Raw genomic sequence first — 545,365 nt, 5'->3', positions numbered from 1 at the left:
TAGGTTTAGGGTTGGGTTTAGGGTTAAGTTTAGGATTAGGGTTCGGGTTAAGTTTAGGTTTAGGGTTTCGGAGTTAGTGTTTTTGGTTAGAGTTAGGGTTAGAGGTAGGGATTAGGGATAGGGTTAGAGTGAGTTTTAGGGTTTGGGTTAGGGTTATGGTTATGGATTAGTGTTAAGTTTACAGTTAGAGTTAGCGTTAGGCTCAGTTCTAGGATTAGGTTTAGGGATAGTTTTAGGACTAGGGTTTAGTTTATTGACAGGGTTAGGGTTAGGGATAGGGTTAGCATTAGGTTTACGGTTAGGGATAGGTTTAGGGTTAGGGTTAGGGTTTAGGGATAGGGTTAGAGTGAGTTTAGGGGTAGGGTTAGGGTTAGGGTTATGGATTAGGGTTAGGTTTACAGTTAGAGTTAGTTTTAGGCTCAGTTCTAGGATTAGGGTTAGGGATAGTTTTAGGGCTAGGGTTCGGTTTATTGATAGGTTTAGGGTTAGGGATAGGGTTAGCATTAGGTTTACGGTTAGGGATAGTGTTAGGGTTTGGGTTAGGGGTTAGTGTTAGGGGTAGGTGTTAGTGTTAGGTTTCAGTTTAGGATTAGGATTAGGGTTAGAGTTAGAAGGTTAGGAGTAGAACTAGGGTTGTGTTATGATTAGGGTTAGGGTTTTGGAGTTAGTGTTTGGGTTATGGTTATAGTTAGGGTTAGCGATTAGGGATAGGGTTTAGGTTTAGGGTTAGGTTTAGGCTTATCATTAGGATTAGGTATTAGAGTTAGGTTTAGAGTAAGGTTTAGGGTTATGAATTTGGGTTCGTGTTAGTTTTAGGGTTAAGGTTAGGCTTAGGGTTACGGTTAGGTTTATGGTTAGGTTTAGGGTTAGATTTAGGGTTAAGTTTAGGATTAGGTTTCGGGTTAGGTTTAGGGTTAGGGTTTCGGTGTTAGTGTTTGTGTTAGGGTTAGGGTTAGGGTTAGGGATTAGGGATAGGGTTAGAGTGAGTTTTAGGGTTTGTGTTAGTGTTATGGTTATGGATTAGTTTTAAGTTTACAGTTAGAGTTAGCGTTAGGCTCAATTCTAGGATTAGGTTTAGGGATAGTTTTAGGGCTAGGCTTTAGTTTATTGATAGGTTTACGGTTAGGGATAGGGTTAGGGTTAGGTTTAGGGGTTAGGGTTAGGGTTAGGTGTTAGGATTAGGGTTAGGATTAGGGCTAGGGTCAGGACTAGAAGGTTAGGATTAGAGCTAGGGTTAGGGTTAGGGTTACCGTCAGGTTTTGTGTTATGATTAGGGTTAGGGTTTTGGTGTTAGTGTTTGGGTTATGGTTATGGTTAGGGTTAGCGATTAGGGATAGGGTTAGGGTGAGTGTTAGGGTTACGGTTAGGGTTATTGTTAGGGTTAAGGTTAGGTTTAGGGTTAGGTTTAGGTTTAGGGTTAGTGTGAGGTTTAGGGTTAGGGTTAGGGTTAGGTTTTGCGTAGGGGTTTGTGTTAGGGTAAGGGCTAGGGTTACGGTTAGAGGTTAGCTTTAGGGTTAGGGTTTCAGTTACGGTTAGGTTTAGTGTTAGGGATAGTGTAAGGGTTAGGGTTCGAGTTAGAAGTTAGGGTTAGGGCTAGGGTTATTGTTATTGATAGGGTTAGTGTTTCGGTATGGCTTAGTTTTAGAGTGTTAGGGTTAGGGTTATGGTTAGGCTTTGTTTAGGGAGAGGTTTAGTGTTAGATGTTAGGGTTAGTTTTAAGGTTTAGTGTTAAGTGTTAAAGTTACGGTTAGTGTTAGACTTTGGTTTAGGGTTATGGTTATAGGTAGGGAGGGTTAGGGTTAAGGTTATGTTTAGGGTTACGGTTAGGGTTCGGTTTAGGGTTAGGTTTATGGTTAGAGTTAGGTTTAGGATAGGGATTAGAGGTAGGTTTTGGGTTAGCGTTAGGGTTAGGGTTATGGTTAGGGTTTAGGGTTAGCATTAGTGTTAGTGTTAGGGTTATGGTGAGGTTTAGGGTTTGGGTTAGGGTTAGGGGTTAGGTGTTAAGGATATGGTTAAGGTTATGTTTAGGGTTACGTTTAGTGTTGGTGTTACATTTAGTTTACGGCTAGTTTTAGTGTTAGGGTTAGGATTAGGGTTAGGGATTACGGATAGGGTTAGTGTTAGGGTTAGGGGCTAGTTTTACATTTAGTGTTAGGGTTATGGTAAGGGTTAAGTTTAGGGTTATGGATTATTGTTAGTATTCGGCTTAGTGTTAAAACCAGGGTTATGGATAGGGTTAGCATTATGGTTAGGGTTAAGGTTAGGCTTAGGTTTATGGTTCGGTTTAGGATTAGGTTTATTTTTAGCGTTTAGAGTTAGAGATTAGGGTTAGGGTGACCGTTAGGGTTAGAGTTTAGGGTAAAGGTAAAGTTTAGGGTTATGGTTAGGGTTAGGGTTAGATTAGGGTTAGGTTTAGGGTCATGTTTAGGGATAGGGTTGGATTTAGGGTTAAGGTTAAGGTTAGGGTTATGGTTAGTTTTAGAGTTAGGCTTAGTGTTAGGGTTAGGGTTAGGTTTTAGGATTAGGTTTAGTGTTAGGGTTAGGTTTTGTGTTAGGTTTAGTGTTAGGTTTAGGGTTATGATATGGTTTAGGTTTAGGGTTAGGGTTACATTTAGGGTTAGTGTTAGAGTTTAGGGTGAGATTTAGTCTTAGGGTTATGTTTAGGGTTAGGGTTAAGGTTAGAAGTTAGTGTTAGGGTTAGGGCTACGGTTAGGTTAGGGTTATTGTTATGGGTTAGGGTTAGGGTTAGGGTTAGGATTTAGGTTAGGGGTAGGTTTAGATTTTGGGTTAGGGTTTATGTTAGGGTTAGGGTTTGGTTTTAAATTTTAGGGTTAGGGTTAGGGTAAGTGTTAATGTTAGAGTTTAGGATTAGTGTTAATGTTAAGGTAATGGTTAGGGTTAGGGTTAGGGTTAGGGTTAGGGTTAGGTTTACGGTTACGTTTAAGGTTAGGGTTACGGGCAGTTTAGGGTTAGGTTTAGGGGTTAGGTGTTAGGTATAGTGTCAGGGTTAGGCTTCGGAAGACTGATAGGTTCAGGGTTACTATTAGGTTTAGGGTTAGGTTTAGGGCTCGAGTTTTGGTTAGGGTTATGGGTTAGGTGATAAGAATATGGTTATAGTTAGGGTTAGGTTTACAGTTATGTTTAGGGTTATGGTTAGGGTTAGTGTTATTGTTAGTGCTAGGCTTAGGGATTAGGGATAAGGTTAGGGTCAGGCTTAGGGGTTAGTGTTACGGTTAGGTTAGGGATATTGTAAAGGTTAATGTTAGGGTTATGGACTAGGGTTACTGTTCTGGTTAGGGTTAGAGTTAGAAATTAGGGTTAGGGTTAGGCTTAGGTTTACTGTTAGGCTCAGTATTATGATTAGGGTTAGGGATAGTTTATGGTTTACGGTTAGGTTTATTGTCTGGGTTAGGTTTGGGTACAGGGTTAGCATTAGCTTTAGGTTTAATGATAGGGTTATGGTTAGGGTTAGGTGTTAGTGTTAGTCGTAGGGTTAGGGTTAGGCTTTCGGGTTAGGGTTAGTTTTAGCGTTAGTTTTAGGGCTAGGTTTAGGGTTAGGGTTAGTAGTTTAGGATTGATGTTAGGGTTAGGTTTAGCTTTAGGGTTTCGGGGTTAGTGTTTGGGTTAGGGTTAGGGTTAGGGTTAGGGATTAGGGATAGGGTTAGAGTGAGTTTAGGGTTAGGGTTAGGGTTAGGGTTATTGATTAGGGTTAGGTTTACAGTTAGAGTTAGTTTTAGGCTCATTTCTAGGATGAGGGTTAGGGATAGTTTTAGGGCTAGGGTTCGGTTTATTGATAGGTTTAGGGTTAGGGATAGGGTTAGCATTAGGTTTACGGTTAGGGATAGGGTTAGGGTTAGGGTTAGGGATTAGGGTTAGGGGTAGGTGTTAGTGTTAGGGTTCGGTTTAATATTAGGGTTAGGGTTAGAGTTAGAAGGTTAGAATTAGAGCTAGGGTTGTGTTATGATTAGGGTTAGGGTTTTGGAGTTAGTGTTTGAGTTATGGTTATAGTTAGGGTTAGCGATTAGGGATAGGGTTTAGGTTTAGGGTTAGGTTTAGGCTTATGGTTAGGGTTAGGGATTAGGGTTAGGTTTAGAGTAAGGTTTAGGGTTATGAATTTGGGTTCGTGTTAGTTTTTGGGTTAAGGTTAGGCTTAGGGTTACATTTAGGGTTATGGTTAGGTTTAGGGTTAGGTTTAGGGTTAAGTTTAGGATTAGGGTTCGGGTTAGGTTTAGGGTTAGGGTTTCGGAGTTAGTGTTTGGGTTAGGGTTAGGGTTAGGGGTAGGGATTAGGGATAGGGTTAGAGTTAGTTTTAGGGTTTGGTTTAGGGTTATGGTTATGGATTAGTGTTAAGTTTACAGTTAGAGTTAGCGTTAGGCTCAGTTCTAGGATTAGGTTTAGGGATTAGTTTTAGGACTAGGGTTTAGTTTTTTGATAGGGTTAGGGTTAGGGATACTGTTAGCATTAGGTTTACGGTTAGGGATAGGGTTAGGGTTAGGGTTAGGTCTTAGGGTTAGGGTTAGGTGTTAGGTTTAGGGTTAGGGTTAGGTTTAGGGTTAGGGTCAGGGCTAGAAGGTTAGTATTGGCGCTAGGGTTAGGGTTAAGGTTACGGTGAGGTTTTGTGTTATGATTAGTGTTAGGATTTTGGTGTTAGTGTTTGGGTTATGATTATGGTTAGGGTTAGTGATTAGGGATAGAGTTACGGTGAGTGTTAGGGTTACGGTTAGGGTTAGGGTTAGGGTTAATGTTAGGTTTAGGGTTAGGGTTAGTTTCAGGGTTAGTGTGAGGTTTAGGGTTAGGGTTAGGGGTAGGTTTTGCGTAGGGGTTTGGGTTAGGGTAAGGCTAGGGTTAGGGTTAGAGGTTAGCTTTAGGGTTAGGGCTTCCGTTAGGGTTAGTTTTAGTGTTAGGGATAGAGTAAGGGTTAGGGTTAGAGTTAGAAGTTAGGGTTAGGGCTAGGGTTAGTGTTATTGATAGGGATAGGTTTTCGGTATGGGTTAGTTTTAGTGTTAGGGTTAGGGTTATGGTTAGGCTTTGTTTAGGGATAGGTTTAGTGTTAGATGTTAGGGTTAGGTTTAAGATTTAGTTTTAAGTGTTAAAGTTAAGGTTACTGTTAGACTTTGGTTTAGGGTTATGGTTATAGGTAGCGAGGGTTAGGGTTAAGGGTTACGGTTAGGGTTAGCGTTTTGGTTAGGTTTAAGTTTAGGTTTAGGTTTATGGTTCGGTTTAGGGTTACATTTATTGTTAGCGTTTAGAGTTAGAGATTAGGATTAGGTTTAGCGTTAGTGTTAGAGTTTAGGGTAAGGGTAAGTTTTAGGGTTTATCATTAGGGTTAGGGTTAGATTAGGGTTAGTTTTAGGGTCAGGTTTAGGGATAGGGTTGGGGTTAGGGTTAAGGTTAAAGTTAGGGTTATGGTTAGTTTTAGGGTTAGGGTTAGTGTTAGGGTTAGGGTTATATTTTTGTGTTAGGTTTAGTGTTAGGGTTAGGTTTTGGGTTAGGTTTAGTGTTAGGTTTAGGGTTATGATATGGTTTAGGTTTAGGGTTAGCGTTACGTTTAGGGTTAGTGTTAGAGTTTAGGGTGAGATTTAGTCTTAGGGTTATGATTAGGGTTAAGGTTAAGGTTAGAAGTTAGTGTTAAGGTTAGGGTTACGGTTAGGGTTAGAGTTATTGTTATGGGTTAGGGTTAGGGTTAGGGTTAGGATTTGGTTTCGGGTTAGGTTTAGATTTTGGGTTATGGTTTGTGATAGGGTTAGGGTTTGGTTTTACAGTTTAGGGTTAGGGTTAGGGTAAGTGTTAGGGTTAGATTTTGGGATTAGTGTTAGTGTTAGGGTAATGGTTAGGGTTAGGGTTAGGGTTAGGTTTACGGTTACGTTTAAGTTTAGGGTTAGGGGCAGTTTAGGGTTAGGTTTAGGGGTTAGGTGTTAGGGATAGGGTCAGGGTTAGGCTTCGGAAGACTGATAGGTTCAGGGTTACTATTATGTTTAGGGTTAGGTTTACGGTTCGGGTTTTGTTTAGGGTTATGAGTTAGGTGATAAGAATATGGTTATGGTTAGGGTTAGGTTTACAGTTATGTTTAGGGTTATGGTTAGGGTTAGTGTTATTGTTAGAGCTAGGCTTAGGGATTAGGGATAAGGTTAGGGTCAGGCTTAGGGGTTAGTGTTACGGTTAGGGTTAGGGTTATTGTAAAGGTTAATGTTAGGTTTATGGACTAGGGTTACTGTTCTGGTTAGTGTTAGAGTTAGAAATTAGGGTTAGGGTTAGGCTTAGGGTTAGTGTTAGGCTCAGTATTATGATTAGGGTTAGGGATAGTTTTAGGTTTAGGGTTAGGTTTATTGTCTGGGTTAGGGGTAGGGACAGGGTTAGCATTAAGTTTAGGTTTAATGATAGGGTTATGATTAGGGTTAGGTGTTAGTGTTAGGTTTAGGGTTACGGTTAGGGTTTCGGGTTAGGGTTATTTTTAGCGTTAGGGTTAGGGCTAGGTTTAATGTTAGGGTTAGAAGGTTAGGATTAATGTTAGGATTAGGTTTAGGGTTAGGGTATCGGGGTTAGTGTTTGGGTTAGGGTTAGTGTTAGGGTTAGGGATTAGGGATAGGGTTAGAGTGAGTTTAGGGTTAGGGTTAGGGTTAGGGTTATGGATTAGGGTTAGGTTTACAGTTAGAGTTAATTTTAGGCTCAGTTCTAGGATTAGGGATAGGGATAGTTTTAGGGCTAGTGTTCGGTTTATTGATAGGTTTACGGTTAGGGATAGGGTTAGGGTTAGGGTTAGGTGTTAGGGTTAGGGTTAGGTGTTAGGGTTAGGGTTAGGATTAGGGTTAGGGTTAGGGATAGAAGGTTAGGATTAGAGCTAGGGTTAGAGTTAGGGTTACGGTGAGGTTTTGTGTTATGATTAGGGTTAGGGTTTTGGTGTCAGTGTTTGGGTTATGGTTATGCTTAGGGTTAACGATTAGGGATAGGGTTAGGGTGAGTGTTAGGGTTACGGTTAGGTTTAGGGTTAGGGTTAAGGTTAGGTTTAGGGTTAGGGTTAGGGTTAGGGTTAATGTTAGGTTTAGGGTTAGGGTTAGGGTTAGGGTTAGGGTTAGGTTTAGGGTTATGTTTAAGGTTAGGGTTAGGGGCAGGTTAGGGTTAGGTTTCGGGTTTAGGTGTTAGGGATAGTGTCAGAGTTAGGCTTCGGAATACTGATAGTTTCAGCGTTACTATTAGGTTTAGGGTTAGGTTTAGGGTTCGGGTTTTGGTTAGGGTTATGGGTTAGGTCATAAGATTATGGTTATGGTTACGGTTAGGTTTACAGTTATGTTTAGGCTTATGGTTAGGGTTAGTGTTATTGTTAGAGCTGGGCTTAGGGATTAGGGATAAGGTGAGGGTCAGGCTTAGGGGTTAGTGTTACGGTTAGGGTTAGGGTTATTGTAAAGGTTAATGTTAGAGTTATGGACTAGGGTTATTGTTCTGGTTAGGGTTAGAGTTAGAAATTAGGTTTAGGGTTAGGCTTAGGGTTAGTGTTAGGCTCAGTATTATGATTAGGGTTAGGGATAGTTTTAGGTTTAGGGTTAGGTTTTTGTCTGGGTTAGGGTTAGGGACAGGGTTAGCATTAAGTTTAGGTTTAATGATAGGGTTATGTTTAGGGTTAGGTGTTAGTTTTAGGCTTAGGGTTAGGGTAAGGGTTGCGGGTGAGGGTTAGTTTTAGCGTTAGGGTTAGGGCTAGGGTTAGGGTTAGGGATAGAAGGTTAGGATTAATGTTAGGGTTAGGTTTAGGGTTAGGGTTTCGAGGTTACTGTTTGGGTTAGGGTTAGAGTTAGAGTTAGGAATTAGGGACAGGGTTAGAGTGAGTTTAGGGGTAGGGTTAGGGTTAGGGTTATGGATTACTGTTACGTTTACAGTTAGAGTTAGTTTTAGGCTCATTTCTAGGATTAGGGTTAGGGATAGTTTTAGGGCTAGGGTTCGGTTTATTGATAGGTTTAGGGTTAGGGATAGGGTTAGCATTAGGTTTACGGTTAGGTATAGGCTTAGATTTAGGGTTAGGGGTTAGGGTTAGTGTTAGGGGTAGGTGTTTGTGTTAGGGTTCGGGTTAGGATTAGGGTTAGGGTTAGAGTTAGAAGGTTAGGATTAGAGCTAGGGTTAGGGTTAGGTTTACGGTGAGGTTTTGTGTTATGATTAGAATTAGGGTTTTGGTGTTAGTGTTTGGGTTATGGTTATGGTTACGGTTAGCGATTAGGGATAGGGTTTAGGTTTTGGGTTTGGGTTAGGCTTATCGTAAAGGTTAGGGATTAGGGTTAGTGTTAGAGTTAGGTTTAGGGTTATGAATTTGTGTTCGTGTTAGTCTTAGGTTTAGGGTTAGGCTTAGCGTTACGTTTAGGGTTATGGTTAGGTTTTGGGTTAGGGTTAGGGTTAGGGTTAGGGATTAGGGATAGGGTTAGAGTGTGTTCAGGGGTAGGGTTAGGGTTAGAGTTATGGACTAGGGTTAGGTTTACAGTTAGAGTTAGTTTTAGGCTCAGTTCTAGGATTAGGAATAGGGATAGATTTAGGGCTAGGGTTCGGTTTATTGATAGGTTTAGGGTTAGGGATACGGTTAGCATTAGGTTTACGGTTAGGGATAGGGTTAGGGTTAGGGTTAGGGGTTAGGGTTAGGGGTAGGTGTTAGTGTTAGGGTTCGTGTTAGGATTAGAGTTAGGTTTAGAGTTAGAAGGTTAGGATTAGAGCTAGGGTTAGTGTTAGGGTTACGGTGACATTTTGTGTTACGATTAGAATTAGGGTTTTGGTGTTAGTGTTTGGGTTATGGTTATGGTTACGGTTAGCGATTAGGGATAGGGTTTAGGTTTTGGGTTAGGGTTAGGCTTATCGTAAGGGTTAGGGATTAGGGTTAGCATTAGATTTAGGTTTAGGGTTATGAATTTGTGTTCGTGTTAGTGTTAGGGTTAGGGTTAGGCTTAGGGTTACGGTTAGTGTTATGGTTAGGTTTTGGGTTAGGGTTAGGGTTAAGTTTAGGATTAGGGTTCGGATTAGTTTTAGGGTTAGGGATTTGGGGTTAGTGTCTGGGTTAGGGTTAGGTTTAGGGTTAGGGATTAGGGATCGGGTTAGAGTGAGTTTTAGGGTTTGGGTTAGGGTTATGTTTATGGATTAGCGTTAAGTTTACAGTTAGATTTAGCGTTAGGCTCAGTTCTAGGATTAGGTTTAGGGATAGTTTTAGGGCTAGGGTTTAGTTTATTGATAGGGTTAGGGTTAGGGATAGGTTTAGCATTAGGTTTACGGTTAGCGATAGGGCTAGGGTTAGGGTTAGGTGTTAGGGTTAGGTTTAGGATTAGGGTTAGGGTCAGGGCTAGAAGTTTAGGATTAGAGCTAGGGTTAGGGTTAGGGTTACGGTGAGGTTTTGTGTTATGATTAGGGTTAGGGTTTTGGTGTTAGTGTTTGGGTTATGTATGGTTAGGGTTATCGATTAGGGATAGGGTTAGAGTGAGTGTTATGGTTTTGGTTAGGGTTAGGGTTAGGGTTAATGTTAGGTTTAGGGTTAGGGTTAGTTTTAGGGTTAGTGTGAGGTTTAGGGTAAGGGTTAGGGTTAGGTTTTGCATAGGGGTTTGGGTTAGGGTAAGGGCTAGGGTTAGGGTTAGAGGTTAGCTTTAGGGTTAGGGTTTCAGTTAGGGTTAGGTTCAGTGTTAGGGATAGTGTAAGGGTTTGGGTTAGAGTTAGAAGTTAGGGTTAGGGCTACGGTTAGTGTTATTGATAGGGTTAGGGTTACGGTATGGGTTAGTTTTTGAGTGTTAGGGTTAGGGTTATGGTTAGGCTTTGTTTAGGGATAGGTTTAGTGTTAGATGTTAGGGTTAGGTTTAAGGTTTAGAGTTAAGTGTTAAAGTTAGGGTTAGTGTTAGACTTTGGTTCAGGGTTATGGTTATAGTTAGGGAGGGTTAGTGTTAAGATTATGTTTAGTGTTACGGTTAGTGTTCGGTTTAGGGTTAGGTTGAGGGTTAGGGTTAGGTTTAGGATAGGGATTAGAGGTAGGTTTTGGGTTAGCGTTAGCGTGAGGGTTATGGTTAGGGTTTAGTGTTACCATGAATGTTCTTGTAAGGGTTATGGTGAGGTTTAGGGTTTGGGTTAGGTTTAGGGGTTAGGTGTTAAGGATATGGTTAAGGTTATGTTTAGGGTTACGTTTAGTGTTGGTGTTAAATTTAGGGTTATGGCTTGTTTTAGTGTTAGGGTTAGGATTAGGGTTAGGGATTACGGATAGGGTTAGTGTTAGGGTTAGGGGCTAGTTTTACATTTAGTGTTAGGGTTATGCTGAGGGTTAAGGTTAGGGTTATGGATTAGTGTTAGTATTCGGCTTAGTGTTAAAACTAGGGTTACGGTTTAGGTTAGCGTTATGGTTATGATTAAGGTTAGGTTTAGATTTAGGGTTCGGTTTAGGGTTAGGTTTATTGTTAGCGTTTAGAGTTAGAGATTAGGGTTATGGTTAGCGTTAGGGTTAGAGTTTAGGGTAAGGGTAAGGGTTAGCGTTATGGTTAGGGTTAGGGTTAAATTAGGGTTAGGTTTAGGGTCAGGTTTAGGGATAGCGTTGGGGTTAGGGTTAATGTTAATATTAGGGTTATGGTAAGTTTTAGGGTTAGGGTTAGTGTTAGTGTTAGGGTTAGGTTTTAATGTTAGTTTTAGTGTTAGGGTTAGGTTTTGGGTTAGGTTTAGTGTTAGGTTTAGGGTTATGATATGCTCTAGGTTTAGGGTTAGGGTTACGTTTAGGGTTAGTGTTACAGTTCAGGGTGAGATTTAGTCTTAGGGTTATGATTAGGGTTAGTGTTAAGGTTAGAAGTTAGTGTTAGGGTTAGGGTTACGGTTAGGGTTAGGGTTATTGTTATGGGTTAGGGTTAGGGTTAGGGTTAGGATTTGGTTTCGGGTTAGGTTTAGATTATGGGTTAGGTTTTGTGTTAGGGTTAGGGTTTGGTTTTACAGTTTAGGTTTAGGGTTAGGGTGTTAGGCTTAGAGTTTAGGATTAGTGTTAGTATTAGTGTAATCGTTAGGGTTAGGGTTAGGGTTAGGGTTAGGTTTACGGTTACGTTTAAGGTTAGGGTTATGGGCAGGTTAGGGTTAGGTTTAGGCGTTAGGTATTAGGGATAGGGTCAGGGTTAGGCTTCGGAAGACTGATAGGTTCAGGGTTACTATTAGGTTTAGGGTTAGGTTTAGGGTTTGGGTTTTGGTTAGGGTTATGGGTTAGGTGATAATTATATGGTTATGGTTAGGGTTAGGTTTACAGTTATGTTTAGGGTTATGGTTAGGGTTAGTGTTATTGTTAGAGCTAGGCTTAGGGATTAGGGATAAGGTTAGGTTCCGGCTTAGGGGTTAGTGTTACGGTTAGGGTTAAGGTTATTGTAAATGTTAATGTTAGGGTTAAGGATTAGGGTTACTGTTCTGGTTAGGGTTAGAGTTAGAAATTAGGGTTAGGGTTAGGCTTAGGGTTAGTGTTAGGCTCAGTATTATGATTAGGGTTAGGGATAGTTTTAGGTTTAGGGTTAGGTTTTTGTCTGGGTTAGGGTTAGGGAGAGGGTTAGCATTAAGTTTAGGTTTAATGATAGGGTTATGGTTAGGGTTAGGTGTTAGTGTTAGGCTTCGTGTTAGGGTTAGGATTTCGGGTTAGGGTTAGTTTTAGAGTTAGGGTTAGGGCTAGGGTTAGGGTTAGGGTTAGAAGGTTAGGATTAATGTTAGGGTTAGGTTAAGGGTTAGGGTTTCCGGGTTACTGTTTGGGTTAGGGTTAGAGTTAGAGTTAGGAATTAGGGACAGGGTTAGAGTGAGTTTAGGGGTAGGGTTAGGGTTAGGGTTATGGATTACTGTTACGTTTACAGTTAGAGTAAGTTTTAGGCTCATTTCTAGGATTAGGGTTAGGGACAGTTTTAGGGCTAGGGTTCGGTTTATTGATAGGTTTAGGGTTAAGGATAGGGTTAGCATTAGGTTTACGGTTAGGGATAGGCTTAGGGTTAGGGTTAGGTGTTAGTGTTAGGGTAGGGGTAGGTGTTAGTGTTTGGGTTCGGGTTAGGATTAGGGTTAGGTTTAGAGTTAGAAGGTTAGGATTAGAGCTAGGGTTAGGGTTAGGGTTACGGTGAGGTTTTGTGTTATGATTAGAATTAGGGTTTTGGTGTTAGTGTTTGGGTTATGCTTATGGTTACGGTTAGCGATTAGGGATAATGTTTAGGTTTTGGGTTAGGGTTAGGCTCATCGTAAGGTTTAGGGATTAGGGTTAGGTTTAGAGTTAGGTTTAGGGTTATGAATTTGTGTTTTTGTTAGTGTTAGGGTTAGGGTTAGGCTTAGGGTTACGGTTAGGGTTATGGTTAGGTTTATGGTTAGGGAGTAGGGATAGGGTTAGAGAGAGTTTTATGGTTTGGGTTAGGGTTATGGTTATGGATTAGCGTTAAGTTTACAGTTAGAGTTAGCGTTAGGCTCAGTTCTAGGATTAGGTTTAGGGATAGTTTTAGGGCTAGGGTTTAGTTTACTGATAGGGTTAGGGTTAGGGATAGGGTTAGCATTAGGTTTACGGTTAGGGATAGGGTTAGGGTTAGGGTTAGGTGTTAGGGTTAGGGTTAGGTGTTAGGGTTACGATTAGGGTTAGGTTCAGGGCTAGAAGATTAGTATTGGAGCTAGGGTTAGGGTTAGGGTTACGGTGAGGTTTTGTGTTATGATTAGGGTTAGGGTTTTGGTGTTAGTGTTTGGGTTATGGTTATTGTTAGGGTTAGCGATTAGGGATAGGCTTAGGGTGAGTGTTAGGGTTAGGGTTAGGGTTAGGGTTAATGTTAGGTTTAGGGTTAGGGTTAGATTTAGGGTTAGTGTGAGGTTTAGGGTTAGGCTTAGGGTTAGATTTTGCGTAGGGGTTTGGGTTAGGGTAAGGGCTAGGGTTAGGTTTAGAGGTTAGCTTTAGGGTTAGGGTTTCAGTTACAGTTAGGTTTAGTGTTAGGAATAGTGAAAGGTTTAGGGTTTGAGTTAGAAGTTAGGGTTAGGGCTAGGGTTAGTGTTATTGATAGGGTTAGCGTTTCGGCATGGCTTAGTTTTAGAGTGTTAGGGTAAGGGTTATGGTTAGGCTTTGTGTAGGGAGAGGTTTAGTGTTAGGTGTTAGGGTTAGGTTTAAGGTTTAGGGTTAAGTGTTAAAGTTAGGTTAGTGTTAGACTTTGGTTTAGGGTTATGGTTATAGTTAGGGAGGGTTAGGGTTAAGGTTATGTTTAGCGTTACGGTTAGTGTTCGGTTTAGGGTTAGGTTTAGGGTTAGGGATAGGTTTAGGATAGGGATTAGAGGTAGGTTTTGGGTTAGAGTTAGGGTGAGGGTTATGGTTAGGGTTTAGGGTTAGCATTAGTGTTAGTGTTAGGGTTATGGTTAGGTTTAGGGTTTGGGTTAGGGTTAGGGGTTAGGTGTTAAGGATATGGTTAAGGTTATGTTTAGGGTTACGTTCAGTGTTGGTGTTACATTTAGGGTTACGGCTAGTTTTAGTGTTAGGGTTAGGATTAGGGTTAGGGATTACGGATAGGGTTAGTGTTAGGGTTAGGGGCTAGTTTTACATTTAGTGTTAGGGTTATGGTAAGGGTTAAGGTTAGGGTTATGGATTAGTGTTAGTATTCGGCTTAGGGTTAAAACTAGGGTTACAGTTAGGGTTAGCGTTATGGTTAGGGATAAGGTTAGGTTTAGATTTAGGGTTCGGTTTAGGGTTAGGTTTATTGTTAGCGTTTAGTGTTAGAGATTAGGGTTATGGTTAGCGTTAGGGTTAGAGTTTAGAGTAAGGGTAAGGGTTACGGTTATGGTTAGGGTTAGGGTTAGATTAGGGTTAGGTTTAGGATCAGGTTTAGGGATAGGGTTGGGGTTAGTGTTAAGGTTAAGGTTAGGGTTATGGTTAGTTTTAGGGTTAGGGTTAGTGTTGGGGTTAGGGTTAGGTTTTAGGGTTAGGTTTAGTGTTAGGGTTAGGTTTTGGGTTAGGTTTAGTGTTAGGTTTAGGGTTATGATATGGTTTAGGTTTAGGGTTATGGTTACGTTTAGGGTTAGTGTTAGAGTTTAGGGTGAGATTTAGTCTTAGGGTTATGATTAGGGTTAGGGTTAAGGTTAAAAGTTAGTGTTAGGGTTAGGGTTACGGTTAGGGTTAGGGTTATTGTTATGGGTTAGGGTTGGGGTTAGGGTTAGGATTTAGGTTAGGGTTAGGTTTAGATTTTGGGTTAGGGTTTGTGTTAGTGTTAGGGTTTGGTTTTACAGTTTAGGGTTAGGGTTAGGGTAAGTGTTAGTGTTAGAGTTTAGGATTAGAGTTAGTGTTAGGGTAATGGTTAGGGTTAGGGTTAGGGTTAGGGTTAGGGTTAGCATTAGGTTTACGGTTATGGATAGGGTTAGGGTTAGGGTTAGGGATTTGGGATAGGGTTAGCGTGAGTTTAGGGGTAGGGTTAGGGTTAGGGTTATGGATTAGGGTTAGGTTTACAGTTAGAGTTAGTTTTAGGCTCAGTTCTAGGATTAGGGTTAGGTATAGTTTTAGGGCTAGGGTTCGGTTTATTGATAGGTTTAGGGTTAGGAATAGGGTTAGCATTAGGTTTACGGTTACGGATAGTTTTAGGGCTAGGGTTCGGTTTATTGATAGGTTTAGGGTTAGGGATAGGGTTAGCATTAGGTTTACGGTTAGGGATAGTGTTAGGATTTGGGTTAGGGGTTAGGGTTAGGGGTAGGTGTTAGTGTTAGGTATCGGTTTAGGATTAGGTTAAGGTTTAGAGTTAGGAGGTTAGGAGTAGAACTAGGGTAGTGTTACGATTAGGGTTAGGGTTTTGGAGTTAGTGTTTGGGTTATGGTTATAGTTAGGGTTAGCGATTAGGGATAGGGTTTAGGTTTAGGGTTAGGTTTAGGCTTATCATTAGGATTAGGAATTAGGGTTATATTTAAAGTTAGGTTTAGGGTTATGATTTTGGGTTCGTGTTAGTTTTAGGGTTAAGGTTAGGCTTAGGGTTACGGTTAGGTTTATGGTTAGGTTTAGGGTTAGGTTTATGGTTAAGTTTAGGATTAGGGTTCGCGTTAGGTTTAGGGTTAGGGTTTCGGGGTTAGTGTTTGTGTTAGGTTTAGGGTTAGGGTTAGGGTTAGGGATTAGGGATAGGGTTAGAGTGAGTTTTAGGGTTTGGGTTAGGGTTATGGTTATGGATTAGTGTTAAGTTTACAGTTAGAGTTAGCGTTGACTCAGTTCTAGGATTAGGGTTAGGGATAGTTTTAGGGCTAGGGTTCGGTTTATTGATAGGTTTAGGGTTAGGGATAGGGTTAGCATTAGATTTATGGTTAGGGATAGGGTGAGGGTTAGGGTTAGGTGTTAGGGTTAGGGTTAGGTGTTAGGGTTAGGGTTAGGATTAGGGTTAGGGTCAGGGCTAGAAGGTTAGGATTAGAGCTAGGGTTAGGGTTAGGGTTACGGTGAGGTTTTGTGTTATGATTAGGGTTAGGGTTTTGGTGTTAGTGTTTGGGTTATGGTTATGGTTAGGGTTAGCGATTAGGGATAGGGTTAGGGTGAGTGTTAGGGTTACGGTTAGGGTGAGGGTTAGGGTTAAGGTTAGGTTTAGGGTTAGGGTTAGGTTTAGGGTTAGTGTGAGGTTTAGGGTTAGGCTTAGGGTTAGGTTTTGCGTAGGGGTTTGCGTTAGGGTAAGGGCTAGGGTTAGGGTTATAGGTTAGCTTTAGGGTTAGGGTTTCAGTTACGGTTAGGTTTAGTGTTAGGGATAATTTAAGGGTTAGGGATAGAGTTAGAAGTTAGGGTTAGGGCTAGGGTTAGTGTTATTGATAGGGCTAGCGTTTCGGTATGGCTTAGTTTTAGAGTGTTAGGGTTAGGGTTATGGTTAGGCTTTGTTTAGGGATAGGTTTAGTGTTAGATGTTAGGGTTAGGTTTAAGGTTTAGGGTTAAGTGTTAAAGTTAGGGTTAGTGTTAGACTTTGGTTTAGGGTTATGGTTATAGGTAGGGAGGGTTAGGGTTAAGGTTATGTTTAGGGTTACGGTTAGTGTTCGGTTTAGGGTTAGGGTTAGGTTTAGGATAGGGATTAGAGGTAGGTTTTGGGTTAGCGTTAGGGTGAGGGTTGTGGTTAGGGTTTAGGGTTAGCATTAGTGTTAGTGTTAGGGTTATGGTTAGGATTACGGTTTGGGTTAGGGTTAGGGGTTAGGTGTTAAGGATATGGTTAAGGTTATGTTTAGGGTTACGTTTAGTGTTGGTGTTACATTTAGGGTTACGGCTAGTTTTAGTGTTAGGGTTAGGATTAGGGTTAGGGATTACGGATAGGGTTAGTGTTAGGGTTAGGGGCTAGTTTTAAATTTAGTGTTAGGGTTATGGTAAGGGTTAAGGTTAGGGTTATGGATTAGTGTTAATATTCGGCTTAGGGTTAAAACCAGGGATACGGTTAGGGTTAGCATTATGGTTAGGGTTAAGGTTAGGTTTAGGTTTATGGTTCGGTTTAGGGTTAGGTTTATTGTTAGCGTTTAGAGTTAGAGATTAGGGTTAGGGTTAGCGTTAGGGTTAGACTTTAGGGTAAAGTTAAAGTTTAGGTTTATGGTTAGGGTTAGGGTTAGATTAGGGTTAGGTTTAGGGTCAGGTTTAGGGATAGGGTTGGGTTTGGGGTTAAGGTTAAGGTTAGGGTTATGGTTAGTTTTAGAGTTAGGCTTAGTGTTAGGGTTAGGTTTAGGTTTTAGGATTAGGTTTAGTTTTAGGGTTAGGTTTTGGGTTAGGTTTAGTGTTAGGTTTAGGGTTATGATATTGTTTAGGTTTAGGGTTAGGGTTACATTTAGGGTTAGTGTTATTGTTTAGGGTGAGATTTAGTGTTAGGGTTATGATTAGGGTTAGGGTTAAGGTTAGAAGTTAGTGTTAGGGTTAGGGTTACGGTTAGGGTTAGGGTTACTGTTATGGGTTAGGGTTAGGGTTAATGTTAGGATTTAGGTTAGGGTTAGGTTTAGATTTTGGGTTATGTTTTGTGTTAGGGTTAGGGTTTGGTTTTACACTTTAGGGTTAGGGTTAGGGTAAGTGTTAGGGTTAGAGTTTAGGATTAGTGTTAGTGTTAGGGTAATGGTTAGGATTAGGGTTAGGGTTAGGTTTACGGTTAGGTTTAAGGTTAGGGTTAGGGGCAGGTTCGGGTTAGGTTTAGGGGTTAGGTGTTAGGGATAGGGTCAGGGTTAGGCTTCAGAAGACTGATAGGTTCAGGGTTACTATTAGGTTTAGGGTTAGGTTTAGGGTTCGGGTTTTGGTTAGGGTTATGGGTTAGGTGATAAGAATATGGTTATAGTTAGGGTTAGGTTTACAGTTATGTTTAGGGTTATGTTTATGGTTAGTGTTATTGTTAGAGCTAGGCTTAGGGAATAGGGATAAGGTTAGGGTCAGGCTCTAGGCTTAGTGTTACGGTTAGGTTAGGGATATCGTAAAGGTTAATGTTAGGGTTATGGACTAGGGTTACTGTTCTGGTTAGGGTTAGAGTTAGAAATTAGGGTTAGGGTTAGGCTTAGGGTTAGTGTTAGGCTCAGTATTATGATTAGGGTTAGGGATAGTTTTAGGTTTAGGGTTAGGTTTATTGTCTGGGTTAGGTTTGGGTACAGGGTTAGCATTAGCTTTAGGTTTAATGATAGGGTTATGGTTAGGGTTAGGTGTTAGTGTTAGGTTTAGTGTTAGGGTTAGGGTTTCGGGTTAGGGTTAGTTTTAGCGTTAGCTTTAGGGCTAGGGTTAGGGTTAGGGTTAGTAGGTTAGGATTAGTGTTAGGGTTAGGTTTAGCGTTAGAGTTTCGGGGTTAGTGTTTGGGTTAGTGTTAGGGTTATGGTTAGGGATTAGGGATAGGGTTAGACTGAGTTTAGGGGTAGCGTTAGGGTTAGGGTTATTGATTAGGGTTAGGTTTACAGTTAGAGTTAGTTTTAGGCTCAGTTCTAGGATTAGGGTTAGGGATAGTTTTAGGGCTAGGGTTCGGTTTATTGATAGGTTTAGGGTTAGGGATAGGGTTAGCATTAGGTTTAAGGTTAGGGATAGTGTTAGGGTTAGGGTTAGGTTTAGGGCTTAGGGTTAGGGGTAGGTGTTAGTGTTAGGGTTCGGTTTAATATTAGGGTTAGGGTTAGAGTTAGAAGGTTAGGATTAGAGCTAGGGTTGTTTTATGATTAGGGTTAGGGTTTTGGAGTTAGTGTTTGGGTTACGGTTATAGTTAGGTTTAGCGATTAGGGATAGGGTATAGGTTTAGGGTTAGGTTTAGGCTTATCGTTAGGGTTAGGGATTAGGGTTAGGTTTAGAGTTAGGTTTAGGGTTATGAATTTGGGTTCGTGTTAGTTTTAGGTTTAAGGTAAGGCTTAGGGTTACGGTTAGGGTTATGGTTAGGTTTAGGGTTAGGTTTAGGGTTAAGTTTAGGATTAGGGTTCGTGTTAGATTTAGGGTTAGGGTTTCGGAGTTAGTGTTTGGGTTAGGGTTAGGGTTAGGTGTAGGGATTAGGGATAGGGTTAGTGTGAGTTTTAGGGTTTGGGTTAGGGTTATGGTTATGGATTAGTGTTAAGTTTACAGTTAGAGTTAGCGTTAGGCTCAGTTCTAGGCATAGGTTTAGTGATAGTTTTAGGACTAGGGTTTAGTTTATTGACAGGGTTAGGGTTAGGGATAGGGTTAGCATTAGGTTTACGGTTAGGGATAGGTTTAGGGTTAGGGTTAGGGTTTAGGGATAGGGTTAGAGTGAGTTTAGGGGTAGGGTTAGGGTTAGGGTTATGGATTAGGGTTAGGTTTACAGTTAGAGTTAGTTTTAGGCTCAGTTCTAGGATTAGGGTTAAGGATAGTTTTAGGGCTAGGGTTCGGTTTATTGATAGGTTTAGGGTTAGGGATTAGGTTAGCATTAGGTTTACGGTTAGGGATAGTGTTAGGGTTTGGGTTAGGGGTTAGTGTTAGGGGTAGGTGTTAGTGTTAGGTTTCGGTTTAGGATTAGGGTTAGGGTTAGAGTTAGAAGTTTAGGAGTAGAACAAGGGTTGTGTTATGATTAGGGTTAGGGTTTTGGAGTTAGTGTTTGGGTTATGGTTATAGTTAGGGTTAGCGATTAGGGACAGGGTTTAGGTTTAGGGTTAGGTTTAGGCTTATCGTTAGGATTAGGGATTAGAGTTAGGTTTAGAGTAAGGTTTAGGGTTATGAATTTGGGTTCGTGTTAGTTTTAGGGTTAAGGTTAGGCTTAGGGTTACGGTTAGGGTTATGGTTAGGTTTAGGGTTAGGTTTAGGGTTAAGTTTAGGATTAGGGTTCGGGTTAGGTTTAGGGTTAGGGTTTCGGGGTTAGTGTTTGTGTTAGGGTTAGGGTTAGGGTTAGGGATTAGGGATTGGGTTAGAGTGAGTTTTAGGGTTTGTGTTAGGGTTACGGTTATGGATTAGTTTTAAGTTTACAGTTAGAGTTAGCGTTAGGCTCAGTTCTAGGATTAGGTTTAGGGATAGTTTTAGGGCTAGGCTTCAGTTTATTGATAGGTTTACGGTTAGGGATAGGGTTAGGGTTAGGGTTAGGTGTTAGGGTTAGTGTTAGGTGTTAGGGTTAGGGTTAGGATTAGGGCTAGTGTCAGGGCTAGAAGGTTAGGATTAGAGCTAGGGTTAGGGTTAGGGTACCGTGAGGTTTTGTGTTATGATTAGTGTTAGGGTTTTGGTGTTAGTGTTTGGGTTATGGTTATGGTTAGGGTTAGCGATTAGGGATAGGGTTAGGGTGAGTGTTAGGGTTACGGTTAGGGTTAGGGTTAGGGTTAAGTTTAGGTTTAGGGTTACGTTTAGGTTTAGGGTTAGGGTGAGCTTTAGGGTTACGGTTAGGGTTAGGTTTTGCGTAGGGGTTTGCATTAGGGTAAGCGCTAGGGTTAGGGTTAGAGGTTAGCTTTAGGGTTAGGGTTTCAGTTACGGTTAGGTTTAGTGTTAGGGATAGTGTAAGGGTTAGGGTTCGAGTTAGAAGTTAGGGTTAGGGCTAGGGTTATTGTTATTGATAGGGTTAGCGTTTCGGTATGGCTTAGTTTTAGAGTGTTAGGGTTAGGGTTATGGTTAGGCTTTGTTTAGGGATAGGTTTAGTGTTAGATGTTAGGGTTAGATTTAAGGTTTATGGTTAAGTGTTAAAGTTAGGGTTAGTGTTAGACTTTGGTTTAGGGTTATGGTTATAGGTAGGGAGGGTTAGTGTTAAGGTTATGTTTAGGGTTACGGTTAGTGTTCGGTTTAGGGTTAGGTTTAGGGTTAGGGTTAGGTTTAGTATAGGGATTAGAGGTAGGTTTTGGGTTAGCGTTAGGGTGAGGGTTATGGTTAGGGTTTAGGGTTAGCATTAGTGTTAGTTTTAGGTTTATGGTTAGGTTTAGGGTTTGGGTTAGGGTTAGGGGCTAGGTGTTAAGGATATGGTTAAGGTTATGTTTAGGGTTACGTTTAGTGTTGGTGTTACATTTAGGGTTACAGCTAGTTTTAGTTTTAGGGTTAGGATTAGGGTTAGGGATTACGGATAGGGTTAGTGTTAGGGTTAGGGGCTAGTTTTACATTTAGTGTTAGGGTTATGGTAAGGGTTAAGGTTAGGGTTATGGATTAGTGTTAGTATTCGGCTTAGGGTTAAAACTAGGGTTACGGTTAGGGTTAGCATTATGGTTAGGGTTAAGGTTAGGTTTAGGTTTAGGGTTCGGTTTAGGGTTAGGTTTATTGTTATCTTTTAAAGTTAGAGATTAGGATTATGGTTAGCGTTAGTGTTAGAGTTTAGGGTAAGGGTAAGGGTTACGGTTATGGTTAGGGTTACGGTTAGATTAGGGTTAGGTTTAGGGTCAGGTTTAGGGATAGGGTTGGGTTTAGGGTTAAGGTTAAGGTTAGGTTTATGGTTAGTTTTAGGGTTAGGGTTAGTGTTTGGGTTAGGGTTAGGTTTTAGGGTTAGGTTTAGTGTTAGGGTTAGGTTTTGTGTTAGGTTTAGTGTTAGGTTTAGGGTTATGATATGGTTTAGGTTTAGGGTTAGGGTTACCTTTAGGGTTAGTGTTAGAGTTTAGGGTGAGATTTAGTCTTAGGGTTATGATTAGGGTTAGGGTTAAGGTTAGAAGTTAGTGTTAAGGTGAGGGTTACGGTTAGGGCTAGGATTATTGTTATAGCATAGGGTTAGGTTAGGGTTAGTATTCGTTTTCGGGTTAGGTTTAGATTTTGCGTTAGGGTTTGTGTTGGGTTAGGGTTTGGTTTTACAGTTTAGGGTTAGGGTTAGGGTAAGTGTTAGGGTTAGAGTTTAGGATTAGTGTTAGTGTTAGGGTAATGGTTAGGGTTAGGGTTAGGGTTAGGGGGGTTAGGTTTTGTGTAGGGTTTTGGGTTAGGGTAAGGGCTAGGGTTAGGGTTAGAGGTTAGCTTTAGGGTTAGGGTTTCAGTTAGGGTTAGGTTCAGTGTTAGGGATAGTGTAAGGGTTAGGGTTAGAGTTAGAAGTTAGGGTTAGGCCTAGGGTTAGTGTTATTGATAGGGTTAGGGTTTCCGTATGGGTTAGTTTTTGAGTGTTATGTTTAGGGTTATGGTTAGGCTTTGTTTAGGGATAGGTTTACTGTTAGATGTTAGTGTTAAGTTTAAGGTTTAGGGTTAAGTGTTAAAGTTAGGGTTAGTGTTAGACTTTGGTTTAGGGTTATGGTTATAGGTAGGGAGGGTTAGGGTTAAGGTTATGTTTAGGGTTACGGTTAGTGTTCGGTTTAGGGTTAGGTTTAGGGTGAGGGTTAGGTTTAGGATAGGGATTAGAGGTAGGTTTGGGTTAGCGTTAGGGTGAGGGTTATGGTTAGGGTTTAGGTTTAGCAGTAGTGTTATTGTTAGGGTTATGGTTATGTTTAGGGTTTTGGTTAGGGTTAGGGGTTAGGTGTTAAGGATATGGTTAAGGTTATGTTTAGGGTGACGTTTAGTGTTGGTGTTACATTTAGAGTTACGTCTAGTTTTAGTGTTAGGGTTAGGATTAGGGTTAGGGATTACGGATAGGGATAGTGTTAGGGTTAGGGGCTAGTTTTACTTTTAGTGTTAGGGTTATGGTAAGGGTTAAGGTTAGGGTTATGGATTAGTGTTAGTATTCGGCTTAGGGTTAAAACCAAGCTTATGGATAGGGTTAGCATTATGCTTAGGGTTAAGGTTAGGTTTAGGTTTAGGGTTCGGTTTAGGATTAGGTTTATTGTTAGCGTTTAGAGTTAGAGATTAGGGTTATGGTTAGCGTTAGAGTTAGAGTTAAGGGTAAAGGTAAAATTTAGGGTTATGGGTAGGGTTAGTGTTAGATTAGGGTTAGGTTTAGGATCAGGTTTAGGTTTAGTGTTAGGTTTAGGGTTATGATATGGTTTAGGTTTATTGGTAGGGTTGCGTTTAGGGTTAGTGTTAGAGTTTAGGGTGAGATTTAGTCTTAGGGTTATGATTAGGGTTAGGGTTAAGGTTAGAAGTTAGTGTTAGGGTTAGGGTTACGGTTAGGGTTAGGGTTATTGTTATGGGTTAGGGTTAAGGTTAAGGTTAGGATTATGGTTAGTTTTAGGGTTAGGCTTAGTGTTATGGTTAGGGTTAGGTTTAAGTGTTAGGTTAATTTTAGGGTTAGGTTTTAGATTATTTTTAGTGTTAGGTTTAGGGTTATGATATGGTTTAGGTTTAGGGTTAGGGTTACGTTTAGGGTTAGTGTTAGAGTTTAGGGTGAGATTTAGTCTTAGGGTTATGATTAGGGTTAGGGTTAAGGTTAGAAGTTAGTGTTAGGGTTAGGGCTACGGTTAGGTTAGGGTTATTGTTATGGGTTAGGGTTAGGGTTAGGGTTAGGATTTAGGTTAGGGTTAGGTTTAGATTTTGGGTTAGGGTTTGTGTTAGGGTTAGGGTTTGGTTTTAAATTTTAGGGTTAGGGTTAGGGTAAGTGTTAGTGTTAGAGTTTAGGATTAGTCTTAGTGTTAAGGTAATGGTTAGGGTTACGGTTAGGGTTAGGTTTACGGTTACGTTTAAGGTTAGGGTTAGGGGCAGGTTAGGGTTAGGTTTAGGGGTTAGGTGTTAGGGATAGTGTCAGGGTTAGGCTTCGGAAGACTGATAGGTTCAGGATTACTATTAGGTTTAGGGTTAGGTTTAGGGTTAGGTTTAGGGTTCGGGTTTTGTTTATTGTTATGGTTTAGGTGATAAGAATATGGTGATAGTTAGGGTTAGGGTTACAGTTATGTTTAGGGTTATGGTTAGGGTTAGTGTTATTGTTAGTGCTAGGCTTAGGGATTAGGGATAAGGTTAGGGTCAGGCTTAGGGGTTAGTGTTACGGTTAGGTTAGGGATATCGTAAAGGTTAATGTTAGGGTTATGGACTGGGGTTACTGTTCTGGTTAGGGTTAGAGTTAGAAATTAGGGTTAGGGTTAGGCTTAGGGTTAGTGTTAGGCTCAGTATTATGATTAGGGTTAGGGATAGTTTTAGGTTTAGGGTTAAGTTTATTGTCTGGGTTAGGTTTGGGGACAGGGTTAGCATTAGCTTTAGGTTTAATGATAGGGTTATGGTTAGGGTTAGGTGTTAGTGTTAGTCGTAGGGTTAGGGTTAGGGTTTCGGGTTAGGGTTAGTTTTAGCGTTAGGTATAGGGCTAGGGTTAGGGTTAGGGTTAGTAGTTTAGGATTGATGTTAGGGTTAGGTTTAGCTTTAGGGTTTCGGGGTTATTGTTTGGGTTAGGGTTAGGGTTAGGGTTAGGGATTAGGGATAGGGTTAGAGTGAGTTTAGGGTTAGGGTTAGGGTTAGGGTTATTGTTTAGGGTTAGGTTTACAGTTAGAGTTAGTTTTAGGCTCATTTCTAGGATTAGGGTTAGGGATAGTTTTAGGGCTAGGGTTCGGTTTATTGATAGGTTTACGGTTAGGGATAGGGTTAGGGTTAGGGTTAGGATTTTGTTTCGGGTTAGGTTTAGATTTTGTGTTATGGTTTGTGATAGGGTTAGGGTTTGGTTTTACAGTTTAGGGTTAGGGTTAGGGTAAGTGTTAGGGTTAGAGTTTAGGATTAGTGTTAGTGTTAGGGTAATGGTTAGGGTTAGGGTTAGGGTTAGGGTTAGGGTTAGGGTTAGGTTTACTGTTACATTTAAATTTAGGGTTAGGGGCAGTTTAGGGTTAGGTTTAGGGGTTAGGTGTTAGGTATAGTGTCAGGGTTAGGCTTCGGAAGACTGATAGGTTCAGGGTTACTATTATGTTTAGGGTTAGGTTTACGGTTCGGGTTTTGTTTAGGGTTATGAGTTAGGTGATAAGAATATGGTTATGGTTAGGGTTAGGTTTACAGTTATGTTTAGGGTTATGGTTAGGGTTAGTGTTATTGTTAGAGCTAGGCTTAGGGATTAGGGATAAGGTTAGAGTCAGGCTTAGGGGTTAGTGTTACGGTTAGGGTTAGGGTTATTGTAAAGGTTAATGTTAGGTTTATGGACTAGGGTTACTGTTCTGGTTAGTGTTAGAGTTAGAAATTAGGGTTATGGTTAGGCTTAGGGTTAGTGTTAGGCTCAGTATTATGATTAGGGTTAGGGATAGTTTTAGGTTTAGGGTTAGGTTTATTGTCTGGGTTAGGGTTAGGGACAGGGTTAGCATTAAGTTTAGGTTTAATGATAGGGTTATGATTAGGGTTAGGTGTTAGTGTTAGGTTTAGGGTTACGGTTAGGGTTTTGGGTTAGGGTTATTTTTAGCGTTAGGGTTAGGGCTAGGTTTAGGGTTAGGGTTAGAAGGTTAGGATTAATGTTAGGATTAGGTTTAGGGTTAGGGTTTCGGGGTTAGTGTTTGGGTTAGGGTTAGTGTTAGTGTTAGGGATTAGGGATAGGGTTAGAGTGAGTTTAGGGTTAGGGTTAGGGTTAGGATTATGGATTAGGGTTAGGTTTACAGTTAGAGTTAATTTTAGGCTCAGTTCTAGGATTAGGGATAGGGATAGTTTTAGGGCTAGGGTTCGGTTTATTGATAGGTTTACGGTTAGGGATAGGGTTAGGGTTAGGGTTAGGTGTTAGGGTTAGGGTTAGGTGTTAGGGTTAGGGTTAGGATTAGGGTTATGGTTAGGGATAGAAGGTTAGGATTAGAGCTAGGGTTAGAGTTAGGGTTACGGTGAGGTTTTGTGTTATGATTAGGGTTAGGGTTTTGGTGTTAGTGTTTGGGTTATGGTTATGGTTAGGGTTATCGATTAGGGATAGGGTTAGGTTGAGTGTTAGGGTTACGGTTAGGGTTAGGGTTAGGGTTAAGGTTAGGTTTAGGGTTAGGGTTAGGGTTAGGGTTAATGTTAGGTTTAGGGTTAGGGTTAGGTTTAGGGTTAGTGTGAGGTTTAGGGTTAGGGTTAGGGTTAGGTTTTGCGTAGGGTTTTGGGTTAGGGTATGGGCTAGGGTTAGGGTTAGAGGTTAGCTTTAGGGTTAGGGTTTCAGTTAGGGTTAGGTTTAGTGTTAGGGATAGTGTAAGTGTTAGGGTTAGAGTTAGAAGTTAGGGTTAGGGCTTGGGTTAATGTTATTGATAGGGTTAGGGTTACGGTATGGGTTAGTGTTAGTGTTAGGGTTAGGGTTATGGTTAGGCTTTGTTTAGGGATAGTTTTAGTGTTAGATGTTAGGGTTAGCGTTAAGGTTTAGGTTTAAGTGTTAAAGATAAGGTTAGTGGTAGACTTTGGTTTAGGGTTATGGTTATAGGAAGGGAGGGTTAGGGTTAAGGTTATGTTTAGGGTTACGGTTAGTGTTCAGTTTAGGGTTAGGTTTAGGCTTAGGGTTAGGTTTAAGATAGGGATTAGAGGTAGGTTTTGGGTTAGCGTTAAGGTGAGGGTTGTGGTTAGGGTTTAGGGTTAGCATTAGTGTCAGTGTTCAGGTTATGGTGAGGTTTAGGGTTTGGGTTAGGGTTAGGGGTTAGGTGTTAAGGATATGGTTAATGTTAGGTTTATGGTTACGTTTAGTGTTGTTGTTACATTTAGGGTTACATCTAGTTTTAGTGTTAGAGTTAGGATTGGGGTTAGGGATTACGGATAGAGTTAGTGTTAAGGTTAGGGGCTAGATTTACATTTTGTTAGGGTTATGGTAAGGGTTAAGGTTAGGGTTATGGATTAGTGTTAGTATTCGGCTTAGGGTTAAAACTAGGGTTAAAGTTAGGGTTAGGGTTATGGTTAGGGTTAAGGTTAGGTTTAGGTTTATGGTTCGGTTTAGGGTTAGGTTTATTGTTAGCGTTTAGAGTTAGAGATTAGGGTTAGGGTTAGAGTTAGGATTAGAGTTTAGGTTAAGGGTAAGGTTTAGGGTTATGGTTAGGGTTAGGGTTAAATGAGGGTTAAGTTTAGGGTCAGGTTTAGAGATAGGGTTGGGGTTAGGTTTATGGTTAAGGTTAGGGTTATGGTTAGTTTTAGGTTTAGGCTTAGTTTTAGGGTTAGGGTTAGGTTTTAGGGTTAGGTTTAGTGTTAGGGTTAGGTTTTGGGTTAGGTTTAGTGTTAGGTTTAGGGTTATGATATGGTTTAGGTTTAGGCGTAGGGTTACGTTTAGGGTTAGTGTTAGAGTTTAGGGTGAGTTTTAGTCTTAGGGTTATGATTAGGGTTAGGGTTAAGGTTAGAAGTTAGTGTTAGGGTTAGGGTTACGGTTAGGGTTAGGGTTATTGTTCTGGGTTAGGGTTAGAGTTAGAGTTAGGATTTGGGTTAGGGTTAGGTTTAGATTTTGGGTTAGGGTTTGTGTGAGGGTTAGGGTTTGGTTTTACAGTTTAGGGTTAGGGTTAGGGTAAGTGTTAGGATTAGAGTTTAGGATTAGTGTTAGTGTTAGGGTAATGGTTAGGGTTAGGGTTAGGGTTAGGGTTAGGGTTAGGTTTACGGTTACATTTAAGGTTAGAGTTAGAGGCAGTTTAGTGTTAGGTTTAGGGGTTAGGTGTTAGGGATAGGGTCAGGGTTAGGCTTCGGAAGACTGATAGGTTCAGGGTTACTATTAGGTTTAGGGTAAGGTTTAGTGTTCGGGTTTTGTTTAGGGTTATGGGTTAGGTGATAAGAATATGGTTATAGTTAGTGTTAGGTTTACAGTTATGTTTAGGGTTATGGTTAGGGTTAGTGTTATTGTTAGAGTTAGGCTTAGGGATTAGGGATAAGGTTAGGGTCAGACTTAGGGGTTAGTGTTACAGTTAGGTTAGGGATATCGTAAAGGTTAATGTTAGGGTTATGGACTAGGGTTACTGTTCTGGTTAGGGTTAGAGTTAGAACTTAGGGTTAGGGTTAGGCTTAGGGTTAGTGTTAGGCTCAGTATTATGATTAGGGTTAGGGATAGTTTTAGGTTTAGGGTTAGGTTTATTGTCTGGGTTAGGGTTGGGGACAGAGTTAGCATTAGCTTTAGGTTTAATGATAGGGTTATGGTTAGGGTTAGGTGTTAGTGTTAGGTTTAGGGTTAGGGTTAGGGTTCCGGGTTAGGGTTAGTTTTAGCATTAGCTTTAGGGCTAGGGTTAGGGTTAGGGTTAGTAGGTTAGGATTAATGTTAGGGTTAGGTTTAGTGTTAGGATTTCGGGTTTAGTGTTTGGGTTAGTGTTAGGGTTAGGGTTAGGGATTAGGGATAGGGTTAGAGTGAGTTTAGGGGTAGCGTTAGGGTTAGGGTTATTGATTAGGGTTAGGTTTACAGTTAGAGTTAGTTTTAGGCTCAGTTCTAGGATTAGGGTTAGGGATAGTTTTAGGGCTAGGGTTCGGTTTATTGATAGGTTTAGGGTTAGGGATAGGGTTAGCATTAGGTTTACGGTTAGGGATAGGGTTAGGGTTAGGGTTAGGGTTAGGTGTTAGGGTTAGTGGTAGGTGTTAGTGTTAGGTTTCGGTTTAGGATTAGGGTTAGGGTTAGAGTTAGAAGGTTAGGAGTAGAACTATGGTTGTGTTATGATTAGGGTTTGGGTTTTGGAGTTAGTGTTTTGGTTATGGTTATAGTTAGGGTTAGCGATTAGGGATAGGGTTTAGGTTTAGGGTTAGGTTTAGGCTTATCATTAGGATTAGGGATTAGAGTTAGGTTTAGAGTAAGGTTTAGGGTTATGAATTTGGGTTCGTGTTAGTTTTAGGGTTAAGGTTAGACTTAGGGTTATGGTTAGGTTTATGGTTAGGTTTAGGGTTAGGTTTAGGGTTAAGTTTAGGATTAGGTTTCGGGTTAGGTTTAGGGTTAGGGTTTCGGTGTTAGTGTTTGTGTTAGGGTTAGGGTTAGGGTTAGGGATTAGGGATAGGGTTAGAGTGAGTTATAGGGTTTGTGTTAGGGTTATGGTTATGGATTAGTTTTAAGTTTACAGTTAGAGTTAGCGTTAGGCTCAGTTCTAGGATTAGGTTTAGGGAAAGTTTTAGGGCTAGGCTTTAGTTTATTGATAGGTTTACGTTTAGGGATAGGGTTAGGGTTAGGGTTAGGTGTTAGGGTTAGGGTTAGGTGTTAGGGTTAGGGTTAGGATTAGGGCTAGGGTCAGGGCTAGAAGGTTAGGATTAGAGCTAGTGTTAGTGTTAGGGTTACCGTGAGGTTTTGTGTTATGATTAGGGTTAGGGTTTTGGTGTTAGTGTTTGGGTTATGGTTATGGTTAGGGTTAGCGATTAGGGATAGGGTTAGGGTGAGTGTTAGGGTTACGGTTAGGGTTAGGGTTAGGGTTACGGTTAGGTTTAGGCTTAGGTTTAGGTTTAGGGTTAGTGTGAGGTTTAGGGTTAGGGTTAGGGTTAGGTTTTGCGTAGGGGTTTGGGTTAGGGTAAGGGCTAGGGTTACGGTTAGAGGTTAGCTTTAGGGTTAGGGTTTCAGTTACAGTTAGGTTTAGTGTTAGGGATAGTGTAAGGGTTAGGGTTAGAGTTAGAAGTCAGGGTTAGGGCTAGGGTTATTGTTATTGATAGGGTTAGCGTTTCGGTATGGCTTAGTTTTAGAGTGTTAGGGTTAGGGTTATGGTTAGGCTTTGTTTAGGGAGAGGTTTAGTGTTAGATGTTAGGGTTAGGTTTAAGGTTTAGGGTTAAGTGTTAAAGTTAGGGTTAGTGTTAGACTTTGGTTTATGGTTATGGTTATAGGTAGGGAGAGTTAGGGTTAAGGTTATGTTTAGGGTTACGGTTAGTGTTCGGTTTAGGGTTAGGTTTAGGGTTAGAGTTAGGTTTAGGATAGGGATTAGAGGTAGGTTTTGGGTTAGCATTAGGGTGAGGGTTATGGTTAGGGTTTAGGGTTAGCATTAGTGTTAGTGTTAGGGTTATGGTGAGGTTTTGGGTTTGGGTTAGGGTTAGGGGTTAGGCGTTAAGGATATGGTTAAGGTTATGTTTAGGGTTACGTTTAGTGTTGGTGTTACATTTAGGGTTACGGCTAGTTTTAGTGTTAGGGTTAGGATTAGGGTTAGGGATTACGGATAGGGTTAGTGTTAGGGTTAGGGGCTAGTTTTACATTTAGTGTTAGGGTTATGGTAAGGGTTAAGGTTAGGGTTATGGATTATTGTTAGTATTCGGCTTAGGGTTAAAACCAGGGTTATGGATAGGGTTAGCATTATGGTTAGGGATAAGGTTAGGTTTAGGTTTATGGTTCGGTTTAGGATTAGGTTTATTTTTAGCGTTTAGAGTTAGAGATTAGGGTTAGGGTTACCGTTAGGGTTAGAGTTTAGGGTAAAGGTAAAGTTTAGGGTTATGGTTAGGGTTAGGGTTAGATTAGGGTTAGGTTTAGGGTCAGGTTTAGGGATAGGGTTGGGGTTAGGGTTAAGGTTAAGGTTAGGGTTATGGTTAGTTTTAGAGTTAGGCTTAGTGTTAGGGTTAGGGTTAGGTTTTAGGATTAGGTTTAGTGTTAGGATTAGGTTTTGGGTTAGGTTTAGTGTTAGGTTTAGGGTTATGATATGGTTTAGGTTTAGGGTTAGGGTTACGTTTAGGGTTAGTGTTAGAGTTTCGGGTGAGATTTAGTCTTAGGGTTATGTTTAGGGTTAGGGTTAAGGTTAGAAGTTAGTGTTAGGGTTAGGGCTACGGTTAGGTTAGGGTTACTGTTATGGGTTAGGGTTAGGGTTAGGGTTAGGATTTAGGTTAGGGGTAGGTTTAGATTTTGGGTTAGGGTTTGTGTTAGGGTTAGGGTTTGGTTTTAAAGTTTAGGGTTAGGGTTAGGGTAAGTGTTAGTGTTAGAGTTTAGGATTAGTGTTAGTGTTAAGTTAATGGTTAGCGTTAGGGTTAGGGTTAGGGTTAGGGTTAAGGTTAGGTTTACGGTTACGTTTAAGGTTAGGATTAGGGGCAGTTTAGGGTTAGGTTTAGGGGTTAGGTGTTAGGTATAGTGTCAGGGTTAGGCTTCGGAAGACTGATAGGTTCAGGGTTACTATTAGGTTTAGGGTTAGGTTTAGGGTTCGGGTTTTGGTTAGGGTTATGGGTTAGGTGATAAGAATATGGTTATAGTTAGGGTTAGGTTTACAGTTATGTTTATGGTTATGGTTAGGGTTATTGTTATTGTTAGAGCTAGGCTTAGGGATTAGGGATAAAGTTAGGGTCAGGCTTAGGGGTTAGTGTTACGGTTAGGTTAGGGATATTGTAAAGGTTAATGTTAGGGTTATGGACTAGGGTTACTGTTCTGGTTAGGGTTAGAGTTAGAAATTAGGGTTAGGGTTAGGCTTAGGTTTAGTGTTAGGCTCAGTATTATGATTAGGGATAGGGATAGTTTAAGGTTTAGGGTTAGGTTTATTGTCTGGGTTAGGTTTGGGTACAGGGTTAGCATTAGCTTTAGGTTTAATGATAGGGTTATGGTTAGGGTTAGGTGTTAGTGTTAGTCTTAGGGTTAGGGTTAGGGTTTCGGGTTAGGGTTAGTTTTAGCGTTAGTTTTAGGGCTAGGGTTAGGGTTAGGGTTAGTAGTTTAGGATTGATGTTAGGGTTAGGTTTAGCTTTAGGGTTTCGGGGTTAGTGTTTGGGTTAGGGTTAGGGTTAGGGTTAGGGATTAGGGATAGGGTTAGAGTGAGTTTAGGGTTAGGGTTAGGGTTAGGGTTATTGATTAGGGTTAGGTTTACAGTTAGAGTTAGTTTTAGGCTCATTTCTAGGATTAGGGTTAGGGATAGTTTTAGGGCTACGGTTCGGTTTATTGATAGGTTTAGTGTTAGGGATAGGGTTAGCATTAGGTTTACGGTTAGGGATAGGGTTAGGGTTAGGGTTAGGGATTAGGGTTAGGGGTAGGTGTTAGTGTTAGGGTTTGGTTTAATATTAGGGTTAGGGTTAGAGTTAGAAGTTTAGGATTAAAGCTAGGGTTGTGTTATGATTAGGGTTAGGGTTTTGGAGTTAGTGTTTGGGTTATGGTTATAGTTAGGGTTAGGGATTAGGGATAGGGTTTAGGTTTAGGGTTAGTTTTAGGCTTATGGTTAGGGTTAGGGATTAGGGTTAGGTTTAGAGTAAGTTTTAGGGTTATGAATTTCGGTTCGTGTTAGTTTTAGGGTTAAGGTTAGGCTTAGGGTTACGTTTAGGGTTATGGTTAGGTTTAGGGTTAGGTTTAGGGTTAAGTTTAGGATTAGGATTCGGGTTAGGTTTAGGGTTAGGGTTTCGAAGTTAGTGTTTGTGTTAGGGTTAGGGTTAGGGGTAGGGATTAGGGATAGGGTTAGAGTTAGTTTTAGGGTTTGGTTTAGGGTTATGGTTATGGATTAGTGTTAAGTTTACAGTTAGAGTTAGCGTTAGGCTCAGTTCTAGGATTAGGTTTAGGGAAAGTTTTAGGACTAGGGTTTAGTTTATTGATAGGGTTAGGGTTAGGGATAGGGTTAGCATTAGGTTTACGGTTAGGGATAGGGTAAGGGTTAGGGTTAGGTCTTAGGGTTAGGGTTAGGTGTTAGTGTTAGGTTTAGGGTTAGGATTAGGGTTAGGGTCAGGGCTAGAAGGTTAGTATTAGAGCTAGCGTTAGGGTTAGGGTTACGGTGAGCTTTTGTGTTATGATTAGGGTTAGGGTTTTGGTGTTAGTGTTTGGGTTATGGTTATGGTTAGGGTTAGCGATTAGGGATAGGGTTACGGTGAGTGTTAGGGTTACGGTTAGGGTTAGGGTTAGGGTTAAAGTTAGGTTTAGGGTTAGGGTTAGTTTTAGGGTTAGTGTGAGGTTTAGGGTTAGGGTTAGGGGTAGGTTTTGCGTAGGGGTTTGGGTTAGGGTAAGGCTAGGGTTAGGGTTAGAGGTTAGCTTTAAGGTTAGGGTTTCATTTAGGGTTAGTTTTAGTGTTAGGGATAGTGTAAGGGTTAGGGTTAGAGTTAGAAGTTAGGGTTAGGGCTAGGGTTAGTGTTATTGATAGGGATAGGGTTTCGGTATGGGTTAGTTTTAGTGTTAGGGTTAGGGTTATGGTTAGGCTTTGTTTAGGGATAGGTTTAGTGTTAGATGTTAGGGTTAGGTTTAAGATTTAGTTTTAAGTGTTAAAGTTAAGGTTACTGTTAGACTTTGGTTTAGGGTTATGGTTATAGGTAGGGAGGGTTAGGGATAAGGGTTACGGTTAGGGTTAGCGTTTTGGTTATGTTTAAGGTTAGGTTTAGGTTTATGGTTCGGTTTAGGGTTACATTTATTGTTAGCGTTTAGAGTTAGAGATTAGGGTTAGGTTTAGCGTTAGTGTTAGAGTTTAGGGTAAGGGTAAGGTTTAGGGTTTATCGTTAGGGTTAGGGTTAGATTAGGGTTAGGTTTAGGGTCAGGTTTAGGGATAGGGTTGGGGTTAGGGTTAAGGTTAAAGTTAGGGTTATGGTTAGTTTTAGGGTTAGGGTTAGTGTTAGGGTTAGGGTTAGGTTTTAGTGTTAGGTTTAGTGTTAGGGTTAGGTTTTGGGTTAGGTTTAGTGTTAGGTTTAGGGTTATGATATGGTTTAGGTTTAGGTTTAGGGTTACGTTTAGGGTTAGTGTTAGAGTTTAAGGTGAGATTTAGTCTTAGGGTTATGATTAGGGTTAAGTTTAAGGTTAGAAGTTAGTGTTAAGGTTAGGGTTATGGTTAGGGTTAGAGTTATTGTTATGGGTTAGGGTTAGGGTTAGGGTTAGGATTTTGTTTCGGGTTAGGTTTCGATTTTGTGTTATGGTTTGTGATAGGGTTAGGGTTTGGTTTTACAGTTTAGGGTTAGGGTTAGGGTAAGTGTTAGGGTTAGAGTTTAGGATTAGTGTTAGTGTTAGGGTAATGGTTAGGGTTAGGGTTAGGGTTAGGGTTAGGGTTAGGGTTAGGTTTACGGTTACGTTTAAATTTAGGGTTATTGGCAGTTTAGGGTTAGGTTTAGGGGTTAGGTGTTAGGTATAGTGTCAGGATTAGGCTTCGGAAGACTGATAGGTTCAGGGTTACTATTATGTTTAGGGTTAGGTTTACGGTTCGGGTTTTGTTTAGGGTTATGAGTTAGGTGATAAGAATATGGTTATGGTTAGGGTTAGGTTTACAGTTATGTTTAGGGTTATGGTTAGGGTTAGTGTTATTGTTAGAGCTAGGCTTAGGGATTAGGGATAAGGTTAGGGTCAGGCTTAGGGGTTAGTGTTACGGTTAGGGTTAGGGTTATTGTAAAGGTTAATGTTAGGGTTATGGACTAGGGTTACTGTTCTGGTTAGTGTTAGAGTTAGAACTTAGGGTTAGGGTTAGGCTTAGGGTTAGTGTTAGGCTCAGTATTATGATTAGGGTTAGGGATAGTTTTAGGTTTAGGGTTAGGTTTATTGTCTGGGTTAGGGTTAGGGACAGGGTTAGCATTAAGTTTAGGTTTAATGATAGGGTTATGGTTAGGGTTAGGTGTTAGTGTTAGGTTTAGGGTTACGGTTAGGGTTTCGGGTTAGGGTTATTTTTAGCGTTAGGGTTAGGGCTAGGTTTAGGGTTAGGGTTAGAAGGTTAGGATTAATGTTAGGATTAGGTTTAGGGTTAGGGTTTCGGGGTTAGTGTTTGGGTTAGGGTTAGTGTTAGTGTTAGGGATTAGGGATAGGATTAGAGTGAGTTTAGGGTTAGGGTTAGGGTTAGGATTATGGATTAGGGTTAGGTTTACAGTTAGAGTTAATTTTAGGCTCAGTTCTAGGATTAGGGATAGGGATAGTTTTAGGGCTAGGGTTCGTTTTATTGATAGGTTTACGGTTAGGGATAGGGTTAGGGTTAGGGTTAGGTGTTAGGGTTAGGGTTAGGTGTTAGGGTTAGGGTTAGGGATAGAAGGTTAGGATTAGAGCTAGGGTTAGAGTTAGGGTTACGGTGAGGTTTTGTGTTATGATTAGGGTTAGGGTTTTGGTGTTAGTGTTTGGGTTATGGTTATGGTTAGGGTTATGGATTAGGGATAGGGTTAGGGTGAGTGTTAGGGTTACGGTTAGGGTTAGGGTTAGGGTTAAGGTTAGGTTTAGGGTTAGGGTTAGGGTTAGGGTTAGGGTTAGGGTTAGGGTTAATGTTAGGTTTAGGGTTAGGGTTAGGTTTAGGGTTAGTGTGAGGTTTAGGGTTAGGGTTAGGGTTAGGTTTTGCGTAGGGGTTTGGGTTAGGGTATGGGCTAGGGTTAGGGTTAGAGGTTAGCTTTAGGGTTAGGGTTTCAGTTAGGGTTAGGTTTAGTGTTAGGGATAGTGTAAGTGTTAGGGTTAGAGTTAGAAGTTAGGGTTAGGGCTTGGGTTAATGTTATTGATAGGGTTAGGGTTACGGTATGGATTAGTGTTAGTGTTAGGGTTAGGGTTATGGTTAGGCTTTGTTTAGGGATAGTTTTAGTGTTAGATGTTAGGGTTAGCGTTAAGGTTTAGGTTTAAGTGTTAAAGTTAAGGTTAGTGGTAGACTTTGGTTTAGGGTTATGGTTATAGGAAGGGAGGGTTAGGGTTAAGGTTATGTTTAGGGTTACGGTTAGTGTTCAGTTTAGGGTTAGGTTTAGGCTTAGGGTTAGGTTTAAGATAGGGATTAGAGGTAGGTTTTGGGTTAGCGTTAGGGTGAGGGTTGTGGTTAGGGTTTAGGGTTAGCATTAGTGTCAGTGTTCAGGTTATGGTGAGGTTTAGGGTTTGGGTTAGGGTTAGGGGTTAGGTGTTAAGGATATGGTTAATGTTATGTTTAGGGTTACGTTTAGTGTTGTTGTTACATTTAGGGTTACATCTAGTTTTAGTGTTAGAGTTAGGATTGGGGTTAGGGATTACGGATAGAGTTAGTGTTAAGTTTAGGGGCTAGATTTACATTTTGTTAGGGTTATGGTAAGGGTTAAGGTTAGGGTTATGGATTAGTGTTAGTATTCGGCTTAGGGTTAAAACTAGGGTTACAGTTAGGATTAGGGTTATGGTTAGGGTTAAGGTTAGGTTTAGGTTTATGGTTCGGTTTAGGGTTAGGTTTATTGTTAGCGTTTAGAGTTAGAGATTAGGGTTAGGGTTAGAGTTAGGGTTAGAGTTTATGTTAAGGGTAAGGTTTAGGGTTATGGTTAGGGTTAGGGTTAAATGAGGGTTAAGTTTAGGGTCAGGTTTAGGGATAGGGTTGGGGTTAGGTTTATGGTTAAGGTTAGGGTTATGGTTAGTTTTAGGTTTAGGCTTAGTTTTAGGGTTAGGGTTAGGTTTTAGGGTTAGGTTTAGTGTTAGGGTTAGGTTTTGGGTTAGGTTTAGTGTTAGGTTTAGGGTTATGATATGGTTTAGGTTTAGGCGTAGGGTTACTTTTAGGGTTAGTGTTAGAGTTTAGGGTGAGTTTTAGTCTTAGGGTTATGATTAGGGTTAGGGTTAAGGTTAGAAGTTAGTGTTAGGGTTAGGGTTACGGTTAGGGTTAGGGTTATTGTTCTGGGTTAGGGTTAGAGTTAGAGTTAGGATTTGGGTTAGGGTTAGGTTTAGATTTTGGGTTAGGGTTTGTGTTAGGGTTAGGGTTTGGTTTTACAGTTTAGGGTTAGGGTTAGGGTAAGTGTTAGGGTTAGAGTTTACGATTAGTGTTAGTGTTAGTGTAATGGATAGGGTTAGGGTTAGGGTTAGGGTTAGGGTTAGGTTTATGGTTACGTTTAAGGTTAGGGTTAGGGGCAGTTTAGGGTTAGGTTTAGGGGTTAGGTGTTAGGGATAGTGTCAGAGTTAGGCTTCGGAATACTGATAGTTTCAGCGTTACTATTAGGTTTAGGGTTAGGTTTAGGGTTCGGGTTTTGGTTAGGGTTATGGGTTAGGTCATAAGATTATGCTTATGGTTACAGTTAGGTTTACTGTTATGTTTAGGCTTATGGTTAGGGTTAGTGTTATTGTTAGAGCTGGGCTTAGGGATTAGGGATAAGGTCAGGGTCAGGCTTAGGGGTTAGTTTTACGGTTAGGGTTAGGGTTATTGTAAAGGTTAATGTTAGAGTTATGGACTAGGGTTATTGTTCTGGTTAGGGTTAGAGTTAGAAATTAGGTTTAGGGTTAGGCTTAGGGTTAGTGTTAGGCTCAGTATTTTGATTAGGGTTAGGGATAGTTTTAGGTTTAGGGTTGGGTTTTTGTCTTGGTTAGGGTTAGGGACAGGGTTAGCATTAAGTTTAGGTTTAATGATAGGGTTATGTTTAGGGTTAGGTGTTAGTGTTAGGCTTCGGGTTAGGGTTAGGGTTGCGGGTTAGGGTTAGTTTTAGCGTTAGGGTTAGGTTTAGGGTTAGGGTTTCGGGGTTACTGTTTGGGTTAGGGTTAGAGTTAGAGATAAGAATTAGGGACAGGGTTAGAGTGAGTTTAGGGGTAGGGTTAGGGTTAGGGTTATGGATTACTGTTACGTTTACAGTTAGAGTTAGTTTTAGGCTCATTTCTAGGATTAGGGTTAGGGATAGTTTTAGAGCTAGGGTTCGGTTTATTGATAGGTTTAGGGTTAGGGATAGGGTTAGCATTAGGTTTACGGTTAGGGATAGGCTTAGGGTTAGGGTTAGGGGTTAGGGTTAGGGTTAGGGGTAGGTGTTAGTGTTAGGGTTCGGGTTAGGATTAGGGTTAGGTTTCGAGTTAGAAGGTTAGGATTAGAGCTAGGGTTAGGGTTAGGGTTACGGTGAGGTTTTGTGTTATGATTAGAATTAGGGTTTTGGTGTTAGTGTTTGGGTTATGGTTATGGTTACGGTTAGCGATTAGGGATAGGGTTTAGGTTTTGGGTTATGGTTAGGCTTATCATAAGGGTTAGGGATTAGGGTTAGGGTTAGAGTTAGGTTTAGGGTTATAAATTTGTGTTCGTGTTAGTGTTAGGGTTAGGGTTAGGCTTAGGGTTACGGTTAGGGTTATGGTTAGGTTTAGGGTTAGGGTTAGGGTTAAGTTTAGGATTAGGGTTCGTGTTAGGTTTATGGTTAGGGTTTCGGGGTTAGTGTTTGGGTTAGGGTTAGGGTTAGGGTTATAGATTAGGTATAGGTTTAGAGTGAGTTTTAGGGTTTGGGTAGGGTTATGGTTATGGATTAACGGTACGTTTACAGTTAGAGTTAGTGTTAGGCTCAGTTCTAGGATTAGGTTTAGGGATAGTTTTAGGGCTAGGGTTTAGTTTATTGATAGGGTTAGTGTTAGGGATAGGGTTAGCATTAGGTTTACGGTTAGGGATAGGGTTAGGGTAAGGGTTAGGTGTTAGGGTTAGGGTTAGGATTAGGGTTAAGGTCAGGGATAGAAGGTTAGGATTAGAGCTAGGGTTAGGGTTAGGGTTACGGTGAGGTTTTGTGTTATGATTAGGTTTAGGGTTTTGGTGTTAGTGTTTAGGTTATGGTTATGGTTAGGGTTAGCGATTAGGGATAGGGTTAGGGTGAGTGTTAGGGTTAGGGTTAGGGTTAGGGTTAGGGTTAATGTTAGGTTTAGGGTTAGGGTTAGGTTTAGGGTTAGTGTGAGGTTTACGGTTAGGGTTAGGGTTAGGTTTTGCATAGGGGTATGGGTTAGGGTAAGGGCTAAGGTTAGGGTTAGAGGTTAGCTTTAGGGTAAGGGTTTCAGTTAGGCTTAGGTTCAGTGTTAGGGATAGTGTAAGGTTTAGGGTTAGAGTTAGAAGTTAGGGTTAGGGCTAGGGTTAGTGTTATTGATAGGGTTAGGGTTTCGGTATGGTTTAGTTTTAGAGTGTTAGGGTTATGGTTATGATTAGGCTTTGTTTAGGGATAGGTTTAGTGTTAGATGTTAGGGTTAGGGTTAGCGTTAGGGTTAAGGTTTAGGGTTAAGTGTTAAAGTTAGGGTTAGTGTTAGACTTTGGTTTAGGGTTATGGTTATAGGTAGGGAGGGTTAGGGTTAAGGTTTTGTTTAGGGTTACGGTTAGTGTTCGGTTTAGGGTTAGTTTTAGGGTTAGGGTTAGGTTTAGGATAGGGATTAGAGGTAGGTTTTGGGTTAACGTTAGGGTGAGGGTTATGGTTAGGGTTTAGGGTTAGCATGAGTGTTAGGGTTAGGGTTATGGTGAGGTTTAGGGTTAGAGTTAGGGTTAGGGGTTAGGTGTTAAGGATATGGTTAAGGTTATATTTAGGGTTAGGTTTAGTGTTGGTGTTACATTTAGGGTTATGGCTACTTTTAGTGTTAGTATTAGGGTTAGGGTTAGGGATTATGGATAGGGTTAGTGTTAGGGTTAGGGGCTAGTTTTATATTTAGTGTTAGGGTTATGGTAAGTTTTAAGGTTAGGGTTATGGATTAGTGTTTGTATTCGGCTTAGGGTTAAAACTAGGGTTACGGTTATGGTTAGCGTTATGGTTAGGGTTAAGGTTAGGTTTAGGTTTATGGTTCGGTTTAGGGTTAGGTTTATTGTTAGCGTTTAGAGTTAGAGATTAGGGTTAGGGTTGGAGTTAGGGTTAGAGTTTAGGGTAAGGGTAAGGTTTAGGGTTATGGTTAGGGTTAGGGTTAGATTAGGGTTAGGTTTACGGTCAGATTTAGGGATAGGGTTGGGGTTAGGGTTAAGGTTAAGGTTAGGGTTATGGTTAGTTTTAGGGTTATGCTTAGTTTTAGGATTAGGGTTAGGTTTTAGGGTTAGGTTTAGTGTTAGGGTTAGGTTTTGGGTTAGGTTTAGTGTTAGGTTTACGGTTATGATATGGTTTAGGTTTAGGCGTAGGGTTACGTTTAGGGTTAGTGTTAGAGTTTAGGGTGAGATTTAGTCTTAGGGTTATAATTAGGGTTAGGGTTAAAGTTAGAAGTTAGTGTTAGGGTTAGGGTTACGGTTAGGGTTAGGGTTATTGTTATGGGTTAGGGTTAGGGTTAATGTTAGGATTTGGGTTAGTGTTAGCTTTAGATTTTTGGTTAGGGTTTGTGTGAGGGTTAGGGTTTGGTTTTACAGTTTAGGGTTAGGGTTAGGGTAAGTGTTAGGGTTAGAGTTTAGGATTAGTGTTAGTGTTAGTGTAATGGATAGGGTTAGGGTTAGGGTTAGGGTTAGGGTTAGGTTTACGGTTACGTTTAAGGTTAGGGTTAGGGGCAGGTTAGGGTTAGGTTTAGGGGTTAGGTGTTAGGGATAGGGTCAGAGTTAGGCTTCGGAATACTGATAGTTTCAGCGTTACTATTAGGTTTAGGTTTAGGTTTAGGGTTCGGGTTTTGGTTAGGGTTATGGGTTAGGTGATAAGTTTATGGTTATGGTTAGGGTTAGGTTTCCAGTTATGTTTAGGCTTATGGTTAGGGTTAGTGTTATTGTTAGAGCTAGGCTTAGGGATTAGGAATAAGGTCAGGGTCAGGCTTAGTGGTTAGTGTTACGGTTAGGTTTAGGGTTATTGTAAAGGTTAATGTTAGAGTTATGGACTAGGGTTACTGTTCTGGTTAGTGTTAGAGTTAGAAATTAGGGTTAGGGTTAGGCTTAGGGTTAGTGTTAGGCTCAGTATTATGATTAGGGTTAGGGATAGTTTTAGGTTTAGGGTTACGTTTTTGTCTGGATTAGGGTTAGGGACAGGGTTAGCATTAAGTATAGGTTTAATGATAGGGATATGTTTAGGGTTAGGTGTTAGTGTTAGGCTTCGGATTAGGGTTAGGGTTGAGGGTTAGGGTTAGTTTTAGCGTAAGGGTTAGGGCTAGGGTTAGGTTTAGGGTTAGAAGGTTAAAATTAATGTTAGGGTTAGGTTTAGGGTTAGGGTTTTGGCGTTACTGTTTGGGTTAGGGTTAGAGTTAGAGTTAGGAATTAGGGACAGGGTTAGAGTGAGTTTAGGGATAGGGTTAGGGTTAGGGTTATGGATTACTGTTACGTTTACAGTTAGAGTTAGTTTTAGGCTCATTTCTAGGATTAGGGTTAGGGATAGTTTTAGAGCTAGGTTTCGGTTTATTGATAGGTTTAGGGTTAGGGATAGGGTTAGCATTAGGTTTACGGTTAGGGATAGGCTTAGTGTTAGGGTTAGGTGTTAGTGTTAGGGGTAGGGGTAGGTGTTAGTGTTAGGGTTCGGGTTAGGATTAGGGTTAGTTTTAGAGTTAGAAGGTTACGATTAGAGCTAGGTTTAGGGTTAGGGTTACGGTGAGGTTTTGTGTTATGATTAGAATTAGGGTTTTGCTGTTAGTTTTTGGGTTATGGTTATGGTTACGGTTAGCGATTAGGGAAAGGGTTTAGGTTTTGGGTTAGGGTTAGGCTTATCGTAAAGGTTAGGGATTAGGGTTAGGGTTAGAGTTAGGTTTAGGGTTATGAATTTGTGTTCGTGTTAGTGTTAGGGTTAGGGTTAGGCTTAGGGTTACGGTTAGTGTTATGGTTAGGTTTAGGGTTAGGGTTAGGGTTAGGGTTTCGGGGTTAGTGTTTTGGTTAGGGTTAGGGTTAGGGTTATGGATTAGGGATAGGGTTAGAGTGAGTTTCAGGTTTGGGTTAGGGTTATGGTTATGGTTTAGCGTTAAGTTTACAGTTAGAGTTAGCGTTAGGCTCAGTTCTAGGATTAGGTTTAGGGATAGTTTTAGGGCTAGGGTTTAGTTTATTGATAGGGTTAGGGTTAGGGATAGGGTTAGCATTAGGTTTACGGTTAGGGATAGGGTTACGGTTAGGGTTAAGTGTTAAGGTTAGGCTAAGGTGTTAGGGTTAGTGTTAGGATTAGGGTTAGGGTTAGGGTTAGGGTTAGGGTTAGGTTTACAGTTAGAGTTAGCGTTAGGCTCAGTTCTAAGATTAGGTTTAGGGATAGTTTTAGGGCTAGGCTTTAGTTTATTGATAGGGTTAGGGTAAGGGATAGGGTTAGCATTAGGTTTACGGTTAGGGATAGGGTTAGGGTTAGGGTTAGGGTTAGGGTCTGTGCTAGAAGGTTAGGATTAGAGCTAGGGTTATTGTTAGGGTTACGGTGAGGTTTTGTGTTATGATTAGGGTTAGGGTTCTGGTGTTAGTGTTTGGGTTATGGTTATTGTTAGGGTTAGCAATAGGGATAGGGTTAGGGTGAGTGTTAGGTTTATGGTTAGGGTTAGGGTTAGGGTTAATGTTAGGTTTAGGGTTAGGGTTAGGTTTAGGGTTAGTGTGAGGTTTAGGGTTAGGGTTAGGGTTAGGTTTTGCGAAGGGTTTTGGGTTAGGGTAAGGGCTAGAGTTAGGGTTAGAGCTTAGCTTTAGGGTTAGGGTTTCAGTTAGGGTTAGGTTCAGTGTTAGGGATAGTGTAAGGGTTTGGGTTAGAGTTAGAAGTTAGGGTTAGGGCTACGGTTAGTGTTATTGATAGGGTTAGGGTTTTGGTATGGGTTAGTTTTTGAGTGTTAGGCTTAGGTTTATGGTTAGGCTTTGTTTAGGGATAGGTTTTGTGTTAGATGTTAGGGTTAGGTTTAAGGTTTAAGGTTACGTGTTAAAGTTAGGGTTAGTGTTAGACTTTGGTTTAGGGTTATGGTTATAGTTAGGGAGGGTTAGGGTTAAGGTTATGTTTAGGGTTACGGTTAGTGTTCGGTTTAGGGTTAGGTTTAGGGTTAGGGTTAGGGTTAGGTTTAGGATAGGGATTAGAGGTAAGTTTTGGGTTAGCGTTAGGTTGAGGGTTATGGTTAGGGTTTATTGTTAGCATGAATCTTAGTGTTAGGGTTATGGTGAGGTTTTGGGTTTGGGTTAGGGTTATGCGTTAGGTGTTAAGGATATGGTTAAAGTTATGTTTAGGGTTACGTTTAGTGTTGGTGTTAAATTTAGGGTTATGGCTAGTTTTAGTGTTAGGGTTAGGATTAGGGTTAGGCATTACGGATAGGGTTAGTGTTAGGGTTAGGGGCTAGTTTTACATTTAGTGTTAGGGTTATGGTAAGGGTTAAGGTTAGGGTTATGGATTAGTGTTAGTATTCGGCTTAGTGTTAAAGCTAGGGTTACGGTTTAGGTTAGCGTTATGGTTATGATTAAGGTTAGGTTTAGATTTAGGGTTCGTTTTAGGGTTAGGTTTGTTGTTAGCGTTTAGAGTTAGAGATTAGGGTTAGGGTTAGCGTTAGAGTTAGAGTTTAGAGTAAGGGTAAGGGTTAGCGTTATGGTTAGGGTTAGGGTTAAATTAGGGTTAGGTTTAGGGTCAGGTTTAGGGATAGCGTTGGGGTTAGGGTTAAGGTTAAGGTTAGGGTTATGGTTAGTTTTAGGGTTAGGGTTAGTGTTAGTGTTAGGGTTAGGTTTTAATGTTAGTTTTAGTGTTAGGGTTAGGTTTTGGGTTAGGTTTAGTGTTAGGTTTAGGGTTATGATATGCTCTAGGTTTAGGGTTAGGGTTACGTTTAGGGTTAGTGTTACAGTTCAGGGTGAGATTTAGTCTTAGGGTTATGATTAGGCTTAGGGTTAAGGTTAGAAGTTAGTGTAAGGGTTAGGGTTACGGTTAGGGTTAGGGTTATTGTTATGGGTTAGGGTTAGGGTTAGGGTTAGGATTTGGTTTCGGGTTAGGTTTAGATTATGGTTTAAGTTTTCTGTTAGGGTTAGGGTTTGGTTTTACAGTTTAGGGTTAGGTTTAGGGTGTTAGGGTTAGAGTTTAGGATTAGTGTAGGTGTTAGTGTAATGGTTAGGGTTAGGGTTAGGGTTAGGGTTAGGTTTACGGTTACGTTTAAGGTTAGGGTTAGGGGCAGGTTAGGGTTAGGTTTAGGGGTTAGGTGTTAGGGATAGGGTCAGGGTTAGGCTTTGGAAGACTGATAGGTTCAAGGTTACTATTAGGTTTAGGGTTAAGTTTAGGGTTAGGGTTAGGGTTAGGGTTAGGGTTAGGGTTAGGTGTTAGGGTTAGTGTTACGATTAGGGTTACGTTCAGGGCTAGAAGGTTAGGATTAGAGCTAGGGTTAGGGTTAGACTTACGGTGAGGTTTTGTGTTGTGATTAGGGTTAGGGTTTTGGTGTTAGTGTTTGGGTTATGGTTATGGTTAGGGTTAGCGATTAGGGATAGGGTTAGGGTGAGTGTAAGGGTTAGGGTTAGGGTTAATGTTAGGTTTAGGGTTAGGGTTAGGTTTAGGGTTAGTGTGAGGCTTAGGGTTAGGGTTAGGGTTAGGTTTTGCGTTTGGGTTTGGGTTAGGGTAAGGGCTAGGGTTAGGGTTAGAGGTTAGCTTTAGGGTTAGGGTTTCAGTTAGGGTTAGGTTCAGTGTTAGGGATAGTGTAAGGGTTTGGGTTAGAATTAGAAGTTAGGGATACGGCTACGGTTAGTGTTATTGATAGGGTTAGGGTTTCGTTATGGGTTAGTTTTTGAGTGTTAGGGTTAGGGTTATGGTTAGGCTTGGTTTAGGGATAGGTTTAGTGTTAGATGTTAGGGTTAGGTTTAAGGTTTAGGGTTAAGTGTTAAAGTTAGGGTTAGTGTTAGACTTTGGTTTAGGGTTATGGTTATAGGTAGGGAGGGTTAGGGTTAAGGTTATGTTTAGGTTTAGGTAACTGTTCGGTTTAGGGTTAGGTTTAGGGTTAGGGTTAGGTTTAGGATAGGGATTAGAGGTAGGTTTTGCGTTAGCGTTAGGGTGAGGGTTATGGTTAGGGTTTAGGGTTAGCATTAGTGTTAGTGTTAGGGTTATGGTTAGGTTTAGGGTTTGGAGTTAGGGTTAGGGGTTAGGTGTTAAGGATATGGTTAAGGTTATGTTTAGGGTTACGTTTAGTGTTGGTGTTACATTTAGGGTTACGGCTAGTTTTAGTGTTAGGGTTAGGATTAGGGTTAGGGATTACGGATAGGGTTAGTGTTAGGGTTAGGGGCTAGTTTTACATTTAGTGTTAGGGTTATGGTAAGGGTTAAGGTTAGGGTTATGGATTTGTGTTAGTATTCGGCTTAGGGTTAAAACTAGGGTTACGGTTATGGTTAGCATTATGGTTAGGGTTAATGTTAGGTTTAGGTTTAGGGTTCGTTTTAGTGTTAGGTTTATTGTTATCGTTTAGAGTTAGAGATTAGGGTTAGCGTTAGCGTTAGGGTTAGAGTTTAGGGTAAGGGTAAGGGTTAGTGTTATGGTTTGGGTTAGGTTTATATTAGGGTTAGGTTTAGGGTCAGGTTTAGGGATAGGGTTGGGGTTAGGGTTAAGGTTAAGGTTCGGGTTATGGTTAGTTTTCGGGTTAGGGTTAGGTTTTAGGGTTAGGTTTTGGGTTATGTTTAGTGTTAGGTTTAGGGTTATGATATGGTTTAGTTTTAGGGTTAGGGTTACCTTTAGGGTTAGTGTTAGAGTTTAGGGTGAGATTTAGTCTTAGTGTTATGATTAGAGTTAGGGTTAAGGTTAGAAGTTAGTGTTAAGGTTAGGGTTACGGTTAGGGCTAGGATTATTGTTATAGGATAGGGTTTGGTTAGGGTTAGGATTTGGTTTCGGGCTAGGTTTAGATTTTGGGTTAGGGTTTGTGTTAGGGTTAGGGTTTGGTTTTACAGTTTAGGGTTATGGTTAGGATAAGTGTTAGGGTTAGAGTTTAGGATAAGTGTTAGTGTTAGGGTAATTGTTAGGGTTAGGGTTAGGGTTAGGGGGGTTAGGTTTTGTGTAGGGTTTTGGGTTAGGGTAAGGGCTAGGGTTAGGGTTAGAGGTTAGCTTTAGTGTTAGGGTTTCAGTTAGGGTTAGGTTCAGTGTTAGGAATAGTGTAAGGGTTAGGGTTAGAGTTAGAAGTTAGGGTTAGTGCTAGGGTTGGTGTTATTGATAGGGTTAGGGTTTCGGTATGGGTTAGTTTTTGAGTGTTAGGGTTAGGGTTATGGTTAGGCTTTGTTTAGGGATAGGTTTAGTGTTAGATGTTAGGGTTAGGTTTAAGGTTTAGGGTTAAGTGTTAAAGTTAGGGTTAGTGTTAGACTTTGGTTTAGGGTTATGGTTATAGGTAGGGAGGGTTAGGGTTAAGGTTATGTTTAGGGTTACGGTTAGTATTCAGTTTAGGGTTAGGTTTAGGCTTAGGGTTATGTTTAGGATAGGGATTATAGGTAGGTTTGGGTTAGCGTTAGGGTGAGGGTTATGGTTAGGGTTTAGGGTTAGCAGTAGGGTTAGTTTTAGGGTTATGGTTAGGTTTAGGGTTTGGGTTAGGGTTAGGGGTTAGGTGTTAAGGATATGGTTAAGGTTATGTTAAGGGTTACGTTTAGTGTTGGTGTTACATATAGGGTTACGGCTAGTTTTAGTGTTAGGGTTAGGATTAGGGTTAGGGATTATGGATAGGGTTAGTGTTAGGTTTAGGGGCTAGTTTTATATTTAGTGTTAGGGTTAGGTAAGGGTTAAGGTTAGGGTTATGGATTAGTGTTTGTATTCGGCTTAGGGTTAAAACTAGGTTTACGGTTACGATTAGCGTTATGGTTAGGGTTAAGGTTAAGTTTAGGTTTATGGTTCGGTTTAGGGTTAGGTTTATTGTTAGCGTCTAGAGTTAGAGATTAGGGTTAGGGTTAGCGTTAGGGTTAGAGTTTAGGGTAAGGGTAAGAGTTAGGGTTGTGGTTAGGGTTAGGGTTAGATTAGGGTTAGGTTTAGGGTCAGGTTTAGGGATAGGGTTGGTGTTTGGGTTAAGATTAAGGTTAGGGTTATGGTTAGTCTTAGGGTTAGGGTTAGTGTTTGGGTTAGGGTTAGGTTTTAATGTTAGGTTTAGTGTTAGGGTTAGGTTTTGGGTTAGGTTTAGTGTTATGTTTAGGTTTATGATATGGTTTAGGTTTAGGGTTAGGGTTACGTTTAGGGTTAGTGTTAGAGTTTAGGGTGAGATTTAGTCTTAGGGTTATGATTAGGGTTAGGGTTAAGGTTAGAAGTTAGTGTTAGGGTTAGGGTTAGGTTTTAGGGTTAGGTTTAGTGTTAGGGTTAGGTTTTGGGTTAGGTTTAGTGTTAGGTTTAGGGTTATGATATGGTATAGGTTTAGGGTTAGGGTTACGTTTATTGTTAGTGTTAGAGTTTAGGGTGAGATTTAGTCTTATGGTTATGTTAAGGGTTAGGGTTAAGGTTAGAAGTTAGTGTTAGGGTTAGGGTTATGGTTAGGGTTAGGGTTATTGTTATGGGTTAGGGTTAGGGTTAAGGTTAGGATTATTTTCGGGTTAGGTTTAGATTTTGGGTTTGGGTTTGTGTTAGGGTTAGGGTTTGGTTTTACAGTTTAGGGTTAGGGTTAGGGTAAGTGTTAGGGTTAGAGTTTAGGATTAGTGTTAGTGTTTGGGTAATGGTTAGCGTTAGGGTTAGGGTTAGGGTAAGGGTTAGCTTTACGGTTACGTTTAAGGTTAGGGTTAGGGGCAGGTTAGGGCTAGGTTTAGGGGTTAGGTGTTAGGGAAATGATCAGGGTTAGGCTTCGGAAGACTGCTAGGTTCAGGGTTACTATTAGGTTTAGGGTTCGGGTTTTGGTTAGGGTTATGGGTTAGGTGATAATAATATGGTTATGGTTAGGGTTAGGTTTACAGTTATGTTTAGGGTTATGGTTAGGGTTAGTGTTATTGTTAGAGCTAGGCTTAGGGATTAGGGATAAGGTTAGGGTCAGGCTTAGGGGTTAGTGTTACTGTTAGGGTTAGGGTTATTGTAAAGGTTAATGTTAGGTTTATGGACTAGGGTTACTGTTCTGGTTAGGGTTAAAGTTAGAAATTAGGGTTAGGGTTAGGCTTAGGGTTAGTGTTAGGCTCAGTATTATGATTCGGGTTAGGGATAGTTTTAGGTTTAGGGTTAGGTTTATTGTTTGGGTTAGATTTAGGGACAGGGTTAGCATTAAGTTTAGGTATAATGATAGGGTTATGGTTAGGGTTAGGTGTTAGTGTTAGGTTTAGGGTTAGGGTTAGGTTTTCGGGTGAGGGTTAGTTTTAGCGTTAGGGTTAGGGCTAGGGTTAAGGTTAGGGTTAGAAGGTTAGGATTAATGTTAGGGTTAGGTTTAGGGTTAGGGTTTTGGGGTTAGTGTTTGGGTCAGGTTTATGGTTAGGGTTAGGGATTAGGGATAGGGTTAGAGTGAGTTTAGGGGTAGGGTTAGGGTTAGTGTTATGGATTAGGGTTAGGTTTACAGTAAGAGTTAGTTTTAGGCTCAGTTCTAGGATTAGGGATAGGGATAGTTTTAGGGCTAGTGTTCGGTTTATTGATAGGTTTAGGGTTAGGGATAGGGTTAGCATTAGGTTTACGGTTAGAGATAGGGTTAGGGTTAGGGTTAGGGTTAGGGGTTAGGGTTAGGGTTAGGGGTAGGTGTTAGTGTTAGGGTTTGGGTTAGGATTAGGGTTAGGTTTAGAGTTAGAAGGTTAGGATTAGAGCTAGGGTTAGGGTTAGGGCTACGGTGAGGTTTTGTGTTATGATTAGAATTAGGGTTTTGGTGTTAGTGTTTGGGTTATGGTTATGGTTACGGTTAGCGATTAGGGATAGGGTTTAGGTTTTGGGTTAGGGTTAGGCTTATCGTAAGGGTTAGGGATTAGGGTTAGGGTTAGAGTTAGGTTTAGGGTTATGAATTTGTGTTCATGTTAGTGTTAGGGTTAGGGTTAGGCTTAGGGTTACGGTTAGGGTTAGGGTTAAGTTTGGGATTAGGGAACGTGTTAGGTTTAGGGTTAGGGTTCGTGTTAGGTTTATGGTTAGGGATTCGGGGTTAGTGTTTGGGTTAGGGTTAGGGTTAGGGTTAGGATTTAGGTTAGGGTTAGGTTTAGATTTTGGGTTAGGGTTTGTGTTAGGGTTAGGGTTCGGTTTTACAGTTTAGGGTTAGGGTTAAAGTAAGTGTTAGGGTTAGAGTTTAGGATTAGTGTTAGTGTTAGGGTAATGGTTAGGGTTAGGGTTAGGGTTAGGGTTAGGTTTACAGTTACGTTTAAGGTTAGGGTTAGGGACAGGTTAGTATTAGGTTTAGGGGTTAGGTGTTAGGAATAGGGTCAGTGTTAGGCTTCGGAATACTGAAAGTTTCAGCTTTACTATTAAGTTTAGTTTTAGGTTTAGGGTTCGAGTTTTGGTTAGGGTTATGGGTTAGGTGATAAGAATATTGTTATGGTTAGGGTTAGGTTTACAGTTATGTTTAGGGTTATGGTTAGGGTTAGTGGTATTGTAAGAGCTAGGCTTAGGGATTAGGGATAAGGTTAGGGTCAGGCTTAGGGGTTAGTGTTACGGTTAGGGTTAGGGTTATTGTAAAGGTTAATGTTAGGGTTATGGACTAGGGTTACTGTTCTGGTTAGGGTTAGAGTTAGAAATTAGGGTTAGGGTTAGACTTAGGGTTAGTGTTAGGCTCAGTATTATGATTAGGGTTAGTGATAGTTTTAAGTTTATGGTTAGGTTTTTCTCTGGGTTAGGGACAGGGATAGCATTAAGTTTAGGTTTAATGATAGGGTTATGTTTAGGGTTAGGTGTTGTTGTTAGGCTTCGGGTTAGGGTTAGGGTTCGGGTTAGGGTTAGTTTTAGCGTTAGGGTTAGGGCTAGGGTTAGGGTTACTGTTAGAAGGTTAGCATTAATGTTAGGGTTAGGTTTAGGGTTATGGTTTCAGGGTTACTGTTTGGGTTAGGGTTAGAGGTAGAGTTAGGAATTAGGGACAGGGTTAGAGTGAGTTTAGGGGTAGGGTTAGGGTTAGGGTTATGGATTACTGTTATGTTTACAGTTAGAGTCAGTTTTAGGCTCATTTCTAGGATTAGGGTTAGGGATAGTTTTAGGGCTAGGGTTCGGTTTATTGATAGGTTTAGGGTTAGGGATAGGGTTAGCATTAGGTTTACGGTTAGGGATAGGGTTAGGGTTAGGGTTAGGGGTTAGTGTTAGGGTTAGGGGTAGGTGTTAGTGTTAGGGTTCGGTTTAGGATTAGGGTTAGGGTTAGAGTTAGAAGGTTAGGATTAGAGCTAGGGTTAGGGTTAGGGTTACGGTGAGGTTTTGTGTTATGATTAGAATTAGGGTTTTTGTGTTAGTGTTTGGGTTATGGTTATGGTTACGGTTAGCGATTAGGGATAGGGTCTAGGTTTTGGATTAGGGTTAGGCTTATCGTAAGGGTTAGGGATTAGGGTTAGGGTTTGAGTTAGGTTTAGGGTTATGAATTTGTGTTCGTGTTAGTGTTAGGGTGAGGGTTAGGCTTAGGGTTACGGTGAGGGTTATGGTTAGGTTTAGGGTTAGGGTTAGGGTTAAGTTTAGGATTAGGGTCCGGGTTAGGTTTCAGGTTAGGGATTCGGGGTTAGTGTTTGGGTTAGGGTTAGGGATTAGGAATTGGGTTAGAGTGAGTTTTAGGGTTTGGGTTAGGGTTACGGTTATGGATTAGCGTTAAGTTTACAGTTAGAGTTAGCGTTAGGCTCAGTTCTAGGATTAGGTTTAGGGATAGTTTTAGGGCTAGGGTTTAGTTGATTGATAGTGTTAGGGTTAGGGATAGGGTTAGCATTAGGTTTACGGTTAGGGATAGGGCTAGGGTTAGGGTTAGGTGTTAGGGTTAGGGTTAGGTGTTAGGTTTAGTGTTAGAATTAGGGTTAGGGTCAGGGCTAGAAGGTTAGGATTAGAGCTAGGTTTAGGGTTAGGGTTACGGTGAGGTTTTGTGTTATGATTAGAATTAGGGTTTTGGTGTTAGTGTTTGGGTTACGGTTATGGTTACAGTTAGCGATTAGGGATAGGGTTTAGGTTTTGGGTTAGGGTTAGGCTTATCGTAAGGGTTAGGGATTAGGGTTAGGGTTAGAGTTAGGTTTAGGGTTATGAATTTGTGTTCGTGTTAGTGTTAGGGTTAGGGTTAGGCTTAGGGTTACGGTTAGGGTTAGGGTTAAGTTTAGGATTAGGGAACGTGTTAGGTTTAGGGTTAGGGTTCGGGTTAGGTTTATGGTTAGGGATTCGGGGTTAGTGTTTGGGTTAGGGTTAGGGTTAGGGTTAGGATTTAGGTTAGGGTTAGGTTTAGATTTTGGGTTAGGGTTTGTGTTAGGGTTAGGGTTCGGTTTTACAGTTTAGGGTTTGGATTAAGGTAAGTGTTAGGGTTAGAGTTTAGGATTAGTGTTAGTGTTAGGGTAATGGTTAGGGTTAGGGTTAGGGTTAGGGTTAGGGTTAGGTTTACAGTTACGTTTAAGGTTAGGGTTAGGGGCAGGTTAGTATTAGGTTTAGGGGTTAGGTGTTAGGGATAGGGTCAGGGTTAGGCTTCGGAATACTGAAAGTTTCAGCGTTACTATTAAGTTTAGTTTTAGGTTTAGGGTTCGAGTTTTGGTTAGGGTTATGGGTTAGGTGATAAGAATATTGTTATGGTTAGGGTTAGGTTTACAGTTATGTTTAGGGTTATGGTTAGGGTTAGTGTTATTGTAAGAGCTAGGCTTAGGGATTAGGGATAAGGTTAGGGTCAGGCTTAGGGGTTAGTGTTACGGTTAGGGTTAGGGTTATTGTAAAGGTTAATGTTAGGGTTATGGACTAGGGTTACTGTTCTTGTTAGGGTTAGAGTTAGAAATTAGGGTTAGGGTTAGACTTAGGGTTAGTGTTAGGCTCAGTATTATGATTAGGGTTAGTGATAGTTTTAGGTTTAGGGTTAGGTTTTTGTCTGGGTTAGGGACAGGGATAGCATTAAGTTTAGGTTTAATGATAGGGTTATGTTTAGGGTTAGGTGTTGTTGTTAGGCTTCGGGTTAGGGTTAGGGTTCGGGTTAGGGTTAGTTTTAGCGTTAGGGTTAGGGCTAGGGTTAGGGTTAGTGTTAGAAGGTTAGCATTAATGTTAGGGTTAGGTTTAGGGTTATGGTTTCAGGGTTACTGTTTGGGTTAGGGTTAGAGGTAGAGTTAGGAATTAGGGACAGGGTTAGAGTGAGTTTAGGGGTAGGGTTAGGGTTAGGGTTATGGATTACTGTTATGTTTACAGTTAGAGTCAGTTTTAGGCTCATTTCTAGGATTAGGGTTAGGGATAGTTTTAGGGCTAGGGTTCGGTTTATTGATAGGTTTAGGGTTAGGGATAGGGTTAGCATTAGGTTTACGGTTAGGGATAGGGTTAGGGTTAGGGTTAGGGGTTAGTGTTAGGGTTAGGGGTAGGTGTTAGTGTTAGGGTTCGGTTTAGGATTAGGGTTAGGGTTAGAGTTAGAAGGTTAGGATTAGAGCTAGGGTTAGGGTTAGGGTTACGGTGAGGTTTTGTGTTATGATTAGAATTAGGGTTTTTGTGTTAGTGTTTGGGTTATGGTTATGGTTACGGTTAGCGATTAGGGATAGGGTCTAGGTTTTGGGTTAGGGTTAGGCTTATCGTAAGAGTTAGGGATTAGGGTTAGGGTTAGAGTTAGGTTTAGGGTTATGAATTTGTGTTCGTGTTAGTGTTAGGGTTAGGGTTATGTTTAGGATTAGGGTTCGGGTTAGGTTTCTGGTTAGTGATTCGGGGTTAGTGTTTGGGTTAGGGTTAGGGTTAGGGTTAGGGATTAGGAATAGGGTTAGAGTGAGTTTTAGGGTTTGGGTTAGGGTTACGGTTATGTATTAGCGTTAAGTTTACAGTTAGAGTTAGCGTTAGGCTCAGTTCTAGGATTAGGTTTAGGGATAGTTTTAGGGCTAGGGTTTAGTTGATTGATAGTGTTAGGGTTAGGGATAGGGTTAGCATTAGGTTTACGGTTAGGGATAGGGCTAGGGTTAGGGTTAGGTGTTAGGGTTAGGGTTAGGTGTTAGGTTTAGTGTTAGGATTAGGGTTAGGGTCAGGGCTAGAAGGTTAGGATTAGAGCTAGGTTAAGGGTTAGGGTTACGGTGAGGTTTTGTGTTATGATTAGGGATAGGGTTTTGGTGTTCGTGTTTGGGTTATGGTTATGGTTAGGGTTAGCGATTAGGGATAGGGTTAGGGTGAGTGTTAGGGTTATGGTTAGGGTTAGGGTTAGGGTTAAGGTTAGGTTTAGGGTTAGGGTTAGGTTTAGGGTTAGCGTGAGGTTTAGGGTTAGGGTTAGGGTTAGGTTTTGCGTAGGGGTTTGGTTTAGGGTCAGGGCTAGATTTAGGGTTAGAGGTTAGCTTTAGGGTTAGGGTTTCAGTTACGGTTAGGTTTAGTGTTAGGGATAGTGTAAGGGTTAGGGTTAGAGTTAGAAGTAAGGGTTAAGGCTAGGGTTAGTGTTATTGATCGGGTTAGCGTTTCGGTATGGCTTAGTTTTAGAGTGTTAGGGTTAGGGTTATGGTTAGGCTTTGTTTAGGGATAGGTTTAGTGTTAGATGTTAGGTTAGGTTTAAGGTTTAGGGTTAAGTGTTAAAGTTAGGGTTAGTGTTAGACTTTGGTTTAGGGTTATGGTTATAGGTAGGGAGGTTTAGGGTTAAGGTTATGTTTAGGGTTATGGTTAGTGTTCGGTTTAGGGTTAGGTTTAGGGTTAGGGTTAGGTTTATGATAGGGATTAGAGCTAGGTTTTGGGTTAGCGTTAGGGTGAGGGTTATGGTTAGGGTTTAGGGTTAGCATTAGTGTTAGTGTTAGGGTTATGGTTAGGTTTAGGGTTTGGGTTAGGGTTAGGGCTTAGGTGTTAAGGATATGGTTAAGGTTATGTTTAGGGTTACGTTTAGTGTTGGTGTTTCATTTAGGTTTATGGCTAGTTTTAGTGTTAGGGTTAGGATTAGGGTTAGGGATTACGGATAGGTTTAATGTTAGGGTTAGGGGCTAGTTTTACATTTAGTGTTAGGGTTATGGTAAGGGTTAAGTTTAGGGTTATGGATTAGTGTTAGTATTCTGCTTAGGGTTAAAACCAGGGTTACGGTTAGGGTTAGCGTTATCGTTAGGGTTAAGGTTAGGTTTAGGTTTAGGTTATTGTTCGGTTTAGGGTTAGGTTTATTGTTAGCATTTAGAGTTAGAGATTAGGGTTAGGGTTAGCTTTAGGGTTAGAGATTAGGTTAAGTGTAAGTTTTAGGATTATGGTTAGGGTTAGGGTTAGATTAGGGTTAGGTTTAGGGTCAGGTTTAGGGATAGGGTTGGGGTTAGGGTTAAGGTTAAGTTTAGGCTTATGGTTAGTTTTAGAGTTAGGCTTAGTGTTAGGGTTACGGTTAGGTTTTAGGATTAAGTTTAGTGTTAGGGTTAGGTTTTGGGTTAGGTTTAGTGTTAGGTTTAGGGTTATGATATGGTTTAGGTTTAGGGTTAGGGTTACGTTTAGGGTTAGTGTTAGAGTTTTGGGTGAGATTTAGTCTTAGGGTTATGATTAGGGTTAGGGTTAAGGTTAGAAGTTAGTGTTAGGGTTAGAGTTATGGTTAGGGTTAGGGTAATTGTTATGGGTTAGGGTTAGGGTTAGGGTTAGGATTAAGTTAGGGTTAGATTTAGATTTTGGGTTAGGGTTTGTGTTAGGGTTAGGGTTTGGTTTTACAGTTTAGGGTTATGGTTAGAGTAAGTGTTAGGCTTAGAGTTTAGGATTAGTGTTAGTGTTAGGGTAATGGTTAGGGTTAGGGTTAGGGTTAGGGTTAGGGTTAGGGTTAGGTTTACGGTTACGTTTATGGTTAGGGTTAGGGGCAGGTTAGGGTTAGGTTTAGGGGTTAGGTGTTAGGGACAGTGTCCGGGTTAGGCTTCAGAAGACTGATAGGTTCAGGGTTACTATTAGATTTAGGGTTAGGTTTAGGATTCGGGTTTTGTTAATTGTTATGGGTTAGGTGAAAAGAATATGGCTATGGTTAGGGGTAGGTTTACAGTTATATTTAGGGTTATGGTTAGGGTTAGTGTTATTGTTAGAGCTAGGCTTAGGGATTAGGGATAAGGTTAGGGTCAGGCTAGGGGTTAGTGTTACGGTTAGGGTTAGGGTTATTGTCAAGTTTAATGTTAGGGTTATGGACTAGGGTTACTGTTCTGGTTAGGGTTAGATTTAGAAATTAGGGTTAGGGTTAGGCTTAGGGTTAGTGTTAGGCTCAGTATTATGATTAGGGTTCGGGATAGTTTTAGGTTTAGGGTTAGGTTTTTGTCTGGGTTAGGGTTAGGGACAGGGTTAGCATTAGCTTTAGGTTTAATGATAGAGTTATGGATAGGGTTAGGTGTTAGTGTTAGTCTTAGGGTTAGGGTTAGGGTTTCGGGTTAGGGTTAGTTTTAGCGTTAGGGTTAGGGGTAGGGTTATGGTTAGGGTAGGAAGGTTAGGATTAATGTTAGGGTTAGGTTTAGGATTAGGGTTTCGGGGTTAGTGTTTGGGTTAGGGTTAGGGTTAGGGTTAGGGATTAGGGATAGGGTCAGAGTGAGTTTAGGGGTAGGTTTAGGGTTAGGGTTATGGATTAGGGTTAGGTTTACAGTTAGAGTTAGTTTTTGGCTCAGTTCTAGGATTAGGGTTAGGGATAGTTTTAGGGCTAGGTTTCAGTTTATTGATAGGTTTAGGGTTAGGGATAGGGTTAGCATTAGGTTTACGGTTAGGGATAGGGTTAGGGTTAGGGTTAGGGGTTAGGGTTAGGGTTAGGGGTAGGTGTTAGTGTTAGGGTTCGCGTTAGGATTAGGGTTAGGATTAGAGTTAGAAGGTTAGGATTAGAGCTAAGGTTGTGTTATGATTAGGGTTAGTGTTTTGGTGTTAGTGTTTGGGTTATGGATATAGTTAGAGTTAGCGATTAGGGATAGGGTTTAGGTTTAGGGTTAGGTTTAGGCTTATCGTTAGGGTTAGGCATTAGGGTTAGGTTTAGAGTTAGGTTTAGGGTTATGAATTTGGGTTCGTGTTAGTTTTACTGTTAAGGTTAGGCTTAGGGTTACGGTTAGGTTTATGGTTAGGTTTAGGGTTAAGTTTAGTATTATTGTTCGGGTTAGGTTTAGGGTTAGGGTTTCGGGGTTAGTGTTTGGGTTCCGGTTCGGGTTAGGGTTAGAGATTATGGATAGGGTTAGAGTGAGTTTTATGTTTTGGGTTAGGGTTATGGTTATGGATTAGTGTTAAGTTTACAGTTAGAGTTAGCGTTAGGCTCAGTTCTAGGATTAGGTTTAGGGATAGTTTTAGGGCTAGGGTTTAGTTTATTGATAGGGTTAGGGTTAGGGATAGGGTTAGCATTAGGTTTACGGTTAGGGATAGGGTTAGGGTTAGGGTTAGGTGTTGGGGTTATGGTTAGGTGTTAGGGTTAGGGTTAAGATTAGGGTTAGGTTCAGGGATAGAAGGTTAGGAATAGAGCTAGGGTTAGGGTTAGGGTTACGATGAGGTTTTGTGTTATGATTAGGGTTAGGGTTTTGGTGTTAGTGTTTGGGTTATGCTTATGGTTAGGGTTAGCGATTAGGGATAGGGTTAGGGTGAGTGTTAGGGTTAGGGTTAAGGTTAGGGTTAGTTTTAAGGTTAGGTTTGGGTTAGGGTTAGCTTTAGGGTTAGTGTGAGTTTTAGGGTTAGGGTTAGGGTTAGGTTTTGCGTAGGGGTTTGGGTTAGGGTAAGGGCTAGGGTTAGGGTTAGAGGTTAGCTTTAGGGTTAGGTTTTCATTGAGGGCTAGCTTTAGTGTTAGTGATAGTGTAAGGGTTAGGGTTAGAGTTAGAAGTTAGCGTTAGGGCTAGGGTTAGTGTTATTGATAGGGTTAGGGTTTCGGTATGGTTTAGTTTTAGGGTGTTAGGGTTATGGTTATGATTAGGCATTGTTTAGGGACAGGTTTAGTGTTAGATGTTAGTGTTAGGGTTAGCGTTAGGGTTAAGGTTTAGGGTTAAGTGTTAAAGTTAGGGTTAGTGTTAGACTTTGGTTTAGGGTTATGGTTATAGGTAGGGAGGGTTAGGGTTAAGGTTATGTTTAGGGTTACGGTTAGTGTTCGGTTTAGGGTTAGGTTTAGGGTTAGGGTTAGGTTTAGGATAGGGATTAGAGGTAGGTTTTGGGTTAGCGTTAGGGTGCGGGTTATGGTTAGGGTTTAGCGTTAGCATTAATGTTAGTGTTAGTGTTATGGTAAGGTTTAGGGTTTGGGTTAGGGTTAGGGCTTAGGTGTTAAGGATATGGTTAAGGTTATGTTTAGGGTTACGTTTAGTGTTGGTGTTTCATTTAGGTTTATGGTTAGTTTTAGTGTTAGGGTTAGGATTAGGATTAGGGATTACGGATAGGTTTAATGTTAGGGTTAGGGGCTAGTTTTACATTTAGTGTTAGGTTTATGGTAAGGGTTAAGGTTAGGGTTATGGATTAGTGTTAGTATTCTGCTTAGGGTTAAAACCAGGGTTACGGTTAGGGTTAGCGTTATGGTTAGGCTTAAGGTTAGGTTTAAGTTTATGGTTCGGTTTAGGGTTAGGTTTATTGTTAGCATTTAGAGTTAGAGATTAGGGTTAGGGTTAGCTTTAGGGTTAGAGATTAGGGTAAGGTTAAGTTTTAGTGTTATGGTTAGGGTTAGGGTTAGATTAGGGTTAGGTTTAGGGTCAGGTTTAGGGATAGGGTTGGGGTTAGGGTTAAGGTTAAGTTTAGGCTTATGGTTAGTTTTAGAGTTAGGCTTAGTGTTAGGGTTAGGGTTAGGTTTTAGGATTAAGTTTAGTGTTAGGGTTAGGTTTTGGGTTAGGTTTAGTGTTAGGTTTAGGGTTATGATATGGTTTAGGTTTAGGGTTAGGGTTACGTTTAGGGTTAGTGTTAGAGTTTAGGGTGAGATTTAGTCTTAGGGTTATGATTAGGGTTAGGGTTAAGGTTAGAAGTTAGTGTTAGGGTTAGGGTTACGGTTAGGGTTAGGGTAATTGTTATGGGTTAGGGTTAGGGTTAGGGTTAGGATTAAGTTAGGGTTAGGTTTAGATTTTGGGTTAGGGTTTGTGTTAGGGTTAGGGTTTGGTTTTACAGTTTAGGGTTATGGTTAGAGTAAGTGTTAGGCTTAGAGTTTAGGATTAGTGTTAGTGTTAGGGTAATGGTTAGGGTTAGGGTTAGGGTTAGGGTTAGGTTTACGGTTACGTTTATGGTTAGGGTTAGGGGCAGGTTAGGTTTAGGTTTAGGGGTTAGGTGTTAGGGACAGTGTCCGGGTTAGGCTTCAGAAGACTGATAGGTTCAGGGTTACTATTAGATTTAGGGTTAGGTTTAGGGTTCGGGTTTTGTTAATTGTTATGGGTTAGGTGATAAGAATATGGTTATGGTTAGGGTTAGGTTTACAGTTATGTTTAGGGTTATGGTTAGGGTTAGTGTTATTGTTAGAGCTGGGCTTAGGGATTAGTGATAAGGTTAGGGTCAGGCTTAGGGGTTAGTTTTACGGTTAGGGTTAGTGTTATTGTAAAGGTTAATGTTATGGTTATGGACTAGGGTTACTGTTCTGGTTAGGGTTAGAGTTAGAAATTAGGGTTAGGGTTAGGCTTAGGGTTAGTGTTAGGCTCAGTATTATGATTAGGGTTAGGGATAGTTTTAGGTTTAGGGTTAGGTTTATTGTCTGGGTTAGGGTTAGGGACAGGGTTAGCATTAGCTTTAGGTTTAATGATAGGGTTATGGTTAGGGTTAGGTGTTAGTGTTAGTCTTAGGGTTAGGGTTAGGGTTTCGGGTTAGGGTTAGTTTTAGCGCTAGGGTAAGGGCTAGGGTTAGGGTCAGGGTTAGAAGGTTAGGATTAATGTTAGGGTTAGTTTTAGGGTTAGGGTTTCGGGGTTAGTGTTTGGGTTAGGGTTAGGGTTAGGGTTAGTGATTAGGGATAGGGTTAGAGTGAGTTTAGGGGTAGGGTTAGGGTTAGGGTTATGGATTAGGGTTAGGTTTACAGTTAGAGTTAGTTTTTGGCTATGGTCTAGGATTAGCGTTAGGGATAGTTTTAGGGCTAGGGTTCGGTTTATTGATAGGTTTAGGGTTAGGGATAGGGTTAACATTAGGTTTACGGTTAGATATAGGGTTCGGGTTAGGGTTAGGGCTTAGGGTTAGGGTTAGGGGTAGGTGTTAGGGTTAGAGTTAGGGTTAGGGTTACGGTTAGTGTTATGGTTAGGTTTAGGGTTAGGGTTAGGGTTAAGTTTAGGATTAGGGTTCGGGTTAGGTTTAGGGTTAGGGTTTCGGGTTTAGTGTTTGGGTTAGTGTTAGGGTTAGGGATTAGGGATAGGGTTAGAGTGAGTTTTAGGGTTTGGGTTAGGGTTATGGTTATGGATTAGCGTTAAGTTTACATTTAGAGTTAGCGTTAGGCTCAGTTCTATGATTAGGTTTATGGATAGTTTTAGGGATAGGGTTTAGTTTATTGATAGGGTTAGTGTTAGGGATAGTGTTAGCGTTAGGTTTACGGTTAGGGATAGGGTTAGGGTTAGGGTTAGGTGTTAGGGTTAGGGTTAGGTGTTAGGGTTAGGGTTAGGATTAGGGTTAGGGTCAGGGCAGGAAGGTTAGGATTAGTGTAGGGTTAGGGTTAGGGTTACGGTGTGGTTTTGTGTTATGATTAGAATTAGGGTTTTTGTGTTAGTGTTTGGGTTATGGTTATGGTTACGGTTAGCGATTAGGGATAGGGTCTAGGTTTTGGGTTAGGGTTAGGCTTATCGTAAGAGTTAGGGATTAGGGTTAGGGTTAGAGTTAGGTTTAGGGTTATGAATTTGTGTTCGTGTTAGTGTTAGGGTTAGGGTTATGTTTAGGATTAGGGTTCGGGTTAGGTTTCTGGTTAGTGATTCGGGGTTAGTGTTTGGGTTAGGGTTAGGGTTAGGGTTAGGGATTAGGAATAGGGTTAGAGTGAGTTTTAGGGTTTGGGTTAGGGTTACGGTTATGTATTAGCGTTAAGTTTACAGTTAGAGTTAGCGTTAGGCTCAGTTCTAGGATTAGGTTTAGGGATAGTTTTAGGGCTAGGGTTTAGTTGATTGATAGTGTTAGGGTTAGGGATAGGGTTAGCATTAGGTTTACGGTTAGGGATAGGGCTAGGGTTAGGGTTAGGTGTTAGGGTTAGGGTTAGGTGTTAGGTTTAGTGTTAGGATTAGGGTTAGGGTCAGGGCTAGAAGGTTAGGATTAGAGCTAGGTTAAGGGTTAGGGTTACGGTGAGGTTTTGTGTTATGATTAGGGATAGGGTTTTGGTGTTCGTGTTTGGGTTATGGTTATGGTTAGGGTTAGCGATTAGGGATAGGGTTAGGGTGAGTGTTAGGGTTATGGTTAGGGTTAGGGTTAGGGTTAAGGTTAGGTTTAGGGTTAGGGTTAGGTTTAGGGTTAGCGTGAGGTTTAGGGTTAGGGTTAGGGTTAGGTTTTGCGTAGGGGTTTGGTTTAGGGTCAGGGCTAGATTTAGGGTTAGAGGTTAGCTTTAGGGTTAGGGTTTCAGTTACGGTTAGGTTTAGTGTTAGGGATAGTGTAAGGGTTAGGGTTAGAGTTAGAAGTAAGGGTTAAGGCTAGGGTTAGTGTTATTGATCGGGTTAGCGTTTCGGTATGGCTTAGTTTTAGAGTGTTAGGGTTAGGGTTATGGTTAGGCTTTGTTTAGGGATAGGTTTAGTGTTAGATGTTAGGTTAGGTTTAAGGTTTAGGGTTAAGTGTTAAAGTTAGGGTTAGTGTTAGACTTTGGTTTAGGGTTATGGTTATAGGTAGGGAGGTTTAGGGTTAAGGTTATGTTTAGGGTTATGGTTAGTGTTCGGTTTAGGGTTAGGTTTAGGGTTAGGGTTAGGTTTATGATAGGGATTAGAGCTAGGTTTTGGGTTAGCGTTAGGGTGAGGGTTATGGTTAGGGTTTAGGGTTAGCATTAGTGTTAGTGTTAGGGTTATGGTTAGGTTTAGGGTTTGGGTTAGGGTTAGGGCTTAGGTGTTAAGGATATGGTTAAGGTTATGTTTAGGGTTACGTTTAGTGTTGGTGTTTCATTTAGGTTTATGGCTAGTTTTAGTGTTAGGGTTAGGATTAGGGTTAGGGATTACGGATAGGTTTAATGTTAGGGTTAGGGGCTAGTTTTACATTTAGTGTTAGGGTTATGGTAAGGGTTAAGTTTAGGGTTATGGATTAGTGTTAGTATTCTGCTTAGGGTTAAAACCAGGGTTACGGTTAGGGTTAGCGTTATGGTTAGGGTTAAGGTTAGGTTTAGGTTTAGGTTATTGTTCGGTTTAGGGTTAGGTTTATTGTTAGCATTTAGAGTTAGAGATTAGGGTTAGGGTTAGCTTTAGGGTTAGAGATTAGGTTAAGTGTAAGTTTTAGGATTATGGTTAGGGTTAGGGTTAGATTAGGGTTAGGTTTAGGGTCAGGTTTAGGGATAGGGTTGGGGTTAGGGTTAAGGTTAAGTTTAGGCTTATGGTTAGTTTTAGAGTTAGGCTTAGTGTTAGGGTTACGGTTAGGTTTTAGGATTAAGTTTAGTGTTAGGGTTAGGTTTTGGGTTAGGTTTAGTGTTAGGTTTAGGGTTATGATATGGTTTAGGTTTAGGGTTAGGGTTACGTTTAGGGTTAGTGTTAGAGTTTTGGGTGAGATTTAGTCTTAGGGTTATGATTAGGGTTAGGGTTAAGGTTAGAAGTTAGTGTTAGGGTTAGAGTTATGGTTAGGGTTAGGGTAATTGTTATGGGTTAGGGTTAGGGTTAGGGTTAGGATTAAGTTAGGGTTAGATTTAGATTTTGGGTTAGGGTTTGTGTTAGGGTTAGGGTTTGGTTTTACAGTTTAGGGTTATGGTTAGAGTAAGTGTTAGGCTTAGAGTTTAGGATTAGTGTTAGTGTTAGGGTAATGGTTAGGGTTAGGGTTAGGGTTAGGGTTAGGGTTAGGGTTAGGTTTACGGTTACGTTTATGGTTAGGGTTAGGGGCAGGTTAGGGTTAGGTTTAGGGGTTAGGTGTTAGGGACAGTGTCCGGGTTAGGCTTCAGAAGACTGATAGGTTCAGGGTTACTATTAGATTTAGGGTTAGGTTTAGGATTCGGGTTTTGTTAATTGTTATGGGTTAGGTGAAAAGAATATGGCTATGGTTAGGGGTAGGTTTACAGTTATATTTAGGGTTATGGTTAGGGTTAGTGTTATTGTTAGAGCTAGGCTTAGGGATTAGGGATAAGGTTAGGGTCAGGCTAGGGGTTAGTGTTACGGTTAGGGTTAGGGTTATTGTCAAGTTTAATGTTAGGGTTATGGACTAGGGTTACTGTTCTGGTTAGGGTTAGATTTAGAAATTAGGGTTAGGGTTAGGCTTAGGGTTAGTGTTAGGCTCAGTATTATGATTAGGGTTCGGGATAGTTTTAGGTTTAGGGTTAGGTTTTTGTCTGGGTTAGGGTTAGGGACAGGGTTAGCATTAGCTTTAGGTTTAATGACAGAGTTATGGATAGGGTTAGGTGTTAGTGTTAGTCTTAGGGTTAGGGTTAGGGTTTCGGGTTAGGGTTAGTTTTAGCGTTAGGGTTAGGGGTAGGGTTATGGTTAGGGTAGGAAGGTTAGGATTAATGTTAGGGTTAGGTTTAGGATTAGGGTTTCGGGGTTAGTGTTTGGGTTAGGGTTAGGGTTAGGGTTAGGGATTAGGGATAGGGTCAGAGTGAGTTTAGGGGTAGGTTTAGGGTTAGGGTTATGGATTAGGGTTAGGTTTACAGTTAGAGTTAGTTTTTGGCTCAGTTCTAGGATTAGGGTTAGGGATAGTTTTAGGGCTAGGTTTCAGTTTATTGATAGGTTTAGGGTTAGGGATAGGGTTAGCATTAGGTTTACGGTTAGGGATAGGGTTAGGGTTAGGGTTAGGGGTTAGGGTTAGGGTTAGGGGTAGGTGTTAGTGTTAGGGTTCGCGTTAGGATTAGGGTTAGGATTAGAGTTAGAAGGTTAGGATTAGAGCTAAGGTTGTGTTATGATTAGGGTTAGTGTTTTGGTGTTAGTGTTTGGGTTATGGATATAGTTAGGGTTAGCGATTAGGGATAGGGTTTAGGTTTAGGGTTAGGTTTAGGCTTATCGTTAGGGTTAGGCATTAGGGTTAGGTTTAGAGTTAGGTTTAGGGTTATGAATTTGGGTTCGTGTTAGTTTTACTGTTAAGGTTAGGCTTAGGGTTACGGTTAGGTTTATGGTTAGGTTTAGGTTTAAGTTTAGTATTATTGTTCGGGTTAGGTTTAGGGTTAGGGTTTCGGGGTTAGTGTTTGGGTTCCGGTTCGGGTTAGGGTTAGAGATTATGGATAGGGTTAGAGTGAGTTTTAGGTTTTGGGTTAGGGTTATGGTTATGGATTAGTGTTAAGTTTACAGTTAGAGTTAGCGTTAGGCTCAGTTCTAGGATTAGGTTTAGGGATAGTTTTAGGGCTAGGGTTTAGTTTATTGATAGGGTTAGGGTTAGGGATAGGGTTAGCATTAGGTTTACGGTTAGGGATAGGGTTAGGGTTAGGGTTAGGTGTTGGGGTTATGGTTAGGTGTTAGGGTTAGGGTTAAGATTAGGGTTAGGTTCAGGGATAGAAGGTTAGGAATAGAGCTAGGGTTAGGGTTAGGGTTACGATGAGGTTTTGTGTTATGATTAGTGTTAGGGTTTTGGTGTTAGTGTTTGGGTTATGCTTATGGTTAGGGTTAGCGATTAGGGATAGGGTTAGGGTGAGTGTTAGGGTTAGGGTTAAGGTTAGGGTTAGTTTTAAGGTTAGGTTTGGGTTAGGGTTAGCTTTAGGGTTAGTGTGAGTTTTAGGGTTAGGGTTAGGGTTAGGTTTTGCGTAGGGGTTTGGGTTAGGGTAAGGGCTAGGGTTAGGGTTAGAGGTTAGCTTTAGGGTTAGGTTTTCATTGAGGGCTAGCTTTAGTGTTAGTGATAGTGTAAGGGTTAGGGTTAGAGTTAGAAGTTAGCGTTAGGGCTAGGGTTAGTGTTATTGATAGGGTTAGGGTTTCGGTATGGTTTAGTTTTAGGGTGTTAGGGTTATGGTTATGATTAGGCATTGTTTAGGGACAGGTTTAGTGTTAGATGTTAGTGTTAGGGTTAGCGTTAGGGTTAAGGTTTAGGGTTAAGTGTTAAAGTTAGGGTTAGTGTTAGACTTTGGTTTAGGGTTATGGTTATAGGTAGGGAGGGTTAGGGTTAAGGTTATGTTTAGGGTTACGGTTAGTGTTCGGTTTAGGGTTAGGTTTAGGGTTAGGGTTAGGTTTAGGATAGGGATTAGAGGTAGGTTTTGGGTTAGCGTTAGGGTGCGGGTTATGGTTAGGGTTTAGCGTTAGCATTAATGTTAGTGTTAGTGTTATGGTAAGGTTTAGGGTTTGGGTTAGGGTTAGGGCTTAGGTGTTAAGGATATGGTTAAGGTTATGTTTAGGGTTACGTTTAGTGTTGGTGTTTCATTTAGGTTTATGGTTAGTTTTAGTGTTAGGGTTAGGATTAGGATTAGGGATTACGGATAGGTTTAATGTTAGGGTTAGGGGCTAGTTTTACATTTAGTGTTAGGTTTATGGTAAGGGTTAAGGTTAGGGTTATGGATTAGTGTTAGTATTCTGCTTAGGGTTAAAACCAGGGTTACGGTTAGGGTTAGCGTTATGGTTAGGCTTAAGGTTAGGTTTAAGTTTATGGTTCGGTTTAGGGTTAGGTTTATTGTTAGCATTTAGAGTTAGAGATTAGGGTTAGGGTTAGCTTTAGGGTTAGAGATTAGGGTAAGGTTAAGTTTTAGTGTTATGGTTAGGGTTAGGGTTAGATTAGGGTTAGGTTTAGGGTCAGGTTTAGGGATAGGGTTGGGGTTAGGGTTAAGGTTAAGTTTAGGCTTATGGTTAGTTTTAGAGTTAGGCTTAGTGTTAGGGTTAGGGTTAGGTTTTAGGATTAAGTTTAGTGTTAGGGTTAGGTTTTGGGTTAGGTTTAGTGTTAGGTTTAGGGTTATGATATGGTTTAGGTTTAGGGTTAGGGTTACGTTTAGGGTTAGTGTTAGAGTTTAGGGTGAGATTTAGTCTTAGGGTTATGATTAGGGTTAGGGTTAAGGTTAGAAGTTAGTGTTAGGGTTAGGGTTACGGTTAGGGTTAGGGTAATTGTTATGGGTTAGGGTTAGGGTTAGGGTTAGGATTAAGTTAGGGTTAGGTTTAGATTTTGGGTTAGGGTTTGTGTTAGGGTTAGGGTTTGGTTTTACAGTTTAGGGTTATGGTTAGAGTAAGTGTTAGGCTTAGAGTTTAGGATTAGTGTTAGTGTTAGGGTAATGGTTAGGGTTAGGGTTAGGGTTAGGGTTAGGTTTACGGTTACGTTTATGGTTAGGGTTAGGGGCAGGTTAGGTTTAGGTTTAGGGGTTAGGTGTTAGGGACAGTGTCCGGGTTAGGCTTCAGAAGACTGATAGGTTCAGGGTTACTATTAGATTTAGGGTTAGGTTTAGGGTTCGGGTTTTGTTAATTGTTATGGGTTAGGTGATAAGAATATGGTTATGGTTAGGGTTAGGTTTACAGTTATGTTTAGGGTTATGGTTAGGGTTAGTGTTATTGTTAGAGCTGGGCTTAGGGATTAGTGATAAGGTTAGGGTCAGGCTTAGGGGTTAGTTTTACGGTTAGGGTTAGTGTTATTGTAAAGGTTAATGTTATGGTTATGGACTAGGGTTACTGTTCTGGTTAGGGTTAGAGTTAGAAATTAGGGTTAGGGTTAGGCTTAGGGTTAGTGTTAGGCTCAGTATTATGATTAGGGTTAGGGATAGTTTTAGGTTTAGGGTTAGGTTTATTGTCTGGGTTAGGGTTAGGGACAGGGTTAGCATTAGCTTTAGGTTTAATGATAGGGTTATGGTTAGGGTTAGGTGTTAGTGTTAGTCTTAGGGTTAGGGTTAGGGTTTCGGGTTAGGGTTAGTTTTAGCGCTAGGGTAAGGGCTAGGGTTAGGGTCAGGGTTAGAAGGTTAGGATTAATGTTAGGGTTAGTTTTAGGGTTAGGGTTTCGGGGTTAGTGTTTGGGTTAGGGTTAGGGTTAGGGTTAGTGATTAGGGATAGGGTTAGAGTGAGTTTAGGGGTAGGGTTAGGGTTAGGGTTATGGATTAGGGTTAGGTTTACAGTTAGAGTTAGTTTTTGGCTATGGTCTAGGATTAGCGTTAGGGATAGTTTTAGGGCTAGGGTTCGGTTTATTGATAGGTTTAGGGTTAGGGATAGGGTTAACATTAGGTTTACGGTTAGATATAGGGTTCGGGTTAGGGTTAGGGCTTAGGGTTAGGGTTAGGGGTAGGTGTTAGGGTTAGAGTTAGGGTTAGGGTTACGGTTAGTGTTATGGTTAGGTTTAGGGTTAGGGTTAGGGTTAAGTTTAGGATTAGGGTTCGGGTTAGGTTTAGGGTTAGGGTTTCGGGTTTAGTGTTTGGGTTAGTGTTAGGGTTAGGGATTAGGGATAGGGTTAGAGTGAGTTTTAGGGTTTGGGTTAGGGTTATGGTTATGGATTAGCGTTAAGTTTACATTTAGAGTTAGCGTTAGGCTCAGTTCTATGATTAGGTTTATGGATAGTTTTAGGGATAGGGTTTAGTTTATTGATAGGGTTAGTGTTAGGGATAGTGTTAGCGTTAGGTTTACGGTTAGGGATAGGGTTAGGGTTAGGGTTAGGTGTTAGGGTTAGGGTTAGGTGTTAGGGTTAGGGTTAGGATTAGGGTTAGGGTCAGGGCAGGAAGGTTAGGATTAGTGCTAGGGTTAGGGTTAGGGTTACGGTGAGGTTTTATGTTATGATTAGGGTTAGGGTTTTTGTGTTATTGTTTGGGTTATGGTTATGGTTAGGGTTAGCGATTAGGGATAGGGTTAGGGTGAGTGTTAGGCTTAGCGTTAGGGTTATGGTTAGGGTTAATGTTAGGTTTAGGGTTAGGGTTAGGTTTAGGGTTAGTGTGAGGTTTAGGGTTAGGGTTAGGGTTAGGTTTTGCGTAGGAGTTTGGGTTAGGGTAAGGGCTAGGGTTAGGGTTAGAGGTTAGCTTTAGGGTTAGGGTTTCAGTTAGGGTTAGGTTTAGTGTTAGGGATAGTGTAAGGGTTAGGGTTAGAGTTAGAAGTTAGGGTTAGGGCTAGGGTTAGTGTTATTGATAGGGTTAGGGTTTCGGTATTGGTTAGTTTTAGAGTGTTAGGGTTAGGGTTATAGTTAGGCTTTGTTTAATGATAGGTTTAGTGTTAGATGTTAGGGTTAGGTTTAAGGTTTAGGATTAAGTGTTAAAGTTAGGGTTAGTGTTAGACTTTGGTTTAGGGTTATGGTTATAGGTAGGGAGGGTTAGGGTTAAGGCTATGTTTAGGGTTATGGTTAGTGTTCGGTTTAGGGTTAGGTTTATGATTAGTGTTAGGTTTAGGATAGGGATTAGAGGTAGGTTTTGGGTTAGCGTTAGAGTGAGGGTTATGGTTAGGGTTTAGGTTTCGCATGAGTGTCAGTTTTAGGTTTATGGTTAGGTTTAGGGTTGGGGTTAGGGTTAGGGGTTAGGTGTTAAGGATATGGTTAAGGTTATGTTTAGGGTTACGTTTAGTGTTGGTGTTACATTTAGGGTTACGGCTAGTTATAGTTTTAGGGTTAGGATTAGGGTTAGGGATTACGGATATGGTTAGTGTTAGGGTTAGGGGCTAGTTTTACATTTAGTGTTAGGGTTATGGTGAGGGTTAAGGTTAGGGTTATGGATTAGTGTTAGTATTCGGCTTAAGGTTAAAACTTGGGTTACAGTTAGGGTTAGCGTTATGGTTAGGGTTAAGGTTAGGTTTAGGTTTAGGGTTCGCTTTAGGGTTAGGTTTATTGTTAGCGTTTAGAGTTAGAGATTAGGGTTAGGGTTAGCGTTAGGGTTAGAGTTTAGGGTAAGGGTAAGGGTTAGGGTTATGGTTAGGGTTCGGGTTAGATTAGGGTTAGGTTTAGGGTCAGGTTAAGGGATAGGGTTGGGGTTAGGGTTAAGGTTTACGTTAGGATTATGGTTAGTTTTAGGGTTAGGGTTAGTGTTAGGGTTAGGGTTAGGTTTTAGGGTTAGGTTTAGTGTTAGGGTTAGGTTTTGGGTTAGGTTTAGTGTTAGGTTTAGGGTTATGATATGGTTTACGTTTAGGGTTAGGGTTACGTTTAGGGTTAGTGTTAGAGTTTAGGGTGAGATTTGGTCTTAGGTTTATGATTAGGGTTAGGGTTAAGGTTAGAAGTTAGTGTTAGGGTTAGGGTTATGGTTAGGTTTAGGGTTATTATTATGGGTTAGGGTTAGTGTTAGAGTTAGGATTTTGTTTCGGGTTAGGTTTAGATTTTGGGTTAGGTATTGTGTTAGGTTTGGGTTTGGTTTTACAGTTTAGGGTTAGGGTTAGGGTAAGTGTTAGGGTTAGAGTTTAGGATTAGTGTTAGTGTTTGGGTAATGGTTAGCGTTAGTGTTAGGGTTAGGGTTAGGTTTATGGTTACGTTTAAGGTTAGGGTTAGGGGCAGGTTAGGATTAGGTTTAGGGGTTAGGTGTTAGGGATAGGGTCAGGGTTAGGCTTCGGAAGACTGATAGGTTCAGGGTTACTATTAGGTTTAGGGTTAGGTTTAGGGTTCGGGTTTTGGTTAGGGTTATGGGTTAGGTGATAAGAATATGGTTATGGTTATGGTTAGGTTTACAGTTATGTTTAGGGTTATGGTTAGGGTTAGTGTTATTGTTAGAGCTAGGCTTAGGGATTAGGGATAAGGTTAGGGTCAGGCTTAGGGGTTAGTGTTACGGTTAGGGTTAGGGTTATTGTAAAGGTTAATGTTAGGGTTATGGACTAGGGTTACTGTTCTGGTTAGGGTTAGAGTTAGAAATTAGGGTTAGGGTTAGGCTTAGGGTTAGTGTTAGGCTCAGTATTATGATTAGGGTTAGGGATAATTTTAGGTTTAGGGTTAGGTTTATTTTCTGGGTTAGTGTTAGGGACATGGTTAGCATTAAGTTTAGATTTAATGATAGGGTTATGGTTAGGGTTAGGTGTTAGTGTTAGGTTTAGGGTTAGGTTTAGGGATTCGGGTTAAGGTTAGTTTTAGCGTTAGGTTTAGGTCTAGGGTTAGGGTTAGGGTTAGAAAGTTATGATTAATGTTAGGATTAGGTTTAGGGTTGGGTTTCGGGGTTAGTGTTTGGGTTGGGGTTAGGGTTCGGGTTAGGGATTAGGGATAGGGTTAGAGTGAGTTTAGGGGTAGGGTTAGGGTTAGGGTTATGGCTTAGGGTTAGGTTTACAGTTAGAGTTAGTTTTAGGCTCAGTTCTAGGATTAGGGATAGGGATAATTTTCGGGGTAGTGTTCGGTTTATTGATAGGTTTAGGGTTAGGGATAGGGTTAGTATTAGTTTTACAGTTAGGGATAGGGTTATGGTTAGGGTTAGGCGTTAGGGTTAGGGTTAGGGGTAGGTGTTATTGTTAGGGTTCGGGTTAGGATTAGGGTTAGGTATAGAGTTAGAAGGTTAGGATTAGAGCTAGGGTTAGGGTTAGGGTTACGGTGAGGTTTTGTGTTATGATTAGAATTAGGGTTTTGGTGTTAGTGTTTGGGTAATGGTTATGATTACGGTTAGCGATTAGGGATAGGGTTTAGGTTTTGGGTTAGGGTTAGGCTTATTGTAAGGGTTAGGGATTAGGGTTAGGGTTAGAGTTAGGTTTAGGGTTATGAATTTGTGTTCGTGTTAGTGTTAGGGTTAGGGTTAGGCTTAGGGTTACGGTTAGGGTTATGGTTAGGTTTAGGGTTAGGATTAAGGTTAAGTTTAGGATTAAGTTTCGGGTTAGTTTTAGGGTTAGGGTTTCCGGGTTAGTGTTTGGGATAGGGTTAGGGTTAGGGTGAGGGATTAGGGATAGGGTTAAAGTGAGTTTTAGGTTTTGGGTTAGGGTTAAGGTTATGGATTAGTGTTAAGTTTACAGTTAGAGTTAGCGTTAGGCTCAGTTCTAGGATTAGGTTTAGGGATAGTTTTAGGGCTAGGGTTTAGTTTATTGATAGTGTTAGGGTTAGGGATAGGGTTAGCATTAGGTTTACGGTTAGGGATAGGGTTAGGGTTAGGGTTAGGTGTTAGGGTTAGGGTTAGGTGTTAGGGTTAGGGTTAGGATTAGGGTTAGGGTCAGGGCTAGAAGGTTACGATTAGAGCTAGGGTTAGGGTTATGGTTACGATTAGGTTTTGTGTTATGATTAGGGTTAGGGTTTTGGTGTTAGTGTTTGGGTTATGGTTATGGTTAGGGTTAGCAATTAGGGATAGGGTTAGGGTGAGTGTTAGGGTTAGGGTTAGGGTTAGGGTTAATGTTAGGTTTAGGGTTAGGGTTAGGTTTAGGGTTAGTGTGAAGTTTAGGGTTAGGGTTAGGGTTAGGTTTTGCGTAGGGGTTTGGGTTAGGGTAAGGTCTAGGGTTAGGGTTAGAGGTTAGCTTTAGGGTTAGGGTTTCAGTTAGCATTAGGTTCAGTGTTAGGGATAGTGTAAGGGTTTGGGTTAGAGTTAGAAGTTAGGGTTAGGGCTAGGGTTAGTGTTATTGATAGGGTTATGGTTTCGGTATGGGTTAGTTTTTGAGTGTTAGGGTTAGGGTTATGGTTAGGCTTTGTTTAGGGATCGGTTTAGTGTTAGATGTTAGGGTTAGGTTTAAGGTTTAGGGTTAAGTGTTAAAGTTAGGGTTAGTGTTAGACTTTGGTTTAGGGTTATGGTTATAGGTAGGGAGGTTTAGGGTTAAGGTTATGTTTAGGGTTACGGTAGGTGTTCGGTTTAGTGTTAGGTTTAGGGTTAGGGTTAGGTTTGGGATAGGGATTAGAGGTAGGTTTTGGGTTAGCGTTAGGGTGAGGGTTATGGTTAGGGTTTAGGGTTAGCATGAGTGTTAGTGTTAGGGTTATGGTGAGGTTTAGGGTTTGGGTTAGGGTTAGAGGTTAGGTGTTAAGGATATGGTTAAGGTTACGTTTAGGGTTACGTTTAGTGTTGGTGTTACATTTAGGGTTATGGCTAGTTTGAGTGTTAGGGTTAGGATTATGGTTAGGGATTACGGATAGGGTTAGGGTTAGGTTTAGGGGCGAGTTTTACATTTAGTGTTAGGGATATGGTAAGGGTTAAGGTTAGGGTTATGGATTAGTGTTAGTATTCGGCTTAGGGTTAAAACCAGGGTTATGGATAGGGTTAGCATTATGGTTAGGGTTAAGTTTAGGTTTAGGTTTAGTGTTCGGTTTAGGGTTAGGTTTATTGTTAGCATTTAGAGTTAGAGATTAGGGTTAGGGTTAGCGTTAGGGTTAGAGTTTAGGGTAAGGGTAAGGGTTAGGGTTATGGTTAGGGTTAGGGTTAGATTAGGGTTAGGTTTAGGGTCATGTTTAGGGATAGGGTTGGGGTTAGGGTTAAGGTTAAGTTAAGGGTTATGGTTAGTTTTAGGGTTAGGGTTAGTGTTAGTGTTAGGGTTAGGTTTTAATGTTAGGTTTAGTGTTAGGGCTAGGTTTTGGGTTAGGTTTAGTGTTAGGTTTAGGGTTATGATATGGTTTAGGTTTAGGGTTAGGTTTACGTTTGGGGTTAGTGTTAGTGTTTAGGGTGAGATTTAGTCTTAGGGTTATGATTAGGGTTAGGGTTAAGGTTAGAAGTTAGTGTTAGGGTTAGGGTTAAGGTTAGGGTTAGGGTTGTTGTTATGGGTTAGGGTTAGGGTTAGGGTTAGGATTTGGTTTCGGGTTAGGTTTAGATTTTGGGTTAGGGTTTGTGTTAAGGTTAGTGTTTGGTTTTACAGTTTGGGGTTAGGGTTATGGTAAGTGTTAGGGTTAGAGTTTAGGATTAGTGTTAGTGTTAGGGTAATGGTTAGGGTTAGGGTTAGAGTTAGGTTAGGATTAGGGTTAGGTTTACGGTTACGTTTAAGTTTAGGGTTAGGGGCAGGTTAGGGTTAGGTTTAGGGGTTAGGTGTTAGGGATAGGGTCAGGGTTAGGCTTCGGAAGACTGATAGGTTCAGGGTTACTATTAGTTTTAGGGTTAGGTTTAGGGTTCGGGTTTTGGTTAGGGTTATGTGTTAGGTGATAAGAATATGGTTATGGTTAGGGTTAGGTTTACAATTATGTTTAGGGTTATGGTTAGGGTTAGTGTTATTGTTAGAGCTAGGCTTAGGGATTAGGGATAAGGTTAGGGTCAGGCTTAGGGGTTAGTGTTACGGTTAGGGTTAGGGTTATTGTAAATGTTAATGTTAGGGTTATGGACTAGAGTTACTGTTCTGGTTAGGGTTAGAGTTAGAAATTAGGGTTAGGGTTAGGCTTAGGGTTAGTGTTAGGCTCAGTATTATGATTAGGGTTCGGGATAGTTTTAGGTTTAGGTTTAGGTTTATTGTCTGGGTTAGGGTTAGGGACAGGGTTAGCATTAAGTTTAGGTTTAATGATAGGGTTATGGTTAGGGTTAGGTGTTAGTTTTAGGCTTCGGGTTAGGGTTAGGTTTTCGGGATAGGGTTAGTTTTAGCGTTAGGGTAAGGGCTAGGGTTAGGGTTAGGGTTAGTAGGTTAGGATTAATGTTATGGTTAGGATTAGGGTTAGGGTTTCGGGGTTACTGTTTGGGTTAGGGTTAGAGTTAGAGTTAGGAATTAGGGACAGTGTTAGAGTGAGTTTAGGGGTAGGGTTAGGGTTAGGGTTATGGATTACTGTTACGTTTACAGTTACAGTTAGTTTTGGGCTCATTTCTAGGATTAGGCTTAGGGATAGTTTTAGGGCTAGGGTTCGGTTTATTGATAGGTTTAGGGTTAGGGATAGGGTTAGCATTAGGTTTACGGTTAGGGATAGGGTTAGGGTTAGGGTTAGGGGTTAGGGTTAGGGTTAGTGGTAGGTGTTAGTGTTAGGGTTCGGGTTAGGATTAGGGTTAGGTTTAGATTTAGAAAGTTAGGATTAGAGCTAGGGTTAGGGTTAGGGTTACGGTGAGGTTTTGTGTTATGATTAGAATTAGGGTTTTGGTGTTAGTGTTCGGGTTATGGTTATGGTTACGGTTAGCGATTAGGGATAGGGCTTAGGTTTTGGGTTAGGGTTAGGCTTATCGTAAGGGTTAGGGATTAGGGTTAGGGTTAGAGTTAGGTTTAGGGTTATGAATTTGTGTTCGTGTTAGTGTTAGGGTTAGGGTTAGGCTTAGGGTTACGGTTAGGGTTATGGTTAGGTTTAGGGTTAGGGTTAGGGTTGAGTTTAGGATTAGGGTTCGGGTGAGGTTTAGGGTTAGGGATTCGGGGTTAGTGTTTGGGTTAGGGTTAGGGTTAGGTTTAGAGATTAGGGATAGGGTTAGAGTGAGTTTTAGGGTTTGGGTTAGGGTTATGGTTACGGATTAGCGTTAAGTTTACAGTTAGAGTTAGCGTTAGGCTCAGTTCTATGATTAGGTTCAGGGATAGTTTTAGGGCTAGAGTTTAGTTTATTGATAGGGTTAGGGTTAGGATAGTTTTAGCATTAGGTTTACGGTTAGGGATAGGGTTAGGGTTAGGGTTAGGTGTTAGGGTTAGGCTAAGGTGTTAGGGTTAGGGTTAGGATTAGGGTTAGGGTCAGGGCTAGAAGGTTAGGATTAGAGCTAGGGTTATGGTTAGGGTTAGGGTTACGGTGAGGTTTTGTGTTATGATTAGGGTTAGGGTTTTGGTGTTAGTGTTTGGGTTATGGTTATGGTTAGGGTTAGCAATTAGGGATAGGGTTAGGGTGAGTGTTACGGTTAGGGTTAGGTTTAGGGTTATGGTTAGGGTTAATGTTAGGTTTAGGGTTAGGTTTAGGTTTAGGGTTAGTGTGAGGTTTAGGGTTAGGGTTAGGGTTAGGTTTTGGGTAGGGGTTGGGGTTAGGGTAATGGCTATGTTTAGGGTTAGAGGTTAGCTTTAGTGTTAGGGTTTCAGTTAGGGTTAGGTTTAGTGTTAGGTATAGTGTAAGGGTTAGGGTTAGAGTTAGAAGTTAGGGTTAGGGCTAGGGTTAGTGTTATTGATAAGGTTAGAGTTTCGGTATGGTTTAGTTTTAGAGTGTTAGGGTTATGGTTATGGTTAGGCTTTGATTAGGGATATGTTTAGTGTTAGATGTTATGTTTAGCGTTAGGGATAGGGTTAAGGTTTAGGGTTAAGTGTTAAAGTTAGGGTTAGGATTAGACTTTGATTTAGGGTTATGGTTATACGTAGGGAGGGTTAGGGTTAAGGTTATGTTTAGGGTTATGGTTAGTTTTCGGTTTAGGGTTAGGTTTAGGGTTAGGGTTAGGTTTAGGATAGGGATTAGAGGTAGGTTTTGGGTTAGCGGTAGGGTGAGGGTTATGGTTAGGGTTTAGGGTTAGCATGAATGTTAGTGGTAGGGTTATGGTGAGGTTTAGGGTTTGGGTTAGGGTTAGAGGTTAGGTGTTAAGGAAATCTTTAAGGTTATGTTTAGGGTTACGTTTAGTGTTGGTGTTACATTTAGTGTTATGGCTAGTTTTAGTGGTAGGGTTAGGATTAGGGTTAGGGATTACGGATAGTGTTAGGGTTAGGGTTAGGGGCTAGTTTTACATTTAGTGTTAGGGTTATGGTATGGGTTAAGGTTAGGGTTATGGATTAGTGTTAGCATTCGCCTTAGGGTTAAAACCAGGGATACGGTTAGGGTTAGCGTTATGGTTATGGATAAGCTTAGGGTTAGGTTTAGGGTTCGGTTTAGGGTTAGGTTTATTGTTAGCATTTAGAGTTAGAGATTAGGGTTAGGGTTAGCGTTAGGGTTAGAGTTTAGGGTAAGGGTAAGGGTTAGGGTTATGGTTAGGTTTAGGGTTAGATTAGGGTTAGGTTTAGGGTCAGGTTTAGGGATAGGGTTGGGGTTAGGGTTAAGGTTAAGTTTAGGGTTATGGTTAGTTTTAGGGTTAGGTTTAGTGTTAGTGTTAGGGTTAGGTTTTAATGTTAGGTTTAGTGTTAGGGTTAGGTTTTGGGTTAGGTTTAGTGTTAGGTTTAGGGTTATGATATGGTTTAGGTTTAGGGTTAGGGTTACGTTTAGGGTTAGTATTAGAGTTTAGGGTGAGATTTAGTCTTAGGGTTATGATTAGGGTTAGGGTTAAGGTTAGAAGTTACTGTTAGGGTTAGGGTTACGGTTAGGGTTAGGGTTATTGTTATGGGTTAGGGTTAGGGTTAGGGTTAGGGTTAGGATTTGGTTTCGGGTTAGGTTTAGATTTTAGGTTAGGGTTTGTGTTAGGGTTAGCGTTTGGTTTTACAGTTTGGGGTTAGGGTTAGGGTATCTGTTAGGGTTAGAGTTTAGGATTAGTGTTAGTGTTAGGGTAATGGTTAGGGTTAGGGTTAGGGTTAGGGTTAGGTTTATGGTTACGTTTAAGGTTAGGGTTAGGGGCAGGTTAGGGTTAGGTTTAGGGATTAGGGTTAGGGTTAAGTGTTAGGGTTAGTGTTAGGATTAGGGATAGGGTCAGGTTTAAGCTTCGGAAGACTGATAGGTTCAGGGTTACTATTATGTTTAGGGTTAGGTTTAGGGTTCGGGTTTTGGTTAGGGTTAGGTTTAGGTGATAATAATATGGTTATGGTTAGGGTTAGGTTTACAGTTATGTTTAGGGTTATGGTTAGGGTTAGTGTTATTGTTAGAGCTAGGCTTAGGGATTAGGGATAAGGTTAGGGTCAGGCTTAGGGTTTAGTGTTACGGTTAGGGTTAGGGTTATTGTAAAGGCTAATGTTAGGGTTATGGACTAGGGTTACTGTTCTGGTTAGGGTTAGAGTTAGAACTTAGGGTTAGGGTTAGGCTTGGGGTTAGTGTTAGGCTCAGTATTATGATTAGGGTTAGGGATAGTTTTATGTTTAGGGTTAGGTTTATTGTCTGGGTTAGGGTTAGGGACAGGGTTAGCATTAAGTTTAGATTTAATGATAGGGTTATGGTTAGGGTTAGGTGTTAGTGTTAGGCTTCTGGTTAGGGTTAGGGTTTCGGGTTAGGATTAGTTTTAGCGTTAGGGTAAGGGCTAGGGTTAGGGTTAGGGTTAGAAGATTAGGATTAATGTTAGGGTTATGTTTAGGGTTAGGGTTTTGGGGTTACTGTTTGCGTTAGGGTTAGAGTTAGAGTTAGGAATTAGGGACAGTGTTAGAGTGAGTTTAGGGGTAGGGTTAGGGTTAGGGTTATGGATTACTGTTACGTTTACAGTTAGAGTTAGTTTTAGGCTCATTTCTAGGATTAGGGTTAGGTATAGTTTTAGGGCTAGGGTTCGGTTTATTGATAGGTTTAGGGTTAGGTATAGGGTTAGCATTAGGTTTACCGTTAGGGATAGGGTTAGGGGTTAGGGTTAGGGTTAGGTGTAGGGGTTATGGTTAGGGTTATGGGTAGGTGTTAGTGTTAGGGCTGGGGTTAGGATTAGGGTTAGGTTTAGAGTTAGAAGGTTAGCATTAGAGCTAGTGGTAGGGTTAGGGTTACAGTGAGGTTTTGTGTTATGATTAGAATTAGGGTTTTTGTTGTTAGTGGTTGGGTTATGGTTATGGTTACGGTTAGCGATTAGGGATAGGGTTTAGGTTTTGGGTTAGGGTTAGGCTTGTCATAAGGGTTAGGGATTAGGGTTAGGGTTAGAGTTAGGTTTTGGGTTATGAATTTGTGTTCGTGTTAGTGTTATGGTTAGGGTTAGGCTTAGGGTTATGGTTAGGGTTATGGTTAGGTTTAAGGTTAGGGATAGGGTTAAGTTTAGGATTAAGGTTAGGGTTGGGTTTAGGGTTAGAGTTTCTGGGTTAGTATTTGGGATAGGGTTAGTGTTAGGGTGAGGGATTAGGGATAGGGTTAGAGTGAGTTTTACGGTTTGGGTTAGTGTTAAGGTTATGGATTAGCGTTAAGTTTACAGTTAGAGTTAGCGTTAGGCTCAGTTCAAGGATTAGGTTTAGGGATAGTTTTAGGGCTAGGGTTTAATTTATTGATAGGGTTAGGGTTAAGGATAGGGTTAGCATTAGGTTTACGCTTAGGGATAGGGTTAGGTTTAGGGTTAGGTGTTAGGGTTAGGGTTAGGTGTTAGGGTTAGGGTTAGGATTAGGAATAGGGTCAGGGTTAGGCTTCGGAAGACTGATAGGTTCAGGGTTAATATTATGTTTAGGGTTAGGTTTAGGGTTCGGGTTTTGGTTAGGGTTATGGGTTAGGTGATAAGAATATGGTTATGGTTAGGGTTAGGTTTACAGTTATGTTTAGGGTTATGGTTAGGGTTAGTGTTATTGTCAGAGCTAGGCTTAGGGATTAGGGATAAGGTTAGGGTCAGGCTTAGGGGTTAGTGTTACGGTTAGGGTTAGGGTTATTGTAAAGGTTAATGTTTGGGTTATGGACTAGGGTTACTGTTCTGGTTAGGGTTAGAGTTAGAAATTAGGGTTAGGATTAGGCTTAGGGTTAGTGTTAGGCTCAGTATTATGATTAGGGTTAGGGATAGTTTTAGGTTTAGGGTTAGGTTTATTTTCTGGGTTAGGGTTAGGGACAGGGTTAGCATTAAGTTTAGATTTAATGATAGGGTTATGGTTAGGGTTAGGTGTTAGTGTTAGGCTTAGGGTTAGGGTTAGGGTTTCAGGTTAGGGTTAGTTTTAGCGTTAGGGTTAGGTGTAGGGTTAGGGTTAGGGTTAGAAGGTTAGGATTAATGTTAGGATTAGATTTAGGGTTAGGGTTTCGGGGTTAGTGTTTGGGTTGGGGTTAGGGTTAGGGATAGGGATTAGGGATAGGGTTAGAGTGAGTTTAGGGGTAGGGTTAGGGTTAAGGTTATGGATTAGGGTTAGGTTTACAGTTAGAGTTAGTTTTAGGCTCAGTTCTAGGATTAGTGATAGGGATAGTTTTAGGGCTAGGGTTCGGTTTATTGATAGGTTTAGGGTTAGGGATAGGGTTAGCATTAGGTTTACGGTTAGGGATAGGTTTAGGGTTAGGGTTAGGGGTTAGGGTTAGGGTTAGGGGTAGGTGTTAGTGTTAGAGTTCGGATTAGGATTAGGGTTAGGTTTAGAGTTAGAAGGTTAGGATTAGAGCTAGTGTTAGGGTTGGGGTTACGGTGAGGTTTTGTGTTATGATTAGAATTAGGGTTTTGGTGTTAGTAGTTGGGTTATGGTTATGGTTACGGTTAGCAATTAGGGATAGGGTTTAGGTTTTGGGTTAGGGTTAGGCTTATCGTAAGGGTTAGGGATTAGGGTTAGGGTTAGAGTTAGGTTTAGGGTTATGAATTTGTGTTCGTGTTAGTGTTAGGGTTAGGGTTAGGCTTAGGGTTACAGTTAGGGTTATGGTTAGGTTTAGGGTTAGGGTTAGGTTTAAGTTTAGGATTAAGGTTCGGGTTAGGTTTAGGGTTAGAGTTTCCGGGTTAGTGTTTGGGATAGGGTTAGGGTTAGGGTGAGGGATTAGGGATAGGGTTAGAGTGAGTTTTAGGGTTTGGGTTAGGGTTAAGGTTATGGATTAGCGTTAAGTTTACAGTTAGAGTTAGCGTTAGGCTCAGTTCTAGGATTAGGTTTAGGGATAGTTTTAGGGCTAGGGTTTAGTTTATTGATAGGGTTAGGGTTAGGGATAGGGTTAGCATTAGGTTTACGCTTAGGGATAGGGTTAGGCTTAGGGTTAGGTGTTAGGGTTAGGGTTAGGTGTTAGGGTTAGTGTTAGGATTAGGGATAGGGTCAGGATTAGGCTTCGGAAGACTGATAGGTTCAGGGTTACTATTATGTTTAGGGTTAGGTTTAGGCTTCGGGTTTTGGTTAGGGTTAGGGTTAGGTGATAATAATATGGTTATGGTTAGGGTTAGGTTTACAGTTATGTTTAGGGTTATGGTTAGGGTTAGTGTTATTGTTAGAGCTAGGCTTAGGGATTAGGGATAAGGTTAGGGTCAGGCTTAGGGGTTAGTGTTACGGTTAGGGTTAGGGTTATTGTAAAGGCTAATGTTAGGGTTATGGACTAGGGTTACTGTTCTGGTTAGGGTTAGAGTTAGAACTTAGGGTTAGGGTTAGGCTTGGGGTTAGTGTTAGGCTCAGTATTACGATTAGGGTTAGGGATAGTTTTATGTTTAGGGTAAGGTTTATTGTCTGGGTTAGGGCTAGGGACAGGGTTAGCATTAGGTTTACGCTTAGGGATAGGGTTAGGCTTAGGGTTAGGTGTTAGGGTTAGGGTTAGGTGTTAGGGTTAGTGTTAGGATTAGGGATAGGGTCAGGATTAGGCTTCGGAAGACTGATAGGTTCAGGGTTACTATTATGTTTAGGGTTAGGTTTAGGCTTCGGGTTTTGGTTAGGGTTAGGGTTAGGTGATAATAATATGGTTATGGTTAGGGTTAGGTTTACAGTTATGTTTAGGGTTATGGTTAGGGTTAGTGTTATTGTTAGAGCTAGGCTTAGGGATTAGGGATAAGGTTAGGGTCAGGCTTAGGGGTTAGTGTTACGGTTAGGGTTAGGGTTATTGTAAAGGCTAATGTTAGGGTTATGGACTAGGGTTACTGTTCTGGTTAGGGTTAGAGTTAGAACTTAGGGTTAGGGTTAGGCTTGGGGTTAGTGTTAGGCTCAGTATTATGATTAGGGTTAGGGATAGTTTTATGTTTAGGGTTAGGTTTATTTTCTGGGTTAGGGTTAGGGACAGGGTTAGCATTAAGTTTAGATTTAATGATAGGGTTATGGTTAGGGTTAGGTGTTAGTGTTAGGCTTCTGGTTAGGGTTAGGGTTTCGGGTTAGGATTAGTTTTAGCGTTAGGGTAAGGGCTAGGGTTAATGTTAGGGTTAGAAGATTAGGATTAATGTTAGGGTTATGTTTAGGGTTAGGGTTTTGGGGTTACTGTTTGCGTTAGGGTTAGAGTTAGAGTTAGGAATTAGGGACAGTGTTAGAGTGAGTTTAGGGGTAGGGTTAGGGTTAGGGTTATGGATTACTGTTACGTTTACAGTTAGAGTTAGTTTTAGGCTCATTTCTAGGATTAGGGTTAGGTATAGTTTTAGGGCTAGGGTTCGGTTTATTGATAGGTTTAGGGTTAGGTATAGGGTTAGCATTAGGTTTACCGTTAGGGATAGGGTTAGGGGTTAGGGTTAGGGTTAGGTGTAGGGGTTAGGGTTAGGGTTATGGGTAGGTGATAGTGTTAGAGTTCCGGTTAGGATTAGGGTTAGGTTTAGAGTTAGAAGGTTAGGATTAGAGCTAGGGTTAGGGTTAGGGTTACGGTGAGGTTTTGTGTTATGGTTAGAATTAGGGTTTTCGTGTTAGTGTTTGGGTTGTGGTTATGGTTACGGTTAGCGATTAGGGATAGGGTTTAGGTTTTGGGTTAGGGTTAGGCTTATCGTAAGGGTTAGGGATTAGGGTTAGGGTTAGAGTTAGGCTTAGGGTTATGAATTTGTGTTCGTGTTAGTGTTATGTTTAGGGTTAGGCTTAGTGTTATGGTTAGGGTTATGGTTAGGTTTAAGGTTAGGGATAGGGTTAAGTTTAGGATTAAGGTTCGGGTTGGGTTTAGGGTTAGAGTTTCCGGGTTAGTGTTTGGGATAGGGTTAGTGTTAGGGTGAGGGATTAGGGATAGGGTTAGAGTGAGTTTTAGGGTTTGGGTTAGTGTTAAGGTTATGGATTAGCGTTAAGTTTACAGTTAGAGTTAGCGTTAGGCTCAGTTCTAGGATTGGGTTTAGGGATAGTTTTAGGGCTAGGGTTTAGTTTATTGATAGGGTTAGGGTTAAGGATAGGGTTAGCATTAGGTTTACGCTTAGGGATAGGGTTAGGTTTAGGGTTAGGTGTTAGGGTTAGGGTTAGAATTAGGAATAGGGTCAGGGTTAGGCTTCGGAAGACTGATAGGTTCAGGGTTACTATTATGTTTAGGGTTAGGTTTAGGGTTCGGGTTTTGGTTAGGGTTATGGGTTAGGTGATAAGAATATGGTTATGTTTAGGGTTAGGTTTACAGTTATGTTTAGGGTTATGGTTAGGGTTAGTGTTATTGTCAGAGCTAGGCTTAGGGATTAGGGATAAGGTTAGGGTCAGGCTTAGGGGTTAGGGTTAGGGTTATTGTAAAGGTTAATGTTTGGGTTATGGACTAGGGTTACTGTTCTGGTTAGGGTTACAGTTAGAAATTAGGGTTAGGGTTAGGCTTAGGGTTAGTGTTAGGCTCAGTATTATGATTAGGGTTAGGGATAGTTTTAGGTTTAGGGTTAGGTTTATATTCTGGGTTAGGGTTAGGGACAGGGTTAGCATTAAGTTTAGATTTAATGATAGGGTTATGGTTAGGGTTAGGTGTTAGTGTTAGGTTTAGGGTTAGGGTTAGGGTTTCGGGTTAGGGTTAGTTTTAGCGTTAGGGTTAGGTGTAGGGTTAGGGTTAGGGTTAGAAGGTTAGGATTAATGTTAGGATTAGATTTAGGGTTAGGGTTTCGGGGTTAGTGTTTGGGTTGGGGTTAGGGTTAGGGTTAGGGATTAGGGATAGGCTTAGAGTGAGTTTAGGGGTAGGGTTAGGGTTAGGGTTAGGTTTACAGTTAGAGTTAGTTTTAGGCTCAGTTCTAGGATTAGTGATAGGGATAGTTTTAGGGCTAGGGTTCGGTTTATTGATAGGTTTAGGGTTAGGGATAGGGTTAGCATTAGGTTTACGGTTAGGGATAGGTTTAGGGTTAGGGTTAGGTGTTAGGGTTAGGGTTAGGGGTAGGTGTTAGTGTTAGAGTTCGGGTTAGGATTAGGGTTAGGTTTAGAGTTAGAAGGTTAGGATTAGAGCTAGTGTTAGGGTTAGGGTTACGGTGAGGTTTTGTGTTATGATTAGAATTAGGGTTTTGGTGTTAGTAGTTGGGTTATGGTTATGGTTACGGTTAGCGATTAGGGATAGGGTTTAGGGTTTGGGTTAGGGTTAGGCTTATCGTAAGGGTTAGGGATTAGGGTTATGGTTAGAGTTAGGTTTAGGGTTATGAATTTGTGTTCGTGTTAGTGTTAGGGTTAGGGTTAGGCTTAGGGTTACAGTTAGGGTTATGGTTAGGTTTAGGGTTAGGGTTAGGTTTAAGTTTAGGATTAAGGTTCGGGTTAGGTTTAGGGTTAGAGTTTCCGGGTTAGTGTTTGGGATAGGGTTAGGGTTAGGGTGAGGGATTAGGGATAGGGTTAGAGTGAGTTTTAGGGTTTGGGTTAGGTTTAAGGTTATGGATTAGCGTTAAGTTTACAGTTAGAGTTAGCGTTAGGCTCAGTTCTAGGATTAGGTTTAGGGATAATTTTAGGGCTAGGGTTTAGTTTATTGATAGGGTTAGGGTTAGGGATAGGGTTAGCATTAGGTTTACGCTTAGGGATAGGGTTAGGCTTAGGGCTAGGTGTTAGGGTTAGGGTTAGGTGTTAGGGTTAGTGTTAGGATTAGGGATAGGGTCAGGGTTAGGCTTCGGAAGACTGATAGGTTCAGGGTTACTATTATGTTTAGGGTTAGGTTTAGGCTTCGGGTTTTGGTTAGGGTTAGGGTTAGGTGATAATAATATGGTTATGGTTAGGGTTAGGTTTACAGTTATGTTTAGAGTTATGGTTAGGGTTAGTGTTATTGTTAGAGCTAGGCTTAGGGATTAGGGATAAGGTTAGGGTCAGGCTTAGGGGTTAGTGTTACGGTTAGGGTTAGGGTTATTGTAAAGGTTAATGTTAGGGTTATGGACTAGGGTTACTGTTCTGGTTAGGGTTAGAGTTAGAACTTAGGGTTAGGGTTAGGCTTGGGGTTAGTGTTAGGCTCAGTATTATGATTAGGGTTAGGGATAGTTTTAGGTTTAGGGTTAGGTTTATTGTCTGGGTTAGGGTTAGGGACAGGGTTAGCATTAAGTTTAGATTTAATGATAGGGTTATGGTTAGGGTTAGGTGTTAGTGTTAGGCTTCTGGTTAGGGTTAGGGTTTCGGGTTAGGATTAGTTTTAGCGTTAGGGTAAGGGCTAGGGTTAGGGTTAGGGTTAGAAGATTAGGATTAATGTTAGGGTTAGGTTTAGGGTTAGGGTTTTGGTGTTACTCTTTGCGTTAGTGTTAGAGTTAGAGTTAGGAATTAGGGACAGTGTTAGAGTGAGTTTAGGGGTAGGGTTAAGGTTAGGGTTATGGATTACTGTTACGTTTACAGTTAGAGTTAGTTTTAGGCTCATTTCTAGGATTAGGGTTAGGTATAGTTTTAGGGCTAGGGTTCGGTTTATTGATAGGTTTAGGCTTAGGTATAGGGTTAGCATTAGGTTTACCATTAGGGATAGTGTTAGGGGTTAGGGTTAGGGTTAGGTGTAGGGGTTAGTGTTAGGGTTATGGGTAGGTGTTAGTGTTAGAGTTCGGGTTAGGATTAGGGTTAGGTTTAGAGTTAGAAGGTTAGGATTAGAGCTAGTGTTAGGGTTAGGGTTACAGTGAGGTTTTGTGTTATGATTAGAATTAGGGTTTTGGTGTTAGTGGTTGGGTTATGGTTATGGTTACGGTTAGCAATTAGGGATAGGGTTTAGGTTTTGGGTTAGGGTTAGGCTTGTCATAAGGGTTAGGGATTAGGGTTAGGGTTAGAGTTAGGTTTAGGGTTATGAATTTGTGTTCGTGTTAGTGTTATGGTTAGGGTTAGGCTTAGGGTTATGGTTAGGGTTATGGTTAGGTTTAAGTTTAGGGTTAGGGTTAAGTTTAGGATTAAGGTTCGGGTTGGGTTTAGGGTTAGAGTTTCCGGGTTAGTGTTTGGGATAGGGTTAGTGTTAGGGTGAGGGATTAGGGATAGGGTTAGAGTGAGTTTTAGGGTTTGGGTTAGTGTTAAGGTTATGGATTAGCGTTAAGTTTACAGTTAGAGTTAGCGTTAGGCTCAGTTCTAGGATTAGGTTTAGGGATAGTTTTAGGGCTAGGGTTTAGTTTATTGATAGGTTTAGGGTTAAGGATAGGGTTAGCATTAGGTTTACGCTTAGGGATAGGGTTAGGTTTAGGGTTAGGTGTTAGGGTTAGGGTTAGAATTAGGAATAGGGTCAGGGTTAGGCTTCGGAAGACTGATAGGTTCAGGGTTACTATTATGTTTAGGGTTAGGTTTAGGGTTCGGGTTTTGGTTAGGGTTATGGGTTAGGTGATAAGAATATGGTTATGTTTAGGCTTAGGTTTACAGTTATGTTTAGGGTTATGGTTAGGGTTAGTGTTATTGTCAGAGCTAGGCTTAGGGATTAGGGATAAGGTTAGGGTCAGGCTTAGGGGTTAGTGTTACAGTTAGGGTTAGGGTTATTGTAAAGGTTAATGTTTGGGTTATGGACTAGGGTTACTGTTCTGGTTAGGGTTAGAGTTAGAAATTAGTGTCTGGGTGAGGCTTAGGGTTAGTGTTAGGCTCAGTATTATGATTAGGGTTAGGGATAGTTTTAGGTTTAGGGTTAGGTTTATTTTCTGGGTTAGGGTTAGGGACAGGGTTAGCATTAAGTTTAGATTTAATGATAGGGTTATGGTTAGGGTTAGGTGTTAGTGTTAGGTTTAGGGTTAGGGTTAGGGTTTCGGGTTAGGGTTAGTTTTAGCGTTAGGGTTAGGTGTAGGGTTAGGGTTAGGGTTAGAAGGTTAGGATTAATGTTAGGATTAGATTTAGGGTTAGGGTTTCGGGGTTAGTGTTTGGGTTGGGGTTAGGGTTAGGGTTAGAGATTAGGGATAGGCTTAGAGTGAGTTTAGGGGTAGGGTTAGGGTTAGGGTTATGGATTAGGGTTAGGTTTACAGTTAGAGTTAGTTTTAGGCTCAGTTCTAGGATTAGTGATAGGGATAGTTTTAGGGCTAGGGTTCGGTTTATTGATAGGTTTAGGGTTAGGGATAGGGTTAGCATTAGGTTTACGGTTAGGGATAGGTTTAGGGTTAGGGTTAGGGGTTAGGGTTAGGGTTAGGGGTAGGTGTTAGTGTTAGAGTTCGGGTTAGGATTAGGGTTAGGTTTAGAGTTAGAAGGTTAGGATTAGAGCTAGTGTTAGGGTTAGGGTTACGGTGAGGTTTTGTGTTATGATTAGAATTAGGGTTTTGGTGTTAGTAGTTCGGTTATGGTTATGGTTACGGTTAGCGATTAGGGATAGGGTTTAGGGTTTGGGTTAGGGTTAGGCTTATCGTAAGGGTTAGGGATTAGGGTTAGGGTTAGAGTTAGGTTTAGGGTTATGAATTTGTGTTCGTGTTAGTGTTAGGGTTAGGGTTAGGCTTAGGGTTACAGTTAGGGTTATGGTTAGGTTTAGGGTTAGGGTTAGGTTTAAGTTTAGGATTAAGGTTCGGGTTAGGTTTAGGGTTACAGTTTCCGGGTTAGTGTTTGGGATAGGGTTAGGGTTAGGGTGAGGGATTAGGGATAGGGTTAGAGTGAGTTTTAGGGTTTGGGTTAGGGTTAAGGTTATGGATTAGCGTTAAGTTTACAGTTAGAGTTAGCGTTAGGCTCAGTTCTAGGATTAGGTTTAGGGATAGTTTTAGGGCTAGGGTTTAGTTTATTGATAGGTTTAGGGTTAGGGATAGGGTTAGCATTAGGTTTAAGCTTAGGGATAGGGTTAGGCTTAGGGCTAGGTGTTAGGGTTAGGCTTAGGTGTTAGGGTTAGTGTTAGGATTAGGGATAGGGTCAGGGTTAGGCTTCGGAAGACTGATAGGTTCAGGGTTACTATTATGTTTAGGGTTAGGTTTAGGGTTCGGGTTTTGGTTAGGGTTAGTTTTAGGTGATAATAATATGGTTATGGTTAGGGTTAGGTTTACAGTTATGTTTAGAGTTATGGTTAGGGTTAGTGTTATTGTTAGAGCTAGGCTTAGGGATTAGGGATAAGGTTAGGGTCAGGCTTAGGGGTTAGTGTTACGGTTAGGGTTAGGGTTATTGTAAAGGTTAATGTTAGGGTTATGGACTAGGGTTACTGTTCTGGTTAGGGTTAGAGTTAGAACTTAGGGTTAGGGTTAGGCTTGGGGTTAGTGTTAGGCTCAGTATTATGATTAGGGTTAGGGATAGTTTTATGTTTAGGGTTAGGTTTATTGTCTGGGTTAGGGTTAGGGACAGGGTTAGCATTAGGTTTACGCTTAGGGATAGGGTTAGGCTTAGGGTTAGGTGTTAGGGTTAGGGTTAGGTGTTAGGGTTAGTGTTAGGATTAGGGATAGGGTCAGGATTAGTCTTCGGAAGACTGATAGGTTCAGGGTTACTATTATGTTTAGGGTTAGGTTTAGGCTTCGGGTTTTGGTTAGGGTTAGGGTTAGGTGATAATAATATGGTTATGGTTAGGGTTAGGTTTACAGTTATGTTTAGGGTTATGGTTAGGGTTAGTGTTATTGTTAGAGCTAGGCTTAGGGATTAGGGATAAGGTTAGGGTCAGGCTTAGGGGTTAGTGTTACGGTTAGGGTTAGGGTTATTGTAAAGGCTAATGTTAGGGTTATGGACTAGGGTTACTGTTCTGGTTAGGGTTAGAGTTAGAACTTAGGGTTAGGGTTAGGCTTGGGGTTAGTGTTAGGCTCAGTATTATGATTAGGGTTAGGGATAGTTTTATGTTTAGGGTTAGGTTTATTTTCTGGGTTAGGGTTAGGGACAGGGTTAGCATTAAGTTTAGATTTAATGATAGGGTTATGGTTAGGGTTAGGTGTTAGTGTTAGGCTTCTGGTTAGGGTTAGGGTTTCGGGTTAGGATTAGTTTTAGCGTTAGGGTAAGGGCTAGGGTTAATGTTAGGGTTAGAAGATTAGGATTAATGTTAGGGTTATGTTTAGGGTTAGGGTTTTGGGGTTACTGTTTGCGTTAGGGTTAGAGTTAGAGTTAGGAATTAGGGACAGTGTTAGAGTGAGTTTAGGGGTAGGGTTAGGGTTAGGGTTATGGATTACTGTTACGTTTACAGTTAGAGTTAGTTTTAGGCTCATTTCTAGGATTAGGGTTAGGTATAGTTTTAGGGCTAGGGTTCGGTTTATTGATAGGTTTAGGGTTAGGTATAGGGTTAGCATTAGGTTTACCGTTAGGGATAGGGTTAGGGGTTAGGGTTAGGGTTAGGTGTAGGGGTTAGGGTTAGGGTTATGGGTAGGTGATAGTGTTAGAGTTCCGGTTAGGATTAGGGTTAGGTTTAGAGTTAGAAGGTTAGGATTAGAGCTAGGGTTAGTGTTAGGGTTACGGTGAGGTTTTGTGTTATGGTTAGAATTAGGGTTTTCGTGTTAGTGTTTGGGTTGCGGTTATGGTTACGGTTAGCGATTAGGGATAGGGTTTAGGTTTTGGGTTAGGGTTAGGCTTATCGTAAGGGTTAGGGATTAGGGTTAGGGTTAGAGTTAGGCTTAGGGTTATGAATTTGCGTTCGTGTTAGTGTTATGTTTAGGGTTAGGCTTAGTGTTATGGTTAGGGTTATGGTTAGGTTTAAGGTTAGGGATAGGGTTAAGTTTAGGATTAAGGTTCGGGTTGGGTTTAGGGTTAGAGTTTCCGGGTTAGTGTTTGGGATAGGGTTAGTGTTAGGGTGAGGGATTAGGGATAGGGTTAGAGTGAGTTTTAGGGTTTGGGTTAGTGTTAAGGTTATGGATTAGCGTTAAGTTTACAGTTAGAGTTAGCGTTAGGCTCAGTTCTAGGATTGGGTTTAGGGATAGTTTTAGGGCTAGGGTTTAGTTTATTGATAGGGTTAGGGTTAAGGATAGGGTTAGCATTAGGTTTACGCTTAGGGATAGGGTTAGGTTTAGGGTTAGGTGTTAGGGTTAGGGTTAGGTGTTAGGGTTAGGGTTAGAATTAGGAATAGGGTCAAGGTTAGGCTTCGGAAGACTGATAGGTTCAGGGTTACTATTATGTTTAGGGTTAGGTTTAGGGTTCGGGTTTTGGTTAGGGTTATGGGTTAGGTGATAAGAATATGGTTATGTTTAGGGTTAGGTTTACAGTTATGTTTAGGGTTATGGTTAGGGTTAGTGTTATTGTCAGAGCTAGGCTTAGGGATTAGGGATAAGGTTAGGGTCAGGCTTAGGGGTTAGTGTTACGGTTAGGGTTAGGGTTATTGTAAAGGTTAATGTTTGGGTTATGGACTAGGGTTACTGTTCTGGTTAGGGTTACAGTTAGAAATTAGGGTTAGGGTTAGGCTTAGGGTTAGTGTTAGGCTCAGTATTATGATTAGGGTTAGGGATAGTTTTAGGTTTAGGGTTAGGTTTATATTCTGGGTTAGGGTTAGGGACAGGGTTAGCATTAAGTTTAGATTTAATGATAGGGTTATGGTTAGGGTTAGGTGTTAGTGTTAGGTTTAGGGTTAGGGTTAGGGTTTCGGGTTAGGGTTAGTTTTAGCGTTAGGGTTAGGTGTAGGGTTAGGGTTAGGGTTAGAAGGTTAGGATTAATGTTAGGATTAGATTTAGGGTTAGGGTTTCGGGGTTAGTGTTTGGGTTGGGGTTAGGGTTAGGGTTAGGGATTAAGGATAGGCTTAGAGTGAGTTTAGGGGTAGGGTTAGGGTTAGGGTTATGGATTAGGGTTAGGTTTACAGTTAGAGTTAGTTTTAGGCTCAGTTCTAGGATTAGTGATAGGGATAGTTTTAGGGCTAGGGTTCGGTTTATTGATAGGTTTAGGGTTAGGGATAGGGTTAGCATTAGGTTTACGGTTAGGGATAGGTTTAGGGTTAGGGTTAGGTGTTAGGGTTAGGGTTAGGGGTAGGTGTTAGTGTTAGAGTTCGGGTTAGGATTAGGGTTAGGTTTAGAGTTAGAAGGTTAGGATTAGAGCTAGTGTTAGGGTTAGGGTTACGGTGAGGTTTTGTGTTATGATTAGAATTAGGGTTTTGGTGTTAGTAGTTGGGTTATGGTTATGGTTACGGTTAGCGATTAGGGATAGGGTTTAGGGTTTGGGTTAGGGTTAGGCTTATCGTAAGGGTTAGGGATTAGGGTTATGGTTAGAGTTAGGTTTAGGGTTATGAATTTGTGTTCGTGTTAGTGTTAGGGTTAGGGTTAGGCTTAGGGTTACAGTTAGGGTTATGGTTAGGTTTAGGGTTAGGGTTAGGTTTAAGTTTAGGATTAAGGTTCGGGTTAGGTTTAGGGTTAGAGTTTCCGGGTTAGTGTTTGGGATAGGGTTAGGGTTAGGGTGAGGGATTAGGGATAGGGTTAGAGTGAGTTTTAGGGTTTGGGTTAGGTTTAAGGTTATGGATTAGCGTTAAGTTTACAGTTAGAGTTAGCGTTAGGCTCAGTTCTAGGATTAGGTTTAGGGATAGTTTTAGGGCTAGGGTTTAGTTTATTGATAGGGTTAGGGTTAGGGATAGGGTTAGCATTAGGTTTACGCTTAGGGATAGGGTTAGGCTTAGGGCTAGGTGTTAGGGTTAGGGTTAGGTGTTAGGGTTAGTGTTAGGATTAGGGATAGGGTCAGGGTTAGGCTTCGGAAGACTGATAGGTTCAGGGTTACTATTATGTTTAGGGTTAGGTTTAGGCTTCGGGTTTTGGTTAGGGTTATGGGTTAGGTGATAATAATATGGTTATGGTTAGGGTTAGGTTTACAGTTATGTTTAGAGTTATGGTTAGGGTTAGTGTTATTGTTAGAGCTAGGCTTAGGGATTAGGGATAAGGTTAGGGTCAGGCTTAGGGGTTAGTGTTACGGTTAGGGTTAGGGTTATTGTAAAGGTTAATGTTAGGGTTATGGACTAGGGTTACTGTTCTGGTTAGGGTTAGAGTTAGAACTTAGGGTTAGGGTTAGGCTTGGGGTTAGTGTTAGGCTCAGTATTATGATTAGGGTTAGGGATAGTTTTATGTTTAGGGTTAGGTTTATTGTCTGGGTTAGGGTTAGGGACAGGGTTAGCATTAGGTTTACGCTTAGGGATAGGGTTAGGCTTAGGGTTAGGTGTTAGGGTTAGGGTTAGGTGTTAGGGTTAGTGTTAGGATTAGGGATAGGGTCAGGATTAGGCTTCGGAAGACTGATAGGTTCAGGGTTACTATTATGTTTAGGGTTAGGTTTAGGCTTCGGGTTTTGGTTAGGGTTAGGGTTAGGTGATAATAATATGGTTATGGTTAGGGTTAGGTTTACAGTTATGTTTAGGGTTATGGTTAGGGTTAGTGTTATTGTTAGAGCTAGGCTTAGGGATTAGGGATAAGGTTAGGGTCAGGCTTAGGGGTTAGTGTTACGGTTAGGGTTAGGGTTATTGTAAAGGCTAATGTTAGGGTTATGGACTAGGGTTACTGTTCTGGTTAGGGTTAGAGTTAGAACTTAGGGTTAGGGTTAGGCTTGGGGTTAGTGTTAGGCTCAGTATTATGATTAGGGTTAGGGATAGTTTTATGTTTAGGGTTAGGTTTATTGTCTGGGTTAGGGTTAGGGACAGGGTTAGCATTAAGTTTAGATTTAATGATAGGGTTATGGTTAGGGTTAGGTGTTAGTGTTAGGCTTCTGGTTAGGGTTAGGGTTTCGGGTTAGGATTAGTTTTAGCGTTAGGGTAAGGGCTAGGGTTAATGTTAGGGTTAGAAGATTAGGATTAATGTTAGGGTTATGTTTAGGGTTAGGGTTTTGGGGTTACTGTTTGCGTTAGGGTTAGAGTTAGAGTTAGGAAATAGGGACAGTGTTAGAGTGAGTTTAGGGGTAGGGTTAGGGTTAGGGTTATGGATTACTGTTACGTTTACAGTTAGAGTTAGTTTTAGGCTCATTTCTAGGATTAGGGTTAGGTATAGTTTTAGGGCTAAGGTTCGGTTTATTGATAGGTTTAGGGTTAGGTATAGGGTTAGCATTAGGTTTACCGTTAGGGATAGGGTTAGGGGTTAGGGTTAGGGTTAGGTGTAGGGGTTAGGGTTAGGGTTATGGGTAGGTGATAGTGTTAGAGTTCCGGTTAGGATTAGGGTTAGGTTTAGAGTTAGAAGGTTAGGATTAGAGCTAGGGTTAGGGTTAGGGTTACGGTGAGGTTTTGTGTTATGGTTAGAATTAGGGTTTTCGTGTTAGTGTTTGGGTTGTGGTTATGGTTACGGTTAGCGATTAGGGATAGGGTTTAGGTTTTGGGTTAGGGTTAGTCTTATCGTAAGGGTTAGGGATTAGGGTTAGGGTTAGAGTTAGGCTTAGGGTTATGAATTTGTGTTCGTGTTAGTGTTATGTTTAGGGTTAGGCTTAGTGTTATGGTTAGGGTTATGGTTTGGTTTAAGGTTAGGGATAGGGTTAAGTTTAGGATTAAGGTTCGGGTTGGGTTTAGGGTTAGAGTTTCCGGGTTAGTGTTTGGGATAGGGTTAGTGTTAGGGTGAGGGATTAGGGATAGGGTTAGAGTGAGTTTTAGGGTTTGGGTTAGTGTTAAGGTTATGGATTAGCGTTAAGTTTACAGTTAGAGTTAGCGTTAGGCTCAGTTCTAGGATTGGGTTTAGGGATAGTTTTAGGGCTAGGGTTTAGTTTATTGATAGGGTTAGGGTTAAGGATAGGGTTAGCATTAGGTTTACGCTTAGGGATAGGGTTAGGTTTAGGGTTAGGTGTTAGGGTTAGGGTTAGGTGTTAGGGTTAGGGTTAGAATTAGGAATAGGGTCAGGGTTAGGCTTCGGAAGACTGATAGGTTCAGGGTTACTATTATGTTTAGGGTTAGGTTTAGGGTTCGGGTTTTGGTTAGGGTTATGGGTTAGGTGATAAGAATATGGTTATGTTTAGGGTTAGGTTTACAGTTATGTTTAGGGTTATGGTTAGGGTTAGTGTTATTGTCAGAGCTAGGCTTAGGGATTAGGGATAAGGTTAGGGTCAGGCTTAGGGGTTAGTGTTACGGTTAGGGTTAGGGTTATTGTAAAGGTTAATGTTTGGGTTATGGACTAGGGTTACTGTTCTGGTTAGGGTTACAGTTAGAAATTAGGTTAGGGTTAGGCTTAGGGTTAGTGTTAGGCTCAGTATTATGATTAGGGTTAGGGATAGTTTTAGGTTTAGGGTTAGGTTTATATTCTGGGTTAGGGTTAGGGACAGGGTTAGCATTAAGTTTAGATTTAATGATAGGGTTATGGTTAGGGTTAGGTGTTAGTGTTAGGTTTAGGGTTAGGGTTAGGGTTTCGGGTTAGGGTTAGTTTTAGCGTTAGGGTTAGGTGTAGGGTTAGGGTTAGGGTTAGAAGGTTAGGATTAATGTTAGGATTAGATTTAGGGTTAGGGTTTCGGGGTTAGTGTTTGGGTTGGGGTTAGGGTTAGGGTTAGGGATTAGGGATAGGGTTAGAGTGAGTTTAGGGGTAGGGTTAGGGTTAGGGTTATGGATTAGGGTTAGGTTTACAGTTAGAGTTAGTTTTAGGCTCAGTTCTAGGATTAGTGATAGGGATAGTTTTAGGGCTAGGGTTCGGTTTATTGATAGGTTTAGGGTTAGGGATAGGGTTAGCATTAGGTTTACGGTTAGGGATAGGTTTAGGGTTAGGGTTAGGTGTTAGGGTTAGGGTTAGGGGTAGGTGTTAGTGTTAGAGTTCGGGTTAGGATTAGGGTTAGGTTTAGAGTTAGAAGGTTAGGATTAGAGCTAGTGTTAGGGTTAGGGTTACGGTGAGGTTTTGTGTTATGATTAGAATTAGGGTTTTGGTGTTAGTAGTTGGGTTATGGTTATGGTTACGGTTAGCGATTAGGGATAGGGTTTAGGTTTTGGGTTAGGGTTAGGCTTATCGTAAGGGTTAGGGATTAGGCTTATGGTTAGAGTTAGGTTTAGGGTTATGAATTTGTGTTCGTGTTAGTGTTAGGGTTAGGGTTAGGCTTAGGGTTACAGTTAGGGTTATGGTTAGGTTTAGGGTTAGGGTTAGGTTTAAGTTTAGGATTAAGGTTCGGGTTAGGTTTAGGGTTACAGTTTCCGGGTTAGTGTTTGGGATAGGGTTAGGGTTAGGGTGAGGGATTAGGGATAGGGTTAGAGTGAGTTTTAGGATTTGGGTTACGGTTAAGGTTATGGATTAGCGTTAAGTTTACAGTTAGAGTTAGCGTTAGGCTCAGTTCTAGGATTAGGTTTAGGGATAGTTTTAGGGCTAGGGTTTAGTTTATTGATAGGGTTAGGGTTAGGGATAGGGTTAGCATTAGGTTTACGCTTAGGGATAGGGTTAGGCTTAGGGCTAGGTGTTAGGGTTAGGGTTAGGTGTTAGGGTTAGTGTTAGGATTAGGGATGGGGTCAGGGTTAGGCTTCGGAAGACTGATAGGTTCAGGGTTACTATTATGTTTAGGGTTAGGTTTAGGGTTCGGGTTTTGGTTAGGGTTAGGGTTAGGTGATAATAATATGGTTATGGTTAGGGTTAGGTTTACAGTTATGTTTAGAGTTATGGTTAGGGTTAGTGTTATTGTTAGAGCTAGGCTTAGGGATTAGGGATAAGGTTAGGGTCAGGCTTAGGGGTTAGTGTTACGGTTAGGGTTAGGGTTATTGTAAAGGTTAATGTTAGGGTTATGGACTAGGGTTACTGTTCTGGTTAGGGTTAGAGTTAGAACTTAGGGTTAGGGTTAGGCTTGGGGTTAGTGTTAGGCTCAGTATTATGATTAGGGTTAGGGATAGTTTTAGGTTTAGGGTTAGGTTTATTGTCTGGGTTAGGGTTAGGGACAGGGTTAGCATTAAGTTTAGATTTAATGATAGGGTTATGGTTAGGGTTAGGTGTTAGTGTTAGGCTTCTGGTTAGGGTTAGGGTTTCGGGTTAGGATTAGTTTTAGCGTTAGGGTAAGGGCTAGGGTTAGGGTTAAGGTTAGAAGATTAGGATTAATGTTAGGGTTAGGTTTAGGGTTAGGGTTTTGGTGTTACTCTTTGCGTTAGGGTTAGAGTTAGAGTTAGGAATTAGGGACAGTGTTAGAGTGAGTTTAGGGGTAGGGTTAGGGTTAGGGTTATGGATTACTGTTACGTTTACAGTTAGAGTTAGTTTTAGGCTCATTTCTAGGATTAGGGTTAGGTACAGTTTTAGGGCTAGGGTTCGGTTTATTGATAGGTTTAGGCTTAGGTATAGGGTTAGCATTAGGTTGACCGTTAGGGATAGGGTTAGGGGTTAGGGTTAGGGTTAGGTGTAGGGGTTAGGGTTAGGGTTATGGGTAGGTGTTAGTGTTAGAGTTCGGGTTAGGATTAGTGTTAGGTTTAGAGTTAGAAGGTTAGGATTAGAGCTAGTGTTAGGGTTAGGGTTACAGTGAGGTTTTGTGTTATGATTAGAATTAGGGTTTTGGTGTTAGTGGTTGGGTTATGGTTATGGTTACGGTTAGCGATTAGGGATAGGGTTTAGGTTTTGGGTTAGGGTTAGGCTTGTCATAAGGGTTAGGGATTAGGGTTAGGGTTAGAGTTAGGTTTAGGGTTATGAATTTGTGTTCGTGTTAGTGTTATGGTTAGGGTTAGGCTTAGGGTTATGGTTAGGGTTATGGTTAGGTTTAAGGTTAGGGATAGGGTTAAGTTTAGGATTAAGGTTCGGGTTGGGTTTAGGGTTAGAGTTTCCGGGTTAGTGTTTGGGATAGGGTTAGTGTTAGGGTGAGGGATTAGGGATAGGGTTAGAGTGAGTTTTAGGGTTTGGGTTAGTGTTAAGGTTATGGATTAGCGTTAAGTTTACAGTTAGAGTTAGCGTTAGGCTCAGTTCTAGGATTAGGTTTAGGGATAGTTTTAGGGCTAGGGTTTAGTTTATTGATAGGTTTAGGGTTAAGGATAGGGTTAGCATTAGGTTTACGCTTAGGGATAGGGTTAGGTTTAGGGTTAGGTGTTAGGGTTAGGGTTAGAATTAGGAATAGGGTCAGGGTTAGGCTTCGGAAGACTGATAGGTTCAGGGTTACTATTATGTTTAGGGTTAGGTTTAGGGTTCGGGTTTTGGTTAGGGTTATGGGTTAGGTGATAAGAATATGGTTATGTTTAGGCTTAGGTTTACAGTTATGTTTAGGGTTATGGTTAGGGTTAGTGTTATTGTCAGAGCTAGGCTTAGGGATTAGGGATAAGGTTAGGGTCAGGCTTAGGGGTTAGTGTTACGGTTAGGGTTAGGGTTATTGTAAAGGTTAATGTTTGGGTTATGGACTAGGGTTACTGTTCTGGTTAGGGTTAGAGTTAGAAATTAGTGTTAGGGTTAGGCTTAGGGTTAGTGTTAGGCTCAGTATTATGATTAGGGTTAGGGATAGTTTTAGGTTTAGGGTTAGGTTTATTTTCTGGGTTAGGGTTAGGGACAGGGTTAGCATTAAGTTTAGATTTAATGATAGGGTTATGGTTAGGGTTAGGTGTTAGTGTTAGGTTTAGGGTTAGGGTTAGGGTTTCGGGTTAGGGTTAGTTTTAGCGTTAGGGTTAGGTGTAGGGTTAGGGTTAGGGTTAGAAGGTTAGGATTAATGTTAGGATTAGATTTAGGGTTAGGGTTTCGGGGTTAGTGTTTGGGTTGGTGTTAGGGTTAGGGTTAGGGATTAGGGATAGGGTTAGAGTGAGTTTAGGGGTAGGGTTAGGGTTATGGTTATGGATTAGGGTTAGGTTTACAGTTAGAGTTAGTTTTAGGCTCAGTTCTAGGATTAGTGATAGGGAAAGTTTTAGGGCTAGGGTTCGGTTTATTGATAGGTTTAGGGTTAGGGATAGGGTTAGCATTAGGTTTACGGTTAGGGATAGGTTTAGGGTTAGGGTTAGGTGTTAGGGTTAGGGTTAGGGGTAGGTGTTAGTGTTAGAGTTCGGGTTAGGATTAGGGTTAGGTTTAGAGTTAGAAGGTTAGGATTAGAGCTAGTGTTAGGGTTAGGGTTACGGTGAGGTTTGTGTTATGATTAGAATTAGGGTTTTGGTGTTAGTAGTTGGGTTATGGTTATGGTTACGGTTAGCGATTAGGGATAGGGTTTAGGGTTTGGGTTAGGGTTAGGCTTATCGTAAGGGTTAGGGATTAGCGTTAGGGTTAGAGTTAGGTTTAGGGTTATGAATTTGTGTTCGTGTTAGTGTTAGGGTTAGGGTTAGGCTTAGGGTTACGGTTAGGGTTATGGTTAGGTTTAGGGTTAGGGTTAGGTTTAAGTTTAGGATTAAGGTTCGGGTTAGGTTTAGGGTTACAGTTTCCGGGTTAGTGTTTGGGATAGGTTTAGGGTTAGGGTGAGGGATTAGGGATAGGGTTAGAGTGAGTTTTAGGGTTTGGGTTAGGGTTAACGTTATGGATTAGCGTTAAGTTTACAGTTAGAGTTACCGTTAGGCTCAGTTCTAGGATTAGGTTTAGGGATAGTTTTAGGGCTAGGGTTTAGTTGATTGATAGTGTTAGGGTTAGGGATAGGGTTAGCATTAGGTTTACGGTTAGGGATAGGGCTAGGCTTAGGGCTAGGTGTTAGGGTTAGGGTTAGGTGTTAGGGTTAGTGTTAGGATTAGGGATAGGGTCAGGGTTAGGCTTCGGAAGACTGATAGGTTCAGGGTTACTATTATGTTTAGGGTTAGGTTTAGGCTTCGGGTTTTGGTTAGGGTTAGGGTTAGGTGATAATAATATGGTTATGGTTAGGGTTAGGTTTACAGTTATGTTTAGAGTTATGGTTAGGGTTAGTGTTATTGTTAGAGCTAGGCTTAGGGATTAGGGATAAGGTTAGGGTCAGGCTTAGGGGTTAGTGTTACGGTTAGGGTTAGGGTTATTGTAAAGGTTAATGTTAGGGTTATGGACTAGGGTTACTGTTCTGGTTAGGGTTAGAGTTAGAACTTAGGGTTAGGGTTAGGCTTGGGGTTAGTGTTAGGCTCAGTATTATGATTAGGGTTAGGGATAGTTTTAGGTTTAGGGTTAGGTTTATTGTCTGGGTTAGGGTTAGGGACAGGGTTAGCATTAAGTTTAGATTTAATGATAGGGTTATGGTTAGGGTTAGGTGTTAGTGTTAGGCTTCTGGTTAGGGTTAGGGTTTCGGGTTAGGATTAGTTTTAGCGTTAGGGTAAGGGCTAGGGTTAGGGTTAGGGTTAGAAGATTAGGATTAATGTTAGGGTTAGGTTTAGGGTTAGGGTTTTGGTGTTACTCTTTGCGTTAGTGTTAGAGTTAGAGTTAGGAATTAGGGACAGTGTTAGAGTGAGTTTAGGGGTAGGGTTAAGGTTAGGGTTATGGATTACTGTTACGTTTACAGTTAGAGTTAGTTTTAGGCTCATTTCTAGGATTAGGGTTAGGTATAGTTTTAGGGCTAGGGTTCGGTTTATTGATAGGTTTAGGCTTAGGTATAGGGTTAGCATTAGGTTTACCATTAGGGATAGTGTTAGGGGTTAGGGTTAGGGTTAGGTGTAGGGGTTAGTGTTAGGGTTATGGGTAGGTGTTAGTGTTAGAGTTCGGGTTAGGATTAGGGTTAGGTTTAGAGTTAGAAGGTTAGGATTAGAGCTAGTGTTAGGGTTAGGGTTACAGTGAGGTTTTGTGTTATGATTAGAATTAGGGTTTTGGTGTTAGTGGTTGGGTTATGGTTATGGTTACGGTTAGCAATTAGGGATAGGGTTTAGGTTTTGGGTTAGGGTTAGGCTTGTCATAAGGGTTAGGGATTAGGGTTAGGGTTAGAGTTAGGTTTAGGGTTATGAATTTGTGTTCGTGTTAGTGTTATGGTTAGGGTTAGGCTTAGGGTTATGGTTAGGGTTATGGTTAGGTTTAAGTTTAGGGTTAGGGTTAAGTTTAGGATTAAGGTTCGGGTTGGGTTTAGGGTTAGAGTTTCCGGGTTAGTGTTTGGGATAGGGTTAGTGTTAGGGTGAGGGATTAGGGATAGGGTTAGAGTGAGTTTTAGGGTTTGGGTTAGTGTTAAGGTTATGGATTAGCGTTAAGTTTACAGTTAGAGTTAGCGTTAGGCTCAGTTCTAGGATTAGGTTTAGGGATAGTTTTAGGGCTAGGGTTTAGTTTATTGATAGGTTTAGGGTTAAGGATAGGGTTAGCATTAGGTTTACGCTTAGGGATAGGGTTAGGTTTAGGGTTAGGTGTTAGGGTTAGGGTTAGAATTAGGAATAGGGTCAGGGTTAGGCTTCGGAAGACTGATAGGTTCAGGGTTACTATTATGTTTAGGGTTAGGTTTAGGGTTCGGGTTTTGGTTAGGGTTATGGGTTAGGTGATAAGAATATGGTTATGTTTAGGCTTAGGTTTACAGTTATGTTTAGGGTTATGGTTAGGGTTAGTGTTATTGTCAGAGCTAGGCTTAGGGATTAGGGATAAGGTTAGGGTCAGGCTTAGGGGTTAGTGTTACAGTTAGGGTTAGGGTTATTGTAAAGGTTAATGTTTGGGTTATGGACTAGGGTTACTGTTCTGGTTAGGGTTAGAGTTAGAAATTAGTGTTAGGGTGAGGCTTAGGGTTAGTGTTAGGCTCAGTATTATGATTAGGGTTAGGGATAGTTTTAGGTTTAGGGTTAGGTTTATTTTCTGGGTTAGGGTTAGGGACAGGGTTAGCATTAAGTTTAGATTTAATGATAGGGTTATGGTTAGGGTTAGGTGTTAGTGTTAGGTTTAGGGTTAGGGTTAGGGTTTCGGGTTAGGGTTAGTTTTAGCGTTAGGGTTAGGTGTAGGGTTAGGGTTAGGGTTAGAAGGTTAGGATTAATGTTAGGATTAGATTTAGGGTTAGGGTTTCGGGGTTAGTGTTTGGGTTGGGGTTAGGGTTAGGGTTAGAGATTAGGGATAGGCTTAGAGTGAGTTTAGGGGTAGGGTTAGGGTTAGGGTTATGGATTAGGGTTAGGTTTACAGTTAGAGTTAGTTTTAGGCTCAGTTCTAGGATTAGTGATAGGGATAGTTTTAGGGCTAGGGTTCGGTTTATTGATAGGTTTAGGGTTAGGGATAGGGTTAGCATTAGGTTTACGGTTAGGGATAGGTTTAGGGTTAGGGTTAGGGGTTAGGGTTAGGGTTAGGGGTAGGTGTTAGTGTTAGAGTTCGGGTTAGGATTAGGGTTAGGTTTAGAGTTAGAAGGTTAGGATTAGAGCTAGTGTTAGGGTTAGGGTTACGGTGAGGTTTTGTGTTATGATTAGAATTAGGGTTTTGGTGTTAGTAGTTCGGTTATGGTTATGGTTACGGTTAGCGATTAGGGATAGGGTTTAGGGTTTGGGTTAGGGTTAGGCTTATCGTAAGGGTTAGGGATTAGGGTTAGGGTTAGAGTTAGGTTTAGGGTTATGAATTTGTGTTCGTGTTAGTGTTAGGGTTAGGGTTAGGCTTAGGGTTACAGTTAGGGTTATGGTTAGGTTTAGGGTTAGGGTTAGGTTTAAGTTTAGGATTAAGGTTCGGGTTAGGTTTAGGGTTACAGTTTCCGGGTTAGTGTTTGGGATAGGGTTAGGGTTAGGGTGAGGGATTAGGGATAGGGTTAGAGTGAGTTTTAGGGTTTGGGTTAGGGTTAAGGTTATGGATTAGCGTTAAGTTTACAGTTAGAGTTAGCGTTAGGCTCAGTTCTAGGATTAGGTTTAGGGATAGTTTTAGGGCTAGGGTTTAGTTTATTGATAGGTTTAGGGTTAGGGATAGGGTTAGCATTAGGTTTAAGCTTAGGGATAGGGTTAGGCTTAGGGCTAGGTGTTAGGGTTAGGCTTAGGTGTTAGGGTTAGTGTTAGGATTAGGGATAGGGTCAGGGTTAGGCTTCGGAAGACTGATAGGTTCAGGGTTACTATTATGTTTAGGGTTAGGTTTAGGGTTCGGGTTTTGGTTAGGGTTAGTTTTAGGTGATAATAATATGGTTATGGTTAGGGTTAGGTTTACAGTTATGTTTAGAGTTATGGTTAGGGTTAGTGTTATTGTTAGAGCTAGGCTTAGGGATTAGGGATAAGGTTAGGGTCAGGCTTAGGGGTTAGTGTTACGGTTAGGGTTAGGGTTATTGTAAAGGTTAATGTTAGGGTTATGGACTAGGGTTACTGTTCTGGTTAGGGTTAGAGTTAGAACTTAGGGTTAGGGTTAGGCTTGGGGTTAGTGTTAGGCTCAGTATTATGATTAGGGTTAGGGATAGTTTTATGTTTAGGGTTAGGTTTATTGTCTGGGTTAGGGTTAGGGACAGGGTTAGCATTAGGTTTACGCTTAGGGATAGGGTTAGGCTTAGGGTTAGGTGTTAGGGTTAGGGTTAGGTGTTAGGGTTAGTGTTAGGATTAGGGATAGGGTCAGGATTAGTCTTCGGAAGACTGATAGGTTCAGGGTTACTATTATGTTTAGGGTTAGGTTTAGGCTTCGGGTTTTGGTTAGGGTTAGGGTTAGGTGATAATAATATGGTTATGGTTAGGGTTAGGTTTACAGTTATGTTTAGGGTTATGGTTAGGGTTAGTGTTATTGTTAGAGCTAGGCTTAGGGATTAGGGATAAGGTTAGGGTCAGGCTTAGGGGTTAGTGTTACGGTTAGGGTTAGGGTTATTGTAAAGGCTAATGTTAGGGTTATGGACTAGGGTTACTGTTCTGGTTAGGGTTAGAGTTAGAACTTAGGGTTAGGGTTAGGCTTGGGGTTAGTGTTAGGCTCAGTATTATGATTAGGGTTAGGGATAGTTTTATGTTTAGGGTTAGGTTTATTTTCTGGGTTAGGGTTAGGGACAGGGTTAGCATTAAGTTTAGATTTAATGATAGGGTTATGGTTAGGGTTAGGTGTTAGTGTTAGGCTTCTGGTTAGGGTTAGGGTTTCGGGTTAGGATTAGTTTTAGCGTTAGGGTAAGGGCTAGGGTTAATGTTAGGGTTAGAAGATTAGGATTAATGTTAGGGTTATGTTTAGGGTTAGGGTTTTGGGGTTACTGTTTGCGTTAGGGTTAGAGTTAGAGTTAGGAATTAGGGACAGTGTTAGAGTGAGTTTAGGGGTAGGGTTAGGGTTAGGGTTATGGATTACTGTTACGTTTACAGTTAGAGTTAGTTTTAGGCTCATTTCTAGGATTAGGGTTAGGTATAGTTTTAGGGCTAGGGTTCGGTTTATTGATAGGTTTAGGGTTAGGTATAGGGTTAGCATTAGGTTTACCGTTAGGGATAGGGTTAGGGGTTAGGGTTAGGGTTAGGTGTAGGGGTTAGGGTTAGGGTTATGGGTAGGTGATAGTGTTAGAGTTCCGGTTAGGATTAGGGTTAGGTTTAGAGTTAGAAGGTTAGGATTAGAGCTAGGGTTAGTGTTAGGGTTACGGTGAGGTTTTGTGTTATGGTTAGAATTAGGGTTTTCGTGTTAGTGTTTGGGTTGCGGTTATGGTTACGGTTAGCGATTAGGGATAGGGTTTAGGTTTTGGGTTAGGGTTAGGCTTATCGTAAGGGTTAGGGATTAGGGTTAGGGTTAGAGTTAGGCTTAGGGTTATGAATTTGCGTTCGTGTTAGTGTTATGTTTAGGGTTAGGCTTAGTGTTATGGTTAGGGTTATGGTTAGGTTTAAGGTTAGGGATAGGGTTAAGTTTAGGATTAAGGTTCGGGTTGGGTTTAGGGTTAGAGTTTCCGGGTTAGTGTTTGGGATAGGGTTAGTGTTAGGGTGAGGGATTAGGGATAGGGTTAGAGTGAGTTTTAGGGTTTGGGTTAGTGTTAAGGTTATGGATTAGCGTTAAGTTTACAGTTAGAGTTAGCGTTAGGCTCAGTTCTAGGATTGGGTTTAGGGATAGTTTTAGGGCTAGGGTTTAGTTTATTGATAGGGTTAGGGTTAAGGATAGGGTTAGCATTAGGTTTACGCTTAGGGATAGGGTTAGGTTTAGGGTTAGGTGTTAGGGTTAGGGTTAGGTGTTAGGGTTAGGGTTAGAATTAGGAATAGGGTCAAGGTTAGGCTTCGGAAGACTGATAGGTTCAGGGTTACTATTATGTTTAGGGTTAGGTTTAGGGTTCGGGTTTTGGTTAGGGTTATGGGTTAGGTGATAAGAATATGGTTATGTTTAGGGTTAGGTTTACAGTTATGTTTAGGGTTATGGTTAGGGTTAGTGTTATTGTCAGAGCTAGGCTTAGGGATTAGGGATAAGGTTAGGGTCAGGCTTAGGGGTTAGTGTTACGGTTAGGGTTAGGGTTATTGTAAAGGTTAATGTTTGGGTTATGGACTAGGGTTACTGTTCTGGTTAGGGTTACAGTTAGAAATTAGGGTTAGGGTTAGGCTTAGGGTTAGTGTTAGGCTCAGTATTATGATTAGGGTTAGGGATAGTTTTAGGTTTAGGGTTAGGTTTATATTCTGGGTTAGGGTTAGGGACAGGGTTAGCATTAAGTTTAGATTTAATGATAGGCTTATGGTTAGGGTTAGGTGTTAGTGTTAGGTTTAGGGTTAGGGTTAGGGTTTCGGGTTAGGGTTAGTTTTAGCGTTAGGGTTAGGTGTAGGGTTAGGGTTAGGGTTAGAAGGTTAGGATTAATGTTAGGATTAGATTTAGGGTTAGGGTTTCGGGGTTAGTGTTTGGGTTGGGGTTAGGGTTAGGGTTAGGGATTAGGGATAGGGTTAGAGTGAGTTTAGGGGTAGGGTTAGGGTTAGGGTTATGGATTAGGGTTAGGTTTACAGTTAGAGTTAGTTTTAGGCTCAGTTCTAGGATTAGTGATAGGGATAGTTTTAGGGCTAGGGTTCGGTTTATTGATAGGTTTAGGGTTAGGGATAGGGTTAGCATTAGGTTTACGGTTAGGGATAGGTTTAGGGTTAGGGTTAGGTGTTAGGGTTAGGGTTAGGGGTAGGTGTTAGTGTTAGAGTTCGGGTTAGGATTAGGGTTAGGTTTAGAGTTAGAAGGTTAGGATTAGAGCTAGTGTTAGGGTTAGGGTTACGGTGAGGTTTTGTGTTATGATTAGAATTAGGGTTTTGGTGTTAGTAGTTGGGTTATGGTTATGGTTACGGTTAGCGATTAGGGATAGGGTTTAGGGTTTGGGTTAGGGTTAGGCTTATCGTAAGGGTTAGGGATTAGGGTTATGGTTAGAGTTAGGTTTAGGGTTATGAATTTGTGTTCGTGTTAGTGTTAGGGTTAGGGTTAGGCTTAGGGTTACAGTTAGGGTTATGGTTAGGTTTAGGGTTAGGGTTAGGTTTAAGTTTAGGATTAAGGTTCGGGTTAGGTTTAGGGTTAGAGTTTCCGGGTTAGTGTTTGGGATAGGGTTAGGGTTAGGGTGAGGGATTAGGGATAGGGTTAGAGTGAGTTTTAGGGTTTGGGTTAGGTTTAAGGTTATGGATTAGCGTTAAGTTTACAGTTAGAGTTAGCGTTAGGCTCAGTTCTAGGATTAGGTTTAGGGATAGTTTTAGGGCTAGGGTTTAGTTTATTGATAGGGTTAGGGTTAGGGATAGGGTTAGCATTAGGTTTACGCTTAGGGATAGGGTTAGGCTTAGGGCTAGGTGTTAGGGTTAGGGTTAGGTGTTAGGGTTAGTGTTAGGATTAGGGATAGGGTCAGGGTTAGGCTTCGGAAGACTGATAGGTTCAGGGTTACTATTATGTTTAGGGTTAGGTTTAGGCTTCGGGTTTTGGTTAGGGTTAGGGTTAGGTGATAATAATATGGTTATGGTTAGGGTTAGGTTTACAGTTATGTTTAGAGTTATGGTTAGGGTTAGTGTTATTGTTAGAGCTAGGCTTAGGGATTAGGGATAAGGTTAGGGTCAGGCTTAGGGGTTAGTGTTACGGTTAGGGTTAGGGTTATTGTAAAGGTTAATGTTAGGGTTATGGACTAGGGTTACTGTTCTGGTTAGGGTTAGAGTTAGAACTTAGGGTTAGGGTTAGGCTTGGGGTTAGTGTTAGGCTCAGTATTATGATTAGGGTTAGGGATAGTTTTATGTTTAGGGTTAGGTTTATTGTCTGGGTTAGGGTTAGGGACAGGGTTAGCATTAGGTTTACGCTTAGGGATAGGGTTAGGCTTAGGGTTAGGTGTTAGGGTTAGGGTTAGGTGTTAGGGTTAGTGTTAGGATTAGGGATAGGGTCAGGATTAGGCTTCGGAAGACTGATAGGTTCAGGGTTACTATTATGTTTAGGGTTAGGTTTAGGCTTCGGGTTTTGGTTAGGGTTAGGGTTAGGTGATAATAATATGGTTATGGTTAGGGTTAGGTTTACAGTTATGTTTAGGGTTATGGTTAGGGTTAGTGTTATTGTTAGAGCTAGGCTTAGGGATTAGGGATAAGGTTAGGGTCAGGCTTAGGGGTTAGTGTTACGGTTAGGGTTAGGGTTATTGTAAAGGCTAATGTTAGGGTTATGGACTAGGGTTACTGTTCTGGTTAGGGTTAGAGTTAGAACTTAGGGTTAGGGTTAGGCTTGGGGTTAGTGTTAGGCTCAGTATTATGATTAGGGTTAGGGATAGTTTTATGTTTAGGGTTAGGTTTATTGTCTGGGTTAGGGTTAGGGACAGGGTTAGCATTAAGTTTAGATTTAATGATAGGGTTATGGTTAGGGTTAGGTGTTAGTGTTAGGCTTCTGGTTAGGGTTAGGGTTTCGGGTTAGGATTAGTTTTAGCGTTAGGGTAAGGGCTAGGGTTAATGTTAGGGTTAGAAGATTAGGATTAATGTTAGGGTTATGTTTAGGGTTAGGGTTTTGGGGTTACTGTTTGCGTTAGGGTTAGAGTTAGAGTTAGGAAATAGGGACAGTGTTAGAGTGAGTTTAGGGGTAGGGTTAGGGTTAGGGTTATGGATTACTGTTACGTTTACAGTTAGAGTTAGTTTTAGGCTCATTTCTAGGATTAGGGTTAGGTATAGTTTTAGGGCTAGGGTTCGGTTTATTGATAGGTTTAGGGTTAGGTATAGGGTTAGCATTAGGTTTACCGTTAGGGATAGGGTTAGGGGTTAGGGTTAGGGTTAGGTGTAGGGGTTAGGGTTAGGGTTATGGGTAGGTGATAGTGTTAGAGTTCCGGTTAGGATTAGGGTTAGGTTTAGAGTTAGAAGGTTAGGATTAGAGCTAGGGTTAGGGTTAGGGTTACGGTGAGGTTTTGTGTTATGGTTAGAATTAGGGTTTTCGTGTTAGTGTTTGGGTTGTGGTTATGGTTACGGTTAGCGATTAGGGATAGGGTTTAGGTTTTGGGTTAGGGTTAGGCTTATCGTAAGGGTTAGGGATTAGGGTTAGGGTTAGAGTTAGGCTTAGGGTTATGAATTTGTGTTCGTGTTAGTGTTATGTTTAGGGTTAGGCTTAGTGTTATGGTTAGGGTTATGGTTTGGTTTAAGGTTAGGGATAGGGTTAAGTTTAGGATTAAGGTTCGGGTTGGGTTTAGGGTTAGAGTTTCCGGGTTAGTGTTTGGGATAGGGTTAGTGTTAGGGTGAGGGATTAGGGATAGGGTTAGAGTGAGTTTTAGGGTTTGGGTTAGTGTTAAGGTTATGGATTAGCGTTAAGTTTACAGTTAGAGTTAGCGTTAGGCTCAGTTCTAGGATTGGGTTTAGGGATAGTTTTAGGGCTAGGGTTTAGTTTATTGATAGGGTTAGGGTTAAGGATAGGGTTAGCATTAGGTTTACGCTTAGGGATAGGGTTAGGTTTAGGGTTAGGTGTTAGGGTTAGGGTTAGGTGTTAGGGTTAGGGTTAGAATTAGGAATAGGGTCAGGGTTAGGCTTCGGAAGACTGATAGGTTCAGGGTTACTATTATGTTTAGGGTTAGGTTTAGGGTTCGGGTTTTGGTTAGGGTTATGGGTTAGGTGATAAGAATATGGTTATGTTTAGGGTTAGGTTTACAGTTATGTTTAGGGTTATGGTTAGGGTTAGTGTTATTGTCAGAGCTAGGCTTAGGGATTAGGGATAAGGTTAGGGTCAGGCTTAGGGGTTAGTGTTACGGTTAGGGTTAGGGTTATTGTAAAGGTTAATGTTTGGGTTATGGACTAGGGTTACTGTTCTGGTTAGGGTTACAGTTAGAAATTAGGGTTAGGGTTAGGCTTAGGGTTAGTGTTAGGCTCAGTATTATGATTAGGGTTAGGGATAGTTTTAGGTTTAGGGTTAGGTTTATATTCTGGGTTAGGGTTAGGGACAGGGTTAGCATTAAGTTTAGATTTAATGATAGGGTTATGGTTAGGGTTAGGTGTTAGTGTTAGGTTTAGGGTTAGGGTTAGGGTTTCGGGTTAGGGTTAGTTTTAGCGTTAGGGTTAGGTGTAGGGTTAGGGTTAGGGTTAGAAGGTTAGGATTAATGTTAGGATTAGATTTAGGGTTAGGGTTTCGGGGTTAGTGTTTGGGTTGGGGTTAGGGTTAGGGTTAGGGATTAGGGATAGGGTTAGAGTGAGTTTAGGGGTAGGGTTAGGGTTAGGGTTATGGATTAGGGTTAGGTTTACAGTTAGAGTTAGTTTTAGGCTCAGTTCTAGGATTAGTGATAGGGATAGTTTTAGGGCTAGGGTTCGGTTTATTGATAGGTTTAGGGTTAGGTATAGGGTTAGCATTAGGTTTACCGTTAGGGATAGGGTTAGGGGTTAGGGTTAGGGTTAGGTGTAGGGGTTAGGGTTAGGGTTATGGGTAGGTGATAGTGTTAGAGTTCCGGTTAGGATTAGGGTTAGGTTTAGAGTTAGAAGGTTAGGATTAGAGCTAGGGTTAGGGTTAGGGTTACGGTGAGGTTTTGTGTTATGGTTAGAATTAGGGTTTTCGTGTTAGTGTTTGGGTTGTGGTTATGGTTACGGTTAGCGATTAGGGATAGGGTTTAGGTTTTGGGTTAGGGTTAGGCTTATCGTAAGGGTTAGGGATTAGGGTTAGGGTTAGAGTTAGGCTTAGGGTTATGAATTTGTGTTCGTGTTAGTGTTATGTTTAGGGTTAGGCTTAGTGTTATGGTTAGGGTTATGGTTTGGTTTAAGGTTAGGGATAGGGTTAAGTTTAGGATTAAGGTTCGGGTTGGGTTTAGGGTTAGAGTTTCCGGGTTAGTGTTTGGGATAGGGTTAGTGTTAGGGTGAGGGATTAGGGATAGGGTTAGAGTGAGTTTTAGGGTTTGGGTTAGTGTTAAGGTTATGGATTAGCGTTAAGTTTACAGTTAGAGTTAGCGTTAGGCTCAGTTCTAGGATTGGGTTTAGGGATAGTTTTAGGGCTAGGGTTTAGTTTATTGATAGGGTTAGGGTTAAGGATAGGGTTAGCATTAGGTTTACGCTTAGGGATAGGGTTAGGTTTAGGGTTAGGTGTTAGGGTTAGGGTTAGGTGTTAGGGTTAGGGTTAGAATTAGGAATAGGGTCAGGGTTAGGCTTCGGAAGACTGATAGGTTCAGGGTTACTATTATGTTTAGGGTTAGGTTTAGGGTTCGGGTTTTGGTTAGGGTTATGGGTTAGGTGATAAGAATATGGTTATGTTTAGGGTTAGGTTTACAGTTATGTTTAGGGTTATGGTTAGGGTTAGTGTTATTGTCAGAGCTAGGCTTAGGGATTAGGGATAAGGTTAGGGTCAGGCTTAGGGGTTAGTGTTACGGTTAGGGTTAGGGTTATTGTAAAGGTTAATGTTTGGGTTATGGACTAGGGTTACTGTTCTGGTTAGGGTTACAGTTAGAAATTAGGGTTAGGGTTAGGCTTAGGGTTAGTGTTAGGCTCAGTATTATGATTAGGGTTAGGGATAGTTTTAGGTTTAGGGTTAGGTTTATATTCTGGGTTAGGGTTAGGGACAGGGTTAGCATTAAGTTTAGATTTAATGATAGGGTTATGGTTAGGGTTAGGTGTTAGTGTTAGGTTTAGGGTTAGGGTTAGGGTTTCGGGTTAGGGTTAGTTTTAGCGTTAGGGTTAGGTGTAGGGTTAGGGTTAGGGTTAGAAGGTTAGGATTAATGTTAGGATTAGATTTAGGGTTAGGGTTTCGGGGTTAGTGTTTGGGTTGGGGTTAGGGTTAGGGTTAGGGATTAGGGATAGGGTTAGAGTGAGTTTAGGGGTAGGGTTAGGGTTAGGGTTATGGATTAGGGTTAGGTTTACAGTTAGAGTTAGTTTTAGGCTCAGTTCTAGGATTAGTGATAGGGATAGTTTTAGGGCTAGGGTTCGGTTTATTGATAGGTTTAGGGTTAGGGATAGGGTTAGCATTAGGTTTACGGTTAGGGATAGGTTTAGGGTTAGGGTTAGGTGTTAGGGTTAGGGTTAGGGGTAGGTGTTAGTGTTAGAGTTCGGGTTAGGATTAGGGTTAGGTTTAGAGTTAGAAGGTTAGGATTAGAGCTAGTGTTAGGGTTAGGGTTACGGTGAGGTTTTGTGTTATGATTAGAATTAGGGTTTTGGTGTTAGTAGTTGGGTTATGGTTATGGTTACGGTTAGCGATTAGGGATAGGGTTTAGGTTTTGGGTTAGGGTTAGGCTTATCGTAAGGGTTAGGGATTAGGCTTATGGTTAGAGTTAGGTTTAGGGTTATGAATTTGTGTTCGTGTTAGTGTTAGGGTTAGGGTTAGGCTTAGGGTTACAGTTAGGGTTATGGTTAGGTTTAGGGTTAGGGTTAGGTTTAAGTTTAGGATTAAGGTTCGGGTTAGGTTTAGGGTTACAGTTTCCGGGTTAGTGTTTGGGATAGGGTTAGGGTTAGGGTGAGGGATTAGGGATAGGGTTAGAGTGAGTTTTAGGATTTGGGTTACGGTTAAGGTTATGGATTAGCGTTAAGTTTACAGTTAGAGTTAGCGTTAGGCTCAGTTCTAGGATTAGGTTTAGGGATAGTTTTAGGGCTAGGGTTTAGTTTATTGATAGGGTTAGGGTTAGGGATAGGGTTAGCATTAGGTTTACGCTTAGGGATAGGGTTAGGCTTAGGGCTAGGTGTTAGGGTTAGGGTTAGGTGTTAGGGTTAGTGTTAGGATTAGGGATGGGGTCAGGGTTAGGCTTCGGAAGACTGATAGGTTCAGGGTTACTATTATGTTTAGGGTTAGGTTTAGGGTTCGGGTTTTGGTTAGGGTTAGGGTTAGGTGATAATAATATGGTTATGGTTAGGGTTAGGTTTACAGTTATGTTTAGAGTTATGGTTAGGGTTAGTGTTATTGTTAGAGCTAGGCTTAGGGATTAGGGATAAGGTTAGGGTCAGGCTTAGGGGTTAGTGTTACGGTTAGGGTTAGGGTTATTGTAAAGGTTAATGTTAGGGTTATGGACTAGGGTTACTGTTCTGGTTAGGGTTAGAGTTAGAACTTAGGGTTAGGGTTAGGCTTGGGGTTAGTGTTAGGCTCAGTATTATGATTAGGGTTAGGGATAGTTTTAGGTTTAGGGTTAGGTTTATTGTCTGGGTTAGGGTTAGGGACAGGGTTAGCATTAAGTTTAGATTTAATGATAGGGTTATGGTTAGGGTTAGGTGTTAGTGTTAGGCTTCTGGTTAGGGTTAGGGTTTCGGGTTAGGATTAGTTTTAGCGTTAGGGTAAGGGCTAGGGTTAGGGTTAAGGTTAGAAGATTAGGATTAATGTTAGGGTTAGGTTTAGGGTTAGGGTTTTGGTGTTACTCTTTGCGTTAGGGTTAGAGTTAGAGTTAGGAATTAGGGACAGTGTTAGAGTGAGTTTAGGGGTAGGGTTAGGGTTAGGGTTATGGATTACTGTTACGTTTACAGTTAGAGTTAGTTTTAGGCTCATTTCTAGGATTAGGGTTAGGTACAGTTTTAGGGCTAGGGTTCGGTTTATTGATAGGTTTAGGCTTAGGTATAGGGTTAGCATTAGGTTGACCGTTAGGGATAGGGTTAGGGGTTAGGGTTAGGGTTAGGTGTAGGGGTTAGGGTTAGGGTTATGGGTAGGTGTTAGTGTTAGAGTTCGGGTTAGGATTAGTGTTAGGTTTAGAGTTAGAAGGTTAGGATTAGAGCTAGTGTTAGGGTTAGGGTTACAGTGAGGTTTTGTGTTATGATTAGAATTAGGGTTTTGGTGTTAGTGGTTGGGTTATGGTTATGGTTACGGTTAGCGATTAGGGATAGGGTTTAGGTTTTGGGTTAGGGTTAGGCTTGTCATAAGGGTTAGGGATTAGGGTTAGGGTTAGAGTTAGGTTTAGGGTTATGAATTTGTGTTCGTGTTAGTGTTATGGTTAGGGTTAGGCTTAGGGTTATGGTTAGGGTTATGGTTAGGTTTAAGGTTAGGGATAGGGTTAAGTTTAGGATTAAGGTTCGGGTTGGGTTTAGGGTTAGAGTTTCCGGGTTAGTGTTTGGGATAGGGTTAGTGTTAGGGTGAGGGATTAGGGATAGGGTTAGAGTGAGTTTTAGGGTTTGGGTTAGTGTTAAGGTTATGGATTAGCGTTAAGTTTACAGTTAGAGTTAGCGTTAGGCTCAGTTCTAGGATTAGGTTTAGGGATAGTTTTAGGGCTAGGGTTTAGTTTATTGATAGGTTTAGGGTTAAGGATAGGGTTAGCATTAGGTTTACGCTTAGGGATAGGGTTAGGTTTAGGGTTAGGTGTTAGGGTTAGGGTTAGAATTAGGAATAGGGTCAGGGTTAGGCTTCGGAAGACTGATAGGTTCAGGGTTACTATTATGTTTAGGGTTAGGTTTAGGGTTCGGGTTTTGGTTAGGGTTATGGGTTAGGTGATAAGAATATGGTTATGTTTAGGCTTAGGTTTACAGTTATGTTTAGGGTTATGGTTAGGGTTAGTGTTATTGTCAGAGCTAGGCTTAGGGATTAGGGATAAGGTTAGGGTCAGGCTTAGGGGTTAGTGTTACGGTTAGGGTTAGGGTTATTGTAAAGGTTAATGTTTGGGTTATGGACTAGGGTTACTGTTCTGGTTAGGGTTAGAGTTAGAAATTAGTGTTAGGGTTAGGCTTAGGGTTAGTGTTAGGCTCAGTATTATGATTAGGGTTAGGGATAGTTTTAGGTTTAGGGTTAGGTTTATTTTCTGGGTTAGGGTTAGGGACAGGGTTAGCATTAAGTTTAGATTTAATGATAGGGTTATGGTTAGGGTTAGGTGTTAGTGTTAGGTTTAGGGTTAGGGTTAGGGTTTCGGGTTAGGGTTAGTTTTAGCGTTAGGGTTAGGTGTAGGGTTAGGGTTAGGGTTAGAAGGTTAGGATTAATGTTAGGATTAGATTTAGGGTTAGGGTTTCGGGGTTAGTGTTTGGGTTGGTGTTAGGGTTAGGGTTAGGGATTAGGGATAGGGTTAGAGTGAGTTTAGGGGTAGGGTTAGGGTTATGGTTATGGATTAGGGTTAGGTTTACAGTTAGAGTTAGTTTTAGGCTCAGTTCTAGGATTAGTGATAGGGAAAGTTTTAGGGCTAGGGTTCGGTTTATTGATAGGTTTAGGGTTAGGGATAGGGTTAGCATTAGGTTTACGGTTAGGGATAGGTTTAGGGTTAGGGTTAGGTGTTAGGGTTAGGGTTAGGGGTAGGTGTTAGTGTTAGAGTTCGGGTTAGGATTAGGGTTAGGTTTAGAGTTAGAAGGTTAGGATTAGAGCTAGTGTTAGGGTTAGGGTTACGGTGAGGTTTGTGTTATGATTAGAATTAGGGTTTTGGTGTTAGTAGTTGGGTTATGGTTATGGTTACGGTTAGCGATTAGGGATAGGGTTTAGGGTTTGGGTTAGGGTTAGGCTTATCGTAAGGGTTAGGGATTAGCGTTAGGGTTAGAGTTAGGTTTAGGGTTATGAATTTGTGTTCGTGTTAGTGTTAGGGTTAGGGTTAGGCTTAGGGTTACGGTTAGGGTTATGGTTAGGTTTAGGGTTAGGGTTAGGTTTAAGTTTAGGATTAAGGTTCGGGTTAGGTTTAGGGTTACAGTTTCCGGGTTAGTGTTTGGGATAGGTTTAGGGTTAGGGTGAGGGATTAGGGATAGGGTTAGAGTGAGTTTTAGGGTTTGGGTTAGGGTTAACGTTATGGATTAGCGTTAAGTTTACAGTTAGAGTTACCGTTAGGCTCAGTTCTAGGATTAGGTTTAGGGATAGTTTTAGGGCTAGGGTTTAGTTTATTGATAGGGTTAGGGTTAGGGATAGGGTTAGCATTAGGTTTACGCTTAGGGATAGGGTTAGGCTTAGGGTTAGGTGTTAGGGTTAGGGTTAGGTGTTAGGGTTAGTGTTAGGATTAGGGATAGGGTCAGTGTTAGGCTTCGGAAGACTGATAGGTTCAGGGTTACTATTATGTTTAGGGTTAGGTTTAGGGTTCGGGTTTTGGTTAGGGTTAGGGTTAGGTGATAATAATATGGTTATGGTTAGGGTTAGGTTTACAGTTATGTTTAGGGTTATGGTTAGGGTTAGTGTTATTGTTAGAGCTAGGCTTAGGGATTAGGGATAAGGTTAGGGTCAGGCTTAGGGGTTAGTGTTACGGTTAGGGTTAGGGTTATTGTAAAGGCTAATGTTAGGGTTATGGACTAGGGTTACTGTTCTGGTTAGGGTTAGAGTTAGAACTTAGGGTTAGGGTTAGGCTTGGGGTTAGTGTTAGGCTCAGTATTATGATTAGGGTTAGGGATAGTTTTATGTTTAGGGTTAGGTTTATTGTCTGGGTTAGGGTTAGGGACAGGGTTAGCATTAAGTTTAGATTTAATGATAGGGTTATGGTTAGGGTTAGGTGTTAGTGTTAGGCTTCTGGTTAGGGTTAGGGTTTCGGGTTAGGATTAGTTTTAGCGTTAGGGTAAGGGCTAGGGTTAGGGTTAGGGTTAGAAGATTAGGATTAATGTTAGGGTTATGTTTAGGGTTAGGGTTTTGGGGTTACTGTTTGCGTTAGGGTTAGAGTTAGAGTTAGGAATTAGGGACAGTGTTAGAGTGAGTTTAGGGGTAGGGTTAGGGTTAGGGTTATGGATTACTGTTACGTTTACAGTTAGAGTTAGTTTTAGGCTCATTTCTAGGATTAGGGTTAGGTATAGTTTTAGGGCTAGGGTTCGGTTTATTGATAGGTTTAGGCTTAGGTATAGGGTTAGCATTAGGTTTACCGTTAGGGATAGGGTTAGGGGTTAGGGTTAGGGTTAGGTGTAGGGGTTAGGGTTAGGGTTATGGGTAGGTGTTAGTGTTAGAGTTCGGGTTAGGATTAGGGTTAGGTTTAGAGTTAGAAGGTTAGGATTAGAGCTAGTGTTAGGGTTAGGGTTACAGTGAGTTTTTGTGTTATGATTAGAATTAGGGTTTTGGTGTTAGTGGTTGGGTTATGGTTATGGTTACGGTTAGCGATTAGGGATAGGGTTTAGGTTTTGGGTTAGGGTTAGGCTTGTCATAAGGGTTAGGGATTAGGGTTAGGGTTAGAGTTAGGTTTAGGGTTATGAATTTGTGTTCGTGTTAGTGTTATGTTTAGGGTTAGGCTTAGTGTTATGGTTAGGGTTATGGTTAGGTTTAAGGTTAGGGATAGGGTTAAGTTTAGGATTAAGTTTCGGGTTGGGTTTAGGGTTAGAGTTTCCGGGTTAGTGTTTGGGATAGGGTTAGTGTTAGGGTGAGGGATTAGGGATAGGGTTAGAGTGAGTTTTAGGGTTTGGGTTAGTGTTAAGGTTATGGATTAGCGTTAAGTTTACAGTTAGAGTTAGCGTTAGGCTCAGTTCTAGGATTAGGTTTAGGGATAGTTTTAGGGCTAGGGTTTAGTTTATTGATAGGGTTAGGGTTAAGGATAGGGTTAGCATTAGGTTTACGCTTAGGGATAGGGTTAGGTTTAGGGTTAGGTGTTAGGGTTAGGGTTAGGTGTTAGGGTTAGGGTTAGAATTAGGAATAGGGTCAGGGTTAGGCTTCGGAAGACTGATAGGTTCAGGGTTACTATTATGTTTAGGGTTAGGTTTAGGGTTCGGGTTTTGGTTAGGGTTATGGGTTAGGTGATAAGAATATGGTTATGTTTAGGGTTAGGTTTACAGTTATGTTTAGGGTTATGGTTAGGGTTAGTGTTATTGTCAGAGCTAGGCTTAGGGATTAGGGATAAGGTTAGGGTCAGGCTTAGGGGTTAGTGTTACGGTTAGGGTTAGGGTTATTGTAAAGGTTAATGTTTGGGTTATGGACTAGGGTTACTGTTCTGGTTAGGGTTACAGTTAGAAATTAGGGTTAGGGTTAGGCTTAGGGTTAGTGTTAGGCTCAGTATTATGATTAGGGTTAGGGATAGTTTTAGGTTTAGGGTTAGGTTTATATTCTGGGTTAGGGTTAGGGACAGGGTTAGCATTAAGTTTAGATTAAATGATAGGGTTATGGTTAGGGTTAGGTGTTAGTGTTAGGTTTAGGGTTAGGGTTAGGGTTTCGGGTTAGGGTTAGTTTTAGCGTTAGGGTTAGGTGTAGGGTTAGGGTTAGGGTTAGAAGGTTAGGATTAATGTTAGGATTAGATTTAGGGTTAGGGTTTCGGGGTTAGTGTTTGGGTTGGGGTTAGGGTTAGGGTTAGGGATTAGGGATAGGCTTAGAGTGAGTTTAGGGGTAGGGTTAGGGTTAGGGTTATGGATTAGGGTTAGGTTTACAGTTAGAGTTAGTTTTAGGCTCAGTTCTAGGATTAGTGATAGGGATAGTTTTAGGGCTAGGGTTCGGTTTATTGATAGGTTTAGGGTTAGGGATAGGGTTAGCATTAGGTTTACGGTTAGGGATAGGTTTAGGGTTAGGGTTAGGGGTTAGGGTTAGGGTTACGGGTAGGTGTTAGTGTTAGGGTTCGGGTTAGGATTAGGGTTAGGTTTAGAGTTAGAAGGTTAGTATTAGAGCTAGTGTTAGGGTTAGGGTTACGGTGAGGTTTTGTGTTATGATTAGAATTAGGGTTTTGGTGTTAGTAGTTGGGTTATGGTTATGGTTACGGTTAGCTATTAGGGATAGGGTTTAGGGTTTGGGTTAGGGTTAGGCTTATCGTAAGGGTTAGGGATTAGGGTTATGGTTAGAGTTAGGTTTAGGGTTATGAATTTGTGTTCGTGTTAGTGTTAGGGTTAGGGTTAGGCTTAGGGTTACAGTTAGGGTTATGGTTAGGTTTAGGGTTAGGGTTAGGTTTAAGTTTAGGATTAAGGTTCGGGTTAGGTTTAGGGTTACAGTTTCCGGGTTAGTCTTTGGGATAGGATTAGGGTTAGGGTGAGGGATTAGGGATAGGGTTAGAGTGAGTTTTAGGGTTTGGGTTAGGGTTAAGGTTATGGATTAGCGTTAAGTTTACAGTTAGAGTTACCGTTAGGCTCAGTTCTAGGATTAGGTTTAGGGATAGTTTTAGGGCTAGGGTTTAGTTTATTGATAGGGTTAGGGTTAGGGATAGGGTTAGCATTAGGTTTACGCTTAGGGATAGGGTTAGGCTTAGGGTTAGGTGTTAGGGTTAGGGTTAGGTGTTAGGGTTAGTGTTAGGATTAGGGATAGGGTCAGGGTTAGGCTTCGGAAGACTGATAGGTTCAGGGTTACTATTATGTTTAGGGTTAGGTTTAGGGTTCGTGTTTTGGTTAGGGTTAGGGTTAGGTGATAATAATATGGTTATGGTTAGGGTTAGGTTTACAGTTATGTTTAGGGTTATGGTTAGGGTTAGTGTTATTGTTAGAGCTAGGCTTAGGGATTAGGGATAAGGTTAGGGTCAGGCTTAGGGGTTAGTGTTACGGTTAGGGTTAGGGTTATTGTAAAGGCTAATGTTAGGGTTATGGACTAGGGTTACTGTTCTGGTTAGGGTTAGAGTTAGAACTTAGGGTTAGGGTTAGGCTTAGGGTTAGTGTTAGGCTCAGTATTATGATTAGGGTTAGGGATAGTTTTAGGTTTAGGGTTAGGTTTATTGTCTGGGTTAGGGTTAGGGACAGGGTTAGCATTAAGTTTAGATTTAATGATAGGGTTATGGTTAGGGTTAGGTGTTAGTGTTAGGCTTCTGGTTAGGGTTTGGTTTTCTGGTTTGGATTAGTTTTAGCGTTAGGGTAAGGGCTAGGGTTAGGGTTAGGGTTAGAAGATTAGGATTAATGTTAGGGTTAGGTTTAGGGTTAGGGTTTTGGTGTTACTGTTTGCGTTAGGGTTAGAGTTAGAGTTAGGAATTAGGGACAGTGTTAGAGTGAGTTTAGGGGTAGGGTTAGGGTTAGGGTTATGGATTACTGTTACGTTTACAGTTAGAGTTAGTTTTAGGCTCATTTCTAGGATTAGGGTTAGGTATAGTTTTAGGGCTAGGGTTCGGTTTATTGATAGGTTTAGGGTTAGGTATAGGGTTAGCATTAGGTTTACCGTTAGGGATAGGGTTAGGGGTTAGGCTTAGGGTTAGGTGTAGGTGTTTGGGTTAGGGTTATGGGTAGGTGTTAGTGTTAGAGTTCGGGTTAGGATTAGGGTTAGGTTTAGAGTTAGAAGGTTAGGATTAGAGCTAGTGTTAGGGTTAGGGTTACAGTGAGGTTTTGTGTTATGATTAGAATTAGGGTTTTGGTGTTAGTGGTTGGGTTATGGTTATGGTTACGGTTAGCGATTAGGGATAGGGTTTAGGTTTTGGGTTAGGGTTAGGCTTGTCATAAGGGTTAGGGATTAGGGTTAGGGTTAGAGTTAGGTTTAGGGTTATGAATTTGTGTTCGTGTTAGTGTTATGGTTAGGGTTAGGCTTAGGGTTATGGTTAGGGTTATGGTTAGGTTTAAGGTTAGGGATAGGGTTAAGTTTAGGATTAAGGTTCAGGTTGGGTTTAGGGTTAGAGTTTCCGGGTTAGTGTTTGGGATAGGGTTAGTGTTAGGGTGAGGGATTAGGGATAGGGTTAGAGTGAGTTTTAGGGTTTGGGTTAGTGTTAAGGTTATGGATTAGCGTTAAGTTTACAGTTAGAGTTAGCGTTAGGCTCAGTTCTAGGATTAGGTTTAGGGATAGTTTTAGGGCTAGGGTTTAGTTTATTGATAGGGTTAGGGTTAAGGATAGGGTTAGCATTAGGTTTACGCTTAGGGATAGGGTTAGGTTTAGGGTTAGGTGTTAGGGTTAGGGTTAGGTGTTAGGGTTAGGGTTAGAATTAGGAATAGGGTCAGGGTTAGGCTTCGGAAGACTGATAGGTTCAGGGTTACTATTATGTTTAGGGTTAGGTTTAGGGTTCGGGTTTTGGTTAGGGTTATGGGTTAGGTGATAAGAATATGGTTATGTTTAGGCTTAGGTTTACAGTTATGTTTAGGGTTATGGTTAGGGTTAGTGTTATTGTCAGAGCTAGGCTTAGGGATTAGGGATAAGGTTAGGGTCAGGCTTAGGGGTTAGTGTTATGGTTAGGGTTAGGGTTATTGTAAAGGTTAATGTTTGGGTTATGGACTAGGGTTACTGTTCTGGTTAGGGTTAGAGTTAGAAATTAGGGTTAGGGTTAGGCTTAGGGTTAGTGTTAGGCTCAGTATTATGATTAGGGTTAGGGATAGTTTTAGGTTTAGGGTTAGGTTTATTGTCTGGGTTAGGGTTAGGGACAGGGTTAGCATTAAGTTTAGATTTAATGATAGGGTTATGGTTAGGGTTAGGTGTTAGTGTTAGGCTTCTGGTTAGGGTTAGGGTTTCGGGTTAGGATTAGTTTTAGCGTTAGGGTAAGGGCTAGGGTTAGGGTTAGGGTTAGAAGATTAGGATTAATGTTAGGGTTAGGTTTAGGGTTAGGGTTTTGGGGTTATTTTTTGCGTTAGGGTTAGAGTTAGAGTTAGGAATTAGGGACAGTGTTAGAGTGAGTTTAGGGGTAGGGTCAGGGTTAGGGTTATGGATTACTGTTACGTTTACAGTTAGAGTTAGTTTTAGGCTCATTTCTAGGATTAGGGTTAGGTATAGTTTTAGGTCTAGGGTTCGGTTTATTGATAGGTTTAGGGTTAGGTATAGGGTTAGCATTAGGTTTACCGTTAGGGATAGGGTTAGGGGTTAGGGTTAGGGTTAGGTGTAGGGGTTAGGGTTAGGGTTATGGGTAGGTGTTAGTGTTAGGGTTCGGGTTAGGATTAGGGTTAGGTTTAGAGTTAGAAGGTTAGGATTAGAGCTAGGGTTAGGGTTAGGGTTACGGTGAGGTTTTGTGTTATGATTAGAATTAGGGTTTTGGTGTTAGTGTTTGGGTTGTGGTTATGGTTACGTTTAGCGATTAGGGATAGCGTTTAGGTTTTCTGTTAGGGTTAGGCTTATCGTAAGGTTTAGGGATTAGGGTTAGGGTAAGAGTTAGGTTTAGGGTTATGAATTTGTGTTCGTGTTAGTGTTAGGGTTAGGGTTAGCCTTAGGTTTATGGTTAGGGTTATGGTTAGGTTTAGGGTTAGGGTTAGGGTTAAGTTTAGGATTAGGGTTCGTGTTAGGTTTAGGGTTAGGGATTCGGGGTTAGTGTTTGGGTTAGGGTTAGGGTTAGAGATTAGGGATAGGGTTAGAGTGAGTTTTAGGGTTTGGGTTAGGGTTATGGTTATGGATTAGCGTTAACTTTACAGTTAGAGTTAGCGTTAGGCTCAGATCTAGGATTAGGTTTAGGGATAGTTTTAGGGCTAGGGTTTAGTTTATTGATAGGGTTAGGGTTAGGGATAGGGTTAGCATTAGGTTTACGGTTAGGGATAGGGTTAGGGGTTAGGGTTAGGGTTAGGTGTAGGGGTTAGGGTTAGGGTTATGGGTAGGTGTTAGTGTTAGGGTTCGGGTTAGGATTAGGGTTAGGTTTAGAGTTAGAAGGTTAGGATTAGAGCTAGGGTTAGGGTTAGGGTTACGGTGAGGTTTTGTGTTATGATTAGGGTTAGGGTTTTGGTGTTAGTGTTTGCGTTACGGTTATGGTTAGGGTTAGCGATTAGGGATAGGGTTAGGGTGAGTGTTAGGGTTAGGGTTAGGGTTAGGTTAGGGTTAATGTTAGGTTTAATGTTAGGGTTAGGTTTAGGGTTAGTGTCATGTTTAGGGTTAGGGTTATGGTTAGGTTTTGCGTAGGGGTTTGGGTTAGGGTAAGGGCTAGGGTTAGGGTTAGAGGTTAGCTTTAGGGTTAGGGTTTCAGTTAGGGTTAGGTTCAGTGTTAGGGATAGTGTAAGGGTTTGGGTTAGAGTTAGAAGTTCGGGTTAAGGCTAGGGTTAGTGTTATTGATAGGGTTAGGGTTTCGGTATGGGTTAGTTTTTGAGTGATAGGGTTAGGGTTATGGTTAGGCTTTGTTTAGGGATATGTTTAGTGTTAGATGTTAGGGTTAGGGTTAAGGTTTAGGTTTAAGTGTTAAAGTTAGGGTTCGTGTTAGACTTTGGTTTAGGGTTATGGTTATAGGTAGGGAGGTTTAGGGTTAAGATTATGTTTAGGGTTATGGTTACTGTTCGGTTTAGGGTTAGGTTTAGGGTTAGGGTTAGGTTTAGGATAGTGATTAGAGGTAGGTTTTGGGTTAGCGTTAGGGTGAGGGTTATGGTTAGGGTTTAGGGTTAGCATGAGTGTTAGTGTTAGGGTTATGGTGACGTTTAGGGTTTGGGTTAGGGTTAGAGGTTAGGTGTTAAGGATATGGCTAAGGTTATGTTTAGGGTTACGTTTAGTGTTGGTGTTACATTTAGGATTATGGCTAGTTTGAGTGTTAGGGTTAGGATTAGGGTTAGGGATTACGGATAGGGTTAGGGTTAGGGGTAGGGGCTAGTTTTACATTTAGTGTTAGGGTTATGGTAAGGGTTAAGGTTAGGGTTATGGATTAGCGTTAGTATTCGGCTTAGGGTTAAAAAGGGATACGGTTAGGGTTAGCGTTATGGTTATGGTTAAGTTTAAGTTTAGGTTTAGGGTTCGGTTTAGGGTTAGGTTTATTGTTAGCATTTAGAGTTTGCGATTAGGGTTAGGGTTAGCGTTAGGGTTAGAGTTTAGGGTAAGGGTAAGGGTTAGGGTTATGGTTAGGGTTAGGGTTAGATTAGGGTTAGGTTTAGGGTCAGGTTTAGGGATAGGTTTGGGGTTAGGGTTAAGGTTAAGGTTAGGGTTATGGTTAGTTTCAGGGTTAGGGTTAGTGTTGGGGTTAGGGTACGGTTTTAGGGTTAGGTTTAGTGTTAGGGTTAGGTTTTGGGTTAGGTTTAGTGTTAGGTTTAGGGTTATGATATGCTCTAGGTTTAGGGTTAGGGTTACGTTTAGGGTTAGTATTAGAGTTTAGGGTGAGCTTTAGTCTTAGGGTTATGATTAGGGTTAGGGTTAGGGTTAGAAGTTAGTGTTAGGGTTAGGGTTACTGTTAGGGTTAGGGTTATTGTTATGGGTTAGGGTTAGGGTTAGGGTTAGGATTTGGTTTCGGGTTAGGTTTAGATTATGGGTTAGGTTTTGTGTTAGGGTTAGGGTTTGGTTTTACAATTTATGGTTAGGGTTAGGGTGTTAGGGTTAGAGTTTAGGATTAGTGTTAGTGTTAGTGTTAGGGTAATGGTTAGGGTTAGGGTTAGGGTTAGGGTTAGCATTAGGTTTACGGTTACGTTTAAGGTTAGGGTTAGGGGCAGGTTAGGGTTAGGTTTAGGGGTTAGGTGTTAGGGATAGGGTCAGGGTTAGGCTTCGGAAGACTGATAGGTTCAGGGTTACTATTAGGTTTAGGGTTAGGTTTAGGTTTCGGGTTTTGGTTAGGGTTATGGGTTAGGTGATAAGAATATGGTTATGGTTAGGGTTAGGTTTACAGTTATGTTTAGGGTTATTGTTAGGATTATTGTTATTGTTAGAGCTAGGCTTAGGGATTAGGGATAAGGTTAGGGTCAGGCTTAGGGGTTAGTGTTATGGTTAGGGTTAGGGTTATTGTAAAGGTTAATGTTAGGGTTATGGACTCGGGTTACTGTTCTGGTTAGGGTTAGAGTTAGAAATTAGGGTTAGGCTTAGGGTTAGTGTTAGGCTCAGTATTATGATTAGGGTTAGGGATAGTTTTAGGTTTAGGGTTAGGTTTATTGTCTGGGTTAGGGTTAGGGACAGGGTTAGCATTAAGTTTAGATTTAATGATAGGGTTATGGTTAGGGTTAGGTGTTAGTGTTAGGCTTCTGGTTAGGGTTAGGGTTTCGGGTTAGGATTAGTTTTAGCGTTAGGGTAAGGGCTAGGGTTAGGGTTAGGGTTAGAAGATTAGGATTAATGTTAGGGTTAGGTTTAGGGTTAGGGTTTTGGGGTTATTTTTTGCGTTAGGGTTAGAGTTAGAGTTAGGAATTAGGGACAGTGTTAGAGTGAGTTTAGGGGTAGGGTCAGGGTTAGGGTTATGGATTACTGTTACGTTTACAGTTAGAGTTAGTTTTAGGCTCATTTCTAGGATTAGGGTTAGGTATAGTTTTAGGTCTAGGGTTCGGTTTATTGATAGGTTTAGGGTTAGGTATAGGGTTAGCATTAGGTTTACCGTTAGGGATAGGGTTAGGGGTTAGGGTTAGGGTTAGGTGTAGGGGTTAGGGTTAGGGTTATGGGTAGGTGTTAGTGTTAGGGTTCGGGTTAGGATTAGGGTTAGGTTTAGAGTTAGAAGGTTAGGATTAGAGCTAGGGTTAGGGTTAGGGTTACGGTGAGGTTTTGTGTTATGATTAGAATTAGGGTTTTGGTGTTAGTGTTTGGGTTGTGGTTATGGTTACGTTTAGCGATTAGGGATAGCGTTTAGGTTTTCTGTTAGGGTTAGGCTTATCGTAAGGTTTAGGGATTAGGGTTAGGGTTAGAGTTAGGTTTAGGGTTATGAATTTGTGTTCGTGTTAGTGTTAGGGTTAGGGTTAGGCTTAGGGTTATGGTTAGGGTTATGGTTAGGTTTAAGGTTAGGGATAGGGTTAAGTTTAGGATTAGGGTTCGTGTTAGGTTTAGGGTTAGGGATTCGGGGTTAGTGTTTGGGTTAGGGTTAGGGTTAGAGATTAGGGATAGGGTTAGAGTGAGTTTTAGGGTTTGGGTTAGGGTTATGGTTATGGATTAGCGTTAACTTTACAGTTAGAGTTAGCGTTAGGCTCAGATCTAGGATTAGGTTTAGGGATAGTTTTAGGGCTAGGGTTTAGTTTATTGATAGGGTTAGGGTTAGGGATAGGGTTAGCATTAGGTTTACGGTTAGGGATAGGGTTAGGGGTTAGGGTTAGGGTTAGGTGTAGGGGTTAGGGTTAGGGTTATGGGTAGGTGTTAGTGTTAGGGTTCGGGTTAGGATTAGGGTTAGGTTTAGAGTTAGAAGGTTAGGATTAGAGCTAGGGTTAGGGTTAGGGTTACGGTGAGGTTTTGTGTTATGATTAGGGTTAGGGTTTTGGTGTTAGTGTTTGCGTTACGGTTATGGTTAGGGTTAGCGATTAGGGATAGGGTTAGGGTGAGTGTTAGGGTTAGGGTTAGGGTTAGGTTAGGGTTAATGTTAGGTTTAATGTTAGGGTTAGGTTTAGGGTTAGTGTCATGTTTAGGGTTAGGGTTATGGTTAGGTTTTGCGTAGGGGTTTGGGTTAGGGTAAGGGCTAGGGTTAGGGTTAGAGGTTAGCTTTAGGGTTAGGGTTTCAGTTAGGGTTAGGTTCAGTGTTAGGGATAGTGTAAGGGTTTGGGTTAGAGTTAGAAGTTCGGGTTAAGGCTAGGGTTAGTGTTATTGATAGGGTTAGGGTTTCGGTATGGGTTAGTTTTTGAGTGATAGGGTTAGGGTTATGGTTAGGCTTTGTTTAGGGATATGTTTAGTGTTAGATGTTAGGGTTAGGGTTAAGGTTTAGGTTTAAGTGTTAAAGTTAGGGTTCGTGTTAGACTTTGGTTTAGGGTTATGGTTATAGGTAGGGAGGTTTAGGGTTAAGATTATGTTTAGGGTTATGGTTACTGTTCGGTTTAGGGTTAGGTTTAGGGTTAGGGTTAGGTTTAGGATAGTGATTAGAGGTAGGTTTTGGGTTAGCGTTAGGGTGAGGGTTATGGTTAGGGTTTAGGGTTAGCATGAGTGTTAGTGTTAGGGTTATGGTGACGTTTAGGGTTTGGGTTAGGGTTAGAGGTTAGGTGTTAAGGATATGGCTAAGGTTATGTTTAGGGTTACGTTTAGTGTTGGTGTTACATTTAGGATTATGGCTAGTTTGAGTGTTAGGGTTAGGATTAGGGTTAGGGATTACGGATAGGGTTAGGGTTAGGGGTAGGGGCTAGTTTTACATTTAGTGTTAGGGTTATGGTAAGGGTTAAGGTTAGGGTTATGGATTAGCGTTAGTATTCGGCTTAGGGTTAAAAAGGGATACGGTTAGGGTTAGCGTTATGGTTATGGTTAAGTTTAAGTTTAGGTTTAGGGTTCGGTTTAGGGTTAGGTTTATTGTTAGCATTTAGAGTTTGCGATTAGGGTTAGGGTTAGCGTTAGGGTTAGAGTTTAGGGTAAGGGTAAGGGTTAGGGTTATGGTTAGGGTTAGGGTTAGATTAGGGTTAGGTTTAGGGTCAGGTTTAGGGATAGGTTTGGGGTTAGGGTTAAGGTTAAGGTTAGGGTTATGGTTAGTTTCAGGGTTAGGGTTAGTGTTGGGGTTAGGGTACGGTTTTAGGGTTAGGTTTAGTGTCAGGGTTAGGTTTTGGGTTAGGTTTAGTGTTAGGTTTAGGGTTATGATATGCTCTAGGTTTAGGGTTAGGGTTACGTTTAGGGTTAGTATTAGAGTTTAGGGTGAGCTTTAGTCTTAGGGTTATGATTAGGGTTAGGGTTAGGGTTAGAAGTTAGTGTTAGGGTTAGGGTTACTGTTAGGGTTAGGGTTATTGTTATGGGTTAGGGTTAGGGTTAGGGTTAGGATTTGGTTTCGGGTTAGGTTTAGATTATGGGTTAGGTTTTGTGTTAGGGTTAGGGTTTGGTTTTACAATTTATGGTTAGGGTTAGGGTGTTAGGGTTAGAGTTTAGGATTAGTGTTAGTGTTAGTGTTAGGGTAATGGTTAGGGTTAGGGTTAGGGTTAGGGTTAGCATTAGGTTTACGGTTACGTTTAAGGTTAGGGTTAGGGGCAGGTTAGGGTTAGGTTTAGGGGTTAGGTGTTAGGGATAGGGTCAGGGTTAGGCTTCGGAAGACTGATAGGTTCAGGGTTACTATTAGGTTTAGGGTTAGGTTTAGGTTTCGGGTTTTGGTTAGGGTTATGGGTTAGGTGATAAGAATATGGTTATGGTTAGGGTTAGGTTTACAGTTATGTTTAGGGTTATTGTTAGGATTATTGTTATTGTTAGAGCTAGGCTTAGGGATTAGGGATAAGGTTAGGGTCAGGCTTAGGGGTTAGTGTTATGGTTAGGGTTAGGGTTATTGTAAAGGTTAATGTTAGGGTTATGGACTCGGGTTACTGTTCTGGTTAGGGTTAGAGTTAGAAATTAGGGTTAGGCTTAGGGTTAGTGTTAGGCTCAGTATTATGATTAGGGTTAGGGATAGTTTTAGGTTTAGGGTTAGGTTTTTGTCTGGGTTAGGGTTAGGGACAGGGTTAGCATTAAGTTTAGGTTTAATGATAGGGTTATGGTTAGGGTTAGGTGTTAGTGTTAGGCTTCGGGTTACGGTTATGGTTTCGTGTTTGGGTTAGTTTTAGCGTTAGGGTTAGGTCTAGGGTTAGGCTTAGGGTTAGAAGGTTAGGATTAATGTTAGGGTTAGGTTTAGGGTTAGGGTTTCGGGGTTACTGTTTGGGTTAGGGTTAGAGTTAGAGTTAGGAATTAGGGACAGTGTTAGAGTGAGTTTAGGGGTAGGGTTAGGGTTAGGGTTATGGATTACTGTTACATTTACAGTTAGAGTTAGTTTTAGGCTCATTTCTAGGATTAGGGTTAGGTATAGTTTTAGGGCTAGGGTTCGGTTTATTGATAGGTTTAGGGTTAGGGATAGGGTTAGCATTAGGTTTACGGTTAGGGATAGGGTTAGGGGTTAGGGTTAGGGTTAGGTGTAGGGGTTAGGGTTAGGGTTATGGGTAGGTGTTAGTGTTAGGGTTCGGGTTAGGATTAGGGTTAGGTTTAGAGTTAGAAGGTTAGGATTAGAGCTAGGGTTAGGGTTAGGGTTACGGTGAGGTTTTGTGTTATGATTAGGGTTAGGGTTTTGGTGTTAGTGTTTGCGTTACGGTTATGGTTAGGGATAGCGATTAGGGATAGGGTTAGGGTGAGTGTTAGGGTTAGGGTTAGGGTTAGGTTAGGGTTAATGTTAGGTTTAATGTTAGGGTTAGGTTTAGGGTTAGTGTCATGTTTAGGGTTAGGGTTATGGTTAGGTTTTGCGTAGGGGTTTGGGTTAGGGTAAGGGCTAGGGTTAGGGTTAGAGGTTAGCTTTAGGGTTAGGGTTTCAGTTAGGGTTAGGTTCAGTGTTAGGGATAGTGTAAGGGTTTGGGTTAGAGTTAGAAGTTCGGGTTAAGGCTAGGGTTAGTGTTATTGATAGGGTTAGGGTTTCGGTATGGGTTAGTTTTTGAGTGATAGGGTTAGGGTTATGGTTAGGCTTTGTTTAGGGATATGTTTAGTGTTAGATGTTAGGGTTAGGGTTAAGGTTTAGGTTTAAGTGTTAAAGTTAGGGTTCGTGTTAGACTTTGGTTTAGGGTTATGGTTATAGGTAGGGAGGTTTAGGGTTAAGATTATGTTTAGGGTTATGGTTACTGTTCGGTTTAGGGTTAGGTTTAGGGTTAGGGTTAGGTTTAGGATAGTGATTAGAGGTAGGTTTTGGGTTAGCGTTAGGGTGAGGGTTATGGTTAGGGTTTAGGGTTAGCATGAGTGTTAGTGTTACTGTTATGGTGACGTTTAGGGTTTGGGTTAGGGTTAGAGGTTAGGTGTTAAGGATATGGCTAAGGTTATGTTTAGGGTTACGTTTAGTGTTGGTGTTACATTTAGGGTTATGGCTAGTTTGAGTGTTAGGGTTAGGATTAGGGTTAGGGATTACGGATAGGGTTAGGGTTAGGGGTAGGGGCTAGTTTTACATTTAGTGTTAGGGTTATGGTAAGGGTTAAGGTTAGGGTTATGGATTAGCGTTAGTATTCGGCTTAGGGTTAAAAAGGGATACGGTTAGGGTTAGCGTTATGGTTATGGTTAAGTTTAAGTTTAGGTTTAGTGTTCGGTTTAGGGTTAGGTTTATTGTTAGCATTTAGAGTTTGCGATTAGGGTTAGGGTTAGCGTTAGGGTTAGAGTTTAGGGTAAGGGTAAGGGTTAGGGTTATGGTTACGGTTAGGGTTAGATTAGGGTTAGGTTTAGGGTCAGGTTTAGGGATAGGTTTGGGGTTAGGGTTAAGGTTAAGGTTAGGGTTATGGTTAGTTTCAGGGTTAGGGTTAGTGTTGGGGTTAGGGTTCGGTTTTAGGGTTAGGTTTAGTGTTAGGGTTAGGTTTTGGGTTAGGTTTAGTGTTAGGTTTAGGGTTATGATATGCTCTAGGTTTAGGGTTAGGGTTACGTTTAGGGTTAGTATTAGAGTTTAGGGTGAGCTTTAGTCTTAGGGTTATGATTAGGGTTAGGGTTAGGGTTAGAAGTTAGTGTTAGGGTTAGGGTTACTGTTAGGGTTAGGTTTATTGTTATGGGTTAGGGTTAGGGTTAGGGTTAGGATTTGGTTTCGGATTAGGTTTAGATTATGGGTTAGGTTTTGTGTTAGGGTTAGGGTTTGGTTTTACAATTTATGGTTAGGGTTAGGGAGTTAGGGTTAGAGTTTAGGATTAGTGTTAGTGTTAGTGTTAGGGTAATGGTTAGGGTTAGGGTTAGGGTTAGGGTTAGCATTAGGTTTACGGTTACGTTTAAGGTTAGGGTTAAGGGCAGGTTAGGGTTAGGTTTAGGTGTTAGGTGTTAGGGATAGGGTCAGGTTTAGGCTTCGGAAGACTGATAGGTTCAGGGTTACTATTAGGTTTAGGGTTAGGTTTAGGTTTCGGGTTTTGGTTAGGGTTATGGGTTAGGTGATAAGAATATGGTTATGGTTAGGGTTAGGTTTACAGTTATGTTTAGGGTTATTGTTAGGATTATTGTTATTGTTAGAGCTAGGCTTAGGGATTAGGGATAAGGTTAGGGTCAGGCTTAGGGGTTAGTGTTATGGTTAGGGTTAGGGTTATTGTAAAGGTTAATGTTAGGGTTATGGACTCGGGTTACTGTTCTGGTTAGGGTTAGAGTTAGAAATTAGGGTTAGGCTTAGGGTTAGTGTTAGGCTCAGTATTATGATTAGGGTTAGGGATAGTTTTAGGTTTAGGGTTAGGTTTATTTTCTGGGTTAGGGTTAGGGACAGTGTTAGCATTAAGTTTAGGTTTAATGATAGGGTTATGGTTAGGGTTAGGTGTTAGTGTTAGGCTTCGGGTTACGGTTATGGTTTCGTGTTAGGGTTAGTTTTAGCGTTAGGGTTAGGTCTAGGGTTAGGCTTAGGGTTAGAAGGTTAGGATTAATGTTAGGGTTAGGTTTAGGGTTAGGGTTTCGGGGTTACTGTTTGGGTTAGGGTTAGAGTTAGAGTTAGGAATTAGGGACAGTGTTAGAGTGAGTTTAGGGGTAGGGTTAGGGTTAGGGTTATGGATTACTGTTACATTTACAGTTAGAGTTAGTTTTAGGCTCATTTCTAGGATTAGGGTTAGGTATAGTTTTAGGGCTAGGGTTCGGTTTATTGATAGGTTTAGGGTTAGGGATAGGGTTAGCATTAGGTTTACGGTTAGGGATAGGGTTAGGGGTTAGGGTTAGGGTTAGGTGTAGGGGTTAGGGTTAGGGTTATGGGTAGGTGTTAGTGTTAGGGTTCGGGTTAGGATTAGGGTTAGGTTTAGAGTTAGAAGGTTAGGATTAGAGCTAGGGTTAGGGTTAGGGTTACAGTGAGGTTTTGTGTTATGATTAGGGTTAGGGTTTTGGTGTTAGTGTTTGCGTTACGGTTATGGTTAGGGTTAGCGATTAGGGATAGGGTTAGGGTGAGTGTTAGGGTTAGGGTTAGGGTTAGGTTAGGGTTAATGTTAGGTTTAATGTTAGGGTTAGGTTTAGGGTTAGTGTCATGTTTAGGGTTAGGGTTATGGTTAGGTTTTGCGTAGGGGTTTGGGTTAGGGTAAGGGCTAGGGTTAGGGTTAGAGGTTAGCTTTAGGGTTAGGGTTTCAGTTAGGCTTAGGTTCAGTGTTAGGGATAGTGTAAGGGTTTGGGTTAGAGTTAGAAGTTCGGGTTAAGGCTAGGGTTAGTGTTATTGATAGGGTTAGGGTTTCGGTATGGGTTAGTTTTTGAGTGATAGGGTTAGGGTTATGGTTAGGCTTTGTTTAGGGATATGTTTAGTGTTAGATGTTAGGGTTAGGGTTAAGGTTTAGGTTTAAGTGTTAAAGTTAGGGTTTGTGTTAGACTTTGGTTTAGGGTTATGGTTATAGGTAGGGAGGTTTACGGTTAAGGTTATGTTTAGGGTTACGGTTACTGTTCGGTTTAGGGTTAGGTTTAGGGTTAGGGTTTGGTTTAGGATACGGATAAGAGGTAGGTTTGGGTTAGCGTTAGGGTGAGGGTTATGGTTAGGGTTTAGGGTTAGCATGAGTGTTAGTGTTAGGGTTATGGTGATGTTTAGGGTTAGGGTTAGGGTTAGAAGTTAGGTGTTAAGGATATGGTTAAGGTTATGTTTAGGGTTACGTTTAGTGTTGGTGTTACATTTAGGGTTATGGCTAGTTTTAGTGTTAGGGCTAGGATTAGGGTTAGGGATTACGGATAAGGTTAGGGTTAGGGTTAGGGGCTAGTTTTACATTTAGTGTTAGGGTTATGGTAAGGGTTAAGGTTAGGGTTATGGATTAGTGTTAGTATTCGTCTTAGGGTGAAAACTAGGGATACGGTTAGGGTTAGCGTTATGGTTATGGTTAAGCTTAGGTTTAGGTTTAGGGTTCGGTTTAGCGTTAGGTTTATTGTTAGCATTTAGAGTTAGAGATTTGGGTTAGGGTGAGCGTTAGGGTTAGAATTTAGGGTAAGGGTAAGGGTTAGGGTTATGGTTAGGGTTAGGTTTAGATTAGGGTTAGGTTTAGGGTCAGGTTTAGGGATAGGGTTGGGGTTAGGGTTAAGGTTAAGGTTAGGGTTATGGTTAGTTTTAGGGTTAGGTTTAGTGTTAGTGTTAGGGTTAGGTTTTAATGTTAGGTTTAGTGTTAGGGTTAGGTTTAGTGTTAGGTTTAGTGTTAGGTTTAGGGTTATGATATGGTTTAGGGTTAGGGTTAGGGTTACGTTTAGGGTTAGTATTAGAGTTTAGGGTGAGATTTAGTCTTAGGGTTATGATTAGGGTTAGGTTTAAGGTTAGAAGTTAGTGTTAGGGTTAGGGTTACGGTTAGGGTTAGGGTTATTGTTATGGGTTAGGGTTAGGGTTAGGGTTAGGATTTGGTTTCGGGTTAGGTTTAGATTTTGGGTTAGGGTTTGTGTTAGGGTTAGGGTTTGGTTTTACAGTTTGGGGTTAGGTTTAGGGTAAGTGTTAGGGTTAGAGTTTAGGATTAGTGTTAGTGTTAGGGTAATGGTTAGGGTTAGGGTTAGGGTTAGGGTTAGGGTTAGGGTTAGGTTTACAGTTAGAGTTAGTTTTAGGCTCAGTTCTAGGATTAGTGATAGGGATAGTTTTAGGGCTAGGGTTCGGTTTATTGATAGGTTTAGGGTTAGGGATAGGGTTAGCATTAGGTTTACGGTTAGGGATAGGGTTACGGTTAGGGTTAGGGGTTAGGGTTAGGGTTAGGGGTAGGTGTTAGTGTTAGGGTTCGGGTTAGGATTAGGGTTAGGTTTAGAGTTAGAAGGTTAGGATTAGAGCTAGTGTTAGGGTTAGGGTTACGGTGAGGTTTTGTGTTATGGTTAGAATTAGGGTTTTGGTGTTAGTGGTTGGGTTATGGTTATGGTTACGGTTAGCGATTAGGGATAGGGTTTAGGTTTTGGGTTAGGGTTAGGCTTATCGTAAGGGGTAGGGATTAGGGTTAGGGTTAGAGTTAGGTTTAGGGTTATGAATTTGTTTTCATGTTAGTGTTAGGGTTAGGGTTAGGCTTAGGGTTACGGTTAGGGTTATGGTTAGGTTTAGGGTTAGGGTTAGGATTATGTTTAGGATTAAGGTTCGGGTTAGGTTTAGGGTTAGAGTTTCCGGGTTAGTGTTTGGGATAGGGTTAGGGTTAGGGTGAGGGATTAGGGATAGGGTTAGAGTGAGTTTTAGTGTTTGGGTTAGGGTTAAGGTTATGGATTAGCGTTAAGTTTACACTTCGAGTTAGCGTTAGGCTCAGTTCTAGGATTAGGTTTAGGGATAGTTTTAGGGCTAGGGTTTAGTTTATTGATAGGGTTAGGGTTAGGGATAGGGTTAGCATTAGGTTTACGCTTAGGAATAGGTTTAGGCTTAGGGTTAGGTGTTAGGGTTAGGGTTAGGTGTTAGGGTTAGGGTTAGGATTAGGGATAGGGTCAGGGTTAGGCTTCGGAAGACTGATAGTTTCAGGGTTACTATTATGTTTAGGGTTAGGTTTAGGGTTCGGGTTTTGGTTAGGGTTATGGGTTAGATGATAAGAATATTGTTATGGTTAGGGTTAGGTTTACAGTTATGTTTAGGTTTATCGTTAGGGTTACTGTTATTGTCAGAGCTAGGCTTCGGGATTAGGGATAAGGTTAGGGTCAGGCTTAGGGGTTAGTGTTACGGTTAGGGTTAGGGTTATTGTAAAGGTTAATGTATGGGTTATGGACTAGGGTTACTGTTCTGGTCAGGGTTAGAGTTAGAAATTAGGTTTAAGGTTAGGCTTAGGGTTAGTGTTAGGCTCAGTATTATGATTAGGGTTAGGGATAGTTTTAGGTTTAGGGTTAGGTTTATTTTATGGGTTAGGGTTAGGGACAGGGTTAGCATTAAGTTTAGATTTAATGATAGGGTTATGGTTAGGGTTAGGTGTTAGTGTTAGGTTTAGGGTTAGGGTTAGGTTTTCGGGTTAGTGTTAGTTTTAGCGTTAGGGTTAGGTGTAGGGTTAGGGTTAGGGTTAGAAGGTTAGGATTAATGTTAGGATTAGATTTAGGGTTAGGGTTTCGGGGTTAGTGTTTGGGTTGGGGTTAGGGTTAGGGTTAGGGATTAGGGATAGGCTTAGAGTGAGTTTAGGGGTAGGGTTAGGGTTAGGGTTATGGATTAGGGTTAGGTTTACAGTTAGAGTTAGTTTTAGGCTCAGTTCTAGGATTAGTGATAGGGATAGTTTTAGGGCTAGGGTTCGGTTTATTGATAGGTTTAGGGTTAGGGATAGGGTTAGCATTAGGTTTACGGTTAGGGATAGGGTTAGGGTTAGGGTTAGGGGTTAGGGCTAGGGTTACGGGTAGGTGTTAGTGTTAGGGTTCAGGTTAGGATTAGGGTTAGGTTTAGAGTTAGAAGGTTAGGATTAGAGCTAGTGTTAGGGTTAGGGTTACGGTGAGGTTTTGTGTTATGATTAGAAGTAGGGTTTTGGTGTTAGTGGTTGGGTTATGGTTATGGTTACGGTTAGCGATTAGGGATAGGGTTTAGGTTTTGGGTTAGGGTTAGGCTTATCGTAAGGGGTAGGGATTAGGGTTAGGGTTAGAGTTAGGTTTAGGGTTATGAATTTGTTTTCGTGTTAGTGTTAGGGTTAGGGTTAGGCTTAGGGTTACGGTTAGGGTTATGGTTAGGTTTAGGGTTAGGGTTAGGATTATGTTTAGGATTAAGGTTCGGGTTAGGTTTAGGGTTAGAGTTTCCGGGTTAGTGTTTGGGATAGGGTTAGGGTTAGGGTGAGGGATTTGGGATAGGGTTAGAGTGAGTTTTAGTGTTTGGGTTAGGGTTAAGGTTATGGATTAGCGTTAAGTTTACACTTCGAGTTAGCGTTAGGCTCAGTTCTAGGATTAGGTTTAGGGATAGTTTTAGGGCTAGGGTTTAGTTTATTGATAGGGTTAGGGTTAGGGATAGGGTTAGCATTAGGTTTACGCTTAGGAATAGGTTTAGGCGTAGGGTTAGGTGTTAGGGTTAGGGTTAGGTGTTAGGGTTAGGGTTAGGATTAGGGATAGGGTCAGGGTTAGGCTTCGGAAGACTGATAGTTTCAGGGTTACTATTATGTTTAGGGTTAGGTTTAGGGTTCGGGTTTTGGTTAGGGTTATGGGTTAAGTGATAAGAATATGGTTATGGTTAGGGTTAGGGTTACAGTTATGTTTAGGGTTATGGTTAGGGTTAGTGTTATTGTCAGAGCTAGGCTTAGGGATTAGGGATAAGGTTAGGGTCAGGCTTAGGGGTTAGTGTTACGGTTAGGGTTAGGGTTATTGTAAAGGTTAATGTTAGGGTTATGGACTAGGGTTACTGTTCTGGTTAGGGTTAGAGTTAGAAATTAGGTTTAATGTTAGGCTTAGGGTTAGTGTTAGGCTCAGTATTATGATTAGGGTTAGGGATAGTTTTAGGTTTAGGGTTAGGTTTATTTTCTGGGTTAGGGTTAGGGACAGGGTTAGCATTAAGTTTAGATTTAATGATAGGGTTATGGTTAGGGTTAGGTGTTAGTGTTAGGTTTAGGGTTAGGTTTAGGTTTTCGGGTTAGTGTTAGTTTTAGCGTTAGGGTTAGGTGTAGGGTTAGGGTTAGGGTTAGAAGGTTAGGATTAATGTTAGGATTAGATTTAGGGTTAGGGTTTCGGGGTTAGTGTTTGGGTTGGGGTTAGGGTTAGGGTTAGGGATTAGGGATAGGCTTAGAGTGAGTTTAGGGGTAGGGTTAGGGTTAGGGTTATGGATTAGGGTTAGGTTTACAGTTAGAGTTAGTTTTAGGCTCAGTTCTAGGATTAGTGATAGGGATAGATTTAGGGCTAGGGTTCGGTTTATTGATAGGTTTAGGGTTAGGGATAGGGTTAGCATTAGGTTTACGGTTAGGGATAGGTTTAGGGTTAGGGTTAGGGGTTAGGGCTAGGGTTACGGGTAGGTGTTAGTGTTAGGGTTCAGGTTAGGATTAGGGTTAGGTTTAGAGTTAGAAGGTTAGGATTAGAGCTAGTGTTAGGGTTAGGGTTATGGTGAGGTTTTGTGTTATGATTAGAAGTAGGGTTTTGGTGTTAGTGGTTGGGTTATGGTTATGGTTACGGTTAGCGATTAGGGATAGGGTTTAGGTTTTGGGTTAGGGTTAGGCTTATCGTAAGGGTTAGGGATTCGGGTTAGGGTTAGAGTTAGGTTTGGGTTATGAATTTGTGTTCGTGTTAGTGTTAGGGTTAGGGTTAGGCTTAGGGTTACGGTTAGGGTTATGGTTAGGTTTAGGGTTAGGTTTAGGGTTAAGTTTAGGATTAAGGTTCGGGTTAGGTTTAGGGTTAGAGTTTCCGGGTTAGTGTTTGGGATAGGGTTAGGGTTAGGGTGAGTGATTAGGGATAGGGTTAGAGTGAGTTTTAGGGTTTGGGTTAGGGTTAAGGTTATGGATTAGCGTTAAGTTTACAGTTAGAGTTAGCGTTAGGCTCAGTTCTAGGATTAGGTTTAGGGATAGTTTTAGGGCCAGGGTTTTGTTTATTGATAGGGTTAGGGTTAGGGATAGGGTTAGCATTAGGTTTACGCTTAGGGATAGGGTTAGGCTTAGGGTTAGGTGTTAGGGTTAGGGTTAGGTGTTAGGGTTAGTGTTAGGATTAGGGATAGGGTCAGGATTAGGCTTCGGAACACTGATAGGTTCAGGGTTACTATTAGGTTTAGGGTTAGGTTTAGGGTTCGGGTTTTGGTTAGGGTTATGGGTTAGGTGATAATAATATGGTTATGGTTAGGGTTAGGTTTACAGTTATGTTTAGGGTTATGGTTAGGGTTAGTGTTATTGTTAGAGCTAGGCTTAGGGATTAGGGATAAGGTTAGGGTCAGGCTTAGGGGTTAGTGTTACGGTTAGGGTTAGGGTTATTGTAAAGGTTAATGTATGGGTTATGGACTAGGGTTACTGTTCTGGTTAGGGTTAGAGTTAGAAATTAGGGTTAAGGTTAGGCTTAGGGTTAGTGTTAGGCTCAGTATTATGATTAGGGTTAGGGATAGTTTTAGGTTTAGGGTTAGGTTTATTTTCTGGGTTAGGGTTAGGGACAGGGTTAGCATTAAGTTTAGGTTTAATGATAGGGTTATGGTTAGGGTTAGGTGTTAGTGTTAGGCTTCGGGTTACGGTTAGGGTTTCGGGTTAGGGTTAGTTTTAGCGTTAGGGTTAGGTCTAGGGTTAGGCTTAGGGTTAGAAGGTTAGGATTAATGTTAGGGTTAGGTTTAGGGTTAGGGTTTCGGGGTTACTGTTTGGGTTAGGGTTAGAGTTAGAGTTAGGAATTAGGGACAGTGTTAGAGTGAGTTTAGGGGTAGGGTTAGGGTTAGGGTTATGGATTACTGTTACATTTACAGTTAGAGTTAGTTTTAGGCTCATTTCTAGGATTAGGGTTAGGTATAGTTTTAGGGCTAGGGTTCGGTTTATTGATAGGTTTAGGGTTAGGGATAGGGTTAGCATTAGGTTTACGGTTAGGGATAGGGTTAGGGGTTAGGGTTAGGGTTAGGTGTAGGGGTTAGGGTTAGGGTTATGGGTAGGTGTTAGTGTTAGGGTTCGGGTTAGGATTAGGGTTAGGTTTAGAGTTAGAAGGTTAGGATTAGAGCTAGGGTTAGGGTTAGGGTTACAGTGAGGTTTTGTGTTATGATTAGGGTTAGGGTTTTGGTGTTAGTGTTTGCGTTACGGTTATGGTTAGGGTTAGCGATTAGGGATAGGGTTAGGGTGAGTGTTAGGGTTAGGGTTAGGGTTAGGTTAGGGTTAATGTTAGGTTTAATGTTACGGTTAGGTTTAGGGTTAGTGTCATGTTTAGGGTTAGGATTATGTTAGGTTTTGCGTAGGGGTTTGGGTTAGGGTAAGGGCTAGGGTTAGGGTTAGAGGTTAGCTTTAGGGTTAGGGTTTCAGTTAGGGTTAGGTTCAGTGTTAGGGATAGTGTAAGGGTTTGGGTTAGAGTTAGAAGTTCGGGTTAAGGCTAGGGTTAGTGTTATTGATAGGGTTAGGGTTTCGGTATGGGTTAGTTTTTGAGTGATAGGGTTAGGGTTATGGTTAGGCTTTGTTTAGGGATATGTTTAGTGTTAGATGTTAGGGTTAGGGTTAAGGTTTAGGTTTAAGTGTTAAAGTTAGGGTTTGTGTTAGACTTTGGTTTAGGGTTATGGTTATAGGTAGGGAGGTTTAGGGTTAAGGTTATGTTTAGGGTTACGGTTACTGTTCGGTTTAGGGTTAGGTTTAGGGTTAGGGTTTGGTTTAGGATACGGATAAGAGGTAGGTTTGGGTTAGCGTTAGGGTGAGGGTTATGGTTAGGGTTTAGGGTTAGCATGAGTGTTAGTGTTAGGGTTATGGTGATGTTTAGGGTTAGGGTTAGGGTTAGAGGTTAGGTGTTAAGGATATGGTTAAGGTTATGTTTAGGGTTACGTTTAGTGTTGGTGTTACATTTAGGGTTATGGCTAGTTTTAGTGTTAGGGTTAGGATTAGGGTTAGGGATTACGGATAGGGTTAGGGTTAGGGTTAGGGGCTAGTTTTACATTTAGTGTTAGGGTTATGGTAAGGGTTAAGGTTAGGGTTATGGATTTGTGTTAGTATTCGGCTTAGGGTTAAAACTAGGGATACGGTTAGGGTTAGCGTTATGGTTATGGTTAAGCTTAGGTTTAGGTTTAGGGTTCGGTTTAGCGTTAGGTTTATTGTTAGCATTTAGAGTTAGAGATTTGGGTTAGGGTGAGCGTTAGGGTTAGAATTTAGGGTAAGGGTAAGGGTTAGGGTTATGGTTAGGGTTAGGGTTAGATTAGGGTTGGGTTTAGGGTCAGGGTTAGCGATAGGGTTGGGGTTAGGGTTAAGGTTAAGGTTAGGGTTATGGTTAGTTTTAGGGTTAGGTTTAGTGTTAGTGTTAGGGTTAGGTTTTAATGTTAGGTTTAGTGTTAGGGTTAGGTTTTGGGTTAGGTTTAGTGTTAGGTTTAGGGTTATGATATGGTTTAGGTTTAGGGTTAGGGTTACGTTTAGGGTTAGTATTAGAGTTTAGGGTGAGATTTAGTCTTAGGGTTATGATTAGGGTTAGGTTTAAGGTTAGAAGTTAGTGTTAGGGTTAGGGTTACGGTTAGGGTTAGGGTTATTGTTATGGGTTAGGGTTAGGGTTAGGGTTAGGATTTGGTTTCGGGTTAGGTTTAGATTTTGGGTTAGGGTTTGTGTTAGGGTTAGGGTTTGGTTTTACAGTTTGGGGTTAGGTTTAGGGTAAGTGTTAGGGTTAGAGTTTAGGATTAGTGTTAGTGTTAGGGTAATGGTTAGGGTTAGGGTTAGGGTTAGGGTTAGGGTTAGGTTTACGGTTACGTTTAAGGTTAGGGTTAGGGGCAGGTTAGGGTTAGGTTTAGGGGTTAGGTGTTAGGGATACTGTCAGGGTTAGGCTTCGGAAGACTGATAGGTTCAGGGTTACTATTAGGTTTAGGGTTAGGTTTAGGGTTCGGGTTTTGGTTAGGGTTATGGGTTAAGTGATAAGAATATGGTTATGGTTAGGGTTAGGTTTACAGTTATGTTTAGGGTTATGGTTAGGGTTAGTGTTATTGTCAGAGCTAGGCTTAGGGATTAGGGATAAGGTTAGGGTCAGGCTTAGGGGTTAGTGTTACGGTTAGGGTTAGGGTTATTGTAAAGGTTAATGTTTGGGTTATGGACTAGGGTTACTGTTCTGGTTAGGGTTAGAGTTAGAAATTAGGGTTAGGGTTAGGCTTCGGGTTAGTGTTAGGCTCAGTATTATGATTAGGGTTAGGGATAGTTTTAGGTTTAGGGTTAGGTTTATTTTCTGGGTTAGGGTTAGGGACAGGGTTAGCATTAAGTTTAGATTTACTGATAGGGTTATGGTTAGGGTTAGGTGTTAGTGTTAGGTTTAGGGTTAGTGTTAGGGTTTCGGGTTAGGGTTAATTTTAGCGTTGGGGTTAGTTGTAGGGTTAGGGTTAGGGTTAGAAGGTTAGGATTAATGTTAGGATTAGATTTAGGGTTATGGTTTCGGGGTTAGTGTTTGGGTTGGGGTTAGGGTTAGGGTTAGGGATTAGGGATAGGGTTAGAGTGAGTTTAGGGGTAGGGTTAGGGTCAGGGTTATGGATTAGGGTTAGGTTTACAGTTAGAGTTAGTTTTAGGCTCAGTTCTAGGATTAGTGATAGGGATAGTTTTAGGGCTAGGGTACGGTTTATTGATAGGTTTAGGGTTAGGGATAGGGTTAGCATTAGGTTTACGGTTAGGGATAGGGTTACGGTTAGGGTTAGGGGTTAGGGTTAGGGTTAGGGGTAGGTGTTAGTGTTAGGGTTCAGGTTAGGATTAGGGTTAGGTTTAGAGTTAGAAGGTTAGGATTAGAGCTAGTGTTAGGGTTAGGGTTACGGTGAGGTTTTGTGTTATGGTTAGAATTAGGGTTTTGGTGTTAGTGGTTGGGTTATGGTTATGGTTACGGTTAGCGATTAGGGATAGGGTTTAGGTTTTGGGTTAGGGTTAGGCTTATCGTAAGGGGTAGGGATTAGGGTTAGGGTTAGAGTTAGGTTTAGGGTTATGAATTTGTTTTCGTGTTAGTGTTAGGGTTAGGGTTAGGCTTAGGGTTACGGTTAGGGTTATGGTTAGGTTTAGGGTTAGGGTTAGGATTATGTTTAGGATTAAGGTTCGGGTTAGGTTTAGGGTTAGAGTTTCCGGGTTAGTGTTTGGGATAGGGTTAGGGTTAGGGTGAGGGATTAGGGATAGGGTTAGAGTGAGTTTTAGTGTTTGGGTTAGGGTTAAGGTTATGGATTAGCGTTAAGTTTACACTTCGAGTTAGCGTTAGGCTCATTTCTAGGATTAGGTTTAGGGATAGTTTTAGGGCTAGGGTTTAGTTTATTGATAGGGTTAGGGTTAGGGATAGGGTTAGCATTAGGTTTACGCTTAGGAATAGGTTTAGGCTTAGGGTTAGGTGTTAGGGTTAGGGTTAGGTGTTAGGGTTAGGGTTAGGATTAGGGATAGGGTCAGGGTTAGGCTTCGGAAGACTGATAGTTTCAGGGTTACAATTATGTTTAGGGTTAGGTTTAGGGTTCGGGTTTTGGTTAGGGTTATGGGTTAGGTGATAAGAATATTGTTATGGTTAGGGTTAGGTTTACAGTTATGTTTAGGTTTATGGTTAGGGTTAGTGTTATTGTCAGAGCTAGGCTTCGGGATTAGGGATAAGGTTAGGGTCAGGCTTAGGGGTTAGTGTTACGGTTAGGGTTAGGGTTATTGTAAAGGTTAAAGTATGGGTTATGGACTAGGGTTACTGTTCTGGTTAGGGTTAGAGTTAGAAATTAGGTTTAAGGTTAGGCTTAGGGTTAGTGTTAGGCTCAGTATTATGATTAGGGTTACGGATAGTTTTAGGTTTAGGGTTAGGTTTATTTTATGGGTTAGGGTTAGGGACAGGGTTAGCATTAAGTTTAGATTTAATGATAGGGTTATGGTTAGGGTTAGGTGTTAGTGTTAGGTTTAGGGTTAGGGTTAGGTTTTCGGGTTAGTGTTAGTTTTAGCGTTAGGGTTAGGTGTAGGGTTAGGGTTAGGGTTAGAAGGTTAGGATTAATGTTAGGATTAGATTTAGGGTTAGGGTTTCGGGGTTAGTGTTTGGGTTGGGGTTAGGGTTAGGGTTAGGGATTAGGGATAGGCTTAGAGTGAGTTTAGGGGTAGGGTTAGGGTTAGGGTTATGGATTAGGGTTAGGTTTACAGTTAGAGTTAGTTTTAGGCTCAGTTCTAGGATTAGTGATAGGGATAGTTTTAGGGCTAGGGTTCGGTTTATTGATAGGTTTAGGGTTAGGGATAGGGTTAGCATTAGGTTTACGGTTAGGGATAGGGTTAGGGTTAGGGTTAGGGGTTAGGGCTAGGGTTACGGGTAGGTGTTAGTGTTAGGGTTCAGGTTAGGATTAGGTTAGGTTTAGAGTTAGAAGGTTAGGATTAGAGCTAGTGTTAGGGTTAGGGTTACGGTGAGGTTTTGTGTTATGATTAGAAGTAGGGTTTTGGTGTTAGTGGTTGGGTTATGGTTATGGTTACGGTTAGCGATTAGGGATAGGGTTTAGGTTTTGGGTTAGGGTTAGGCTTATCGTAAGGGGTAGGGATTAGGGTTAGGGTTAGAGTTAGGTTTAGGGTTATGAATTTGTTTTCGTGTTAGTGTTAGGGTTAGGGTTAGGCTTAGGGTTACGGTTAGGGTTATGGTTAGGTTTAGGGTTAGGGTTAGGATTATGTTTAGGATTAAGGTTCGGGTTAGGTTTAGGGTTAGAGTTTCCGGGTTAGTGTTTGGGATAGGGTTAGGGTTAGGGTGAGGGATTAGGGATAGGGTTAGAGTGAGTTTTAGTGTTTGGGTTAGGGTTAAGGTTATGGATTAGCGTTAAGTTTACACTTCGAGTTAGCGTTAGGCTCAGTTCTAGGATTAGGTTTAGGGATAGTTTTAGGGCTAGGGTTTAGTTTATTGATAGGGTTAGGGTTAGGGATAGGGTTAGCATTAGGTTTACGCTTAGGAATAGGTTTAGGCTTAGGGTTAGGTGTTAGGGTTAGGGTTAGGTGTTAGGGTTAGGGTTAGGATTAGGGATAGGGTCAGGGTTAGGCTTCGGAACACTGATAGTTTCAGGGTTACTATTATGTTTAGGGTTAGGTTTAGGGTTCGGGTTTTGGTTAGGGTTATGGGTTAAGTGATAAGAATATGGTTATGGTTAGGGTTAGGTTTACAGTTATGTTTAGGGTTATGGTTAGGGTTAGTGTTATTGTCAGAGCTAGGCTTAGGGATTAGGGATAAGGTTAGTGTCAGGCTCAGGGGTTAGTGTTACGGTTAGGGTTAGGGTTATTGTAAAGGTTAATGTTAGGGTTATGGACTAGGGTTACTGTTCTGGTTAGGGTTAGAGTTAGAAATTAGGTTTAAGGTTAGGCTTAGGGTTAGTGTTAGGCTCAGTATTATGATTAGGGATAGGGATAGTTTTAGGTTTAGGGTTAGGTTTATTTTCTGGGTTAGGGTTAGGAACAGGGTTAGCATTAAGTTTAGATTTAATGATAGGGTTATGGTTAGGGTTAGGTGTTAGTGTTAGGTTTAGGGTTAGGGTTAGGTTTTCGGGTTAGTGTTAGTTTTAGCGTTAGGGTTAGGTGTAGGGTTAGGGTTAGGGTTAGAAGGTTAGGATTAATGTTAGGATTAGATTTAGGGTTAGGGTTTCGGGGTTAGTGTTTGGGTTGGGGTTAGGGTTAGGGTTAGGGATTAGGGATAGGCTTAGAGTGAGTTTAGGGGTAGGGTTAGGGTTAGGGTTATGGATTAGGGTTAGGTTTACAGTTAGAGTTAGTTTTAGGCTCAGTTCTAGGATTAGTGATAGGGATAGTTTTAGGGCTAGGGTTCGGTTTATTGATAGGTTTAGGGTTAGGGATAGGGTTAGCATTAGGTTTACGGTTAGGGATAGGTTTAGGGTTAGGGTTAGGGGTTAGGGCTAGGGTTACGGGTAGGTGTTAGTGTTAGGGTTCAGGTTAGGATTAGGGTTAGGTTTAGAGTTAGAAGGTTAGGATTAGAGCTAGTGTTAGGGTTAGGGTTACGGTGAGGTTTTGTGTTATGATTAGAAGTAGGGTTTTGGTGTTAGTGGTTGGGTTATGGTTATGGTTACGGTTAGCGATTAGGGATAGGGTTTAGGTTTTGGGTTAGGGTTAGGCTTATCGTAAGGGTTAGGGATTCGGGTTAGGGTTAGAGTTAGGTTTGGGTTATGAATTTGTGTTCGTGTTAGTGTTAGGGTTAGGGTTAGGCTTAGGGTTAAAATTAGGGTTATGGTTAGGTTTAGGGTTAGGTTTAGGGTTAAGTTTAGGATTAAGGTTCGGGTTAGGTTTAGGGTTAGAGTTTCCGGGTTAGTGTTTGGGATAGGGTTAGGGTTAGGGTGAGGGATTAGGGATAGGGTTAGAGTGAGTTTTAGGGTTTGGGTTAGGGTTAAGGTTATGGATTAGCGTTAAGTTTACAGTTAGAGTTAGCGTTAGGCTCAGTTCTAGGATTAGGTTTAGGGATAATTTTAGGGCCAGGGTTTTGTTTATTGATAGGGTTAGGGTTAGGGACAGGGTTAGCCTTAGGTTTACGCTTAGGGATAGGGTTAGGCTTAGGGTTAGGTGTTAGGGTTAGGGTTAGGTGTTAGGGTTAGTGTTAGGATTAGGGATAGGGTCAGGATTAGGCTTCGGAACACTGATAGGTTCAGGGTTACTATTAGGTTTAGGGTTAGGTTTAGGGTTCGGGTTTTGGTTAGGGTTATGGGTTAGGTGATAATAATATGGTTATGGTTAGGGTTAGGTTTACAGTTATGTTTAGGTTTATGGTTAGGGTTAGTGTTATTGTTAGAGCTAGGCTTAGGGATTAGGGATAAGGTTAGGGTCAGGCTTAGGGGTTAGTGTTACGCTTAGGGTTAGGGTTGTTGTAAAGGTTAATGTATGGGTTATGGACTAGGGTTACTGTTCTGGTTAGGGTTAGAGTTAGAAATTAGGGTTAAGGTTAGGCTTAGGGTTAGTGTTAGGCTCAGTATTATGATTAGGGTTAGGGATAGTTTTAGGTTTAGGGTTAGGTTTATTTTCTGGGTTAGGGTTAGGGACAGGGTTAGCATTAAGTTTAGGTTTAATGATAGGGTTATGGTTAGGGTTAGGTGTTAGTGTTAGGCTTCGGGTTACGGTTAGGGTTTCGGGTTAGGGTTAGTTTTAGCGTTAGTGTTAGGTCTAGGGTTAGGCTTAGGGTTAGAAGGTTAGGATTAATGTTAGGGTTAGGTTTAGGGTTAGGGTTTCGGGGTTACTGTTTGGGTTAGGTTTAGAGTTAGAGTTAGGAATTAGGGACAGTGTTAGAGTGAGTTTAGGGGTAGGGTTAGGGTTAGGGTTATGGATTACTGTTACATTTACAGTTAGAGTTAGTTTTAGGCTCATTTCTAGGATTAGGGTTAGGTATAGTTTTAGGGCTAGGGTTCGGTTTATTGATAGGTTTAGGGTTAGGGATAGGGTTAGCATTAGGTTTACGGTTAGGGATAGGGTTAGGGGTTAGGGTTAGGGTTAGGTGTAGGGGTTAGGGTTAGGGTTATGGGTAGGTGTTAGTGTTAGGGTTCGGGTTAGGATTAGGGTTAGGTTTAGAGTTAGAAGGTTAGGATTAGAGCTAGGGTTAGGGTTAGGGTTACAGTGAGGTTTTGTGTTATGATTAGGGTTAGGGTTTTGGTGTTAGTGTTTGCATTACGGTTATGGTTAGGGTTAGCGATTAGGAATAGGGTTAGGGTGAGTGTTAGGGTTAGGGTTAGGGTTAGGTTAGGGTTAATGTTAGGTTTAATGTTAGGGTTAGGTTTAGGGTTAGTGTCATGTTTAGGGTTAGGGTTATGGTTAGGTTTTGCGTAGGGGTTTGGGTTAGGGTAAGGGCTAGGGTTAGGGTTAGAGGTTAGCTTTAGGGTTAGGGTTTCAGTTAGGGTTAGGTTCAGTGTTAGGGATAGTGTAAGGGTTTGGGTTAGAGTTAGAAGTTCGGGTTAAGGCTAGGGTTAGTGTTATTGATAGGGTTAGGGTTTCGGTATGGGTTAGTTTTTGAGTGATAGGGTTAGGGTTATGGTTAGGCTATGTTTAGGGATATGTTTAGTGTTAGATGTTAGGGTTAGGGTTAAGGTTTAGGTTTAAGTGTTAAAGTTAGGGTTTGTGTTAGACTTTGGTTTAGGGTTATGGTTATAGGTAGGGAGGTTTAGGGTTAAGGTTATGTTTAGGGTTACAGTTACTGTTCGGTTTAGGGTTAGGTTTAGGGTTAGGGTTTGGTTTAGGATACGGATAAGAGGTAGGTTTGGGTTAGCGTTAGGGTGAGGGTTATGGTTAGGGTTTAGGGTTAGCATGAGTGTTAGTGTTAGGGTTATGGTGATGTTTAGGGTTAGGGTTAGGGTTAGAGGTTAGGTGTTAAGGATATGGTTAAGGTTATGTTTAGGGTTACGTTTAGTGTTGGTGTTACATTTAGGGTTATGGCTAGTTTTAGTGTTAGGGTTAGGATTAGGGTTAGGGATTACGGATAGGGTTAGGGTTAGGGTTAGGGGCTAGTTTTACATTTAGTGTTAGGGTTATGGTAAGGGTTAAGGTTAGGGTTATGGATTTGTGTTAGTATTCGGCTTAGGGTTAAAACTAGGGATACGATTAGGGTTAGCGTTATGGTTATGGTTAAGCTTAGGTTTAGGTTTAGGGTTCGGTTTAGCTTTAGGTTTATTGTTAGCATTTAGAGTTAGAGATTTGGGTTAGGGTGAGCGTTAGGGTTAGAATTTAGGGTAAGGGTAAGGGTTAGGGTTATGGTTAGGGTTAGGGTTAGATTAGGGTTAGGTTTAGGGTCAGGGTTAGCGATAGGGTTGGGGTTAGGGTTAAGGTTAAGGTTAGGGTTATGGTTAGTTTTAGGGTTAGGTTTAGTGTTAGTGTTAGGGTTAGGTTTTAATGTTAGGTTTAGTGTTAGGGTTAGGTTTTGGGTTAGGTTTAGTGTTAGGTTTAGGGTTATGATATGGTTTAGGTTTAGGGTTAGGGTTACGTTTAGGGTTAGTATTAGAGTTTAGGGTGAGATTTAGTCTTAGGGTTATGATTAGGGTTAGGTTTAAGGTTAGAAGTTAGTGTTAGGGTTAGGGTTACGGTTAGGGTTAGGGTTATTGTTATGGGTTAGGGTTAGGGTTAGGGTTAGGATTTGGTTTCGGGTTAGGTTTAGATTTTGGGTTAGGGTTTGTGTTAGGGTTAGGGTTTGGTTTTACAGTTTGGGGTTAGGTTTAGGGTAAGTGTTAGGGTTAGAGTTTAGGATTAGTGTTAGTGTTAGGGTAATGGTTAGGGTTAGGGTTAGGTTTACGGTTACGTTTAAGGTTAGGGTTAGGGGCAGGTTAGGGTTAGGTTTAGGGGTTAGGTGTTAGGGATACTGTCAGGGTTAGGCTTCGGAAGACTGATAGGTTCAGGGTTACTATTAGGTTTAGGGTTAGGTTTAGGGTTCGGGTTTTGGTTAGGGTTATGGGTTAAGTGATAAGAATATGGTTATGGTTAGGGTTAGGTTTACAGTTATGTTTAGGGTTATGGTTAGGGTTAGTGTTATTGTCAGAGCTAGGCTTAGGGATTAAGGATAAGGTTAGGGTCAGGCTTAGGGGTTAGTGTTACGGTTAGGGTTAGGGTTATTGTAAAGGTTAATGTTTGGGTTATGGACTAGGGTTACTGTTCTGGTTAGGGTTAGAGTTAGAAATTAGGTTTAAGGTTAGGCTTAGGGTTAGTGTTAGGCTCAGTATTATGATTAGGGTTAGGGATAGTTTTAGGTTTAGGGTTAGGTTTATTTTCTGGGTTAGGGTTAGGGACAGGGTTAGCATTAAGTTTAGATTTAATGATAGGGTTATGGTTAGGGTTAGGTGTTAGTGTTAGGTTTAGGGTTAGGGTTAGGTTTTCGGGTTAGTGTTAGTTTTAGCGTTAGGGTTAGGTGTAGGGTTAGGGTTAGGGTTAGAAGGTTAGGATTAATGTTAGGATTAGATTTAGGGTTAGGGTTTCGGGGTTAGTGTTTGGGTTGGGGTTAGGGTTAGGGTTAGGGATTAGGGATAGGCTTAGAGTGAGTTTAGGGGTAGGGTTAGGGTTAGGGTTATGGATTAGGGTTAGGTTTACAGTTAGAGTTAGTTTTAGGCTCAGTTCTAGGATTAGTGATAGGGATAGTTTTAGGGCTAGGGTTCGGTTTATTGATAGGTTTAGGGTTAGGGATAGGGTTAGCATTAGGTTTACGGTTAGGGATAGGTTTAGGGTTAGGGTTAGGGGTTAGGGCTAGGGTTACGGGTAGGTGTTAGTGTTAGGGTTCAGGTTAGGATTAGGGTTAGGTTTAGAGTTAGAAGGTTAGGATTAGAGCTAGTGTTAGGGTTAGGGTTACGGTGAGGTTTTGTGTTATGATTAGAAGTAGGGTTTTGGTGTTAGTGGTTGGGTTATGGTTATGGTTACGGTTAGCGATTAGGGATAGGGTTTAGGTTTTGGGTTAGGGTTAGGCTTATCGTAAGGGTTAGGGATTCGGGTTAGGGTTAGAGTTAGGTTTGGGTTATGAATTTGTGTTCGTGTTAGTGTTAGGGTTAGGGTTAGGCTTAGGGTTACGGTTAGGGTTATGGTTAGGTTTAGGGTTAGGTTTAGGGTTAAGTTTAGGGTTAAGGTTCGGGTTAGGTTTAGGGTTAGAGTTTCCGGGTTAGTGTTTGGGATAGAGTTAGGGTTAGGCTGAGGGATTAGGGATAGGGTTAGAGTGAGTTTTAGGGTTTGGGTTAGGGTTAAGGTTATGGATTAGCGTTAAGTTTACAGTTAGAGTTAGCGTTAGGCTCAGTTCTAGGATTAGGTTTAGGGATAGTTTTAGGGCCAGGGTTTTGTTTATTGATAGGGTTAGGGTTAGGGATAGGGTTAGCATTAGGTTTACGCTTAGGGATAGGGTTAGGCTTAGGGTTAGGTGTTAGGGTTAGGGTTAGGTGTTAGGGTTAGTGTTAGGATTAGGGATAGGGTCAGGATTAGGCTTCGGAACACTGATAGGTTCAGGGTTACTATTAGGTTTAGGGTTAGGTTTAGGGTTCGGGTTTTGGTTAGGGTTATGGGTTAGGTGATAATAATATGGTTATGGTTAGGGTTAGGTTTACAGTTATGTTTAGGGTTATGGTTAGGGTTAGTGTTATTGTTAGAGCTAGGCTTAGGGATTAGGGATAAGGTTAGGGTCAGGCTTAGGGGTTAGTGTTACGGTTAGGGTTAGGGTTATTGTAAAGGTTAATGTATGGGTTATGGACTAGGGTTACTGTTCTGGTTAGGGTTAGAGTTAGAAATTAGGGTTAAGGTTAGGCTTAGGGTTAGTGTTAGGCTCAGTATTATGATTAGGGTTAGGGATAGTTTTAGGTTTAGGGTTAGGTTTATTTTCTGGGTTAGGGTTAGGGACAGGGTTAGCATTAAGTTTAGATTTAATGATAGGGTTATGGTTAGGGTTAGGTGTTAGTGTTAGGCTTCGGGTTACGGTTAGGGTTTCGGGTTAGGGTTAGTTTTAGCGTTAGGGTTAGGTCTAGGGTTAGGCTTAGGGTTAGAAGGTTAGGATTAATGTTAGGGTTAGGTTTAGGGTTAGGGTTTCGGGGTTACTGTTTGGGTTAGGGTTAGAGTTAGAGTTAGGAATTAGGGACAGTGTTAGAGTGAGTTTAGGGGTAGGGTTAGGGTTAGGGTTATGGATTACTGTTACATTTACAGTTAGAGTTAGTTTTAGGCTCATTTCTAGGATTAGGGTTAGGTATAGTTTTAGGGCTAGGGTTCGGTTTATTGATAGGTTTAGGGTTAGGGATAGGGTTAGCATTAGGTTTACGGTTAGGGATAGGGTTAGGGGTTAGGGTTAGGGTTAGGTGTAGGGGATAGTGTTAGGGTTATGGGTAGGTGTTAGTGTTAGAGTTCTGGTTAGGATTAGGGTTAGGTTTAGAGTTAGAAGGTTAGGATTAGAGCTAGGGTTAGGGTTAGGGTTACAGTGAGGTTTTGTGTTATGATTAGGGTTAGGGTTTTGGTGTTAGTGTTTGCGTTACGGTTATGGTTAGGGTTAGCGATTAGGGATAGGGTTAGGGTGAGTGTTAGGGTTAGGGTTAGGGTTAGGTTAGGGTTAATGTTAGGTTTAATGTTAGGGTTAGGTTTAGGGTTAGTGTCATGTTTAGGGTTAGGGTTATGGTTAGGTTTTGCGTAGGGGTTTGGGTTAGGGTAAGGGCTAGGGTTAGGGTTAGAGGTTAGCTTTAGGGTTAGGGTTTCAGTCAGGGTTAGGTTCAGTGTTAGGGATAGTGTAAGGGTTTGGGTTAGAGTTAGAAGTTCGGGTTAAGGCTAGGGTTAGTGTTATTGATAGGGTTAGGGTTTCGGTATGGGTTAGTTTTTGAGTGATAGGGTTAGGGTTATGGTTAGGCTATGTTTAGGGATATGTTTAGTGTTAGATGTTAGGGTTAGGGTTAAGGTTTAGGTTTAAGTGTTAAAGTTAGGGTTTGTGTTAGACTTTGGTTTAGGGTTATGGTTATAGGTAGGGAGGTTTAGGGTTAAGGTTATGTTTAGGGTTACGGTTACTGTTCGGTTTAGGGTTAGGTTTAGGGTTAGGGTTTGGTTTAGGATACGGATAAGAGGTAGGTTTGGGTTAGCGTTAGGGTGAGGGTTATGGTTAGGGTTTAGGGTTAGCATGAGTGTTAGTGTTAGGGTTATGGTGATGTTTAGGGTTAGGGTTAGGGTTAGAGGTTAGGTGTTAAGGATATGGTTAAGGTTATGTTTGGGGTTACGTTTAGTGTTGGTGTTACATTTAGTGTTATGGCTAGTTTTAGTGTTAGAGTTAGGATTAGGGTTAGGGATTACGGATAGGGTTAGGGTTAGGGTTAGGGGCTAGTTTTACATTTAGTGTTAGGGTTATGGTAAGGGTTAAGGTTAGGGTTATGGATTTGTGTTAGTATTCGGCTTAGGGTTAAAACTAGGGATACGGTTAGGGTTAGCGTTATGGTTATGGTTAAGCTTAGGTTTAGGTTTAGGGTTCGGTTTAGCCTTAGGTTTATTGTTAGCATTTAGAGTTAGAGATTTGGGTTAGGGTGAGCGTTAGGGTTAGAATTTAGGGTAAGGGTAAGGGTTAGGGTTATGGTTAGGGTTAGGGTTAGATTAGGGTTAGGTTTAGGGTCAGGGTTAGCGATAGGGTTGGGGTTAGGGTTAAGGTTAAGGTTAGGGTTATGGTTAGTTTTAGGGTTAGGTTTAGTGTTAGTGTTAGGGTTAGGTTTTAATGTTAGGTTTAGTGTTAGGGTTAGGTTTTGGGTTAGGTTTAGTGTTAGGTTTAGGGTTATGATATGGTTTAGGTTTAGGGTTAGGGTTACGTTTAGGGTTAGTATTAGAGTTTAGGGTGAGATTTAGTCTTAGGGTTATGATTAGGGTTAGGTTTAAGGTTAGAAGTTAGTGTTAGGGTTAGGGTTACGGTTAGGGTTAGGGTTATTGTTATGGGTTAGGGTTAGGGTTAGGGTTAGGATTTGGTTTCGGGTTAGGTTTAGATTTTGGGTTAGGGTTTGTGTTAGGGTTAGGGTTTGGTTTTACAGTTTGGGGTTAGGTTTAGGGTAAGTGTTAGGGTTAGAGTTTAGGATTAGTGTTAGTGTTAGGGTAATGGTTAGGGTTAGGGTTAGGGTTAGGGTTAGGGTTAGGTTTACGGTTACGTTTAAGGTTAGGGTTAGGGGCAGGTTAGGGTTAGGTTTAGGGGTTAGGTGTTAGGGATACTGTCAGGGTTAGGCTTCGGAAGACTGATAGGTTCAGGGTTACTATTAGGTTTAGGGTTAGGTTTAGGGTTCGGGTTTTGGTTAGGGATATGGGTTAAGTGATAAGAATATGGTTATGGTTAGGGTTAGGTTTACAGTTATGTTTAGGGTTATGGTTAGGGTTAGTGTTATTGTCAGAGCTAGGCTTAGGGATTAGGGATAAGGTTAGGGTCAGGCTTAGGGGTTAGTGTTACGGTTAGGGTTAGGGTTATTGTAAAGGTTAATGTTAGGGTTATGGACTAGGGTTACTGTTCTGGTTAGGGTTAGAGTTAGAAATTAGGTTTAAGGTTAGGCTTAGGGTTAGTGTTAGGCTCAGTATTATGATTAGGGTTAGGGATAGTTTTAGGTTTAGGGTTAGGTTTATTTTCTGGGTTAGGGTTAGGGACAGGGTTAGCATTAAGTTTAGATTTAATGATAGGGTTATGGTTAGGGTTAGGTGTTAGTGTTAGGTTTAGGGTTAGGGTTAGGTTTTCGGGTTAGTGTTAGTTTTAGCGTTAGGGTTAGGTGTAGGGTTAGGGTTAGTTTTAGAAGGTTAGGATTAATGTTAGGATTAGATTTAGGGTTAGGGTTTCGGGGTTAGTGTTTGGGTTGGGGTTAGGGTTAGGGTTAGGGATTAGGGATAGGCTTAGAGTGAGTTTAGGGGTAGGGTTAGGGTTAGGGTTATGGATTAGGGTTAGGTTTACAGTTAGAGTTAGTTTTAGGCTCAGTTCTAGGATTAGTGATAGGGATAGTTTTAGGGCTAGGGTTCGGTTTATTGATAGGTTTAGGGTTAGGGATAGGGTTTGCATTAGGTTTACGGTTAGGGATAGGTTTAGGGTTAGGGTTAGGGGTTAGGGTTAGGGTTACGGGTAGGTGTTAGTGTTAGGGTTCGGGTTAGGATTAGGGTTAGGTTTAGAGTTAGAAGGTTAGGATTAGAGCTAGTGTTAGGGTTAGGGTTACGGTGAGGTTTTGTGTTATGATTAGAAGTAGGGTTTTGGTGTTAGTGGTTGGGTTATGGTTATGGTTACGGTTAGCGATTAGGGATAGGGTTTAGGTTTTGGGTTAGGGTTAGGCTTATCGTAAGGGTTAGGGATTCGGGTTAGGGTTAGAGTTAGGTTTGGGTTATGAATTTGTGTTCGTGTTAGTGTTAGGGTTAGGGTTAGGCTTAGGGTTACGGTTAGGGTTATGGTTAGGTTTAGGGTTAGGTTTAGGGTTAAGTTTAGGATTAAGGTTCGGGTTAGATTTAGGGTTAGAGTTTCCGGGTTAGTGTTTGGGATAGGGTTAGGGTTAGGGTGAGGGATTAGGGATAGGGTTAGAGTGAGTTTTAGGGTTTGGGTTAGGGTTAAGGTTATGGATTAGCGTTAAGTTTACAGTTAGAGTTAGCGTTAGGCTCAGTTCTAGGATTAGGTTTAGGGATAGTTTTAGGGCCAGGGTTTTGTTTATTGATAGGGTTAGGGTTAGGGATAGGGTTAGCATTAGGTTTACGCTTAGGGATAGGGTTAGGCTTAGGGTTAGGTGTTAGGGTTAGGGTTAGGTGTTAGGGTTAGTGTTAGGATTAGGGATAGGGTCAGGATTAGGCTTCGGAACACTGATAGGTTCAGGGTTACTATTAGGTTTAGGGTTAGGTTTAGGGTTCGGGTTTTGGTTAGGGTTATGGGTTAGGTGATAATAATATGGTTATGGTTAGGGTTAGGTTTACAGTTATGTTTAGGGTTATGGTTAGGGTTAGTGTTATTGTTAGAGCTAGGCTTAGGGATTAGGGATAAGGTTAGGGTCAGGCTTAGGGGTTAGTGTTACGGTTAGGGTTAGGGTTATTGTAAAGGTTAATGTATGGGTTATGGACTAGGGTTACTGTTCTGGTTAGGGTTAGAGTTAGAAATTAGGGTTAAGGTTAGGCTTAGGGTTAGTGTTAGGCTCAGTATTATGATTAGGGTTAGGGATAGTTTTAGGTTTAGGGTTAGGTTTATTTTCTGGGTTAGGGTTAGGGACAGGGTTAGCATTAAGTTTAGATTTAATGATAGGGTTATGGTTAGGGTTAGGTGTTAGTGTTAGGCTTCTGGTTAGGGTTAGGGTTTCGGGTTAGGATTAGTTTTAGCGTTAGGGTAAGGGCTAGGGTTAGGGTTAGGGTTAGAAGATTAGGATTAATGTTAGGGTTAGGTTTAGGGTTAGGGTTTTGGGGTTACTGTTTGCGTTAGGGTTAGAGTTAGAGTTAGGAATTAGGGACAGTGTTAGAGTGAGTTTAGGGGTAGGGTCAGGGTTAGGGTTATGGATTACTGTTACATTTACAGTTAGAGTTAGTTTTAGGCTCATTTCTAGGATTAGGGTTAGGTATAGTTTTAGGTCTAGGGTTCGGTTTATTGATAGGTTTAGGGTTAGGGATAGGGTTAGCATTAGGTTTACGGTTAGGGATAGGGTTACGGTTAGGGTTAGGGGTTAGGGTTAGGGTTAGGGGTACGTGTTAGTGTTAGGGTTCGGGTTAGGATTAGGGTTAGGTTTAGAGTTAGAAGGTTAGGATTAGAGCTAGTGTTAGGGTTAGGGTTACGGTGAGGTTTTGTGTTATGGTTAGAATTAGGGTTTTGGTGTTAGTGGTTGGGTTATGGTTATGGTTACGGTTAGCGATTAGGGATAGGGTTTAGGTTTTGGGTTAGGTTTAGGCTTATCGTAAGGGGTAGGGATTAGGGTTAGGGTTAGAGTTAGGTTTAGGGTTATGAATTTGTTTTCGTGTTAGTGTTAGGGTTAGGGTTAGGCTTAGGGTTACGGTTAGGGTTATGGTTAGGTTTAGGGTTAGGGTTAGGATTATGTTTAGGATTAAGGTTCGGGTTAGGTTTAGGGTTAGAGTTTCCGGGTTAGTGTTTGGGATAGGGTTAGGGTTAGGGTGAGGGATTAGGGATAGGGCTAGAGTGAGTTTTAGTGTTTGGGTTAGGGTTAAGGTTATGGATTAGCGTTAAGTTTACACTTCGAGTTAGCGTTAGGCTCAGTTCTAGGATTAGGTTTAGGGATAGTTTTAGGGCTAGGGTTTAGTTTATTGATAGGGTTAGGGTTAGGGATAGGGTTAGCATTAGGTTTACGCTTAGGAATAGGTTTAGGCTTAGGGTTAGGTGTTAGGGTTAGGGTTAGGTGTTAGGGTTAGGGTTAGGATTAGGGATAGGGTCAGGGTTAGGCTTCGGAAGACTGATAGTTTCAGGGTTACTATTATGTTTAGGGTTAGGTTTAGGGTTCGGGTTTTGGTTAGGGTTATGGGTTAGGTGATAAGAATATTGTTATGGTTAGGGTTAGGTTTACAGTTATGTTTAGGTTTATGGTTAGGGTTAGTGTTATTGTCAGAGCTAGGCTTCGGGATTAGGGATAAGGTTAGGGTCAGGCTTAGGGGTTAGTGTTACGGTTAGGGTTAGGGTTATTGTAAAGGTTAATGTATGGGTTATGGACTAGGGTTACTGTTCTGGTTAGGGTTAGAGTTAGAAATTAGGTTTAAGGTTAGGCTGAGGGTTAGTGTTAGGCTCAGTATTATGATTAGGGTTAGGGATAGTTTTAGGTTTAGGGTTAGGTTTATTTTCTGTGTTAGGGTTAGGGACAGGGTTAGCATTAAGTTTAGATTTAATGATAGGGTTATGGTTAGGGTTAGGTGTTAGTGTTAGGTTTAGGGTTAGGGTTAGGTTTTCGGGTTAGTGTTAGTTTTAGCGTTAGGGTTAGGTGTAGGGTTAGGGTTAGGGTTAGAAGGTTAGGATTAATGTTAGGATTAGATTTAGGGTTAGGGTTTCGGGGTTAGTGTTTGGGTTGGGGTTAGGGTTAGGGTTAGGGATTAGGGATAGGCTTAGAGTGAGTTTTAGTGTTTGGGTTAGGGTTAAGGTTATGGATTAGCGTTAAGTTTACACTTTGAGTTAGCGTTAGGCTCAGTTCTAGGATTAGGTTTAGGGATAGTTTTAGGGCTAGGGTTTAGTTTATTGATAGGGTTAGGGTTAGGGATAGGGTTAGCATTAGGTTTACGCTTAGGAATAGGTTTAGGCTTAGGGTTAGGTGTTAGGGTTAGGGTTAGGTGTTAGGGTTAGGGTTAGGATTAGGGATAGGGTCAGGGTTAGGCTTCGGAAGACTGATAGTTTCAGGGTTACTATTATGTTTAGGGTTAGGTTTAGGGTTCGGGTTTTGGTTAGGGTTATGGGTTAGGTGATAAGAATATTGTTATGGTTAGGGTTAGGTTTACAGTTATGTTTAGGTTTATGGTTAGGGTTAGTGTTATTGTCAGAGCTAGGCTTCGGGATTAGGGATAAGGTTAGGGTCAGGCTTAGGGGTTAGTGTTACGGTTAGGGTTAGGGTTATTGTAAAGGTTAATGTATGGGTTATGGACTAGGGTTACTGTTCTGGTTAGGGTTAGAGTTAGAAATTAGGTTTAAGGTTAGGCTTAGGGTTAGTGTTAGGCTCAGTATTATGATTAGGGTTAGGGATAGTTTTAGGTTTAGGGTTAGGTTTATTTTCTGGGTTAGGGTTAGGGACAGGGTTAGCATTAAGTTTAGATTTAATGATAGGGTTATGGTTAGGGTTAGGTGTTAGTGTTAGGTTTAGGGTTAGGGTTAGGTTTTCGGGTTAGTGTTAGTTTTAGCGTTAGGGTTAGGTGTAGGGTTAGGGTTAGGGTTAGAAGGTTAGGATTAATGTTAGGATTAGATTTAGGGTTAGGGTTTCGGGGTTAGTGTTTGGTTGGGGTTAGGGTTAGGGTTAGGGATTAGGGATAGGCTTAGAGTGAGTTTAGGGGTAGGGTTAGGGTTAGGGTTATGGATTAGGGTTAGGTTTACAGTTAGAGTTAGTTTTAGGCTCAGTTCTAGGATTAGTGATAGGGATAGTTTTAGGGCTAGGGTTCGGTTTATTGATAGGTTTAGGGTTAGGGATAGGGTTAGCATTAGGTTTACAGTTAGGGATAGGTTTAGGGTTAGGGTTAGGGGTTAGGGTTAGGGTTACGGGTAGGTGTTAGTGTTAGGGTTCGTGTTAGGATTAGGTTTAGGTTTAGAGTTAGAAGGTTAGGATTAGAGCTAGTGTTAGGGTTAGGGTTATGGTGAGGTTTTGTGTTATGATTAGAAGTAGGGTTTTGGTGTTAGTGGTTGGGTTATGGTTATGGTTACGGTTAGCGATTAGGGATAGGGTTTAGGTTTTGGGTTAGGGTTAGGCTTATCGTAAGGGTTAGGGATTCGTGTTAGGGTTAGAGTTAGGTTTGGGTTATGAATTTGTGTTCGTGTTAGTGTTAGGGTTAGGGTTAGGCTTAGGGTTATGGTTAGGGTTATGGTTAGTTTTAGGGTTAGGTTTAGGGTTAAGTTTAGGATTAAGTTTCGGGTTAGGTTTAGGGTTAGAGTTTCCGGGTTAGTGTTTGGGAGAGGGTTAGGGTTAGGGTGAGGGATTAGGGATAGGGTTAGAGTGAGTTTTAGGGTTTGGGTTAGGGTTAAGGTTATGGATTAGCGTTAAGTTTACAGTTAGAGTTAGCGTTAGGCTCAGTTCTAGGATTAGGTTTAGGGAAAGTTTTAGGGCCAGGGTTTTGTTTATTGATAGGGTTAGGGTTAGGGATAGGGTTAGCATTAGGTTTACACTTAGGGATAGGGTTAGGCTTAGGGTTAGGTGTTAGGGTTAGGGTTAGGTGTTAGGGTTAGTGTTAGGATTAGGGATAGGGTCAGGATTAGGCTTCGGAACACTGATAGGTTCAGGGTTACTATTAGGTTTAGGGTTAGGTTTAGGGTTCGGGTTTTGGTTAGGGTTATGGGTTAGGTGATAATAATATGGTTATGGTTAGGGTTAGGTTTACAGTTATGTTTAGGGTTATGGTTAGGGTTAGTGTTATTGTTAGAGCTAGGCTTAGGGATTAGGGATAAGGTTAGGGTCAGGCTTAGGGGTTAGTGTTACGGTTAGGGTTAGGGTTATTGTAAAGGTTAATGTATGGGTTATGGACTAGGGTTACTGTTCTGGTTAGGGTTAGATTTAGAAATTAGGGTTAAGGTTAGGCTTAGGGTTAGTGTTAGGCTCAGTATTATGATTAGGGTTAGGGATAGTTTTAGGTTTAGGGTTAGGTTTATTTTCTGGGTTAGGGTTAGGGACAGGGTTAGCATTAAGTTTAGGTTTAATGATAGGGTTATGGTTAGGGTTAGGTGTTAGTGTTAGGCTTCGGGTTACGGTTAGGGTTTCGGGTTAGGGTTAGTTTTAGCGTTAGGGTTAGGTCTAGGGTTAGGCTTAGGGTTAGAAGGTTAGGATTAATGTTAGGGTTAGGTTTAGGGTTAGGGTTTCGGGGTTACTGTTTGGGTTAGGGTTAGAGTTAGAGTTAGGAATTAGGGACAGTGTTAGAGTGAGTTTAGGGGTAGGGTTAGGGTTAGGGTTATGGATTACTGTTACATTTACAGTTAGAGTTAGTTTTAGGCTCATTTCTAGGATTAGGGTTAGGTATAGTTTTAGGGCTAGGGTTCGGTTTATTGATAGGTTTAGGGTTAGGGATAGGGTTAGCATTAGGTTTACGGTTAGGGATAGGGTTAGGGGTTAGGGTTAGGGTTAGGTGTAGGGGTTAGGGTTAGGGTTATGGGTAGGTGTTAGTGTTAAGGTTCGGGTTAGGATTAGGGTTAGGTTTAGAGCTAGAAGGTTAGGATTAGAGCTAGGGTTAGGGTTAGGGTTACAGTGAGGTTTTGTGTTATGATTAGGGTTAGGGTTTTGGTGTTAGTGTTTGCGTTACGGTTATGGTTAGGGTTAGCGATTAGGGATAGGGTTAGGGTGAGTGTTAGGGTTAGGGTTAGGGTTAGGTTAGGGTTAATGTTAGGTTTAATGTTAGGGTTAGGTTTAGGGTTAGTGTCATGTTTAGGGTTAGGGTTATGGTTAGGTTTTGCGTAGGGGTTTGGGTTAGGGTAAGGGCTAGGGTTAGGGTTAGAGGTTAGCTTTAGGGTTAGGGTTTCAGTTAGGGTTAGGTTCAGTGTTAGGGATAGTGTAAGGGTTTGGGTTAGAGTTAGAAGTTCGGGTTAAGGCTAGGGTTAGTGTTATTGATAGGGTTAGGGTTTCGGTATGGGTTAGTTTTTGAGTGATAGGGTTAGGGTTATGGTTAGGCTTTGTTTAGGGATATGTTTAGTGTTAGATGTTAGGGTTAGGGTTAAGGTTTAGGTTTAAGTGTTAAAGTTAGGGTTTGTGTTAGACTTTGGTTTAGGGTTATGGTTATAGGTAGGGAGGTTTAGGGTTAAGGTTATGTTTAGGGTTACGGTTACTGTTCGGTTTAGGGTTAGGTTTAGGGTTAGGGTTTGGTTTAGGATACGGATAAGAGGTAGGTTTGGGTTAGCGTTAGGGTGAGGGTTATGGTTAGGGTTTAGGGTTAGCATGAGTGTTAGTGTTAGGGTTATGGTGATGTTTAGGGTTAGGGTTAGGGTTAGAGGTTAGGTGTTAAGGATATGGTTAAGGTTATGTTTAGGGTTACGTTTAGTGTTGGTGTTACATTTAGGGTTATGGCTAGTTTTAGTGTTAGGGTTAGGATTAGGGTTAGGGATTACGGATAGGGTTAGGGTTAGGGTTAGGGGCTAGTTTTACATTTAGTGTTAGGGTTATGGTAAGGGTTAAGGTTAGGGTTATGGATTTGTGTTAGTATTCGGCTTAGGGTTAAAACTAGGGATACGGTTAGGGTTAGCGTTATGGTTATGGTTAAGCTTAGGTTTAGGTTTAGGGTTCGGTTTAGCGTTAGGTTTATTGTTAGCATTTAGAGTTAGAGATTTGGGTTAGGGTGAGCGTTAGGGTTAGAATTTAGGGTAAGGGTAAGGGTTAGGGTTATGGTTAGGGTTAGGGTTAGATTAGGGTTAGGTTTAGGGTCAGGGTTAGCGATAGGGTTGGGGTTAGGGTTAAGGTTAAGGTTAGGGTTATGGTTAGTTTTAGGGTTAGGTTTAGTGTTAGTGTTAGGGTTAGGTTTTAATGTTAGGTTTAGTGTTAGGGTTAGGTTTTGGGTTAGGTTTAGTGTTAGGTTTAGGGTTATGATATGGTTTAGGTTTAGGGTTAGGGTTACGTTTAGGGTTAGTATTAGAGTTTAGGGTGAGATTTAGTCTTAGGGTTATGATTAGGGTTAGGTTTAAGGTTAGAAGTTAGTGTTAGGGTTAGGGTTACGGTTAGGGTTAGGGTTATTGTTATGGGTTAGGGTTAGGGTTAGGGTTAGGATTTGGTTTCGGGTTAGGTTTAGATTTTGGGTTAGGGTTTGTGTTAGGGTTAGGGTTTGGTTTTACAGTTTGGGGTTAGGTTTAGGGTAAGTGTTAGGGTTAGAGTTTAGGATTAGTGTTAGTGTTAGGGTAATGGTTAGGGTTAGGGTTAGGGTTAGGGTTAGGGTTAGGTTTACGGTTACGTTTAAGGTTAGGGTTAGGGGCAGGTTAGGGTTAGGTTTAGGGGTAAGGTGTTAGGGATACTGTCAGGGTTAGGCTTCGGAAGACTGATAGGTTCAGGGTTACTATTAGGTTTAGGGTTAGGTTTAGGGTTCGGGTTTTGGTTAGGGTTATGGGTTAAGTGATAAGAATATGGTTATGGTTAGGGTTAGGTTTACAGTTATGTTTAGGGTTATGGTTAGGGTTAGTGTTATTGTCAGAGCTAGGCTTAGGGATTAGGGATAAGGTTAGGGTCAGGCTTAGGGGTTAGTGTTACGGTTAGGGTTAGGGTTATTGTAAAGGTTAATGTTAGGGTTATGGACTAGGGTTACTGTTCTGGTTAGGGTTAGAGTTAGAAATTAGGTTTAAGGTTAGGCTTAGGGTTAGTGTTAGGCTCAGTATTATGATTAGGGTTAGGGATAGTTTTAGGTTTAGGGTTAGGTTTATATTCTGGGTTAGGGTTAGGGATAGGGTTAGCATTAAGTTTAGATTTAATGATAGGGTTATGGTTAGGGTTAGGTGTTAGTGTTAGGTTTAGGGTTAGGGTTAGGTTTTCGGGTTAGTGTTAGTTTTAGCGTTAGGGTTAGGTGTAGGGTTAGGGTTAGGGTTAGAAGGTTAGGATTAATGTTAGGATTAGATTTAGGGTTAGGGTTTCAGGGTTAGTGTTTGGGTTGGGGTTAGGGTTAGGGTTAGGGATTAGGGATAGGCTTAGAGTGAGTTTAGGGGTAGGGTTAGGGTTAGGGTTATGGATTAGGGTTAGGTTTACAGTTAGAGTTAGTTTTAGGCTCAGTTCTAGGATTAGTGATAGGGATAGTTTTAGGGCTAGGGTTCGGTTTATTGATAGGTTTAGGGTTAGGGATAGGGTTAGCATTAGGTTTACGGTTAGGGATAGGTTTAGGGTTAGGGTTAGGGGTTAGGGCTAGGGTTACGGGTAGGTGTTAGTGTTAGGGTTCAGGTTAGGATTAGGGTTAGGTTTAGAGTTAGAAGGTTAGGATTAGAGCTAGTGTTAGGGTTAGGGTTACAGTGAGGTTTTGTGTTATGATTAGAAGTAGGGTTTTGGTGTTAGTGGTTGGGTTATGGTTATGGTTACGGTTAGCGATTAGGGATAGGGTTTAGGTTTTGGGTTAGGGTTAGGCTTATCGTAAGGGTTAGGGATTCGGGCTAGGGTTAGAGTTAGGTTTGGGTTATGAATTTGTGTTCGTGTTAGTGTTAGGGTTAGGGTTAGGCTTAGGGTTACGGTTAGGGTTATGGTTAGTTTTAGGGTTAGGTTTAGGGTTAAGTTTAGGATTAAGGTTCGGGTTAGGTTTAGGGTTAGAGTTTCCGGGTTAGTGTTTGGGATAGGGTTAGGGTTAGGGTGAGGGATTAGGGATAGGGTTAGAGTGAGTTTTAGGGTTTGGGTTAGGGTTAAGGTTATGGATTAGCGTTAAGTTTACAGTTAGAGTTAGCGTTAGGCTCAGTTCTAGGATTAGGTTTAGGGACAGTTTTAGGGCCAGGGTTTTGTTTATTGATAGGGTTAGGGTTAGGGATAGGGTTAGCATTAGGTTTACGCTTAGGGATAGGGTTAGGCTTAGGGTTAGGTGTTAGGGTTAGGGTTAGGTGTTAGGGTTAGGGTTAGGATTAGGGATAGGGTCAGGATTAGGCTTCGGAACACTGATAGGTTCAGGGTTACTATTATGTTTAGGGTTCGGGTTTTGGTTAGGGTTATGGGTTAGGTGATAATAATATGGTTATGGTTAGGGTTAGGTTTACAGTTATGTTTAGGGTTATGGTTAGGGTTAGTGTTATTGTTAGAGCTAGGCTTAGGGATTAGGGATAAGGTTAGGGTCAGGCTTAGGGGTTAGTGTTACGGTTAGGGTTAGGGTTATTGTAAAGGTTAATGTATGGGTTATGGACTAGGGTTACTGTTCTGGTTAGGGTTAGAGTTAGAAATTAGGGTTAAGGTTAGGCTTAGGGTTAGTGTTAGGCTCAGTATTATGATTAGGGTTAGGGATAGTTTTAGGTTTAGGGTTAGGTTTATTTTCTGGGTTAGGTATAGGGACAGGGTTAGCATTAAGTTTAGGTTTAATGATAGGGTTATGGTTAGGGTTAGGTGTTAGTGTTAGGCTTCGGGTTACGGTTAGGGTTTCGGGTTAGGGTTAGTTTTAGCGTTAGGGTTAGGTCTAGGGTTAGGCTTAGGGTTAGAAAGTTAGGATTAATGTTAGGGTTAGGTTTAGGGTTAGGGTTAGGGACAGTGTTAGAGTGAGTTTAGGGGTATGGTCAGGGTTAGGGTTATGGATTACTGTTACATTTACAGTTAGAGTTAGTTTTAGGCTCATTTCTAGGATTAGGGTTAGGTATAGTTTTAGGTCTAGGGTTCGGTTTATTGATAGGTTTAGGGTTAGGGATAGGGTTAGCATTAGGTTTACGGTTAGGGATAGGGTTACGGTTAGGGTTAGGGGTTAGGGTTAGGGTTAGGGGTAGGTGTTAGTGTTAGGGTTCGGGTTAGGATTAGGGTTAGGTTTAGAGTTAGAAGGTTAGGATTAGAGCTAGTGTTAGGGTTAGGGTTACGGTGAGGTTTTGTGTTATGGTTAGAATTAGGGTTTTGGTGTTAGTGGTTGGGTTATGGTTATGGTTACGGTTAGCGATTAGGGATAGGGTTTAGGTTTTGGGTTAGGTTTAGGCTTATCGTAAGGGGTAGGGATTAGGGTTAGGGTTAGAGTTAGGTTTAGGGTTATGAATTTGTTTTCGTGTTAGTGTTAGGGTTAGGGTTAGGCTTAGGGTTACGGTTAGGGTTATGGTTAGGTTTAGGGTTAGGGTTAGGATTATGTTTAGGATTAAGGTTCGGGTTAGGTTTAGGGTTAGAGTTTCCGGGTTAGTGTTTGGGATAGGGTTAGGGTTAGGGTGAGGGATTAGGGATAGGGTTAGAGTGAGTTTTAGTGTTTGGGTTAGGGTTAAGGTTATGGATTAGCGTTAAGTTTACACTTCGAGTTAGCGTTAGGCTCAGTTCTAGGATTAGGTTTAGGGATAGTTTTAGGGCTAGGGTTTAGTTTATTGATAGGGTTAGGGTTAGGGATAGGGTTAGCATTAGGTTTACGCTTAGGAATAGGTTTAGGCTTAGGGTTAGGTGTTAGGGTTAGGGTTAGGTGTTAGGGTTAGGGTTAGGATTAGGGATAGAGTCAGGGTTAGGCTTCGGAAGACTGATAGTTTCAGGGTTACTATTATGTTTAGGGTTAGGTTTAGGGTTCGGGTTTTGGTTAGGGTTATGGGTTAGGTGATAAGAATATTGTTATGGTTAGGGTTAGGTTTACAGTTATGTTTAGGTTTATGGTTAGGGTTAGTGTTATTGTCAGAGCTAGGCTTCGGGATTAGGGATAAGGTTAGGGTCAGGCTTAGGGGTTAGTGTTACGGTTAGGGTTAGGGTTATTGTAAAGGTTAATGTATGGGTTATGGACTAGGGTTACTGTTCTGGTTAGGGTTAGAGTTAGAAATTAGGTTTAAGGTTAGGCTTAGGGTTAGTGTTAGGCTCAGTATTATGATTAGGGTTAGGGATAGTTTTAGGTTTAGGGTTAGGTTTATTTTCTGGGTTAGGGTTAGGGACAGGGTTAGCATTAAGTTTAGATTTAATGATAGGGTTATGGTTAGGGTTAGGTGTTAGTGTTAGGTTTAGGGTTAGGGTTAGGTTTTCGGGTTAGTGTTAGTTTTAGCGTTAGGGTTAGGTGTAGGGTTAGGGTTAGGGTTAGAAGGTTAGGATTAATGTTAGGATTAGATTTAGGGTTAGGGTTTCGGGGTTAGTGTTTGGGTTGGGGTTAGGGTTAGGGTTAGGGATTAGGGATAGGCTTAGAGTGAGTTTAGGGGTAGGGTTAGGGTTAGGGTTATGGATTAGGGTTAGGTTTACAGTTAGAGTTAGTTTTATGCTCAGTTCTAGGATTAGTGATAGGGATAGTTTTAGGGCTAGGGTTCGGTTTATTGATAGGTTTAGGGTTAGGGATAGGGTTAGCATTAAGTTTACGGTTAGGGATAGGTTTAGGGTTAGGGTTAGGGGTTAGGGTTAGCGTTACGGGTAGGTGTTAGTGTTAGGGTTTGGGTTAGGATTAGGGTTAGGTTTAGAGTTAGAAGGTTAGGATTAGAGCTAGTGTTAGGGTTAGGGTTACGGTGAGGTTTTGTGTTATGATTAGAAGTAGGGTTTTGGTGTTAGTGGTTGGGTTATGGTTATGGTTACGGTTAGCGATTAGGGATAGGGTTTAGGTTTTGGGTTAGGGTTAGGCTTATCGTAAGGGTTAGGGATTCGGGTTAGGGTTAGAGTTAGGTTTGGGTTATGAATTTGTGTTCGTGTTAGTGTTAGGGTTAGGGTTAGGCTTAGGGTTACGGTTAGGGTTATGGTTAGGTTTAGGGTTAGGTTTAGGGTTAAGTTTAGGATTAAGGTTCGGGTTAGGTTTAGGGTTAGAGTTTCCGGGTTAGTGTTTGGGATAGGGTTAGGGTTAGGGTGAGGGATTAGGGATAGGGTTAGAGTGAGTTTTAGGGTTTGGGTTAGGGTTAAGGTTATGGATTAGCGTTAAGTTTACAGTTAGAGTTAGCGTTAGGCTCAGTTCTAGGATTAGGTTTAGGGATAGTTTTAGGGCCAGGGTTTTGTTTATTGATAGGGTTAGGGTTAGGGATAGGGTTAGCATTAGGTTTACGCTTAGGGATAGGGTTAGGCTTAGGGTTAGGTGTTAGGGTTAGGGTTAGGTGTTAGGGTTAGTGTTAGGATTAGGGATAGGGTCAGGATTAGGCTTCGGAACACTGATAGGTTCAGGGTTACTATTAGGTTTAGGGTTAGGTTTAGGGTTCGGGTTTTGGTTAGGGTTATGGGTTAGGTGATAATAATATGGTTATGGTTAGGGTTAGGTTTACAGTTATGTTTAGGGTTATGGTTAGGGTTAGTGTTATTGTTAGAGCTAGGCTTAGGGATTAGGGATAAGGTTAGGGTCAGGCTTAGGGGTTAGTGTTACGGTTAGGGTTAGGGTTATTGTAAAGGTTAATGTATGGGTTATGGACTAGGGTTACTGTTCTGGTTAGGGTTAGAGTTAGAAATTAGGGTTAAGGTTAGGCTTAGGGTTAGTGTTAGGCTCAGTATTATGATTAGGTTAGGGATAGTTTTAGGTTTAGGGTTAGGTTTATTTTCTGGGTTAGGGTTAGGGACAGGGTTAGCATTAAGTTTAGGTTTAATGATAGGGTTATGGTTAGGGTTAGGTGTTAGTGTTAGGCTTCGGGTTACGGTTAGGGTTTCGGGTTAGGGTTAGTTTTAGCGTTAGGGTTAGGTCTAGGGTTAGGCTTAGGGTTAGAAGGTTAGGATTAATGTTAGGGTTAGGTTTAGGGTTAGGGTTTCGGGGTTACTGTTTGGGTTAGGGTTAGAGTTAGAGTTAGGAATTAGGGACAGTGTTAGAGTGAGTTTAGGGGTAGGGTTAGGGTTAGGGTTATGGATTACTGTTACATTTACAGTTAGAGTTAGTTTTAGGCTCATTTCTAGGATTAGGGTTAGGTATAGTTTTAGGGCTAGGGTTCGGTTTATTGATAGGTTTAGGGTTAGGGATAGGGTTAGCATTAGGTTTACGGTTAGGGATAGGGTTAGGGGTTAGGGTTAGGGTTAGGTGTAGGGGTTAGGGTTAGGGTTATGGGTAGGTGTTAGTGTTAAGGTTCGGGTTAGGATTAGGGTTAGGTTTAGAGCTAGAAGGTTAGGATTAGAGCTAGGGTTAGGGTTAGGGTTACAGTGAGGTTTTGTGTTATGATTAGGGTTAGGGTTTTGGTGTTAGTGTTTGCGTTACGGTTATGGTTAGGGTTAGCGATTAGGGATAGGGTTAGGGTGAGTGTTAGGGTTAGGGTTAGGGTTAGGTTAGGGTTAATGTTAGGTTTAATGTTAGGGTTAGGTTTAGGGTTAGTGTCATGTTTAGGGTTAGGGTTATGGTTAGGTTTTGCGTAGGGGTTTGGGTTAGGGTAAGGGCTAGGGTTAGGGTTAGAGGTTAGCTTTAGGGTTAGGGTTTCAGTTAGGGTTAGGTTCAGTGTTAGGGATAGTGTAAGGGTTTGGGTTAGAGTTAGAAGTTCGGGTTAAGGCTAGGGTTAGTGTTATTGATAGGGTTAGGGTTTCGGTATGGGTTAGTTTTTGAGTGATAGGGTTAGGGTTATGGTTAGGCTTTGTTTAGGGATATGTTTAGTGTTAGATGTTAGGGTTAGGGTTAAGGTTTAGGTTTAAGTGTTAAAGTTAGGGTTTGTGTTAGACTTTGGTTTAGGGTTATGGTTATAGGTAGGGAGGTTTAGGGTTAAGGTTATGTTTAGGGTTACGGTTACTGTTCGGTTTAGGGTTAGGTTTAGGGTTAGGGTTTGGTTTAGGATACGGATAAGAGGTAGGTTTGGGTTAGCGTTAGGGTGAGGGTTATGGTTAGGGTTTAGGGTTAGCATGAGTGTTAGTGTTAGGGTTATGGTGATGTTTAGGGTTAGGGTTAGGGTTAGAGGTTAGGTGTTAAGGATATGGTTAAGGTTATGTTTAGGGTTACGTTTAGTGTTGGTGTTACATTTAGGGTTATGGCTAGTTTTAGTGTTAGGGTTAGGATTAGGGTTAGGGATTACGGATAGGGTTAGGGTTAGGGTTAGGGGCTAGTTTTACATTTAGTGTTAGGGTTATGGTAAGGGTTAAGTTTAGGGTTATGGATTTGTGTTAGTATTCGGCTTAGGGTTAAAACTAGGGATACGGTTAGGGTTAGCGTTATGGTTATGGTTAAGCTTAGGTTTAGGTTTAGGGTTCGGTTTAGCGTTAGGTTTATTGTTAGCATTTAGAGTTAGAGATTTGGGTTAGGGTGAGCGTTAGGGTTAGAATTTAGGGTAAGGGTAAGGGTTAGGGTTATGGTTAGGGTTAGGGTTAGATTAGGGTTAGGTTTAGGGTCAGGGTTAGCGATAGGGTTGGGGTTAGGGTTAAGGTTAAGGTTAGGGTTATGGTTAGTTTTAGGGTTAGGTTTAGTGTTAGGGTTAGGTTTTAATGTTAGGTTTAGTGTTAGGGTTAGGTTTTGGGTTAGGTTTAGTGTTAGGTTTAGGGTTATGATATGGTTTAGGTTTAGGGTTAGGGTTACGTTTAGGGTTAGTATTAGAGTTTAGGGTGAGATTTAGTCTTAGGGTTATGATTAGGGTTAGGTTTAAGGTTAGAAGTTAGTGTTAGGGTTAGGGTTACGGTTAGGGTTAGGGTTATTGTTATGGGTTAGGGTTAGGGTTAGGGTTAGGATTTGGTTTCGGGTTAGGTTTAGATTTTGGGTTAGGGTTTGTGTTAGGGTTAGGGTTTGGTTTTACAGTTTGGGGTTAGGTTTAGGGTAAGTGTTAGGGTTAGAGTTTAGGATTAGTGTTAGTGTTAGGGTAATGGTTAGGGTTAGGGTTAGGGTTAGGGTTAGGGTTAGGTTTACGGTTACGTTTAAGGTTAGGGTTAGGGGCAGGTTAGGGTTAGGTTTAGGGGTTAGGTGTTAGGGATACTGTCAGGGTTAGGCTTCGGAAGACTGATAGGTTCAGGGTTACTATTAGGTTTAGGGTTAGGTTTAGGGTTCGGGTTTTGGTTAGGGTTATGGGTTAAGTGATAAGAATATGGTTATGGTTAGGGTTAGGTTTACAGTTATGTTTAGGGTTATGGTTAGGGTTAGTGTTATTGTCAGAGCTAGGCTTAGGGATTAGGGATAAGGTTAGGGTCAGGCTTAGGGGTTAGTGTTACGGTTAGGGTTAGGGTTATTGTAAAGGTTAATGTTAGGGTTATGGACTAGGGTTACTGTTCTGGTTAGGGTTAGAGTTAGAAATTAGGTTTAAGGTTAGGCTTAGGGTTAGTGTTAGGCTCAGTATTATGATTAGGGTTAGGGATAGTTTTAGGTTTAGGGTTAGGTTTATATTCTGGGTTAGGGTTAGGGATAGGGTTAGCATTAAGTTTAGATTTAATGATAGGGTTATGGTTAGGGTTAGGTGTTAGTGTTAGGTTTAGGGTTAGGGTTAGGTTTTCGGGTTAGTGTTAGTTTTAGCGTTAGGGTTAGGTGTAGGGTTAGGGTTAGGGTTAGAAGGTTAGGATTAATGTTAGGATTAGATTTAGGGTTAGGGTTTCAGGGTTAGTGTTTGGGTTGGGGTTAGGGTTAGGGTTAGGGATTAGGGATAGGCTTAGAGTGAGTTTAGGGGTAGGGTTAGGGTTAGGGTTATGGATTAGGGTTAGGTTTACAGTTAGAGTTAGTTTTAGGCTCAGTTCTAGGATTAGTGATAGGGATAGTTTTAGGGCTAGGGTTCGGTTTATTGATAGGTTTAGGGTTAGGGATAGGGTTAGCATTAGGTTTACGGTTAGGGATAGGTTTAGGGTTAGGGTTAGGGGTTAGGGCTAGGGTTACGGGTAGGTGTTAGTGTTAGGGTTCAGGTTAGGATTAGGGTTAGGTTTAGAGTTAGAAGGTTAGGATTAGAGCTAGTGTTAGGGTTAGGGTTACAGTGAGGTTTTGTGTTATGATTAGAAGTAGGGTTTTGGTGTTAGTGGTTGGGTTATGGTTATGGTTACGGTTAGCGATTAGGGATAGGGTTTAGGTTTTGGGTTAGGGTTAGGCTTATCGTAAGGGTTAGGGATTCGGGCTAGGGTTAGAGTTAGGTTTGGGTTATGAATTTGTGTTCGTGTTAGTGTTAGGGTTAGGGTTAGGCTTAGGGTTACGGTTAGGGTTATGGTTAGTTTTAGGGTTAGGTTTAGGGTTAAGTTTAGGATTAAGGTTCGGGTTAGGTTTAGGGTTAGAGTTTCCGGGTTAGTGTTTGGGATAGGGTTAGGGTTAGGGTGAGGGATTAGGGATAGGGTTAGAGTGAGTTTTAGGGTTTGGGTTAGGGTTAAGGTTATGGATTAGCGTTAAGTTTACAGTTAGAGTTAGCGTTAGGCTCAGTTCTAGGATTAGGTTTAGGGACAGTTTTAGGGCCAGGGTTTTGTTTATTGATAGGGTTAGGGTTAGGGATAGGGTTAGCATTAGGTTTACGCTTAGGGATAGGGTTAGGCTTAGGGTTAGGTGTTAGGGTTAGGGTTAGGTGTTAGGGTTAGGGTTAGGATTAGGGATAGGGTCAGGATTAGGCTTCGGAACACTGATAGGTTCAGGGTTACTATTATGTTTAGGGTTCGGGTTTTGGTTAGGGTTATGGGTTAGGTGATAATAATATGGTTATGGTTAGGGTTAGGTTTACAGTTATGTTTAGGGTTATGGTTAGGGTTAGTGTTATTGTTAGAGCTAGGCTTAGGGATTAGGGATAAGGTTAGGGTCAGGCTTAGGGGTTAGTGTTACGGTTAGGGTTAGGGTTATTGTAAAGGTTAATGTATGGGTTATGGACTAGGGTTACTGTTCTGGTTAGGGTTAGAGTTAGAAATTAGGGTTAAGGTTAGGCTTAGGGTTAGTGTTAGGCTCAGTATTATGATTAGGGTTAGGGATAGTTTTAGGTTTAGGGTTAGGTTTATTTTCTGGGTTAGGTATAGGGACAGGGTTAGCATTAAGTTTAGGTTTAATGATAGGGTTATGGTTAGGGTTAGGTGTTAGTGTTAGGCTTCGGGTTACGGTTAGGGTTTCGGGTTAGGGTTAGTTTTAGCGTTAGGGTTAGGTCTAGGGTTAGGCTTAGGGTTAGAAAGTTAGGATTAATGTTAGGGTTAGGTTTAGGGTTAGGGTTAGGGACAGTGTTAGAGTGAGTTTAGGGGTATGGTCAGGGTTAGGGTTATGGATTACTGTTACATTTACAGTTAGAGTTAGTTTTAGGCTCATTTCTAGGATTAGGGTTAGGTATAGTTTTAGGTCTAGGGTTCGGTTTATTGATAGGTTTAGGGTTAGGGATAGGGTTAGCATTAGGTTTACGGTTAGGGATAGGGTTACGGTTAGGGTTAGGGGTTAGGGTTAGGGTTAGGGGTAGGTGTTAGTGTTAGGGTTCGGGTTAGGATTAGGGTTAGGTTTAGAGTTAGAAGGTTAGGATTAGAGCTAGTGTTAGGGTTAGGGTTACGGTGAGGTTTTGTGTTATGGTTAGAATTAGGGTTTTGGTGTTAGTGGTTGGGTTATGGTTATGGTTACGGTTAGCGATTAGGGATAGGGTTTAGGTTTTGGGTTAGGTTTAGGCTTATCGTAAGGGGTAGGGATTAGGGTTAGGGTTAGAGTTAGGTTTAGGGTTATGAATTTGTTTTCGTGTTAGTGTTAGGGTTAGGGTTAGGCTTAGGGTTACGGTTAGGGTTATGGTTAGGTTTAGGGTTAGGGTTAGGATTATGTTTAGGATTAAGGTTCGGGTTAGGTTTAGGGTTAGAGTTTCCGGGTTAGTGTTTGGGATAGGGTTAGGGTTAGGGTGAGGGATTAGGGATAGGGTTAGAGTGAGTTTTAGTGTTTGGGTTAGGGTTAAGGTTATGGATTAGCGTTAAGTTTACACTTCGAGTTAGCGTTAGGCTCAGTTCTAGGATTAGGTTTAGGGATAGTTTTAGGGCTAGGGTTTAGTTTATTGATAGGGTTAGGGTTAGGGATAGGGTTAGCATTAGGTTTACGCTTAGGAATAGGTTTAGGCTTAGGGTTAGGTGTTAGGGTTAGGGTTAGGTGTTAGGGTTAGGGTTAGGATTAGGGATAGAGTCAGGGTTAGGCTTCGGAAGACTGATAGTTTCAGGGTTACTATTATGTTTAGGGTTAGGTTTAGGGTTCGGGTTTTGGTTAGGGTTATGGGTTAGGTGATAAGAATATTGTTATGGTTAGGGTTAGGTTTACAGTTATGTTTAGGTTTATGGTTAGGGTTAGTGTTATTGTCAGAGCTAGGTTTCGGGATTAGGGATAAGGTTAGGGTCAGGCTTAGGGGTTAGTGTTACGGTTAGGGTTAGGGTTATTGTAAAGGTTAATGTATGGGTTATGGACTAGGGTTACTGTTCTGGTTAGGGTTAGAGTTAGAAATTAGGTTTAAGGTTAGGCTTAGGGTTAGTGTTAGGCTCAGTATTATGATTAGGGTTAGGGATAGTTTTAGGTTTAGGGTTAGGTTTATTTTCTGGGTTAGGGTTAGGGACAGGGTTAGCATTAAGTTTAGATTTAATGATAGGGTTATGGTTAGGGTTAGGTGTTAGTGTTAGGTTTAGGGTTAGGGTTAGGTTTTCGGGTTAGTGTTAGTTTTAGCGTTAGGGTTAGGTGTAGGGTTAGGGTTAGGGTTAGAAGGTTAGGATTAATGTTAGGATTAGATTTAGGGTTAGGGTTTCGGGGTTAGTGTTTGGGTTGGGGTTAGGGTTAGGGTTAGGGATTAGGGATAGGCTTAGAGTGAGTTTAGGGGTAGGGTTAGGGTTAGGGTTATGGATTAGGGTTAGGTTTACAGTTAGAGTTAGTTTTATGCTCAGTTCTAGGATTAGTGATAGGGATAGTTTTAGGGCTAGGGTTCGGTTTATTGATAGGTTTAGGGTTAGGGATAGGGTTAGCATTAAGTTTACGGTTAGGGATAGGTTTAGGGTTAGGGTTAGGGGTTAGGGTTAGCGTTACGGGTAGGTGTTAGTGTTAGGGTTTGGGTTAGGATTAGGGTTAGGTTTAGAGTTAGAAGGTTAGGATTAGAGCTAGTGTTAGGGTTAGGGTTACGGTGAGGTTTTGTGTTATGATTAGAAGTAGGGTTTTGGTGTTAGTGGTTGGGTTATGGTTATGGTTACGGTTAGCGATTAGGGATAGGGTTTAGGTTTTGGGTTAGGGTTAGGCTTATCGTAAGGGTTAGGGATTCGGGTTAGGGTTAGAGTTAGGTTTGGGTTATGAATTTGTGTTCGTGTTAGTGTTAGGGTTAGGGTTAGGCTTAGGGTTACGGTTAGGGTTATGGTTAGGTTTAGGGTTAGGTTTAGGGTTAAGTTTAGGATTAAGGTTCGGGTTAGGTTTAGGGTTAGAGTTTCCGGGTTAGTGTTTGGGATAGGGTTAGGGTTAGGGTGAGGGATTAGGGATAGGGTTAGAGTGAGTTTTAGGGTTTGGGTTAGGGTTAAGGTTATGGATTAGCGTTAAGTTTACAGTTAGAGTTAGCGTTAGGCTCAGTTCTAGGATTAGGTTTAGGGATAGTTTTAGGGCCAGGGTTTTGTTTATTGATAGGGTTAGGGTTAGGGATAGGGTTAGCATTAGGTTTACGCTTAGGGATAGGGTTAGGCTTAGGGTTAGGTGTTAGGGTTAGGGTTAGGTGTTAGGGTTAGTGTTAGGATTAGGGATAGGGTCAGGATTAGGCTTCGGAACACTGATAGGTTCAGGGTTACTATTAGGTTTAGGGTTAGGTTTAGGGTTCGGGTTTTGGTTAGGGTTATGGGTTAGGTGATAATAATATGGTTATGGTTAGGGTTAGGTTTACAGTTATGTTTAGGGTTATGGTTAGGGTTAGTGTTATTGTTAGAGCTAGGCTTAGGGATTAGGGATAAGGTTAGGGTCAGGCTTAGGGGTTAGTGTTACGGTTAGGGTTAGGGTTATTGTAAAGGTTAATGTATGGGTTATGGACTAGGGTTACTGTTCTGGTTAGGGTTAGAGTTAGAAATTAGGGTTAAGGTTAGGCTTAGGGTTAGTGTTAGGCTCAGTATTATGATTAGGTTAGGGATAGTTTTAGGTTTAGGGTTAGGTTTATTTTCTGGGTTAGGGTTAGGGACAGGGTTAGCATTAAGTTTAGGTTTAATGATAGGGTTATGGTTAGGGTTAGGTGTTAGTGTTAGGCTTCGGGTTACGGTTAGGGTTTCGGGTTAGGGTTAGTTTTAGCGTTAGGGTTAGGTCTAGGGTTAGGCTTAGGGTTAGAAGGTTAGGATTAATGTTAGGGTTAGGTTTAGGGTTAGCGTTTCGGGGTTACTGTTTGGGTTAGGGTTAGAGTTAGAGTTAGGAATTAGGGACAGTGTTAGAGTGAGTTTAGGGGTAGGGTTAGGGTTAGGGTTATGGATTACTGTTACATTTACAGTTAGAGTTAGTTTTAGGCTCATTTCTAGGATTAGGGTTAGGTATAGTTTTAGGGCTAGGGTTCGGTTTATTGATAGGTTTAGGGTTAGGGATAGGGTTAGCATTAGGTTTACGGTTAGGGATAGGGTTAGGGGTTAGGGTTAGGGTTAGGTGTAGGGGTTAGGGTTAGGGTTATGGGTAGGTGTTAGTGTTAAGGTTCGGGTTAGGATTAGGGTTAGGTTTAGAGCTAGAAGGTTAGGATTAGAGCTAGGGTTAGGGTTAGGGTTACAGTGAGGTTTTGTGTTATGATTAGGGTTAGGGTTTTGGTGTTAGTGTTTGCGTTACGGTTATGGTTAGGGTTAGCGATTAGGGATAGGGTTAGGGTGAGTGTTAGGGTTAGGGTTAGGGTTAGGTTAGGGTTAATGTTAGGTTTAATGTTAGGGTTAGGTTTAGGGTTAGTGTCATGTTTAGGGTTAGGGTTATGGTTAGGTTTTGCGTAGGGGTTTGGGTTAGGGTAAGGGCTAGGGTTAGGGTTAGAGGTTAGCTTTAGGGTTAGGGTTTCAGTTAGGGTTAGGTTCAGTGTTAGGGATAGTGTAAGGGTTTGGGTTAGAGTTAGAAGTTCGGGTTAAGGCTAGGGTTAGTGTTATTGATAGGGTTAGGGTTTCGGTATGGGTTAGTTTTTGAGAGATAGGGTTAGGGTTATGGTTAGGCTTTGTTTAGGGATATGTTTAGTGTTAGATGTTAGGGTTAGGGTTAAGGTTTAGGTTTAAGTGTTAAAGTTAGGGTTTGTGTTAGACTTTGGTTTAGGGTTATGGTTATAGGTAGGGAGGTTTAGGGTTAAGGTTATGTTTAGGGTTACGGTTACTGTTCGGTTTAGGGTTAGGTTTAGGGTTAGGGTTTGGTTTAGGATACGGATAAGAGGTAGGTTTGGGTTAGCGTTAGGGTGAGGGTTATGGTTAGGGTTTAGGGTTAGCATGAGTGTTAGTGTTAGGGTTATGGTGATGTTTAGGGTTAGGGTTAGGGTTAGAGGTTAGGTGTTAAGGATATGGTTAAGGTTATGTTTAGGGTTACGTTTAGTGTTGGTGTTACATTTAGGGTTATGGCTAGTTTTAGTGTTAGGGTTAGGATTAGGGTTAGGGATTACGGATAGGGTTAGGGTTAGGGTTAGGGGCTAGTTTTACATTTAGTGTTAGGGTTATGGTAAGGGTTAAGGTTAGGGTTATGGATTTGTGTTAGTATTCGGCTTAGGGTTAAAACTAGGGATACGGTTAGGGTTAGCGTTATGGTTATGGTTAAGCTTAGGTTTAGGTTTAGGGTTCGGTTTAGCGTTAGGTTTATTGTTAGCATTTAGAGTTAGAGATTTGGGTTAGGGTGAGCGTTAGGGTTAGAATTTAGGGTAAGGGTAAGGGTTAGGGTTATGGTTAGGGTTAGGGTTAGATTAGGGTTAGGTTTAGGGTCAGGGTTAGCGATAGGGTTGGGGTTAGGGTTAAGGTTAAGGTTAGGGTTATGGTTAGTTTTAGGGTTAGGTTTAGTGTTAGTGTTAGGGTTAGGTTTTAATGTTAGGTTTAGTGTTAGGGTTAGGTTTTGGGTTAGGTTTAGTGTTAGGTTTAGGGTTATGATATGGTTTAGGTTTAGGGTTAGGGTTACGTTTAGGGTTAGTATTAGAGTTTAGGGTGAGATTTAGTCTTAGGGTTATGATTAGGGTTAGGTTTAAGGTTAGAAGTTAGTGTTAGGGTTAGGGTTACGGTTAGGGTTAGGGTTATTGTTATGGGTTAGGGTTAGGGTTAGGGTTAGGATTTGGTTTCGGGTTAGGTTTAGATTTTGGGTTAGGGTTTGTGTTAGGGTTAGGGTTTGGTTTTACAGTTTGGGGTTAGGTTTAGGGTAAGTGTTAGGGTTAGAGTTTAGGATTAGTGTTAGTGTTAGGGTAATGGTTAGGGTTAGGGTTAGGGTTAGGGTTAGGGTTAGGTTTACGGTTACGTTTAAGGTTAGGGTTAGGGGCAGGTTAGGGTTAGGTTTAGGGGTTAGGTGTTAGGGATACTGTCAGGGTTAGGCTTCGGAAGACTGATAGGTTCAGGGTTACTATTAGGTTTAGGGTTAGGTTTAGGGTTCGGGTTTTGGTTAGGGTTATGGGTTAAGTGATAAGAATATGGTTATGGTTAGGGTTAGGTTTACAGTTATGTTTAGGGTTATGGTTAGGGTTAGTGTTATTGTCAGAGCTAGGCTTAGGGATTAGGGATAAGGTTAGGGTCAGGCTTAGGGGTTAGTGTTACGGTTAGGGTTAGGGTTATTGTAAAGGTTAATGTTAGGGTTATGGACTAGGGTTACTGTTCTGGTTAGGGTTAGAGTTAGAAATTAGGTTTAAGGTTAGGCTTAGGGTTAGTGTTAGGCTCAGTATTATGATTAGGGTTAGGGATAGTTTTAGGTTTAGGGTTAGGTTTATTTTCTGGGTTAGGGTTAGGGACAGGGTTAGCATTAAGTTTAGATTTAATGATAGGGTTATGGTTAGGGTTAGGTGTTAGTGTTAGGTTTAGGGTTAGGGTTAGGTTTTCGGGTTAGTGTTAGTTTTAGCGTTAGGGTTAGGTGTAGGGTTAGGGTTAGGGTTAGAAGGTTAGGATTAATGTTAGGATTAGATTTAGGGTTAGGGTTTCAGGGTTAGTGTTTGGGTTGGGGTTAGGGTTAGGGTTAGGGATTAGGGATAGGCTTAGAGTGAGTTTAGGGGTAGGGTTAGGGTTAGGGTTATGGATTAGGGTTAGGTTTACAGTTAGAGTTAGTTTTAGGCTCAGTTCTAGGATTAGTGATAGGGATAGTTTTAGGGCTAGGGTTCGGTTTATTGATAGGTTTAGGGTTAGGGATAGGGTTAGCATTAGGTTTACGGTTAGGGATAGGTTTAGGGTTAGGGTTAGGGGTTAGGGCTAGGGTTACGGGTAGGTGTTAGTGTTAGGGTTCAGGTTAGGATTAGGGTTAGGTTTAGAGTTAGAAGGTTAGGATTAGAGCTAGTGTTAGGGTTAGGGTTACAGTGAGGTTTTGTGTTATGATTAGAAGTAGGGTTTTGGTGTTAGTGGTTGGGTTATGGTTATGGTTACGGTTAGCGATTAGGGATAGGGTTTAGGTTTTGGGTTAGGGTTAGGCTTATCGTAAGGGTTAGGGATTCGGGCTAGGGTTAGAGTTAGGTTTGGGTTATGAATTTGTGTTCGTGTTAGTGTTAGGGTTAGGGTTAGGCTTAGGGTTACGGTTAGGGTTATGGTTAGTTTTAGGGTTAGGTTTAGGGTTAAGTTTAGGATTAAGGTTCGGGTTAGGTTTAGGGTTAGAGTTTCCGGGTTAGTGTTTGGGATAGGGTTAGGGTTAGGGTGAGGGATTAGGGATAGGGTTAGAGTGAGTTTTAGGGTTTGGGTTAGGGTTAAGGTTATGGATTAGCGTTAAGTTTACAGTTAGAGTTAGCGTTAGGCTCAGTTCTAGGATTAGGTTTAGGGACAGTTTTAGGGCCAGGGTTTTGTTTATTGATAGGGTTAGGGTTAGGGATAGGGTTAGCATTAGGTTTACGCTTAGGGATAGGGTTAGGCTTAGGGTTAGGTGTTAGGGTTAGGGTTAGGTGTTAGGGTTAGGGTTAGGATTAGGGATAGGGTCAGGATTAGGCTTCGGAACACTGATAGGTTCAGGGTTACTATTATGTTTAGGGTTCGGGTTTTGGTTAGGGTTATGGGTTAGGTGATAATAATATGGTTATGGTTAGGGTTAGGTTTACAGTTATGTTTAGGGTTATGGTTAGGGTTAGTGTTATTGTTAGAGCTAGGCTTAGGGATTAGGGATAAGGTTAGGGTCAGGCTTAGGGGTTAGTGTTACGGTTAGGGTTAGGGTTATTGTAAAGGTTAATGTATGGGTTATGGACTAGGGTTACTGTTCTGGTTAGGGTTAGAGTTAGAAATTAGGGTTAAGGTTAGGCTTAGGGTTAGTGTTAGGCTCAGTATTATGATTAGGGTTAGGGATAGTTTTAGGTTTAGGGTTAGGTTTATTTTCTGGGTTAGGTATAGGGACAGGGTTAGCATTAAGTTTAGGTTTAATGATAGGGTTATGGTTAGGGTTAGGTGTTAGTGTTAGGCTTCGGGTTACGGTTAGGGTTTCGGGTTAGGGTTAGTTTTAGCGTTAGGGTTAGGTCTAGGGTTAGGCTTAGGGTTAGAAAGTTAGGATTAATGTTAGGGTTAGGTTTAGGGTTAGGGTTAGGGACAGTGTTAGAGTGAGTTTAGGGGTATGGTCAGGGTTAGGGTTATGGATTACTGTTACATTTACAGTTAGAGTTAGTTTTAGGCTCATTTCTAGGATTAGGGTTAGGTATAGTTTTAGGTCTAGGGTTCGGTTTATTGATAGGTTTAGGGTTAGGGATAGGGTTAGCATTAGGTTTACGGTTAGGGATAGGGTTACGGTTAGGGTTAGGGGTTAGGGTTAGGGTTAGGGGTAGGTGTTAGTGTTAGGGTTCGGGTTAGGATTAGGGTTAGGTTTAGAGTTAGAAGGTTAGGATTAGAGCTAGTGTTAGGGTTAGGGTTACGGTGAGGTTTTGTGTTATGGTTAGAATTAGGGTTTTGGTGTTAGTGGTTGGGTTATGGTTATGGTTACGGTTAGCGATTAGGGATAGGGTTTAGGTTTTGGGTTAGGTTTAGGCTTATCGTAAGGGGTAGGGATTAGGGTTAGGGTTAGAGTTAGGTTTAGGGTTATGAATTTGTTTTCGTGTTAGTGTTAGGGTTAGGGTTAGGCTTAGGGTTACGGTTAGGGTTATGGTTAGGTTTAGGGTTAGGGTTAGGATTATGTTTAGGATTAAGGTTCGGGTTAGGTTTAGGGTTAGAGTTTCCGGGTTAGTGTTTGGGATAGGGTTAGGGTTAGGGTGAGGGATTAGGGATAGGGTTAGAGTGAGTTTTAGTGTTTGGGTTAGGGTTAAGGTTATGGATTAGCGTTAAGTTTACACTTCGAGTTAGCGTTAGGCTCAGTTCTAGGATTAGGTTTAGGGATAGTTTTAGGGCTAGGGTTTAGTTTATTGATAGGGTTAGGGTTAGGGATAGGGTTAGCATTAGGTTTACGCTTAGGAATAGGTTTAGGCTTAGGGTTAGGTGTTAGGGTTAGGGTTAGGTGTTAGGGTTAGGGTTAGGATTAGGGATAGAGTCAGGGTTAGGCTTCGGAAGACTGATAGTTTCAGGGTTACTATTATGTTTAGGGTTAGGTTTAGGGTTCGGGTTTTGGTTAGGGTTATGGGTTAGGTGATAAGAATATTGTTATGGTTAGGGTTAGGTTTACAGTTATGTTTAGGTTTATGGTTAGGGTTAGTGTTATTGTCAGAGCTAGGCTTCGGGATTAGGGATAAGGTTAGGGTCAGGCTTAGGGGTTAGTGTTACGGTTAGGGTTAGGGTTATTGTAAAGGTTAATGTATGGGTTATGGACTAGGGTTACTGTTCTGGTTAGGGTTAGAGTTAGAAATTAGGTTTAAGGTTAGGCTTAGGGTTAGTGTTAGGCTCAGTATTATGATTAGGGTTAGGGATAGTTTTAGGTTTAGGGTTAGGTTTATTTTCTGGGTTAGGGTTAGGGACAGGGTTAGCATTAAGTTTAGATTTAATGATAGGGTTATGGTTAGGGTTAGGTGTTAGTGTTAGGTTTAGGGTTAGGGTTAGGTTTTCGGGTTAGTGTTAGTTTTAGCGTTAGGGTTAGGTGTAGGGTTAGGGTTAGGGTTAGAAGGTTAGGATTAATGTTAGGATTAGATTTAGGGTTAGGGTTTCGGGGTTAGTGTTTGGGTTGGGGTTAGGGTTAGGGTTAGGGATTAGGGATAGGCTTAGAGTGAGTTTAGGGGTAGGGTTAGGGTTAGGGTTATGGATTAGGGTTAGGTTTACAGTTAGAGTTAGTTTTATGCTCAGTTCTAGGATTAGTGATAGGGATAGTTTTAGGGCTAGGGTTCGGTTTATTGATAGGTTTAGGGTTAGGGATAGGGTTAGCATTAAGTTTACGGTTAGGGATAGGTTTAGGGTTAGGGTTAGGGGTTAGGGTTAGCGTTACGGGTAGGTGTTAGTGTTAGGGTTTGGGTTAGGATTAGGGTTAGGTTTAGAGTTAGAAGGTTAGGATTAGAGCTAGTGTTAGGGTTAGGGTTACGGTGAGGTTTTGTGTTATGATTAGAAGTAGGGTTTTGGTGTTAGTGGTTGGGTTATGGTTATGGTTACGGTTAGCGATTAGGGATAGGGTTTAGGTTTTGGGTTAGGGTTAGGCTTATCGTAAGGGTTAGGGATTCGGGTTAGGGTTAGAGTTAGGTTTGGGTTATGAATTTGTGTTCGTGTTAGTGTTAGGGTTAGGGTTAGTGTTAGGCTTAGGGTTACGGTTAGGGTTATGGTTAGGTTTAGGGTTAGGTTTAGGGTTAAGTTTAGGATTAAGGTTCGGGTTAGGTTTAGGGTTAGAGTTTCCGGGTTAGTGTTTGGGATAGGGTTAGGGTTAGGGTGAGGGATTAGGGATAGGGTTAGAGTGAGTTTTAGGGTTTGGGTTAGGGTTAAGGTTATGGATTAGCGTTAAGTTTACAGTTAGAGTTAGCGTTAGGCTCAGTTCTAGGATTAGGTTTAGGGATAGTTTTAGGGCCAGGGTTTTGTTTATTGATAGGGTTAGGGTTAGGGATAGGGTTAGCATTAGGTTTACGCTTAGGGATAGGGTTAGGCTTAGGGTTAGGTGTTAGGGTTAGGGTTAGGTGTTAGGGTTAGTGTTAGGATTAGGGATAGGGTCAGGATTAGGCTTCGGAACACTGATAGGTTCAGGGTTACTATTAGGTTTAGGGTTAGGTTTAGGGTTCGGGTTTTGGTTAGGGTTATGGGTTAGGTGATAATAATATGGTTATGGTTAGGGTTAGGTTTACAGTTATGTTTAGGGTTATGGTTAGGGTTAGTGTTATTGTTAGAGCTAGGCTTAGGGATTAGGGATAAGGTTAGGGTCAGGCTTAGGGGTTAGTGTTACGGTTAGGGTTAGGGTTATTGTAAAGGTTAATGTATGGGTTATGGACTAGGGTTACTGTTCTGGTTAGGGTTAGAGTTAGAAATTAGGGTTAAGGTTAGGCTTAGGGTTAGTGTTAGGCTCAGTATTATGATTAGGTTAGGGATAGTTTTAGGTTTAGGGTTAGGTTTATTTTCTGGGTTAGGGTTAGGGACAGGGTTAGCATTAAGTTTAGGTTTAATGATAGGGTTATGGTTAGGGTTAGGTGTTAGTGTTAGGCTTCGGGTTACGGTTAGGGTTTCGGGTTAGGGTTAGTTTTAGCGTTAGGGTTAGGTCTAGGGTTAGGCTTAGGGTTAGAAGGTTAGGATTAATGTTAGGGTTAGGTTTAGGGTTAGCGTTTCGGGGTTACTGTTTGGGTTAGGGTTAGAGTTAGAGTTAGGAATTAGGGACAGTGTTAGAGTGAGTTTAGGGGTAGGGTTAGGGTTAGGGTTATGGATTACTGTTACATTTACAGTTAGAGTTAGTTTTAGGCTCATTTCTAGGATTAGGGTTAGGTATAGTTTTAGGGCTAGGGTTCGGTTTATTGATAGGTTTAGGGTTAGGGATAGGGTTAGCATTAGGTTTACGGTTAGGGATAGGGTTAGGGGTTAGGGTTAGGGTTAGGTGTAGGGGTTAGGGTTAGGGTTATGGGTAGGTGTTAGTGTTAAGGTTCGGGTTAGGATTAGGGTTAGGTTTAGAGCTAGAAGGTTAGGATTAGAGCTAGGGTTAGGGTTAGGGTTACAGTGAGGTTTTGTGTTATGATTAGGGTTAGGGTTTTGGTGTTAGTGTTTGCGTTACGGTTATGGTTAGGGTTAGCGATTAGGGATAGGGTTAGGGTGAGTGTTAGGGTTAGGGTTAGGGTTAGGTTAGGGTTAATGTTAGGTTTAATGTTAGGGTTAGGTTTAGGGTTAGTGTCATGTTTAGGGTTAGGGTTATGGTTAGGTTTTGCGTAGGGGTTTGGGTTAGGGTAAGGGCTAGGGTTAGGGTTAGAGGTTAGCTTTAGGGTTAGGGTTTCAGTTAGGGTTAGGTTCAGTGTTAGGGATAGTGTAAGGGTTTGGGTTAGAGTTAGAAGTTCGGGTTAAGGCTAGGGTTAGTGTTATTGATAGGGTTAGGGTTTCGGTATGGGTTAGTTTTTGAGTGATAGGGTTAGGGTTATGGTTAGGCTTTGTTTAGGGATATGTTTAGTGTTAGATGTTAGGGTTAGGGTTAAGGTTTAGGTTTAAGTGTTAAAGTTAGGGTTTGTGTTAGACTTTGGTTTAGGGTTATGGTTATAGGTAGGGAGGTTTAGGGTTAAGGTTATGTTTAGGGTTACGGTTACTGTTCGGTTTAGGGTTAGGTTTAGGGTTAGGGTTTGGTTTAGGATACGGATAAGAGGTAGGTTTGGGTTAGCGTTAGGGTGAGGGTTATGGTTAGGGTTTAGGGTTAGCATGAGTGTTAGTGTTAGGGTTATGGTGATGTTTAGGGTTAGGGTTAGGGTTAGAGGTTAGGTGTTAAGGATATGGTTAAGGTTATGTTTAGGGTTACGTTTAGTGTTGGTGTTACATTTAGGGTTATGGCTAGTTTTAGTGTTAGGGTTAGGATTAGGGTTAGGGATTACGGATAGGGTTAGGGTTAGGGTTAGGGGCTAGTTTTACATTTAGTGTTAGGGTTATGGTAAGGGTTAAGTTTAGGGTTATGGATTTGTGTTAGTATTCGGCTTAGGGTTAAAACTAGGGATACGGTTAGGGTTAGCGTTATGGTTATGGTTAAGCTTAGGTTTAGGTTTAGGGTTCGGTTTAGCGTTAGGTTTATTGTTAGCATTTAGAGTTAGAGATTTGGGTTAGGGTGAGCGTTAGGGTTAGAATTTAGGGTAAGGGTAAGGGTTAGGGTTATGGTTAGGGTTAGGGTTAGATTAGGGTTAGGTTTAGGGTCAGGGTTAGCGATAGGGTTGGGGTTAGGGTTAAGGTTAAGGTTAGGGTTATGGTTAGTTTTAGGGTTAGGTTTAGTGTTAGTGTTAGGGTTAGGTTTTAATGTTAGGTTTAGTGTTAGGGTTAGGTTTTGGGTTAGGTTTAGTGTTAGGTTTAGGGTTATGATATGGTTTAGGTTTAGGGTTAGGGTTACGTTTAGGGTTAGTATTAGAGTTTAGGGTGAGATTTAGTCTTAGGGTTATGATTAGGGTTAGGTTTAAGGTTAGAAGTTAGTGTTAGGGTTAGGGTTACGGTTAGGGTTAGGGTTATTGTTATGGGTTAGGGTTAGGGTTAGGGTTAGGATTTGGTTTCGGGTTAGGTTTAGATTTTGGGTTAGGGTTTGTGTTAGGGTTAGGGTTTGGTTTTACAGTTTGGGGTTAGGTTTAGGGTAAGTGTTAGGGTTAGAGTTTAGGATTAGTGTTAGTGTTAGGGTAATGGTTAGGGTTAGGGTTAGGGTTAGGTTTACGGTTACGTTTAAGGTTAGGGTTAGGGGCAGGTTAGGGTTAGGTTTAGGGGTTAGGTGTTAGGGATACTGTCAGGGTTAGGCTTCGGAAGACTGATAGGTTCAGGGTTACTATTAGGTTTAGGGTTAGGTTTAGGGTTCGGGTTTTGGTTAGGGTTATGGGTTAAGTGATAAGAATATGGTTATGGTTAGGGTTAGGTTTACAGTTATGTTTAGGGTTATGGTTAGGGTTAGTGTTATTGTCAGAGCTAGGCTTAGGGATTAGGGATAAGGTTAGGGTCAGGCTTAGGGGTTAGTGTTACGGTTAGGGTTAGGGTTATTGTAAAGGTTAATGTTAGGGTTATGGACTAGGGTTACTGTTCTGGTTAGGGTTAGAGTTAGAAATTAGGTTTAAGGTTAGGCTTAGGGTTAGTGTTAGGCTCAGTATTATGATTAGGGTTAGGGATAGTTTTAGGTTTAGGGTTAGGTTTATTTTCTGGGTTAGGGTTAGGGACAGGGTTAGCATTAAGTTTAGATTTAATGATAGGGTTATGGTTAGGGTTAGGTGTTAGTGTTAGGTTTAGGGTTAGGGTTAGGTTTTCGGGTTAGTGTTAGTTTTAGCGTTAGGGTTAGGTGTAGGGTTAGGGTTAGGGTTAGAAGGTTAGGATTAATGTTAGGATTAGATTTAGGGTTAGGGTTTCAGGGTTAGTGTTTGGGTTGGGGTTAGGGTTAGGGTTAGGGATTAGGGATAGGCTTAGAGTGAGTTTAGGGGTAGGGTTAGGGTTAGGGTTATGGATTAGGGTTAGGTTTACAGTTAGAGTTAGTTTTAGGCTCAGTTCTAGGATTAGTGATAGGGATAGTTTTAGGGCTAGGGTTCGGTTTATTGATAGGTTTAGGGTTAGGGATAGGGTTAGCATTAGGTTTACGGTTAGGGATAGGTTTAGGGTTAGGGTTAGGGGTTAGGGCTAGGGTTACGGGTAGGTGTTAGTGTTAGGGTTCAGGTTAGGATTAGGGTTAGGTTTAGAGTTAGAAGGTTAGGATTAGAGCTAGTGTTAGGGTTAGGGTTACAGTGAGGTTTTGTGTTATGATTAGAAGTAGGGTTTTGGTGTTAGTGGTTGGGTTATGGTTATGGTTACGGTTAGCGATTAGGGATAGGGTTTAGGTTTTGGGTTAGGGTTAGGCTTATCGTAAGGGTTAGGGATTCGGGCTAGGGTTAGAGTTAGGTTTGGGTTATGAATTTGTGTTCGTGTTAGTGTTAGGGTTAGGGTTAGGCTTAGGGTTACGGTTAGGGTTATGGTTAGTTTTAGGGTTAGGTTTAGGGTTAAGTTTAGGATTAAGGTTCGGGTTAGGTTTAGGGTTAGAGTTTCCGGGTTAGTGTTTGGGATAGGGTTAGGGTTAGGGTGAGGGATTAGGGATAGGGTTAGAGTGAGTTTTAGGGTTTGGGTTAGGGTTAAGGTTATGGATTAGCGTTAAGTTTACAGTTAGAGTTAGCGTTAGGCTCAGTTCTAGGATTAGGTTTAGGGACAGTTTTAGGGCCAGGGTTTTGTTTATTGATAGGGTTAGGGTTAGGGATAGGGTTAGCATTAGGTTTACGCTTAGGGATAGGGTTAGGCTTAGGGTTAGGTGTTAGGGTTAGGGTTAGGTGTTAGGGTTAGGGTTAGGATTAGGGATAGGGTCAGGATTAGGCTTCGGAACACTGATAGGTTCAGGGTTACTATTAGGTTTAGGGTTAGGTTTAGGGTTCGGGTTTTGGTTAGGGTTATGGGTTAGGTGATAATAATATGGTTATGGTTAGGGTTAGGTTTACAGTTATGTTTAGGGTTATGGTTAGGGTTAGTGTTATTGTTAGAGCTAGGCTTAGGGATTAGGGATAAGGTTAGGGTCAGGCTTAGGGGTTAGTGTTACGGTTAGGGTTAGGGTTATTGTAAAGGTTAATGTATGGGTTATGGACTAGGGTTACTGTTCTGGTTAGGGTTAGAGTTAGAAATTAGGGTTAAGGTTAGGCTTAGGGTTAGTGTTAGGCTCAGTATTATGATTAGGGTTAGGGATAGTTTTAGGTTTAGGGTTAGGTTTATTTTCTGGGTTAGGTATAGGGACAGGGTTAGCATTAAGTTTAGGTTTAATGATAGGGTTATGGTTAGGGTTAGGTGTTAGTGTTAGGCTTCGGGTTACGGTTAGGGTTTCGGGTTAGGGTTAGTTTTAGCGTTAGGGTTAGGTCTAGGGTTAGGCTTAGGGTTAGAAAGTTAGGATTAATGTTAGGGTTAGGTTTAGGGTTAGGGTTAGGGACAGTGTTAGAGTGAGTTTAGGGGTATGGTCAGGGTTAGGGTTATGGATTACTGTTACATTTACAGTTAGAGTTAGTTTTAGGCTCATTTCTAGGATTAGGGTTAGGTATAGTTTTAGGTCTAGGGTTCGGTTTATTGATAGGTTTAGGGTTAGGGATAGGGTTAGCATTAGGTTTACGGTTAGGGATAGGGTTACGGTTAGGGTTAGGGGTTAGGGTTAGGGGTAGGGGTAGGTGTTAGTGTTAGGGTTCGGGTTAGGATTAGGGTTAGGTTTAGAGTTAGAAGGTTAGGATTAGAGCTAGTGTTAGGGTTAGGGTTACGGTGAGGTTTTGTGTTATGGTTAGAATTAGGGTTTTGGTGTTAGTGGTTGGGTTATGGTTATGGTTACGGTTAGCGATTAGGGATAGGGTTTAGGTTTTGGGTTAGGTTTAGGCTTATCGTAAGGGGTAGGGATTAGGGTTAGGGTTAGAGTTAGGTTTAGGGTTATGAATTTGTTTTCGTGTTAGTGTTAGGGTTAGGGTTAGGCTTAGGGTTATGGTTAGGGTTATGGTTAGGTTTAGGGTTAGGGTTAGGATTATGTTTAGGATTAAGGTTCGGGTTAGGTTTAGGGTTAGAGTTTCCGGGTTAGTGTTTGGGATAGGGTTAGGGTTAGGGTGAGGGATTAGGGATAGGGTTAGAGTGAGTTTTAGTGTTTGGGTTAGGGTTAAGGTTATGGATTAGCGTTAAGTTTACACTTCGAGTTAGCGTTAGGCTCAGTTCTAGGATTAGGTTTAGGGATAGTTTTAGGGCTAGGGTTTAGTTTATTGATAGGGTTAGGGTTAGGGATAGGGTTAGCATTAGGTTTACGCTTAGGAATAGGTTTAGGCTTAGGGTTAGGTGTTAGGGTTAGGGTTAGGTGTTAGGGTTAGGGTTAGGATTAGGGATAGAGTCAGGGTTAGGCTTCGGAAGACTGATAGTTTCAGGGTTACTATTATGTTTAGGGTTAGGTTTAGGGTTCGGGTTTTGGTTAGGGTTATGGGTTAGGTGATAAGAATATTGTTATGGTTAGGGTTAGGTTTACAGTTATGTTTAGGTTTATGGTTAGGGTTAGTGTTATTGTCAGAGCTAGGCTTCGGGATTAGGGATAAGGTTAGGGTCAGGCTTAGGGGTTAGTGTTACGGTTAGGGTTAGGGTTATTGTAAAGGTTAATGTATGGGTTATGGACTAGGGTTACTGTTCTGGTTAGGGTTAGAGTTAGAAATTAGGTTTAAGGTTAGGCTTAGGGTTAGTGTTAGGCTCAGTATTATGATTAGGGTTAGGGATAGTTTTAGGTTTAGGGTTAGGTTTATTTTCTGGGTTAGGGTTAGGGACAGGGTTAGCATTAAGTTTAGATTTAATGATAGGGTTATGGTTAGGGTTAGGTGTTAGTGTTAGGTTTAGGGTTAGGGTTAGGTTTTCGGGTTAGTGTTAGTTTTAGCGTTAGGGTTAGGTGTAGGGTTAGGGTTAGGGTTAGAAGGTTAGGATTAATGTTAGGATTAGATTTAGGGTTAGGGTTTCGGGGTTAGTGTTTGGGTTGGGGTTAGGGTTAGGGTTAGGGATTAGGAATAGGCTTAGAGTGAGTTTAGGGGTAGGGTTAGGGTTAGGGTTATGGATTAGGGTTAGGTTTACAGTTAGAGTTAGTTTTAGGCTCAGTTCTAGGATTAGTGATAGGGATAGTTTTAGGGTGAGGGTTCGGTTTATTGTTAGGTTTAGGGTTAGGGATAGGGTTAGCATTAAGTTTACGGTTAGGGATAGGTTTAGGGTTAGGGTTAGGGGTTAGGGTTAGCGTTACGGGTAGGTGTTAGTGTTAGGGTTTGGGTTAGGATTAGGGTTAGGTTTAGAGTTAGAAGGTTAGGATTAGAGCTAGTGTTAGGGTTAGGGTTACGGTGAGGTTTTGTGTTATGATTAGAAGTAGGGTTTTGGTGTTAGTGGTTGGGTTATGGTTATGGTTACGGTTAGCGATTAGGGATAGGGTTTAGGTTTTGGGTTAGGGTTAGGCTTATCGTAAGGGTTAGGGATTCGGGTTAGGGTTAGAGTTAGGTTTGGGTTATGAATTTGTGTTCGTGTTAGTGTTAGGGTTAGGGTTAGGCTTAGGGTTACGGTTAGGGTTATGGTTAGGTTTAGGGTTAGGTTTAGGGTTAAGTTTAGGATTAAGGTTCGGGTTAGGTTTAGGGTTAGAGTTTCCGGGTTAGTGTTTGGGATAGGGTTAGGGTTAGGGTGAGGGATTAGGGATAGGGTTAGAGTGAGTTTTAGGGTTTGGGTTAGGGTTAAGGTTATGGATTAGCGTTAAGTTTACAGTTAGAGTTAGCGTTAGGCTCAGTTCTAGGATTAGGTTTAGGGATAGTTTTAGGGCCAGGGTTTTGTTTATTGATAGGGTTAGGGTTAGGGATAGGGTTAGCATTAGGTTTACGCTTAGGGATAGGGTTAGGCTTAGGGTTAGGTGTTAGGGTTAGGGTTAGGTGTTAGGGTTAGTGTTAGGATTAGGGATAGGGTCAGGATTAGGCTTCGGAACACTGATAGGTTCAGGGTTACTATTAGGTTTAGGGTTAGGTTTAGGGTTCGGGTTTTGGTTAGGGTTATGGGTTAGGTGATAATAATATGGTTATGGTTAGGGTTAGGTTTACAGTTATGTTTAGGGTTATGGTTAGGGTTAGTGTTATTGTTAGAGCTAGGCTTAGGGATTAGGGATAAGGTTAGGGTCAGGCTTAGGGGTTAGTGTTACGGTTAGGGTTAGGGTTATTGTAAAGGTTAATGTATGGGTTATGGAGTAGGGTTACTGTTCTGGTTAGGGTTAGAGTTAGAAATTAGGGTTAAGGTTAGGCTTAGGGTTAGTGTTAGGCTCAGTATTATGATTAGGGTTAGGGATAGTTTTAGGTTTAGGGTTAGGTTTATTTTCTGGGTTAGGGTTAGGGACAGGGTTAGCATTAAGTTTAGGTTTAATGATAGGGTTATGGTTAGGGTTAGGTGTTAGTGTTAGGCTTCGGGTTACGGTTAGGGTTTCGGGTTAGGGTTAGTTTTAGCGTTAGGGTTAGGTCTAGGGTTAGGCTTAGGGTTAGAAGGTTAGGATTAATGTTAGGGTTAGGTTTAGGGTTAGGGTTTCGGGGTTACTGTTTGGGTTAGGGTTAGAGTTAGAGTTAGGAATTAGGGACAGTGTTAGAGTGAGTTTAGGGGTAGGGTTAGGGTTAGGGTTATGGATTACTGTTACATTTACAGTTAGAGTTAGTTTTAGGCTCATTTCTAGGATTAGGGTTAGGTATAGTTTTAGGGCTAGGGTTCGGTTTATTGATAGGTTTAGGGTTAGGGATAGGGTTAGCATTAGGTTTACGGTTAGGGATAGGGTTAGGGGTTAGGGTTAGGGTTAGGTGTAGGGGTTAGGGTTAGGGTTATGGGTAGGTGTTAGTGTTAAGGTTCGGGTTAGGATTAGGGTTAGGTTTAGAGCTAGAAGGTTAGGATTAGAGCTAGGGTTAGGGTTAGGGTTACAGTGAGGTTTTGTGTTATGATTAGGGTTAGGGTTTTGGTGTTAGTGTTTGCGTTACGGTTATGGTTAGGGTTAGCGATTAGGGATAGGGTTAGGGTGAGTGTTAGGGTTAGGGTTAGGGTTAGGTTAGGGTTAATGTTAGGTTTAATGTTAGGGTTAGGTTTAGGGTTAGTGTCATGTTTAGGGTTAGGGTTATGGTTAGGTTTTGCGTAGGGGTTTGGGTTAGGGTAAGGGCTAGGGTTAGGGTTAGAGGTTAGCTTTAGGGTTAGGGTTTCAGTTAGGGTTAGGTTCAGTGTTAGGGATAGTGTAAGGGTTTGGGTTAGAGTTAGAAGTTCGGGTTAAGGCTAGGGTTAGTGTTATTGATAGGGTTAGGGTTTCGGTATGGGTTAGTTTTTGAGTGATAGGGTTAGGGTTATGGTTAGGCTTTGTTTAGGGATATGTTTAGTGTTAGATGTTAGGGTTAGGGTTAAGGTTTAGGTTTAAGTGTTAAAGTTAGGGTTTGTGTTAGACTTTGGTTTAGGGTTATGGTTATAGGTAGGGAGGTTTAGGGTTAAGGTTATGTTTAGGGTTACGGTTACTGTTCGGTTTAGGGTTAGGTTTAGGGTTAGGGTTTGGTTTAGGATACGGATAAGAGGTAGGTTTGGGTTAGCGTTAGGGTGAGGGTTATGGTTAGGGTTTAGGGTTAGCATGAGTGTTAGTGTTAGGGTTATGGTGATGTTTAGGGTTAGGGTTAGGGTTAGAGGTTAGGTGTTAAGGATATGGTTAAGGTTATGTTTAGGGTTACGTTTAGTGTTGGTGTTACATTTAGGGTTATGGCTAGTTTTAGTGTTAGGGTTAGGATTAGGGTTAGGGATTACGGATAGGGTTAGGGTTAGGGTTAGGGGCTAGTTTTACATTTAGTGTTAGGGTTATGGTAAGGGTTAAGTTTAGGGTTATGGATTTGTGTTAGTATTCGGCTTAGGGTTAAAACTAGGGATACGGTTAGGGTTAGCGTTATGGTTATGGTTAAGCTTAGGTTTAGGTTTAGGGTTCGGTTTAGCGTTAGGTTTATTGTTAGCATTTAGAGTTAGAGATTTGGGTTAGGGTGAGCGTTAGGGTTAGAATTTAGGGTAAGGGTAAGGGTTAGGGTTATGGTTAGGGTTAGGGTTAGATTAGGGTTAGGTTTAGGGTCAGGGTTAGCGATAGGGTTGGGGTTAGGGTTAAGGTTAAGGTTAGGGTTATGGTTAGTTTTAGGGTTAGGTTTAGTGTTAGTGTTAGGGTTAGGTTTTAATGTTAGGTTTAGTGTTAGGGTTAGGTTTTGGGTTAGGTTTAGTGTTAGGTTTAGGGTTATGATATGGTTTAGGTTTAGGGTTAGGGTTACGTTTAGGGTTAGTATTAGAGTTTAGGGTGAGATTTAGTCTTAGGGTTATGATTAGGGTTAGGTTTAAGGTTAGAAGTTAGTGTTAGGGTTAGGGTTACGGTTAGGGTTAGGGTTATTGTTATGGGTTAGGGTTAGGGTTAGGGTTAGGATTTGGTTTCGGGTTAGGTTTAGATTTTGGGTTAGGGTTTGTGTTAGGGTTAGGGTTTGGTTTTACAGTTTGGGGTTAGGTTTAGGGTAAGTGTTAGGGTTAGAGTTTAGGATTAGTGTTAGTGTTAGGGTAATGGTTAGGGTTAGGGTTAGGGTTAGGGTTAGGGTTAGGTTTACGGTTACGTTTAAGGTTAGGGTTAGGGGCAGGTTAGGGTTAGGTTTAGGGGTTAGGTGTTAGGGATACTGTCAGGGTTAGGCTTCGGAAGACTGATAGGTTCAGGGTTACTATTAGGTTTAGGGTTAGGTTTAGGGTTCGGGTTTTGGTTAGGGTTATGGGTTAAGTGATAAGAATATGGTTATGGTTAGGGTTAGGTTTACAGTTATGTTTAGGGTTATGGTTAGGGTTAGTGTTATTGTCAGAGCTAGGCTTAGGGATTAGGGATAAGGTTAGGGTCAGGCTTAGGGGTTAGTGTTACGGTTAGGGTTAGGGTTATTGTAAAGGTTAATGTTAGGGTTATGGACTAGGGTTACTGTTCTGGTTAGAGTTAGAGTTAGAAATTAGGTTTAAGGTTAGGCTTAGGGTTAGTGTTAGGCTCAGTATTATGATTAGGGTTAGGGATAGTTTTAGGTTTAGGGTTAGGTTTATATTCTGGGTTAGGGTTAGGGACAGGGTTAGCATTAAGTTTAGATTTAATGATAGGGTTATGGTTAGGGTTAGGTGTTAGTGTTAGGTTTAGGGTTAGGGTTAGGTTTTCGGGTTAGTGTTAGTTTTAGCGTTAGGGTTAGGTGTAGGGTTAGGGTTAGGGTTAGAAGGTTAGGATTAATGTTAGGATTAGATTTAGGGTTAGGGTTTCAGGGTTAGTGTTTGGGTTGGGGTTAGGATTAGGGTTAGGGATTAGGGATAGGCTTAGAGTGAGTTTAGGGGTAGGGTTAGGGTTAGGGTTATGGATTAGGGTTAGGTTTACAGTTAGAGTTAGTTTTAGGCTCAGTTCTAGGATTAGTGATAGGGATAGTTTTAGGGCTAGGGTTCGGTTTATTGATAGGTTTAGGGTTAGGGATAGGGTTAGCATTAGGTTTACGGTTAGGGATAGGTTTAGGGTTAGGGTTAGGGGTTAGGGTTAGCGTTACGGGTAGGTGTTAGTGTTAGGGTTCAGGTTAGGATTAGGGTTAGGTTTAGAGTTAGAAGGTTAGGATTAGAGCTAGTGTTAGGGTTAGGGTTACGGTGAGGTTTTGTGTTATGATTAGAAGTAGGGTTTTGGTGTTAGTGGTTGGGTTATGGTTATGGTTACGGTTAGCGATTAGGGATAGGGTTTAGGTTTTGGGTTAGGGTTAGGCTTATCGTAAGGGTTAGGGATTCGGGCTAGGGTTAGAGATAGGTTTGGGTTATGAATTTGTGTTCGTGTTAGTGTTAGGGTTAGGGTTAGGCTTAGGGTTACGGTTAGGGTTATGGTTAGTTTTAGGGTTAGGTTTAGGGTTAAGTTTAGGATTAAGGTTCGGGTTAGGTTTAGGGTTAGAGTTTCCGGGTTAGTGTTTGGGATAGGGTTAGGGTTAGGGTGAGGGATTAGGGATAGGGTTAGAGTGAGTTTTAGGGTTTGGGTTAGGGTTAAGGTTATGGATTAGCGTTAAGTTTACAGTTAGAGTTAGCGTTAGGCTCAGTTCTAGGATTAGGTTTAGGGACAGTTTTAGGGCCAGGGTTTTGTTTATTGATAGGGTTAGGGTTAGGGATAGGGTTAGCATTAGGTTTACGCTTAGGGATAGGGTTAGGCTTAGGGTTAGGTGTTAGGGTTAGGGTTAGGTGTTAGGGTTAGGGTTAGGATTAGGGATAGGGTCAGGATTAGGCTTCGGAACACTGATAGGTTCAGGGTTACTATTATGTTTAGGGTTCGGGTTTTGGTTAGGGTTATGGGTTAGGTGATAATAATATGGTTATGGTTAGGGTTAGGTTTACAGTTATGTTTAGGGTTATGGTTAGGGTTAGTGTTATTGTTAGAGCTAGGCTTAGGGATTAGGGATAAGGTTAGGGTCAGGCTTAGGGGTTAGTGTTACGGTTAGGGTTAGGGTTATTGTAAAGGTTAATGTATGGGTTATGGACTAGGGTTACTGTTCTGGTTAGGGTTAGAGTTAGAAATTAGGGTTAAGGTTAGGCTTAGGGTTAGTGTTAGGCTCAGTATTATGATTAGGGTTAGGGATAGTTTTAGGTTTAGGGTTAGGTTTATTTTCTGGGTTAGGGTTAGGGACAGGGTTAGCATTAAGTTTAGGTTTAATGATAGGGTTATGGTTAGGGTTAGGTGTTAGTGTTAGGCTTCGGGTTACGGTTAGGGTTTCGGGTTAGGGTTAGTTTTAGCGTTAGGGTTAGGTCTAGGGTTAGGCTTAGGGTTAGAAGGTTAGGATTAATGTTAGGGTTAGGTTTAGGGTTAGGGTTTCGGGGTTACTGTTTGGGTTAGGGTTAGAGTTAGAGTTAGGAATTAGGGACAGTGTTAGAGTGAGTTTAGGGGTAGGGTTAGGGTTAGGGTTATGGATTACTGTTACATTTACAGTTAGAGTTAGTTTTAGGCTCATTTCTAGGATTAGGGTTAGGTATAGTTTTAGGGCTAGGGTTCGGTTTATTGATAGGTTTAGGGTTAGGGATAGGGTTAGCATTAGGTTTACGGTTAGGGATAGGGTTAGGGGTTAGGGTTAGGGTTAGGTGTAGGGGTTAGGGTTAGGGTTATGGGTAGGTGTTAGTGTTAGGGTTCGGGTTAGGATTAGGGTTAGGTTTAGAGTTAGAAGGTTAGGATTAGAGCTAGGGTTAGGGTTAGGGTTACAGTGAGGTTTTGTGTTATGATTAGGGTTAGGGTTTTGGTGTTAGTGTTTGCGTTACGGTTATGGTTAGGGTTAGCGATTAGGGATAGGGTTAGGGTGAGTGTTAGGGTTAGGGTTAGGGTTAGGTTAGGGTTAATGTTAGGTTTAATGTTAGGGTTAGGTTTAGGGTTAGTGTCATGTTTAGGGTTAGGGTTATGGTTAGGTTTTGCGTAGGGGTTTGGGTTAGGGTAAGGGCTAGGGTTAGGGTTAGAGGTTAGCTTTAGGGTTAGGGTTTCAGTTAGGGTTAGGTTCAGTGTTAGGGATAGTGTAAGGGTTTGGGTTAGAGTTAGAAGTTCGGGTTAAGGCTAGGGTTAGTGTTATTGATAAGGTTAGGGTTTCGGTATGAGTTAGTTTTTGAGTGATAGGGTTAGGGTTATGGTTAGGCTTTGTTTAGGGATATGTTTAGTGTTAGATGTTAGGGTTAGGGTTAAGGTTTAGGTTTAAGTGTTAAAGTTAGGGTTTGTGTTAGACTTTGGTTTAGGGTTATGGTTATAGGTAGGGAGGTTTAGGGTTAAGGTTATGTTTAGGGTTACGGTTACTGTTCGGTTTAGGGTTAGGTTTAGGGTTAGGGTTTGGTTTAGGATACGGATAAGAGGTAGGTTTGGGTTAGCGTTAGGGTGAGGGTTATGGTTAGGGTTTAGGGTTAGCATGAGTGTTAGTGTTAGGGTTATGGTGATGTTTAGGGTTAGGGTTAGGGTTAGGGTTAGAGGTTAGGTGTTAAGGATATGGTTAAGGTTATGTTTAGGGTTACGTTTAGTGTTGGTGTTACATTTAGGGTTATGGCTAGTTTTAGTGTTAGGGTTAGGATTAGGGTTAGGGATTACGGATAGGGTTAGGGTTAGGGTTAGGGGCTAGTTTTACATTTAGTGTTAGGGTTATGGTAAGGGTTAAGGTTAGGGTTATGGATTTGTGTTAGTATTCGGCTTAGGGTTAAAACTAGGGATACGGTTAGGGTTAGCGTTATGGTTATGGTTAAGCTTAGGTTTAGGTTTAGGGTTCGGTTTAGCGTTAGGTTTATTGTTAGCATTTAGAGTTAGAGATTTGGGTTAGGGTGAGCGTTAGGGTTAGAATTTAGGGTAAGGGTAAGGGTTAGGGTTATGGTTAGGGTTAGGGTTAGATTAGGGTTAGGTTTAGGGTCAGGGTTAGCGATAGGGTTGGGGTTAGGGTTAAGGTTAAGGTTAGGGTTATGGTTAGTTTTAGGGTTAGGTTTAGTGTTAGTGTTAGGGTTAGGTTTTAATGTTAGGTTTAGTGTTAGGGTTAGGTTTTGGGTTAGGTTTAGTGTTAGGTTTAGGGTTATGATATGGTTTAGGTTTAGGGTTAGGGTTACGTTTAGGGTTAGTATTAGAGTTTAGGGTGAGATTTAGTCTTAGGGTTATGATTAGGGTTAGGTTTAAGGTTAGAAGTTAGTGTTAGGGTTAGGGTTACGGTTAGGGTTAGGGTTATTGTTATGGGTTAGGGTTAGGGTTAGGGTTAGGATTTGGTTTCGGGTTAGGTTTAGATTTTGGGTTAGGGTTTGTGTTAGGGTTAGGGTTTGGTTTTACAGTTTGGGGTTAGGTTTAGGGTAAGTGTTAGGGTTAGAGTTTAGGATTAGTGTTAGTGTTAGGGTAATGGTTAGGGTTAGGGTTAGGGTTAGGGTTAGGGTTAGGTTTACGGTTACGTTTAAGGTTAGGGTTAGGGGCAGGTTAGGGTTAGGTTTAGGGGTTAGGTGTTAGGGATACTGTCAGGGTTAGGCTTCGGAAGACTGATAGGTTCAGGGTTACTATTAGGTTTAGGGTTAGGTTTAGGGTTCGGGTTTTGGTTAGGGTTATGGGTTAAGTGATAAGAATATGGTTATGGTTAGGGTTAGGTTTACAGTTATGTTTAGGGTTATGGTTAGGGTTAGTGTTATTGTCAGAGCTAGGCTTAGGGATTAGGGATAAGGTTAGGGTCAGGCTTAGGGGTTAGTGTTACGGTTAGGGTTAGGGTTATTGTAAAGGTTAATGTTAGGGTTATGGACTAGGGTTACTGTTCTGGTTAGGGTTAGAGTTAGAAATTAGGTTTAAGGTTAGGCTTAGGGTTAGTGTTAGGCTCAGTATTATGATTAGGGTTAGGGATAGTTTTAGGTTTAGGGTTAGGTTTATTTTCTGGGTTAGGGTTAGGGACAGGGTTAGCATTAAGTTTAGATTTAATGATAGGGTTATGGTTAGGGTTAGGTGTTAGTGTTAGGTTTAGGGTTAGGGTTAGGTTTTCGGGTTAGTGTTAGTTTTAGCGTTAGGGTTAGGTGTAGGGTTAGGGTTAGGGTTAGAAGGTTAGGATTAATGTTAGGATTAGATTTAGGGTTAGGGTTTCGGGGTTAGTGTTTGGGTTGGGGTTAGGGTTAGGCTTAGGGATTAGGGATAGGCTTAGAGTGAGTTTAGGGGTAGGGTTAGGGTTAGGGTTATGGATTAGGGTTAGGTTTACAGTTAGAGTTAGTTTTAGGCTCAGTTCTAGGATTAGTGATAGGGATAGTTTTAGGGCTAGGGTTCGGTTTATTGATAGGTTTAGGGTTAGGGATAGGGTTAGCATTAGGTTTACGGTTAGGGATAGGTTTAGGGTTAGGGTTAGGGGTTAGGGCTAGGGTTACGGGTAGGTGTTAGTGTTAGGGTTCAGGTTAGGATTAGGGTTAGGTTTAGAGTTAGAAGGTTAGGATTAGAGCTAGTGTTAGGGTTAGGGTTACGGTGAGGTTTTGTGTTATGATTAGAAGTAGGGTTTTGGTGTTAGTGGTTGGGTTATGGTTATGGTTACGGTTAGCGATTAGGGATAGGGTTTAGGTTTTGGGTTAGGGTTAGGCTTATCGTAAGGGTTAGGGATTCGGGTTAGGGTTAGAGTTAGGTTTGGGTTATGAATTTGTGTTCGTGTTAGTGTTAGGGTTAGGGTTAGGCTTAGGGTTACGGTTAGGGTTATGGTTAGGTTTAGGGTTAGGTTTAGGGTTAAGTTTAGGATTAAGGTTCGGGTTAGGTTTAGGGTTAGAGTTTCCGGGTTAGTGTTTGGGATAGGGTTAGGGTTAGGGTGAGGGATTAGGGATAGGGTTAGAGTGAGTTTTAGGGTTTGGGTTAGGGTTAAGGTTATGGATTAGCGTTAAGTTTACAGTTAGAGTTAGCGTTAGGCTCAGTTCTAGGATTAGGTTTAGGGATAGTTTTAGGGCCAGGGTTTTGTTTATTGATAGGGTTAGGGTTAGGGATAGGGTTAGCATTAGGTTTACGCTTAGGGATAGGGTTAGGCTTAGGGTTAGGTGTTAGGGTTAGGGTTAGGTGTTAGGGTTAGTGTTAGGATTAGGGATAGGGTCAGGATTAGGCTTCGGAACACTGATAGGTTCAGGGTTACTATTAGGTTTAGGGTTAGGTTTAGGGTTCGGGTTTTGGTTAGGGTTATGGGTTAGGTGATAATAATATGGTTATGGTTAGGGTTAGGTTTACAGTTATGTTTAGGGTTATGGTTAGGGTTAGTGTTATTGTTAGAGCTAGGCTTAGGGATTAGGGATAAGGTTAGGGTCAGGATTAGGGGTTAGTGTTACGGTTAGGGTTAGGGTTATTGTAAAGGTTAATGTATGGGTTATGGACTAGGGTTACTGTTCTGGTTAGGGTTAGAGTTAGAAATTAGGGTTAAGGTTAGGCTTAGGGTTAGTGTTAGGCTCAGTATTATGATTAGGTTAGGGATAGTTTTAGGTTTAGGGTTAGGTTTATTTTCTGGGTTAGGGTTAGGGACAGGGTTAGCATTAAGTTTAGGTTTAATGATAGGGTTATGGTTAGGGTTAGGTGTTAGTGTTAGGCTTCGGGTTACGGTTAGGGTTTCGGGTTAGGGTTAGTTTTAGCGTTAGGGTTAGGTCTAGGGTTAGGCTTAGGGTTAGAAGGTTAGGATTAATGTTAGGGTTAGGTTTAGGGTTAGGGTTTCGGGGTTACTGTTTGGGTTAGGGTTAGAGTTAGAGTTAGGAATTAGGGACAGTGTTAGAGTGAGTTTAGGGGTAGGGTTAGGGTTAGGGTTATGGATTACTGTTACATTTACAGTTAGAGTTAGTTTTAGGCTCATTTCTAGGATTAGGGTTAGGTATAGTTTTAGGGCTAGGGTTCGGTTTATTGATAGGTTTAGGGTTAGGGATAGGGTTAGCATTAGGTTTACGGTTAGGGATAGGGTTAGGGGTTAGGGTTAGGGTTAGGTGTAGGGGATAGGGTTAGGGTTATGGGTAGGTGTTAGTGTTAGAGTTCGGGTTAGGATTAGGGTTAGGTTTAGAGTTAGAAGGTTAGGATTAGAGCTAGGGTTAGGGTTAGGGTTACGGTGAGGTTTTGTGTTATGATTAGGGTTAGGGTTTTGGTGTTAGTGTTTGCGTTACGGTTATGGTTAGGGTTAGCGATTAGGGATAGGGTTAGAGTGAGTGTTAGGGTTAGGGTTAGGGTTAGGTTAGGGTTAATGTTAGGTTTAATGTTAGGGTTAGGTTTAGGGTTAGTGTCATGTTTAGGGTTAGGGTTATGGTTAGGTTTTGCGTAGGGGTTTGGGTTAGGGTAAGGGCTAGGGTTAGGGTTAGAGGTTAGCTTTAGGGTTAGGGTTTCAGTCAGGGTTAGGTTCAGTGTTAAGGATAGTGTAAGGGTTTGGGTTAGAGTTAGAAGTTCGGGTTAAGGCTAGGGTTAGTGTTATTGATAAGGTTAGGGTTTCGGTATGGGTTAGTTTTTGAGTGATAGGGTTAGGGTTATGGTTAGGCTTTGTTTAGGGATATGTTTAGTGTTAGATGTTAGGGTTAGGGTTAAGGTTTAGGTTTAAGTGTTAAAGTTAGGGTTTGTGTTAGACTTTGGTTTAGGGTTATGGTTATAGGTAGGGAGGTTTAGGGTTAAGGTTATGTTTAGGGTTACGGTTACTGTTCGGTTTAGGGTTAGGTTTAGGGTTAGGGTTTGGTTTAGGATACGGATAAGAGGTAGGTTTGGGTTAGCGTTAGGGTGAGGGTTATGGTTAGGGTTTAGGGTTAGCATGAGTGTTAGTGTTAGGGTTATGGTGATGTTTAGGGTTAGGGTTAGGGTTAGAGGTTAGGTGTTAAGGATATGGTTAAGGTTATGTTTAGGGTTACGTTTAGTGTTGGTGTTACATTTAGGGTTATGGCTAGTTTTAGTGTTAGGGTTAGGATTAGGGTTAGGGATTACGGATAGGGTTAGGGTTAGGGTTAGGGGCTAGTTTTACATTTAGTGTTAGGGTTATGGTAAGGGTTAAGGTTAGGGTTATGGATTTGTGTTAGTATTCGGCTTAGGGTTAAAACTAGGGATACGGTTAGGGTTAGCGTTATGGTTATGGTTAAGCTTAGGTTTAGGTTTAGGGTTCGGTTTAGCGTTAGGTTTATTGTTAGCATTTAGAGTTAGAGATTTGGGTTAGGGTGAGCGTTAGGGTTAGAATTTAGGGTAAGGGTAAGGGTTAGGGTTATGGTTAGGGTTAGGGTTAGATTAGGGTTAGGTTTAGGGTCAGGGTTAGCGATAGGGTTGGGGTTAGGGTTAAGGTTAAGGTTAGGGTTATGGTTAGTTTTAGGGTTAGGTTTAGTGTTAGTGTTAGGGTTAGGTTTTAATGTTAGGTTTAGTGTTAGGGTTAGGTTTTGGGTTAGGTTTAGTGTTAGGTTTAGGGTTATGATATGGTTTAGGTTTAGGGTTAGGGTTACGTTTAGGGTTAGTATTAGAGTTTAGGGTGAGATTTAGTCTTAGGGTTATGATTAGGGTTAGGTTTAAGGTTAGAAGTTAGTGTTAGGGTTAGGGTTACGGTTAGGGTTAGGGTTATTGTTATGGGTTAGGGTTAGGGTTAGGGTTAGGATTTGGTTTCGGGTTAGGTTTAGATTTTGGGTTAGGGTTTGTGTTAGGGTTAGGGTTTGGTTTTACAGTTTGGGGTTAGGTTTAGGGTAAGTGTTAGGGTTAGAGTTTAGGATTAGTGTTAGTGTTAGGGTAATGGTTAGGGTTAGGGTTAGGGTTAGGGTTAGGGTTAGGTTTACGGTTACGTTTAAGGTTAGGGTTAGGGGCAGGTTAGGGTTAGGTTTAGGGGTTAGGTGTTAGGGATACTGTCAGGGTTAGGCTTCGGAAGACTGATAGGTTCAGGGTTACTATTAGGTTTAGGGTTAGGTTTAGGGTTCGGGTTTTGGTTGGGGTTATGGGTTAAGTGATAAGAATATGATTATGGTTAGGGTTAGGTTTACAGTTATGTTTAGGGTTATGGTTAGGGTTAGTGTTATTGTCAGAGCTAGGCTTAGGGATTAGGGATAAGGTTAGGGTCAGGCTTAGGGGTTAGTGTTACGGTTAGGGTTAGGGTTATTGTAAAGGTTAATGTTAGGGTTATGGACTAGGGTTACTGTTCTGGTTAGGGTTAGAGTTAGAAATTAGGTTTAAGGTTAGGCTTAGGGTTAGTGTTAGGCTCAGTATTATGATTAGGGTTAGGGATAGTTTTAGGTTTAGGGTTAGGTTTATTTTCTGGGTTAGGGTTAGGGACAGGGTTAGCATTAAGTTTAGATTTAATGATAGGGTTATGGTTAGGGTTAGGTGTTAGTGTTAGGTTTAGGGTTAGGGTTAGGTTTTCGGGTTAGTGTTAGTTTTAGCGTTAGGGTTAGGTGTAGGGTTAGGGTTAGGGTTAGAAGGTTAGGATTAATGTTAGGATTAGATTTAGGGTTAGGGTTTCGGGGTTAGTGTTTGGGTTGGGGTTAGGGTTAGGGTTAGGGATTAGGGATAGGCTTAGAGTGAGTTTAGGGGTAGGGTTAGGGTTAGGGTTATGGATTAGGGTTAGGTTTACAGTTAGAGTTAGTTTTAGGCTCAGTTCTAGGACTAGTGATAGGGATAGTTTTAGGGCTAGGGTTCGGTTTATTGATAGGTTTAGGGTTAGGGATAGGGTTAACATTAGGTTTACGGTTAGGGATAGGTTTAGGGTTAGGGTTAGGGGTTAGGGCTAGGGTTACGGGTAGGTGTTAGTGTTAGGGTTCAGGTTAGGATTAGGGTTAGGTTTAGAGTTAGAAGTTTAGGATTACAGCTAGTGTTAGGGTTAGGGTTACGGTGAGGTTTTGTGTTATGATTAGAAGTAGGGTTTTGGTGTTAGTGGTTGGGTTATGGTTATGGTTACGGTTAGCGATTAGGGATAGGGTTTAGGTTTTGGGTTAGGGTTAGGCTTATCGTAAGGGTTAGGGATTCGGGTTAGGGTTAGAGTTAGGTTTGGGTTATGAATTTGTGTTCGTGTTAGTGTTAGGGTTAGGGTTAGGCTTAGGGTTACGGTTAGGGTTATGGTTAGGTTTAGGGTTAGGTTTAGGGTTAAGTTTAGGATTAAGGTTCGGGTTAGGTTTAGGGTTAGAGTTTCCGGGTTAGTGTTTGGGATAGGGTTAGGGTTAGGGTGAGGGATTAGGGATAGGGTTAGAGTGAGTTTTAGGGTTTGGGTTAGGGTTAAGGTTATGGATTAGCGTTAAGTTTACAGTTAGAGTTAGCGTTAGGCTCAGTTCTAGGATTAGGTTTAGGGATAGTTTTAGGGCCAGGGTTTTGTTTATTGATAGGGTTGGGGTTAGGGATAGGGTTAGCATTAGGTTTACGCTTAGGGATAGGGTTAGGCTTAGGGTTAGGTGTTAGGGTTAGGGTTAGGTGTTAGGGTTAGTGTTAGGATTAGGGATAGGGTCAGGATTAGGCTTCGGAACACTGATAGGTTCAGGGTTACTATTAGGTTTAGGGTTAGGTTTAGGGTTCGGGTTTTGGTTAGGGTTATGGGTTAGGTGATAATAATATGGTTATGGTTAGGGTTAGGTTTACAGTTATGTTTAGGGTTATGGTTAGGGTTAGTGTTATTGTTAGAGCTAGGCTTAGGGATTAGGGATAAGGTTAGGGTCAGGCTTAGGGGTTAGTGTTACGCTTAGGGTTAGGGTTGTTGTAAAGGTTAATGTATGGGTTATGGACTAGGGTTACTGTTCTGGTTAGGGTTAGAGTTAGAAATTAGTGTTAAGGTTAGGCTTAGGGTTAGTGTTAGGCTCAGTATTATGATTAGGGTTAGGGATAGTTTTAGGTTTAGGGTTAGGTTTATTTTCTGGGTTAGGGTTAGGGACAGGGTTAGCATTAAGTTTAGGTTTAATGATAGGGTTATGGTTAGGGTTAGGTGTTAGTGTTAGGCTTCGGGTTACGGTTAGGGTTTCGGGTTAGGGTTAGTTTTAGCGTTAGTGTTAGGTCTAGGGTTAGGCTTAGGGTTAGAAGGTTAGGATTAATGTTAGGGTTAGGTTTAGGGTTAGGGTTTCGGGGTTACTGTTTGGGTTAGGGTTAGAGTTAGAGTTAGGAATTAGGGACAGTGTTAGAGTGAGTTTAGGGGTAGGGTTAGGGTTAGGGTTATGGATTACTGTTACATTTACAGTTAGAGTTAGTTTTAGGCTCATTTCTAGGATTAGGGTTAGGTATAGTTTTAGGGCTAGGGTTCGGTTTATTGATAGGTTTAGGGTTAGGGATAGGGTTAGCATTAGGTTTACGGTTAGGGATAGGGTTAGGGGTTAGGGTTAGGGTTAGGTGTAGGGGTTAGGGTTAGGGTTATGGGTAGGTGTTAGTGTTAGGGTTCGGGTTAGGATTAGGGTTAGGTTTAGAGTTAGAAGGTTAGGATTAGAGCTAGGGTTAGGGTTAGGGTTACAGTGAGGTTTTGTGTTATGATTAGGGTTAGGGTTTTGGTGTTAGTGTTTGCGTTACGGTTATGGTTAGGGTTAGCGATTAGGGATAGGGTTAGGGTGAGTGTTAGGGTTAGGGTTAGGGTTAGGTTAGGGTTAATGTTAGGTTTAATGTTAGGGTTAGGTTTAGGGTTAGTGTCATGTTTAGGGTTAGGGTTATGGTTAGGTTTTGCGTAGGGGTTTGGGTTAGGGTAAGGGCTAGGGTTAGGGTTAGAGGTTAGCTTTAGGGTTAGGGTTTCAGTTAGGGTTAGGTTCAGTGTTAGGGATAGTGTAAGGGTTTGGGTTAGAGTTAGAAGTTCGGGTTAAGGCTAGGGTTAGTGTTATTGATAGGGTTAGGGTTTCGGTATGGGTTAGTTTTTGAGTGATAGGGTTAGGGTTATGGTTAGGCTTTGTTTAGGGATATGTTTAGAGTTAGATGTTAGGGTTAGGGTTAAGGTTTAGGTTTAAGTGTTAAAGTTAGGGTTTGTGTTAGACTTTGGTTTAGGGTTATGGTTATAGGTAGGGAGGTTTAGGGTTAAGGTTATGTTTAGGGTTACGGTTACTGTTCGGTTTAGGGTTAGGTTTAGGGTTAGGGTTTGGTTTAGGATACGGATAAGAGGTAGGTTTGGGTTAGCGTTAGGGTGAGGGTTATGGTTAGGGTTTAGGGTTAGCATGAGTGTTAGTGTTAGGGTTATGGTGATGTTTAGGGTTAGGGTTAGGGTTAGAGGTTAGGTGTTAAGGATATGGTTAAGGTTATGTTTAGGGTTACGTTTAGTGTTGGTGTTACATTTAGGGTTATGGCTAGTTTTAGTGTTAGGGTTAGGATTAGGGTTAGGGATTACGGATAGGGTTAGGGTTAGGGTTAGGGGCTAGTTTTACATTTAGTGTTAGGGTTATGGTAAGGGTTAAGGTTAGGGTTATGGATTTGTGTTAGTATTCGGCTTAGGGTTAAAACTAGGGATACGGTTAGGGTTAGCGTTATGGTTATGGTTAAGCTTAGGTTTAGGTTTAGGGTTCGGTTTAGCGTTAGGTTTATTGTTAGCATTTAGAGTTAGAGATTTGGGTTAGGGTGAGCGTTAGGGTTAGAATTTAGGGTAAGGGTAAGGGTTAGGGTTATGGTTAGGGTTAGGGTTAGATTAGGGTTAGGTTTAGGGTCAGGGTTAGCGATAGGGTTGGGGTTAGGGTTAAGGTTAAGGTTAGGGTTATGGTTAGTTTTAGGGTTAGGTTTAGTGTTAGTGTTAGGGTTAGGTTTTAATGTTAGGTTTAGTGTTAGGGTTAGGTTTTGGGTTAGGTTTAGTGTTAGGTTTAGGGTTATGATATGGTTTAGGTTTAGGGTTAGGGTTACGTTTAGGGTTAGTATTAGAGTTTAGGGTGAGATTTAGTCTTAGGGTTATGATTAGGGTTAGGTTTAAGGTTAGAAGTTAGTGTTAGGGTTAGGGTTACGGTTAGGGTTAAGGGTTATTGTTATGGGTTAGGGTTAGGGTTAGGGTTAGGATTTGGTTTCGGGTTAGGTTTAGATTTTGGGTTAGGGTTTGTGTTAGGGTTAGGGTTTGGTTTTACAGTTTGGGGTTAGGTTTAGGGTAAGTGTTAGGGTTAGAGTTTAGGATTAGTGTTAGTGTTAGGGTAATGGTTAGGGTTAGGGTTAGGGTTAGGGTTAGGGTTAGGTTTACGGTTACGTTTAAGGTTAGGGTTAGGGGCAGGTTAGGGTTAGGTTTAGGGGTTAGGTGTTAGGGATACTGTCAGGGTTAGGCTTCGGAAGACTGATAGGTTCAGGGTTACTATTAGGTTTAGGGTTAGGTTTAGGGTTCGGGTTTTGGTTAGGGTTATGGGTTAAGTGATAAGAATATGGTTATGGTTAGGGTTAGGTTTACAGTTATGTTTAGGGTTATGGTTAGGGTTAGTGTTATTGTCAGAGCTAGGCTTAGGGATTAGGGATAAGGTTAGGGTCAGGCTTAGGGGTTAGTGTTACGGTTAGGGTTAGGGTTATTGTAAAGGTTAATGTTAGGGTTATGGACTAGGGTTACTGTTCTGGTTAGGGTTAGAGTTAGAAATTAGGTTTAAGGTTAGGCTTAGGGTTAGTGTTAGGCTCAGTATTATGATTAGGGTTAGGGATAGTTTTAGGTTTAGGGTTAGGTTTATTTTCTGGGTTAGGGTTAGGGACAGGGTTAGCATTAAGTTTAGATTTAATGATAGGGTTATGGTTAGGGTTAGGTGTTAGTGTTAGGTTTAGGGTTAGGGTTAGGTTTTCGGGTTAGTGTTAGTTTTAGCGTTAGGGTTAGGTGTAGGGTTAGGGTTAGGGTTAGAAGGTTAGGATTAATGTTAGGATTAGATTTAGGGTTAGGGTTTCGGGGTTAGTGTTTGGGTTGGGGTTAGGGTTAGGGTTAGGGATTAGGGATAGGCTTAGAGTGAGTTTAGGGGTAGGGTTAGGGTTAGGGTTATGGATTAGGGTTAGGTTTACAGTTAGAGTTAGTTTTAGGCTCAGTTCTAGGATTAGTGATAGGGATAGTTTTAGGGCTAGGGTTCGGTTTATTGATAGGTTTAGGGTTAGGGATAGGGTTAGCATTAGGTTTACGGTTAGGGATAGGTTTAGGGTTAGGGTTAGGGGTTAGGGCTAGGGTTACGGGTAGGTGTTAGTGTTAGGGTTCAGGTTAGGATTAGGGTTAGGTTTAGAGTTAGAAGGTTAGGATTAGAGCTAGTGTTAGGGTTAGGGTTACGGTGAGGTTTTGTGTTATGATTAGAAGTAGGGTTTTGGTGTTAGTGGTTGGGTTATGGTTATGGTTACGGTTAGCGATTAGGGATAGGGTTTAGGTTTTGGGTTAGGGTTAGGCTTATCGTAAGGGTTAGGGATTCGGGTTAGGGTTAGAGTTAGGTTTGGGTTATGAATTTGTGTTCGTGTTAGTGTTAGGGTTAGGGTTAGGCTTAGGGTTACGGTTAGGGTTATGGTTAGGTTTAGGGTTAGGTTTAGGGTTAAGTTTAGGATTAAGGTTCGGGTTAGGTTTAGGGTTAGAGTTTCCGGGTTAGTGTTTGGGATAGGGTTAGGGTTAGGGTGAGGGATTAGGGATAGGGTTAGAGTGAGTTTTAGGGTTTGGGTTAGGGTTAAGGTTATGGATTAGCGTTAAGTTTACAGTTAGAGTTAGCGTTAGGCTCAGTTCTAGGATTAGGTTTAGGGATAGTTTTAGGGCCAGGGTTTTGTTTATTGATAGGGTTAGGGTTAGGGATAGGGTTAGCATTAGGTTTACGCTTAGGGATAGGGTTAGGCTTAGGGTTAGGTGTTAGGGTTAGGGTTAGGTGTTAGGGTTAGTGTTAGGATTAGGGATAGGGTCAGGATTAGGCTTCGGAACACTGATAGGTTCAGGGTTACTATTAGGTTTAGGGTTAGGTTTAGGGTTCGGGTTTTGGTTAGGGTTATGGGTTAGGTGATAATAATATGGTTATGGTTAGGGTTAGGTTTACAGTTATGTTTAGGGTTATGGTTAGGGTTAGTGTTATTGTTAGAGCTAGGCTTAGGGATTAGGGATAAGGTTAGGGTCAGGCTTAGGGGTTAGTGTTACGGTTAGGGTTAGGGTTATTGTAAAGGTTAATGTATGGGTTATGGACTAGGGTTACTGTTCTGGTTAGGGTTAGAGTTAGAAATTAGGGTTAAGGTTAGGCTTAGGGTTAGTGTTAGGCTCAGTATTATGATTAGGTTAGGGATAGTTTTAGGTTTAGGGTTAGGTTTATTTTCTGGGTTAGGGTTAGGGACAGGGTTAGCATTAAGTTTAGGTTTAATGATAGGGTTATGGTTAGGGTTAGGTGTTAGTGTTAGGCTTCGGGTTACGGTTAGGGTTTCGGGTTAGGGTTAGTTTTAGCGTTAGGGTTAGGTCTAGGGTTAGGCTTAGGGTTAGAAGGTTAGGATTAATGTTAGGGTTAGGTTTAGGGTTAGGGTTTCGGGGTTACTGTTTGGGTTAGGGTTAGAGTTAGAGTTAGGAATTAGGGACAGTGTTAGAGTGAGTTTAGGGGTAGGGTTAGGGTTAGGGTTATGGATTACTGTTACATTTACAGTTAGAGTTAGTTTTAGGCTCATTTCTAGGATTAGGGTTAGGTATAGTTTTAGGGCTAGGGTTCGGTTTATTGATAGGTTTAGGGTTAGGGATAGGGTTAGCATTAGGTTTACGGTTAGGGATAGGGTTAGGGGTTAGGGTTAGGGTTAGGTGTAGGGGTTAGGGTTAGGGTTATGGGTAGGTGTTAGTGTTAGGGTTCGGGTTAGGATTAGGGTTAGGTTTAGAGTTAGAAGGTTAGGATTAGAGCTAGGGTTAGGGTTAGGGTTACAGTGAGGTTTTGTGTTATGATTAGGGTTAGGGTTTTGGTGTTAGTGTTTGCGTTACGGTTATGGTTAGGGTTAGCGATTAGGGATAGGGTTAGGGTGAGTGTTAGGGTTAGGGTTAGGGTTAGGTTAGGGTTAATGTTAGGTTTAATGTTAGGGTTAGGTTTAGGGTTAGTGTCATGTTTAGGGTTAGGGTTATGGTTAGGTTTTGCGTAGGGGTTTGGGTTAGGGTAAGGGCTAGGGTTAGGGTTAGAGGTTAGCTTTAGGGTTAGGGTTTCAGTTAGGGTTAGGTTCAGTGTTAGGGATAGTGTAAGGGTTTGGGTTAGAGTTAGAAGTTCGGGTTAAGGCTAGGGTTAGTGTTATTGATAGGGTTAGGGTTTCGGTATGGGTTAGTTTTTGAGTGATAGGGTTAGGGTTATGGTTAGGCTTTGTTTAGGGATATGTTTAGTGTTAGATGTTAGGGTTAGGGTTAAGGTTTAGGTTTAAGTGTTAAAGTTAGGGTTTGTGTTAGACTTTGGTTTAGGGTTATGGTTATAGGTAGGGAGGTTTAGGGTTAAGGTTATGTTTAGGGTTACGGTTACTGTTCGGTTTAGGGTTAGGTTTAGGGTTAGGGTTTGGTTTAGGATACGGATAAGAGGTAGGTTTGGGTTAGCGTTAGGGTGAGGGTTATGGTTAGGGTTTAGGGTTAGCATGAGTGTTAGTGTTAGGGTTATGGTGATGTTTAGGGTTAGGGTTAGGGTTAGAGGTTAGGTGTTAAGGATATGGTTAAGGTTATGTTTAGGGTTACGTTTAGTGTTGGTGTTACATTTAGGGTTATGGCTAGTTTTAGTGTTAGGGTTAGGATTAGGGTTAGGGATTACGGATAGGGTTAGGGTTAGGGTTAGGGGCTAGTTTTACATTTAGTGTTAGGGTTATGGTAAGGGTTAAGGTTAGGGTTATGGATTTGTGTTAGTATTCGGCTTAGGGTTAAAACTAGGGATACGGTTAGGGTTAGCGTTATGGTTATGGTTAAGCTTAGGTTTAGGTTTAGGGTTCGGTTTAGCGTTAGGTTTATTGTTAGCATTTAGAGTTAGAGATTTGGGTTAGGGTGAGCGTTAGGGTTAGAATTTAGGGTAAGGGTAAGGGTTAGGGTTATGGTTAGGGTTAGGGTTAGATTAGGGTTAGGTTTAGGGTCAGGGTTAGCGATAGGGTTGGGGTTAGGGTTAAGGTTAAGGTTAGGGTTATGGTTAGTTTTAGGGTTAGGTTTAGTGTTAGTGTTAGGGTTAGGTTTTAATGTTAGGTTTAGTGTTAGGGTTAGGTTTTGGGTTAGGTTTAGTGTTAGGTTTAGGGTTATGATATGGTTTAGGTTTAGGGTTAGGGTTACGTTTAGGGTTAGTATTAGAGTTTAGGGTGAGATTTAGTCTTAGGGTTATGATTAGGGTTAGGTTTAAGGTTAGAAGTTAGTGTTAGGGTTAGGGTTACGGTTAGGGTTAGGGTTATTGTTATGGGTTAGGGTTAGGGTTAGGGTTAGGATTTGGTTTCGGGTTAGGTTTAGATTTTGGGTTAGGGTTTGTGTTAGGGTTAGGGTTTGGTTTTACAGTTTGGGGTTAGGTTTAGGGTAAGTGTTAGGGTTAGAGTTTAGGATTAGTGTTAGTGTTAGGGTAATGGTTAGGGTTAGGGTTAGGGTTAGGGTTAGGGTTAGGTTTACGGTTACGTTTAAGGTTAGGGTTAGGGGCAGGTTAGGGTTAGGTTTAGGGGTTAGGTGTTAGGGATACTGTCAGGGTTAGGCTTCGGAAGACTGATAGGTTCAGGGTTACTATTAGGTTTAGGGTTAGGTTTAGGGTTCGGGTTTTGGTTAGGGTTATGGGTTAAGTGATAAGAATATGGTTATGGTTAGGGTTAGGTTTACAGTTATGTTTAGGGTTATGGTTAGGGTTAGTGTTATTGTCAGAGCTAGGCTTAGGGATTAGGGATAAGGTTAGGGTCAGGCTTAGGGGTTAGTGTTACGGTTAGGGTTAGGGTTATTGTAAAGGTTAATGTTAGGGTTATGGACTAGGGTTACTGTTCTGGTTAGGGTTAGAGTTAGAAATTAGGTTTAAGGTTAGGCTTAGGGTTAGTGTTAGGCTCAGTATTATGATTAGGGTTAGGGATAGTTTTAGGTTTAGGGTTAGGTTTATTTTCTGGGTTAGGGTTAGGGACAGGGTTAGCATTAAGTTTAGATTTAATGATAGGGTTATGGTTAGGGTTAGGTGTTAGTGTTAGGTTTAGGGTTAGGGTTAGGTTTTCGGGTTAGTGTTAGTTTTAGCGTTAGGGTTAGGTGTAGGGTTAGGGTTAGGGTTAGAAGGTTAGGATTAATGTTAGGATTAGATTTAGGGTTAGGGTTTCGGGGTTAGTGTTTGGGTTGGGGTTAGGGTTAGGGTTAGGGATTAGGGATAGGCTTAGAGTGAGTTTAGGGGTAGGGTTAGGGTTAGGGTTATGGATTAGGGTTAGGTTTACAGTTAGAGTTAGTTTTAGGCTCAGTTCTAGGACTAGTGATAGGGATAGTTTTAGGGCTAGGGTTCGGTTTATTGATAGGTTTAGGGTTAGGGATAGGGTTAGCATTAGGTTTACGGTTAGGGATAGGTTTAGGGTTAGGGTTAGGGGTTAGGGTTAGGGTTACGGGTAGGTGTTAGTGTTAGGGTTCGGGTTAGGATTAGGGTTAGGTTTAGAGTTAGAAGGTTAGGATTAGAGCTAGTGTTAGGGTTAGGGTTACGGTGAGGTTTTGTGTTATGATTAGAAGTAGGGTTTTGGTGTTAGTGGTTGGGTTATGGTTATGGTTACGGTTAGCGATTAGGGATAGGGTTTAGGTTTTGGGTTAGGGTTAGGCTTATCGTAAGGGTTAGGGATTCGGGTTAGGGTTAGAGTTAGGTTTGGGTTATGAATTTGTGTTCGTGTTAGTGTTAGGGTTAGGGTTAGGCTTAGGGTTACGGTTAGGGTTATGGTTAGGTTTAGGGTTAGGTTTAGGGTTAAGTTTAGGATTAAGGTTCGGGTTAGGTTTAGGGTTAGAGTTTCCGGGTTAGTGTTTGGGATAGGGTTAGGGTTAGGGTGAGGGATTAGGGATAGGGTTAGAGTGAGTTTTAGGGTTTGGGTTAGGGTTAAGGTTATGGATTAGCGTTAAGTTTACAGTTAGAGTTAGCGTTAGGCTCAGTTCTAGGATTAGGTTTAGGGATAGTTTTAGGGCCAGGGTTTTGTTTATTGATAGGGTTAGGGTTAGGGATAGGGTTAGCATTAGGTTTACGCTTAGGGATAGGGTTAGGCTTAGGGTTAGGTGTTAGGGTTAGGGTTAGGTGTTAGGGTTAGTGTGAGGATTAGGGATAGTGTCAGGATTAGGCTTCGGAACACTGATAGGTTCAGGGTTACTATTAGGTTTAGGGTTAGGTTTAGTGTTCGGGTTTTGGTTAGGGTTATGGGTTAGGTGATAATAATATGGTTATGGTTAGGGTTAGGTTTACAGTTATGTTTAGGGTTATGGTTAGGGTTAGTGTTATTGATAGAGCTAGGCTTAGGGATTAGGGATAAGGTTAGGGTCAGGCTTAGGGGTTAGTGTTACGGTTAGGGTTAGGGTTATTGTAAAGGTTAATGAATGGGTTATGGACTAGGGTTACTGTTCTGGTTAGGGTTAGAGTTAGAAATTAGGGTTAAGTTTAGGCTTAGGGTTAGTGTTAGGCTCAGTATTATGATTAGGGTTAGGGATAGTTTTAGGTTTAGGGTTAGGTTTATTTTCTGGGTTAGGGTTAGGGACAGGGTTAGCATTAAGTTTAGATTTAATGATAGGGTTATGGTTAGGGTTAGGTGTTAGTGTTAGGCTTCTGGTTAGGGTTAGGGTTTCGGGTTAGGATTAGTTTTAGCGTTAGGGTAAGGGCTAGGGTTAGGGTTAGGGTTAGAAGATTAGGATTAATGTTAGGGTTAGGTTTAGGGTTAGGGTTTTGGGGTTACTGTTTGCGTTAGGGTTAGAGTTAGAGTTAGGAATTAGGGACAGTGTTAGAGTGAGTTTAGGGGTAGGGTCAGGGTTAGGGTTATGGATTACTGTTACATTTACAGTTAGAGTTAGTTTTAGGCTCATTTCTAGGATTAGGGTTAGGTATAGTTTTAGGTCTAGGGTTCGGTTTATTGATAGGTTTAGGGTTAGGGATAGGGTTAGCATTAGGTTTACGGTTAGGGATAGGGTTACGGTTAGGGTTAGGGGTTAGGGTTAGGGTTAGGGGTAGGTGTTAGTGTTAGGGTTCGGGTTAGGATTAGGGTTAGGTTTAGAGTTAGAAGGTTAGGATTAGAGCTAGTGTTAGGGTTAGGGTTACGGTGAGGTTTTGTGTTATGGTTAGAATTAGGGTTTTGGTGTTAGTGGTTGGGTTATGGTTATGGTTATGGTTAGCGATTAGGGATAGGGTTTAGGTTTTGGGTTAGGTTTAGGCTTATCGTAAGGGGTAGGGATTCGGGTTAGGGTTAGAGTTAGGTTTGGGTTATGAATTTGTTTTCGTGTTAGTGTTAGGGTTAGGGTTAGGCTTAGGGTTACGGTTAGGGTTATGGTTAGGTTTAGGGTTAGGGTTAGGATTATGTTTAGGATTAAGGTTCGGGTTATGTTTAGGGTTAGAGTTTCCGGGTTAGTGTTTGGGATAGGGTTAGGGTTAGGGTGAGGGATTAGGGATAGGGTTAGAGTGAGTTTTAGTGTTTGGGTTAGGGTTAAGGTTATGGATTAGCGTTAAGTTTACACTTCGAGTTAGCGTTAGGCTCAGTTCTAGGATTAGGTTTAGGGATAGTTTTAGGGCTCGGGTTTAGTTTATTGATAGGGTTAGGGTTAGGGATAGGGTTAGCATTAGGTTTACGCTTAGGAATAGGTTTAGGCTTAGGGTTAGGTGTTAGGGTTAGGGTTAGGTGTTAGGGTTAGGGTTAGGATTAGGGATAGGGTCAGGGTTAGGCTTCGGAAGACTGATAGTTTCAGGGTTACTATTATGTTTAGAGTTAGGTTTAGGGTTCGGGTTTTGGTTAGGGTTATGGGTTAGGTGATAAGAATATTGTTATGGTTAGGGTTAGGTTTACAGTTATGTTTAGGTTTATGGTTAGGGTTAGTGTTATTGTCAGAGCTAGGCTTCGGGATTAGGGATAAGGTTAGGGTCAGGCTTAGGGGTTAGTGTTACGGTTAGGGTTAGGGTTATTGTAAAGGTTAATGTATGGGTTATGGACTAGGGTTACTGTTCTGGTTAGGGTTAGAGTTAGAAATTAGGTTTAAGGTTAGGCTTAGGGTTAGTGTTAGGCTCAGTATTATGATTAGGGTTAGGGATAGTTTTAGGTTTAGGGTTAGGTTTATTTTCTGGGTTAGGGTTAGGGACAGGGTTAGCATTAAGTTTAGATTTAATGATAGGGTTATGGTTAGGGTTAGGTGTTAGTGTTAGGTTTAGGGTTAGGGTTAGGTTTTCGGGTTAGTGTTAGTTTTAGCGTTAGGGTTAGGTGTAGGGTTAGGGTTAGGGTTAGAAGGTTAGGATTAATGTTAGGATTAGATTTAGGGTTAGGGTTTCGGGGTTAGTGTTTGGGTTGGGGTTAGGGTTAGGCTTAGGGATTAGGGATAGGCTTAGAGTGAGTTTAGGGGTAGGGTTATGGTTAGGGTTATGGATTAGGGTTAGGTTTACAGTTAGAGTTAGTTTTAGGCTCAGTTCTAGGATTAGTGACAGGGATAGTTTTAGGGCTAGGGTTCGGTTTATTGATAGGTTTAGGGTTAGGGATAGGGTTAGCATTAGGTTTACGGTTAGGGATAGGTTTAGGGTTAGGGTTAGGGGTTAGGGTTAGGGTTACGGGTAGGTGTTAGTGTTAGGGTTTGGGTTAGGATTAGGTTTAGGTTTAGAGTTAGAAGGTTAGGATTAGAGCTAGTGTTAGGGTTAGGGTTATGGTGAGGTTTTGTGTTATGATTAGAAGTAGGGTTTTGGTGTTAGTGGTTGGGTTATGGTTATGGTTACGGTTAGCGATTAGGGATAGGGTTTAGGTTTTGGGTTAGGGTTAGGCTTATCGTAAGGGTTAGGGATTCGGGTTAGGGTTAGAGTTAGGTTTGGGTTATGAATTTGTGTTCGTGTTAGTGTTAGGGTTAGGGTTAGGCTTAGGGTTACGGTTAGGGTTATGGTTAGTTTTAGGGTTAGGTTTAGGGTTAAGTTTAGGATTAAGGTTCGGGTTAGGTTTAGGGTTAGAGTTTCCGGGTTAGTGTTTGGGATAGGGTTAGGGTTAGGGTGAGGGATTAGGGATAGGGTTAGAGTGAGCTTTAGGGTTTGGGTTAGGGTTAAGGTTATGGATTAGCGTTAAGTTTACAGTTAGAGTTAGCATTAGGCTCAGTTCTAGGATTAGGTTTAGGGATAGTTTTAGGGCCAGGGTTTTGTTTATTGATAGGGTTAGGGTTAGGGATAGGGTTAGCATTAGGTTTACGCTTAGGGATAGGGTTAGGCTTAGGGTTAGGTGTTAGGGTTAGGGTTAGGTGTTAGGGTTAGTGTTAGGATTAGGGATAGGGTCAGGATTAGGATTCGGAACACTGATAGGTTCAGGGTTACTATTAGGTTTAGGGTTAGGTTTAGGGTTCGGGTTTTGGTTAGGGTTATGGGTTAGGTGATAATAATATGGTTATGGTTAGGGTTAGGTTTACAGTTATGTTTAGGGTTATGGTTAGGGTTAGTGTTATTGTTAGAGCTAGGCTTAGGGATTAGGGATAAGGTTAGGGTCAGGCTTAGGGGTTAGTGTTACGGTTAGGGTTATTGTAAAGGTTAATGTATGGGTTATGGACTAGGGTTACTGTTCTGGTTAGGGTTAGAGTTAGAAATTAGGGTTAAGGTTAGGCTTAGGGTTAGTGTTAGGCTCAGTATTTTGATTAGGGTTAGGCATAGTTTTAGGTTTAGGGTTAGGTTTATTTTCTGGGTTAGGGTTAGGGACAGGGTTAGCATTAAGTTTAGATTTAATGATAGGGTTATGGTTAGGGTTAGGTGTTAGTGTTAGGCTTCTGGTTAGGGTTAGGGTTTCGGGTTAGGATTAGTTTTAGCGTTAGGGTAAGGGCTAGGGTTAGGGTTAGGGTTAGAAGATTAGGATTAATGTTAGGGTTAGGTTTAGGGTTAGGGTTTTGGGGTTACTGTTTGCGTTAGGGTTAGAGTTAGAGTTAGGAATTAGGGACAGTGTTAGAGTGAGTTTAGGGGTAGGGTCAGGGTTAGGGTTATGGATTACTGTTACGTTTACAGTTAGAGTTAGTTTTAGGCTCATTTCTAGGATTAGGGTTAGGTATAGTTTTAGGTCTAGGGTTCGGTTTATTGATAGGTTTAGGGTTAGGGATAGGGTTAGCATTAGGTTTACGGTTAGGGATAGGGTTACGGTTAGGGTTAGGGGTTAGGGTTAGGGTTAGGGGTAGGTGTTAGTGTTAGGGTTCGGGTTAGGATTAGGGTTAGGTTTAGAGTTAGAAGGTTAGGATTAGAGCTAGTGTTAGGGTTAGGGTTACGGTGAGGTTTTGTGTTATGGTTAGAATTAGGGTTTTGGTGTTAGTGGTTGGGTTATGGTTATGGTTACGGTTAGCGATTAGGGATAGGGTTTAGGTTTTGGGTTAGGGTTAGGCTTATCGTAAGGGTTAGGGATTAGGGTTAGGGTTAGAGTTAGGTTTGGGTTATGAATTTGTGTTCGTGTTAGTGTTAGGGTTAGGGTTAGGCTTAGGGTTACGGTTAGGGTTATGGTTAGGTTTAGGGTTAGGTTTAGGGTTAAGTTTAGGATTAAGGTTCGGGTTAGGTTTAGGGTTAGAGTTTCCGGGTTAGTGTTTGGGATAGGGTTAGGGTTAGGGTGAGGGATTAGGGATAGGGTTAGAGTGAGTTTTAGGGTTTGGGTTAGGGTTAAGGTTATGGATTAGCGTTAAGTTTACAGTTAGAGTTAGCGTTAGGCTCAGTTCTAGGATTAGGTTTAGGGATAGTTTTAGGGCCAGGGTTTTGTTTATTGATAGGGTTAGGTTTAGGGATAGGGTTAGCATTAGGTTTACGCTTAGGGATAGGGTTAGGCTTAGGGTTAGGTGTTAGGGTTAGGGTTAGGTGTTAGGGTTAGTGTTAGGATTAGGGATAGGGTCAGGATTAGGCTTCGGAACACTGATAGGTTCAGGGTTACTATTAGGTTTAGGGTTAGGTTTAGGGTTCGGGTTTTGGTTAGGGTTATGGGTTAGGTGATAATAATATGGTTATGGTTAGGGTTAGGTTTACAGTTATGTTTAGGGTTATGGTTAGGGTTAGTGTTATTGTTAGAGCTAGGCTTAGGGATTAGGGATAAGGTTAGGGTCAGGCTTAGGGGTTAGTGTTACGGTTAGGGTTAGGGTTATTGTAAAGGTTAATGTATGGGTTATGGACTAGGGTTACTGTTCTGGTTAGGGTTAGAGTTAGAAATTAGTGTTAAGGTTAGGCTTAGGGTTAGTGTTAGGCTCAGTATTATGATTAGGGTTAGGGATAGTTTTAGGTTTAGGGTTAGGTTTATTTTCTGGGTTAGGGTTAGGGACAGGGTTAGCATTAAGTTTAGGTTTAATGATAGGGTTATGGTTAGGGTTAGGTGTTAGTGTTAGGCTTCGGGTTACGGTTAGGTTTTCGGGTTAGGGTTAGTTTTAGCGTTAGGGTTAGGTCTAGGGTTACGCTTAGGGTTAGAAGGTTAGGATTAATGTTAGGGTTAGGTTTAGGGTTAGGGTTTCGGGGTTACTGTTTGGGTTAGGGTTAGAGTTAGAGTTAGGAATTAGGGACAGTGTTAGAGTGAGTTTAGGGGTAGGGTTAGGGTTAGGGTTATGGATTACTGTTACATTTACAGTTAGAGTTAGTTTTAGGCTCATTTCTAGGATTAGGGTTAGGTATAGTTTTAGGGCTAGGGTTCGGTTTATTGATAGGTTTAGGGTTAGGGATAGGGTTAGGGGTTAGGGTTAGGGTTAGGTGTAGGGGTTAGGGTTAGGGTTATGGGTAGGTGTTAGTGTTAGGGTTCGGGTGAGGATTAGGGTTAGGTTTAGAGTTAGAAGGTTAGGATTAGAGCTAGGGTTAGGGTTAGGGTTACAGTGAGGTTTTGTGTTATGATTAGGGTTAGGGTTTTGGTGTTAGTGTTTGCGTTACGGTTATGGTTAGGGTTAGCGATTAGGGATAGGGTTAGGGTGAGTGTTAGGGTTAGGGTTAGGGTTAGGTTAGGGTTAATGTTAGGTTTAATGTTAGGGTTAGGTTTAGGGTTAGTGTCATGTTTAGGGTTAGGGTTATGGTTAGGTTTTGCGTAGGGGTTTGGGTTAGGGTAAGGTCTAGGGTTAGGGTTAGAGGTTAGCTTTAGGGTTAGGGTTTCAGTTAGGGTTAGGTTCAGTGTTAGGGATAGTGTAAGGGTTTGGGTTAGAGTTAGAAGTTCGGGTTAAGGCTAGGGTTAGTGTTATTGATAGGGTTAGGGTTTCGGTATGGGTTAGTTTTTGAGTGATAGGGTTAGGGTTATGGTTAGGCTTTGTTTAGGGATATGTTTAGTGTTAGATGTTAGGGTTAGGGTTAAGGTTTAGGTTTAAGTGTTAAAGTTAGGGTTTGTGTTAGACTTTGGTTTAGGGTTATGGTTATAGGTAGGGAGGTTTAGGGTTAAGGTTATGTTTAGGGTTACGGTTACTGTTCGGTTTAGGGTTAGGTTTAGGGTTAGGGTTTGGTTTAGGATACGGATAAGAGGTAGGTTTGGGTTAGCGTTAGGGTGAGGGTTATGGTTAGGGTTTAGGGTTAGCATGAGTGTTAGTGTTAGGTTTATGGTGATGTTTAGGGTTAGGGTTAGGGTTAGAGGTTAGGTGTTAAGGATATGGTTAAGGTTATGTTTAGGGTTACGTTTAGTGTTGGTGTTACATTTAGGGTTATGGCTAGTTTTAGTGTTAGGGTTAGGATTAGGGTTAGGGATTACGGATAGGGTTAGGGTTAGGGTTAGGGGCTAGTTTTACATTTAGTGTTAGGGTTATGGTAAGGGTTAAGGTTAGGGTTATTTATTTGTGTTAGTATTCGGGTTAGGGTTAAAACTAGGGATACGGTTAGGGTTAGCGTTATGGTTATGGTTAAGCTTAGGTTTAGGTTTAGGGTTCGGTTTAGCGTTAGGTTTATTGTTAGCATTTAGAGTTAGAGATTTGGGTTAGGGTGAGCGTTAGGGTTAGAATTTAGGGTAAGGGTAAGGGTTAGGGTTATGGTTAGGGTTAGGGTTAGATTAGGGTTAGGTTTAGGGTCAGGGTTAGCGATAGGGTTGGGGTTAGGGTTAAGGTTAAGGTTAGGGTTATGGTTAGTTTTAGGGTTAGGTTTAGTGTTAGTGTTAGGGTTAGGTTTTAATGTTAGGTTTAGTGTTAGGGTTAGGTTTTGGGTTAGGTTTAGTGTTAGGTTTAGGGTTATGATATGGTTTAGGTTTAGGGTTAGGGTTACGTTTAGGGTTAGTATTAGAGTTTAGGGTGAGATTTAGTCTTAGTGTTATGATTAGGGTTAGGTTTAACGTTAGAAGTTAGTGTTAGGGTTAGGGTTACGGTTAGGGTTAGGGTTATTGTTATGGGTTAGGGTTAGGGTTAGGGTTAGGATTTGGTTTCGGGTTAGGTTTAGATTTTGGGTTAGGGTTTGTGTTAGGGTTAGGGTTTGGTTTTACAGTTTGGGGTTAGGTTTAGGGTAAGTGTTAGGGTTAGAGTTTAGGATTAGTGTTAGTGTTAGGGTAATGGTTAGGGTTAGGGTTAGGGTTAGGGTTAGTGTTAGGTTTACGGTTACGTTTAAGGTTAGGGTTAGGGGCAGGTTAGGGTTAGGTTTAGGGGTTAGGTGTTAGGGATACTGTCAGGGTTAGGCTTCGGAAGACTGATAGGTTCAGGGTTACTATTAGGTTTAGGGTTAGGTTTAGGGTTCGGGTTTTGGTTAGGGTTATGGGTTAAGTGATAAGAATATGGATATGGTTAGGGTTAGGTTTACAGTTATGTTTAGGGTTATGGTTAGGGTTAGTGTTATTGTCAGAGCTAGGCTTAGGGATTAGGGATAAGGTTAGGGTCAGGCTTAGGGGTTAGTGTTACGGTTAGGGTTAGGGTTATTGTAAAGGCTAATGTTTGGGTTATGGACTAGGGTTACTGTTCTGGTTAGGGTTAGAGTTAGAAATTAGGGTTAGGGTTAGGCTTCGGGTTAGTGTTAGGCTCAGTATTATGATTAGGGTTAGGGATAGTTTTAGGTTTAGGGTTAGGTTTACTTTCTGGGTTAGGGTTAGGGACAGGGTTAGCATTAAGTTTAGATTTACTGATAGGGTTATGGTTAGGGTTAGGTGTTAGTGTTAGGTTTAGGGTTAGGGTTAGGGTTTCGGGTTAGGGTTAATTTTAGTGTTAGGGTTAGTTGTAGGGTTAGGGTTAGGGTTAGAAGGTTAGGATTAATGTTAGGATTAGATTTAGGGTTATGGTTTCGGGGTTAGTGTTTGGGTTGGGGTTAGGGTTAGGGTTAGGGATTAGGGATAGGGTTAGAGTGAGTTTAGGGGTAGGGTTAGGGTCAGGGTTATGGATTAGGGTTAGGTTTACAGTTAGAGTTAGTTTTAGGCTCAGTTCTAGGATTAGTGATAGGGATAGTTTTAGGGCTAGGGTTCGGTTTATTGATAGGTTTAGGGTTAGGGATAGGGTTAGCATTAGGTTTACGGTTAGGGATAGGGTTACGGTTAGGGTTAGGGGTTAGGGTTAGGGTTAGGGGTAGGTGTTAGTGTTAGGGTTCGGGTTAGGATTAGGGTTAGGTTTAGAGTTAGAAGGTTAGGATTAGAGCTAGTGTTAGGGTTAGGGTTACGGTGAGGTTTTGTGTTATGGTTAGAATTAGGGTTTTGGTGTTAGTGGTTGGGTTATGGTTATGGTTACGGTTAGCGATTAGGGATAGGGTTTAGGTTTTGGGTTAGGGTTAGGCTTATCGTAAGGGGTAGGGATTAGGGTTAGGGTTAGAGTTAGGTTTAGGGTTATGAATTTGTGTTCGTGTTAGTGTTAGGGTTAGGGTTAGGCTTAGGGTTACGGTTAGGGTTATGGTTAGGTTTAGGGTTAGGTTTAGGGTTAAGTTTAGGATTAAGGTTCGGGTTAGGTTTAGGGTTAGAGTTTCCGGGTTAGTGTTTGGGATAGGGTTAGGGTTAGGGTGAGGGATTAGGGATAGGGTTGGAGTGAGTTTTAGGGTTTGTGTTAGGGTTAAGGTTATGGATTAGCGTTAAGTTTACAGTTAGAGTTAGCGTTAGGCTCAGTTCTAGGATTAGGTTTAGGGATAGTTTTAGGGCCAGGGTTTTGTTTATTGATAGGGTTAGGGTTAGGGATAGGGTTAGCATTAGGTTTACGCTTAGGGATAGGGTTAGGCTTAGGGTTAGGGGTTAGGGTTAGGGTTAGGTGTTAGGGTTAGTGTTAGGATTAGGGATAGGGTCAGGATTAGGCTTCGGAACACTGATAGGTTCAGGGTTACTATTAGGTTTAGGGTTAGGTTTAGGGTTCAGGTTTTGGTTAGGGTTATGGGTTAGGTGATAATAATATGGTTATGGTTAGGGTTAGGTTTACAATTATGTTTAGGGTTATGGTTAGGGTTAGTGTTATTGTTAGAGCTAGGCTTAGGGATTAGGGATAAGGTTAGGGTCAGGCTTAGGGGTTAGTGTTACGGTTAGGGTTAGGGTTATTGTAAAGGTTAATGTATGGGTTATGGACTAGGGTTACGGTTCTGGTTAGGGTTAGAGTTAGAAATTAGGGTTAAGGTTAGGCTTAGGGTTAGTGTTAGGCTCAGTATTATGATTAGGGTTAGGGATAGTTTTAGGTTTAGGGTTAGGTTTATTTTCTGGGTTAGGGTTAGGGACAGGGTTAGCATTAAGTTTAGATTTAATGATAGGGTTATGGTTAGGGTTAGGTGTTAGTGTTAGGTTTAGGGTTAGGGTTAGGGTTTCGGGTTAGTGTTAGTTTTAGCGTTAGGGTTAGGTGTAGGGTTAGGGTTAGGGTTAGAAGGTTAGGATTAATGTTAGGATTAGATTTAGGGTTAGGGTTTCGGGGTTAGTGTTTGGGTTGGGGTTAGGGTTAGGGTTAGGGATTAGGGATAGGCTTAGAGTGAGTTTAGGGGTAGGGTTAGGGTTAGGGTTATGGATTAGGGTTAGGTTTACAGTTAGAGTTGGTTTTAGGCTCAGTTCTAGGATTAGTGATAGGGATAGTTTTAGGGCTAGGGTTCGGTTTATTGATAGGTTTAGGGTTAGGGATAGGGTTAGCATTAGGTTTACGGTTAGGGATAGGTTTAGGGTTAGGGTTAGGGGTTAGGGTTAGGGTTAGGGGTAGGTGTTAGTGTTAGGGTTTGGGTTAGGATTAGGGTTAGGTTTAGAGTTAGAAGGTTAGGATTAGAGCTAGTGTTAGGGTTAGGGTTATGGTGAGGTTTTGTGTTATGATTAGAAGTAGGGTTTTGGTGTTAGTGGTTGGGTTATGGTTATGGTTACGGTTAGCGATTAGGGATAGGGTTTAGGTTTTGGGTTAGGGTTAGGCTTATCGTAAGGGTTAGGGATTCGGGTTAGGGTTAGAGTTAGGTTTGGGTTATGAATTTGTGTTCGTGTTAGTGTTAGGGTTAGGGTTAGGCTTAGGGTTACGGTTAGGGTTATGGTTAGGTTTAGGGTTAGGTTTAGGGTTAAGTTTAGGATTAAGGTTCGGGTTAGGTTTAGGGTTAGAGTTTCCGGGTTAGTGTTTGGGATAGGGTTAGGGTTAGGGTGAGGGATTAGGGATAGGGTTAGAGTGAGTTTTAGGGTTTGGGTTAGGGTTAAGGTTATGGATTAGCGTTACAGTTAGAGTTAGCGTTAGGCTCAGTTCTAGGATTAGGTTTAGGGATAGTTTTAGGGCCAGGGTTTTGTTTATTGATAGGGTTAGGGTTAGGGATAGGGTTAGCATTAGGTTTACGCTTAGGGATAGGGTTAGGCTTAGGGTTAGGTGTTAGGGTTAGGGTTAGGTGTTAGGGTTAGTGTTAGGATTAGGGATAGGGTCAGGATTAGGCTTCGGAACACTGATAGGTTCAGGGTTACTATTAGGTTTAGGGTTAGGTTTAGGGTTCGGGTTTTGGTTAGGGTTATGGGTTAGGTGATAAGAATATTGTTATGGTTAGGGTTAGGTTTACAGTTATGTTTAGGTTTATGGTTAGGGTTTGTGTTATTGTCAGAGCTAGGCTTCGGGTTAGGGTTAGGGTTAGGATTAGGGTTAGGGTTAGAAGGTTAGGATTAGAGCTAGTGTTAGGGTTAGGGTTACTCTGAGGTTTTGTATTATGATTAGGGTTAGGGTTTTGGTGTTAGTGTTTGGGTTATGTTTATGGTAAGGTTTAGCGATTAGGGATAGGGTTAGGGTGAGTGTTAGGGTTAGGGTTAGTGTTAGGGTTAGGGTTAATGTTAGGTTTAGGGTTAGGGTTAGGTTTAGGGTTAGTGTGAGGGTTAGGGTTAGGGTTATGGTTAGGTTTTGCGTAGGGGTTTGGGTTAGGGTAAGGGCTAGGGTTAGGGTTAGAGGTTAGCTTTAGGGTTAGGGTTTCAGTTAGGGTTAGGTTCAGTGTTAGGGATAGTGTAAGGGTTTGGGTTAGATTTAGAAGTTAGGGTTAGGGCTAGGGTTAGTGTTATTGATAGGGTTAGGGTTTCGGTATGGGTTAGTTTTTGAATGATAGGGTTAGGGTTATGGTTAGGCTTTGTTTAGGGATATGTTTAGTGTTAGATGTTAGGGTTAGGGTTAAGGTTTAGGTGTAAGTGTTAAAGTTAGGGTTCGTGTTAGACTTTGGTTTAGGGTTATGGTTATAGGTAGGGAGGTTTAGGATTAAGGTTATGTTTAGGGTTACGGTTAGCGTTAGGGTGAGGTTTATGGTTAGGGTTTAGGGTTAGCATGAGTGTTAGTGTTAGGGTTATGGTGAGGTTTAGGGTTTGGGTTAGGGTTAGAGGTTAGGTGTTAAGGATATGGTTAAGGTTATGTTTAGGGTTACGTTTAGTGTTGGTGTTACATTTAGGGTTACGGCTAGTTTTAGTGTTAGGGTTAGGATTAGGGTTAGGGATTGCGGATAGGGTTAGTGTTAGGGTTAGGGGATAGTTTTATATTTAGTGTTAGGGTTATGGTAAGGTTTAAGTTTAGGGTTATGGATTAGTGTTAGTATTCGGCTTGGGTTAAAACCAGGGTTAGTGTTAGGGTTAGCGTTATGGTTAGTGTTAAGGTTAGGTTTAGGTTTATCGTTCGGTTTAGGGTTAGGTTTATTGTTAGAGTTTAGAGTTAGAGATTATGGTTAGGGTTAGCGTTAGGGTTAGAGTTTAGGGTAAAGGTAAAGTTTAGGGTTATGGTTAGGGTTAGGGTTAGATTATGGTTAGGTTTAGGGTCAGGTTTAGGGATAGGGTTGGGGTTAGGGTTAAGGTTAAGGTTAGGTTTATGGTTAGTTTTAGAGTTAGGCTTAGTGTTAGGGTTAGGGTTAGGTTTTAGGATTAGGTTTAGTGTTAGGGTTAGGTTTTGGGTTAGGTTTAGTGTTTGGTTTAGGGTTATGATATGGTTTAGGTTTAGGGTTAGGGTTACGTTTAGGGTTAGTGTTAGAGTTTAGGGTGAGATTTAGTCTTAGGGTTATGATTAAGGTTAGGGTTAAGGTTAGAAGTTAGTATTAGGGTTAGGGTTATGATTAGGGTTAGGGTTATTGTTATGGGTTAGGGTTGGGGTTAGGGTTAAGATTTGGTTTCGGGTTAGGTTTAGATTTTGGGTTAGGGTTTGTGTTAGGGTTAGGGTTTGGTTCTACAGTTTAGGGTTAGGGTTAGGGTAAGTGTTAGGGTTACAGTTTAGGATTAGTGTTAGTGTTAGGGTAATGGTTAGGGTTAGGGTTAGGGTTAGGTTTACGGTTACGTTTAAGGTTAGGGTTAGGGGCAGGTTAGGGTTAGGTTTAGGGGTTAGTTGTTAGGGATAGTGTCAGGGTTAGGCTTCGGAAGACTGATAGGTTCAGTGTTACTATTAGTTTTAGGGTTAGGTTTAGGGTTCGGGTTTTGGTTAGGGTTATGTGTTAGGTGATAAGAATATTGTTATGGTTAGGGTTAGGTTTACAATTATGTTTAGGGTTATGGTTAGGGTTAGTGTTATTGTTAGAGCTAGGCTTAGGGATTAGGGATAAGGTTAGGGTCAGGCTTAGGAGTTAATGTTACGGTTAGGTTAGGGTTATTGTAAAGGTTAATGTTAGGGTTATGGACTAGGGTTACTGCTCTGGTTAGGGTTAGAGTTAGAAATTAGGGTTAGGGTTAGTCTTAGGGTTAGTGTTAGGCTCAGTATTATGATTAGGGTTAGGGATAGTTTTAGGTTTAGGGTTAGGTTTATTGTCTGGGTTAGGGTTGGGGACAGGGTTAGCATTAGCTTTAGGTTTAATGATAGGGTTATGGTTAGGGTTAGGTGTTAGTGTTAGTCTTAGGGTTAGAGTTAGGGTTTCGGGTTAGGGTTAGTTTTAGCGTTAGGTGTAGGGCTAGGGTTAGGGTTAGGGTTAGTAGGTTAGGATTAATGTTAGGGTTAGGTTTAGCATTAGGGTTTCGGGGTTAGTGTTTGGGTTAGGGTTAGGTTTATGGTTAGGGATTAGGGATAGGGTTAGAGTGAGTTTAGGGGTAGGGTTATGGTTAGGTTATTGCTTAGGGTTAGGTTTACAGTTAGAGTTAGTTTTAGGCTCATTTCTAGGATTAGGGTTAGGGATAGTTTTAGGGCTAGGGTTCGGTTTATTGATAGGTTTAGGGTTAGGGATAGGGTTAGCATTAGGTTTACGGTTAGGGATAGGGTTAGGGTTAGGGTTAGGGGTTAGGGTTAGGGGTAGGTGTTAGTGTTAGGGTTCGGTTTAATATTAGGGTTAGGGTTAGAGTGAGAAGGTTAGGATTAGAGCTAGGGTTGTGTTATGATTAGGGTTAGGGTTTTGGAGTTAGTGTTTGGGTTATGGTTATAGTTAGGGTTAGCGATTAGGAATAGGGTTTAGGTTTAGGGTTAGGTTTAAGCTTATCGTTAGGCTTAGGGATTAGGGTTAGGTTTAGAGTTATGTTTAGGGTTATGAATTTTGGTTCGTGTTAGTTTTAGGGTTAAGATTATGCTTAGGGTTACGGTTAGGGTTATGGTTAGGTTTAGGGTTAGGTTTAGGGTGAAGTTTAGGATTAGGTTTCGGGTTAGGTTTAGGGTTAGGGTTTCGGAGTTTGTGTTTGGGTTAGGGTTAGGGTTAGGGTTAGGGAGTAGGGATAGGGTTAGAGTGAGTTTTAGGGTTTGTGTTAGGGTTATGGTTATGGATTAGTGTTAAGTTTACAGTTAGAGTTAGCGTTAGGCTCAGTTCTAGGATTAGGTTTAGGGATAGTTAGGACTAGGGTTTAGTTTATTGATAGGGTTAGGGTTAGGGATAGGGTTAGCATTAGGTTTACGGTTAGGGATAGGGTTAGGGTTAGGGTTAGGGATTAGGGATAGGGTTAGACTGAGTTTAGGGGTAGGGTTAGGGTTAGGGTTATGGATTAGGGTTAGGTTTACAGTTAGAGTTAGTTTTAGGCTCAGATCTAGGATTAGGGTTAGGGATAGTTTTAGGACTAGGGTTCGGTTTATTGATAGGTTTAGTGTTAGGGATAGGGTTAGCATTAGGTTTACGGTTAGGGATAGGTTTAGTGTTAGGGTTAGGGGTTAGGGTTAGGGTTAGGGGTAGGTGTTAGTGTTAGGGTTCGGGTTAGGATTAGGTTTATGTTTAGAGTTAGAAGGTTAGGATTAGAGCTAGGGTTAGGGTTGGTGTTACGGTGAGGTTTTGTGTTATGATTAGAAGTAGGGTTTTGGTGTTAGTGTTTGGGTTATGGTCATGGTTAGGGTTAGCGATTAGGGATAGGGTTAGGGTGAGTGTTAGGGTTACGGTTAGGGTTAGGGTTAGGGTTAAGGTTAGGTTTAGGGTTAGGGTTAGGTTTAGGGTTAGTGTGAGATTTAGGGTTAGGGTTAGGGTTAGATTTTGCGTAGGGGTTTGGGTTAGGGTAAGGGCTAGGTTTAGCTTTAGAGGTTAGCTTTAGGGTTAGGGTTTCAGTTACCATTAGGTTTAGTGTTAGGGATAGTGTAAGGGTTAGGGTTAGAGTTAGAAGTTAGGGTTAGGGCTTGGGTTCGTGTTATTGATAGGGTTAGCGTTTAGGTATGGCTTAGTTTTAGAGTGTTAGGGTTAGGGTTATGGTTAGGCTTTGTTTAGGGAGAGGTTTAGTGTTAGATGTTAGGGTTAGGTTTAAGGTTTAGGGTTAAGTGTTAAAGTTAGGGTTAGTGTTAGACTTTGGTTTAGGGTTATGGTTATAGGTAGGGAGGGTTAGGGTTAAGGTTATGTTTAGGGTTACGGTTAGTGTTCGGTTTAGGGTTAGGTTTAGGGTTAGGGTTAGGTTTAGGATAGGGATTACAGGTAGGTTTTGGGTTAGCGTTAGGGTGAGGGTTATGGTTAGGGTTTAGGTTTAGCATGAATGTTAGTGTTAGGTTTATGGTGAGGTTTAGGGTTTGGGTTAGGGTTAGGGGTTAGGTGTTAAGGATATGGTTAAGGTTATGTTTAGGGTTACGTTCAGTGTTGGTGTTACATTTAGGGTTATGGCTAGTTTTAGTGTTAGGGTTAGGATTAGGGTTAGGGATTACGGATAGGGTTAGTGTTAAGGTTAGGGGCTAGTTTTACATTTAGTGTTAGGGTTATGGTAAGGGTTAAGGTTTGGGTTATGGATTAGTGTTAGTATTTGGCTTAGGGTAAAAACTAGGGTTACAGTTAGGGTTAGCGTTATGGTTAGGGATAAGTTTAGGTTTAGATTTAGCGTTCGGTTTAGGGTTAGGTTTATTGTTAGCGTTTAGAGTTAGAGATTAGGGTTATGGTTAGCGTTAGGGTTAGAGTTTAGGGTAAGGGTAAGGGTTACGGTTATGGTTAGGGTTAGGGTTAGATTAGGGTTAGGTTTAGGGTCAGGTTTAGGGATAGGGTTGGGGTTAGGGTTAAGGTTAAGGTTAGGGTTATGGTTAGTTTTAGGGTTAGGGTTAGTGTTAGGGTTAGGATTAGGTTTTAGGGTTAGGTTTAGTGTTAGGGTTAGGGTTATGATATGGTTTAGGTTTAGGGTTAGGGTTACGTTTAGTTTTAGTGTTAGAGTTTAGGGTGAGATTTAGTCTTAGGGTTATGATTAGGGTTAGGGTTAAGGTTAAATGTTAGTGTTAGGGTTAGGGTTACGGTTAGGGTTAGGGTTATTGTTATGGGTTAGGGTTAGGATTAGGGTTAGGATTTAGGTTACGGTTGGGTTTAGATTTTGGGTTAGGGGTTGTGTTAGGGTTAGGGTTTGGTTTTACAGTTTAGGGTTAGGGTTAGGGTAAGTGTTAGTGTTAGAGTTTAGGATTAGTGTTAGTGTTAGGGTAATGGTTAGGGTTAGGCTTAGGGTTAGGGTTAGGGTTTGGGTTAGCATTAGGTTTACGGTTAGGGATAGGGTTAGGGTTAGCGTTAGGGATTAGGGATAGGGTTAGAGTGAGTTTAGGGGTAGGGTTAGGGTTAGGGTTATGGATTAGGGTTAGGTTTACAGTTAGAGTTAGTTTTAGGCTCAGTTCTAGGATTAGGGTTAGGGATAGTTTTAGGGATAGGGTTCGGTTTATTGATAGGTTTAGGGTTAGGGATAGGGTTAGCATTAGGTTTACGGTTAGGAATAGGGTTAGGGTTAGGGTTAGGGGTTAGGGTTAGGGGTAGGTGTTAGTGTTAGGGTTCGGTTTAATATTAGGGTTAGGGTTAGAGTTAGAAGGTTAGGATTAGAGCTAGGGTTGTGTTATGATTAGGGTTAGGGTTTTGGAGTTAGTGTTTGGGTTACAGTTATAGTTAGGGTTATCGATTAGGGATAGGGTTAAGGTTTAGGGTTAGGTTTAGGCTTATCGTTAGGGTTAGGGATTAGGGTTAGGTTTAGAGTTAGGTTTAGGGTTATGAATTTGGGTTCGTGTTAGTTTTAGGGTTAAGGTAAGGCTTAGGGTTACGGTTAGGGTTAAGTTTAGGATTACGTTTCGGGTTTGGTTTAGGGTTAGGGTTTCGGTGTTTGTGTTTGTGTTAGGGTTAGGGTTAGGGTTAGGGATTAGGGATAGGGTTAGAGTGAGTTTTAGGGTTTTGGTTAGGGTTATGGTTATGGATTAGTTTTAAGTTTACAGTTAGAGTTAGCGTTAGGCTCAGTTCTAGGATTAGGTTTAGGGATAGTTTTAGGGCTAGGCTTTAGTTTATTGATAGGTTTACGGTTAGGGATAGGGTTAGGGTTAGGGTTAGGTGTTAGGGTTAGGGTTAGGTGTTAGGGTTAGGGTTAGGATTAGGGCTACTGTCAGGGCTAGAAGGTTAGGATTAGAGCTAGGGTTAGGGTTAGGGTTACAGTGAGGTTTTGTGTTATGATTAGGGTTAGGGTTTTGGTGTTAGTGTTTTTGTTACGGTTATGGTTAGGGTTCGCGATTAGGGATAGGGTTAGGGTGAGTGTTAGGGTTACGGTTAGGGTTAGGGTTAGGGTTAAGGTTAGGTTTAGGGTTAGGTTTAGGTTTAGGGTTAGTGTGAGGTTTAGGGTTAGGGTTAGGGTTAGGGTTAGGATAGGGATTAGAGGTAGGTTTTGGGTTAGCATTAGGGTGAGGGTTGTGGTTAGGGTTTAGGATTAGCATTAGTGTTAGTGTTAGGGTTATGGTTAGGTTTAGGGTTTGGGTTAGGGTTAGTGGTTAGGTTTTAAGGATATGGTTAAGGTTATGTTTAGGGTTACGTTCGGTGTTGGTGTTACATTTAGGGTTACGGCTAGTTTTAGTGTTAGGGTTAGGATTAGGGTTAGGGATTACGGATAGGGTTAGTGTTAGGGTTAGGGGCTAGTTTTACATTTAGTGTTAGGGTTATGGTAAGGGTTAATGTTAGGGTTATGGATTAGTGTTAGTATTCAGCTTAGGGTTAAAACTAGGGTTACAGTTAGGGTTAGCGTTATGGTTAGGGTTAAGGTTAGGTTTAGGTTTAGAGTTCGGTTTAGGGTAAGTTTTATTGTTATCTTTTAGAATTAGAGATTAGGGTTAGGGTTAGCATTAGGGTTAGAGTTTAGGGTAAAGGTAAAGTTTAGGGTTATGGTTAGGGTTAGGGTTAAATTAGGGTTAGGTTTAGGGTCAGGTTTAGTGATAGGGTTGGGTTTGGGGTTAAGGTTGAGTTTAGGGTTATGGTTAGTTTTAGAGTTAGGCTTAGTGTTGGGTTAGGGTTAGGTTTTAGGATTAGGTTTAGTTTTAGGGTTAGGTTTTGGGTTAGGTTTAGAGTTAGGTTTAGGGTTATGATATGGTTTAGGTTTAGGGTTAGGGTTACGTTTAGGGTTAGTGTTATTGTTTAGGGTGAGATTTAGTCTTAGGGTTATGATTAGGGTTAGGGTTAAGGTTAGAAGTTAGTGTTAGGGTTAGGGTTACGGTTAGGGTTAGGGTTATTGTTATGGGTTAGGGTTAGGGTTAGGGTTAGGATTTAGGTTAGGGTTAGGTTTAGATTTTGGGTTATGGTTTGTGTTAGGGTTAGGGTTTGGTTTTACAGTTTAGGGTTAGGGTTAGGGTAAGTGTTAGGGTTAGAGTTTAGTATTAGTGTTAGTGTTAGGGTAATGGTTAGGGTTAGGGTTAGGGTTAGGGTTATGGTTAGGTTTACGGTTACGTTTAAGGTTAGGGTTAGGGGCAGGTTAGGGTTAGGTTTCGGGTTTAGGTGTTAGGGATAGGGTCAGGGTTAGGCTTCGGAAGACTGATAGGTTCAGGGTTACTATTAGGTTTAGGGTTAGGTTTAGGGTTCGGGTTTTGGTTAGGGTTATGGGTTAGGTGATAAGAATATGGTTATGGTTAGGGTTAGGTTTACAGTTATGTTTAGGGTTATGGTTAGGGTTAGTGTTATTGTTAGAGCTAGGCTTAGGGATTAGGGATAAGGTTAGGGTCAGGATTAGGGGTTAGTGTTACGGTTAGGGTTAGGATTATTGTAAAGGTTAATGTTAGGGTTATGGACTAGGGTTAGGGTTAGGGTTAGAGTTAGGATTTAGGTTAGGGTTAGGTTTAGATTTTGGGTTATGGTTTGTGTTAGGGTTAGGGTTTGGTTTTACAGTTTAGGGTTAGGGTTTGGGTAAGTGTTAGGGTTAGAGTTTAGGATTAGTGTTAGAGTTAGGGTAATGGTTAGGGTTAGGGTTAGGGTTAGGGTTAGGGTTAGGGTTAGGTTTACGGTTACGTTTAAGTTTAGGGTTAGGGGCAGGTTAGGGTTAGGTTTCGGGTTTAGGTGTTAGGGATAGGGTCAGGGTTAGGCTTCGGAAGACTGATAGGTTCAGGGTTACTATTAGGTTTAGGGTTAGGTTTAGGGTTCGGGTTTTGGTTAGGGTTATGGGTTAGGTGATAAGAATATGGATATGGTTAGGGTTAGGTTTACAGTTATGTTTAGGGTTATGGTTAGGGTTAGTGTTATTGTTAGAGCTTGGCTTAGGGATTAGGGATAAGGTTATGGTCAGGATTAGGGGTTAGTGTTACGGTTAGGGTTAGGGTTATTGTAAAGGTTAATGTTAGGGTTATGGACTAGGGTTACTGTTCTGGTTAGGGTTAGAGTTAGAACTTAGGGTTAGGGTTAGGCTTAGGGTTAGTGTTAGGCTCAGTATTATGATTAGGGTTAGGGATAGTTTTAGGTTTAGGGTTAGGTTTATTGTCTGGGTTAGTGTTAGGGACAGGGTTAGCATTAAGTTTAGATTTAATGATAGGGTTATGGTTAGGGTTAGGTGTTAGTTTTAGGCTTCGGGTTAGGGTTAGGGTTTCGGGTTAGGATTAGTTTTAGCGTTAGGGTAAGGACTAGGGTTAGGGTTAGGGTTAGAAGATTAGGATTAATGTTAGGGTTAGGTTTAGGGTTAGGGTTTCGGAGTTACTGTTTGCGTTAGGATTAGAGTTAGAGTTAGGAATTAGGGACAGTGTTAGAGTGAGTTTAGGGTTAGGGTTATGGTTAGGGTTATGGATTACTGTTACGTTTACAGTTAGAGTTAGTTTTAGGCTCATTTCTAGGATTAGCGTTAGGGATAGTTTTAGGGCTAGGGTTCGGTTTATTGATAGGTTTAGGGTTAAGGATAGGGTTAGCATTAGGTTTACGGTTAGGGATAAGTTTAGGGTTAGGGTTAGGGGTTAGGGTTGGGGTAGGTGTTAGTGTTAGGGTTCGGTTTAATATTAGGGTTAGGTTTAGAGTTAGAAGGTTAGGATTAGAGCTAGGGTTGTGTTATGATTAGGGTTAGGGTTTTGGAGTTAGTGTTTGGGTTACGGTTATAGTTAGGGTTATCGATTAGGGATAGGGTTTAGGTTTAGGGTTAGGTTAAGGCTTATCGTTAGGGTTAGGGATTAGGGTTAGGTTTAGAGTTAGGTTTAGGGTTATGAATTTGGGTTCGTGTTAGTTTTAGGGTTAAGGTAAGGCTTAGGGTTACGGTTAGGGTTAAGTTTAGGATTACGTTTCCGGTTAGGTTTAGGGTTAGGGTTTCGGTGTTAGTGTTTGTGTTAGGGTTAGGGTTAGGGTTAGGGATTAGGGATAGGGTTAGAGTGAGTTTTAGGGTTTTGGTTAGGGTTATGGTTATGAATTAGTTTTAAGTTTACAGTTAGAGTTAGCGTTAGGCTCAGTTCTAGGATTAGGTTTAGGGATAGTTTTAGGGCTAGGCTTTAGTTTATTGATAGGTTTACGGTTAGGGATAGGGTTAGGGTTAGGTTTAGGTGTTAGGGTTAGGGTTAGGTGTTAGGGTTAGGGTTAGGATTAGGGCTAGGGTCAGGGCTAGAAGGTTAGGATTAGAGCTAGGGTTAGGGTTAGGGTTACAGTGAGGTTTTGTGTTATGATTAGGGTTAGGGTTTTGGTGTTAGTGTTTGGGTTATGGTTATGGTGAGGGTTAGCGATTAGGGATAGGGTTAGGGTGAGTGTTAGGGTTACGGTTAGGGTTAGGGTTAGGGTTAAGGTTAGGTTTAGGGTTAGGTTTAGGTTTAGGGTTAGTGTGAGGTTTAGGATTAGGGTTAGGGTTAGGTTTAGGATAGGGATTAGAGGTAGGATTTGGGTTAGCGTTAGGGTGAGGATTATGGTTAGGGTTTAGGGTTAGCATTAGTGTTAGTGTTAGGGTTATGGTTAGGTTTAGAGTTTGGGTTAGGGTTAGGGGTTAGGTGTTAAGGATATGGTTAAGGTTATGTTTAGGGTTACGTTCAGTGTTGGTGTTACATTTAGGGTTACGGCTAGTTTTAGTGTTAGGGTTAGGATTAGGGTTAGGGATTACGGATAGGGTTAGTGTTAGGGTTAGGGGCTAGTTTTACATTTAGTGTTAGGGTTATGGTAAGGGTTAAGGTTAGGGTTATGGATTAGTGTTAGTATTCAGCTTAGGGTTAAAACTAGGGTTACAGTTAGGGTTAGCGTTATGGTTAGGGTTAAGGTTAGGTTTAGGTTTAGAGTTCGGTTTAGGGTTAGGTTTATTGTTATCTTTTAGAGTTAGAGATTAGGGTTAGGGTTAGCATTAGGGTTTGAGTTTAGGGTAAAGGTAAAGTTTAGGGTTATGGTTAGGGTTAGGGTTAGATTAGGGTTAGGTTTAGGTTCAGGTTTAGTGATAGGGTTGGGTTTAGAGTTAAGGTTAAGGTTAGGGTTATGGTTAGTTTTAGAGTTAGCCTTATTGTTAGGGTTAGGGTTAGGTTTTAGGATTAGGTTTAGTTTTAGGGTTAGGTTTTGGGTTAGGTTTAGTGTTAGGTTTAGGATTATGATATGGTTTAGGTTTCGGGTTAGGGTTACGTTTAGGGTTAGTGTTATTGTTTAGGGTGAGATTTAGTCTTAGGGTTATGATTAGGGTTAGGGTTAAGGTTAGAAGTTAGTGTTAGGGTTAGGGTTACGGTTAGGGTTAGGGTTATTGTTATGGGTTAGGGTTAGGGTTAGGGTTAGGATTTAGGTTAGGGTTAGGTTTAGATTTTGGGTTATGGTTTGTGTTAGGGTTAGGGTTTGGTTTTACAGTTTAGGGTTAGGGTTAGGGTAAGTTTTAGGGTTAGAGTTTAGGATTAGTGTTAGTGTTAGGATAATGGTTAGGGTTAGGGTTAGGGTTAGGGTTAGGGTTAGGTTTACGGTTACGTTTAAGGTTAGGGTTAGGGGCAGGTTAGTGTTAGGTTTCGGGTTTAGGTGTTAGGGATAGGGTCAGGGTTAGGCTTCGGAAGACTGATAGGTTCAGGGTTACTATTAGGTTTCGGGTTAGGTTTAGGGTTCGGGTTTTGGTTAGGGTTATGGGTTAAGTGGTAAGAATATGGATATGGTTAGGGTTAGGTTTACAGTTATGTTTAGGGTTATGGTTAGGGTTAGTGTTATTGTTAGAGCTAGGCTTAGGGATTAGGGATAAGGTTAGGGTCAGGATTAGGGGTTAGTGTTACGGTTAGGGTTAGGGTTATTGTAAAGTTTAATGTTAGGGTTATGGACTAGGGTTACTGTTCTGGTTAGGGTTAGAGTTAGAAATTAGGGTTAGGGTTAGGCTTAGGGTTAGTGTTAGGCTCAGTATTATGATTAGGGTTAGGGATAGTTTTAGGTTTAGGGTTAGGTTTATTGTCTGGGTTAGGGTTAGGGACAGGGTTAGCATTAAGTTTAGATTTAATGATAGGGTTATGGTTAGGGTTAGGTGTTAGTGTTAGGCTTCAGGTTAGGGTTAGGGTTTCTGGTTAGGATTAGTTTTAGCGTTAGGGTAAGGGCTAGGGTTAGGGTTAGGGTTAGAATATTAGGATTAATGTTAGGGTTAGGTTTAGGGTTTAGGTTTCGGGGTTACTGTTTGCGTTAGGATTAGAGTTAGAGTTAGGAATTAGGGACAGTGTTAGAGTGAGTTTAGGGGTAGGGTTAGGGTTAGGGTTATGGATTACTGTTACGTTTACAGTTAGAGTTAGTTTTAGGCTCAGTTCTAGGATTAGGGTTAGGGATAGTTTTAGGGCTAGGGTTCGGTTTATTGATAGGTTTTAGGGTTAGGGATAGGGTTAGCATTAGGTTTACGGTTAGGGATAGGGTTAGGGTTAGGGTTAGGGGTTAGGTTTAGTGGTAGGTGTTAGTGTTAGGGTTCGGTTTAATATTAGGGTAAGGGTTAGAGTTAGAAGGTTAGGATTAGAGCTAGGGTTGTGTTATGATTAGGGTTAGGGTTTTGGAGTTAGTGTTTGGGTTACGGTTATAGTTAGGGTTATCGATTAGGGATAGGGTTTAGGTTTAGGGTTAGGTTTAGGCTTATCGTTAGGGTTAGGGATTAGGGTTAGGTTTAGAGTTAGGTTTAGGGTTATGAATTTGGGTTCGTGTTAGTTTTAGGGTTAAGGTAAGGCTTAGGGTTACGGTTAGGGTTAAGTTTAGGATTACGGTTCGGGTTAGGTTTAGGGTTAGGGTTTCGGTGTTAGTGTTTGTGTTAGGGTTAGGGTTAGGGTTAGGGATTAGGGATAGGGTTAGAGTGAGTTTTAGGGTTTTGGTTAGGGTTATGGTTATGGATTAGTTTTAAGTTTACAGTTAGAGTTAGCGTTAGGCTGAGTTCTAGGATTAGGTTTAGGGATAGTTTTAGGGCTAGGCTTTAGTTTATTGATAGGTTTACGGTTAGGGATAGGGTTAGGGTTAGGGTTAGGTGTTAGGGTTAGGGTTAGGATTAGGGCTAGCGTCAGGGCTAGAAGGTTAGGATTAGAGCTATTGTTAGGGTTAGGGTTACAGTGAGGTTTTGTGTTATGATTAGGGTTAGGGTTTTGGTGTTAGTGTTTGGGTTATGGTTATGGTGAGGGTTAGCGATTAGGGAGAGCGTTAGGGTGAGTGTTAGGGTTACGGTTAGGGTTAGGGTTAGGGTTAAGGTTAGGTTTAGGTTTAGGTTTAGGTTTAGGGTTAGTGTGAGGTTTAGGGTTAGGGTTAGGGTTAGGTTTAGGATAGGGATTAGAGGTAGGTTTTGGGTTAGCATTAGGGTGAGGATTGTGATTAGGGTTTTGGTTTAGCATTATTGTTAGTGTTAGGGTTATGGTTAGGTTTAGGGTTTGGGTTAGGGTTAGGGGTTAGGTGTTAAGGATATGGTTAAGGTTATGTTTAGGGTTACGTTCGTAGGGTTAGGGTTTCGGTATGGGTTAGTTTTTGAGTGTTAGGGTTAGGGTTATGGTTAGGCTTTGTTTAGGGATAGGTTTAGTGTTAGATATTAGGGTTAGGTTTAAGGTTTAGGGTTAAGGGTAAAAGTTAGGGTTAGTGTTAGTCTTTGGTTTAGGGTTATGGTTATAGGTAGGGAGGGTTAGTGTTAAATTTATGTTTAGGGTTACAGTTAGTGTTCAGTTTAGGGTTAGGTTTAGGCTTAGGGTTAAGTTTAGGATAGGGATTAGAGGTAGGTTTGGGTTAGCGTTAGGGTGAGGGTTATGGTTAGGGTTTAGGTTTAGCAGTAGTGTTAGTGTTAGGGTTATGGTTAGGTTTAGGGTTTGGGTTAGGGTTAGGGGTTAGGTGTTAAGGATATGGTTAAGGTTATGTTTAGGGTTACGTTTAGTGTTGGTGTTACATTTAGGGTTATGGCTAGTTTTAGTGTTAGGGTTAGGATTAGGGTTAGGGATTACGGATAGGGTTAGTGTTAGGGTTAGGGGCTAGTTTTACATTTAGTGTTAGGGTTATGGTAAGGGTTAAGGTTAGGGTTATGGATTAGTGTTAGTATTCAGCTTAGGGTTAAAACTAGGGTTACAGTTAGGGTTAGCGTTATGGTTAGGGTTAAGGTTAGGTTTAGGTTTAGAGTTCGGTTTAGGGTTAGGTTTATTGTTATCTTTTAGAGTTAGAGATTAGGGTTAGGGTTAGCATTAGGGTTTGAGTTTAGGGTAAAGGTAAAGTTTAGGGTTATGGTTAGGGTTAGGGTTAGATTAGGGTTAGGTTTAGGTTCAGGTTTAGTGATAGGGTTGGGTTTAGAGTTAAGGTTAAGGTTAGGGTTATGGTTAGTTTTAGAGTTAGCCTTATTGTTAGGGTTAGGGTTAGGTTTTAGGATTAGGTTTAGTTTTAGGGTTAGGTTTTGGGTTAGGTTTAGTGTTAGGTTTAGGATTATGATATGGTTTAGGTTTCGGGTTAGGGTTACGTTTAGGGTTAGTGTTATTGTTTAGGGTGAGATTTAGTCTTAGGGTTATGATTAGGGTTAGGGTTAAGGTTAGAAGTTAGTGTTAGGGTTAGGGTTACGGTTAGGGTTAGGGTTATTGTTATGGGTTAGGGTTAGGGTTAGGGTTAGGATTTAGGTTAGGGTTAGGTTTAGATTTTGGGTTATGGTTTGTGTTAGGGTTAGGGTTTGGTTTTACAGTTTAGGGTTAGGGTTAGGGTAAGTTTTAGGGTTAGAGTTTAGGATTAGTGTTAGTGTTAGGATAATGGTTAGGGTTAGGGTTAGGGTTAGGGTTAGGGTTAGGTTTACGGTTACGTTTAAGGTTAGGGTTAGGGGCAGGTTAGTGTTAGGTTTCGGGTTTAGGTGTTAGGGATAGGGTCAGGGTTAGGCTTCGGAAGACTGATAGGTTCAGGGTTACTATTAGGTTTCGGGTTAGGTTTAGGGTTCGGGTTTTGGTTAGGGTTATGGGTTAAGTGGTAAGAATATGGATATGGTTAGGGTTAGGTTTACAGTTATGTTTAGGGTTATGGTTAGGGTTAGTGTTATTGTTAGAGCTAGGCTTAGGGATTAGGGATAAGGTTAGGGTCAGGATTAGGGGTTAGTGTTACGGTTAGGGTTAGGGTTATTGTAAAGTTTAATGTTAGGGTTATGGACTAGGGTTACTGTTCTGGTTAGGGTTAGAGTTAGAAATTAGGGTTAGGGTTAGGCTTAGGGTTAGTGTTAGGCTCAGTATTATGATTAGGGTTAGGGATAGTTTTAGGTTTAGGGTTAGGTTTATTGTCTGGGTTAGGGTTAGGGACAGGGTTAGCATTAAGTTTAGATTTAATGATAGGGTTATGGTTAGGGTTAGGTGTTAGTGTTAGGCTTCAGGTTAGGGTTAGGGTTTCTGGTTAGGATTAGTTTTAGCGTTAGGGTAAGGGCTAGGGTTAGGGTTAGGGTTAGAATATTAGGATTAATGTTAGGGTTAGGTTTAGGGTTTAGGTTTCGGGGTTACTGTTTGCGTTAGGATTAGAGTTAGAGTTAGGAATTAGGGACAGTGTTAGAGTGAGTTTAGGGGTAGGGTTAGGGTTAGGGTTATGGATTACTGTTACGTTTACAGTTAGAGTTAGTTTTAGGCTCAGTTCTAGGATTAGGGTTAGGGATAGTTTTAGGGCTAGGGTTCGGTTTATTGATAGGTTTTAGGGTTAGGGATAGGGTTAGCATTAGGTTTACGGTTAGGGATAGGGTTAGGGTTAGGGTTAGGGGTTAGGTTTAGTGGTAGGTGTTAGTGTTAGGGTTCGGTTTAATATTAGGGTAAGGGTTAGAGTTAGAAGGTTAGGATTAGAGCTAGGGTTGTGTTATGATTAGGGTTAGGGTTTTGGAGTTAGTGTTTGGGTTACGGTTATAGTTAGGGTTATCGATTAGGGATAGGGTTTAGGTTTAGGGTTAGGTTTAGGCTTATCGTTAGGGTTAGGGATTAGGGTTAGGTTTAGAGTTAGGTTTAGGGTTATGAATTTGGGTTCGTGTTAGTTTTAGGGTTAAGGTAAGGCTTAGGGTTACGGTTAGGGTTAAGTTTAGGATTACGGTTCGGGTTAGGTTTAGGGTTAGGGTTTCGGTGTTAGTGTTTGTGTTAGGGTTAGGGTTAGGGTTAGGGATTAGGGATAGGGTTAGAGTGAGTTTTAGGGTTTTGGTTAGGGTTATGGTTATGGATTAGTTTTAAGTTTACAGTTAGAGTTAGCGTTAGGCTGAGTTCTAGGATTAGGTTTAGGGATAGTTTTAGGGCTAGGCTTTAGTTTATTGATAGGTTTACGGTTAGGGATAGGGTTAGGGTTAGGGTTAGGTGTTAGGGTTAGGGTTAGGATTAGGGCTAGCGTCAGGGCTAGAAGGTTAGGATTAGAGCTATTGTTAGGGTTAGGGTTACAGTGAGGTTTTGTGTTATGATTAGGGTTAGGGTTTTGGTGTTAGTGTTTGGGTTATGGTTATGGTGAGGGTTAGCGATTAGGGAGAGCGTTAGGGTGAGTGTTAGGGTTACGGTTAGGGTTAGGGTTAGGGTTAAGGTTAGGTTTAGGTTTAGGTTTAGGTTTAGGGTTAGTGTGAGGTTTAGGGTTAGGGTTAGGGTTAGGTTTAGGATAGGGATTAGAGGTAGGTTTTGGGTTAGCATTAGGGTGAGGATTGTGATTAGGGTTTTGGTTTAGCATTATTGTTAGTGTTAGGGTTATGGTTAGGTTTAGGGTTTGGGTTAGGGTTAGGGGTTAGGTGTTAAGGATATGGTTAAGGTTATGTTTAGGGTTACGTTCGTAGGGTTAGGGTTTCGGTATGGGTTAGTTTTTGAGTGTTAGGGTTAGGGTTATGGTTAGGCTTTGTTTAGGGATAGGTTTAGTGTTAGATATTAGGGTTAGGTTTAAGGTTTAGGGTTAAGGGTAAAAGTTAGGGTTAGTGTTAGTCTTTGGTTTAGGGTTATGGTTATAGGTAGGGAGGGTTAGTGTTAAATTTATGTTTAGGGTTACAGTTAGTGTTCAGTTTAGGGTTAGGTTTAGGCTTAGGGTTAAGTTTAGGATAGGGATTAGAGGTAGGTTTGGGTTAGCGTTAGGGTGAGGGTTATGGTTAGGGTTTAGGTTTAGCAGTAGTGTTAGTGTTAGGGTTATGGTTAGGTTTAGGGTTTGGGTTAGGGTTAGGGGTTAGGTGTTAAGGATATGGTTAAGGTTATGTTTAGGGTTACGTTTAGTGTTGGTGTTACATTTAGGGTTATGGCTAGTTTTAGTGTTAGGGTTAGGATTAGGGTTAGGGATAACGGATAGGGTTAGTGTAAGTGTTAGGGGCTAGTTTTACATTTAGTGTTAGGGTTATGGTAAGGGTTAAGGTTAGGGTTATGGATTAGTGTTAGTATTCTGCTTAGGGTTAAAACCAGGGTTACGGATAGGGTTAGCATTATGGATAGGGTTAAGGTTAGGTTTAGGTTTATGGTTCGGTTTAGGGTTAGGTTTATTTTTAGCGTTTAGAGTTAGAGATTAGGGTTAGAGTTAGCGTTAGGATAGGTTTAGAGTTAGAATGTTAGGATTAGAGCTAGGGTTAGGGTTAGGGTTACGGTGAGGTTTTGTGTTATGATTAGAATTAGGGTTCTCGTGTTAGTGTTTGGGTTGTGGTTATGGTTACGGTTAGCGATTAGGGATAGGGTTTAGGTTTTGGGTTAGGGTTAGGCTTATCGTAAGGTTTAGGGATTAGGGTTAGGGTTAGAGTTAGGTTTAGGGTTATGAATTTGTGTTCGTGTTAGTGTTAGGGTTAGGGTTAGTCTTAGGTTTACGGTTAGGGTTATGGTTAGGTTTAGGGTTAGGGTTAGGGTTAAGTTTAGAATTAGGGTTCGGGTTAGGTTTAGGGTTAGGTATTCGGGGTTAGTGTTTGGGTTAGGGTTAGGGTTAGAGATTAGGGATAGGGTTAGAGTGAGTTTTAGGGTTTGGGTTAGGGTTATGGTTATGGATTAGAGTTAAGTTTACAGTTAGAGTTAGCGTTAGGCTCAGTTCTAGGATTACGTTTAGGGATAGTTTTAGGGCTAGGGTTTAGTTTATTGATAGGGTTAGGGTTAGGGATAGGGTTAGCATTAGGTTTACGGTTAGGGATAGGGATAGGGTTAGGTTTAGGTGTTAGGGTTAGGCTTAGGTGTTAGGGTTAGGGTTAGGATTAGGGTTAGGGTCAGGGATAGAAGGTTAGGATTAGAGCTAGGGTTATTGTTAGGGTTACGGTGAGGTTTTGTGTTATGATTAGGGTTAGGGTTTTTGTGTTAGTGTTTGGGTTATGGTTATGGTTAGGGTTAGCGATTAGGGATAGGGTTAGGGTGAGTGTTAGGGTTAGGGTTAGGGTTAGGGTTAGGTTTAGAGTTAGAAGGTTAGGATTAGAGCTAGGGTTCGGGTTAGTGTTACGGAGAGGTTTTGTGTTATGATTAGAATTAGGGTTTTGGTGTTAGTGTTTGGGTTATGGTTATGGTTACGGTTAGCGATTAGGGATAGGGTTTAGGTTTTGGGTTAGGGTTAGGCTTATTGTAAGGGTTAGGGATTAGGGTTAGGGTTAGAGTTAGGTTTGGGTTATGAATTTGTGTTCGTGTTAGTGTTAGGGTTAGGGTTAGGCTTAGGGTTACGGTTAGGGTTATGGTTAGGTTTAGGGTTAGGTTTAGGGTTAAGTTTAGGATTAAGGTTGGGGTTAGTGTTTGCGATAGGGTTAGGTTTAGGGTGAGGGATTAGGAATAGGGTTAGAGTGAGTTTTAGGGTTTGGGTTAGGGTTAAGGTTATGGATTAGCGTTAAGTTTACAGTTAGTGTTAGCGTTAGGCTCAGTTCTAGGATTAGGTTTAGGGATAGTTTTAGGGCCAGGGTTTTGTTTATTGATAGGGTTAGGGTTAGGGATAGGGTTAGCATTAGGTTTACGCTTAGGGATAGGGTTAGGCTTAGGGTTAGGTGTTAGGGTTAGGGTTAGGTGTTAGGGTTAGTGTTAGGATTAGGGATAGGGTCAGGATTAGGCTTCGGAACACTGATAGGTTCAGGGTTACTATTAGGTTTAGGGTTAGGTTTAGGGTTCGGGTTTTGGTTAGGGTTATGGGTTAGGTGATAATAATATGGTTATGGTTAGGGTTAGGTTTACAGTTATGTTTAGGGTTATGGTTAGGGTTAGTGTTATTGTTAGAGCTAGGCTTAGGGATTAGGGATAAGGTTAGGGTCAGGCTTAGGGGTTAGTGTTACGGTTAGGGTTAGGGTTATTGTAAAGGTTAATGTTAGGGTTATGGACTAGGGTTACTGTTCTGGTTAGGGTTAGAGTTAGAACTTAGGGTTAGGTTTAGGCTTAGGGTTAGTGTTAGGCTCAGTATTATGATTAGGGTTAGGGATAGTTTTAGGTTTAGGGTTAGGTTTTTTGTCTGGGTTAGTGTTAGGGACAGGGTTAGCATTAAGTTTAGATTTAATGATAGGGTTATGGTTAGGGTTAGGTGTTAGTGTTAGGCTTCTGGTTAGGGTTAGGGTTTCGAGTTAGGATTAGTTTTAGCGTTAGGGTAAGGGCTAGGGTTAGGGTTAGGGTTAGAAGATTAGGATTAATGTTAGGGTTAGGTTTAGGGTTAGGGTTTCGGGGTTACTGTTTGCATTAGGGTTAGAGTTAGAGTTAGGAATTAGGGACAGTGTTAGAGTGAGTTTAGGGGTAGGGTTAGGGTTAGGGTTATGGATTACTGTTACGTTTACAGTTAGAGTTAGTTTTAGGCTCATTTCTAGGATTAGGGTTAGGTATAGTTTTAGGGCTAGGGTTCAGTTTATTGATAGGTTTAGGGTTAGGGATAGGGTTAGCATTAGGTTTACCATTAGGAATAGGGTTAGGGGTTAGTGTTAGGGTTAAGTGTAGGGGTTAGTGTTAGGGTTTTGGGTAGGTGTTAGTGTTAGGGTTCGGTTTAGGATTAGGGTTAGGTTTAGAGTTAGAAGGTTAGGATTAGAGCTAGGGTTAGGGTTAGGGTTACGGTGAGGTTTTGTGTTATGGTTAGAATTAGGGTTTTCGTGTTAGTGTTTGGGTTGTGGTTATGGTTACGGTTAGCGATTAGGGATAGGGTTTAGGTTTTGGGTTAGGGTTAGGCTTATCGTAAGGGTTAGGGATTAGGGTTAGGGTTAGAGTTAGGTTTAGGGTTATGAATTTGTGTTCGTGTTAGTGTTAGGGTTAGGGTTAGTCTTAGGTTTACGGTTAGGGTTATGGTTAGGTTTAGGGTTAGGGTTAGGGTTAAGTTTAGGATTAGGGTTCGGGTTAGGTTTAGGGTTAGGTATTCGGGGTTAGTGTTTGGGTTAGGGTTAGGGTTAGAGATTAGGGATAGGGTTAGAGTGAGTTTTAGGGTTTGGGTTAGGGTTATGGTTATGGATTAGAGTTAAGTTTACAGTTAGAGTTAGCGTTAGGCTCAGTTCTAGGATTAGGTTTAGGGATAGTTTTAGGGCTAGGGTTTAGTTTATTGATAGGGTTAGGGTTAGGGATAGGGTTAGCATTAGGTTTACGGTTAGGGATTGGGTTAGGGTTAGGGTTAGGTTTTAGGGTTAGGGTTAGGGTTAGGTGTTAGGGTTAGGGTTAGGATTAGGGTTAGGGTTAGGGGTAGGGGCTAGTTTTACATTTAGTGTTAGGGTTATGGTAAAGGTTAAGGTTAGGGTTATGGATTAGCGTTAGTATTCGGCTTAGGGTTAAAAAGGGATACGGTTAGGGTTAGCGTTATGGTTATGGTTAAGCTTAAGTTTAGGTTTAGGGTTCGGTTTAGGGTTAGGTTTATTGTTAGCATTTAGAGTTTGCGATTAGGGTTAGGGTTAGCGTTAGGGTTAGAGTTTAGGGTAAGGGTAAGGGTTAGGGTTATGGTTAGGGTTAGGGTTAGATTAGGGTTAGGTTTAGGGTCAGGTTTAGGGATAGGGTTGGGGTTAGGGTTAAGGTTAAGGTTAGGGTTATGGTTAGTTTCAGGGTTAGGGTTAGTGTTAGTGTTAGGGTTAGGTTTTAATGTTAGGTTTAGTGTTAGGGTTAGGTTTTGGGTTAGGTTTAGTGTTAGGTTTAGGGTTATGATATGCTCTAGGTTTAGGGTTAGGGTTACGTTTAGGGTTAGTATTAGAGTTTAGGTTGAGATTTAGTCTTACGGTTATGATTAGGGTTAGGGTTAAGTTTAGAAGTTAGTGTTAGGGTTAGGGTTACTGTTAGGGTTAGGGTTATTGTTATGGGTTAGGGTTAGGGTTAGGGTTAGGATTTGGTTTCGGGTTAGGTTTAGATTATGGGTTAGGTTTTGTGTTAGGGTTAGGGTTTGGTTTTACAATTTATGGTTAGGGTTAGGGTGTTAGGGTTAGAGTTTAGGATTAGTGTTAGTGTTAGTGTTAGGGTAATTGTTAGGGTTAGGGTTAGGGTTAGGGTTAGCATTAGGTTTACGGTTGCGTTTAAGGTTAGGGTTAGGGGCAGGTTAGGGTTAGGTTTAGGGGTTAGGTGTTAGGGATAGGGTCAGGGTTAGGCTTTTGGAGACTGATAGGTTCAGGGTTACTATTAGGTTTAGGGTTAGGTTTAGGGTTCGGGTTTTGGTTAGGGTTATGGGTTAGGTGATAAGAATATGGTTATGGTTTGGGTTAGGTTTACAGTTATGTTTAGGGTTATTGTTAGGATTATTGTTATTGTTAGAGCTAGGCTTAGGGATTAGGGATAAGGTTAGGGTCAGGCTTAGGGGTTAGTGTTACGGTTAGGGTTAGGGTTATTGTAAAGGTTAATGTTAGGGTTATGGACTCGGGTTACTGTTCTGGTTAGGGTTAGAGTTAGAAATTAGGGTTAGGCTTAGGGTTAGTGTTAGGCTCAGTATTATGATTAGGGTTAGGGATAGTTTTAGGTTTAGGGTTAGGTTTTTGTCTGGGTTAGGGTTAGGGACAGGGTTAGCATTAAGTTTAGGTTTAATGATAGGGTTATGGTTAGGGTTAGGTGTTAGTGTTAGGCTTCGGGTTACGGTTATGGTTTCGGGTTAGGGTTAGTTTTAGCGTTAGGGTTAGGTCTAGGGTTAGGCTTAGGGTTAGAAGGTTAGGATTAATGTTAGGGTTAGGTTTAGGGTTAGGGTTTCGGGGTTACTGTTTGGGTTAGGGTTAGAGTTAGAGTTAGGAATTAGGGACAGTGTTAGAGTGAGTTTAGGGGTAGGGTTAGGGTTATGGTTATGGATTACTGTTACATTTACAGTTAGAGTTAGTTTTAGGCTCATTTCTAGGATTAGGGCTAGGTATAGTTTTAGGGCTAGGGTTCGGTTTATTGATAGGTTTAGGGTTAGGGATAGGGTTAGCATTAGGTTTACGGTTAGGGATAGGGTTAGGGGTTAGGGTTAGGGTTAGGTGTAGGGGTTAGGGTTAGGGTTATGGGTAGGTGTTGGTGTTAGGGTTCGGGTTAGGATTAGGGTTAGGTTTAGAGTTAGAAGGTTAGGATTAGAGCTAGGGTTAGGGTTAGGGTTACGGTGAGGTTTTGTGTTATGATTAGGGTTAGGGTTTTGGTGTTAGTGTTTGCGTTACGGTTATGGTTAGGGTTAGCGATTAGGGATAGGGTTAGGGTGAGTGTTAGGGTTAGGGTTAGGGTTAGGTTAGGGTTAATGTTAGGTTTAATGTTAGGGTTAGGTTTAGGGTTAGTGTCATGTTTAGGGTTAGGGTTATGGTTAGGTTTTGCGTAGGGGTTTGGGTTAGGGTAAGGGCTAGGGTTAGGGTTAGAGGTTAGCTTTAGGGTTAGGGTTTCAGTTAGGGTTAGGTTCAGTGTTAGGGATAGTGTAAGGGTTTGGGTTAGAGTTAGAAGTTCGGGTTAAGGCTAGGGTTATTGTTATGGATAGGGTTAGGGTTTCGGTATGGGTTAGTTTTTGAGTGATAGGGTTAGGGTTATGGTTAGGCTTTGTTTAGGGATATGTTTAGTGTTAGATGTTAGGGTTAGGGTTAAGGTTTAGGTTTAAGTGTTAAAGTTAGGGTTTGTGTTAGACTTTGGTTTAGGGTTATGGTTATAGGTAGGGAGGTTTAGGGTTAAGGTTATGTTTAGGGTTACGGTTACTGTTCGGTTTAGGGTTAGGTTTAGGGTTAGGGTTTGGTTTAGGATAGGGATAAGAGGTAGGTTTGGGTTAGCGTTAGGGTGAGGGTTATGGTTAGGGTTTAGGGTTAGCATGAGTGTTAGTGTTAGGTTTATGGTGATGTTTAGGGTTAGGTTTAGGGTTAGAGGTTAGGTGTGAAGGATATGGTTAAGGTTATGTTTAGGGTTACGTTTAGTGTTGGTGTTACATTTAGGGTTATGGCTAGTTTTAGTGTTAGGGTTAGGATTAGGGTTAGGGATTACGGATAGGGTTAGGGTTAGGGTTAGGGGCTAGTTTTACATTTAGTGTTAGGGTTATGGTAAGGGTTAAGGTTAGGGTTATGGATTAGTGTTAGTATTCGGCTTAGGGTTAAAACTAGGGATACGGTTATGGTTAGCGTTATGGTTATGGTTAAGCTTAGGTTTAGGTTTAGGGTTCGGTTTATTGTTAGGTTTATTGTTAGCATTTAGAGTTAGAGATTTGGGTTAGGGTGAGCGTTAGGGTTAGAATTTAGGGTAAGGGTAAGGGTTAGGGTTATGGTTAGGGTTAGGGTTAGATTAGGGTTAGGTTTAGGTTCAGGGTTAGGGATAGGGTTGGGGTTAGGGTTAAGGTTAAGGTTAGGGTTATGGTTAGTTTTAGGGTTAGGTTTAGTGTTAGTGTTAGGGTTAGGTTTTAATGTTAGGTTTAGTGTTAGGGTTAGGTTTTGGGTTAGGTTTAGTGTTAGGTTTAGGGTTATGATATGGTTTAGGTTTAGGGTTAGGGTTACGTTTAGGGTTAGTATTAGAGTTTAGGGTGAGATTTAGTCTTAGGGTTATGATTAGGGTTAGGTTTAAGGTTAGATGTTAGTGTTAGGGTTAGGGTTACGGTTAGGGTTAGGGTTATTGTTATGGGTTAGGGTTAGGGTTAGGGTTAGGATTTGGTTTCGGGTTACGTTTAGATTTTGGGTTAGGGTTTGTGTTAGGGTTAGCGTTTGGTTTTACAGTTTAGGGTTAGGGTTAGGGTAAGTGTTAGGGTTAGGGTTAGGTTTACGGTTACGTTTAAGGTTAGGGTTAGGGGCAGGTTAGGGTTAGGTTTACGGTTACGTTTAAGGTTAGGGTTAGGGGCAGGTTAGGGTTAGGTTTAGGGGTTAGGTGTTAGGGATACTGTCAGGGTTAGGCTTCGGAAGACTGATAGGTTCAGGGTTACTATTATGTTTAGGGTTAGGTTTAGGGTTCGGGTTTTGGTTAGGGTTATGGGTTAAGTGATAAGAATATGGTTATTGTTAGGGTTAGGTTTACAGTTATGTTTAGGGTTATGGTTAGGGTTAGTGTTATTGTCAGAGCTAGGCTTATGGATTAGGGATAAGGTTAGGGTCAGGCTTAGGGGTTAGTGTTACGGTTAGGGTTAGGGTTATTGTAAAGGTTAATGTTTGGGTTATGGACTAGGGTTACTGTTCTGGTTAGGGTTAGAGTTAGAAATTAGGGTTAGGGTTAGGCTTAGGGTTAGTGTTAGGCTCAGTATTATGATTAGGGTTAGGGATAGTTTTAGGTTTAGGCTTAGGTTTATTGTCTGGGTTAGGGTTAGGGACAGGGTTAGCATTAAGTTTAGATTTACTGATAGGGTTATGGTTAGGGTTAGGTGTTAGTGTTAGGTTTAGGGTTAGGGTTAGGGTTTCGGGTTAGGGTTAATTTTAGCATTAGGGTTAGTTGTAGGGTTAGGGTTAGGGTTAGAAGGTTAGGATTAATGTTAGGATTAGATTTAGGGTTATGGTTTCGGGGTTAGTGTTTGGGTTGGGGTTAGGGTTAGGGTTAGGGATTAGGGATAGGGTTAGAGTGAGTTTAGGGGTAGGGTTAGGGTCAGGGTTATGGATTAGGGTTAGGTTTACAGTTAGAGTTAGTTTTAGGCTCAGTTCTAGGATTAGTGATAGGGATAGTTTTAGGGCTAGGGTTCGTTTTATTGATAGGTTTAGGTTTAGGGATAGGATTAGCATTAGGTTTACGGTTAGGGATAGGGTTACGGTTAGGCTTAGGGGTTAGGGTTAGGGTTAGGGGTAGGTGTTAGTGTTAGGGCTTGGGTTAGGATTAGGGTTAGGTTTAGAGTTAGAAGGTTAGGATTAGAGCTAGTGTTAGGGTTAGGGTTACGGTGAGGTTTTGTGTTATGGTTAGAATTAGGGTTTTGGTGTTAGTGGTTGGGTTATGGTTATGGTTACGGTTAGCGATTAGGGATAGGGTTTAGGTTTTGGGTTAGGGTTAGGCTTATCGTAAGCGGTAGGGATTAGGGTTAGGGTTAGAGTTAGGTTTAGGGTTATGAATTTGTTTTCGTGTTAGTGTTAGGGTTAGGGTTAGGCTTAGGGTTACGGTTAGGGTTATGGTTAGGTTTAGGGTTAGGGTTAGGATTATGTTTAGGATTAAGGTTCGGGTTAGGTTTAGGGTTAGAGTTTCCGGGTTAGTGTTTGGGATAGGGTTAGGGTTAGGGTGAGGGATTAGGGATAGGGTTAGAGTGAGTTTTAGTGTTTGGGTTAGGTTTAAGGTTATGGATTAGCGTTAAGTTTACAGTTAGAGTTAGCGTTAGGCTCAGTTCTAGGATTAGGTTTAGGGATAGTTTTAGGGCTAGGGTTTAGTTTATTGATAGGGTTAGGGTTAGGGATAGGGTTAGCATTAGGTTTACGCTTAGGAATAGGTTTAGGCTTAGGGTTAGGTGTTAGGGTTAGGGTTAGGATTAGGGATAGGGTCAGGGTTAGGCTTCGGAAGACTGATAGTTTCAGGGTTACTATTATGTTTAGGGTTAGGTTTAGGGTTCGGGTTTTGGTTAGGGTTATGGGTTAGGTGATAAGAATATGGTTATGGTTAGGGTTAGGTTTACAGTTATGTTTAGGTTTATGGTTAGGGTTAGTGTTACTGTCAGAGCTAGGCTTCGGGATTAGGGATAAGGTTAGGGTCAGGCTTAGGGGTTAGTGTTACGGTTAGGGTTAGGGTTATTGTAAAGGTTAATGTTAGGGTTATGGACTAGGGTTACTGTTCTGGTTAGGGTTAGAGTTAGAAATTAGGGTTAAGGTTAGGCTTAGGGTTAGTGTTAGGCTCAGTATTATGATTAGGGTTAGGGATAGTTTTAGGTTTAGGGTTAGGTTTATTTTCTGGGTTAGGGTTAGGGACAGGGTTAGCATTAAGTTTAGATTTAATGATAGGGTTATGGTTAGGGTTAGGTGTTAGTGTTAGGTTTAGGGTTAGGGTTAGGTTTTCGGGTTAGTGTTAGTTTTAGCGTTAGGGTTAGGTGTAGGGTTAGGGTTAGGGTTAGAAGGTTAGGATTAATGTTAGGATTAGATTTAGTGTTAGGGTTTCGGGGTTAGTGTTTGGGTTGGGGTTAGGGTTAGGGTTAGGGATTAGGGATAGGGTTAGAGTGAGTTTAGGGGTAGGGTTAGGGTCAGGGTTATGGATTAGGGTTAGGTTTACAGTTAGAGTTAGTTTTAGGCTCAGTTCTAGGATTAGTGATAGGGATAGTTTTAGGGCTAGGGTTCGGTTTATTGATAGGTTTAGGGTTAGGGATAGGGTTAGCATTAGGTTTACGGTTAGGGATAGGTTTAGGGTTAGGGTTAGGGGTTAGGGCTAGGGTTACGGGTAGGTGTTAGTGTTAGGGTTCGGGTTAGGATTAGGGTTAGGTTTAGAGTTAGAAGGTTAGGATTAGAGCTAGTGTTAGGGTTAGGGTTACGGTGAGGTTTTGTGTTATGATTAGAAGTAGGGTTTTGGTGTTAGTGGTTGGGTTATGGTTATGGTTACGGTTAGCGATTAGGGATAGGGTTTAGGTTTTGGGTTAGGGTTAGGCTTATCGTAATGGTTAGGGATTAGGGTAGGGTTAGAGTTAGGTTTGGGTTATGAATTTGTGTTCGTGTTATTGTTAGGGTTAGGGTTAGGCTTAGGGTTACGGTTAGGGTTATGGTTAGGTTTAGGGTTAGGTTTAGGGTTAAGTTTAGGATTAAGGTTCGGGTTAGGTTTAGGGTTAGAGTTTCCGGGTTAGTGTTTGGGATAGGGTTAGGGTTAGGGTTAGGGTGAGGGATTAGGGATAGGGTTAGAGTGAGTATTAGGGTTTGGGTTAGGGTTAAGGTTATGGATTAGCGTTAAGTTTACAGTTAGAGTTAGTGTTAGGCTCAGTTCTAGGATTAGGTTTAGGGATAGTTTTAGGGCCAGGGTTTTGTTTATTGATAGGGTTAGGTTTAGGGATAGGGTTAGCATTAGGTTTACGCTTAGGGATAGGGTTAGGCTTAGGGTTAGGTGTTAGGGTTAGGGTTAGGTGTTAGGGTTAGTGTTAGGATTAGGGATAGGGTCAGGATTAGGCTTCGGAACACTGATAGGTTCAGGGTTACTATTAGGTTTAGGGTTAGGTTTAGGGTTCGGGTTTTGGTTAGGGTTATGGGTTAGGTGATAATAATATGGTTATGGTTAGGGTTAGGTTTACAGTTATGTTTAGGGTTATGGTTAGGGTTAGTGTTATTGTTAGAGCTAGGCTTAGGGATTAGGGATAAGGTTAGGGTCAGGCTTAGGGGTTAGTGTTACGGTTAGGGTTAAGGTTATTGTAAAGGTTAATGTTAGGGTTATGGACTAGGGTTACTGTTCTGGTTAGGGTTAGAGTTAGAACTTAGGGTTAGGGTTAGGCTTAGGGTTAGTGTTAGGCTCAGTATTATGATTAGGGTTAGGGATAGTTTTAGGTTTAGGGTTAGGTTTATTGTCTGGGTTAGTGTTAGGGACAGGGTTAGCATTAAGTTTAGATTTAATGATAGGGTTATGGTAAGGGTTAGGTGTTAGTGTTAGGATTCTGGTTAGGGTTAGGGTTTCGAGTTAGGATTAGTTTTAGCGTTAGGGTAAGGGCTAGGGTTAGGGTTAGGGTTAGAAGATTAGGATTAATGTTAGGGTTAGGTTTAGGGTTAGGGTTTCGGGGTTACTGTTTGCATTAGGGTTAGAGTTAGAGTTAGGAATTAGGGACAGTGTTAGAGTGAGTTTAGGGGTAGGGTTAGGGTTAGGGTTATGGATTACTGTTACGTTTACAGTTAGAGTTAGTTTTAGGCTCATTTCTAGGATTAGGGTTAGGTATAGTTTTAGGGCTAGGGTTCAGTTTATTGATAGGTTTAGGGTTAGGGATAGGGTTAGCATTAGGTTTACCATTAGGAATAGGGTTAGGGGTTAGGGTTAGGGTTAGGTGTAGGGGTTAGGGTTAGGGTTATGGGTAGGTGTTAGTGTTAGGGTTCGGTTTAGGATTAGGGTTAGGTTTAGAGTTAGAAGGTTAGGATTAGAGCTAGGGTTAGGGTTAGGGTTACGGTGAGGTTTTGTGTTATGATTAGAATTAGGGTTTTCATGTTAGTGTTTGGGTTGTGGTTATGGTTACGGTTAGCGATTAGGGATAGGGTTTAGGTTTTGGGTTAGGGTTAGGCTTATCGTAAGGGTTAGGGATTAGGGTTAGGGTTAGAGTTAGGTTTAGGGTTATGAATTTGTGTTCGTGTTAGTGTTAGGGTTAGGGTTAGTCTTAGGTTTACGGTTAGGGTTATGGTTAGGTTTAGTGTTAGGGTTAGGGTTAAGTTTAGGATTAGGGTTCGGGTTAGGTTTAGGGTTAGGTATTCGGGGTTAGTGTTTGGGTTAGGGTTAGGGTTAGAGATTAGGGATAGGGTTAGAGTGAGTTTTAGGGTTTGGGTTAGGGTTATGGTTATGGATTAGAGTTAAGTTTACAGTTAGAGTTAGCGTTAGGCTCAGTTCTAGGATTAGGTTTAGGGATAGTTTTAGGGCTAGGGTTTAGTTTATTGATAGGGTTAGGGTTAGGGATAGGGTTAGCATTAGGTTTACGGTTAGGGATTGGGTTAGGGTTAGGGTTAGGTTTTAGGGTTAGGGTTAGGTGTTGGGGTTAGGGTTAGGATTAGGGTTAGGGTTAGAAGGTTAGGATTAGAGCTAGTGTTAGGGTTAGGGTTACGGTGAGGTTTTGTACTATGATTAGGGTTAGGGTTTTGGTGTTAGTGTTTGGGTTATGGTTATGGTTAGGTTTAGCGATTAGGGATAGTGTTAGGGTGAGTGTTAGGGTTAGGGTTAGTGTTAGGGTTAGGGTTAATGTTAGGTTTAGGGTTAGGGTTAGGTTTAGGGTTAGTGTGAGGTTAAGGGTTAGGGTTATGGTTAGGTTTTGCGTAGGGGTTTGGGTTAGGGTAAGGGCTAGGGTTAGGGTTAGAGGTTAGCTTTAGTGTTAGGGTTTCAGTTAGGGTTAGGTTCAGTGTTAGGGATAGTGTAAGGGTTTGGGTTAGAGTTAGAAGTTAGGGTTAGGGCTAGGGTTAGTGTTATTGATAGGGTTAATGTTTCGGTATGGGTTAGTTTTTGAATGATAGGTTAGGGAAATAGTTAGGCTTTGTTTAGGGATATGTTTAGTGTTAGATGTTAGGGTTAGGGTTAAGGTTTAGGTTTAAGTGTTAAAGTTAGGGTTCGTGTTAGACTTTGGTTTAGGGCTATGGTTATAGGTAGGGAGGGTTAGGGTTAAGGTTATGTTTATTGTTACGGTTACTGTTCAGTTTAATGTTTGGTTTAGGGTTAGGGTTAGGTTTAGGATAGGTATTAGAGGTAGGTTTTGGGTTAGCGTTAGGGTGAGGGTTATGGTTAGGGTTTAGGGTTAGCATGAGTGTTAGTGTTACGGTTATGGTGAGGTTTAGGGTTTGGGTTAGGTTTAGAGGTTAGGTGTTAAGGATATGGTTAAGGTTATGTTTAGGGTTACGTTTAGTGTTGGTGTTACATTTAGGTTTATGGCTAGTTTTAGTGTTAGGATTAGGGTTAGGGATTACGGATAGGGTTAGGGTTAGGGTTAGGGGCTAGTTTTACATTTAGTGTTAGGGTTATGGTAAAGGTTAAGGTTAGGATTATGGATTAGTGTTAGTATTCGGCTTAGGGTTAAAAAGGGATACGGTTAGGGTTAGCGTTATGGTTATGGTTAAGCATAGGTTTAGGATTATGGTTCGGTTTAGGGTTCGGTTTATTGTTAGCATTTAGAGTTAGAGATTAGGGTTAGGGTTAGCGTTAGGGTTAGAGTTTAGGGTAAGGGTAAGGGTTAGGGTTATGGTTAGGGTTAGGGTTAGATTAGGGTTAGGTTTAGGGTCAGGTTTAGGGATAGGGTTGGGGTTAGGGTTAAGGTTACGGTTAGTGTTATGGTTAGTTTCAGGGTTAGGGTTAGTGTTAGTGTTAGGGTTAGGTTTTAATGTTAGGTTTCATGTTAGGGTTAGGTTTTGAGTTAGGTTTAGTGTTAAGTTTAGGGTTATGATATGCTCTAGGTTTAGGTTAGCGTTACGTTTAAGGTTAGTATTAGAGTTTAGGGTGAGATTTAGTCTTAGGGTTATGATTAGGGTTAGGGTTAAGGTTAGAAGTTAGTGTTAGGGTTAGTGTTACGGTTAGGGTTAGGGTTATTGTTATGGGTTAGGTTTAGGGTTAGGGTTAGGATTTGGTTTCGGGTTAGGTTTAGATTATGGGTTAGGTTTTGTGTTAGGGTTAGAGTTTGGTTTTACAGTTTATGGTTAGGGTTAGGGTGTTAGGGTTAGAGTTTAGGATTAGTTTTTGTGTTAGTGTTAGGGTAATGGTTAGGGTTAAGGTTAGGGTTAGGGTTAGCATTAGGTTTACGGTTACGTTTAAGGTTAGGGTTAGGGGCAGGTTAGGGTTAGGTTTCGGGTTTAGGTGTTAGGGATAGGGTCAGGGTTAGGCTTCGGAAGACTGATAGGTTCAGGGTTACTATTAGGTTTAGGGTTAGGTTTAGGGTTCGGGTTTTGGTTAGGGTTATGGGTTAGGTGATAAGAATATGGTTATGGTTAGGGTTAGGTTTACAGTTATGTTTAGGGTTATTGTTAGGGTTATTGTTATTGTTAGAGCTAGGCTTAGGGATTAGGGATAAGGTTAGGGTCAGGCTTAGGGGTTAGTGTTACGGTTAGGGTTAGGGTTATTGTAAAGGTTAATGTTAGGGTTATGGACTAGGGTTACTGTTCTGCTTAGGGTTAGAGTTAGAAATTAGGGATAGGGTTAGGCTTAGGGTTAGTGTTAGGCTCAGTATTATGATTAGGGTTAGGGATAGTTTTAGGTTTAGGGTTAGGTTTTTGTCTGGGTTAGGGTTAGGGACAGGGTTAGCATTAAGTTTAGGTTTAATGATAGGGTTATGGTGAGGGTTAGGTGTTAGTGTTAGGCTTCGGGTTACGGTTAGGGTTTCGGGTTAGGGTTAGTTTTAGCATTAGGGTTAGGGCTAGGGTTAGGCTTAGGGTTGGAAGGTTAGGATTAATGTTAGGGTTAGGTTTAGGGTTAGGGTTTCGGGGTTACTGTTTGTGTTAGGGTTAGAGTTAGAGTTAGGAATTAGGGACAGTGTTAGAGTGAGTTTAGGGGTAGGGTTAGGGTTAGGGTTATGGATTACTGTTACGTTTACAGTTAGAGTTAGTTTTAGGCTCATTTCTAGGATTAGGGTTAGGTATAGTTTTAGGGCTAGGGTTCGGTTTATTGATAGGTTTAGGGTTAGGGATAGGGTTAGCATTAGGTTTACGGTTAGGGATAAGGTTAGGGGTTAGGGTTAGGGTTAGGTGTAGGGGTTAGGGTTAGGGTTATAGGTAGGTGTTAGTGTTAGGGTTCGGGTTAGGATTAGGGTTAGGTTTAGAGATAGAAGGTTAGGATTAGAGCTAGGGTTAGGGTTAGGGTTACGGTGAGGTTTTGTGTTATGATTAGAATTAGGGTTTTGTTGTTAGTGTTTGGGTTACGGTTATGGTTACGGTTAGCGATTAGGGATAGGGTTTAGGTTTTGGGTTAGGGTTAGCCTTATCGTAAGGGTTAGAAATTAGGGTTAGGGTTAGAGTTAGGTTTAGGGTTATGAATTTGTGTTTTTGTTAGTGTTAGGGTTAGGGTTAGGCTTAGGGTTACGGTTAGGGTTATGGTTAGGTTTAGGGTTAGGGTTAGGGTTAACTTTAGGATTAGGGTTCGGGTTAGGTTTAGGGTTAGGGATTCGGGGTTAGTGTTTGTGTTAGAGTTAGGGTTAGGGTTAGAGATTAGGGATAGGGTTAGAGTGAGTTTTAGGGTTTGGGTTAGGGTTATGGTTATGGACTAGCGTTAAGTTTTCAGTTAGAGTTAGCGTTAGGCTCAGTTCTAGGATTAGGTTTAGGGATAGTTTTAGGGCTAGGGTTTAGTTTATTGATAGGGTTAGGGTTAGAGATAGGGTTAGCATTAGGTTTCCGGTTAGTGATAGGGTTAGGGTTAGGGTTAGAGTTAGAAGGTTAGGATTAGAGCTAGGGTTAGGGTTAGGGTTACGGTGAGGTTTTGTGTTATGATTAGAATTAGGGTTTTGTTGTTAGTGTTTGGGTTGTGGTTATAGTTACGGTTAGCGATTAGGGATAGGGTTTAGGTTTTGGGTTAGGGTTAGGCTTATCGTAAGGGTTAGGGATTAGGGTTAGTGTTAGAGTTAGGTTTAGGGTTATGAATTTATGTTCGTGTTAGTGTTAGGGTAAGGGTTAGGCTTAGGTTTACAGTTAGGGTTATGGTTAGGTTTCGGGTTAGGGTTAGGGTTAAGTTTAGGATTAGGGTTCGGGTTAAGTTTAGGGTTAAGGTTTCCGGGTTAGTGTTTGGTTAGGGTTAGGGTGAGGGTGAGGGATTAGTGATAGGGTTAGAGTGAGTTTTAGGGTTTGGGTTAGGGTTAAGGTTATGGATTACCGTTAAGTTTACAGTTAGAGTTAGCGTTAGGCTCAGTTCTAGGATTAGGTTTAGGGATAGTTTTAGGGCTAGGGTTTAGTTTATTGATAGGGTTAGGGTTAGGGATAGGGTTAGCATTAGGTTTACGGTTAGGGATAGGGATAGGTTTAGGTTTAGGTGTTAGGGTTAGGTTTAGGTGTTAGGGTTAGGGTTAGGATTAGGGTTAAGGTCAGGGATAGAAGGTTAGGATTAGAGCTAGGGTTATTGTTAGGGTTACGGTGAGGTTTTGTGTTATGATTAGGGTTAGGGTTTTTGTGTTAGTGTTTGGGTTATGGTTATGGTTAGGGTTAGCGATTAGGGAGAGGGTTAGGTTGAGTGTTAGGGTTAGGGTTAGGGTTAGGGTTAGGTTTAGAGTTAGAAGGTTAGGATTAGAGCTAGGGTTAGGGTTAGGGTTATGGTGAGGTTTTGTGTTATGATTAGAATTAGTGTTTTGGTGTTAGTGTTTGGGTTCTGGTTATAGTTACAGTTAGCGATTAGGGATAGGGTTTAGGTTTTGGGTTAGGGTTAGGCTTATCGTAAGGGTTAGGGATTAGGGTTAGTGTTAGAGTTAGGTTTAGGGTTATGAATTGGTGTTCGTGTTAGTGTTAGGGTAAGGGTTAGGCTTAGTTTTACGGTTAGGGTTATGTTTAGGTTTAGGTTTAGGGTTAGGGTTAAGTTTAGGATTAGGGTTCGGGTTAGGTTTAGGGTTAGGGATTCGGGGTTAGTGTTTGGGTTAGGGTTAGGGTTAGAGATTAGGGATAGGGTTAGAGTGAGTTTTAGGGTTTGGGTTAGGGTTATGGTTTTGGATTAGCGTTAAGTTTACAGTTAGAGTTAGCGTTAGGCTCAGTTCTAGGATTAGGTTTAGGGATAGTTTTAGGGCTAGGGTTTAGTTTATTGATAGGGTTAGGGTTAGAGATAGGGTTAGCATTAGGTTTACGGTTAGGGATAGGGTTAGGGTTAGGGTTAGGTTTTAGGGTTAGGGTTAGGTGTTAGGGTTAGGGTTAGGATTAGGGTTAGGGTTAAAAGGTTAGGATTAGAGCTAGGGTTAGGGTTAGGGTTATGGTGAGGTTTTGTGTTATGATTAGGGTTAGGGTTTTGGTGTTAGTGTTTGGGTTACGGTTATGGTTATTGTTAGGGTTAGGTTTAGTGTTAGTGTGAGGTTTAGGGTTAGGGTTATGGTTAGGTTTTGCGTAGGGGTTTGGGTTAGGGTAAGGGCTAGGGTTAGGGTTAGAGGTTAGCTTTATTGTTAGGGTTTCAGTTAGGGTTAGGTTCAGTGTTAGGGATAGTGTAAGGGTTTGGGTTAGAGTTAGAAGTTAGGGTTAGGGCTAGGGATAGTGTTATTGATAGGGTTAGGGTTTCGGTATGGGTTAATTTTTGAGTGATAGGGTTAGGGTTATGGTTAGGCTTTGTTTAGGTATATGTTTAGTGTTAGATGTTAGGGTTAGGGTTAAGGTTTAGGTGTAAGTGTTAAAGTTAGGGTTCGTGTTAGACTTTGGTTTAGGGTTATGGTTATAGGTAGGGAGGTTTAGGGTTAAGGTTATGTTTAGAGTTACGGTTAGTGTTCGGTTTAGGGTTAGGTTTAGGGTTAGGGTTAGGTTTAGGATAGGGATTAGAGGTAGGTTTTCGGTTAGCGTTAGGGTGAGGGTTATGGTTAGGGTTTAGGGTTAGCATGAGTGTTAGTGTTACGGTTATGGTGAGGTTTAGGGTTTGGGTTAGGCTTAGAGGTTAGGTGTTAAGGATATGGTTAAGGTTATGTTTAGGGTTACGTTTAGTGTTGGTGTTACATTTAGGGTTATGGCTAGTTTTAGTGTTAGGGTTAGGATTAGGGTTAAGGATTACGGATAGGGTTAGGGTTAGGGTTAGGGCCTAGTTTTACATTTAGTGTTAGGGTTATGGTAAGGGTTAAGGTTAGGGTTATGGATTAGTGTTAGTATTCGGCTTAGGGTTAAAAAGGGATACGGTTAGGGTTAGCGTTATGGTTATGGTTAAGCTTAGGTTTAGGTTTAGGGTTCGGTTTAGGGTTAGGTTTATTGTTAGCATTTAGAGTTAGAGATTAGGGTTAGGGTTAGCGTTAGGGTTAGAGTTTAGGGTAAGGGTAAGGGTTAGGGTTATGGTTAGGGTTAGGGTTAGATTAGGGTTAGGTTTAGGTTCAGGTTTAGGGATAGGGTTGGGGTTAGGGTTAAGGTTAAGGTTAGGGTTATGGTTAGTTTCAGGGTTAGGGTTAGTGTTAGTGTTAGGGTTAGGTTTTAATGTTAGGTTTAGTGTTAGGGTTAGGTTTTGGGTTAGGTTTAGTGTTAGGTTTAGGGTTATGATATGCTCTAGGTTTAGGGTTAGGGTTACGTTTAGGGTTAGTATTAGAGTTTAGGGTGAGCTTTAGTCTTAGGGTTATGATTAGGGTTAGGGTTAGGGTTAGAAGTTAGTGTTAGGGTTAGGGTTACTGTTAGGGTTAGGGTTATTGTTATGGGTTAGGGTTAGTGTTAGGGTTAGGATTTGGTTTCGGGTTAGGTTTAGATTATGGGTTAGGTTTTGTGTTAGGGTTAGGGTTTGGTTTTACAGTTTAGGGTTAGGGTTAGGGTGTTAGGGTTAGAGTTTAGTATTAGTGTTAGTGTAAGAGTAATGGTTAGGGTTAGGGTTAGGGTTAGGGTTAGCATTAGGTTTACGGTTACGTTTAAGGTTAGGGTTAGGGGCAGGTTAGGGTTAGGTTTAGGGGTTAGGTGTTAGGGATAGGGTCAGGGTTAGGCTTCGGAAGACTGATAGGTTCAGGGTTACTATTAGGTTTAGGGTTAGGTTTAGGGTTCGGGTTTTGGTTAGGGTTATGGGTTAGGTGGTAAGAATATGGTTATGGTTAGGGTTAGGGTTACAGTTATGTTTAGGGTTGTGGTTAGGGTTATTGTTATTGTTAGAGCTAGGCTTAGGGATTAGGGATAAGGTTAGGGTCAGGCTTAGGGGTTAGTGTTATGGTTAGGGTTAGGGTTATTGTAAAGGTTAATGTTAGGGTTATGGACTAGGGTTACTATTCTGGTTAGGGTTAGAGTTAGAAATTAGGGTTAGGGTTAGGCTTAGGGTTAGTGTTAGGCTCAGTATTCTGATTAGGATTAGGGATAGTTTTAGGTTTAGGGTTAGGTTTTTTTCTGTGTTACGGTTAGGGACAGGGTTAGCATTAAGTTTAGGTTTAATGATAGGGTTATGGTTAGGGTTAGGTGTTAGTGTTAGGCTTCGGGTTACGGTTAGGGTTTCGGGTTAGGGTTAGTTTTAGCGTTAGGGTTAGGGCTATGGTTAGGCTTAGGGTTAGAAGGTTAGGATTAATGTTAGGGTTAGGTTTAGGGTTAGGGTTTCAGGGTTACTGTTTTGGTTAGGGTTAGAGTTAGAGATAGGAATTAGGGACAGTGTTAGAGTGAGTTTAGGGGTAGGGTTAGGGTTAGGGTTATGGTTTACTGTTACGTTTACAGTTAGAGTTAGTTTTAGGCTCATTTCTAGGATTAGGGTTAGGTATAGTTTTAGGGCTAGGGTTCGGTTTATTGATAGGTTTAGGGTTAGGGATAGGGTTAGCATTAGGTTTACGGTTAGGGATAGGGTTAGGTTTAGGGTTAGGGGTTAGGGTTAAGGTTAGGTGTAGGGGTTAGGGTTAGGGTTATGGGTAGGTGTTAGTGTTAGGGTTCGGGTTAGGATTAGGGTTAGATTTAGAGTCAGAAGGTTAGGATTAGAGCTAGGGTTAGGGTTAGGGTTACGGTGAGGTTTTGTATTATGATTAGGGTTAGGGTTTTGGTGTTAGTGTTTGGGTTACGGTTATGGTTAGTGTTAGCGATTAGGGATAGGGTTAGGGTGAGTGTTAGGGTTAGGGTTAGGGTTAGGGTTAATGTTAGGTTTAATGTTAAGGTTAGGTTTAGGGTTAGTGTGAGGTTTAGGGTTAGGGTTATGGTTAGGTTTTGCGTAGGGGTTTGGGTTAGGGTAAGGGCTAGGGTTAGGGTTAGAGGTTAGCTTTAGGGTTAGGGTTTCAGTTAGGGTTAGGTTCAGTGTTAGGGATAGTGTAAGGGTTAGGGTTAGAGTTAGAAGTTAGGGTTAGGGCTAGGGTTAGTGTTATTGATAGGGTTAGGGTTTCGGTATGGGTTAGTTTTTGAGTGATAGGGTTAGGTTTATGGTTAGGCTTTGTTTAGGGATATGTTTAGTGTTAGATTTTAGGGATAGGGTTAAGGTTTAGGTTTCAGTGTTAAAATTTGGGTTAGTGTTAGACTTTGGTTTAGGGTTATGGTTACAGGTAGGGAGGGTTAGGGTTAAGGTTATGTTTAGGTTTACGGTTAGTGTTCAGTTTAGGGTTAGGTTTAGGGTTAGGGTTAAATTTAGAATAGGGATTAGAGGTAGGTTTTGTGTCAGCGTTAGAGTGTAGGGTTATGGTTTAGGGTTTAGGGTTAGCATCAGTGTTAGTGTTAGGGTTATGGTTAGGTTTAGGGTTTGGGTTAGGGTTAGGGGTTAGGTGTTAAGGATATGGTTAAGGTTATGTTTAGGGTTACGTTTAGTGTTGGTGTTACATTTAGGGTTACGGCTACTTTTAGTGTTAGGGTTAGGATTAGGGTTAGGGATTACGGATAGGGTTAGTGTTAGGGTTAGGGGCTAGTTTTACATTTAGTGTTAGGGTTATGGTAAGTGTTAAGGTTAGGGTTATGGATTAGTGTTAGTATTCTGCTTAGGGTTAAAACCAGGGTTACGGTTAGGGTTAGCGTTATGGTTAGGGTTAAGGTTAGGTTTAGGTTTAGGGTTCGGTTTAGGGTTAGGTTTATTGTTAGCGTTTAGAGTTAGAGATTAGGGTTAGGGTTAGCATTAGGGTTAGAGTTTAGGGTAAACGTAAAGTTTAGGGTTATGGTTAGGGTTAGGGTTAGATTAGCGTTAGGTTTAGGGTCAGGTTTAGGGATAGGGTTGGGGTTAGGGTTAAGGTTAAGTTTAGGGTTATGGTTAGTTTTAGAGTTAGGCTTAGTGTTAGGGTTAGGGTTAGGATTTAGGATTAAGTTTAGTGTTAGGGTTAGGTTTTGGGTTAGGTTTAGTGTTAGGTTTAGGGTTATGATATCGTTTAGGTTTAGGGTTAGGGTTACGTTTAGGGTTAGTGTTAGAGTTTAGGGTGAGATTTAGTCTTAGGGTTATGATTAGGGTTAGGGTTAAGGTTAGAAGTTAGTGTTAGGGTTAGGGTTATGGTTAGGGTTAGGGTTATTGTTATGGGTTAGGGTTAGGGTTAGGGTTAGGATTTAGGTTAGGGTTAGGTTTAGATTTTCGGTTAGGGTTTGTATTAGGGTTATGGTTTGGTTTTACAGTTTAGGGTTAGGGTTAGGGTAAGTGTTAGTGTTAGAGTTTAGGATTAGTGTTAATGTTAGGGTAATGGTTAGGGTTAGGGTTAGGGTTAGGGTTAGGGTTAGGGTTAGGGTTAGCATTAGGTTTACGGTTAGGGATAGTGTTAGGATTAGCGTTAGGGTTTAGGGATAGTGTTAGAGTGAGTTTAGGGGTAGGGTTAGGTTTAGAGTTATGGATTAGGGTTAGGTTTACAGTTAGAGTTAGTTTTAGGCTCAGTTCTAGGCTTAGGATTGGGGATAGTTTTAGGGCTAGGGTTAGGTTTATTGATAGGTTTAGGGTTAGGGATAGGGTTAGCATTAGGTTTACGGTTAGGGATAGTGTTAGGGTTTGGGTTAGGGGTTAGGGTTAGGGGTAGATGTTAGTGTTTGGTTTCGGTTTAGGATTAGGGTTAGGGTTAGAGTTAGAAGGTTAGGAGTAGAGCTAGGGTTGTGTTACGATTAGCGTTAGGGTTTTGGAGTTAGTGTTTGGGTTATGGTTATAGTTAGGGTTAGCGATTAGGGATAGGGTTTAGGTTTAGGTTTAGGTTTAGGCTTAACGTTAGGATTAGGGAATAGGGTTAGGTTTAGAGTTAGGTTTAGGGCTATGAATATGGGTTCGTGATAGTTTTAGGGTTAAGGTTAGGCTTAGGGTTACGGTTAGGTTTATGGTTAGGTTTAGGGTTAAGTTTAGGATTAGAGTTCGGGTTAGGTTTAGGGTTAGGGTTTCGGGGTTCGTGTTTGTGTTAGGGTTAGGGTTACGGTTAGGGATTAGGGATAGGGTTAGAGTGAGTTTTAGGGTTTGGGTTAGGGTTAAGGTTATGGATTAGCGTTAAGTTTACACTTCGAGTTAGCGTTAGGCTCAGTTCTAGGATTAGGTTTAGGGATAGTTTTAGGGCTAGGCTTTAGTTTATTGATAGGGTTAGGTTTAGGGATAGGGTTAGCATTAGATTTACGGTTAGGGATAGGGTGAGGGTTAGGGTTAGGTTTTAGGGTTAGAGTTAGGTGTTAGGTTTAGGGTTAGGATTAGGGTTAGGGTCAGGGCTAGAAGGTTAGGATTAGAGCTAGGGTTAGGGTTAGGGTTACGGTGAGGTTTTGTGTTATGATTAGGGTTAGGGTTTTGGTGTTAGTGTTTGGGTTATGGTTATGGTTAGGGTTAGCGATTAGGGATAGGGTTAGGGTGAGTGTTAGGGTTACGGTTAGGGTTAGGGTTAGGGTTAAGGTTAGGTTTAGGGTTAGGGTTAGGTTTAGGGTTAGTGTGAGGTTTAGGGTTAGGGTTAGGTTTAGGTTTTGCGTAGGGTTTTGGTTTAGGGTAAGGGCTAGGTTTCGGTTTAGAGGTTAGCTTTAGGTTTAGGGTTTCAGTTATGGTTAGGTTTAGTGTTAGGGATAGTGTAAGGGTTAGGGTTAGAGTTAGAAGTTAGGGTCAAGGCTAGGGTTATTGTTATTGATAGGTTTAGCGTTTCGGTATGGCTTAGTTTTAGATTGTTAGGGTTAGTGTTATGGTTAGGCTTTGTTTAGGGATAGGTTTAGTGTTAGATGTTAGGGTTAGGTTTAAGGTTTAGGGTTTAGGGTTATGAATTTGGGTTCGTGTTAGTTTTAGGGTAAAGGTTAGGCTTAGGGTTATGGTTAGGGTTATGGTTAGGTTTAGGGTTAGTTTTAGGGTTAAGTTTAGGATTAGGGTTCGGGTTAGGTTTAGGGTTAGGGTTTCGGAGTTAGTGTTTGGGTTAGGGTTAGGGTTAGGGTTAGGGATTAGGGATAGGGTTAGAGTGAGTTTTAGGGTTTGTGTTAGGGTTATGGTTATGGATTAGTGTTAAGTTTACAGTTAGAGTTAGCGTTAGGCTCAGTTCTAGGATTAGGTTTAGGGATAGTTAGGACTAGGGTTTAGTTTATTGATAGGGTTAGAGTTAGGGATAGGGTTAGAATTAGGTTTACGGTTAGGGATAGGGTTAGGGATTAGGGATAGGGTTAGAGTGAGTTTAGGTGTAGGCTTAGGGTTAGGGTTATAGATTAGGGTTAGGTTTACAGTTAGACTTAGTTTTAGGCTCAGATCTAGGATTAGGGTTAGGGACAGTTTTAGGCTTATCGTTAGGATTAGGGATTAGGGTTATGTTTAGAGTTAGGTTTAGGGTTATGAATTTGGGTTCGTGTTAGTTTTAGGGTTAAGGTTACGCTTAGGGTTACTGTTATTTTAGGGTTAGGTTTAAGGTTAGGTTTACGGTTAAGTTTAGGATTAGGGTTCGGGTTAGGTTTAGGGTTAGGGTTTCGGGGTTAGTGTTTGTGTTAGGGTTAGGGTTAGGGTTAGGGATTAGGGATAGGGTTAGAGTGAGTTTTAGGGTTTGGGTTAGGGTTATGGTTATGGATTAGTGTTAAGTTTACAGTTAGAGTTAGCGTTAGGCTCAGTTCTAGGATTAGGTTTAGGGATAGTTTTAGGGCTAGGCTTTAGTTTATTGATAGGGTTAGGTTTAGGGATAGGGTTAGCATTAGATTTACGGTTAGGGATAGGGTGAGGGTTAGGGTTAGGTGTTAGGGTTAGGGTTAGGTGTTACGGTTAGGGTTAGGATTAGGGTTAGGGTCAGGGCTAGAAGGTTAGGATTAGAGCTAGGTTTAGGGTTAGGGTTATGGTGAGGTTTTGTGTTATGATTAGGGTTAGGGTTTTGGTGTTAGCGTTTGGGTTATGGTTATGGTTAGGGTTAGCGATTAGGGATAGGGTTAGGGTGAGTGTTAGGGTTATGGTTAGGGTTAGGGTTAGGGTTAAGGTTAGGTTTAGGGTTAGGGTTAGGGTTAGGTTTTGCGTAGGGGTTTGGTTTAGGGTCAGGGCTAGGTTTAGGGTTAGAGGTTAGGTTTAGGGTTAGGGTTTCAGTTACGGTTAGGTTTAGTGTTAGGGATAGTGTAAGGGTTAGGGTTAGAGATAGAAGTAAGGGTTTAGGCTAGGGTTAGTGTTATTGATAGGGTTAGCGTTTCGGTATGGCTTAGTTTTAGAGGGTTAGGGTTAGGGTTATTGTTAGGCTTTTTTTAGGGATAGGTTTAGTGTTAGATGTTAGGTTAGGGTTAATGTTTAGGGTTAAGTGTTAAAGTTAGGGTTAGTGTTAGACTTTGGTTTAGGGTTATGGTTATAGGTAGGGAGGGTTAGGGTTAAGGTTATGTTTAGAGTTACGGTTAGTGTTCGGTTTAGGGTTAGGTTTAGGGTTAGAGTTAGGTTTAGGATAGGGATTAGAGGTAGGTTTTGGGTTAGCGTTAGGGTGAGGGTTATGGTTAGGGTTTAGGGTTAGCATTAGTGTTAGTGTTAGGGTTATGGTTAGGTTTAGGGTTTGGGTTACGGTTAGGGGTTAGGTGTTGAGGATATGGTTAAGGTTATGTTTAGGGTTACGTTTACTGTTGGTGTTACATTTAGGGTTACGGCTAGTTTTAGTGTTAGGGTTAGGATTAGGGTTAGGGATTACGGATAGGGTTAGTGTTACGGTTAGGGGATAGTTTTGCATTTAGTGTTAGGGTTATGGTAAGTTTTACGGTTAGGGTTATGGATTAGTGTTAGTATTCGGCTTGGGTTAAAACCAGGGTTAGTGTTAGGGTTAGCGTTATGGTTAGCGTTAAGGTTAGGTTTAGGTTTATCGTTCGGTTTAGGGTTAGGTTTATTGTTAGAGTTTAGAGTTAGAGATTATGGTTAGGGTTAGCGTTAGGGTTAGAGTTTAGGGTAAAGGTAAAGTTTAGGGTTATGGTTAGGGTTAGGTTTAGATTAGGGTTAGGTTTAGGGTCAGGTTTAGGGATAGGGTTGGGGTTAGGGTTAAGGTTAAGGTTAGGGTTATGGTTAGTTTTAGAGTTAGGCTTAGTGTTAGGGTTAGGGTTAGGTTTTAGGATTAGGTTTAGTGTTAGGGTTAGGTTTTGGGTTAGGTTTAGTGTTAGGTTTAGGGTTATGATATGGTTTAGGTTTAGGGTTAGGGTTACGTTTAGGGTTAGTGTTAGAGTTTAGGGTTAGATTTAGTCTTAGGGTTATGATTAGGGTTAGGGTTAAGTTTAGAAGTTGGTATTAGGGTTAGGGTTACGGTTAGGGTTAGCGTTATTTTTATGGGTTAGGGTTAGGGTTAGGATTTAGGTTAGGGTCAGGTTTAGATTTTGGGTTAGGGTTTGTGTTAGGGTTAGGGTTTGGTTTTACAGTTTAGGGTTAGGGTTAGGGTAAGTGTTAGGGTTAGTGTTTAGGATTAGTGTGAGTGTTAGGGTAATGGTTAGGGTTAGGGTTAGGGTTAGGTTTAGTGTTAGGGTTACGGTTACGTTTAAGGTTAGGGTTAGGGGCAGGTTTGGGTTAGGTTTAGGGGTTAGGTGTTGGGGATAGTGTCAGGGTTAGGCTTCGGAAGACTGATAGGTTCAGGGTTACTATTATGTTTAGGGTTAGGTTTAGGGTTTGGGTTTTGGTTAGGGTTATGGGTTAGGTGATAAGAATATGGTTATGGTTAGGGTTAGGTTTACAGTTATGTTTAGGGTTATGATTAGGATTAGTGTTATTGTTAGAGCTAGGCTTAGGGATTAGGGATAAGGTTAGGGTCAGGCTTAGGGGTTAGTGTTACGGTTAGGTTAGGGATATTGTAAAGGTTAATGTTAGGATTATGGACTAGGGTTACTGTTCTGGTTAGGGTTAGAGTTAGAAATTAGGGTTAGGGTTAGGCTTAGGGTTAGTGTTAGGCTCAGTATTATGATTAGGGTTAGGGATAGTTTTAGGTTTAGGGTTAGGTTTATTGTCTGGGTTAGGGTTGGGGACAGGGTTAGCATTAGCTTTAGGTTTAATGATAGGGTTATGGTTAGGGTTAGGTGTTAGTGTTAGTCTTAGGGTTAGAGTTAGGGTTTCGGGTTAGGGTTAGTTTTAGCTTTAGGTGTAGGGCTAGGGTTAGGGTTAGGGTTAGTAGGTTAGGATTAATGTTAGGGTTAGGTTTAGCATTAGGGTTTCGGGGTTAGTGTTTGGGTTAGGGTTAGGGTTAGTGTTAGGGATTAGGGATAGGGTTAGAGTGAGTTTAGGGGTAGGGTTAGGGTTAGGGTTATTGCTTAGGGTTAGGTTTACAGTTAGAGTTAGTTTTAGGCTCAGTTCTAGGATTAGAGTTAGGGATAGTTTTAGGGCTAGGGTTCAGTTTATTGATAGGTTTAGGGTTAGGTATAGGGTTAGCATTAGGTTTACGGTTAGGGATAGGGTTAGGGTTAGGGTTAGGGGTTAGGGTTAGGGGTAGGTGTTAGTGTTAGGGTTCAGTTTAATATTAGGGTTAGGGTTAGGGTTAGAAGGTTAGGATTAGAGGTAGGGTTGTGTTATGATTAGGGTTAGGGTTTTGGAGTTAGTGTTTGGGTTATGGTTATAGTTAGGGTTAGCGATTAGGAATAGGGTTTAGGTTTAGGGTTAGGTTTAAGCTTATCGTTAGGGTTAGGGATTAGGGTTATGTTTAGAGTTATGTTTAGGGTTATGAATTTTGGTTCGTGTTAGTTTTAGGGTTAAGATTAGGCTTAGGGTTATGGTTAGGGTTATGGTTAGGTTTAGGGTTAGGTTTAGGGTTAAGTTTAGGATTAGGTTTCGGGTTAGGTTTAGGGTTAGGGTTTCGGAGTTAGTGTTTGGGTTAGGGTTAGGGTTAGGGTTAGGGAGTAGGGATAGGGTTAGAGTGAGTTTTAGGGTTTGTGTTAGGGTTATGGTTATGGATTAGTGTTAAGTTTACAAATAGAGTTAGCGTTAAGCTCAGTTCTAGGATTAGGTTTAGGGATAGTTAGGACTAGGGTTTAGTTTATTGATAGGGTTAGGGTTAGGGATAGGGTTAGCATTAGGTTTACGGTTAGGGATAGGGTTAGGGTTATGGTTAGGGATTAGGGATAGGGTTAGAGTGAGTTTAGGGGTAGGGTTAGGGTTAGGTTATAGATTAGGGTTAGGCTTACAGTTAGAGTTAGTTTTAGGCTCAGATCTAGGATTAGGGTTAGGGATAGTTTTAGGGCTAGGGTTCGGTTTATTGATAGGTTTAGTGTTAGGGATAGGGTTAGCATTAGGTTTACGGTTAGGGATAAGTTTAGGGTTAGGGTTAGGGGTTAGGGTTAGGGTTAGGGGTAGGTGTTAGTGTTAATGTTCGGGTTAGGTTTAGGGTTAGGTTTAGAGTTAGAAGGTTAGGATTAGAGCTAGGTTTAGGGTTGGGGTTACGGTGAGGTTTTGTGTTATGATTAGAATTAGGGTTTTGGTGTTAGTGTTTGGGTTATGGTTATGGTTAGGGTTAGGGTTAGGGTTAGGGTTAGCATTAGGTTTACGGTTAGGGATAGGGTTAGGGTTAGCGTTAGGGATTAGGGATAGGGTTAGAGTGAGTTTAGGGGTAGGGTTAGGGTTAGGGTTATGGATTAGGGTTAGGTTTACAGTTAGAGTTAGTTTTAGGCTCAGTTCTAGGATTAGGGTTAGGGATAGTTTTAGGGCTAGGGTTCAGTTTATTGATAGGTTTAGGGTTAGGGATAGGGTTAGCATTAGGTTTACGGTTAGGGATAGGGTTAGGGTTAGGGTTAGGGGTTAGGGTTAGGGTTAGGGGTAGGTGTAGTGTTAGGGTTCGGGTTAGGATTAGGGTTAGGGTTAGGATTAGGGTTAGGGTCAGGGATAGAAGGTTAGGATTAGAGCTAGGTTTAGGGTTAGGGTTACGGTGAGGTTTTGTGTTATGATTAGGGTTAGGGTTTTGGTGTTAGTGTTGGGGTTATGGTTATGGTTAGGGTTAGCGATTAGGGATAGGGTTAGGGTGAGTGTTAGGGTTATGGTTAGGGTTAGGGTTAGGGTTAAGGTTAGGTTTAGGGTTAGGGTTAGGTTTAGGGTTAGTGTGAGGTTTAGGGTTAGGGTTAGGGTTAGGTTTTGCGTAGGGATTTGGTTTAGGGTCAGGGCTAGCTTTAGGGTTAGAGGTTAGCTTTAGGGTTAGGGTTTCAGTTATGGTTAGGTTTAGTGTTAGGGATAGTGTAAGGGTTAGGGTTAGAGTTAGAAGTTAGGGTTAGGGCTAGGGTTAGTGTTATTGATAGGTTTAGCGTTTCGGTATGGCTTAGTTTTAGAGTGTTAGGGTTAGGGTTATGGTTAGGCTTTGTTTAGGGATAGGTTTAGTGTTAGATGTTAGGTTAGGTTTAAGGTTTAGGGTTAAGTGTTAAAGTTAGGGTTAGTGTTAGACTTTGGTTTAGGGTTATGGTTATAGGTAGGGAGGGTTAGGGTTAAGGTTATGTTTAGGGTTACGGTTAGTGTTCGGTTTAGGGTTAGGTTCAGGGTTAGGGTTAGGTTTAGGATAGGGATTAGAGGTAGGTTTTGGGTTAGCGTTAGGGTGAGAGTTATGGTTAGGGTTAGGGTTTGGGTTAGGGTTAGGGGTTAGGTGTTAAGGATATGGTTAAGGTTATGTTTAGGGTTACGTTTAGTGTTGGTGTTACATTTAGGGTTATGGCTAGTTTTAGTGTTAGGTTTAGGATTAGGGTTAGGGATTACGGATAGGGTTAGTGTTATTGTTAGGGGATAGTGTTACATTTAGTGTTAGGGTTATGGTAAGGTTTAAGGTTAGGGTTATGGATTAGTGTTAGTATTCGGCTTAGGGTTAAAACCAGGGTTAGTGTTAGGGTTAGCGTTATGGTTAGCGTTAAGGTTAGGTTTAGGTTTATCGTTCGGTTTAGGGTTAGGTTTATTGTTAGAGTTTAGAGTTAGAGATTATGGTTAGGGTTAGCGTTAGGGTTAGAGTTTAGGGTAAAGGTAAAGTTTAGGGTTATGGTTAGGGTTAGGTTTAGATTAGGGTTAGGTTTAGGGTCAGGTTTAGGGATAGGGTTGGGGTTAGAGTTAAGGTTAAGGTTAGGGTTATGGTTAGTTTTAGAGTTAGGCTTAGTGTTAGGGTTAGGGTTAGGTTTTAGGATTATGTTTAGTGTTAGGGTTAGGTTTTGGGTTAGGTTTAGTGTTTGGTTTAGGGTTATGATATGGTTTAGGTTTAGGGTTAGGGTTACGTTTAGGGTTAGTGTTAGAGTTTAGGGTTAGATTTAGTCTTAGGGTTATGATTAGGGTTAGGGTTAAGGTTAAATGTTAGTGTTAGGGTTAGGGTTACGGTTAGGGTTAGGGTTATTGTTATGGGTTAGGGTTAGGATTAGTGTTAGGATTTAGGTTAGGGTTGGGTTTAGATTTTGGGTTAGGGGTTGTGTTAGGTTTAGGGTTTGGTTTTACAGTTTAGGGTTAGGGTTAGGGTAAGTGTTAGTGTTAGAGTTTAGGATTAGTGTTAGTGTTAGGGTAATGGTTAGGGTTAGGGTTAGGGTTAGGGTTAGGGTTAGGGTTAGCATTAGGTTTACGGTTAGGGATAGGGTTAGGGTTAGGGTTAGAAGATTAGGATTAATCTTAGGGTTAGGTTTAGGGTTAGGGTTTCGGGGTTACTGTTTGCGTTAGGATTAGAGTTAGAGTTAGGAATTAGGGACAGTGTTAGAGTGAGTTTAGGGGTAGGGTTAGGGTTAGGGTTATGGATTACTGTTACGTTTACAGTTAGAGTTAGTTTTAGGCTCAGTTCTAGGATTAGGGTTAGGGATAGTTTTAGGGCTAGGGTTCGGTTTATTGATAGGTTTAGGGTTAGGAATAGGGTTAGCATTAGGTTTACGGTTAGGGATAGGGTTAGTCTTAGGGTTAGGGGTTAGGGTTAGGGGTAGGTGTTAGTGTTAGGGTACGGTTTAATATTAGGGTTAGGGTTAGAGTTAGAAGGTTAGGATTAGAGCTAGTGTTGTGTTATGATTAGGGTTAGGGTTTTGGAGTTAGTGTTTGGGTTATGGTTATAGTTAGGGTTATCGATTAGGGATAGGGTTTAGGTTTAGGGTTAGGTTTAGGCTTATCGTTAGGGTTAGGGATTAGGGTTAGGTTTAGAGTTAGGTTTAGGGTTATGAATTTGGGTTCGTGTTAGTTTTAGGGTTAAGGTAAGGCTTAGGGTTACGGTTAGGGTTAAGTTTAGGATTAGGTTTCGGGTTAGGTTTAGGGTTAGGGTTTCGGTGTTAGTGTCTGTGTTAGGGTTAGGGTTAGGGTTAGGGATTAGGGATAGGGTTAGAGTGAGTTTTAGGGTTTTGTTTAGGGTTATGGTTATGGATTAGTTTTAAGTTTACAGTTAGAGTTAGCGTTAGGCTCAGTTCTAGGATTAGGTTTAGTGATAGTTTTAGGGCTAGGCTTTAGTTTATTGATAGGTTTACGGTTAGGGATAGGGTTAGGGTTAGGGTTAGGGTTAGGTGTTAGGGTTAGGGTTAGTTGTTAGGGTTAGGGTTAGGATTAGGGCTAGTGTCAGGGCTAGAAGGTTAGGATTAGAGCTAGGGTTAGGGTTAGGGTTACAGTGAGGTTTTGTGTTATGATTAGGGTTAGGGTTTTGGTGTTAGTGTTTGGGTTATGGTTATGGTTAGGGTTAGCGATTAGGGATAGGGTTAGGGTGAGTGTTAGGGTTACGGTTAGGGTTAGGGTTAGGGTTAAGGTTAGGTTTAGGGTTAGGTTTAGGTTTAGGGTTAGTGTGAGATTTAGGGTTAGGGTTAGGGTTAGGTTTAGGATAGGGATTAGAGGTAGGTTTTGGGTTAGCATTAGGGTGAGGGTTGTGATTAGGGTTTTGGGTTAGCATTAGTGTTAGTGTTATGGTTATGGTTAGGTTTAGGGTTTGGGTTAGTGTTAGGGGTTAGGTGTTAAGGATATGGTTAAGGTTATGTTTAGGGTTACGTTCGTTGTTGGTGTTAAATTTAGGGTTACGGCTAGTTTTAGTGTTAGGGTTAGGATTAGGGTTAGGGATTACGGATAGGGTTAGTGTTAGGGTTAGGGGCTAGTTTTACATTTAGTGTTAGGGTTATGGTAAGGGTTAAGGTTAGGGTTATGGATTAGTGTTAGTATTCAGCTTAGGGTTAAAACTAGGGTTACAGTTAGGGTTAGCGTTATGGTTAGGGTTAAGGTTAGGTTTAGGTTTAGAGTTCGGTTTAGGGTTAGGTTTATTGTTATCTTTTAGAATTAGAGATTAGGGTTAGGGTTAGCATTAGGGTTAGAGTTTAGAGTAAAGGTAAAGTTTAGGGTTATGGTTAGGGTTAGGGTTAGATTAGGGTTAGGTTTGGGGTCAGGTTTAGTGATAGGGTTGGGTTTGGGGTTAAGATTGAGGTTAGGGTTATGGTTAGTTTTAGAGTTTGGCTTAGTGTTAGGGTTAGGGTTAGGTTTTAGGATTAGGTTTAGTTTTAGGGTTAGGTTTTGGGTTAGGTTTAGTGTTAGGTTTAGGGTTATGATATGGTTTAGGTTTAGGGTTAGGGTTACGTTTAGGGTTAGTGTTATTGTTTAGGGTGAGATTTAGTCTTAGGGTTATGATTAGGGTTAGGGTTAAGGTTAGAAGTTAGTGTTAGGGTTAGGGTTACGGTTAGGGTTAGGGTTATTGTTATGTGTTAGGGTTAGGGTTAGGGTTAGGATTTAGGATAGGGTTAGGTTTAGATTTTGGGTTATGGTTTGTGTTAGGGTTAGGGTTTGGTTTTACAGTTTAGGGTTAGGGTTTGGGTAAGTGTTAGGGTTAGAGTTTAGGATTAGTGTTAGTGTTAGGGTAATGGTTAGGGTTAGGGTTAGGGTTAGGGTTAGGTTTACGGTAACGTTTAAGGTTAGGGTTAGGGGCAGGTTAGGGTTAGGTTTCGGGTTTAGGTGTTAGGGATAGGGTCAGGGTTAGGCTTCGGAAGACTGATAGGTTCAGGGTTACTATTAGGTTTAGGGTTAGGTTTAGGGTTCGGATTTTGGTTAGGGTTATGGGTTAGGTGATAAGAATATGGTTATGGTTATGGTTAGGTTTACAGTTATGTTTAGGGTTATGGTTAGGGTTAGTGTTATTGTTAGAGCTAGGCTTAGGGATTAGGGATAAGGTTAGGGTCAGGCTTAGGGGTTAGTGTTACGGTTATGTTAGGGATATTGTAAAGGTTAATGTTAGGGTTATGGACTAGGGTTACTGTTCTGGTTAGGGTTTGAGTTAGAACTTAGGGTTAGGGTTAGGCTTAGGGTTAGTGTTAGGCTCAGTATTATGATTAGGGTTAGGGATAGTTTTAGGTTTAGGGTTAGGTTTATTGTCTGGGTTAGGGTTAGGGACAGGGTTAGCATTAAGTTTAGATTTAATGATAGGGTTATGGTTAGGGTTAGGTGTTAGTGTTAGGCTTCGGGTTAGGGTTAGGGTTTCGGGTTAGGATTAGTTTTAGCGTTAGGGTAAGGGCTAGGGTTAGGGTTAGGGTTAGAAGATTAGGATTAATGTTAGGGTTAGGTTTAGGGTTAGGGTTTCGGGGTTACTGTTTGCGTTAGGATTAGAGTTAGAGTTAGGAGTTAGGGACAGTGTTAGAGTGAGTTTAGGGGTAGGGTTAGGGTTAGGGTTATGGATTACTGTTACGTTTACAGTTAGAGTTAGTTTTAGGCTCAGTTCTAGGATTAGGGTTAGGGATAGTTTTAGGGCTAGGGTTCGGTTTATTGATAGGTTTAGGGTTAGGGATAGGGTTAGCATTAGGTTTACGGTTAGGGATAGGGTTAGGGTTAGGCTTAGGGGTTAGGGTTAGGGGTAGGTGTTAGTGTTAGCGTTCGGTTTAATATTAGGGTTAGGGTTAGAGTTAGAAGGTTAGGATTAGAGCTAGGGTTGTGTTATGATTAGGGTTAGGGTTTTGGAGTTAGTGTTTGGGTTATGGTTATAGTTAGGGTTATCGATTAGGGATAGGGTTTAGGTTTAGGGTTAGGTTTAGGCTTATCGTTAGGGTTAGGGATTAGGGTTAGGTTTAGAGTTAGGTTTAGGGTTATGAATTTGGGTTCGTGTTAGTTTTAGGGTTAAGGTAAGGCTTAGGGTTATGGTTAGGGTTAAGTTTAGGATTAGGTTTCGGGTTAGGTTTAGGGTTAGGGTTTCGGTGTTAGTGTTTGTGTTAGGGTTAGGGTTAGGGTTAGGGATTAGAGATAGGGTTAGAGTGAGTTTTAGGGTTTTGGTTAGGGTTATGGTTATGGATTAGTTTTAAGTTTACAGTTAGAGTTAGCGTTAGGCTCAGTTCTAGGATTAGGTTTAGGGATAGTTTTAGGGCTAGGCTTTAGTTTATTGATAGGTTTACGGTTAGGGATAGGGTTAGGGTTAGGGTTAGGTGTTAGGGTTAGGGTTAGGTGTTAGGTTTAGGGTTAGTATTAGGGCTAGCGTCAGGGCTAGAAGGTTAGGATTAGAGCTATTGTTAGGGTTAGGGTTACAGTGAGGTTTTGTGTTATGATTAGGGTTAGGGTTTTGGTGTTAGTGTTTGGGTTATGGTTATGGTTAGGGTTAGCGATTAGGGATAGGGTTAGGGTGAGTGTTAGGGTTACGGTTAGGGTTAGGGTTAGGGTTAAGGTTAGGTTTAGGTTTAGGTTTAGGTTTAGGGTTAGTGTGAGGTTTAGGATTAGGGTTAGGGTTAGGTTTAGGATAGGGATTAGAGGTAGGTTTTGGGTTAGCATTAGGGTGAGGGTTGTGATTAGGGTTTTGGTTTAGCATTATTGTTAGTGTTAGGGTTATGGTTAGGTTTAGGGTTTGGGTTAGGGTTAGGGGTTAGGTGTTAAGGATATGGTTAAGGTTATGTTTAGGGTTACGTTCGTTGTTGGTGTTAAATTTAGGGTTACGGCTAGTTTTAGTGTTAGGGTTAGGATTAGGGTTAGGGATTACGGATAGGGTTAGTGTTAGGGTTAGGGGCTAGTTTTACATTTAGTGTTAGGGTTATGGTAAGGGTTAAGGTTAGGGTTATGGATTAGTGTTAGTATTCAGCTCTGGGTTAAAACTAGGGTTACAGTTAGGGTTAGCGTTATGGTTAGGGTTAAGGTTAGGTTTAGGTTTAGAGTTCGGTTTAGGGTTAGGTTTATTGTTATCTTTTAGAATTAGAGATTAGGGTTAGGGTTAGCATTAGGGTTAGGGTTTAGGGTAAAGGTAAAGTTTAGGGTTATGGTTAGGGTTAGGGTTAGATTAGGGTTAGGTTTGGGGTCAGGTTTAGTGATAGGGTTGGGTTTGGGGTTAAGATTGAGGTTAGGGTTATGGTTAGTTTTAGAGTTTGGCTTAGTGTTAGGGTTAGGGTTAGGTTTTAGGATTAGATTTAGTTTTAGGGTTAGGTTTTGGGTTAGGTTTAGTGTTAGGTTTAGGGTTATGATATGGTTTAGGTTTAGGGTTAGGGTTACGTTTAGGGTTAGTGTTATTGTTTAGGGTGAGATTTAGTCTTAGGGTTATGATTAGGGTTAGGGTTAAGGTTAGAAGTTAGTGTTAGGGTTAGGGTTACGGTTAGGGTTAGGGTTATTGTTATGTGTTAGGGTTAGGGTTAGGGTTAGGATTTAGGATAGGGTTAGGTTTAGATTTTGGGTTATGGTTTGTGTTAGGGTTAGGGTTTGGTTTTACAGTTTAGGGTTATGGTTTGGGTAAGTGTTAGGGTTAGAGTTTAGGATTAGTGTTAGTGTTAGGGTAATGGTTAGGGTTAGGGTTAGGGTTAGGGTTAGGTTTACGGTTACGTTTAAGGTTAGGGTTAGGGGCAGGTTAGGGTTAGGTTTCGGGTTTAGGTGTTAGGGATAGGGTCAGGGTTAGGCTTCGGAAGACTGATAGGTTCAGGATTACTATTAGGTTTAGGGTTAGGTTTAGGGTTCGGGTTTTGGTTAGGGTTATGGGTTAGGTGATAAGAATATGGTTATGGTTATGGTTAGGTTTACAGTTATGTTTAGGGTTATGGTTAGGGTTAGTGTTATTGTTAGAGCTAGGCTTAGGGATTAGGGATAAGGTTAGGGTCAGGCTTCGGGGTTAGTGTTACGGTTATGTTAGGGATATTGTAAAGGTTAATGTTAGGGTTATGGACTAGGGTTACTGTTCTGGTTAGGGTTTGAGTTAGAACTTAGGGTTAGGGTTAGGCTTAGGGTTAGTGTTAGGCTCAGTATTATGATTAGGGTTAGGGATAGTTTTAGGTTTAGGGTTAGGTTTATTGTCTGGGTTAGGGTTAGGGACAGGGTTAGCATTAAGTTTAGATTTAATGATAGGGTTATGGTTAGGGTTAGGTGTTAGTGTTAGGCTTCGGGTTAGGGTTAGGGTTTCGGGTTAGGATTAGTTTTAGCGTTAGGGTAAGGGCTAGGGTTAGGGTTAGGGTTAGAAGATTAGGATTAATGTTAGGGTTAGGTTTAGGGTTAGGGTTTCGGGGTTACTGTTTGCGTTAGGATTAGAGTTAGAGTTAGGAGTTAGGGACAGTGTTAGAGTGAGTTTAGGGGTAGGGTTAGGGTTAGGGTTATGGATTACTGTTACGTTTACAGTTAGAGTTAGTTTTAGGCTCAGTTCTAGGATTAGGGTTAGGGATAGTTTTAGGGCTAGGGTTCGGTTTATTGATAGGTTTAGGGTTAGGGATAGGGTTAGCATTAGGTTTACGGTTAGGGATAGGGTTAGGGTTAGGCTTAGGGGTTAGGGTTAGGGGTAGGTGTTAGTGTTAGGGTTCGGTTTAATATTAGGGTTAGGGTTAGAGTTAGAAGGTTAGGATTAGAGCTAGGGTTGTGTTATGATTAGGGTTAGGGTTTTGGAGTTAGTGTTTGGGTTATGGTTATAGTTAGGGTTATCGATTAGGGATAGGGTTTAGGTTTAGGGTTAGGTTTAGGCTTATCGTTAGGGTTAGGGATTAGGGTTAGGTTTAGGGTTATGAATTTGGGTTCGTGTTAGTTTTAGGGTTAAGGTAAGGCTTAGGGTTACGGTTAGGGTTAAGTTTAGGATTAGGTTTCGGGTTAGGTTTAGGGTTAGGGTTTCGGTGTTAGTGTTTGTGTTAGGGTTAGGGTTAGGGTTAGGGATTAGAGATAGGGTTAGAGTGAGTTTTAGGGTTTTGGTTAGGGTTATGGTTATGGATTAGTTTTAAGTTTACAGTTAGAGTTAGCGTTAGGCTCTGTTCTAGGATTAGGTTTAGGGATAGTTTTAGGGCTAGGCTTTAGTTTATTGATAGGTTTACGGTTAGGGATAGGGTTAGGGTTAGGGTTAGGTGTTAGGGTTAGGGTTAGGTGTTAGGTTTAGGGTTAGGATTAGGGCTAGCGTCAGGGCTAGAAGGTTAGGATTAGAGCTATTGTTAGGGTTAGGGTTACAGTGAGGTTTTGTGTTATGATTAGGGTTAGGGTTTTGGTGTTAGTGTTTGGGTTATGGTTATGGTTAGGGTTAGCGATTAGGGATAGGGTTAGGGTGAGTGTTAGGGTTACGGTTAGGGTTAGGGTTAGGGTTAAGGTTAGGTTTAGGTTTAGGTTTAGGTTTAGGGTTAGGGTTAGGGTTAGGTTTAGGATAGGGATTAGAGGTAGGTTTTGGGTTAGCATTAGGGTGAGGGTTGTGATTAGGGTTTTGGTTTAGCATTATTGTTAGTGTTAGGGTTATGGTTAGGTTTAGGGTTTGGGTTAGGGTTAGGGGTTAGGTGTTAAGGATATGGTTAAGGTTATGTTTAGGGTTACGTTCAGTGTTGGTGTTAAATTTAGGGTTACGGCTAGTTTTAGTGTTAGGGTTAGGATTAGGGTTAGGGATTACGGATAGGGTTAGTGTTAGGGTTAGGGGCTAGTTTTACATTTAGTGTTAGGGTTATGGTAAGGGTTAAGGTTAGGGTTATGGATTAGTGTTAGTATTCAGCTCTGGGTTAAAACTAGGGTTACAGTTATGGTTAGCGTTATGGTTAGGGTTAAGGTTAGGTTTAGGTTTAGAGTTCGGTTTAGGGTTAGGTTTATTGTTATCTTTTAGAATTAGAGATTAGGGTTAGGGTTAGCATTAGGGTTAGAGTTTAGGGTAAAGGTAAAGTTTAGGGTTATGGTTAGGGTTAGGGTTAGATTAGTGTTAGGTTTGGGGTCAGGTTTAGTGATAGGGTTGGGTTTGGGGTTAAGGTTGAGGTTAGGGTTATGGTTAGTTTTAGAGTTAGGCTTAGTGTTAGGGTTAGGGTTAGGTTTTAGGATTAGGTTTCGTTTTAGGGTTAGGTTTTGGGTTAGGTTTAGTGTTAGGTTTAGGGTTATGATATGGTTTAGGTTTAGGGTTAGGGTTACGTTTAGGGTTAGTGTTATTGTTTAGGGTGAGATTTAGTCTTAGGATTATGATTAGGGTTAGGGTTAAGGTTAGAAGTTAGTGTTAGGGTTAGGGTTACGGTTAGGGTTAGGGTTATTGTTATGGGTTAGGGTTAGGGTTAGGGTTAGGATTTAGGTTAGGGTTAGGTTTAGATTTTGGGTTATGGTTTGTGTTAGGGTTAGGGTTTGGTTTTACAGTTTAGGGTTAGGGTTTGGGTAAGTGTTAGGGTTAGAGTTTAGGATTAGTGTTAGTGTTAGGGTAATGGTTAGGGTTAGGGTTAGGGTTAGGGTTAGGTTTACAGTTACGTTTAAGGTTAGGGTTAGGGGCAGGTTAGGGTTAGGTTTCGGGTTTAGGTGTTAGGGATAGGGTCAGGGTTAGGCTTCGGAAGACTGATAGGTTCAGGGTTACTATTAGGTTTATGGTTAGGTTTAGGGTTCGGGTTTTGGTTAGGGTTATGGGTTAGGTGATAAGAATATGGTTATGGTTATGGTTAGGTTTACAGTTATGTTTAGGGTTATGGTTAGGGTTAGTGTTATTGTTAGAGCTAGGCTTAGGGATTAGGGATAAGGTTAGGGTCAGGCTGAGGGGTTAGTGTTACGGTTAGGGTTAGGGTTATTGTAAAGGTTAATGTTAGGGTTATGGACTAGGGTTACTGTTCTGGTTAGGGTTAGAGTTAGAACTTAGGGTTAGGGTTAGGCTTAGGGTTAGTGTTAGGCTCAGTATTATGATTAGGGTTAGGGATAGTTTTAGGTTTAGGGTTAGGTTTATTGTCTGGGTTAGGGTTAGGGACAGGGTTAGCATTAAGTTTAGATTTAATGATAGGGTTATGGTTAGGGTTAGGTGTTAGTGTTAGGCTTCGGGTTAGGGTTAGGTTTTCGGGTTAGGATTAGTTTTAGCGTTAGGGTAAGGGCTAGGGTTAGGGTTAGGGTTAGAAGATTAGGATTAATGTTAGGGTTAGGTTTAGGGTTAGGGTTTCGGGGTTACTGTTTGCGTTAGGATTAGAGTTAGAGTTAGGAATTAGGGACAGTGTTAGAGTGAGTTTAGGGGTAGGGTTAGGGTTAGGGTTATGGATTACTGTTACGTTTACAGTTAGAGTTAGTTTTAGGCTCAGTTCTAGGATTAGGGTTAGGGATAGTTTTAGGGCTAGGGTTCGGTTTATTGATAGGTTTAGGGTTAGGGATAGGGTTAGCATTAGGTTTACGGTTAGGGATAGGGTTAGGGTTAGGGTTAGGGGTTAGGGTTAGGGGTAGGTGTTAGTGTTAGGGTTCGGTTTAATATTAGGGTTAGGGTTAGAGTTAGAAGGTTAGGATTAGAGCTAGGGTTGTGTTATGATTAGGGTTAGGGTTTTGGAGTTAGTGTTTGGTTTATGGTTATAGTTAGGGTTATCGATTAGGGATAGGGTTTATTGTTATGGTTAGGTTTAGGCTTATCGTTAGGGTTAGGGATTAGGGTTAGGTTTAGAGTTAGGTTTAGGGTTATGAATTTCGGTTCGTGTTAGTTTTAGGGTTAAGGTAAGGCTTAGGGTTACGGTTAGGGTTAAGTTTAGGATTACGGTTCGGGTTAGGTTTAGGGTTAGGGTTTCGGTGTTAGTGTCTGTGTTAGGGTTAGGGTTAGGGTTAGGGATTAGGGATAGGGTTAGAGTGAGTTTTAGGGTTTTGGTTAGGGTTATGGTTATGGATTAGTTTTAAGTTTACAGTTAGAGTTAGCATTAGGCTCAGTTCTAGGATTAGGTTTAGGGATAGTTTTAGGGCTAGGCTTTAGTTTATTGATAGGTTTACGGTTAGGGATAGGGTTAGGGTTAGGGTTAGGTGTTAGGGTTAGGGTTAGGTGTTAGGGTTAGTGTTAGGATTAGTGCTAGTGTCAGGGCTAGAATGTTAAGATTAGAGCTAGGGTTAGGGTTAGGGTTACAGTGAGGTTTTGTGTTATGATTAGGGTTAGGGTTTTGGTGTTAGTGTTTGGGTTATGGTTATGGTTAGGGTTAGCGATTAGGGATAGGGTTAGGGTGAGTGTTAGGGTTACGGTTAGGGTTAGGGTTAGGGTTAAGGTTAGGTTTAGGGTTAGGTTTAGGTTTAGGGTTAGTGTGAGGTTTAGGGTTAGGGTTAGGGTTAGGTTTAGGATAGGGATTAGAGGTAGGTTTTGGGTTAGCATTAGGGTGAGGGTTGTGGTTAGGGTTTAGGGTTAGCATTAGTGTTAGTGTTAGGGTTATGGTTAGGTTTAGGGTTTGGGTTAGGGTTAGGGGTTAGGTGTTAAGGATATGGTTAAGGTTATGTTTAGGGTTACGTTCGGTGTTGGTGTTACATTTAGGGTTACGGCTAGTTTTAGTGTTAGGGTTAGGATTAGGGTTAGGGATTACGGATAGGGTTAGTGTTAGGGTTAGGGGCTAGTTTTACATTTAGTGTTAGGGTTATGGTAAGGGTTAAGGTTAGGGTTATGGATTAGTGTTAGTATTCAGCTCTGGGTTAAAACTAGGGTTACAGTTAGGGTTAGCGTTATGGTTAGGGTTAAGGTTAGGTTTAGGTTTAGAGTTCGGTTTAGGGTTAGGTTTATTGTTATCTTTTAGAATTAGAGATTAGGGTTAGGGTTAGCATTAGGGTTAGAGTTTAGGGTAAAGGTAAAGTTTAGGGTTATGGTTAGGGTTAGGGTTATATTAGGGTTAGGTTTGGGGTCAGGTTTAGTGATAGGGTTGGGTTTGGGGTTAAGGTTGAGGTTAGGGTTATGGTTAGTTTTAGAGTTAGGCTTAGTGTTAGGGTTAGGGTTAGGTTTTAGGATTAGGTTTCGTTTTAGGGTTAGGTTTTGGGTTAGGTTTAGTGTTAGGTTTAGGGTTATGATATGGTTTAGGTTTAGGGTTAGGGTTACGTTTAGGGTTAGTGTTATTGTTTAGGGTGAGATTTAGTCTTAGGGTTATGATTAGGGTTAGGGTTAAGGTTAGAAGTTAGTGTTAGGGTTAGGGTTACGGTTAGGGTTAGGGTTATTGTTATGGGTTAGGGTTAGGGTTAGGGTTAGGATTTAGGTTAGGGTTAGGTTTAGATTTTGGGTTATGGTTTGTGTTAGGGTTAGGGTTTGGTTTTACAGTTTAGGGTTAGGGTTTGGGTAAGTGTTAGGGTTAGAGTTTAGGATTAGTGTTAGTGTTAGGGTAATGGTTAGGGTTAGGGTTAGGGTTAGGGTTAGGTTTACAGTTACGTTTAAGGTTAGGGTTAGGGGCAGGTTAGGGTTAGGTTTCGGGTTTAGGTGTTAGGGATAGGGTCAGGGTTAGGCTTCGGAAGACTGATAGGTTCAGGGTTACTATTAGGTTTAGGGTTAGGTTTAGGGTTCGGGTTTTGGTTAGGGTTATGGGTTAGGTGATAAGAATATGGTTATGGTTATGGTTAGGTTTACAGTTATGTTTAGGGTTATGGTTAGGGTTAGTGTTATTGTTAGAGCTAGGCTTAGGGATTAGGGATAAGGTTAGGGTCAGGCTTAGGGGTTAGTGTTACGGTTAGGGTTAGGGTTATTGTAAAGGTTAATGTTAGGGTTATGGACTAGGGTTACTGTTCTGGTTAGGGTTAGAGTTAGAACTTAGGGTTAGGGTTAGGCTTAGGGTTAGTGTTAGGCTCAGTATTATGATTAGGGTTAGGGATAGTTTTAGGTTTAGGGTTAGGTTTATTGTCTGGGTTAGGGTTAGGGACAGGGTTAGCATTAAGTTTAGATTTAATGATAGGGTTATGGTTAGGGTTAGGTGTTAGTGTTAGGCTTCGGGTTAGGGTTAGGGTTTCGGGTTAGGATTAGTTTTAGCGATAGGGTAAGGGCTAGGGTTAGGGTTAGGGTTAGAAGATTAGGATTAATGTTAGGGTTAGGTTTAGGGTTAGGGTTTCGGGGTTACTGTTTGCGTTAGGATTAGAGTTAGAGTTAGGAATTAGGGACAGTATTAGAGTGAGTTTAGGGGTAGGGTTAGGGTTAGGGTTATGGATTACTGTTACGTTTACAGTTAGAGTTAGTTTTAGGCTCAGTTCTAGGATTAGGGTTAGGGATAGTTTTAGGGCTAGGGTTCGGTTTATTGATAGGTTTAGGGTTAGGGATAGGGTTAGCATTAGGTTTACGGTTAGGGATAGGGTTAGGGTTAGGGTTAGCGGTTAGGGTTAGGGGTAGGTGTTAGTGTTAGGGTTCGGTTTAATATTAGGGTTAGGGTTAGAGTTAGAAGGTTAGGATTAGAGCTAGGGTTGTGTTATGATTAGGGTTAGGGTTTTGGAGTTAGTGTTTGGGTTATGGTTATAGTTAGGGTTATCGATTAGGGATAGGTTTTAGGGTTATGGTTAGGTTTAGGCTTATCGTTAGGGTTAGGGATTAGGGTTAGGTTTAGAGTTAGGTTTAGGGTTATGAATTTGGGTTCGTGTTAGTTTTAGGGTTAAGGTAAGGCTTAGGGTTACGGTTAGGTTTAAGTTTAGGATTAGGGTTCGGGTTAGGTTTAGGGTTAGGGTTTCGGTGTTAGTGTCTGTGTTAGGGTTAGGGTTAGGGTTAGGGATTAGGGATAGGGTTAGAGTGAGTTTTAGGGTTTTGGTTAGGGTTATGGTTATGGATTAGTTTTAAGTTTACAGTTAGAGTTAGCGTTAGGCTCAGTTCTAGGATTAGTTTTAGGGATAGTTTTAGGGCTAGGCTTTAGTTTATTGATAGGTTTACGGTTAGGGATAGGGTTAGGGTTAGGGTTAGGTGTTAGGGTTAGGGTTAGGTGTTAGGGTTAGGGTTAGGATTAGGGCTAGCGTCAGGGCTAGAAGGTTAGGATTAGAGCTATTGTTAGGGTTAGGGTTACAGTGAGGTTTTGTGTTATGATTAGGGTTAGGGTTTTGGTGTTAGTGTTTGGGTTATGGTTATGGTTAGGGTTAGCGATTAGGGATAGGGTTAGGGTGAGTGTTAGGGTTACGGTTAGGGTTAGGGTTAGGGTTAAGGGTAGGTTTAGGGTTAGGTTTAGGTTTAGGGTTAGTGTGAGGTTTAGGGTTAGGGTTAGGGTTAGGTTTAGGATAGGGATTAGAGGTAGGTTTTGGGTTAGCATTAGGGTGAGGGTTGTGATTAGGGTTTTGGGTTAGCATTAGTGTTAGTGTTAGGGTTATGGTTAGGTTTAGGGTTTGGGTTAGGGTTAGGGGTTAGGTGTTAAGGATATGGTTAAGGTTATGTTTAGGGTTACGTTCGTTGTTGGTGTTAAATTTAGGGTTACGGCTAGTTTTAGTGTTAGGGTTAGGATTAGGGTTAGGGATTATGGATAGGGTTAGTGTTAGGGTTAGGGGCTACTTTTACATTTAGTGTTAGGTTTATGGTAAGGGTTAAGGTTAGGGTTATGGATTAGTGTTAGTATTCAGCTCTGGGTTAAAACTAGGGTTACAGTTAGGGTTAGCGTTATGGTTAGGGTTAAGGTTAGGTTTAGGTTTAGAGTTCGGTTTAGGGTTAGGCTTATTGTTATCTTTTAGAATTAGAGATTAGGGTTAGGGTTAGCATTAGGGTTAGAGTTTAGGGTAAAGGTAAAGTTTAGGGTTATGCTTAGGGTTAGGGTTAGATTAGGGTTAGGTTTGGGGTCAGGTTTAGTGATAGGGTTGGGTTTGGGGTTAAGGTTGAGGTTAGGGTTATGGTTAGTTTTAGAGTTAGGCTTAGTGTTACTGTTAGGGTTAGGTTTTAGGATTAGGTTTCGTTTTAGGGTTAGGTTTTGGGTTAGGTTTAGTGTTAGGTTTAGGGTTATGATATGGTTTAGGTTTAGGGTTAGGGTTACGTTTAGGGTTAGTGTTATTGTTTAGGGTGAGATTTAGTCTTAGGGTTATGATTAGGGTTAGGGTTAAGGTTAGAAGTTAGTGTTAGGGTTAGGGTTATGGTTAGGGTTAGGGTTATTGTTATGGGTTAGGGTTAGGGTTAGGGTTAGGATTTAGGTTAGGGTTAGGTTTAGATTTTGGGTTATGGTTTGTGTTAGGGTTAGGGTTTGGTTTTACAGTTTAGGGTTAGGGTTTGGGTAAGTGTTAGGGTTAGAGTTTAGGATTAGTGTTAGTGTTAGGGTAATGGTTAGGGTTAGGGTTAGATTTAGGGTTAGGTTTACGGTTACGTTTAAGGTTAGGGTTAGGGGCAGGTTAGGGTTAGGTTTCGGGTTTAGGTGTTAGGGATAGGGTCAGGGTTAGGCTTCGGAAGACTGATAGGTTCAGGGTTACTATTAGGTTTAGGGTTAGGTTTAGGGTTCGGGTTTTGGTTAGGGTTATGCGTTAGGTGATAAGAATATGGTTATGGTTATGGTTAGGTTTACAGTTATGTTTAGGGTTATGGTTAGGGTTAGTGTTATTGTTAGAGCTAGGCTTAGGGATTAGGGATAAGGTTAGGGTCAGGCTTAGGGGTTAGTGTTACGGTTAGGGTTAGGGTTATTGTAAAGGTTAATGTTAGGGTTATGGACTAGGGTTACTGTTCTGGTTAGGGTTAGAGTTAGAACTTAGGGTTAGGGATAGGCTTAGGGTTAGTGTTAGGCTCAGTATTATGATTAGGGTTAGGGATAGTTTTAGGTTTAGGGTTAGGTTTATTGTCTGGGTTAGGGTTAGGGACAGGGTTAGCATTAAGTTTAGATTTAATTATAGGGTTATGGTTAGGGTTAGGTGTTAGTGTTAGGCTTCGGGTTAGGGTTAGGGTTTCGGGTTAGGATTAGTTTTAGCGTTAGGGTAAGGGCTAGGGTTAGGGTTAGGGTTAGAAGATTAGGATTAATGTTAGGGTTAGGTTTAGGGTTAGGGTTTCAGGGTTACTGTTTGCATTAGGATTAGAGTTAGAGTTAGGAATTAGGGACAGTGTTAGAGTGAGTTTAGGGGTAGGGTTAGGGTTAGGGTTATGGATTACTGTTACGTTTACAGTTAGAGTTAGTTTTAGGCTCAGTTCTAGGATTAGGGTTAGGGATAGTTTTAGGGCTAGGGTTCGGTTTATTGATAGGTTTAGGGTTAGGGATAGGGTTAGCATTAGGTTTACGGTTAGGGATAGGGTTAGGGTTAGGGTTAGGGGTTAGGGTTAGGGGTAGGTGTTAGTGTTAGGGTTCGGTTTAATATTAGGGTTAGGGTTAGAGTTAGAAGGTTAGGATTAGAGCTAGGGTTGTGTTATGATTAGGGTTAGGGTTTTGGAGTTAGTGTTTGGGTTATGGTTATAGTTAGGGTTATCGATTAGGGATAGGGTTTAGGTTTAGGGTTAGGTTAAGGCTTATCGTTAGGGTTAGGGATTAGGGTTAGGTTTAGAGTTAGGTTTAGGGTTATGAATTTGGGTTCGTGTTAGTTTTAGGGTTAAGGTAAGGCTTAGGGTTACAGTTAGGGTTAAGTTTAGGATTAGGGTTCGGGTTAGGTTTAGGGTTAGGTTTTCGGTGTTAGTGTCTGTGTTAGGGTTAGGGTTAGGGTTAGGGATTAGGGATAGGGTTAGAGTGAGTTTTAGGGTTTTGGTTAGGGTTATGGTTATGGATTAGTTTTAAGTTTACAGTTAGAGTTAGCGTTAGGCTCAGTTCTAGGATTAGGTTTAGGGATAGTTTTAGGGCTAGGCTTTAGTTTATTGATAGGTTTACGGTTAGGGATAGGGTTAGGGTTAGGGTTAGGTGTTAGGGTTAGGGTTAGGTGTTAGGGTTAGTGTTAGGATTAGGGCTAGTGTCAGGGCTAGAAGGTTAGGATTAGAGCTAGGGTTAGGGTTAGGGTTACAGTGAGGTTTTGTGTTATGATTAGGGTTAGGGTTTTGGTGTTAGTGTTTGGGTTATGGTTATGGTTAGGGTTAGCGATTAGGGATAGGGTTAGGGTGAGTGTTAGGGTTACGGTTAGGGTTAGGGTTAGGGTTAAGTTTAGGTTTAGGGTTAGGTTTAGGTTTAGGGTTAGTGTGAGGTTTAGGGTTAGGGTTAGGGTTAGGTTTAGGATAGGGATTAGAGGTAGGTTTTGGGTTAGCATTAGGGTGAGGGTTGTGGTTAGGGTTTAGGGTTAGCATTAGTGTTAGTGTTAGGGTTATGGTTAGGTTTAGGGTTTGGGTTAGGGTTAGGGGTTAGGTGTTAAGGATATGGTTAAGGTTATGTTTAGGGTTACGTTCGGTGTTGGTGTTACATTTAGGGTTACGGCTAGTTTTAGTGTTAGTGTTAGGATTAGGGTTAGGGATTACGGATAGGGTTAGTGTTAGGGTTAGGGGCTAGTTTTACATTTAGTGTTAGGGTTATGGTAAGGGTTAAGGTTAGGGTTATGGATTAGTGTTAGTATTCAGCTCTGGGTTAAAACTAGGGTTACAGTTAGGGTTAGCGTTATGGTTAGGGTTAAGGTTAGGTTTAGGTTTAGAGTTCGGTTTAGGGTTAGGTTTATTGTTATCTTTTAGAATTAGAGATTAGGGTTAGGGTTAGCATTAGGGTTAGAGTTTAGGGTAAAGGTAAAGTTTAGGGTTATGGTTAGGGTTAGGGTTAGATTAGGGTTAGGTTTGGGGTCAGGTTTAGTGATAGGGTTGGGTTTGGGGTTAAGGTTGAGGTTAGGGTTATGGTTAGTTTTAGAGTTAGGCTTAGTGTTAGGGTTAGGGTTAGGTTTTAGGATTAGGTTTAGTTTTAGGGTTAGGTTTTGGGTTAGGTTTAGTGTTAGGTTTAGGGTTATGATATGGTTTAGGTTTAGGGTTAGGGTTACGTTTAGGGTTAGTGTTATTGTTTAGGGTGAGATTTAGTCTTAGGGTTATGATTAGGGTTAGGGTTAAGGTTAGAAGTTAGTGTTAGGGTTAGGGTTACGGTTAGGGTTAGGGTTATTGTTATGGGTTAGGGTTAGGGTTAGGGTTAGGATTTAGGTTAGGGTTAGGTTTAGATTTTGGGTTATGGTTTGTGTTAGGGTTAGGGTTTGGTTTTACAGTTTAGGGTTAGGGTTTGGGTAAGTGTTAGGGTTAGAGTTTAGGATTAGTGTTAGTGTTAGGGTAATGGTTAGGGTTAGGGTTAGGGTTAGGGTTAGGTTTACGGTTACGTTTAAGATTAGGGTTAGGGGCAGGTTAGGGTTAGGTTTCGGGTTTAGGTGTTAGGGATAGGGTCAGGGTTAGGCTTCGGAAGACTGATAGGTTCAGGGTTACTATTAGGTTTAGGGTTAGGTTTAGGGTTCGGGTTTTGGTTAGGGTTATGGGTTAGGTGATAAGAATATGGTTATGGTTTTGGTTAGGTTTACAGTTATGTTTAGGGTTATGGTTAGGGTTAGTGTTATTGTTAGAGCTAGGCTTAGGGATTAGGGATAAGGTTAGGGTCAGGCTTAGGGGTTAGTGTTACGGTTAGGGTTAGGGTTATTGTAAAGGTTAATGTTAGGGTTATGGACTAGGGTTACTGTTCTGCTTAGGGTTAGAGTTAGAACTCAGGGTTAGGGTTAGGCTTAAGGTTAGTGTTAGGCTCAGTATTATGATTAGGGTTAGGGATAGTTTTAGGTTTAGGGTTAGGTTTATTGTCTGGGTTAGGGTTAGGGACAGGGTTAGCATTAAGTTTAGATTTAATGATAGGGTTATGGTTAGGGTTAGGTGTTAGTGTTAGGCTTCGGGTTAGGGTTAGGGTTTCGGGTTAGGATTAGTTTTAGCGTTAGGGTAAGGGCTAGGTTTAGGGTTAGGGTTAGAAGATTAGGATTAATGTTAGGGTTAGGTTTAGGGTTAGGGTTTCGGGGTTACTGTTTGCGTTAGGATTAGAGTTAGAGTTAGGAATTAGGGACAGTGTTAGAGTGAGTTTAGGGGTAGGGTTAGGGTTAGGGTTATGGATTACTGTTACGTTTACAGTTAGAGTTAGTTTTAGGCTCAGTTCTAGGATTAGGGTTAGGGATAGTTTTAGGGCTAGGGTTCGGTTTATTGATAGGTTTAGGGTTAGGGATAGGGTTAGCATTAGGTTTACGGTTAGGGATAGGGTTAGGGTTAGGGTTAGGGGTTAGGGTTAGGGGTAGGTGTTAGTGTTAGGGTTCGGTTTAATATTAGGGTTAGGGTTAGAGTTAGAAGGTTAGGATTAGAGCTAGGGTTGTGTTATGATTAGGGTTACGGTTTTGGAGTTAGTGTTTGGGTTATGGTTATAGTTAGGGTTATCGATTAGGGATAGGGTTTAGGTTTAGGGTTAGGTTTAGGCTTATCGTTAGGGTTAGGGATTAGGGTTAGGTTTAGAGTTAGGTTTAGGGTTATGAATTTGGGTTCGTGTTAGTTTTAGGGTTAAGGTAAGGCTTAGGGTTACAGTTAGGGTTAAGTTTAGGATTAGGGTTCGGGTTAGGTTTAGGGTTAGGTTTTCGGTGTTAGTGTCTGTGTTAGGGTTAGGGTTAGGGTTAGGGATTAGGGATAGGGTTAGAGTGAGTTTTAGGGTTTTGGTTAGGGTTATGGTTATGGATTAGTTTTAAGTTTACAGTTAGAGTTAGCGTTAGGCTCAGTTCTAGGATTAGGTTTAGGGATAGTTTTAGGGCTAGGCTTTAGTTTATTGATAGGTTTACGGTTAGGGATAGGGTTAGGGTTAGGGTTAGGTGTTAGGGTTAGGGTTAGGTGTTAGGGTTAGTGTTAGGATTAGGGCTAGTGTCAGGGCTAGAAGGTTAGGATTAGAGCTAGGGTTAGGGTTAGGGTTACAGTGAGGTTTTGTGTTATGATTAGGGTTAGGGTTTTGGTGTTAGTGTTTGGGTTATGGTTATGGTTAGGGTTAGCGATTAGGGATAGGGTTAGGGTGAGTGTTAGGGTTACGGTTAGGGTTAGGGTTAGGGTTAAGGTTAGGTTTAGGGTTAGGTTTAGGTTTAGGGTTAGTGTGAGGTTTATGGTTAGGGTTAGGGTTAGGTTTAGGATAGGGATTAGAGGTAGGTTTTGGGTTAGCATTAGGGTGAGGGTTGTGGTTAGGGTTTAGGGTTAGCATTAGTGTTAGTGTTAGGGTTATGGTTAGGTTTAGGGTTTGGGTTAGGGTTAGGGGTTAGGTGTTAAGGATATGGTTAAGGTTATGTTTAGGGTTACGTTCGGTGTTGGTGTTACATTTAGGGTTACGGCTAGTTTTAGTGTTAGGGTTAGGATTAGGGTTAGGGATTACGGATAGGGTTAGTGTTAGGGTTAGGGGCTAGTTTTACATTTAGTGTTAGGGTTATGGTAAGGGTTAAGGTTAGGGTTATGGATTAGTGTTACTATTCAGCTTAGGGTTAAAACTAGGGTTACAATTAGGGTTAGCGTTATGGTTAGGGTTAAGGTTAGGTTTAGGTTTAGAGTTCGGTTTAGGGTTAGGTTTATTGTTATCTTTTAGAATTAGAGATTAGGGTTAGGGTTAGCATTAGGGTTAGAGTTTAGGGTAAAAGTAAAGTTTAGGGTTATGGTTAGGGTTAGGGTTAGATTAGGGTTAGGTTTAGGGTCAGGTTTAGTGATAGGGTTGGGTTTGGGGTTAAGGTTGAGGTTAGGGTTATGGTTAGTTTTAGACTTAGGCTTAGTGTTAGGGTTAGGGTTAGGTTTTAGGATTAGGTTTAGTTTTAGGGTTAGGTTTTGGGTTGGGTTTAGTGTTAGGTTTAGGGTTATGATATGGTTTAGGTTAGGGTTAGGGTTACGTTTAGGGTTAGTGTTATTGTTTAGGGTGAGATTTAGTCTTAGGGTTATGATTAGGGTTAGGGTTAAGGTTAGAAGTTAGTGTTAAGGTTAGGGTTACGGTTAGGGTTAGGGTTATTGTTATGGTTTAGGGTTAGGGTTAGGGTTAGGATTTAGGTTAGGGTTAGGTTTAGATTTTGGGTTATGGTTTGTGTTAGGGTTAGGGTTTGGTTTTACAGTTTAGGGTTAGGGTTTGGGTAAGTGTTAGGGTTAGAGTTTAGGATTAGTGTTAGTGTTAGGGTAATGGTTAGGGTTAGGGTTAGGGTTAAGGTTAGGGTTAGGTTTACGGTTACGTTTAAGGTTAGGGTTAGGGGCATGTTAGGGTTAGGTTTAGGGGTTAGGTGTTAGGGATAGGGTCAGGGTTAGGCTTCGGAAGACTGATAGGTTCAGGGTTACTATTAGGTTTAGGGTTAGGCTTAGGGTTCAGGTTTTGGTTAGGGTTATGGGTTAGGTGATAAGAATATGGTTATGGTTATGGTTAGGTTTACAGTTATGTTTAGGGTTATGGTTAGGGTTAGTGTTATTGTTAGAGCTAGGCTTAGGGATTAGGGATAAGGTTAGGGTCAGGCTTAGGGGTTAGTGTTACGGTTAGGGTTAGGGTTATTGTAAAGGTTAATGTTAGGGTTATGGACTAGGGTTACTGTTCTGGTTAGGGTTAGAGTTAGAACTTAGGGTTAGGGTTAGGCTTAGGGTTAGTGTTAGGCTCAGTATTATGATTAGGGTTAGGGATAGTTTTAGGTTTAGGGTTAGGTTTATTGTCTGGGTTAGGGTTAGGGACAGGGTTAGCATTAAGTTTAGATTTAATGATAGGGTTGTGGTTAGGGTTAGGTGTTAGTGTTAGGCTTCGGGTTAGGGTTAGGGTTTCGGGTTAGGATTAGTTTTAGCGATAGGGTAAGGGCTAGGGTTAGGGTTAGGGTTAGAAGATTAGGATTAATGTTAGGGTTAGGTTTAGGGTTAGGGTTTCGGGGTTACTGTTTGCGTTAGGATTAGAGTTAGAGTTAGGAATTAGGGACAGTGTTAGAGTGAGTTTAGGGGTAGGGTTAGGGTTAGGGTTATGGATTACTGTTACGTTTACAGTTAGAGTTAGTTTTAGGCTCAGTTCTAGGATTAGGGTTAGGGATAGTTTTAGGGCTAGGGTTCGGTTTATTGATAGGTTTAGGGTTAGGAATAGGGTTAGCATTAGGTTTACGGTTAGGGATAGGGTTAGGGTTAGGGTTAGGGGTTAGGTTTAGTGGTAGGTGTTAGTGTTAGGGTTCGGTTTAATATTAGGGTTAGGGTTAGAGTTAGAAGGTTAGGATTAGAGCTAGGGTTGTGTTATGATTAGGGTTAGGGTTTTGGAGTTAGTGTTTGGGTTATGGTTATAGTTAGGGTTATCGATTAGGGATAGGGTTTAGGTTTAGGGTTAGGTTTAGGCTTATCGTTAGGGTTAGGGATTAGGGTTAGGTTTAGAGTTAGGTTTAGGGTTATGAATTTGGGTTCGTGTTAGTTTTAGGGTTAAGGTAAGGCTTAGGATTACGGTTAGGGTTAAGTTTAGGATTTGGGTTCGGGTTAGGTTTAGGGTTAGGGTTTCGGTGTTAGTGTCTGTGTTAGGGTTAGGGTTAGGGTTAGGGATTAGGGATAGGGTTAGAGTGAGTTTTAGGGTTTTGGTTAGGGTTATGGTTATGGATTAGTTTTAAGTTTACAGTTAGAGTTAGCGTTAGGCTCAGTTCTAGGATTAGGTTTAGGGATAGTTTTAGGGCTAGGCTTTAGTTTATTGATAGGTTTACGGTTAGGGATAGGGTTAGGGTTAGGGTTAAGTGTTAGGGTTAGGGTTAGGTGTTAGGGTTAGGGTTAGGATTAGGGCTAGTGTCAGGGCTAGAAGGTTAGGATTAGAGCTAGGGTTAGGGTTAGGGTTACAGTGAGGTTTTGTGTTATGATTAGGGTTAGGGTTTTGGTGTTAGTGTTTGGGTTATGGTTATGGTTAGGGTTAGCGATTAGGGATAGGGTTAGGGTGAGTGTTAGGGTTACGGTTAGGGTTAGGGTTAGGGTTAAGGTTAGGTTTAGGGTTAGGTTTAGGTTTAGGGTTAGTGTGAGGTTTAGGGTTAGGGTTAGGGTTAGGTTTAGGATAGGGATTAGAGGTAGGTTTTGGGTTAGCATTAGGGTGAGGGTTGTGGTTAGGGTTTAGGGTTAGCATTAGTGTTAGTGTTAGGGTTATGGTTAGGTTTAGGGTTTGGGTTAGGGTTAGGGGTTAGGTGTTAAGGATATGGTTAAGGTTATGTTTAGGGTTACGTTCGGTGTTGGTGTTACATTTAGGGTTACGGCTAGTTTTAGTGTTAGGGTTAGGATTAGGGTTAGGGATTACGGATAGGGTTAGTGTTAGGGTTAGGGGCTAGTTTTACATTTAGTGTTAGGGTTATGGTAAGGGTTAAGGTTAGGGTTATGGATTAGTGTTACTATTCAGCTTAGGGTTAAAACTAGGGTTACAGTTAGGGTTAGCGTTATGGTTAGGGTTAAGGTTAGGTTTAGGTTTAGAGTTCGGTTTAGGGTTAGGTTTATTGTTATCTTTTAGAATTAGAGATTAGGGTTAGGGTTAGGATTAGGGTTAGAGTTTAGGGTAAAGGTAAAGTTTAGGGTTATGGTTAGGGTTAGGGTTAGATTAGGGTTAGGTTTAGGGTCAGGTTTAGTGATAGGGTTGGGTTTGGGGTTAAGTTTGAGGTTAGGGTTATGGTTAGTTTTAGACTTAGGCTTAGTGTTAGGGTTAGGGTTAGGTTTTAGGATTAGGTTTAGGTTTAGGGTTAGGTTTTGGGTTAGGTTTAGTGTTAGGTTTAGGGTTATGATATGGTTTAGGTTTAGGGTTAGGGTTACGTTTAGGGTTAGTGTTATTGTTTAGGGTGAGATTTAGTCTTAGGGTTATGATTAGGGTTAGGGTTAAGGTTAGAAGTTAGTGTTAGGGTTAGGGTTACGGTTAGGGTTAGGGTTATTGTTATGGTTTAGGGTTAGTGTTAGGGTTAGGATTTAGGTTAGGGTTAGGTTTAGATTTTGGGTTATGGTTTGTGTTAGGGTTAGGGTTTGGTTTTACAGTTTAGGGTTAGGGTTTGGGTAAGTGTTAGGGTTAGAGTTTAGGATTAGTGTTAGTGTTAGTGTAATGGTTAGGGTTAGGGTTAGGGTTAGGGTTAGGGTTAGGGTTAGGTTTACAGTTACGTTTAAGGTTAGGGTTAGGGGCAGGTTAGGGTTAGGTTTAGGGGTTAGGTGTTAGGGATAGGGTCAGGGTTAGGCTTCGGAAGACTGATAGGTTCAGGGTTACTATTAGGTTTAGGGTTAGGGTTAGGGTTCCGGTTTTGGTTAGGGTTATGGGTTAGGTGATAAGAATATGGTTATGGTTATGGTTAGGTTTACAGTTATGTTTAGGGTTATGGTTAGGGTTAGTGTTATTGTTAGAGCTAGGCTTAGGGATTAGGGATAAGGTTAGGGTCAGGCTTAGGGGTTAGTGTTACGGTTAGGGTTAGGGTTATTGTAAAGGTTAATGTTAGGGTTATGGACTAGGGTTACTGTTCTGGTTAGGGTTAGAGTTAGAACTTAGGGTTAGGGTTAGGCTTAGGGTTAGTGTTAGGCTCAGTATTATGATTAGGGTTAGGGATAGTTTTAGGTTTAGGGTTAGGTTTATTGTCTGGGTTAGGGTTAGGGACAGGGTTAGCATTAAGTTTAGATTTAATGATAGGGTTATGGTTAGGGTTAGGTGTTAGTGTTAGGCTTCGGGTTAGGGTTAGGGTTTCGGGTTAGGATTAGTTTTAGCGATAGGGTAAGGGCTAGGGTTAGGGTTAGTGTTAGAAGATTAGGATTAATCTTAGGGTTAGGTTTAGGGTTAGGGTTTCGGGGTTACTGTTTGCGTTAGGATTAGAGTTAGAGTTAGGAATTAGGGACAGTGTTAGAGTGAGTTTAGGGGTAGGGTTAGGGTTAGGGTTATGGATTACTGTTACGTTTACAGTTAGAGTTAGTTTTAGGCTCAGTTCTCGGATTAGGGTTAGGGATAGTTTTAGGGCTAGGGTTTCGTTTATTGATAGTTTTAGGGTTAGGGTTAGGGTTAGAATTAGGTTTACGGTTAGGGATAGGCTTAGGGTTAGGGTTAGGGGTTAGGGTTAGGGGTAGGTGTTAGTGTTAGTGTTCGGTTTAATATTAGGGTTAGGGTTAGAGTTAGAAAGTTAGGATTAGAGCTAGGGTTGTGTTATGATTTGTGTTAGGGTTTTGGAGTTAGTGTTTGGGTTACGGTTATAGTTAGGGTTATCGATTAGTGATAGGGTTTTGGTTTAGGGTTAGGTTTAGGCTTATCGTTAGGTTTAGGGATTAGGGTTAGGTTTAGAGTTAGGTTTAGGGTTATGAATTTGGGTTCGTGTTAGTTTTAGGGTTAAGGTAAGGCTTAGGGTTACGGTTAGGGTTAAGTTTAGGATTAGGGTTCAGGTTAGGTTTAGGGTTAGGGTTTCGGTGTTAGTGTCTGTGTTAGGGTTAGGGTTAGGGTTAGGGATTAGGGATAGGGTTAGAGTGAGTTTTAGAGTTTTGGTTAGGGTTATGGTTATGGATTAGTTTTAAGTTTACAGTTAGAGTTAGCGTTAGGCTCAGTTCCAAGATTAGGTTTAGGGATAGTTTTAGGGCTAGGCTTTAGTTTATTGATAGGTTTACGGTTAGGGATAGGGTTAGGGTTAGGGTTAGGTGTTAGGGTTAAGGTTAGGTGTTAGGGTTAGCGTTAAGGTTAGGTGTTAGGGTCAGGCCTAGAAGGTTAGGATTAGAGCTAGGGTTAGGGTTAGGGTTACAGTGAGGTTTTGTGTTATGATTAGGGTTAGGGTTTTGGTGTTAGTGTTTGGGTTATGGTTATGGTTAGGGTTAGCGATTAGGGATAGGGTTAGGGTGAGTGTTAGGGTTACGGTTAGGGTTAGGGTTAGGGTTAAGGTTAGGTTTAGGGTTAGGTTTAGGTTTAGGGTTAGTGTGAGGTTTAGGGTTAGGGTTAGGGTTAGGTTTAGGATAGGGATTAGAGCTAGGTTTTGGGTTAGCGTTAGGGTGAGGGTTATGGTTAGGATTTAGGGTTAGCATTAGTGTTAGTGTTAGGGTTATGGTTAGGTTTAGGGTTTGGGTTAGGGTTAGGGGTTAGGTGTTAAGGATATGGTTAAGGTTATCTTTAGGGTTACGTTCAGTGTTGGTGTTACATTTAGGGTTACGGCTAGTTTTAGTGTTAGGGTTAGGATTAGGGTTAGGGATTACGGATAGGGTTAGTGTTAGGGTTAGGGGCTAGTTTTACATTTAGTGTTAGGGTTATGGTAAGGGTTAAGGTTAGGGTTATGGATTAGTGTTAGTATTCAGCTTAGGGTTAAAACTAGGGTTACAGTTAGGGTTAGCGTTATGGTTAGGGTTAAGGTTAGGTTTAGGTTTAGAGTTCGGTTTAGGGTTAGGTTTATTGTTATCTTTTAGAGTTAGAGATTAGGGTTAGGGTTAGCATTAGGGTTTGAGTTTAGGGTAAAGGTAAAGTTTAGGGTTATGGTTAGGGTTAGGGTTAGATTAGGGTTAGGTTTAGGGTCAGGTTTAGGGATAGGGTTGGGTTTGGGGTTAAGGTTAAGGTTAGGGTTATGGTTAGTTTTAGAGTTAGGCTTATTGTTAGGGTTAGGGTTAGGTTTTAGGATTAGGTTTAGTTTTAGGGTTAGGTTTTGGGTTAGGTTTAGTGTTAGGTTTAGGGTTATGATATGGTTTAGGTTTAGGGTTAGGGTTACGTTTAGGGTTAGTGTTATTGTTTAGGGTGAGATTTAGTCTTAGGGTTATGATTAGGGTTAGGGTTAAGGTTAGAAGTTAGTGTTAGGGTTAGGGTTACGGTTAGGGTTAGGGTTATTGTTATGGGTTAGGGTTAGGGTTAGGGTTAGGATTTAGGTTAGGGTTAGGTTTAGATTTTGGGTTATGGTTTGTGTTAGGGTTAGGGTTTGGTTTTACAGTTTAGGGTTAGGGTTAGGGTAAGTGTTAGGGTTAGAGTTTAGGATTAGTGTTAGTGTTAGGGTAATGGTTAGGGTTAGGGTTAGGGTTAGGGTTATGTTTACGGTTACGTTTAAGGTTAGGGTTAGGGGCAGGTTACGGTTAGGTTTCGGGTTTACGTGTTAGGGATAGGGTCAGGGTTAGGCTTCGGAAGACTGATAGGTTCAGGGTTACCATTAGGTTTAGGGTTAGGTTTAGGTTTCGGGTTTTGGTTAGGGTTATGGGTTAGGTGATAAGAATATGGTTATGGTTAGGGTTAGGTTTACAGTTATGTTTAGGGTTATGGTTAGGGTTAGTGTTATTGTCAGAGCTAGGCTTAGGGATTAGGGATAAGGTTAGGGTCAGGATTAGTGGTTAGTGTTACGGTTAGGGTTAGGGTTATTGTAAAGGTTAATGTTAGGGTTATGGACTAGGGTTACTGTTCTGGTTAGGGTTAGAGTTAGAAATTAGGGTTAGGGTTAGGCTTAGGGTTAGTGTTAGGCTCAGTATTATGATTAGGGTTAGGGATAGTTTTAGGTTTAGGGTTAGGTTTATTGTCTGGGTTAGGGTTAGGGACAGGGTTAGCTTTAGGTTTAGATTTAATGATAGGGTTATGGTTAGGGTTAGGTGTTAGTGTTAGGCTTCGGGTTAGGGTTAGGGTTTCTGGTTAGGATTAGTTTTAGCGTTAGGGTAAGGGCTAGGGTTAGGGTTAGGGTTAGAATATTAGGATTAATGTTAGGGTTAGGTTTAGGGTTAGGGTTTCGGGGTTACTGTTTGCGTTAGGATTAGAGTTAGAGTTAGGAATTAGGGACAGTGTTAGAGTGAGTTTAGGGGTAGGGTTAGGGTTAGGGTTATGGATTACTGTTACGTTTACAGTTAGAGTTAGTTTTAGGCTCAGTTCTAGGATTAGGGTTAGGGATAGTTTTAGGGCTAGGGTTCGGTTTATTGATAGGTTTAGGGTTAGGGATAGGGTTAGCATTAGGTTTACGGTTAGGGATAGGGTTAGGGTTAGGGTTAGGGGTTAGGGTTAGGGGTAGGTGTTAGTGTTAGGGTTCAGTTTAATATTAGGGTTAGGGTTAGAGTTAGAAGGTTAGGATTAGAGCTAGGGTTGTGTTATGATTAGGGTTAGGGTTTTGGAGTTAGTGTTTGGGTTACGGTTATAGTTAGGGTTATCGATTAGGGATAGGGTTTAGGTTTAGGGTTAGGTTTTGGCTTATCGTTAGGGTTAGGGAATAGGGTTAGGTTTAGAGTTATGTTTAGGGTTATGAATTTGGGTTCGTGTTAGTTTTAGGGTTAAGGTAAGGCTTAGGGTTACGGTTAGGGTTAAGTTTAGGATTACGGTTCGGGTTAGGTTTAGGGTTAGGGTTTCGGTGTTATTGTTTGTGTTAGGGTTAGGGTTAGGGTTAGGGATTAGGGATAGGGTTAGAGTGAGTTTTAGGGTTTTGGTTAGGGTTATGGTTATGGATTAGTTTTAAGTTTACAGTTAGAGTTAGCGTTAGGCTCAGTTCTAGGATTAGGTTTAGGGATAGTTTTAGGGCTAGGCTTAAGTTTATTGATAGGTTTACGGTTAGGGATAGGGTTAGGGTTAGGTGTTAGGGTTAGTGTTAGGTGTTAGTGTTAGGGTTAGGATTAGGGCTAGGGTCAGGGCTAGAAGGTTAGGATTAGAGCTAGGGTTAGGGTTAGGGTTACAGTGAGGTTTTGTGTTATGATTAGGGTTAGGGTTTTGGTGTTAGTGTTTGGGTTATGGTTATGGTTAGGGTTAGCGATTAGGGATAGGGTTAGGTTTAGTGTTAGGGTTACGGTTAGGGTTAGGGTTAGGGTTAAGGTTAGGTTTAGGGTTAGGTTTAGGTTTAGGGTTAGTGTGAGGTTTAGGGTTAGGGTTAGGGTTAGGTTTAGGATAGGGATTAGAGGTAGGTTTTGGGTTAGCGTTAGGGTGAGGGTTATGGTTAGGGTTTAGGGTTAGCATTAGTGTTAGTGTTAGTGTTATGGTTAGGTTTAGGGTTTGGGTTAGGGTTAGGGGTTAGGTGTTAAGGATATGGTTAAGGTTATGTTTAGGGTTACGTTCAGTGTTGGTGTTACATTTAGAGTTATGGCTAGTTTTAGTGTTAGGGTTAGGATTAGGGTTAGGGATTACGGATAGGGTTAGTGTTAGGGTTAGGGGCTAGTTTTACATTTAGTGTTAGGGTTATGGTAAGGGTTAAGGTTAGGGTTATGGATTAGTGTTAGTATTCAGCTTAGGGTTAAAACTAGGGTTACAGTTAGGGTTAGCGTTATGGTTAGGGTTAAGGTTAGGTTTAGGTTTAGAGTTCGGTTTAGGGTTAGGTTTATTGTTATCTTTTAGAGTTAGAGATTAGGGTTAGGGTTAGCATTAGGGTTAGAGTTTAGGGTAAGGGTAAGGGTTACGGTTATGGTTAGGGTTAGGGTTAGATTAGGGTTAGGTTTAGGGTCAGGTTTAGGGATAAGGTTGGGGTTAGGGTTAAGGTTAAGGTTAGGGTTATGGTTAGTTTTAGGGTTAGGGTTAGTGTTTGGGTTAGGGTTAGGTTTTAGGGTTAGGTTTAGTGTTAGGGTTAGATTTTGTGTTAGGTTTAGTGTTAGGTTTAGGGTTATGATATGGTTTAGGTTTAGGGTTTGGGTTACCTTTAGGGTTAGTGTTAGAGTTTAGGGTGAGATTTAGTCTTAGGGTTATGATTAGGGTTAGGGTTAAGGTTAGAAGTTGGTGTTAAGGTTAGGGTTATGTTTAGGGCTAGGATTATTGTTATAGGATAGGGTTAGGTTAGGGTTAGGATTTGGTTTCGGGTTAGGTTTAGATTTTGGGTTAGGGTTTGTGTTACGGTTAGTGTTTGGTTTTACATTTTAGGGTTAGGGTTAGGGTAAGTGTTAGGGTTAGAGTTTAGGATTAGTGTTAGGGTTAGGGTAATGGTTAGGGTTAGGGTTAGGGTTAGGGGGGTTAGGTTTTGTGTAGGGTTTTGGGTTAGGGTAAGGGCTAGGGTTAGGGTTAGAGGTTAGCTTTAGTGTTAGGATTTCAGTTAGGTTTAGGTTCAGTGTTAGGGATAGTGTAAGGGTTAGGGTTAGAGTTAGAAGTTAGGGTTAGGTCTAGGGTTAGTGTTATTGATAGGGTTAGGGTTTCGGTATGGGTTAGTTTTTGAATGTTAGGGTTAGGGTTATGGTTAGGCTTTGTTTAGGGATAGGTTTAGTGTTAGATATTAGGGTTAGGTTTAAGGTTTAGGGTTAAGTGTAAAAGTTAGGGTTAGTGTTAGTCTTTGGTTTAGGGTTATGGTTATAGGTAGGGAGGGTTAGGGTTAAAGTTATGTTTAGGGTTACGGTTAGTGTTCAGTTTAGGTTTAGGTTTAGGCTTAGGGTTAAGTTTAGGATAGGGATTAGAGGTAGGTTTGGGTTAGCGTTAGGGTGAGGGTTATGGTTAGGGTTTAGGTTTAGCAGTAGTGTTAGTGTTAGGGTTATGGTTAGGTTTAGGGTTTGGGTAAGGGTTAGGTGTTAGGTGTTAAGGATATGGTTAAGGTTATGTTTAGGGTTACGTTTAGTGTTGGTGTTACATTTAGGGTTATGGATAGTTTTAGTGTTAGGGTTAGGGTTAGGATTAGGGTTAGGGATAACGGATAGGGTTTGTGTTAGGGTTAGGGGCTAGTTTTACATTTAGTGTTAGGGTTATGGTAAGGGTTAAGGTTAGGGTTATGGATTAGTGTTAGTATTCTGCTTAGGGTTAAAACCAGGGTTACGGATAGTGTTAGCATTTGGTGAGGGTTAAGGTTAGTTTTAGGTTTATGGTTCGGTTTAGGGTTAGGTTTATTGTTAGCGTTTAGAGTTAGAGATTAGTGTTAGGGTTAGCGTTAGGGTTAGAGTTTAGGGTAAAGGTAAAGTTTAGGGTTATGGTTAGGGTTAGGGTTAGATTAGGGTTAGGTTTAGGGTCAGGTTTACGGATAGGGTTGGGGTTAGGGTTAAGGTTAAGGTTATGTTTATGGTTAGTTTTAGAGTTAGGGTTAGTGTTAGGGTTAGGGTTAGGTTTTAGGATTTGGTTTAGTGTTAGGGTTAGGTTTTGTGTTAGGTTTAGTGTTAGGTTTAGGGTTATGATATGGTTTAGGTTTAGGGTTAGGGTTACGTTTAGGGTTAGTGTTAGAGTTTAGGGTGAGATTTAGTCTTAGGGTTATGATTAAGGCTAGGGTTAACGTTAGAAGTTAGTGTAAGGGTTAGGGCTACGGTTAGGTTAGGGTTATTGTTATGGGTTAGTTTTAGGTTTAGGGTTAGGATTTAGGTTAGGGGTAGGTTTAGATTTTGGGTTAGGGTTTGTGTTAGGGTTAGGGTTTGGTTTACAGTTTATGGTTAGGGTTAGGGTAAGTGTTAGTGTTAGAGTTTAGGATAAGTGTTAGTGTTAAGGTAATGGTTAGGGTTAGGGTTAGGGTTAGGGTTAGGGTTAGGTTTACGGTTACGTTTAAGGTTAGGGTTAGGGGCAGGTTAGGGTTAGGTTTAGGTGTTAGGTGTTAGGGATAGTGTCAGGGTTAGGCTTCGGAAGACTGATAGGTTCAGGGTTACTATTAGGTTTAGGGTTAGGTTTAGGGTTCATGTTTTGGTTAGGTTTATGGGTTAGGTGATAAGAATATGGTTATAATTAGGGTTAGGTTTACAGTTATGTTTAGGGTTATGGTTAGTGTTAGTGTTATTGTTAGAGCTAGGCTTAGGGATTAGGGATAAGGTTAGGGTCAGGCTTAGGGGTTAGTGTTACGGTTAGGTTAGGGATATTGTAAAGGTTAATGTTAGGGTTATGGACTAGGGTTACTGTTCTGGTTAGGGTTAGAGTTAGAAATTAGGGTTAGGGTTAGGCTTAGGGTTAGTGTTAGGCTCAGTATTATGATTAGGGTTAGGGATAGTTTTAGGTTTAGGGTTAGGTTTATTGTCTGGGTTAGGGTTGGGGACAGGGTTAGCATTAGCTTTAGGTTTAATGATGGGGTTATGGTTAGGGTTAGGTGTTAGTGTTAGTTTTAGGGTTAGGGTTAAGGTTTCGGGTTAGGGTTAGTTTTAGCGTTAGGTTTAGGGCTAGGGTTAGGGTTAGGGTTAGTAGGTTAGGATTAATGTTAGGGTTAGGTTTAGCTTTAGGTTTTCGGGGTTAGTGTTTGGGTTAGGGTTAGGGTTAGGGTTTGGGATTAGGGATAGGGTTAGAGTGAGTTTAGGGTTAGGGTTAGGGTTATTGATTAGGATTAGGTTTACAATTAGATTAGTTTTAGGCTCATTTCTAGGATTAGGGTTAGGGATAGTTTTAGGCTAGGGTTCGGTTTGTTGATAGGTTTAGGGTTAGGGATAAGGTTAGCATTAGGTTTACGGTTAGGGATAGGGTTAGGGTTAGGGTTAGGGGTTAGGGTTAGGGGTAGGTGTTAGTGTTAGGGTTCGGTTTAATATTAGGGTTAAGGTTAGTGTTAGAAGGTTAGGATTAGAGCTAGGGTTGTGTTATGATTAGGGTTAGGGTTTTGGAGTTAGTGTTTGGGTTATGGTTATAGTTAGGGTTAGCGATTAGGGATAGGGTTTAGTTTTAGGGTTAGGTTTAGGCTTATCGTTAGGGTTAGGGATTAGGGTTAGGTTTAGAGTTAGGTTTAGGGTTATGAATTTGGGTTCGTGTTAGTTTTAGGGTTAAGGTTAGGCTTAGGGTTACGGTTAGGGTTATGGTTAGGTTTAGGGTTAGGTTTAGGGTTAAGTTTAGGATTAGCGTTCGGGTTAGGTTTAGGGTTAGGGTTTCGGAGTTAGTGTTTGGGTTAAGGTTAGGGTTAGGGGTAGGGATTAGGGATAGGGTTAGATTTAGTTTTAGGGTTTGTGTTAGGGTTATGGTTATGGATTAGTGTTAAGTTTACAGTTAGAATTAGCGTTAGGCTCAGTTCTAGGATTAGGTTTAGGGATAGTTTTAGGACTAGGGTTTAGTTTGTTGATAGGGTTAGGGTTAGGGACAGGGTTAGCATTAGATTTAAGGTGAGGGATAGGGTTAGGGTTAGGGTTAGGTGTTAGGGTTAGGGTTAGGTGTTAAGTTTAGTGTTAGGATTAGGTTTAGGGTCAGGGCTATAAGGTTAGGATTAGAGCTAGGGTTAGGGTTATGGTTACAGTGAGCTTTTGTGTTATGATTAGGGTTAGGGTTTTGGTGTTCGTGTTTGGGTTATGGTTATGGTTAGGGTTAGCGATTAGGGATAGGGTTACCGTGAGTGTTAGGGTTAGGGTTAGGGTTAGGGTTAGGGTTAATGTTAGGTTTAGGGTTAGGTTTAGTTTTAGGGTTAGTGTGAGGTTTAGGGTTAGGGTTAGGGTTAGGTGTTAGGGTTAGGGTTAGGTGTTAGGGTTAGTGTTAGGATTAGGGTTAGGGTCAGGGCTAGAAGGTTAGGATTAGAGCTAGGGTTAGGGTTATGATTACAGTGATGTTTTGTGTTATGATTAGGGTTAGGGTTTTGGTGTTAGTGTTTGGGTTATGGTTATGGTTAGGGTTAGCGATTAGGGATAGGGTTAGGGTGAGTGTTAGGGTTACGGTTAGGGTTAGGTTTAGGGTTAAGGTTAGGTTTAGGGTTAGGTTTAGGTTTAGGGTTAGTGTGAGGTTTAGGGTTAGGGTTAGGGTTAGGTTTTGCGTAGGGTTTTGGGTTAGGGTAAGGCTAGGGTTAGGGTTAGAGGTTAGCTTTAGGGTTAGGGTTTCAGTTAGGGTTAGTTTTAGTGTTAGGGATAGTGTAAGTGTTAGGGTTAGAGTTAGAAGTTAGGGTTAGGGCTAGGGTTAGTGTTATTGATAGGGTTAGGGTTGCGGTATGGGTTAGTTTTAGTGTTAGGGTTAGGGTTATGGTTAGGCTTTGTTTAGGGATAGGTTTAGTGTTTTATGTTAGTGTTAGGTTTAAGGTTTAGATTTAAGTGTTAAAGTTAAGGTTACTGTTAGACTTTGGTTTAGGGTTATGGTTATAGGTAGGGAGGGTTACGGTTAAGGTTATGTTTAGCGTTACGGTTATTGTTCAGTTTAGGGTTAGGTTTAGGGTTAGGGTGAGGTTTAGGATAGGGATTAGAGGTAGGTTTTGGGTTAGCGTTAGGGTGAGGCTTATGGTTAGGGTTTAGAGTTAGCAGTAGTATTAGTGTTAGGGTTATGGTTAGGTTTAGGGTTTGGGTTAGGTTTAGGGGTTAGGTGTTAAGGATATGGTTAAGGTTATGTTTAGGGTTACGTTTAGTGTTGGTGTTACATTTAGGGTTACGGCTAGTTTTAGTGTTAGGGTTAGGATTAGGGTTAGGGATTACGGACAGGGTTAGTATTAGGGTTAGGGGCTAGTTTTACATTTAGTGTTAGGGTTATGGTAAGGGGTAAGGTTAGGGTTATGGATTAGTGTTAGTATTCGGCTTAGGGTTAAAACTAGGGTTACGGTTAGGGTTAGCGTTATGGTTAGCTTTAAGGTTAGGTTTAGGTTTATGGTTTGTTTTAGGGTTACGTTTATTGTTAGCGTTTAGAGTTAGAGATTAGGGTTAGGTTTAACGTTAGTGTTAGAGTTTAGGGTAAGGGTAACTTTTAGGGTTTATCGTTAGGGTTAGGGTTAGATTAGGGTTAGGTTTAGGGTCAGGTTTAGGGATACGGTTGGGGTTAGGGTTAAAGTTAAAGTTAGGGTTATGGTTAGTTTTAGGGTTACGGTTAATGTTAGGGTTAGGGTTAGGTTTTAGTGTTAGGTTTAGTGTTAGGGTTAGGTTTTGGGTTAGGTTTAGTGTTAGGTTTAGGGTTATGATATGGTTTAGGTTTAGGGTTAGGGTTACGTTTAGGGTTAGTGTTAGAGTTTAGGGTGAGATTTAGTCTTAGGGTTATGATTAGGGTTAAGGTTAAGGTTAGAAGTTAGTGTTAAGGTTAGGGTTACGGTTAGGGTTAGAGTTATTGTTATGGGTTAGGGTTAGGGTTAGGGTTAGGATTTGGTTTCGGGTTAGGTTTAGATTTTGGGTTATGGTTTGTGTTAGGGTTAGGGTTTGGTTTTACAGGTTAGGGTTAGGGTTAGGGTAAGTGTTAGGGTTAGAGTTTAGGATTAGTGTTAGTGTTAGGGTAATGGTTAGGGTTAGGGTTAGGGTTAGGGTTAGGTTTACGGTTACATTTAAGGTTAGGGTTAGGGGCAGTTTAAGGTTAGGTTTAGGGGTTAGGTGTTAGGGATAGGGTCAGGGTTAGGCTTCGGAAGACTGATAGGTTCAGGGTTACTATTCGGTTTAGGGTTAGGTTTAGGGTTCGCGTTTTGTTTAGGGTTATGGGTTTGGTGATAAGAATATGGTTATGGTTAGGGTTAGGTTTACAGTTATGTTTAGGGTTAAGGTTAGGGTTAGTGTTATTGTTAGAGCTAGGCTTAGGGATTAGGGATAAGGTTAGGGTCAGGCTTAGGGGTTAGTGCTACGGTTAGGGTTAGGGTTATTGTAAATGTTAATGTTAGGGTTATGGACTAGGGTTACTGTTCTGGTTAGTGTTAGAGTTAGAAATTAGGGTTAGGGTTAGGCTTAGGGTTAGTGTTAGGCTCAGTATTATGATTAGGGTTAGGGATAGTTTTAGGTTTAGGGTTAGGTTTATTGTCTGGGTTAGGGTTAGGGACAGGGTTAGCATTAAGTTTAGGTTTAATGATAGGGTTATGATTTGGGTTAGGTGTTAGTGTTAGGTTTAGGGTTACGGTTAGGGTTTCGGGATAGGGTTCTTTTTAGCGTTAGGGTTAGGGCTAGGGTTAGGGTTAGGGTTAGAAGGTTAGGATTAATGTTAGGATTAGGTTTAGGGTTAGGGTTTCGGGGTTAGTGTTTGGGTTAGGGTTAGTGTTAGGGTTAGGGATTAGGGATAGGGTTAGAGTGAGTTTAGGGTTAGGGTTAGGGTTAGGGTTATGGATTAGGGTTAGATTTACAGTTAGAGTTAATTTTAAGCTCAGTTCTAGGATTAGGGATAGGGATAGTTTTAGGGCTAGGGTTCGGTTTATTGATAGGTTTACGGTTAGGGATAGGGTTAGGGTTAGGGTTAGGTGTTAGGGTTAGGGTTAGGTGTTAGGGTTAGGTTTAGGATTAGGGTTAGGGTTAGGGTTAGAAGGTTAGGATTAGAGCTAGGGTTAGGGTTAGGGTTACGGTGAGGTTTTGTGTTATGATTAGGGTTAGGGTTTTGGTGTTAGTGTTTGGGATATGGTTATGGTTAGGGTTAGCGATTAGGGATAGGGTTAGGGTGAGTGTTAGGGTTACGGTTAGGGTTAGGGTTAGTGTTAAGGTTAGGTTTAGGGTTAGGGTTAGGGTTAGGGTTAATGTTAGGTTTAGGGTTAGGGTTAGGTTTAGGGTTAGTGTGCGGTTTAGGGTTAGGTTTAGGGTTAGGTTTGGCGTAGGGTTTTGGGTTAGGGTAAGGGCTAGGGTTAGGGTTAGAGGTTAGCTTTAGGGTTAGGGTTTCAGTTAGGGTTAGGTTTAGTGTTAGGGATAGTGTAAGTGTTAGGGTTAGAGTTAGAAATTAGGGTTAGGGCTTGGGTTAGTGTTATTGATAGGGTTAGGGTTACGGTATGGGTTAGTGTTAGTGTTAGGGTTAGGGTTATGGTTAGGCTTTGTTTAGGGATAGTTTTAGTGTTAGATGTTAGGGTTAGCGTTAAGGTTTAGGTTTAAGTGTTAAAGTTAAGGTGAGTGTTAGACTTTGGTTTAGGGTTATGGTTACAGGAAGGGAGGGTTAGGGTTAAGGTTATGTTTAGGGTTACGGTTAGTGTTCGGTTTAGGGTTAGGTTTAGGGTTAGGGTTAGTTTTAAGATAGGGATTAGAGGTAGGTTTTGGGTTAGCGTTAGGGTGAGGGTTGTGGTTAGGGTTTAGGGTTTGCATTAGTGTTAGTGTTCGGGTTGTGGTTAGGTTTAGGGTTTGGGTTAGGGTTAGGGGTTAGGTGTTAAGGATATGGTTAAGGTTATGTTTAGGGTTACGTTTAGTGTTGTTGTTACATTTAGGGTTACGGCTAGTTTTAGTGTTAGTGTTAGGATTAGGGTTGGGTATTACGGATAGGGTTAGTGTTAAGCTTAGGGGCTAGATTTACATTTAGTGTTAGGGTTATGGTAAGGGTTAAGGTTAGGGTTATGTAGGATTAGTGTTAGTATTCGGTTAGGGTTAAAACTAGGGTTACAGTTAGGGTTAGCGTTATGGTTAGGGTTAAGATTAGGTTTAGGTTTATGGTTCGGTTTAGGGTTAGGTTTATTGTTAGCGTTTAGAGTTAGAGATTAGGGTTAAGGTTAGCATTAGGGTTAGAGTTTAGGGTAAGGGTAAGGGTTAGGGTTATGGTTAGGGTTAGGGTTAGATTAGGGTTAGGTTTAGGGTCAGGTTTAGGGATAGGGTTGGGGTTAGGTTTAAGGTTAAAATTAGGTTTATGTTTAGTTTTAGGGTTAGGGTTAGTGTTAGGGTTAGGGTTAGGTTTTAGGGTTAGGTTTAGTGTTAGGTTTAGGTTTTGGGTTAGCTTTAGTGTTAGGTTTAGGGTTATGATATGGTTTAGGTTTAGGGTTAGGGTTATGTTTCGGGTTACTGTTAGAGTTTAGGGTGAGATTTAGTCTTAGGGTTATGATTAGGGTTAAGGTTAAGGTTAGAAGTTAGTGTTAGGGTTAGGGTTACGGTTAGGGTTAGAGTTATTGTTATGGGTTAGGGTTAGGGTTAGGGTTAGGATTTGGTTTCGGGTTAGGTTTAGATTTTGGGTTATGGTTTGTGTTAGGGTTAGGGTTTGGTTTTACAGTTTAGGGTTAGGGTTAGGGTAAGTGTTAGGGTTAGAGTTTAGGATTAGTGTTAGTGTTAGGATAATGGTTAGGGTTAGGGTTAGGGTTAGGGTTAGGGTTAGGGTTAGGTTTACGGTTACGTTTAAGGTTAGGGTTAGGGGCAGGTTAGGGTTAAGTTTAGGGGTTAGGTGTTAGGGATAGGGTCAGGGTTAGGCTTCGGAAGACTGATAGGTTCAGGGTTACTATTAGGTTTAGGGTTAGGTTTAGGGTTCGGGTTTTGTTTAGGGTTATGAGTTAGGTGATAAGAATATGGTTATGGTTAGGGTTAGGTTTAGAGTTATGTTTAGGGTTATGGTTAGGGTTAGTGTTTTTGTTAGAGCTAGGTTAGGGATTAGGGATAAGGTTAGGGTCAGGCTTAGGGGTTAGTGTTACGGTTAGGGTTAGGGTTATTGTAAAGGTTAATGTTAGGGTTATGGACTAGGGTTACTGTTCTGGTTAGGGTTAGAGTTAGAAATTAGTGTTAGGGATAGGCTTAGGGTTAGTATTAGGCTCAGTATTATGATTAGGGTTAGGGATAGTTTTAGGTTTAGGGTTAGGTTTATTGTCTGGGTTAGGGTTAGGGACAGGGTTAGCATTAAGTTTAGATTTAATGATAGGGTTATGGTTAGGGTTAGGTGTTAGTGTTAGGTTTAGGTTTACGGTTAGGGTTTCGGGTTACGGTTATTTTTAGCGTTAGGGTTAGTGCTAGGGTTAGGGTTAGGGTTAGTAGGTTAGGATTAATGTTAGGATTAGGTTTAGGGTTTGGGTTTCCGTGTTAGTGTTTGGGTTAGTGTTAGTGTTAGGGTTAGGGATTAGGGATAGGGTTAGAGTGAGTTTAGGGTTAGGGTTAGGGTTAGGGTTATGGATTAGGGTTAGGTTTACTGTTAGAGTTAATTTTAGGCTCAGTTCTAGTATTAGGGATTGGGATAGTTTTAGGGCTAGGGTTTGGTTTATTGATAGGTTTAGGGTTAGGGATAGGATTCGCATTAGGTTTACGGTTAGGGATAGGGTTAGGGTTAGGGTTAGGGGTTAGGGTTAGGGTTAGGGGTAGGTGTTTAGTTTTAGGTTTCGGGTTAGGATTAGGGTTATGTTTAGAGTTAGAAGGTTAGGATTAGAGCTAGGGTTAGGGTTAGGGTTATCGTGAGGATTTGTGTTATTATTAGAATTAGGGTTTTGGTGTTAGTGTTTGGGTTATGGTTATGGTGACGTTTAGCGATTAGGGATAGGGTTTAGGTTTTGGGTTAGGGTTAGGCTTATCCTAAGGGTTAGGGATTAGGGTTAGGGTTAGAGTTAGGTTTAGGGTTATGAATTTGTGTTCATGTTAGTGTTAGGGTTAGGGTTAGTCTTAGGGTTACGGTTAGGGTTATGGTTAGATTTAGGATTAGGGTTAGGGTTAAGTTTAGGATTAGGTTTCGGGTTAGTTTTAGGGTTAGGGTTTCGGGGCTAGTGTTTGTGTTAGGTTTAGGGTTAGGGTTAGGGATTAGGGAAAGAGAGTGAGTTTAAGGTTTGGGTTAGGGTTATGGTTATGGATTAGCGTTAAGCTTACAGTTAGAGTTAGCGTTAGGCTCACTTCTAGGATTAGGTTTAGGGATAGATTTAGGACTAGGGTTTAGTTTATTGAGTTTAGTTTAGTGTATTTAGTTTAGTTTATTAGGGTTAGGGTTAGGGATAGGGTTAGCATTATGTTTACGGTTAGGGATAGGGTTAGGGTTAGGGTTAGGTGTTAGTGATAGGGGTAGGTGTTAGTGTTAGGGTTAGGATTAGGGTTAGGGTCAGGGCTAGAAGGTTAGGATTAGAGCTAGGGTTAGGTTTAGGGTTACGGTGAGGATTTGTGTTATGATTAGGGTTAGGGTTTTGGTGTTAGTGTTTGGGTTATGGTTATGGTTAGGGTTAGCGATTAGGGATAGGGTTAGGGTGAGTGTTAGGGTTAGGGTTAGGGTTAATGTTAGGTTTAGTGTTAGGGTTAGGTTTAGGGTTAGTGTGAGGTTTAGGGTTAGTGTTAGGGTTAGGTTTTGCGTAGGGGTTTGGGTTTTGGTAAGGGCAAGGTTTAGGGTTAGAGGTTAGCTTTAGGGTTAGGGTTTCAGTTAGTGTTAGGTTCAGTGTTAGGGATAGTGTAAGGGTTTGTGTTAGAGTTAGAAGTTAGGGTTAGGGCTAGGGTTAGTGTTATTGATAGGGTTAGGGTTTCGGTATGGGTTAGTTTTTGAGTGTTAGGGTTAGGGTTATGGTTAGGCTTTGTTTTGGGATAGGTTTAGTGTTAGATGTTAGGGTTAGGTTTAAGGTTAAGGTTAAGCGTTATAGTTAGGGTTAGTGTTAGACTTTGGTTTAGGGTTATGGTTATAGGTAGGGAGGTTTAGGGTTAAGGTTATGTTTAGGGTTACGGTTAGTGTTCGGTTTAGGGTTAGGTTTAGGGTTGGGGTTAGGTTTAGGAAAGGGATTAGAGGTAGGTTTTGGGTTAGCGTTAGGGTGAGGGTTATGGTTAGGGTTTAGGGTTAGCATGAATGTTAGTGTTAGGGTTATGGTGAGGTTTAGGGTTTGGGTTAGGGTTGAGGTTAGGTGTTAAGGATATGGTTAAGGTTATGTTTAGGGTTACGTTTAGTGTTGGTGTTACATTTAGGGTTATGGCTAGTTTTAGTGTTAGGGTTAGGATTATGGTAAGGGATTACGGATAGGGTTAGTGTTAGGGTTAGGGGCTAGTTTTACATTTAGTGTTAGGGTTATGGTAAGGGTTAAGGTTAGGGTTATGGATTAGTGTTAGTATTCGGCTTAGTGTTAAAACTAGGGTTACGGTTTAGGTTAGCGTTATGGTTATGGTTAAGGTTAGGTTTAGATTTAGGGTTCGGTTTAGGGTTAGGTTTATTGTTAGCGTTTAGAGTTAGAGATTAGGGTTAGGGTTAGCGTTAGGGTTAGAGTTTAGGGTAAGGGTAAGTGTTAGCGTTATGGTTAGGGTTAGGGTTAGATTAGGGTTAGGTTTAGGGTCAGGTTTAGGTATAGGGTTGGGGTTAGGGTTAAGGTTAATGTTAGGGTTATGGTTAGTTTTAGGGTTAGGGTTAGTGTTAGGGTTAGGGTTAGGTTTTAATGTTAGGTTTAGTGTTAGGTTTAGGTTTTGGGTTAGGTTTAGTGTTAGGTTTAGGGTTATGATATGCTCTAGGTTTAGGGTTAGGGTTACATTTAGGGTTAATGTTAGAGTTTAGGGTGAGATTTAGTCTTAGGGTTATGATTATGGTTAGGGTTAAGGTTAGAAGTTTGTGTTAGGGTTAGGGTTACGGTTAGGGTTAGGGTTATTGTTAAGGGTTAGGGTTAGAGTTAGGGTTATTGTTATGGGTTAGGGTTAGGGTTAGGGTTAGGATTTTTTTTCGGGTTAGGTTTAGATTTTGGGTTAGGGTTTGTGTTAGGGTTAGGGTTTGGTTTTACAGTTTAGGGTTAGGGTTAGGGTGTTAGGGTTAGAGTTTAGGATTAGTGATAGTGTTAGTGTAATGGTTAGGGTTAGGGTTAGGGTTAGGGTTAGGTTTACGGTTACGTTTAAGGTTAGGGTTAGGGGCAAGTTAGGTTTAGGTTTAGGGGTTAGGTGTTAGGGATAGGGTCAGTGTTAGGCTTCGGAAGACTGATAGATTCAGGGTTACTATTAGTTTGAGGGTTAGGTTTAGGGTTCGGGTTTTGGTTAGGGTTATGGGTTAGGTGATAAGAATATGGTTATGGTTAGGGTTAGGGTTACAGTTATGTTTAGGGTTATGGTTAGGGTTAGTGTTATTGTTAGAGCTAGGCTTAGGGATTAGGGATAAGGTTAGGGTCAGGCTTAGGGGTTAATGTTACGGTTAGGGTTAGGGTTACTGTAAAGGTTAATGTTAGGGTTATGGACTAGGGTTACTGTTCTGGTTAGGGTTAGAGTTAGAAATTAGGGTTAGGGTTAGGCTTAGGGTTAGTGTTAGGCTCAGTATTATGATTAGGGTTAGGGAAAGTTTTAGGTTTAGGGTTAGGTTTTTGTCTGGGTTAGGGTTAGGGACAGGGTTAGCATTAAGTTTAGGTTTAATGATCGGGTTGTGGTTAGGGTTAGGTGTTAGTGTTAGGCTTCGGGTTAGGGTTAGGGTTTCGGTTAGGGTTAGTTTTAGCATTAGCGTTAGGGCTAGTGTTAGGGTTAGGGTTAGAAAGTCAGGATTAATGTTAGGGTTAGGTTTATGGTTAGGGTTTCGGGGTTACTGTTTGGGTTAGGGTTAGAGTTAGAGTTAGGAATTAGGGACAGGGTTAGAGTGAGTTTATGGCTAGGGTTAGGGTTAGGGTTATGGATTACTGTTACGTTTACAGATAGAGTTAGTTTTAGGCTCATTTCTAGGATTAGGGTTAGGGATAGATTTAGGGCTAGGGTTCGGTTTATTGATAGTTTTAGTGTTAGGGATAGCGTTAGCATTAGGTTTACGATTAGGGATAGGGTTAGGGGTTAGGGTTAGGGTTAGGGGTAGGTGTTAGGGTTAGGGTTATGGGTAGGTGTTAGTGTTAGGGTTCGGGTTAGGATTAGGGTTATGTTTAGAGTTAGAAGGTTAGGATTAGAGCTAGGGTTAGGGTTAGGGTTACGGTGAGGTTTTGTGTTATGCTTAGAATTAGGGTTTTGGTGTTAGTTTTTGGGTTATGGTTATGGTTACGGTTAGCGATTAGGGATAGGGTTTAGGTTTTGGGTTAGGGTTAGGCTTATCGTAAGGGTTAGGGATTAGGGTTAGGGTTAGAGTTAGGTTTAGGGTTATGAATTTGTGTTCGTGTTAGTGTTAGGGTTAGGGTTAGTCTTAGGGTTACCGTTAGGGTTATGGTTAGGTTTAGGGTTAGGGTTAGGATTAAGTTTAGGATTAGGGTTCGGGTTAGGTTTAGGGTTAGGGTTTCGGGGTTAGTGTTTGGGGTAGGGTTAGGGTTAGGTTTATGGATTAGGGATAGGGTTAGAGTGAGTTTCAGGGTTTGGGTTAGGGTTTTGGTTATGGATTAGCATTAAGTTTACAGTTAGAGTTAGCGTTAGGCTCAGTTCTAGGATTAGGTTTAGGGATAGTTTTAGGGCTAGGGTTTAGTTTATTGATAGGGTTAGGGTTAGGGATAGGGTTAGCATTAGGTTTACGGTTAGGGATAGGGTTAGGGTTAGGGTTAGGTGTTAGGGTTAGGCTAAGGTGTTAGGGTTAGGGTTAGGATTAGGGTTAGGGTCAGGGGTAGAAGGTTAGGATTAGAGCTAGGGTTAGGGTTAGTGTTAGAGTGAGGTTTTGTGTTATGATTAGGGTTAGGGTTTTGGTGTTTGTGTTTGGGTTATGGTTATTGTTAGGGTTAGCGATAGGGATAGGGTTAGGGTGAGTGTTAGGGTTAGGGTTAGGGTTAGGGTTAGGGTTAATGTTAGGTTTAGGTTTAGAGTTAGGTTTAGGGTTAGTGTGAGCTTTAGGGTTAGGGTTAGGGTTAGGTTTTGTGTAGGGGTTTGGGTTAGGGTAAGGGCTAGGGTTAGGGTTAGAGGTTAGCTTTAGGGTTAGGGTTTCAGTTAGGGTTAGGTTTAGTGTTAGGGATAGTGTAGGGGTTAGGGTTAGAGTTAGAAGTTAGGGTTAGGGTTAGGGTTAGTGTTATTGATAGGGTTAGGGTTTCGGTATGGGTTAATTTTAGAGTGTTAGGGTTAGGGTTATGGTTAGGCTTTGTTTAGGGATAGGTTTAGGGTTAGATGTTAGGTTTAGGTTTAAGGTTTAGGGTTAAGTGTTAAAGTTAGGGTTAGTGTTAGACTTTGGTTTAGGGTTATGGTTATAGTTAGGGAGGGTTAGGGTTAAGGTTATGTTTAGTGTTACGGTTAGTGTTCGGTTTAGGGTTAGGTTTAGGGTTAGGGTTAGGTTTAGGATAGGGATTAGAGGTAGGTTTTGGGTTAGCGTTAGGGTGAGGGTTATGGTTAGGGTTTAGGGTTAGCATTAGTGTTAGTGTTAGGGTTATGGTTAGGTTTAGGTTTTGGGTTAGGGCTAGGGGTTAGGTGTTAAGGATATTGTTAAGGTTATGTTTAGGGTTACGTTTAGTGTTGGTGTTACATTTAGGGTTATGGCTAGTTTTAGTGTTAGGGTTAGGATTAGGGTTAGGGATTATGGATATGGTTAGTGTTAGTGTTAGTGGCTAGTTTTGCATTTAGTGTTAGGGTTATGGTAAGGTTTAAGTTTAGGGTTATGGATTAGTGTTAGTATTCGGCTTAGGGTTAAAACTAGGGTTACGGTTAGGGTTAGCGTTATGGTTAGGGTTAAGTTTAGGTTTAGGTTTATGGTTCGGTTTAGGGTTAGGTTTATTGTTATCTTTTAGAGTTAGAGATTATGGTTATGGTTAGCGTTAGGGTTAGAGTATAGGGTAAGGGTTACGGTTATGGTTAGGGTTAGGGTTAGATTAGGGTTAGGTTTAGGGTCAGGTTTAGGGATAGGGTCGGGGTTAGGGTTAAGCTTAAGTTTAGGGTTATGGTTAGTTTTAGGGTTATGCTTAGTTTTAGGGTTAGGGTTAGGTTTTAGGGTTAGGTTTAGTGTTAGGGTTAGGTTTTGGTTTAGGTTTAGTGTTAGGTCTAGGGTTATGATATGGTTTAGGTTTAGGGGTAGGGTTACGTTTAGGGTTAGTGTTAGAGTTTAGGGTGAGATTTAGTCTTAGGGTTATGATTATGGTTAGGGTTAAGGTTAGAAGTTAGTGTTAGGGTTAGGGTTATGGTTAGGGTTAGGGTTATTGTTATGGGTTAGGGTTAGGTTTAGGGTAATGGTTAGTGTTAGGGTTAATGTTAGGATTTGGTTTCAGGTTAGGTTTAGATTTTGGGTTAGCGTTTTTGTTAGGGTTAGGGTTTGGTTTTACAGTTTAGGGTTAGGGTTAGGGTAAGTGTTAGGGTTAGAGTTTAGGATTAGTGTTAGTGTTCGTGTAATGGTTAGGGTTAGGGTTAGGGTTAGGGTTAGGTTTACGGTTACGTTTAAGGTTAGGGTTAGGGGCAGGTTAGGGTTAGGTTTAGGGGTTAGGTGTTAGGGATAGGGCCAGGGTTAGGCTTCGGAAGACTGATAGGTTCAGGGCTACTATTAGGTTTAGGGTTAGGTTTAGGGTTCGGGTTTTGGTTAGGGTTATGGGTTAGGTGATAAGAATATGGTTATGGTTAGGGTTAGGTTTACAGTTATGTTTAGGGTTATGGTTATGGTTAGTGTTATTGTTAGAGCTAGGCTTAGGGATTAGGGATAAGGTTAGGGTCAGGCTTAGGGGTTAGTGTTACGGTTAGGGTTAGGGTTATTGTAAAGGTTAATGTTAGACTTATGAACTAGCGTTACTGTTCTGGTTAGGGTTAGAGTTAGAAATTAGGGTTAGGGTTAGGCTTAGGGTTAGTGTTAGGCTCAGTATTATGATTAGGTTTAGGGATAGTTTTAGGTTTAGGGTTAGGTTTATTGTCTGGGTTAGGGTTAGGGACAGGGTTAGCATTATTTTTAGGTTTAATGATAGGGTTATGGTTAGGGTTAGGTGTTAGTGTTAGGCTTAGGGTTAGGGTTAGGGATTCGGGTTAGGGTTAGTTTTAGCGATAGGGTTAGGGCTAGGGTTAGGGTTAGGGTTAGAAAGTTAGTATTAATGTTAGGATTAGCTTTAGGGTTAGTGTTTCGGGGTTAGTGTTTGGGTTAGGGTTAGGGTTAGGGTTAGGGATTAGGGATAGGGTTAGAGTGTGTTTAGGGGTAGGGTTAGGGTTAGAGTTATGGATTAGGGTTAGGTTTACAGTTAGAGTTAGTTTTAGGCTCAGTTCTAGGATTAGGGATAGGGATAGTTTTAGGGCTAGGGTTCGGTTTATTGATAGGTTTAGGTTTAGGGATAGGGTTAGCATTAGGTTTACGGTTAGGGAAAGGTTTAGGGTTAGGGTTAGGGGTTAGGGTTAGGGGTAGGTGTTACTGTTAGGGTTCGTGTTAGAATTAGGGTTAGGTTTAGAGTTAGAAGGTTAGGATTAGAGCTAGGGTTAGGGTTAGGGTTACGGTGAGGTTTTGTGTTACGATTAGAATTAGGGTTTTGGTGTTAGTGTTTCGGTTATGGTTATGGTTACGGTTAGCGTTTAGGGATAGGGTTTAGGTTTTGGGTTAGGGTTAGGCTTATCGTAAGGGTTAGGGATTAGGGTTAGCGTTAGAGTTAGGTTTAGGGTTATGAATTTGTGTTTGTGTTAGTGTTATGTTTAGGGTTAGGCTTAGGGTTACGGTTAGTGTTATGGTTAGGTTTTGGGTTAGGGTTAGGGTTAAGTTTAGGATTAGGGTTCGGGTTAGGTTTAGGGTTAGGGATTCGGGGTTAGTGTTTGGGTTAGAGTTAGGTTTAGTGTTAGGGATTAGGGATAGGGTTAGAGTGAGTTTTATGGTTTGGGTTAGGGTTATGTTTATGGATTAGCGTTAAGTTTACAGTTAGAGTTAGCGTTAGGCTCAGTTCTAGGATTAGGTTTAGGGATAGTTTTAGTGCTAGGGTTTAGTTTATTGATAGGGTTAGGGTTAGGGATAGGGTTAACATTAGGTTTACGGTTAGCGACAGTTTTAGGGTTAGGGTTAGGTGTAAGTGTTAGGTGTTAGGGTTAGGTTTAGGATTAGGGTTAGGGTCAGGGCTAGATGGTTAGGATTAGAGCTAGGTTTAGGGTTAGGGTTACGGTGAGGTTTTGTGTTATGATTAGGGTTAGAGTTTTGGTGTTAGTGTTTCGGTTATGATTATGGTTAGGGTTATCAATTAGGGATAGGGTTAGGGTGAGTGTTATGGTTATGGTTAGGGTTAGGGTTAGGGTTAATGTTAGGTTTAGGGTTAGGGTTAGGTTTAGGGTTAGTGTGAGGTTTAGGGTTAGGGTTAGGGTTAGGTTTTGCGTAGGGGTTTGGGTTAGGGTAAGGGCTAGGGTTAGGGTTAGATGTTAGGTTTAGGGTTACGGTTTCAGTTAGGGTTAGGTTCAGTGTTTGGGATAGTGTAAGGGTTTTGGTTAGAGTTAGAAGTTAGGGCTAGGGCTACGGTTAGTGTTATTGATAGGGTTAGGGTTTCGGTATGGGTTAGTTTTTGAGTGTTAGGGTTAGGGTTATGGTTAGGCTTTGTTTAGGGATAGGTTTAGTGTTAGATGTTAGGTTTAGGTTTAAGGTTTAGGGTTAAGTGTTAAAGTTAGGGTTAGTGTTAGACTTTGGTTTAGGGTTATGGTTATAGTTAGGGAGGGTTAGGGTTAAGGTTATGTTTAGTGTTACGGTTAGTGTTCGGTTTGGGGTTAGGTTTAGGGTTAGGGTTAGGTTTAGGATAGGGATTAGAGGTAGGTTTTGGGTTAGCATTAGGGTGAGGGTTATGGTTAGGGTTTAGGGTTAGCATGAATGTTAGTGTTAGGGTTATGGTGACGTTTAGGGTTTGGGTTAGGGTTGGGGTTAGGTGTTAAGGATATGGTTAAGGTTATGTTTAGGGTTACGTTTAGTGTTGGTGTTACATTTAGGGTTATGGCTAGTTTTAGTGTTAGGGTTAGGATTAGGGTAAGGGATTACGGATAGGGTTAGTGTTAGGGTTAGGGGCTAGTTTGACATTTAGTGTTAGGGTTATGGTAAGGGTTAAGGTTAGAGTTATGGATTAGTGTTAGTATTCGGCTTAGGGTTAAAACTAGGGTTACGGTTTAGGTTAGCGTTATGGTTATGGTTAAGGTTAGGTTTAGATTTAGGGTTCGGTTTAGGGTTAGGTTTATTGTTAGCATTTAGAGTTAGAGATTAGGGTTAGGGTTAGCGTTAGGGTTAGAGTTTAGGGTAAGGGTATGTGTTAGCGTTATGGTTAGGGTTAGGGTTAGATTAGGGTTAGGTTTAGGGTCAGGTTTAGGGATAGGGTTGGGGTTAGGTTTAAGGTTAATGTTAAGGTTATGGTTAATTTTAGGGTTAGGGTTAGTGTTAGTGTTAGGGTTAGGTTTTAATGTTAGGTTTAGTGTTAGGTTTAGGTTTTGGGTTAGGTTTAGTGTTAGGTTTAGGGTTATGATATGCTCTAGGTTTAGGGTTAGGGTTACATTTAGGGTTAGTGTTAGAGTTTAGGGTGAGACTTAGTCTTAGGGTTATGATTATGTTTAGGGTTAAGGTTAGAAGTTTGTGTTAGGGTTAGGGTTACGGTTAGGGTTAGGGTTATTGTTAAGGGTTAGGGTTAGGGTTAGGGTTATTGTTATGGGTTAGGGTTAGGGTTAGGGTTAGGATTTGGTTTCGGGTTAGGTTTAGATTTTGGGTTAGGGTTTGTGTTAGGGTTAGGGTTTGGTTTTACAGTTTAGAGTTAGGGTTAGGGTGTTAGGGTTAGAGTTTAGGATTAGTGATAGTGTTAGTGTAATGGTTAGGGTTAGGGTTAGGGTTAGGGTTAGGTTTACGGTTACGTTTAAGGTTAGGGTTAGGGGCAAGTTAGGTTTAGGTTTAGGGGTTAGGTGTTAGGGATAGGGTCAGTGTTAGGCTTCGGAAGACTGATAGATTCAGGGTTACTATTAGGTTTAGGGTTAGGTTTAGGGTTCGGGTTTTGGTTAGGGTTATGGGTTAGGTGATAAGAATATGGTTATGGTTAGGGTTAGGTTTACAGTTATGTTTAGGTTTATGGTTAGGGTTAGTGTTATTGTTAGAGCTAGGCTTAGGGATTAGGGATAAGGTTAGGGTCAGGCTTAGGGGTTAATGTTACGGTTAGGGTTAGGGTTACTGTAAAGGTTAATGTTAGGGTTATGGACTAGGGTTACTGTTCTGGTTAGGGTTAGAGTTAGAAATTAGGGTTAGGGTTAGGCTTAGGGTTAGTGTTAGGCTCAGTATTATGATTAGGGTTAGGGATAGTTTTAGGTTTAGGGTTAGGTTTATTGTCTGGGTTAGGGTTAGGGACAGGTTTAGCATTAAGTTTAGGTTTAATGATAGGGTTGTGGTTAGGGTTAGGTGTTAGTGTTAGGCTTCGGGTTAGGGTTAGGGTTTCGGGTTAGGGTTAGTTTTAGCGTTAGCGTTAGGGCTAGGGTTAGGGTTAGGGTTAGAAAGTCAGGATTAATGTTAGGGTTAGGTTTATGCTTAGGGTTTCGGGGTTACTGTTTGGGTTAGGGTTAGAGTTAGAGTTAGGAATTAGGGACAGTGTTAGAGTGAGTTTATGGCTAGGGTTAGGGTTAGGGTTATGGATTACTGTTACGTTTACAGATAGAGTTAGTTTTAGGCTCATTTCTAGGATTAGGGTTAGGGATAGATTTAGGGCTAGGGTTCGGTTTATTGATAGTTTTAGGGTTAGGGATAGCGTTAGCATTAGGTTTACGGTTAGGGATAGGGTTAGGGGTTAGGGTTAGGGTTAGGGGTAGGTGTTAGGGTTAGGGTTATGGGTAGGTGTTAGTGTTAGCGTTCGGGTTAGGATTAGGGTTATGTTTAGAGTTAGAAGGTTAGGATTAGAGCTAGGGTTAGGGTTAGGGTTACGGTGAGGTTTTGTGTTATGATTAGAATTAGGGTTTTGGTGTTAGTGTTTGGGTTATGGTTATGGTTACGGTTAGCGATTAGGGATAGGGTTTAGGTTTTGGGTTAGGGTTAGGCTTATCGTAAGGGTTAGGGATTAGGGTTAGGGTTAGAGTTAGGTTTAGAGTTATGAATTTGTGTTCGTGTTAGTGTTAGGGTTAGGGTTAGTCTTAGGGTTACCGTTAGGTTTATGGTTAGGTTTAGGGTTAGGTTTAGGATTAAGTTTAGGATTAGGGTTCGGGTTAGGTTTAGGGTTAGGGTTTCGGGGTTAGTGTTTGGGTTAGGGTTAGGGTTAGGTTTATGGATTCGGGATAGGGTTAGAGTGAGTTTCAGGGTTTGGGTTAGGGTTTTGGTTATGGATTAGCATTAAGTTTACAGTTAGAGTTAGCGTTAGGCTCAGTTCTAGGATTAGGTTTAGGGATAGTTTTAGGGCTAGGGTTTAGTTTATTGATAGGGTTAGGGTTAGGGATAGGGTTAGCATTAGGTTTACGGTTAGGGATAGGGTTAGGATTAGGGTTAGGTGTTAGGGTTAGGCTAAGGTGTTAGGGTTAGGGTTAGGATTAGGGTTAGGGTCAGGGCTAGAAGGTTAGGATTAGAGCTAGGGTTAGGGTTAGGGTTAGAGTGAGGTTTTGTGTTATGATTAGGGTTAGGGTTTTGGTGTTAGTGTTTGGGTTATGGTTATGGTTAGGGTTAGCGATAGGGATAGGCTTAGGGGGAGTGTTAGGGTTAGGGTTAGGGTTAGGGTTAGGGTGAGGGTTAATGTTAGGTTTAGGGTTAGGGTTAGGTTTAGGGTTAGTGTGAGGTTTAGGGTTAGGGTTAGGGTTAGGTTTTGCGTAGGGGTTTGGGTTAGGGTAAGGGCTAGGGTTAGGGTTAGAGGTTAGCTTTAGGGTTAGGGTTTCAGTTAGGGTTAGGTTTAGTGTTAGGGATAGTGTAGGGGTTAGGGTTAGAGTTAGAAGTTAGGGTTAGGGTTAGGGTTAGTGTTATTGATAGGGTTAGGGTTTCGGTATGGGTTAATTTTAGAGTGTTAGGGTTAGGGTTATGGTTAGGCTTTGTTTAGGGATAGGTTTAGGGTTAGATGTTAGGTTTAGGTTTAAGGTTTAGGGTTAAGTGTTAAAGTTAGGGTTAGTGTTAGACTTTGGTTTAGGGTTATGGTTATAGTTAGGGAGGGTTAGGGTTAAGGTTATGTTTAGTGTTACGGTTAGTGTTCGGTTTAGGGTTAGGTTTAGGGTTAGGGTTAGGTTTAGGATAGGGATTAGAGGTAGGTTTTGGGTTAGCGTTAGGGTGAGGGTTATGGTTAGGGTTTAGGGTTAGCATTAGTGTTAGTGTTAGGGTTATGGTTAGGTTTAGGTTTTGGGTTAGGGCTAGGGGTTAGGTGTTAAGGATATTGTTAAGGTTATGTTTAGGGTTACGTTTAGTGTTGGTGTTACATTTAGGGTTATGGCTAGTTTTAGTGTTAGGGTTAGGATTAGGGTTAGGGATTATGGATATGGTTAGTGTTAGTGTTAGTGGCTAGTTTTGCATTTAGTGTTAGGGTTATGGTAAGGTTTAAGTTTAGGGTTATGGATTAGTGTTAGTATTCGGCTTAGGGTTAAAACTAGGGTTACGGTTAGGGTTAGCGTTATGGTTAGGGTTAAGTTTAGGTTTAGGTTTATGGTTCGGTTTAGGGTTAGGTTTATTGTTATCTTTTAGAGTTAGAGATTATGGTTATGGTTAGCGTTAGGGTTAGAGTATAGGGTAAGGGTTACGGTTATGGTTAGGGTTAGGGTTAGATTAGGGTTAGGTTTAGGGTCAGGTTTAGGGATAGGGTCGGGGTTAGGGTTAAGCTTAAGTTTAGGGTTATGGTTAGTTTTAGGGTTATGCTTAGTTTTAGGGTTAGGGTTAGGTTTTAGGGTTAGGTTTAGTGTTAGGGTTAGGTTTTGGTTTAGGTTTAGTGTTAGGTCTAGGGTTATGATATGGTTTAGGTTTAGGGGTAGGGTTACGTTTAGGGTTAGTGTTAGAGTTTAGGGTGAGATTTAGTCTTAGGGTTATGATTATGGTTAGGGTTAAGGTTAGAAGTTAGTGTTAGGGTTAGGGTTATGGTTAGGGTTAGGGTTATTGTTATGGGTTAGGGTTAGGTTTAGGGTAATGGTTAGTGTTAGGGTTAATGTTAGGATTTGGTTTCAGGTTAGGTTTAGATTTTGGGTTAGCGTTTTTGTTAGGGTTAGGGTTTGGTTTTACAGTTTAGGGTTAGGGTTAGGGTAAGTGTTAGGGTTAGAGTTTAGGATTAGTGTTAGTGTTCGTGTAATGGTTAGGGTTAGGGTTAGGGTTAGGGTTAGGTTTACGGTTACGTTTAAGGTTAGGGTTAGGGGCAGGTTAGGGTTAGGTTTAGGGGTTAGGTGTTAGGGATAGGGCCAGGGTTAGGCTTCGGAAGACTGATAGGTTCAGGGCTACTATTAGGTTTAGGGTTAGGTTTAGGGTTCGGGTTTTGGTTAGGGTTATGGGTTAGGTGATAAGAATATGGTTATGGTTAGGGTTAGGTTTACAGTTATGTTTAGGGTTATGGTTATGGTTAGTGTTATTGTTAGAGCTAGGCTTAGGGATTAGGGATAAGGTTAGGGTCAGGCTTAGGGGTTAGTGTTACGGTTAGGGTTAGGGTTATTGTAAAGGTTAATGTTAGACTTATGAACTAGCGTTACTGTTCTGGTTAGGGTTAGAGTTAGAAATTAGGGTTAGGGTTAGGCTTAGGGTTAGTGTTAGGCTCAGTATTATGATTAGGTTTAGGGATAGTTTTAGGTTTAGGGTTAGGTTTATTGTCTGGGTTAGGGTTAGGGACAGGGTTAGCATTATTTTTAGGTTTAATGATAGGGTTATGGTTAGGGTTAGGTGTTAGTGTTAGGCTTAGGGTTAGGGTTAGGGATTCGGGTTAGGGTTAGTTTTAGCGATAGGGTTAGGGCTAGGGTTAGGGTTAGGGTTAGAAAGTTAGTATTAATGTTAGGATTAGCTTTAGGGTTAGTGTTTCGGGGTTAGTGTTTGGGTTAGGGTTAGGGTTAGGGTTAGGGATTAGGGATAGGGTTAGAGTGTGTTTAGGGGTAGGGTTAGGGTTAGAGTTATGGATTAGGGTTAGGTTTACAGTTAGAGTTAGTTTTAGGCTCAGTTCTAGGATTAGGGATAGGGATAGTTTTAGGGCTAGGGTTCGGTTTATTGATAGGTTTAGGTTTAGGGATAGGGTTAGCATTAGGTTTACGGTTAGGGAAAGGTTTAGGGTTAGGGTTAGGGGTTAGGGTTAGGGGTAGGTGTTACTGTTAGGGTTCGTGTTAGAATTAGGGTTAGGTTTAGAGTTAGAAGGTTAGGATTAGAGCTAGGGTTAGGGTTAGGGTTACGGTGAGGTTTTGTGTTACGATTAGAATTAGGGTTTTGGTGTTAGTGTTTCGGTTATGGTTATGGTTACGGTTAGCGTTTAGGGATAGGGTTTAGGTTTTGGGTTAGGGTTAGGCTTATCGTAAGGGTTAGGGATTAGGGTTAGCGTTAGAGTTAGGTTTAGGGTTATGAATTTGTGTTTGTGTTAGTGTTATGTTTAGGGTTAGGCTTAGGGTTACGGTTAGTGTTATGGTTAGGTTTTGGGTTAGGGTTAGGGTTAAGTTTAGGATTAGGGTTCGGGTTAGGTTTAGGGTTAGGGATTCGGGGTTAGTGTTTGGGTTAGAGTTAGGTTTAGTGTTAGGGATTAGGGATAGGGTTAGAGTGAGTTTTATGGTTTGGGTTAGGGTTATGTTTATGGATTAGCGTTAAGTTTACAGTTAGAGTTAGCGTTAGGCTCAGTTCTAGGATTAGGTTTAGGGATAGTTTTAGTGCTAGGGTTTAGTTTATTGATAGGGTTAGGGTTAGGGATAGGGTTAACATTAGGTTTACGGTTAGCGACAGTTTTAGGGTTAGGGTTAGGTGTAAGTGTTAGGTGTTAGGGTTAGGTTTAGGATTAGGGTTAGGGTCAGGGCTAGATGGTTAGGATTAGAGCTAGGTTTAGGGTTAGGGTTACGGTGAGGTTTTGTGTTATGATTAGGGTTAGAGTTTTGGTGTTAGTGTTTCGGTTATGATTATGGTTAGGGTTATCAATTAGGGATAGGGTTAGGGTGAGTGTTATGGTTATGGTTAGGGTTAGGGTTAGGGTTAATGTTAGGTTTAGGGTTAGGGTTAGGTTTAGGGTTAGTGTGAGGTTTAGGGTTAGGGTTAGGGTTAGGTTTTGCGTAGGGGTTTGGGTTAGGGTAAGGGCTAGGGTTAGGGTTAGATGTTAGGTTTAGGGTTACGGTTTCAGTTAGGGTTAGGTTCAGTGTTTGGGATAGTGTAAGGGTTTTGGTTAGAGTTAGAAGTTAGGGCTAGGGCTACGGTTAGTGTTATTGATAGGGTTAGGGTTTCGGTATGGGTTAGTTTTTGAGTGTTAGGGTTAGGGTTATGGTTAGGCTTTGTTTAGGGATAGGTTTAGTGTTAGATGTTAGGTTTAGGTTTAAGGTTTAGGGTTAAGTGTTAAAGTTAGGGTTAGTGTTAGACTTTGGTTTAGGGTTATGGTTATAGTTAGGGAGGGTTAGGGTTAAGGTTATGTTTAGTGTTACGGTTAGTGTTCGGTTTGGGGTTAGGTTTAGGGTTAGGGTTAGGTTTAGGATAGGGATTAGAGGTAGGTTTTGGGTTAGCATTAGGGTGAGGGTTATGGTTAGGGTTTAGGGTTAGCATGAATGTTAGTGTTAGGGTTATGGTGACGTTTAGGGTTTGGGTTAGGGTTGGGGTTAGGTGTTAAGGATATGGTTAAGGTTATGTTTAGGGTTACGTTTAGTGTTGGTGTTACATTTAGGGTTATGGCTAGTTTTAGTGTTAGGGTTAGGATTAGGGTAAGGGATTACGGATAGGGTTAGTGTTAGGGTTAGGGGCTAGTTTGACATTTAGTGTTAGGGTTATGGTAAGGGTTAAGGTTAGAGTTATGGATTAGTGTTAGTATTCGGCTTAGGGTTAAAACTAGGGTTACGGTTTAGGTTAGCGTTATGGTTATGGTTAAGGTTAGGTTTAGATTTAGGGTTCGGTTTAGGGTTAGGTTTATTGTTAGCATTTAGAGTTAGAGATTAGGGTTAGGGTTAGCGTTAGGGTTAGAGTTTAGGGTAAGGGTATGTGTTAGCGTTATGGTTAGGGTTAGGGTTAGATTAGGGTTAGGTTTAGGGTCAGGTTTAGGGATAGGGTTGGGGTTAGGTTTAAGGTTAATGTTAAGGTTATGGTTAATTTTAGGGTTAGGGTTAGTGTTAGTGTTAGGGTTAGGTTTTAATGTTAGGTTAAGTGTTAGGTTTAGGTTTTGGGTTAGGTTTAGTGTTAGGTTTAGGGTTATGATATGCTCTAGGTTTAGGGTTAGGGTTACATTTAGGGTTAGTGTTAGAGTTTAGGGTGAGACTTAGTCTTAGGGTTATGATTATGTTTAGGGTTAAGGTTAGAAGTTTGTGTTAGGGTTAGGGTTACGGTTAGGGTTAGGGTTATTGTTAAGGGTTAGGGTTAGGGTTAGGGTTATTGTTATGGGTTAGGGTTAGGGTTAGGGTTAGGATTTGGTTTCGGGTTAGGTTTAGATTTTGGGTTAGGGTTTGTGTTAGGGTTAGGGTTTGGTTTTACAGTTTAGAGTTAGGGTTAGGGTGTTAGGGTTAGAGTTTAGGATTAGTGATAGTGTTAGTGTAATGGTTAGGGTTAGGGTTAGGGTTAGGGTTAGGTTTACGGTTACGTTTAAGGTTAGGGTTAGGGGCAAGTTAGGTTTAGGTTTAGGGGTTAGGTGTTAGGGATAGGGTCAGTGTTAGGCTTCGGAAGACTGATAGATTCAGGGTTACTATTAGGTTTAGGGTTAGGTTTAGGGTTCGGGTTTTGGTTAGGGTTATGGGTTAGGTGATAAGAATATGGTTATGGTTAGGGTTAGGTTTACAGTTATGTTTAGGTTTATGGTTAGGGTTAGTGTTATTGTTAGAGCTAGGCTTAGGGATTAGGGATAAGGTTAGGGTCAGGCTTAGGGGTTAATGTTACGGTTAGGGTTAGGGTTACTGTAAAGGTTAATGTTAGGGTTATGGACTAGGGTTACTGTTCTGGTTAGGGTTAGAGTTAGAAATTAGGGTTAGGGTTAGGCTTAGGGTTAGTGTTAGGCTCAGTATTATGATTAGGGTTAGGGATAGTTTTAGGTTTAGGGTTAGGTTTATTGTCTGGGTTAGGGTTAGGGACAGGTTTAGCATTAAGTTTAGGTTTAATGATAGGGTTGTGGTTAGGGTTAGGTGTTAGTGTTAGGCTTCGGGTTAGGGTTAGGGTTTCGGGTTAGGGTTAGTTTTAGCGTTAGCGTTAGGGCTAGGGTTAGGGTTAGGGTTAGAAAGTCAGGATTAATGTTAGGGTTAGGTTTATGCTTAGGGTTTCGGGGTTACTGTTTGGGTTAGGGTTAGAGTTAGAGTTAGGAATTAGGGACAGTGTTAGAGTGAGTTTATGGCTAGGGTTAGGGTTAGGGTTATGGATTACTGTTACGTTTACAGATAGAGTTAGTTTTAGGCTCATTTCTAGGATTAGGGTTAGGGATAGATTTAGGGCTAGGGTTCGGTTTATTGATAGTTTTAGGGTTAGGGATAGCGTTAGCATTAGGTTTACGGTTAGGGATAGGGTTAGGGGTTAGGGTTAGGGTTAGGGGTAGGTGTTAGGGTTAGGGTTATGGGTAGGTGTTAGTGTTAGCGTTCGGGTTAGGATTAGGGTTATGTTTAGAGTTAGAAGGTTAGGATTAGAGCTAGGGTTAGGGTTAGGGTTACGGTGAGGTTTTGTGTTATGATTAGAATTAGGGTTTTGGTGTTAGTGTTTGGGTTATGGTTATGGTTACGGTTAGCGATTAGGGATAGGGTTTAGGTTTTGGGTTAGGGTTAGGCTTATCGTAAGGGTTAGGGATTAGGGTTAGGGTTAGAGTTAGGTTTAGAGTTATGAATTTGTGTTCGTGTTAGTGTTAGGGTTAGGGTTAGTCTTAGGGTTACCGTTAGGTTTATGGTTAGGTTTAGGGTTAGGTTTAGGATTAAGTTTAGGATTAGGGTTCGGGTTAGGTTTAGGGTTAGGGTTTCGGGGTTAGTGTTTGGGTTAGGGTTAGGGTTAGGTTTATGGATTCGGGATAGGGTTAGAGTGAGTTTCAGGGTTTGGGTTAGGGTTTTGGTTATGGATTAGCATTAAGTTTACAGTTAGAGTTAGCGTTAGGCTCAGTTCTAGGATTAGGTTTAGGGATAGTTTTAGGGCTAGGGTTTAGTTTATTGATAGGGTTAGGGTTAGGGATAGGGTTAGCATTAGGTTTACGGTTAGGGATAGGGTTAGGATTAGGGTTAGGTGTTAGGGTTAGGCTAAGGTGTTAGGGTTAGGGTTAGGATTAGGGTTAGGGTCAGGGCTAGAAGGTTAGGATTAGAGCTAGGGTTAGGGTTAGGGTTAGAGTGAGGTTTTGTGTTATGATTAGGGTTAGGGTTTTGGTGTTAGTGTTTGGGTTATGGTTATGGTTAGGGTTAGCGATAGGGATAGGCTTAGGGGGAGTGTTAGGGTTAGGGTTAGGGTTAGGGTTAGGGTGAGGGTTAATGTTAGGTTTAGGGTTAGGGTTAGGTTTAGGGTTAGTGTGAGGTTTAGGGTTAGGGTTAGGGTTAGGTTTTGCGTAGGGGTTTGGGTTAGGGTAAGGGCTAGGGTTAGGGTTAGAGGTTAGCTTTAGGGTTAGGGTTTCAGTTAGGGTTAGGTTTAGTGTTAGGGATAGTGTAGGGGTTAGGGTTAGAGTTAGAAGTTAGGGTTAGGGTTAGGGTTAGTGTTATTGATAGGGTTAGGGTTTCGGTATGGGTTAATTTTAGAGTGTTAGGGTTAGGGTTATGGTTAGGCTTTGTTTAGGGATAGGTTTAGGGTTAGATGTTAGGTTTAGGTTTAAGGTTTAGGGTTAAGTGTTAAAGTTAGGGTTAGTGTTAGACTTTGGTTTAGGGTTATGGTTATAGTTAGGGAGGGTTAGGGTTAAGGTTATGTTTAGTGTTACGGTTAGTGTTCGGTTTAGGGTTAGGTTTAGGGTTAGGGTTAGGTTTAGGATAGGGATTAGAGGTAGGTTTTGGGTTAGCGTTAGGGTGAGGGTTATGGTTAGGGTTTAGGGTTAGCATTAGTGTTAGTGTTAGGGTTATGGTTAGGTTTAGGTTTTGGGTTAGGGCTAGGGGTTAGGTGTTAAGGATATGGTTAAGGTTATGTTTAGCGTTACGTTTAGTGTTGGTGTTACATTTAGGGTTATGGCTAGTTTTAGTGTTAGGGTTAGGATTAGGGTTAGGGATTACGGATAGGGTTAGTGTTAGGGTTAGGGGCTAGTTTTACATTTAGTGTTAGGGTTATGGTAAGGGTTAAGGTTAGGGTTATGGATTAGTGTTAGTATTCGGCTTAGGATTAAAACTAGGGTTACGGTTAGGGTTAGCGTTATGGTTAAGGTTAAGTTTAGGTTTAGGTTTATAGTTCGGTTTAGGGTTAGGTTTATTGTTATCTTTTAGAGTTAGAGATTATTATTATGGTTAGCGTTAGGGTTAGAGTATAGGGTAAGGGTAAGGGATATGGTTATGGTTAGGGTTAGGGTTAGATTAGGGTTAGGTTTAGGGTCAGGTTTAGGGATAGGGTTGGGGTTATGGTTAAGGTTAAGGTTAGGGTTATGGTTAGTTTTAGGGTTATGCTTAGTTTTAGGGTTAGGGTTAGGTTTTAGGGTTAGGTTTAGTGTTAGGGTTAAGTTTTGGGTTAGGTTTAGTGTTAGGTTTAGGGTTATGATATGGTTTAGGTTTAGGGTTAGGGTTACGTTTAGGGTTAGTGTTAGAGCTTAGGGTGAGATTTAGTCTTAGGTTTATGATTAGGGTTAGGGTTAAGGTTAGAAGTTAGTGTTAGGATTAGGGTAATGGTTAGTGTTAGGGTTAATGTTAGGATTTGGTTTCGGGTTAGGTTTAGATTTTGGGTTAGCGTTTTTGTTAGGGTTAGGGTTTGGTTTTACAGTTTAGGGTTAGGGTTAGGGTAAGTGTTAGGGTTAGAGTTTAGGATTAGTGTTAGTGTTCGTGTAATGGTTAGGGTTAGGGTTAGGGTTAGGTTTACGGTTACGTTTAAGGTTAGGGTTAGGGGCAGGTTAGGGTTAGGTTTAGGGGTTAGGTGTTAGGGATAGGGCCAGGGTTAGGCTTCGGAAGACTGATAGGTTCAGGGCTACTATTAGGTTTAGGGTTAGGTTTAGGGTTCGGGTTTTGGTTAGGGTTATGGGTTAGGTGATAAGAATATGGTTATGGTTAGGGTTAGGTTTACAGTTATGTTTAGGGTTATGGTTATGGTTAGTGTTATTGTTAGAGCTAGGCTTAGGGATTAGGGATAAGGTTAGTTTCAGGCTTAGGGGTTAATGTTACTGTTAGGGTTAGGGTTATTGTAAAGGTTAATGTTAGACTTATGAACTAGCGTTACTGTTCTGGTTAGGGTTAGAGTTAGAAATTAGGGTTAGGGTTAGGCTTAGGGTTAGTGTTAGGCTCAGTATTATGATTAGATTTACCGATAGTTTTAGGTTTAGGGTTAGGTTTATTGTCTGGGTTAGGGTTAGGGACAGGGTTAGCATTATTTTTAGGTTTAATGATAGGGTTATGGTTAGGGTTAGGTGTTAGTGTTAGGCTTAGGGTTAGGGTTAGGGATTCGGGTTAGGGTTAGTTTTAGCGATAGGGTTAGGGCTAGGGTTAGGGTTAGGGTTAGAAAGTTAGGATTAATGTTAGGATTAGCTTTAGGGTTAGGGTTTCGGGGTTAGTGTTTGGGTTAGGGTTAGGGTTAGGGTTAGGGTTAGGGATTAGGGATAGGGTTAGAGTGTGTTTAGTGGTAGGGTTAGGGTTAGAGTTATGGATTAGGGTTAGGTTTACAGTTAGAGTTAGTTTTAGGCTCAGTTCTAGGATTAGGGATAGGGATAGTTTTAGGGCTAGGGTTCGGTTTATTGATAGGTTTAGGGTTAGGGATAGAGTTAGCATTAGGTTTACGGTTAGGGATAGGTTTAGGGTTAGGGTTAGGTGTTAGGGTTAGGGGTAGGTGTTAGTGTTAGGGTTCGTGTTAGAATTAGGGTTAGGTTTAGAGTTAGAAGGTTAGGATTAGAGCTAGGGTTAGGGTTACGGTGAGGTTTTGTGTTACGATTAGAATTAGGGTTTTGGTGTTAGTGTTTGGGTTATGGTTATGGTTACGGTTAGCGATTAGGGATAGGGTTTATGTTTTGGGTTAGGGTTAGGCTTATCGTAAGGGTTAGGGATTAGGGTTAGCTTTAGAGTTAGGTTTAGGGTTATGAATTTGTGTTCGTGTTAGTGTTAGGTTTAGGGTTAGGCTTAGGGTTACGGTTAGTGTTATGGTTAGGTTTTGGGTTAGGGTTAGGGTTAAGTTTAGGATTAGAGTTCGGGTTAGGTTTAGGGTTAGGGATTCGGGGTTAGTGTTTGGGTTAGGGTTAGGTTTAGGGTTAGGGATTAGGGATAGGGTTAGAGTGAGTTTTATGGTTTGGGTTAGGGTTATGTTTATGGATTAGCGTTAATTTACAGTTAGAGTTAGCGTTAGGCTCAGTTCTAGGATTAGGTTTAGGGATAGTTTTAGGGCTAGGGTTTAGTTTATTGATAGGGTTATGGGTTAGGGATAGGGTTAGCATTAGGTTTATGGTTAGCGACAGGGTTAGGGTTAGGGTTAGGTGTAAAGGTTAGGTGTTAGGGTTAGGTTTAGGATTAGGGTTAGGGTCAGGGCTAGATGGTTAGGATTAGAGCTAGGGTTAGGGTTAGGGTTACGGTGAGGTTTTGTGTTATGATTAGGGTTAGAGTTTTGGTGTTAATGTTTGGGTTATGATTATGCTTATGGTTATCGATTAGGGATAGGGTTAGGGTGAGTGTTATGGTTATGGTTAGGGTTAGGGTTAGGGTTAATGTTAGGTTTAGGGTTAGGTTTAGGTTTAGGGTTAGTGTGAGGTTTAGGGTTAGGGTTAGGGTTAGGTTTTGCGTAGGGGTTTGTGTTAGGGTAAGGGCTAGGGTTAGGGTTAGATGTTAGGTTTAGGGTTAGGGTTTCAGTTAGGGTTAGGTTCAGTGTTAGGGATAGTGTAAGGGTTTTGGTTAGAGTTAGAAGTTAGGGTTAGGGCTACGGTTAGTGTTATTGATAGGGTTAGGGTTTCGGTATGGGTTAGTTTTTGAGTGTTAGGGTTAGGGTTATGGTTAGGCTTTGTTTAGGGATAGGTTTAGTGTTAGATGTTAGGTTTAGGTTTAAGGTTTAGGGTTAAGTGTTAAAGTTAGGGTTAGTGTTAGACTTTGGTTTAGGGTTATGGTTATAGTTAGGGAGGGTTAGGGTTAAGGTTATGTTTAGTGTTACGGTTAGTGTTCGGTTTAGGGTTAGGTTTAGGGTTAGGGTTAGGTTTAGGATAGGGATTAGAGGTAGGTTTTGGGTTAGCATTAGGGTGAGGGTTATGGTTAGGGTTTAGGGTTAGCATGAATGTTAGTGTTAGGGTTATGGTGAGCTTTAGGGTTTGGGTTAGGCTTATGCGTTAGGTGTTAAGGATATGGTTAAGGTTATGTTTAGTGTTACGTTTAGTGTTGGTGTTAAATTTAGGGTTATGGCTAGTTTTAGTGTTAGGGTTAGGATTAGGGTTAGGGATTACGGATAGGGTTAGTGTTAGGGTTAGTGGCTAGTTTTACATTTAGTGTTAGGGTTATGGTAAGGATTAAGGTTAGGGTTATGGATTATTGTTAGTATTCGGCTTAGTGTTAAAACTAGGGTTACGGTTTAGGTTAGCGTTATGGTTATGATTAAGGTTAGGTTTAGATTTATGGTTCGGTTTAGTGTTAGGTTTATTGTTAGCATTTAGAGTTAGAGATTAGGGTTAGGGTTAGCGTTAGGGTTAGAGTTTAGGGTAAGGGTAAGGGTTAGCGTTATGGTTAGGGTTAGGGTTAGATTAGGGTTAGGTTTAGGGTCAGGTTTAGGGATAGGGTTGGGGTTAGGGTTAAGGTTAATGTTAGGGTTATGGTTAGTTTTAGGGTTAGGGTTAGTTTTAGGGTTATGTTTTAATGTTAGTTTTAGTGTTAGGGTTAGGTTTTGGGTTAGGTTTAGTGTTAGGTTTAGGGTTATGATATGCTCTAGGTTTAGGGTTAGGGTTACGTTTAGGGTTAGTGTTAGAGTTTAGGGTGAGATTTAGTCTTAGGGTTATGATTAGGGTTAGGGTTAAGGTTAGAAGTTAGTGTTAGGGTTAGGGTTACGGTTAGGGTTAGGGTTATTGTTATGGGTTAGGGTTAGGGTTAGGGTTAGGATTTGATTTCGGGTTAGGTTTAGATTATGGGTTAGGTTTTGTGTTAGGGTGAGGGTTTGCTTTTACAGTTTAGGGTTAGGGTTAGGGTGTTAGGGTTAGAGTTTAGGATTAGTGTTAGTGTTAGTGTAATGGTTAGGGTTAGGGTTAGGGATAGGGTTAGGTTTACGGTTATGTTTAAGGTTAGGGTTAGGGGCAGGATAGGGTTAGGTTTAGGGGTTAGGTGTTAGGGATAGGGTCAGGGTTAGGCATCGGAAGACTGATAGTTTCAGGGTTACTATTAGGTTTAGGGTTAGGTTTAGGGTTCGGGTTTTTGTTAGGGTTATGAGTTAGGTGATAAGAATATGGTTATGGTTAGGGTTAGGTTTACCGTTATGTTTAGGGTTATGATTAGGGTTAGTGTTATTGTTAGAACTAGGCTTAGGGATTAGGGATAAGGTTAGGGTCAGGCTTAGGGGTTAGTGTTACGGTTAGGGATAGGGTTATTGTAAATGTTAATGTTAGGGTTATGGACTAGGGTTACTGTTCTGATTAGGGTTAGAGTTAGAAATTAGGGTTAGGGTTAGGCTTAGGGTTAGTGTTAGGCTCAGTATTATGATTAGGGTTAGGGATAGTTTTAGGTTTAGGGTTAGGTTTTTGTCTGGGTTAGGGTTAGGGAGAGGGTTAGCATTAAGTTTAGGTTTAATGATAGGGTTTTGGTTAGGGTTAGGTGTTAGTGTTAGGCTTCGGGTTAGGGTTAGGGTTTCGGGTTAGGGTTAGTTTTAGCGATAGGGTGAGGGCTAGTGTTAGGGTTAGGGTTAGAAAGTTAGGATTAATATTAGGGTAAGGTTTAGGGTTAGGGTTTCGGGGTTACTGTTTGGGTTAGGGTTAGAGTTAGAGTTAGGAATTAGGGACAGGGTTAGAGTGATTTTAGGGGTAGGGTTAGGGTTAGGGTTCTGGATTACTTTTACGTTTACTGTTAAAGTTAGTTTTAGGCTCATTTCTAGGATTAGGGTTAGGTATAGTTTTAGGGCTCGGGTTCGGTTTATTGATAGGTTTAGGGTTAGGGTTAGGGTTAGCATTAGGTTTACGGTTAGGGATAGGGTTAGGGGTTAGGGTTAGGGTTAGTGGTAGGGCTTAGGGTTAGGGTTATGGGTAGGTGTTAGTGTGAGGGTTCGGGTTAGGATTAGGGTTAGGTTTAGAGTTAGAAGGTTAGGATTAGAGCTAGGGTTAGGGTTAGGGTTTCGGGTTAGGGTTAGTTTTAGCGTTAGGGTTAGGGCTAGGGTTAGGGTTAGGGTTAGAAGTTTAGGATTAATGTTAGGGTTAGGTTAAGGGTTAGGGTTTCGGGGTTACTGTTTGGGTTAGGGTTAGAGTTAGAGTTAGGAATTAGGGACAGGGTTAGAGTGAGTTTAGGGGTAGGGTTAGGTTTAGGGTTAGGGATTACTGTTACGTTTACAGTTAGAGTTAGTTTTAGGCTCATTTCTAGGATTAGGGTTAGGGATAGTTTTAGGGTTAGGGTTCGGTTTATTGATAGGTTTAGGGTTAGGGATAGGGTTAGCATTAGGTTTACGGTTAGGGATAGGCTTAGGGTTAGGGTTAGGGGTTAGGGTTAGGGTTAGGGGTAGGTGTTAGTGTTAGGGTTCGGGTTAGGATTAGGGTTAGGTTTAGAGTTAGAAGGTTAGGATTAGAGCTAGTGTTAGGGTTAGGGTTACGGTGAGGTTTTGTGTTATGATTAGAATTAGGGTTTTGGTGTTAGTGTTTGGGTTATGGTTATGGTTACAGTTAGCGATTAGGGATAGGGTTTAGGTTTTGGGTTAGGGTTAGGCTTATCGTAAGGGTTAGGGATTAGGGTTAGCGTTAGAGTTAGGTTTAGGGTTATGAATTTGTGTTCGTGTTAGTGTTAAGGTTAGGGTTAGGCTTAGGGTTATGGTTAGGGTTATGGTTAGGTTTAGGGTTAGGGTTAGGGTTAAGTTTAGGATTAGGGTTCGGGTTTGGTTTAGGGTTAGGGATTCGGGGTTAGTGTTTGGGTTAGGGTTAGGTTTAGTGTTAGGGAGTAGGGATAGGGTTAGAGTGAGTTTTAGGGTTAGGGTTCGGGTTATGGTTATGGATTAGCGTTAAGTGTACAGTTGGAGTTAGCGTTAGGCTCAGTTCTACGATTAGGTTTAGGGATAGTTTTAGGGCTAGGGTTTAGTTTATTGAGAGGGTTAGGGTTAGGGATAGGGTTAGCGTTAGGTTTACGGTTAGGGATAGGTTTAGGGTTAGGTTTAGGTGTTAGGGTTAGTGTTAGGTGTTAGGGTTAGGGTTACGATTAGTGTTAGGTTCAGGGCTAGATGGTTAGGATTAGAGCTAGGTTTAGGGTTAGGGTTACGGTGAGGTTTTGTGTTGTGATTAGGGTTAGGGTTTTGGTGTTAGTGTTTGGGTTATGGTTATGGTTAGGGCTAGAGTTTAGGGATAGGGTTAGTGTGAGTGTTAGGGTTAGGGTTAGGGTTAATGTTAGGTTTAGGGTTAGGGTTAGGTTTAGGGTTAGTGTGAGGTTTAGGGTTAGGGTTAGGGTTAGGTTTTGCGTAGGGGTTTGGGTTAGGGTAAGGGCTAGGGTTAGGGTTAGAGGTTAGCTTTAGGGTTAGGGTTTCAGTTAGGGTTATGTTCAGTGTTAGGGATATTGTAAGGGTTTGGGTTAGAATTAGAAGTTAGGGTTAGGGCTACGGTTAGTGTTACTGATAGGGTTAGGGTTTCGGTATGGGTTAGTTTTTGAGTGTTAGGGTTAGGGTTATGGTTAGGCTTTGTTTAGGGATAGCTTTAGTTTTAGATGTTAGGGTTAGGTTTAAGGTTTAGGGTTAAGTGGTAAAGTTAGGGTTAGTGTTAGACTTTGGTTTAGGGTTATGGTTATAGGTAGGGAGGGTTACGGTTAAGGTTATGTTTAGCGTTACGGTTAGTGTTCGGTTTAGAGTTAGGTTTAGGGTTAGGGTTAAGTTTAGGATAGGGATTAGAGGTAGGTTTTCGGTTAGAGTTAGGGTGAGGGTTATGGTTAGGGTTTAGGGTTAGCATTAGTGTTAGTGTTAGGGTTATGGTCAGGTTTAGGGTTTGGGTTAGGGTTAGGGGTTAGGTGTTAAGGATATGGTTAAGGTTATGTTTAGGGTTACGTTCAGTGTTGGTGTTACATTTAGGGTTACGGCTAGTTTTAGTGTTAGGGTTAGGATTAGGGTTAGGGATTACGGATAGGGTTAGTGTTAGGGTTAGGGGCTAGTTTTACATTTAGTGTTAGGGTTATGGTAAGGGTTAAGGTTAGGGTTATGGATTAGTGTTAGTATTCGGCTTAGGGTTAAAACTAGGGTTACAGTTAGGGTTAGCGTTATGGTTAGGGATAAGGTTAGATTTAGATTTAGGGTTCGGTTTAGGGTTAGGTTTATTGTTAGCGTTTAGAGTTAGAGATTAGGGTTATGTTTAGCGTTAGGTTTAGAGTTTAGAGTAAGGGTAAGGGTTACGGTTGTGGTTAGGGTTAGGGTTAGATTAGGGTTAGGTTTAGGATCAGGTTTAGGGATAGGGTTGGGGTTAGTGTTAAGGTTAAGTTTAGGGTTATGGTTAGTTTTAGGGTTAGGGTTAGTGTTGGGGTTAGGGTTAGGTTTTAGGGTTAGGTTTAGTGTTAGGGTTAGGTTTTGGGGTAGGTTTAGTGTTAGGTTTAGGGTTATGATATGGTTTAGGTTTAGGGTTATGGTTACGTTTAGGGTTAGTGTTAGAGTTTAGGGTGAGATTTAGTCTTAGGTTTATGATTAGGGTTAGGGTTAAGGTTAAAAGTTAGTGTTAGGGTTAGGGTTACGGTTAGGGTTAGGGTTATTGTTATGGGTTAGGGTTGGGGTTAGGGTTAGGATTTAGGTTAGGGTTAGGTTTAGATTTTGGGTTAGGGTTTGTGTTAGGGTTAGGGTTTGTTTTTACAGTTTAGGGTTAGGGTTAGGGTAAGTGTTAGTGTTAGAGTTTAGGATTAGAGTTAGTGTTAGGCTAATGGTTAGGGTTAGGGTTAGGATTAGGGTTAGGGTTAGCATTAGGTTTACGGTTATGGATAGGGTTAGTGTTAGGGTTAGGGATTAGGGATAGGGTTAGCGTGAGTTTAGGGGTAGGGTTAGGGTTAGGGTTATGGATTAGGGTTAGGTTTACAGTTAGAGTTAGTTTTAGGCTCAGTTCTAGGATTAGGGTTAGGTATAGTTTTAGGGCTAGGGTTCGGTTTATTGATAGGTTTAGGGTTAGGAATAGGTTTAGCATTAGGTTTACGGTTAGGGATAGTTTTAGGGCTAGGGTTCGGTTTATTGATAGGTTTAGGGTTAGGGATAGGGTTAGCATTAGGTTTACGGTTAGGGATAGTGTTAGGATTTGGGTTAGGGGTTAGGGTTAGGGGTAGGTGTTAGTGTTAGGTATCGGTTTAGGATTAGGTTAAGGTTTAGAGTTAGGAGGTTAGGAGTAGAACTAGGGTAGTGTTACGATTAGGGTTAGGGTTTTGGAGTTAGTGTTTGGGTTATGGTTATAGTTAGGGTTAGCGATTAGGGATAGGGTTTAGGTTTAGGGTTAGGTTTAGGCTTATCATTAGGATTAGGAATTAGGGTTATATTTAGAGTTAGGTTTAGGGTTATGATTTTGGGTTCGTGTTAGTTTTAGGGTTAAGGTTAGGCTTAGGGTTACGGTTAGGTTTATGGTTAGGTTTAGGGTTAGGTTTATGGTTAAGTTTAGGATTAGGGTTCGCGTTAGGTTTAGGGTTAGGGTTTCGGGGTTAGTGTTTGTGTTAGGTTTAGGGTTAGGGTTAGGGTTAGGGATTAGGGATAGGGTTAGAGTGAGTTTTAGGGTTTGGGTTAGGGTTATGGTTATGGATTAGTGTTAAGTTTACAGTTAGAGTTAGCGTTGGCTCAGTTCTAGGATTAGGGTTAGGGATAGTTTTAGGGCTAGGGTTCGGTTTATTGATAGGTTTAGGGTTAGGGATAGGGTTAGCATTAGATTTATGGTTAGGGATAGGGTGAGGGTTAGGGTTAGGTGTTAGGGTTAGGGTTAGGATTAGGGTTAGGGTCAGGGCTAGAAGGTTAGGATTAGAGCTAGGGTTAGGGTTAGGGTTACGGTGAGGTTTTGTGTTATGATTAGGGTTAGGGTTTTGGTTTTAGTGTTTGGGTTATGGTTATGGTTAGGGTTAGCGATTAGGGATAGGGTTAGGGTGAGTGTTAGGGTTACGGTTAGGGTGAGGGTTAGGGTTAAGGTTAGGTTTAGGGTTAGGTTTAGGGTTAGTGTGAGGTTTAGGGTTAGGCTTAGGGTTAGGTTTTGCGTAGGGATTTGCTTTAGGGTAAGGGCTAGGGTTAGGGTTAGAGGTTAGCTTTAGGGTTAGGGTTTTAGTTACGGTTAGGTTTAGTGTTAGGGATAATTTAAGGGTTAGGGATAGAGTTAGAAGTTAGGGTTAGGGCTAGGATTAGTGTTATTGATAGGGCTAGCGTTTCGGTATGGCTTAGTTTTAGAGTGTTAGGGTTAGGGTTATGGTTAAGCTTTGTTTAGGGATAGGTTTAGTGTTAGATGTTAGGGTTAGGTTTAAGGTTTAGGGTTAAGTGTTAAAGTTAGGGTTAGTGTTAGACTTTGGTTTAGGGTTATGGTTATAGGTAGGGAGGGTTAGGGTTAAGGTTATGTTTAGGGTTACGGTTAGTGTTCGGTTTAGGGTTAGGTTTAGGGTTAGGGTTAGGTTTAGGATAGGGATTAGAGGTAGGTTTTGGGTTAGCATTAGGGTGAGGGTTGTGGTTAGGGTTTAGGTTTAGCATTAGTGTTAGTGTTAGGGTTATGGTTAGGATTACGGTTTGGGTTAGGGTTAGGGGTTAGGTGTTAAGGATATGGTTAAGGTTATATTTAGGGTTACGTTTAGTGTTGGTGTTACATTTAGGGTTACGGCTAGTTTTAGTGTTAGGGTTAGGATTAGGGTTAGGGATTACGGATAGGGTTAGTGTTAGGGTTAGGGGCTAGTTTTAAATTTAGTGTTAGGGTTATGGTAAGGGTTAAGGTTAGGGTTATGGATTAGTGTTAATATTCGGCTTAGGGTTAAAACCAGAGATACGGTTAGGGTTAGCATTATGGTTAGGGTTAAGGTTAGGTTTAGGTTTAGGGTTCGGTTTAGGGTTAGGTTTATTGTTAGCGTTTAGAGTTAGAGATTAGGGTTAGGGTTAGCGTTAGGGTTAGAGTTTAGGGTAAAGTTAAAGTTTAGGTTTATGGTTAGGGTTAGGGTTAGATTAGGGTTAGGTTTAGGGTCAGGTTTAGAGATTGGGTTGGGTTTGGGGTTAAGGTTAAGGTTAGGGTTATGGTTAGTTTTAGAGTTAGGCTTAGTGTTAGGGTTAGGGTTAGGTTTTAGGATTAGGTTTGGTTTTAGTGTTAGGTTTTGGGTTAGGTTTAGTGTTAGGTTTAGGGTTATGATATTGTTTAGGTTTAGGGTTAGGGTTACGTTTAGGGTTAGTGTTATTGTTTAGGGTGAGATTTAGTCTTAGGGTTATGATTAGGGTTAGGGTTAAAGTTAGAAGTTAGTGTTAGGGTTAGGGTTACGGTTAGGGTTAGGGTTATTGTTATGGGTTAGGGTTAGAGTTAGGGTTAGGATTTAGGTTAGGGTTAGGTTTAGATTTTGGGTTATGTTTTGTGTTAGGGTTAGGGTTTGGTTTTAAAGTTTAGGGTTAGGGTTAGGGTAAGTGTTAGGGTTAGAGTTTAGGATTAGTGTTAGTGTTAGGGTAATGGTTAGGATTAGGGTTAGGTTTACGGTTAGGTTTAAGGTTAGGGTTAGGCTCAGGTTTGGGTTAGGTTTAGGGGTTAGGTGTTAGGGATAGGGTCAGGGTTAGGCTTCAGAAGACTGATAGGTTCAGGGTTACTATTAGGTTTAGGGTTAGGTTTAGGGTTCGGGTTTTGGTTAGGGTTATGCGTTAGGTGATAAGAATATGGTTATAGTTAGGGTTAGGTTTACAGTTATGTTTAGGGTTATGGTTAGGGTTAGTGTTATTGTTAGAGCTAGGCTTAGGGAATAGGGATAAGGTTAGGGTCAGGGTTAGTGCTTAGTGTTACGGTTAGGTTAGGGATATCGTAAAGGTTAATGTTAGGGTTATGGACTAGGGTTAATGTTCTGGTTAGGGTTAGAGTTAGAAATTAGGGTTAGGGTTAGGCTTAGGGTTAGTGTTAGGCTCAGTATTATGATTAGGGTTAGGGATAGTCTTAGGTTTAGGGTTAGGTTTATTGTCTGGGTTAGGGTTGGTTACAGGGTTAGCATTAGCTTTAGGTTTAATGATAGGGTTATGGTTAGGGTTAGGTGTTAGTGTTAGGTTTAGGGTTAGGGTTAGGGTTTCGGGTTAGGGTTAGTTTTAGCGTTAGCTTTAGGGCTAGGGTTAGGGATAGGGTTAGTAGGTTAGGATTAGTGTTAGGGTTAGGTTTAGCGTTAGAGTTTCGGGGTTAGTGTTTGGGTTAGTGTTAGGGTTATGGTTAGGGATTAGGTATAGTGTTAGACTGAGTTTAGGGGTAGCGTTAGGGTTAGGGTTATTGATTAGGGTTAGGTTTACAGTTAGAGTTAGTTTTAGGCTCAGTTCTAGGATTAGGGTTAGGGATAGTTTTAGGGCTAGGGTTCGGTTTATTGATAGGTTTAGGGTTAGGGATAGGGTTAGCATTAGGTTTACTGTTAGGGATAGTGTTAGGGTTAGGTTTAGGGTTAGGGCTTAGGGTTAGGGGTAGGTGTTAGTGTTAGGGTTCGGTTTAATATTAGGGTTAGGGTGAGAGTTAGAAGGTTAGGATTAGAGCTAGGGTTGTGTTATGATTAGGGTTAGGGTTTTGGAGTTAGTGTTTGGGTTACGGTTATAGTTAGGTTTAGCGATTAGGGATAGGGTATAGGTTTAGGGTTAGGTGTAGGCTTATCGTTAGGGTTAGGGATTAGGTTTAGGTTTAGAGTTAGGTTTAGGGTTATGAATTTGGGTTCGTGTTAGTTTTAGGGTTAAGGTAAGGCTTAGGGTTACGGTTAGGGTTATGGTTAGGTTTAGGGTTAGGTTTAGGGTTAAGTTTAGGATTAGGGTTCGGGTTAAGTTTAGGGTTAGGGTTTCGGAGTTAGTGTTTGGGTTAGGGTTAGTGTTAGGGGTAGGGATTAGGGACAGGGTTAGAGTGAGTTTTAGGGTTTGGGTTAGGGTTATGGTTATGGATTAGTGTTAAGTTTACAGTTAGAGTTAGCGTTAGGCTCAGTTCTAGGATTAGGTTTAGTGATAGTTTTAGGACTAGGGTTTAGTTTATTGACAGGGTTAGGGTTAGGGATAGGGTTAGCATTAGGTTTACGGTTAGGGATAGGTTTAGGGTTAGGGTTAGGGTTTAGGGACAGGGTTAGAGTGAGTTTAGGGGTAGGGTTAGGGTTAGGGTTATGGATTAGGGTTAGGTTTACAGTTAGAGTTAGTTTTAGGCTCAGTTCTAGGATTAGGGTTAGGGACAGTTTTAGGGCTAGGGTTCGGTTTATTGATAGGTTTAGGGTTAGGGATTGGGTTAGCATTAGGTTTACGGTTAAGGATAGTGTTAGGGTTTGGGTTAGGGGTTAGTGTTAGGGGTAGGTGTTAGTGGTAGGTTTCGGTTTAGGATTAGGGTTAGGGTTAGAGTTAGAAGTTTAGGAGTAGAACAAGGGTTGTGTTATGATTAGGGTTAGGGTTTTGGAGTTAGTGTTTGGGTTATGGATATAGTTAGGGTTAGCGATTTGGGACAGGGTTTAGGTTTAGGGTTAGGGTTAGGCTTATCGTTAGGATTAGGGATTAGAGTTAGGTTTAGAGTAAGGTTTAGGGTTATGAATTTGGGTTCGTGTTAGTTTTAGGGTTAAGGTTAGGCTTAGGGTTACGGTTAGGGTTATGGTTAGGTTTAGGGTTAGGTTTAGGGTTAAGTTTAGGATTAGTGTTCGGGTTAGGTTTAGGGTTAGGGTTTCGGGGTTAGTGTTTGTGTTAGGGTTAGGGTTAGGGTTAGGGATTAGGGATAGGGTTAGAGTGAGTTTTAGGGTTTGTGTTAGGGTTACGGTTATGGATTAGTTTTAAGTTTACAGTTAGAGTTAGCGTTAGGCTCAGTTCTAGGATTAGGTTTAGGGATAGTTTTAGGGCTAGGCTTTAGTTTATTGATAGGTTTACGGTTAGGGATAGGGTTAGGGTTAGGGTTAGGTGTTAGGGTTAGTGTTAGGTGTTAGGGTTAGGGTTAGGATTAGGGCTAGGGTCAGGGCTAGAAGGTTAGGATTAGAGCTAGGGTTAGGGTTAGGGTACCGTGAGGTTTTGTGTTATGATTAGTGTTAGGATTTTTGTGTTAGTGTTTGAGTTATGGTTATGGTTAGGGTTAGCGATTAGGGATAGGGTTAGGGTGAGTGTTAGGGTTACGGTTAGGGTTAGGGTTAGGGTTAAGTTTAGGTTTAGGGTTACGTTTAGGTTTAGGGTTAGTGTGAGCTTTAGGGTTAGGGTTAGGGTTAGGTTTTGCGTAGGGGTTTGGGTTAGGGTAAGGGCTAGGGTTAGGGTTAGAGGTTAGCTTTTGGGTTAGGGTTTCAGTTACGGTTAGGTTTAGTGTTAGGGATAGTGTAAGGGTTAGGGTTCGAGTTAGAAGTTAGGGTTAGGGCTAGGGTTATTGTTATTGATAGGGTTAGCGTTTCGGTATGGCTTAGTTTTAGAGTGTTAGGGTTAGGGTTATGGTTAGGCTTTGTTTAGGGATAGGTTTAGTGTTAGATGTTAGGGTTAGGTTTAAGGTTTAGGGTTAAGTGTTAAAGTTAGGGTTAGTGTTAGACTTTGGTTTAGGGTTATGGTTATAGGTAGGGAGGGTTAGTGTTAAGGTTATGTTTAGGGTTACGGTTAGTGTTCGGTTTAGGGTTAGGTTTAGGGTTAGGGTTAGGTTTAGTATAGGGATTAGAGGTAGGTTTTGGGTTAGCGTTAGTGTGAGAGTTATGGTTAGGGTTTAGGGTTAGCATTAGTGTTAGTTTTAGGTTTATGGTTAGGTTTAGGGTTTGGGTTAGGGTTAGGGGCTAGGTGTTAAGGATATGGTTAAGGTTATGTTTAGGGTTAAGTTTAGTGTTGGTGTTACATTTAGGGTTACGGCTAGTTTTAGTTTTAGGGTTAGGATTAGGGTTAGGGATTACGGATAGGGTTAGTGTTAGGGTTAGGGGCTAGTTTTACATTTAGTGTTAGGGTTATGGTAAGGGTTAAGGTTAGGGTTATGGATTAGTGTTAGTATTCGGCTTAGGGTTAAAACTAGGGTTACGGTTAGGGTTAGCATTATGGTTAGGGTTAAGGTTAGGTTTAGGTTTAGGGTTCGGTTTAGGGTTAGGTTTATTGTAATCTTTCAGAGTTAGAGATTAGGGTTATGGTTAGCGTTAGTGTTAGAGTTTAGTGTAAGGGTAAGAGTTTCGGTTATGGTTAGGGTTAGGGTTAGATTAGGGTTAGGTTTAGGGTCAGGTTTAGGGATAGGGTTGGGTTTAGGTTTAAGGTTAAGGTTAGGGTTATGGTTAGTTTTAGGGTTAGGGTTAGTGTTTGGGTTAGGGTTAGGTTTTAGGGTTAGGTTTAGTGTTAGGGTTAGGTTTTGTGTTAGGTTTAGTGTTAGGTTTAGGGTTATGATATGGTTTAGGTTTAGGATTAGTGTTACCTTTAGGGTTAGTGTTAGAGTTTAGGGTGAGATTTAGTCTTAGGGTTATGATTAGGGTTAGGGTTAAGGTTAGAAGTTAGTGTTAAGGTTAGGGTTACGGTTAGGGCTAGGATTATTGTTATAGGATAGGGTTAGGTTAGGGTTAGGATTCGGTTTCGGGTTAGGTTTAGATTTTGCGTTAGGGTTTGTGTTGGGTTAGGGTTTGGTTTTACAGTTTAGGGTTAGGGTTAGGGTAAGTTTTAGGGTTAGAGTTTAGGGTTAGTGTTAGTGTTAGGTAATGGTTAGGGTTAGGGTTAGGGGGGTTAGGAGTTGTGTAGGGTTTTGTGTTAGGGTAAGGGCTAGGGTTAGGGTTCGAGGTTAGCTTTAGGGTTAGGGTTTCAGTTAGGGTTAGGTTCAGTGTTAGGGATAGTGTAAGGGTTAGGGTTAGAGTTAGAAGTTAGGGTTAGGCCTAGGGTTAGTGTTATTGATAGGGTTAGGGTTTCCGTATGGGTTAATTTTTGAGTGTTATGTTTAGGGTTATGGTGAGGCTTTGTTTAGGCATAGGTTTAGTGTTAGATGTTAGTGTTAGGTTTAAGGTTTAGGGTTAAGTGTTAAAGTTAGGGTTAGTGTTAGACTTTGGTTTAGGGTTATGGTTATAGTTAGGGAGGGTTAGGGTTAAAGTTATGTTCAGGGTTACGGTTAGTGTTCAGTTTAGGGTTAGGTTTAGGCTTAGGGTTAAGTTTAGGATAGGGATTAGAGGTAGGTTTGGGTTAGCGTTTGGGTGAGGGTTATGGTTAGGGTTTAGGGTTAGCAGTAGTGTTATTGTTAGGGTTATGGTTATGTTTAGGGTTTTGGTTAGGGTTAGGGGTTAGGTGTTAAGGATATGGTTAAGGTTATGTTTAGGGTGACGTTTAGTGTTGGTGTTACATTTAGAGTTACGGCTAGTTTTAGTGTTAGGGTTAGGATTAGGGTTAGGGATTACGGATAGGGTTAGTGTTAGGGTTAGGGGCTAGTTTTACATTTAGTGTTAGGGTTATGGTAAGGGTTAAGGTTAGGGTTATGGATTAGTGTTAGTATTCGGCTTAGGGTTAAAAACAGTGTTATGGATAGAGTTAGCATTATGGTTAGGGTTAAGGTTAGGTTTAGGTTTAGGGTTCGGTTTAGGATTAGGTTTATTGTTAGCGTTTAGAGTTAGAGATTAGGGTTATGGTTAGCATTAGGGTTAGAGTTTAGGGTAAAGGTAAAGTTTAGGGTTATGGGTAGGGTTAGTGTTAGATTAGGGTTAGGTTTAGGGTCAGGTTTAGGTTTAGTGTTAGGTTTAGGGTTATGATATGGTTTAGGTTTATTGGTAGGGTTGCGTTTAGGGTTAGTGTTAGAGTTTAGGGTGAGATTTAGTCTTAGGGTTATGATTAGGGTTAGGGTTAAGGTTAGAAGTTAGTGTTAGGGTTAGGGTTACGGTTAGGGTTAGGGTTATTGTTATGGGTTAGGGTTAAGGTTAAGGTTAGGATTATGGTTAGTTTTAGGGTTAGGCTTAGTGTTATGGTTAGGGTTAGGTTAAGTGTTAGGTTAATTTTAGGGTTAGGTTTTGGGTTATTTTTAGTGTTAGGTTTAGGGTTATGATATGGTTTAGGTTTAGGGTTAGGGTTATGTTTAGGGTTAGTGTTAGAGTTTAGGGTGAGATTTAGTCTTAGGGTTATGATTAGGGTTAGGGTTAAGGTTAGAAGTTAGTGTTAGGGTTAGGGCTACGGTTAGGTTAGGGTTATTGTTATGGGTTAGGGTTAGGGTTAGGGTTAGGATTTAGGTTAGGGTTAGGTTTAGATTTTGGGTTAGGGTTTGTGTTAGGGTTAGGGTTTGGTTTTAATGTTTAGGGTTAGGGTTAGGTTAAGTGTTAGTGTTAGAGTTTAGGATTAGTGTTAGTGTTAAGGTAATGGTTAGGGTTAGGGTTAGGGTTAGGTTTACGGTTACGTTTAAGGTTAGGGTTAGTGGCAGGTTAGGGTTAGGTTTAGGGGTTAGGTGTTAGGGATAGTGTCAGGGTTAGGCTTCAGAAGACTGATAGTTTCAGGGTTACTATTAGGTTTAGGGTTAGGTTTAGGGTTCGGGTTTTGGTTAGGGTTATGGTTTAGGTGATAAGAATATGGTGATAGTTAGGGTTAGGGTTACAGTTATGTTTAGGGTTATGGTTAGGGTTAGTGTTATTGTTAGAGCTAGGCTTAGGGATTAGGGATAAGGTTAGGGTCAGGCTTAGGGGTTAGTGTTACGGTTAGGTTAGGGATATCGTAAAGGTTAATGTTAGGGTTATGGACTGGGGTTACTGTTCTGGTTAGGGTTAGAGTTAAAAATTAGGGTTAGGGTGAGGCTTAGGGTTAGTGTTAGGCTCAGTATTATGATTAGGGTTAGGGATAGTTTTAGGTTTAGGGTTAAGTTTATTGTCTGGGTTAGGTTTGGGGACAGGGTTAGCATTAGCTTTAGGTTTAATGATAGGGTTATGGTTAGGGTTAGGTGTTAGTGTTAGTCGTAGGGTTAGGGTTAGGGTTTCGGGTTAGGGTTAGTTTTAGCGTTAGGTATAGTGCTAGGGTTAGGGTTAGGGTTAGTAGTTTAGGATTGATGTTAGGGTTAGGTTTAGCTTTAGGGTTTCGGGGTTATTGTTTGGGTTAGGGTTAGGGTTAGGGTTATCGATTAGGGATAGGGTTAGAGTGAGTTTAGGGTTAGGGTTAGGGTTAGGGTTATTGATTAGGGTTAGGTTTACAGTTAGAGTAAGTTTTAGGCTCATTTCTAGGATTAGGGTTAGGGATAGTTTTAGGGCTAGGGTTCGGTTTATTGATAGGTTTAGGGTTAGGGATAGGGTTAGCATTAGGTTTACGGTTAGGGATATGGTTAGGTTTAGAGTTTGGGTTAGGGTTAGGGGTTAGGTGTTAAGGATATGGTTAAGGTGATGTTTATGGTTACGTTCAGTGTTGGTGTTACATTTAGGGTTATGGCTAGTTTTAGTGTTAGGGTAAGGATTAGGGTTAGGTATTACGGATAGGGTTAGTGTTAGGGTTAGGGGCTAGTTTTACATTTAGTGTTAGGGTTATGGTAAGGGTTAAGGTTAGGGTTATGGATTAGTGTTAGTATTCGGCTTAGGGTTAAAACTAGGGTTACAGTTAGGGTTAGCGTTATGGTTAGGGATAAGGTTAGGTTTAGATTTAGGGTTCGGTTTAGGGTTAGGTTTATTGTTAGCGTTTAGAGTTAGATATTAGGGTTATGGTTAGCGTTAGGGTTAAAGTTTAGAGTAAGGGTAAGGGTTACGGTTATGGTTAGGGTTAGGGTTAGATTAGGGTTAGGTTTAGGATCAGGTTTAGGGATAGGGTTGGGGTTAGTGTTAAGGTTAAGGTTAGGTTTATGGTTAGTTTTAGGGTTAGGGTTAGTGTTGGGGTTAGGGTTAGGTTTTAGGGTTAGGTTTAGTGTTAGGGTTAGGATTTGGGTTAGGTTTAGTGTTAGGTTTAGGGTTATGATATGGTTTAGGTTTAGGGTTATTGTTACGTTTAGGGTTAGTGTTAGAGTTTAGGGTGAGATTTAGTCTTAGGGTTATGATTAGGGTTAGGGTTAAGGTTAAAAGTTAGTGTTAGGGTTAGGGTTACGGTTAGGGTTAGGGTTATTGTTATGGGTTAGGGTTGGGGTTAGGGTTAGGATTTAGGTTAGGGTTAGGTTTAGATTTTGGGTTAGGGTTTGTGTTAGTGTTAGGGTTTGGTTTTACAGTTTAGGGTTAGGGTTAGGGTAAGTGTTAGTGTTAGAGTTTAGGATTAGAGTTAGTGTTAGGGTAATGGTTAGGGTTAGGGTTAGGGTTAGGGTTAGGGTTAGCATTAGGTTTACGGTTATGGATAGGGTTAGGGTTAGGGTTAGGGATTAGGGATAGGGTTAGCGTGAGTTTAGGGGTAGGGTTAGGGTTAGGGTTATGGATTAGGGTTAGGTTTACAGTTAGTGTTAGTTTTAGGCTCAGTTCTAGGATTAGGGTTAGGTATAGTTTTAGGGCTAGGGTTCGGTTTATTGATAGGTTTAGGGTTAGGAATAGGGTTAGCATTAGGTTTACGGTTAGGGATAGTTTTAGGGCTAGGGTTCGGTTTATTGATAGGTTTAGGGTTAGGGATAGGGTTAGCATTAGGTTTACGGTTAGGGATAGTGTTAGGATTTGGGTTAGGGCTTAGGGTTAGGGGTAGGTGTTAGTGTTAGGTATCGGTTTAGGATTAGGTTAAGGTTTAGAGTTAGGAGGTTAGGAGTAGAACTATGGTAGTGTTACGATTAGGGTTAGGGTTTTGGAGTTAGTGTTTGGGTTATGGTTATAGTTAGGGTTAGCGATTAGGGATAGGGTTTAGATTTAGGGTTAGGTTTAGGCTTATCATTAGGAATAGGAATTAGGGTTATATTTAGAGTTAGGTTTAGGGTTATGATTTTGGGTTCGTGTTAGTTTTAGGGTTAAGGTTAGGCTTAAGGTTACGGTTAGGTTTATGGTTAGGTTTAGGGTTAGGTTTATGGTTAAGTTTAGGATTAGGGTTCGCGTTAGGTTTAGGGTTAGGGTTTCGGGGTTAGTGTTTGTGTTAGGTTTAGGGTTAGGGTTAGGGTTAGGGATTAGGGATAGGGTTAGAGTGAGTTTTAGGTTTTGGGTTAGGGTTATGGTTATGGATTAGTGTTAAGTTTACAGTTAGAGTTAGCGTTGGCTCAGTTCTAGGATTAGGGTTAGGGATAGTTTTAGGGCTAGGGTTCGGTTTATTGATAGGTTTAGGGTTAGGGATAGGGTTAGCATTAGATTTATGGTTAGGGATAGGGTGAGGGTTAGGGTTAGGTGTTAGGGTTAGGGTTAGGATTAGGGTTAGGGTCAGGGCTAGAAGGTTAGGATTAGAGCGAGGGTTAGGGTTAGGGTTACGGTGAGGTTTTGTGTTATGATTAGGGTTAGGGTTTTGGTGTTAGTGTTTGGGTTATGGTTATGGTTAGGGTTAGCGATTAGGGATAGGGTTAGGGTGAATGTTAGGGTTACGGTTAGGGTGAGGGTTAGGGTTAAGGTTAGGTTTAGGGTTAGGGTTAGGTTTAGGGTTAGTGTGAGGTGTAGGGTTAGGCTTAGGGTTAGGTTTTGCGTAGGGGTTTGCTTTAGGGTAAGGGCTAGGGTTAGGGTTAGAGGTTAGCTTTAGGGTTAGGGTTTCAGTTACGGTTAGGTTTAGTGTTAGGGATAATTTAAGGGTTAGGGATAGAGTTAGAAGTTAGGGTTAGGGCTAGGGTTAGTGTTATTGATAGGGCTAGCGTTTCGGTATGGCTTAGTTTTAGAGTGTTAGGGTTAGGGTTATGGTTAGGCTTTGTTTAGGGATAGGTTTAGTGTTAGATGTTAGGGTTAGGTTTAAGGTTTAGGGTTAAGTGTTAAAGTTAGGGTTAGTGTTAGACTTTGGTTTAGGGTTATGGTTATAGGTAGGGAGGGTTAGGGTTAAGGTTATGTTTAGGGTTACGGTTAGTGTTCGGTTTAGGGTTAGGTTTAGGGTTAGGGTTAGGTTTAGGATAGGGATTAGAGGTAGGTTTTGGGTTAGCGTTAGGGTGAGGGTTGTGGTTAGGGTTTAGGGTTAGCATTAGTGTTAGTGTTAGGGTTATGGTTAGGATTACGGTTTGGGTTAGGGTTAGGGGTTAGGTGTTAAGGATATGGTTAAGGTTATGTTTAGGGTTACGTTTAGTGTTGGTGTTACATTTAGGGTTACGGCTAGTTTTAGTGTTATGGTTAGGATTAGGGTTAGGGATTACGGATAGGGTTAGTGTTAGGGTTAGGGGCTAGTTTTAAATTTAGTGTTAGGGTTATGGTAAGGGTTAAGGTTAGGGTTATGGATTAGTGTTAATATTCGGCTTAGGGTTAAAACCAGGGATACGGTTAGGGTTAGCATTATGGTTAGGGTTAAGGTTAGGTTTAGGTTTATGGTTCGGTTTAGGGTTAGGTTTATTGTTAGCGTTTAGAGTTAGAGATTAGGGTTAGGGTTAGCGTTAGGGTTAGAGTTTAGGGTAAAGTTAAAGTTTAGGTTTATGGTTAGGGTTAGGGTTAGATTAGGGTTAGGTTTAGGGTCAGTTTTAGGGATAGGGTTGGGTTTGGGGTTAAGGTTAAGGTTAGGGTTATGGTTAGTTTTAGAGTTAGGCTTAGTGTTAGGGTTAGGGTTAGGTTTTAGGATTAGGTTTAGTTTTAGTGTTAGGTTTTGGGTTAGGTTTAGTGTTAGGTTTAGGGTTATGATATTGTTTAGGTTTAGGGTTAGGGTTACGTTTAGGGTTAGTGTTATTGTTTAGGGTGAGATTTAGTCTTAGGTTTATGATTAGGGTTTGGGTTAATGTTAGAAGTTAGTGTTAGGGTTAGGGTTACGGTTAGGGTTAGGGTTATTGTTATGGGTTAGGGTTAGGGTTAGGGTTAGGATTTAGGTTAGGGTTAGGTTTAGATTTTGGGTTATGTTTTGTGTTAGGGTTAGGGTTTGGTTTTACAGTTTAGGGTTAGGGTTAGGGTAAGTGTTAGGGTTAGAGTTTAGGATTAGTGTTAGTGTTAGGGTAATGGTTAGGATTAGGGTTAGGGTTAGGTTTATGGTTAGGTTTAAGGTTAGGGTTAGGCTCAGGTTCGGGTTAGGTTTAGGGGTTAGGTGTTAGGGATAGGGTCAGGGTTAGGCTTCAGAAGAGTGATAAGTTCAGGGTTACTATTAGGTTTAGGGTTAGGTTTAGGGTTCGGGTTTTGGTTAGGGTTATGCGTTAGGTGATAAGAATATGGTTATAGTTAGGGTTAGGTTTACAGTTATGTTTAGGGTTATGGTTAGGGTTAGTGTTATTGTTAGAGCTAGGCTTAGGGAATAGGGATAAGGTTAGGGTCAGGCTTAGTGCTTAGTGTTACGGTTAGGTTAGGGATATCGTAAAGGTTAATGTTAGGGTTATGGACTAGGGTTAATGTTCTGGTTAGGGTTAGAGTTAGAAATTAGGGTTAGGGTTAGGCTTAGGGTTAGTGTTAGGCTCAGTATTATGATTAGGTTTAGGTATAGTCTTAGGTTTAGGGTTAGGTTTATTGTCTGGGTTAGGGTTGGGGACAGGGTTAGCATTAGCTTTAGGTTTAATGATAGGGTTATGGTTAGGGTTAGGTGTTAGTGTTAGGTTTAGGGTTAGGGTTAGGGTTTCGGGTTAGGGTTAGTTTTAGCGTTAGCTTTAGGGCTAGTGTTAGGGTTAGGGTTAGTAGGTTAGGATTAGTGTTAGGGTTAGGTTTAGCGTTAGAGTTTCGGGGTTAGTGTTTGGGTTAGTGTTAGGGTTAAGGTTAGGGATTAGGGATAGGGTTAGACTGAGTTTAGGGGTAGCGTTAGGGTTAGGGTTATTGATTAGGGTTAGGTTTACAGTTAGAGTTAGTTTTAGGCTCAGTTCTAGGATTAGGGTTAGGGATAGTTTTAGGGCTAGGGTTCGGTTTATTGATAGGTTTAGGGTTAGGGATAGGGTTAGCATTAGGTTTACGGTTAGGGATAGTGTTAGGGTTAGGGTTAGGGTTAGGGCTTAGGGTTAGGGGTAGGTGTTAGTGTTAGGGTTCGGTTTAATATTAGGGTTAGGGTTAGAGTGAGAAGGTTAGGATTAGAGCTAGGGTTGTGTTATGATTAGGGTTAGGGTTTTGGAGTTAGTGTTTGGGTTATGGTTATAGTTAGGGTTAGCGATTAGGGATAGGGTTTAGGTTTAGGGTTAGGTTTAGGCTTATCGTTAGGGTTAGGGATTAGGGTTAGGTTTAGAGTTAGGTTTAGGGTTATGAATTTGGGTTCGTGTTAGTTTTAGTGTTAAGGTTAGGCTTAGGGTTACGGTTAGGGTTATGGTTAGGTTTAGGGTTAGGTTTAGGGTTAAGTTTAGGATTAGGGTTCGGGTTAGGTTTAGGGTTAGGGTTTCGGGGTTAGTGTTTGTGTTAGGGTTAGGGTTAGGGTTAGGGATTAGGGATAGGGTTAGAGTGAGTTTTAGGGTTTGTGTTAGGGTTACGGTTATGGATTAGTTTTAAGTTTACAGTTAGAGTTAGCGTTAAGCTCAGTTCTAGGATTAGGTTTAGGGATAGTTTTAGGGCTAGGCTTTAGTTTATTGATAGGTTTACGGTTAGGGATAGGGTTAGGGTTAGGGTTAGGTGTTAGGGTTAGTGTTAGGTGTTAGGGTTAGGGTTAGGATTAGGGTTAGGGTCAGGGCTAGAAGGTTAGGATTAGAGCTAGGGTTAGGGTTAGGGTACCGTGAGGTTTTGTGTTATGATTAGTGTTAGGGTTTTTGTGTTAGTGTTTGGGTTATGGTTATGGTTAGGGTTAGCGATTAGGGATTGGGTTAGGGTGAGTGTTAGGGTTACGGTTAGGGTTAGGGTTAGGGTTAAGTTTAGGTTTAGGATTACGTTTAGGTTTAGGGTTAGTGTGAGCTTTAGGGTTAGGGTTAGGGTTAGGTTTTGCGTAGGGGTTTGGGTTAGGGTAAGGGCTAGGGTTAGGGTTAGATGTTAGCTTTTGGGTTAGGGTTTAAGTTACGGTTAGGTTTAGTGTTAGGGATAGTGTAAGGGTTAGGGTTCGAGTTAGAAGTTAGGGTTAGGGCTAGGGTTATTGTTATTGATAGGGTTAGCGTTTCGGTATGGCTTAGTTTTAGAGTGTTAGGGTTAGGGTTATGGTTAGGCTTTGTTTAGGGATAGGTTTAGTGTTAGATGTTAGGGTTAGGTTTAAGGTTTAGGGTTAAGTGTTAAAGTTAGGGTTAGTGTTAGACTTTGGTTTAGGGTTATGGTTATAGGTAGGGAGGGTTAGTGTTAAGGTTATGTTTAGTGTTACGGTTAGTGTTCGGTTTAGGGTTAGGTTTAGGGTTAGGGTTAGGTTTAGTATAGGGATTAGAGGTAGGTTTTGGGTTAGCGTTAGGGTGAGGGTTATGGTTAGGGTTTAGGGTTAGCATTAGTGTTAGTTTTAGGTTTATGGTTAGGTTTAGGGTTTGGGTTAGGGTTAGGGGCTAGGTGTTAAGGATATGGTTAAGGTTATGTTTAGGGTTACGTTTAGTGTTGGTGTTACATTTATGGTTACGGCTAGTTTTAGTTTTAGGGTTACGATTAGGGTTAGGGATTACGGATAGGGTTAGTGTTAGGGTTAGGGGCTAGTTTTACATTTAGTGTTAGGGTTATGGTAAGGGTTAAGGTTAGGGTTATGGATTAGTGTTAGTATTCGGCTTAGGGTTAAAACTAGGGTTACGGTTAGGGTTAGCATTATGGTTAGGGTTAAGGTTAGGTTTAGGTTTAGGGTTCGGTTTAGGGTTAGGTTTATTGTAATCTTTTAGAGTTAGAGATTAGGGTTATGGTTAGCGTTAGTGTTAGAGTTTAGTGTAAGGGTAAGAGTTACGGTTATGGTTAGGGTTAGTGTTAGATTAGGGTTAGGTTTAGGGTCAGGTTTAGGGATAGGGTTGGGTTTAGGGTTAAGGTTAAGGTTAGGGTTATGGTTAGTTTTAGGGTTAGGGTTAGTGTTTGGGTTAGGGTTAGGTTTTAGGGTTAGGTTTAGTATTAGTGTTAGGTTTTGTGTTAGGTTTAGTGTTAGGTTTAGGGTTATGATATGGTTTAGGTTTAGGGTTAGGGTTACCTTTAGGGTTAGTGTTAGAGTTTAGGGTGAGATTTAGTCTTAGGGTTATGATTAGGGTTAGTGTTAAGGTTAGAAGTTAGTGTTAAGGTTAGGGTTACGGTTAGGGCTAGGATTATTGTTATAGGATAGGGTTAGGTTAGGGTTAGGATTCGGTTTCGGGTTAGGTTTAGACTTTGCGTTAGGGTTTGTGTTGGGTTAGGGTTTGGTTTTACAGTTTAGGGTTAGGGTTAGTGTAAGTTTTAGGGTTAGAGTTTAGGATTAGTGTTAGTGTTAGGTAATGGTTAGGGTTAGGGTTAGGGTTAGGGGGGTTAGGTTTTGTGTAGGGTTTTGGGTTAGGGTAAGGGCTGGGGTTAGGGTTAGAGGTTACCTTTAGGGTTAGGGTTTCAGTTAGGGTTAGGTTCAGTGTTAGGGATAGTGTAAGGGTTAGGGTTAGAGTTAGAAGTTAGGGTTAGGCCTAGGGTTAGTGTTATTGATAGGGTTAGGGTTTCCGTATGGGTTAGTTTTTGAGTGTTATGTTTAGGGTTATGGTTAGGCTTTGTTTAGGGATAGGTTTAGTGTTAGATGTTAGTGTTAGGTTTAAGGTTTAGGGTTAAGTGTTATAGTTAGGGTTAGTGTTAGACTTTGGTTTAGGGTTATGGTTATAGTTAGGGAGGGTTAGGGTTAAAGTTATGTTCAGGGTTACGGTTAGTGTTCAGTTTAGGTTTAGGTTTAGGCTTAGGGTTAAGTTTAGGATAGGGATTAGAGGTAGGTTTGGGTTAGCGTTTGGGTGAGGGTTATGGTTAGGGTTTAGGGTTAGCAGTAGTGTTATTGTTAGGGTTATGGTTATGTTTAGGGTTTTGGTTAGGGTTAGGGGTTAGGTGTTAAGGATATGGTTAAGGTTATGTTTAGGGTGACGTTTAGTGTTGATGTTACATTTAGAGTTACGGCTAGTTTTAGTGTTAGGGTTAGGGATTACGGATAGGGTTAGTGTTAGGGTTAGGGGCTAGTTTTACATTTAGTGTTAGGGTTATGGTAAGGGTTAAGGTTAGGGTTATGGATTAGTGTTAGTATTCGGCTTAGGGTTAAAACCAGGGTTATGGATAGGGTTAGCATTATGGTTAGGGTTAAGGTTAGGTTTAGGTTTAGGGTTCGGTTTAGGATTAGGTTTATTGTTAGCGTTTAGAGTTAGAGATTAGGGTTATGGTTAGCATTAGGGTTAGAGTTTAGGGTAAAGGTAAAGTTTAGGGTTATGGGTAGGGTTAGTGTTAGATTAGGGTTAGGTTTAGGGTCAAGTTTAGGTTTAGTGTTAGGTTTAGGGTTATGATATGGTTTAGGTTTATTGTTAGGGTTGCGTTTAGGGTTAGTGTTAGAGTTTAGGGTGAGATTTAGTCTTAGGGTTATGATTAGGGTTAGGGTTAAGGTTAGAAGTTAGTGTTAGGGTTAGGGTTACGGTTAGGGTTAGGGTTATTGTTATGGGTTAGGGTTAAGGTTAAAGTTAGAGTTATGGTTAGTTTTAGGGTTAGGGTTAGTGTTAGGGTTAGGGTTAGGTTTTAGTGTTAGGTTTAGTGTTAGGGTTAGGTTTTGGGTTAGGTTTAGTGTTAGGTTTAGGGTTATGATATGGTTTAGGTTTAGGGTTAGGGTTACGTTTAATTTTAGTGTTAGAGTTTAGTTTGAGATTTAGTCTTAGGGTTATGATTAGGGTTAAGTTTAAGGTTAGAAGTTAGTGTTAAGGTTAGGGTTACGGTTAGGGTTAGAGTTATTGTAATGGGTTAGGGTTAGGGTTAGGGTTAGGGTTAGGATTTGGTTTCGGGTTAGGTGTAGATTTTGGGTTATGGTTTGTGTTAGGGTTAGGGTTTGGTTTTACAGTTTAGGGTTAGGGTTAGCGTAAGTGTTAGTGTTATAGTTTAGGATTAGTGTTAGTGTTAGGGTAATGGTTAGGTTTAGGGTTAGGGTTAGGGTTAGGGTTAGGTTTACGGTTACGTTTAAGTTTAGGGTTAGGGGCAGTTTAGGGTTAGGTTTAGGGGTTAGGTGTTAGGGATAGGGTCAGGGTTAGGCTTCGGAAGACTGATAGGTTCAGGGTTACTATTAGGTTTAGGGTTAGGTTTACGGTTCGGGTTTTGTTTAGGGTTATGAGTTAGGTGATAAGAATATGGTTATGGTTAGGGTTAGGTTTACAGTTATGTTTAGGGTTATGGTTAGGGTTAGTGTTATTGTTAGAGCTAGGCTTAGGGATTAGGGATAAGGTTAGGGTCAGGCTTAGGGGTTAGTGTTACGGTTAGGGTTAGGGTTATGGACTAGGGTTACTGTTCTGGTTAGTGTTAGAGTTAGAAATTAGGGTTAGGGTTAGGCTTAGGGTTAGTGTTAGGCTCAGTATTATGATTAGGGTTAGGGATAGTTTTAGGTTTAGGGTTAGGTTTATTGTCTGGGTTAGGGTTTGGGACAGTGTTAACATTAGCTTTAGGTTTAATGATAGGGTTATGGTTAGGGTTAGGTGTTAGTGTGAGTCTTATGGTTAGGGTTAGGGTTTCGGGTTAGGGTTAGTTTTAGCGTTAGGTGTAGGGCTAGGGTTAGGGTTAGGGTTAGTAGGTTAGGATTAATGTTAGGGTTAGGTTTAGCGTTAGGGTTTTGGGGTTAGTGTTTGGGTTAGGGTTAGGGTTAGGGTTAGGGATTAGGGATAGGGTTAGAGTGAGTTTAGGGGTAGGGTTAGGTTAGGGTTATTGATTAGGGTTAGGTTTACAGTTAGAGTTAGTTTTAGGCTCAGTTCTAGGATTAGGGTTAGGGATAGTTTTAGGGCTAGGGTTCAGTTTATTGATAGGTTTAGGGTTAGGGATAGGGTTAGCATTAGGTTTACGGTTAGGGATAGGGTTAGGGTTAGGTTTAGGGGTTAGGGTTAGGGGTAGGTGTTAGTGTTAGTGTTCGGTTTAATATTAGGGTTAGGGTTAGAGTTAGAAGGTTAGGATTAGAGGTAGGGTTGTGTTATGATTAGGGTTAGGGTTTTGGAGTTAGTGTTTGGGTTATGGTTATAGTTAGTGTTAGCGATTAGGGATAGGGTTTTGGTTTAGGGTTAGGTTTAAGCTTATCGTTAGGGTTAGGGATTAGGGTTAGGTTTAGAGTTAGGTTTAGGGTTATGAATTTGGGTTCGTGTTAGTTTTAGGGTTAGGGTTAGGCTTAGGGTTACGGTTAGGGTTATGGTTAGGTTTAGGGTTAGGTTTAGGGTTAAGTTTAGGATTAGGGTTTGGGTTAGGTTTAGGGTTAGGGTTTCGGAGTTAGTGTTTGGGTTAGGGTTAGGGTTAGGTTTAGGGATTAGGGATAGGGTTAGAGTGAGTTTTAGGGTTTGTGTTAGGGTTATGGTTATGGATTAGTGTTAAGTTTACAGTTAGAGTTAGCGTTAGGCTCAGTTCTAGGATTAGGTTTAGGGATAGTTAGGACTAGGGTTTAGTTTATTGATAGGGTTAGGGTTAGGGATAGGGTTAGCATTAGGTTACGGTTAGGGATAGGGTTAGGGTTAGGGTTAGGGATTAGGGATAGGGTTAGAGTGAGTTTAGGGGTAGGGTTAGGGTTAGGGTTATAGATTAGGGTTAGTTTTACAGTTAGAGTTAGTTTTAGTCTCAGATCTAGGATTAGGGTGAGGGATAGTTTTAGGTCTAGGGTTCGGTTTATTTATAGGTTTAGGGTTAGGGATAGGGTTAGCATTAGATTTACGGTTAGGGATAGGGTTAGGGTTAGGGTTAGGTGTTAGGGTTAGGGTTAGGTGTTAGGGTTAGTGTTATGATTAGGGTTAGGGTCAGGGCAAGAAGGTTAGGATTAGAGCTAGGTTTATGGTTAGGGTTACGGTGAGGTTTTGTGTTATGATTAGTGTTAGGGTTTTGGTGTTAGTGTTTGGGTTATGGTTATGGTGAGGGTTAGCGATTAGGGATAGGGTTAGGGTGAGTGTTAGGGTTACGGTTAGGGTTAGGGTTAGGGTTAAGGTTAGGTTTAGGGTTAGGTTTAGGTTTAGGGTTAGTGTGAGGTTTAGGGTTAGGGTTAGGGTTAGGTTTAGGATAGGGATTAGAGGTAGGTTTTGGGTTAGCATTAGGGTGAGGGTTTTGGTTAGGGTTTAGGGTTAGCATTAGTGTTAGTGTTAGGGTTATGGTTAGGTTTAGAGTTTGGGTTAGGGTTAGGGGTTAGGTGTTAAGGATATGGTTAAGGTGATGTTTATGGTTACGTTCAGTGTTGGTGTTACATTTAGGGTTACGGCAAGTTTTAGTGTTAGGGTTAGGATTAGGGTTAGGGATTACGGATAGGGTTAGTGTTAGGGTTAGGGGCTAGTTTTACATTTAGTGTTAGGGTTATGGTAAGGGTTAAGGTTAGGGTTATGGATTAGTGTTAGTATTCGGCTTAGGGTTAATACCAGGGTTATGGATAGGGTTAGCATTATGGTTAGGGTTAAGGTTAGGTTTAGGTTTAGGGTTCGGTTTAGGATTAGGTTTATTGTTAGCGTTTAGAGTTAGAGATTAGGGTTATGGTTAGCGTTAGGGTTAGAGTTTAGGGTAAAGGTAAAGTTTAGGGTTATGGGTAGGGTTAGTGTTAGATTAGGGTTAGGTTTAGGGTCAGGTTTAGGTTTAGTGTTAGGTTTAGGGTTATGATATGGTTTAGGTTTATTGGTAGGGTTGCGTTTAGGGTTAGTGTTAGAGGTTAGGGTGAGATTTAGTCTTAGGGTTATGATTAGGGTTAGGGTTAAGGTTAGAAGTTAGTGTTAGTGTTAGGGTTACGGTTAGGGTTAGGGTTATTGTTATGGGTTAGGGTTAAGGTTAAGGTTAGGATTATGGTTAGTTTTAGGGTTAGGCTTAGTGTTATGGTTAGGGTTAGGTTTAAGTGTTAGGTTAATTTTAGGGTTAGGTTTTGGGTTATTTTTAGTGTTAGGTTTAGGGTTATGATATGGTTTAGGTTTAGGGTTAGGGTTATGTTTAGGGTTAGTGTTAGAGTTTAGGGTGAGATTTAGTCTTAGGGTTATGATTAGGGTTAGGGTTAAGGTTAGAAGTTAGTGTTAGGGTTAGGGCTACGGTTAGGTTAGGGTTATTGTTATGGGTTAGGGTTAGGGTTAGGGTTAGGATTTAGGTTAGGGTTAGGTTTAGATTTTAGGTTAGGGTTTGTGTTAGGGTTAGGGTTTGGTTTTAAAGTTTAGGGTTAGGGTTAGGTTAAGTGTTAGTGTTAGAGTTTAGGATTAGTGTTAGTGTTAAGGTAATGGTTAGGGTTAGGGTTAGGGTTAGGGTTAGGGTTAGGGTTAGGGTTACGGTTACGTTTAAGGTTAGGGTTAGGGGCAGGTTAGGGTTAGGTTTAGGGGTTAGGTGTTAGGGATAGTGTCAGGGTTAGGCTTCGGAAGACTGATAGGTTCAGGGTTACTATTAGGTTTAGGGTTAGGTTTAGGGTTCGGGTTTTGGTTAGGGTTATGGTTTAGGTGATAAGAATATGGTGATAGTTAGGGTTAGGGTTACAGTTATGTTTAGGGTTATGGTTAGGGTTAGTGTTATTGTTAGAGCTAGGCTTAGGGATTAGGGATAAGGTTAGGGTCAGGCTTAGGGGTTAGTGTTACGGTTAGGTTAGGGATATCGTAAAGGTTAATGTTAGGGTTATGGACTGGGGTTACTGTTCTGGTTAGGGTTAGAGTTAGAAATTAGGGTTAGGGTGAGCCTTAGGGTTAGTGTTAGGCTCAGTATTATGATTATGGTTAGGGATAGATTTAGGTTTAGGGTTAAGTTTATTGTCTGGGTTAGGTTTGGGGACAGGGTTAGCATTAGCTTTAGGTTTAATGATAGGGTTATGGTTAGGGTTAGGTGTTAGTGTTAGTCGTAGGGTTAAGGTTAGGGTTTTGGGTTAGGGTTAGTTTTAGCGTTAGGTATAGGGCTAGGGTTAGGGTTAGAATTAGTAGTTTAGGATTGATGTTAGGGTTAGGTTTAGCTTTAGGGTTTCGGGGTTATTGTTTGGGTTAGGGTTAGGGTTAGGGTTAGGGATTAGGGATAGGGTTAGAGTGAGTTTAGTGTTAGGGTTAGGGTTAGGGTTATTGATTAGGGTTAGGTTTACAGTTAGAGTTAGTTTTAGGCTCATTTCTAGGATTAGGGTTAGGGATAGTTTTAGGGCTAGGGCTCGGTTTATTGATAGGTTTAGGGTTAGGGATAGGGTTAGCATTAGGTTTACGGTTAGGGATAGGGTTAGGGTTAGGGTTAGGGGTTAGGGTTAGGGGTAGGTGTTAGTGTTAGGGTTCGGTTTAATATTAGGGTTAGGGTTAGAGTGAGAAGGTTAGGATTAGAGCTAGGGTTGTGTTATGATTAGGGTTAGGGTTTTGGAGTTAGTGTTTGGGTTATGGTTATAGTTAGGGTTAGCGATTAGGGATAGGGTTTAGGTTTAGGGTTAGGTTTAGGCTTATCGTTAGGGTTAGGGATTAGGGTTAGGTTTAGAGTTAGGTTTAGGGTTATGAATTTGGGTTCGTGTTAGTTTTAGTGTTAAGGTTAGGCTTAGGGTTACGATTAGGGTTATGGTTAGGTTTAGGGTTAGGTTTAGGGTTAAGTTTAGGATTAGGGTTCGTGTTAGGTTTAGGGTTAGGGTTTCAGAGTTAGTGTTTGGGTAGGGTTAGGGTTAGGGGTAGGGATTAGGGATAGGGTTAGAGTTAGTTTTAGGGTTTGGGTAGGGTTATGGCTATGGATTAGTGTTAAGTTTACAGTTAGAGTTAGCGTTAGGCTCAGTTCTAGGATTAGGTTTAGGGATAGTTTTAGGACTAGGGTTTAGTTTATTGATAGGGTTAGGGTTAGGGATAGGGTTAGCATTAGGTTTAAGGTGAGGGATAGGGTTAGGGTTAGGGTTAGGTGTTAGGGTTAGGGTTAGGTGTTAGGGTTATTGTTAGGATTAGTGTTAGGGTCAGGGCTAGAAGGTTAGGATTAGAGCTAGGGTTAGGGTTATGGTTACAGTGAGGTTTTGTGTTATGATTAGGGTTAGGGTTTTGGTGTTAGTGTTTGGATTATGGTTAAGGTTAGGGTTAGCGATTAGGGATAGGGTTACGGTGAGTGTTAAGGTTAGGGTTAGGGTTAGGGTTAATGTTAGGTTTAGGGTTAGGGTTAGTTTTAGGGTTAGTGTGAGTTTTAGGGTTAGCATTAGGGTTAGGTTTTGCGTAGGGGTTTGGGTTAGGGTAAGGCTAGGGTTAGGGTTAGAGGTTAGCTTTAGGGTTAGGGTTTCAGTTAGGGTTAGTTTTAGTGTTAGGGATAGTGTAAGGGTTAGGGTTAGAGTTAGAAGTTAGGGTTAGGGCTAGGGTTAATGTTATTGATAGGGTTAGGGTTTCCGTATGGGTTAGTTTTAGTGTTAGGGTTAGGGTTATGGTTAGGCTTTGTTTAGGGATAGGTTTAGTGTTAGATGTTAGGGTTAGGTTTAAGGTTTAGTTTTAAGTGTTAAAGTTAAGGTTACTGTTAGACTTTGGTTTAGGGTTATGGTTATAGGTAGGGAGGGTTAGGGTTAAGGTTATGTTTAGGGTTACGGTTATTGTTCAGTTTAGGGTTAGGTTTAGGGTTAGGGTTAGGTTTACGATAGGGATTAGAGGTAGGTTTTGGGTTAGCGTTAGGGTGAGGGTTATGGTTAGGGTTTAGGGTTAGCAGTAGTGTTAGTGTTAGGGTTATGGTTAGGTTTAGGGTTTGGGTTAGGGTTAGGGGTTAGGTGTTAAGGATATGGTTAAGGTTATGTTTAGGGTTACGTTTAGTGTTGGTGGTACATTTAGGGTTACGGCTAGTTTTAGTGTTAGAGTTAGGATTAGGGTTAGGGATTACGGATAGGGTTAGTGTTATGGTTAGGGTTAGTTTTATATTTAGTGTTAGGGTTATGTTAAGGGGTAAGGTTAGGGTTATGGATTATTGTTAGTATTCGGCTTAGGGTTAAAACTAGGGTTACGGTTAGGCTTAGCGTTATGATTAGGTTTAAGGTTAGGTTTAGGTTTATGGTTCGGTTTAGGGTTACGTTTATTGTTAGCGTTTAGTGTTAGAGATTAGGGTTAGGTTTAGCGTTAGTGTTAGAGTTTAGGGTAAGGGTAAGGTTTAGGGTTTATCGTTAGGGTTAGGGTTAGATTAGGGTTAGGTTTAGGGTCAGGTTTAGGGATAGGGTTGGGGTTAGGATTAAGGTTAAAGTTAGGGTTATGGTTAGTTTTAGGGTTAGGGTTAGTGTTAGGGTTAGGGTTAGGTTTTAGTGTTAGGTTTAGTGTTAGGGTTAGGTTTTGGGTTAGGTTTAGTGTTAGGTTTAGGGTTATGATATGGTTTAGGTTTAGGGTTAGGGTTACGTTTAAGTTTAGTGTTAGAGTTTAGGGTGAGATTTAGTCGTAGGGTTATGATTAGAGTTAAGGTTAAGGTTAGAAGTTAGTGTTAAGGTTAGGGTTACGGTTAGGGTTAGAGTTATTGTAATGGGTTAGGGTTAGGGTTAGGGTTAGGGTTAGGATTTGGTTTCGGGTTAGGTGTAGATTTTGGGTTATGGTTTGTGTTAGGGTTAGGGTTTGGTTTTACAGTTTAGGGTTAGGGTTAGGGTAAGTGTTAGTGTTAGAGTTTAGGATTAGTGTTAGTGTTAGGGTAATGGTTAGGTTTAGGGTTAGGGTTAGGGTTAGGGTTAGGTTTATGGTTACGTTTAAGTTTAGGGTTAGGGGCAGTTTAGGGTTAGGTTTAGGGGTTAGGTGTTAGGGATAGGGTCAGGGTTAGGCTTCGGAAGACTGATAGGATCAGGGTTACTATTAGGTTTAGGGTTAGGTTTACGGTTCGGGTTTTGTTTAGGGTTATGAGTTAGGTGATAAGAATATGGTTATGGTTAGGGTTAGGTTTACAGTTATGTTTAGGGTTATGGTTAGGGTTAGTGTTATTGTTAGAGCTAGGCTTAGGGATTAGGGATAAGGTTAGGGTCAGGCTTAGGGGTTAGTGTTACGGTTAGGGTTAGGGTTATGGACTAGGGTTACTGTTCTGGTTAGTGTTAGAGTTAGAAATTAGGGTTAGGGTGAGGCTTAGGGTTAGTGTTAGGCTCAGTATTATGATTAGGGTTAGGGATAGTTTTAGGTTTAGGGTTAGGTTTATTGTCTGGGTTAGGGTTGGGGACAGTGTTAACATTAGCTTTAGGTTTAATGATAGGGTTATGGTTAGGGTTAGGTGTTAGTGTGAGTCTTAGGGTTAGGGTTAGGGTTTCGGGTTAGGGTTAGTTTTAGCGTTAGGTGTAGGGCTAGGGTTAGGGTTAGGGTTAGTAGGTTAGGATTAATGTTAGGGTTAGGTTTAGCGTTAGGGTTTTGGGGTTAGTGTTTGGGTTAGGGTTAGGGTTAGGGTTAGGGATAAGGGATAGGGTTAGAGTGAGTTTAGGGGTAGGGTTAGGGTTAGGGTTATTGATTAGGGTTAGGTTTACAGTTAGAGTTAGTTTTAGGCTCAGTTCTAGGATTAGGGTTAGGGATAGTTTTAGGGCTAGGGTTCATTTTATTGATAGGTTTAGGGTTAGGGATAGGGTTAGCATTAGGTTTACGGTTAGGGATAGGGTTAGGGTTAGGTTTAGGGGTTAGGGTTAGGGGTAGGTGTTAGTGTTAGGGTTCGGTTTAATATTAGGGTTAGGGTTAGAGTGAGAAGGTTAGGATTAGAGCTAGGGTTGTGTTATGATTAGGGTTAGGGTTTTGGAGTTAGTGTTTGGGTTATGGTTATAGTTAGGGTTAGCGATTAGGGATAGGGTTTAGGTTTAGGGTTAGGTTTAGGCTTATCGTTAGGGTTAGGGATTAGGGTTAGGTTTAGAGTTAGGTTTAGGGTTATGAATTTGGGTTCGTGTTAGTTTTAGTGTTAAGGTTAGGCTTAGGGTTACGATTAGGGTTATGGTTAGGTTTAGGGTTAGGTTTAGGGTTAAGTTTAGGATTAGGGTTCGTGTTAGGTTTAGGGTTAGGGTTTCAGAGTTAGTGTTTGGGTAGGGTTAGGGTTAGGGGTAGGGATTAGGGATAGGGTTAGAGTTAGTTTTAGGGTTTGGGTAGGGTTATGGCTATGGATTAGTGTTAAGTTTACAGTTAGAGTTAGCGTTAGGCTCAGTTCTAGGATTAGGTTTAGGGATAGTTTTAGGACTAGGGTTTAGTTTATTGATAGGGTTAGGGTTAGGGATAGGGTTAGCATTAGGTTTAAGGTGAGGGATAGGGTTAGGGTTAGGGTTAGGTGTTAGGGTTAGGGTTAGGTGTTAGGGTTATTGTTAGGATTAGTGTTAGGGTCAGGGCTAGAAGGTTAGGATTAGAGCTAGGGTTAGGGTTATGGTTACAGTGAGGTTTTGTGTTATGATTAGGGTTAGGGTTTTGGTGTTAGTGTTTGGATTATGGTTAAGGTTAGGGTTAGCGATTAGGGATAGGGTTACGGTGAGTGTTAAGGTTAGGGTTAGGGTTAGGGTTAATGTTAGGTTTAGGGTTAGGGTTAGTTTTAGGGTTAGTGTGAGTTTTAGGGTTAGCATTAGGGTTAGGTTTTGCGTAGGGGTTTGGGTTAGGGTAAGGCTAGGGTTAGGGTTAGAGGTTAGCTTTAGGGTTAGGGTTTCAGTTAGGGTTAGTTTTAGTGTTAGGGATAGTGTAAGGGTTAGGGTTAGAGTTAGAAGTTAGGGTTAGGGCTAGGGTTAATGTTATTGATAGGGTTAGGGTTTCCGTATGGGTTAGTTTTAGTGTTAGGGTTAGGGTTATGGTTAGGCTTTGTTTAGGGATAGGTTTAGTGTTAGATGTTAGGGTTAGGTTTAAGGTTTAGTTTTAAGTGTTAAAGTTAAGGTTACTGTTAGACTTTGGTTTAGGGTTATGGTTATAGGTAGGGAGGGTTAGGGTTAAGGTTATGTTTAGGGTTACGGTTATTGTTCAGTTTAGGGTTAGGTTTAGGGTTAGGGTTAGGTTTACGATAGGGATTAGAGGTAGGTTTTGGGTTAGCGTTAGGGTGAGGGTTATGGTTAGGGTTTAGGGTTAGCAGTAGTGTTAGTGTTAGGGTTATGGTTAGGTTTAGGGTTTGGGTTAGGGTTAGGGGTTAGGTGTTAAGGATATGGTTAAGGTTATGTTTAGGGTTACGTTTAGTGTTGGTGGTACATTTAGGGTTACGGCTAGTTTTAGTGTTAGAGTTAGGATTAGGGTTAGGGATTACGGATAGGGTTAGTGTTATGGTTAGGGTTAGTTTTATATTTAGTGTTAGGGTTATGTTAAGGGGTAAGGTTAGGGTTATGGATTATTGTTAGTATTCGGCTTAGGGTTAAAACTAGGGTTACGGTTAGGCTTAGCGTTATGATTAGGTTTAAGGTTAGGTTTAGGTTTATGGTTCGGTTTAGGGTTACGTTTATTGTTAGCGTTTAGTGTTAGAGATTAGGGTTAGGTTTAGCGTTAGTGTTAGAGTTTAGGGTAAGGGTAAGGTTTAGGGTTTATCGTTAGGGTTAGGGTTAGATTAGGGTTAGGTTTAGGGTCAGGTTTAGGGATAGGGTTGGGGTTAGGATTAAGGTTAAAGTTAGGGTTATGGTTAGTTTTAGGGTTAGGGTTAGTGTTAGGGTTAGGGTTAGGTTTTAGTGTTAGGTTTAGTGTTAGGGTTAGGTTTTGGGTTAGGTTTAGTGTTAGGTTTAGGGTTATGATATGGTTTAGGTTTAGGGTTAGGGTTACGTTTAAGTTTAGTGTTAGAGTTTAGGGTGAGATTTAGTCGTAGGGTTATGATTAGAGTTAAGGTTAAGGTTAGAAGTTAGTGTTAAGGTTAGGGTTACGGTTAGGGTTAGAGTTATTGTAATGGGTTAGGGTTAGGGTTAGGGTTAGGGTTAGGATTTGGTTTCGGGTTAGGTGTAGATTTTGGGTTATGGTTTGTGTTAGGGTTAGGGTTTGGTTTTACAGTTTAGGGTTAGGGTTAGGGTAAGTGTTAGTGTTAGAGTTTAGGATTAGTGTTAGTGTTAGGGTAATGGTTAGGTTTAGGGTTAGGGTTAGGGTTAGGGTTAGGTTTATGGTTACGTTTAAGTTTAGGGTTAGGGGCAGTTTAGGGTTAGGTTTAGGGGTTAGGTGTTAGGGATAGGGTCAGGGTTAGGCTTCGGAAGACTGATAGGATCAGGGTTACTATTAGGTTTAGGGTTAGGTTTACGGTTCGGGTTTTGTTTAGGGTTATGAGTTAGGTGATAAGAATATGGTTATGGTTAGGGTTAGGTTTACAGTTATGTTTAGGGTTATGGTTAGGGTTAGTGTTATTGTTAGAGCTAGGCTTAGGGATTAGGGATAAGGTTAGGGTCAGGCTTAGGGGTTAGTGTTACGGTTAGGGTTAGGGTTATGGACTAGGGTTACTGTTCTGGTTAGTGTTAGAGTTAGAAATTAGGGTTAGGGTGAGGCTTAGGGTTAGTGTTAGGCTCAGTATTATGATTAGGGTTAGGGATAGTTTTAGGTTTAGGGTTAGGTTTATTGTCTGGGTTAGGGTTGGGGACAGTGTTAACATTAGCTTTAGGTTTAATGATAGGGTTATGGTTAGGGTTAGGTGTTAGTGTGAGTCTTAGGGTTAGGGTTAGGGTTTCGGGTTAGGGTTAGTTTTAGCGTTAGGTGTAGGGCTAGGGTTAGGGTTAGGGTTAGTAGGTTAGGATTAATGTTAGGGTTAGGTTTAGCGTTAGGGTTTTGGGGTTAGTGTTTGGGTTAGGGTTAGGGTTAGGGTTAGGGATAAGGGATAGGGTTAGAGTGAGTTTAGGGGTAGGGTTAGGGTTAGGGTTATTGATTAGGGTTAGGTTTACAGTTAGAGTTAGTTTTAGGCTCAGTTCTAGGATTAGGGTTAGGGATAGTTTTAGGGCTAGGGTTCATTTTATTGATAGGTTTAGGGTTAGGGATAGGGTTAGCATTAGGTTTACGGTTAGGGATAGGGTTAGGGTTAGGTTTAGGGGTTAGGGTTAGGGGTAGGTGTTAGTGTTAGTGTTCGGTTTAATATTAGGGTTAGGGTTAGAGTTAGAAGGTTAGGATTAGAGGTAGGGTTGTGTTATGATTAGGGTTAGGGTTTTGGAGTTAGTGTTTGGGTTATGGTTATAGTTAGTGTTAGCGATTAGGGATAGGGTTTGGGTTTAGGGTTAGGTTTAAGCTTATCGTTAGGGTTAGGGATTAGGGTTAGGTTTAGAGTTAGGTTTAGGGTTATGAATTTGGGTTCGTGTTAGTTTTAGGGTTAAGGTTAGGCTTAGGGTTACGGTTAGGGTTATGGTTAGGTTTAGGGTTAGGTTTAGGGTTAAGTTTAGGATTAGGGTTTGGGTTAGGTTTAGGGTTAGGGTTTCGGAGTTAGTGTTTGGGTTAGGGTTAGGGTTAGGTTTAGGGATTAGGGATAGGGTTAGAGTGAGTTTTAGGGTTTGTGTTAGGGTTATGGTTATGGATTAGTGTTAAGTTTACAGTTAGAGTTAGCGTTAGGCTCAGTTCTAGGATTAGGTTTAGGGATAGTTAGGACTAGGGTTTAGTTTATTGATAGGGTTAGGGTTAGGGATAGGGTTAGCATTAGGTTACGGTTAGGGATAGGGTTAGGGTTAGGGTTAGGGATTAGGGATAGGGTTAGAGTGAGTTTAGGGGTAGGGTTAGGGTTAGGGTTATAGATTAGGGTTAGGTTTACAGTTAGAGTTAGTTTTAGTCTCAGATCTAGGATTAGGGTGAGGGATAGTTTAGGTCTAGGGTTCGATTTATTTATAGGTTTAGGGTTAGGGATAGGGTTAGCATTAGATTTACGGTTAGGGATAGGGTTAGGGTTAGGGTTAGGTGTTAGGGTTAGGTTTTGGTGTTAGGGTTAGTGTTAGGATTAGGGTTAGGGTCAGGGCAAGAAGGTTAGGATTAGAGCTAGGTTTATGGTTAGGGTTACGGTGAGGTTTTGTGTTATGATTAGTGTTAGGGTTTTGGTGTTAGTGTTTGGGTTATGGTTATTTTTAGGGTTAGCGATTAGGGATAGTGTTAGGGTGAGTGTTAGGGTTACGGTAGGGTTAGGGTTAGGATTAAGGTTAGGTTTAGGGTTAGGGTTAGGTTTAGGGTTAGTGTGAGGTTTAGGGTTAGGGTTAGGGTTAGATTTTGCGTATGGGTTTGGGTTAGGGTAAGGGCTAGGGTTAGGTTTAGAGGTTAGCTTTAGGGTTAGGGTTTCAGTTACGGTTAGGTTTAGTGTTAGGGATAGTGTAAGGGTTAGGGTTAGAGTTAGAAGTTAGGGTTAGGGCGAGGGTTAGTGTTATTGATAGGGTTAGGGTTTCGGTATGGTTTAGTTTTAGAGTGTTAGGGTTAGGCTTATGGTTAGGCTTTGTTTAGGGAGAGGTTTAGTGTTAGATGTTAGGGTTAGGTTTAAGGTTTAGGGTTAAGTGTTAAAGTTAGGGTTAGTGTTAGACTTTGGTTTAGGGTTATGGTTATAGGTAGGGAGGGTTAGGGTTAAGGTTATGTTTAGGGTTACGGTTAGTGTTCGGTTTAGGGTTAGGTTTAGGGTTAGGGTTAGGTTTAGGATAGGGATTAGAGGTAGGTTTTGGGTTAGCGTTAGGGTGAGGGTTATGGTTTGGGTTTAGGGTTAGCATTAGTGTTAGTGTTAGGGTTATGGTTAGGTTTAGGTTTTGCGTTAGGGTTAGGGGTTAGGTGTTAAGGATATGGTTAAGGTTATGTTTAGGGTTACGTTCAGTGTTGGTGTTACATTAAGGGTTACGGCTAGTTTTAGTGTTAGGGTTAGGATTAGGGTTAGGGATTACGGATAGGGTTAGTGTTAGGGTTAGGGGCTAGTTTTACATTTAGTGTTAGGGTTATGGTAAGGGTTAAGGTTAGGGTTATGGATTAGTGTTAGTATTCGGCTTAGGGTTAAAACTAGGGTTACAGTTAGGGTTAGCGATATGGTTAGGGATAAGGTTAGGTTTAGATTTAGGGTTCGGTTTAGGGTTAGTTTTATTGTTAGCGTTTAGAGTTAGAGATTAGGGTTATGGTTAGGGTTAGGGTTAGAGTTTAGAGTAAGGGTAAGCGTTACGGTTATGGTTAGGGTTAGGGTTAGATTAGCGTTAGGTTTAGGGTCAGGTTTAGGGATAGGGTTGGGGTTAGGGTTAAGGTTAAGGTTAGGGTTATGGTTAGTTTTAGGGTTAGGGTTAGTGTTGGGGTTAGGGTTAGGTTTTAGGTTTAGGTTTAGTGTTAGGGTTAGGTTTTGGGTTAGGTTTAGTGTTAGGTTTATGGTTATGATATGGTTTAGGTTTAGGGTTATGGTTACGTTTAGGGTTAGTGTTAGAGTTTAGGGTGAGATTTAGTCTTAGGGTTATGATTAGGGTTAGGGTTAAGGTTAAAAGTTAGTGTTAGGGTTAGGGTTACGGTTAGGGTTAGGGTTATTGTTATGGGTTAGGATTAGGTGTAGGGTTAGGGTTAGGATTTAGGATAGGGTTAGGTTTAGATGTTGGGTTAGGGTTTGTGTTAGGGTTAGGGTTTGGTTTTACAGTTTAGGGTTAGGGTTAGGGTAAGTGTTAGTGTTAGAGTTTAGGATTAGTGTTAGTGTTAGGGTAATGGTTAGGGTTAGGGTTAGGGTTAGGGTTAGGGTTAGCATTAGGTTTACGGTTAGGGATAGGGTTAGTGTTAGGGTTAGGGATTAGGGATAGGGTTAGCGTGAGTTTAGGGGTAGGGTTAGGGTTAGTGTTATGGATTAGGGTTAGGTTTACAGTTAGAGTTAGTTTTAGGCTCAGTTCTAGGATTAGGTTTAGGGATAGTTTTAGGGCTAGGGTTCGGTTTATTGATAGATTTAGGGTTAAGGATAGGGTTAGCATTAGGTTTATGGTTAGGGATAGTTTTAGGGCTAGGGTTCGGTTTATTGATAGGTTTAGGGTTAGGGATAGTGTGGGCATTAGGTTTACGGTTAGGGATAGTGTTAGGATTTGGGTTAGGGGTTAGGGTTAGGGGTAGGTGTTAGTGTTAGGTTTGGGTTTAGGATTAGGGTAAGGTTTAGAGTTAGGAGGTTAGGAGTAGAACTAGGGTTGTGTTACGATTAGGGTTAGGGTTTTGGAGTTAGTGTTTGGGTTATGGTTATACTTAGGGTTAGCGATTAGGGATAGGGTTTAGGTTTAGGGTTAGGTTTAGGCTTATCGTTAGGATTAGGGATTAGGGTTATGTTTAGAGTTAGGTTTAGGGTTATGAATTTGGGTTGGTGTTAGTTTTAGGGTTAAGGTTAGGCTTAGGGTTACGGTTAGGTTTATGGTTATGTTTAGGGTAAGGTTTAGGGTTAAGTTTAGTATTAGTGTTCGGGTTAGGTTTAGGGTTAAGGTTTCGGGTTAGTGTTTGTATTAGTGTTCGGGTTCGGGTTAGAATTAGGGTTAGGGTTAGAGTTAGATGGTTAGGATTAGAGCTAGGGTTAGGGTTAGGGTTACGGTGAGGTTTTGTGTTATGATTAGTGTTAGGGTTTTGGTGTTAGTGTTTGGGTTATGGTTATGGTTAGGGTTAGTGATTAGGGATAGGGTTAGGGTGAGTGTTAGGGTTACGGTTAGGGTTAGGGTTAGGGTTAAGGTTAGGTTTAGGGTTAGGTTTAGGTTTAGGGTTAGTGTGAGGTTTAGGGTTAGGGTTAGGGTTAGGTTTTGCGTAGGGGTTTGGGTTAGGGTAAGGGCTAGGGTTAGGGTTAGAGGTTAGCTTTAGGGTTAGGATTTCAATTACGGTTATGTTTAGTGTTAGGGATAGTGTAAGGGTTAGGGTTCGAGTTAGAAGTTAGGGTTAGGGCTAGGGTTATTGTTATTGATAGGGTTAGCGTTTCCGTATGGCTTAGTTTTAGAGTGTTAGGGTTAGGGTTATGGTTAGGCTTTGTTTAGGGAGAGGTTTAGTGTTAGATGTTAGGGTTAGGTTTAAGGTTTAGGGTTAAGTGTTAAAGTTAGGGTTAGTGTTAGACTTTGGTTTAGGGTTATGGTTATAGGTAGGGAGGGTTAGGGTTAAGGTTATGTTTAGGGTTACGGTTAGTGTTCGGGTTAGGGTTAGGTTTAGGGTTAGAGTTAGGTTTAGGATAGGGATTAGAGGTAGGTTTTGGGTTAGCGTTAGGGTGAGGGTTATGGTTAGGGTTTAGGGTTAGCATTAGTGTTAGTGTTAGGGTTATGGTGAGGTTTAGGGTTTGGGTTAGGGTTAGGGGTTAGGTGTTAAGGATATGGTTAAGGTTATGTTTAGGGTTACGTTTAGTGTTGGTGTTACATTTAGGGTTACGGCTAGTTTTAGTGTTAGGGTTAGGATTAGGGTTAGGGATTACGGATAGGGTTAGTGTTAGGGTTAGGGGCTAGTTTTACATTTAGTGTTAGGGTTATGGTAAGGGTTAAGGTTAGGGTTATGGATTGTTGTTAGTATTCGGCTTAGGGTTAAAACCAGGGTTAAGGATAGGGTTAGCATTATGGTTAGGGTTAAGGTTAGGTTTAGGTTTATGGTTCGGTTTAGGATTAGGTTAATTTTTAGCGTTTAGAGTTAGAGATTAGTGTTAGGGTTACCGTTAGGGTTAGAGTTTAGGTTAAAGGTAAAGTTTAGGGTTATGGTTAGGGTTAGGGTTAGATTAGGGTTAGGTTTAGGGTCAGGTTTAGGGATAGGGTTGGGGTTAGGGTTAAGGTAAACGTTAGGGATATGGTTAGTTTTAGAGTTAGGCTTAGTGTTAGGGTTAGGGTTAGGTTTTAGGATTAGGTTTAGTGTTAGGGTTAGGTTTTGGGTTAGGTTTAGTGTTAGGTTTAGGGTTATGATATGGTTTAGGTTTAGGGTTAGGGTTACGTTTAGGGTGAGATTTAGTCTTAGGGTTATGTTTAGGGTTAGGGTTAAGGTTAGAAGTTAGTGTTAGGGTTAGGCTACGGTTAGGTTAGGGTTATTGTTATGGGTTAGGGTTAGGGTTAGGGTTAGGATTTAGGTTAGGGGTAAGTTTAGATTTTGGGTTAGGGTTTGTGTTAGGGTTAGGGTTTGGTTTTAAAGTTTAGGGTTAGGGTTAGGGTAAGTGTTAGTGTTAGAGTTTAGGATTAGTGTTAGTGTTAAGGTAATGGTTAGGGTTAGGGTTAGGGTTAGGGTTAGGGTTAGGGTTAGGGTTAGGTTTACGGTTACGTTTAAGGTTAGGGTTAGGGGCAGTTTAGGGTTAGGTTTAGGGGTTAGATGTTAGGTATAGTGTCAGGGTTAGGCTTCGGAAGACTGATAGGTTCAGGGTTACTATTAGGTTTAGGGTTAGGTTTAGGGTTCGGGTTTTGGTTAGGGTTATGTGTTAGGTGATAAGAATATGGTTATAGTTAGGGTTAGGTTTACAGTTATGTTTAGGGTTATGGTTAGGGTTAGTGTTATTGTTAGAGCTAGGCTTAGGGATTAGGGATAAGGTTAGGGTCAGGCTTAGGGGTTAGTGTTACGGTTAGGTTAGGGATATTGTAAAGGTTAATGTTAGGGTTATGGACTAGGGTTACTGTTCTGGTTAGGGTTAGAGTTAGAAATTAGGGTTAGGGTTAGGCTTAGGTTTAGTGTTAGGCTCAGTATTATGATTAGGGTTAGGGATAGTTTAAGGTTTAGGGTTAGGTTTATTGTCTGGGTTAGATTTGGGGACAGGGTTAGCATTAGCTTTAGGTTTAATGATAGGGTTATGGTTAGGGTTAGGTGTTAGTGTTAGTCTTAGGGTTAGGGTTAGGGTTTCGGGTTAGGGTTAGTTTTAGCGTTAGTTTTAGGGCTAGGGTTAGGGTTAGTGTTAGTAGTTTAGGATTGATGTTAGGGTTACGTTTAGCTTTAGGGTTTCGGGGTTAGTGTTTGGGTTAGGGTTAGGGTTAGGGTTAGGGATTAGGGATAGGGTTAGAGTGAGTTTAGGGTTAGGGTAAGGGTTAGGGTTATTGATTAGGGTTAGGTTTACAGTTAGAGTTAGTTTTAGGCTCATTTCTAGGATTAGGGTTAGGGATAGATTAGGGCTAGGGTTCGGTTTATTGTTAGGTTTAGGGTTAGGGATAGGGTTAGCATTAGGTTTACGGTTAGGGATAGGGTTAGGGTTAGGGTTAGGGATTAGGGTTAGGGGTAGGTGTTAGTGTTAGGGTTCGGTTTAATATTAGGGTTACGGTTAGAGTTAGAAGGTTAGGATTAGAGCTAGGGTTGTGTTATGATTAGGGTTAGGGTTTTGGAGTTAGTGTTTGGGTTATGGTTATAGTTAGGGTTAGGGATTAGGGATAGGGTTTAGGTTTAGGGTTAGGTTTAGGCTTATGGTTAGGGTTTGGGATTAGGGTTAGGTTTAGAGTAAGGTTTAGGGTTATGAATTTCGGTTCGTGTTAGTTTTAGGGTTAAGGTTAGGCTTAGGGTTACGTTTAGGGTTATGGTTAGGTTTAGGGTTAGGTTTAGGGTTAAGTTTAGGATTAGGGTTCGGGTTAGGTTTAGGGTTAGGGTTTCGGAGTTAGTGTTTGGGTTAGGGTTAGGGTTTGGTGTAGGGATTAGGGATAGGGTTAGAGTTAGTTTTAGGGTTTCGTTTAGGGTTATGGTTATGGATTAGTGTTAAGTTTACAGTTAGAGTTAGCGTTAGGCTCAGTTCTAGGATTAGGTTTAGGGAAAGTTTTAGGACTAGGGTTTAGTTTATTGATAGGGTTAGGGTTAGGGATAGGGTTAGCATTAGGTTTACGGTTAGGGATAGGGTTAGGGTTAGGGTTAGGTCTTAGGGTTTGGGTTAGGTGTTAGTGTTAGGGTTAGGGTTAGGATTAGGGTTAGGGTCAGGGCTAGAAGGTTAGTATTAGAGCTAGGGTTAGGGTTAGGGTTACGGTGAGCTTTTGTGTTATGATTAGTGTTAGGGTTTTGGTGTTAGTGTTTGGGTTATGGTTATGGTTAGGGTTAGCGATTAGGGATAGGGTTACGGTGAGTGTTAGTGTTAGGGTTAGGGTTAGGGTTAGGGTTAATGTTAGGTTTAGGGTTAGGGTTAGTTTTAGTGTTAGTGTGAGGTTTAGGGTTAGGGTTAGGGGTAGGTTTTGCGTAGGGGTTTGGGTTAGGGTAAGGCTAGGGTTAGGGTTAGAGGTTAGCTTTAGGGTTAGGGTTTCAGTTAGGGTTAGTTTTAGTGTTAGGGATAGTGTAAGGGTTAGGGTTAGAGTTAGAAGTTAGGGTTAGGGCTAGGGTTAGTGTTATTGATAGGGGTAGGGTTTCGGTATGGGTTAGTTTTAGTGTTAGGGTTAGGGTTATGGTTAGGCTTTGTTTAGGGATAGGTTTAGTGTTAGATGTTAGGGTTAGGTTTAAGATTTAGTTTTAAGTGTTAAAGTTAAGGTTACTGTTAGACTTTGGTTTAGGGTTATGGTTATAGGTAGGGAGGGTTAGGGATAAGGGTTACGGTTAGGGTTAGCGTTTTGGTTAGGTTTAAGGTTAGGTTTAGGTTTATGGTTCGGTTTAGGGTTACATTTATTGTTAGCGTTTAGAGTTAGAGATTAGGGTTAGGTTTAGCGTTAGTGTTAAGAGTTTAGGGTAAGGGTAAGTTTTAGGGTTTATCGTTAGGGTTAGGGTTAGATTAGGGTTAGGTTTAGGGTCAGGTTTAGGGATAGAGTTTTGTTAGGGTTAAGGTTAAAGTTAGGGTTATGGTTAGTTTTAGGGTTAGGGTTAGTGTTAGGGTTAGGGTTATGTTTTTGTGTTAGGTTTAGTGTTAGGGTTAGGTTTTGGGTTAGGTTTAGTGTTAGGTTTAGGGTTATGATATGGTTTAGGTTTAGGGTTAGCGTTACGTTTAGGGTTAGTGTTAGAGTTTAGGGTGAGATTTAGTCTTAGGGTTATGATTAGGGTTAAGGTTAAGGTTAGAAGTTAGTGTTAACGTTAGGGTTATGGTTAGGTTTAGAGTTATTGTTATGGGTTAGGGTTAGGGTTAGGGTTAGGATTTTGTTTCGGGTTAGGTTTAGATTTTGGGTTATGGTTTGTGATAGGGTTAGGGTTTGGTTTTACAGTTTAGGGTTAGGGTTAGGGTAAGTGTTAGGGTTAGAGTTTATGATTAGTGTTAGTGTTAGGGTAATGGTTAGGGTTAGGGTTAGGGTTAGGGTTAGGGATAGGTTTACGGTTACGTTTAAGTTTAGGGTTAGGGGCAGTTTAGGGTTAGGTTTAGGGGTTAGGTGTTAGGTATAGTGTCAGGTTTAGGCTTCGGAAGACTGATAGGTTCAGGGTTACCATTATGTTTAGGGTTAGGTTTACGGTTCGGGTTTTGTTTAGGGTTATGAGTTAGGTGATAAGAATATGGTTATGGTTAGGGTTAGGTTTACAGTTATGTTTAGGGTTATGGTTAGGGTTAGTGTTATTGTTAGAGCTAGGCTTAGGGATTAGGGATAAGGTTAGGGTCAGGCTTAGGGGTTAGTGTTACGGTTAGGGTTAGGTTCATTGTAAAGGTTAATGTTAGGGTTATGGATTAGGGTTACTGTTTTGGTTAGGGTTAGAGTTAGAAATTAGGGTTAGGGTTAGACTTAGGGTTAGTGTTAGGCTCAGTATTATGATTAGGGTTAGTGATAGTTTTAGGTTTAGGGTTAGGTTTTTGTCTGGGTTAGGGACAGGGATAGCATTAAGTTTAGGTTTAATGATAGGGTTATGTTTAGGGTTAGGTGTTAGTGTTAGGTTTAGGGTTACGGTTAGGCTTTCGGGTTAGGGTTATTTTTAGCGTTAGGGTTAGGGCTAGGTTTAGGGTTAGGGTTAGAAGGTTAGGATTAATGTTAGGATTAGGTTTAGGGTTAGGGTTTCGGGGTTAGTGTTTGGGTTAGGGTTAGTGTTTGGGTTAGGTATTAGGGATAGGGTTAGAGTGAGTTTAGGGTTAGGGTTAGGGTTAGGATTATGGATTAGTGTTAGGTTTACAGTTAGAGTTAATTTTAGGCTCAGTTCTAGGATTAGGGATAGGGATAGTTTTAGGGCTAGTGTTCGGTTTATTGATAGGTTTACGGTTAGGGATAGGGTTAGGGTTAGGTTTAGGTGTTAGGGTTAGGGTTAGGTGTTAGGGTTAGGGTTAGGATTAGGGTTAGGGTTAGGGATAGAAGGTTAGGATTAGAGCTAGGGTTAGAGTTAGGGTTAAGGTGAGGTTTTGTGTTATGATTAGGTTTAGGGTTTGGTGTTAGTGTTTGGGTTATGGTTATGGTTAGGGTTATCGATTAGGGATAGGGTTAGGGTGAGTGTTAGGGTTACAGTTAGGGTTAGGGTTAGGGTTAAGGTTAGGTTTAGGGTTAGGTTTAGGGTTAGGGTTAGGGTTAATGTTAGGTTTAGGGTTAGGGTTAGGTTTAGGGTTAGTGTGAGGTTTAGGGTTAGGGTTAGGGTTAGGTTTTGCGTAGGAGTTTGGGTTAGGGCATGGGTTAGGTTTAGGGTTAGAGGTTAGCTTTAGGGTTAGGGTTTCAGTTAGGGTTAGGTTTAGTGTTAGGGATAGTGTAAGTGTTAGGGTTAGAGTTAGAAGTTAGGGTTAGGGCTTGGGTTAGTGTTATTGATAGGGTTAGGGTTACGGTATGGGTTAGTGTTAGTGTTAGGGTTAGGGTTATGGTTAGGCTTTGTTTAGGGATAGTTTGAGTGTTAGATGTTAGGGTTAGCGTTAAGGCTTAGGTTTAAATGTTAAAGTTAAGGTTAGTGGTAGACTTTGGTTTAGGGTTATGGTTATAGGAAGGGAGGGTTAGGGTTAAGGTTATGTTTAGGGTTACGGTTAGTGTTCCATTTGGGGTTAGGTTTAGGCTTAGGGTTAGGTTTAAGATAGGGATTAGAGGTAGGTTTTGGGTTAGCGTTAGGGTGAGGGTTGTGGTTAGGGTTTAGGGTTAGCATTAGTGTCAGTGTTCAGGTTATGGTGAGGTTTAGGGTTTGGGTTAGGGTTAGGGGTTAGGTGTTAAGGATATGGTTAATGTTAGGTTTAGGGTTACGTTTAGTGTTGTTGTTACATTTAGGGTTACGGCTAGTTTTAGTGTTAGGGTTAGGATTAGGGTTAGGGATTACGGAAAGGGTTAGTGTTAAGGTTAGGGGCTAGATTTACATTTAGTGTTAGGGTTATGGTAAGGGTTAAGTTTAGGGTTATGGATTAGTGTTAATATTCGGCTTAGGGTTAAAACTAGGGTTACAGTTAGGGTTAGGGTTATGGTTAGGGTTAAGGTTAGGTTTAGGTTTATGGTTCGGTTTAGGGTTAGGTTTATTGTTAGCGTTTAGAGTTAGAGATTAGCATTAGGGTTAGAGTTATGGTTAGAGTTTAGGTTAAAGGTAAGGTTTAGGGTTATGGTTAGGGTTAGGGTTAGATTAGGGTTAAGTTTAGGGTCAGGTTTAGGGATAGGGTTGGGGTTAGGTTTAAGGTTAAGGTTAGGGTTATGGTTAGTTTTAGGGTTAGGCTTAGTTTTAGGGTTAGGGTTAGGTTTAGTGTTAGGGTTAGGTTTTGGGTTAGGTTTAGTGTTAGGTTTAGGGTTATGATATGGTTTAGGTTTAGGCGTAGGGTTACGTTTAGGGTTAGTGTTAGAGTTTAGGGTGAGATTTAGTCTTAGGGTTATGATTAGGGTTAGGGTTAAGGTTAGAAGTTAGTGTTAAGGTTAGGGTTATGGTTAGGGCTAGGATTATTGTTATAGGATAGGGTTAGGTTAGGGTTAGGATTCGGTTTCGGGTTAGGTTTAGATTTTGCGTTAGGGTTTGTGTTGGGTTAGGGTTTGGTTTTACAGTTTAGGGTTAGGGTTACGGTAAGTGTTAGGGTTAGAGTTTAGGATTAGTGTTAGTGTTAGGGTAATGGTTAGGGTTAGGGTTAGGGTTAGGTTTACGGTTACGTTTAAGGTTAGGGTTAGGGGTAGGTTAGGGTTAGGTTTAGGGGTTAGGTGTTAGGGATAGGGTCAGTGTTAGGCTTCGGAAGACTGATAGATTCAGGGTTACTATTAGGTTTAGGGTTAGGTTTAGTGTTATGGTTATATGTAGGGAGGGTTAGGGTTAAGATTATGTTTAGGGTTACGGTTAGTGTTCGGTTTAGGGTTAGGTTTAGGGTTAGGGTTAGGTTTAGGATAGGGATTAGAGGTATGTTTTGGGTTAGCGTTAGGGTGAGGGTTATGGTTAGGGTTTAGGGTTAGCATTAGTGCTAGTGTTAGGGTTATGGTTAGGTTTAGGGTTTGGGTTAGGGTTAGGGGTTAGGTGTTAAGGATATGGTTAAGGTGATGTTTATGGTTACGTTCAGTGTTGGTGTTACATTTAGGGTTACGGCTAGTTTTAGTGTTAGGGTTAGGATTAGGGTTAGGGATTACGGATAGGGTTAGTGTTAGGGTTAGCGGCTAGTTTTACATTTAGTGTTAGGGTTATGGTAAGGGTTAAGGTTAGGGTTATGGATTAGTGTTAGTATTCGGCTTAGGGTTAAAACCAGGGTTAAGGATAGGGTTAGCATTATGGTTAGGGTTAAGGTTAGGTTTAGGTTTAGGGTTCGGTTTAGGATTAGGTTTATTGTTAGCGTTTAGAGTTAGAGATTAGGGTTATGGTTAGCGTTAGGGTTAGAGTTTAGGGTAAAGGTAAAGTTTAGGGTTATGGGTAGGGTTAGGGTTAGATTAGGGTTAGGTTTAGGGTCAGGTTTAGGGATAGGGTTGGGGTTAGGGTTAAGGTTAAGGTTAGGGTTATGGTTAGTTTTAGAGTTAGGCTTAGTGTTAGGGTTAGGGTTAGGTTTTAGGATTAGGTTTAGTCTTAGGGTTAGGTTTTGGGTTAGGTTTAGTGTTAGGTTTAGGGTTATGATATGGTTTAGGTTTAGGGTTAGGGTTACGTTTACGGTTAGTGTTAGAGTTTAGGGTGAGATTTAGTCTTAGGGTTATGATTAGGGTTAGGGTTAAGGTTAGAAGTTAGTGTTAGGGTTAGGGTTACGGTTAGGTTAGGGTTATTGTTATGGGTTAGGGTTAGTTTAGGGTTAGGATTTAGGTTAGGGTTAGGTTTAGATTTTGGGTTAGGGTTTGTGTTAGGGTTAGGGTTTGGTTTTAAAGTTTAGGGTTAGGGTTAGGTTAAGTGTTAGTGTTAGAGTTTAGGATTAGTGTTAGTGTTAAGGTAATGGTTAGGGTTAGGGATAGGGTTAGGGTTAGGGTTAGTGTTAGGTTTACAGTTACGTTTAAGGTTAGGGTTAGGGGCATGTTAGGGTTAGGTTTAGGGGTTAGGTGTTAGGGATAGTGTCAGGGTTAGGCTTCGGAAGACTGATAGGTTCAGGGTTACTATTAGGTTTACGGTTAGGTTTAGGGTTCGGGTTTTGGTTAGGGTTATTGGTTAGGTGATAAGAATATGGTGATAGTTAGGGTTAGGGTTACAGTTATGTTTAGGGTTATGGTTAGGGTTAGTGTTATTGTTAGAGCTAGGCTTAGGGATTAGGGATAAGGTTAGGGTCAGGCTTAGGGGTTAGGGTTACGGTTAGGTTAGGGATATCGTAAAGGTTAATGTTAGGGTTATGGATTGGGGTTACTGTTCTGGTTAGGGTTAGAGTTAGAAATTAGGGTTAGGGTTAGGCTTAGGGTTAGTGTTAGGCTCAGTATTATGATTAGGGTTAGGGATAGTTTTAGGTTTAGGGTTAAGTTTATTGTCTGGGTTAGGTTTGGGGACAGGGTTAGCATTAGCTTTAGGTTTAATGATAGGGTTATGGTTAGGGTTAGGTGTTAGTGTTAGTCGTAGGGTTAGGGTTGGGGTTTCGGGTTAGGGTTAGTTTTAGCGTTAGGTATAGGGCTAGGGTTAGGGTTAGGGTTAGTAGTTTAGGATTGATGTTAGGGTTAGGTTTAGCTTTAGGGTTTCGGGGTTAGTGTTTGGGTTAGGGTTAGGGTTAGGGTTAGGGATTAGTGATAGGGTTAGAGTGAGTTTAGGGTTAGGGTTAGGGTTAGGGTTATTGATTAGGGTTAGGTTTGCAGTTAGAGTTAGTTTTAGGCTCATTTCTAGGATTAGGGTTAGGGATAGTTTTAGGGCTAGGGTTCGGTTTATTGATAGGTTTAGGGTTAGGGATAGGGTTAGCATTAGGTTTACGGTTAGGGATAGGGTTAGGGTTAGGGTTAGGGGTTAGGGTTAGGGGTAGGTGTTAGTGTTAGGGTTCGGTTTAATATTAGGGTTAGGGTTTGAGTGAGAAGGTTAGGATTAGAGCTAGGGTTGTGTTATGATTAGGGTTAGGGTTTTGGAGTTAGTGTTTGGGTTATGGTTATAGTTAGGGTTAGCGATTAGGGATAGGGTTTAGGTTTAGGGTTAGGTTTAGGCTTATCGTTAGGGTTAGGGATTAGGGTTAGGTTTAGAGTTAGGTTTAGGGTTATGAATTTGGGTTCGTGTTAGTTTTATGGTTAAGGTTAGGCTTAGGGTTACAGTTAGGGTTATGGTTAGGTTTAGGGTTAGGTTTAGGGTTAAGTTTAGGATTAGGGTTCGTGTTAGGTTTAGGGTTAGGGTTTCGGAGTTAGTGTTTGAGTAGGGTTAGGATTAGGGGTAGGGATTAGGGATAGGGTTAGAGTTAGTTTTAGGGTTTGCTTTAGGGTTATGGTTATGGATTAGTGTTAAGTTTACAGTTAGAGTTAGCGTTAGGCTCAGTTCTAGGATTAGGTTTAGGGATAGTTTTAGGACTAGGGTTTAGTTTATTGATAGGGTTAGGGTTAGGGATAGGGTTAGCATTAGGTTTAAGGTGAGGGATAGGGTTAGGGATAGGGTTAGGTGTTAGGGTTAGGGTTAGGATTAGGGTTAAGGTCAGGGCTAGAAGGTTAGGATTAGAGCTAGGGTTAGGGTTATGGTTACAGCGAGGTTTTGTGTTATGATTAGGGTTAGGGTTTTGGTGTTAGTGTTTGGGTTATGGTTAGGGTTAGGGTTAGCGATTAGGAATAGGGTTACGGTGAGTGTTAGGGTTAGGGTTAGGGTTAGGGTTAATGTTAGGTTTAGGGTTAGGGTTAGTTTTAGGGTTAGTGTGAGTTTTAGGGTTAGCGTTAGGGTTAGGTTTTGCGTAGGGGTTTGGGTTAGGGTAAGGCTAGGGTTAGGGTTAGAGGTTAGCTTTAGGGTTAGGGTTTCAGTTAGGGTTAGTTTTAGTGTTAGGGATAGTGTAAGGTTTAGGGTTAGAGTTAGAAGTTAGGGTTAGGGCTAGGGTTAATGTTATTGATAGGGTTAGGGTTTCCGTAGGGGTTAGTTTTAGTTTTAGGGTTAGGGTTATGGTTAGGCTTTGTTTAGGGATAGGTTTAGTGTTAGATGTTAGGGTTAGGTTTAAGGTTTAGTTTTAAGTGTTAAAGTTAAGGTTACTGTTAGACTTTGGTTTAGGGTTATGGTTAGAGGTAGGGAGGGTTAGGGTTAAGGTTATGTTTAGGGTTACGGTTATTGTTCAGTTTAGGGTTAGGTTTAGGTTTAGGGTTAGGTTTAGGATAGGGATTAGAGGTAGTTTTTGGGTTAGCGTTAGGGTGAGGGTTATGGTTAGGGTTTAGGGTTAGCAGTAGTGTTAGTGTTAGGGTTATGGTTAGGTTTACGGTTTGGGTTAGGGTTAGGGGTTAGGTGTTAAGGATATGGTTAAGGTTATGTTTAGGGTTACGTTTAGTGTTGGTGGTACATTTAGGGTTACGGCTAGTTTTAGTGTTAGGGTTAGGATTAGGGTTAGGGATTACGGATAGCTTTAGTGTTAGGGTTAGGGTTAGTTTTATATTTAGTGTTAGGGTTATGGTAAGGGTTAAGGTTAGGGTTATGGATTACTGTTAGTATTTGGCTTAGGGTTAAAACTAGGGTTACAGTTAGGGTTAGCGTTATGATTAGGTTTAAGTTTAGGTTTAGGTTTATGGTTCGGTTTAGGGTTACATTTATTGTTAGCGTTTAGAGTTAGAGATTAGGGTTCGGTTTAGCGTTAGTGTTAGAGTTTAGGGTAAGGGTAAGGTTTAGGGTTTATCGTTAGGGTTAGGGTTAGATTAGGGTTAGGTTTAGGGTCAGGTTTAGGATAGGGTTGGGATTAGGGTTAAGGTTAAAGTTAGGGTTATGGTTAGTTTTAGGGTTAGGGTTAGTGTTAGGGTTAGGGTTAGGTTTTAGTGTTAGGTTTAGTGTTAGGGTTAGGTTTTAGGTTAGGTTTAGTGTTAGGTTTAGGGTTATGATATGGTTTAGGTTTAGGGTTAGCGTTACGTTTAGGGTTAGTGTTAGAGTTTAGGGTGAGATTTAGTCTTAGGGTTATGATTAGGGTTAAGTTTAAGGTTAAGGTTAGAAGTTAGTGTTAAGGTTAGGGTTACGGTTAGGGTTAGAGATATTGTAATGGGTTAGGGTTAGGGTTAGGGTTAGGGTTAGGATTTGGTTTCACGTTAGGTGTAGATTTTGGGTTATCGTTTGTGTTAGGGTTAGGGTTTGGTTTTACAGTTTAGGGTTAGGGTTAGGGTAAGTGTTAGTGTTAGAGTTTAGGATTAGTGTTAGTGTTAGGGTAATGGTTAGGGTTAGGGTTAGGGTTAGGGTTAGGTTTACGGTTACGTTTAAGTTTAGGGTTAGGGGCAATTTAGGGTTAGGTTTAGGGGTTAGGTGTTAGTGATAGGGTCAGGGTTAGGCTTCGGAAGACTGATAGGTTCAGGGTTACTATTAGGTTTAGGGTTAGGTTTACGGTTCGGGTTTTGTTTAGGGTTATGAGTTAGGTGATAAGAATATGGTTATGGTTAGGGTTAGGTTTACAGTTATGTTTAGGGTTATGGTTAGGGTTAGTGTTATTGTTAGAGCTAGGCTTAGGGATTAGGGATAAGGTTAGGGTCAGGCTTAGGGGTTAGTGTTACGGTTAGGGTTAGGGTTATTGTAAAGGTTAATGTTAGGGTTATGGACTAGGGTTACTGTTCTGGTTAGTGTTAGAGTTAGAAATTAGGGTTAGGGTTAGGCTTAGGGTTAGTGTTAGGCTCAGTGTTATGATTAGGGTTAGAGATAGTTTTAGGTTTAGGGTTAGGTTTATTGTCTGGGTTAGGGTTGTGGACAGTGTTAGCATTAGCTTTAGGTTTAATGATAGGGTTATGGTTAGGGTTAGGTGTTAGTGTTAGTCTTAGGGTTAGGGTTAGGGTTTCGGGTTAGGGTTAGTTTTAGCGTTAGGTGTAGGGCTAGGGTTAGGGTTAGGGTTAGTAGGTTAGGATTAATGTTAGGGTTAGGTTCAGCGTTAGGGTTTCGGGGTTAGTGTTTGGGTTAGGGTTAGGGTTAGGGTTAGGGATTATGGATAGGGTTAGAGTGAGTTTAGGGTTAGGGTAAGGGTTAGGGTTATGGATTAGGGTTGGGTTTACAGTTAGAGTTAGTTTTAGGCTCAGTTCTAGGATTAGTGTTAGGGATAGTTTTAGGGCTAGGGTTCAGATTATTGATAGGTTTAGGGTTAGGAATAAGGTTAGCATTAGATTTACGGTTAGGGATAGGGTTAGGGTTAGGGTTAGGGGTTAGGGTTAGGGGTAGGAGTTAGTGTTAGTGTTCGGTTTAATATTAGGGTTAGGGTTAGAGTTAGAAGGTTAGGATTAGAGGTAGGGTTGTGTTATGATTAGGGTTAGGGTTTTGGAGTTAGTGTTTGGGTTATGGTTATATTTAGTGTTAGCGATTAGGGATAGGGTTTGTGTTTAGGGTTAGGTTTAAGCTTATCGTTAGGGCTAGGGATTAGGGTTAGGTTTAGAGTTAGGTTTAGGGTTATGAATTTGGGTTCGTGTTAGTTTTAGGGTTAAGGTTAGGCTTAGGGTTACGGTTAGGGTTATGGTTAGGTTTAGGGTTAGGTTTAGGGTTAAGTTTAGGATTAGGGTTTGGGTTAGGTTTAGGGTTAGGGTTTCGGAGTTAGTGTTTGGGTTAGCGTTAGGGTTAGGTTTAGGGATTAGGGATAGGGTTAGAGTGAGTTTTAGGGTTTATGTTAGGGTTATGGTTATGGATTAGTGTTAAGTTTACAGTTAGAGTTAGCGTTAGGCTCAGTTCTAGGATTAGGTTTAGGGATAGTTAGGACTAGGGTTTAGTTTATTGATAGGGTTAGGGTTAGGGATAGGGTTAGCATTAGGTTACGGTTAGGGATAGGGTTAGGGTTAGGGTTAGGGATTAGGGATAGGGTTAGAGTGAGTTTAGGGGTAGGGTTAGGTTTGGGGTTATAGATTAGGGTTAGGTTTACAGTTAGAGTTAGTTTTAGTCTCAGATCTAGGATTAGGGTGAGGGATAGTTTTAGGTCTAGGGTTCGGTTTATTTATAGGTTTAGGGTTAGGGATAGGGTTAGCATTAGATTTACGGTTAGGGATAGGGTTAGGGTTAGGGTTAGGTGTTAGGGTTAGGGTTAGGTGTTAGGGTTAGTGTTATGATTAGGGTTAGGGTCAGGGCAAGAAGTTTAGGATTACAGTTAGGTTTATGGTTAGGGTTACGGTGAGGTTTTGTGTTATGAATAGGGTTAGGGTTTTGGTGTTAGAGTTTGGGGTATGGTTATGGTTAGGCTTAGCGATTAGGGATAGGGTTAGGGTGAGTGTTAGGGTTACGGTAGGGTTAGGGTTAGGGTTAAGGTTAGGTTTAGGGTTAGGTTTAGGTTTAGGGTTAGTGTGAGGTTTAGGGTTAGGGTTAGGGTTAGATTTTGCGTAGGGGTTTGGGTTAGGGTAAGGGCTAGGGTTAGGTTTAGAGGTTAGGTTTCAGGTTAGGGTTTCAGTTACGGTTAGATTTAGTGTTAGGGATAGTGTAAGGGTTAGGGTTAGAGTTAGAAGTTAGGGTTAGGGCAAGGGTTAGTGTTATTGATAGGGTTAGGGTTTCGGTATGGTTTAGTTTTACAGTGTTAGGGTTAGGGTTATGTTTAGGCTTTGTTTATGGAGAGATTTAGTGTTAGATGTTAGGGTTAGGTTTAAGGTTTAGGGTTAAGTGTTAAAGTTAGGGTTAGTGTTAGACTTTGGTTTAGGGTTATGGTTATAGGTAGGGAGGGTTAGGGTTAAGGTTATGTTTAGGGTTACGGTTAGTGTTCGGTTTAGGGTTAAGTTTAGGGTTAGGGTTAGGTTTAGGATAGGGATTAGAGGTAGGTTTTGGATTAGCGTTAGGGTGAGGGTTTTGGTTAGGGTTTAGGGTTAGCATTAGTGTTAGTTTTAGGGTTATGGTGAGGTTTAGGGTTTGGGTTAGGGTTAGGGGTTAGGTGTTAAGGATATGGTTAAGGTTATGTTTAGGGTTACGTTTAGTGTTGGTGTTACATTTAGGGTTACGTCTAGTTTTAGTGTTAGGGTTAGGATTAGGGTTAGGGATTACGGATAGGGTTAGTGTTAGGGTTAGGGGCTCGTTTTACATTTAGTGTTAGGGTTATGGTAAGGGTTAAGGTTAGGGTTATGGATTAGTGTTAGTATTCGGCTTAGGGTTAAAACCAGGGTTACGGTTAGGGTTAGCATTATGGTTAGGGTTAAGGGTAGGTTTCGGTTTATGGTTCGGTTTAGGGTTAGGTTTATTGTTAGCGTTTAGAGTTAGAGATTAGGGTTAGGGTTAGCGTTAAGTTTAGAGTTTAGGGTAAAGGTAAAGTTTAGGTTTATGGTTAGGGTTAGGGTTAGATTAGGGTTAGGATTAGGGTCAGGTTTAGGGATAGGGTTGGGTTTGGGGTTAAGGTTGAGGTTAGGGTTATGGTTAGTTTTAGAGTTAGGCTTAGTGTTAGGGTTAGGGTTAGGTTTTAGGATTAGGTTTAGTTTTAGGGTTAGGTTTTGGGTTAGGTTTAGTGTTAGGTTTAGGGTTATGATATGGTTTAGGTTTAGGGTTAGGGTTATGTTTAGGGTTAGTGTTATTGTGTAGGGTGAGATTTAGTCTTAGGGTTATGATTAGGGTTAGGGTTAAGGTTAGAAGTTAGTGTTAGGGTTAGGGTTACGGTTAGGGTTAGGGTTATTGTTATGGGTTAGGGTTAGGGATAGGGTTAGGATTTGGTTTCGGGTTAGGTTTAGATTATGGGTTAGGTTTTGTGTTAGGGTTAGGGTTTGGTTTTACAATTTATGGTTAGGGTTAGGGTGTTAGGGTTAGAGTTTAGGATTAGTGTTAGTGTTAGTGTTAGGGTAATGGTTAGGGTTAGGGTTAGGGTTAGGGTTAGCATTAGGTTTACGGTTACGTTTAAGGTTAGGGTTAGGGGCAGGTTAGGGTTAGGTTTAGGTGTTAGGTGTTAGGGATAGGGTCAGGGTTAGGCTTCGGAAGACTGATAGGTTCAGGGTTACTATTAGGTTTAGGGTTAGGTTTAGTGTTCGGGTTTTGGTTAGGGTTATGGGTTAGGTGATAAGAATATGGTTATAGTTAGGGTTAGGTTTACAGTTATGTTTAGGGTTTTGGTTAGGGTTAGTGTTATTGTTAGAGCTAGGCTTAGGGATTAGGGATAAGGTTAGGGTCAGGCTTAGGGGTTAGTGTTACGGTTAGGTTAGGGATATCGTAAAGGTTAATGTTAGGGTTATGGACTAGGGTTACTGTTCTGGTTAGGGTTAGAGTTAGAAATTAGGGTTAGGGTTAGGCTTAGGGTTAGTGTTAGGCTCAGTATTATGATTAGGGTTAGGGATAGTTTTAGGTTTAGGGTTAGGTTTATTGTCTGGGTTAGGTTTGGGTACAGGGTTAGCATTAGCTTTAGGTTTAATGATAGGGTTATGGTTAGGGTTAGGTGTTAGTGTTAGTCTTAGGGTTAGGGTTAGGTTTTCGGGTTAGGGTTAGTTTTAGCGTTAGTTTTAGGGCTAGGGTTAGGGTTAGGGTTAGTAGTTTAGGATTGATGTTAGGGTTAGGTTTAGCTTTAGGGTTTTGGGGTTAGTGTTTGGGTTAGGGTTAGGGTTAGGGTTAGGGATTAGGGATAGGGTTAGATTGAGTTTAGGGTTAGGGTTAGGGTTAGGGTTATTGATTAGGGTTAGGTTTACAGTTAGAGTTAGTTTTAGGCTCATTTCTAGGATTAGGGTTAGGGATAGTTTTAGGGCTACGGTTCGGTTTATTGATAGGTTTAGGGTTAGGGATAGGGTTAGCATTAGGTTTACGGTTAGGGATAGGGTTAGGATTAGGGTTAGGGATTAGGGTTCGGGGTAGGTGTTAGTGTTAGGGTTCGGTTTAATATTAGGGTTAGGGTTAGAGTTAGAAGGTTAGGATTAGAGCTAGGGTTGTGTTATGATTAGGGTTAGGGTTTTGGAGTTAGTGTTTGGGTTATGGTTATAGTTAGGGTTAGCGATTAGGGATAGGGTTTAGGTTTAGGGTTAGGTTTAGGCTTATCATTAGGATTAGGGATTAGAGTTAGGTTTAGAGTAAGGTTTAGGGTTATGAATTTGGGTTCGTGTTAGTTTTAGGGTTAAGGTTAGTCTTAGGGTTACGGTTAGGTTTATGCTTAGGTTTAGGTTTAGGTTTAGGGTTAAGTTTAGGATTAGGTTTCGGGTTAGGTTTAGGGTTAGGGTTTCGGTGTTAGTGTTTGTGTTAGGGTTAGGGTTAGGGTTAGGGATTAGGGATAGGATTAGAGTGAGTTTTAGGGTTTGTGTTAGGGTTATGGATATGGATTAGTTTTAAGTTTACAGTTAGAGTTAGCGTTAGGCTCAGTTCTAGGATTAGGTTTAGGGAAAGTTTTAGGGCTAGGCTTTAGTTTATTGATAGGTTTACGTTTAGGGATAGGGTTAGGGTTAGGGATAGGTGTTAGGGTTAGGGTTAGGTGTTAGGGTTAGGTTTAGGATTAGGGCTAGGGTCAGGGCTAGAAGGTTAGGATTAGAGCGAGGGTTAGGGTTAGGGTTACCGTGAGGTTTTGTGTTATGATTAGGGTTAGGGTTTTGGTGTTAGTGTTTGGGTTATGGTTATGGTTAGGGTTAGCGATTAGGGATAGGGTTAGGGTGAGTGTTAGGGTTACGGTTAGGGTTAGGGTTAGGGTTAAGGTTAGGTTTAGGGTTAGGTTTAGGTTTAGGGTTAGTGTGAGGTTTAGGGTTAGGGTTAGGGTTCTGTTTTGTGTAGGGGTTTGGGTTAGGGTAAGGGCTAGGGTTACGGTTAGAGGTTAGCTTTAGGGTTAGGGTTTCAGTTACGGTTAGGTTTAGTGTTAGGGATAGTGTAAGGGTTAGGGTTCGAGTTAGAAGTCAGGGTTAGGGCTAGGGTTATTGTTATTGATAGGGTTAGCGTTTCCGTATGGCTTAGTTTTAGAGTGTTAGGGTTAGGGTTATGGTTAGGCTTTGTTTAGGGAGAGGTTTAGTGTTAGATGTTAGGGTTAGGTTTAAGGTTTCGGGTTAAGTGTTAAAGTTAGGGTTAGTGTTAGACTTTGGTTTATGGTTATGGTTATAGGTAGGGAGGGTTAGGGTTAAGGTTATGTTTAGGGTTACGGTTAGTGTTCGGTTTAGGGTTAGGTTTAGGGTTAGAGTTAGGTTTAGGATAGGGATTAGAGGTAGGTTTTGGGTTAGCGTTAGGGTGAGGGTTATGGTTAGGGTTTGGGTTAGCATTAGTGTTAGTGTTAGGGTTATGGTGAGGTTTAGGGTTTGGGTTAGGGTTAGGGGTTAGGTGTTAAGGATATGGTTAAGGTTATGTTTAGGGTTACGTTTAGTGTTGGTGTTACATTTAGGGTTACGTCTAGTTTTAGTGTTAGGGTTAGGATTAGGGTTAGGGATTACGGATAGGGTTAGTGTTAGGGTTAGGGGCTAGTTTTACATTTAGTGTTAGGGTTATGGTAAGGGTTAAGGTTAGGGTTATGGATTATTGTTAGTATTCGGCTTAGGGTTAAAACCAGGGTTATGGATAGGGTTAGCATTAAGGTTAGGGATAAGGTTAGGTTTAGGTTTATGGTTCGGTTTAGGATTAGGTTTATTTTTAGCGTTTAGGGTTAGAGATTAGGGTTAGGGTTACCGTTAGGGTTAGAGTTTAGGGTAAAGGTAAAGTTTAGGGTTATGGTTAGGGTTAGGGTTAGATTAGGGTTAGGTTTAGGGTCAGGTTTAGGGATAGGGTTGGGGTTAGGGTTAAGGTTAAGGTTAGGGTTATGGTTAGTTTTAGAGTTAGGCTTAGTGTTAGGGTTAGGGTTAGGTTTTAGGATTAGGTTTAGTGTTAGGGTTAGGTTTTGGGTTAGGTTTAGTGTTAGGTTTAGGGTTATGATATGGTTTAGGTTTAGGGTTAGGGTTACGTTTAGGGTTAGTGTTAGAGTTTAGGGTGAGATTTAGTCTTAGGGTTATGTTTAGGGTTACGGTTAAGGTTAGAAGTTAGTGTTAGGGTTAGGGCTACGGTTAGGTTAGGGTTATTGTTATGGGTTAGGGTTAGGGTTAGGGTTAGGATTTAGGTTAGGGGTAGGTTTAGATTTTGGGTTAGGGTTTGTGTTAGGGTTAGGGTTTGGTTTTAAAGTTTAGGGTTAGGGTTAGGGTAAGTGTTAGTGTTAGAGTTTAGGATTAGTGTTAGTGTTAAGGTAATGGTTAGGGTTAGGGTTAGGGTTAGGGTTAGGGTTAGGGTTAGGTTTACGATTACGTTTAAGGTTAGGGTTAGGGGCAGTTTAGGGTTAGGTTTAGGGGTTAGGTGTTAGGTATATTGTCAGGGTTAGGCTTCGGAAGACTGATAGGTTCAGGGTTACTATTAGGTTTAGGGTTAGGTTTAGGGTTCGGGTTTTGGTTAGGGTTATGGGTTAGGTGATAAGAATATGGTTATAGTTAGGGTTAGGTTTACAGTTATGTTTATGGTTATGGTTAGGCTTAGTGTTATTGTTAGAGCTAGGCTTAGGGATTAGGGATAAAGTTAGGGTCAGGCTTAGGGGTTAGTGTTACGGTTAGGTTAGGGATATCGTAAAGGTTATGTTAGGGTTATGGACTAGGGTTACTGTTCTGGTTAGGGTTAGAGTTAGAAATTAGGGTTAGGGTTAGGCTTAGGTTTAGTGTTAGGCTCAGTATTATGATTAGGGATAGGGATAGTTTAAGGTTTAGGGTTAGGTTTATTGTCTGGGTTAGGTTTGGGTACAGGGTTAGCATTAGCTTTAGGTTTAATGATAGGGTTATGGTTAGGGTTAGGTGTTAGTGTTAGTCTTAGGGTTAGGGTTAGGTTTTCGGGTTAGGGTTAGTTTTAGCGTTAGTTTTAGGGCTAGGGTTAGGGTTAGGGTTAGTAGTTTAGGATTGATGTTAGGGTTAGGTTTAGCTTTAGGGTTTCGGGGTTAGTGTTTGGGTTAGGGTTAGGGTTAGGGTTAGGGATTAGGGATAGGGTTAGATTGAGTTTAGGGTTAGGGTTAGGGTTAGGGTTATTGATTAGGGTTAGGTTTACAGTTAGAGTTAGTTTTAGGCTCATTTCTAGGATTAGGGTTAGGGATAGTTTTAGGGCTACGGTTCGGTTTATTGATAGGTTTAGGGTTAGGGATAGGGTTAGCATTAGGTTTACGGTTAGGGATAGGGTTAGGATTAGGGTTAGGGATTAGGGTTCGGGGTAGGTGTTAGTGTTAGGGTTCGGTTTAATATTAGGGTTAGGGTTAGAGTTAGAAGGTTAGGATTAGAGCTAGGGTTGTGTTATGATTAGGGTTAGGGTTTTGGAGTTAGTGTTTGGGTTATGGTTATAGTGAGGTTTAGGGATTAGGGATAGGGTTTAGGTTTAGGGTTAGGTTTAGGCTTATGGTTAGGGTTAGGGATTAGGGTTAGGTTTAGAGTAAGTTTTAGGGTTATGAATTTCGGTTCGTGTTAGTTTTAGGGTTAAGGTTAGGCTTAGGGTTACGTTTAGGTTTATGGTTAGGTTTAGGGTTAGGTTTAGGGTTAAGTTTAGGATTAGGATTCGGGTTAGGTTTAGGGTTAGGGTTTCGGAGTTAGTGTTTGGGTTAGGGTTAGGTTTAGGGGTAGGGATTAGGGATAGGGTTAGAGTTAGTTTTAGGGTTTGGTTTAGGGTTATGGTTATGGATTAGTGTTAAGTTTACAGTTAGAGTTAGCGTTAGGCTCAGTTCTAGGATTAGGTTTAGGGCAAGTTTTAGGACTAGGGTTTAGTTTATTGATAGGGTTAGGGTTAGGGATAGGGTTAGCATTAGGTTTACGGTTAGGGATAGGGTTAGGGTTAGGGTTAGGTCTTAGGGTTAGGGTTAGGTGTTAGTGTTAGGGTTAGGGTTAGGATTAGGGTTAGGGTCAGGCCTAGAAGGTTAGTATTAGAGCTAGGGTTAGGGTTAGGGTTACAGTGAGCTTTTGTGTTATGATTAGGGTTAGGGTTTTGGTGTTAGTGTTTGGGTTATGGTTATGGTTAGGGTTAGCGATTAGGGATAGGGTTACGGTGAGTGTTAGGGTTAGGGTTAGTGTTAGGGTTAGGGTTAAAGTTAGGTTTAGGGTTAGGGTCAGTTTTAGGGTTAGTGTGAGGTTTAGGGTTAGGGTTAGGGGTAGGTTGTGCGTAGGGGTTTGGGTTAGGGTAAGGCTAGGGTTAGGGTTAGAGGTTAGCTTTAGGGTTAGGGTTTCAGTTAGGGTTAGTTTTAGTGTTAGGGATAGTGTAAGGGTTAGGGTTAGAGTTAGAAGTTAGGGTTAGGGCTAGGGTTAGTGTTATTGATAGGGATAGGGTTTCGGTATGGGTTAGTTTTAGTGTTAGGGTTAGGGTTATGGTTAGGCTTTGTTTAGGGATAGGTTTAGTGTTAGATGTTAGGGTTAGGTTTAAGGTTTAGTTTTAAGTGTTAAAGTTAAGGTTACTGTTAGACTTTGGTTTAGGGTTATGGATATAGGTAGGGAGGGTTAGGGATAAGGGTTACGGTTAGGGTTAGCGTTTTGGTTAGGTTTAAGGTTAGGTTTAGGTTTATGGTTCGGTTTAGGGTTACATTTATTGTTAGCGTTTAGAGTTAGAGATTAGGGTTAGGTTTAGCGTTAGTGTTAGAGTTTTGGGTAAGGGTAAGGTTTAGGGTTTATCGTTAGGGTTAGGGTTAGATTAGGGTTAGGTTTAGGGTCAGGTTTAGGGATAGGGTTGGGGTTAGGGTTAAGGTTAAAGTTAGGGTTATGGTTAGTTTTAGGGTTAGGGTTAGTGTTAGGGTTAGGTTTAGGTTTTAGTGTTAGGTTTAGTGTTAGGGTTAGGTTTTGGGTTAGGTTTAGTGTTAGGTTTAGGGTTATGATATGGTTTAGGTTTAGGTTTAGGGTTACGTTTAGGGTTAGTGTTAGAGTTTAGGGTGAGATTTAGTCTTAGGGTTATGATTAGGGTTAAGGTTAAGGTTAGAAGTTAGTGTTAAGGTTAGGGTTATGGTTAGGGTTAGAGTTATTGTTATGGGTTAGGGTTAGGGTTAGGGTTAGGATTTTGTTTTGGGTTAGGTTTAGATTTTGTGTTATGGTTTGTGATAGGGTTAGGGTTTGGTTTTACAGTTTAGGGTTAGGGTTAGGGTAAGTGTTAGGGTTAGAGTTTAGGATTAGTGTTAGTGTTAGGGTAATGGTTAGGGTTAGGGTTAGGGTTAGGGTTAGGGTTATATTTACGGTTACGTTTAAATTTAGGGTTAGGGGCAGTTTAGGGTTAGGTTTAGGGGTTAGGTGTTAGGTATAGTGTCAGGGCTAGGCTTCGGAAGACTGATAGGTTCAGGGTTACTATTATGTTTAGGGTTAGGTTTACGGTTCGGGTTTTGTTTAGGGTTATGAGTTAGGTGATAAGAATATGGTTTTGGTTAGGGTTAGGTTTACAGTTATGTTTAGGGTTATGGTTAGGGTTAGTGTTATTGTTAGAGCTAGGCATAGGGATTAGGGATAAGGTTAGGGTCAGGCTAAGGGGTTAGTGTTACGGTTAGGGTTAGGGTTATTGTAAAGGTTAATGTTAGGGTTATGGACTAGGGTTACTGTTCTGGTTAGTGTTAGAGTTAGAAATTAGGGTTAGGGTTAGGCTTAGGGTTAGTGTTAGGCTCAGTATTATGATTAGGGTTAGGGATAGTTTTAGGTTTAGGGTTAGGTTTATTGTCTGGGTTAGGGTTAGGGACAGGGTTAGCATTAAGTTTAGGTTTAATGATAGGGTTATGATTAGGGTTAGGTGTTAGTGTTAGGTTTAGGGTTACGGTTAGGGTTTCGGGTTAGGGTTATTTTTAGCGTTAGAGTTAGGGCTAGGTTTAGGGTTAGGGTTAGAAGGTTAGGATTAATGTTAGGATTAGGTTTAGGGTTAGGGTTTCGGGGTTAGTGTTTGGGTTAGGGTTAGTGTTAGGGTTAGGGATTAGGGATAGTGTTAGAGTGAGTTTAGTGTTAGGGTTAGGGTTAGGATTATGGATTAGGGTTAGGTTTACAGTTAGAGTTAATTTTAGGCTCAGTTCTAGGATTAGGGATAGGGATAGTTTTAGGGCTAGGGTTCGGTTTATTGATAGGTTTACGGTTAGGGATAGGGTTAGGGTTAGGGTTAGGTGTTAGTGTTAGGGTTAGGTGTTAGGGTTAGGGTTAGGATTAGGGTTAGGGTTAGGGATAGAAGGTTAGGATTAGAGCTAGGGTTAGAGTTAGGGTTACGGTGAGGTTTTGTGTTATGATTAGGGTTAGGGTTTTGGTGTTAGTGTTTGGGTTATGGTTATGGTTAGGGTTATCGATTAGGGATAGGGATAGGGTGAGTGTTAGGGTTACAGTTAGGGTTAGGGTTAGGGTTAAGGTTAGGTTTAGGGTTAGGGTTAGGGTTAGGGTTAAGGTTAATGTTAGGTTTAGGGTTAGGGTTATGTTTAGGGTTAGTGTGAGGTTTAGGGTTAGGGTTAGGGTTAGGTTTTGCGTAGGGGTTTGGGTTAGGGTATGGGCTAGGGTTAGGGTTAGAGGTTAGCTTTAGGGTTAGGGTTTCAGTTAGGGTTAGGTTTAGTGTTAGGGATAGTGTAAGTGTTAGGGTTAGAGTTAGAAGTTAGGGTTAGGGCTTGGGTTAATGTTATTGATAGGGTTAGGGTTACGGTATGGGTTAGTGTTAGTGTTAGGGTTAGGGTTATGGTTAGGCTTTGTTTAGGGATAGTTTGAGTGTTAGATGTTAGGGTTAGCGTTAAGGTTTAGGTTTAAGTGTTAAAGTTAAGGTTAGTGGTAGACTTTGGTTTAGGGTTATGGTTATAGGAAGGGAGGGTTAGGGTTAAGGTTATGTTTAGGGTTACGGTTAGTGTTCAGTTTAGGGTTAGGTTTAGGCTTAGGGTTAGGTTTAAGATAGGGATTAGAGGTAGGTTTTGGGTTAGCGTTAGGGTGAGGGTTGTGGTTAGGGTTTAGGGTTAGCATTAGTGTCAGTGTTCAGGTTATGGTGAGGTTTAGGGTTTGGGTTAGGGTTAGGGGTTAGGTGTTAAGGATATGGTTAATGTTATGTTTAGGGTTACGTTTAGTGTTGTTGTTACATTTAGGGTTACATCTAGTTTTAGTGTTAGAGTTAGGATTGAGGTTAGGGATTACGGATAGGGTTAGTGTTAAGGTTAGGGGCTAGATTTACATTTTGTTAGGGTTATGGTAATGGTTATGGTTAGGGTTATGGATTAGTGTTAGTATTCGGCTTAGGGTTAAAACTAGGGTTACAGTTAGGGTTAGGGTTATGGTTAGGGTTAAGGTTAGGTTTAGGTTTATGGTTCGGTTTAGGGTTAGGTTTATTGTTAGCGTTTAGAGTTAGAGATTAGGGTTAGGGTTAGAGTTAGGGTTAGAGTTTAGGTTAAGGGTAAGGTTTAGGGTTATGGTTAGGGTTAGGGTTAAATGAGGGTTAAGTTTAGTGTCAGGTTTAGGGATAGGGTTGGGGTTAGGTTTATGGTTAAGGTTAGGGTTATGGTTAGTTTTAGGTTTAGGCTTAGTTTTAGGGTTAGGGTTAGGTTTTAGGGTTAGGTTTAGTGTTAGTGTTAGGTTTTGGGTTAGGTTTAGTGTTAGGTTTAGGGTTATGATATGGTTTAGGTTTAGGCGTAGGGTTACGTTTAGGGTTAGTGTTAGAGTTTAGGGTGAGATTTAGTCTTAGGGTTATGATTAGGGTTAGGGTTAAGGTTAGAAGTTAGTGTTAGGGTTAGGGTTATGGTTAGGGTTAGGGTTATTGTTATGGGTTAGGGTTAGAGTTAGAGTTAGGATTTGGGTTAGGGTTAGGTTTAGATTTTGGGTTAGGGTTTGTGTTAGGGTTAGGGTTTGGTTTTACAGTTTAGGGTTAGGGTTAGGGTAAGTGTTATGGTTAGAGTTTAGGATTAGTGTTAGTGTTAGTGTAATGGATAGGGTTAGGGTTAGGGTTAGGGTTAGGGTTAGGTTTATGGTTACGTTTAAGGTTAGGGTTAGGGGCAGTTTAGGGTTAGGTTTAGGGGTTAGGGGTTAGGGATAGTGTCAGAGTTAGGCTTCGGAATACTGATAGTTTCAGCATTACTATTAGGTTTAGGGTTAGGTTTAGGGTTCGGGTTTTGGTTAGGGTTATGGGTTAGGTCATAAGATTATGCTTATGGTTACGGTTAGGTTTACAGTTATGTTTAGGCTTATGGTTAGGATTATTGTTATTGTTAGAGCTGGGCTTAGGGATTAGGGATAAGGTCAGGGTCAGGCTTAGGGGTTAGTTTTACGGTTAGGGTTAGGGTTATTGTAAAGGTTAATGTTAGAGTTATGGACTAGGGTTATTGTTCTGGTTAGGGTTAGAGTTAGAAATTAGGTTTAGGGTTAGGCTTAGGGTTAGTGTTAGGCTCAGTATTATGATTAGGGTTAGGGATAGTTTTAGGTTTAGGGTTGGGTTTTTGTCTGGGTTAGGGTTAGGGACAGGGTTAGCATTAAGTTTAGGTTTAATGATAGGGTTATGTTTAGGGTTAGGTGTTAGTGTTAGGCTTCGGGTTAGGGTTAGGGTTGCGGGTTAGGGTTAGTTTTAGCGTTAGGGTTAGGGCTAGGGTTAGGGTTAGGGTTAGAAGGTTAGGATTAATGTTAGGGTTAGGTTTAGGGTTAGGGTTTCGGGGTTACTGTTTGGGTTAGGGTTAGACTTAGAGATAAGAATTAGGGACAGGGTTAGAGTGAGTTTAGGGGTAGGGTTAGGGTTAGGGTTATGGATTACTGTTACGTTTACAGTTAGAGTTAGTTTTAGGCTCATTTCTAGGATTAGGGTTAGGGATAGTTTTAGAGCTAGGGTTCGGTTTATTGATAGGTTTAGGGTTAGGGATAGGGTTAGCATTAGGTTTACTGTTAGGGATAGGCTTAGGGTTAGGGTTAGGGGTTAGGGTTAGGGTTAGGGTTAGGGGTAGGTGTTAGTGTTAGGGTTCGGGTTAGGATTAGGGTTAGGTTTAGAGTTAGAAGGTTAGGATTAGAGCTAGGGTTAGGGTTAGGGTTACGGTGAGGTTTTGTGTTATGATTAGAATTAGGGTTTTGGTGTTAGTGTTTGGGTTATGGTTATGGTTACGGTTAGCGATTAGGGATAGGGTTTAGGTTTTGGGTTAGGGTTAGGCTTATCATAAGGGTTAGGGATTAGGGTTAGGGTTAGAGTTAGGTTTAGGGTTATGAATTTGTGTTCGTGTTAGTGTTAGGGTTAGGGTTAGGCTTAGGGTTACGGTTAGGGTTATGGTTAGGTTTAGGGTTAGGGTTAGGGTTAAGTTTAGGATTAGGGTTCGTGTTAGGTTTAGGGTTAGGGTTTCGGGGTTAGTGTTTGGGTTAGGGTTAGGGTTAGGGTTATGGATTAGGTATAGGTTTAGAGTGAGTTTTAGGGTTTGGGTAGGGTTATGATTATGGATTAACAGTACGTTTACAGTTAGAGTTAGCATTATGCTCAGTTCTAGGATTAGGTTTAGGGATAGTTTTAGGGCTAGGGTTTAGTTTATTGATAGGGTTAGTGTTAGGGATAGGGTTAGCATTAGGTTTACGGTTAGGGATAGGGTTAGGGTAAGGGTTAGGTGTTAGGGTTAGGGTTAGGATTAGGGTTAAGGTCAGGGCTAGAAGGTTAGGATTAGAGCTAGGGTTAGGGTTAGGGTTACGGTGAGGTTTTGTGTTATGATTAGGTTTAGGGTTTTGGTGTTAGTGTTTGGGTTATGGTTATGGTTAGGGTTAGCGATAAGGATAGGGTTAGGGTGAGTGTTAGGGTTAGGGTTAGGGTTAGGGTTAGGGTTAATGTTAGGTTTAGGGTTAGGGTTAGGTTTAGGGTTAGTGTGAGGTTTACGGTTAGGGTTAGGGTTAGGTTTTGCATAGGGGTATGGGTTAGGGTAAGGGCTAAGGTTAGGGTTAGAGGTTCGCTTTAGGGTTAGGGTTTCAGTTAGGGTTAGTTTTAGTGTTAGGGATAGTGTAAGGTTTAGGGTTAGAGTTAGAAGTTAGGGTTAGGGCTAGGGTTAATGTTATTGATAGGGTTAGGGTTTCCGTAGGGGTTAGTTTTAGTTTTAGGGTTAGGGTTATGGTTAGGCTTTGTTTAGGGATAGGTTTAGTGTTAGATGTTAGGGTTAGGTTTAAGGTTTAGTTTTAAGTGTTAAAGTTAAGGTTACTGTTAGACTTTGGTTTAGGGTTATGGTTAGAGGTAGGGAGGGTTAGGGTTAAGGTTATGTTTAGGGTTACGGTTATTGTTCAGTTTAGGGTTAGGTTTAGGTTTAGGGTTAGGTTTAGGATAGGGATTAGAGGTAGTTTTTGGGTTAGCGTTAGGGTGAGGGTTATGGTTAGGGTTTAGGGTTAGCAGTAGTGTTAGTGTTAGGGTTATGGTTAGGTTTACGGTTTGGGTTAGGGTTAGGGGTTAGGTGTTAAGGATATGGTTAAGGTTATGTTTAGGGTTACGTTTAGTGTTGGTGGTACATTTAGGGTTACGGCTAGTTTTAGTGTTAGGGTTAGGATTAGGGTTAGGGATTACGGATAGCTTTAGTGTTAGGGTTAGGGTTAGTTTTATATTTAGTGTTAGGGTTATGGTAAGGGTTAAGGTTAGGGTTATGGATTACTGTTAGTATTTGGCTTAGGGTTAAAACTAGGGTTACAGTTAGGGTTAGCGTTATGATTAGGTTTAAGTTTAGGTTTAGGTTTATGGTTCGGTTTAGGGTTACATTTATTGTTAGCGTTTAGAGTTAGAGATTAGGGTTCGGTTTAGCGTTAGTGTTAGAGTTTAGGGTAAGGGTAAGGTTTAGGGTTTATCGTTAGGGTTAGGGTTAGATTAGGGTTAGGTTTAGGGTCAGGTTTAGGATAGGGTTGGGATTAGGGTTAAGGTTAAAGTTAGGGTTATGGTTAGTTTTAGGGTTAGGGTTAGTGTTAGGGTTAGGGTTAGGTTTTAGTGTTAGGTTTAGTGTTAGGGTTAGGTTTTAGGTTAGGTTTAGTGTTAGGTTTAGGGTTATGATATGGTTTAGGTTTAGGGTTAGCGTTACGTTTAGGGTTAGTGTTAGAGTTTAGGGTGAGATTTAGTCTTAGGGTTATGATTAGGGTTAAGTTTAAGGTTAAGGTTAGAAGTTAGTGTTAAGGTTAGGGTTACGGTTAGGGTTAGAGATATTGTAATGGGTTAGGGTTAGGGTTAGGGTTAGGGTTAGGATTTGGTTTCACGTTAGGTGTAGATTTTGGGTTATCGTTTGTGTTAGGGTTAGGGTTTGGTTTTACAGTTTAGGGTTAGGGTTAGGGTAAGTGTTAGTGTTAGAGTTTAGGATTAGTGTTAGTGTTAGGGTAATGGTTAGGGTTAGGGTTAGGGTTAGGGTTAGGTTTACGGTTACGTTTAAGTTTAGGGTTAGGGGCAATTTAGGGTTAGGTTTAGGGGTTAGGTGTTAGTGATAGGGTCAGGGTTAGGCTTCGGAAGACTGATAGGTTCAGGGTTACTATTAGGTTTAGGGTTAGGTTTACGGTTCGGGTTTTGTTTAGGGTTATGAGTTAGGTGATAAGAATATGGTTATGGTTAGGGTTAGGTTTACAGTTATGTTTAGGGTTATGGTTAGGGTTAGTGTTATTGTTAGAGCTAGGCTTAGGGATTAGGGATAAGGTTAGGGTCAGGCTTAGGGGTTAGTGTTACGGTTAGGGTTAGGGTTATTGTAAAGGTTAATGTTAGGGTTATGGACTAGGGTTACTGTTCTGGTTAGTGTTAGAGTTAGAAATTAGGGTTAGGGTTAGGCTTAGGGTTAGTGTTAGGCTCAGTGTTATGATTAGGGTTAGAGATAGTTTTAGGTTTAGGGTTAGGTTTATTGTCTGGGTTAGGGTTGTGGACAGTGTTAGCATTAGCTTTAGGTTTAATGATAGGGTTATGGTTAGGGTTAGGTGTTAGTGTTAGTCTTAGGGTTAGGGTTAGGGTTTCGGGTTAGGGTTAGTTTTAGCGTTAGGTGTAGGGCTAGGGTTAGGGTTAGGGTTAGTAGGTTAGGATTAATGTTAGGGTTAGGTTCAGCGTTAGGGTTTCGGGGTTAGTGTTTGGGTTAGGGTTAGGGTTAGGGTTAGGGATTATGGATAGGGTTAGAGTGAGTTTAGGGTTAGGGTAAGGGTTAGGGTTATGGATTAGGGTTGGGTTTACAGTTAGAGTTAGTTTTAGGCTCAGTTCTAGGATTAGTGTTAGGGATAGTTTTAGGGCTAGGGTTCAGATTATTGATAGGTTTAGGGTTAGGAATAAGGTTAGCATTAGATTTACGGTTAGGGATAGGGTTAGGGTTAGGGTTAGGGGTTAGGGTTAGGGGTAGGAGTTAGTGTTAGTGTTCGGTTTAATATTAGGGTTAGGGTTAGAGTTAGAAGGTTAGGATTAGAGGTAGGGTTGTGTTATGATTAGGGTTAGGGTTTTGGAGTTAGTGTTTGGGTTATGGTTATATTTAGTGTTAGCGATTAGGGATAGGGTTTGTGTTTAGGGTTAGGTTTAAGCTTATCGTTAGGGCTAGGGATTAGGGTTAGGTTTAGAGTTAGGTTTAGGGTTATGAATTTGGGTTCGTGTTAGTTTTAGGGTTAAGGTTAGGCTTAGGGTTACGGTTAGGGTTATGGTTAGGTTTAGGGTTAGGTTTAGGGTTAAGTTTAGGATTAGGGTTTGGGTTAGGTTTAGGGTTAGGGTTTCGGAGTTAGTGTTTGGGTTAGCGTTAGGGTTAGGTTTAGGGATTAGGGATAGGGTTAGAGTGAGTTTTAGGGTTTATGTTAGGGTTATGGTTATGGATTAGTGTTAAGTTTACAGTTAGAGTTAGCGTTAGGCTCAGTTCTAGGATTAGGTTTAGGGATAGTTAGGACTAGGGTTTAGTTTATTGATAGGGTTAGGGTTAGGGATAGGGTTAGCATTAGGTTACGGTTAGGGATAGGGTTAGGGTTAGGGTTAGGGATTAGGGATAGGGTTAGAGTGAGTTTAGGGGTAGGGTTAGGTTTGGGGTTATAGATTAGGGTTAGGTTTACAGTTAGAGTTAGTTTTAGTCTCAGATCTAGGATTAGGGTGAGGGATAGTTTTAGGTCTAGGGTTCGGTTTATTTATAGGTTTAGGGTTAGGGATAGGGTTAGCATTAGATTTACGGTTAGGGATAGGGTTAGGGTTAGGGTTAGGTGTTAGGGTTAGGGTTAGGTGTTAGGGTTAGTGTTATGATTAGGGTTAGGGTCAGGGCAAGAAGTTTAGGATTACAGTTAGGTTTATGGTTAGGGTTACGGTGAGGTTTTGTGTTATGAATAGGGTTAGGGTTTTGGTGTTAGAGTTTGGGGTATGGTTATGGTTAGGCTTAGCGATTAGGGATAGGGTTAGGGTGAGTGTTAGGGTTACGGTAGGGTTAGGGTTAGGGTTAAGGTTAGGTTTAGGGTTAGGTTTAGGTTTAGGGTTAGTGTGAGGTTTAGGGTTAGGGTTAGGGTTAGATTTTGCGTAGGGGTTTGGGTTAGGGTAAGGGCTAGGGTTAGGTTTAGAGGTTAGGTTTCAGGTTAGGGTTTCAGTTACGGTTAGATTTAGTGTTAGGGATAGTGTAAGGGTTAGGGTTAGAGTTAGAAGTTAGGGTTAGGGCAAGGGTTAGTGTTATTGATAGGGTTAGGGTTTCGGTATGGTTTAGTTTTACAGTGTTAGGGTTAGGGTTATGTTTAGGCTTTGTTTATGGAGAGATTTAGTGTTAGATGTTAGGGTTAGGTTTAAGGTTTAGGGTTAAGTGTTAAAGTTAGGGTTAGTGTTAGACTTTGGTTTAGGGTTATGGTTATAGGTAGGGAGGGTTAGGGTTAAGGTTATGTTTAGGGTTACGGTTAGTGTTCGGTTTAGGGTTAAGTTTAGGGTTAGGGTTAGGTTTAGGATAGGGATTAGAGGTAGGTTTTGGATTAGCGTTAGGGTGAGGGTTTTGGTTAGGGTTTAGGGTTAGCATTAGTGTTAGTTTTAGGGTTATGGTGAGGTTTAGGGTTTGGGTTAGGGTTAGGGGTTAGGTGTTAAGGATATGGTTAAGGTTATGTTTAGGGTTACGTTTAGTGTTGGTGTTACATTTAGGGTTACGTCTAGTTTTAGTGTTAGGGTTAGGATTAGGGTTAGGGATTACGGATAGGGTTAGTGTTAGGGTTAGGGGCTCGTTTTACATTTAGTGTTAGGGTTATGGTAAGGGTTAAGGTTAGGGTTATGGATTAGTGTTAGTATTCGGCTTAGGGTTAAAACCAGGGTTACGGTTAGGGTTAGCATTATGGTTAGGGTTAAGGGTAGGTTTCGGTTTATGGTTCGGTTTAGGGTTAGGTTTATTGTTAGCGTTTAGAGTTAGAGATTAGGGTTAGGGTTAGCGTTAAGTTTAGAGTTTAGGGTAAAGGTAAAGTTTAGGTTTATGGTTAGGGTTAGGGTTAGATTAGGGTTAGGATTAGGGTCAGGTTTAGGGATAGGGTTGGGTTTGGGGTTAAGGTTGAGGTTAGGGTTATGGATAGTTTTAGAGTTAGGCTTAGTGTTAGGGTTAGGGTTAGGTTTTAGGATTAGGTTTAGTTTTAGGGTTAGGTTTTGGGTTAGGTTTAGTGTTAGGTTTAGGGTTATGATATGGTTTAGGTTTAGGGTTAGGGTTATGTTTAGGGTTAGTGTTATTGTGTAGGGTGAGATTTAGTCTTAGGGTTATGATTAGGGTTAGGGTTAAGGTTAGAAGTTAGTGTTAGGGTTAGGGTTACGGTTAGGGTTAGGGTTATTGTTATGGGTTAGGGTTAGGGATAGGGTTAGGATTTGGTTTCGGGTTAGGTTTAGATTATGGGTTAGGTTTTGTGTTAGGGTTAGGGTTTGGTTTTACAATTTATGGTTAGGGTTAGGGTGTTAGGGTTAGAGTTTAGGATTAGTGTTAGTGTTAGTGTTAGGGTAATGGTTAGGGTTAGGGTTAGGGTTAGGGTTAGCATTAGGTTTACGGTTACGTTTAAGGTTAGGGTTAGGGGCAGGTTAGGGTTAGGTTTAGGTGTTAGGTGTTAGGGATAGGGTCAGGGTTAGGCTTCGGAAGACTGATAGGTTCAGGGTTACTATTAGGTTTAGGGTTAGGTTTAGTGTTCGGGTTTTGGTTAGGGTTATGGGTTAGGTGATAAGAATATGGTTATAGTTAGGGTTAGGTTTACAGTTATGTTTAGGGTTTTGGTTAGGGTTAGTGTTATTGTTAGAGCTAGGCTTAGGGATTAGGGATAAGGTTAGGGTCAGGCTTAGGGGTTAGTGTTACGGTTAGGTTAGGGATATCGTAAAGGTTAATGTTAGGGTTATGGACTAGGGTTACTGTTCTGGTTAGGGTTAGAGTTAGAAATTAGGGTTAGGGTTAGGCTTAGGGTTAGTGTTAGGCTCAGTATTATGATTAGGGTTAGGGATAGTTTTAGGTTTAGGGTTAGGTTTATTGTCTGGGTTAGGTTTGGGTACAGGGTTAGCATTAGCTTTAGGTTTAATGATAGGGTTATGGTTAGGGTTAGGTGTTAGTGTTAGTCTTAGGGTTAGGGTTAGGTTTTCGGGTTAGGGTTAGTTTTAGCGTTAGTTTTAGGGCTAGGGTTAGGGTTAGGGTTAGTAGTTTAGGATTGATGTTAGGGTTAGGTTTAGCTTTAGGGTTTTGGGGTTAGTGTTTGGGTTAGGGTTAGGGTTAGGGTTAGGGATTAGGGATAGGGTTAGATTGAGTTTAGGGTTAGGGTTAGGGTTAGGGTTATTGATTAGGGTTAGGTTTACAGTTAGAGTTAGTTTTAGGCTCATTTCTAGGATTAGGGTTAGGGATAGTTTTAGGGCTACGGTTCGGTTTATTGATAGGTTTAGGGTTAGGGATAGGGTTAGCATTAGGTTTACGGTTAGGGATAGGGTTAGGATTAGGGTTAGGGATTAGGGTTCGGGGTAGGTGTTAGTGTTAGGGTTCGGTTTAATATTAGGGTTAGGGTTAGAGTTAGAAGGTTAGGATTAGAGCTAGGGTTGTGTTATGATTAGGGTTAGGGTTTTGGAGTTAGTGTTTGGGTTATGGTTATAGTTAGGGTTAGCGATTAGGGATAGGGTTTAGGTTTAGGGTTAGGTTTAGGCTTATCATTAGGATTAGGGATTAGAGTTAGGTTTAGAGTAAGGTTTAGGGTTATGAATTTGGGTTCGTGTTAGTTTTAGGGTTAAGGTTAGTCTTAGGGTTACGGTTAGGTTTATGCTTAGGTTTAGGTTTAGGTTTAGGGTTAAGTTTAGGATTAGGTTTCGGGTTAGGTTTAGGGTTAGGGTTTCGGTGTTAGTGTTTGTGTTAGGGTTAGGGTTAGGGTTAGGGATTAGGGATAGGATTAGAGTGAGTTTTAGGGTTTGTGTTAGGGTTATGGATATGGATTAGTTTTAAGTTTACAGTTAGAGTTAGCGTTAGGCTCAGTTCTAGGATTAGGTTTAGGGAAAGTTTTAGGGCTAGGCTTTAGTTTATTGATAGGTTTACGTTTAGGGATAGGGTTAGGGTTAGGGATAGGTGTTAGGGTTAGGGTTAGGTGTTAGGGTTAGGTTTAGGATTAGGGCTAGGGTCAGGGCTAGAAGGTTAGGATTAGAGCGAGGGTTAGGGTTAGGGTTACCGTGAGGTTTTGTGTTATGATTAGGGTTAGGGTTTTGGTGTTAGTGTTTGGGTTATGGTTATGGTTAGGGTTAGCGATTAGGGATAGGGTTAGGGTGAGTGTTAGGGTTACGGTTAGGGTTAGGGTTAGGGTTAAGGTTAGGTTTAGGGTTAGGTTTAGGTTTAGGGTTAGTGTGAGGTTTAGGGTTAGGGTTAGGGTTCTGTTTTGTGTAGGGGTTTGGGTTAGGGTAAGGGCTAGGGTTACGGTTAGAGGTTAGCTTTAGGGTTAGGGTTTCAGTTACGGTTAGGTTTAGTGTTAGGGATAGTGTAAGGGTTAGGGTTCGAGTTAGAAGTCAGGGTTAGGGCTAGGGTTATTGTTATTGATAGGGTTAGCGTTTCCGTATGGCTTAGTTTTAGAGTGTTAGGGTTAGGGTTATGGTTAGGCTTTGTTTAGGGAGAGGTTTAGTGTTAGATGTTAGGGTTAGGTTTAAGGTTTCGGGTTAAGTGTTAAAGTTAGGGTTAGTGTTAGACTTTGGTTTATGGTTATGGTTATAGGTAGGGAGGGTTAGGGTTAAGGTTATGTTTAGGGTTACGGTTAGTGTTCGGTTTAGGGTTAGGTTTAGGGTTAGAGTTAGGTTTAGGATAGGGATTAGAGGTAGGTTTTGGGTTAGCGTTAGGGTGAGGGTTATGGTTAGGGTTTGGGTTAGCATTAGTGTTAGTGTTAGGGTTATGGTGAGGTTTAGGGTTTGGGTTAGGGTTAGGGGTTAGGTGTTAAGGATATGGTTAAGGTTATGTTTAGGGTTACGTTTAGTGTTGGTGTTACATTTAGGGTTACGTCTAGTTTTAGTGTTAGGGTTAGGATTAGGGTTAGGGATTACGGATAGGGTTAGTGTTAGGGTTAGGGGCTAGTTTTACATTTAGTGTTAGGGTTATGGTAAGGGTTAAGGTTAGGGTTATGGATTATTGTTAGTATTCGGCTTAGGGTTAAAACCAGGGTTATGGATAGGGTTAGCATTAAGGTTAGGGATAAGGTTAGGTTTAGGTTTATGGTTCGGTTTAGGATTAGGTTTATTTTTAGCGTTTAGGGTTAGAGATTAGGGTTAGGGTTACCATTAGGGTTAGAGTTTAGGGTAAAGGTAAAGTTTAGGGTTATGGTTAGGGTTAGGGTTAGATTAGGGTTAGGTTTAGGGTCAGGTTTAGGGATAGGGTTGGGGTTAGGGTTAAGGTTAAGGTTAGGGTTATGGTTAGTTTTAGAGTTAGGCTTAGTGTTAGGGTTAGGGTTAGGTTTTAGGATTAGGTTTAGTGTTAGGGTTAGGTTTTGGGTTAGGTTTAGTGTTAGGTTTAGGGTTATGATATGGTTTAGGTTTAGGGTTAGGGTTACGTTTAGGGTTAGTGTTAGAGTTTAGGGTGAGATTTAGTCTTAGGGTTATGTTTAGGGTTACGGTTAAGGTTAGAAGTTAGTGTTAGGGTTAGGGCTACGGTTAGGTTAGGGTTATTGTTATGGGTTAGGGTTAGGGTTAGGGTTAGGATTTAGGTTAGGGGTAGGTTTAGATTTTGGGTTAGGGTTTGTGTTAGGGTTAGGGTTTGGTTTTAAAGTTTAGGGTTAGGGTTAGGGTAAGTGTTAGTGTTAGAGTTTAGGATTAGTGTTAGTGTTAAGGTAATGGTTAGGGTTAGGGTTAGGGTTAGGGTTAGGGTTAGGGTTAGGTTTACGATTACGTTTAAGGTTAGGGTTAGGGGCAGTTTAGGGTTAGGTTTAGGGGTTAGGTGTTAGGTATATTGTCAGGGTTAGGCTTCGGAAGACTGATAGGTTCAGGGTTACTATTAGGTTTAGGGTTAGGTTTAGGGTTCGGGTTTTGGTTAGGGTTATGGGTTAGGTGATAAGAATATGGTTATAGTTAGGGTTAGGTTTACAGTTATGTTTATGGTTATGGTTAGGCTTAGTGTTATTGTTAGAGCTAGGCTTAGGGATTAGGGATAAAGTTAGGGTCAGGCTTAGGGGTTAGTGTTACGGTTAGGTTAGGGATATCGTAAAGGTTATGTTAGGGTTATGGACTAGGGTTACTGTTCTGGTTAGGGTTAGAGTTAGAAATTAGGGTTAGGGTTAGGCTTAGGTTTAGTGTTAGGCTCAGTATTATGATTAGGGATAGGGATAGTTTAAGGTTTAGGGTTAGGTTTATTGTCTGGGTTAGGTTTGGGTACAGGGTTAGCATTAGCTTTAGGTTTAATGATAGGGTTATGGTTAGGGTTAGGTGTTAGTGTTAGTCTTAGGGTTAGGGTTAGGTTTTCGGGTTAGGGTTAGTTTTAGCGTTAGTTTTAGGGCTAGGGTTAGGGTTAGGGTTAGTAGTTTAGGATTGATGTTAGGGTTAGGTTTAGCTTTAGGGTTTCGGGGTTAGTGTTTGGGTTAGGGTTAGGGTTAGGGTTAGGGATTAGGGATAGGGTTAGATTGAGTTTAGGGTTAGGGTTAGGGTTAGGGTTATTGATTAGGGTTAGGTTTACAGTTAGAGTTAGTTTTAGGCTCATTTCTAGGATTAGGGTTAGGGATAGTTTTAGGGCTACGGTTCGGTTTATTGATAGGTTTAGGGTTAGGGATAGGGTTAGCATTAGGTTTACGGTTAGGGATAGGGTTAGGATTAGGGTTAGGGATTAGGGTTCGGGGTAGGTGTTAGTGTTAGGGTTCGGTTTAATATTAGGGTTAGGGTTAGAGTTAGAAGGTTAGGATTAGAGCTAGGGTTGTGTTATGATTAGGGTTAGGGTTTTGGAGTTAGTGTTTGGGTTATGGTTATAGTGAGGTTTAGGGATTAGGGATAGGGTTTAGGTTTAGGGTTAGGTTTAGGCTTATGGTTAGGGTTAGGGATTAGGGTTAGGTTTAGAGTAAGTTTTAGGGTTATGAATTTCGGTTCGTGTTAGTTTTAGGGTTAAGGTTAGGCTTAGGGTTACGTTTAGGTTTATGGTTAGGTTTAGGGTTAGGTTTAGGGTTAAGTTTAGGATTAGGATTCGGGTTAGGTTTAGGGTTAGGGTTTCGGAGTTAGTGTTTGGGTTAGGGTTAGGTTTAGGGGTAGGGATTAGGGATAGGGTTAGAGTTAGTTTTAGGGTTTGGTTTAGGGTTATGGTTATGGATTAGTGTTAAGTTTACAGTTAGAGTTAGCGTTAGGCTCAGTTCTAGGATTAGGTTTAGGGCAAGTTTTAGGACTAGGGTTTAGTTTATTGATAGGGTTAGGGTTAGGGATAGGGTTAGCATTAGGTTTACGGTTAGGGATAGGGTTAGGGTTAGGGTTAGGTCTTAGGGTTAGGGTTAGGTGTTAGTGTTAGGGTTAGGGTTAGGATTAGGGTTAGGGTCAGGCCTAGAAGGTTAGTATTAGAGCTAGGGTTAGGGTTAGGGTTACAGTGAGCTTTTGTGTTATGATTAGGGTTAGGGTTTTGGTGTTAGTGTTTGGGTTATGGTTATGGTTAGGGTTAGCGATTAGGGATAGGGTTACGGTGAGTGTTAGGGTTAGGGTTAGTGTTAGGGTTAGGGTTAAAGTTAGGTTTAGGGTTAGGGTCAGTTTTAGGGTTAGTGTGAGGTTTAGTGTTAGGGTTAGGGGTAGGTTGTGCGTAGGGGTTTGGGTTAGGGTAAGGCTAGGGTTAGGGTTAGAGGTTAGCTTTAGGGTTAGGGTTTCAGTTAGGGTTAGTTTTAGTGTTAGGGATAGTGTAAGGGTTAGGGTTAGAGTTAGAAGTTAGGGTTAGGGCTAGGGTTAGTGTTATTGATAGGGATAGGGTTTCGGTATGGGTTAGTTTTAGTGTTAGGGTTAGGGTTATGGTTAGGCTTTGTTTAGGGATAGGTTTAGTGTTAGATGTTAGGGTTAGGTTTAAGGTTTAGTTTTAAGTGTTAAAGTTAAGGTTACTGTTAGACTTTGGTTTAGGGTTATGGATATAGGTAGGGAGGGTTAGGGATAAGGGTTACGGTTAGGGTTAGCGTTTTGGTTAGGTTTAAGGTTAGGTTTAGGTTTATGGTTCGGTTTAGGGTTACATTTATTGTTAGCGTTTAGAGTTAGAGATTAGGGTTAGGTTTAGCGTTAGTGTTAGAGTTTTGGGTAAGGGTAAGGTTTAGGGTTTATCGTTAGGGTTAGGGTTAGATTAGGGTTAGGTTTAGGGTCAGGTTTAGGGATAGGGTTGGGGTTAGGGTTAAGGTTAAAGTTAGGGTTATGGTTAGTTTTAGGGTTAGGGTTAGTGTTAGGGTTAGGTTTAGGTTTTAGTGTTAGGTTTAGTGTTAGGGTTAGGTTTTGGGTTAGGTTTAGTGTTAGGTTTAGGGTTATGATATGGTTTAGGTTTAGGTTTAGGGTTACGTTTAGGGTTAGTGTTAGAGTTTAGGGTGAGATTTAGTCTTAGGGTTATGATTAGGGTTAAGGTTAAGGTTAGAAGTTAGTGTTAAGGTTAGGGTTATGGTTAGGGTTAGAGTTATTGTTATGGGTTAGGGTTAGGGTTAGGGTTAGGATTTTGTTTTGGGTTAGGTTTAGATTTTGTGTTATGGTTTGTGATAGGGTTAGGGTTTGGTTTTACAGTTTAGGGTTAGGGTTAGGGTAAGTGTTAGGGTTAGAGTTTAGGATTAGTGTTAGTGTTAGGGTAATGGTTAGGGTTAGGGTTAGGGTTAGGGTTAGGGTTATATTTACGGTTACGTTTAAATTTAGGGTTAGGGGCAGTTTAGGGTTAGGTTTAGGGGTTAGGTGTTAGGTATAGTGTCAGGGCTAGGCTTCGGAAGACTGATAGGTTCAGGGTTACTATTATGTTTAGGGTTAGGTTTACGGTTCGGGTTTTGTTTAGGGTTATGAGTTAGGTGATAAGAATATGGTTTTGGTTAGGGTTAGGTTTACAGTTATGTTTAGGGTTATGGTTAGGGTTAGTGTTATTGTTAGAGCTAGGCATAGGGATTAGGGATAAGGTTAGGGTCAGGCTAAGGGGTTAGTGTTACGGTTAGGGTTAGGGTTATTGTAAAGGTTAATGTTAGGGTTATGGACTAGGGTTACTGTTCTGGTTAGTGTTAGAGTTAGAAATTAGGGTTAGGGTTAGGCTTAGGGTTAGTGTTAGGCTCAGTATTATGATTAGGGTTAGGGATAGTTTTAGGTTTAGGGTTAGGTTTATTGTCTGGGTTAGGGTTAGGGACAGGGTTAGCATTAAGTTTAGGTTTAATGATAGGGTTATGATTAGGGTTAGGTGTTAGTGTTAGGTTTAGGGTTACGGTTAGGGTTTCGGGTTAGGGTTATTTTTAGCGTTAGAGTTAGGGCTAGGTTTAGGGTTAGGGTTAGAAGGTTAGGATTAATGTTAGGATTAGGTTTAGGGTTAGGGTTTCGGGGTTAGTGTTTGGGTTAGGGTTAGTGTTAGGGTTAGGGATTAGGGATAGGGTTAGAGTGAGTTTAGTGTTAGGGTTAGGGTTAGGATTATGGATTAGGGTTAGGTTTACAGTTAGAGTTAATTTTAGGCTCAGTTCTAGGATTAGGGATAGGGATAGTTTTAGGGCTAGGGTTCGGTTTATTGATAGGTTTACGGTTAGGGATAGGGTTAGGGTTAGGGTTAGGTGTTAGTGTTAGGGTTAGGTGTTAGGGTTAGGGTTAGGATTAGGGTTAGGGTTAGGGATAGAAGGTTAGGATTAGAGCTAGGGTTAGAGTTAGGGTTACGGTGAGGTTTTGTGTTATGATTAGGGTTAGGGTTTTGGTGTTAGTGTTTGGGTTATGGTTATGGTTAGGGTTATCGATTAGGGATAGGGATAGGGTGAGTGTTAGGGTTACAGTTAGGGTTAGGGTTAGGGTTAAGGTTAGGTTTAGGGTTAGGGTTAGGGTTAGGGTTAAGGTTAATGTTAGGTTTAGGGTTAGGGTTATGTTTAGGGTTAGTGTGAGGTTTAGGGTTAGGGTTAGGGTTAGGTTTTGCGTAGGGGTTTGGGTTAGGGTATGGGCTAGGGTTAGGGTTAGAGGTTAGCTTTAGGGTTAGGGTTTCAGTTAGGGTTAGGTTTAGTGTTAGGGATAGTGTAAGTGTTAGGGTTAGAGTTAGAAGTTAGGGTTAGGGCTTGGGTTAATGTTATTGATAGTGTTAGGGTTACGGTATGGGTTAGTGTTAGTGTTAGGGTTAGGGTTATGGTTAGGCTTTGTTTAGGGATAGTTTGAGTGTTAGATGTTAGGGTTAGCGTTAAGGTTTAGGTTTAAGTGTTAAAGTTAAGGTTAGTGGTAGACTTTGGTTTAGGGTTATGGTTATAGGAAGGGAGGGTTAGGGTTAAGGTTATGTTTAGGGTTACGGTTAGTGTTCAGTTTAGGGTTAGGTTTAGGCTTAGGGTTAGGTTTAAGATAGGGATTAGAGGTAGGTTTTGGGTTAGCGTTAGGGTGAGGGTTGTGGTTAGGGTTTAGGGTTAGCATTAGTGTCAGTGTTCAGGTTATGGTGAGGTTTAGGGTTTGGGTTAGGGTTAGGGGTTAGGTGTTAAGGATATGGTTAATGTTATGTTTAGGGTTACGTTTAGTGTTGTTGTTACATTTAGGGTTACATCTAGTTTTAGTGTTAGAGTTAGGATTGGGGTTAGGGATTACGGATAGGGTTAGTGTTAAGGTTAGGGGCTAGATTTACATTTTGTTAGGGTTATGGTAATGGTTATGGTTAGGGTTATGGATTAGTGTTAGTATTCGGCTTAGGGTTAAAACTAGGGTTACAGTTAGGGTTAGGGTTATGGTTAGGGTTAAGGTTAGGTTTAGGTTTATGGTTCGGTTTAGGGTTAGGTTTATTGTTAGCGTTTAGAGTTAGAGATTAGGGTTAGGGTTAGAGTTAGGGTTAGAGTTTAGGTTAAGGGTAAGGTTTAGGGTTATGGTTAGGGTTAGGGTTAAATGAGGGTTAAGTTTAGTGTCAGGTTTAGGGATAGGGTTGGGGTTAGGTTTATGGTTAAGGTTAGGGTTATGGTTAGTTTTAGGTTTAGGCTTAGTTTTAGGGTTAGGGTTAGGTTTTAGGGTTAGGTTTAGTGTTAGTGTTAGGTTTTGGGTTAGGTTTAGTGTTAGGTTTAGGGTTATGATATGGTTTAGGTTTAGGCGTAGGGTTACGTTTAGGGTTAGTGTTAGAGTTTAGGGTGAGATTTAGTCTTAGGGTTATGATTAGGGTTAGGGTTAAGGTTAGAAGTTAGTGTTAGGGTTAGGGTTATGGTTAGGGTTAGGGTTATTGTTATGGGTTAGGGTTAGAGTTAGAGTTAGGATTTGGGTTAGGGTTAGGTTTAGATTTTGGGTTAGGGTTTGTGTTAGGGTTAGGGTTTGGTTTTACAGTTTAGGGTTAGTGTTAGGGTAAGTGTTATGGTTAGAGTTTAGGATTAGTGTTAGTGTTAGTGTAATGGATAGGGTTAGGGTTAGGGTTAGGGTTAGGGTTAGGTTTATGGTTACGTTTAAGGTTAGGGTTAGGGGCAGTTTAGGGTTAGGTTTAGGGGTTAGGGGTTAGGGATAGTGTCAGAGTTAGGCTTCGGAATACTGATAGTTTCAGCATTACTATTAGGTTTAGGGTTAGGTTTAGGGTTCGGGTTTTGGTTAGGGTTATGGGTTAGGTCATAAGATTATGCTTATGGTTACGGTTAGGTTTACAGTTATGTTTAGGCTTATGGTTAGGATTATTGTTATTGTTAGAGCTGGGCTTAGGGATTAGGGATAAGGTCAGGGTCAGGCTTAGGGGTTAGTTTTACGGTTAGGGTTAGGGTTATTGTAAAGGTTAATGTTAGAGTTATGGACTAGGGTTATTGTTCTGGTTAGGGTTAGAGTTAGAAATTAGGTTTAGGGTTAGGCTTAGGGTTAGTGTTAGGCTCAGTATTATGATTAGGGTTAGGGATAGTTTTAGGTTTAGGGTTGGGTTTTTGTCTGGGTTAGGGTTAGGGACAGGGTTAGCATTAAGTTTAGGTTTAATGATAGGGTTATGTTTAGGGTTAGGTGTTAGTGTTAGGCTTCGGGTTAGGGTTAGGGTTGCGGGTTAGGGTTAGTTTTAGCGTTAGGGTTAGGGCTAGGGTTAGGGTTAGGGTTAGAAGGTTAGGATTAATGTTAGGGTTAGGTTTAGGGTTAGGGTTTCGGGGTTACTGTTTGGGTTAGGGTTAGACTTAGAGATAAGAATTAGGGACAGGGTTAGAGTGAGTTTAGGGGTAGGGTTAGGGTTAGGGTTATGGATTACTGTTACGTTTACAGTTAGAGTTAGTTTTAGGCTCATTTCTAGGATTAGGGTTAGGGATAGTTTTAGAGCTAGGGTTCGGTTTATTGATAGGTTTAGGGTTAGGGATAGGGTTAGCATTAGGTTTACGGTTAGGGATAGGCTTAGGGTTAGGGTTAGGGGTTAGGGTTAGGGTTAGGGTTAGGGGTAGGTGTTAGTGTTAGGGTTCGGGTTAGGATTAGGGTTAGGTTTAGAGTTAGAAGGTTAGGATTAGAGCTAGGGTTAGGGTTAGGGTTACGGTGAGGTTTTGTGTTATGATTAGAATTAGGGTTTTGGTGTTAGTGTTTGGGTTATGGTTATGGTTACGGTTAGCGATTAGGGATAGGGTTTAGGTTTTGGGTTAGGGTTAGGCTTATCATAAGGGTTAGGGATTAGGGTTAGGGTTAGAGTTAGGTTTAGGGTTATGAATTTGTGTTCGTGTTAGTGTTAGGGTTAGGGTTAGGCTTAGGGTTACGGTTAGGGTTATGGTTAGGTTTAGGGTTAGGGTTAGGGTTAAGTTTAGGATTAGGGTTCGTGTTAGGTTTAGGGTTAGGGTTTCGGGGTTAGTGTTTGGGTTAGGGTTAGGGTTAGGGTTATGGATTAGGTATAGGTTTAGAGTGAGTTTTAGGGTTTGGGTAGGGTTATGATTATGGATTAACAGTACGTTTACAGTTAGAGTTAGCATTATGCTCAGTTCTAGGATTAGGTTTAGGGATAGTTTTAGGGCTAGGGTTTAGTTTATTGATAGGGTTAGTGTTAGGGATAGGGTTAGCATTAGGTTTACGGTTAGGGATAGGGTTAGGGTAAGGGTTAGGTGTTAGGGTTAGGGTTAGGATTAGGGTTAAGGTCAGGGCTAGAAGGTTAGGATTAGAGCTAGGGTTAGGGTTAGGGTTACGGTGAGGTTTTGTGTTATGATTAGGTTTAGGGTTTTGGTGTTAGTGTTTGGGTTATGGTTATGGTTAGGGTTAGCGATAAGGATAGGGTTAGGGTGAGTGTTAGGGTTAGGGTTAGGGTTAGGGTTAGGGTTAATGTTAGGTTTAGGGTTAGGGTTAGGTTTAGGGTTAGTGTGAGGTTTACGGTTAGGGTTAGGGTTAGGTTTTGCATAGGGGTATGGGTTAGGGTAAGGGCTAAGGTTAGGGTTAGAGGTTCGCTTTAGGGTTAGGGTTTCAGTTAGGGTTAGGTTCAGTGTTAGGGATAGTGTAAGGTTTAGGGTTAGAGTTAGAAGTTAGGGTTAGGGCTAGGGTTAATGTTATTGAAAGGGTTAGGGTTTTGGTATGTGTTAGTTTTTGAGTGTTAGGGTTATGGTTATGGTTATGCTTTTTTAGGGATAGGTTTAGTGTTAGATGTTAGGGTTAGGGTTAGCGTTAGGGTTAAGGTTTAGGGTTAAGTGTTAAAGTTAGGGTTAGTGTTAGACTTTGGTTTAGGGTTATGGTTATAGGTAGGGAGGGTTAGGGTTAAGGTTATGTTTAGGGTTACGGTTAGTGTTCGGTTTAGGGTTAGGTTTAGGGTTAGGGTTAGGTTTAGGATAGGGATTAGAGGTAGGTTTTGGGCTAACGTTAGGGTGAGGGTTATGGTTAGGGTTTAGGGTTAGCATGAGTGTTAGGGTTAGGGTTATGGTGAAGTTTAGGGTTTGAGTTAGGGTTAGGGCTTAGGTGTTAAGGATATGGTTAAGGTTATATTTAGGGTTACGTTTAGTGTTGGTGTTATATTTAGGGTTATGGCTAGTTTTAGTGTTAGGGTTAGGGTTAGGGTTAGGGATTATGGATAGGGTTAGTGTTAGGGTTAGGGGCTAGTTTTATATTTAGTGTTAGGGTTATGGTAAGTTTTAAGGTTAGGGTTATGGATTAGTGTTTGTATTCGGCTTAGGGTTAAAACTAGGGTTACGGTTATGGTTAGCGTTATGGTTAGGGTTAAGGTTAGGTTTAGGTTTATGGTTCGGTTTAGGGTTAGGTTTATTGTTAGCGTTTAGAGTTAGAGATTAGGCTTAGGGTTGGAGTTAGGGTTAGAGTTTAGGGTAAAGGTAAGGTTTAGGGTTATGGTTAGGGTTAGGGTTAGATTAGGGTTAGGTTTACCGTCAGATTTAGGGATAGGGTTGGGGTTAGGGTTAAGGTTAAGGTTAGGGTTATGTTTAGTTTTAGGGTTATGCTTAGTTTAAGGATTAGGGTTAGGTTTTAGGGTTAGGTTTAGTGTTAGGGTTAGGTTTTGGGTTAGGTTTAGTGTTAGGTTTAGGTTTATGATATGGTTTAGGTTTAGGCGTAGGGTTGCGTTTAGGGTTAGTGTTAGAGTTTAGGGTGAGATTTAGTCTTAGGGTTATGATTAGGGTTAGGGTTGAGGTTAGAAGTTAGTGTTAGGGTTAAGGTTACGGTTAGGGTTAGGGTTATTGTTATGGGTTAGGGTTAGGGTTAATGTTAGGATTTGGGTTAGTGTTAGCTTTAGATTTTGGGTTATGGTTTGTGTGAGGGTTAGGGTTTGGTTTTACAGTTTAGGGTTAGGGTTAGGGTAAGTGTTAGGGTTAGAGTTTAGGATTAGTGTTAGTGTTAGTGTAATGGATAGGGTTAGGGTTAGGGTTAGGGTTAGGGTTAAGTTTACGGTTACGTTTAAGGTTAGGGTTAGGGGCAGGTTAGGGTTAGGTTTAGGGGTTAGGTGTTAGGGATAGGGTCAGAGTTAGGCTTCGGAATACTGATAGTTTCAGCGTTACTATTAGGTTTAGGGTTAGGTTTAGGGTTCGGGTTTTGGTTAGGGTTATGGGTTAGGTGATAAGTTTATGGTTATGGTTAGGGTTAGGTTTCCAGTTATGTTTAGGCTTATGGTTAGGGTTAGTGTTATTGTTAGAGCTAGGCTTAGGGATTAGGGATAAGGTCAGGGTCAGGCTTAGGGGTTAGTGTTACGGTTAGGTTTAGGGTTATTGTAAAGGTTAATGTTAGAGTTATGGACTAGGGTTACTGTTCTGGTTAGGGTTAGAGTTAGAAATTAGGGTTAGGGTTAGGCTTAGGGTTAGTGTTAGGCTCAGTATTATGATTAGGGTTAGGGATAGTTTTAGGTTTAGGGTTACGTTTTTGTCTGGGTTAGTGTTAGGGACAGGGTTAGCATTAAGTTTAGGTTTAATGATAGGGTTATGATTAGGGTTAGGTGTTAGTGTTAGGTTTAGGGTTACGGTTAGGGTTTCAGGTTAGGGTTATTTTTAGCGTTAGGGTTAGGGCTAGGTTTAGGGTTAGGGTTAGAAGGTTAGGATTAATGTTAGGATTAGGTTTAGGGTTAGGGTTTCGGGGTTAGTGTTTGGGTTAGGGTTAGTGTTAGGGTTAGGGATTAGGGATAGGGTTAGAGTGAGTTTAGGGTTAGGGTTAGGGTTAGGATTATGGATTAGGGTTAGGTTTACAGTTAGAGTTAATTTTAGGCTCAGTTCTAGGATTAGGGATAGGGATAGTTTTAGGGCTAGGGTTCGGTTTATTGATAGGTTTACGGTTAGGGATAGGGTTAGGGTTAGGGTTAGGTGTTAGTGTTAGGGTTAGGTGTTAGGGTTAGGGTTAGGATTAGGGTTAGGGTTAGGGATAGAAGGTTAGGATTAGAGCTAGGGTTAGAGTTAGGGTTACGGTGAGGTTTTGTGTTATGATTAGGGTTAGGGTTTTGGTGTTAGTGTTTGGGTTATGGTTATGGTTAGGGTTATCGATTAGGGATAGGGATAGGGTGAGTGTTAGGGTTACAGTTAGGGTTAGGGTTAGGGTTAAGGTTAGGTTTAGGGTTAGGGTTAGGGTTAGGGTTAAGGTTAATGTTAGGTTTAGGGTTAGGGTTATGTTTAGGGTTAGTGTGAGGTTTAGGGTTAGGGTTAGGGTTAGGTTTTGCGTAGGGGTTTGGGTTAGGGTATGGGCTAGGGTTAGGGTTAGAGGTTAGCTTTAGGGTTAGGGTTTCAGTTAGGGTTAGGTTTAGTGTTAGGGATAGTGTAAGTGTTAGTGTTAGAGTTAGAAGTTAGGGTTAGGGCTTGGGTTAATGTTATTGATAGGGTTAGGGTTACGGTATGGGTTAGTGTTAGTGTTAGGGTTAGGGTTATGGTTAGGCTTTGTTTAGGGATAGTTTTAATGTTAGATGTTAGGGTTAGCGTTAAGGTTTAGGTTTAAGTGTTAAAGTTAAGGTTAGTGGTAGACTTTGGTTTAGGGTTATGGTTATAGGAAGGGAGGGTTAGGGTTAAGGTTATGTTTAGGGTTACGGTTAGTGTTCAGTTTAGGGTTAGGTTTAGGCTTAGGGTTAGGTTTAAGATAGGGATTAGAGGTAGGTTTTGGGTTAGCGTTAGGGTTAGGGTTAGGGTTAGGGTTAGGGTTAGGGTTAGGGTTAGGGTTATGATATGGTTTAGGTTTAGGCGTAGGGTTACGTTTAGGGTTAGTGTTAGAGTTTAGGGTGAGATTTAGTCTTAGGGTTATGATTAGGGTTAGGGTTAAGGTTAGAAGTTAGTGTTAGGGTTAGGGTTATGGTTAGGGTTAGGGTTATTGTTATGGGTTAGGGTTAGAGTTAGAGTTAGGATTTGGGTTAGGGTTAGGTTTAGATTTTGGGTTAGGGTTTGTGTTAGGGTTAGGGTTTGGTTTTACAGTTTAGGGTTAGGGTTAGGGTAAGTGTTATGGTTAGAGTTTACGATTAGTGTTAGTGTTAGTGTAATGGATAGGGTTAGGGTTAGGGTTAGGGTTAGGGTTAGGTTTATGGTTACGTTTAAGGTTAGGGTTAGGGGCAGTTTAGGGTTAGGTTTAGGGGTTAGGTGTTAGGGATAGTGTCAGAGTTAGGCTTCGGAATACTGATAGTTTCAGCATTACTATTAGGTTTAGGGTTAGGTTTAGGGTTCGGGTTTTGGTTAGGGTTATGGGTTAGGTCATAAGATTATGCTTATGGTTACGGTTAGGTTTACAGTTATGTTTAGGCTTATGGTTAGGATTAGTGTTATTGTTAGAGCTGGGCTTAGGGATTAGGGATAAAGTCAGGGTCAGGCTTAGGGGTTAGTTTTACGGTTAGGGTTAGGGTTATTGTAAAGGTTAATGTTAGAGTTATGGACTAGGGTTATTGTTCTGGTTAGGGTTAGAGTTAGAAATTAGGTTTAGGGTTAGGCTTAGGGTTAGTGTTAGGCTCAGTATTATGATTAGGGTTAGGGATAGTTTTAGGTTTAGGGTTGGGTTTTTGTCTGGGTTAGGGTTAGGGACAGGGTTAGCATTAAGTTTAGGTTTAATGATAGGGTTATGTTTAGGGTTAGGTGTTAGTGTTAGGCTTCGGGTTAGGGTTAGGGTTGCGGGTTAGGGTTAGTTTTAGCGTTAGGGTTAGGGCTAGGGTTAGGGTTAGGGTTAGAAGGTTAGGATTAATGTTAGGGTTAGGTTTAGGGTTAGGGTTTCGGGGTTACTGTTTGGGTTAGGGTTAGACTTAGAGATAAGAATTAGGGACAGGGTTAGAGTGAGTTTAGGGGTAGGGTTAGGGTTAGGGTTATGGATTACTGTTACGTTTACAGTTAGAGTTAGTTTTAGGCTCATTTTTAGGATTAGGGTTAGGGATAGTTTTAGAGCTAGGGTTCGGTTTATTGATAGGTTTAGGGTTAGGGATAGGGTTAGCATTAGGTTTACGGTTAGGGATAGGCTTAGGGTTAGGGTTAGGGGTTAGGGTTAGGGTTAGGGGTAGGTGTTAGTGTTAGGGTTCGGGTTAGGATTAGGGTTAGGTTTAGAGTTAGAAGGTTAGGATTAGAGCTAGGGTTAGGGTTAGGGTTACGGTGAGGTTTTGTGTTATGATTAGAATTAGGGTTTTGGTGTTAGTGTTTGGGTTATGGTTATGGTTACGGTTAGCGATTAGGGATAGGGTTTAGGTTTTGGGTTAGGGTTAGGCTTATCATAAGGGTTAGGGATTAGGGTTAGGGTTAGAGTTAGGTTTAGGGTTATGAATTTGTGTTCGTGTTAGTGTTAGGGTTAGGGTTAGGCTTAGGGTTACGGTTAGGGTTATGGTTAGGTTTAGGGTTAGGGTTAGGGTTAAGTTTAGGATTAGGGTTCGTGTTAGGTTTAGGGTTAGGGTTTCGGGGTTAGTGTTTGGGTTAGGGTTAGGGTTAGGGTTATGGATTAGGTATAGGTTTAGAGTGAGTTTTAGGGTTTGGGTAGGGTTATGATTATGGATTAACAGTACGTTTACAGTTAGAGTTAGCATTAGGCTCAGTTCTAGGATTAGGTTTAGGGATAGTTTTAGGGCTAGGGTTTAGTTTATTGATAGGGTTAGTGTTAGGGATAGGGTTAGCATTAGGTTTACGGTTAGGGATATGTTTAGGGTAAGGGTTAGGTGTTAGGGTTAGGGTTAGGATTAGGGTTAAGGTCAGGGCTAGAAGGTTAGGATTAGAGCTAGGGTTAGGGTTAGGGTTACGGTGAGGTTTTGTGTTATGATTAGGTTTAGGGTTTTGGTGTTAGTGTTTGGATTATGGTTATGGTTAGGGTTAGCGATAAGGATAGGGTTAGGGTGAGTGTTAGGGTTAGGGTTAGGGTTAGGGTTAATGTTAGGTTTAGGGTTAGGGTTAGGTTTAGGGTTAGTGTGAGGTTTACGGTTAGGGTTAGGGTTAGGTTTTGCATAGGGGTATGGGTTAGGGTAAGGGCTAAGGTTAGGGTTAGAGGTTCGCTTTAGGGTTAGGGTTTCAGTTAGGGTTAGGTTCAGTGTTAGGGATAGTGTAAGGTTTAGGGTTAGAGTTAGAAGTTAGGGTTAGGGCTAGGGTTAATGTTATTGAAAGGGTTAGGGTTTTGGTATGTGTTAGTTTTTGAGTGTTAGGGTTATGGTTATGGTTATGCTTTTTTAGGGATAGGTTTAGTGTTAGATGTTAGGGTTAGGGTTAGCGTTAGGGTTAAGGTTTAGGGTTAAGTGTTAAAGTTAGGGTTAGTGTTAGACTTTGGTTTAGGGTTATGGTTATAGGTAGGGAGGGTTAGGGTTAAGGTTATGTTTAGGGTTACGGTTAGTGTTCGGTTTAGGGTTAGGTTTAGGGTTAGGGTTAGGTTTAGGATAGGGATTAGAGGTAGGGTTTGGGCTAACGTTAGGGTGAGGGTTATGGTTAGGGTTTAGGGTTAGCATGAGTGTTAGGGTTAGGGTTATGGTGAAGTTTAGGGTTTGAGTTAGGGTTAGGGCTTAGGTGTTAAGGATATGGTTAAGGTTATATTTAGGGTTACGTTTAGTGTTGGTGTTATATTTAGGGTTATGGCTAGTTTTAGTGTTAGGGTTAGGGTTAGGGTTAGGGATTATGGATAGGGTTAGTGTTAGGGTTAGGGGCTAGTTTTATATTTAGTGTTAGGGTTATGGTAAGTTTTAAGGTTAGGGTTATGGATTAGTGTTTGTATTCGGCTTAGGGTTAAAACTAGGGTTACGGTTATGGTTAGCGTTATGGTTAGGGTTAAGGTTAGGTTTAGGTTTATGGTTCGGTTTAGGGTTAGGTTTATTGTTAGCGTTTAGAGTTAGAGATTAGGCTTAGGGTTGGAGTTAGGGTTAGAGTTTAGGGTAAAGGTAAGGTTTAGGGTTATGGTTAGGGTTAGGGTTAGATTAGGGTTAGGTTTACCGTCAGATTTAGGGATAGGGTTGGGGTTAGGGTTAAGGTTAAGGTTAGGGTTATGTTTAGTTTTAGGGTTATGCTTAGTTTTAGGATTAGGGTTAGGTTTTAGGGTTAGGTTTAGTGTTAGGGTTAGGTTTTGGGTTAGGTTTAGTGTTAGGTTTAGGTTTATGATATGGTTTAGGTTTAGGCGTAGGGTTGCGTTTAGGGTTAGTGTTAGAGTTTAGGGTGAGATTTAGTCTTAGGGTTATGATTAGGGTTAGGGTTAAGGTTAGAAGTTAGTGTTAGGGTTAAGGTTACGGTTAGGGTTAGGGTTATTGTTATGGGTTAGGGTTAGGGTTAATGTTAGGATTTGGGTTAGTGTTAGCTTTAGATTTTGGGTTATGGTTTGTGTGAGGGTTAGGGTTTGGTTTTACAGTTTAGGGTTAGGGTTAGGGTAAGTGTTAGGGTTAGAGTTTAGGATTAGTGTTAGTGTTAGTGTAATGGATAGGGTTAGGGTTAGGGTTAGGGTTAGGGTTAAGTTTACGGTTACGTTTAAGGTTAGGGTTAGGGGCAGGTTAGGGTTAGGTTTAGGGGTTAGGTGTTAGGGATAGGGTCAGAGTTAGGCTTCGGAATACTGATAGTTTCAGCGTTACTATTAGGTTTAGGGTTAGGTTTAGGGTTCGGGTTTTGGTTAGGGTTATGGGTTAGGTGATAAGTTTATGGTTATGGTTAGGGTTAGGTTTCCAGTTATGTTTAGGCTTATGGTTAGGGTTAGTGTTATTGTTAGAGCTAGGCTTAGGGATTAGGGATAAGGTCAGGGTCAGGCTTAGGGGTTAGTGTTACGGTTAGGTTTAGGGTTATTGTAAAGGTTAATGTTAGAGTTATGGACTAGGGTTACTGTTCTGGTTAGGGTTAGAGTTAGAAATTAGGGTTAGGGTTAGGCTTAGGGTTAGTGTTAGGCTCAGTATTATGATTAGGGTTAGGGATAGTTTTAGGTTTAGGGTTACGTTTTTGTCTGGGTTAGTGTTAGGGACAGGGTTAGCATTAAGTTTAGGTTTAATGATAGGGTTATGATTAGGGTTAGGTGTTAGTGTTAGGTTTAGGGTTACGGTTAGGGTATAAGGTTAGGGTTATTTTTAGCGTTAGGGTTAGGGCTAGGTTTAGGGTTAGGGTTAGAAGGTTAGGATTAATGTTAGGATTAGGTTTAGGGTTAGGGTTTCGGGGTTAGTGTTTGGGTTAGGGTTAGTGTTAGGGTTAGGGATTAGGGATAGGGTTAGAGTGAGTTTAGGGTTAGGGTTAGGGTTAGGATTATGGATTAGGGTTAGGTTTACAGTTAGAGTTAATTTTAGGCTCAGTTCTAGGATTAGGGATAGGGATAGTTTTAGGGCTAGGGTTCGGTTTATTGATAGGTTTACGGTTAGGGATAGGGTTAGGGTTAGGGTTAGGTGTTAGTGTTAGGGTTAGGTGTTAGGGTTAGGGTTAGGATTAGGGTTAGGGTTAGGGATAGAAGGTTAGGATTAGAGCTAGGGTTAGAGTTAGGGTTACGGTGAGGTTTTGTGTTATGATTAGGGTTAGGGTTTTGGTGTTAGTGTTTGGGTTATGGTTATGGTTAGGGTTATCGATTAGGGATAGGGATAGGGTGAGTGTTAGGGTTACAGTTAGGGTTAGGGTTAGGGTTAAGGTTAGGTTTAGGGTTAAGGTTAGGGTTAGGGTTAAGGTTAATGTTAGGTTTAGGGTTAGGGTTATGTTTAGGGTTAGTGTGAGGTTAGGGTTAGGGTTAGGGTTAGGTTTTGCGTAGGGGTTTGGGTTAGGGTATGGGCTAGGGTTAGGGTTAGAGGTTAGCTTTAGGGTTAGGGTTTCAGTTAGGGTTAGGTTTAGTGTTAGGGATAGTGTAAGTGTTAGGGTTAGAGTTAGAAGTTAGGGTTAGGGCTTGGGTTAATGTTATTGATAGGGTTAGGGTTACGGTATGGGTTAGTGTTAGTGTTAGGGTTAGGGTTATGGTTAGGCTTTGTTTAGGGATAGTTTTAATGTTAGATGTTAGGGTTAGCGTTAAGGTTTAGGTTTAAGTGTTAAAGTTAAGGTTAGTGGTAGACTTTGGTTTAGGGTTATGGTTATAGGAAGGGAGGGTTAGGGTTAAGGTTATGTTTAGGGTTACGGTTAGTGTTCAGTTTAGGGTTAGGTTTAGGCTTAGGGTTAGGTTTAAGATAGGGATTAGAGGTAGGTTTTGGGTTAGCGTTAGGGTGAGGGTTGTGGTTAGGGTTTAGGGTTAGCATTAGTGTCAGTGTTCAGGTTATGGTGAGGTTTAGGGTTTGGGTTAGGGTTAGGGGTTAGGTGTTAAGGATATGGTTAATGTTATGTTTAGGGTTACGTTTAGTGTTGTTGTTACATTTAGGGTTACATCTAGTTTTAGTGTTAGAGTTAGGATTGGGGTTAGGGATTACGGATAGGGTTAGTGTTAAGGTTAGGGGCTAGATTTACATTTTGTTAGGGTTATGGTAATGGTTAAGGTTAGGGTTATGGATTAGTGTTAGTATTCGGCTTAGGGTTAAAACTAGGGTTACAGTTAGGGTTAGGGTTATGGTTAGGGTTAAGGTTAGGTTTAGGTTTATGGTTCGGTTTAGGGTTAGGTTTATTGTTAGCGTTTAGAGTTAGAGATTAGGGTTAGGGTTAGAGTTAGGGTTAGAGTTTAGGTTAAGGGTAAGGTTTAGGGTTATGGTTAGGGTTAGGGTTAAATGAGGGTTAAGTTTAGTGTCAGGTTTAGGGATAGGGTTGGGGTTAGGTTTATGGTTAAGGTTAGGGTTATGGTTAGTTTTAGGTTTAGGCTTAGTTTTAGGGTTAGGGTTAGGTTTTAGGGTTAGGTTTAGTGTTAGTGTTAGGTTTTGGGTTAGGTTTAGTGTTAGGTTTAGGGTTATGATATGGTTTAGGTTTAGGCGTAGGGTTACGTTTAGGGTTAGTGTTAGAGTTTAGGGTGAGATTTAGTCTTAGGGTTATGATTAGGGTTAGGGTTAAGGTTAGAAGTTAGTGTTAGGGTTAGGGTTATGGTTAGGGTTAGGGTTATTGTTATGGGTTAGGGTTAGAGTTAGAGTTAGGATTTGGGTTAGGGTTAGGTTTAGATTTTGGGTTAGGGTTTGTGTTAGGGTTAGGGTTTGGTTTTACAGTTTAGGGTTAGGGTTAGGGTAAGTGTTATGGTTAGAGTTTACGATTAGTGTTAGTGTTAGTGTAATGGATAGGGTTAGGGTTAGGGTTAGGGTTAGGGTTAGGTTTATGGTTACGTTTAAGGTTAGGGTTAGGGGCAGTTTAGGGTTAGGTTTAGGGGTTAGGTGTTAGGGATAGTGTCAGAGTTAGGCTTCGGAATACTGATAGTTTCAGCATTACTATTAGGTTTAGGGTTAGGTTTAGGGTTCGGGTTTTGGTTAGGGTTATGGGTTAGGTCATAAGATTATGCTTATGGTTACGGTTAGGTTTACAGTTATGTTTAGGCTTATGGTTAGGATTAGTGTTATTGTTAGAGCTGGGCTTAGGGATTAGGGATAAGGTCAGGGTCAGGCTTAGGGGTTAGTTTTACGGTTAGGGTTAGGGTTATTGTAAAGGTTAATGTTAGAGTTATGGACTAGGGTTATTGTTCTGGTTAGGGTTAGAGTTAGAAATTAGGTTTAGGGTTAGGCTTAGGGTTAGTGTTAGGCTCAGTATTATGATTAGGGTTAGGGATAGTTTTAGGTTTAGGGTTGGGTTTTTGTCTGGGTTAGGATTAGGGACAGGGTTAGCATTAAGTTTAGGTTTAATGATAGGGTTATGTTTAGGGTTAGGTGTTAGTGTTAGGCTTCGGGTTAGGGTTAGGGTTGCGGGTTAGGGTTAGTTTTAGCGTTAGGGTTAGGGCTAGGGTTAGGGTTAGGGTTAGAAGGTTAGGATTAATGTTAGGGTTAGGTTTAGGGTTAGGGTTTCGGGGTTACTGTTTGGGTTAGGGTTAGACTTAGAGATAAGAATTAGGGACAGGGTTAGAGTGAGTTTAGGGGTAGGCTTAGGGTTAGGGTTATGGATTACTGTTATGTTTACAGTTAGAGTTAGTTTTAGGCTCATTTCTAGGATTAGGGTTAGGGATAGTTTTAGAGCTAGGGTTCGGTTTATTGATAGGTTTAGGGTTAGGGATAGGGTTAGCATTAGGTTTACGGTTAGGGATAGGGTTAGGGTTAGGGTTAGGGGTTAGGGTTAGGGTTAGGGGTAGGTGTTAGTGTTAGGGTTCGGGTTAGGATTAGGGTTAGGTTTAGAGTTAGAAGGTTAGGATTAGAGCTAGGGTTAGGGTTAGGGTTACGGTGAGGTTTTGTGTTATGATTAGAATTAGGGTTTTGGTGTTAGTGTTTGGGTTATGGTTATGGTTACGGTTAGCGATTAGGGATAGGGTTTAGGTTTTGGGTTAGGGTTAGGCTTATCATAAGGGTTAGGGATTAGGGTTAGGGTTAGAGTTAGGTTTAGGGTTATGAATTTGTGTTCGTGTTAGTGTTAGGGTTAGGGTTAGGCTTAGGGTTATGGTTAGGGTTATGGTTAGGTTTAGGGTTAGGGTTAGGGTTAAGTTTAGGATTAGGGTTCGTGTTAGGTTTAGGGTTAGGGTTTCGGGGTTAGTGTTTGGGTTAGGGTTAGGGTTAGGGTTATGGATTAGGTATAGGTTTAGAGTGAGTTTTAGGGTTTGGGTAGGGTTATGATTATGGATTAACAGTACGTTTACAGTTAGAGTTAGCATTATGCTCAGTTCTAGGATTAGGTTTAGGGATAGTTTTAGGGCTAGGGTTTAGTTTATTGATAGGGTTAGTGTTAGGGATAGGGTTAGCATTAGGTTTACGGTTAGGGATAGGGTTAGGGTAAGGGTTAGGTGTTAGGGTTAGGGTTAGGATTAGGGTTAAGGTCAGGGCTAGAAGGTTAGGATTAGAGCTAGGGTTAGGGTTAGGGTTACGGTGAGGTTTTGTGTTATGATTAGGTTTAGGGTTTTGGTGTTAGTGTTTGGGTTATGGTTATGGTTAGGGTTAGCGATAAGGATAGGGTTAGGGTGAGTGTTAGGGTTAGGGTTAGGGTTAGGGTTAGGGTTAATGTTAGGTTTAGGGTTAGGGTTAGGTTTAGGGTTAGTGTGAGGTTTACGGTTAGGGTTAGGGTTAGGTTTTGCATAGGGGTATGGGTTAGGGTAAGGGCTAAGGTTAGGGTTAGAGGTTCGCTTTAGGGTTAGGGTTTCAGTTAGGGTTAGGTTCAGTGTTAGGGATAGTGTAAGGTTTAGGGTTAGAGTTAGAAGTTAGGGTTAGGGCTAGGGTTAATGTTATTGAAAGGGTTAGGGTTTTGGTATGTGTTAGTTTTTGAGTGTTAGGGTTATGGTTATGGTTATGCTTTTTTAGGGATAGGTTTAGTGTTAGATGTTAGGGTTAGGGTTAGCGTTAGGGTTAAGGTTTAGGGTTAAGTGTTAAAGTTAGGGTTAGTGTTAGACTTTGGTTTAGGGTTATGGTTATAGGTAGGGAGGGTTAGGGTTAAGGTTATGTTTAGGGTTACGGTTAGTGTTCGGTTTAGGGTTAGGTTTAGGGTTAGGGTTAGGTTTAGGATAGGGATTAGAGGTAGGTTTTGGGCTAACGTTAGGGTGAGGGTTATGTTTAGGGTTTAGGGTTAGCATGAGTGTTAGGGTTAGGGTTATGGTGAAGTTTAGGGTTTGAGTTAGGGTTAGGGCTTAGGTGTTAAGGATATGGTTAAGGTTATATTTAGGGTTACGTTTAGTGTTGGTGTTATATTTAGGGTTATGGCTAGTTTTAGTGTTAGGGTTAGGGTTAGGGTTAGGGATTATGGATAGGGTTAGTGTTAGGGTTAGGGGCTAGTTTTATATTTAGTGTTAGGGTTATGGTAAGTTTTAAGGTTAGGGTTATGGATTAGTGTTTGTATTCGGCTTAGGGTTAAAACTAGGGTTACGGTTATGGTTAGCGTTATGGTTAGGGTTAAGGTTAGGTTTAGGTTTATGGTTCGGTTTAGGGTTAGGTTTATTGTTAGCGTTTAGAGTTAGAGATTAGGCTTAGGGTTGGAGTTAGGGTTAGAGTTTAGGGTAAAGGTAAGGTTTAGGGTTATGGTTAGGGTTAGGGTTAGATTAGGGTTAGGTTTACGGTCAGATTTAGGGATAGGGTTGGGGTTAGGGTTAAGGTTAAGGTTAGGGTTATGTTTAGTTTTAGGGTTATGCTTAGTTTTAGGATTAGGGTTAGGTTTTAGGGTTAGGTTTAGTGTTAGTGTTAGGTTTTGGGTTAGGTTTAGTGTTAGGTTTAGGGTTATGATATGGTTTAGGTTTAGGCATAGGGTTGCGTTTAGGGTTAGTGTTAGAGTTTAGGGTGAGATTTAGTCTTAGGGTTATGATTAGGGTTAGGGTTAAGGTTAGAAGTCAGTGTTAGGGTTAAGGTTACGGTTAGGGTTAGGGTTATTGTTATGGGTTAGGGTTAGGGTTATTGTTAGGATTTGGGTTAGTGTTAGCTTTAGATTTTGGGTTAGGGTTTGTGTGAGGGTTAGGGTTTGGTTTTACAGTTTAGGGTTAGGGTTAGGGTAAGTGTTAGGGTTAGAGTTTAGGATTAGTGTTAGTGTTAGTGTAATGGATAGGGTTAGGGTTAGGGTTAGGGTTAGGGTTAAGTTTACGGTTACGTTTAAGGTTAGGGTTAGGGGCAGGTTAGGGTTAGGTTTAGGGGTTAGGTGTTAGGGATAGGGTCAGAGTTAGGCTTCGGAATACTGATAGCTTCAGCGTTACTATTAGGTTTAGGGTTAGGTTTAGGGTTCGGGTTTTGGTTAGGGTTATGGGTTAGGTGATAAGTTTATGGTTATGGTTAGGGTTAGGTTTCCAGTTATGTTTAGGCTTATGGTTAGGGTTAGTGTTATTGTTAGAGCTAGGCTTAGGGATTAGGGATAAGGTCAGGGTCAGGCTTAGGGGTTAGTGTTACGGTTAGGTTTAGGGTTATTGTAAAGGTTAATGTTAGAGTTATGGACTAGGGTTACTGTTCTGGTTAGGGTTAGAGTTAGAAATTAGGGTTAGGGTTAGGCTTAGGGTTAGTGTTAGGCTCAGTATTATGATTAGGGTTAGGGATAGTTTTAGGTTTAGGGTTACGTTTTTGTCTGGGTTAGGGTTAGGGACAGGGTTAGCATTAAGTTTAGGTTTAATGATAGGGTTATGTTTAGGGTTAGGTGTTAGTGTTAGGCTTCGGATTAGGGTTAGGGTTGCGGGTTAGGGTTAGTTTTAGCGTAAGGGTTAGGGCTAGGGTTAGGTTTAGGGTTAGAAGGTTAAAATTAATGTTAGGGTTAGGTTTAGGGTTAGGGTTTCGGGGTTACTGTTTGGGTTAGGGTTAGAGTTAGAGTTAGGAATTAGGGACAGGGTTAGAGTGAGTTTAGGGGTAGGGTTAGGGTTAGGGTTATGGATTACTGTTACGTTTACAGTTAGAGTTAGTTTTAGGCTCATTTCTAGGATTAGGGTTAGGGATAGTTTTAGAGCTAGGGTTCGGTTTATTGATAGGTTTAGGGTTAGGGATAGGGTTAGCATTAGGTTTACGGTTAGGGATAGGCTTAGGGTTAGGGTTAGGTGTTAGTGTTAGGGGTAGGGGTAGGTGTTAGTGTTAGGGTTCGGGTTAGGATTAGGGTTAGTTTTAGAGTTAGAAGGTTACGATTAGAGCTAGGTTTAGGGTTAGGGTTACGGTGAGGTTTCGTGTTATGATTAGAATTAGGGTTTTGCTGTTAGTTTTTGGGTTATGGTTATGGTTACGGTTAGCGATTAGGGATAGGGTTTAGGTTTTGGGTTAGGGTTAGGCTTATCGTAAGGGTTAGGGATTAGGGTTAGGGTTAGAGTTAGGTTTAGGGTTATGAATTTGTGTTCGTGTTAGTGTTAGGGTTAGGGTTAGGCTTAGGGTTACGGTTAGTGTTATGGTTAGGTTTAGGGTTAGGGTTAGGGTTAGGGTTAGGGTTTCGGGGTTAGTGTTTGGGTTAGGGTTAGGGTTAGGGTTATGGATTAGGGATAGGGTTAGAGTGAGTTTCAGGGTTGGGTTAGTCTTATGGTTATGGATTAGCGTTAACTTTACAGTTAGAGTTAGCGTTAGGCTCAGTTCTAGGATTAGGTTTAGGGATAGTTTTAGGGCTAGGGTTTAGTTTATTGATAGGGTTAGGGTTAGGGATAGGGTTAGCATTAGGTTTACGGTTAGGGATAGGGTTAGGGTTAGGGTGAAGTATTAAGGTTAGGCTAAGGTGTTAGGGTTAGTGTTAGGATTAGGGTTAGGGTTAGGGTTAGGGTTAGGGTTCGGTTTACAGTTAGAGTTAGCGTTAGTCTCAGTTCTAAGATTAGGTTTAGGGATAGTTTTAGGGCTAGGCTTTATTTTATTGATAGGGTTAGGGTAAGGGATAGGGTTAGCATTAGGTTTACGGTTAGGGATAGGGTTAGGGTTAGGGTTAGGGTTAGGGTCTGTGCTAGAAAGTTAGGATTAGAGCTAGGGTTAGGGTTAGGGTTAGAGTGAGGTTTTGTGTTATGATTAGGGTTAGGGTTCTGGTGTTAGTGTTTGGGTTATGGTTATTGTTAGGGTTAGCAATAGGGATAGGGTTAGGGTGAGTGTTAGGTTTAGGGTTAGGGTTAGGGTTAGGGTTAATGTTAGGTTTAGGGTTAGGGTTAGGTTTAGGGTTAGTGTGAGGTTTAGGGTTAGGGTTAGGGTTAGGTTTTGCGTAGGGGTTTGGGTTAGGGTAAGGGCTAGGGTTAGGGTTAGAGGTTAGCTTTAGGGTTAGGGTTAGGTTTAGGGTTAGTGTGAGGTTTAGGTTTAGGGTTAGGGTTAGGTTTTGCGTAGGGGTTTGGGTTAAGGGTAAGGGCTAGGGTTAGGGTTAGAGGTTATCTTTAGAATTAGGGTTTCAGTTAGGGTTAGGTTTAGTGTTAAGTACAGTGTATGGGTTAGGGTTAGAGTTAGAAGTTAGGGTTAGGGCTAGGGTTAGTGTTATTGATAGGGTTAGGGTTTTGGTATGGGTTAGTTTTAGAGTGTTAGGGTTAGGGTTATGGTTAGGCTTTGTTTAGGGATAGGTTTAGTGTTAGATGTTATGGTTAGGGTTAGCTTTAGGCTTAAGGTTTAGGGTTAAGTGATAAGTTAGTGTTAGTGTTAGACTTTGGTTTAGGGTTATGGTTATATGTAGGGAGGGTTAGGGTTAAGATTATGTTTAGGGTTACGGTTAGTGTTCGGTTTAGGGTTAGGTTTAGGGTTAGGGTTAGGTTTAGGATAGGGATTAGAGGTAGGTTTTGGGTTAGCGTTAGGGTGAGGGTTATGGTTAGGGTTTAGGGTTAGCATTAGTGTTAGTGTTAGGGTTATGGTTAGGTTTAAATTTTGGGTTATGGTTAGGGGTTAGGTGTTAAGGATATGGTTAAGGTTATGTTTAGGGTTACGTTTAGTGTTGGTGTTACATTTAGGGTTATGGCTAGTTTTAGTGTTAGTGTTAGGATTAGGGTTAGGCATTATGGATAGGGTTAGTGTTAGGGTTAGGGGCTAGTTTTACATTTAGTGTTAGGGTTATAGTAAGGGTTAAGTTTAGGGTTATGGATTAGTGTTCGTATTCGGCTTAGGGTTAAAACTAGGGTTACGGTTAGGGTTAGCGTTATGATTAGCGTTAAGGTTAGGTTTAGGTTTATGGTTCGGTTTAGGGTTAGGTTTATTGTTAGCGTTTAGAGTTAGAGATTAGCGTTAGGGTTAGCGTTAGGTTTAGAGTTTAGGGTAAGGGTAAGGGTTAGGGTTATGGTTAGGGTTAGGTTTAGATTAGGGTTAGGTTTAGGGTCAGGTTTAGGGATAGGGTTGGGGTTAGTGTTAAGGTTAAGGTTAGGGTTATGGTTAGTTTTAGGTTTATGCTTAGTTTTAGGGTTAGGGTTAGGTTTTAGGGTTAGGTTTAGTGTTAGGGTTAGGTTTTGGTTTAGGTTTAGTGTTAGGTTTAGGGTTATGATATGGTTTAGGTTTAGGGGTAGGGTTAGGGTTAGGGTTAGCGTTAGAGTTTAGGGTGAGATTTAGTCTTAGGGTTATGATTAGGTTTACGGTTAAGGTTAGAAGTTAGTGTTAGGGTTAGGGTTACAGTTAGGGTTAGGATTATTGTTATGGGTTAGGGTTAGGGTTAGAGTTAGGATTTGGGTTAGGTTTAGCTTTAGATTTTGGGTTAGGGTTTGTGTTAGGGTTAGGGTTTGGTTTTACAGTTTAGGGTTAGGGTTAGGGTAAGTGTTAGGGTTAGAGTTTAGGATTAGTGTTAGTGTTAGTGTAATTAACAGGGTTAGGGTTAGGGTTAGGGTTAGGGTTAGGTTTACGGTTACGTTTAAGGTTAGGGTTAGGGGCAGCTTAGGGTTAGGTTTAGGGGTTAGGTGTTAGGGATAGGGTCAGAGTTAGGCTTCGGAATACTGATAGTTTCAGCGTTACTATTAGGTTTAGGGTTAGGTTTAGGGTTCGGGTTTTGGTTAGGGTTATGGATTAGGTGATAAGATTATGGTTATGTTTAGGGTTAGGTTTACAGTTATGTTTAGGCTTATGGTTAGGGTTAGTGTTATTGTTGGAACTAGGCTTAGGGATTAGGGATAAGGTCAGGGTCAGGCTTAGGGGTTAGTGTTACGGTTAGGGTTAAGGTTATTTTAAAGGTTAATGTTAGTGTTATGGACTAGAGTTACTGTTCTGGTTAGGGTTAGAGTTAGAAATTAGGTTTAGGGTTAGGCTTAGGGTTAGTGTTAGGCTCAGTATTATGATTAGGGTTAGGGATAGTTTTAGGTTTAGGGTTAGGTTTTTGTCTGGGTTAGGGTTAGGGGCAGGGTTAGCATTAAGTTTAGGTTTAATGATAGGGTTATGTTTAGGGTTAGGTGTTAGTGTTAGGCTTCGGGTTAGGGTTAGGGTTGCGGGTTAGGGTTAGTTTTAGCGTTAGGGCTAGGGCTAGGGTTAGGGTTAGGGTTGGAAGGTTAGGATTAATGTTAGGGTTAGGTTTAGGTTTAGGGTTTCGGGGTTACTGTTTGGGATAGGGTTAGAGTTAGAAGGTTAGGATTAGAGCTAGGGTTAGGGTTAGGTTTACGGTGAGGTTTTGTGTTATGATTAGAATTAGGGTTTTGGTGTTAGTGTTTGGGTTATGGTTATGGTTACGGTTAGCGATTAGGGATAAGGTTTAGGTTTTGGGTTTGGGTTAGGCTTATCGTAAGGGATAGGGATTAGGTTTAGCGTTAGAGTTAGGTTTAGTGTTATGAATTTGTATTCGTGTTAGTCTTAGATTTAGGGTTAGGCTTAGGGTTACGGTTAGGGTTATGGTTAGGTTTTGGGTTAAGGTTAGTGTTAGGTTTAGGGATTAGGGATAGGGTTAGAGTGTGTTTAGGGGTAGGGTTAGGGTTAGAGTTATGGATTAGGTTTAGGTTTACAGTTAGAGTTAGTTTTAGGCTCAGTTCTAGGATTAGGGATAGGGATAGTTTTAGGGCTAGGGTTCGGTTTATTGATAGGTTTAGGGTTAGGGATAGGGTTAGCATTAGGTTTACGGTTAGGGATAGGGTTAGGGTTAGGGTTAGGGGCAGGTGTTAGTGTTAGGGTTCGTGTTAGGATTAGGGTTAGGTTCAGAGTTAGAAGGTTAGGATTAGAGCTAGGGTTAGGGTTAGGGTTACCGTGAGGTTTTGTGTTACGATTAGAATTAGGGTTTTGGTGTTAGTGTTTGGGTTATGGTTATGGTTACCATTAGCGATTAGGGATAGGTTTTAGGTTTTGGGTTAGGGTTAGGCTTATTGTAAGGTTTAGGGATTAGGGTTAGCGTTAGAGTTAGGTTTAGGGTTATGAATTTGTGTTCGTGTTAGTGTTAGATTTAGGGTTAGGCTTAGGGTTACGGTTAGTGTTATGGTTAGGTTTTGGGTTAGGGTTAGGGTTAAGTTTAGGATTAGGGTTCGGGTTAGGTTTAGGTTTAGGGATTCGGGGTTAGTGTTTGGGTTAGGGTTAGGTTTAGGGTTAGGGATTAGGGATAAGGTTAGAGTGAGTTTTAGGGTTTGCTTTAGGGTTATGGTTATGGATTAGCGTTAAGTTTACAGTTAGAGTTAGCGTTAGGCTCAGTTCTAGGATTAGATTTAGGGATAGTTTTAGGGCTATGGTTTAGTTTATTGATACGGTTAGGGTTAGGGATAGGGTTAGCATTAGGTTTACAGTTAGCGATAGGGTTAGGGTTAGGGTTAGGTGTTAGGGTTAGGTTTAGGATTAGGGTTAGGGTCAGGGCTAGAAGGTTAGGATTAGAGCTAGGGTTATTGTTAGGGTTACGGTGAGGTTTTGTGTTATGATTAGGTTAGGGTTTTGGTGTTCGTGTTTGGGTTATGATTTTGGTAAGGGTTATCGATTAGGGATAGGGTTAGGGTGAGTGTTATGGTTATGGTTAGGGTTAGGGTTAGTGTTAATATTAGGTTTAGGGTTAGGGTTAGGTTTAGGGTTAGTGTGAGGTTTAGGGTTAGGGTTAGGGTTAGGTTTTGGATAGGGGTTTGGGTTAGTGTAAGGGCTAGAGTTAGGGTTAGAGCTTAGCTTTAGGGTTAGGGTTTCAGTTAGGGTTAGGTTCAGTGTTAGGGATAGTGTAAGGGTTAGGGTTAGAGTTAGAAGTTAGGGTTAGGGCTACGGTTAGTGTTATTGATAGGATTAGGGTTTTGGTATGGGTTAGATTTTGAGTGTTAGGGTTAGGGTTATGGTTAGGCTTTGTTTAGGGATAGGTTTTGTGTTAGATGTTAGGGTTAGGTTTAAGGTTTAAGGTTAAGTGTTAAAGTTAGGGTTAGTGTTAGACTTTGGTTTAGGGTTATGGTTATAGTTAGGGAGGGTTAGGGTTAAGGTTATGTTTAGGGTTACGGTTAGTGTTCGGTTTAGGGTTAGGTTTAGGGTTAGGGTTAGGGTTAGGTTTAGGATAGGGATTAGAGATAAGTTTTGGGTTAGCGTTAGGTTGAGGCTTATGGTTAGGGTTTATTGTTAGCATGAATCTTAGTGTTAGGGTTATGGTGAGGTTTTGGGTTTGGGTTAGGGTTATGCGTTAGGTGTTAAGGATATGGTTAAAGTTATGTTTAGGGTTACGTTTAGTGTTGGTGTTAAATTTAGGGTTATGGCTAGTTTTAGTGTTAGGGTTAGGATTAGGGTTAGGGATTACGGATAGGGTTAGTGTTAGGGTTAGGGGCTAGTTTTACATTTAGTGTTAGGGTTATGGTAAGGGTTAAGGTTAGGGTTATGGATTAGTGTTAGTATTCGGCTTAGTGTTAAAGCTAGGGTTACGATTTAGGTTAGCGTTATGGTTATGATTAAGGTTAGGTTTAGATTTAGGGTTCGTTTTAGGGTTAGGTTTGTTGTTAGCGTTTAGTGTTAGAGATTAGGGTTAGGGTTAGCGTTAGAGTTAAAGTTTAGAGTAAGGGTAAGGGTTAGCGTTATGGTTAGGGTTAGGGTTAAATTAGGGTTAGGTTTAGGGTCAGGTTTAGGGATAGCGTTGGGGTTAGGGTTAAGGTTAAGGTTAGGGTTATGGTTAGTTTTAGGGTTAGGGTTAGTGTTAGTGTTAGGGTTAGGTTTTAATGTTAGTTTTAGTGTTAGGGTTAGGTTTTGGGTTAGGTTTAGTGTTAGGTTTAGGGTTATGATATGCTCTAGGTTTAGGGTTAGGGTTACGTTTAGGGTTAGTGTTACAGTTCAGGGTGAGATTTAGTCTTAGGGTTATGATTAGGCTTAGGGTTAAGGTTAGAAGTTAGTGGTTGGGTTAGGGTTACGGTTAGGGTTAGGGTTATTGTTATGGGTTAGGGTTAGGTTTAGGGTTAGGATTTGGTTTCGGGTTAGGTTTAGATTATGGTTTAAGTTTTCTGTTAGGGTTAGGGTTTGGTTTTACAGTTTAGGGTTAGGTTTAGGGTGTTAGGGTTAGAGTTTAGGATTAGTGTAGGTGTCAGTGTAATGGTTAGGGTTAGTTTTAGGGTTAGGGTTAGGTTTACGGTTACGTTTAAGGTTAGGGTTAGGGGCAGGTTAGGGTTAGGTTTAGGGGTTAGGTGTTAGGGATAGGGTCAGGGTTAGGCTTCGGAAGACTGATAGGTTCAAGGTTACTATTAGGTTTAGGGTTAAGTTTAGGGTTCGGGTTTTGGTTAGGGTTATGGGTTAGGTGATAAGAATATGATTATGGTTAGGGTTAGGTTTACAGTTATGTTTAGGGTTATGGTTAGGGTTAGTGTTATAGTTAGAGCTAGGCTTAGGGATTAGGGATAAGGTTAAGGTCAGGCTTAGGGGTTAGTGTTACGGTTAGGGTTAGGGTTATTGTAAATGTTAATGTTAGGTTTATGGACTAGGGTTACTGTTCTGGTTAGGGTTAGAGTTAGAAATTAGGGTTAGGGTTAGGCTTAGGGTTAGTGTTAGGCTCAGTATTATGATTAGGGTTAGGGATAGTTTTAGGTTTAGGATTAGGTTTTTGTCTGGTTTAGGGTTAGGGAGAGGGTTAGCATTAAGTTTAGGTTTAATGATAGGGTTATGGTTAGGGTTAGGTGTTAGTGTTAGGCTTCGTGTTAGGGTTACGGTTTCAGGTTAGGGTTAGTTTTAGCGTTAGGTTTATGGCTAGGGTTAGGGTTAGGTTTAGAAGGTTAGGATTAATGTTAGGGTTAGGTTAACGGTTAGGGTTTTGGGGTTACTGTTTGGGTTAGGGTTAGAGTTAGAGCTAGGAATTAGGGACAGGGTTAGAGTGAGTTTAGGGGTAGGGTTAGGGTTAGGGTTATGGATTACTGTTATGTTTACAGTTAGAGTTAGTTTTAGGCTCATTTCTAGGATTAAGGTTAGGGATAGTTTTAGGGCTAGGGTTCGGTTTATTGATAGGTTTAGGTATAGGGATAGGGTTAGCATTAGGTTTACGGTTAGAGATAGGCTTAGGGTTAGGGTTAGGGGTTAGGGTTAGGGGTAGGGTTAGGTGTTAGTGTTAGGGTTCGGGTTAGGATTAGGGTTAGGTTTAGAGTTAGAAGGTTAGGATTAGAGCTAGGGTTAGGGTTAGGGTTACGGTGAGGTTTTGTGTTACGATTAGGGTTAGGGTTTTGGTGTTAGTGTTTGGGTTATGGTTATGGTTAGGGTTAGCGATTAGGGATAGGGTTTAGGTTTAGGGTTAGGTTTAGGCTTATCGTTAGGGTTAGGGATTAGGGTTAGGTTTCGAGTTAGGTTTAGGGTTATGAATTTGGGTTCGTGTTAGTTTTAGGGTTAGGCTTAAGCTTAGGGTTACGGTTAGGGTTATGGTTAGTTTTTGGTTTAGGTTTAGGGTTAAGTTTAGGATTAGGGTTCGGGTTCGGTTTAGGGTTAGGGTTTCAGATTTAGTGTTTGGGTTAGGTTTAGGGTTAGGGTTAGGGAGTAGGGACAGTGTTAGAGTGAATTTTGCGGTTTGGGTTAGGGTTATGGTTATGGATTAGTGTTAAGTTTACAGTTAGTGTTAGCGTTAGGCTCAGTTCTAGGATTAGGTTTATTGATAGTTTTAGGGCTAGGGTTTAGTTTATTGATAGGGTTAGAGCTAGGGATAGGGTTAGCTTTAGGTTTACGGTTAGGGATAGGGTTAGGGTTAGGGTTAGGTGTTAGGGTTAGGCTAAGGTGTTAGGCTTAGGGTTAGGATTAGGTTTAGTGTTAGAAGGTTAGGATTAGAGCTAGGGTTAGGGTTAGCGTTACTGTGAGGTTTTGTGTTATGATTAGGGTTAGGGTTTTGGTGTTAGTGTTTGGGTTATGGTTATGGTTAGGGTTAACAATTACGGATAGTGTTAGGGTGAGTGTTAGGGTTAGGGTTAGGGTTAGGGTTAGGGTTAGGTTTAGGGTTAAGGTTATGTTTAGGGTTAGTGTTAGGTTTAGGGTTAGTGTGAGGTTTAGGGTTATGGTTAGGGTTAGGTTTTGCGTAGGGGTTTGGGTTAGGGTAAGGGCTAGGGTTAGTGTTAGAGGTTAGCTTTAGGGTTAGGGTTTCAGTTAGTGTTAGGTTTAGTGTTAGGGATAGTGTAAGGGTTAGGGTTAGAGTTAGAAGTTAGGGTTAGGGCTAGGGTTAGTGTTATTGATAGGGTTAGGGTTTCGGTATGGTTTAGTTTTAGAGTGTTAGGGTTATGGTTATGATTAGGCTTTGTTTAGGGATAGGTTTAGTGTTAGATGTTAGGGTTAGGGTTAGCGTTAGGGTTAAGGTTTAGGGTTAAGTGTTAAAGTTAGGGTTAGTGTTAGACTTTTGTTTAGGGTTATGGTTATAGGTAGGGAGGGTTAGGGTTAAGGTTATGTTTAGGGTTACGGTTAGTGTTCGGTTTAGGGTTAGGTTTAGAGTTAGGGTTAGGTTTAGGATAGGGATTAGAGGTAGGTTTTGGGTTAGCGTTAGGATGAGGGTTATGGTTAGGGTTTAGAGTTAGCATTAGTGTTAGTGTTAGGGTTATGGTTAGGTTTAGGGTTTGGGTTAGGGTTAAGGGTTAGGTGTTAAGAATATGGTTAAGGTTATGTTTAGGGTTACGTTTAGTGTTGGTGGTACATTTAGGGTTAAGGCTAGTTTTAGTGTTGGGTTAGGATTAGGGTTAGGGATTACGGATAGGGTTAGTGTTAGGGTTAGGGGCTAGTTTTACATTTAGTGTTAGGGTTATGGTAAGAGTTAAGTTTAGGGTGATGGATTAGTGTTAGTATTCTGCTTAGGGTTAAAACCAGGGTTACGGTTAGGGTTAGCGTTATGGTTAGGGTTAAGGTTAGTTTTAGGTTTATTGTTCGGTTTAGGGTTAGGTTTATTGTTAGCGTTTAGAGTTAGAGATTAGGGTTAGGGTTAGCATTAGGGTTAGAGTTTAGGGTAAGGGTAAGGGTTAGGGTTATGGTTAGGGTTAGGGTTAGATTAGGGTTAGGTTTAGGGTCAGGTTTAGGGATAGGGTTGGGGTTAGGTTTAAGGTTAAGGTTAGGGTTATGGTTAGTTTTAGGGTTAGGCTTAGTGTTAGGGTTAGGGTTAGGTTTTAGGATTAGGTTTAGTGTTAGGGTTAGATTTTCGGTTAGGTTTAGTGTTAGGTTTAGGGTTATGATATGGTTTAGGTTTAGGGTTAGGGTTACGTTTAGGGTTAGGGTTAAGTTTATGGTGAGTGTTAGAAATTAGGGTGAGATTTAGTCTTAGGGTTATGATTATGGTTAGGGTTAAGGTTAGAAGTTAGTGTTAGGGTTAGGGTTACGCTTAGGGTTAGGGTTATTGTTATGGGTTAGGGTTAGGGTTAGGGTTAGGGTTAGGATTAAGTTAGGGTTAGGTTTAGATTTTGGGTTAGCGTTTGTGTTAGGGTTAGGGTTTGGTTTTACAGTTTAGGGTTAGGGTTACGGTAAGTGTTAGGGTTGGAGTTTAGAATTAGTGTTAGTGTTAGGGTAATGGTTAGGGTTAGGGTTAGGGTTAGGGTTAGGTTTACGGATACATTTAAGTTTAGGGTTAGGGGCATGTTAGGTTTAGGTTTAGGGGTTAGGAGTTAGGGATAGGTTCCGGGTTAGGCTTCAGAAGACTGATAGTTTCAGGGTTACTATTAGGTTTAGGGTTAGGTTTAGGGTTCGGGTTTTGTTTATTGTTATGGGTTAGGTGATAAGAATATGGTTATGGTTAGGGTTAGGTTTACAGTTATATTTAGGGTTATGGTTAGGGTTAGTGTTATTGTTAGAGCTAGGCTTAGGGATTAGGGATTAGGTTACGGTCAGGCTTAGGGGTTAGTGTTACTGTTAGGGTTAGGATTATTATAAAGGTTAATGTTAGGGTTATGGACTAGGGTTACTGTTCTGGTTAGGGTTAGAGTTAGAAATTAGGGTTAGGGTTAGGCTTAGGGTTAGTGTTAGGCTCAGTATTATGATTATGGTTAGGGATAGTCTTAGGTTTAGGGTTAAGTTTATTGTCTGGGTTAGGGTTAGGTTTAGGGTTAGGATTTGGGTTAGGGTTAGGTTTAGATTTTGGGTTAGGGTTGGTGTTAGGGTTAGGGTTTGGTTTTACAGTTTAGGGTTAGGTTTAGGGTAAGTGTTAAGGTTAGAGTTAGGATTAGTGTTAGTCTTAGGGTAATGGTTAGGGTTACGGTTACGGTTAGGGTTAGGTTTAGCATTAGGTTTACGGTTACATTTAAGGTTAGGGATAGGGGCAGGTTAGGGTTACGTTTAGGGGTTAGGTGTTAGGGATAGTGTCAGGGTTAGGCTTCGGAATACTGATAGGTTCAGCGTTACTATTAGGTTTAGGTTTAGGTTTAGGGTTCGGGTTTTGGTTAGGGTTATGGGTTAGGTGATAAGAATATGGTTATGGTTAGGGTTAGGTTTACAGTTATGTTCAGGCTTATGGTTAGGGTTAGTGTTATTGTTAGAGCTAGGCTTAGGGATTAGGGATAAGGTTAGGGTCAGGCTTATGGGTTAGTCTTACTGTTAGGGTTAGGGTTATTGTAAAGTTAATGTTAGGGTTATGGACTAGGTTTACTTTTCTGGTTAGGGTTAGAGTTAGAAATTAGGGTTAGGGTTAGGCTTACGGTTAGTGTTAGGCTCAGTATTATGATTAGGGTTAGGGATAATTTTAGGTTTAGGGTTCGGTTTATTGTCTGGGTGGGTTAGGGACAGGGTTAGCATTAGATTTAGGTTTAATGATAGGGTTATGGTTAGGGTAAGGTGTTAGTGTTAGGCTTAGGGTTAGGGTTAAGGTTTCGGGTTAGGGTTAGTTTAACTTTAGGGTTAGGGCTAGGGTTAGTGTTAGGGTTAGAAGGTTAGGATTAATGTTAGGGTTAGGTTTAAGGTTAGGGTTTCAGGGTTAGTGTTTGGGTTAGGGTTAGAGTTAGAGTTAGGAATTAGGTATAGGGTTAGAATGAGTTTAGGGATAGGGTTAGGGTTAGGGTTACGGATTACTGTTACGTTTACAGTTAGAGTTAGTTTTAGGCTCATTTCTAGGATTAGGGTTAGGGATAGATTTAGGGCTAGGGTTCGGTTTATTGATAGGTTTAGGGTTAGGGATAGGGTTAGCATTAGGTATACGGTTAGGGATAGGGTTAGGGTTAGGGTTAGGGCTTAGTGTTAGGGTTAGGGTTTGGTGTTAGTGTTAGGGTTCGGGTTAGAATTAGGGTTAGGGTTAGAGTTAGATGGTTAGGATTAGAGCTAGGGTTAGGGTTAGGGATACGGTGAGGTTTTGTGTTACGATTAGGGTTAGGGTTTTGGTGTTAGTGTTTGGGTTGTGGTTATGGTTAGGGTTAGCGATTAGGGATAGGGTTTAGGTTTAGGGTTAGGTTTAGGCTTATCGTAAGGGTTAGGGATAGGGTTAGCTTTAGAGTTAGGTTTCGGGTTATGAACTTGGGTTCGTGTTAGTTTTAGTGTTAAGGGTAGGCTCAGGGTTACGGTTAGGGTTATGGTTAGTTTTAGGGTTAGGTTTAGGTTTAAGTTTAGGATTAGGTTTCGGGTTAGGTTTAGGGTTAGGGTTTCGGGTTTAGTGTTTGGGTTAGGGTTAGGGTTAGGTTTAGGTAGTAGGGATAGGGTTAGAGTGAATTTTAGGGTTTGGGTTAGGGTTATGGTTATGGATTAGTGTTAAGTTTACAGTTAGTGTTAGCGTTAGGCTCAGTTCTAGGATTAGGTTTAGGGATAGTTTTAGGGCTAGGGTTTAGTTTATTGATAGGGTTAGGGTTAGGGAAAGGGTTAGCATTAGGTTTACGGTTAGGGATAGGGTTAGGTTTAGTGTTAGGTGTTAGGGTTAGGGTTAGGTGTTAGGGTTAGGGTTAGGATTAGGGTTAGGGTTAGGGATAGAAGGTTAGGAATAGAGCTAGGGTTAGGGTTAGGGTTGCGGTGAGGTTTTGTTTTACGATTAGGGTTAGGGTTTTTGTGTTAGTGTTTGGGTTATGGTTATGGTTAGGGTTAGCGATTAGGGATAGGGTTAGGGTGAGTGTTAGGGTTAGGGTTAGGTTTAGGGTTAGGGTTAGGATTAACTTAGGGTTACGTTTAGGTTTAGGGTTAGGGTTAGCTTTATGGTTAGTGTGAGGTTTAGGGTTAGGGTTAGAGTTAGGTTTTGCGTAGGGGTTTGGGTTAGGGTAAGGGCTAGGGTTAGGGTTAGAGGTTAGCTTTAGTGTTAGGGTTTCAGTTAGGGCTAGGTTTAGTGTTAGGGATAGTGTAAGGGTTAGGGTTAGAGTTAGAAGTTAGCGTTAGGGCTAGGGTTAGTGTTATTGATAGGGTTAGGGTTTCGGTATGGTTTAGTTTTAGAGTGTTAGGGTTAGGCTTATGATTAGGCTTTGTTTAGGGATAGGTTTAGTGTTAGATGTTAGGCTTAGGGTTAGCGTTAGGGTTAAGTTCTGGGTTAAGTGTTAAAGTTAGGGTTAGTGTTAGACTTTGGTTTAGGGTTATGGTTATAGGTAGGGAGGTTTAGGGTTAAGGTTATGTTTAGGGTTACGGTTAGTGTTCGGTTTAGGGTTAGGTTTAGGGTTAGGGTTAGGTTTATGATAGGGATTAGAGGTAGGTTTTGGGTTAGCGTTAGGGTGAGGGTTATGGTTAGGAGTTAGGGTTAGCATTAATGTTAGTGTTAGGGTTATGGTTAGGTTTAGGGTTTGGGTTAGGGTTAGGGCTTAGGTGTTAAGGATATGGTTAAGGTTATGTTTAGGGTTACGTTTAGTGTTGGTGTTTCATTTAGGTTCATGGCTAGTTTTAGTGTTAGGGTTAGGATTAGGGTTAGGGATTACGGATAGGTTTAATGTTAGGGTTAGGGGCTAGTTTTACACTTAGTGTTAGGGTTATGGTAAGGGTTAAGGTTAGGGTTATGGATTAGTGTTAGTATTCTGCTTAGGGTTAAAACCAGGGTTACGGTTAGGGTTAGCGTTATGGTTAGGGTTAAGGTTAGGTTTAGGTTTAGGTTATTGTTCGGTTTAGGGTTAGGTTTATTGTTAGCATTTAGCGTTAGAGATTAGTGTTAGGGTTAGCTTTAGGGTTAGAGATTAGGGTAAGGGTAAGTTTTAGGATTATGGTTAGGGCTAGGGTTAGATTAGGGTTAGATTTAGGGTCAGGTTTAGGGATAAGGTTGGGGTTAGGGTTAAGGTTAAGTTTAGGCTTATGGTTAGTTTTAGAGTTAGGCTTAGTGTTAGGGTTAGGGTTAGGTGTTAGGATTAAGTTTAGTGTTAGGGTTAGGTTTTGGGTTAGGTTTAGTGTTAGGTTTAGGGTTATGATATGGTTTAGGTTTAGGGTTAGGGTTACGTTTAGGGTTAGTGTTAGAGTTTTGGGTGAGATTTAGTCTTAGGGTTATGATTAGGGTTAGGGTTAAGGTTAGAAGTTAGTGTTAGGGTTAGAGTTACGGTTAGGGTTAGGGTAATTGTTATGGGTTAGGGTTAGGGTTAGGGTTAGGATTAAGTTAGGGTTAGGTTTAGATTTTGGGTTAGGGTTTGTGTTAGGGTTAGGGTTTGGTTTTACAGTTTAGGGTTATGGTTAGAGTAAGTGTTAGGCTTAGAGTTTAGGATTAGTGTTAGTGTTAGGGTAATGGTTAGGGTTAGGGTTAGGGTTAGGGTTAGGGTTAAGTTTACGGTTACGTTTATGGTTAGGGTTAGGGGCAGGTTAGGGTTAGGTTTAGGGGTTAGGTGTTAGGGACAGTGTCCGGGTTAGGCTTCAGAAGACTGATAGGTTCAGGGTTACTATTAGATTTAGGGTTAGGTTTAGGGTTCGGGTTTTGTTAATTGTTATGGGTTAGGTGAAAAGAATATGGCTATGGTTAGGGGTAGGTTTACAGTTATATTTAGGGTTATGGTTAGGGTTAGTGTTATTGTTAGAGCTAGGCTTAGGGATTAGGGGTAAGGTTAGGGTCAGGCTAGGGGTTAGTGTTACGGTTAGGGTTAGGGTTATTGTAAAGGTTAATGTTAGGGTTATGGACTAGGGTTACTGTTCTGGTTAGGGTTAGAGTTAGAAATTAGGGTTAGGGTTAGGCTTAGGGTTAGTGTTAGGCTCAGTATTATGATTAGGGTTCGGGATAGTTTTAGGTTTAGGGTTAGGTTTTTGTCTGGGTTAGGGTTAGGGACAGGGTTAGCATTAGCTTTAAGTTTAATGATAGAGTTATGGATAGCGTTAGGTGTTAGTGTTAGTCTTAGGGTTAGGGTTAGGGTTTCGGGTTAGGGTTAGTTTTAGCGTTAGGGTTAGGGGTAGGGTTATGGTTAGGGTAGGAAGGTTAGGATTAATGTTAGTGTTAGGTTTAGGATTAGGGTTTCGGGGTTAGTGTTTGGGTTAGGGTTAGGGTTAGGGTTAGGGATTAGGGATAGGGTCAGAGTGAGTTTAGGGGTAGGTTTAGGGTTAGGGTTATGGATTAGGGTTAGGTTTACAGTTAGAGTTAGTTTTTGGCTCAGTTCTAGGATTAGGGTTAGGGATAGTTTTAGGGCTAGGTTTCGGTTTATTGATAGGTTTAGGGTTAGGGATAGGGTTAGCATTAGATTTACGGTTAGGGATAGGGTTAGGGTTAGGGTTAGGGTTAGGTTTAAGTTTATGGTTCGGTTTAGGGTTAGGTTTATTGTTAGCATTTAGAGTTAGAGATTAGGGTTAGGGTTAGCTTTAGGGTTAGAGATTAGGGTAAGGTTAAGTTTTAGGGTTATGGTTAGGGTTAGGGTTAGATTAGGGTTAGGTTTAGGGTCAGGTTTAGGGATAGGGTTGGGGTTAGGGTTAAGGTTAAGTTTAGGCTTATGGTTAGTTTTAGAGTTAGGCTTAGTGTTAGGGTTAGGGTTAGGTTTTAGGATTAAGTTTAGTGTTAGGGTGAGGTTTTGGGTTAGGTTTAGTGTTAGGTTTAGGGTTATGATATGGTTTAGGTTTAGGGTTAGGGTTACGTTTAGGGTTAGTGTTAGAGTTTTGGGTGAGATTTAGTCTTAGGGTTATGATTAGGGTTAGGGTTAAGGTTAGAAGTTAGTGTTAGGGTTAGGGTTACGGTTAGGGTTAGGGTAATTGTTATGGGTTAGGGTTAGGGTTAGGGTTAGGATTAAGTTAGGGTTAGGTTTAGATTTTGGGTTAGTGTTTGTGTTAGGGTTAGGGTTTGGTTTTACAGTTTAGGGTTATGGTTAGAGTAAGTGTTAAGCTTAGAGTTAGGGTTAGGGTTAGGGTTAGGGTTAGGGTTAGGGTTAGGTTTACGGTTACGTTTATGGTTAGGGTTAGGGGCAGGTTAGGTTTAGGTTTAGGGGTTAGGTGTTAGGGACAGTGTCCGGGTTAGGCTTCAGAAGACTGATAGGTTCAGGGTTACTATTAGATTTAGGGTTAGGTTTAGGGTTCGGGTTTTGTTAATTGTTATGGGTTAGGTGATAAGAATATGGCTATGGTTAGGTTTAGGTTTACAGTTATGTTTAGGGTTATGGTTAGGGTTAGTGTTATTGTTAGAGCTGGGCTTAGGGATTAGTGATAAGGTTAGGGTCAGGCTTAGGGGTTAGTGTTACGGTTAGGGTTAGTGTTATTGTAAAGGTTAATGTTATGGTTATGGACTAGGGTTACTGTTCTGGTTAGAGTTAGAGTTAGAAATTAGGGTTAGGGTTAGGCTTAGTGTTAGTTTTAGGCTCAGTTCTAGGATTAGGGATAGGGATAATTTTCGGGGTAGGGTTCGGTTTATTGATAGGTTTACGGTTAGGGATAGGGTTAGTATTAGTTTTACAGTTAGGGATAGGGTTAGGGTTAGGGTTAGGTGTGAGGGTTAGGGGTAGGTGTTAGGTTTAGTGTTAGGATTAGGGTTAGGGTCAGGGCTAGAAGGTTAGGATTAGAGCTAGGGTTAGGGTTAGGGTTACGGTGAGGTTTTGTGTTATGATTAGAATTAGGGTTTTGGTGTTACTGTTTGGGTAATGGTTATGGTTACGGTTAGCGATTAGGGATAGGGTTTCGGTTTTGGGTTAGGGTTAGGCTTATTGTAAGGGTTAGGGATTAGGGTTAGGGTTAGAGTTAGGTTTAGGGTTATGAATTTGTGTTCGTGTTAGTGTTAGGGTTAGGGTTAGGCTTAGGGTTACGGTTAGGGTTATGGTTAGGTTTAGGTTTAGGATTAGGGTTAAGTTCAGGATTAAGGTTCGGGTTAGGTTTATGGTTAGGGTTTCCGGGTTAGTGTTTGGGATAGGGTTAGGGTTAGGGTGAGGGATTAGGGATAGGGTTAAAGTGAGTTTTAGGTTTTGGGTTAGGGTTAAGGTTATGGATTAGTGTTAAGTTTACAGTTAGAGTTAGCGTTAGGCTCAGTTCTAGGATTAGGTTTAGGGATAGTTTTAGGGCTAGGGTTTAGTTTATTGATAGTGTTAGGGTTAGGGATAGGGTTAGCATTAGGTTTACAGTTAGGGATAGGGTTAGGGTTAGGGTTAGGTGTTAGGGTTATGTTTAGGTTTTAGGGTTAGGGTTAGGATTAGGGTTAGGGTCAGGGCTAGAAGGTTACGATTAGAGCTAGGGTTAGGGTTAGGGTTACCGTGAGGTTTTGTGTTATGATTAGGGTTAGGGTTTTGGTGTTAGTGTTTGGGTTATGGTTATGGTTAGGGTTAGCAATTAGGGATAGGGTTAGGGTGAGTGTTAGGGTTAGGGTTAGGGTTAGGGTTAATGTTAGGTTTAGGGTTAGGGTTAGGTTTAGGGTTAGTGTGAGGTTTAGGGTTAGGGTTAGGGTTAGGTTTTGCGTAGGGGTTTGGGTTAGGGTAAGGGCTAGGGTTAGGGTTAGAGGTTAGCTTTAGGGTTAGGGTTTCAGTTAGCGTTAGGTTCAGTGTTAGGGATAGTGTAAGTGTTTGGGTTAGAGTTAGAAGTTAGGGTTAGGGCTAGGGTTAGTGTTATTGATAGTTTTAGGGTTTCGGTATGGGTTAGTTTTTGAGTGTTAGGGTTAGGGTTATGGTTAGGCTTTGTTTAGGGATCGGTTTAGTGTTAGATGTTAGGCTTAGGTTTAAGGTTTAGGGTTAAGTGTTAAAGTTAGGGTTAGTGTTAGACTTTGGTTTAGGGTTATGGTTATAGGTAGGGAGGTTTAGGGTTAAGGTTATGTTTAGGGTTACGGTAGGTGTTCGGTTTAGTGTTAGGTTTAGGGATAGGGTTAGGTTTGGGATAGGGATTAGAGGTAGGTTTTGGGTTAGCGTTAGGGTGAGGGTTATGGTTAGGATTTAGGGTTAGCATGAGTGTTAGTGTTAGGGTTATGGTGAGGTTTAGGGTTTGGGTTAGGGTTAGAGGTTAGGTGTTAAGGATATGGTTAAGGTTATGTTTAGGGTTACGTTTAGTGTTGGTGTTACATTTAGGGTTATGGCTAGTTTGAGTGTTAGGGTTAGGATTATGGTTAGGGATTACGGATAGGGTTAGGGTTAGGTTTAGGGGCTAGTTTTACATTTAGTGTTAGGGTTATGGTAAGGGTTAAGGTTAGGGTTATGGATTAGTGTTAGTATTCGGCTTCGGGTTAAAACTAGGGATACGGTTAGGGTTAGCGTTATGGTTAGGGTTAAGGTTAGGTTTAGTTTTAGTGTTCGGTTTAGGGTTAGGTTTATTGTTAGCATTTAGAGTTAGAGATTAGGGTTAGGGTTAGCGTTAGGGTTAGAGTTTAGGGTAAGGGTAAGGGTTAGGGTTATGGTTAGGGTTAGGGTTAGATTAGGGTTAGGTTTAGGGTCAGGTTTAGGGATAGGGTTGGGGTTAGGGTTAAGGTTAAGGTTAGGGTTATGGTTAGTTTTAGGGTTAGGGTTAGTGTTAGTGTTAGGGTTAGGTTTTAATGTTAGGTTTAGTGTTAGGGTTAGGTTTTGGGTTAGGTTTAGTGTTAGGTTTAGGGTTATGATATGGTTTAGGTTTAGGGTTAGCTTTACGTTTAGGGTTAGTGTTAGTGTTTAGGGTGAGATTTAGTCTTAGGGTTATGATTAGGGTTAGGGTTAAGGTTAGAAGTTAGTGTTAGGGTTAGGGTTAAGGTTAGGTTTAGGGTTGTTGTTATGGGTTAGGGTTAGGGTTAGGGTTAGGATTTGGTTTCGGGTTAGGTTTAGATTTTGGGTTAGGGTTTGTGTTAGGGTTAGTGTTTGGTTTTACAGTTTGGGGTTAGGGTTATGGTAAGTGTTAGGGTTAGAGTTTAGGATTAGTGTTAGTGTTAGGGTAATGGTTAGGGTTAGGGTTAGAGTTAGGTTAGGGTTAGGGTTAGGTTTACAGTTACGTTTAAGTTTAGGGTTAGGGGCAGGTTAGGGTTAGGGTTAGGGGTTAGGTGTTAGGGATAGGGTCAGGGTTAGGCTTCGGAAGACTGATAGGTTCAGGGTTACTATTAGTTTTAGGATTAGGTTTAGGGTTCGGGTTTTGGTTAGGGTTATGTGTTAGGTGATAAGAATATGGTTATGGTTAGGGTTAGGTTTACAATTATGTTTAGGGTTATGGTTAGGGTTAGTGTTATTGTTAGAGCTAGGCTTAGGGATTAGGGATAAGGTTAGGGTCAGGCTTAGGGGTTAGTGTTACGGTTAGGGTTAGGGTTATTGTAAAGGTTAATGTTAGGGTTATGGACTAGGGTTACTGTTCTGGTTAGGGTTAGAGTTAGAAATTAGGGTTAGGGTTAGGCTTAGGGTTAGTGTTAGGCTCAGTATTATGATTAGGGTTCTGGATAGTTTTAGGTTTAGGTTTAGGTTTATTGTCTGGGTTAGGGTTAGGGACAGGGTTAGCATTAAGTTTAGGTTTAATGATAGGGTTATGGTTAGGCTTAGGTGTTAGTGTTAGGCTTCGGGTTAGGGTTAGGTTTTCGGGATAGGGTTAGTTTTAGCGTTAGGGTAAGGGCTAGGGTTAGGGTTAGGGTTAGTAGGTTAGGATTAAAGTTAGGGTTAGGATTAGGGTTAGGGTTTCGGGGTTACTGTTTGGGTTAGGGTTAGAGTTAGAGTTAGGAATTAGGGACAGTGTTAGAGTGAGTTTAGGGGTAGGGTTAGTGTTAGGGTTATGGATTACTGTTACGTTTACAGTTACAGTTAGTTTTGGGCTCATTTCTAGGATTAGGCTTAGGGATAGTTTTAGGCCTAGGGTTCGGTTTATTGATAGGTTTAGGGTTAGGGATAGGGTTAGCATTAGGTTTACGGTTAGGGATAGGGTTAGGGTTAGGGTTAGGGGTTAGTGTTAGGGTTAGTGGTAGGTGTTAGTGTTAGGTTTCGGGTTAGGATTAGGGTTAGGTTTAGAGTTAGAAAGGTAGGATTAGAGCTAGTGTTAGAGTTAGGGTTTCGGTGAGGTTTTGTGTTATGATTAGAATTAGGGTTTTGGTGTTAGTGTTCGGGTTATGGTTATGGTTACGGTTAGCGATTAGGGATAGGGCTTAGGTTTTGGGTTAGGGTTAGGCTTATCGTAAGGGTTAGGGATTAGGGTTAGGGTTAGAGTTAGGTTTAGGGTTATGAATTTGTGTTCGTGTTAGTGTTAGGGTTAGGGTTAGGCTTAGGGTTACGGTTAGGGTTATGGTTAGGTTTAGGGTTAGGATTAGGGTTAAGTTTAGGATTAGGGTTCGGGTTAGGTTTAGGTTTAGGGATTCGGGGTTAGTGTTTGGGTTAGGGTTAGGGTTAGGTTTAGAGATTAGGGATAGGGTTAGAGTGAGTTTTAGGGTTTGGGTTAGGGTTATGGTTACGGATTAGCGTTAAGTTTACAGTTAGAGTTAGCGTTAGGCTCAGTTCTATGATTAGGTTCAGGGATAGTTTTAGGGCTAGAGTTTAGTTTATTGATAGGGTTAGGGTTAGGGATAGTTTTAGCATTAGGTTTACGGTTAGGGATAGGGTTAGGGTTAGGGTTAGGTGTTAGGGTTAGGCTAAGGTGTTAGGGTTAGTGTTAGGATTAGGGTTAGGGTCAGGGCTAGAAGGTTAGGATTAGAGCTAGGGTTATGGTTAGGGTTAGGGTTACGGTGAGGTTTTGTGTTATGATTAGGGTTAGGGTTTTGGTGTTAGTGTTTGGGTTATGGTTATGGTTAGGGTTAGCAATTAGGGATAGTGTTAGGGTGAGTGTTACGGTTAGGGTTAGGTTTAGGGTTAGGGTCAGGGCTAGAAGGTTAGGATTAGAGCTAGGGTTCGGGTTAGGGTTACGGTGAGGTTTTGTGTTATGATTAAGGTTAGGGTTTTTGTGTTAGTGTTTTGGTTATGGTTATGGTTAGGGTTAGCGATTAAGGATAGGGTTAGTGTGAGTGTTAGGGTTAGGTTTAGGGTTAGGGTTAGGGTTAATGTTAGGTTTAGGGTTAGGTTTAGGTTTAGGGTTAGTGTGAGGTTTAGGGTTAGGGTTAGGGTTAGGTTTTGGGTAGGGGTTGGGGTTAGGGTAATGGCTATGTTTAGGGTTAGAGGTTAGCTTTAGTGTTAGGGTTTCAGTTAGGGTTAGGTTTAGTGTTAGGGATAGTGTAAGGGTTAGGGTTAGAGTTAGAAGTTAGGGTTAGGGCTAGGGTTATTGTTATTGATAAGGTTAGAGTTTCGGTATGGTTTAGTTTTAGAGTGTTAGGGTTATGGTTATGGTTAGGCTTTGTTTAGGGATATGTTTAGTGTTAGATGTCAGGTTTAGGGTTAGCGTTAGGGTTAAGGTTTAGGGTTAAGTGTTAAAGTTAGGGTTAGTATTAGACTTTGATTTAGGGTTATGGTTATACGTAGGGAGGGTTAGGGTAAAGGTTATGTTTAGGGTTATGGTTAGTGTTCGGTTTAGGTTTAGGTTTAGGGTTAGGGTTAGGTTTAGGATAGGGATTAGAGGTAGGTTTTCGGTTAGTGTTAGGGTGAGGGTTATGGTAAGGGTTTAGGGTTAGCATTAGTGTTAGTGTTAGGGTTATGGTTAGGTTTAGGGTTTGGGTTAGGGTTAGAGGTTAGGTGTTAAGGATATGGTTAAGGTTATGTTTAGGGTTACGTTTAGTGTTGGTGTTACATTTCGGGTTATGGCTAGTTTTAGTATTAGGGTCAGGATTAGGGTTAGGGATTACGGATAGGATTAGTGTTAGGGTTATAGGCTAGTTTTACATTTAGTGTTAGGGTTATGGTAAGGGTTAAGGTAGGGTGTTGGATTAGTGTTAGTATTCGGCTTAGGGTTAAAACTAGGGTTACGTTTAGAGTTAGCTTTATGGTTAGGGTTAAGGTTAGGTTTAGGTTTATGGCTCGGTTGAGGGTTAGGTTTATTGTTATCATTTAGAGTTAGAGATTAGGGTTGGGGTTAGAGTTAGGGTTAGAGTTTAGGGTAAGGGTAAGGGTTAGGGTTATGGTTAGGGTTAGGGTTAGATTAGGGTTAGGTTTAGGGTCAGGTTTAGGGATAGGGTTGGGGTTAGGGTTAAGGTTAAGGTTAGGGTTATGGTTAGTTTTAGGGTTAGTGTTAGTGTTAGGGTTAGGTTTAGGTTTAAGGGTTAGGTTTAGTGTTAGGGTTAGGTTTTGGGTTAGGTTTAGTGTTAGGTTTAGGGTTATGATATGGTTTAGGTTTAGTGTTAGGGTTACGTTTAGGGTTAGTGTTAGTGTTTAGGGTGAGATTTAGTCTTAGGGTTATGATTAGGGTTAGGGTTAAGGTTAGAAGTTATTGTTAGGGTTAGGGTTACGGTTAGGGTTAGGGTTATTGTTATGGGTTAGGGTTAGGGTTAGGGTTAGGATTTGGTTTCAGGTTAGGTTTAGATTTTGGGTTATGGTTTGTGTTAGGGTTAGGGTTTGGTTTTACAGTTTAGGGTTAGGGTTAGGGTAAGTGTTAGGGTTAGAGTTTAGGATTAGTGTTAGTGTTAGGGTAATGGTTAGGGTTAGGATTAGGGTTAGGGTTATGTTTACGGTTACGTTTAAGGTTAGGGTTAGGGGTAGGTTAGGGTTAGGTTTAGGGGTTAGGTGTTAGGGATAGGGTCAGGGTTAGGCTTCGGAAGACTGATAGGTTCAGGGTTACTATTAGGTTTAGGGTTAGGTTTAGGGTTCTGGTTTTGGTTAGGGTTATGGGTTAGGTGATAAGAATATGGTTATGGTTAGGGTTAGGTTTACAGTTATGTTTAGGGTTATGGTTAGGGTTAGTGTTATTGTTAGAGCTAGGCTTAGGGATTAGGGATAAGGTTAGGATCAGGCTTAGGGGTTAGTGTTACGGTTAGGGTTAGGGTTATTGTAAAGGTTAATGTTAGGGTTTTGGACTAGGGTTACTGTTCTGGGTAGGGTTAGAGTTAGAAATTAGGGTTAGGGTTAGGCTTAGGGTTAGTGTTAGGCTCAGTATTATGATTAGGGTTAGGCATAGTTTTAGGTTTAGGGTTAGGTTTATTGTCTGGGTTAGTGTTAGGGACAGGGTTTGCATTAGGTTTAGGTTTAATGATAGGGTTATGGTTAGGGTCAGGTGTTAGTGTTAGGTTTAGGGTTAGGGTTAGGGTTTCGGGTTAGGGTTAGTTTTAGCGTTAGTGTTAGGTCTAGGGTTAGGGTTAGGGTTAGAAGGTTAGGAATAATGTTAGGATTAGGTTTAGGGTTAGAGTTTCGGGGTTAGTGTTTGAGTTAGGGTTAGGGTTAGGGTTAGGGATTAGGGATAGTGTTAGAGTGAGTTTTGGGGTAGGGTTAGGGTTAGGGTTATGGATTAGGGTTAGGTTTACAGTTAGAATTAGTTTTAGGCTCAGTTCTAGGATTAGGGATAGGGATAGTTTTAGGGCTAGGGTTCGGTTTTTTGATAGGTTTAGGGTTAGGGATAGGGTTAGCATTAGGTTTACGGTTAGGGATAGGGTTAGGGTTAGGGTTAGGGTTTAGGGTTAGGGTTAGGGGTAGGTGTCAGTGTTAGGGTTCGGGTTAGGATTAGGGTTAGGTTTAGAGTTAGAAGGTTAGGATTAGAGCTAGGGTTAGGGTTAGGTTTACGGTGATGTTTTGTGTTATGATTAGAATTAGGGTTTTGGTGTTAGTGTTTGGGTTAGGGTTATGGTTACGGTTAGCGATTAGGGATAGGGTTTAGGTTTTGGGTTAGGGTTAGGCCAATCGTTAGTGTTAGGGATTAGGGTTAGGGTTAGAGTTAGGTTTATGGTTATGAATTTGTGTTCATGTTAGTGTTAGGGTAAGGGTTAGGCTTAGGGTTACGGTTAGGGTTATGGTTAGTTTTAGAGTTAGGGTTAGGGTTAAGTTTAGGATTAAGGTTCGGGTTAGGTTTAGGGTTAGAGTTTCCAGGTTAGTGTTTGGGATAGGGTTAGGGTTAGCGTGAGGGATTAGGGATAGGGTTAGAGTGAGTTTTAGGGTTTGGGTTAGGGTTATGGTTATGGATTTTCGTTAAGTTTGCAGTTAGAGTTAGCGTTAGGCTCAGTTCTAGGATTAGGTTTAGGGATAGTTTTAGGGCTAGGGTTTAGTTTATTGATAGGGTTAGGGTTAGAGATAGGGTTAGCATTAGGTTTATGGTTAGGGATAGGGTTAGGGTTAGGGTTAGGTGTTAGGGTTAGTGTTAGGATTAGGGTTAGGGTCAGGGCTAGAAGGTTAGGATTAGAGCTAGGGTTAGGCTTAGGGTTACGGTGAGGTTTTGTGTTATGATTAGGGTAACGGTTTTGGTGTTAGTGTTTGGGTTATGGTTTTGGTTAGGGTTAGCGATTAGGGATAGGGTTAGGGTGAGTGTTAGGGTTAGGGTTAGGGTTAGGGTTAGGGTTAATGTTAGGTTTAGGGTTACAGTTAGGTTTAGGGTTAGTGTGAGGTTTAGGGTTAGGTTTAGGGTTATGTTTTGCGTAGGGTTTTGGATTAGGGTAAGGGCTAGGTTTAGGGTTAGAGGTTAGCTTTAGGGTTAGGGTTTCAGTTAGGGTTAGGTTCAGTGTTAGGGATAGTGTAAGGGTTTGGGTTAGAGTTAGAAGTTAGTGTTAGGGCTAGGGTTAGTGTTATTGATAGGGTTAGGGTTTTGGTATGGGTTAGTTTATGAGTGATAGGGTTAGGGTTATGGTTAGGCTTTGTTTAGGGATATGTTTAGTGTTAGATGTTAGGGTTAGGTTTAAGGTTTAGGGTTAAGTGTTAAATTTAGGGTTAGTGTTAGACTTTGGTTTTGGTTTATGGTTATAGGTAGGGAGGTTTACGGTTAAGGTTATGTTTAGGGTTACAGTTACTGTTCGGTTTAGGGTTAGGTTTAGGGTTAGGGTTAGGTTTAGGATAGGGATTAGAGGTAGGTTTTGGGTTAGCGTTAGGGTGAGGGTTATGGTTAGGGTTTAGTGTTAGCATGAATGTTAGTGGTAGGGTTATGGTGAGGTTTACGGTTTGGGTTAGGTTAGAGGTTAGGTGTTAAGGATATGGTTAAGGTTATGTTTAGGGTTACGTTTAGTGTTGGTGTTACATTTAGTGTTATGGCTAGTTTTAGTGTTAGGGTTAGGATTAGGGTTAGGGATTACGGATAGGGTTAGGGTTAGGGTTAGGGGCTAGTTTTCCATTTAGTGTTAGGGTTATGGTAAGGGTTAAGGTTAGGTTTATGGATTAGTGTTAGTATTCGGCTTAGGGTTAAAACTAGGGATACGGTTAGGGTTAGCGTTATGGTTATGGTTAAGCTTAGGTTTAGGTTTAGGGTTCGGTTTAGGGTTAGGTTTATTGTTAGCATTTAGAGTTAGAGATTAGGGTTAGGGTTAGCGTTAGGGTTAGAGTTTAGGGTAAGGGTAAGGGTTAGGGTTATGGTTAGGGTTAGGGTTAGATTAGGGTTAGGTTTATGGTCAGGTTTAGGGATAGGGTTGGGTTTAGGGTTAAGGTTAAGGTTAGGGTTATGGTTAGTTTTAGGGTTAGGTTTAGTGTTAGTGTTAGGGTTAGGTTTTAATGTTAGGTTTAGTGTTAGGGTTAGGTTTTGGGTTAGGTTTAGTGTTAGGTTTAGGGTTATGATATGGTTTAGGTTTAGGGTTAGGGTTACGTTTAGGGTTAGTATTAGAGTTCAGGGTGAGATTTAATCTTAGGGTTATGATTAGGGTTAGGGTTAAGGTTAGAAGTTAGTGTTAGGGTTAGGGTTACGGTTAGGGTTAGGGTTATTGTTATGGGTTAGTGTTAGGGTTAGGGTTAGGATTTGGTTTTGGGTTAGGTTTAGATTTTGGGTTAGGGTTTGTGTTAGGGTTAGGGTTTGGTTGTACAGTTTGGGGTTTGGGTTAGGGTAAGTGTTAGGGTTAGAGTTTAGGATTAGTGTTAGTGTTAGGGTAATGGTTAGGGTTAGGGTTAGGGTTAGGGTTAGGGTTAGGTTTACGGTTACGTTTAAGGTTAGGGTTAGGGGCAGGTTAGGGTTAGGTTTAGGGGTTAGGTGTTAGGGATAGGGTCAGAGTTAGGCTTCGGAAGACTGATAGTTTCAGGGTTACTATTAGGTTTAGGGTTAGGTTTAGGGTTCGGGTTTTGGTTAGGGTTATGGATTAGGTGATAAGAATATGGTTATGGTTAGGGTTAGGTTTACAGTTATGTTTAGGGTTATGGTTAGGGTTAGTGTTATTGTCAGAGCTAGGCTTATGGATTAGGGATAAGGTTAGGGTCAGGCTTAGGGGTTCGTGTTACGGTTAGTGTTAGGGTTATTGTAAAGGTTAATGTTTGGGTTATGGACTAGGGTTACTGTTCTGGTTAGGGTTAGAGTTAGAAATTAGGGTTAGGGTTAGGCTTAGGGTTAGTGTTAGGCTCAGTATTATGATTAGGGTTAGGGATAGTTTTAGGTTTAGTGTTAGGTTTATTTTCTGGGTTAGGGTTAGGGACAGGGTTAGCATTAAGTTTAGATTTAATGATAGGGTTATGGTTAGGCTTAGGTGTTAGTGTTAGGTTTAGGGTTAGGGTTAGGGTTTCGGGTTAGGTTTAGTGTTAGGTTTAGGGTTATGATATGGTTTAGGTTTAGGGTTAGGGTTACGTTTAGGGTTAGTATTAGAGTTTAGGGTGAGATTTAGTCTTAGGGTTATGATTAGGGTTAGTTTTAAGGTTAGAAGTTAGTGTTAGTGTTAGGGTTACGGTTAGGGTTAGGGTTATTGTTATGGGTTAGGGTTAGAGTTAGGGTTAGGATTTGGTTTCGGGTTAGGTTTAGATTTTGGGTTAGGGTTTGTGTTAGGGTTAGGGTTTGGTTTTACAGTTTGGGGTTAGGTTTAGGGTAAGTGTTAGGGTTAGAGTTTAGGATTAGTGTTAGTGTTAGGGTAATGGTTAGGGTTAGGGTTAGGGTTAGGGTTAGGGTTAGAGTTAGGGTTAGAGTTAGGGTTAGGGTTAGCATTAGGTTTACGGTTAGGGATAGCGTTAGGATTAGCGTTAGGGTTTAGGTATAGTGTTAGAGTGAGTTTAGGTTTAGGGTTAGGTTTAGGGTTATGGATTAGGGTTAGGTTTACAGTTAGAGTTAGTTTTAGGCTCAGTTCTACGCTTAGGGTTAGGGATAGTTTTAGGCCTAGGGTTCGGTTTATTGATAGGTTTAGGGTTAGGGATAGGGTTAGCATTAGGTTTACGGTTAGGGATAGTGTTTGGGTTTGGGTTAGGCGTTAGGGTTAGGGGTAGATGTTAGTGTTTGGTTTCGGTTTAGGATTAGGGTTAGGGTTAGAGTTAGAAGGTTAGAGGTAGAGCTAGGGTTGTGTTACGATTAGGGTTAATGTTTTGGAGTTAGTGTTTGTGTTATGGTTATAGTAAGGGTTAGCGATTAGGGATAGGGTTTAGGTTTAGGGTTAGGTTTAAGCTTATCGTTAGGGTTAGGGATTAGGGTTAGGTTTAGAGTTAGGTTTAGGGTTATGAATATGTGTTCGTGTTAGTTTTAGGGTTAAGGTTAGGCTTAAGGTTACGGTTAGGTTTATGGTTAGGTTTAGTGTTAGGTTTAGGGTTCAGTTTAGGATTAGGGTTCGGATTAGTTTTAGGGTTAGGGTTTCGGGGTTAGTGTTTGTGTTAGGGTTAGGGTTAGGGTTAGGGATTAGGGATAGGGTTAGAGTGAGTTTTAGGGTTTGGGTTAGGGTTATGGTTATGGATTAGTGTTAAGTTTACAGATAGAGTTAGCGTTAGGCTCAGTTCTAGGATTAGGTTTAGGGATAGTTTTAGGGCTAGGTTTAGTTTATTGATAGGGTTAGGTTTAGGGATAGGTTTAGCATTAGATTTACGGTTAGGGATAGGGTGAGGGTTAGGGTTAGGTGTTAGGGTTAGAGTTAGGTGTTAGGGTTAGGGTTAGGATTAGGGTTAGGGTCAGGGCTAGAAGGTTAGGATTAGAGCTAGGGTTAGGGTTAGGGTTACGGTGAGGTTTTGTGTTATGATTAGGGTTAGGGTTTTGGTATTAGTGTTTGGGTTATGGTTATGGTTAGGGTTAGCGATTAGGGATAGGTTTAGGGTGAGTGTTAGGGTTACGGTTAGGGTTAGGGTTAGGGTTAAGGTTAGGTTTAGGGTTAGGGTTAGGTTTAGGGTTAGTGTGAGGTTTAGGGTTAGGGTTAGGTTTATGTTTTGCGTAGGGGTTTGGTTTAGGGTAAGGGCTAGGTTTAGGTTTAGAGGTTAGCTTTAGGGTTAGGGTTTCAGTTACGGTTAGGTTTAGTGTTAGGGATAGTGTAAGGGTTTGGGTTAGAGTTAGAAGTTAGGGTTAGGGCTAGGGTTAGTGTTATTGATAGGGTTAGCGTTTCGGTATGGCTTAGTTTTAGAGTGTTAGGGTTAGTGTTATGGTTAGGCTTTGTTTAGGGATAGGTTTAGTGTTAGATGTTAGGGTTAGGTTTAAGGTTTAGGGTTTAGGGTTATGAATTTGGGTTCGTGTTAGTTTTAGGGTAAAGGTTAGGCTTAGGGTTATGGTTAGGGTTATGGTTAGGTTTAGGGTTAGGTTTAGGGTTAAGTTTAGGATTAGGGTTCGGGTTAGGTTTAGGGTTAGGGTTTCGGAGTTAGTGTTTGGGTTAGGGTTAGGGTTGGGTTAGGGATTAGGGATAGGGTTAGAGTGAGTTTTAGGGTTTGTGTTAGGGTTATGGTTATGGATTAGTGTTAAGTTTACAGTTAGAGTTAGCGTTAGGCTCAGTTCTAGGATTAGGTTTAGGGATAGTTAGGACTAGGATTTAGTTTATTGATAGGGTTAGAGTTAGGGATAGGGTTAGCATTAGGTTTACGGTTAGGGATAGGGTTAGGGATTAGGGATAGGGTTAGAGTGAGTTTAGGTGTAGGGTTAGGGTTAGGGTTATAGATTAGGGTTAGGTTTACAGTTAGACTTAGTTATAGGCTCAGATCTAGGATTAGGGTTAGGGATAGTTTTAGGGCTAGGGTTCGGTTTATTGTTAGGTTTAGTGTTAGGGATAGGGTTAGCATTAGGTTTACGGTTAGGGATAGTGTTAGTGTTTGGGTTAGGGGTTAGTGTTAGGGGTAGGTGTTAGTGTTAGGTTTCGGTTTAGGATTAGGTTTAGGGTTCGAGTTAGGAGGTTAGGAGTAGAGCTAGGGTTGTGTTACGATTAGGGTTAGGGTTTTGTAGTTAGTGTTTGGGTTATGGTTATAGTTAGGTTTAGCGATTAGGGATAGGGTTTAGGTTTAGGGTTAGGTTTAGGCTTATCGTTAGGATTAGGGATTAGGGTTATGTTTAGAGTTAGGTTTAGGGTTATGAATTTGGGTTCGTGTTAGTTTTAGGGTTAAGGTTAGGCTTAGGGTTACGGTTAGGTTAGGGTTAGGTTTAAGGTTAGGTTTACGGTTAAGTTTAGGATTAGGATTCGGGTTAGGTTTAGGGTTAGGTTTTCGGGGTTAGTGTTTGTGTTAGGGTTAGGGTTATGGTTAGGGATTAGGGATAGGGTTAGAGTGAGTTTTAGGGTTTGGGTTAGGGTTATGGTTATGGATTAGTATTAAGTTTACAGTTAGAGTTAGCGTTAGGCTCAGTTCTAGGATTAGGTTTAGGGATAGTTTTAGGGCTAGGCTTTAGTTTATTGATAGGGTTAGGTTTAGGGATAGGGTTAGCATTAGATTTACGGTTAGGGATAGGGTGAGGGTTAGGGTTAGGTGTTAGCGTTAGGGTTAGGTGTTACGGTTAGGGTTAGGATTAGGGTTAGGGTCAGGGCTAGAAGGTTAGGATTAGAGCTAGGTTTAGGGTTAGGGTTACGGTGAGGTTTTGTGTTATGATTAGGGTTAAGGTTTTGGTGTTAGCGTTTTGGTTATGGTTATGGTTAGGGTTAGCGATTAGGGATAGGGTTAGGGTGAGTGTTAGTGTTATGGTTAGGGTTAGGGTTAGGGTTAAGGTTAGGTTTAGGGTTAGGGTTAGGGATAGGTTTTGCGTAGGGGTTTGGTTTAGGGTCAGGGCTAGGTTTAGGGTTAGAGGTTAGGTTTAGGGTTAGGGTTTCAGTTACGGTTAGGTTTAGTGTTAGGGATAGTGTAAGGGTTAGGGTTAGAGATAGAAGTAAGGGTTAAGGCTAGGGTTAGTGTTATTGATAGGGTTAGCGTTTCGGTATGGCTTAGTTTTAGAGGGTTAGGGTTAGGGTTATTGTTAGGCTTTGTTTAGGGATAGGTTTAGTGTTAGCTGTTAGGTTAGGTTTAATGTTTAGGGTTAAGTGTTAAAGTTAGGGTTAGTGTTAGACTTTGGTTTAGGGTTATGGTTATAGGTAGGGAGGGTTAGGGTTAAGGTTATGTTTAGGGTTACGGTTAGTGTTCGGTTTAGGGTTAGGTTTAGGGTTAGGGTTAGGTTTAGGATAGGGATTAGAGGTAGGTTTTGGGTTAGCGTTAGGGTGAGGGTTATGGTTAGGGTTTAGGGTTAGCATCAGTGTTAGTGTTAGGGTTATGGTTAGGTTTAGGGTTTGGGTTAGGGTTAGGGGTTAGGTGTTAAGGATATGGTTAAGGTGATGTTTATGGTTACGTTCAGTGTTGGTGTTACATTTAGGGTTACGGCCAGTTTTAGTGTTAGGGTTAGGATTAGGGTTAGGGATTACGGATAGGGTTAGTGTTAGGGTTAGGGGATAGTTTTACATTTAGAGTTAGGGTTATGGTAAGGTTTAAGGTTAGGGTTATGGATTAGTGTTAGTATTCGGCTTGGTTTAAAACCAGGGTTAGTGTTAGGGTTAGCGTTATGGTTAGCGTTAAGGTTAGGTTTAGGTTTATCGTTCGGTTTAGGGTTAGGTTTATTGTTAGAGTTTAGAGTTAGAGATTATGGTTAGGGTTAGCGTTAGGGTTAGAGTTTAGGGTAAAGGTAAAGTTTAGGGTTATGGTTATGGTTAGGGTTAGATTAGGGTTAGGTTTAGGGTCAGGTTTAGGGATAGGGTTGGGGTTAGGGTTAAGGTTAAGGTTAGGGTTATGGTTAGTTTTAGAGTTAGGCTTAGTGTTAGGGTTAGGGTTAGGTTTTAGGATTAGGTTTAGTGTTAGGGTTAGGTTTTGGGTTAATTTTAGTGTTTGGTTTAGGGTTATGATATGGTTTAGGTTTAGGGTTAGGGTTACGTTTAGGGTTAGTGTTAGAGTTTAGGGTGAGATTTAGTCTTAGGGTTATGATTCGGGTTAGGGTTAAGTTTAGAAGTTAGTATTAGGGTTAGGGTTACGATTAGGGTTAGGGTTATTGTTATGGGTTAGGGTTAGGGTTAGGGTTAGGATTTGGTTTCGGGTTAGGTTTAGATTTTGGGTTAGGGTTTGTGTTAGGGTTAGGGTTGGTTTTACAGTTTAGGGTTAGGGTTAGGGTAAGTGTTAGGGTTAGAGTTTAGGATTAGTGTTAGTGTTAGCGTAATGGTTAGGGTTAGGGTTAGGTTAGGGTTAGGTTTACGGTTACGTTTAAGGTTAGGGTTAGGGGCAAGTTAGGGTTAGGTTTAGGGGTTAGGTGTTAGGGATAGTGTCAGGGTTAGGCTTCGGAAGACTGATAGGTTCAGGGTTACTATTAGGTTTAGGGTTAGGTTTAGGTTTCGGGTTTTGGTTAGGGTTATGGGTTAGGTGATAAGAATATGGTTATGGTTAGGGTTAGGTTTACAGTTATGTTTAGGGTTATGGTTAGGGTTAGTGTTATTGTTAGAGCTAGGCTTAGGGATTAGGGATAAGGTTAGGGTCAGGCTTAGGGGTTAGTGTTACGGTTAGGTTAGGGATATTGTAAAGGTTAATGTTAGGGTTATGGACTAGGGTTACTGTTCTGGTTAGGGTTAGAGTTAGAAATTAGGGTTAGGGTTAGTCTTAGGGTTAGTGTTAGGCTCAGTATTATGATTAGGGTTAGGGATAGTTTTAGGTTTAGGGTTAGGTTTATTGTCTGGGTTAGGGTTGGGGACAGGGTTAGCATTAGCTTTAGGTTTAATGATAGGGTTATGGTTAGGGTTAGGTGTTAGTGTTAGTCTTAGGGTTAGAGTTAGGGTTTCGGGTTAGGGTTAGTTTTAGCGTTAGGTGTAGGGCTAGGGTTAGGTTTAGTAGGTTAGGATTAATGTTAGGGTTAGGTTTAGCATTAGGTTTTCGGGGTTAGTGTTTGGGTTAGGGTTAGGGTTAGTGTTAGGGATTAGGAATAGGGTTAGATTGAGTTTAGAGGTAGGGTTAGGGTTAGGGTTATTGCTTAGGGTTAGGTTTACAGTTAGAGTTAGTTTTAGGCTCAGTTCTAGGATTAGAGTTAGGGATAGTTTTAGGGCTAGGGTTCAGTTTATTGATAGGTTTAGTGTTAGGTATAGGGTTAGCATTAGGTTTACGGTTAGGGATAGGGTTAGGGTTAGGGTTAGGGGTTAGGGTTAGGGGTAGGTGTTAGTGTTAGGGTTCGGTTTAATATTAGGGTTAGGGTTAGAGTTAGAAGGTTAGCATTAGAGGTAGGGTTGTGTTATGATTAGGGTTAGGGTTTTGGAGTTAGTGTTTGGGTTATGGTTATAGTTAGGGTTAGCGATTAGTAATGGGGTTTAGGTTTAGGGTTAGGTTTAAGCTTATCGTTAGGGTTAGGGATTAGGGTTAGGTTTAGAGTTATGTTTAGGGTTATGAATTTTGGTTCGTGTTAGTTTTAGGGTTAAGATTAGGCTTAGGGTTACGGTTAGGGTTATGGTTAGGTTTAGGTTTAGGTTTAGGGTTAAGTTTAGGATTAGAATTCGGGTTAGGTTTAGGGTTAGGGTTTCGGAGTTTGTGTTTGGGTTAGGGTTAGGGTTAGGGTTAGGGAGTAGGGATAGGGTTAGAGTGAGTTTTAGGGTTTGTGTTAGGGTTATGGTTATGGATTAGTGTTAAGTTTACAGTTAGAGTTAGCGTTAGGCTCAGTTCTAGGATTAGGTTTAGGGATAGTTAGGACTAGGGTTTAGTTTATTGATAGGGTTAGGGTTAGGGATAGGGTTAGCATTAGGTTTACGGTTAGGGATAGGGTTAGGGATTAGGGATAGGGTTAGAGTGAGTTTAGGTGTAGGGTTAGGGTTAGGGTTATAGATTAGGGTTAGGTTTACAGTTAGACTTAGTTATAGGCTCAGATCTAGGATTAGGGTTAGGGATAGTTTTAGGGCTAGGGTTCGGTTTATTGATAGGTTTAGTGTTAGGGATAGGGTTAGCATTAGGTTTACGGTTAGGGATAGTGTTAGGGTTTGGGTTAGGGGTTAGTGTTAGGGGTAGGTGTTAGTGTTAGGTTTCGGTTTATGATTAGGGTTAGGGTTAGAGTTAGGAGGTTAGGAGTAGAGCTAGGGTTGTGTTACGATTAGGTTTAGGGTTTTGGAGTTAGTGTTTGGGTTATGGTTATAGTTATGTTTAGAGATTAGGGATAGGGTTTAGGTTTAGGGTTAGGTTTAGGCTTATCGTTAGGATTAGGGATTAGGGTTATGTTTAGAGTTAGGTTTAGGGTTATGAATTTGGGTTCGTGTTAGTTTTAGGGTTAAGGTTAGGCTTAGGGTTACGGTTAGTTTAGGGTTAGGTTTAAGGTTAGGTTTACGGTTAAGTTTAGGATTAGGGTTCGGGTTAGGTTTAGGGTTAGGGTTTCGGGGTTAGTGTTTGTGTTAGGGTTAGGGTTAGGGTTAGGGATTAGGGATAGGGTTAGAGTGAGTTTTAGGGTTTGGGTTAGGGTTATGGTTATGGATTAGTGTTAAGTTTACAGTTAGAGTTAGCGTTAGGCTCAGTTTTAGGATTAGGTTTAGGGATAGTTTTAGGGCTAGGCTTTAGTTTATTGATAGGGTTAGGTTTAGGGATAGGGTTAGCATTAGATTTACGGTTAGGGATAGGGTGAGGGTTAGGGTTAGGTGTTAGGGTTAGGGTTAGGTGTTAGGGTTAGGGTTAGGATTAGGGTTAGGGTCAGGGCTAGAAGGTTAGGATTAGAGCTAGGTTTAGGGTTAGGTTTACGGTGAGGTTTTGTGTTATGATTAGGGTTAGGGTTTTGGTGTTAGTGTTTGGGTTATGGTTATGGTTAGGGTTAGCGATTAGGGATAGGGTTAGGGTGAGTGTTAGGGTTATGGTTAGGGTTAGGTTTAGTGTTAAGTTTAGGTTTAGGGTTAGGGTTAGGTTTAGGGTTAGTGTGAGGTTTAGGGTTAGTGTTAGGGTTAGGTTTTGCGTAGGGGTTTGGTTTAGGGTCAGGGCTAGGTTTAGGGTTAGAGGTTAGCTTTAGGGTTAGGGTTTCAGTTACGGTTAGGTTTTTGTTAGGGATAGTGTAAGGGTTAGGGTTAGAGTTAGAAGTTAGGGTTAGGGCTAGGGTTAGTGTTATTGATAGGGTTAGCGTTTCGGTATGGCTTAGTTTTAGAGTGTTAGGGTTAGGGTTATGGTTAGGCTTTGTTTAGGGATAGGTTTAGTGTTAGATGTTAGGTTAGGTTTAAGGTTTATGGTTAAGTGTTAAAGTTAGGGTTAGTGTTAGACTTTGGTTTAGGGTTATGGTTATAGGTAGGGAGGGTTAGGGTTAAGGTTATGTTTAGGGTTACGGTTAGTGTTCTGTTTAGGGTTAGGTTTAGGGATAGGGTTAGGTTTAGGATAGGGATTAGAGGTAGGTTTTGGGTTAGCGTTAGGGTGAGGGTTATGGTTAGGGTTTAGGGTTAGCATTAGTGTTAGTGTTAGGGTTATGGTTAGGTTTAGGGTTTGGGTTAGGGTTAGGGTTTAGGTGTTAAGGATATGGTTAAGGTTATGTTTAGGGTTACGTTTAGTGTTGGTGTTACATTTAGGGTTACGGCTAGTTTTAGTGTTAGGGTTAGGATTACGGTTAGGGATTACGGATAGTGTTAGTGTTAGGGTTAGGGGCTAGTTTTACATTTAGTGTTAGGGTTATGGTAAGGGTTAAGGTTAGGGTTATGGATTAGTGTTAGTATTCGGCTTAGGGTTAAAACCAGGGTTACGGTTAGGGTTAGCGTTATGGTTAGGGTTAAGGTTAGGTTTAGTATTATGGTTTGGTTTAGGGTTAGGTTTATTGTTAGCGTTTAGAGTTAGAGATTAGGGTTAGGGTTAGCATTAGGGTTAGAGTTTAGGGTAAAGGTAAAGTTTAGGGTTATGGTTAGGGTTAGGGTTAGATTAGGGTTAGGTTTAGGGTCAGGTTTAGGGATAGGGTTGGGTTTAGAGTTAAGGTTAAGGTTAGGGTTATGGTTAGTTTTAGAGTTAGGCTTAGTGTTAGGGTTAGGGTTAGGTTTTAGGATTAGGTTTAGTTTTAGGGTTAGGTTTTGGGTTAGGTTTAGTGTTAGGTTTAGGGTTATGATATGGTTTAGGTTTAGGGTTAGGGTTACGCTTAGGGTTAGTGTTATTGTTTAGGGTGAAACTTAGTCTTAGGGTTATGATTAGGGTTAGGGTTAAGGTTAGAAGTTAGTGTTAGGGTTACGTTAGGGTTAGGGTTATTGTTATGGGTTAGGGTTAGGGTTAGGGTTAGGATTTAGGTTAGGGTTAGGTTTAGATTTTGGGTTATGGTTTGTGTTAGGGTTAGGGTTTGGTTTTACAGTTTAGGGTTAGGGTTAGGGTAAGTGTTAGGGTTAGAGTTTAGGATTAGTGTTAGTGTTAGGGTAATGGTTAGGGTTAGGGTTAGGGTTAGGGTTAGGGTTAGGTTTACGGTTACGTTTAAGGTTAGGGTTAGGGGCAGGTTAGGGTTAGGTTTCGGGTTTAGGTGTTAGGGATAGGGTCAGGGTTAGGCTTCGGAAGACTGATAGGTTCAGGGTTACTATTAGGTTTAGGGTTAGGTTTAGGGTTCGGGTTTTGGTTAGGGTTATGGGTTAGGTGATAAGAATATGGTTATGGTTAGGGTTAGGTTTACAGTTATGTTTAGGTTTATGGTTAGGGTTAGTGTTATTGTTAGAGCTAGGCTTAGGGATTAGGGATAAGGTTAGGGTCAGGATTAGGGGTTAGTGTTACGGTTAGGGTTAGGGTTATTGTAAAGGTTAATGTTAGGGTTATGGACTAGGGTTACTGTTCTGGTTAGGGTTAGAGTTAGAACTTAGGGTTAGGGTTAGGCTTAGGGTTAGTGTTAGGCTCAGTATTATGATTAGGGTTAGGGATAGTTTTAGGTTTAGGGTTAGGTTTATTGTCTGGGTTAGGGTTAGGGACAGGGTTAGCATTAAGTTTAGATTTAATTATAGGGTTATGGTTAGGGTTAGGTGTTAGTGTTAGGCTTCGGGTTAGGGTTAGGGTTTCGCGTTAGGATTAGTTTTAGCGTTAGGGTAAGGGCTAGGGTTAGGGTTAGGGTTAGAAGATTAGGATTAATGTTAGGGTTAGGTTTAGGGTTAGGGTTTCGGAGTTACTGTTTGCGTTAGGATTAGAGTTAGCGTTAGGAATTAGGGACAGTGTTAGAGTGAGTTTAGGGGTAGGGTTAGGGTTAGGGTTATGGATTACTGTTACGTTTACAGTTAGAGTTAGTTTTAGGCTCAGTTCTAGGATTAGGGTTAGGGATAGTTTTAGGGCTAGGGTTCGGTTTATTGATAGGTTTAGGGTTAGGGATAGGGTTAGAATTAGGTTTACGGTTAGGGATAGGGTTAGGGTTAGGGTTAGGGGTTAGGGTTAGGGGTAGGTGTTAGTGTTAGTGTTCGGTTTAATATTAGGGTTAGTGTTAGAGTTAGAAAGTTAGGATTAGAGCTAGGGTTGTGTTATGATTAGGGTTAGGGTTTTGGAGTTAGTGTTTGGGTTACGGTTATAGTTGGGTTATCGATTAGGGATAGGGTTTAGGTTTAGGGTTAGGTTTAGGCTTATCGTTAGGGTTAGGGATTAGGGTTAGGTTTAGAGTTAGGTTTAGGGTTATGAATTTGGGTTCGTGTTAGATTTAGGGTTAAGGTAAGGCTTAGGGTTACGGTTAGGTTTAAGTTTAGGATTACGGTTCGGGTTAGGTTTAGGGTTAGGGTTTCGGTGTTAGTGTTTGTGTTAGGGTTAGGGTTAGGGTTAGGGATTAGGGATAGAGTTAGAGTGAGTTTTAGAGTTTTGGTTAGGGTTATGGTTATGGATTAGTTTTAAGTTTACAGTTAGAGTTAGCGTTAGGCTCAGTTCTAGGATTAGGTTTAGGGATAGTTTTAGGGCTAGGCTTTAGTTTATTGATAGGTTTACGGTTAGGGATAGGGTTAGGTTTAGGGTTAGGTGTTAGGGTTAGGGTTAGGTGTTAGGGTTAGGGTTAGGATTAGGGCTAGGGTCAGGGCTAGAAGGTTAGGATTAGAGCTAGGGTTAGGGTTAGGTTTACAGTGAGGTTTTGTGTTATGATTAGGGTTAGGGTTTTGGTGTTAGTGTTTGGGTTATGGTTATGGTGAGGGTTAGCGATTAGGGATAGGGTTAGGGTGAGTGTTAGGGTTACGGTTAGGGTTAGGATTAGGGTTAAGGTCAGGTTTAGGGTTAGGTTTAGGTTTAGGGTTAGTGTGAGGTTTAGGGTTAGGGTTAGGGTTAGGTTTAGGATAGGGATTAGAGGTAGGTTTTGGGTTAGCGTTAGGGTGAGGGTTATGGTTAGGGTTTAGGTTTAGCATTAGTTTTAGTGTTAGCGTTATGGTTAGGTTTAGGGTTTGGGTTAGGGTTAGGGGTTAGGTGTTAAGGATATGGTTAAGGTTATGTTTAGGGTTACGTTCGGTGTTGGTGTTACATTTAGGGTTACGGCTAGTTTTAGTGTTAGGGTTAGGATTAGGGTTAGGGATTACGGATAGGGTTAGTGTTAGGGTTAGGGGCTAGTTTTACATTTAGTGTTAGGGTCATGGTAAGGGTTAAGTTTAGGGTTATGGATTAGTGTTAGTATTCCGCTTAGGGTTAAAACTAGGGTTACAGTTAGGGTTAGCGTTATGGTTAGGGTTAAGGTTAGGTTTAGGTTTAGAGTTCGGTTTAGGGTTAGGTTTATTGTTATCTTTTAGAATTAGAGATTAGGGTTAGGGTTAGCATTAGGGTTAGAGTTTAGGGTAAAGGTAAAGTTTAGGGTTATGGTTAGGGTTAGGGTTAGATTAGGGTTAGGTTTAGGGTCAGGTTTAGTGATAGGGTTGGGTTTGGGGTTAAGGTTGAGGTTAGGGTTATGGTTAGTTTTAGAGTTAGGCTTAGTGTTAGGGTTAGGGTTAGGTTTTAGGATTAGGTTTAGTTTTAGGGTTAGGTTTTGGGTTAGGTTTAGTGTTAGGTTTAGGGTTATGATATGGTTTAGGTTTAGGGTTAGTGTTACGTTTAGGGTTAGTGTTATTGTTTAGGGTGAGATTTAGTCTTAGGGTTATGATTAGGGTTAGGGTTAAGGTTAGAAGTTAGTGTTAGGGTTAGGGTTACGGTTAGGGTTAGGGTTATTGTTATGGGTTAGGGTTAGGGTTAGGGTTAGGATTTAGGTTAGGGTTAGGTTTAGGTTTTGTGTTATGGTTTGTGTTAGGGTTAGGGTTTGGTTTTACAGTTTAGGGTTAGGGTTTGGGTAAGTGTTAGGGTTAGAGTTTAGGATTAGTGTTAGTGTTAGGGTAATGGTTAGGGTTAGGGTTAGGGTTAGGGTTAGGGTTAGGTTTACGGTTACGTTTAAGGTTAGGGTTAGGGGCAGGTTAGGGTTAGGTTTCGGGTTTAGGTGTTAGGGATAGGGTCAGGGTTAGGGTTCGGAAGACTGATAGGTTCAGGGTTACTATTAGGTTTAGGGTTAGGTTTAGGTTTCGGGTTTTGGTTAGGGTTATGGGTTAGGTGATAAGAATATGGTTATGGTTAGGGTTAGGTTTACAGTTATGTTTAGGGTTATGGTTAGGGTTAGTGTTATTGTTAGAGCTAGGCTTAGGGATTAGGGATAAGGTTAGGGTCAGGATTAGGGGTTAGTGTTACGGTTAGGGTTAGGGTTATTGTAAAGGTTAATGTTAGGGTTATGGACTAGGGTTACTGTTCTGGTTACGGTTAGAGTTAGAACTTAAGGTTAGGGTTAGGCTTAGGGTTAGTGTTAGGCTCAGTATTATGATTAGGGTTAGGGATAGTTTTAGGTTTAGGGTTAGGTTTATTGTCTGGGTTAGGGTTAGGGACAGGGTTAGCATTAAGTTTAGATTTAATGATAGGGTTATGGTTAGGGTTAGGTGTTAGTGTTAGGCTTCGGGTTAGGGTTAGGGTTTCGGGTTAGGATTAGTTTTAGCGATAGGGTAAGGGCTAGGGTTAGGGTTAGGGTTAGAAGATTAGGATTAATGTTAGGGTTAGGTTTAGGGTTAGGGTTTCGGGGTTACTGTTTGCGTTAGGATTAGAGTTAGAGTTAGGAATTAGGGACAGTGTTAGAGTGAGTTTAGGGGTAGGGTTAGGGTTAGGGTTATGGATTACTGTTACTTTTACAGTTAGAGTTAGTTTTAGGCTCAGTTCTAGGATTAGGGTTAGGGATAGTTTTAGGGCTAGGGTTCGGTTTATTGATAGGTTTAGGGTTAGGGATAGGGTTAGCATTAGGTTTACGGTTAGGGATAGGGTTAGGGTTAGGTTTAGGGGTTAGGGTTAGGGGTAGGTGTTAGTGTTAGGGTTCGGTTTAATATTAGGGTTAGGGTTAGAGTTAGAAGGTTAGGATTAGAGCTAGGGTTGTGTTATGATTAGGGTTAGGGTTTTGGAGTTAGTGTTTGGGTTATGGTTATAGTTAGGGTTATCGATTAGGGATAGGGTTTAGGTTTAGGGTTAGGTTTAGGCTTATCGTTAGGGTTAGGGATTAGGGTTAGGTTTAGAGTTAGGTTTAGGGTTATGAATTTGGGTTCGTGTTAGTTTTAGGGTTAAGGTAAGGCTTAGGGTTACGGTTAGGGTTAAGTTTAGGATTAGGGTTCGGGTTAGGTTTAGGGTTAGGGTTTCGGTGTTAGTGTCTGTGTTAGGGTTAGGGTTAGGGTTAGGGATTAGGGATAGGGTTAGAGTGAGTTTTAGGGTTTTGGTTAGGGTTATGGTTATGGATTAGTTTTAAGTTTACAGTTAGAGTTAGCGTTAGGCTCAGTTCTAGGATTAGGTTTAGGGATAGTTTTAGGGCTAGGCTTTAGTTTATTGATAGGTTTACGGTTAGGGATAGGGTTAGGGTTAGGGTTAGGTGTTAGGGTTAGGGTTAGGATTAGGGCTAGTGTCAGGGCTAGAAGGTTAGGATTAGAGCTAGGGTTAGGGTTAGGGTTACAGTGAGGTTTTGTGTTATGATTAGGGTTAGGGTTTTGGTGTTAGTGTTTGGGTTATGGTTATGGTTAGGGTTAGCGATTAGGGATAGGGTTAGGGTGAGTGTTAGGGTTACGTTTAGGGTTAGGGTTAGGGTTAAGGTTAGGTTTAGGGTTAGGTTTAGGTTTAGGGTTAGTGTGAGGTTTAGGGTTAGGGTTAGGGTTAGGTTTAGGATAGGGATTAGAGGTAGGTTTTGGGTTAGCATTAGGGTGAGGGTTTTGGTTAGGGTTTAGGGATAGCATTAGTGTTAGTGTTAGGGTTACGGTTAGGTTTAGAGTTTGGGTTAGGGTTAGGGGTTAGGTGTTAAGGATATGGTTAAGGTGATGTTTATGGTTACGTTCAGTGTTGGTGTTACATTTAGGGTTACGGCTAGTTTTAGTGTTAGGGTTAGGATTAGGGTTAGGGATTACGGATAGGGTTAGTGTTAGGGTTAGGGGCTAGTTTTACATTTAGTGTTAGGGTTATGGTAAGGGTTAAGGTTAGGATTATGGATTAGTGTTAGTATTAAGCTTAGGGTTAAAACTAGGGTTACGGTTAGGGTTAGCGTTATGGTTAGGGTTAAGGTTAGGTTTAGGTTTAGAGTTCGGTTTAGGGTTAGGTTTATTGTTATCTTTTAGAGTTAGAGATTAGGGTTAGGGTTAGCATTAGGGTTAGAGTTTAGGGTAAAGGTAAAGTTTAGGGTTATGGTTAGGGTTAGGGTTAGATTAGGGTTAGGTTTAGGGTCAGGTTTAGGGATAGGGTTGGGTTTAGAGTTAAGGTTAAGGTTAGGGTTATGGTTAGTTTTAGAGTTAGGCTTAGTGTTAGGGTTAGGGTTAGGTTTTAGGATTAGGTTTAGTTTTAGGGTTAGGTTTTGGGTTAGGTTTAGTGTTAGGTTTAGGGTTATGATATGGTTTAGGTTTAGGGTTAGGGTTACGTTTAGGGTTAGTGTTATTGTTTAGGGTGAGATTTAGTCTTAGGGTTACTATTAGGGTTAGGGTTAAGGTTAGAAGTTAGTGTTAGGGTTAGGGTTACGGTTAGGGTTAGGGTTATTGTTATGGGTTAGGGTTAGGGTTAGGGTTAGGATTTAGGTTAGGGTTAGGTTTAGATTTTGGGTTATGGTTTGTGTTAGGGTTAGGGTTTGGTTTTACAGTTTAGGGTTAGGGTTAGGGTAAGTGTTAGGGTTAGAGTTTAGGATTAGTGTTAGTGTTAGGGTAATGGTTAGGGTTAGGGTTAGGGTTAGGGTTAGGGTTAGGTTTACGGTTACGTTTAAGGTTAGGGTTAGGGGCAGGTTAGGGTTAGGTTTCGGGTTTAGGTGTTAGGGATAGGGTCAGGGTTAGGCTTCGGAAGACTGATAGGTTCAGGGTTACTATTAGGTTTAGGGTTAGGTTTAGGGTTTGGGTTTTGGTTAGGGTTATGGGTTAGGTGATAAGAATATGGTTATGGTTATGGTTAGGTTTACAGTTATGTTTAGGGTTATGGTTAGGGTTAGTGTTATTGTTAGAGCTAGGCTTAGGGATTAGGGATAAGGTTAGGGTCAGGATTAGGGGTTAGTGTTACGGTTAGGGTTAGGGTTATTGTAAAGGTTAATGTTAGGGTTATGGACTAGGGTTACTGTTCTGCTTAGGGTTAGAGTTAGAACTTAGGGTTAGGGTTAGGCTTAGGGTTAGTGTTAGGCTCAGTATTATGATTAGGGTTAGGGATAGTTTTAGGTTTAGGGTTAGGTTTATTGTCTGGGTTAGGGTTAGGGACAGGGTTAGCATTAAGTTTAGATTTAATGATAGGGTTATGGTTAGGGTTAGGTGTTAGTGTTAGGCTTCGGGTTAGGGTTAGGGTTTCGGGTTAGGATTAGTTTTAGCGTTAGGGTAAGGGCTAGGGTTAGGGTTAGGGTTAGAAGATTAGGATTAATGTTAGGGTTAGGTTTAGGGTTAGGGTTTCGGAGTTACTGTTTGCGTTAGGATTAGAGTTAGAGTTAGGAATTAGGGACAGTGTTAGAGTGAGTTTAGGGGTAGGGTTAGGGTTAGGGTTATGGATTACTGTTACGTTTACAGTTAGAGTTAGTTTTAGGCTCAGTTCTAGGATTAGGGTTAGGGATAGTTTTAGGGCTAAGGTTCGGTTTATTGATAGGTTTAGGGTTAGGGATAGGGTTAGCATTAGGTTTACGCTTAGGGATAGGGTTAGGCTTAGGGTTAGGTGTTAGGGTTAGGGTTAGGTGTTAGGGTTAGTGTTAGGATTAGGGATAGGGTCAGGATTAGGCTTCGGAACACTGATAGGTTCAGGGTTACTATTAGGTTTAGGGTTAGGTTTAGGGTTCGGGTTTTGGTTAGGGTTATGGGTTAGCTGATAAGAATATGGTTATGTTTAGGGTTAGGTTTACAGTTATGTTTAGGGTTATGGTTAGGGTTAGTGTTATTGTTAGAGCTAGGCTTAGGGATTAGGGATAAGGTTAGGGTCAGGCTTAGGGGTTAGTGTTACGGTTAGGGTTAGGGTTATGGACTAGGGTTACTGTTCTGGTTAGTGTTAGAGTTAGAAATTAGGGTTAGGGTTAGGCTTAGGGTTAGTGTTAGGCTCAGTATTATGATTAGGGTTAGGGATAGTTTTAGGTTTAGTGTTAGGTTTATTGTCTGGGTTAGGGTTGGGGACAGTGTTAACATTAGCTTTAGGTTTAATGATAGGGTTATGGTTAGGGTTAGGTGTTAGTGTTAGTCTTAGGGTTAGGGTTAGGGTTTCGGGTTAGGGTTAGTTTTAGCGTTAGGTGTAGGGCTAGGGTTAGGGTTAGGGTTAGTAGGTTAGGATTAATGTTAGGGTTAGGTTTAGCGTTAGGGTTTTGGGGTTAGTGTTTGGGTTAGGGTTAGGGTTAGGGTTAGGGATTAGGGATAGGGTTAGAGTGAGTTTAGGGTTAGGGTTATTGAATAGGGTTAGGTTTACAGTTAGAGTTAGTTTTAGGCTCAGTTCTAGGATTAGGGTTAGGGATAGTTTTAGGGCTAGGGTTCATTTTATTGATAGGTTTAGGTTTAGGGATAGGGTTAGCATTAGGTTTACGGTTAGGGATAGGGTTAGGGTTAGGGTTAGGGGTTAGGGTTAGGGGTAGGTGTTAGTGTTAGTGTTCGGTTTAATATTAGGGTTAGGGTTAGAGTTAGAAGGTTAGGATTAGAGGTAGGGTTGTGTTATGATTAGGGTTAGGGTTTTGGAGTTAGTGTTTGGGTTATGGTTATAGTTAGTGTTAGCGATTAGAGATAGGGTTTGGGTTTAGGGTTAGGTTTAAGCTTATCGTTAGGGTTAGGGATTAGGGTTAGGTTTAGAGTTAGGTTTAGGGTTATGAATTTGGGTTCGTGTTAGTTTTAGGGTTAAGGTTAGGCTTAGGGTTACGGTTAGGGTTATGGTTAGGTTTAGGGTTAGGTTTAGGGTTAAGTTTAGGATTAGGTTTTGGGTTAGGTTTAGGGTTAGGGTTTCGGAGTTAGTGTTTGGGTTAGGGTTAGGGTTAGGTTTAGGGATTAGGGATAGGGTTAGAGTGAGTTTTAGGGTTTGTGTTAGGGTTATGGTTATGGATTAGTGTTAAGTTTACAGTTAGAGTTAGCGTTAGGCTCAGTTCTAGGATTAGGTTTAGGGATAATTAGGACTAGGGTTTAGTTTATTGATAGGGTTAGGGTTAGGGATAGGGTTAGCATTAGGTTACGGTTAGGGATAGGGTTAGGGTTAGGGTTAGGGATTAGGGATTGGATTAGAGTGATTTTAGGGGTAGGGTTAGGGTTAGGGTTATAGATTAGGTTTAGGTTTACAGTTAGAGTTAGTTTTAGTCTCAGATCTAGGATTAGGGTGAGGAATAGTTTTAGGTATAGGGTTCGGTTTATTTATAGGTTTAGGGTTAGGGATAGGGTTAGCATTAGATTTACGGTTAGGGATAGGGTTAGGGTTAGGGTTAGGTGTTAGGGTTAGGGTTAGGTGTTAGGGTTAGTGTTAGGATTAGGGTTAGGGTCAGGGCAAGAAGGTTAGGATTAGAGCTAGGTTTATGGTTAGGGTTACGGTGAGGTTTTGTGTTATGATTAGTGTTAGGGTTTTGGTGTTAGTGTTTGGGTTATGGTTATGGTTAGGGTTAGCGATTAGGGATAGTGTTAGGGTGAGTGTTAGGGTTACGGTAGGGTTAGGGTTAGGATTAAGGTTAGGTTTAGGGTTAGGGTTAGGTTTAGGGTTAGTGTGAGGTTTAGGGTTAGGGTTAGGGTTAGATTTTGCGTAGGGGTTTGGGTTAGGGTAAGGGCTAGGGTTAGGTTTAGAGGTTAGCTTTAGGGTTAGGGTTTCAGTTACCATTAGGTTTAGTGTTAGGGATAGTGTAAGGGTTAGGGTTAGAGTTAGAAGTTAGGGTTAGGGCGAGGGTTAGTGTTATTGATAGGGTTAGGGTTTCGGTATGGTTTAGTTTTAGAGTGTTAGGGTTAGGGTTATGGTTAGGCTTTGTTTAGGGAGAGGTTTAGTGTTAGATGTTAGGGTTAGGTTTAAGGTTTAGGGTTAAGTGTTAAAGTTAGGGTTAATGTTAGACTTTGGTTTAGGGTTATGGTTATAGGTAGGGAGGGTTAGGGTTAAGGTTATGTTTAGGGTTACGGTTAGTGTTTGGTTTAGGGTTAGGTTTAGGGTTAGGGTTAGGTTTAGGATAGGGATTAGAGGTAGGTTTTGGGTTAGCGTTAGGGTGAGGGTTATGGTTCGGGTTTAGGGTTAGCATTAGTGTTAGTGTTAGGGTTATGGTTACGTTTAGGGTTTGGGTTAGGGTTAGGGGTTAGGTGTTAAGGATATGGTTAAGGTTATATTTAGGGTTACGTTCAGTGTTGGTGTTACATTAAGGGTTACGGCTAGTTTTAGTGTTAGGGTTAGGATTAGGGTTAGGGATTACGGATAGGGTTAGTGTTAGGGTTAGGGGCTAGTTTTACATTTAGTGTTAGGGTTATGGTAAGGGTTAAGGTTAGGGTTATGGATTATTGTTAGTATTCGGCTTAGGGTTAAAACTAGGGTTACAGTTAGGGTTAGCGTTATGGTTAGGGATAAGGTTAGGTTTAGATTTAGGGTTCGGTTTAGGGTTAGGTTTATTGTTAGCGTTTAGAGTTAGAGATTAGGGTTATGGTTAGGGTTAGGGTTAGAGTTTAGAGTAAGGGTAAGGGTTACGGTTATTTTTAGGGTTAGGGTTAGATTAGGGTTAGGTTTAGGGTCAGGTTTAGGGTTAGGGTTGGGGTTAGGGTTAAGGTTAAGGTTAGGGTTATGGTTAGTTTTAGAGTTAGGCTTAGTGTTAGGGTTAGGGTTAGGTTTTAGGATTAGGTTTAGTGTTAGGTTTAGGTTTTGGGTTAGGTTTAGTGTTAGGTTTAGGTTTATGATATGGTTTAGGTTTAGGGTTAGGGTTACGTTTAGGGTTAGTGTTAGAGTTTAGGGTGAGATTTAGTCTTAGGGTTATGTTTAGGGTTAGGGTTAAGGTTAGAAGTTAGTGTTAGGGTTAGGCTACGGTTAGGTTAGGGTTATTGTTATGGGTTAGGGTTAGGGTTAGGGTTAGGATTTAGGTTAGGGGTAGGTTTAGATTTTGGGTTAGGGTTTGTGTTAGGGTTAGGGTTTGGTTTTAATGTTTAGGGTTAGCGTTAGGGTAAGTGTTAGTGTTAGAGTTTAGGATTAGTGTTAGTGTTAGGGTAATGGTTAGGGTTAGGGTTAGGGTTAGGGTTAGGGTTAGGGTTAGGTTTACGGTTACGTTTAAGGTTAGGGTTAGGGGCAGTTTAGGGTTAGGTTTAGGGGTTAGGTGTTAGGTATAGTGTCAGGGTTAGGCTTCGGAAGACTGATAGGTTCAGGGTTACTATTAGGTTTAGGGTTAGGTTTAGGGTTCGGGTTTTGGTTAGGGTTATGGGTTACGTGATAAGAATATGGTTATAGTTAGGGTTAGGTTTACAGTTATGTTTAGGGTTATGGTTAGGGTTAGTGTTATTGTTAGTGCTAGGCTTAGGGATTAGGAATAAGGTTAGGGTCAGGCTTAGGGGTTAGTGTTACGGTTAGGTTAGGGATATTGTAAAGGTTAATGTTAGGGTTATGGACTAGGGTTACTGTTCTGGTTAGGGTTAGAGTTAGAAATTAGGGTTAGGGTTAGGCTTAGGTTTAGTGTTAGGCTCAGTATTATGATTAGGGTTAGGGATAGTTTAAGGTTTAGGGTTAGGTTTATTGTCTGGGTTAGATTTGGGGACAGGGTTAGCATTAGCTTTAGGTTTAATGATAGGGTTATGGTTAGGGTTAGGTGTTAGTGTTAGTCTTAGTGTTAGGGTTAGGGTTTCGGGTTAGTGTTAGTTTTAGCGTTAGTTTTAGGGCTAGGGTTAGGGTTAGGGTTAGTAGTTTAGGATTGATGTTAGGGTTAGGTTTAGCTTTAGGGTTTCGGGGTTAGTGTTTGGGTTAGGGTTAGGGTTAGGGTTAGGGATTAGGGATAGGGTTAGAGTGAGTTTAGGGTTAGGGTAAGGGTTAGGGTTATTGATTAGGGTTAGGTTTACAGTTAGAGTTAGTTTTAGGCTCATTTCTAGGATTAGGGTTAGGGATAGATTAGGGCTAGGGTTCGGTTTATTGTTAGGTTTAGGGTTAGGGATAGGGTTAGCATTAGGTTTACGGTTAGGGATAGGGTTAGGGTTAGGGTTAGGGATTAGGGTTAGGGGTAGGTGTTAGTGTTAGGGTTCGGTTTAATTTTAGGGTTAGGGTTAGAGTTAGAAGGTTAGGATTAGAGTTAGGGTTGTGTTATGATTAGGGTTAGGGTTTTGGAGTTAGTGTTTGGGTTATGGTTATAGTTAGGGTTAGGGATTAGGGATAGGATTTAGGTTTAGGGTCAGGTTTAGGCTTATGGTTATGGTTAGGGATTAGGGTTAGGTTTAGAGTAAGGTTTAGGGTTATGAATTTCGGTTCATGTTAGTTTTAGGGTTAAGGTTAGGCTTAGGGTTACGTTTAGGGTTATGGTTAGGTTTAGGGTTAGGTTTAGGGTTAAGTTTAGGATTAGGGTTCGGGTTAGGTTTAGGGTTAGGGTTTCGGAGTTAGTGTTTGGGTTAGGGTTAGGGTTAGGTGTAGGGATTAGGGATAGGGTTAGAGTTAGTTTTAGGGTTTGGTTTAGGGTTATGGTTATGGATTAGTGTTAAGTTTACAGTTAGAGTTAGCGTTAGGCTCAGTTCTAGGATTAGGTTTAGGGAAAGTTTTAGGACTAGGGTTTAGTTTACTGATAGGGTTAGGGTTAGGGATAGGGTTAGCATTAGGTTTACGGTTAGGGATAGGGTTAGGGTTAGGCTTAGGTCTTAGGGTTAGGGTTAGGTGTTAGTGTTAGGGTTAGGGTTAGGATTAGGGTTAGGGTCAGGGCTAGAAGGTTAGTATTAGAGCTAGGGTTAGGGTTAGGGTTACGCTGAGCTTTTGTGTTATGATTAGGGTTAGGGTTTTGGTGTTAGTGTTTGGGTTATGGTTATGGTTAGGGTTAGAGATTAGGGATAGGGTTACGGTGAGTGTTAGTGTTAGGGTTAGGGTTAGGGTTAAGGTTAATGTTAGGTATAGGGTTAGGGTTAGTTTTAGGGTTAGTGTGAGGTTTAGGGTTAGGGTTAGGGGTAGGTTTTGCGTAGGGGTTTGGGTTAGGGTAAGGCTAGGGTTAGGGTTAGAGGTTAGCTTTAGGGTTAGGGTTTTAGTTAGGGTTAGTTTTAGTGTTAGGGATAGTGTAAGGGTTAGGGTTAGAGTTAGAAGTTAGGGTTAGGGCTAGGGTTAGTGTTATTGATAGGAGTAGGGTTTCGGTATGGGTTAGTTTTAGTGTTAGGGTTAGGGTTATGGTTAGGCTTTGTTTAGGGATAGGTTTAGTGTTAGATGTTAGGGTTAGGTTTAAGATTTAGTTTTAAGTGTTAAAGTTAAGGTTACTGTTAGACTTTGGTTTAGGGTTATGGTTATAGGTAGGGAGGGTTAGGGATAAGGGTTACGGTTAGGGTTAGCGTTTTGGTTAGGTTTAAGGTTAGGTTTAGGTTTATGGTTCGGTTTAGGGTTACATTTATTGTTAGCGTTTAGAGTTAGAGATTAGGGTTAGGTTTAGCGTTAGTGTTAAGAGTTTAGGGTAAGGGTAAGGTTTAGGGTTTATCGTTAGGGTTAGGGTTAGATTAGGGTTAGGTTTAGGGTCAGGTTTAGGGATAGATTTGGGGTTAGGGTTAAGGTTAAAGTAAGGGTTATGGTTAGTTTTAGGGTTAGGGTTAGTGTTAGGGTTAGGGTTATGTTTTTGTGTTAGGTTTAGTGTTAGGGTTAGGTTTGGGTTAGGTTTAGTGTTAGGTTTAGGGTTATGATATGGTTTAGGTTTAGGGTTAGCGTTACGTTTAGGGTTAGTGTTAGAGTTTAGGGTGAGATTTAGTCTTAGGGTTATGATTAGGGTTAAGGTTAAGGTTAGAAGTTAGTGTTAACGTTAGGGTTATGGTTAGGGTTAGAGTTATTGTTATGGGTTAGGGTTAGGGTTAGGGTTAGGATTTTGTTTCGGGTTAGGTTTAGATTTTGGGTTATGGTTTGTGATAGGGTTAGGGTTTGGTTTTACAGTTTAGGGTTAGGGTTAGGGTAAGTGTTAGGGTTAGAGTTTAGGATTAGTGTTAGTGTTAGGGTAATGGTTAGGGTTAGGGTTAGGGTTAGGGTTAGGGATAGGTTTACGGTTACGTTTAAGTTTAGGGTTAGGGGCCGTTTAGGGTTAGGTTTAGGGGTTAGGTGTTAGGTATAGTGTCAGGTTAAGGCTTCGGAAGACTGATAGGTTCAGGGTTACTATTAGGTTTACGGTTAGGTTTAGGGTTCGGGTTTTGGTTAGGGTTATGGGTTAGGTGATAAGAATATGGTGATAGTTTGGGTTAGGGTTACAGTTATGTTTAGGGTTATGGTTAGGGTTAGTGTTATTGTTAGAGCTAGGCTTAGGGATTAGGGATAAGGTTAGGGTCAGGCTTAGGGGTTAGTGTTACGGTTAGGGTTAGGGTTATTGTAAAGGTTCATGTTAGGGTTATGGATTAGGGTTTCTGTTTTGGTTAGGGTTAGAGTTAGAAATTAGGGTTAGGGTTATACTTAGGGTTAGTGTTAGGCTCAGTATTATGATTAGGGTTAGTGATAGTTTTAGGTTTAGGGTTAGGTTTTTGTCTGGGTTAGGGACAGGGATAGCATTAAGTTTAGGTTTAATGATAGGGTTATGTTTAGGGTTAGGTGTTAGTGTTAGGTTTAGGGTTACGGTTAGGGTTTCGGGTTAGGTTTATTTTTAGCGTTAGGGTTAGGGCTAGGTTTAGGGTTAGGGTTAGAAGGTTAGGATTAATGTTAGGATTAGGTTTAGGGTTAGGGTTTCGGGGTTAGTGTTTGGGTTAGGGTTAGTGTTAGGGTTAGGGATTAGGGATAGGGTTAGAGTGAGTTTAGGTTTAGGGTTAGGGTTAGGATTATGGATTAGTGTTAGGTTTACAGTTAGAGTTAATTTTAGGCTCAGTTCTAGGATTAGGGATAGGGATAGTTTTAGGGCTAGGGTTCGGTTTATTGATAGGTTTACGGTTAGGGATAGGGTTAGGGTTAGGGTTAGGTGTTAGGGTTAGGGTTAGGTGTTAGGTTAGGGTTAGGATTAGGGTTAGGGTTAGGGATAGAAGGTTAGGATTAGAGCTAGGGTTAGAGTTAGGGTTACGGTGAGGTTTTGTGTTATGATTAGGATTAGGGTTTTGGTGTTAGTGTTTGGGTTATGGTTATGGTTAGGGTTATCGATTAGGGATAGGGTTAGGGTGAGTGTTAGGGGTACAGTTAGGGTTAGGGTTACGGTTAAGGTTAGGTTTAGGGTTAGGGTTAGGGTTAGGGTTAGGTTTAGGGTTAATGTTAGGTTTAGGGTTAGGGTTAGGTTTAGGGTTAGTGTGAGGTTTAGGGTTAGGGTTAGGGTTAGGTTTTGCGTAGGAGTTTGGGTTAGGGTATGGGCTAGGTTTAGGGTTAGAGGTTAGCTTTAGGGTTAGGGTTTCAGTTAGGGTTAGGTTAATGTTAGGGATAGTGTAAGTGTTAGGGTTAGAGTTAGAAGTTAGGGTTAGGGCTTGGGTTAGTGTTATTGATAGGGTTAGGGTTACGGTATGGGTTAGTGTTAGTGTTAGGGTTAGGGTTATGGTTAGGCTTTGTTTAGGGATAGTTTTAGTGTTAGATGTTAGGGTTAGCGTTAAGGTTTAGGTTTAAGTGTTAAAGTTAAGGTTAGTGGTAGACTTTGGTTTAGGGTTATGGTTATAGGAAGGGAGGGTTAGGGTTAAGGTTATGTTTAGGGTTACGGTTAGTGTTCCGTTTGGGGTTAGGTTTAGGCTTAGGGTTAGGTTTAAGATAGGGATTAGAGGTAGGTTTTGGGTTAGCGTTAGGGTGAGGGTTGTGGTTAGGGTTTAGGGTTAGCATTAGTGTCAGTTTTCAGGTTATGGTGAGGTTTAGGGTTTGGGTTAGGGTTAGGGGTTAGGTGTTAAGGATATGGTTAATGTTAGGTTTAGGGTTACGTTTAGTGCTGTTACATTTAGGGTTATGGCTAGTTTTAGTGTTAGGGTTAGGATTAGGGTTAGGGATTACGGATAGGGTTAGTGTTAAGGTTAGGGGCTAGATTTACATTTAGTGTTAGGGTTATGGTAAGGGTTAAGTTTAGGGTTATGGATTAGTGTTAGTATTCGGCTTAGGGTTAAAACTAGGGTTACAGTTAGGGTTAGGGTTATGGTTAGGGTTAAGGTTAGGTTTAGCTTTATGGTTCGGTTTAGGGTTAGGTTTATTGTTAGCGTTTAGAGTTAGAGATTAGCATTAGGGTTAGAGTTAGGGTTAGAGTTTAGGTTAAGGGTAAGGTTTAGGGTTATGGTTAGGGTTAGGGTTAGATTAGGGTTAAGTTTAGGGTTAGGTTTAGGGATAGGGTTGGGCTTAGGTTTAAGGTTAAGGTTAGGGTTATGGTTAGTTTTAGGGTTAGGCTTAGTTTTAGGGTTAGGGTTAGGTTTAGTGTTAGGGTTAGGGTTTGGGTTAGGTTTAGTGTTAGGTTTAGGGTTATGATATGGTTTAGGTTTAGGCGTAGGGTTACGTTTAGGGTTAGTGTTAGAGTTTAGGGTGAGATTTAGTCTTAGGGTTATGATTAGGGTTAGGGTTAAGGTTAGAAGTTAGTGTTAAGGTTAGGGTTACGGTTAGGGCTAGGATCATTGTTATAGGATAGGGTTAGGTTAGGGTTAGGATTCGGTTTCGGTTTAGGTTTAGATTTTGCGTTAGGGTTTGTTTTTACAGTTTAGGGTTAGGGTTACGGTAAGTGTTAGGGTTAGAGTTTAGGATTAGTGTTAGTGTTAGGGTAATGGTTAGGGTTAGGGTTAGGGTTAGGGTTAGGGTTAGGTTTACGGTTACGTTTAAGGTTAGGGTTAGGGGTAGGTTAGGGTTAGGTTTAGGGGTTAGGTGTTAGGGATAGGGTCAGTGTTAGGCTTCGGAAGACTGATAGATTCAGGGTTACTATTAGGTTTAGGGTTAGGTTTAGGGTTATGGTTATATGTAGGGAGGGTTAGGGTTAAGATTTTGTTTAGGGTTACGGTTAGTGTTCGGTTTAGGGTTAGGTTTAGGGTTAGGGTTAGGTTTAGGATAGGGATTAGAGGTATGTTTTGGGTTAGCGTTAGGGTGAGGGTTATGGTTAGGGTTTATGGTTAGCATTAGTGCTAGTGTTAGGGTTATGGTTAGGTTTAGTGTTTGGGTTACGGTTAGGGGTTAGGTGTTAAGGATATGGTTAAGGTTATGTTTATGGTGACGTTTAGTGTTGGTGTTACATTTAGGGTTACGGCTAGTTTTAGTTTTAGGGTTAGGATTAGGGTTAGGGATTACGGATAGGGTTAGTGTTAGGGTTAGGGGCTTGTTTTACATTTAGTGTTAGGGTTATGGTAAGGGTTAAGGTTAGGGTTATGGATTAGTGTTAGTATTCGGCTTAGGGTTAAAACCAGGGTTATGGATAGGGTTAGCATTATGGTTAGGGTTAAGGTTAGGTTTAGGTTTAGGGTTCGGTTTAGGATTAGGTTTTTTGTTAGCGTTTAGAGTTAGAGATGAGGGTTATGGTTAGCGTTAGGGTTAGAGTTTAGGGTAAAGGTAAAGTTTAGGGTTATGGGTAGGGTTAGGGTTAGATTAGGGTTAGGTTTAGGGTCAGGTTTAGGGATAGGGTTGGGGTTAGGGTTAAGGTTAAGGTTAGGGTTATGGTTAGTTTTAGAGTTAGGCTTAGTGTTAGGGTTAGGGTTAGGTTTTAGGATTAGGTTTAGTCTTAGGGTTAGGTTTTGGGTTAGGTTTAGTGTTAGGTTTAGGGTTATGATATGGTTTAGGTTTAGGGTTAGGGTTACGTTTAGGGTTAGTGTTAGAGTTTAGGGTGAGATTTAGTCTTAGGGTTATGATTAGGGTTAGGGTTAAGGTTAGAAGTTAGTGTTAGGGTTAGGGCTACGGTTAGGTTAGGGTTATTGTTATGGGTTAGGGTTAGGGTTAGGGTTAGGATTTAGGTTAGGGTTAGGTTTAGATTTTGGGTTAGGGTTTGTGTTAGGGTTAGGGTTTGGTTTTAAAGTTTAGGGTTAGGGTTAGGTTAAGTGTTAGTGTTAGAGTTTAGGATTAGTGTTAGTGTTAAGGTAATGGTTAGGGTTAGGGATAGGGTTAGGGTTAGGGTTAGGGTTCGGTTTACGGTTACGTTTAAGGTTAGGGTTAGGGTCAGGTTAGGGTTAGGTTTAGGGGTTAGGTGTTAGGGATAGTGTCAGGGTTAGGCTTCGGAAGACTGATAGGTTCAGGGTTACTATTAGGTTTACGGTTAGGTTTAGGGTTCGGGTTTTGGTTAGGGTTATGGGTTAGGTGATAAGAATATGGTGATAGTTTGGGTTAGGGTTACAGTTATGTTTAGGGTTATGGTTAGGGTTAGTATTATTGTTAGAGCTAGGCTTAGGGATTAGGGATAAGGTTAGGGTCAGGCTTAGGGGTTAGTGTTACGGTTAGGTTAGGGATATCGTAAAGGTTAATGTTAGGGTTATGGACTGGGGTTACTGTTCTGGTTAGGGTTAGAGTTAGAAATTAGGGTTAGGGTTAGGCTTAGGTTTAGTGTTAGGCTCAGTATTATGATTAGGGTTAGGGATAGTTTTAGGTTTAGGGTTAAGTTTATTGTCTGGGTTAGGTTTGGGGACAGGGTTAGCATTAGCTTTAGGTTTAATGATAGGGTTATGGTTAGGGTTAGGTGTTAGTGTTAGTCATAGGGTTAGGGTTAGGGTTTCGGGTTAGGGTTAGTTTTAGCGTTAGGTTTAGGGCTAGGGTTAGGGTTAGGGTTAGTAGTTTAGGATTGATGTTAGGGTTAGGTTTAGCTTTAGGGTTTCGGGGTTAGTGTTTGGGTTAGGGTTAGGGTTAGGGTTAGGGATTAGGGATAGGGTTAGAGTGAGTTTAGGGTTAGGGTTAGGGTTAGGGTTATTGATTAGGGTTAGGTTTACAGTTAGAGTTAGTTTTAGGCTCATTTCTAGGATTAGGGTTAGGGATAGTTTTAGGGCTAGGGTTCAGTTTATTGATAGGTTTAGGGTTAGTGATAGGGTTAGCATTAGGTTTACGGTTAGGGATAGGATTAGGGTTAGGGTTAGGAGTTAGGGTTAGGGGTAGGTGTTAGTGTTAGGGTTCGGTTTAATATTAGGGTTAGGGTTTGAGTGAGAAGGTTAGGATTAGAGCTAGGGTTGTGTTATGATTAGGGTTAGGGTTTTGGAGTTAGTGTTTGGGTTATGGTTATAGTTAGGGTTAGCGATTAGGGATAGGGTTTAGGTTTAGGGTTAGGTTGAGGCTTATCGTTAGGGTTAGGGATTAGGGTTAGGTTTAGAGTTAGGTTTAGGGTTATGAATTTGGGTTCGTGTTAGTTTTAGGGTTAAGGTTAGGCTTAGGGTTACGGTTAGGGTTATGGTTAGGTTTAGGGTTAGGTTTAGGGTTAAGTTTAGGATTAGGGTTCGTGTTAGTTTTAGGGTTAGGGTTTCGGAGTTAGTGTTTGGGTAGGGTTAGGGTTAGGGGTAGGGATTAGGGATAGGGTTAGAGTTAGTTTTAGGGTTTGGTTTAGGGTTATGGTTATGGATTAGTGTTAAGTTTACAGTTAGAGTTAGCGTTAGGCTCAGTTCTAGGATTAGGTTTAGGGATAGTTTTAGGACTAGGGTTTAGTTTATTGATAGGGTTAGGGTTAGGGATAGGGTTAGCATTAGGTTTAAGGTGAGGGATAGGGTTAGTGTTAGGGTTAGGTGTTAGGGTTAGGGTTAGGATTAGGGTTAAGGTCAGGGCTAGAAGGTTAGGATTAGAGCTAGGGTTAGGGTTATGGTTACAGCGAGGTTTTGTGTTATGATTAGGGTTAGGGTTTTGGTGTTAGTGTTTGGGTTATGGTTAGGGTTAGGGTTAGCGATTAGGGATAGGGTTACGGTGAGTGTTAGGGTTAGGGTTAGGGTTAGGGTTAATGTTAGGTTTAGGGTTAGGGTTAGTTTTAGGGTTAGTGTGAGGTTTAGGGTTAGCGTTAGGGTTAGGTTTTGCGTAGGGGTTTAGGTTAGGGTAAGGCTAGGGTTAGGGTTAGAGGTTAGCTTTAGGGTTATGGTTTCAGTTAGGGTTAGTTTTAGTGTTAGGGATAGTGTAAGGGTTAGGGTTAGAGTTAGAAGTTAGGGTTAGGGCTAGGGTTAATGTTATTGATAGGGTTAGGGTTTCCATATGGGTTAGTTTTAGTGTTAGGGTTAGGGTTATGGTTAGGCTTTGTTTAGGGATAGGTTTAGTGTTAGATGTTAGGGTTAGGTTTAAGGTTTAGTTTTAAGTGTTAAAGTTAAGGTTACTGTTAGACTTTGGTTTAGGGTTATGGTTATAGGTAGGGAGGGTTAGGGTTAAGGTTATGTTTAGGGTTACGGTTATTGTTCAGTTTAGGGTTAGGTTTAGGGTTAGGGTTAGGTTTAGGATAGGGATTAGAGGTAGTTTTTGGGTTAGCGTTAGGGTGAGGGTTATGGTTAGGGTTTAGGGTTAGCAGTAGTGTTAGTGTTAGGGTTATGGTTAGGTTTAGGGTTTGGGTTAGGGTTAGGGGTTAGGTGTTAAGGATATGGTTAAGGTTATGTTTAGGGTTACGTTTAGTGTTGGTGGTACATTTAGGGTTACGGCTAGTTTTAGTTTTAGGGTTAGGATAAGGGTTAGGGATTACGGATAGGGTTAGTGTTAGGGTTAGGGTTAGTTTTATATTTAGTGTTAGGGTTATGGTAAGGGTTAAGGTTAGGGTTATGGATTATTGTTAGTATTCGGCTTAGGGTTAAAACTAGGGTTACGGTTAGGGTTAGCGTTATGATTAGGTTTAAGGTTAGGTTTAGGTTTATGGTTCGGTTTAGGGTTAGGTTTATTGTTAGCGTTTAGAGTTAGAGATTAGGGTTAGGTTTAGCGTTAGTGTTAGAGTTTAGGGTAAGGGTAAGGTTTAGGGTTTATCGTTAGGGTTAGGGTTAGATTAGGGTTAGGTTTAGGGCCAGGTTTAGGATAGGGTTGGGGTTAGGGTTAAGGTTAAAGTTAGGGTTATGGTTAGTTTTAGGGTTAGGGTTAGTGTTAGGGTTAGGGTTAGGTTTTAGTGTTAGGTTTAGTGTTAGGGTTAGGTTTTGGGTTAGGTTTAGTGTTAGATTTAGGGTTATGATATGGTTTAGGTTTAGGGTTAGCGTTACGTTTAGGGTTAGTGTTATTGTTTAGGGTGAGATTTAGTCTTAGGGTTATGATTAGGGTTAAGGTTAAGGTTAAGGTTAGAAGTTAGTGTTAAGGTTAGGGTTACGGTTAGGGTTAGAGTTATTGTAATGGGTTAGGGTTAGGGTTAGGGTTAGGATTTGGTTTCGGGTTAGGTGTAGATTTTGGGTTATCGTTTGTGTTAGGGTTAGGGTTTGGTTTTACAGTTTAGGGTTAGGGTTAGGGTAAGTGTTAGTGTTAGAGTTTAGGATTAGTGTTAGTGTTAGGGTAATGGTTAGGGTTAGGGTTAGGGTTAGGGTTAGGGTTAGGGTTAGGGTTAGGTTTACGGTTACGTTTAAGTTTAGGGTTAGGGGCAGTTTAGGGTTAGGTTTAGGGGTTAGGTGTTAGGGATAGGGTCAGGGTTAGGCTTCGGAAGACTGATAGGTTCAGGGTTACTATTAGGTTTAGGGTTAGGTTTATGGTTCGGGTTTTGTTTAGGGTTATGAGTTAGGTGATAAGAATATGGTTATGGTTAGGGTTAGGTTTACAGTTATTTTTAGGATTAAGGTTAGGGTTAGTGTTATTGTTAGAGCTAGGCTTAGGAATTAGGGATAAGGTTTGGGTCAGGCTTAGGGGTTAGTGTTACTGTTAGGGTTAGGGTTATTGTAAAGGTTAATGTTAGGGTTATGGACTAGGGTTACTGTTCTGGTAAGTGTTAGAGTTAGAAATTAGGGTTAGGGTTAGGCTTAGGGTTAGTGTTAGGCTCAGTGTTATGATTAGGGTTAGGGATAGTTTTAGGTTTAGGGTTAGGTTTATTGTCTGGGTTAGGGTTGGGGACAGTGTTAGCATTAGCTTTAGGTTTAATGATAGGGTTATGGTTAGGGTTAGATGTTAGTGTTAGTCTTAGGGTTAGGGTTAGGGTTTCGGGTTAGGGTTAGTTTTAGCGTTAGGTGTAGGGCTAGGGTTAGGGTTAGGGTTAGTAGGTTAGGATTAATGTTAGGGTTAGGTTCAGCGTTAGGGTTTCGGGGTTAGTGTTTGGGTTACGGTTAGGGTTGGGGTTAGGGATTATGGATAGGGTTACAGTGAGTTTAGGGGTAGGGTTAGGGTTAGGGTTATGGATTAGGGTTAGGTTTACAGTTAGAGTTAGTTTTAGGCTCAGTTCTAGGATTAGGGTTAGGGATAGTTTTAGGGCTAGGGTTCAGTTTATTGATAGGTTTAGGGTTAGGGATAGGGTTAGCATTAGGTTTATGGTTAGGGATAGGGTTAGGGTTAGGGTTAGGGGTTAGGGTTAGGGGTACTTGTTAGTGTTAGTTTTCGGTTTAATATTAGGGTTAGGGTTAGAGTTAGAAGGTTAGGATTAGAGGTAGGGTTGTGTTATGATTAGGGTTAGGGTTTTGGAGTTAGTGTTTGGGTTATGGTTATAGTTAGTGTTAGCGATTAGGGATAGGGTTTGTGTTTAGGGTTAGGTTTAAGCTTATCGTTAGGGCTAGGGATTAGGGTTAGGTTTAGAGTTAGGTTTAGAGTTATGAATTTGGGTTCGTGTTAGTTTTAGGGTTAAGGTTAGGCTTAGGGTTACGGTTAGGGTTATGGTTAGGTTTAGGGTTAGGTTTAGGGTTAAGTTTAGGATTAGGGTTTGGGTTAGGTTTAGGGTTAGGATTTCGGAGTTAGTGTTTGGGTTAGCGTTAGGGTTAGGTTTAGGGATTAGGGATAGGGTTAGAGTGAGTTTTAGGGTTTATGTTAGGGTTATGGTTATGGATTAGTGTTAAGTTTACAGTTAGAGTTAGCGTTAGGCTCAGTTCTAGGATTAGGTTTAGGGATAGTTAGGACTAGGGTTTAGTTTATTGATAGGGTTAGGGTTAGGGATAGGGTTAGCATTAGGTTACGGTTAGGGATAGGGTTAGGGTTAGGGTTAGGGATTAGGGATAGGGTTAGAGTGAGTTTAGGGGTAGGGTTAGGGTTGGGGTTATAGATTAGGGTTAGGTTTACAGTTAGAGTTAGTTTTAGTCTCAGATCTAGGATTAGGATGAGGGATAGTTTTAGGTCTAGGGTTCGGTTTATTTATAGGTTTAGGGTTAGGGATATGGTTAGCATTAGATTTACGGTTAAGTACAGGGTTAGGGTTAGGGTTAGGGTTATGTGTTAGGGTTAGGGTTAGGTGTTAGGGTTAGTGTTAGGATTAGGGTTAGGGTCAGGGCAAGAAGTTTAGGATTAGAGTTAGGTTTATGGTTAGGGTTACGGTGAGGTTTTGTGTTATGATTAGGGTTAGGGTTTTGGTGTTAGTGTTTGGGTTATGGTTATGGTTAGGGTTAGCGATTAGGGATAGGGTTAGGGTGAGTGTTAGAGTTACGGTAGGGTTAGGGTTAGGGTTAAGGTTAGGTTTAGGGTTAGGTTTAGGTTTAGGGTTAGTGTGAGGTTTAGGGTTAGGGTTAGGGTTAGATTTTGCGTAGGGGTTTGGGTTAGGGTAAGGGCTAGGGTTAGGTTTAGAGGTTAGGTTTAGGGTTAGGTTTTCAGTTACGGTTATGTTTAGTGTTAGGGATAGTGTAAGGGTTAGGGTTAGAATTAGAAGTTAGGGTTAGGGCGAGGGTTAGTGTTATTGATGGGGTTAGGGTTTCGGTATGGTTTAGTTTTACAGTGTTAGGGTTAGGGTTATGGTTAGGCTTTGTTTAGGGAGAGGTTTAGTGTTAGACGTTAGGGTTAGGTTTAAGGTTTAGGGTTAAGTGTTAAAGTTAGGGTTAGTGTTAGACTTTGGTTTAGGGTTATGGTTATAGGTAGGGAGGGTTAGGGTTAAGGTTATGTTTAGGGTTACGGTTAGTGTTCGGTTTAGGGTTAGGTTTAGGGTTAGGGTTAGGTTTAGGATAGGGATTAGAGGTAGGTTTTGGGTCAGCGTTAGGGTGAGGGTTATGTTTAGGGTTTAGGGTTAGCATTAGTGTTAGTGTTAGGTTTATGGTTAGGTTTAGGGTTTGGGTTAGGGTTGGGGGTTAGGTGTTAAGGATATGGTTAAGGTTATGTTTAGGGTTACGTTCAGTGTTGGTGTTACATTAAGGGTTACGGCTAGTTTTAGTGTTAGGGTTAGGATTAGGGTTAGGGATTACGGATAGGGTTAGTGTTAGGGTTAGGGGCTAGTTTTACATTTAGTGTTAGGGTTATGGTAAGGGTTAAGGTTAGGGTTATGGATTATTGTTAGTATTCGGCTTAGGGTTAAAACTAGGGTTACAGTTAGGGTTAGCGTTATGGTTAGGGATAAGGTTAGGTTTAGATTTAGGGTTCGGTTTAGGGTTAGGTTTATTGTTAGCGTTTAGAGTTAGAGATTAGGGTTATGGTTAGGGTTAGGGTTAGAGTTTAGAGTAAGGGTAAGGGTTACGGTTATGGTTAGGGTTAGGGTTAGATTAGGGTTAGGTTTCGGGTCAGGTTTAGGGATAGGGTTGGGGTTAGGGTTAAGGTTAAGGTTAGGGTTATGGTTAGTTTTAGGGTTAGGGTTAGTGTTGGGGTTAGGGTTAGGTTTTAGGGTTAGGTTTAGTGTTAGGGTTAGGTTTTGGGTTAGGTTTAGTGTTAGGTTTAGGGTTATGATATGGTTTAGGTTTAGGGTTATGGTTACGTTTAGGGTTAGTGTTAGAGTTTAGGGTGAGATTTAGTCTTAGGGTTATGATTAGGGTTAGGGTTAAGGTTAAAAGTTAGTGTTAGGGTTAGGGTTACGGTTAGGGTTAGGGTTATTGTTATGGGTTAGGATTAGGGTTAGGGTTAGGGTTAGGATTTAGGTTAGGGTTAGGTTTAGATTTTGGGTTATGGTTTGTGTTAGGGTTAGGGTTTGGTTTTACAGTTTAGGGTTAGGGTTATTGTAAGTGTTAGTGTTAAAGTTTAGGATTAGTGTTAGTGTTAGGGTAATGGTTAGGGTTAGGGTTAGGGTTAGGGTTAGGGTTAGCATTAGGTTTACGGTTAGGGATAGGGTTAGGCTTAGGGTTAGGGATTAGGGATAGGGTTAGCGTGAGTTTAGGGGTAGGGTTAGGGTTAGGGTTATGGATTAGGGTTAGGTTTACAGTTAGAGTTAGTTTTAGGCTCAGTTCTAGGATTAGGTTTAGGGATAGTTTTAGGGCTAGGGTTCGGTTTATTGATAGATTTAGTGTTAGGGATAGGGTTAGAATTAGGTTTATGGTTAGGGATAGTTTTAGGGCTAGGGTTCGGTTTATTGATAGGTTTAGGGTTAGGAATAGGGTGGGCATTAGTTTTACGGTTAGGGATAGTGTTAGGATTTGGGTTAGGGGTTAGGGTTAGGGGTAGGTGTTAGGCTTAGTGGTAGGTGTTAGTGTTAGGTTTCGGTTTAGGATTACGATTAGGGTTAGAGTTAGAAGGTTAGGAGTAAAACTATGGTTGTGTTATGATTAGGGTTTGGATTTTGGAGTTAGTGTTTGGGTTATGGTTATAGTTAGGGTTAGCGATTAGGGATAGGGTTTAGGTTTAGGGTTAGGTTTAGGCTTATCATTAGGATTAGGGATTAGAGTTAGGTTTAGAGTAAGGTTTAGGGTTATGAATTTGGGTTCGTGTTAGTTTTAGGGTTAAGGTTAGGCTTAGGGTTACGGTTAGGTTTATGGTTAGGTTTAGGGTTAGGTTTAGGGTTAAGTTTAGGATTAGGTTTCGGGTTAGGTTTAGGGTTAGGGTTTCGGTGTTAGTGTTTGTGTTAGGGTTAGGGTTAGGGTTAGGGATTAGGGATAGGGTTAGAGTGAGTTTAGGGTTTGTGTTAGGTTATGGTTATGGATTAGTTTTAAGTTTACAGTTAGAGTTAGCGTTAGGCTCAGTTCTAGGATTAGGTTTAGGGATAGTTTTAGGGCTAGGCTTTAGTTTATTGATAGGTTTACGTTTAGGGATAGGGTTAGGGTTAGGGTTAGGTGTTAGGGTTAGGGTTAGGATTAGGGCTAGGGTCAGGGCTAGAAGGTTAGGATTAGAGCTAGGGTTAGGGTTAGGGTTACCGTGAGGTTTTGTGTTATGATTAGGGTTAGGGTTTTTGTGTTAGTGTTTGGGTTATGGTTATGGTTAGGGTTAGCGATTAGGGATAGGGTTAGGGTGAGTGTTAGGGTTACGGTTAGGGTTAGGGTTAGGGTTAAGGTTAGGTTTAGGCTTAGGTTTAGGTTTAGGGTTAGTGTGAGGTTTAGGGTTAGGGTTAGGGTTAGGTTTTGCGTAGGGGTTTGGGTTAGGGTAAGGGCTAGGGTTACGGTTAGAGGTTAGCTTTAGGGTTAGGGTTTCAGTTACAGTTAGGTTTAGTGTTAGGGATAGTGTAAGGGTTAGGGTTAGAGTTAGAAGTCAGGGTTAGGGCTAGGGTTATTGTTATTGATAGGGTTAGCGTTTCGGTATGGCTTAGTTTTAGAGTGTTAGGGTTAGGGTTATGGTTAGGCTTTGTTTAGGGAGAGGTTTAGTGTTAGATGTTAGGGTTAGGTTTAAGGTTTAGGGTTAAGTGTTAAAGTTAGGGTTAGTGTTAGACATTGGTTTATGGTTATGGTTATAGGTAGGGAGAGTTAGGGTTAAGGTTATGTTTAGGGTTACGGTTAGTGTTCGGTTTAGGGTTAGGTTTAGGGTTAGAGTTAGGTTTAGGATAGGGATTAGAGGTAGGTTTTGGGTTAGCGTTAGGGTGAGGGTTATGGTTAGGGTTTAGGGTTAGCATTAGTGTTAGTGTTAGGGTTATGGTGAGGTTTAGGGTTTGGGTTAGGGTTAGGGGTTAGGTGTTAAGGATATGGTTAAGGTTATGTTTAGGGTTACATTTAGTGTTGGTGTTACATTTAGGGTTACGTCTAGTTTTAGTGTTAGGGTTAGGATTAGGGTTAGGGATTACGGATAGGGTTAGTGTTAGGGTTAGGGGCTAGTTTTACATTTAGTGTTAGGGTTATGGTAAGGGTTAAGGTTAGGGTTATGGATTATTGTTAGTATTCGGCTTAGGGTTAAAACCAGGTTTATGGATAGGGTTAGCATTATGGTTAGGGATAAGGTTAGGTTTAGGTTTATGGTTCGGTTTAGGATTAGGTTTATTTTTAGCGTTTAGAGTTAGAGATTAGGGTTAGTGTTACCGTTAGGGTTAGAGTTTAATGTAAAGGTAAAGTTTAGGGTTATGGTTAGGGTTAGGGTTAGATTAGGGTTAGGTTTAGGGTCAGGTTTAGGGATAGGGTTGGGGTTAGGGTTAAGGTTAAGGTTAGGGTTATGGTTAGTTTTAGAGTTAGGCTTAGTGTTAGGGTTAGGGTTAGGTTTTAGGATTAGGTTTAGTGTTAGGGTTAGGTTTTGGGTTAGGTTTAGTGTTAGGTTTAGGGTTATGATATGGTTTAGGTTTAGGGTTAGGGTTACGTTTAGGGTTAGTGTTAGAGTTTAGTGTGAGATTTAGTCGTAGGGTTGTGTTTAGGGTTAGGGTTAAGGTTAGAAGTTAGTGTTAGGGTTAGGGCTACGGTTAGGTTAGGGTTATTGTTATGGGTTAGGGTTAGGGTTAGGGTTAGGATTTAGGTTAGGGGTAGGTTTAGATTTTGGGTTAGGGTTTGTGTTATGGTTAGGGTTTGGTTTTAAAGTTTAGGGTTAGGGTTAGGGTAAGTGTTAGTGTTAGAGTTTAGGATTAGTGTTAGTGTTAAGTTAATGGTTAGGGTTAGGGTTAGGGTTAGGGTTAGGGTTAGGGTTAGGTTTACGGTTACATTTAAGGTTAGGGTTAGGGGCAGTTTAGGGTTAGGTTTAGGGGTTAGGTGTTAGGTATAGTGTCAGGGTTAGGCTTCGGAAGACTGATAGGTTCAGGTTTACTATTAGGTTTAGGGTTAGGTTTAGGGTTCGGGTTTTGGTTAGGGTTATGGGTTAGGTGATAAGAATATGGTTATAGTTAGGGTTAAGTTTACAGTTATGTTTATGGTTATGGTTAGGGTTAGTGTTATTGTTAGAGCTAGGCTTAGGGATTAGGGATAAAGTTAGGGTCAGGCTTAGGGGTTAGTGTTACGGTTAGGGTTAGGGTTATTGTAAAGGTTAATGTTAGGGTTATGGACTAGGGTTACTGTTCTGGTTAGGGTTAGAGTTAGAAAGTAGGGTTAGGGTTAGGCTTAGGTTTAGTGTTAGGCTCAGTATTATGATTAGGGATAGGGATAGTTTAAGGTTTAGGGTTAGGTTTATTGTCTGGGTTAGGTTTGGGTACAGGGTTAGCATTAGCTTTAGGTTTAATGATAGGGTTATGGTTAGGGTTAGGTGTTAGTGTTAGTCTTAGTGTTAGGGTTAGGGTTTCGGGTTAGGGTTAGTTTTAGCGTTAGTTTTAGGGCTAGGGTTAGGGTTAGGGTTAGTAGTTTAGGATTGATGTTAGGGTTAGGTTTAGCTTTAGGGTTTCGGGGTTAGTGTTTGGGTTAGGGTTAGGGTTAGGGTTAGGGATTAGGGATAGGGTTAGAGTGAGTTTAGGGTTAGGGTAAGGGTTAGGGTTATTGATTAGGGTTAGGTTTACAGTTAGAGTTAGTTTTAGGCTCATTTCTAGGATTAGGGTTAGGGATAGTTTTAGGGCTACGGTTCGGTTTATTGATAGGTTTAGGGTTAGGGATAGGGTTAGCATTAGGTTTACGGTTAGGGATAGGGTTAGGGTTCGGGTTAGGGATTAGGGTTCGGGGTAGGTGTTAGTGTTAGGGTTTGGTTTAATATTAGGGTTAGGGTTAGAGTTAGAAGTTTAGGATTAGAGCTAGGGTTGTGTTATGATTAGGGTTAGGGTTTTGGAGTTAGTGTTTGGGTTATGGCTATAGTTAGGGTTAGGGATTAGGGATAGGGTTTAGGTTTAGGGTTAGGTTTAGGCTTATGGTTAGGGTTAGGGATTAGGGTTAGGTTTAGAGTAAGTTTTAGGGTTATGAATTTGGGTTCGTGTTAGTTTTAGGGTTAAGGTTAGGCTTAGGGGTACGTTTAGGGTTATGGTTAGGTTTAGGGTTAGGTTTAGGGTTAAGTTTAGCATTAGGATTCGGGTTAGGTTTAGGATTAGGGTTTCGGAGTTAGTATTTGGGTTAGGGTTAGGGTTAGGGGTAGGGATTAGGGATAGGGTTAGAGTTAGTTTTAGGGTTTGGTTTAGGGTTATGGTTATGGATTAGTGTTAAGTTTACAGTTAGAGTTAGCGTTAGGCTCAGTTCTAGGATTAGGTTTAGGGAAAGTTTTAGGACTAGGGTTTAGTTTATTGATAGGGTTAGGGTTAGGGATAGGGTTAGCATTAGGTTTACGGTTAGGGATAGGGTTAGGGTTAGGGTTAGGTCTTAGGGTTAGGGTTAGGTGTTAGTGTTAGGGTTAGGGTAAGGATTAGGGTTAGGGTCAGGGCTAGAAGGATAATATTAGAGCTAGGGTTAGGGTTAGGGTTACGGTGAGCTTTTGTGTTATGATTAGAGTTAGGGTTTTGGTGTTAGTGTTTGGGTTATGGTTATGGTTAGGGTTAGCGATTAGGGATAGGGTTACGGTGAGTGTTAGGGTTAGGGTTAGGGTTAGGGTTAGGGTTAAAGTTAGGTTTAGGGTTAGGGTTAGTTTTAGGGTTAGTGTGAGGTTTAGGGTTAGGGTTAGGGGTAGGTTTTGCGTAGGGGTTTGAGTTAGGGTAAGGCTAGGGTTAGGGTTAGAGGTTAGCTTTAGGGTTAGGGTTTCAGTTAGGGTTAGTTTTAGTGTTAGGGATAGTGTAAGGGTTAGGGTTAGAGTTAGAAGTTAGGGTTAGGGCTAGGGTTAGTGTTATTGATAGGGATAGGGTTTCGGTATGGGTTAGTTTTAGTGTTAGGGTTAGGGTTATGTTTAGGCTTTGTTTAGGGATAGGTTTAGTGTTAGATGTTAGGGTTAGGTTTAAGATTTAGTTTTAAGTGTTAAAGTTAAGGTTACTGTTAGACTTTGGTTTAGGGTTATGGTTATAGGTAGGGAGGGTTAGGGATAAGGATTACGGTTAGGGTTAGCGTTTTGGTTAGGTTTAAGGTTAGGTTTAGGTTTATGGTTCGGTTTAGGGTTACATTTATTGTTAGCGTTTAGAGTTAGAGATTAGGGTTAGGTTTAGCGTTAGTGTTAGAGTTTAGGGTAAGGGTAAGGTTTAGGGTTTATCGTTAGGGTTAGGGTTAGATTAGGGTTAGGTTTAGGGTCAGGTTTAGGGATAGAGTTGGGGTTAGGGTTAAGGTTAAATTTAGGGTTATGGTTAGTTTTAGGGTTAGGGTTAGTGTTAGGGTTAGGGTTAGGTTTTAGTGTTAGGTTTAGTGTTAGGGTTAGGTTTTGGGTTAGGTTTAGTGTTAGGTTTAGGGTTATGATATGGTTTAGGTTTAGGTTTAGGGTTACGTTTAGGGTTAGTGTTAGAGTTTAGGGTGAGATTTAGTCTTAGGGTTATGATTAGGGTTAAGGTTAAGGTTAGAAGTTAGTGTTAAGGTTAGGGTTATGGTTAGGGTTAGAGTTATTGTTATGGGTTAGGGTTAGGGTTAGGGTTAGGATTTTGTTTCGGGTTAGGTTTAGATTTTGTGTTATGGTTTGTGATAGGGTTAGGGTTTGGTTTTATAGTTTAGGGTTAGGGTTAGGGTAAGTGTTAGGGTTAGAGTTTAGGATTAGTGTTAGTGTTAGGGTAATGGTTAGGGCTAGGGTTAGGGTTAGGGTTAGGTTTACGGTTACGTTTAAATTTAGGGTTAGGGGCAGTTTAGGGTTAGGTTTAGGGGTTAGGTGTTAGGTATAGTGTCAAGGTTAGGCTTCGGAAGACTGATAGGTTCAGGGTTACTATTATCTTTAGGGTTAGGTTTATGGTTCGGGTTTTGTTTAGGGTTATGATTTAGGTGATAAGAATATGGTCATGGTTAGGGTTAGGTTTACAGTTATGTTTAGGGTTATGGTTAGGGTTAGAGTTATTGTTAGAGCTAGGCTTAGGGATTAGGGATAAGGTTAGGGTCAGGCTTAGGGGTTAGTGTTACGGTTAGGGTTAGGGTTATTGTAAAGGTTAATGTTAGGTTTATGGACTAGGGTTACTGTTCTGGTTAGTGTTAGAGTTAGAAATTAGGGTTAGGGTTAGGCTTAAGGTTAGTGTTAGGCTCAGTATTATGATTAGGGTTAGGGATAGTTTTAGGTTTAGGGTTAGGTTTATTGTCTGGGTTAGGGTTAGGGCCAGGGTTAGCATTAAGTTTAGGTTTAATGATAGGGTTATGATTAGGGTTAGGTGTTAGTGTTAGGTTTAGGGTTACGGTTAGGGTTTCGGGTTAGGGTTATTTTTAGCGTTAGGGTTAGGGCTAGGTTTAGGGTTAGGGTTAGAAGGTTAGGATTAATGTTAGGATTAGCTTTAGGGTTAGGGTTTCGGGGTTAGTGTTTGGGTTAGGGTTAGTGTTAGTGTTAGGGATTAGGGATAGGGTTAGAGTGAGTTTAGGGTTAGGGTTAGGGTTAGGATTATGGATTAGGGTTAGGTTTACAGTTAGAGTGAATTTTAGGCTCATTTCTAGGATTAGGGATAGGGATAGTTTTAGGGCTAGGGTTCGGTTTATTGATAGGTTTACGGTTAGGGATAGGGTTAGGGTTAGGGTTAGGTGTTAGGGTTAGGGTTAGGATTAGGGTTAGGGTTAGGGATAGAAGGTTAGGATTAGAGCTAGGGTTATAGTTAGGTTTACGGTGAGGTTTTGTGTTATGATTAGGGTTAGGGTTTTGGTGTTAGTGTTTGGGTTATGGTTATGGTTAGGGTTATCGATTAGGGATAGGGTTAGGGTGAGTGTTAGGGTTACGGTTAGGGTTAGGGTTAGGGTTAGGGTTAAGGTTAGGTTTAGGGTTAGGGTTAGGGTTAGGGTTAGGTTTAGGGTTAATGTTAGGTTTAGGGTTAGGGTTAGGTTTAGGGTTAGTTTGAGGTTTAGGGTTAGGGTTAGGGTTAGATTTTGCGTAGGGGTTTGGGTTAGGGTATGGGCTAGGGTTAGGGTTAGAGGTTAGCTTTAGGGTTAGGGTTTCAGTTAGGGTTAGGTTTAGTGTTAGGGATAGTGTAAGTGTTAGGGTTAGAGTTAGAAGTTAGGGTTAGGGCTTGGGTTAACGTTATTGATAGGGTTAGGGTTACGGTATGGGTTAGTGTTAGTGTTAGGGTTAGGGTTATGGTTAGGCTTTGTTTAGGGATAGTTTTAGTGTTAGATGTTAGGGTTAGCGTTAAGGTTTAGGTTTAAGTGTTAAAGTTAAGGTTAGTGGTAGACTTTGGTTTAGGGTTATGGTTATAGGAAGGGAGGGTTAGGGTTAAGGTTATGTTTAGGGTTACGGTTATTGTTCAGTTTAGGGTTAGGTTTAGGCTTAGGGTTAGGTTTAAGATAGGGATTAGAGGTAGGTTTTGGGTTAGCGTTAGGGTGAGGGTTGTGGTTAGGGTTTAGGGTTAGCATTAGTGTCAGTGTTCAGGTTATGGTGAGGTTTAGGGTTTGGGTTAGGGTTAGGGGTTAGGTGTTAAGGATATGGTTAATGTTATGTTTAGGGTTACGTTTATTGTTGTTGTTACATTTAGGGTTACATCTAGTTTTAGTGTTAGAGTTAGGATTGGGGTTAGGGATTACGGATAGAGTTAGTGTTAAGGTTAGGGGCTAGATTTACATTTTGTTAGGGTTATGGTAAGGGTTAAGGTTAGGGTTATGGATTAGTGTTAGTATTCGGCTTAGGGTTAAAACTAGGGTTACAGTTAGGGTTATGGTTAGGGTTAAGGTTAGGTTTAGGTTTATGGTTCGGTTTAGGGTTAGGTTTATTGTTAGCGTTTAGAGTTAGAGATTAGGGTTAGGGTTAGAGTTAGGGTTAGAGTTTAGGTTAAGGGTAAGGTTTAGGGTTATGGTTAGGGTTAGGGTTAAATGAGGGTTAAGTTTAGGGTCAGGTTTAGGGATTTGGTTGGGGTTAGGTTTATGTTTAAGGTTAGGGTTATGGTTAGTTTTACGTTTAGGCTTAGTTTTAGGGTTAGGTTTAGGTTTTAGGGTTAGGTTTAGTGTTAGGGTTAGGTTTTGGGTTAGGTTTAGTGTTAGGTTTAGGGTTATGATATGGTTTAGGTTTAGGCGTACGGTTACGTTTAGGGTTAGTGTTAGAGTTTAGGGTGAGTTTTAGTCTTAGGGTTATGATTAGGGTTAGGGTTAAGGTTAGAAGTTAGTGTTAGGGTTAGGGTTACGGTTAGGGTTAGGGTTATTGTTATGGGTTAGGGTTAGAGTTAGAGTTAGGATTTGGGTTAGGGTTAGGTTTAGATTTTGGGTTAGGGTTTGTGTTAGGGTTAGGGTTTGGTTTTACAGTTTAGGGTTAGGGTTAGGGTAAGTGTTAGGGTTAGAGTTTACGATTAGTGTTAGTGTTAGTGTAATGGATGGTTAGGGTTAGGGTTAGGGTTAGGGTTAGGTTTATGGTTACGTTTAAGGTTAGGGTTAGGGGCAGTTTAGGGTTAGGTTTAGGGGTTAGGTGTTAGGGATAGTGTCAGAGTTAGGCTTCGGAATACTGATAGTTTCAGCGTTACTATTAGGTTTAGGGTTAGGTTTAGGGTTCGGGTTTTGGTTAGGGTTATGGGTTAGGTCATAAGATTATGCTTATGGTTACGGTTAGGTTTACAGTTATGTTTAGGCTTATGGTTAGGGTTAGTGTTATTGTTAGAGCTGGGCTTAGGGATTAGGGATAAGGTCAGGGTCAGGCTTAGGGGTTAGTTTTACGGTTAGGGTTAGGGTTATTGTAAAGGTTAATGTTAGAGTTATGGACTAGTGTTATTGTTCTGGTTAGGGTTAGAGTTAGAAATTAGGGTTAGGGTTAGGCTTAGGGTTAGTGTTAGGCTCAGTATTATGATTAGGGTTAGGGATAGTTTTAGGTTTAGGGTTAGGTTTATTGTCTGGGTTAGGGTTAGGGACAGGGTTAGCTTTAAGTTTAGGTTTAATGATAGGGTTATGATTAGGGTTAGGTGTTAGTGTTAGGTTTAGGGTTACGGTTAGGGTTTCGAGTTAGGGTTATTTTTAGCTTTAGGGTTAGGGCTAGGTTTAGGGTTAGGGTTAGAAGGTTAGGATTAATGTTAGGATTAGGTTTAGGGTTAGGTTTTCGGGGTTAGTGTTTGGGTTAGGGTTAGTGTTAGTGTTAGGGATTAGGGATAGGGTTAGAGTGAGTTTAGGGTTAGGGTTAGGGTTAGGATTATGGATTAGGGTTAGGTTTACAGTTAGAGTGAATTTTAAGCTCAGTTCTAGGATTAGGGATAGGGATAGTTTTAGGGCTAGGGTTCGGTTTATTGATAGGTTTACGGTTAGGGATAGGGTTAGGGTTAGGGTTAGGTGTTAGGGTTAGTGTTAGGTGTTAGGGTTAGGGTTAGGATTAGGGTTAGGGTTAGGGATAGAAGGTTAGGATTAGAGCTAGGGTTATAGTTAGGTTTACGGTGAGGTTTTGTGTTATGATTAGGGTTAGGGTTTTTGTGTTAGTGTTTGGGTTATGGTTATGGTTAGGGTTATCGATTAGGGATAGGGTTAGGGTGAGTGTTAGGGTTACGGTTAGGGTTAGGGTTAGGGTTAAGGTTAGGTTTAGGGTTAGGGTTAGGGTTAGGGTTAGGTTTAGGGTTAATGTTAGGTTTAGGGTTAGGGTTAGGTTTAGGGTTAGTGTGAGGTTTAGGGTTAGGGTTAGGGTTAGATTTTGCGTAGGGGTTTGGGTTAGGGTATGGGCTAGGGTTAGGGTTAGAGGTTAGCTTTAGGGTTAGGGTTTCAGTTAGGGTTAGGTTTAGTGTTAGGGATAGTGTTAGTGTTAGGGTTAGAGTTAGAAGTTAGGGTTAGGGCTTGGGTTAACGTTATTGATAGGTTTAGGGTTACGGTATGGGTTAGTGTTAGTGTTAGGGTTAGGGTTATGGTTAGGCTTTGTTTAGGGATAGTTTTAGTGTTAGATGTTAGGGTTAGCGTTAAGGTTTAGGTTTAAGTGTTAAAGTTAAGGTTAGTGGTAGACTTTGGTTTAGGGTTATGGTTATAGGAAGGGAGGGTTAGGGTTAAGGTTATGTTTAGGGTTACGGTTATTGTTCAGTTTAGGGTTAGGTTTAGGCTTAGGGTTAGGTTTAAGATAGGGATTAGAGGTAGGTTTTGGGTTAGCGTTAGGGTGAGGGTTGTGGTTAGGGTTTAGGGTTAGCATTAGTGTCAGTGTTCAGGTTATGGTGAGGTTTAGGGTTTGGGTTAGGGTTAGGGGTTAGGTGTTAAGGATATGGTTAATGTTATGTTTAGGGTTACGTTTAGTTTTGTTGTTACATTTAGGGTTACATCTAGTTTTAGTGTTAGAGTTAGGATTTGGGTTAGGGATTACGGATAGAGTTAGTGTTAAGGTTAGGGGCTAGATTTACATTTTGTTAGGGTTATGGTAAGGGTTAAGGTTAGGGTTATGGATTAGTGTTAGTATTCGGCTTAGGGTTAAAACTAGGGTTACAGTTAGGGTTAGGGTTATGGTTAGGGTTAAGGTTAGGTTTAGGTTTATGGTTCGGTTTAGGGTTAGGTTTATTGTTAGCGTTTAGAGTTAGAGATTAGGGTTAGGGTTAGAGTTAGGGTTAGAGTTTAGGTTAAGGGTAAGGTTTAGGGTTATGGTTAGGGTTAGGGTTAAATGAGGGTTAAGTTTAGGGTCAGGTTTAGGGATAGGGTTGGGGTTAGGTTTATGTTTAAGGTTAGGGTTATGGTTAGTTTTACGTTTAGGCTTAGTTTTAGGGTTAGGTTTAGGTTTTAGGGTTAGGTTTAGTATTAGGGTTAGGTTTTGGGTTAGGTTTAGTGTTAGGTTTAGGGTTATGATATGGTTTAGGTTTAGGCGTACGGTTACGTTTAGGGTTAGTGTTAGAGTTTAGGGTGAGTTTTAGTCTTAGGGTTATGATTAGGGTTAGGGTTAAGGTTAGAAGTTAGTGTTAGGGTTAGGGTTACGGTTAGGGTTAGGGTTATTGTTATGGGTTAGGGTTAGAGTTAGAGTTAGGATTTGGGTTAGGGTTAGGTTTAGATTTTGGGTTAGGGTTTGTGTTAGGGTTAGGGTTTGGTTTTACAGTTTAGGGTTAGGGTTAGGGTAAGTGTTAGGGTTAGAGTTTACGATTAGTGTTAGTGTTAGTGTAATGGATAGGGTTAGGGTTAGGGTTAGGGTTAGGGTTAGGGTTAGGTTTATGGTTACGTTTAAGGTTAGGGTTAGGGGCAGTTTAGGGTTAGGTTTAGGGGTTAGGTGTTAGGGATAGTGTCAGAGTTAGGCTTCGGAATACTGATAGTTTCAGCGTTACTATTAGGTTTAGGGTTAGGTTTAGGGTTCGGGTTTTGGTTAGGGTTATGGGTTAGGTCATAAGATTATGCTTATGGTTACGGTTAGGTTTACAGTTATGTTTAGGTTTATGGTTAGGGTTAGTGTTATTGTTAGAGCTGGGCTTAGGGATTAGGGATAAGGTCAGGGTCAGGCTTAGGGGTTAGTTTTACGGTTAGGGTTAGGGTTATTGTAAAGGTTAATGTTAGAGTTATGGACTAGTGTTATTGTTCTGGTTAGGGTTAGAGTTAGAAATTAGGGTTAGGGTTAGGCTTAGGGTTAGTGTTAGGCTCAGTATTATGATTAGGGTTAGGGATAGTTTTAGGTTTAGGGTTGGGTTTTTGTCTGGGTTAGGGTTAGGGACAGGGTTAGCATTAAGTTTAGGTTTAATGATAGGGTTATGTTTAGGGTTAGGTGTTAGTGTTAGGCTTCGGGTTACGGTTAGGGTTGCGGGTTAGGGTTAGTTTTAGCGTTAGGGTTAGGGCTAGGGTTAGGGTTAGGGTTAGAAGGTTAGGATTAATGTTAGGGTTAGGTTTAGGGTTAGGGTTTCGGGGTTACTGTTTGGGTTAGGGTTAGAGTTAGAGATAAGAATTAGGGACAGGGTAAGAGTGAGTTTAGGGGTAGGGTTAGGGTTAGGGTTATGGATTACTGTTACGTTTACAGTTAGAGTTAGTTTTAGGCTCATTTCTAGGATTAGGGTTAGGGATAGTTTTAGAGCTAGGGTTCGGTTTATTGATAGGTTTAGGGTTAGGGATAGGGTTAGCATTAGGTTTACGGTTAGGGATAGGCTTAGGGTTAGGGTTAGGGTTTAGGGTTAGGGTTAGGGGTAGGTGTTAGTGTTAGGGTTCGGGTTAGCATTAGGGTTAGGTTTAGAGTTAGAGGTTAGGATTAGAGCTAGGGTTAGGGTTAGGGTTACGGTGAGGTTTTGTGTTATGATTAGAATTAGGGTTTTGGTGTTAGTGTTTGGGTTATGGTTATGGTTACGGTTAGCGATTAGGGATAGGGTTTAGGTTTTGGGTTAGGGTTAGGCTTATCATAAGGGTTAGGGATTAGGGTTAGGGTTAGAGTTAGGTTTAGGGTTAAGAATTTGTGTTCGTGTTAGTGTTAGGGTTAGGGTTAGGCTTAGGGTTACGGTTAGGGTTATGGTTAGGTTTAGGGTTAGGGTTAGGGTTAAGTTTAGGATTAGGGTTCGTGTTAGGTTTAGGGTTAGGGTTTCGGGGTTAGTGTTTGGGTTAGGGTTAGGTTTAGGGTTATGGATTAGGTATAGGTTTAGAGTGAGTTTTAGGGTTTGGGTAGGGTTATGGTTATAGATTAACGTACGTTTACAGTTAGAGTTAGCGTTAGGCTCAGTTCTAGGATTAGGTTTAGGGATAGTTTTAGGGCTAGGGTTTAGTTTATTGATAGGGTTAGTGTTAGGGATAGGGTTAGCATTAGGTTTATGGTTAGGGATAGGGTTAGGGTAAGGGTTAGGTGTTAGGGTTAGGGTTAGGATTAGGGTTAAGGTCAGGGCTAGAAGGTTAGGATTAGAGCTAGGGTTAGGGTTAGGGTTACGGTGAGGTTTTGTGTTATGATTAGGTTTAGGGTTTTGGTGTTAGTGTTTGGGTTATGGTTATGGTTAGGGTTAGCGATTAGGGATAGGGTTAGGGTGAGTGTTAGGGTTAGGGTTAGGGTTAGGGTTAGGGTTAATGTTAGGTTTAGGGTTAGGGTTAGGTTTAGGGTTAGTGTGAGGTTTACGATTAGGGTTAGGGTTAGGTTTTGCATAGGGGTATGGGTTAGGGTAAGGGCTAAGGTTAGGGTTAGAGGTTAGCTTTAAGGTTAGGGTTTCAGTTAGGGTTAGGTTCAGTGTTAGGGATAGTGTAAGGTTTAGGGTTAGAGTTAGAAGTTCGGGTTAGGGCTAGGGTTAGTGTTATTGATAGGGTTAGGGTTTTGGTATGGGTTAGTTTTTGAGTGTTAGGGTTATGGTTATGGTTATGCTTTTTTAGGGATAGGTTTAGTGTTAGATGTTAGGGTTAGGGTTAGCGTTAGGGTTAAGGTTTAGGGTTAAGTGTTAAAGTTAGGGTTAGTGTTAGACTTTGGTTTAGGGTTATGGTTATAGGTAGATAGGGTTAGGGTTAAGGTTTTGTTTAGGGTTAGGGTTAGTGTTCGTTTTAGGGTTAGGTTTAGGGTTAGGGTTAGGTTTAGGATAGGGATTAGAGGTAGGTTTTGGGTTAACGTTAGGGTGAGGGTTATGGTTAGGGTTTAGGGTTAGCATGAGTGTTAGGGTTAGGGTTATGGTGATGTTTAGGGTTTGAGTTAGGGTTAGGGGTTAGGTGTTAAGGATATGGTTAAGGTTATATTTAGGGTTACGTTTAGTGTTGGTGTTACATTTAGGGTTATGGCTAGTTTTAGTGTTAGGGTTAGGGTTAGTGTTAGGGATTATGGATAGGGTTAGTGTTAGGGTTAGGGGCTAGTTTTATATTTAGTGTTAGGGTTATGGTAAGTTTTAAGGTTAGGGTTATGGATTAGTGTTTGTATTCGGCTTAGGGTTAAAACTAGGGTTACGGTTATGGTTAGCGTTATGGTTAGGGTTAAGGTTAGGTTTAGGTTTATGGTTCGGTTTAGGGTTAGGTTTATTGTTAGCGTTTAGAGTTAGAGATTAGTGTTAGGGTTGGAGTTAGGGTTAGAGTTTAGGGTAAGGGTAAGGTTTAGGGTTATGGTTAGGGTTAGGGTTAGATTAGGGTTAGGTTTACGGTCAGATTTAGGGATAGGGTTGGGGTTAGGGTTAAGGTTAAGGTTAGGGTTATGGTTAGTTTTAGGGTTATGCTTAGTTTTAGGATTAGGGTTAGGTTTTAGGGTTAGGTTTAGTGTTAGGGTTAGGTTTTGGGTTAGGTTTAGTGTTAGGTTTAGGGTTATGATATAGTTTAGGTTTAGGCGTAGGGTTACGTTTAGGGTTAGAAGGTTAGGATTAATGTTAGGGTTAGGTTTAGGTTTAGGGTTTCGGGGTTACTGTTTGGGATAGGGTTAGAGTTAGAAGGTTAGGATTAGAGCTAGGGTTAGGGTTAGGTTTACGGTGAGGTTTTGTGTTATGATTAGAATTAGGGTTTTGGTGTTAGTGTTTGGGTTATGGTTATGGTTACGGTTAGCGATTAGGGATAGGGTTTAGGTTTTGGGTTTGGGTTAGGCTTATCGTAAGGGATAGGGATTAGGTTTAGTGTTAGAGTTAGGTTTAGTGTTATGAATTTGTGTTCGTGTTAGTCTTAGGTTTAGGGTTAGGCTTAGGGTTACGGTTAGGGTTATGGTTAGGTTTTGGGTTAGGGTTAGTGTTAGGTTTAGGGATTAGGGATAGGGTTAGAGTGTGTTTAGGGGTAGGGTTAGGGTTAGAGTTATGGATTAGGTTTAGGTTTACAGTTAGAGTTAGTTTTAGGCTCAGTTCTAGGATTAGGGATAGGGATAGTTTTAGGGCTAGGGTTCGGTTTATTGATAGGTTTAGGGTTAGGGATAGGGTTAGCATTAGGTTTACGGTTAGGGATAGGGTTAGGGTTAGGGTTAGGGGTTAGGGTTAGGGTTAGGGGCAGGTGTTAGTGTTAGGGTTCGTGTTAGGATTAGGGTTAGGTTTAGAGTTAGAAGGTTAGGATTAGAGCTAGGGTTAGGGTTAGGGTTACGGTGAGGTTTTGTGTTACGATTAGAATTAGGGTTTTGGTGTTAGTGTTTGGGTTATGGTTATGGTTACCGTTAGCGATTAGGGATAGGGTTTAGGTTTTGGGTTAGGGTTAGCCTTATTGTAAGGGTTAGGGATTAGGGTTAGCTTTAGAGTTAGGTTTAGGGTTATGAATTTGTGTTCGTGTTAGTGTTAGGTTTAGGTTTAGGCTTAGGGTTACGGTTAGTGTTATGGTTAGGTTTTGGGTTAGGGTTAGGGTTAAATTTAGGATTAGATTTCGGGTTAGGTTTAGGGTTAGGGATTCGGGGTTAGTGTTTGGGTTAGGGTTAGGTTTAGGGTTAGGGATTAGGGATAGGGTTAGAGTGAGTTTTAGGGTTTGGGTTAGGGTTATGGTTGTGGATTAGCGTTAAGTTTACAGTTAGAGTTAGCGTTAGGCTCAGTTGTAGGATTAGGTTTAGGGATAGTTTTAGGGCTACGGTTTAGTTTATTGATAGGGTTAGGGTTAGGGATAGGGTTAGCATTAGGTTTACGGTTAGCGATAGGTTTAGGGTTAGGGTTAGGTTTAGGATTAGGGTTAGGGTCAGGGCTAGAAGGTTAGGATTAGAGCTAGGGTTATTGTTAGGGTTACGGTGAGGATTTGTGTTATGATTAGGGTTAGGGTTTTGGTGTTAGTGTTTGGGTTATGATTTTGGTTAGGGTTATCGATTAGGGATAGGGTTAGGGTGAGTGTTATGGTTATGGTTAGGGTTAGGGTTAGTGTTAATGTTAGGTTTAGGGTTAGGGTTAGGTTTTGGGTTAGGTTTAGTGTTAGGTTTAGGGTTATGATATGGTTTAGGTTTAGGCGCAAGGGTTACGTTTAGGGTTAGTGTTAGAGTTTAGGGTGAGATTTAGTCTTAGGGTTATGATTAGGGTTAGGGTTAAAGTTAGCAGTTAGTGTTAGGGTTAGGGTTACGGTTAGGGTTAGGGTTATTGTTATGGGTTAGGGTTAGGGTTAATGTTAGGATTTGGGTTAGTGTTAGCTTTAGATTTTGGGTTAGGGTTTGTGTGAGGGTTAGGGTTTGGTTTTACAGTTTAGGGTTAGGGTTAGGGTAAGTGTTAGGGTTAGAGTTTAGGATTAGTGTTAGTGTTAGTGTAATGGATAAGGTTAGGGTTAGGGTTAGGGTTAGGTTTACGGTTACGTTTAAGGTTAGGGTTAGGGGCAGGTTAGGGTTAGGTTTAGGGGTTAGGTGTTAGGGATAGGGTCAGAGTTAGGCTTCGGTATACTGATAGTTTCAGCGTTACTATTAGGTTTAGGGTTAGGTTTAGGGTTCGGGTTTTGGTTAGGGTTATGGGTTAGGTGATAAGTTTATGGTTATGGTTAGGGTTAGGTTTCCAGTTATGTTTAGGCTTATGGTTAGGGTTAGTGTTATTGTTAGAGCTAGGCTTAGGGATTAGGGATAAGGTCAGGGTCAGGCTTAGGGGTTAGTGTTACGGTTAGGTTTAGGGTTATTGTAAAGGTTAATGTTAGAGTTATGGACTAGGGTTACTGTTCTGGTTAGGGTTAGAGTTAGAAATTAGGGTTAGGGTTAGGCTTAGGGTTAGTGTTAGGCTCAGTATTATGATTAGGGTTAGGGATAGTTTTAGGTTTAGGGTTACGTTTTTGTCTGGGTTAGGGTTAGGGACAGGGTTAGCGTTAGGGTTAGGGTTAGGGTTAGGGTTAGGGTTAGGGTTAGGGTTAGGGTTAGGGTTAGGGTTAGGGTTAGAAGGTTAAAATTAATGTTAGGGTTAGGTTTAGGGTTAGGGTTTTGGCGTTCCTGTTTGGGTTAGGGTTAGAGTTAGAGTTAGGAATTAGGGACAGGGTTAGAGTGTGTTTAGGGGTAGGGTTAGGGTTAGGGTTATGGATTACTGTTACGTTTACAGTTAGGGTTAGGGTTAGGGTTAGGGTTAGGGTTATTGTTATGGGTTAGGGTTAGAGTTAGAGTTAGGATTTGGGTTAGGGTTAGGTTTAGATTTTGGGTTAGGGTTTGTGTTAGGGTTAGGGTTTGGTTTTACAGTTTAGGGTTAGGGTTAGGGTAAGTGTTAGGGTTAGAGTTTACGATTAGTGTTAGTGTTAGTGTAATTAACAGGGTTAGGGTTAGGGTTAGGGTTAGGGTTAGGTTTACGGTTACGTTTAAGGTTAGGGTTAAGGGCAGGTTAGGGTTAGGTTTAGGGGTTAGGTGTTAGGGATAGGGTCAGAGTTAGGCTTCGGAATACTGATATTTTCAGCGTTACTATTAGGTTTAGGTTTAGGTTTAGGGTTCGGGTTTTGGTTAGGATTATGGGTTAGGTGACAAGATTATGGTTATGTTTAGGGTTAGGTTTACAGTTATGTTTAGGCTTATGGTTAGGGTTAGTGTTATTGTTGGAACTAGGCTTAGGGATTAGGGATAAGGTCAGTGTCAGGCTTAGGGGTTAGTGTTACGGTTAGGGTTAAGGTTATTTTAAAGGTTAATGTTAGTGTTATGGACTAGAGTTACTGTTCTGGTTAGGGCTAGAGTTAGAAATTAGGTTTAGGGTTAGGCTTAGGGTTAGTGTTAGGCTCAGTATTATGATTAGGGTTAGGGATAGTTTTAGGTTTAGGGTTAGGTTTTTGTCTGGGTTAGGGTTAGGGACAGGGTTAGCATTAAGTTTAGGTTTAATGATAGGGTTATGTTTAGGGTTAGGTGTTAGTGTTAGGCTTCGGGTTAGGGTTAGGGTTGCGGGTTAGGGTTAGTTTTAGCGTTAGGGCTAGGGCTAGGGTTAGGGTTAGGGTTGGAAGGTTAGGATTAATGTTAGGGTTAGGTTTAGGTTTAGGGTTTCGGGGTTACTGTTTGGGATAGGGTTAGAGTTAGAAGGTTAGGATTAGAGCTAGGGTTAGGGTTAGGTTTACGGTGAGGTTTTGTGTTATGATTAGAATTAGGGTTTTGGTGTTAGTGTTTGGGTTATGGTTATGGTTACGGTTAGCGATTAGGGATAGGGTTTAGGTTTTGGGTTTGGGTTAGGCTTATCGTAAGGGATAGGGATTAGGTTTAGTGTTAGAGTTAGGTTTAGTGTTATGAATTTGTGTTCGTGTTAGTCTTAGGTTTAGGGTTAGGCTTAGGGTTACGGTTAGGGTTATGGTTAGGTTTTGGGTTAGGGTTAGTGTTAGGTTTAGGGATTAGGGATAGGGTTAGAGTGTGTTTAGGGGTAGGGTTAGGGTTAGAGTTATGGATTAGGTTTAGGTTTACAGTTAGAGTTAGTTTTAGGCTCAGTTCTAGGATTAGGGATAGGGATAGTTTTAGGGCTAGGGTTCGGTTTATTGATAGGTTTAGGGTTAGGGATAGGGTTAGCATTAGGTTTACGGTTAGGGATAGGGTTAGGGTTAGGGTTAGGGGTGAGGGTTAGGGTTAGGGGCAGGTGTTAGTGTTAGGGTTCGTGTTAGGGTTAGGGTTAGGTTTAGAGTTAGAAGGTTAGGATTAGAGCTAGGGTTAGGGTTAGGGTTACGGTGAGGTTTTGTGTTACGATTAGAATTAGGGTTTTGGTGTTAGTGTTTGGGTTATGGTTATGGTTACCGTTAGCGATTAGGGATAGGGTTTAGGTTTTGGGTTAGGGTTAGCCTTATTGTAAGGGTTAGGGATTAGGGTTAGCGTTAGAGTTAGTTTTAGGGTTATGAATTTGTGTTCGTGTTAGTGTTAGGTTTAGGTTTAGGCTTAGGGTTACGGTTAGTGTTATGGTTAGGTTTTGGGTTAGGGTTAGGGTTAAATTTAGGATTAGATTTCGGGTTAGGTTTAGGGTTAGGGATTCGGGGTTAGTGTTTGGGTTAGGGTTAGGTTTAGGGTTAGGGATTAGGGATAGGGTTAGAGTGAGTTTTAGGGTTTGGGTTAGGGTTATGGTTGTGGATTAGCGTTAAGTTTACAGTTAGAGTTAGCGTTAGGCTCAGTTGTAGGATTAGGTTTAGGGATAGTTTTAGGGCTACGGTTTAGTTTATTGATAGGGTTAGGGTTAGGGATAGGGTTAGCATTAGGTTTACGGTTAGCGATAGGGTTAGGGTTAGGGTTAGGTTTAGGATTAGGGTTAGGGTCAGGGCTAGAAGGTTAGGATTAGAGCTAGGGTTATTGTTAGGGTTACGGTGAGGATTTGTGTTATGATTAGGGTTAGGGTTTTGGTGTTAGTGTTTGGGTTATGATTTTGGTTAGGGTTATCGATTAGGGATAGGGTTAGGGTGAGTGTTATGGTTATGGTTAGGGTTAGGGTTAGTGTTAATGTTAGGTTTAGGGTTAGGGTTAGGTTTTGGGTTAGGTTTAGTGTTAGGTTTAGGGTTATGATATGGTTTAGGTTTAGGCGTAGGGTTACGTTTAGGGTTAGTGTTAGAGTTTAGGGTGAGATTTAGTCTTAGGGTTATGATTAGGGTTAGGGTTAAAGTTAGCAGTTAGTGTTAGGGTTAGGGTTACGGTTAGGGTTAGGGTTATTGTTATGGGTTAGGGTTAGGGTTAATGTTAGGATTTGGGTTAGTGTTAGCTTTAGATTTTGGGTTAGGGTTTGTGTGAGGGTTAGGGTTTGGTTTTACAGTTTAGGGTTAGGGTTAGGGTAAGTGTTAGGGTTAGAGTTTAGGATTAGTGTTAGTGTTAGTGTAATGGATAGGGTTAGGGTTAGGGTTAGGGTTAGGTTTACGGTTACGTTTAAGGTTAGGGTTAGGGGCAGGTTAGGGTTAGGTTTAGGGGTTAGGTGTTAGGGATAGGGTCAGAGTTAGGCTTCGGTATACTGATAGTTTCAGCGTTACTATTAGGTTTAGGGTTAGGTTTAGGGTTCGGGTTTTGGTTAGGGTTATGGGTTAGGTGATAAGTTTATGGTTATGGTTAGGGTTAGGTTTCCAGTTATGTTTAGGCTTATGGTTAGGGTTAGTGTTATTGTTAGAGCTAGGCTTAGGGATTAGGGATAAGGTCAGGGTCAGGCTTAGGGGTTAGTGTTACGGTTAGGTTTAGGGTTATTGTAAAGGTTAATGTTAGAGTTATGGACTAGGGTTACTGTTCTGGTTAGGGTTAGAGTTAGAAATTAGGGTTAGGGTTAGGCTTAGGGTTAGTGTTAGGCTCAGGATTATGATTAGGGTTAGGGATAGTTTTAGGTTTAGGGTTACGTTTTTGTCTGGGTTAGGGTTAGGGACAGGGTTAGCATTAAGTTTAGGTTTAATGATAGGGTTATGTTTAGGGTTAGGTGTTAGTGTTAGGCTTCGGATTAGGGTTAGGGTTGCGGGTTAGGGTTAGTTTTAGCGTAAGGGTTAGGGCTAGGGTTAGGTTTAGGGTTAGAAGGTTAAAATTAATGTTAGGGTTAGGTTTAGGGTTAGGGTTTTGGCGTTACTGTTTGGGTTAGGGTTAGAGTTAGAGTTAGGAATTAGGGACAGGGTTAGAGTAAGTTTAGGGGTAGGGTTAGGGTTAGGGTTATGGATTACTGTTACGTTTACAGTTAGAGTTAGTTTTAGGCTCATTTCTAGGATTAGGGTTAGGGATAGTTTTAGAGTTAGGGTTCGGTTTATTGATAGGTTTAGGGTTAGGGATAGGGTTAGCATTAGGTTTACAGTTAGGGATAGGCTTAGGGTTAGGGTTAGGTGTTAGTGTTAGGGGTAGGGGTAGGTGTTAGTGTTAGGGTTCGGGTTAGGATTAGGGTTAGTTTTAGAGTTAGAAGGTTACGATTAGAGCTAGGTTTAGGGTTAGGGTTACGGTGAGGTTTTGTGTTATGATTAGAATTAGGGTTTTGCTGTTAGTTTTTGGGTTATAGTTATGGTTACGGTTAGCGATTAGGGATAGGGTTTAGGTTTTGGGTTAGGGTTAGGCTTATCGTAAGGGTTAGGGATTAGGGTTAGGGTTAGAGTTAGGTTTAGGGTTATGAATTTGTGTTCGTGTTAGTGTTAGGGTTAGGGTTAGGCTTAGGGTTACGGTTAGTGTTATGGTTCGGTTTAGGGTTAGGGTTAGGGTTAGGGTTAGGGTTTCGGGGTTAGTGTTTGGGTTAGGGTTAGGGTTAGGGTTATGGATTAGGGATAGGGTTAGAGTGAGTTTCAGGGTTGGGTTAGGGTTATGGTTATGGTTTAGCGTTAAGTTTACAGTTAGAGTTAGCGTTAGGCTCAGTTCTAGGATTAGGTTTAGGGATAGTTTTAGGGCTAGGGTTTAGTTTATTGATAGGGTTAGGGTTAGGGATAGGGTTAGCATTAGGTTTACGGTTAGGGATAGGGTTAGGGTTAGGGTTAAGTGTTAAGGTTAGGCTAAGGTGTTAGGGTTAGTGTTAGGATTAGGGTTAGGGTTAGGGTTAGGGTTAGGGTTAGGTTTACAGTTAGAGTTAGCGTTAGGCTCAGTTCTAAGATTAGGTTTAGGGATAGTTTTAGGGCTAGGCTTTAGTTTATTGATAGGGTTATGGTAAGGGATAGGGTTAGCATTAGGTTTACGGTTAGGGATAGGGTTAGGGTTAGGGTTAGGGTCTGTGCTAGAAGGTTAGGATTAGAGCTAGGGTTAGGTTTAGGGTTAGAGTGAGGTTTTGTGTTATGATTAGGGTTAGGGTTCTGGTGTTAGTGTTTGGGTTATGGTTATTGTTAGGGTTAGCAATAGGGATAGGGTTAGGGTGAGTGTTAGGTTTAGGGTTAAGGTTAGGGTTAGGGTTAATGTTAGGTTTAGGGTTAGGGTTAGGTTTAGGGTTAGTGTGAGGTTTAGGGTTAGGGTTAGGGTTAGGTTTTGCGTAGGGGTTTGGGTTAGGGTAAGGGCTAGGGTTAGGGTTAGAGGTTAGCTTTAGGGTTAGGGTTAGGTTTAGGGTTAGTGTGAGGTTTAGGTTTAGGGTTAGGGTTAGGTTTTGCGTAGGGGTTTGGGTTAAGGGTAAGGGCTAGGGTTAGGGTTAGAGGTTATCTTTAGAATTAGGGTTTCAGTTAGGGTTAGGTTTAGTGTTAAGTACAGTGTATGGGTTTGGGTTAGAGTTAGAAGTTAGGGTTAGGGCTAGGGTTAGTGTTATTGATAGGGTTAGGGTTTTGGTATGGGTTAGTTTTAGAGTGTTAGGGTTAGGGTTATGGTTAGGCTTTGTTTAGGGATAGGTTTAGTGTTAGATGTTAGGGTTAGGGTTAGCTTTAGGCTTAAGGTTTAGGGTTATGTGATAAGTTAGTGTTAGTTTTAGACTTTGGTTTAGGGTTATGGTTATATGTAGGGAGGGTTAGGGTTAAGATTATGTTTAGGGTTACGGTTAGTGTTCGGTTTAGGGTTAGGTTTAGGGTTAGGGTTAGGTTTAGGATAGGGATTAGAGGTAGGTTTTGGGTTAGCGTTAGGGTGAGGGTTATGGTTAGGGTTTAGGGTTAGCATTAGTGTTAGTGTTAGGGTTATGGTTAGGTTTAAGTTTTGGGTTAGGGTTAGGGGTTAGGTGTTAAGGATATGGTTAAGGTTATGTTTAGGGTTACGTTTAGTGTTGGTGTTACATTTAGGGTTATGGCTAGTTTTAGTTTTAGTGTTAGGATTAGGGTTAGGCATTATGGATAGGGTTAGTGTTAGGGTTAGGGGCTAGTTTTACATTTAGTGTTAGGGTTATAGTAAGGGTTAAGTTTAGGGTTATGGATTAGTGTTCGTATTCGGCTTAGGGTTAAAACTAGGGTTACGGTTAGGGTTAGCGTTATGATTAGCGTTAAGGTTAGGTTTAGGTTTATGGTTCGGTTTAGGGTTAGGTTTATTGTTAGCGTTTAGAGTTAGAGATTAGCATTAGGGTTAGAGTTAGGGTTAGGGTTTAGGGTAAGGGTAAGGGTTAGGGTTATGGTTAGGGTTAGGTTTAGATTAGGGTTAGGTTTAGGGTCAGGTTTAGGGATAGGGTTGGGATTAGGGTTAAGGTTAAGGTTAGGGTTATGGTTAGTTTTAGGGTTATGCTTAGTTTTAGGGTTAGGGTTAGGTTTTAGGGTTAGGTTTAGTGTTAGGGTTAGGTTTTGGTTTAGGTTTAGTGTTAGGTTTAGGGTTATGATATGGTTTAGGTTTAGGGGTAGGGTTAGGGTTAGGGTTAGTGTTAGAGTTTAGGGTGAGATTTAGTCTTAGGGTTATGATTAGGCTTAGGGTTAAGGTTAGAAGTTAGTGTTAGGGTTAGGGTTACAGTTAGGGTTAGGATTATTGTTATGGGTTAGGGTTAGGGTTAGAGTTAGGATTTGGGTTAGGGTTAGCTTTAGATTTTGGGTTAGGGTGTGTGTTAGGGTTAGGGTTTGGTTTTACAGTTTAGGGTTAGGGTTAGGGTAAGTGTTAGGGTTAGAGTTTAGGATTAGTGTTAGTGTTAGTGTAATTAACAGGGTTAGGGTTAGGGTTAGGGTTAGGGTTAGGGTTAGGTTTACGGTTACGTTTAAGGTTAGGGTTAAGGGCAGGTTAGGGTTAGGTTTAGGGGTTAGGTGTTAGGGATAGGGTCAGAGTTAGGCTTCGGAATACTGATATTTTCAGCGTTACTATTAGGTTTAGGTTTAGGTTTAGGGTTCGGGTTTTGGTTAGGGTTATGGGTTAGGTGACAAGATTATGGTTATGATTAGGGTTAGGTTTACAGTTATGTTTAGGCTTATGGTTAGGGTTAGTGTTATTGTTGGAACTAGGCTTAGGGATTAGGGATAAGGTCAGTGTCAGGCTTAGGGGTTAGTGTTACGGTTAGGGTTAAGGTTATTTTAAAGGTTAATGTTAGTGTTATGGACTAGAGTTACTGTTCTGGTTAGGGTTAGAGTTAGAAATTAGGTTTAGGGTTAGGCTTAGGGTTAGTGTTAGGCTCAGTATTATGATTAGGGTTAGGGATAGTTTTAGGTTTAGGGTTAGGTTTTTGTCTGGGTTAGGGTTAGGGACAGGGTTAGCATTAAGTTTAGGTTTAATGATAGGGTTATGTTTAGGGTTAGGTGTTAGTGTTAGGCTTCGGGTTAGGGTTAGGGTTGCGGGTTAGGGTTAGTTTTAGCGTTAGGGCTAGGGCTAGGGTTAGGGTTAGGGTTGGAAGGTTAGGATTAATGTTAGGGTTAGGTTTAGGTTTAGGGTTTCGGGGTTACTGTTTGGGATAGGGTTAGAGTTAGAAGGTTAGGATTAGAGCTAGGGTTAGGGTTAGGTTTACGGTGAGGTTTTGTGTTATGATTAGAATTAGGGTTTTGGTGTTAGTGTTTGGGTTATGGTTATGGTTACCGTTAGCGATTAGGGATAGGGTTTAGGTTATGGGTTTGGGTTAGGCTTATCGTAAGGGATAGGGATTAGGTTTAGTGTTAGAGTTAGGTTTAGTGTTATGAATTTGTGTTCGTGTTAGTCTTAGGTTTAGGGTTAGGCTTAGGGTTAGGGTTAGGGTTATGGTTAGGTTTTGGGTTAGGGTTAGTGTTAGGTTTAGGGATTAGGGATAGGGTTAGAGTGTGTTTAGGGGTAGGGTTAGGGTTAGAGTTATGGATTAGGTTTAGGTTTACAGTTAGAGTTAGTTTTAGGCTCAGTTCTAGTATTAGGGATAGGGACAGTTTTAGGGCTAGGGTTCGGTTTATTGATAGGTTTAGGGTTAGGGATAGGGTTAGCATTAGGTTTACGGTTAGGGATAGGGTTAGGGTTAGGGTTAGGGGTTAGGGTTAGGGTTAGGGGCAGGTGTTAGTGTTAGGGTTCGTGTTAGGATTAGGGTTAGGTTTAGAGTTAGAAGGTTAGGATTAGAGCTAGGGTTAGGGTTAGGGTTACGGTGAGGTTTTGTGTTACGATTAGAATTAGGGTTTTGGTGTTAGTGTTTGGGTTATGGTTATGGTTACCGTTAGCGATTAGGGATAGGGTTTAGGTTTTGGGTTAGGGTTAGCCTTATTGTAAGGGTTAGGGATTAGGGTTAGCGTTAGAGTTAGGTTTAGGGTTATGAATTTGTTTTCGTGTTAGTGTTAGGTTTAGGTTTAGGCTTAGGGTTACGGTTAGTGTTATGGTTAGGTTTTGGGTTAGGGTTAGGGTTAAATTTAGGATTAGATTTCGGGTTAGGTTTAGGGTTAGGGATTCGGGGTTAGTGTTTGGGTTAGGGTTAGGTTTAGGGTTAGGGATTAGGGATAGGGTTAGAGTGAGTTTTAGGGTTTGGGTTAGGGTTATGGTTGTGGATTAGCGTTAAGTTTACAGTTAGAGTTAGCGTTAGGCTCAGTTGTAGGATTAGGTTTAGGGATAGTTTTAGGTCTAGGGTTTAGTTTATTGATAGGGTTAGGGTTAGGGATAGGGTTAGCATTAGGTTTACGGTTAGCGATAGGGTTAGGGTTAGGGTTAGGTGTTAGGGTTAGGTTTAGGATTAGGGTTAGGGTCAGGGCTAGAAGGTTAGGATTAGAGCTAGGGTTATTGTTAGGGTTACGGTGAGGATTTGTGTTATGATTAGGGTTAGGGTTTTGGTGTTAGTGTTTGGGTTATGATTTTGGTTAGGGTTATCGATTAGGGATAGGGTTAGGGTGAGTGTTATGGTTATGGTTAGGGTTAGGGTTAGTGTTAATGTTAGGTTTAGGGTTAGGGTTAGGTTTAGGGTTAGTGTGAGGTTTAGGGTTAGGGTTAGGGTTAGGTTTTGGATAGGGGTTTGGGTTAGGGTAAGGGCTAGAGTTAGGGTTAGAGCTTAGCTTTAGGGTTAGGGTTTCAGTTAGGGTTAGGTTCAGTGTTAGGGATAGTGTAAGGGTTTTGGTTAGAGTTAGAAGTTAGGGTTAGGGCTACGGTTAGTGTTATTGATAGGGTTAGGGTTTTGGTATGGGTTAGTTTTTGAGTGTTAGGGTTAGAGTTATGGTTAGGCTTTGTTTAGGGATATGTTTTGTGTTAGATGTTAGGGTTAGGTTTAAGGTTTAAGGTTAAGTGTTAAAGTTAGGGTTAGTGTTAGACTTTGGTTTAGGGTTATGGTTATAGTTAGGGAGGGTTAGGGTTAAGGTTATGTTTAGGGTTACGGTTAGTGTTCGGTTTAGGGTTAGGTTTAGGGTTAGGGTTAGGTTTAGGATAGGGATTAGAGGTAGGTTTTGTGTCAGCGTTAGAGTGTAGGGTTATGGTTTAGGGTTTAGGGTTAGCATCAGTGTTAGTGTTAGGGTTATGGTTAGGTTTAGGGTTTGGGTTAGGGTTATGCCTTAGGTGTTAAGGATATGGTTAAAGATATGTTTAGGGTTACGTTTAGTGTTGGTGTTAAATTTAGGGTTATGGCTAGTTTTAGTGTTAGGGTTAGGATTAGGGTTAGGGATTACGGATAGGGTTAGTGTTAGGGTTAGGGGCTAGTTTTACATTTAGTGTTAGGGTTATGGTAAGGGTTAAGGTTAGGGTTATGGATTAGTGTTAGTATTCGGCTTAGTGTTAAAGCTAGGGTTACGGTTTAGGTTAGCGTTATGGTTATGATTAAGGTTAGGTTTAGATTTAGGGTTCGTTTTAGGGTTAGGTTTGTTGTTAGCGTTTAGAGTTAGAGATTAGGGTTAGGGTTAGCGTTAGAGTTAGAGTTTAGAGTAAGGGTAAGGGTTAGCGTTATGGTTAGGGTTAGGGTTAAATTAGGGTTAGGTTTAGGGTCAGGTTTAGGGATAGCGTTGGGGTTAGGGTTAAGGTTAAGGTTAGGGTTATGGTTAGTTTTAGGGTTAGGGTTAGTGTTAGTGTTAGGGTTAGGTTTTAATGTTAGTTTTAGTGTTAGGGTTAGGTTTTGGGTTAGGTTTAGTGTTAGGTTTAGGGTTATGATATGCTCTAGGTTTAGGGTTAGGGTTACGTTTAGGGTTAGTGTTACAGTTCAGGGTGAGATTTAGTCTTAGGGTTATGATTAGGCTTAGGGTTAAGGTTAGAAGTTAGTGTTAGGGTTAGGGTTACAGTTAGGGTTAGGGTTATTGTTATGGGTTAGGGTTAGGGTTAGGGTTAGGATTTGGTTTCGGGTTAGGTTTAGATTATGGTTTAAGTTTTCTGTTAGGGTTAGGGTTTGGTTTTACAGTTTAGGGTTAGGTTTAGGGTGTTAGGGTTAGAGTTTAGGATTAGTGTAGGTGTTAGTGTAATTGTTAGGGTTAGGTTTAGGGTTAGGGTTAGGTTTACGGTTACGTTTAAGGTTAGGGTTAGGGGCAGGTTAGGGTTAGGTTTAGGGGTTAGGTGTTAGGGATAGGGTCAGGGTTAGGCTTCGGAAGACTGATAGGTTCAAGGTTACTATTAGGTTTAGGGTTAACTTTAGGGTTCGGGTTTTGGTTAGGGTTATGGGTTAGGTGATAAGAATATGATTATGGTTAGGGTTAGGTTTACAGTTATGTTTAGGGTTATGGTTAGGGTTAGTGTTATAGTTAGAGCTAGGCTTAGGGATTAGGGATAAGGTTAGGGTCAGGCTTAGGGGTTAGTGTTACGGTTAGGGTTAGGGTTATTGTAAATGTTAATGTTAGGTTTATGGACTAGGGTTACTGTTCTGGTTAGGGTTAGAGTTAGAAATTAGGGTTAGGGTTAGGCTTAGGGTTAGTGTTAGGCTCAGTATTATGATTAGGGTTAGGGATAGTTTTAGGTTTAGGACTAGGTTTTTGTCTGGTTTAGGGTTAGGGAGAGGGTTAGCATTAAGTTTAGGTTTAATGATAGGGTTATGGTTAGGGTTAGGTGTTAGTGTTAGGCTTCGTGTTAGGGTTACGGTTTCAGGTTAGGGTTAGTTTTAGCGTTAGGTTTATGGCTAGGGTTAGGGTTAGGTTTAGAAGGTTAGGATTAATGTTAGGATTAGGTTAAGGGTTAGGGTTTCGGGGTTACTGTTTTGGTTAGGATTAGAGTTAGAGTTAGGAATTACGGACAGGGTTAGAGTGAGTTTAGGGGTAGGGTTATGGTTAGGGTTATGGATTACTGTTACGTTTACAGTTAGAGTTAGTATTAGGCTCATTTCTAGGATTAGGGTTAGGGATAGTTTTAGGGCTAGGGTTCGGTTTATTGATAGGTTTAGGTATAGGGATAGGGTTAGCATTAGGTTTAAGGGTAGAGATAGGCTTAGGGTTAGGGTTAGGGGTTAGGGTTAGGGGTAGGGGTAGGTGTTAGTGTTAGGGTTCGGGTTAGGATTAGGGTTAGGTTTAGAGTTAGAAGGTTAGGATTAGAGCTAGGGTTAGGGTTAGGGTTACGGTGAGGTTTTGTGTTATGATTAGAATTAGGGTTTTGGTGTTAGTGTTTGGGTTATGGTTATGGTTACGGTTAGCGATTAGGGATAGGGTTTAGGTTTTGGGTTAGGGTTAGGCTTATCGTAAGGGTTAGGGATTAGGGTTAGGTTTAGAGTTAGGTTTAGGGTAATGAATTTGTGTTCGTGTTAGTGTTAGGGTTAGGGTTAACCTTAGGGTTACGGTTAGGATTATGGTTAGGTTTAGGTTTAGGGAGTAGGGATAGGGTTAGAGTGAGTTTTAGGGTTTGGGTTACGGTTATGGTTATGAATTAGCATTAAGTTTACAGTTAGTGTTAGCGTTAGGCTCAGTTCTAGGATTAGGTTTAGGGATAGTTTTAGGGCTAGGGTTTAGTTTATTGATAGGGTTAGGGTTAGGGATAGGGATAGCATTAGGTTTACGTTTAGGGGTAGGGTTAGGGTTAGGGTTAGGTGTTAGGGTTAGGGTTAGGTGTTAGGGTTAGTGTTACGATTAGGGTTACGTTCAGGGCTAGAAGGTTAGGATTAGAGCTAGGGTTAGGGTTAGGCTTACGGTGAGTTTTTGTGTTGTGATTAGGGTTAGGGTTTTGGTGTTAGTGTTTGGGTTATGGTTATGGTTAGGGTTAGCGATTAGGGATAGGGTTAGGGTGAGTGTAAGGGTTAGGGTTAGGGTTAATGTTAGGTTTAGGGTTAGGGTTAGGTTTAGGGTTAGTGTGAGGCTTAGGGTTAGCGTTAGGGTTAGGTTTTGCGTTTGGGTTTGGGTTAGGGTAAGGGCTAGGGTTAGGGTTAGAGGTTAGCTTTAGGGATAGGGTTTCAGTTAGGGTTAGGTTCAGTGTTAGGGATAGTGTAAGGGTTTGGGTTAGAATTAGAAGTTAGGGATACGGCTACGGTTAGTGTTATTGATAGGGTTAGGGTTTCGGTATGGGTTAGTTTTTGAGTGTTAGGGTTAGGGTTATGGTTAGGCTTGGTTTAGGGATAGGTTTAGTGTTAGATGTTAGGGTTAGGTTTAATGTTTAGGGTTAAGTGTTAAAGTTAGGGTTAGTGTTAGACTTTGGTTTAGGGTTATGGTTATAGGTAGGGAGGGTTAGGGTTAAGGTTATGTTTAGGTTTAGGTAACTGTTCGGTTTAGGGTTAGGTTTAGCGTTAGGGTTAGGTTTAGGATAGGGATTAGAGGTAGGTTTTGCGTTAGCGTTAGGGTGAGGGTTATGGTTAGGTTTTAGGGTTAGCATTAGTGTTAGTGTTAGGGTTATGGTTAGGTTTAGGGTTTGGAGTTAGGGTTAGGCGTTAGGTGTTAAGGATATGGTTAAGGTTATGTTTAGGGTTACGTTTAGTGTTGGTGTTACATTTAGGGTTACGGCTAGTTTTAGTGTTAGGGTTAGGATTAGGGTTAGGGATTACGGATAGGGTTAGTGTTAGGGTTAGGGGCTAGTTTTACATTTAGTGTTAGGGTTATGGTAAGGGTTAAGGTTAGGGTTATGGATTAGTGTTAGTATTCGGCTTAGGGTTAAAACTAGGGTTACGGTTAGGGTTAGCATTATGGTTAGGGTTAATGTTAGGTTTAGGTTTAGGGTTCGTTTTAGTGTTAGGTTTATTGTTATCGTTTAGAGTTAGAGATTAGGGTTAGGGTTAGCGTTAGGGTTAGAGTTTAGGGTAAGGGTAAGGGTTAGTGTTATGGTTAGGGTTAGGTTTATATTAGGGTTAGGTTTAGGGTCAGGTTTAGGGATAGGGTTGGGGTTAGGGTTAAGGTTAAGGTTCGGGTTATGGTTAGTTTTCGGGTTAGGGTTAGGTTTTAGGGTTAGGTTTTGAGTTATGTTTAGTGTTAGGTTTAGGGTTATGATATGGTTTAGTTTTATGGTTAGGGTTACCTTTAGGGTTAGCGTTAGGGTTAGAGTTTAGGGTAAGGGTAAGGGTTAGGGTTATGGTTAGGGTTAGGGTTAGATTAGGGTTAGGTTTAGGGTCAGGTTTAGGGATAGGGTTGGGGTTTGGGTTAAGATTAAGGTTAGGGTTATGGTTAGTCTTAGGGTTAGGGTTAGTGTTTGGGTTAGGGTTAGGTTTTAATGTTAGGTTTAGTGTTAGGGTTAGGTTTTGGGTTAGGTTTAGTGTTATGTTTAGGTTTATGATATGGTTTAGGTTTAGGGTTAGGGTTACGTTTAGGGTTAGTGTTAGAGTTTAGGGTGAGATTTAGTCTTAGGGTTATGATTAGGGTTAGGGTTAAGGTTAGAAGTTAGTGTTAGGGTTAGGGTTAGGTTTTAGGGTTAGGTTTAGTGTTAGGGTTAGGTTTTGGGTTAGGTTTAGTGTTAGGTTTAGGGTTATGATATGGTATAGGTTTAGGGTTAGGGTTACGTTTATTGTTAGTGATAGAGTTTAGGGTGAGATTTAGTCTTATGGTTATGATTAGGGTTAGGGTTAAGGTTAGAAGTTAGTGTTAGGGTTAGGGTTATGGTTAGGGTTAGGGTTATTGTTATGGGTTAGGGTTAGGGTTAAGGTTAGGATTTGGTTTTGGGTTAGGTTTAGATTTTGGGTTTGGGTTTGTGTTAGGGTTAGGGTTTGGTTTTACAGTTTAGGGTTAGTGTTAGGGTAAGTGTTAGGGTTAGAGTTTAGGATTAGTGTTAGTGTTTGGGTAATGGTTAGCGTTAGGGTTAGGGTTAGGGTAAGGGTTAGCTTTACGGTTACGTTTAAGGTTAGGGTTAGGGGCAGGTTAGGGCTAGGTTTAGGGGTTAGGTGTTAGGGAAATGATCAGGGTTAGGCTTCGGAAGACTGATAGGTTCAGGGTTACTATTAGGTTTAGGGTTCGGGTTTTGGTTAGGGTTATGGGTTAGGTGATAAGAATATCGTTATGGTTAGGGTTAGGTTTACAGTTATGTTTAGGGTTATGGTTAGGGTTAGTGTTATTGTTAGAGCTAGGCTTAGGGATTAGGGATAAGGTTAGGGTCAGGCTTAGGGGTTAGTGTTACTGTTAGGGTTAGGGTTATTGTAAAGGTTAATGTTAGGTTTATGGACTAGGGTTACTGTTCTGGTTAGGGTTAAAGTTAGAAATTAGGGTTAGGGTTAGGCTTAGGGTTAGTGTTAGGCTCAGTATTATGATTCGGGTTAGGGATAGTTTTAGGTTTAGGGTTAGGTTTATTGTTTGGGTTAGAGTTAGGGACAGGGTTAGCATTAAGTTTAGGTATAATGATAGGGTTATGGTTAGGGTTAGGTGTTAGTGTTAGGTTTAGGGTTAGGGTTAGGTTTTCGGGTGAGGGTTAGTTTTAGCGTTAGGGTTAGGGCTAGGGTTAAGGTTAGGGTTAGAAGGTTAGGATTAATGTTAGGGTTAGGTTTAGGGTTAGGGTTTTGGGGTTAGTGTTTGGGTTAGGTTTATGGTTAGGGTTAGGGATTAGGGATAGGTTTAGAGTGAGTTTAGGTGTAGGGTTAGGGTTAGTGTTATGGATTAGGGTTAGGTTTACAGTAAGAGTTAGTTTTAGGCTCAGTTCTAGGATTAGGGATAGGGATAGTTTTAGGGCTAGTGTTCGGTTTATTGATAGGTTTAGGGTTAGGGATAGGGTTAGCATTAGGTTTACGGTTAGGGATAGGGTTAGGGTTAGGGTTAGGGTTAGGGGTTAGGGTTAGGGTTAGGGGTAGGTGTTAGTGTTAGGGTTTGGGTTAGGATTAGGGTTAGGTTTAGAGTTAGAAAGTTAGGATTAGAGCTAGGGTTAGGGTTAGGGTTACGGTGAGGTTTTGTGTTATGATTAGAATTAGGGTTTTGGTGTTAGTGTTTTTGTTATGGTTATGGTTACGGTTAGCGATTAGGGATAGGGTTTAGGTTTTGGGTTAGGGTTAGGCTTATCGTAAGGGTTAGGGATTAGGGTTAGGGTTAGAGTTAGGTTTAGGGTTATGAATTTGTGTTCGTGTTAGTGTTAGGGTTAGGGTTAGGCTTAGGGTTACGGTTAGGGTTAGGGTTAAGTTTAGGATTAGGGAACGTGTTAGGTTTAGGGTTAGGGTTCTGGTTAGGTTTATGGTTAGGGATTCGGTGTTAGTGTTTGGGTTAGGGTTAGGGTTAGGGTTAGGATTTAGGTTAGGGTTAGGTTTAGATTTTGGGTTAGGGTTTGTGTTAGGGTTAGGGTTCGGTTTTACATTTAGGGTTAGGGTTAAGGTAAGTGTTAGGGTTAGAGTTTAGGATTAGTGTTAGTGTTAAGGTAATGGTTAGGGTTAGGGTTAGGGTTAGGGTTAGGTTTACAGTTACGTTTAAGTTTAGGGTTAGGGGCAGGTTAGTATTAGGTTTAGGGGTTAGTTGTTAGGGATAGGGTCAGTGTTAGGCTTCGGAATACTGAAAGTTTCAGCTTTACTATTAAGTTTAGTTTTAGGTTTAGGGTTCGAGTTTTGGTTAGGGTTATGGGTTAGGTGATAAGAATATTGTTATGGTTAGGGTTAGGTTTACAGTTATGTTTAGGCTTATGGTTAGGGTTAGTGTTATTGTAAGAGCTAGGCTTAGGGATTAGGGATAAGGTTAGCGTCAGGCTTAGGGGTTAGTGTTACGGTTAGGGTTAGGGTTATTGTAAAGGTTAATGTTAGGGTTATGGACTAGGGTTACTGTTCTGGTTAGGGTTAGAGTTAGAAATTAGGGTTAGGGTTAGACTTAGGGTTAGTGTTAGGCTCAGTATTATGATTAGGGTTAGTGATAGTTTTAAGTTTAGGGTTAGGTTTTTCTCTGGGTTAGGGACAGGGATAGCATTAAGTTTAGGTTTAATGATAGGGTTATGTTTATGGTTAGGTGTTGTTGTTAGGCTTCGGGTTAGGGTTAGGGTTCGGGTTAGGGTTAGTTTTAGCGTTAGGGTTAGGGCTAGGGTTAGGGTTAGTGTTAGAAGGTTAGCATTAATGTTAGGGTTAGGTTTAGGGTTATGGTTTCAGGGTTACTGTTTGGGTTAGGGTTAGAGGTAGAGTTAGGAATTAGGGACAGGGTTAGAGTGAGTTTAGGGGTAGGGTTAGGGTTAGGGTTATGGATTACTGTTACGTTTAGGGTTAGGGTTAGGGTTAGGGTTAGGGTTAGGGTTAGGGTTAGGTTTAGAGTTAGGTTAGGGTTAGGGTTAGGGTTAGGGTTAGGATTAGAGTTAGAAGGTTAGGATTAGAGCTAAGGTTGTGTTATGATTAGGGTTAGTGTTTTGGTGTTAGTGTTTGGGTTATGGATATAGTTAGGGTTAGCGATTAGGGATAGGGTTTAGGTTTAGGGTTAGGTTTAGGCTTATCGTTAGGGTTAGGGATTAGGGTTAGGTTTAGAGTTAGGTTTAGGGTTATGAATTTGGGTTCGTGTTAGTTTTACTGTTAAGGTTAGGCTTAGGGTTACGGTTAGGTTTATGGTTAGGTTTAGGGTTAAGTTTAGTATTAGTGTTCGGGTTAGGTTTAGGGTTAGGGTTTCGGGGTTAGTGTTTGGGTTACGGTTCGGGTTAGGGTTAGAGATTATGGATAGGGTTAGAGTGAGTTTTAGGTTTTGGGTTAGGGTTATGGTTATGGATTAGTGTTAAGTTTACAGTTAGAGTTAGCGTTAGGCTCAGTTCTAGGATTAGGTTTAGGGATAGTTTTAGGGCTAGGGTTTAGTTTATTGATAGGGTTAGGGTTAGGGATAGGGTTAGCATTAGGTTTACGGTTAGGGATAGGGTTAGGGTTAGGTGTTGGGGTTATGGTTAGGTGTTAGGGTTAGGGTTAAGATTAGGGTTAGGTTCAGGGATAGAAGGTTAGGAATAGAGCTAGGGTTAGGGTTAGGGTTAGGGTTACGATGAGGTTTTGTGTTATGATTAGGGTTAGGGTTTTGGTGTTAGTGTTTGGGTTATGCTTATGGTTAGGGTTAGCGATTAGGGATAGGGTTAGGGTGAGTGTTAGGGTTAGGGTTAAGGTTAGGGTTAGGGTTAAGGTTAGGTTTAGGGTTAGGGTTAGCTTTAGGGTTAGTGTGAGGTTTAGGGTTAGGGTTAGGGTTAGGTTTTGCGTAGGGGTTTGGGTTAGGGTAAGGGCTAGGGTTAGGGTTAGAGGTTAGCTTTAGGGTTAGGTTTTCAGTTAGGGCTAGGTTTAGTGTTAGGGATAGTGTAAGGGTTAGGGTTAGAGTTAGAAGTTAGCGTTAGGGCTAGGGTTAGTGTTATTGATAGGGTTAGGGTTTCGGTATGGTTAAGTTTTAGGGTGTTAGGGTTATGGTTATGATTAGGCATTGTTTAGGGACAGGTTTAGTGTTAGATGTTATTGTTAGGGTTAGCGTTAGGGTTAAGGTTTACGGTTAAGTGTTAAAGTTAGGGTTAGTGTTATACTTTGGTTTAGGGTTATGGTTATAGGTAGGGAGGGTTAGGGTTAAGGTTATGTTTAGGGTTACGGTTAGTGTTCGGTTTAGGGTTAGGTTTAGGGTTAGGGTTAGGTTTAGGATAGGGATTAGAGGTAGGTTTTGGGTTAGCGTTAGGGTGCGGGTTATGGTTAGGGTTTAGGGTTAGCATTAATGTTAGTGTTAGGGTTATGGTTAGGTTTAGGGTTTGGGTTAGGGTAGGGTTTAGGTGTTAAGGATATGGTTAAGGTTATGTTTAGGGTTACGTTTAGTGTTGGTGTTTCATTTAGGTTTATGGCTAGTTTTAGTGTTAGGGTTAGGATTAGGGTTAGGGATTACGGATAGGTTTAATGTTAGGGTTAGGGGCTAGTTTTACATTTAGTGTTAGGGTTATGGTAAGGGTTAAGGTTAGGGTTATGGATTAGTGTTAGTATTCTGCTTAGGGTTAAAACCAGGGTTACGGTTAGGGTTAGCGTTATGGTTAGGGTTAAGGTTAGGTTTAAGTTTATGGTTCGGTTTAGGGTTAGGTTTATTGTTAGCATTTAGAGTTAGAGATTAGGGTTAGGGTTAGCTTTAGGGTTAGAGATTAGGGTAAGGTTAAGTTTTAGGGTTATGGATAGGGTTAGGGTTAGATTAGGGTAAGGTTTAGGGTCAGGTTTAGGGATAGGGTTGGGGTTAGGGTTATGGTTAAGTTTAGGCTTATGGTTAGTTTTAGAGTTAGGCTTAGTGTTAGGGTTAGGGTTAGGTTTTAGGATTAAGTTTAGTGTTAGGGTTAGGTTTTGGGTTAGGTTTAGTGTTAGGTTTAGGGTTATGATATGGTTTAGGTTTAGGGTTAGGGTTACGTTTAGGGTTAGTGTTAGAGTTTTGGGTGAGATTTAGTCTTAGGTTTATGATTAGGGTTAGGGTTAAGGTTAGAAGTTAGTGTTAGGGTTAGGGTTACGGTTAGGGTTAGGGTAATTGTTATGCTTTAGGGTTAGGGTTAGGGTTAGGATTAAGTTAGGGTTAGGTTTAGATTTTGGGTTAGGGTTTGTGTTAGGGTTAGGGTTTGGTTTTACAGTTTAGGGTTATGGTTAGAGTAAGTGTTAGGCTTAGAGTTTAGGATTAGTGTTAGTGTTAGGGTAATGGTTAGGGTTAGGGTTAGGGTTAGGGTTAGGGTTAGGTTTACGGTTACGTTTATGGTTAGGGTTAGGGGCAGGTTAGGTTTAGGTTTAGGGGTTAGGTGTTAGGGACAGTGTCCGGGTTAGGCTTCAGAAGACTGATAGGTTCAGGGTTACTATTAGATTTAGGGTTAGGTTTAGGGTTCGGGTTTTGTTAATTGTTATGCGTTAGGTGATAAGAATATGGCTATGGTTAGGGTTAGGTTTACAGTTATGTTTAGGGTTATGGTTAGGGTTAGTGTTATTGTTAGAGCTGGGCTTAGGGATTAGTGATAAGGTTAGGGTCAGGCTTAGGGGTTAGTGTTACGGTTAGGGTTAGTGTTATTGTAAAGGTTAATGTTATGGTTATGGACTAGGGTTACTGTTCTGGTTAGGGTTAGAGTTAGAAATTAGGGTTAGGGTTAGGCTTAGTGTTAGTGTTAGGCTCAGTATTGTGATTAGGGTTAGGGATAGTTTTAGGTTTAGGGTTAGGTTTATTGTCTGGGTTAGGGTTAGGGACAGGGTTAGCATTAGCTTTAGGTTTAATGATAGGGTTATGGTTAGGGTTAGGTGTTAGTGTTAGTCTTAGGGTTAGGGTTAGGGTTTCGGGTTAGGGTTAGTTTTAGCGCTAGGGTTAGGATTAGGGTTAGGGTCAGGGCAGGAAGGTTAGGATTAGTGCTAGGGTTAGGGTTAGGGTTACGGTGAGGTTTTGTGTTATGATTAGGGTTAGGGTTTTTGTGTTATTGTTTGGGTTATGGTTATGGTTAGGGTTAGCGATTAGGGATAGGGTTAGGGTGAGTGTTAGGCTTAGCATGAGGGTTAGGGTTAGGGTTAATGTTAGGTTTAGGGTTAGGGTTATTTTTAGGGTTAGTGTGAGGTTTAGGGCTAGGGTTAGGGTTTGGTTTTGCGTAGGAGTTTGGGTTAGGGTAAGGGCTAGGGTTAGGGTTAGAGATTAGCTTTAGGGTTAGGGTTTCAGTTAGGGTTAGGTTTAGTGTTAGGGATAGTGTAAGGGTTAGGGTTAGAGTTAGAAGTTAGGGTTAGGGCTAGGGTTAGTGTTATTGATAGGGTTAGGGTTTCGGTATGGGTTAGTTTTAGAGTGTTAGGGTTAGGGTTACAGTTAGGCTTTGTTTAATGATAGGTTTAGTGTTAGATGTTAGGGTTAGGTTTAAGATTTAGGATTAAGTGTTAAAGTTAGGGTTAATGTTAGACTTTGGTTTAGGGTTATGGTTATAGGTAGGGAGGGTTAGGGTTAAGGTTATGTTTAGGGTTATGGTTAGTGTTCGGTTTAGGGTTAGGTTTATGATTAGTGTTAGGTTTAGGATAGGGATTAGAGGTAGGTTTTGGGTTCGCGTTAGAGTGAGGGTTATGGTTAGGGTTTAGGTTTCGCATGAGTGTCAGTTTTAGGTTTATGGTTAGGTTTAGGGTTGGGGTTAGGGTTAGGGGTTAGGTGTTAAGGATATGGTTAAGGTTATGTTTAGGGTTACGTTTAGTGTTGGTGTTACATTTAGGGTTACGGCTAGTTATAGTTTTAGGGTTAGGATTAGGGTTAGGGATTACGGATAGGGTTAGTGTTAGGGTTAGGGGCTAGTTTTACATTTAGTGTTAGGGTTATGGTGAGGGTTAAGGTTAGGGTTATGGATTAGTGTTAGTATTCGGCTTAAGGTTAAAACTTGGGTTACAGTTAGGGTTAGCGTTATGGTTAGTTTTAAGGTTAGGTTTAGGTTTAGGGTTCGCTTTAGTTTTAGGTTTATTGTTAGCGTTTAGAGTTAGAGATTAGGGTTAGGGTTAGCGTTAGGGTTAGAGTTTAGGGTAAGGGTAAGGGTTAGGGTTATGGTTAGGGTTAGGGTTAGATTAGGGTTAGGTTTAGGGTCAGGTTTAGGGATAGGGTTGGGGTTAGGGTTAAGGTTTAGGTTAGGATTATGGTTAGTTTTAGGGTTAGGGTTAGTGTTAGGGTTAGGGTTAGGTTTTAGGGTTAGGTTTAGTGTTAGGGTTAGGTTTTGGGTTAGGTTTAGTGTTAGGTTTAGGGTTATGATATGGTTTAGGTTTAGGGTTAGGGTTACGTTTAGGGTTAGTGTTAGAGTTTAGGGTGAGATTTGGTCTTAGGTTTATGATTAGGGTTAGGGTTAAGGTTAGAAGTTAGTGTTAGGGTTAGGGTTATGGTTAGGTTTAGGGTTATTATTATGGGTTAGGGTTAGTGTTAGTGTTAGGATTTTGTTTTGGGTTAGGTTTAGATTTTGGGTTAGGGATTGTGTTAGGTTTAGGGTTTGGTTTTACAGTTTAGGGTTAGGGTTAGGGTAAGTGTTAGGGTTAGAATTTAGGATTAGTGTTAGTGTTAGGGTAATGGTTAGGGTTAGTGTTAGGGTTAGGGTTAGGTTTACGGTTACGTTTAAGGTTAGGGTTAGGGGCAGGTTAGGATTAGGTTTAGGGGTTAGGTGTTAGGGATAGGGTCAGGGTTAGGCTTCGGAAGACTGATAGGTTCAGGGTTACTATTAGGTTTAGGGTTAGATTTAGGGTTCGGGTTTTGGTTAGGGTTATGGGTTAGGTGATAAGAATATGGTTATGTTTAGGGTTAGGTTTACAGTTATGTTTAGGGTTATGGTTAGGGTTAGTGTTATTGTTAGAGCTAGGCTTAGGGATTAGGGATAAGGTTAGGGTCAGGCTTAGGGGTTAGTGTTACGGTTAGGGTTAGGGTTATTTTAAAGGTTAATGTTAGGGTTATGGACTAGGGTTACTGTTCTGGTTAGGGTTAGAGTTAGAAATTAGGGTTAGGGTTAGGCTTAGGGTCAGTGTTAGGCTCAGTATTATGATTAGGGTTAGGGATAATTTTAGGTTTAGGGTTAGGTTTATTTTCTGGGTTAGTGTTAGGGACATGGTTAGCATTAAGTTTAGATTTAATGATAGGGTTATGGTTAGGGTTAGGTGTTAGTGTTTGGTTTAGGGTTAGGTTTAGGGATTCGGGTTAAGGTTAGTTTTAGCGTTAGGTTTATTCTAGGGTTAGGGTTAGGGTTAGAAAGTTATGATTAATGTTAGGATTAGGTTTAGGGTTGGGTTTCGGGGTTAGTGTTTGGGTTGGGGTTAGGGTTCGGGTTAGGGATTAGGGATAGGGTTAGAGTGAGTTTAGGGGTAGGGTTAGGGTTAGGGTTATGGCTTAGGGTTAGGTTTACAGTTAGAGTTAGTTTTAGGCTCAGTTAGGGTTAGGGTTAGGGTTAGGGTTAGGGTTAGTATTAGTTTTACAGTTAGGGATAGGGTTATGGTTAGGGTTAGGCGTTAGGGTTAGGGTTAGGGGTAGGTGTTATTGTTAGTGTTCGGGTTAGGATTAGGGTTAGGTATAGAGTTAGAAGGTTAGGATTAGAGCTAGGGTTAGGGTTAGGGTTACGGTGAGGTTTTGTGTTATGATTAGAATTAGGGTTTTGGTGTTAGTGTTTGGGTAATGGTTATGGTTACGGTTAGCGATTAGGGATAGGGTTTAGGTTTTGGGTTAGGGTTAGGCTTATTGTAAGGGTTAGGGATTAGGGTTAGGGTTAGAGTTAGGTTTAGGGTTATGAATTTGTGTTCGTGTTAGTGTTAGGGTTAGGGTTAGGCTTAGGGTTACGGTTAGGGTTATGGTTAGGTTTAGGGTTAGGATTAGGGTTAAGTTTAGGATTAAGTTTCGGGTTAGGTTTAGGGTTAGGGTTTCCGGGTTAGTGTTTGGGATAGGGTTAGGGTTAGGGTTAGCGTGAGGGATTAGGGATAGGGTTAAAGTGAGTTTTAGGTTTTGGGTTAGGGTTAAGGTTATGGATTAGTGTTAAGTTTACAGTTAGAGTTAGCGTTAGGCTCAGTTCTAGGATTAGGTTTAGGGATAGTTTTAGGGCTAGGGTTTAGTTTATTGATAGTGTTAGGGTTAGGGATAGGGTTAGCATTAGGTTTACGGTTAGGGATAGGGTTAGGGTTAGGGTTAGGTGTTAGGGTTAGCTGTTTGGGTTAGGGTTAGGATTAGGGTTAGGGTCAGGGCTAGAAGGTTACGATTAGAGCTAGGGTTAGGGTTATGGTTACGGTGAGGTTTTGTGTTATGATTAGGGTTAGGGTTTTGGTGTTAGTGTTTGGGTTATGGTTATGGTTAGGGTTAGCAATTAGGGATAGGGTTAGGGTGAGTGTTAGGGTTAGGGTTAGGGTTAGGGTTAATGTTAGGTTTAGGGTTAGGGTTAGGTTTAGGGTTAGTGTGAGGTTTAGGGTTAGGGTTAGGTTTAGGTTTTGCGTAGGCGTTTGGTATAGGGTAAGGGCTAGGTTTAGGTTTAGAGGTTAGCTTTAGTGTTAGGGTTTCAGTTAGCGTTAGGTTCAGTGTTAGGGATAGTGTAAGGGTTTGGGTTAGAGTTAGAAGTTAGGGTTAGGGCTACGGTTAGTGTTATTGATAGTGTTAGGGTTTCGGTATGGGTTAGTTTTTGAGTGTTAGGGTTAGGGTTATGGTTAGGCTTTGTTTAGGGATCGGTTTAGTGTTAGATGTTAGGGTTAGGTTTAAGGTTTAGGGTTAAGTGTTAAAGTTAGGGTTAGTGTTAGACTTTGGTTTAGGGTTATGGTTATAGGTAGGGAGTTTTAGGGTTAAGGTTATGTTTAGGGTTACGGTAGGTGTTCGGTTTAGTGTTAGGTTTAGGGTTAGGGTTAGGTTTGGGATAGGGATTAGAGGTAGGTTTTGGGTTAGCGTTAGGGTGAGGGTTATGGTTAGGGTTTAGGGTTAGCATGAGTGTTAGTGTTAGGGTTATGGTGAGGTTTAGGGTTTGGGTTAGGGTTAGAGGTTAGGTGTTAAGGATATGGTTAAGGTTATGTTTAGGGTTACGTTTAGTGTTGGTGTTACATTTAGGGTTATGGCTAGTTTTAGTGTTAGGGTTAGGGTTAGGGTTAGGGATTACGGATAGGGTTAGGGTTAGGTTTAGGGGCTAGTTTTACATTTAGTGTTAGGGATATGGTAAGGGTTAAGGTTAGGGTTATGGATTAGTGTTAGTATTCGGCTTCGGGTTAAAACTAGGGATACGGTTAGGGTTAGCGTTATGGTTAGGGTTAAGGTTAGGTTTAGTTTTAGTGTTCGGTTTAGGGTTAGGTTTATTGTTAGCATTTAGAGTTAGAGATTAGGGTTAGGGTTAGCGTTAGGGTTAGAGTTTAGGGTAAGGGTAAGGGTTATGGTTATGGTTAGGGTTAGGGTTAGATTAGGGTTCGGTTTAGGGTCACATTTAGGGATAGGTTTGGGGTTAGGGTTAAGGTTAAGTTTAGGGTTATGGTTAGTTTTAGGGTTAGGGTTAGTGTTAGTGTTAGGGTTAGGTTTTAATGTTAGGTTTAGTGTTAGGGTTAGGTTTTGGGTTAGGTTTAGTGTTAGGTTTAGGGTTATGATATGGTTTAGGTTTAGGGTTAGGTTTACGTTTAGGGTTAGTGTTAGTGTTTAGGGTGAGATTTAGTCTTAGGGTTATGATTAGGGTTAGGGTTAAGGTTAGAAGTTAGTGTTAGGGTTAGGGTTAAGGTTAGGGTTAGGGTTGTTGTTATGGGTTAGGGTTAGGGTTAGGGTTAGGATTTGGTTTCGGGTTAGGTTTAGATTTTGGGTTAGGGTTTGTGTTAGGGTTAGTGTTTGGTTTTACAGTTTGGGGTTAGGGTTATGGTAAGTGTTAGGGTTAGAGTTTAGGATTAGTGTTAGTGTTAGGGTAATGGTTAGGGTTAGGGTTACAGTTAGGTTAGGGTTAGGGTTAGGTTTACGGTTACGTTTAAGTTTAGGGTTAGGGGCAGGTTAGGGTTAGGTTTAGGGGTTAGGTGTTAGGGATAGTGTCAGGGTTAGGCTTCGGAAGACTGATAGGTTCAGGGTTACTATTAGTTTTAGGGTTAGGTTTAGGGTTCGGGTTTTGGTTAGGGTTATGTGTTAGGTGATAAGAATATTGTTATGGTTAGGGTTAGGTTTACAATTATGTTTAGGGTTATGGTTAGGGTTAGTGTTATTGTTAGAGCTAGGCTTAGGGATAAGGGATAAGGTTAGGGTCAGGCTTAGGGGTTAGTGTTACGGTTAGGGTTAGGGTTATTGTAAAGGTTAATGTTAGGGTTATGGACTAGGGTTACTGTTCTGGTTAGGGTTAGAGTTAGAAATTAGGGTTAGGGTTAGGCTTAGGGTTAGTGTTAGGCTCAGTATTATGATTAGGGTTCGGGATAGTTTTAGGTTTAGGTTTAGGTTTATTGTCTGGGTTAGGGTTAGGGACAGGGTTAGCATTAAGTTTAGGTTTAATGATAGGGTTATGGTTAGGGTTAGGTGTTAGTGTTAGGCTTCGGGTTAGGGTTAGGTTTTCGGGATAGGGTTAGTTTTAGCGTTAGGGTAAGGGCTAGGGTTAGGGTTAGGGTTAGTAGGTTAGGATTAATGTTAGGGTTAGGATTAGGGTTAGGGTTTCGGGGTTACTGTTTGGGTTAGGGTTAGAGTTAGAGTTAGGAATTAGGGACAGTGTTAAAGTGAGTTTAGGGGTAGGGTTAGGGTTAGGGTTATGGATTACCGCTACGTTTACAGTTACAGTTAGTTTTGGGCTCATTTCTAGGATTAGGCTTAGGGATAGTTTTAGGGCTAGGGTTCGGTTTATTGATAGGTTTAGGGTTAGGGATAGTGTTAGCATTAGGTTTACGGTTAGGGATAGGGTTAGTGTTAGGGTTAGGGGTTAGGGTTAGGGTTAGTGGTAGGTGTTAGTGTTAGGGTTCGGGTTAGGATTAGGGTTAGGTTTAGAGTTAGAAAGTTAGGATTAGAGCTAGGGTTAGGGTTAGGGTTACGGTGAGGTTTTGTGTTAGGATTAGAATTAGGGTTTTGGTGTTAGTGTTCGGGTTATGGTTATGGTTACGGTTAGCGATTAGGGATAGGGCTTAGGTTTTGGGTTAGGGTTACGCTTATCGTAAGGGTTAGGGATTAGGGTAAGGTTTAGAGTTAGGTTTAGGGTTATGAATTTGTGTTCGTGTTAGTGTTAGGGTTAGGGTTAGGCTTAGGGTTACGGTTAGGGTTATGGTTAGGTTTAGGGTTAGGGTTAGGGTTAAGTTTAGGATTAGTTTTCGGGTTAGGTTTAGGGTTAGGGATTCGGGGTTAGTGTTTGGGTTAGGGTTAGGGTTAGGTTTAGAGATTAGGGATAGGGTTAGAGTGAGTTTTAGGGTTTGGGTTAGGGTTATGGTTACGGCTTAGCGTTAAGTTTACAGTTAGAGTTAGCGTTAGGCTCAGTTCTATGATTAGGTTCAGGGATAGTTTTAGGGCTAGAGTTTAGTTTATTGATAGGGTTAGGGTTAGGGATAGTTTTAGCATTCGGTTTACGGTTAGGGATAGGGTTAGGGTTAGGGTTAGGTGTTAGGGTTAGGCTAAGGTGTTAGGGTTAGGGTTAGGATTAGGGTTAGGGTCAGGGCTAGAAGGTTAGGATTAGAGCTAGGGTTATGGTTAGGGTTAGGGTTACGGTGAGGTTTTGTGTTATGATTAGGGTTAGGGTTTTGGTGTTAGTGTTTGGGTTATGGTTATGGTTAGGGTTAGCAATTAGGGATAGGGTTAGGGTAAGTGTTACGGTTAGGGTTAGGTTTAGGGTTATGGTTAGGGTTAATGTTAGGTTTAGGGTTAGATTTAGGTTTAGGGTTAGTGTGAGGTTTAGGGTTAGGGTTAGGGTTAGGTTTTGGGTAGGGGTTGGGGTTAGGGTAATGGCTATGTTTAGGGTTAGAGGTTAGCTTTAGTGTTAGGGTTTCAGTTAGGGTTAGGTTTAGTGTTAGGGATAGTGTAAGGGTTAGGGTTAGAGTTAGAAGTTAGGGTTAGGGCTAGGGTTAGTGTTATTGATAATGTTAGAGTTTCGGTATGGTTTAGTTTTAGAGTGTTAGAGTTATGGTTATGGTTAGGCTTTGTTTAGGGATATGTTTAGTGTTAGATGTTATGTTTAGCGTTAGCGTTAGGGTTAAGGTTTAGGGTTAAGTGTTAAAGTTAGGGTTAGGATTAGACTTTGATTTAGGGTTATGGTTATACGTAGGGAGGGTTAGGGTTAAGGTTATGTTTAGGGTTATGGTTAGTTTTCGGTTTAGGGTTAGGTTTAGGGTTAGGGTTAGGTTTAGGATAGCGATTAGAGGTAGGTTTTGGGTTAGCGTTAGGGTGAGGGTTATGGTTAGGGTTTAGGGTTAGCATGAATGTTAGTGGTAGGGTTATGGTGAGGTTTAGGGTTTGGGTTAGGGTTAGAGGTTAGGTGTTAAGGATATGGTTAAGGTTATGTTTAGGGTTACGTTTAGTGTTGGTGTTACATTTAGTGTTATGGCTAGTTTTAGTGGTAGGGTTAGGATTAGGGTTAGGGATTACGGATAGGGTTAGGTTTAGGGTTAGGGGCTAGTTTTACATTTAGTGTTAGGGTTATGGTATGGGTTAAGGTTAGGGTTATGGATTAGTGTTAGTATTCGCCTTAGGGTTAAAACCAGGGATACGGTTAGGGTTAGCGTTATGGTTATGGATAAGCTTAGGGTTAGGTTTAGGGTTCGGTTTCGGGTTAGGTTTATTGTTAGCATTTAGAGTTAGAGATTAGGGTTAGGGTGAGCGTTAGGGTTAGAGTTTAGGCTAAGGGTAAGGGTTAGGGTTATGGTTAGGGTTAGGGTTAGATTAGGGTTAGGTTTAGGGTCAGGTTTAGGGATAGGGTTGGGGTTAGGGTTAAGGTTAAGGTTAGGGTTATGGTTAGTTTTAGGGTTAGGTTTAGTGTTAGTGTTAGGGTTAGGTTTTAATGTTAGGTTTAGTGTTAGGGTTAGGTTTTGGGTTAGGTTTAGTGTTAGGTTTAGGGTTATGATATGGTTTAGGTTTAGGGTTAGGGTTACGTTTAGGGTTAGTATTAGTGTTTAGGGTGAGCTTTAGTCTTAGGGTTATGATTAGGGTTAGGGTTAAGGTTAAAAGTTAGTGTTAGGGTTAGGGTTACGGTTAGGGTTAGGGTTATTGTTATGGGTTAGGGTTAGGGTTAGGATTTGGTTTCGGGTTAGGTTTAGATTTTAGGTTAGGGTTTGTGTTAGGGTTAGCGTTTGGTTTTACAGTTTGGGGTTAGGGTTAGGGTAAGTGTTAGGGTTAGAGTTTAGGATTAGTGTTAGTGTTAGGGTAATGGTTAGGGTTAGGGTTAGGGTTAGGGTTAGGGTTAGGTTTACGGTTACGTTTAAGGTTAGGGTTAGGGGCAGGTTAGGGTTAGGTTTAGGGATTAGGGTTAGGGTTAGGTGTTAGGGTTAGTGTTAGTCTTAGGGATAGGGTCAGGTTTAAGCTTCGGAAGACTGATAGGTTCAGGGTTACTATTATGTTTAGGGTTAGGTTTAGGGTTCGGGTTTTGGTTAGGGTTAGGTTTTAGGTGATAATAATATGGTTATGGTTAGGGTTAGGTTTACAGTTATGTTTAGGTTTATGGTTAGGGTTAGTGTTATTGTTAGAGCTAGGCTTAGGGATTAGGGATAAGGTTAGGGTCAGTCTTAGGGGTTAGTGTTACGGTTAGGGTTAGGGTTATTGTAAAGGCTAATGTTAGGGTTATGGACTAGGGTTACTGTTCTGGTTAGGGTTAGAGTTAGAACTTAGGGTTAGGGTTAGGCTTGGGGTTAGTGTTAGGCTCAGTATTATGATTAGGGTTAGGGATAGTTTTAGGTTTAGGGTTAGGTTTATTGTCTGGGTTAGGTTTAGGGACAGGGTTAGCATTAAGTTTAGATTTAATGATAGGGTTATGGTTAGGGTTAGGTGTTAGTGTTAGGCTTCTGGTTAGGGTTAGGGTTTCGGGTTAGGATTAGTTTTAGCGTTAGGGTAAGGGCTAGGGTTAGGGTTAGGGTTAGAAGATTAGGATTAATGTTAGGGTTAGGTTTAGGGTTAGGGTTTCGGGGTTACTGTTTGCGTTAGGGTTAGAGTTAGAGTTAGGAATTAGGGACAGTGTTAGAGTGAGTTTAGGGGTAGGGTTAGGGTTAGGGTTATGGATTACTGTTACGTTTACAGTTAGAGTTAGTTTTAGTCTCATTTCTAGGATTAGGGTTAGGTATAGTTTTAGGGCTAGGGTTCGGTTTATTGATAGGTTTAGGGTTAGGTATAGGGTTAGCATTAGGTTTACCGTTAGGGATAGTGTTAGGGGTTAGGGTTAGGGTTAGGTGTAGGGGTTAGGGTTAGGGTTATGGGTAGGTGTTAGTGTTAGAGTTCGGGTTAGGATTAGGGTTAGGTTTAGAGTTAGAAGGTTAGGATTAGAGCTAGTGTTAGGGTTAGGGTTACAGTGAGGTTTTGTGTTATGATTAGAATTAGGGTTTTGGTGTTAGTGGTTGGGTTATGGTTATGGTTACGGTTAGCGATTAGGGATAGGGTTTAGGTTTTGGGTTAGGGTTAGGCTTGTCATAAGGGTTAGGGATTAGGGTTAGGGTTAGAGTTAGGTTTAGGGTTATGAATTTGTGTTCGTGTTAGTGTTATGGTTAGGGTTAGGCTTAGGGTTATGGTTAGGGTTATGGTTAGGTTTAAGGTTAGGGATAGGGTTAAGTTTAGGATAAAGGTTCGGGTTGGGTTTAGGGTTAGAGTTTCCGGGTTAGTGTTTGGGATAGGGTTAGTGTTAGGGTGAGGGATTAGGGATAGGGTTAGAGTGAGTTTTAGGGTTTGGGTTAGTGTTAAGGTTATGGATTAGCGTTAAGTTTACAGTTAGAGTTAGCGTTAGGCTCAGTTCTAGGATTAGGTTTAGGGATAGTTTTAGGGCTAGGGTTTAGTTTATTGATAGGGTTAGGGTTAAGGATAGGGTTAGCATTAGGTTTACGCTTAGGGATAGGGTTAGGTTTAGGGTTAGGTGTTAGGGTTAGGGTTAGGTGTTAGGGTTAGGCTTAGGATTAGGAATAGGGTCAGGGTTAGGCTTCGGAAGACTGATAGGTTCAGGGTTACTATTATGTTTAGGGTTAGGTTTAGGGTTCGGGTTTTGGTTAGGGTTATGGGTTAGGTGATAAGAATATGGTTATGTTTAGGGTTAGGTTTACAGTTATGTTTAGTGTTATGGTTAGGGTTAGTGTTATTGTCAGAGCTAGGCTTAGGGATTAGGGATAAGGTTAGGGTCAGGCTTAGGGGTTAGTGTTACAGTTAGGGTTAGGGTTATTGTAAAGGTTAATGTTTGGGTTATGGACTAGAGTTACTGTTCTGGTTAGGGTTAGAGTTAGAAATTAGGGTTAGGGTTAGGCTTGGGGTTAGTGTTAGGCTCAGTATTATGATTAGGGTTAGGGATAGTTTTAGGTTTAGGGTTAGGTTTATTTTCTGGGTTAGGGTTAGGGACAGGGTTAGCATTAAGTTTAGATTTAATGATAGGGTTATGGTTAGGGTTAGGTGTTAGTGTTAGGTTTAGGGTTAGGGTTAGGGTTTCGGGTTAGGGTTAGTTTTAGCGTTAGGGTTGGGTGTAGGGTTAGGGTTAGGGTTAGAAGGTTAGGATTAATGTTAGGATTAGATTTAGGGTTAGGGTTTCGGGGTTAGTGTTTGGGTTGGGGTTAGGGTTAGGGTTAGGGATTAGGGATAGGGTTAGAGTGAGTTTAGGGGTAGGGTTAGGGTTAGGGTTATGGATTAGGGTTAGGTTTACAGTTAGAGTTAGTTTTAGGCTCAGTTCTAGGATTAGTGATAGGGATAGTTTTAGGGCTAGGGTTCGGTTTATTGATAGGTTTAGGGTTAGGGATAGGGTTAGCATTAGGTTTACGGTTAGGGATAGGTTTAGGGTTAGGGTTAGGGGTTAGGTTTAGGGTTAGGGGTAGGTGTTAGTGTTAGAGTTCGGGTTAGGATTAGGGTTAGGTTTAGAGTTAGAAGGTTAGGATTAGAGCTAGTGTTAGGGTTAGGGTTGCGGTGAGGTTTTGTGTTATGATTAGAATTAGGGTTTTGGTGTTAGTAGTTGGGTTATGGTTATGGTTACGGTTAGCGATTAGGGATAGGGTTTAGGGTTTGGGTTAGGGTTAGGCTTATCGTAAGGGTTAGGGATTAGGGTTAGGGTTAGAGTTAGGTTTAGGGTTATGAATTTGTGTTCGTGTTAGTGTTAGGGTTAGGGTTAGGCTTAGGTTTACGGTTAGGGTTATTGTTAGGTTTAGGGTTAGGGTTAGGGTTAAGATTAGGATTAGGGTTCGGGTTAGGTTTAGGGTTAGGGATTCGGGGTTAGTGTTTGGGTTAGGGTTTGGGTTAGAGATTAGGGATAGGGTTAGAGTGAGTTTTAGGGTTTGGGTTAGGGTCATGGTTATGGATTAGCGTTAAGTTTACAGTTAGAGTTAGCGTTAGGCTCAGTTCTAGGATTAGGTTTAGGGATAGTTTTAGGGCTAGGGTTTAGTTTATTGATAGGGTTAGGGTTAGGGATAGGGTTAGCATTAGGTTTACGCTTAGGGATAGGGTTAGGCTTAGGGTTAGGTGTTAGGGTTAGGGTTAGGTGTTAGGGTTAGTGTTAGGATTAGGGATAGGGTCAGGGTTAGGCTTCGGAAGACTGATAGGTTCAGGGTTACTATTATGTTTAGGGTTAGGTTTAGGGTTCGGGTTTTGGTTAGGGTTAGGGTTAGGTGATAATAATATGGTTATGGTTAGGGTTAGGTTTACAGTTATGTTTAGTGTTATGGTTAGGGTTAGTGTTATTGTTAGAGCTAGGCTTAGGGATTAGGGATGAGGTTAGGGTCAGGCTTAGGGGTTAGTGTTACGGTTAGGGTTAGGGTTATTGTAAAGGCTAATGTTAGGGTTATGGACTAGGGTTACTGTTCTGGTTAGGGTTAGAGTTAGAACTTAGGGTTAGGGTTAGGCTTGGGGTTAGTGTTAGGCTCAGTATTATGATTAGGGTTAGGGATAGTTTTAGGTTTAGGGTTAGGTTTATTTTCTGGGTTAGGGTTAGGGACAGGGTTAGCATTAAGTTTAGATTTAATGATAGCGTTATGGTTAGGGTTAGGTGTTAGTGTTAGGCTTCTGGTTAGGGTTAGGGTTTCGGGTTAGGATTAGTTTTAGCGTTAGGGTAAGGGCTAGGGTTAGGGTTAGGGTTAGAAGATTAGGATTAATGTTAGGGTTAGGTTTAGGGTTAGGGTTTCGGGGTTACTGTTTGCGTTAGGGTTAGAGTTAGAGTTAGGAATTAGGGACAGTGTTAGAGTGAGTTTAGGGGTAGGGTTAGGGTTAGGGTTATGGATTACTGTTACGTTTACAGTTAGAGTTAGTTTTAGTCTCATTTCTAGGATTAGGGTTAGGTATAGTTTTAGGGCTAGGGTTCGGTTTATTGATAGGTTTAGGGTTAGGTATAGGGTTAGCATTAGGTTTACCGTTAGGGATAGGGTTAGGGGTTAGGGTTAGGGTTAGGTGTAGGGGTTAGGGTTAGGGTTATGGGTAGGTGTTAGTGTTAGAGTTCGGGTTAGGATTAGGGTTAGGTTTAGAGTTAGAAGGTTAGGATTAGAGCTAGTGTTAGGGTTAGGGTTACAGTGAGGTTTTGTGTTATGATTAGAATTAGGGTTTTGGTGTTAGTGGTTGGGTTATGGTTATGGTTACGGTTAGCGATTAGGGATAGGGTTTAGGATTTGGGTTAGGGTTAGGCTTGTCATAAGGGTTAGGGATTAGGGTTAGGGTTAGAGTTAGGTTTAGGGTTATGAATTTGTGTTCGTGTTAGTGTTATGGTTAGGGTTAGGCTTAGGGTTATGGTTAGGGTTATGGTTAGGTTTAAGGTTAGGGATAGGGTTAAGTTTAGGATAAAGGTTCGGGTTGGGTTTAGGGTTAGAGTTTCCGGGTTAGTGTTTGGGATAGGGTTAGTGTTAGGGTGAGGGATTAGGGATAGGGTTAGAGTGAGTTTTAGGGTTTGGGTTAGTGTTAAGGTTATGGATTAGCGTTAAGTTTACAGTTAGAGTTAGCGTTAGGCTCAGTTCTAGGATTAGGTTTAGGGATAGTTTTAGGGCTAGGGTTTAGTTTATTGATAGGGTTAGGGTTAAGGATAGGGTTAGCATTAGGTTTACGCTTAGGGATAGGGTTAGGTTTAGGGTTAGGTGTTAGGGTTAGGGTTAGGTGTTAGGGTTAGGCTTAGGATTAGGAATAGGGTCAGGGTTAGGCTTCGGAAGACTGATAGGTTCAGGGTTACTATTATGTTTAGGGTTAGGTTTAGGGTTCGGGTTTTGGTTAGGGTTATGGGTTAGGTGATAAGAATATGGTTATGTTTAGGGATAGGTTTACAGTTATGTTTAGGGTTATGGTTAGGGTTAGTGTTATTGTCAGAGCTAGGCTTAGGGATTAGGGATAAGGTTAGGGTCAGGCTTAGGGGTTAGTGTTACAGTTAGGGTTAGGGTTATTGTAAGGGTTAATGTTTGGGTTATGGACTAGAGTTACTGTTCTGGTTAGGGTTAGAGTTAGAAATTAGGGTTAGGGTTAGGCTTGGGGTTAGTGTTAGGCTCAGTATTATGATTAGGGTTAGGGATAGTTTTAGGTTTAGGGTTAGGTTTATTTTCTGGGTTAGGGTTAGGGACAGGGTTAGCATTAAGTTTAGATTTAATGATAGGGTTATGGTTAGGGTTAGGTGTTAGTGTTAGGTTTAGGGTTAGGGTTAGGGTTTCGGGTTAGGGTTAGTTTTAGCGTTAGGGTTGGGTGTAGGGTTAGGGTTAGGGTTAGAAGGTTAGGATTAATGTTAGGATTAGATTTAGGGTTAGGGTTTCGGGGTTAGTGTTTGGGTTGGGGTTAGGGTTAGGGTTAGGGATTACGGATAGGGTTAGAGTGAGTTTAGGGGTAGGGTTAGGGTTAGGGTTATGGATTAGGGTTAGGTTTACAGTTAGAGTTAGTTTTAGGCTCAGTTCTAGGATTAGTGATAGGGATAGTTTTAGGGCTAGGGTTCGGTTTATTGATAGGTTTAGGGTTAGGGATAGGGTTAGCATTAGGTTTACGGTTAGGGATAGGTTTAGGGTTAGGGTTAGGGGTTAGGTTTAGGGTTAGGGGTAGGTGTTAGTGTTAGAGTTCGGGTTAGGATTAGGGTTAGGTTTAGAGTTAGAAGGTTAGGATTAGAGCTAGTGTTAGGGTTAGGGTTGCGGTGAGGTTTTGTGTTATGATTAGAATTAGGGTTTTGGTGTTAGTAGTTGGGTTATGGTTATGGTTACGGTTAGCGATTAGGGATAGGGTTTAGGGTTTGGGTTAGGGTTAGGCTTATCGTAAGGGTTAGGGATTAGGGTTAGGGTTAGAGTTAGGTTTAGGGTTATGAATTTGTGTTCGTGTTAGTGTTAGGGTTAGGGTTAGGCTTAGGTTTACGGTTAGGGTTATTGTTAGGTTTAGGGTTAGGGTTAGGGTTAAGATTAGGATTAGGGTTCGGGTTAGGTTTAGGGTTAGGGATTCGGGGTTAGTGTTTGGGTTAGGGTTTGGGTTAGAGATTAGGGATAGGGTTAGAGTGAGTTTTAGGGTTTGGGTTAGGGTCATGGTTATGGATTAGCGTTAAGTTTACAGTTAGAGTTAGCGTTAGGCTCAGTTCTAGGATTAGGTTTAGGGATAGTTTTAGGGCTAGGGTTTAGTTTATTGATAGGGTTAGGGTTAGGGATAGGGTTAGCATTAGGTTTACGCTTAGGGATAGGGTTAGGCTTAGGGTTAGGTGTTAGGGTTAGGGTTAGGTGTTAGGGTTAGTGTTAGGATTAGGGATAGGGTCAGGGTTAGGCTTCGGAAGACTGATAGGTTCAGGGTTACTATTATGTTTAGGGTTAGGTTTAGGGTTCGGGTTTTGGTTAGGGTTAGGGTTAGGTGATAATAATATGGTTATGGTTAGGGTTAGGTTTACAGTTATGTTTAGTGTTATGGTTAGGGTTAGTGTTATTGTTAGAGCTAGGCTTAGGGATTAGGGATGAGGTTAGGGTCAGGCTTAGGGGTTAGTGTTACGGTTAGGGTTAGGGTTATTGTAAAGGCTAATGTTAGGGTTATGGACTAGGGTTACTGTTCTGGTTAGGGTTAGAGTTAGAACTTAGGGTTAGGGTTAGGCTTGGGGTTAGTGTTAGGCTCAGTATTATGATTAGGGTTAGGGATAGTTTTAGGTTTAGGGTTAGGTTTATTGTCTGGGTTAGGGTTAGGGACAGGGTTAGCATTAAGTTTAGATTTAATGATAGGGTTATGGTTAGGGTTAGGTGTTAGTGTTAGGCTTCTGGTTAGGGTTAGGGTTTCGGGTTAGGATTAGTTTTAGCGTTAGGGTAAGGGCTAGGGTTAGGGTTAGGGTTAGAAGATTAGGATTAATGTTAGGGTTAGGTTTAGGGTTAGGGTTTCGGGGTTACTGTTTGCGTTAGGGTTAGAGTTAGAGTTAGGAATTAGGGACAGTGTTAGAGTGAGTTTAGGGGTAGGGTTAGGGTTAGGGTTATGGATTACTGTTACGTTTACAGTTAGAGTTAGTTTTAGTCTCATTTCTAGGATTAGGGTTAGGTATAGTTTTAGGGCTAGGGTTCGGTTTATTGATAGGTTTAGGGTTAGGTATAGGGTTAGCATTAGGTTTACCGTTAGGGATAGGGTTAGGGGTTAGGGTTAGGGTTAGGTGTAGGGGTTAGGGTTAGGGTTATGGGTAGGTGTTAGTGTTAGAGTTCGGGTTAGGATTAGGGTTAGGTTTAGAGTTAGAAGGTTAGGATTAGAGCTAGTGTTAGGGTTAGGGTTACAGTGAGGTTTTGTGTTATGATTAGAATTAGCGTTTTGGTGTTAGTGGTTGGGTTATGGTTATGGTTACGGTTAGCGATTAGGGATAGGGTTTAGGATTTGGGTTAGGGTTAGGCTTGTCATAAGGGTTAGGGATTAGGGTTAGGGTTAGAGTTAGGTTTAGGGTTATGAATTTGTGTTCGTGTTAGTGTTATGGTTAGGGTTAGGCTTAGGGTTATGGTTAGGGTTATGGTTAGGTTTAAGGTTAGGGATAGGGTTAAGTTTAGGATAAAGGTTCGGGTTGGGTTTAGGGTTAGAGTTTCCGGGTTAGTGTTTGGGATAGGGTTAGTGTTAGGGTGAGGGATTAGGGATAGGGTTAGAGTGAGTTTTAGGGTTTGGGTTAGTGTTAAGGTTATGGATTAGCGTTAAGTTTACAGTTAGAGTTAGCGTTAGGCTCAGTTCTAGGATTAGGTTTAGGGATAGTTTTAGGGCTAGGGTTTAGTTTATTGATAGGGTTAGGGTTAAGGATAGGGTTAGCATTAGGTTTACGCTTAGGGATAGGGTTAGGTTTAGGGTTAGGTGTTAGGGTTAGGGTTAGGTGTTAGGGTTAGGCTTAGGATTAGGAATAGGGTCAGGGTTAGGCTTCGGAAGACTGATAGGTTCAGGGTTACTATTATGTTTAGGGTTAGGTTTAGGGTTCGGGTTTTGGTTAGGGTTATGGGTTAGGTGATAAGAATATGGTTATGTTTAGGGATAGGTTTACAGTTATGTTTAGGGTTATGGTTAGGGTTAGTGTTATTGTCAGAGCTAGGCTTAGGGATTAGGGATAAGGTTAGGGTCAGGCTTAGGGGTTAGTGTTACAGTTAGGGTTAGGGTTATTGTAAGGGTTAATGTTTGGGTTATGGACTAGAGTTACTGTTCTGGTTAGGGTTAGAGTTAGAAATTAGGGTTAGGGTTAGGCTTGGGGTTAGTGTTAGGCTCAGTATTATGATTAGGGTTAGGGATAGTTTTAGGTTTAGGGTTAGGTTTATTTTCTGGGTTAGGGTTAGGGACAGGGTTAGCATTAAGTTTAGATTTAATGATAGGGTTATGGTTAGGGTTAGGTGTTAGTGTTAGGTTTAGGGTTAGGGTTAGGGTTTCGGGTTAGGGTTAGTTTTAGCGTTAGGGTTGGGTGTAGGGTTAGGGTTAGGGTTAGAAGGTTAGGATTAATGTTAGGATTAGATTTAGGGTTAGGGTTTCGGGGTTAGTGTTTGGGTTGGGGTTAGGGTTAGGGTTAGGGATTACGGATAGGGTTAGAGTGAGTTTAGGGGTAGGGTTAGGGTTAGGGTTATGGATTAGGGTTAGGTTTACAGTTAGAGTTAGTTTTAGGCTCAGTTCTAGGATTAGTGATAGGGATAGTTTTAGGGCTAGGGTTCGGTTTATTGATAGGTTTAGGGTTAGGGATAGGGTTAGCATTAGTTTTACGGTTAGGGATAGGTTTAGGGTTAGGGTTAGGGGTTAGGTTTAGGGTTAGGGGTAGGTGTTAGTGTTAGAGTTCGGGTTAGGATTAGGGTTAGGTTTAGAGTTAGAAGGTTAGGATTAGAGCTAGTGTTAGGGTTAGGGTTACGGTGAGGTTTTGTGTTATGATTAGAATTAGGGTTTTGGTGTTAGTAGTTGGGTTATGGTTATGGTTACGGTTAGCGATTAGGGATAGGGTTTAGGGTTTGGGTTAGGGTTAGGCTTATCGTAAGGGTTAGGGATTAGGGTTAGGGTTAGAGTTAGGTTTAGGGTTATGAATTTGTGTTCGTGTTAGTGTTAGGGTTAGGGTTAGGCTTAGGTTTACGGTTAGGGTTATTGTTAGGTTTAGGGTTAGGGTTAGGGTTAAGATTAGGATTAGGGTTCGGGTTAGGTTTAGGGTTAGGGATTCGGGGTTAGTGTTTGGGTTAGGGTTTGGGTTAGAGATTAGGGATAGGGTTAGAGTGAGTTTTAGGGTTTGGGTTAGGGTCATGGTTATGGATTAGCGTTAAGTTTACAGTTAGAGTTAGCGTTAGGCTCAGTTCTAGGATTAGGTTTAGGGATAGTTTTAGGGCTAGGGTTTAGTTTATTGATAGGGTTAGGGTTAGGGATAGGGTTAGCATTAGGTTTACGCTTAGGGATAGGGTTAGGCTTAGGGTTAGGTGTTAGGGTTAGGGTTAGGTGTTAGGGTTAGTGTTAGGATTAGGGATAGGGTCAGGGTTAGGCTTCGGAAGACTGATAGGTTCAGGGTTACTATTATGTTTAGGGTTAGGTTTAGGGTTCGGGTTTTGGTTAGGGTTAGGGTTAGGTGATAATAATATGGTTATGGTTAGGGTTAGGTTTACAGTTATGTTTAGTGTTATGGTTAGGGTTAGTGTTATTGTTAGAGCTAGGCTTAGGGATTAGGGATAAGGTTAGGGTCAGGCTTAGGGGTTAGTGTTACGGTTAGGGTTAGGGTTATTGTAAAGGCTAATGTTAGGGTTATGGACTAGGGTTACTGTTCTGGTTAGGGTTAGAGTTAGAACTTAGGGTTAGGGTTAGGCTTGGGGTTAGTGTTAGGCTCAGTATTATGATTAGGGTTAGGGATAGTTTTAGGTTTAGGGTTAGGTTTATTGTCTGGGTTAGGGTTAGGGACAGGGTTAGCATTAAGTTTAGATTTAATGATAGGGTTATGGTTAGGGTTAGGTGTTAGTGTTAGGTTTAGGGTTAGGGTAAGGGTTTCGGGTTAGGGTTAGTTTTAGCGTTAGGGTAAGGGCTAGGGTTAGGGTTAGGGTTAGAAGGTTAGGATTAATGTTAGGATTAGATTTAGGGTTAGGGTTTCGGGGTTAGTGTTTGGGTTGGGGTTAGGGTTAGGGTTAGGGATTAGGGACAGTGTTAGAGTGAGTTTAGGGGTAGGGTTAGGGTTAGGGTTATGGATTACTGTTACGTTTACAGTTAGAGTTAGTTTTAGGCTCATTTCTAGGATTAGGGTTCGGTATAGTTTTAGGGCTAGGGTTCGGTTTATTGATAGGTTTAGCGTTAGGTATAGGGTTAGCATTAGGTTTACCGTTAGGGATAGGGTTAGGGGTTAGGGTTAGGGTTAGGTGTAGGGGTTAGGGTTAGGGTTATGGGTAGGTGTTAGTGTTAGAGTTCGGGTTAGGATTAGGGTTAGGTTTAGAGTTAGAAGGTTAGGATTAGAGCTAGTGTTAGGGTTAGGGTTACAGTGAGGTTTTGTGTTATGATTAGAATTAGGGTTTTGGTGTTAGTGGTTGGGTTATGGTTATGGTTACGGTTAGCGATTAGGGATAGGGTTTAGGTTTTGGGTTAGGGTTAGGCTTGTCATAAGGGTTAGGGATTAGGGTTAGGGTTAGAGTTAGGTTTAGGGTTATGAATTTGTGTTCGTGTTAGTGTTATGGTTAGGGTTAGGCTTAGGGTTATGGTTAGGGTTATGGTTAGGTTTAAGGTTAGGGATAGGGTTAAGTTTAGGATAAAGGTTCGGGTTGGGTTTAGGGTTAGAGTTTCCGGGTTAGTGTTTGGGATAGGGTTAGTGTTAGGGTGAGGGATTAGGGATAGGGTTAGAGTGAGTTTTAGGGTTTGGGTTAGTGTTAAGGTTATGGATTAGCGTTAAGTTTACAGTTAGAGTTAGCGTTAGGCTCAGTTCTAGGATTAGGTTTAGGGATAGTTTTAGGGCTAGGGTTTAGTTTATTGATAGGGTTAGGGTTAAGGATAGGGTTAGCATTAGGTTTACGCTTAGGGATAGGGTTAGGTTTAGGGTTAGGTGTTAGGGTTAGGGTTAGGTGTTAGGGTTAGGCTTAGGATTAGGAATAGGGTCAGGGTTAGGCTTCGGAAGACTGATAGGTTCAGGGTTACTATTATGTTTAGGGTTAGGTTTAGGGTTCGGGTTTTGGTTAGGGTTATGGGTTAGGTGATAAGAATATGGTTATGTTTAGGGATAGGTTTACAGTTATGTTTAGGGTTATGGTTAGGGTTAGTGTTATTGTCAGAGCTAGGCTTAGGGATTAGGGATAAGGTTAGGGTCAGGCTTAGGGGTTAGTGTTACAGTTAGGGTTAGGGTTATTGTAAGGGTTAATGTTTGGGTTATGGACTAGAGTTACTGTTCTGGTTAGGGTTAGAGTTAGAAATTAGGGTTAGGGTTAGGCTTGGGGTTAGTGTTAGGCTCAGTATTATGATTAGGGTTAGGGATAGTTTTAGGTTTAGGGTTAGGTTTATTTTCTGGGTTAGGGTTAGGGACAGGGTTAGCATTAAGTTTAGATTTAATGATAGGGTTATGGTTAGGGTTAGGTGTTAGTGTTAGGTTTAGGGTTAGGGTTAGGGTTTCGGGTTAGGGTTAGTTTTAGCGTTAGGGTTGGGTGTAGGGTTAGGGTTAGGGTTAGAAGGTTAGGATTAATGTTAGGATTAGATTTAGGGTTAGGGTTTCGGGGTTAGTGTTTGGGTTGGGGTTAGGGTTAGGGTTAGGGATTACGGATAGGGTTAGAGTGAGTTTAGGGGTAGGGTTAGGGTTAGGGTTATGGATTAGGGTTAGGTTTACAGTTAGAGTTAGTTTTAGGCTCAGTTCTAGGATTAGTGATAGGGATAGTTTTAGGGCTAGGGTTCGGTTTATTGATAGGTTTAGGGTTAGGGATAGGGTTAGCATTAGTTTTACGATTAGGGATAGGTTTAGGGTTAGGGTTAGGGGTTAGGTTTAGGGTTAGGGGTAGGTGTTAGTGTTAGAGTTTGGGTTAGGATTAGGGTTAGGTTTAGAGTTAGAAGGTTAGGATTAGAGCTAGTGTTAGGGTTAGGGTTACGGTGAGGTTTTGTGTTATGATTAGAATTAGGGTTTTGGTGTTAGTAGTTGGGTTATGGTTATGGTTACGGTTAGCGATTAGGGATAGGGTTTAGGGTTTGGGTTAGGGTTAGGCTTATCGTAAGGGTTAGGGATTAGGGTTAGGGTTAGAGTTAGGTTTAGGGTTATGAATTTGTGTTCGTGTTAGTGTTAGGGTTAGGGTTAGGCTTAGGTTTACGGTTAGGGTTATTGTTAGGTTTAGGGTTAGGGTTAGGGTTAAGATTAGGATTAGGGTTCGGGTTAGGTTTAGGGTTAGGGATTCGGGGTTAGTGTTTGGGTTAGGGTTTGGGTTAGAGATTAGGGATAGGGTTAGAGTGAGTTTTAGGGTTTGGGTTAGGGTCATGGTTATGGATTAGCGTTAAGTTTACAGTTAGAGTTAGCGTTAGGCTCAGTTCTAGGATTAGGTTTAGGGATAGTTTTAGGGCTAGGGTTTAGTTTATTGATAGGGTTAGGGTTAGGGATAGGGTTAGCATTAGGTTTACGCTTAGGGATAGGGTTAGGCTTAGGGTTAGGTGTTAGGGTTAGGGTTAGGTGTTAGGGTTAGTGTTAGGATTAGGGATAGGGTCAGGGTTAGGCTTCGGAAGACTGATAGGTTCAGGGTTACTATTATGTTTAGGGTTAGGTTTAGGGTTCGGGTTTTGGTTAGGGTTAGGGTTAGGTGATAATAATATGGTTATGGTTAGGGTTAGGTTTACAGTTATGTTTAGTGTTATGGTTAGGGTTAGTGTTATTGTTAGAGCTAGGCTTAGGGATTAGGGATAAGGTTAGGGTCAGGCTTAGGGGTTAGTGTTACGGTTAGGGTTAGGGTTATTGTAAAGGCTAATGTTAGGGTTATGGACTAGGGTTACTGTTCTGGTTAGGGTTAGAGTTAGAACTTAGGGTTAGGGTTAGGCTTGGGGTTAGTGTTAGGCTCAGTATTATGATTAGGGTTAGGGATAGTTTTAGGTTTAGGGTTAGGTTTATTGTCTGGGTTAGGGTTAGGGACAGGGTTAGCATTAAGTTTAGATTTAATGATAGGGTTATGGTTAGGGTTAGGTGTTAGTGTTAGGTTTAGGGTTAGGGTTAGGGTTAGTTTTAGCGTTAGGGTAAGGGCTAGGGTTAGGGTTAGGGTTAGAAGGTTAGGATTAATGTTAGGATTAGATTTAGGGTTAGGGTTTCGGGGTTAGTGTTTGGGTTGGGGTTAGGGTTAGGGTTAGGGATTAGGGACAGTGTTAGAGTGAGTTTAGGGGTAGGGTTAGGGTTAGGGTTATGGATTACTGTTACGTTTACAGTTAGAGTTAGTTTTAGGCTCATTTCTAGGATTAGGGTTCGGTATAGTTTTAGGGCTAGGGTTCGGTTTATTGATAGGTTTAGCGTTAGGTATAGGGTTAGCATTAGGTTTACCGTTAGGGATAGGGTTAGGGGTTAGGGTTAGGGTTAGGTGTAGGGGTTAGGGTTAGGGTTATGGGTAGGTGTTAGTGTTAGAGTTCGGGTTAGGATTAGGGTTAGGTTTAGAGTTAGAAGGTTAGGATTAGAGCTAGTGTTAGGGTTAGGGTTACAGTGAGGTTTTGTGTTATGATTAGAATTAGGGTTTTGGTGTTAGTGGTTGGGTTATGGTTATGGTTACGGTTAGCGATTAGGGATAGGGTTTAGGTTTTGGGTTAGGGTTAGGCTTGTCATAAGGGTTAGGGATTAGGGTTAGGGTTAGAGTTAGGTTTAGGGTTATGAATTTGTGTTCGTGTTAGTGTTATGGTTAGGGTTAGGCTTAGGGTTATGGTTAGGGTTATGGTTAGGTTTAAGGTTAGGGATAGGGTTAAGTTTAGGATAAAGGTTCGGGTTGGGTTTAGGGTTAGAGTTTCCGGGTTAGTGTTTGGGATAGGGTTAGTGTTAGGGTGAGGGATTAGGGATAGGGTTAGAGTGAGTTTTAGGGTTTGGGTTAGTGTTAAGGTTATGGATTAGCGTTAAGTTTACAGTTAGAGTTAGCGTTAGGCTCAGTTCTAGGATTAGGTTTAGGGATAGTTTTAGGGCTAGGGTTTAGTTTATTGATAGGGTTAGGGTTAAGGATAGGGTTAGCATTAGGTTTACGCTTAGGGATAGGGTTAGGTTTAGGGTTAGGTGTTAGGGTTAGGGTTAGGTGTTAGGGTTAGGCTTAGGATTAGGAATAGGGTCAGGGTTAGGCTTCGGAAGACTGATAGGTTCAGGGTTACTATTATGTTTAGGGTTAGGTTTAGGGTTCGGGTTTTGGTTAGGGTTATGGGTTAGGTGATAAGAATATGGTTATGTTTAGGGATAGGTTTACAGTTATGTTTAGGGTTATGGTTAGGGTTAGTGTTATTGTCAGAGCTAGGCTTAGGGATTAGGGATAAGGTTAGGGTCAGGCTTAGGGGTTAGTGTTACAGTTAGGGTTAGGGTTATTGTAAGGGTTAATGTTTGGGTTATGGACTAGAGTTACTGTTCTGGTTAGGGTTAGAGTTAGAAATTAGGGTTAGGGTTAGGCTTGGGGTTAGTGTTAGGCTCAGTATTATGATTAGGGTTAGGGATAGTTTTAGGTTTAGGGTTAGGTTTATTTTCTGGGTTAGGGTTAGGGACAGGGTTAGCATTAAGTTTAGATTTAATGATAGGGTTATGGTTAGGGTTAGGTGTTAGTGTTAGGTTTAGGGTTAGGGTTAGGGTTTCGGGTTAGGGTTAGTTTTAGCGTTAGGGTTGGGTGTAGGGTTAGGGTTAGGGTTAGAAGGTTAGGATTAATGTTAGGATTAGATTTAGGGTTAGGGTTTCGGGGTTAGTGTTTGGGTTGGGGTTAGGGTTAGGGTTAGGGATTACGGATAGGGTTAGAGTGAGTTTAGGGGTAGGGTTAGGGTTAGGGTTATGGATTAGGGTTAGGTTTACAGTTAGAGTTAGTTTTAGGCTCAGTTCTAGGATTAGTGATAGGGATAGTTTTAGGGCTAGGGTTCGGTTTATTGATAGGTTTAGGGTTAGGGATAGGGTTAGCATTAGTTTTACGGTTAGGGATAGGTTTAGGGTTAGGGTTAGGGGTTAGGTTTAGGGTTAGGGGTAGGTGTTAGTGTTAGAGTTTGGGTTAGGATTAGGGTTAGGTTTAGAGTTAGAAGGTTAGGATTAGAGCTAGTGTTAGGGTTAGGGTTACGGTGAGGTTTTGTGTTATGATTAGAATTAGGGTTTTGGTGTTAGTAGTTGGGTTATGGTTATGGTTACGGTTAGCGATTAGGGATAGGGTTTAGGGTTTGGGTTAGGGTTAGGCTTATCGTAAGGGTTAGGGATTAGGGTTAGGGTTAGAGTTAGGTTTAGGGTTATGAATTTGTGTTCGTGTTAGTGTTAGGGTTAGGGTTAGGCTTAGGTTTACGGTTAGGGTTATTGTTAGGTTTAGGGTTAGGGTTAGGGTTAAGATTAGGATTAGGGTTCGGGTTAGGTTTAGGGTTAGGGATTCGGGGTTAGTGTTTGGGTTAGGGTTTGGGTTAGAGATTAGGGATAGGGTTAGAGTGAGTTTTAGGGTTTGGGTTAGGGTCATGGTTATGGATTAGCGTTAAGTTTACAGTTAGAGTTAGCGTTAGGCTCAGTTCTAGGATTAGGTTTAGGGATAGTTTTAGGGCTAGGGTTTAGTTTATTGATAGGGTTAGGGTTAGGGATAGGGTTAGCATTAGGTTTACGCTTAGGGATAGGGTTAGGCTTAGGGTTAGGTGTTAGGGTTAGGGTTAGGTGTTAGGGTTAGTGTTAGGATTAGGGATAGGGTCAGGGTTAGGCTTCGGAAGACTGATAGGTTCAGGGTTACTATTATGTTTAGGGTTAGGTTTAGGGTTCGGGTTTTGGTTAGGGTTAGGGTTAGGTGATAATAATATGGTTATGGTTAGGGTTAGGTTTACAGTTATGTTTAGTGTTATGGTTAGGGTTAGTGTTATTGTTAGAGCTAGGCTTAGGGATTAGGGATAAGGTTAGGGTCAGGCTTAGGGGTTAGTGTTACGGTTAGGGTTAGGGTTATTGTAAAGGCTAATGTTAGGGTTATGGACTAGGGTTACTGTTCTGGTTAGGGTTAGAGTTAGAACTTAGGGTTAGGGTTAGGCTTGGGGTTAGTGTTAGGCTCAGTATTATGATTAGGGTTAGGGATAGTTTTAGGTTTAGGGTTAGGTTTATTGTCTGGGTTAGGGTTAGGGACAGGGTTAGCATTAAGTTTAGATTTAATGATAGGGTTATGGTTAGGGTTAGGTGTTAGTGTTAGGTTTAGGGTTAGGGTTAGGGTTTCGGGTTAGGGTTAGTTTTAGCGTTAGGGTAAGGGCTAGGGTTAGGGTTAGGGTTAGAAGGTTAGGATTAAACTTAGGATTAGATTTAGGGTTAGGGTTTCGGGGTTAGTGTTTGGGTTGGGGTTAGGGTTAGGGTTAGGGATTAGGGACAGTGTTAGAGTGAGTTTAGGGGTAGGGTTAGGGTTAGGGTTATGGATTACTGTTACGTTTACAGTTAGAGTTAGTTTTAGGCTCATTTCTAGGATTAGGGTTCGGTATAGTTTTAGGGCTAGGGTTCGGTTTATTGATAGGTTTAGCGTTAGGTATAGGGTTAGCATTAGGTTTACCGTTAGGGATAGGGTTAGGGGTTAGGGTTAGGGTTAGGTGTAGGGGTTAGGGTTAGGGTTATGGGTAGGTGTTAGTGTTAGAGTTCGGGTTAGGATTAGGGTTAGGTTTAGAGTTAGAAGGTTAGGATTAGAGCTAGTGTTAGGGTTAGGGTTACAGTGAGGTTTTGTGTTATGATTAGAATTAGGGTTTTGGTGTTAGTGGTTGGGTTATGGTTATGGTTACGGTTAGCGATTAGGGATAGGGTTTAGGTTTTGGGTTAGGGTTAGGCTTGTCATAAGGGTTAGGGATTAGGGTTAGGGTTAGAGTTAGGTTTAGGGTTATGAATTTGTGTTCGTGTTAGTGTTATGGTTAGGGTTAGGCTTAGGGTTATGGTTAGGTTTATGGTTAGGTTTAAGGTTAGGGATAGTGTTAAGTTTAGGATTAAGGTTCGGGTTGGGTTTAGGGTTAGAGTTTCCGGGTTAGTGTTTGGGATAGGGTTAGTGTTAGGGTGAGGGATTAGGGATAGGGTTAGAGTGAGTTTTAGGGTTTGGGTTAGTGTTAAGGTTATGGATTAGCGTTAAGTTTACAGTTAGAGTTAGCGTTAGGCTCAGTTCTAGGATTAGGTTTAGGGATAGTTTTAGGGCTAGGGTTTAGTTTATTGATAGGGTTAGGGTTAAGGATAGGGTTAGCATTAGGTTTACGCTTAGGGATAGGGTTAGGTTTAGGGTTAGGTGTTAGAGTTAGGGTTAGGTGTTAGGGTTAGGGTTAGGATTAGGAATAGGGTCAGGGATAGGCTTCGGAAGACTGATAGGTTCAGGGTTACTATTATGTTTAGGGTTAGGTTTAGGGTTCGGGTTTTGGTTAGGGTTATGGGTTAGGTGATAAGAATATGGTTATGTTTAGGGTTAGGTTTACAGTTATGTTTAGGGTTATGGTTAGGGTTAGTGTTATTGTCAGAGCTAGGCTTAGGGATTAGGGATAAGGTTAGGGTCAGGCTTAGGGGTTAGTGTTACGGTTAGGGTTAGGGTTATTGTAAAGGTTAATGTTTGGGTTATGGACTAGGGTTACTGTTCTGGTTAGGGTTAGAGTTAGAAATTAGGGTTAGGGTTAGGCTTAGGGTTAGTGTTAGGCTCAGTATTATGATTAGGGTTAGGGATAGTTTTAGGTTTAGGGTTAGGTTTATTTTCTGGGTTAGGGTTAGGGACAGGGTTAGCATTAAGTTTAGATTTAATGATAGGGTTATGGTTAGGGTTAGGTGTTAGTGTTAGGTTTAGGGTTAGGGTTAGGGTTTCGGGTTAGGGTTAGTTTTAGCGTTAGGGTTGGGTGTAGGGTTAGGGTTAGGGTTAGTAGGTTAGGATTAATGTTAGGATTAGATTTAGGGTTAGGGTTTCGGGGTTAGTGTTTGGGTTGGGGTTAGGGTTAGGGTTAGGGATTAGGGATAGGGTTAGAGTGAGTTTAGGGGTAGGGTTAGGGTTAGGGTTATGGATTAGGGTTAGGTTTACAGTTAGAGTTAGTTTTAGGCTCAGTTCTAGGATTAGTGATAGGGATAGTTTTAGGGCTAGGGTTCGGTTTATTTATAGGTTTAGGGTTAGGGATAGGGTTAGCATTAGGTTTACGGTTAGGGATAGGTTTAGGGTTAGGGTTAGGGGTTAGGTTTAGGGTTAGGGGTAGGTGTTAGTGTTAGAGTTCGGGTTAGGATTAGGGTTAGGTTTAGAGTTAGAAGGTTAGGATTAGAGCTAGTGTTAGGGTTAGGGTTACAGTGAGGTTTTGTGTTATGATTAGAATTAGGGTTTTGGTGTTAGTAGTTGGGTTATGGTTATGGTTACGGTTAGCGATTAGGGATAGGGTTTAGGGTTTGGGTTAGGGTTAGGCTTATCGTAAGGGTTAGGGATTAGGGTTAGGGTTAGAGTTAGGTTTAGGGTTATGAATTTGTGTTCGTGTTAGTGTTAGGGTTAGGGTTAGGCTTAGGTTTACGGTTAGGGTTATTGTTAGGTTTAGGGTTAGGGTTAGGGTTAAGATTAGGATTAGGGTTCGGGTTAGGTTTAGGGTTAGGGATTCGGGGTTAGTGTTTGGGTTAGGGTTTGGGTTAGAGATTAGGGATAGGGTTAGAGTGAGTTTTAGGGTTTGGGTTAGGGTTATGGTTATGGATTAGCGTTAAGTTTACAGTTAGAGTTAGCGTTAGGCTCAGTACTAGGATTAGGTTTAGGGATAGTTTTAGGGCTAGGGTTTAGTTTATTGATAGGGTTAGGGTTAGGGATAGGGTTAGCATTAGGTTTACGCTTAGGGATAGGGTTAGGCTTAGGGTTAGGTGTTAGGGTTAGGGTTAGGTGTTAGGGTTAGTGTTAGGATTAGGGATAGGGTCAGGGTTAGGCTTCGGAAGACTGATGGGTTCAGGGTTACTATTATGTTTAGGGTTAGGTTTAGGGTTCGGGTTTTGGTTAGGGTTAGGGTTAGGTGATAATAATATGGTTATGTTTAGGGTTAGGTTTACAGTTATGTTTAGGTTTATGGTTAGGGTTAGTGTTATTGTTAGAGCTAGGCTTAGGGATTAGGGATAAGGTTAGGGTCAGTCTTAGGGGTTAGTGTTACGGTTAGGGTTAGGGTTATTGTAAAGGCTAATGTTAGGGTTATGGACTAGGGTTACTGTTCTGGTTAGGGTTAGAGTTAGAACTTAGGGTTAGGGTTAGGCTTGGGGTTAGTGTTAGGCTCAGTATTATGATTAGGGTTAGGGATAGTTTTAGGTTTAGGGTTAGGTTTATTGTCTGGGTTAGGTTTAGGGACAGGGTTAGCATTAAGTTTAGATTTAATGATAGGGTTATGGTTAGGGTTAGGTGTTAGTGTTAGGCTTCTGGTTAGGGTTAGGGTTTCGGGTTAGGATTAGTTTTAGCGTTAGGGTAAGGGCTAGGGTTAGGGTTAGGGTTAGAAGATTAGGATTAATGTTAGGGTTAGGTTTAGGGTTAGGGTTTCGGGGTTACTGTTTGCGTTAGGGTTAGAGTTAGAGTTAGGAATTAGGGACAGTGTTAGAGTGAGTTTAGGGGTAGGGTTAGGGTTAGGGTTATGGATTACTGTTACGTTTACAGTTAGAGTTAGTTTTAGGCTCATTTCTAGGATTAGGGTTAGGTATAGATTTAGGGCTAGGGTTCGGTTTATTGATAGGTTTAGGGTTAGGTATAGGGTTAGCATTAGGTTTACCGTTAGGGATAGGGTTAGGGTTTAGGTTTAGGGTTAGGTGTAGGGGTTAGGGTTAGGGTTATGGGTAGGTGTTAGTGTTAGAGTTCGGGTTAGGATTAGGGTTAGGTTTAGAGTTAGAAGGTTAGGATTAGAGCTAGTGTTAGGGTTAGGGTTACAGTGAGGTTTTGTGTTATGATTAGAATTAGGGTTTTTGTGTTAGTGGTTGGGTTATGGTTATGGTTACGGTTAGCGATTAGGGATAGGGTTTAGGTTTTGGGTTAGGGTTAGGCTTGTCATAAGGGTTAGCGATTAGGGTTAGGGTTAGAGTTAGGTTTAGGGTTATGAATTTGTGTTCGTGTTAGTGTTATGGTTAGGGTTAGGCTTAGGGTTATGGTTAGGGTTATGGTTAGGTTTAAGGTTAGGAATAGGGTTAAGTTTAGGATAAAGGTTCGGGTTGGGTTTAGGGTTAGAGTTTCCGGGTTAGTGTTTGGGATAGGGTTAGTGTTAGGGTGAGGGATTAGGGATAGGGTTAGAGTGAGTTTTAGGGTTTGGGTTAGTGTTAAGGTTATGGATTAGCGTTAAGTTTACAGTTAGAGTTAGCGTTAGGCTCAGTTCTAGGATTAGGTTTAGGGATAGTTTTAGGGCTAGGGTTTAGTTTATTGATAGGGTTAGGGTTAAGGATAGGGTTAGCATTAGGTTTACGCTTAGGGATAGGGTTAGGTTTAGGGTTAGGTGTTAGGGTTAGGGTTAGGTGTTAGGGTTAGGGTTAGGATTAGGAATAGGGTCAGGGTTAGGCTACGGAAGACTGATAGGTTCAGGGTTACTATTATGTTTAGGGTTAGGTTTAGGGTTCGGGTTTTGGTTAGGGTTATGGGTTAGGTGATAAGAATATGGTTATGTTTAGGGTTAGGTTTACAGTTATGTTTAGGGTTATGGTTAGGGTTAGTGTTATTGTCAGAGCTAGGCTTAGGGATTAGGGATAAGGTTAGGGTCAGGCTTAGGGGTTAGTGTTACGGTTAGGGTTAGGGTTATTTTAAAGGTTAATGTTTGGGTTATGGACTAGGGTTACTGTTCTGGTTAGGGTTAGAGTTAGAAATTAGGGTTAGGGTTAGGCTTAGGGTTAGTGTTAGGCTCAGTATTATGATTAGGGTTAGGGATAGTTTTAGGTTTAGGGTTAGTTTTATTTTCTGGGTTAGGGTTAGGGACAGGGTTAGCATTAAGTTTAGATTTAATGATAGGGTTATGGTTAGGGTTAGGTGTTAGTGTTAGGTTTAGGGTTAGGGTTAGGGTTTCGGGTTAGGGTTAGTTTTAGCGTTAGGCTTAGGTGTAGTGTTAGGGTTAGGGTTAGAAGGTTAGGATTAATGTTAGGATTAGATTTAGGGTTAGGGTTTCGGGGTTAGTGTTTGGGTTGGGGTTAGGGTTAGGGTTAGGGATTAGGGATAGGGTTAGAGTGAGTTTAGGGGTAGGGTTAGGGTTAGGGTTATGGATTAGGGTTAGGTTTACAGTTAGAGTTAGTTTTAGGCTCAGTTCTAGGATTAGTGATAGGGATAGTTTTAGGGCTAGGGTTCGGTTTATTGATAGGTTTAGGGTTAGGGATAGGGTTAGCATTAGGTTTACGGTTAGGGATAGGTTTAGGGTTAGGGTTAGGGGTTAGGGTTAGGGTTAGGGGTAGGTGTTAGTGTTAGAGTTCGGGTTAGGATTAGGGTTAGGTTTAGAGTTAGAAGGTTAGGATTAGAGCTAGTGTTAGGGTTAGGGTTACGGTGAGGTTTTGTGTTATGATTAGAATTAGGGTTTTGGTGTTAGTAGTTGGGTTATGGTTATGGTTACGGTTGGCGATTAGGGATAGGGTTTAGGGTTTGCGTTAGGGTTAGGCTTATCGTAAGGGTTAGGGATTAGGGTTAGGGTTAGAGTTAGGTTTAGGGTTATGAATTTGTGTTCGTGTTAGTGTTAGGGTTAGGGTTAGGCTTAGGGTTACAGTTAGGTTTATGGTTAGGTTTAAGTTTAGGATTAAGGTTCGGGTTAGGTTTAGGGTTACAGTTTCCAGGTTAGTGTTTGGGATAGGGTTAGGGTTAGGGTGAGGGAATAGGGATAGGGTTAGAGTGAGTTTTAGGGTTTGGGTTAGGGTTAAGGTTATGGATTAGCGTTAAGTTTACAGTTAGAGTTAGCGTTAGGCTCAGTTCTAGGATTAGGTTTAGGGATAGTTTTAGGGCTAGGGTTTAGTTTATTGATAGGGTTAGGGTTAGGGATAGGATTAGCATTAGGTTTACGCTTAGGGATAGGGTTAGGCTTAGGGTTAGGTGTTAGGGTTAGGGTTAGGGTTAGGGTTAGGTGTTAGGGTTAGTGTTAGGATTAGGGATAGGGTCAGGGTTAGGCTTCGGAAGACTGATAGGTTCAGGGTTACTATTATGTTTAGGGTTAGGGTTTTGGTTAGGGTTAGGTTTTAGGTGATAATAATATGGTTATGGTTAGGGTTAGGTTTACAGTTATGTTTAGGGTTATGGTTAGGGTTAGTGTTATTGTTAGAGTTAGGCTTAGGGATTAGGGATAAGGTTAGGGTCAGGCTTAGGGGTTAGTGTTACGGTTAGGGTTAGGGTTATTGTAAAGGCTAATGTTAGGGTTATGGACTAGGGTTACTGTTCTGCTTAGGGTTAGAGTTAGAACTTAGGGTTAGGGTTAGGCTTAGGGTTAGTGTTAGGCTCAGTATTATGATTAGGGTTAGGGATAGTTTTAGGTTTAGGGTTAGGTTTATTGTCTGGGTTAGGGTTAGGGACAGGGTTAGCATTAAGTTTAGATTTAATGATAGGGTTATGGTTAGGGTTAGGTGTTAGTGTTAGGCTTCTGGTTAGGGTTAGGGTTTCGGGTTAGGATTAGTTTTAGCGTTAGGTTAAGGGCTAGGGTTAGGGTTAGGGTTAGAAGATTAGGATTAATGTTAGGGTTAGGTTTAGGGTTAGGGTTTTGGGGTTACTGTTTGCGTTAGGGTTAGAGTTAGAGTTAGGAATTAGGGACAGTGTTAGAGTGAGTTTAGGGGTAGGGTCAGGGTTAGGGTTATGGATTATTGTTACGTTTACAGTTAGAGTTAGTTTTAGGCTCATTTCTAGGATTAGGGTTAGGTATAGTTTTAGGTCTAGGGTTCGGTTTATTGATAGGTTTAGGGTTAGGTATAGGGTTAGCATTAGGTTTACCGTTAGGGATAGGGTTAGGGGTTAGGGTTAGGGTTAGGTGTAGGGGTTAGGGTTAGGGTTATGGGTAGGTGTTAGTGTTAGGGTTCGGGTTAGGATTAGGGTTAGGTTTAGAGTTAGAAGGTTAGGATTAGAGCTAGGGTTAGGGTTAGGGTTACGGTGAGGTTTTGTGTTATGATTAGAATTAGGGTTTTGGTGTTAGTGTTTGGGTTGTTGTTATGGTTACGTTTAGCGATTAGGGATAGGGTTTAGGTTTTCTGTTAGGGTTAGGCTTATCGTAAGGTTTAGGGATTAGGGTTAGGGTAAGAGTTAGGTTTAGGGTTATGAATTTGTGTTCGTGTTAGTGTTAGGGTTAGGGTTAGCCTTAGCTTTATGGTTAGGGTTATGGTTAGGTTTAGGGTTAGGGTTAGGGTTAAGTTTAGGATTAGGGTTCGTGTTAGGTTTAGGGTTAGGGATTCGGGGTTAGTGTTTGGGTTAGGGTTAGGGTTAGAGATTAGGGATAGGGTTAGAGTGAGTTTTAGGGTTTGGGTTAGGGTTATGGTTATGGATTAGCGTTAAGTTTACAGTTAGAGTTAGCGTTAGGCTCAGATCTAGGAATAGGTTTAGGGATAGTTTTAGGGCTAGGGTTCGGTTTATTGATAGGTTTAGGGTTAAAGATAGGGTTAGCATTAGGTTTACGGTTAGGGATAGGGTTAGGGTTAGGGTTAGGTTTTAGGGTTAGGGTTAGGTGTTAGGGTTAGGGTTAGGATTAGGGTTAGGGTTAGAAGGTTAGTATTAGAGCTAGGGTTAGGGTTAGGGTTACGGTGAGGTTTTGTGTTATGATTAGGGTTAGGGTTTTGGTGTTAGTGTTTGGGTTATGGTTATGGTTAGGGTTAGTGATTAGGGATAGGGTTAGGGTGAGTGTTAGGGTTAGGGTTAGGGTTAGGGTTAGGGTTAGGGTTAATGTTAGGTTTAGGGTTAGGTTTAGGTTTAGGGTTAGTGTGAGGTTTAGGGTTAGGGTTATGGTTAGGTTTTGCGTAGGGGTTTGGGTTAGGGTAAGGGCTAGGATTAGGGTTAGAGGTTAGCTTTAGTGTTAGGGTTTCAGTTAGGGTTAGGTTCAGTGTTAGGGATAGTGTAAGGGTTTGGGTTAGAGTTAGAAGTTAGGATTAGGGCTAGGGTTAGTGTTATTGATAGGGTTAGGTTTTGGTATGGGTTAGTTTTTGAGTGATAGGGTTAGGGTTATGGTTAGGCTTTGTTTAGGGATATGTTTAGTGTTAGATGTTAGGGTTAGGGTTAAGGTTTAGGTTTAAGTGTTAAAGTTAGGGTTCGTGTTAGACTTTGGTTTAGGGTTATGGTTATAGTTAGGGAGGTTTAGGGTTAAGGTTATGTTTAGGGTTACGGTTACTGTTCGGTTTAGGGTTAGGTTTAGGGTTAGGGTTAGGTTTAGGATAGGGATTAGAGGTAGGTTTTGGGTTAGCATTATGGTGAGGGTTATGGTTAGGGTTTAGGGTTAGCATGAGTGTTAGTGTTAGGGTTATGGTGAGGTTTAGGGTTTGGGTTAGGGTTAGAGGTTAGGTGTTAAAGATATGATTAAGGTTATGTTTAGGGTTACGTTTAGTGTTGGTGTTTTATTTAGGGTTATGGCTAGTTTTAGTGTTAGGGTTAGGATTAGGGTTAGGGATTACGGATAGGGTTAGGGTTAGGGTTAGGGGCTAGTTTTACGTTTAGTGTTAGGTTTATGGTAAGGGTGAAGGTTAGGGTTATGGATTAGTGTTAGTATTCGGCTTAGGGTTAAAAAGGTTTACGGTTAGGGTTAGCGTTATGGTTATGGCTAAGCTTAGGTTTAGGTTTAGGGTTCGGTTTAGGGTTAGGTTTATTGTTAGCATTTAGAGTTAGAGATTAGGGTTAGGGTTAGCGTTAGGGTTAGAGTTTAGGGTAAGGGTAAGGGTTATGGTTATGGTTAAGGTTAGGGTTAAATTAGGGTTAGGTTTAGGGTCAGGTTTAGGGATAGGGTTGGGGTTAGGGTTAAGGTTAAGGTTAGGGTTATGGTTAGTTTCAGGGTTAGGGGTAGTGTTAGTGTTAGGGTTAGGTTTTAATGTTAGGTTTAGTGTTAGGGTTAGGTTTTGGGTTAGGTTTAGTGTTAGGTTTAGGGTTATGATATGCTCTAGGTTTAGGGTTAGGGTTACGTTTAGGGTTAGTATTAGAGTTTAGGTTGAGATTTAGTCTTAGTGTTATGATTAGAGTTAGGGTTAAGGTTAGAAGTTAGTGTTAGGGTTAGGGTTACAGTTAGGGTTAGGGTTATTGTTATGGGTTAGGGTTAGGGTTAGGGTTAGGATTTGGTTTCGGGTTAGGTTTAGATTATGGGTTAGGTTTTGTGTTAGGGTTAGGGTTTGGTTTTACAGTTTAGGGTTAGGGTTAGGGTGTTAGGGTTAGAGTTTAGGGTTAGTGTTAGTGTTAGGGTAATGGTTAGGGTTAGGGTTAGGGTTATGGTTAGCATTAGGTTTATGGTTACGTTTAAGGTTAGGGTTAGGGGCAGGTTAGGGTTAGGTTTAGGGGTTAGGTGTTAGGGAAAGGGTCAGGGTTAGGCTTCGGAAGACTGATAGGTTCAGGGTTACTATTAGGTTTAGGGTTATGTTTAGGGTTCGGGTTTTGGTTAGGGTTATGGGTTAGGTGATAAGAATATGGTTATGGTTAGGGTTCGGTTTACAGTTATGTTTAGGGTTATTGTTAGGGTTATTGTTATTGTTAGAGCTAGGCTTAGGGATTAGGGATAAGGTTAGGGTCAGGCTTAGGGGTTAGTGTTACGGTTAGGGTTAGGGTTATTGTAAAGGTTAATGATTGGGTTATGGACAAGGGTTACTGTTCTGGTTAGGGTTAGAGTTAGAAATTACGGTTAGGTTTAGGCTTACGGTTAGTGTTAGGCTCAGTATTATGATTAGGGTTAGTGATAGTTTTAGGTTTAGGGTTAGGTTTTTTTCTGGGTTAGGGTTAGGGACAGGGTTAGCATTAAGTTTAGATTTAATGATAGGGTTATGGTTAGGGTTAGGTGTTAGTGTTAGGTTTAGGGTTAGGGTTAGGGTTTCGGGTTAGTGTTAGTTTTAGCGTTAGGGTTAGCTGTAGGGTTAGGGTTAGGGTTAAAAGGTGAGGATTAATGTTAGGATTAGATTTAGGGTTAGGGTTTCGGGGTTAGTGTTTGGGTTGGTGTTAGGGTTAGGGTTAGGGATTAGGGATAGGGTTAGAGTGAGTTTAGGGGTAGGGTTAGGGTTAGGGTTATGGATTAGGGTTAGGTTTACAGTTAGAGTTAGTTTTAGGCTCAGTTCTAGGATTAGTGATAGGGATAGTTTTAGGGCTAGGGTTCGGTTTATTTATAGGTTTAGGGTTAGGGATAGGCTTAGCATTAGGTTTACGGTTAGGGATAGGTTTAGGGTTAGGTTTAGGGGTTAGGGTTAGGGTTAGGGGTAGGTGTTAGTTTTAGAGTTCGGGTTAGGATTAGGGTTAGGTTTAGAGTTAGAAGGTTAGGATTAGAGCTAGTGTTAGGGTTAGGGTTACGGTGAGGTTTTGTGTTATGATTAGAATTAGGTTTTTGGTGTTAGTGGTTGTGTTATGGTTATGGTTACGGTTAGCGATTAGGGATAGGGTTTAGGGTTTGAGTTAGGGTTAGGCTTATCGTAAGGGTTAGGGATTAGGGTTAGGGTTAGAGTTAGGTTTAGGGTTATGAATTTGTGTTCGTGTTAGTGTTAGGGTTAGGGTTAGGCTTAGGGTTACGGTTAGGGTTATGGTTAGGTTTAGGGTTAGGGTTAGGGTTAAGTTTAGGATTAATGTTCGGGTTAGGTTTAGGGTTAGAGTTTCTGGGTTAGTGTTTGGGATAGGGTAAGGGTTAGGGTGAGGGATTAGGGATAGGGTTAGAGTGAGTTTTAGGGTTTCGGTTAGGGTTAAGGTTATGGATTAGCGTTAAGTTTACAGTTAGGGTTAGCGTTAGGCTCAGTTCTAGGATTAGGTTTAGGGATAGTTTTAGGGCTAGGGTTTAGTTTATTGATAGGGTTAGGGTTAGGGATAGGGTTAGCATTAGGTTTACGCTTAGGTATAGGGTTAGGCTTAGGGTTAGGTGTTAGGGTTAGGGTTAGGTGTTAGGGTTAGTGTTAGGACTAGGGATAGGGTCAGTGTTAGGCTTCGGAAGATTGATAGGTTCAGGGTTACTATTATGTTTAGGGTTAGGTTTAGGGTTCGGGTTTTGGTTAGGGTTATGGGTTAGGTGATAAGAATATGGTTATGGTTAGGGTTAGGTTTACAGTTATGTTTAGGGTTATGGTTAGGTTTAGTGTTATGTTTAGAGCTAGGCTTAGGGATTAGGGATAAGGTTAGGGTCAGGCTTAGGGTTTAGTGTTACGGTTAGGGTTAGGGTTATTGTAAAGGCTAATGTTAGGGTTATGGACTAGGGTTACTGTTCTGGTTAGGGTTAGAGTTAGAACTTAGGGTTAGGGTTAGGCTTAGGGTTAGTGTTAGGCTCAGTATTATGATTAGGGTTAGGGATAGTTTTAGGTTTAGGGTTAGGTTTATTGTTTGGGTTAGGGTTAGGGACAGGGTTAGCATTAAGTTTAGATTTAATGATAGGGTTATGTTTAGGGTTAGGTGTTAATGTTAGGCTTCTGGTTAGGGTTAGGGGTTCGGGTTAGGATTAGTTTTAGCGTTAGGGTAAGGGCTAGGGTTAGGGTTAGGGTTAGAAGATTAGGATTAATGTTAGGGTTAGGTTTAGGGTTAGGGTTTCGGGGTTACTGTTTGCGTTAGGGTTAGAGTTAGAGTTAGGAATTAGGGACAATGTTAGAGTGAGTTTAGGGGTAGGGTTAGGGTTAGGGTTATGGATTACTGTTACGTTTACAGTTAGAGTTAGTTTTAGGCTCATTTCTAGGATTAGGGTTAGGTATAGATTTAGGGCTAGGGTTCGGTTTATTGATAGGTTTAGGGTTAGGGATAGGGTTAGCATTAGGTTTACAGTTAGGGATAGGGTTAGGGGTTAGGGTTAGGTTTAGGTGTAGGTGTTAGGGTTAGGGTTATGGGTAGGTGTTAGTGTTAGGGTTCGGGTTAGGATTAGGGTTAGGTTTAGAGTTAGAAGGTTAGGATTAGAGCTAGGGTTAGGATTAGGGTTACGGTGAGATTTTGTGTTATGATTAGAATTAGGGTTTTGGTGTTAGTGTTTGGGTTGTGGTTATGGTTACGGTTAGCGATTAGGGATAGGGTTTAGGTTTAGGGTTAGGGTTAGGCTTATCGTAAGGTTTAGGGATTAGGGTTAGGGTTAGAGTTAGGTTTAGGGTTATGAATTTGTGTTCGTGTTAGTGTTAGGGTTAGGGTTAGCCTTAGGTTTACGGTTAGGGTTATTGTTAGGTTTAGGGTTAGGGTTAGGGTTAAGTTTAGGATTAGGGTTCGGGTTAGGTTTAGGGTTAGGGATTCGGGGTTAGTGTTTGGGTTAGGGTTAGGGTTAGAGATTAGGGATAGGGTTAGAGTGAGTTTTAGGGTTTGGGTTAGGGTTATGGTTATGGATTAGCGTTAAGTTTACAGTTAGAGTTAGCGTTAGGCTCAGATCTAGGAATAGGTTTAGGGATAGTTTTAGGGCTGGGGTTCGGTTTATGGATAGGTTTAGGGTTAAAGATAGGGTTAGCATTAGGTTTACGGTTAGGGATAGGGTTAGGGTTAGGGTTAGGTTTTAGGGTTAGGGTTAGGTGTTAGGGTTAGGGTTAGGATTAGGGTTAGGGTTAGAAGGTTAGTATTAGAGCTAGGGTTAGGGTTAGGGTTACGGTGAGGTTTTGTGTTATGATTAGGGTTAGGGTTTTGGTGTTAGTGTTTGGGTTATGGTTATGGTTAGGGTTAGTGATTAGGGATAGGGTTAGGGTGAGTGTTAGGGTTAGGGTTAGTGTTAGGGTTAGGGTTAGGGTTAATGTTAGGTTTAGGGTTAGGGTTAGGTTTAGGGTTAGTGTGAGGTTTAGGGTTAGGGTTATGGTTAGGTTTTGCGTAGGGGTTTGGGTTAGGGTAAGGGCTAGGATTAGGGTTAGAGGTTAGCTTTAGTGTTAGGGTTTCAGTTAGGGTTAGGTTCAGTGTTAGGGATAGTGTAAGGGTTTGGGTTAGAGTTAGAAGTTAGGGTTAGGGCTAGGGTTAGTGTTATTGATAGGGTTAGGTTTTGGTATGGGTTAGTTTTTGAGTGATAGGGTTAGGGTTATGGTTAGGCTTTGTTTAGGGATATGTTTAGTGTTAGATGTTAGGGTTAGGGTTAAGGTTTAGGTTTAAGTGTTAAAGTTAGGGTTCGTGTTAGACTTTGGTTTAGGGTTATGGTTATAGTTAGGGAGGTTTAGGGTTAAGGTTATGTTTAGGGTTACGGTTACTGTTCGGTTTAGGGTTAGGTTTAGGGTTAGGGTTAGGTTTAGGATAGGGATTAGAGGTAGGTTTTGGGTTAGCATTATTGTGAGGGTTATGGTTAGGGTTTAGGGTTAGCATGAGTGTTAGTGTTAGGGTTATGGTGAGGTTTAGGGTTTGGGTTAGGGTTAGAGGTTAGGTGTTAAAGATATGATTAAGGTTATGTTTAGGGTTACGTTTAGTGTTGGTGTTTTATTTAGGGTTATGGCTAGTTTTAGTGTTAGGGTTAGGATTAGGGTTAGGGATTACGGATAGGGTTAGGGTTAGGGTTAGGGGCTAGTTTTACGTTTAGTGTTAGGTTTATGGTAAGGGTGAAGGTTAGGGTTATGGATTAGTGTTAGTATTCGGCTTAGGGTTAAAAAGGTTTACGGTTAGGGTTAGCGTTATGGTTATGGCTAAGCTTAGGTTTAGGTTTAGGGTTCGGTTTAGGGTTAGGTTTATTGTTAGCATTTAGAGTTAGAGATTAGGGTTAGGGTTAGCGTTAGGGTTAGAGTTTAGGGTAAGGGTAAGGGTTATGGTTATGGTTAAGGTTAGGGTTAGATTAGGGTTAGGTTTAGGGTCAGGTTTAGGGATAGGGTTGGGGTTAGGGTTAAGGTTAAGGTTAGGGTTATGGTTAGTTTCAGGGTTAGGGGTAGTGTTAGTGTTAGGGTTAGGTTTTAATGTTAGGTTTAGTGTTAGGGTTAGGTTTTGGGTTAGGTTTAGTGTTAGGTTTAGGGTTATGATATGCTCTAGGTTTAGGGTTAGGGTTACGTTTAGGGTTAGTATTAGAGTTTAGGTTGAGATTTAGTCTTAGTGTTATGATTAGAGTTAGGGTTAAGGTTAGAAGTTAGTGTTAGGGTTAGGGTTACAGTTAGGGTTAGGGTTATTGTTATGGGTTAGGGTTAGGGTTAGGGTTAGGATTTGGTTTCGGGTTAGGTTTAGATTATGGGTTAGGTTTTGTGTTAGGGTTAGGGTTTGGTTTTACAGTTTAGGGTTAGGGTTAGGGTGTTAGGGTTAGAGTTTAGGGTTAGTGTTAGTGTTAGGGTAATGGTTAGGGTTAGGGTTAGGGTTATGGTTAGCATTAGGTTTATGGTTACGTTTAAGGTTAGGGTTAGGGGCAGGTTAGGGTTAGGTTTAGGGGTTAGGTGTTAGGGAAAGGGTCAGGGTTAGGCTTCGGAAGACTGATAGGTTCAGGGTTACTATTAGGTTTAGGGTTATGTTTAGGGTTCGGGTTTTGGTTAGGGTTATGGGTTAGGTGATAAGAATATGGTTATGGTTAGGGTTCGGTTTACAGTTATGTTTAGGGTTATTGTTAGGGTTATTGTTATTGTTAGAGCTAGGCTTAGGGATTAGGGATAAGGTTAGGGTCAGGCTTAGGGGTTAGTGTTACGGTTAGGGTTAGGGTTATTGTAAAGGTTAATGATTGGGTTATGGACAAGGGTTACTGTTCTGGTTAGGGTTAGAGTTAGAAATTACGGTTAGGTTTAGGCTTACGGTTAGTGTTAGGCTCAGTATTATGATTAGGGTTAGTGATAGTTTTAGGTTTAGGGTTAGGTTTTTTTCTGGGTTAGGGTTAGGGACAGGGTTAGCATTAAGTTTAGATTTAATGATAGGGTTATGGTTAGGGTTAGGTGTTAGTGTTAGGTTTAGGGTTAGGGTTAGGGTTTCGGGTTAGTGTTAGTTTTAGCGTTAGGGTTAGCTGTAGGGTTAGGGTTAGGGTTAAAAGGTGAGGATTAATGTTAGGATTAGATTTAGGGTTAGGGTTTCGGGGTTAGTGTTTGGGTTGGTGTTAGGGTTAGGGTTAGGGATTAGGGATAGGGTTAGAGTGAGTTTAGGGGTAGGGTTAGGGTTAGGGTTATGGATTAGGGTTAGG

The sequence above is a fragment of the Cavia porcellus genome, unplaced genomic scaffold (genome assembly GCF_034190915.1).
Source record: "Cavia porcellus strain 051 isolate PalLab524CR breed Dunkin Hartley unplaced genomic scaffold, mCavPor4.1 scaffold_63, whole genome shotgun sequence".
In the NCBI taxonomy this organism is placed as follows: domain Eukaryota; kingdom Metazoa; phylum Chordata; class Mammalia; order Rodentia; family Caviidae; genus Cavia; species Cavia porcellus.
This window is presented reverse-complemented; position numbering follows the sequence as displayed.